The sequence below is a fragment of the Pongo pygmaeus genome, chromosome 7 (genome assembly GCF_028885625.2).
Source record: "Pongo pygmaeus isolate AG05252 chromosome 7, NHGRI_mPonPyg2-v2.0_pri, whole genome shotgun sequence".
Classification (NCBI taxonomy): domain Eukaryota; kingdom Metazoa; phylum Chordata; class Mammalia; order Primates; family Hominidae; genus Pongo; species Pongo pygmaeus.
Window position 1 is genome coordinate 141,091,902 of NC_072380.2, and position 576,716 is coordinate 141,668,617.

A 576,716-nucleotide genomic window follows, 5' to 3' on the forward strand; every position below is an offset into this window, starting at 1 on the left:
TTAATAGGTATGAAAACAATATTAATCTCCTTGTACATCTTCATCAGAGCTCCTGGGTGACTAGGTGCATTGTCAATGAGCAGTAATATTTTGAAATAAATCTTTTTTTTTCTGAGCAGTAGGTCTCAACAGTGAGCTTAAAATATTCAGTAAACCACACTGTAAACCGATGAGCTGTCATTTAACCTTTGTTGTTCTATTTATAGAACACGGGTAGAGTATATATAGTATAATTTTTAAGAGCCCTAGGATTTTTGAAGCGGTTTATGAGCATTGGCTGCTACTTAAAGTCAGGAGTTGCATTAGCCTCTAACAAGAGCATAGGCCTGTTTTTCGAAGCTCTGAAACTCAGCAGTGATGTCTCTTTAGCTATAAAAGTCCTAGACGACATCTTCTTGCAATATAAGGCTGTTTAGTATACATTAAAAATCTGTTGTTTAATGGAGCTACCTTCATCAATTATCTTAGCTAGATCTTCTGGATAACTTGCCATAGCTTCTATATCAACACTGTGGCTTCATATTGTACTTTTCTGTTGTGGAGATGGCTTTTTTTCTTAAACTTCATTAATCAAACTCTGCTAGCTCCAAACTTTTCTTCTGCAGCTTCCTCACCTCCCTCAGCCCTCATAGAATTGAAAAACATCTTCAGTCCTAGAGCTTTGCTCTGCATTAGGCTTTGGCTCGAGAGAATATTGTGGCTAGTTTGATTTTCTATTCAGACCATTAAAACTTTCTCCATATCAGCAATAAGATTGTTTTGCTTTCTTATCGCTCATGTGTTCACTGGAGTGGCACTTTTAAAATTTCTTTCAAAAGTTATTCCTATGCATTCATAATTTGGCTGTTTGGCACAATAGGCCTAGCTTTTGGCCCATTTCAGCTTTTGACATGCTGTCCTCACTAAGCTTAATCATTTCTAGCCTTTGATTTAAAGTGAGAGATATGTAACTCTTCCTTTCATATGAAATTTTTGCAGCCATTGTAGGGTTACTAATTGGCCTAATTTCAATACTATGTGTCTCAGAAAATAGGGCCATCTGAGGAGAGGGGAAAAATGAAGGAAGTGGTTGATTAGTGGAGCAGCCAGAATACACACAATGTGGATCCATTAAGTTTGCCATCTTACACGGGTGAGTTTCATTGCACCTCAAAACAATTACAGTGGTAATGCCCAAGGTGACTGATCACAGATCACTATAATTATAATTAAGAACTTTGAAATATTGTGAGAGTTACTAAAATGTGACAAGACATGAAACAAGCATATGCTGTCAGAAAAAAATGGTGCCATTAGATTTGCTCAACTCAGAGTTGCCACAAACCCTTGATTTGTAAAAAATGGAATATCTGAGAAGCACAATAAAGCAATGTGCAATAAAGTGAGTTGTGCCATATCACATTTTGTTTTTCCATTCTTCCATCAATCGGCACTGGGTTTGCTTTCGTGTTTTAGCTGTTGTGAATAATGCTACTATGAACACGGGTGTACAAATATCTCCTTGAGATTCTGCTTTCTGTTCTTTTGAACATATACGAAGAAGTGAAATTACCAGATCATACGGATTTTCTTTTTTAACATTTCTGAGAAACTGTCATGCTGTTTTCTGCAGTGGCTACACCATTTTACATTCCTACCAACAGTCCCCATTTCTCCACATCCTCACCAACACTTGCTCTTTTCTGTTTGTTCTTGTTTTATCGTAACCATCCTAATGGGGTGAGCTAGTACTCCTTTTTGTGAGCTAGAAAAAGTGGGATCGCACAAGTTGGGAACTTGCATTTTCCCCTTCAATAACGTACCATGTACATGTTTTTCAATCCACACATATTCATTTCGAGTACCATTTCTAGTGGCTGCAGAGCTTTCTGTTCCATTCCTTGCTTAATGCAAGACCCCGTGCAACTTGCTCAACCTCTCCCTGGCTCAGTTTCTGCAGTTCTAAAACAGGGCAATAAATACCTTAAGAGAATGTTGTGAGGTGCAATGGAGTGAAACATGAAAAGAACGTACCATGATTACCAGCACATTGGAGGCATTCATTTAATATTGGTAATTATTGTCAATAGTTTTACTATTTGTGCCCTGCATTTGTAGATCTACAGTATTCCTCATTGACCTTGAGGTTGTTCCTGAGTTTTCAATTCAAAAAAGACATGAAAGCTAGCTACATAATTGCAGTAATTTCCTTTTAAAAGCCACTTGGACAGGCCCCCTTTCTCAGAGATGAGTTTCTGAAGCAGAGAACTCCACCCTATCTGAGACCTGGACTCTGCCCTTGGCTTCCTTAGAACAGCTTTCTGTCAGGTAGAACAGGGGCCACCCCAGAACACACAGCTCTGGCCTTGGTTTTTAAAGAAGCCCTCTCATAATTCATGACCAGGCTATCTCACCTGCCGATCTGTGGACCTGAAGCTGTTCTTGGGGCCCAGCACAACGATGCATGTCTTGGAGAAAGTCCAGTCAAATGTTTACTGGAGTAATGCAGCATTTCCTACACCGGTCCCCTGAGTGCCATTGCAGGGGCTTATCTTTACCCATAAAAGGAAGCATGAGCACGTATTAAGTTATCAACACCAGAAAAATATAAGGTCTAGAATAGAATGCCTGGGAGACTTTCTGGTGTTCTGCTATATATTGTATCTGAGGGTAGAAAGGAGATTGCACTGGAAAAGGAGGGTGGGGGGCTTTCTGAGCATGATGGGTCTGTGAGGCCAGGTTTACTTAGCAGGTAAGGCATCAGACTTCTCATTAAACCGAGGGTTTCTTGAGGGATCAGAAGGCCTTCTCTGCAGTGATCTCTTTGCCTCTCATATTTGACTGGCCCATCAAGGGACAGACACTGCTAATAGCCAGGAAAGGTCCCCATCCCAAGCATATCTGTGACAGAAACACACATCAGAGGAACCTTGTTCTCTGAAATGAAGCCGAGTGCTGTGTGGGCCAGCCAGCCAGATGGCACTGGATTGAAATTCTGCCTCTGACAGTAAATTTTTAATATAGACGCTCTGAACTCTGCAGTCTCCTTGTCTATAAACTAGAGATGAGGTGACCTAAAATAGAGGCTTTGTGTAAAGATTAAATGAGATTATAGGTGCAACATTCCAGGGGTATAGTTTGCTATATAAGATAAAGAGTGGCCACGCTGCATTTGTAAATTCCCAGTCAAATGCATACAAACTGGGTTTGTTTGAAACCTGGGCACTTGCAACATGGACAAATGCCTGATTTTTATTACTTGACTTTTTAAAATATTGAAGTTAGGACTTCTAAAAGTCCAAAGACTCCAAGTTGGAGAGTATGAAAGTAGACTAGTATCAAAATACACAAGGCCCACAATGAAAGAACACATCCTAGTATAAACTTAAGGACACTTTATGATGTGGTTTGGCTCTGTGTCCCCAACAAAATCTCGTCTTGAATTGTAACATCCTCAAGTGTCAAAGGCAGGACCAGGTGGAGATAACAGAACCATGGGGGCACATCTTCCCCCATGCTGTTCTCATGATAGTGAGTTAGTTCTCTCGAGATCTGATGGTTTAAAAGGGGCTTCCCCCTTCACTGTGCACTCATTCTCTCTCCTACCACCCTGTGAAAAGGTGCCTTCAGCCATGATTGTAAGTTTCCTGAGGCCTCCCCAGCCCTGCAGAACTGCAAGTCAATTAAACTTCTTTCCTTTATGATTTACCCAGTCTCAGGCAGTTCTTCATAGCAGCATAAGAATGAACTAATAAACCATCATTTTTCTCCTATGGGGTGTCAATAGCATAAAAAAAGAAACTAGTTCATTTACACATTCATTTATTCCACCAGCAATTCTGAGTGTTTACTGTGTGCCAGGAGCTGTACCAGGCATTGAGGATCCCAGTTGAAGGAGACTCAGTTCCTACCTTCCTGGTGAGCCTACTCTAGTGGAGAAGAAAGATGCCTGAATCAACCATCTCATGTCATCAATATGTACAATAATAGAGTTGCACCCAGTGATAGCAGACAATAGAATTTTAGAATTGAGAGGAAGCTTTGAAGCTGATCAGTCCAAACTTTTCTGATGTGTGGAGTCCAGCTATAGGCATCCAGCTTTGGCCCCATCATCTCCAATCTCATGGAGCTCACAGCCCATCTCCATTCTCAGCCCTTGGCAGCCTTTGGACAGCTCTGACTGAAAGTTTTTTCTTATGTTGAGCCAGTATTCATCTCTTGGAAACTGCTACACAGCCCATGGAGTTGGTCCCATTTTTCTTCTGCATGACAATCCTTCAGATATTAAAACTCAGCTTTCAGGCGGCAGGCAAGCAGGGATGATCTCAGCCTCACATTGCACAAGGAAACAGTGGGGGCTCCTGGGACGCATCCTTCAAGACTTCAAGAAGGGACTCTATTTGACATTGAAGGTATGATGAGACTGCCTGAGTTTGGATTTATTTGGATTTTAACTACTAGTCTTGCCAATTTTACTGTAATTTACAAAGCACATTAGTGTTCATTATTTTGCAATGCCCACATATCAAACTGGTAAGATGGTCCAGAATTATTTATTATTTCCTTTTTGTTCACAAATAAAACAAGGCCAAGAGAGGTATTGCGCTTACATTATACAGCTAACATCTGCTAGATCTGGGAACAAATCTTGAGGCCCTGGGTGTAAAGAAAATGCCACCCTGGTGTCTTGTCCCTTCTTGCTAGTTGACCTACATTCGGTCAGTTCTTTCCATATTCAACTTTAAAGTCTTCCCTGAAATTTTTCTTCGTAAATATTGACTACATTGTGTCACTCCCTCTATTAAAAAACCTTCAGTAATTTCTTTTAAATTGCAGGATAGACCAGCAAGTCCTTAGAATGACATTCAATGCTCTCAATGCTGCCTGCCTTGCAGGAGTTTCAGGGATAGTAGGGTGGACAGATGAATTACAAAGGAGCACACACTACAGAGATAATTCAGAGGTAATTACATGCACAAGGTGTTTTGAGAATGGCAGAGGAGGGTGAAGATCAAAGGATGCTTCCAACCATTGGCGATGCCTGAGATGGAGTTTAAAGATATGCATGCCACCAGGGGGTCAACAGGAGTCAAGATGACCTGGAGAAGAGAAGAAGCTTGGTGGCTCTGTGTGCAGAGAAGTATAAGTAATTCTGTGTTGCTGGAGCCCTAGGTATCAGAAGGGGCTTGGAGAAACATGAGACTGCACGGAAGCTCGGGCCAGGTCCTGTAAGCTGTCAAATGAAGAGGTTTGGACTTTATCCTGTGTGCTGGGATGAACCAAACAGGACTTGAAGCAGGCCAGTGCCTACTGCATTTGGAATTTGCATTGGAGAGCTAGCCCTTTCGTATCCCTGGGGGAAGAATGGACTGGAGTTGGAGGTGGGGGCAAGCAGAGGTGGGTGGGAGGGGAGTCAGTCTAGTTGCAGGTGATATAAGGTAACATTTCATCATGATTCAAGTGAGAAATCAAGAAGAGTGACAGTAATCATAAGAAAAGGAAGGATTTTCACATATCCTTAGAAGAGGAAACTAGAGAAACTAATGAGACAAGTGAGTGGTTGTGGGAGATAAAGGAGAGGGAGAAGTCACACTGCTGTCATATCTTTAGGAACTTCAGATGGGGCAGAAGACACTGACTTGCTCATTGTCATTGTCATACCTAGACTAAGGTTTGCAGAAAGGACATGTGCAGAACCTATTTGCAGAAAAATTAATTTATTTAAGCTGATTGAATAAGAAAGACCTCTCTCACCTTTCTGCGTGGTGGCCAAGACTGCTGGCTAGCCACTTACACCCTCTCCTTCTTTTTCCACTCCACTGAACTTTATTTCCCGGTAGTTAGGTGAGATTGTGTAATGGAGCTCTACAAAGGAAGTAATATTTTCACTTTTAGGCCTTGTTCATACACACTCCTCCATGTTTTACCTTTCCTGCAGCCTGATGTGGAGGAACAGGGTGCAGCACTAAGAGAGAAGGAGACTGGTTCCTGGATTGCTTTGTGGATGAGAGCTGGCCACCTCTGGAACAGCCAGTTTAGACATTACACGAGCAGGGAATCAACTTCTATTGTGTTTGAAACACTATGCATAGATTTGTTTGTTACAGCAGTTAGCCTAGCCTAACTAATACACCTCTTCAGTTTCCTGTCTCACCTGGAAAGAGGGTGCTGCTTTAACTATTAGAGTGAGTCACTGTGCATAGTAGATTGTATACATTGCCTCATTTAATCTTAAATGTGTTCTGTGGTTTTTCAGCACTGTTTTGCAGAAGAACAAAAAACCCTGAAGCTTGTTAGTTTGCTTAAGGTTACACCATGTTTCCCTACACACAGTGCATGAGATGTGTAATGTAAGCAGTTTCTTCGGAGATTCTTTCTCTCTACTTCCCCTCTCATACTTAGAAAGTAATATAATCATCAAGAAAAAAATAGAAGGTGGAAGAGGAAGAGAAGAAGAAAGAAAAATTAGCCGTTGAACTTTTCATTGGTTCAGGTCTAACTTCCATAAACATCAGAGAGATTAACTGGCATTTGCATTGGGCTGACTGTATGCATTCACAACGGCTGATGCCATCACCAGTTAGTGCTTTGGAAAGCATTGCTATACTCCTGTTCCTCCATTCTTACATCGTTTCCACTTTGGGTCTCTGCTCTTTAGCCACACTGACCTCTCAGTTCCTTAAATGTGTTACTCTTCTTCCTGCCCCAAGGATTTTGCAAGTGCTGTTTCCTTTGCTGGGAGTATCATTATCCCTCCATTTCATTGGCCAATTTGTACTCATCCTTCTGCTTTCTCCTTAAATAGCACTTTCTCAGGGAAGCCCTCCCTGACCCCAAGACTGTGGTATGTCCCCTAATATAACCTCTTATTGCATTCTGGACTTCCCCTTTGTGGCAGTCACCAGAGTTTTTACTGTGTAATCACTTTTATAATTTAGTTTTTAGGTCTGTTATATCCAGCTGACTATCAGCTCCATGAGGGCAGGGATGGAATCAGTCTAGTCAGTTTCTCTGTACCTGGAACATAGCACAGTGCCTGACAAATAGTGTTGACTTCATAAATAGTGAGCAATCGTGAAAAAGCAGATTTTTCTTTTGTAGAACAATAAAACTCACACAAAGAAAAGCTGCTGTTTCAAATGGCTTTCTGGGAAACATAGTACACATGTGAAATTCTGAAATGAATCAGGCTACTTGGTAAGTAGATACTGACTTAAATCTAAACCAAGTAAAATGCTATTTCAAAAGGTGAGAATCAGAGTGCAAAGGACCAGTGCAGCAGATCCCTCCTGATGGTGAGTCAGTGTGGTGAGTCAGGCACCTCCCACTCACAGCCACCCGTGCACACTCTTGGGGCACATTCTGTTGGATGTCGACTTGATGGTGACTTGGGTGTCATAGGCAGGGAGTCCTTGCCCTAAAGGAGGGGGGAAGAGCATTGGAGTCAGAATCTTGTTCTGCTACTTTCGGGAGCTAAGCAATGATGGGCAACTCTGAGTCTCAGTTTTCTCACTTGTAAAATGAAGAGAATATTATATTTCCACAGCTTACTTGTTAAGTTGTTTGCAAGGCTCAAATATGCTAATGTCTTTTAATGGGTGGAAGTGCCTTACAGTGAGATAGGAACTTAGCAGCTACTCAAGAAATTGTAACTGACATCTAGTGCTCTCCCAATATTGGGGCTTATTTCAGATGCTTAGGACATGTTTTGTTTAAATTCTGTTAATAAGGAAAAGAAGTGAATCCTTTATCTTTTGCTAGTGGATTCAAAAGCTAACGTGATTTCTGGCAATGGCTGAAACCTGAAGACAGTGATTTGATTCCTTAATTGTGACAGTGTGTGTACCTTCTTCACAAAGTGTAAGGTATTATGCAAAGAGTAGTACCCTAGTGGGGCTACAGCCTGAATGAAATCTCTCTATGAAAGAACTTGTGGGTAGCTTGATCACCGTTAGCAGACAAGATGTTAAAGAGTTTATCTCCCTAGATTTTGGCATTCTTTGAGCACCACTATGCATCAAGTACACTCTGTTAAACACTTTTCACATGCAGTTTTGTTTACTCCTTACCATATTACTGTGATGAATTTATTATAATTTCTATATTAAAGATAAGAAAACTCAGATTCAAAGGGACTGAATAACTTGCCCTTAGTCATAAAGCTAATAAATAGCAAGGCTGGTATTTGAACTCAAGTCTCTCCTCAGCCAAATACCATGCACTTCAAAATACATTTTATCTCTAGTAAAACATCTTCCATGGAGAGTAAAGGCCAAAATTTAGGTAGGATAATCTAGATGCACTTTATTAATAATAACAATAAGTTAAATAGTCATAGCATTATTGCCTGGCAATTTTTAGGAACAACTAGAGTTTCCTTTAGAATGTTGTACTTTTCTTTTCTTTTTTTTAAACAGAAGCCTTTACTTGATGTTGTGTGAAACCCCTGAGTAGAGAGGATATTTAAAGGAGTGGACAAATCACTGGACTGGGGGTGGTTTTGGCCCTGAGCCTCTACTTAACATGACTTTGGGGAAATCACACAGATTCTCTGAGCCACATTTCTCCTCATGTGTGAAATGGGGACAATTATGCTGGTTACTTGCCTACAAATGTAGTTTTTTGTTTGTTTGTTTGATGGAGTCTCACTCTGTCACCCAGGCTGGAGTGCAGTGGCGCCATCTTGGCTCATTGCAACCTCTGCCTCCCGGGTTCAAGTGATTCTCCTGCCTCAGCCTCCTGAGTAGCTGGGATTACAGTTGCGCACCACCACACCCGGCTAATTTTTGTATTTTTAATAGAGATGGGGTTTCACCATGTTGGTCAGGCCCAAAATCCTGACCTTGTGATCCGCCTGGCTTGGCCTCACAAAGTGAAAGGATTACAGGTGTGAGCCACTATGCCCAGCCCATTGATGGATTTTGAGAGGCTATATCAAGATAATTGTACAGTGTTATGCAAAAGATGCCATGCTGTGTCAAGGCAGAGTTACAATATAGCTTCCACTTTCTTGAATCCTATAGATCTTCTTGGCATTCTATGCCTGATAAAAATTTATGGTTGATCAGGTCTAACAACAAAAGCTCTCTTCCTATGACTTACAGGTATCCTGAAGTATTTCAATTTTTGCATACATGGATGTTTTCTAATTGAGGGAGGTGAAATTCTACTTTGAGGTTGTAGACTTAAGGCACCACTACAATGGAATTTATTTGCTTTCATTGACATTAGGTGAATCCTTCATTTGTGGACAGCTGTGTTACACAAACTCAATCTGTGACTGCAGTCCATGGCCTTATCTCTTGAGTCTTGTCACTGTCAGAATCAAACTCAAATATTGCAGGGACTAAGGATTTCAAAGAAATGGTCATTTCTGAGATCACAGAAGCCTGCTTTGGGGGGTTTCTGTCACTGGCCAGAGACCCTTGATGGAATTACAGCCCTTTAGTTCATTCTTGCTTTTGTTTATTTTCTGGAAGCACTGTACTCAGCTTTCTTTGCCTTATCCGAAGAGACAGAGCCAGCCATGAGGTCTAGTCAATTGCATTTCTACAATTTTATTAGAATGGCTGGGTAGATTAGCTTTATTAAACATGAAATGAATGTCTTGGGTATTCATCAGAGTCTCCCACAGATCCTGGGGTAATTTAGTTTCTTGAGTTTTTTTGTTTTTGTTTTTATTTTTATTTTTTAGAAGCGTCCGTGGAAAGAGACTAGAACAAGGAGACAAAGGAGCCAGAAGACTTGGGTTGCTGGATTACAATTTTGTAAATTTTGTAAGTCACCTTGAGCATAGCCAGAAGCCTTATGATATTGGTTAGCCATAAGAGCAAAGTGCCATGGAGCTCAGTGGTGTGGCAAGGGAGTGGCAGGAGAAGATACTGTAGAGTTACATTTGAGTGAGATTTAAATTATTAACTTGATTTCTTCGGGCAGCCAGGGAGAGGAGCATTCTTCACAGAGGAAGCTGATTAAACAAATCAATGCAAAATGAAAGTCAATGATTGGTCTCAGAAGTGGGGCATCTTTGGCTGTGGTGGGAAAGAAAGATATACCAGCTGAGTTTGGAGAGTAGGATTTTGGGAGCAGGTCATGAAAAGCTTATAAAACGAAGCTTATGTGGTTACACTGGATAATGAACAATTCCCAAATGCTGCTGAGCATAGGGAAGTGGGGAAGGAACATGATTAGAGTATTTTCATTATGCAGCCAATATCCAATAAAACACTTTCAAGGCAGCTCAACGAATATCTTACTAGAAAACCAAAGGGATCATTAGCTCTTCACATTAGCCGTGCATGGTATGTGAACTCCAGTAGCTATTACTTACTTAGCAGATGCAGAAATTGAGACTTAGGGGCTGGGGGTTAAATGGTCAAGGACACTACTCAGATAACGCAGGAGTTAAAAATTATATTTTAAGATCATGTTATATATTTCTGTTTGCTAGAATCTAACTGAATCCATGAATTCCTATGAACTTCAGTTGGAGACTAGGTAACATTTGCTTTGATGCCTTACGAGGGTTCCCATCTCTGGTTTGGAAGTTCTTCCAAGATTCCAAAATGAAAAGAGGCCAACATTGCATCAGTAAAAATCAGAGTCATTAATACTTAGTAGAAATATTTGGCCTCTGTTTTAATCATTTCTTAGACCCATATCATTATTTTCATAGGCTCTAGGAGAGGCTGGAACATGTTGAAAGAATGCTGTGCTGCTAGAAATTTTGTAATTTTTCTACATCAGCTCTGATAAGGTAGGATTCAACCCCTGCTATTAATGCCACAGTGGAAGCTCAAGAGGTGCTGGAAGAACACAAGAAATATGTCTTCACAAATGCTTTCAGAGAAGATTATATATTTATACAGATTTGCAGATAAACGCAAAGAATCCATTTGACTGGACTAAGTTTCCTGAGGGTTACAATGTTGCATCTCAGAAAATGCAAGAGCAGAACTATGAAAGAACTGGAAATTTATTTCTTGAGTTGCCTTCCCAATGATTATAAAAATGAATTCTTGGTTTTGGGCATAGCACTGAGAGTTAGCCAATCCAGGTTGAAACATTCACTCTGAAAGTCATTTGTGTAAATTTTGGGAAGTCACCTGTTCTGAACCTCAGCTTTTATTCTTTTTAAGTGAGTTATAATACCATCTTCCATGTAAAGGTGCTCTATAAACGCAGTCATACATCTGCAGACTGAGCTCAGATGCATAGTAAGTGCTCATTAAAAATTATGTGTATTTGGACTTACTTCTTTTCCTTCAAGTTCTGGATATTTTAACTGAACTTTTGCTTTTTTTGAGATTCCACTTATAGTAATGCTAATTCTCTTTCAGCTCCTGGATTCCCTTCCAATCATTTGTAACATAGGAAGACTTTCCCAATCTCTGAGGACTTTCTGTCTTCCCTCTTTCCATATGAGATGCCTTTTCACCAGCCTCTGGAACTTCTGCATTCAGGGTCGTGTCTGAAGCCAAAGTCAAGTATTAAAAACATTCAGATATAAAAGTAAAGATCTCATTGAGACTAAGAGGAAGATCACCTTTTGAGAGTCCCCCAAAAGTTCACTTTATGTCCTACGATATAAATGCCATTCTAAAACATAGAAAAATATACTTGTTTACACTGTTGGTGGGAGTGTAAATTAGTTCAACCCTTGTGGAACACAGTATGGCAATTCCTCAAAGACCTACAGGCAGAAATACCATTTGACCCAGAAATCCCATTACTAAGTATATTCCCAAAGGACTATAAATTGTTCTGTTATAAGGATACATGAATGCATATGTTTATTGCAGCACTATTCACAATAGCAAAGACATGAAATCAACCTAAATGCCTTTCAATGATAGACTGGATAAAGAAAATGTGGTACATACACACCATGGAATACTATGCATCCATAAAAAGGAATGATATCACGTCCGTCCTTTGCAGGGACATGGATGGAGCTGGAAGCCATTATTCTCAGCAACCTAATGAAGGAACAGAAGAAGACCAATTATTGTGTGTTCTCACTTATAACTGGGAGCTGAATGATGAGAACACATGGACACATGGAGGGGAACAACACACACTGGCCCTGTCAGAGTGTGGGTGGGGAGGAGGGAGAGCATCAGGAAGAATAGCTAATGGATGCTAGTCTTAATACCTAGGTGATGGGATGATCTGTGCAGCAAACCACCATGGCAAATGTTTACCTATGCAACAAACCTGCACATCCTGCACACGTACCCCTGAACTTAAAAAAGATAAAACAAAATAAAATAAAATAAGAAAAATGTGCTTGATGAAAAATGAAAGTTTAAACTTATTTGTAAAGAGGGTTTTTTAAAGTTGACATAAAATAAACCATTATCCATTTATTGCAAAGGAACTGAGTTTACAGCAAAACATAAGTCAAGTTCTAGAATACTACAGGTTATTTTTTCAAAATGCGATGATGCGCTCTCCTCATCATTGGGTTTTGATGTGGGAAATTTAGTATCTTCTGCTATAGAAATTAACATTCACTTCTTTTTTGCTTATCCACAGCCATACCCACCCTCATGCTCTGCGTTCCTCAGAAATTCCAAGAAGTTTCCTGTTGCCACACTGACAGGAACAGGCTGGAATGTACTGCAGCTGATAACTGCCATGAGGTGCATAGGCCACCAAGGTAGGCAGGCCCAGGAACAAGTCCTAGCTCCCTTCCTTTCTGCTCAAAGCCTTTTTACAAGTTATTTAGCCTTGGTCATAGGTCAGGTTTCCTGGAGAAGAGAGCCCAAGACTCTGAAGTTTATGTGGAGGATGCTACTTGGGGAGTAGACTCAGGAACAATTGTTGAGGGAGGGAAGCAGGGATTAGGCAGAGGGAGAAGTGTGACCATGATGCAATTCAGTGGAGGCCTCCAGAAATCCCCACAGGGAATCCTGCCGCTGGGTTGGCCCTTCAGAACTGTCCCAGTTGAAGGCCGGGCACTGTGGCTCACACCTGTCATCCCAGAACTTTGGGAGGCTGAGGTGAGAGGATCACTTGAGGTCAGGAGTTCAAGACCAGCCTGGTCAACATGGTGAAACCCCGTCTCCACTAAAAACACAAAACTTAGCTGGGCGTGGTGGCGGGCACCTGTAATCCCAGCTACTGGGGAGGCTGAGGTAGGAGAATCACTTGAATCCAGGAGGAAGAGGTTGCAATGAGCCAAGATCACACCACTGCACTCCATCCTGGGTGACAGAGTGAGACTTTGTCTTAAAAAAAAAAAAAAGTAAAAAAAGAATTTGTCCCAGTTGAGAAGTGGCAGGGTTCTTGTGTATCCATTTTGACCAGTCATGAATGAAGGCTGCCTTCTGAGGAGGAGTAAAAATTGGAGTGAGGAAGTTCTACTTGGCTGAGTCTACAGGCAGCAGCCAGAGATTTTGGTAGCAGGTGAAATGAGTGTCTCCATCTGGGGGCCCCCTGGGGCAGCCTACTATACCTTCCCCTAAATGAAGAATGAGTCACAGCCTCAGGGAGCTTTCCTTAGTTATCCTACCTAAAATTTCAGTCCCTTAATCTCATACCCCTTCTACCCTGCCTTATTTTTATCCATGGTATTTTCGGTAGTAATTTGTTATAGTAATATGGACTCACCTACTTTATTCTAATTTGTCTATTATGTTTCTGGAACTGCTCTAGAACCCTGTCCAAACTACTTGAGGACAGGAATTTGTTTTGCTCGTAACTTTGCCTAGTTTCTAGAACAGGGCTTGGCATGGACTAAACTTTTTATAAATATATTTTTATTTAAGTGCAATAATTAAATTAATAAATATAATACAGATTGAGGGCTTACTTTATGGGAAGCACTCAAGTTCCAAACACTTACAGTAACTAATAAAATCTTCACAACTGTCAGGAGACCCTAGTATTAATTATCTCTATTTTACTGATGGAGAAACTGAGGCACAGAAAGTTTAATTATCTGGCCAAGACCTTGCAGCTAAGAAGTACTGTATTAAGGATCAGAGCCAGGCAATTGGATTCCTACTCCAAACTGCTAAGTCCTACTCCCTTTCTTAGCAGGTCCTCACTAAAGACTAGTCATCCCTTCCCTACCTACATTCCTTTCTTCCTTGTCACCTAGAATCTGTGCATAGTCATCACATAGTTGGATGCTCCAGATACCTTGGTTGAATCTTTGCTGTTTTACAGATTCAGTCCAAAGGTGAGAGCTTGGCTCAAACTCCTACCTCCTTTTGCCTTTTTCTCAATACTAGCACCTCAGAACTTGATCGATTCATATAACTTGTTTTTGTTTGTTTGTTTTTACAAAGCCATTGACAAGTTATGTTGCTGTTAGGTTTATGGTGCTATTTTTCAGGCATCATCTTATTTAATCAGCTCATCTTCCCAGGCATATGTGCAGTGCAAGAATGGTCACCTGCATTTTATAGATGAGGAAACAGCGGTTCTAAGAAGCTAGTTGGAAGCAAAGTTACTAATTCTAAGTCCCATATTTGCTCTATTTTTCTCTTTACTTTTCCTTGTTGGGGGCTAGGTAATAAGAATTAAGCCTGGAACTTTTCTGCTTTCCAGATTTAGTGAAAGTCACATGGAACATCAGTGAGCATTTCACATTTGCTTTTCCCTATTTGATAAATGAGGAATCTGAGGCACAATGAGGTTACATGATTTCCCCAGATCATAGGGTGATGTCGCTGCAGCTGGGATATTAGTTTCAAAGCTCAAGTGCTTTTCACCAACTCACCTGCTTCTTTTAAGTTAGCAGTTCTGAGGTCTGCTTGAAAGCCCCATCATCTTTCCTTGAGCAATGTAATAGGGTTCATGTTTAACATTTTAGAAATAATGCTAATTAAAAGTTTAAAATCTCAGTTTACTTTAAATGAACTCAAGATGTTATCACTCTGCTGGCCCCAGAAGATATTCAAAGAGATAGTCTTGGCAGAATTTACTTATTATAAAGATTTCCTTTTCTTCAGTGTGATCAGGAAAATTTTATGGTATTTCCAGAAACCTAAGGGATTGAAGGAATATTTCTTCTCCCCTTCAAATTTAATCTCAAAGCAGCACAGGCAATCTTCCTGAGGCTGAGCTCCAGAACACAGCTTCCAATGTGGAGAAAAGTAACTTCAAGGAGACTGTCTTACATGGGTCTGTGGAAAACCTGATGTCCTTGCTATGGGTCTACTGGTGTGATACTTCTCAGCTCAAGGGCAGGTGTGAGTGCACAGTGAAGGTGGCTGTCACCAGGCCAAAATCATATTTACTTCTTGAGAGAAATGACTAAGGGAATGCATATTAAAGTTCTGTCCTTATGGTAGAAAAACTCAATTCAGTCCCTGGACTATCAGAGCTCTTTATGACCACTGTTTGAGAACCATCCCTCCAATAAAAGCAATGGTAGCTGTGGAGATTTTAAAGTCATCAAGAGGTGGAGAGACTAGTTCCCTACGCCCTTGAAAAAGGGGAGGAATTTGAGACTTCTTCAACAAATAAAATGTGACAAATAAAAGTGACCTTAAGTAATTTCTGAGGTTAGGTTAGAAATGCTTCTGTAGCTCCTTTCTGGCTCTCTCTCTTGGAAAATGCATTTTTGGATGGCTACCCTGAAGCTGCCATGTTGGAGTGACCACATGAGGAGACCACATAGAAAGAGGATGGGGCCTGAGGATGCCAGTTGATGCCTTGTAGAGCAAAGATGAGTCTTCCCTGCTGAGTTTGGCCCAAATGGCATCATCATTAACTAAGTAGATGATCATTACTTATTTATGCATCATGTTGGGGGTGATTTGTCACACAGCAACAGGTAATCTTAGTAATAGCCAATATCATACATGGCAGATTGGAATGCCTTAGTCTCCAATAATTAACAGAGACAAATTCTACAAGTGGAATTTACATTCAAATAACCATGTATACAATGCATCAAATACAGGAGTCACTTCATAAAATGTTATTAAATGAACGGATGAATGAATGAGTAAATAATCTTAGGGAGATCTCTTTCAGAAGAAAAACACTTGAGGTCTATAAGGGACCACATTCATAATTGAAGCCAACCACGGAATGAGGTTGTTAAAAAGCCATAGAGCCCAATTTAAAGGAGTGAATGGTTTTCTCATTTCCTATAAAGATTTGATCACAAGTAAGTCTTACGATAGTTTTGGACATGGCAATTTAAGAGGATCTAACAAACTGAAGAGTGGCCAGGATGGAGTGCAACTTTAAAAACCTGTTCCATGACAAGTTGAGAGGTATTTAATTAGCCTGGAGAACAGAAAGGAAGACAAAGAATTGTTTCAGACCCTTAGAGGAGAGGACAGGCTTCTTTTCTGTTACGCACAAGTTGGAGTAGAACAAACAGTCCAATGCTATAAAATAGCAGTTGGTGAACTTTTCTATAAAGGAGCAGATAGCAAATATTTGAGGCTTCAGAAGCCACATGGCCTCTGTTATGACTGCTCACTCAACTCTGCCTTTGCAGCAGAAAAGAAACCATGGTCAATAAGTAGACAAATGAGATGGTCATGTCCAATAAAACTTTATTTATAAAAACAGGCAATGGGCGACATTTGGCCCCCTGATATAAAAAGATTGATTTTTTTCGATATAAGCTTGAGTTTCCTAATAAAGCTATTAAACTTCAGAATTGCTTTAGAGAAGAGTGATATTTTGCTAGTGTGTTTAAAATACACTAAATGTACTAGACTGTGACAAAATAGTCTCAACACATATATCTGGCAAACACTTCTAAAGAGAATATATACAATCTCATACAACTCAATAGTAATAAGACATTGTCTCTATCCAAATTGGTAAAAGTTTTGGACACTTCATAAAAGAAGATATAGAGATGGCAAATAGACATCTGAAAATCTATAGTACATAATCTGTCATTGGAGAAATGCAAGTTTAAATCACAATAAGTTATCAATATATTCATTAAAATGACTGAAATGAGAAAGACTGACAATATCAAGTGTCAGTAAGAGTGTAGGCAACTGAAATGCTCAACGTTGCCAGTAAAAGTATGTATTAGTCCATTTTCACACTGCTATAAAGAGATACCTGAGACTGGGTAATTTATAAAGGAAAGAGGTTTAATTGACTGACAGTTATGCATGACAGGGAAAGCCTCAGGAAAGTTACAACCATAGTGGAAGAGGAAGCAGGCACGTCTTACATGGCAGCAGGTGAGAGAGAGTGTGTGTGAGCACAGGAAAAATTACCCTTTATAAAACCATCAGATCTTGTGAGAATTTACTCACTATCACGAGAATAGCATGGGGGAAACCACCCCAATAATCCAATCCCTTCCCAATAGGTTCCTCTCTCAACACATGGGGATTATGGAGGTTACAATATGAGATAAGATTTGGGTGAGAACACAGAGACAAACCATATCAGAATTTAAAATGCCATAACAATTTGAAAGATATATTTGGCAGCTTCTTGTGAAGTTAAGCACTTGCTTATCATCAATCAGCCATTCAAATACCAGCTATTCTCTTTATTTACCCAAGAGAAATAAAAACATATGGCCACAAAAAGACTTGTACACAAATGTTCATAGCAGCTTTATTTGTAATAGTTTCAAACTGGAACAGTCCAAGTGTCTGTTAACAAACGAATGGATACACAAATTGTGGTATATATGTACAATTGAACATTTCTCAGCAATGAAAAGAATAAACTATTGATACTACAACATGAAATAATTTCAAAATATGTTGAGAAAAAGTAGCCAGACACAAAATACATATTTTAGTATACTGTACACATGAAATTCTAGAACAGGAAAAATTAATCTATAATGACATTTAAGATTTGTGCAAAGCAGATTAGAGGTTGTCTGGGGCTGAGGCCAAAACAGATTGGCTTTAAAAGTTCAGAAAGAAACTTTCTGGTGTCAAAGAAATGTTTTATATTGTGACTTTGATGGTGGTTATATGGTACAGTCAAACATCAGTTGTCTGATGTTAGACCAGCAGATAAATTTGCCAAAACTCATCAACTGTGTATATATGTATTTTATTGTATGCAGATTTTGTCACAATAAAATTGATTTTAAAAAGGCCAAATAGCCAGCCTTTGGGGATACAGTAATAATAATAATGATATTAACGGTTCATATTTATTGCATGCTTACATTGTACCAGATGTTGGGCCAGGTGTTTTGAGAGCTGATGCTCATTTAATTCTACAGCTATCTTTAAAGTAATAGTGGTGTTATCTCCATGTTACAGATGAAAAACCCAAGCCTCAGAGAGATTTAATAATTTTCTCAAGGCCATGCACTAGTTATTTGTGGAGGTGGGGTTTTAAATCAGATCTATCAGAGCCTCAGACTTTAGGCTCATTAGTTAGAAGGCTGAACCATGTAACTCCAAAAGTTCTTTCTAATTTAAGATTCTAGGAATATTCACAAACATCAGTTGTCTGATGTTAGACCAGCAGATGAGAATCATGTAGTCTGTTGCCTAATTTAAACATATTTTTTAGTTGCTGGGGAGTAACACCATTGTTGGACAGTTGAAATGACCATTTGATTTATTGGATGGATCATCTGAAACATCATTTGGAGCATGTGATTGCCAACTCTCAGGCTGAAAAATAAAATGTGGTTGTTTTTACCATTAGGCCTCATCTTGCTGTGACCTCACAGAGCATTTACGAGTAGACCTGGTGTGATGTTGATATAACGGTATCTGCATTATCCAAAAATAAATCAGACAGCTCCACAAGTCTCTTATTCCTGGATCCAGGCTAAAGAAGCAGCAGCTACTTGCACAGCTGGGTCTAGGAGTAAGAGAGTCTCCTTTGTCCTTTCCTCAGAAGATGACCTACCAGTCTCGTCTTCTTACACTCTTGACTCCTATCTGGATTTGCTGGTTCTTAAGGAAAAACCCCATGCCTCAAATAGACCTAGAGGTCAAACTGTAGGTCCTCGGGGGATTAAGATGTTGGCCTTCAGCATTTCTGATCTTTTAGGGCATTTAAGGATCTAAATATTATTTTGAATAACATTGACCTGTAGTCTTAGTAATCTTTTGTGATCTTGATGTGGTTAGGAAATTATTTTCAAATGGGGATTTATTCTCTGATGAAGGGGGTATGTTCTGTGACAAATCTCACTCCCATATCAGCTGCAACATTCTCTATGACCACATCACTTTGTGAACATCAAGCAGGAAAAATGAAGAGGCCTGGCCAAATATGCATTCCTATAGAACATTCAGCTTTCTTCTATATAGGAGGAATCCATAGGCTAAAGACTGTTAAACTCTGCCTTGAGAAAGCCAGTTATCTTGTCTGTTATATTGGTTGAGTCAAGCTTCTGTAGAATTGATTTTGCCAGTGATTGCATAATGTATCTTAAAGATAGTGAATAATCTCAGGTTCACAAGAGTAGATAATTCTCTAAAACTTGAGTAAGTTAAGAGACAATTGGACAGATATATAGCAAATAATGTTGCACTGTTGAGTACACTTTTGAACCAAAAAAAAAATCATGTTTTCTACTGGACCCAATGGACCAGTCCTATCTATATCTATCTATCTATCTATCTATCTATCTATCTATCTATCTATCTGTCTGTCTGTCTGTCTGTCTGTCTGTCTATCTATTTTCTTCATTAGAATGGAAAAAAATGGCAAGGTGATTTTATTTTCATATGTAAAAGTTAAAATTTGCTTTTCTACTATCTTCTCTCCTCCACTCCCAAACCCTGCCTGAAAGATTTATTATCAAGGCTCTGGAACTCTTAAAGCCCTGACTGAGCAGGTTCAAGTGTGATAGAATCCTGGAAAGAATCCCTTAAGGGCCTCAGAAAACTCTTAGACTGCAGCCCCAACAACATGGCCTGCCTGAATCACGGCAGAGGACATGGCTGTACATGGCTCCAAGAAAAGCCACGGAACCAGAGACTTGGAAGGAGCCTTAGCAATCAAGGGGCTCTAAGACCAAATTCTGTAGATGGGAGACTTGTGGCAGAGAGAGGTCATGTAACTTGCTCAAGGTCACACAGCAATGTAGGAGCAAAAGCTAGGATAGGAATCAAAATCTCCATACTTTGGAGGGCACCTTTTTTTTTTTTTCTATAAAAAGTTTCTTCCTCTTTTTTTGTGTGATCTGTTCACTGTTAGAGCTATTTTACATTTTCTTGATTTGTTCAGTTTTGTAATTCTCATTGGTTCCTTGAGTCAAACACACGGAGTTGTGGTGTTACATCTCATATTCTCACCACTGACATCTAATAATATGTACTAATGTTTTGCTTTTAGTAAAAGTCAATTTGGTGCTTAGAAATTATAAATCTTGGACAAATCCCTCTATTTCTTTAAGCATTGTAATCTAATAATAAATTGAGGAATTTGCCCAAAACTTAGTTTATAAAATAAGGCTGGATAATCTTGAACACTCAGTAGACCAGTTTAAAGATTAGAGAAATATATGTTACATTCCAAGCAGAACATCTAGCATGCAGTACCTGCTCTGTAACAAGTTGGCAAACTTCTTCCATAAAGGGTCAAAGTAAACATTTTACATCTTGTTAACCATTTGGTCTCTGCCACCACTGCTTAATTCTGCTATTATAGCATGAAAATATTCATAGAGAATGTGGAACTGAACAAGTATGGCTGTGTTCCAATAAAACTTTATTTACAAAAACAAGTGATGGGCCAGACTTAGCCCATAGGCTTTTGTTTACAGACTCCTACTTTAAATGGTAGCTACTCAATAGTTATTGCTGTGATTATGCTAGAAACTGATGTGTGTAGCAGATGATGAGTTTCCTTCAAACGCCTTCTGAAAAATTGATGATACGTTTTTCCTGGAGAAGCAAGCTGTTCATTGAGTCATTAAACACCTTATTGTATATTGTTGAACAGAGCATTGTTTTGTAGCCATACAGATTTGTAACGCAGTGATATTTCCAGGCATGCTGAGGAATGTTCTAATTCTGGCACTATCACTAATGCACTTTGTAATCTTGGGTGCACCTATTTTCATCTCAGAGCCTCAGTTTCCCTCTCTGTAAAATAAGAGATAAGAATGATTGTCTTACACTCTCATTCAACTCTAAAATATCATGAGTCTGTGATGCAAATTTTCCATGTAGAACCTATTTGATGTGAAAGTCTCATGGACTCTGAGGAGAAAAGACACATATCCTTAAGTCTTGGGGATCTAATTCTCCTATCTACTTGTGAATGTGGAAGGGGCAGGAGGGGAGAGGGTGGTCAGAGTACCAGTACTGTTTGTTTTTATACCACTTTATTTTGGATACAATCCAAATCCACTGGCTTGAAAAAATCAATGCTCAACTAAATACTTCTTAAATTGTCAAATAACACTTTCTTTAATTCAATAACACATGCCAATCACCTACAAAGATTTGTGTTGGGTGTTAAGGGAAAATCAATACTGAAGAGTCCGCACCTTTGCTCTCAAGAAGCTTTCCTTCTCATGGGAGAAGTAGACAATTGACTATAAAATAAAACCACATGGGACATATTCAAGAGGACAATAACAATAACTTATAATAGAACAATTATAATAACCAGCATGTCTTGAGTGCCTATTATTAGCAAGATATTTCTCTAAGCACTTCACCTAATCTCCTTTGATTCTGATAATGACTCTATGAGCTAGATGCTTCATTTGTCAGATGAGAAAACTGAGGCACAGCCAGTGAGTGGCAGAACTGGGATATGAACCCAACAGCCTGGCTCTAGAGCTCATGCTTTCAATCACTCTGCTATATCATTCCCCAAGGAGCCCAGGCTTCATAACATGGGAGTGAGGCAGAAGGAGAGACGTGTTCCACCAGAGAGGGAAGATGGGGTAGAGTAAACTTTAAAGGATAAGGATGAGAGCGAGAACATTTTTCCCACCATGTAGCAACATACTCCTTGTCACTATTAGGAAAACTGTGAGCAGAGATGTAATACATTGTGTCTACATTTTTATAGAAAAATAACTAGAGCTAGAACTGGAGCCCAGCTATCTTGCCTCTTCTTCAAAGCTTTCCTTATTTGTTTATGATATCTGATTTGAGTAACAAGTCAAGGTTTTTGACGCACTTGGAATCTATTTGTACTATTGATTCTTTTATATTTTCTAGATAGTGACTCTTTTTTTTTAACCTAAGTAGAAATATTACAGAAGAAAAATTAATCGTGATGACTTTTAATGGAAAACTGTATCAATTGTTATAATTATTTAAAATGTACTTCTAAACTTTACAACAAAAACATAATATTTATCCTTGTACCACTCAGAAGCAAATCCCCATATATGGTGGCACTTGAGGAGCTGCCCAGGGCTTCCGCCAGACCTGACTTGTCAAGGGTGGGCTTTGAAAAGTTGCTGCAAGTTTTCTAGACCATGCTCCATCCTCCTTCATCAAGAAAATGCAAATGAATCACACCCTGATCCTTTTGAAAAAACAGCATGAAACTTCTGTCCTTATTTTCTCCTCTTGATACACAAAAACTGCATCAGAAGCAGCCTTGGGGAAAGGAGATAATCAACTAATTTTTTATTCACATCCCAGTGTCTGCAGCATTTTTTGACCACCCTCAAGGGTACAGACTATTAGAGTGAGAGATAAATGCAAACATGATCCTCAGGGATCATATCTGAAGCTGAATTTGGGGTTACAACCCTGAGGAATTGGGCTCATGGTGACGTTGCCAATAACAATCTCAGCTGAGTAGTGTGGCTGTTCAGTTTGCTGTCAAACACCACTCATATTGCTGCATTGTTTTCCTCATGGTCACTCTGTGTGGGTGAATAGGCTTTTTAAAATCCTCGTTTTACAGATGAAGTTCAGTGAAGTTAAGCAATTTTCTAAGGTCACATATTTTGAAAGAAGAGAGAACACGTAAAATGAAGAGAATGTGGGGGCCAGGGGCATGTTTTTCTTTGGTTTTGCAGTGGCAGGTGAGCAAAGAGAGGGGCCTGAGAGTCAGATGGGAGGTAGCCTGAAACTCAGCTTACTCTTGTGTCTGCCAATAGAAGGTGGGGAGTGTCTCTCAGTGAATGCTGATTTATGTGTGAGTAACAGAGTGAAGGAGGAAAAAAAGGAAGCCTGGTTTCTAATTTTATCTTCTGTGGCACTTTACCAGAAAGTCCCTCAAGGTGGCCGGAAGTTGGAAGCCCTCAAGGGGAGAAGCTCTAGAGCGGCATGCAAAGGCTTGGGCAGATGAGAGGACACTGGGAGGTGACCCACCACGTAACCATCCACCTGGGCCTCTTCCTCTTAGACTTCTCCCCTGCTGCTCATTTGCATAATGGATCCCCATATGGGGTTGTTTTATTTACCTTCATAAGGAGGATGAGTGCTTTAGAAAAAGATGAGATGAGGAGCTTTGATTTTCCAAAGCCCTCTTTCTACTTCTCCCGCCCTCCCACTCCCACCCTCTCTTTTTTACTCTCTCTTGTCTTTGCTTTCTTATTGTCCTTATAAATGAGCACCTTGCTTCAGTGACAAATCTATTTCTTCCAGTGAATTGTTGCCAGTGGATGTTTATCTCTTTGAGAGGTTTATTCCAGGGGGATTTACAGCTATAGTGCATTTAAGCATCCCCAGCTTCTATTTCTTTCATGAAAGAGGGACATTTGGAAGTTTAGGAAGTATACTTAGGTTGGCTCTGCTTTGCTAGTTATCTAGGATTTCCTAAAATAGGCTTCCTCAATTTTGTGTAATGTGCTTGGTGGACCCTGGGCTAGACACCCAGAATCCAGAGTTGGAGAAAATCTGGTCTCTGCTTTGAATCCATTCAGCCTTTGCTAATGTACATCTTAGAAGTCACAGTTACACAAGAGGTACAAAAAAGAGCCCATGGAGGAAAGAGCTTTAGGAAATTTGTGAACTCCAGGAGATTTATTGTAAAATTTTATTTGCAAGTGCATATCTCTGGGGAGACAGTTCATAACTTTCACTGGATTCTTAAAGCATTTATAAATTTAAAAAAATTAAACTATGGCCTTTGCAATCACAGCAAAAATTTTAGATAACTTATCCCTAGTTATTTACAAGTAAGATCTTCTCTTTCTTGTCACCTGCTCTGACCTACTGAGTTTCCTGCATTTGGGGCCTGGTCAACTCACCTTAAAGTTTATCTTCTGAGAGTAAACCTCTTACAAACCAGGTCAATGTTTTGTCATGTCCTTATTCCCAGGACAAGGCCTTGTACTGTTAAGTTTTTACAATTTTTATTGCACTTAGCTCTGTATCTTTCAGGAGATACTAGCTCCATAAAAAGTGGTTTGCTTAATTATGCTCTTGTCACCCAATTATCTATATAGGTCCTTGCATGTCCCCAATTCTGCCTCATCTCTGGTCTCTGTGAGGTATTCTGATCTCTCCCAAGGCAGAGAGAGAATAAAGAACATTCCTTAATTGGGGTGTGTGCACACACACATACTTACCATGGAAGTTCTCGCATGCTAATGCTTTGTTGTTTAACTATCATGTGGAGAGAGGTGTTTGGACACCATATTAATAATAGCTCTTAGTGTGTATGTGGCACATTCCATATTCAAAGGCATTTATAAACATTGCAAGATGAAAGCTTGCACCACTCATCTTGGGAAAAGGGAATGTTAATCACCACCATGCCTGTTCGTTACAGAGGGTCACAGAATCTGAGAGCTAAGAGGGATGTCAGAGTTCACTGGAGCAACCTTCACACTCTACATAAATCTCCTTTCCCTTGGAGCATACCAGGGATGGTGAGGTTTTCTCTGCAATCTCTTTCTTCAGTCCAAGCAAACTCTGCCATCCTGTAATTTTCAATTATCTATCTGTCGGTCTATCTATTAATCCATTCTCTTCTCCCTCCTTTCTTTCTTCCTTCTTTCCTTTTATTTCTTCTTCTCTTCCTCACTGCTGTTCTCCCCCCCCCCCCTTTCTTTCTCCCTCCAGAGTCCTGTTGAAATTGTAGATACACGAACAAAATGTTAAGCTGCTAAATTTGGAGCGAACTGCTACATATCAGTAGATACTGTAACACCTGGGCAGACTGGGAGGTGTGATCGCCCTATGTGTGTTAATATTTCAGGCAGTGTAGCACCCTGCCACCTTCAGGTTGCTCCTAGCCCTGGTTCTCCTCTGCTTGCTATGGTTCTCTGATTTACAAGCACTCAGGGCTTCAGTTCCAGACCTTGCTTCTCTCAGCTGGCACAGCACCTTCAGATGTTACTCTTGAAACTGCTGCTCTGCCTGAGATAAGTGTATTAGTCTCTCTAAAGCACTGACCTAGAGAACACTGACCAAGTGGTCTTTTCTTTTTGGTATATTATAATAGTTAAAGTAAAGCGAATGTTTGTAAAATGCCTGATATTTCTCAGATACTGTGATAAGTACTTCCATGTACATATTCTTCATCAAAACCCAGTGAGGGAGGTAACATTTGTTATTGCACCTGTAGATCAGGAAGCAGAGGCCCAGAGGTATTTAGTAGCTTGTCCAATGCCTCACAGCTAAGAAGCAATAGAACTACGATTTGAATCCAGATCTGTCTGGATCTATAACACATACTATTAATATTAATATGGTATTTGTATGCTATTTTGATGCATACAGTGGGTATTTAATAATTATGATACATTCCCTTCCACCCTTTTAAACCAAGCATCCCTTCCACTATTTTTTTTCCATCAGGAACCTTCTATTTTTAGAGTCTATCTACCAAATAACTATATTTATAAAATAATAATTATTTTTTCCAGTTTCATATTAACTACAGAAATCGATCTTTTAAGAACAGCGAAATAGCTAGTATTTTCCTAGAATTTGTATAGTGCAGTGGTTTTTATACATATTATGTCACTGACTCTTCAATAACCCATGGAGGTTGATATTACCATCTCCATTTTACAAATGAGGAAGCAGAGTCCTGGTGGAGCTGAACTCCTCACAATCACACTGATACTAAGAAACAGAGCTGAGATTAATATTCTGTTTGACTCCAATAAGTCTGTTCTTTGGAGCAAACGCCTTCTTTTGGCTGATGGTTATGAAATGACCAGTGCTTCCAAACTGAGCTGTTGCAACTTCAGGAAAAAAAGGACAAATATTTTTAAAATTTTTAATAATCTATGCAGCTGCACTATGAATAACTGTATTATTTGCAAGGATCTCAGGTCTATTACACTAGATAACCAGTTAATTGCACTAAGATTATTTACAGAAGAGATATTAGTAACATCATTGCCAAACTCTGCATTCAGATTTAACACAATGTTTACTTAAGTAACATGGTTTTGTAATAATAGCAATAATAATATAAATAATATAATCATGACAATAGCTGCTACTTATGGAGAACTACCACATGCCTAGTTTCGTGGTAAGTACTTTATATACTTTTTCCCCTTCAAATCCTCCATCAAAAATCTGTCATCTTTACTTTACAGGAGTTCTAGTTTCTTCAAAGGTAAGTAAAATATACAAGCTAGTGCTAATATGGGAATTAGGTGCACATCTATCTGACCCCAAAGCCTGGGCTTTAAATCAGTGCAACACTGATTTAAAGTAGAAAAAAAAAAGCATCTAATTTGAAATAAGCATAAAGAATTTCTAGGCATCTTAACAAGGGAATCTTATACCTTGAGACAAAGGAAGACATTCTGAGGACATAGGGGTAGGAGTAGGGATGAGAGGCATAGTTGACGTTTCACAAATCCCAAATTCTAGTGGTGGCCATTCCCTTCCAAATCTTAGATTCAGAGAAGCAGTTATTCCAGATGGTTGGTGCTTATCTTTTTCAATTGATTGGAAGCTTCTTAAGGACAAACTGTTGGAAGACATTCCATAGACCCTGGGAACAGTGTATGGCATATAATAGAGGCTTAACAAATTTCTTCTGAGTTAGTGTGGACTTATGGGAGGGGAGATTGGAGATGTTGTTATTTTCACAGAATGTGGAGAGGCAGACCTCATCAACACAAATCAGAAGTCTCTGTGGTAGGAGAAGAATTTGAAATTGAAGTGCAGGTGAGATAAAGACAGCCTTTGGGCTCCTTCCTGCTCCGCCAGTGATTAGCTGTGTAGTTCTGAGTGAGCCCATTTTCCTTCTCTGGCCCACAGAGGATGACGTTAGCTGCTTATTTTTACAAGAGAGTTGCTATGAACACCCTAAGGCAGAGCATATGTGTAACTTAGAGTAGATAATAAAATGATATAAATACAACAGCAGTGACGTCAACCACAACAATGATAAAGAGAGCTTCCTTGTGTTGATTACTTACCTAGCATTTTCACACCTTGTCCTCACAACTACCCTGTGGGTTGTTATCTCTCCAGTTTACAGATTAGGAAATTTTGAGATATTGTCATTATTAATTATATAATTATTACACACACACACAAAGTCCTGACATTTGCTCAGTTTTCTGGGAGGTGGCAGAGTAAGAGAGTTGGGGAATCAGTGACAACACCTTGCTGGCCAAAGTAAACCTTCCAATTAAGTCTAATTCAGGTTGTGCTGGGAACATCTGGGCTGAATGGATTCACAAAAGGTTCTTGAAAAGCTGAACTTGCTCTTTTAATCCAACATTTTGCACAACCCGTGGTTCAGCGAAATGTCCAGGTCTTTCTGGAATCGGCACACTGGGGATGCCTGGATTAAATTAAACTGCTCATTCTGATGCCAACTGGCCACAGGCTTTGGCTAACTCCATTACCTCATCCTCTTTGCTGTCTTGAAGAAACAAAGATAATGACACTTTCCCAAGGCTGGGGCTGGGTAAGCCTTAGTTTGTGAGTGTTTGTAAATGGCTTTGAAGATGGCAAATGTTATTTAAGTACTAAGTATTATTACTTATTGTGGTTTCAAACACTGTTTCTCCTCCCCATTGTCAGTCTACAGAACAATAAAGAACAAGGGAGAAGAGCCTCTGAAGTATCCAAACATCTATAAATTAGGTAACTTTGGACTGAGCTCTGTGATGGTATCTGCAAACCTAACATTAGCTTTGCAGCATTTTCGTGTGGGCAGGTGGTTGCTTAATTTGCACTTTAACATGCCAGCAGCAGGTCCTGGCATGGACTGGGCACACACTGGTAATGCAAGTGCTCTTTGGTTAGACCTGGATTGCTGAGATCGGGCTTTCCTGTGTTCTCTCTGTGATGCAAATGAGGTTCTGGAGGTTCCCCTTGTCCTTTCATCATTAACATTTAATGGAAGCGAATTAACATTCATTGAGCCCTTCTTTGTGCCGGGAACTTTTATGAACATGATCTCATTTATTCTCACAATAATCTGCTGAAATAGATCTGAATGGTCCCATTTTACAGGTGAGGAAACTGAGGCGCATGGCAGTTAAACAATTTGTCCATAATCATTTAACTACTAGGGGACTGAGCTAGGATTGGAATCCAGGATTGTGTGGCTCCAAAGGCCTCGCTGTTTTATTACATGAAATTGTAGGCAACATGCCCTACTCTGCCTCCCTACCCCAACTGCCTGGTAAAGTTCCCTCCATCTGCTGCTAAAATATCTTCTGTGCTCTTTCATTGCTTTCAAACAGAATAAAGACCACAGCCCTAATATGGCCCTGCACAGTCAGACTCTGGATCCCCTTCCAGCTTTATTAAACCTCATACTCCGTTTCAATTCCTTGAACATGCCAGGACCTCTCACCTCTGGGCTTTGGCACAAACTGCCTGCAAAATTTTATCTCATAACTTCTGCTAAACCTAGCTAACTTCTGCTAAACTTTCACACGTCATTTTTTGGGGAGGATGTGTTCTCTGAAACTCCAGACCTATAGGTCTCTAAGTGTAGTTGCTGGACCAGCAACTTCAGCATCACCCAAGAACTTACGAAAAATGCAAATTCACAGGCCCCACCTGGACCTTCTGAACCAGAAACTCTGGGCATGTGGCCCAGCTCTCCAGGTGATTCTTTGCCTGGTTAAGTTCGGAAGTTTACCAGGGTTTCTTAACCTTGATACGATTAACAGATAATTTTTGTTGTTGGTGGTTGAGGAGTGGGGGACGGTCCTGTAGCTCCCCCACCCCAAACCCCCAAATCCTACATGGTAGGATGTTTAGCAGCTTTTAGCCTCTAACTTCTCAATGTCAATAGCACTCCTGTTCATTTCTTCACCTTCCCTCATGCAACAACAAGGAATGTCTTTAGACATTGCCTAATGTCTCCACGGGGGACAAAATTGCCCCAGTGGAAACTCGCTGCCTCAGACTAAAGTATGTCTCCCTGTGAGACACTCCTGTAGCACTCTGAACAGTTGAGATTATGACTTAATAACTTACTGGAATCATTTGTTTAAGGCACGTCTCCATGGCCACATTTTCAGCAGCTAATACGCTGCCCGACACCTAGTGGGTTCTCAAGAAATACTGTTGCACTGACTAATTGACGTAACAGCTCTGTGTTGCAGCTTCTCAAAAACCAAGATTGTACCTGAATTTTCGAGATGAGTTAGGAATCGGGGCTGGAGTGGGATCCCAGGCAAACAGGATCCATGAGATGCTTCCCAATTTGAAGGCAAGTGTTCCTCTTTCAGAACTCTAGGGACAGAGGGGCTATTGCATCTCTAGCTGGATTGGACCTACATCACTTCTTTTAAAATACAGTGGCAGAGAATATGATTAAATGCAGGAGAGAAAAAAAAATGTTCTCTTAGAATGATGCAGGAGGTCCTGACTAAAGATAGGCTGGGTGCCACTGGCACCGAAAGAGAAACAAAACCGCATGCTGCCCGCAAGAACAATAAGGAGATTGTTGGTAAAAAGAGACTTGACTCAGCATGCCTTGCCTTGGCTTCAGTCTGCCTTGGCTTCAGTACCAGGGATACATTCAAATTAAACAGGAAGGGAAAACGCAAATTCTGATCTTTTTGCCACCTCAGATTTCCTCAGACTGAGAAATTGTTTCTAGAAGGAAGGTAAAGGAGAGCTGCAGAGTTGAGGAAGAATGTCATTCTTGCTGGCATCCCTTTTCTAAGTTGATCATCAGCATCATCATCGTAGCTATGTGTCATGTGGCTGTAGATGTAACTGACTTGATAGGGGGGCTTATGGAGGTTCTTCTAACTATTGGAAGTTTGCCCCTTGTAAGGGCTCTGATATGGTTTAACTGTGTCCTCACCCAAATCTTGAATTGTAGCTCCCATAATTCCCATGTGTCATGGGAGGGACCCAGTGGGAGGTAATTGAATCATGGGTGTGGGTCTTCATGATGCTCTTGTGATAGTGAGTAAGTCTCACAATATCTGATAGTTTTATAAATGAGAGTTCCCCTGCATATGCTCTCTCTATCGCCTGCTGCCATGTGAGACGTGCCTTTCCCCTCTTTCACCTTCTGCCATGACTGTGAGGCTTCCCCAGCCATGTGGAACTGAGAGTCCATTAAACCTTTTTTTCTTTATAAATTACTCAGTCTCAGGTATGTCTTTATTAGTAGCATGAGAACAGACAAATATGAGCTCATACCATCACTGGGAATGAGGCCTCCTGAGTTTCATAAAAAATATTGGCGATACAAGGCCAATATCAGGCTTCATGTAACCTAAGTGATCCTTACAATTTGGGAGTTGCAGTTGACATATGAGAAAGTATAGCACTAAGAGGCAAATTTTGTTTGTAAATTTATATATATTTATTTTTTTCAAAGAATATTTTAATTTTTTTCTTGAAGAAATTTTGAAAGAAGAGGCAAAAATGGGAAAAATAAACTTATTTTATTTTAAAACATTTTTACTCTATTTCATTTTTTGGTTTCAGTTTTGTTACCAGGCTATACTAACAGTTTTTTTCCTGCTTTTTTTACTTAACATATCTTTTAAGCATGTCACCAAGTTATTGCAAAATGATATCACTTTCAACTTGATACCTAAATTAAATTTCAACCCATTTTCAAATGTAAAATCATTAAAATGCCACAGCCTTAGAGACAGAAAGGCAATAGTCTACCATTCAGAAAGCATGTACTAATGTGTTCACTTAAAGCTAAAGCATGAACTCACGATTCCTTTAGCACTAGAGCTCTTGAAAAGCCAATTATTATAAGTTTACTAATTCAAAATCTGTAAGAATTTACATATGGCTGGAGCTATACGTATATGCATAGGTATAATTTCAATCATCACTATATTCTATATGACAAATTAATTTAACAAATCTCTATAGTTGGTAGTTGTTGCCATAATCACCTCTACAACATTTATGTGTAAGACTTTATTTCCTGAAATTAAGAGCATTTCCTTTGAAATGAGGACAGAAGTTCAATCATTGGCTCAAAGAATGTGAACACATCTAATCTTGATAAAATGTCCAATGAAACTGCTTCCCAACGATGTAATTTCGTTAGCAGTATTTATCTATTGAACATACTCTTATTGGTATCAGGTGATATTTAAAATATACGACGGGAAAGACTGTACGTCAGTGTTTGCATTTCTTGGATAATGGGTCAGATTGAAGGGGACAAGGAAGTGTGTGTATTGGTTTTAGGCAGACAAGCATAATATGGGAGCAAAATCCCTTTGTTCCTCACTTCATACCCTACGACATCAAGAATCTCCATTGGGCTTTGATTAGAGTGAAGGTGTTTTTCTGCCAGAACTATTCCTTCATGCATATGGTCATAAAATCCATTTTAAAAACTGATAAAAAATAATGCCTATCTCCTCCACTTCCACCCTCAAAATAAATTCAAATACCCATGAGAGCTGGATCTCTTACTGCAGGAGTTAAGAATAATTTGTTGCAATGCATGTTTTTTCACAGAACCAAATTACTGAAGGGAGTTGTAACCTGGTTTCAAATACTCTTGCGTCTCCTCACTCAGAGCTACTTTTTGTCATTGTCATTAGACCAGAGAGGCTGGTTTTAGAAGCCAAGTGTAGTTTCCCAGCAAAGAAGTGGAGGGATGTACAACTCATACAGAGAGGGGCCTGTTTCCTTCCTTCCTTCCTCCTCACTTCCTTCCTTTCTTCTCTCCCTTTCTCTCTCCTTTCCTTTCTTCCTTCCTTCCTTCCTCCTCACTTCCTTCCTTTCTTCTCTCCCTTTCTCTCTCCTTTCCTTTCTTCCTTCCTTCCTTCTTTCCACCCTCCCTCCCTTCTTTTCTTCCTTTCTTCTTTTTTTTTTCTGTCATGAAGTAGTCTGTGACAGAATATATGGTAAATAGGGACTCACTAGAATAATTAATACTACATAGTTTCTACTAATATCCGTGGTTTATTAATTAGTTAGGGTAAAGTCCAAATTAGCTGACTGAATGAGGAATGTGGCTTTGGGTAAATTACATTTTTAAACCAACCCAAGGATATTTTGATAATTTTTTCTCCTTCAATTCTTTCCTCAAACACTCTTTTAGTTACCCTTAAATGGATCTCTTTACTTTCATTTCTTAGGAAGAGAAGTCCTGTGGTGGCAATTAAAGGTTCTTAGACAGAAAAACTTACAACATGTTATTTCTGTGCAGGGATTCCTTGGTAGGACCAAAGATGCAGTTAGGAGAGACCAGGCTTCATTTCTTCAGCCTCTAGGGCATACTCTGGGAACTCTCATTTTATTGTTATTGGGCTGATTTTAACATATTTGCATATTGTGTAAGTACACCACACTGTTTCCTCTTCTTCCTGGACACACAACCTACATTTCCCAGCCTTTTTTGCATTTAGGTGTGATCATGTGACTAAAGTCTGACCAGTGGAACATGATCAGATGTGGAAAACAAGGAAGAGCTCCATAAAAATGAGCATGGGGGAAAAAATGGCAGATAAGAGACCGGATTAACTTGCAGCTGCCACTCAGAGGGACAGAGCAGCATGTGGAGATCCACACTGTGAGCTTTTCCCCTGAGAACTACCACAGGAATATACCAGGAAAGCCAAGAGTATCCCCAGAGCCTTTGAAGGAGGTGGATTGCTCCTGCAGGCTCCGTGGGACAGCCAAGGAACTGTGAGTCTGCTTGCTTTCTCACCTAAGAGGCTTGTAGCTTTGGGCAAGTTCTCAACAAGAACTGGAAATAAACTTGATGCTGTAGGCGGGGCATAGTGGGAGTGAGACCATCCTTTCAGGCTGTGAGCTGCGTGGGCGCTAGGTGAGGCCTGTGGCTACCGGCTTTCCCCCACTTCACTGGCGACCTGAGTGATGCAGCAGGTACAGCCATAATCCCCCTGGGAACATAACTCCATTGGCCTGGAGACCACACCTCCATCCCCCACAGCAGCCACAGCAAGCCTCACCCAAGGAGTGTCTGAGCTCAGATATGCCTAACCCTGTCCTCACTTGGCGGTCTTTCTCTACCCACCCTCATAGCTGAAGACAAAGAACATAATCTCTTGGGTGTTCTATGGCCCTGCCCACCACCTGAGAAACCTGAATACTTATCCAAAGGTGACCCTAGGGCAAGCTTGTATCCTCCCTATACAATCACAGCTGATGCGCTCTTGAGAGCACCACCTCCTGGCTGGAGGCCAACCAAGACAAAACCAGCACACTTAGCAAAAATACAACCAAGGACCCTCACAGAGTACACTTCACTCCCCTGCTACTTCCACCAGAGCAGATGCTAGGATCCACAGCTGAGAGACCTGAACACAGATCACATCATAGGACTCTGCGGACACTCCCCAGCCAGCCTGGAGCCCAATAGCTCCACTGGGTGGCTAGATCTAGAAGAGAAATAACAATTACTGCAGTTCAGCTCTGATGAAGCCCTATCTGTAGGGGAAAGGGGAGAGCACCACATCAAGGGAGCACCCCCTTGGGACAAAAAAATCTGAACAGCAGCCCTTGAGTCCCAGATCTTCCCATTGACGTAGTCTATCCAAATGAGAAGGAACCAGAAAAACAATTTTGGTAGTATGCAAAAACAAGGTTCTTTAACACCCCCAAAAGATCATACTAGCTCACCAAAAATGGATCCAAACCAAGACAAAATCCCTGAATTGCCAGAAAAAGAATTCAGAAGGTTGATTAATAAACCAATCAAAGAGGCACCAGAGAAAGGTGCTACTTAATACTACTTAAAGGAATAAAAAACATGATACAGGATATGAATGGAAAAACTATCCAGTGAAATAGATAGCATTAATGAAAAACCATTACAACTTCTGGAAATCAAAGACACACTTAGATCATAGCCTAAGCACATAGTCATCAAGTTATCTAAAGTCAAGATGAAGAATTTTAAGAGCTGTGAGGCAAAAGCATCAGGTAACCTATAAAGGAAAACCTATCAGATTCACAGCAGATTTCTCAGCGAAAACCCTACAAGCCAGAAGGAATTAGGGTCCTATCTTTCGCCTGCTTAAAGAAAACAATTATCGCCATGAATTTTGTATCAGTGAAACTAAGCTTCATAAATGAAGGAAAGATACAGTCTTCTTCAGACAAACAAATGCTGAGAGGATTCACCACTTCCAAGCCAGCACTACAAGAAATGGTAAAAAGTCTAAATCTTGAAACAAATCCTCAAAATTACACCAAAATAGAATCTCCTTAAAGCATAAATCTCACAGGACCTATAAAACATAACACAATGAAAAAAAACACAAGGTATTTAGGCAACAAATAACATGATGAATAGAATAGTACCTCATATCTCAATACTAACATTGAATGTAAATGGCCTAAATGCTCCACATAAAAGATACAGAATGGCAGAATGGATAAGAACTCACCAACAAAGTATCTGCTGTCTTCAAGAGACTCACCTGACACATAGGGACTCACATAAACTTAAGGTAAATGGGTGAAAAAAGATATTCCATGCAAATGGACACCAAAAGCAAGCAGGAGTAGGTATTTTATGTCAAACAAAACAAACTTTAAAGTAAGAGTAGTTAAAAAAGATAAAGAGGGACACTATATAATGATAAAATAATTAGTCCAGCAAGAAAATATCACAATCCTCAATATACATGCATCTAACACTGGCAATCCAAATTTATAAAGCAATTACTACTAGACCTAACAAATGAGATAGACAACAACACAATAATAGTGGGGCACTTCAATACTCCACTGACAGCACTACCCAAGTAATCAAGACAGAAAGTCAACAAAGAAATAATAGACATAACCTATACCCTAGAACAAGTGGACTTAGCAGATATTTGTAGACCATTCTACCCAGCAACTGCAGAATATACATTCTATTCATCAGTACATGGAACACTCTCTAAGATAGACCATAGGACAGGCCACAGAACAAGTCTCAACAAATTTAAGAAAATCAAAATTATATCAAGTACTCTCTCAGACCACAGTGGAATAAAATTGGAAATCAATTATAAAAGGTACCCTCAAAACCATGCAAATACATGGAAATTAAATAACCTGCTCCTGAATGATGGTTGGGTCAACGAAAAAATCAAGATGGAAATTTAAAAACATTCTTTGAACTGAACAATAATAGTGACACAACCTATCAAAATCTTTGGGATACAGCAAAAGTGGTGTTAAGGGGAAAGTTCATAGCATTAAATGCCTGCATCCAAAAGTCTGATAGAGAAAAAATAAACAATCTAAGGTCACACAAGAAACTAGAGAAACAAGAACAAACTAAACCCAAACTCAGCAGAAGAAAAGAAATAACCAAGATCAAAGCAGAACTAAATGAAATTGAAACAAAAAAAATTACAAAAGATAGGGCATTAGGAGCTTCACCAGGATAAGAAGAGAGAAGATTCAAAAAGGTCGATTAGAAATGAAATGGGAGATATTACAACCCATACCACAGAAATACAAAAGATCATTCAAGGCTACTATGAACACCTTTATGTGCATAAACTAGAAAACCTAGAAGAGATGAATAAATTCCTGGAAATATACAACCCTCCTAGATTAAATAGGAATAAATAGAAAGTCTTAACAGAGCAACAACAAGCAGCAAGATTGAAGTGATAATTAAAGTTACCAACAAAAGAAAGTCCAGGACCAGATAGATTCATGGCTAAATTATATCACACATTCAAAGAAGAATTGGTACCAATCCTATTGACACTATTCTACAAGATAGAGGAAGAGGGAATCCTACCTAAATCATTCTAGAAAGACAGTATCACCCTAATACTAAAATCAAGGAAGGACATAAGAAAAAAGGAAAACTACAGATGAATATCCCTGATGAGCATAGATGCAAAAATCCTCAACAAAATACTAGCTAACAGAATCCAACAGCATGTCAAAAAGATTATCCACCATGATCATGCAGGTTTCACACCAAAGATGCAGGGATGATTTAACATCTTCAAGTCAATAAATGTGATACACCATATAAACAAAATTAAAAACAAAAATCATATGATCATCTCAATAGATGCACAAAAAGCATTTGACAAAATCCAGCATCCCTTTATGATTAAAACCCTCAGCAAAATCAGCATACAAGGGACACACCTTAGAGTAATAAAAGCCATCTATAACAAACCCACAGTCAACATTGTACTGAACTGAGAAAAGTTGAAAGCATTCCCCCTGAGAACTGGAATAAGACAAGGATGCCCACTCTCACCACTCCTCTTCAACATAGTACTGTAAGTCCTAGCCAGAGGAATCAGACAAAAGAAAGAAATAAAGGGAATCCAAATTGGTAATGAGGAAGTCAAACTGTTGTCGTTTGCTGATGACATGATCATATACCTAGAAAAACCTAAAGAGTCATACAAAAACCTCCTGTAACTTGTAAATGAATTCAGGGAAGTTTCAGGATACAAAATTAATGTACACAAATTAGTAGCTCTGCTATACACCAACAGCCACAAAGCTGAGAATCAAATCGAGAACTCAACCCCTTTTACACTAGCTGCAAAAAAGTAAAATACGTAGGAATATACTTAACCAAGGAGGTGAAAGACCTCTATGGGAAAAACTACAAAACACTGGTGAAAGAAATCATAGACAACATAAACAAATGGAAACACATCTCATGTTCATGGATGGGTAGAATCAATATTGTGAAAAATTACTATACTGCTAAAAGCAATCTACATATTCAATGCAATTCCCATAAAAATACCATACCACCATTATTCTTCATAGAACTAGTAAAAACAATCCTAAAATTCATATGGAACAAAAAAAGAGCAAAAACAAGACTAAGCAAAAAGAACAAATCTGGAGGCATCACATTAGCTGACTTCAAACTATACTATAAGGCCATAGTCACCAAAATAACATGGTACTGGTATAAAAATAGACATATGGACCAATGGAACAGAATAGAGAACCCAGAAATAAAGCCTAATACTTACAGTCAACTGATCTTTGACAAAGCAAACAAAAATATAAAGTAGGGAAATGACACCCTATTCAACAAATGGTGCTGGGATAATTGACAAGACACCTGTAGAAGAATGAAGCTGAATCCTCATCTCTCATGCTATAAAAAAACTCTACTCAAGATGGGTCAAAGACTTAAATCTAATACCTGAAAACATAAACGTTCTAGAACAAACCCTTCTAGACATTGGCTTAGGCAAAGACTTTATGACCAAGAACCCAAAAGCAAATGCAACAAAAACAAAGATAAATAGATGGGACTTAATTTAACTAAAAAGCTTCTGCACACCAAAAGAAATAATCAGCAGAGTAAACAGACAACCAACAGAGTGGGAGAAAATCTTTGCAATCTATACATCCTACAAAGGACGGATATCCAGAATCTATAAGGAACTGAAACAAATCAGCAAGAACAAAATAAACAATCCCATCAAAAAGAGGGCTAAGGACATGAATAGACAATTCTCAAAAGAAATAACACAAATGACCAACAAACACATGAAAAAATGCTCAACATCACTAATTATCAGGGAAATGCAAATCAAAACCACAGTGCAATACCACCTTACTCCTGCAAGAATGGCCATAATCAAAAAATCAAAATATAATAGATGCTGGTGGGGATGTGCTGAAAAGGGAACACTTTTACACTGTTAGTGGGAATGTAAACTAGTAAAACCACTATAGAAAACAGTGTGGAGATTCCTTAAAGAAATAAAAGTAGATCTACCATTTGATCCAGCAATCCCACTCCTGGGTTTTCCCACCCAGAGGGAAAGAAGACATTATATGAAAAAGATAGTTGCACACGCATGTTTATAGCAGCACAATTCACAATTGCAAAAATATGGAACCAGCCCAAATTCCCATTAATCGAGTGGATAAAGAAAATGTGACGTACGTGTGTGTGTGTGTGTGTGTGTGTGTGTATATATATATATACTACTCAGCCATAAAAAGAAATAATGGCATTCACTGCAACTTGGGTTGAATTGGAGACCATTATTCTAAGTGAAGTAACTCAAAATGGAAAAACAAACATTGTACGTTCTCACTCATAAGTGGGAGCTAAGCTAAGAGGATCCAAAGGCATAAGAATAATACAATGGAATTTGGGGACTTGGGGGGGAAGGGGGTGATGGATAAGAGACTACTCAATGGGTATAGTGTACAGTGCTTGGGTGATGGGTGCACCAAAATCTCAGAAATCACCACTAAATAACCTATTCATGTAACCAAACACCACCTGTTCCCCAAAAACATATTTAAATAAAAATAAATAAATAAGATGTCCTAGTGTTAGTGAAGGATATGGAGCAACTAGAATTCTCATACATTGCTAGTGAGAGTGTAAACTGATACAACTCTTAGGAGAACTGTTTGGCTCTGTTGAATAAGTCTGAATATACACATGTCCTATGACTCAGCAATTACTCTACTGGAAATGTTCCCAAAAGAAATATAGATATACAATCATCAAAATTTATAGTAGCACTACTTGTTACAGACCCAAACTAGAAACAACTTTAATATCTATCAGACAGTAAAATGGATAAATAAAATGTAGTTGTGAAATACTATCACAAGGAGAATTAATGATCTTCAACTACGTGACAATAGGAATAAATATTGCAAACACAATGTTGTGAGAAATAAAGCAGAAATAGAGGTGTTTACACTGTATTATTCAACTTGTAGACAAAATTGTTCTATGGTGGTAAAAGCCAGGACAGTGGTTACTTTTGTGAGAGGTGAACAGAATAGGAGGAAAAGGGAGGTTTCCGGGATGCTGATATTTTATTTCTTCATCTTCATGCTGGTCACATGGGTGTTCTCAGCTTGCGAAAATTTTTTGAGCTGCAATTTTTTTCAAGCTCTCTCTCTCTCTCTGAGTGTGTGTGTGTGTGTGTGTGTGTGTTGTACTTCAATTAAAAAAAAACTTTAAAAAAATTTGATCAGATATGTTCTACTTTCTGGTTTGGTGCTTAAATATCTCTCATAGTCTCTTCCATGGTCTTTCCTGTCTATCATTTTGGGGTGACATGGACAAGCCATTTTTGGAGCTCCATGTTGAAGATGATGGAGCCACAAGAGGGAAGACTCCATTTCTTGGAATCAGGAATACATCCACTTGCTGATGAACACCACCCATTTTGGATTTTATATAGGTGGAAACTTCTATTGTGTTTGGGGCATTATACATTTTTGAAATTTGTTTATAATAGCAACTAATGATACTTTGAGTAATGTTTTTATTACTTGTTAATACAAGTAAGATTAAAACCTGAAATTCATTTAAATTATGTGTCTGAGGTTTATGAGTTGGCCTTCAGAGACCCAAAGTTTTCTTATGACCAAAAGGCAGTTATCTTTCAGATCTTAGAATTAGTCAATGCCAATGCAGGGGAGAAGGTTCCAGATAGTGGGATCAAGGGGTTCTGAGGTTTTTTTTGGCTCCTCCTACACTTTCCCAGACAGAGAACTAATGCCTTCATGAAGGAGAGAAAGAAAATATCACCACAGTTTTGGCCTGTTAGTTCTGTTGAAATGTAAACCCCGAATGTTGCACTAAAATCGTATTAGTCATCTAATACTAGAAACAATTCTGAAAAAAGATAATACTGGCCTGTAGGTAACATTTGTGAAGCACATTGAGATCCTGGCTAGAATGCAGGGTCCTATTGCAGAGGATAAAATAAATGGATAATCTGAAAGAAGGCACTGCCTTTCAGTAGGGAATTCCTATGGATAAGACATAAAGCTCCTCCTCCATGTTGTCAATGCACTAAGTTCTCTAGAGGCATTGGCAGTCCACATTTAAATCATAGCATTTGAGGGTACAGTTTTTGGGGCTGAAATTTTAATAAAGTCAGTTGACAATTTCTGACTTCTAGTACAGGGCTTTGGTTGGATAGAAAGCAAAAATCCAGAGATTTGGGAAAGAGGAATAGGACTTGCCACATTTCTCTGAACATACAATTCAACAGAATGAGGAATGACATCATAAAATAATACAATGGAAACCCTTATCCCACAAGTTGTTGCTAAGTGCCTCTCTGAGGGTTTGTCTGGGCTGATGAGGTGCTTTCTGGACTGGATAAGTTACTTCTCTTTTCTTTGTGGATTCATTCTCTTTCAGTGCCTGAAGATATTCATCTCATTCATAAATATTATTATTTATAATAAATAAAAATAATAAATAGTAGTATTTGACTAGAGGTTGTATATATTTAACTGGGGCTCATAAATATGCCCTTACATTCCTTTTCCTTCCTATTTCCTATAACTCTTCTGAGTTCTTAATTTAAATATTTGCATATATACACTTATTTATATTTTATAGATATATTTTTCTATCAGAAGCAGCCTTGACTGGAGTCAGGAGGTTTTGATTCAAATCCTGGCAATGACTGGTCAGGTTAATTTGTCACCTGCAGAATGAGAATTGTGGAAGGGTGGGAACTTATGTTCTCTGTGAGATGCATGCATGGTGTGCAGGAAAGGTGAGTCCTCCTTTCATAGCATGTCTTCCAGGTTCAACATTTCATGATCAAGTGATATAACCTGTTCCTGATTTCATTGCATTGGTAAATCTTCTTTCCCCATTCTTTCCTTCATTCTTCTCTCCTGGAAACAATACAGGTTCATTGTGTATTTTTCTGAAAATGAGAAAGAAGAAGAAGGAGAAGGAGAAGAAGGAGAAGAGGAAGAGGAGAAAGAAGAAAGGGAGGTGAAGAAGAGGAGAAGAGGAGAGGGAGGGAGAGGAAGAAGAAGGAGAAGGAAAGGAGAAGGATGAGAGGAGGAAGAAAAAGAAGAAGAAAGAGGAAAGAAGAAGAAGAAGAGGAAGAAGAAGAAGAAGAAGAAGAAATAATTTATAGTCTTACTTCCTAGAGTTTACCCTTACTAATAACTTGACATATTTTCCTAGGGTTTTTACTAGGTAAGTATATACTTAAAAAAAGGAGAAATTATGAAATTATATTGTACATCTTGTTTTATAACCTAATTTTTCACATTAATAATTAATCACCAATATTTTTCCTTGATGTTCAAGATCCATTCACATTACTTTTAAAGATTGCATAATTTTTTACACTGAGAACAGATTACAGTTTATGTAAGTTGTTTCCAAAGTTTTTTTTAAAAAAGATATACAAGTATCAGTGAACAGTCTTTAGCTGAGGCTAAATCTTTGTAGATTTCTGTGATCATTTCTCTAGGGCATATTCTTAGAAGTGAAATTACGGGGCCAAAGAACATAAACACGCTTAAACTGTGTTTTCAAAAGCGTGATGGCTCACATCTGTAATCCCAGCATTTTGGGAGGCTGATGCAGCCGGATCACCTGAGGTCAGGAGTTCGAGACCAGTCTGGCCAGCATGGTGAAACCCCGTCTCTCCTAAAAAAAATACAAAAATTAGCCAGGAGTGGTGGCAGGCACCTCTAATCCCAGCTACTTGGGAGGCTCAGACAGGAAATTTGCTTGAACCCGGGAGGCAGAGGTTGCAGTGAGCCGAGATCACGCCACTGTACTCCGGCCTGGGCAACAAAGAGTGAAAGTCTGTCTCAAAAAAAAAAAAAAAAAGAAAGAAAGAAAAAAGAAAAAGAAAAGAAAAGAAAATACAAAAATTAGCCGGGTGTGGTGGCATACACCCGTAGTGTCAGCTACTCTGGAGGCTAAAGCAGGAGAATTGCTTGAACCTGGGAGGCAGAGGTTGCAGCGAGAATCTGCCACTGCACTCCAACCTGGGTGACAGAGCAAGACTGTCTCAAAAAAATGTTTTTAAGCACTCCCTTTTCAATTTTGAGGGTATTGACTTTAACAGTCCAGGTGAGTACTTAGTACATAATTTGTGAAGTGGAAGTGTCAAAATCAAAAGTACGTAACAGGGAACGGGTGAAGTTCCTGGAAAAGGCAAGCCTCAAGTATTTTCCTACATGTCATCTAGTCTGGAAAATGGAATATTTCTATGATCCTGAAGCTCCTAATTTTGCCTGCAAAGCTCTGAGAACCAAAGTAGGGTTAGAGGAAAGTGCATGTGAGTTACCAAGACAACATGAAGTCGTTGGAAAGAGCTCAAGTATTGGAATTGGAGGAATGACTTCAAGAGTTTGCAAGGCTACTTTCTACCTGTGTGAGCTTCAATGAGACTCTGAAACTTTCTGAGTCTTAAGTTTTCCCTCCAAAGAGGTTAACAATGGGCTTTCTCACCACAGTAATGTGAGTTGCTTGTATTCATCAAAAATATCCATCTGGGTCTTCAGAATGATGGATAAATGCTAATTATAAACATTACACACATTGAGTATACTCAACATCAGTTAAAAATCTGACTTTGGGAAGAGTCTTCCAATAAGAAAAAACTCCAAATTATTTCATTGTGAACTCTGGTGCTGCCTCAATCTCCATTCCCAATTAAAAATTACATTTTAAGGTTAACTTACTTATAAACACTTTCAAGGTACAAACTTAAAAATAACATAAATAGATGTGGTACCTTACTCTCTTTTTAAGAGGAATTTTTGGTTATTGGCAATAGATACATATGATAGATACACTGTGACCAATAGATCAGAGAGTCATGCGGAGGAGAGCACAGATCATGGTGAAAAGTCTTAATTCTAAGTGGATGAGTCATAAATCCCGAGGAAGGAGTATTAAAAACCAAAGTCTTAGGGATAGCATTAGGAGATATACCTAACGCTAAATGACCAGTTAATGGGTGCAGCACACCAACATGGCACATGTATACATATGTAACAAACCTGCACATTGTGCACATGTACCCTGAAACTTAAAGTATAATAATAATAAAATTAAAAAAAAAGTCTTGATAGCGTTTACTGCAATATGAAACAAATGGTAACTAGCAATGTTGCTCTTCTCTCAGACTATCTCTTTTACATACTTTGATCGTAATCCAAGTCCATACAATGCAATCACAGTGCACTTTAATGACTTGTTTTGTGTTTCCTGCTAGACTCTGAACTCAAGGCCAGGGGTTGGGGCTTCTCAGCTTAGTTTTCTCTGGAGCTAGCATAAAACTTGGAGCAAAACACAAATCAACAAATATAAAAAAGTATTTGAACAAATCGTTATAGTTAACAACACATACTCGTTTATTCTTTTACTACCCACTTCATTATTTATTAATCAAACACATATTTACTGGATGCCCATTAAGTAATTCCTGTACTAGTTACTGGGGGTACAATGGTAAGAAAAATCAGTGGACTCCTTCCTCTGAGAATTTCCAGCCCAGGCAGGCACTTACATGCCAATCAAATAATTGCCCAGGAAGGTACATGTGATAAATATCATAAAGGAAGGCTAAAAGATACCATGATAGAATGTAACTTGGTGTCCTGTCCTACTTACAGTGGGGGATGAGAAAAGTTTTCTCTGAGGAAAGGATAAGTCAACTGAGATCTGAAGTGGGAGTAGATCGAGTGTGGCCCAAAGCACATTTTAAGCAGAGGAAACTACAGGCACAAAGGCCTTGGGGTGAGACAGAGCAAGGAGAGTGTGAGAAACCGAGTCCTGGTCGGTGTGGATGGAATGCACGAAGGGCACCCATAGCGTCAGGAGGTGAGGAGGCTAGCTCTCCAAGGGATAGACTTCTAGATCATGTTAACAAAGTTTGCATTGGAGTAATGGGCCAGCTCTCCAATGTATGGACTTGTAGGCTATGTAACAAAATGTGAATCGGAGTGATGGGAAGTCATCAAAGAATGTTTAGCAGGAGAGTGACAGAATCAGCCTTGCACTTAGAAAATCAGTGTAGAGAAAACTTACCTGATCCCCCTCTGTTTCTTTGCATATATCCTGTGTGTTTTTGTGTGTGTATGTGTGTGTGTTCTCCTTGCTTATATCCTTTTCTCCCTCTGTCTTTGGATTTTTCTGCAGAGGCTGTGGGTTGTCTCTTTTAGAATAACACTCAATTTCTAAAGAGCCAGGGACCACTGAAGAATCAAATGGGAGGAATTTCACGACTGCCTCTGCCTCTCCCCTGTCTCTATCTGGGCTTATCATCTAGCATCTCTCAGTAGAAAGTCTTTCTTTTGCCCTGGGTAGACATAGCTCTTGGTTTTTGAAGTACATACAACAAATCAATTTAACTCACAGCAAAACCCTTTGGTCACAGACTTTCTGACTTGTGATCTGAGTTTTCACTCTACTTGATGTGCCCAGCCTTTTACCAACCCTCTCCTCTCTCACCTGCCAATCCAGTCACTCTCCAAACCTCAGGTGTTATCCCACTCTGGATTTCATCTCCACCGCTCTGTCCTCTGTACATTCTTTAGACCACTGTGGTACTTTAATTCGCTATCCTCTAAACTTCCCTCATTTATGAAACACCTACACATTTTTTCCCAATATTAGAACACCTTCTGTCTTAGTATTTATGGAATGTTACTCTTTAAATAAAATTTATTTACATTCATATATATTAAAATTTAATTAGAAAGAAAATTTTGGCATATATAAACAATGAAATGTTTGAAAAGAATGGAACAGCAATGTCTTTTACTCCAAATAGAATAAAATTCTCAAAATATGTATAATGTTATCAAAACATGGAATACTCACCTATGTACCAACAAAAATCATCTTATATCCCACCAGACTTGTGTGTGCTGCATTTTGGGAATAATATAAATGGGTTTCCCAACACCCCTCATTTATTACCCCAGTTTCCAAAATTCATCATGTTCTTGTGAGAGGGCTCTACTTAAAACCCTAATCTGGACTTAACATTTTCCTTTGATCCTGCAATTCTAGTATCACCCAGTAATAAGAGCAATGGCCAGCATGACTAAGGCTACCATTCATGTGCATGGGCTACACGTGCATTTTCTCCAATCGTTACAGTCTCTGAAGGGCAGGGATTCTTAACCCCACTTTACATGTGCAGAAACAACCTTAGAGAAATAAATTTAGTGTCCCAAGTTCATAGAGCAGTTTGTGACAGGACTTGAATTGGATTCTGGATAGGTTCTTTACTTTACCCAGGGCTGCCTGGAACCAGAACATATAGGCTGGGTAGAGCCAATTGTTAAATGGTTAGGAATTTTGGAAGCTGATTTTTAAACACAGGCATTATTAAAATTAATATCTATCAACCTAAAAGTAAATAAATTATATTGAAAACAGAGGTAACAAATATTCAAAACTCATCATTTTCTGATAATTTGACCTAGTCATGATGTCATATTGGTAGCTGGAAATTGGCCATGGGGATAGTATTTACACTACAAAACTTGGCTAATGGCTGGGCACAGTGGCTCACACCTGTAATGCCAACAGTTTGGGAGGCTGAGGTGGGGGGATTGCTTGAGCCAAGAAGTTCAAGACCAGCCTGGGCAACATAGGGAGACTTGATCTCTACAAAAAACAAAAATTAGCCAGGCATGATGATGCACACCTGTGGTCCCAGCTACTCTGGAGACTGAAGTGGGAGAATCACTTGAGCCCAGAAGTCAAAGCTAGAGTGAGCTGTGATCACCCCACTGCACTCCAGCCTGAGCAACAAACAAGAGCCTGTCTCAAAAAAATAAAACTTGGTTAATCCTACTAATTAGGGCTTTCCCCAACTCCCATTTCCACAGAGCTGGTTGTTAAACATTTGCTAGCACTGGTTGGATAGGAAGGGGTGATTTTTCCATGCATGATGTCGGTTCACTGCAGGATGTGAATACTGGAAAACACTAAAAGAGTCCGATTCAATGGAGTGTAAACTCAAATTGATATTAAACCAAAAGGAGATAAAAGTGCAAATGATCTCCTGTAAGTTCATTAACTTGAGTGATTTACTGGAAATACCATGGTCAAGTCACAAACTTTTTTTGTGAGTAAGAAGAAAATTACAAGTCTAAGCATACTCAACAGTGAAACTTATTTGTGTCAGTGTGTTTTGGCCCAAATGATATACACATAATAACACACTGCCTTTTTTCCTGACAAATAAGTATTTCAAATGTAAAATAAACATTTCAGGGATTTCTGAAAGGTTTTCCCAAATAGAACAGGAGACAGTTTGCTTGTGGACTAATGATTTCATCCAATCACAATCTATCACTCTTTATTGTTTTTAATATATACAATTTTTGAATGTTAATATGCCAGTTACCATGTGACTCATTAACCTACGTTATTTCATTGAAAAATAATGTAGTAACTATTGCTCTCATTATAATGTTAAAGAAAGTACACCTCATAAAGCTTAGGGGACTTACCCAAAGTCAAACAACTAGCAAAACAAATTCAAGAGCCCAACCAAAACTGCCTGACCCCAAAGCTTGAATGCTAGGACAACCACACATTGCTGCCTCCACCATGTGAAGAGGACATGAACTATATTGAATGAATAAATGAATCAATGAATGAATGAATCATCTTATCTTGCAGGTGGATCTTAATAAATGTTAATTGACTAGAAAACCATAACTCTGTGATTCTTTCACCAAATTTGATTCTTCACACTGAATGAGATAGTACATTACATGTAATGAACTTTGCAGCCCAACTACATGTCAAGGTTTTTGAGACCAGCTGAAGTCTCCTTGTTATAACAATGAGACTGAGTGGGAAATCATCAGAGAAAATTTTGTTCAACACATTTCCTCCCTCAAGTAATTACCAAGGCAGCAATCCAGGGAGCCCTCTGATATGATTTAGTTGTGTTCTCACCCAAATCTCGTCTTGAATTGTAGCTCCCATAATTCCTATGTGTTGTGGGAGGGACCCAGTGGGAGATAATTGAATCATGGGGGCAGTTTCCCCCATACTGTTCTTTTGGTAGTGAATAAGTCTCACAAGATCTGAGGGTTTAAAATGGGTTTCCCTTTTTCTCTCTTTGCTCTCGTTTTCTCTCTTGTCTGACACCATGTAAGATGTGCCTTTTGCCTTCTGCCATGATTATGAGGTCTCCCCAGCAATGTGGAACTGGGAGTTCATTAAACCTCTTTTTCTTTATAAATTACCCAGTCTTGGTTATGTCTTTATCAGCAGTGTGAGAACAGACTAATATACCTTCCTTCCCAGACTTTGCTATACAGGGACAAAATGAGTGAATTGTCCCAAATGTCTTGAGAGCAGCAGCACCACTAGGCTGCAGCCAAAAGAGCAGGATTTGGGCCAGCACTGTCCCTCAGGTCTGCTTGACTCTGCCCCTGTCTCTGGACCTGATTATTTAACTGGAAAATCAAGTGAGTGATACAAAGATGGCACAGTAGGGGGTTTGGAACTTCTTTAAGGTTTTTGTCTTCCCTTGATAAAAACAACAACAACAGCAACAAAAATAATATAGGCAAAACCTTTACTGAAGCTAGGGGATTACTAGAGACTGACTGCCAAATACAGCGATGTGTAGGCTGAGTGGAGGAGCAACCTCATACCTTGATTTTGATCAGGATGACCTTCTCAAAAAAGCAATTGTCAATACCTTAAAAGGTTTAGTTACTCAGACTTTGAATAGATCATTTCTTAGTCCATTTTCTGTTGCTATAACTGAATACCTGAGGCTGAGGAATTGATAAGGAAAAGAGGTTTGTTTAGCTCACAGATCTTGTGGTTGGGGTGTCCAAGATCAAGAGGCTGGCATCTGGTGAGGGCCTTCTTGCCACATAATAGCATGGCAGAGGGCATCACAAAATGAGAGGGCAAGAGTGTGTCAGTTCAAGTCTCTCTTCCTCTTACTATAAAGCTACCAGTCTGCTGAGCATGGTGGCTTACACCTGTAATCCAAGCATTTTGGGAAGCTGATGCAGGAGGACTGCTTGAGTCCAGGAGTTTGAGATCAGCTTGGGCAACATAGCAAGACCTTGTCTCTAAAAATAAAAATTAAATTAAATTAAAAAATAAAAGCCACCAGTTCTATCATGGAGCACCCCCTTTGATTACTTTACCCTTCCAAAAACCCCATCTATAACCAACATATGAATTTGGGGATTGAGTTTCCAACAGATGAAATTTGGGGTATATATTCAAACCATAGCAGAGTCGCAGATGTAAGGTCATGGAAAGGCCAAGGGAGAGATGAGACATGTCTCTCTAGAGACTCAATTTAACTCTGTAGAATAGAACAAAAGTGAAGCCGTGCTGACAAGCCATTGCTATTGTCCACTCTCCTCCTGGCTAAGCAAGACTGATGATGCACTTTTGTTTTTCTCAACACCTACCATATGCCTTGCTCATAGTAGGTCTCCCTATCTGAAGGATGAAGAGGTTAAGTGTAGTGGGCCAAACTGAAGGACCTACAAGAAAATTTGAAAGTGCACACTGGGTTTGCACCTCTGGTTTTAACTTATCAAGTGATGTTTTGAGGATCCGCTTTTAGGGCAGAGTCATCAGGGATGCGAAGAGTAGACAGCCTGAGGTCACTTCTTAACTCTAACCTCAAGCGCTCCTGTTGTCTTCAAAGGGTGTCTGAGGCAGCTGATCTCTTACCCAAGCCCTAGTAACACCTATGGGCTTTGTGGTGGTTGAACATGGGTAGTTGATCTATCTTGTAATCAAGAGGAGAATGAGAACAGGTGCTATCATCCCCTATCTGATATCCCTGTGATGCAATAGTCTGAGGAGTCTGAGGCTTTTGTGCATGAAAATAGTATCTCAGGTCTCCTGCTATGACTCTCTCTCTGGGCCCAGGGATGTCTGGAATTATTTGTCATTAGAACCAGTGGGACTTACTGGAAAACTTTTGGAGCACAAGAACTCCAAAGTGACCAAGGTTGGCCATTGTGATGATTTCTGGAGAACTAGATACTAGGACCATGAGAGCCTGCTGTACCTCAATTTGTCCTTTTTCGCTATAGGTTGGGGCAGAGGTTACTCTGCTTTAAATTTAGTTCAGGTCATCATAAAAATCTGTATTCTGGCTCCTTGTATTTACTGATGTTGGCTTAAGGGATCATCCTTTCCAGGAATCAAAACTTTGCAATCAATAGCTACCTTTACTTGATATGCTATTTGTGAGGAACTCTGTTAAGGGTTTATATGGATTGTCACTTTAACTCTATAAGAGAATTTTTTTTTTCATTAGGACAAATGAAGCACAGGGAGCCTAAATAACTAGCTGAAGGTCACAAAGTTAGTGAGTGGTACAGCTAATGAATGAACCCATGTCTGTCTGATTCTATAACCTTAACCTATACTTTCTCTACCCTGAATAACTCTGATGGTGAATCTTTAGAAAGACAGTGAAGGATTTGGGTTTATCTGTGCTTTCCCAAAATTAATACACATAGGGGACGTGGGCTTGATCTCTATGTTCTTCTCATAATATATAATTTGGGAGAATGTTCTTCCTCCCTCTATCCCTTCCCACCTCCCTTTCTCTCCCTCCCTTCCTTCTTTCCCACCTTCTTTTCTTCTTGTGGTTTTTAGAGTTTATTTCTTTATGTCTAAATTGGGGAAAAAATAGGGTCTACCCGTAAGGTTGTTATGGAAGTTAAATGAAATTAGAAATGTAAATAAGGATTCCCAGAGGCTCAACATTCATAGGGGGAGACAGAAGCCCACACAGCTGGTTCTTGAAAAACACAAGCTATTATAGCAACATAGATGGACATACATTTTGTGGAATTGACAAGCTTCCCTTCAATGACTGTATTAATGGAAGAGGTGGCCTTGAATGGATGGATTGTTTTTAGGGTGTCCTTGAGGGTGAGTCAATCCACAGATTGGAATTTGAAATGGGACTTTCACTACTGGAAAGTGATCATGGTTGGATTTCTAGGAAGTCTTTCTGTGGTGGCCTCATAGATGAATTTTCTATTTAAAGTGATCAAAGTCTGGGAAGAAAGAGCTTGCTATAAGTGAAGTCCTAAAAGAAAGAAAACAAAGAAGAGGATTCATTATTTAGTGGCTAGGAAAAAAGAATAGAGGAGTAGGAAAGAGAAAGGAGGCATTAGGGAGAATATGGAAGAATTGAAAGAAAAGAAGAAATGCAAGAAGAAAGGAAGTGACTGAAAGATAATTAAAAACATATAAAAGGGGCTGAGCATGGTGGCACACACCTGTAATTCCAGAACTTCGGGAAGCTATGGTGGGAGGTTCGCTTAAGCTCAGAAGTTTGAGACCAGCCTGGGCAACATAGTGAGACTCTGTCTCTACAAAAATAAAAAATAAAAAATTAGCTGGGCATGGAGGTGTGAAACTGCAGTCCTACTCAGGACTGAGGTAGGAGGGTCTCTTGGGCCCAGGAGGTTAAGGCTACAGTGAGTGGTGATCGTGCCACTGTACTCCAGCCTGGGCAAAAGAGCAAGACCCTGCCTCAGTATGTACATATATATTCAAACATAAGGGAGAGATAATATATGTACATATAAGGGAAAGAGAAGAGAAAGAGAGAGAGAGAGAGAAGAGAGAGAAGGAAAAGGAGGGGGATTGAGAAAGAGGAAATGAGAGACAATGAGAAAATAACTATACAAAGAACCTATTGTGTGCTAGGTATGGTGCTAACTGCTAGGTAGGTAAAGTTATTTAGTTGTAATAACTAAATAACCTCATTTTACCCCCAACTTTATGTGAGTTTAGGTGATTAATCTCTAGATTCAATTGTTTGAAGTGGGTTGAGTCTATAGAGTTTTCTCTCATCAGCTCTTTCTCCTTACATAATTATTTATTTACTTCCTGTTCATTGAACATAGGGACCAGGCACTATTCTAATTATTCTTAATAATTAGCTAAAGGAGCCCTGACATGTTTTCATTCTGGTGTGTATGTATGTATGTGTATGTGTGTATCATTATCATGATCATCTTATTATTATCAGCATCATTGTCTTTAATGTGCATTTCTCCCTTGAGAGTCTGCAAACAATTTTTATATCAGTTATCACATTGTGTGCTCCCAATATTCCTGATGAGGCAGAGATTGTTTTCTCCACTTTGAATATAAGAAAACTAAGATCCAGAGAAGGTAAATGACTTACTACAGGCCACATAGCTGGTAGCTAGGACTCATCCCAACTCCTCATCCAGTGCTCAGCCCACCGTGCATAGGAAGTCAATGTTGCTGACACAGACTGAAAAGGGTTGTCACACAATACTGTGGACTATTGGGCTCAGTGTGCACAGAGCAGACCTGCATTACATCTCAGCCACTTCTTAGTTGTTTGACCTTTAGCAATGACGTAACCTCAGTGATGCTCAGTATTTTATATAACTTGGGGGTTATAATAGTATAAAGCTTGCTGGATTGCTGGAAATATTCAATAAGATAATGCATAGAAATTGCTTACCCAAGTGCTTGACACAGAGTTAGCTTAAGAAATGTTAGCTATTATTATGGCAGAATCTGCCACTCTTTCTTTTGCGCAATGGAATGTGGCAGAGAGGGCAGATTGGGAGCATGTGTGTCAGTGTCCTCACTCATCCCATTGACTGAAGACTCCTTTGCCTGCTACTAACCCCACTGGGCACCAGGCCAGGGCTCTAAGGGAAGCTCCTATTTGTTCCAGCCAAGACGAATCAGCTGCCACTTTAGTTGATATTGTGTAATGGGGTGCAACCCATGCCAGCTATGACTCTCTGGGGTCATATGCTCCCAGGTCAGGGTCTCGAAAACCTTCTCTTTTTTGAGGGCTTGAGATTCAGCAGTCCATGAAAAAATGACCCAAAAATATTGTGCATGTTTGTGCAAAAATGTGTTGGCGATGGAGTTAGTCAAGCAGGGATCTAGAGAAAGAAAGAAGTGCTGGTGGAATCCAGAGAACTGCAGGCTCTTGCTTTGCAAATCAGTTAATAAACCCTGTCCCTTGAGAAACCGTAGCCCTTGTGAAATTGGCCTTGACAGGGCTGTGATATGGTGTTACAACGAGCTAGGGATGTGGAGTCAGATTGGGACTTCTGTATAAATAAAATTTAATTTCTAAAGCCATGCTATGGGGTATCTGTTATGATCTCTATTTTATAAATGAGGAAACTGAAGTTCACGTTGAGATGATCTGAACCTAGTTTTTCCCTTTTGTCTCCCCGAGATGATCTCATCTGGTCACATGTTTAACTTACCAACTACAGCATGAAAAAGCCAAAATCTATTTCCAGGCTATCCTCTCCTCTGAACTCTGTACTTATATATTTAAATGCCTGCTTTCCATTTCTACATGAATATCTAATAACCATCTCTAACCTGTTAGGTCCAAACAGAACCCTTGAATCCTCTTCCTCAAACCTCCACCAGCTTGTTCATCACCAGACCTACATGTTTCACTGATTATCACCACCATACATCCTGTTCCTTACACCAAAACTCTGCTAACCTGGCTGCTTGTTATTTTCCTAGGTTTCACAAGTTTCCTCATCCACCGTATCCGCTCTGTTAGTGAGACCTCTTAACTCTAACTTAAAAACATTTTCCACATCTGTCTGCTTTGCTCCAAATAAACAAAAAGCATCCTAGTCCATGCTCCATCTTCATTCACCTGGACCATTATAATATCTTTCTAACTGATTTCTCACCTTCCTTTGGCCCCCTATAATTCATTCTCTACACAGCTACCAAGTAGATACTTTCACCAAGGAAAATAAGCTCCTTCTCTGATCTGCTTATCATCCTCAAATGGCTTTCATAGCATTTAAAGTGAAATCCAAACGTCTTATGCTTAGCTTTTAAGCTCCTTCCTGATCTGCTCCCTGGCTACATTCTGGATTTCATTTTCTCGTACTCTCTCTCTGGCACTCTACGATCCAGCTAAACTTGTTTTCTCTGTTGCTCCAACACCCCAAGTTCTCATCTCTGTTGGGGTCTCTGCTCTGGGTGTTTCCTCCACCTGGCTGCCTCCAGTCTTAGATCTCCACATTGTGAGCTCCTTCTTACTGTCCATTCTCAGCTCAAACATCATGTTCCCAGGGCAAACCCCAACCCCTCAACCTGGTGTAGATCTTCCTGAATAATTCTTCTTCATGTCACTCTGGTTTATGTTTGTCCAACGATGTGTCTCAATCTGATACTATCTTATTTATTTGGTTTTTCATTTATCGCCTGCCTCAATTATTGCACAACTAAAGTGTCAGTTCCAGGGGAGCAAAGATTGTGCTTCTTTCACTTCACTGTCGTGCCTGTACATGGTCTGATATACAGTAGACACTCAATAAAAGTTTGTTGATTGGATAAACAACTGCTATTCTGAGGTTCCTAAGCTTACTTCAGCTAAGAACAAATTCTACATGGTATTAATTAGGAAGAAGGGTCAAATGGGTGTGCGAACATGGTCCCAAATATTGTCCTAAAACCAAAGTAACTTTTTTTTTTAAAGTTTTATTACTTTGGGTAGACTTTGGAAGATACCAAAATAAAAAAGAAAAGTCCTCATTCTGATTGTGGTTTTACACACCTCAATACAGATAACAAAAACAAAATGCAAATTAAAAACAAGATATATGAAACAAATGTGTGTCTCTGTTGTGTGGTTTTTCTTGGGTGGGGTCCTTGGGCAGGGCAGGACCCAGGCTCATGTGCATCAGCTGGCCTGAGTCACTCTCCCTGCCCTGAGTCCAGCAGATTACCAGAGTTCATATCTCTGTGTTAAAATCCAAGCTTATTCTATATAACCTTGAGCAGATAGTTTGTCCTGTCTGAACCGTAGTGTTCTCTTATGTAGAATGGGGACAATACAGTGCCTACTTCACAGAGCATTTGTAAGGAATAAACTGCTTGGTACTTGTGGAGTACTCAGTGTGGCACCTCGTGCATTCCAAGTATGCTGCCAAAACTTAAGGATTATGTCCCTCTGGGCTTACCCTAAAAGACAACCTTTTCCTAAATCATGTGGTTCTTGAAAATTCAGGTGTTCAGTTTGAAGCATAAAGAGTTTTTCTTCTAAATGACCAGCTGTTTTATGTGTGCAGGCCCTTCTGCACCAAAGAGTAGGTTTCTTGAGAGAGAAAGCATAGGATACAAAAATATAAGAACCCTTTTCACCTACTTCTTAGTTTTCTTCTTCTCAGCCCAGACTAACTGCCAGCTTTTATAGAGTGCTTTACATTTTGCTGCTGCCACTACTGTTATTACTATCATCACTATAATTATAACTGCTACTCCTACTATTACTACTCCATTCCTTCTTTTGTTATTACTCATTGCTGTTGCTACTACTGCTATTACTAACACTAGCTAATATTTGTTGAGGAATTACTACATGATAGACAATATTCTATGCACTTTACCTTTGTTACCCTGTTTAACAAACACAATAGTCAATAAAGAAGGCAGTGTTCACAGCAGTTAAAAATGCGGGTTGGAAGTCAGATTTCTTGGCTTTTAATCTTGGTTCCAATGATTAATAGTTGTGTGATTCTAGAAAAGTGACTCAATCACTCTGTCTCAATTATCTTAAAATAGAGATATTTATAACAGAATAGAATCAATTAGATAATGCAAGTCAAAAAGTGTTTTTTTTTTGTTTTTTTTTTTTTTTTTTGCAAATGCTGAATAGTGTCTGGTATGTAATCAACACTCAAGTTATTGTTGATACTAAAAACATTTTTTTTAACTGTATTTAGGGGATATTTATCCCCCTACCCTCTAGCCCTTCTCTGTGTTTCCATAGCACTGTTCATTCTGCCATCTACTGCATAGCCTACAGTATTGTTATCGTCTCTTATTTATTGGATCCCCTACCAGTTAGACACCACTTTAGAGCAGGAGAAGGAGTCTTGTTCACTGTAGTAGCCATGTCACCTACCACAGGCCTGGCACATCCTAAACTTTCGCTCAACACTTGCTGAATGAATAAAGAACTGAATTTTTGAGTGCGTAATTTGAAACAAGTCTTTTGCTAACCTGTTATAATATGTAATACTCATAACAGCCTTGGAAGGTGGGACACATTTCTTCTCCCCATTCCGCCCTTTATTCCTTTCTCCCACAGTGGCAAAGGTTTTACTTTCCCCATTTTAGGGATGGGGACATTGAGATCCATGATGGCGAGCAACCTGGCCAAAGCCAGGCAGCTTCTGTACAGAGAACAGTGAATCTAAAACTTTGAACTCTACATTTCTAGCTGCATAGCATTGACTTAATAAATACTGCATCAACTAGATTGAAGTTGGGAAACTCAATGAATATTCTTGAATGATAAGGGTTATGCTATCCCTTTTCTTTGGAATGACATCTTGACATCACCGAGGACAGAAAGAATTTAGAGTCCCTCCAAGGGCCTCTGAGCATTCCCAACAATGTCCATTAGTGAGCAAGTCCTTAACTATATTTGTGAGATAAGAAAATACCTGAGTCCATGCATTTGAGCTCCTGGCTGCCAAAGGAGTTGACTACATGGCTGATCCACATCAATGTAGGGAAACTACCTGTTAATCTTTTATTACCATGTTGTTGTTCAAAGAACACAGTTTCTAATTTGCCTGTAGTGTGTAGACCCAGTCATTGAAAGACCATAAAGTATTGGTTCTAGTTGAAGATAAATCTCTTAGTTTAAACATTTGAAAGATTAAACACACATATATATTCACATCTTCATTATAAAAGGCAATAAAATAAACCATATAAGTAGAACATTTAGACAAGGAGGAGGAAAAATAACCTTTAATCCCATGACTTTAGCACAATTATTCTTAGTATGTTAATGATTTTCCTTCTACACCTCTTTCTATTTACTTTTACATTTTCATTTGTTACAATAGCATTCATATAAAACTGCTTCCCTACTTTCTCTTAGCAGTTTAACAGAATATTTTTCTTATTATTCTAATACAGTATTTGTCACCATAGTATTTCAGTGGTTAAATACTACAGTGGACCGCTGCTAAGTTTCCAGTTTTCACTATAAGGATGTTTGTTTTAAAATTTAATTTTGATTTTCAGAGCCTGTAGTGAAGAAGAATGGAAATGCAGGCTCTTTTTTATCATTGGTTGGAGCTCAAAATGCTGCCCTATTTTTAGGGTTAGGATTTCATGGTCTTCATATTTGCAGATAATAGTTATAAAGTCATAATACTTTTATGGAGGGACTTCAGAGACTAGTTGATCTAATTATCTCATTTTGTAGGTAAGGAGACTAAGGCCCATTGCCTATGTTCGGGGGACACAGTTGGGAAAGTGTGTGTCATTTTAAGGAACAGCAGAGAGGCCAGTGTAGCCAGACTGTAGTTGGCAAGACAACACAGAGGGAAAGTGTGTGTGGGGGTGGGGGAGGAGGGAAAAGGAGGAGATAGAGGGCCCCCTCATGAGGGCTTTATGATTTCTAGTAAGAAATTGAACTTTTACTCTGATGAGAGGGAGAGCCACTGGCACCACTCTGGCTTCTGGCCTGAGAATAGCATGTAGGGGTCAAGGGTGAGAAGGAGGGAGATCATTGGAGGCAATTGCAGAACTATAAATAGGCGAGAGGTGATGATGGCTTAGGCTGAGTGTAGCAGGAAGGTGGCCAGAGGTGGTCAATTTCTACACGTATTTTAAAGGTTGAGATGATAGTATTTGCTAGTAGATTCCATGTGGAGTATGAGGAAGAAAAGGAGTCGAGAAGAGTTGATTCCAAGTTCTTCTGGCCTAAATGGCTGAATACTTGATTTTTCCACTAACAGGGACTCAGAAGACTTCAGGAGACATAGATCAGCGTTGTGGAGAGGCGGCAGGGAGAGCCTCAAATCAATAATTTAATAATAATTTAATTTAGAGCATGTTAAGTTTAAAAAGTTTATCAGATATTCAAGTGAAGATGTCAATCCAGCAGCTGCATGGGTATGTCTAGAGTGATAGAGGTACAGAGATATAAATGTGGAGGTTTTGATTGTTGAATGGTGTTCTAAGTTATGAGACTGGATGAAATCACCTTGGAAGTGAGAATAGATTAGAAAGGTAAGAAGACCAAGGATTCTTCTTTGGAGAGATGAGAAGAAGCCAGCAAAGTAGACCAAAAAGCAGAATCCAGTTAGGTGTTTGATGGCTGCATAAGATCCATCATATGGAGGCACTGCAATTGACACGGCCATTCCACTGGGGAAGGGTGGTAAGCTATGTTTCACAAGAACTCAAAAACTGCTACAACCCACATTCTGACAAAGCTTCTTTGTATTCCCCTGAGCTTTTGCACAGACATCATTTGTGTATTGGGACCTGGTAGGCTGGTGCCCTAATCAAAGCCCTGGGAACACCTCATTTGGTCTCTGACTGACTTAGTATTTTATGTAATTTATTACAATTAGACTTGAACCTGGTTTAAGTTAACCTTTACGCTGTCTCTTAGGAGAAAAAAATTCATTCAATTCAATCCAATAACCTTTATTAATTGTTTAAATTAGTTATAAGTTAGCTGTAAATTAGTTAATCTATACTGGGTAATGAATAGTATAAGCAGTATTGGCAGTGAGCACATTCAATCTACTTACAGAAATGAACTGGTTACGAAGGCTTTCATGCATTCATTTTTTGGCTACAATGATAGAAACTCTGGTATTACATCGTTTTAATCTTGTTGCTCATATGCTATGCAGAAACTGTAGGGCAACAGAGGATGTAAAATCACAGATTCTGTATCATCCAAGGCCACGATAGAATCCAAGCTTCTACTCACTAATGGTGTAGCCTTGGAAAAAATACCTTCTCATCTCTATAATGAGACTATCATACTTATGCCTATCTCAGAGAGTTGGACAAATTACTTGACTTATAGTATATTCAACATATGGCACAGAATAGATACTCAATAAAGATGAATTCCCTTGCTTTTAATTTGCGTTTAGTTTTTAAAGCCCAGCTAAAATGTCATCTAGCCTCCAGAAGGAAATTTGTTATTCCTGTTTATAACAATTGCTTTCTTCTGGAAGCCATAAAACAATTTTCTCTTATTTCACTGTCTTGAAGTGAAGTTAGGTATTTGCAGCTCTTTCACCCAAAGGGCAGATCTCATTCATGGGTGTATTTTCCCCTGAATCCCTGGAGCAGTGTGTGGTACCTAGTGTGTGCTCAATACTCTTATCTATTTAATTAACTGTATCAGAGAATTTCAATTTGGATCTGTTTAATAAGTAGTTAATAAGCTGAGGACACTATGTGCATTTGAAGGTACTGGCATGTTTTGGAAAATTCTTCAAATTTATGATTTGTCTTCCCCTCTCTATTAGTCTGAATTAATGAGGGTCAACATGAGAATATTTAATGGGATTCTCTTTCTTAGATGTGTGTTCCTGTATTTTGGGTAATTAAAAACCACCGCTATCTAAACCCAAAACCAACCACAAATGTTGCTTAGAATGAATTACATGGTTTTAATTTCTCACTAGCCCTGGCTTAAATTTTGTTTTTCTTTTGCTTTGTTTGGTTAAATGAGGCCCCCTGGACCCACCTCCACTATCACACACACACATACACACATACACACTTGACAGGAATGAATCACCAGGCTTACTTGTAGAGTGATTGACAAACTCTGGTCAAGGTGGTATATGATCAAGCACTAGCTTTTTCAACCTCAAATGCTATTTTGGGGCAGAAGGAAAATTTGTCTTGCAAAAAGAAATATATAATCTTACTTAATTTTATCATACTCATATACATATATTTGGATGATAATAAGGCAATCCAGGTTATTGAATGTTCACATGGGACTATTCTTGCATATGGTGCTAAGAGATATACAAAACTAAGTAGTCTCTAAGACTGTATTAGAAATACAAACGGACCACCACTTATTGAGCTCTTACTGTATACCTGGCACAATGCTTATGCATTATACAAACGTTTTTGAAGTTATTTTGTGTTCTCATAGTAGCCCTGGGAGGCAGATATTATTTTTTCTAATTTCACACATATGGAAATTGAGTCTTAAGTAATTTAACTAGCCTAACCGGGTCATGTGGCTGATAGGTGGAACTGCGTTTTTAAAAATCATGTTTGCTCATTCCAAAGTCTATGCTTATGCCCACCATGGAGTACCTATTTTGTAAAACAGATTTAAAGATGAAATGGTTACAAATATTATCCTTCAAGAGCTCTAAGTCCAGTAGGAGTCAAAAAAGAAATGAAAAATAAGTCTAATATTTTAAAAAGTGTGATCTTAAGAAAGACCTAGAAAAATGGTGTAATAAGGAGAGATTATTTACTAAGTGCTAGCTTCTTCAGTCTTAAGTAAGCTATCATTTCCTTCAGAAAGGCATTCCTGACAGGCTGATTCTCCTCCCGTCTCCCCACTCCACCCCCACTCATTTTGTGGTGAGTAGCATGTGCTGAATAGCATGGAAGACGCTAAACAAAAGAGTGAATGGGATGCATGCTTCATGGAAGGATTGGGTGTGTGTGAAGATGAGGTGGCTACCTGGAGGGCATTCTCAATAGGGGGAGTAGTTTCAGCAAGTTGGTAAAGGCTTGGCTTCCATGACACATAGAGGAGAACAGTTTCATTTACCATGATAGGCTCATAAAGGACAGTAGGCTGGAGTCAGATAAAAAGAACTTTCAATTCCAGGCCAAATGTGCTTCTCAAATCAAGAGGAGGGCAAACTGCACATTTCTTAGCAGATCTGTGATTTAGCAAGATTAATCGGACTTTAAGATAAATTGGGATGGAGCAGAACATACAGAAAAGAGCTTTGGAGCTGAGACAGACCTGGGTTTGAACACTAACCTGGTGATTTACTGGGTAGCCTTGGACATAGAACTTCACCTTTCTCAGCCACACTCAGCTTCCTCATCTATACATCAGAATAATTGGGAATACATGTAGTATTGTTATGGAGATTAGAGTATGAGTATGCCATGTGCTTATCTTCCTGGTAATTAGTAAGAACTGAAAAAGAGTAGTTATTAATATTATAATAGGTCAGGGAAGGAAGAGACAGAAAAAGAGATGACTTTAGCTAAATTTGTGCAAGAATCTGGGTGAGATTCCAGGAGGAACTGGACAAAGGGAAGAGGCAGTGATGATGAGGCAGGAAGTGAGAACAATGCAGCAGATTGAAGTTAGCATCAGAAGGAGAGAAGTTGGCTAAGTGGTAGTTAGTCTAAGAGTTATATTGTGAAAGGTCTTAGAGTCTTCTTCGAGAGAAAAATTTCGTCCACAAGAGAGGATTAAAGCATACCAAAATGAGAGCACAAAGCCAAAGGGGAAACAGTGTGGTAGGGCACCAAATACACAGAAAAACCAATGGTAAGTCATAGCCAGAGCAGCTGTAGTTTACTGAGCACTTACTTCCCATCAGGAAGCCTACTGGAAGCCAGCATTTATTTTCTCATTTAATGCTTATTTTACTCATCAGGAAACCAAAGTTTGCAGAGATTCAGTAATTCTTCAAGAGCAGAGATGTGGTGTATGGCTGAGCTGGACTCCAAACTCATATACATCTGACTTTAACACGTGTGCTTTTAATTCTTTTACTAGCATATGGAAGAGACCATGGTTATTCAATAAAGGTATTAAGTTGAGTCTTAAAGTATGAGGTGTACTGTCATATAGAGAGTAGGAAGGCGCGTTTGAAGTGTGAGAAAGAACAGGAATGGCATACTGGATATCAGCTCTTTCTATCTGAGGCAGTGAGAAAACTAGCATAAGAGGCCTGGGTTATATGTTACACTGTCTTTTCTCCTGGAAAAAAAGTAAAGTGATTCTTGGTTTTTCAGAATCAAGTTAACTGTGAAACAAATATATTTCCAGACAGACTCTCAATAAATAATATCTGTTTATGCGGAACAAAATGAGCAACAGGCCAAGCACGATGGCTCACGCCTGTAATCCCAGCACTTTGGGAGGCTGAGGTGGGTGGATCACCTGAGGTCAGGAGTTTGAGACCAGCCTGGCCAACGTGGTGCAATCCCGTTTCTACTAAAAATACAAAAATTAGCCCAGTGTGGTGGTGGGCATCTGTAATCTCAGCAACTCAGAAGGCTAAGCCAGGAAAATCACTTCAGCCTGGGAGGCAGTGGTTACTGTGAGTCGAGATCAAGCCACTGCACTCCAGCCTGAGCGACAGAATGAGACTCAGTCTCAAAAGCAAGCAAACAAACAAGCAAAACAAAAACAAAAAACCAAATCAGCAACAAACTGAGTTTGACATTTATAAAATTGGTAAAGTTGGAAAGTTGGGGGCAAGTATTAGAAGTGTTGCATTGGCCCGGCGCAGTGGTTAACTCCTGTAATCCCAGCACTTTGGGAGGCCAAGGTAGATGGATCACGAGGTCGGGAGTTCAAGACCAGCCTGGCCAACATAGTGAAAACCCTTCTCTACTTTAAAAAAAAAAAAAAAAACCCAAAAATTAGCTGGCAGGCACCTATAATTCCAGCTACTCAGGAGGCTGAGGCAGAAGAATAGCTTGAACCAAGATGGCAGAGGTTGCAGTGAGCCAAAATCACACCACTGCACTCCAGCCTGGGCTACAGAGTGAGAATCTGTCTCAAAAAAAAAAAAAAAAAAAAGTTGCATTGTAGCACTATTCTCTATTCTCTGCTGTCGTCTCTTTGTGTGTGTCTTTTTTTTTTTTTTTTTTTTACTTCTTGATCAATTAAAATTTCCTTTAAGATGGAAAGTCCTTTGAGTCTTTTCTTATAGGTCCTCCTTGCCCTATCAGTTTCCCGTGAATGTCCCCACCTGCACCCCAGGCCCATCCCTGTAACTTACAATGTCTAACAGAGCTTAGTTACAACAGCACACCTCATCACTACGTGCTACCATTCAACACATGAGCTACTTCAATGTTGAGTTACCTTCAAGTTCTTTAAAATAAACAAATCCTCTATTGGATCAAGCCTTTCTGATCAGAGCTTGGCAAAACAAGCTTACTTGATATCAATGGACCTTTATCGAAGTGAGTGAATATACAAAGAAAACATTGAGGGGGAGAACAATTCATTTTACTATGAAATCTCTAGGCATCAGAAGTTGGGGATGTCTTGTAGTGAATGTTTACACTAATGGCAACAATTTGCCAAGTGCACACATAAATTTAATTTGGGGAAGCAGTGAAAAACGGAAAGAATTAAGCATAAATATAGTGGGGGAAGGTTCGGGGAAGGTGCCTTTCAGGAGACTTAATTTACCAGGAGCTTTGAAAACAAACCACGACCATCGATCATCTAGTGCCAGGAATGGCTTTCTCGTTAGGCTGCAAGGGACATTCAGCAGAGGCCTTGTGGGCTGCATGTGAAGGTGTCATCCAAGGGTTGGAAAGTCCAGATTCATCCTGAAAGCAGACACATTTGCTTAATGATTTGTTTGCTGGGTAAAAGTGAGCTCCTTGGAACTGTTTTTAGCTGTTTCTCATGGAGGGGCAGTCCACTGGTTTGACGGCCAAAACATTTTGGGCTGGGGATGGGAGACTTTTCCCCCCCCAAATGCCCTTTTTCATCTTCTTGCTCCACAGTTTCAGGGGCTTCCTGAGGTTCTTGGCAGATTCCTGGGAGTGCCACCCCAGAGGCCGAAACAATATGACCTTGGCTTATTTTTTACACTGCTCCTATCTTTTGTCATCATAGCCACAGCTCCACTTACTTATATATCCACAAAATGGAAAGTCAGCGGCTTGCCTCCGAATTTTTACACCCATAATCAGCATAAATATATTGGCTTCTATTTTGTTACCATCTGATTAGCCATACTCGTCCCTCTCTCCTTTAAGGCACAGCTTCAGTGTTAACTTTAGAAGAATGCTTTTGGAACCTCCGACCCCACAGCAAGCTCTCCTTCCCTTACACTGACCAGATTCACTTTGGGTCCTTCCAGTTCTGAAATCCTAAGTCCAGAAAATATTGTCTGTATCAGACCTCTGTCAGTCATATTCCTTCTTCCAGACTGTCATCTTAAAATATTTAAGTAGCATTGATTTCATTTTTCATTCATCTGTATAACTAGATCACAATCTCCTTTGGGGGCCAGACTATATATTTCCTATGCGATCTTATTCCAGCTACTTAACGTCTCTGTTCCTTGGTTTCCTTACCTATAAAATGAGAGTAGTAATAGAAACTACATTGTAAGGTTGCTGTGAAAACTAAGTGAGGAAATAGATGAAACAGTGCCTAGAAGAGTGTTGAGTAGAGAATATGCTTAATTTACTATTATCAGACATTTCATGCTCCTTTGCATCTACAACCTTCAGGGGAGTAAATGGTAAATGCTCAGCTTCTATTTAAAGTAGGGTTTTTGCATATGTTTATTTAACTCACAAAAATCAACTACAAACTCTTTTATATATAATTAGGATACTATTTTATAGTATCATAAATTTTATTATATATGTGCATATGCACTAACTGCCATATATATCATATATTTATAAGTATATGTTACTTATATTATTATGGCAGACTATATATATTTGTTTATATATACACATGTTTTATATACACATATATTTAATGTATATTGTCCTTTCTGGGCAATTCAAAGAATTCTCAAGGGTAATTTTAGTTGTCTATAATTTTTGCACGTTGTATGAAATCCAGCTCCATATTATTGAACTCTTACTATGTACTAGATGCTTTACAAACATGATCTTATTTAATCCTCATGCTCATTCATTTTACAGAAGAGGGATCTAAGGCTCAGGGTGGTTAATCAACTTGTCCAAGGTCACACAGCTAGAAGAATAAAGATGTTCAAACCAGAATAGTTTAATTCCCAAGTCTCTGATAGTCCATCCCTATTGACTGATCTGGTCTGTAGGATAATAGGCATTCCCCCATTGAAAAGTGACCAGTGGTCAACAAGGGAAATGGGCAATTGGCCATCCCTGAAAATATGGCCTTTTCATTTGGCTCCATGGGAACTTTGTCTAGTTTCCATACCCTAGGGCACCTACACTAGGCTAGGAACAATTCTTTTGGTCTATTCTTGTTTCTTTGGGGGACATCTGGGATGTCCTACATGTAATGCAAGCTGAAGATGGAAGCTAGTCCCTAACTTGGTGTCCATTGGCAGATCCCGGCGAGGTTCTGACTTCATTAGTATGATGCCATGTAGTGTTTCTTTTACTGCTGTTAAGGAGATATCTCCTGACAGCATGCAATGAGATTGTTCTTGGAGGAAGATCACAAGGAATCCTGATCAGGAACAAGCTGTATCTGAGCTCTTGGTCTGATTTGACTTGACAGAGTAACTAAGTAAAAGAGAGTTGGTCTGTGGCTCAGGACTCCCCACAAACAACTTTCTTATCTGAACAGAATGATAATATGCTAGTTGCAGAAGTCAACAAACATTTACTCTGTGTTGAGCCCAGGAAAAAAAAAAAAGTTAGTAGGACATGACTTTTTGCATGGGCTTATAACCAGCTGTATTCAATAATAAATTCCATGTTTCTTTTGTACTAAGTTTGTTGACAGTGCTTCTGGGTGGCTTACTTATTGTCTATAAATTCTGTATGTCCGCTTGTCTTGGCTAGAAAGAAAGTGATCAAAAACTATGGGGCAGAGCAGATGGCAGAATGATCTCTGAGTGAGGAGTTAGGAGGCACAGCTCAAATTCTAGTTCTGTCTCCTGCATTAGAGATAGAAATGCTTGAAGAGACTTAATTATGTCACATGGGGCACATAATTAAGTCTCTTCAAGCTTTTTTATCTCTAATGTAAATAATGCTTCTAGTTTTCTCATGGTGTTGTTGCGTCATATTTGGTAATGCTCTTTAGAGTACTCTGTAAACTGTAAGGCATTCTGACTTCATATGAGGTTAAATGTACTGTATTATATCATAGTCTACATTTTGGAAATGTAGAAATTTATCTTTGGTAGCTGTAGTCTTTTTTATTCATCAGACCATTAAATTAATAAGACCATATATCCTCCGACTTTTGGGTAAATAGGAACTAATAGTCATATTTTCTGTCTTTTAAGAGCTGGCAATTAGTTAAGAACATAGTGATTAAATGCCCCGGAATGGATCAGGCACCTAACCAAGTTTCCGAGTGTCAATGGATTCCATGATTATTCTTTCCAAGGCAAAGACTTGTGACTCTAAGTTTTGAAAGGATTTTCAGGCTGCTATTGAATAAAGAGGGACAGCTCACAGAACGAATTGAATCTATATTACAATTCAGTGGTTTATGGAAATTGTGAAATGTACAATTTGAAATTTCAATTAATCCTACCACATCTGAACTGACTTTCTGTCTTCTGAAATGGAGTTCTGGATGCCACTTGCTATGCACCTGCAGTCATTCATTTTGGAATATGAAATCAAAGTCACCACTGAGTTAGTGTGTACAGTCAGGAGTGTATTGAACTACTTCCGGGGAACTAAGTTTGATATCATGTTTTTCTCTTCTTAGCAATGACCTCGATAGACTGTTATCCAGTACAGAAAGAGTATTGGCATGAAGATTTCAAGATCCGAAGTAAATAAGTAAAAAAGACTATAAAAAAGTTAGCTGAAGGGGCTTTGGATTCAGTGTGTTTTAAGTCCTGGCTTTACCACTTATAAGAGTTGTGCTCACGGCCAGTCATGGTGGCTTATGCCTGTAATCCCAGCACTTTGGGAGGCTGAGGTGGACGGATCACTTGAGGTCAGGAATTTGAGACCACCCTGCCCAAATGGTGAAACACTGTCTCTACTAAAAATACAAAAAAATTAGCCAGGCATGGTGACAGGCACCTGTAATCCCAGCTACTTGGGAGGCTGAGACAGGAGAATTGCTTGAACCCAGGAGGCGGAGGTTGCAGTGAGCTGAGATGGTGCCACTGAACTGCACTGCACTCTAGCCTGGGTGACAGAGCAAGACTCCATCTCCAAAAAAAAAAAAAATGATTTGTGCTCATGAGCAAATTATTTACCCTTTCTGAGTTTATTTTCTTCATCTTTAAAATAAAGATAAAAATGATACCCATCTTCTCGAGTTGTTGTTGAGTAAATGAGAGAATGCATATAGAAGGCCTGTGTTGAGATGCTCAAAATGTTGACATCTCTTACCACCACCATCATCATCATCACTATTGCCTTTATCATCGTCATCATCATCATCACCATCACTATTGCCTTTATCATCATCACCATCACTACTCTCTTCATCATCATCATCACTATTGCCTTTATCATCATCATTATCTTTATTATTATCATTATTACCTTCACCATCACCTATCTTAACTTCCCTATTTGTTCCTGTGGCTCAGTAGAGCTCACTTCAATTCTTCTATTTCATTCTAGCCTGTCATCTCCCAAATCAAATAGTTTCTCATTTTTTCTTTTTTTAAAATGTCTTTAAAAAACTCATCTGGCCTAGCCATCTGAAGCTAACTACTGCAGGTAGGAGTAGATTATGCGTTTTGATGCCCATGGAGAAATGACCAGAAACTGCATTTGGCTTTTAAAATTCCAGCAGCTGGGAGATAACATATGGTCCCAAGGACAGTTGTAATACAACACTTCTTTTTCTGGGACTTCCTTTGTTCCTCCCTTGCACTCATCCAAACTGGTACCTAGGATCCAAGAGAGTATATCATTCATGATGTAGGGAACTAGTCTTCTTGACCACTGTGTGTAAACTGCCATTTGCTTACTACCTTCCAACCTTCATCCTCTCATTTCCCACTAATTTGTTCACTTATTCATATTCAGCATTTACTTTGCCCATGTTGTGTAGCAGGCTAGCTGTATAAAGGAGAGGCATGGTGTATTAATGAAATGTACAGTCTAGTGGGGGGTGTTAAATAGAAAGCAGGCAATTACAATTCAGTATGCTAAAGGCTACAGTGAAGGAAGCATGTAGTGTTAGAAAGCACAGAAGAGAGGGTACCTGACCTCTCTTGGTGGGTCAGGGAAAGAATGTAGGAAGAGATGATGTTAAAGCTGGGTCTGGTCAGTAAAACAGGGAGGTTGCCAGGGGTCTAGTATGAGAAAACAGCCTGAATCTAAGGGACAACTCCATCTCTTGGCTCTCCCAGAGCACCAGCAATCAATTCTGCCAAGACTGGCTACTTTCAGCTGTTGAGCCTTTTTCATATTTACTTCCTCTTTTCTTGAGAAGTTGATCATAGATCTCAGATATGAGGCAATATGAATGACAACCACTAGCTAACCTTGGAATTCTTCCTCCATGGCCTTTTAGTCAAACATGTGTGTCTCATGGAGAGATTCCTAGAGGTTGTGATAAATCCAGCTAGGACTCTCTCTGACAATGCAATTCTGTATCCCTTCTTACCATAAATGGAAATAAGTCTCTCTCTGTTTCTCTCTTTCTCTGTGCCTCTACGGTGAACATGAACACTACACTTGAGACTACAAATCAAAGAGTCAAAATGAGATGTCTAAAATCATATAGCAAGTTGGTAGCAGGGCAAAAAATTTGAGACAGATTTCCTGTATGAGCAACATCTTTGCATGAATAATAAATTTTCAAACCTCCAAAAATTTGCTCACGCTCTTCTCTGTACCTGGAATGCCTTTTTTTTTTTTTTCCATTCTGCTAGTCTCATCTCAAAGCTTCCTTCAGAGGCTTCTTACAATTCCCCACTCTTCACCTCTGCTTCACCACCCCAGTCCTGGAGAGAATTGACCACTTGCCACACTGTGCTCCCTAGCCTTGGCTGAGGTCTCTGTTTTAGAGTTCATCTTTCGCTGTTACACTTGTATATGATCGTGTCTATAAGTTGTGTAAAGACTGGAATTATCTCTTAGTCATCTCTGTATCCTTAGGATGCAATAGGTCTTCAATGAACCTTGCTGAATGATTCAACAAACAAATCCCAGAGATGTCGTATCTTATTTGAGTCAAGGTGCCTTTCAGTTTAAAGCCATCTGCAGGGTTTTGTTGAAACCCCAAAGAAGGTCACATCCCTTCCAAATAAACTTTTATCTTGACAATGTTCTTGGAGCTGGATAGCTGTGTGGACCTGGCTATTGGCCAATATGAAGACGGGAGAAAACTCCTGTGATGGATGGGCTCAAGACTGCCATCACTTACATAGACTTGATAAACCAGTATTTCACAGAAGCAAATACAGACCATGGTTACTAGCTCAGATAAATACTGGGAATCCTTCCTCTGTATTAAACAGGATCTCCTTGGTGAATTTCTTTGTCTTCTTGGAAACATCACCATGCTCTCTGCTCCCTTCAACTGCAGTTTTCAAATCCAGGGGTTTGAGTCTGGGCCCACGTGGCTGACTCCAAGTAGAGTGGTTTCAGAGTCTGAGAAGAGATCTTTCCTTAGCTAAACGTAGCACACCATCTCTCTCTCTATATCTATCTATCTATCTATACACACATATATATACACATATATATGTATTTCTGCCTCTACAGTGAACATGAACGTTACACTTGACACTATAAATCAGAGAGGCAAAATGGGAAGTCTAAAATCATAAAGCAAGTGCAGCAAAGTGTAGTAGAGACTTTAGAGTCTGAAAGACCTGAGTTCAAAATCTGGCTCCACTATGACCACTTTGGGAAAGTTCCTTTGCTGCTCTAAGCCTCAGTTTCATATCTGCAAAATGGATGTTTTTCTGGAAGAGTTTTGGAGGGGATTCAAGGTGACAACAAAAAGGGACAGTATGCAGAACGAGATGCGTACTTGGTGCTTTGTAAGGGTGAGCTCCCTCTCCTTCCAGGGACATGGGGAAGCCGAGATAGAAAAGAGATGTCAAGATAATATTTTCTGAGAGTACCAAAAGCTGCTAAACCAAGAAGCATTTTGTATGAAAAGCCACTTCTTTTGCACCTATTTTTTGCTTCCTTTTTTGGATAGTGGCAAGGGTCAGTGTCTTCCTCTCTCATAGGCTGTCTCATTTCCCTCCCTGCTCTCAGCTCAGCTGCCTGAAACCACCAATTGTTCTTTTTCTGAATGGAGCTCCCCGTGGGGCCCCTTTCCCACCACAGTGGTTGTTTGTGCCCCTCCCCCAATTCTTGCACCTCTGTCTCCCACCCCCGCTGTTGTTCTGTTCAGTGACCATTTCCCAAATACCAGGAACTCAAGGTTTGTAACAAGAACAGCAACCTTTTTATTACTTTGGTCCTGGGCTGCGACCCTAAGCAGCACATCCTGTTAGAACAAAATAGGTACTGAAAGCAATAAATATAACACCACACCGAGCACCCCTCCCTGTCACATCCCCCACCCTGCCAAATTCCCCAAGAGGTGTCACAGGGGTGAGTTGAGGGAAGGTGTTCAGAACAGTCGCCTTCTCTCCCCTCCACTTGTTCACCTATTGAAGAGGATACCTCTCCTGTTTCTTTACATTGGTAAACCCATGTACATAAAACAAAATTGAAAAGGTGTAAAGTGTTGTCCAGTGAAGATCACCCTCCTGTCCTATCCTGCTTCCTTAAATTCCCCACTTGAGAGGCAAACTACTGTTACTGGTTTCTTATGCATCTCTGCAGCTATTCTACACATATATGTATGGTTTTATTTTTTCACACAAAAGGTAGCATGATTTTGCAGCTGGCTTTTTGTACTGAGCACTGTATTTCACAACTCACCTCCCAGTCAGTAGATAAAGACTTCTCTCCTTCTAAACTGAGGGAGAGTCCTCATTTATATGCATGAATCAGAGTTGATTCAACAAGTCTTCTGCTGATGGGTGTTTACGTTGTTTGCAAAAATGCAGCTAATAACTTTGTGCATAAGTCATTTCCCCGGATTTTGTTCTAAATCCATTAAGAAAAATATGTAGGTTGGAGGTATTATGAGCTGGCTCAGGAACACAAACACCTGGAATTTCTGGAATGTTCCCCACCAGCTCTGATTGTCCTCCTGGGGAACTCTCACTCTCCTTTGAAGGTGGGCTCATAGGTCACTTCCTGCCTTAAGCTTTCCAGATCAGTCCCAGCCAGAGAAAGCTGCTTTACATCTTTTGGATTTCTAGGTGGTGGCTCCCAAATTGTGGCTGTGTAAAGATCCCCGGGGGAGCTTATTAAAGCACAGATTGCTGGGCCCCACCCATCCTAGAGTTTATCATTCCAGAGGTCTGCAGTGGTATCTAGAATGTGCATTTCTAACCAGTTTCTAGGTGATGCTTCTGCTACAGATCAAGACCACACTTGGAGAACCACTGATAAGTGATTTTTCGACCTCTGTGATCTCTGCTGAGTGCAGCTCTTACTGAAAACCACTTCCATCCTCTCGCCAGGCTGGATTAGCCCCTTCTGAAATACTTACCTGTCTTTCCTCAATAGGCCGAAAGCTCCATGACGGCAAAGATTGGTCAGGTGTTTATTCCATACTTTATCTTCAGGGCTTGATAGAGCCCCGAAGAACATAGTAGATTCCCAATAAATGTGTGTTAAATGAATGAATGCACTGAAATTACTGATTTATTGCATTTCTCCTAGCAAAGTTAAATACCTTAAGTCCAGGGCCTCTAGGTCCTTAAATACCTCCCTTCTCTTAGCTGGCCTATTGCTCTGTAACTAGGGTCCCCAGTTTTACTCTGCCCGCCCTTCAGGCCTACTGTCCCTAAGGTGGACAGACAGACTGATATCTTAGTAATGTAAATTGTAAAGATTAGCAACTATCTCTATTTCCATCAATAGGGGGCTCCTTAAATAAATGATCATATGTCCATGTCAGTAGATAAAGAACTCCCTCTGTCTTTCTTATGGCTGCACACCCTTTTTTATTTTCCATGCCACCTAGCTAGTTAAGTGCTATGGCATTGGAAGGGCAGTAGAATTTGGTATAACTAAACTATGTGTTCCAAATCTCTACTTTGTAGATCACATTTCCACTAATGTTTGCTTTTTTAATCAATAGTTTTTTATTGACCCTAATTGCCCCCAGATCTTCAGTAAAGTGTTTAAAGATATCATGGTGCTGGTTGGTGGCAGATTTCTTATGGAGACAGTAAAGGGACTCTAGGATCAGGTCAAGGAGGATTTGGTTGGCTATGCTTAAGAGCTAGGACTTTATTCCACAGGCACTAGTAGATGAGGAGTATGATGTAGGGGGGCTATGGTTGATATGCATTTTAAAGAATTCCTTTGGCTGCATCATGCAGCTTTCATTCAAGGAGACCAAGGCTGGAGGTAAGAAGAGCAGTAGGAGACTCTTCCAATGGCTAGGTGAGCAGTGATGAGAATCTCAGCTCAAGAGCAGTGGGAATGGAGTTGGAGAAAAGTCTAGAGTCAAAACTGAGAGGATCTGGCCTTTGACTACAGGCACAGTGTATGGGGTGTGGTGTGTATGTGTGTAGAGTGTATGACTGTGTGTATGCTATGAGAGTGACACTGGTGAGAATCAGTGAGGATTAACTAGATAGTTGATGTTATCACATATTGAGTCTTACCACACAGAGGGGACAGGTTTTTAGAGAAGCAGGAACGTGAATTCAGTGTTGACCAAGTGGAGTTAGAAATCATTAAGGGAGAGATCTTGCAGGGGGTTGAATATTCCAGTCTGAGGTTCAGAAAAGCAGTCAGAGTGGCATAGATATATATTTGAGCTTTTGGCATATTGAAATGAAATTTTCCTAAAATATAATGGACTGACAGAAGTCAGAGAACTTGGAGATCACCAATATTTGAGGGTTCACAGAGGATGTAAATTCTAGGAGGAGATGGAGAAGGAACAGTGACCAAGGAAGGAAGGGTACTAGAGTGAAAGCAAGAGAGGAGTTCAAAGCCAGTGGATGGCCAGACAATGAGGGTGCTGGTGACCGCTGGGGAGAAATCATAGGGCTGTGGAGCAGGAACCAACATAGAGCATGGAGAGGAAGGTGATGACAGCAAGGGAGTAGAGGCTCAATCCTACCAGCAAATTCAGATGCAGAAGGACAGAGAGAAATTAAGCTCTACCTAGATATTTCCAAGCTGGTTTAACAGAACATTTCTTGATTTTTGTTTGCTTTGAAACCTGAAGGCATTACGTAAGTACTTTTATAACACTATCACTTTACCACTGAAAAATCTTGAAAACATTTAAAAATGCAACAAACCTAAAGCTTAGAATAAAGGAAGAAAAACACTCCAAGGTTACTCTTTGATTTTTATGGCATTTCGTCCACATCGTATGACAATCATTGCAGGGACACAGGAGAAATGGTCATTTGAAGCACTGTTTTAAACATCTGCTCAAGTTGCCTGGCAGTCAGCTTAATTAAATATTGGTGCCGATGGGAACTGTGTGGATTGATTGCCTCTCCCCACCTCCCTGCAACTGGGTGTCATGGGGCAAGTCACTTTACTCTCAAGGAAGGTGGCGTGGTTTCTCATCAGTACAATGAGATCCTCGGAGGGGAACATCTCTAACTGACCTATTGTGTCTTCAGAGCTGAGGTGGAGTCCAGTTTGTTCAGCGTCAGCTGGGCACAGCACAAGAAGGAAACAGTGAGAACTTGGAAAAACCTTCCCCTCCCCTTCACACCTTTGTACTTAATGTAGCAACCTGCTGTTTTGTGCCATGTACCAAATGTCAGTGTATCACAAGTTGCATGGCTGATTAGATTTTTAAAAGTTTGCTGGCATTTTGCTTTTCCAACTGATTTGTCCAAGGTCAAAATGAAATTGCTTTCAGAACAGTCTCTAGTTAAAGCAATAGAAGTTGAAAATATATGAATTTACAACTGGATTTTGTTATCAATTGTAAGCTGCCATAGAGCAGTAGTTCTCAATCTTGAGCTGCTGCATCAGAATCACCAAGAGGATTTGCTAAAACTCACAGTGCTGGGCCCCAACAGCAAAGTTTCTGATTTAGTAGGTCAGGGGTGGAGCCTGAAAATCTGCATTTCTCACAAATTTCCAAGTGATGCTGGTACTGCTGGTCTACCAGCTACACTGTGAGAAACACTGGTGTGGAGGAAACAACCCTGGCCTTCAGATCACAGGTGACCTATTGTCTCTGAGCCTCAGTTTTTTTATCTAGTAAATGGGGACATAAATATCCAAGAAAGCAATACTTAAATTTTAAAAAAGTATTTTTTTATTTAAAAAAAAAAGAAGAAGAAACGAAAAAAAAAGGAGGTTATTCTTTTTTTGTATGGCATTTTCTTTCAAGCTGTGCACAGTGGGGCAGGCAGAATGATCTTTTGAACAGTTTTTCAATCATCTGTTAAGTGATCTGGCAGTCACAATTCTTTAAGTTTCCATAGTGGGAGAACTATGGATTTTTTCTCTCCAGCCTTGATCTACAGCTGGGTGACCTTGGGCAAGTCACTTCATCTCCTGGAAGGCAGCCTCTTCTGCTTGCCTTTTATTGGCCAGAAATGGATCATGTGGCCATGCCTAGAATCAATCACTTCATTTATGGTTTCTGTCTCCTTCCTTAAGACCCCAAGGATGTTGAGGACTTAGGACTGCTTTTCTCGGTTTTGTGGGTGGGCATGTTCTAGTGGAGATCGGAAATAACTAGGTTCAAATTGTGGCAATGCTTGTGAACCTGAGCAAGTGACTGGGACTCAGTGAAATCCCACGTCTCATCTCTAACATGAAAATACAAATAAAATGTATTTCCCCGGATGGTTGTGGAAATTAAATAAAGTCAGGGACATAGATGCTTAATATTTTTCTTGGACATATAGTAAAACGTCAATAAATCATAGTTATTACGTGCTTATAAATGTATAAAACGATGAGATAGTTACTCAGTAAGTCCTGGGACCTATCTTAACTGAATTATGCCCAAGCAGAAAGTTAAGGTATTAAAGGAACAACCCAAAGAACCAAGAAAAAGAAGAAAAACAAAACAGCTCACCTTTCCCCAAAGAAAACCTCTGAATTTTCCACTGTTAGCAGCAATGGACAGGTACCATGCTGCCTGGGAAGAAGAGGAGAAACAGCTGGCACATCACAGAGAAGCACCAGCCCCAGAGGTCTCCTCTGTCTGCAGAGGCAGTTTTTGCAGCAGGCCCTTTGCCAGATCCTAGAAAGGAAAGAAAACTCAGAGAAGCTGGGAAGGGAGGGGGAACCAGGAGAGAGCAAAGGAGACTTTGCAATTATCTCCCTGAGACTGTTTAGAATGCAATGTTCCTCTCCACCCCCTTTCCTTTTCACCTTGTAATTTTCTTCACAGAAAGAACACAATGGAGAACCTATTCCAGACTGCCAAGCTTGCTGCTACCTCCAACAATCCAGGCATAGGAGATAAGGAAAAAAACAGAGGCAATTCTTCCCCCCTGCAGATTTCAGAGATCGAAGCTCAGAAATCCAGTTACATTTGAACATCGCATTACCTGCCCACTTAGTGGCTTTGGTGTAATCTGTTCATGATGCTTGGCAAGTTTAGACAACTGTTTTCCTTGCCTAGGGGGCTGGGGAGGGGCTGCCTCCATCGTGGTATTTGCCCCCAACCCCATCCACTTGAGAGGCTGGGGAGTCAGCCTGAGTTGCATGGTTTGTTCCACCTGTTTAATTGTCCACATTTTCTTCTCACTTGTCTCTAGGAAGTAGGAAGAGACTCTGGACTCATGGCTCAGTCTCAGAGAGTTAAGTGGTCCTTGGAAGAGCATAGGACAGAGATGTAAGAGGACTTCAGGATGCAGAGTGCCCTCTGAGGTCCCTGCCTCGCCTTCTCCATCTCTTTTCCCACTCACCTCCCCTTGGCATTCTCTCACCTGCCACCCTGTGCCCAGCTCATTTCCCAACCTCAAGCCCAAATGAGCTTCCAGGTTGTGTTTTAGCACAGATTACCAAGTTGCCTCCCAGAGAGGTTGAATATTTCCTTCAGCAGAATATATATGTGGAATCAGAACATCCATTTTATTTATCTCTTCTTTGTACTCAAATGGACCTATCTAATGGAGTGGCTTTCCTAGGATGTATCTTGGTGCTGTTAAGTAAACTAAGGGCTGTCTTGCTAACCCTTTGTTTTCCAGAAGACCCTGTCATCTCTGAGAGGCCCTGTGGAGCAAAACACAGTCATCTTAACTGAGGCCATCCCAGACCTGCCAGCCTCCTGCTGGCCCGCTAGCTGATCAGTAATTTATCATAAGTGAGGAGTGTGTCAGGATCAGCTGAGCCCAGCCCATGTCAGAATGGCCCACCCAACCCGCTGACGCAAGAGAAATAAGACACGTTTGTTGTTTCAAGCCATTGCCATTTATGAATCATATAGTATGTGTTAGAAATTGCTAAAAGCAGAGACATAACAGCAAATAAAATATTACCTCTGCTCTTGAATGCATCACAAGTATACAAGATGAGATTAATATGGGAAAGTACTACAATGTCTAGTTTACAGATGAGAAAAAGTAAAGTATAAAAAATGCTGTGGTATGCTTAAATAGATACTGTGACACTGTGTTCGTGCTAAGAGGAGAATCTCAGAATCTGGCTATCCTTAAATATTTATTCAGAGGAAAATTGTTCATCAATGAGAAAATGGAAAGAACATTTTCTTTTCCATCTTCACTTTCTTTTCCATTTTTTTTTAAATTTATCACTTATTTGGCAATGTGGAGGGTATACAAAACTTCTTGCACTAGCTTAGCGTGTAGTTTATTTGGAGAGATAAAAAAATAAGTGCCTAGGATTTGAATAACAATGCAAGAGTGTGAGGGCACTGCTCATCAGCCAAAATGCAGCAGTTGCTTTAAACACATCCCTCATTAGATAATAATCATATCCACTAGACAGAAGCTCCTTAAGCACAGGACTTATGTTTTACTCAAGGTTGCATCCAAGCATTAGCAGGGGACCTGTCAGATATTAGGAACTCAGTGAATAATTAATTGAATGAATAAAGAAATGAGTAGTCTAGACAATTAGGTAAGTAATTTGATTTTGCTTTGGCTTTAAGAAGACCATTTCTAAAGAACATTTCTTTACATTTTCTTTTAACTTTATTTAACAAGGAGATTCAAAGCATTTTATGTCTATAAAAAAGGGGAGAACTGACATTTGTCAAATGCTTGTCATGTTCCCGCTGCCATGCTAGGCCTTTTATGTTCTTAATGACATTAAACCCTCATAAATGACCATAGGAGGTAGATTTTATTACTGATGTTGACAGATGTAAATGCAATGGCTCAGAGAGGTTTAGTAACCTGACAGAATTCCACAGTGAAATGTGGAATAGATAGCATTTCTATCTTAAAACCTACTCTCCCTGCCCCACCCCACGGTGACATTGTACCTTGAATATCTTCTAGATCAATTCCTCACCCAATGACTTGTAAATCTTTTCAATTTGGTGATGATTTGCAAGAACATTCAATGAAGAGAAAGAAGAGGAAAGCCACAGTTTAGAAGAGGACTCATACAGTTTTCAGCCAGAGAAGCGTCAGATTTACAGAGTTTATGGAATCCTAGTCAGGTAGATTAGCAAGTGGGGGGGATATAATGACAGGGTCCACACACATTCCTAGATTGAAGAGTTTATGCATGTCTTCCTGCTTCCACCAACTGTACTTGCCTCTGATTTAATTATATGCTCAGTGTACAGTTGCCACTAGAATTGCAGGCCATATCTTGCTTCCCAGGAAGGGTTATTGGTTAGATGACACTCAGCTTATGGAATGCAGTGAGGGTGTGCAGGGGTGAGGGGGACAGGTAAAGGATGTTGGTTTGTTCTTTAGCAAAGGAGATAGATTTGAATTTTTGTGAGCCAAGATTCATTAATTAATTTACTCAAAAATATTTACTGATTACCTTAGTGGTCATTGATTGTCTTTGTTCACCTTACCAGAAAGATGGCCATTCAGAATACGCTATTCTCCTGGACACAAAAATTAGTCCAAGATTTAGCATATAACCTAACCTGGGCGAGTGTACAATATAAAGAATTAATGTGGACATTCAAGGAAAGAGTGTCTCTCAGATCTTAAGCTGAAAGAATCCTGAAAACTAGAGTTCCCAAGAGCCATTTTACCCCTCATGCTAAGACAGTGTGAGAAGAACACCAGCTCAGAGCAATGCAAAGCTGAGATATGAAAAGAGAGAAATATTTGAGCACCTAGATCCTGCTATGCCTGAGTCCCCAGACTTTTATAGCTACATCAAGCAGATATCCTCACTGCACTCAACACTCAAATTGGGAGCTGGAAATATGAGGAACAGGAATTTCCTTTCCTTTACCTGAATATAGGTATTGTCTTCAACTTAAAATGGTTATCATAGAACAAGCAGAGGAACTGGAGTCAGAACTACGGAACTGAATCCTAGTCCTATTATTTATTTCTTTAAAATCTAATGATGGGATCTACTGATCTGGTCCCAAGGAGTTGGGAAGACAAGGATCTCTCTTCTCATCCCACAGTGAGCTCTCAGCCTAGTGGAGCACATGAACTTGCTAATTGACTGAATAAAATTTTGGAAAATTGTTGGTTTCTTAGAACCTTAGTCTTCTTACCTGTAAATGGGGAAATGTGAGAATCAAATGAGCTGTTGGACATGACAACACTTGGTAACAGTGCAGGGCCTACTCTGCAAGAGAAGGGCCTGTCCTGGTCACCAGTGTATCCTTTAAGTACTCGTGTGCTTAATTAGGTGCTAAATGCCTAACAACCACATGGTTAATGTTCAACTTGCTTGTTGAAAGAATAAAATAATCTGTTATCTAGCAAATCCTCCTCAGCTTGATGCTGAAACATTCTTTATTTTATTTTTACAACCTGGCTTAAAATATTCGCTAAGGAGGGTCTAGCTCTTGTTTGTCATGAGAAACTGTATAGAAGTTCCATGGGGACATTTTAACCCCACCTATATCAGTTGACTATTGCTGTACAACAAACTACCACAACAGTTATGATTAAAAACAAAACAAAACAACTATTATTTTTCTTGAGTCTATGGGTTGACTGGACAGTTCTGCTAATCCCAGCTGAGCTTGGCTGGTCTCACCTGGGCTTGGCTGATCTTGTCTGTTCCTGTGCATCACTGCCAGCTAGTGGGCCAGCCAGGGAATGGCTGGTATAGAAAGGCTTCAGATGAGCTGTGTCCCCTTCCTCAACAGGCTAGCCTGAGCTTGTGTTCATTGTGGTGGCATGTTTCCAAAACACTGCAGAATTGTTCAAGTCCTCTTGAGGCCTAGGCTCAGAACTGACTCACTTCCTCCATATTCTGTTTTCCAAAGCAAGGCATTGGTCAGCCCAGATTCAAGGGGTGGGGATATAGACTTCACCTCTTGAAGGAGGGAGCTATAAATCATATGGCCAGGGCAAAGGGGCAGGGAGGATAGGAATGAGAGAATGATGCCACTGGTCTATCCAAGAATCTTTGAGCTAAGGTAGGAAAGTGATTTAATGCTGTTAACTCGGAAAAGAAAAAAGGTGGATCCTTTTATCTCTTCTCTCTTTATCTAATCCCTGCTGTTTTGTCTCCTGACACTGCCCTAGTGCAACTTTCATGATCTCTGCTGCCTAGATAATTAGGGTGGCTCTAAACTAATCTTTCTGGCTACAAACCAACTTAAAGACATTTATTTAGCACCTACTATTTCTCCAGTGTCCTGTTAAGCTCAAAGGGATAGAGGAAGTTGTTCTAAGCATATAGTTCTTCTCTTCCAGGCCTCAGCCCAGGTGGGGATACAGATATCTATCTATACTGCTGCCTGTCACCTGCAAATCCCTCTCCACCTTACCACCAAGGTTGTTTTAATAAAGCTCTTCATGTTGCCTACAAAATAAGGACCGCATTTCTTAAGCTGGTATTCAAGGCTTCCACGAATTGCTTCTAATCTTTCTTTCCACGCTTTTGACTCCTTATTTTTGGAAAAGAATCCAACACTTCTATTGCATCAGAATATTTAATATTTCCTACAGTTCCCTGGCTTTAATTCCTTTAGTATTTTCTCTACTTGTATATTCTCACTTTTCTTCTCTGGCTGCTGAAATGCCACTCACTCTATTAAAACCCTGCTCAGTTGTAAACCTCCTTTATAAAGTCTTCCCTTCCTAAACTACCTAGAATTGATCTCTTATTTTTCTCTGTTTCCATAGTCATTTTTTCACACTAATATTATCATCTACTTATGTTTTCCAACACACTAGATTTCATCCCCATGAGAGCAGGCCTCAGTCTTCCCCACCTCTGTGTCCATTAAGTTACCCAGGATATCTGCCTCATAGTAGGTACTGAGTCAATGCTATCAACTTGATTTGAATCTCTTCCTCCTTCCCTCCTGCTCTGCAACCTTGCTTCCAAACTTGGAGCTGGTGAGAGTCACGGCTACTTTCCAGGACTCTCTTTGGCCAGCAATGTAAGCTGCACTTGAGTTGAGATATGCTGTAGGCTGCTGAATTGGCATGAGCTATAGGCCTAAAGAGTCCTGCTCTGTAACAGGGGACCAGTTGCGAACTGTAATCCCTCCTCCGGCCACTCTTCTGAGGCTTAAACTCACGTTGCCTTGCTCACTTTATTTTTAGGTGTCTGGCAGTTTAAAAGAGGGCTACAGCCATCTTTGGTTTATTATACTTATGCACAGCCTTGGAAACACTGTGCCCTGATTATAATAATACAAAAATTATAATAATACAGATGAGGATTCTTCTTTATTCCAAGTTTGAAACCCCTTGTTTTAGGCGAGTGGCTTTTAAACTTATGTGTGAGTAAGAATCATCTGAGGAATTGGAAGCATGTGAATTCTTGGGCGTTATCACCAGAGTTTTCGAATTCCTAAGTTTGGGCAAGGCCTAGAACTATGTAATTTTCTCAGACTCCCTAGGGGATTTGGCTGCTGCAGACCATACCTGGAGAAAAAAAACTACTACAGAATTATAAGCATCAGACAATGAAGAGAAATGTTGGTAGCATTCTGGCAACTAATGTGATGCCAAAGTTGCCATCATATCCCGGAGACCAGGGAGGTCTCCAAATACCTCTCCTTTCACCATGCTACTCCTCAGCTCAAGAACATGCAATGGCTCCATCTTGCCTCTTCCAGATCAAGTCCGAACTCTTCCCCATGCCATTCTAGACTCAGCCCTTCTACAATCACTTCTCTTCCAGGTCTTGCTCAATCCAGATGTATTGCTGAAACCAGGCAAATTCTCCTGCGTTTCTGTCACTCACCCTTGGCTGCTTCCTGACACCTTACCTTCTGCTGGTGATAGTTCATTTCATCTCTACTGCTTTGATTTCTGCTTGTTTTGTATCTAGTTGCTTCTTCATTAAAGATCATCACAATTCTGTTGAATGCCTTCCTTATACCAGGCACTGTCCCACACGTTAGTTTATTTAATCATCAGATCAGTCCTAGGTTAGAGGTGTTTTCATCATCCCGATTGCCAAAGATAAGGTTTTGGGATTTGCTCACAGTCACACAACTGGTCAATGGCCTTCAAACCCACAGTGACCCATCTAAGTGCCATTGTCATTTATCTAATGCTGTGCCACTTATTTGAAACCTACTTAAATCTAATTCTTCCTTCAAGGCTCCAGTCAAATACCTTCTTCTGAATTAAGATGGAAACCCCATTTTCTACATCTGTAAATTGAGTAAGCCTGCCTAGCTTGAAGGCCAGTGTGGGAATTAAGGTATCTAATATACTGTGCACAGAGCCAGCCACAATCTGAGTGATTTAATGGTACTGGCTGCCCAGACGCTATTCACCTAGAAACCCACACAAAATCTCTTTCAGCGAGAGAGATGAAAATCATGTGGCTTTTGAAGAATGATGAGATTTAATTATCAGAATAAACTTTCTGGCATCAAAGCACGATTTACCCTTTTCCTGCAGGTCACAGGTATCATTCAAGGATAAAGATATTAGGAAGCATTCTTCCAGCTGGAACATTTTTTATCTCCTCTTCAAAGAGTAATCTCAGGACAGCCACAGCCATTGAAACAGAACATGGCAGGTGTAGCTGTGCCCTGGATTAGAGACCCATTTTCCCTAGTGGGAAGGAGAAAGGCTGTGGTCAGGGAAGATGAATGGACCGGGGTCGTTTTGTCACGGTCTGCAAAGAGCACATTCTCCCTGCGCCTCGATCAATCAGGCCTCGTATTGAAGGCCTTTTGCTATCACTTTTGAGTGACTTGAAGCTTTTTTGTGTCACCAACAAGGGGCTTCTCATCTGCGTGGGTGACCCAAAATTGTGATCCAGCTTGCAGCAGTGCCTGGCCCATAATTAAGAGTAGATTTATTTGTTTCTTTGTTCCTTCTCAGCGATTGGGGATGGAGGTTGTTTGGCATTTTCCCTAAGAAGAGCTCACTTGCCTGTGTTTTCACAGCTTTGCCTGTTCAGTCAAGTGTGGAAGAAGCTGTTAGGTATGGTCTCTCATGGGGAAAGGAGAAAAATGCAACACTGAGAGACAATGTTGCTGGTGCTTTGATAAGACATCAATGTAGTATGAAATAACCAGAGTGGGCTATAAAGCGAGGCCAGTGTGGCTTCATATTCGGCTGATTGGCAGACTATTCACATGTCTGTTGGTAAACCACTCACTACCTCAGTTTTCCCAAACTGTAAAATGAAGTGCTCTTGCCTACCTCATCAGGTTGTTATAAGGATGAAAAATAGGTTAACAAAACATCTGAGGCGTAGTAAGACTACAGTGTCAGGAAATAACAGAAGCCAGATTTCGAATCTATCAGCGTTTACCGTAGCATGCAGGCATATATGGCTGTTTCTTCATTTTAGTTCAGCCAACATCTGCAAGGAGCCTCCTGTGCTCCTGTACAGGAGATTGTACTAGGCTAGTCTCTGAGGACACAAATATGGTGAAGATTCTGTCCTCATGAGGACAGATGTCAATTTACATCTAGTATTTATACAGTACGTGTATCCTTGGAGAAACCAGAGCCCATATAATTTAAAGGGCTCACATGCAGCCCCAGAGCTAGTTATTTCCAGAATTCATATCCAAGGCTTCTGATAATACTTTTTCCACTGACCGACAACTCTTATTTTAAGAAAGGAGCAGGGCCTGTTATATCATTCTGAACAAAGGCTCTGCTTAAGCCCAGCTACCCAGAGACCAGAGCAGAGTGTTTTACTGAATATAACAAACCAAATAAAAGCTAACTGAAGGCCAAAATGTGATCACATTGGGAAATGGAGCCACTGCTTTCTTGGCCTGAGCTTCTTGTCTGCTGGCTCCGGGAACACCTGGTCACCTCCTCCTCACCCAGGCACTGCAAACAGGTCATTTTGATGATCTAAGAGATGAGCCTTTGGTGATGTCAGTCTCTCCCTAGGCACAAAGCCCATAATCACATGCACTTGATCTTCGATCCCTATGTCCCTGGATCTCAGCACAGGAATGACTCAGCAAGGGCGAGCCTTTGGCCCTCCTCCAGAGAAGGGTCTGCATTGCCTCCACGAAAATGGTACTGGCTGCATCCCCTGGCCCACCCAGGCATATAAAATTATGCCTTTCAGCCAATTTAGACCCTATTTAAAATATACCTGCACCGTAGAGACAGGACAGAAATTTACTGTGTGTGTTTCCTTCAGAGAACTAGGGTGAGGATTTGCTAACTTTGTCCCTGTGGATTTACTTATTTTCCACTAAATTTCACTATGAGGATATTCAAACATAGAGAAAAGTAGAAAGTAGTCCTATACCTACTAACAAAATTATGTTATTATCCTTTTACTGTAACTTGCATCATCACATATTTATTGATTGGTCTATCCATTGGTCTATCCATCCATCAATCTATCTAATTTCATAAATAAAATGTAAAGTAAGCTACAGTATCAGTGTATGTTCTCCTTAATACTTCAGCATTTTAATCATTATCTAGAGTTTAATATTTTTATATCCATTTTTCCTTTTGAACATGCAATGCAATGTACAAATGTATAAATCTTAAATCTTAAGGGAAGTTTTGAAAAATGCATATGCTTGTGTAAGGCAACCCCTAATGCGCATCACTGGGACCACCCAAAGCTTCCTCAACTCTGTCAATCCCTGCCCCAACACCCATGCCCTACTAGAAGCAAACACTGTTTTAATGTTTTTTTTTTTTTAACCAAATTATTAGTTTGTTCTATTCTAAGACTTCATATGAATTGAGTCATGTCATATGTTCTCTCTTTTGTATAAGGTCCTTTCACTAAAGATAATGTTTTGAGATTCAGTTTCTATGTATTTAGACTAGGGTTTAATTACTGAAAATATTAAGACTTCTGGGAGGATTAAAAAGGATATCATAGCTAAAATACTTAAACGCAATGGCTGGCACATAGAAGGCATGCTATAGATATCAACTACTGATACTGTAATTGTTATTTATTCTTATGATTTTCACATCATCTTACATGTGGGAGTTGTCCTCAGAGAATATTCTAGATCCCAATATTGTGGTCCAGAGCTCCTTGGAATTATATTCTCTCTATGTCTCTCTCTGTGTGTCTGTCTCTCTCTATGTATCTATGTATCTATCTATCTATCTACCTATCTATCTATCTATCTATCTATATCTATCTATCTATCTATCTGTCTATCTATCTATCTATCTATCTTTTACTTTTCCAAATAGATTATAACCTTTTTAGGAGCAGCACACATTGTAATTACTACATCTTTTTATCCATTGTAATGCTTTGTAACATGCTAAGCATGTTGGTGACAGTTTATATATGCATTTCATACTAGGTAAAAATTAAGGCTTTACTTGCATGGGAATAACTGGCTTAGGAAATGGCAGGGGGGCTACATTGGTCTGGAGTAGTTGTGATGTTTATCATGTTCACATCCCTGTTTCAGATGTCAAGAGTCCTGGGTTTGAATTCTGGTTCTGTTGTGAATCTGTCTTTTCTGAAGTGATTTACACAGGACTTGTGTCTCTGGATTCTTATTACAACTCTGTATGATAGATCTTATCATCTCCATTTTACTGATGAGGAGACTAAAGCTCATGGAAGTAGCCTGAGCAGTGGAACTGAGATTTGAACCTAGACCTGCCTGATTTCTTACTCCTGTGCTATGTTCTTGAAACTATGGTCTTTCTGACTTAAAGTACATATGGAGGAGAGAAGTAAGGCCAAGAAATTGGGCAGTTGATGCAACTACCAGTATGAACAGTGAATAAGATTAATAATAAATGGTTTCAATGTGTATACCTAGTACACATTGACTCAAACAACAGGCATGTGTCTAACCTTTTCATATTGACCATTTATTTTGGTCCTAAGGCAGCCTGGGAGGTAAACGGGCAAAGCTTATTCTTGCCACTTTACAAGTCAAGAAACTGAGGTTCAGAAAGGTAAGTGATTTACACAATGTCACAAAACTAGTAAGTGACAGGTGGTTACTGGAGGAGAGGGATGGAAGGGGGATTTGAAAACAGGTCTCACTCTTCAAGTAAAGGATATCCCGGTTGTGCTCTTACCTTTTGGAGGAGCGATATGTTGACAAAAGATATCTGTCGGCAAACAAATTTTAAATAATATGTTTAACCATTACTACTTCACGTGAGGTTGTCAAAATGGTTTCAAAATCAACTCATTTAAAAATGTACCTGTTGATGTGCCAGGCCCTGGGCCTGTTGGTCACGCATTCCCAGCAGACTTGACGGAATGAACCTTCCCCAAGAGTGATGCCATGCCATCACACGTTCTTCTTGTGAACCACTCAAAAGGGTTTAGTTCATTTATTCTCTCAAGAATTGTATTTACTTTCTTTATTCTCTCAAGTTATAGGCCTGAGTCATTTCATTAAATAAGTGTTCTGCTTTGGCCTTCTTCCAGCTAACAGCTGCAAGATACCAGACTGGCATGAAGCAGGGGAGTAGAATCATCTTAAATTTAGCATCATGGAAATCTGTTCCTCGTGAACTCGTGGAGGCTACTCAGCATCCTCAAGACAGGGTAGTCACCTACACAGCCACTGGGCCCAGGAGAGAGACCTTCTCTCAAGGATTAGAAAGGGCAGCGTGGTTTTCCTTTACTTATACTCTGCCTGGTTGAAAAGCATGGCTAGCCTCTTCTGTTTAGAAAACAACAGAGAAGTCAGTGGGTGAACCCAAGGAGGAATTGTAGGGAACAGAGGAAATGGGAGCAAGAAATTTACATGTATTTTCACAGAATCCTGCAGCCATCCTGTAAGGAAAGAACACTTGTTGTCCCCAGTTTATTGTTTATCCTGTAAGGAAAGAACATTTAGTGTCCCCAGTTTATTGTCCCTTGGGGGACCAACTCACGCTAATTTGTCTCGAATTTTCCAGACTTACCACTCAAAGTCCTACTCCTGGGAAATCTCTCAGTACTAGACAAGCAGGAATAATGGGTCACACACCGTGGATCTGAGATTCTACCTCTACTATAAAGACTGTGTTTTCAAACTTTGCACTCTCCTGCCTCTCATTCATGATGTCCTCTGATTGTCCAACCACTTTACAATTTGGGGATTGTTACACCTGCTTTACTAATGGGAAAAGGAGGCTCAGAGAAGCCAATGGCTGGTCTAGGGTCCAGGGCCTAAGCACTAACAATTCAGCTCTGAAATCTAGCTCTCATGGGCTCTGAGGCCCCTCTGTGCAACTCTCCTAAAACCGATTGAGAGGTCAAGACTGACAGGTGTGAAGAAGAGGCAGCAGCTTATTTGGGGACTCCACCATCCGCTCTCAAGCTCCCCAGGTGTAATTCTCTTTCAGGACTTTAGCTTTTTATTCCTATAGGTGTTTATAGCTTTCTGACACTGGACATGATGCAGAGTCACAGGGGAGGAGCATAGTTCAGGGCACAGGTGGGGACTGCTGGGGTCCAGGGAGTGCTGAAAGGAGCCAACAGAAGTGTGGTCATTATCATCTGCTTCCCGGCAGACAGGCTGGATGTGGGATCCAGGCCCTGTGAGGGCCGGCCCGCTCAGAGGACCAGAGGACTGCAAGGACGGGCCAGAGGGGCAGGGCTGGATCTTTTTTTCAGACAGGAGGTGATCTGTTGAAGAAAAAAGCCTTCATGTGAGTCTGATTTGACCCGACAGCCCAGACCAACTGCAGGAGCTGAACACGCTGGGAGGGAGTGTTTTCTGTCCTTAGAACGTCCTTCTCTTGCGTGTCTGCTCTGCTTTTTCCTCCCAAGTCATTTTAAACATATCACAAGGGAAAGAGGTTACACATGCACTGTATTTACTCATCCTCTCATCCAACATTTACCGAGTGCCCACTGTGTAGCAGGGCACTGTGTGAAGTGCTGGGAGTTGGAAATGAAGAAAGCATGGCTTTCTCCCTTATAAAGTGACAACGTATTGAGAAAACAGATATGGAAGCAACTAATAGTGCACTGTATAAGGAGAATGGGCTTGAAAGTTTCTTATATCTGAGTTCCCATCCTGGCTCTGTGACCTTGCCAAGTTACTCAAAACTGTCTCTGAGCCTCAGGCTTCTCATCTGTAAAATGGGGCTAATAATGCTGCCACACAATTACTGTGAGTGTTCAGTGCAATGATACCTGCCTTGTGCTAGGTCCAGTGCCTGTTGCATGGTAACTACTCAATTAACAAGAGTCATTTTTCCAGTTCTACCAGTAGCCAGTTCTAGAAACTTGGGTAAGTCAGTTAATTTCTCTATGTATCTGTCTGTCTTCTGTAAATTGGGAATAATAATGGTGACCACCTAGGAATGTTGAGAAAATTAAATGAGGTAATACCTGTAAAGCACTTCAGGCAATGTCTGGCATATAGTATGTATCAAATATATAATAGTTATTATCACCAATACCAACGGTAATACAAGCTACAGGTGATGAAAGCAAAAAGAGACATCCTAGGAGCAAATTATAAGAAAAAGAGTTGGAGGCATTGCAGGGTGAGAGTGGTGTGTGTATGATATGGGGGTGTGAAGATGCCCAGCATCCAAACGACAGGCTTCAATAGGGAGATTAGGGTCACACATGGGCAGAGGGTGAGTGGGCTTTAGAATGAGCCAGAATTCAGGTTCTGTCACTTACTAGGTGTGTGACCTTTTGAAAGTGACTTAACCTCGCCAAGCTTCCTCCTCAGTCACATATTGCTAGCAGTTTCTACTTTTTAATGTCAGTCTAAAAATAAAATGACATAATTTGTGCAATTGTTCAGCCAGTGTCTGACTCAAAGGAGGCCTTCAATAGGAGGTAGCTAATTATTATGATTTTTTAGTAGAGGATAGGATGAAGGGTGGGAGGAAGCCAACGGAGAGCGACTACGCTGTGGAGGAAAACTGTGATGAGGCTGGGAGGTGCGGTCTCTGACAATTTAAAATATGGAGATGTTGAATGTGGAAGCAGTGGGAAAGCTCAGTACTGTGACTCCTCGAGGCTCTTTCTTGATGCTGTACCATTTCTACCTCTCTCTGAGCCTCAGCTTCTGAGTCCTACATCCTTCAGTTTTGTCAGGTTCTAAATTTACCCTCATCGTAATTATTCACACTGTGTCTCATCAGCTTGTGAGCAGAAGAACTAGTGGAGGCCAAAACTGCGGGAGAGGAAGGAAAGAAAAGAAAAAGAAAGACAACTTCAAGCAGTAGAGCTGCCCAGTGTTGACTGCAAGTTGCGGGTATTGGCCAGTCCCACTGAAATAACTCCTAGGGGCAGAGTTGGCTCATGTGTCTTTGAACGTTAAAATTAGAGCGAACCAAGATTAAATGCTCCCGAGAAACTGACCAGCCTGACATTTTTCTCCTCCCTCTCTCTTTTTATAACTATGACCACAGTAGTAATTCAATTGGAAACATATTCTGTCCCTGATTGCTCCAACACTGGCACTAGATCATTCCCAGGGCTTAATTTTTTTTTCTTATTAAATGCACACACTGCTGTTATTTTCTGCCAGGGCTAAAAATACATCTGACCAAGCAGCAAAGGCTCAGCCGGGGCCTCCTCCCTGTTCTCTTAGAGGGCAGGACCAGGCAGAACAAGCAGACCGATGGGCCTTCCAATTAATTTAGACAGCATGTTGTTTCCAAGGAAAACTGCCCCAGATACTGATATAATGGTAAAAATAAAGACGGAGTTCCAGCCTGAAAGGATGAATAACGAGAGCCTATATATCCAACCCCATTTACTACCAGTCTTTTTTCACTTCTGGCTACTACACTTCATCATTTCAAAGCACTTCATGTATTTTCAAGGCCTTTAGTCTTTGCAGATGCTGTTCCCTGGTCAGGAATGCTTTTCCTCCCTCTCCTGTGGATTTGTGATTGTGTCTTAGTCTCAGCTCAAGCACAATCTTATTTTCAGAGCCTATGAGCTGATGCTCTGTCTCTCATACCTTCACGTTTCTCCTGCCTTCTCTTGTCTGAATGCATCATCTGCATCATAATCACCAGCTTCAGGTCTGTCCGCCCAAAAATCTTGAAGTTCTTGAGGGCAGGGGCAGTGTCTTATTGACTATTGTATTTCAAGTACCTAGCACAGTGCTGGGCCCAACAGGACTGGCACTAGGGTGGGGCAAGCAAGGTATTTAAGGACCCAAAATGTAAGAAGGTGCCACTCTCAGGTGCTGACTCTGTGCTTGTACCATCCTGAGAATGAGTGCTTTCTTAGAGCTCCCATCCTAGACTCCTAGCTTGTCTTATCCCAGTCTTGGCCTTGGAGCATGAAATATCAATCAATAAATGATTCTTAAGTGAAGGCTTGTCAACCACCTTTTCCTTTTGGAAATTGTCCCCTCAATTGGCATTTAGGATGGTTCTGGTTATCTTCGCACCTCTCTAACAGGAACTTCTCTGCAATCATTTTGGATTCATCTTCCTCCACCTGTCCCTAAAACATTGCTGATGAGATGCTGCTCCTCTGTGCTCCCATGGTCATGTCAACATACCACCCATGTGTCCATTCAGTCACTTGTTACTAAAGCAAACACTGTTTGTGGAGTGCTTACCAGGTGCCAAGCCCTAGTTCTGGGTGTTTCAAGATAGCCTAGAGAAACAGGAGAATATAAGTTCTTCTGTTTTCAGGAAACTTACACTCTATGATACACACAGAGACAAGAATACAAATATATCAGATACAACGGTATTTGTCACATTGGTCTATCATTCATTATTGAGGTCTAAGACCTTGCTTTATTCATCTTTGTATGCTCAGCTTACCATGGTGCCTAGTAACAGATCATGTATAAAAAACAAGAATAAATGATTGATCGCTTAAATAAATGAATGAAAATGTAGCTTAAGTATCAACTTTTCTATAAAATATGTTCTAAATTTCTCAGGCAAAGTCTGGTTAACTCATTCATTCACTCACTCATTCATTCATTTAACAAATATTTATCGAGTGTCTCCTCTGTGCCTGGAATGGTTTGAGACATCTTATAAATTTCTGCCATGGTGCCTACCACAGTTTAGTACCATTATTTGTTGATTTCCTGTCTCTAGCACTCCACAAGGGCAGAAGCCTTGCCTAATTCATCTCTGGATCTCTCAACCTAATATAGCAGCTAGCATATTGTTGGTATTCAAAGTGTATACATATGTAACTAACCTGCACATTGCACACATGTACCCTAAAACCTAAAGTATAATAAATAAATAAATAAATAAATAAATAAATAAATAAATAAAAAAGAAAGAGGTATTTCAACAATTAACAAAGAAATGAAATTACCACACTATGCCCTGGCAGCTAAGTGCCCTCTACTTCTCTGAAAATTCCTGGGTTAATTGTTTATTTATCTTAATGTGCAATGAAATGTAGAGGATACCCAGGTTGTGAAAAGATCTTCATCCTCATTCTGAAATCCTTCCTGCAACTTTCTACTTTCTGTGACTTTGGAATATAATTCATTTTTCTCAAATTATAAGGATTTTGGAGGAAAACTTAGTAAAAGGCAAGAAGATTCTATGCAGCCTTGTCAATTTGCAATGTCCTCAGTATAATAACTCAATGAGAGCTTCTCTCTGAGGTCAAAAAAAAATGTTTTCAAATGGACTGTTACAAACCCTGTGACTAGATTTCTTACCTATTCATGGTCAAGACTTAGGTACTAGTCTTAGAACTGCCCACAACTCATTGATGATCTTGGACAAATCACTCTCCTTCTTTGGACTTCACTTTTTCTTTCTGGAAAAGGAAATTGGGCTGAAATGTACACATTTCCTGCAATTCTGATCCTTGGAGGAGTCTGTGAGTCTCCTCCAGAGAAGAGGCTGGTTCATATGGATTCTTGTCTTTCCTCCAAGTAGGTTGATAGCCACAAAAATGACATTCAGAAGGGGTACTTCTTGCTGTCCTAAGATGGCCAGTTCATGGACATTTATTGAGAATTAACTGTGTTCCAAGATCTACTAAAAAGGGATGGTTTTTCTAAAAGGCTGTGTTTTTACCTAATAAAGCTGTTGTTGAAATATTTCAATCTCTTAACTAATTCCTGGGAATATACTATAATTCAGGTGGTGTCAAGTGGGCAAGAAGACAGGGCAGTGAGCTTCAATTGGGGGCTCACATCCTAATTGAGGATAAAACAGAGCACAGAGCAAGAACTCAATAAAAGCTCCAAAGAAACTCTTTTACATAAATCTTCATTCTGAAGAATACCCAAAATGTATTATTTAGGGGTCAGGAGAGGGAAAAATAAAACTTCTAAGAACTTAAGTGATTAGGAGAAGGGTTCATGACAAGGTGGAACTGGAATTCGACCTTGTGTGATGGCTGACAAGGTAAGTGGGGAGGAGGGGAAACACCTCTGAGAGTGAGCAGGAACTAAGGGAAATTTCTTTCCAGCCTGTGCAGTGGTTTATTTGTTTAACAAGCCAATGATAAGCACAGACCTTCTCTGAATTCTTGGGTCGATGTGAATCTGGGATTTGGGTCTAGTATCCAGGATTGCCCTGAGCAGAGCCCATGTCTCATTGCTACAATGATGTGGTCTTATGTGTGGTATCCATCAATATCCTGTGTGGGCAGGTGACCTTAAGAACTTTCTCTACCTTCTGTCTGCCTATGAGTGAGTTGTACTGAAGGAGAGTCTCTTGTGGGAGAAGAAAGGAAATGCCTCTTTTCTCTATGAGACTAGGAAGAGACTCAACATTCATGGTCCCGTTGGACCTTACAGTTAAGCCTACTTCTGCTCTTTGAGTCCTTAGTTCTCAAAGGTGTGGGAGATTCTGGTGGATGAAAGAACACTACCTGCCCAACTGGAAGCTAATTAGCTGAGAAGTCTTGGAGGTAAGATATTCTGGCTTCTATTATTAGAGCCTCCATTTTGGCTTATTACAGAAAGCTTTATTATAAGAATATGTGTGTGTGCAATTGTGATTTGCACATATTTATGTGTGTGTGTGTTGTATGTATTTTGGTGATCACTAGCCATTTTTTCTAAAAGTGGTAAAGAGGGGAGATGGTCCTCAATGATAAGCCTCTAGGAAATTAGAGTCTGATTTATCAATTTAAAAAAATTTGCTACTAATATTTATTTTTATTGCAAAATGTACATAACACAAAATTTACCATTTAACAATTTTAAGTGAACAGTTCAATGGCATTAAGTATATTTATATTGTTGTGCAACTATCACCATCATCTCCAAAACTTTTTTTCACAAAACTAAAATTCCATCCTCATTAAACAATAACTCTCTATTTTCCACCTGCCCCAAGCCCCCTGTTACCTCCATTCTACTTCCTATCTCAGAGAACTTAACTACTCTAGGTACCTCATATAAGGGGAATCATGAAGCATTTGTCCTTTTGTGACTGTCTTTTTTTTCTGGTTAGCATAATAACCTCAAAGTTTGTTTAAGTTGAAGTGTGTGCCAGAATGTCCTTCCTTTTTAAGGCTGAATAATATTATTTTGTGTGTGTACACCACGTTTTTCTTATTCATTCATCTGTTGATTAGTATTTGGGTTGCTTCCACCTTTTGCTACTGTGAATAATGCTGCTATGAACACGGGTGTACAAATATCTGTTCAAATTCCTGTTTTAACTTCTTCTGGGTGTATACTTAGAAATGAATTGCTGGATCGTATGATAATTCTGCTTTTGATTTTTTGATGAATTGCCACAGTGATTTTCACAGCAATTGTGCTATTTTACATTTCTATCATCAATGTCCAGGGATCCAATTTCCCCACATTCCTGCCAATACTTCTTATTTTCCGGGGTTTCAAAAAATATGTATTAGCCATTCTAGTGGGTGTGAAGTTGTATCTCATTGTGATGTTGATTTGCATTTCCCTAATGATTAATGATGTTGAGCATCATTTCATGTACTTATTCAATTTATTATTTTTAATGTTTCTGTATTTGCTCTTGATCTAAACTTTTCTTCTGGACTACTAAGCTGATTTATACTGAAAAGCAAATTATTTAAATTCAATATTGTTCAGTGTAACTCCATACGCATTTATGGAACACTTTATTGTGTGCAAGAGATGGTATTCTGCTCTCTCCTGGAACTCCATGGCTGCTCTCTTGGGGCAATCATCTAACAGAGGAGACACACAGATATATAATTGGCAAACCAATCGGCCTATGAGAACTGCTACAAGAGCAGATGACCAACTTACTATAGTAGCAAGGCTGAGATTCTTGGAATATGTAGGTCAACTCTTAGAAGACTCTATGATTCATTCACTGATTTATTCATTAATTCACTCATTTATTCAGTAAACAGTTTTCAAATACTTGCTTTGCTTTAGGTAGTGTGCCAGGTAGCAGAGATGTAGAAAGGAACAGTCCCTAGAACAGCCCTGCTCCTTTACAATGGCCAACTTTCTCATTTACCTCTAAGCAATTGCCAGAGAGCCTTAGATCCCTGGACATGGCCCTCTTCTCCCCTGCTCCACCTTACTTCTGTCCTAAGCCTTTCTACTTTATTCCGCTTCATATTCACTTTCCTACTTGCTTTGTATCACCCCAGGCCTCTGTCATCTATCCTCACCTTTTACTACTGAATTCACCTTCCCTCTGTGGAAGTAACGCTGATGGTGCCTCTTTGACTGTGGCACCTTCCGTGGCCCTGATTTGATTTCTTTGCTTACTCTTGGTATAGTGTTTGCTTTGAATAACTGTCTGCTTTGTTCCAGCTCCCAAGGAGTGAGGCTGCTCCAAAGTTGGCTGCTGCAACCAAGTTCCCTTGGCCTCTAGAAAGGAGAATTTGATGATTCCTACTTCTAAGTGGACCACAGCTTGGTGTGGAATTGACTTGTCAACACATAATGCAATGTGCTAAGTGCCAGAATGGAAGGCTCATATGAAAAGTGATTTTGGAATCCAGGGGCCAGTCAAGATGTTCTTAGCAAGTGGACCTTTAAGCTGAGTTTTGAGGTAGAAGGTGACACATGGGCAACGGGTGGAGTAGGACTTTCAAGACAGATAGAACAACATAGAAGGCATGGGAATGGTAAAAAAAACTGTGGCGTGTGTATCTTTGGCTGGTGCTGGTGGCAAAACTATAGATACTTTGAGCTAACTGTAGTGCTCAGTGCTGATGACAGGATATTGGAGCATTCATAACATGGCAGCTTATTCATGAAATAATTCTTATTTTTTATAAGAAGTGGCAAAGTCATGAGTCCACACGTACCTTCTAACCCCCAAACGAGACCAAATCCTTGAATATTATTTTGGAGCAGTGTTCGATGATCAAGAAGCATGAGCCTATGATCTATATTTAGTCATGTGCTCGACAATATGGGGCCACCCTGTAAGAACAGAGTTTCTGTGTCAGCTGGGGAAGTACTGATGTCAGGATGAGATCCTCTGATGATGTCGTCCCCAGCTTGGAAATTACTGGTAACAAAAAATTTAAGTCTTTTATATTGTTTTTGTACTGATTCTGGTGGGCTGATTACAAGGTGCAGGGAAAGCAGTGTGAGCTAAAAAAGCACCACTTTAAATATTTGCATGTGGGTTGCTGTATAAGATTTTCTATATTTAATGCAAAAATTGAATGAAGCCATTCTAATGGGTATCTGACTCATTTGGAAAGTGAACACTATAGATTTGCCACATGCCAGTAAACACCCATGCATTTCTATACCTCTTTAAGTAGATGCTTCAATACTTGCTCTCACATTAGTATTATTGCCTAGTTGGCACACTTTAGTGGGAGTGGAAAAAACCATTTCATGGGAGTGAGTAGACACCAGCCTGGGAGTGAGAAAATCTACATTCCAGATCTGGCTGTCTTATTAGGTGCTTGGCTGTGTGACTTTAGGCAAGTCCCTACAGGTGGACATTGAGAAGGAGTTGACATTGCCTTTTTCTAACTTGGATGGCACAAAATGGAAATTGAGTTAGGACAGAAAGAAGCAGGCTAGACACAAACAGGCCTTAAATATCACAGAAAATTAAATCCCTGCAGAATATAATCATGGGGACTCAAATGCAACAAAAATATTAACTGATTTACAACCTTCCCTAAAAATTTGTTTCATAATATTAATATTACAAGAAGACTGAGGAATTAGTATCTTTAAAGCTGGTTCATTCATTCATGGTCTTCTTAAAAAGGACCTATTGAGTGGATGAACTGTAAATTGCAATTTCAAGTCGAGTGTTAATAGGTGGTATGTTATGACCATTTACTGTGGGTCAGCGCTGTTGTAAATAGTTAACATTCATTATCTAATTTAATCTTCACCACCAACCTTATGAGGTAGTGCTATTAATATCCCCATTTTGCAATGGAGGAAATTAAGGTTTGCCAAGGTTAAGCAACTTGCCCCAATCTGATGGCTGTTAAGCAGCAGAAACTAAAATATTGGTCTATCTCATGCCATAATTGCTTATCTGTTATTGCCTGTTCAATTCTTCACATTTACAGAACCCTGAAGCATTGGTTTGCGTCTATATTTCCAAGGACTTGAGATTTGAGAAGGGTCTTTTCATTCAATATCCATCTAATCCACATTTTTTTTTCCTTGTAATCCATGATGAGACAGCTTTATGCCTAAAAAGAACCTTCGTCTATCATTCCTTAGGTCAAAAACTTCCTTCCGTGGTGTCGTTTTACCTTTAAGATAAAATTCTGGCTTTATAACATGGCATTTAATGACCGTTTAGGCCTTTTCCAATGTAACTGTCTGGTGTGAATGCTGTATCCCAACCCAGCTCCCCTCGGGTCAGAGAGGTTTAGTCATTGTACATCCTTGAAACACTCCTCTCCTCCTGCCACCATACTGACTTAGGAAAGTTCCCACTTACTCTCCTCCAGGCATCTATAACATGCCTTTTGGGGGATGACCATTTGTATGGTATCTGTCAATCCCCAGTCCTTAATGAAGCCCTACGTTGATGTGTCAAGACATCCACTTAAATCCTGCCTATATTTATTCATTTGTTCACTCAGTTACTCATTCATTCAACATTTATTGAACATCTATGATGTGCCAGTCTTTGTGCTAAGGATGTCCTGTTAAAAACCAGATAGTGCTTGTGTTGTAGATATTTTTCTGTTTAATTATGATGCATTTTTGTAAAGGGATAGTAATCTTCTTGAGAGTAGATCTTTTTCCTTTTCTTTTTCTGCATCTTTGAGTCTTCAATATCGGCACATAGTAAGTTACCAGTAAATGTTTTTATTTTTTATTTTTGATGAATTTCTGAATCACATTGCTTTTTAACCTAATTTATTCATATAATATGTGAGGAAATCAAAACATTTGTGTCTTTTTGGCAAGAATTTTATGACTATAAACTAAAGTATTGGTCTATCTCATGCCATAATTGCCTATCTGTTATTGCCTGTTCAATTCTTCACATTTACAGAACCCTGAAGCATTGGTTTGCAATGCTAAATATCATTTGTGAAAATATTATCAGGGTTTCAAAAAGCATTTTTTTGTTTTTCTTGTCTTTCTTTTTTTGCTCATTACCTTCACCACACTGAATGCAAAGCACCCAGAAAGACATTATATGAATGTAATGGTTAGGAGGTTTTTTGGTGCCCTTTACTTAACTGTAGATGAGAACAGTAAAAGCTACTTGACTTGGAATGAACATTTCCTTAAGAGTCTAAGGTGTTTCTGGGTCAAAAGTTCAGATGGGTTTTGCAGAACTTCAGAGGAAGAACTTCTTCATTGTAGGGGTTTCAGCCTCAAAAATGACTTGAAGTACTTTTACATCTAGCTAAATTCAATTCAACCATTTGCTGTAGCACTTACAACCCTGCACATTGGACTTATAACTTAGATATTGACTTTCTGGTAATGGTCTTACCCTAAAGCAAAAGGTCTAGATGAAGATGCCTGAAAGCTGCATCTCCTGAGCAATTTTTCTGGGAGAGAGAAGCAACACACACACACACACACACACACACACACACACACACACACACTCACACAGAGAGAGAGAGAGAGAGAGAGAGAGAGTGTTCCAGAGACAAATAAGTTGGAAAGTACTTCTTTACTAAGTACTTAGTAAATATCATCTTTTATATATTTACCAAGTACATTTGCATACAAAAGACTCTGAGAAGTCTATATATAAAGAGGTCTCACTAACTGTATTACCCCAAATTATTAGACTGTATAATTTTCCCCTTTCCTATACTACTTGACTCTGGCTTCTTCCCGTGACTCTATGTCTTCATTAATTCATTCAGCAAATTTGCATTGCCCAATACTGCTGGCCACCACGGAGTAGAACAAAGTCCCTATCTTCAGTAGCTCAGAGTCTATTGAGGAAGCAGATAAGTAAACAGTGGGTAAACAGGTCTGTGATCTGAGCTCTAATGGAGGTATTCATCAGGAGCTGGAAATCAGACATTGTATTCAGGAAAGTGGAATAGAAGTAGCCTTGCACCAAGTTCTTCAGAATTGGAAATTGACCAGGCCAATGATCAAGCATAGGAGATTCCAGGCAACAAGAATTACGTGAAAGTCATTAAATATGAATAAGTGACAAGTCTGCCCTGATTAAGATACAGGGTTGAAATAGGACACTAGAATGTGATGATATGAATGAAGAAGCAAGACAAGATCCTGAAGAGCCCTATTTCTCATCTGGGTTTGTCCTTTGCTTTTTCAGTACTGATCCTTGGGTCAGGCCTGGCAGTTCTAGTTTGGCTTTTCATGCCCTCTTACCAGCAGCAGGGACGGGAGGCACACAAGATGATTCAGAATATGGGAAACTGGGTTCCAGAGTTGTAGGAGTTGGTCAGAATAGGAGGCGGCTGTAGATGCCACTGGAAAGTCCCCAAAGAATGAGTGCTCTTGATAACAAATTGTTTTTCTCTCTCAATGATTTTTGATATAACCAAATGATTCATGCTTTTCTACCTACAACACCCAGTACTGCTTCAGACACGGGTAGTGCACTCACCACCACTCTGCTCTCTGCTTGAAAATTATTGTGTAAAATGGTTTCCCTAATAGAAACTGTCATTATTGACAAGTGGTAAAATGGTACCTCAGGTTCTTTTTCTCTCTCTAAATCCTGGCTGCATAATAATTTTGCTTTTGATTTTTTAAAATATTTTTCCCTCAGCTATGTATGTATGTATCTGTAAGCTTATAAGTGAGATAAAATATTGTTCATAAAAGTTGTTGCATTTTCTCATGTCCAGCAAAAAGAAAAGAAAACTCCCTAGCAAAATGATCTTGAAAATGGAAAACTCTACAAGTTATTTATTCCCTCATCTGTAAAACAGCAGGGCTGGCCTAGCTTGTCTCTGGGGTCCCTTCTAACATTAAGGTAATGTTCCTGGTTTCCATGGGAGTTGGACAAAATTGTGGACAGCAGCTGTGAAAGATAATTGCCTCAGCAAGAAATTTGTCCCTCACAGACTCTGGGAAATGGTGATCATGTACTGTATTTCATGTTATGACTGGAAGATGTGAACAATAATTATGAGAACATCCATAAAATTTCCCCTGGGGTATAAAATACAGATAAAAATCTCATAATATTAACCTTTGATGGCTGATATTCATGAAGACTGGAATTTTCTACGGAGCTCCCTGAGATTGGGACTGTGCTACTTGTCATCTGGATCTACTTGTCTATGAGGATGCCCAGGCCTTGGCTGGCTTCCAACAATCAATTCATTCATCCATCTGACAAAGGTTTACTGGGCACCAGCCTTGTATAGGGCATTATCCTAGGGGCTAAGAAGAAGGATAAATAAGAGCTCAGAGTGTAGAGGGGAACTCAGATATGCAGTCCATTCAACAGACATACATTGGGTGCCTAGAATGTGCGTGGCTCTTGACAAATAGGAATGAAATAAATGATAACTGATACATATGCTCAAGCTCAAACTGATACATGGTTACTAATCCATGGTGTCTAGACTCAGAAGTTTCACAGAGGAGATAGCATAAAACAAGATTTTAAAGGAAGAGTTGGGGCTCACCAAGTTGCTAAGATGAAGGCCCTTCTATGAAGATGGAACAGCATCTCCCAAAGTACAGAGGCATAAAGAACGTGGTGTGGTTGAGGTAGTTGCAAGTGGTTGTGATGGTCGCAGTATGGCTGAAGATAAGACTTGGAGGCTTGAAAGAGCCTCATATGCCGGTTCAGGAAATCTGGAGAGAAATAGGGACCCACAGAAAGATTTGGGCAGAATGCCTCAGTTGCTCGTTTATAACACAGAACTGAAAAAGCCAATGTTTATAGAAGTATTGTGAGCATCAATAATAACAATAAGAATAGTGATTTTTTTTAATTTTTAATTTTTAATTTAATTTACATGAGATATTTTGATACAGGCATAAGATGTGTAATAATCACATCAGGGTAAGTGGACATCCAACACCTCAAGCATTTATCCTTTGTGTTACTATCTAATTATACCCTTTTAGTTATTTTTAAATGTATAGTTAAATTATTATTGACCATATTCACCCTGTTGTACTATCAAATATGAGATCTTATTTATTATTTGTAACTATTTTAACCACTAACTATCTCCACTACGCCTCCTCACCACTATTATCCTTCCCGGTCTCTGGTAACCCTCATCCTACTATCTCCATGAGTTCAATTGTTTTAATTTTTAGCGCCCACAAGTGAGTGAGAACATGCAAAGTCTGTGTTTATGTGCCTGGCTTATTCATTTAACATAATGTCCTCCAGTTCCATCCATGTTGTTGCAAATGACAGGATCTCATTAAAAATAGTGAACATGGATTGAAGGTTGCCTGTAAACTAAATACTGCTTTTAACACTGTGCACACTTTATCTCATTTCAATGTTACGACACCCCAGGTCACAGATGAAGAAATGGAGGCACAGAGAACTTAAGCAACCCAATGTCACCAAATATTGAGTAGAAAAGTCAGGAATAGAATCCAGGCAGCCTGAATCCAGAATCCTGCCCTCTTTCATAGTTTGTTTTATTTTAAACTTTTAAAAGTTGAACAATACAACACTTGAAGAGAAGTGCACAAATTATAAATACACATTCAATACATTATCATAGGGGTCAGCAAACTATAGCCCATAGGAAAATTCCATCCTGCCACCTGATTTTGTAAATAAGGCTTTACTAGACTGCAATAATTCATTTATTAATTGTTGATGGCTGTTTTGGGGCTACAACAGAGTTAAGAAAGCCAGAGAAGAATGGCCCCCAAACCCTGAACTATTTGCTATCTGTTCTTTCTCCTAAAAAAGTGTTGCCAGTCTTTGTGCTATCACATTGTGAGGGCAATTGGGAACCTATCATCCAGGTCAAAAAGTAGAGTACAACCAGTGTCCAGGAGCCCCTCCACTTGCTTACTTCCAAACACTCTTCCTTCCCTCCAGCCCAAAGATCATCCCCACTTTGATTTCCAACATGATGGGTTTGTTTTGCCTATTTTTGAACTTTATACAAATGCAATCACACAGTGTGTGAGTGCTTCCCTTTCAACTACTGTGCTATGCTGAAGTGCTTAAGTCCACAAGAAATGGGAGGCCAATTTCCATTTTCTCTGACCACACAGCAGGCAAGAACCTAGAAGATTAGGCATGCTCACTTCTTATTGGAAGGGTACCTACAAGGTTCACTCTTTTCAGATTGCAAGTTGAATTAGGGTCCTCTGTGTCTATCTGTATTCATTTCCTGTTGATGTTTTAATAAATTCTCACAAGCTTAGTGTCTTAAACAATACAAATTTATTCTCTTAGAGTTCTGGAGGTCAGAAGTGTGAAATAAGGATTGTAGGCTAAAATTGATGCGTTGGTGAAGTCATGTGTCTTTTGGAGGCTCCTTCATTCTCATTCTAGACTCTCCCTGTATGAACCCTCAATCTTGTAACTTAAGTTACCATATTTATGCTGATAACCCCAAATCTCTTCCTGTGGCCTGCTCCCTCTGCTGAATTTCAGAAATGTGTCTTTGACTCCTCAGTTGTGCATCTGGGATCTCCTGAACACCCTCCACACACCTCAGCCCCACCATCTCACATCATTACACCTCTATCACCCACCCATCTCATTGATTGGCACCACTTTCTACCTGGTTGCTAAAAACTAGAATCCTAGAAGTCTTTTTGCGGAGGTTTGGTTTTTTGTCTCCCATTCAATCATCAAATTAGACCACTAATCTCATTCTGTCCTTTCTGCATTGTTAATATTTTTTCAGTTTATCTACTCCCCATTTCCATTGTCATTGTTCTTGGTTAGGCCTTCCTACTTTTCACCTAGCTTGTTCTACCTATACGCCAGTCACAGCCTTGCCCCTTCCACATGGTAGCCCACATGGTCTTCCTTAAAGCAAAACCTGATTCTCTCTTTTCTCAACAAAAGAGTTAACTTTTCAAAGATTGGGGTTGTGCCTTGTTCACTATCATGCTTGCTATACCTAGCAAAGAGCCTGGTATTTATTGAGAGCAAAGAGTTCTCAATAAATACATGTAATGAAATAGAGTTTTTACTTCTCTGCCTCTTTCTCACTCTCCTGTCTCTTCACGCTTTCCTCCATTCTAAACCCTCCATCCTGTCCTAGGCTTCCTCTCTCTTTTCTATCACCTGTAGGATTCAACATCATCTTTTTTCCAAGAGTACAGATCTCTGCCTTAATCAGAGTGCCGGGTCCATAGCAGATTTCTGACATAGGTTGATGAGTAAATGAATCCTCACATGAATAAATAAGTGGACTCATGAGGTTTACAGGGAACATTTTCCAGAGGACACAAACATGCTTAGCTGATTTGTCACTTCCATTTGAATTGTGTATAGCAGAAAATGACAGCTGATTTTGGATGGAAGAGATTTGGAAAGCTGATGTGCTCTATTCCCCTGACTCCAGGAAACATTTCTCAAAGTGTGGAAAGTCCTGTGAGATGCTCTAGAAATCCAAAGAATATGTGCAATGATTCACCCTCTCTTGAGAACTGACAATGCACATTAACATGTTAAAGATGAACAATGCTACAGTAAAAATACCTCTTCAACTTTTACCCCAGTTTTTAGTTTTACGCGAGTCTTTCCCAAATCTGGGTACCATGGAGCTCTTGTCTTCCCAATGATATCTACTAACATTCTGAGATCCAGTGGCCCAACTGATACACTTTGAGAAATGTTAGCCTAAAGAAACATTTGCTTTTTGTGTAATAACTTTTACAAGGTGAAGAAAATTTATTGCAATGAATATTCTTCCTGCTGTAAAAGCTGATCATGTTCAGAAGAGTCTTCACAATGACATTTTTTTTTTCAAACCTGCCAGAGCAGAAGCAGGTTTTAATATTCTCTTTGTCAAAGTAAGCCTTTCCTTTAGTTAGAGGGGTGGAAGAAAACTGAGGTAATTATATAGTGAAGGGAACTTTTTTCCCCCCATTGAGCTCCAGTGTCAGTCTTCTCAAACAAAGGTGCCATTGAAATTGTGAATTATAAAGTTGATTTTTCTAACTTCTGGGCACCAGCTGGGCTCAGTAGGGAAGGGTCTCTGGTATGGAGGAAGGAATTTTTAGCCAGAGATCCCTTACTGTGTCCTTCAAGGGCTCTACACAGCTATTTTGCATGTCATTTGTTCATTTCACAAACATGTAGGGAACCTCTATTCTGACAGGTGCTGGCAATGCCCAGATTAACATAACTCACTTGTTGCCTTTCCAAGTGAGTAAGGATTTGAATAAACTCCTTCTTTTCATATTAATACATTTTAAAGTCACTCATTTTGTACCACACACACCATGTTATATACCTTGAAAGCTCTGATGAATTCTCATAGATACCTAGGAGGTGGTTAGCACAGCCATATTATATTTCAGGAAACTGAGGCTAAGGGACTTAGTCAGGAGGCACAGTTATTAAAGGATAATGTCAAAGTTTGAATCAAGGCATATCCTTTCCATGGCTTATTGCTTCCACATTTGGACAGTGTGATGTCATTGGTAGAATGTTTGAAGGTTGAAGGTTTGCTAAAGGTCAAGGTTGGGCTGTTTTGAAACAAACAGTCACTAAGTCCTTTGTGCCTGGTTTTTGGTAGCTATCACACAGCTGCAGCAGCAGCAGAAAAACTTTTCCATTCTATCTTAGACTTCATGCAAATTCCCTTATAGCAACACTGGCTTGTGAAGAATTACATTTCCTGCTGCAGTGATTAGATAGGAGGACGCATTTAAGTCCTATCAGCCAGAACTTAGCCCTGTGTTTTACTGGAAAGTTTGTTAATAAGATTTTCATGCCAGCTTTCTCCCTCTTTGCATTGGGATAATAATTCAGGACTCTCTGTTTTTCATTTACTTCCATCTACATTATTTCCTTTCAGAAACCTAGTGCTCTATAGGCAAGACAGGTGGTATTGTTCCCATTTATGGGAGGCAGAACCGAGGACTAGAGAGAGCTGGGAGCATGACTGAATGCCACACAAACTGCACCTCATAACCACCTTCATCCTAATACTTACAAATCATATGATCAACTTTTCTCTTGACCTCTTTTCTCTATGGCAGTGAGAATATCTTGAGGGCAGAAACTAGGTTGTTTACTTGTATTTCCCTAGGATGTAATAAGAAATCTAGAATATATCAATGTGTAGAAACATTCAAGAAGTAGATCCTTGAATGGTATCCGTGATTCTGATAACTCCTAAATTTTTGCCTGTAGTCTGAATGTGCCCTGGAAGCTCAGACTTTCATATCTAAGTGCCAGCTTCACATTTCCATATGAGCATCTTTCGCATCACAAGAATAATATGGTCAAAGTAGAACTCTGGATTTCCCTTTGCAAAACTGCTTTCCCTAGAGTTTGTCCATCCTAGTAAGTAGCTTCATAGTTTTTCATGCCAGAAATCTGAGTTATCCTTGATTCTTTTTTTTCCCAACAACTTCCAGATCTAGTGGATCACCAAGTCCTCTTGACTTTCCATTCAAAACACATCCAGAATTTTCCCTTTCTTCCAACTCCCTTCTTCCACTCCAGTCTAAGCCACCACTTTCTCTTGCTTGAGCTATTGCAAGTATTTTCCTCGCTGATCTCCTTTCTACTCTTGTCATCCTACAATCTTTTCTCCATGCAGTACTCAGAGTGAGCTTTTGAAATGGCAGATAAAACCAACTCACTCTCGTGTTTAAAACCCTTGGCTGGACTCTCTTGTCACTGGAAAAAACAAAACAAAACAAACTCCAATTCCTTCTTTTTGGTTTGTGAAGCCCTCTGATTTTCCCCCAACACCCTGGTAGCTATAATTTAATTTACCTCTCCCGGTACTCTTCATGTTCCAGCCATGGTAGCCTCCTTGATATTCCTTAGCCTTTCTGGGTTCACTCATGCCTAAGGGTCTTTGCGCTGGCTATTTCCTCCATCTGATGCCTCCTGTCCCTTCATCCTATTTACATGACTGGCTGCTTCTTGTCATTCAAATATCAGCCTAAAGTGACCTCATTAGAGAGGCTATTGCTGACCACCCAGTTTCAGATAGCCACATATCTACTCTATTAAATCATCTTACTTTAAGGCTCTCTTTGGACAGCACTTACCATAATCTGATATTCTTGTTTCCTTTGTCTATTTCTCCCTCCACCAACCACCTGTCCACCTACTAGATTACACACCCCAAGAGAGATCCTGACCCTCAGGAGACAGGGATCTTCCTGTCTTTTTCATTGTTACGCACCTTGTACAGTACCTGGGACACAGCATGGGCCCCATGAGTATTTATGTAATGGGTCTCAGAGGTGTCACTTTACACTGTAAAGCCATTGTTGGTATTTTTAGCAGAGTAGATGGTCAAGGACTCAAAGGATGTTGTCTAAATTAATTTTTGAACAACCTGGGATGAGATACATTTTTATTTTTTATTTTTCAGATGATGCAACTGACACACAGGTCAAGCAACTTGCTTAAGAGTGTAGAATCAAGTGATCAATTAAACTTGGAAGGTGAGGAAAGAAATGAATCAAGCATAATTCAGATTTCTGGTATGAGAAACCATGGAGCTATTTTTTGAGATGAGAGAATGTAGAGAAAGCAGAATTGTAGGGGGTAAAACTTTCTTCTGCTTTGGGCTATTTATTTTCATAACGGCCAAGGATACACTCTTCGTCCTAGTAAAAGGGTCAGGATTTGAGCTTCTGTCTTTGGATACTAAACATTATGCTGCCTTCCCCAATAGTGTGCTGAACTTTCACAGTTTCTTTCCTTCTCTGCAACAAGGGTGCTCCCTCTAAGTAATTTTCCATATAACTTAGAGAGGTGGTGGGTCATGCATTTCTGCAGTCTGGAGATAAGAAGGATAATATTCCAACTGGGAAGTGTAAGTGATACCCTGTAAAAGAAGGCCAAGGAGGCTGTTTGCTTTGTATTTCGATGGCTGATAAATGGGGCCTTTGAAGATTCACAGGAAAATGTGAATTTCATGGTCAGAATGAGGAAGGGGGACTGCGCACAGGAAGAGCAACCTTCCCCTCCACCCACGCTCAAGTCTGTGATAATAATGTTGCCCCCTGATGTGGACAGTTTCCAAAGAATTTCACATTGCTTCTCGTATGTGAACCTCACATCAACCTGCAAAATGGAGCTTTTTATTCCTGATAAAATAAAGAGGAAACTAAGGATCTAGAGAAGTTATTGTCCAAAGTCCTAGAGTTAGGAGTGAGATGGGGCCAACATTCAAAGCCAGTCTTCCAGCTAATGGTCCTGGTTCCACATACTGCTCTTTTCACAGAAACCCTGTGGCCACTCTTCTCAGGCCCTCTGCTGCTGACCATGTACTTCTATCCTTTCTACTGATCTCTATATTGCACCCACCTCGGTTCTGGAGTTCACTTTCTTGCCAAAATGACTGCAATGTTGTTTATAATCCCCTAGGGCCCCTGTTGAAGAGCTACCTGTCCTTCAGCCATAAGGAAGGTTATTGAGAAAAAAAGTCAGTGGGAATGGTCAAGGGAGGTGTGAGTTCCTTGGTGGTAGCACTCATAACTCTGTGTCTTATGCTCAAAATTAGTGGTTCTTAAACTTTTAGGAATGTTGTGAAGAGCTTGTTAAAACCCAGTTTTTAATAAACATGCATGTGCATGTGTCTTTACAGTAGAATTATTTATAATCTTTTGGGTATATACCCAGTAATGGGATTGCTAGATCAAGTGATATTTCTGGTTCTAGATCCTTGAGGAATCGCCACTCTGACTGGATAAAGAAAATGTGGCACGTATATACCATGGAATACTATGCAGCCATAAAAAATGGGTTCATTTCCTTTGCAGGGACATGGCTGAAGCTAGAAGCCGTCATTCTCAGCAAACTCACACAGGAACAGAAAAACAAACACCATATGTTCTCACTCATGAGTGAGAGTTGAACAATGAGAACATATGGACGCAAGGAGGGGAACATCACACACCAGGGCCTTTTGGGGGCTGAGGGGAGGGACAGCATTAGGACAAATACCTAATGCATGTGGGGCTTAAAACCTAGATGATGGGTTGATGGGTGCAGCAAACCACCATGGCACATGTATACCTATGTAACAAACCTGCACGTTCTGCACATGTATCCCAGAACTTAAAGTAAAATGATAAAAAAAAAACAACCAGTTTTTAAAAACTGAATTGCTGATTGAGTAGGTATCTGGGCTGGGGGCTGAGAATGTGAATTACCATATGATTCTACTGCTGCTTGTCTGAGGCCTACTGAAAGTAAAACTGCTCTAAAACCAGACCTGTTGCCCTCCTTGGTGGAGGTAGGGTGAGGTAGACATTCATTCACAGGTGGTATTGATAGAAGTATCTATTGGTACAGCTTCTCTGGGGGAACAATTGGCAATTCCAATCAAAATCTGAAAAGTATACTTTTCCCAACAGTTCCACTTCTGGGAACTTTACCTTAAAGAAATAATTAAGGATGTGAGCAAAAATTTAGACACTATGTGGCTGGCATTGTAGGTGTTCAATAAATCTTTGTAGAATGAGTTGTTGAGTAAAAAAGGTGCTCCTTGCTGAAATGTTTATAATAGGGAGAAATTGGAAGCAAACCACACATCTTTTCAATTGGATATGAGGCAGCATTAAACTGTTAGAAAGGATAATCATAATATAGCAATATATGAAAAATGCTTGTATGCTTTCATTTTGTTATACATTTTTAAAACCATTAATAATAATGGGATATCAATTAATTCTTGTTTATGATGAATGGGGCTTTTGATTTTTTTTCTTTGCAATGAACAAATATTGTTTGTCTTACTAAACAAACAAAGTCAATTTGTCTAAAATCAGCATAAAAGAATAACTATTCCACCGAGAGCTTCACTCTCTGACCCAGTATCATTTTCTATACATGCCACCTTGGAGGAAGCTGCATTTATAGCTGTGGACAGAGGAATTTTCTTTGCCTTTGAAGAGGCTGTTGCAATCCCAGTTAATGGAAACCAGACACATTTGAACCTTAGCTTTCCGGAAGGCTGGGTTACTCTTTATCTTGGAGCCCACCTTTCACTCTGGCATGAGCTGTCCTTCCCTGTAGGGCTGATGTGCAAGGCTGGCTTTTAGTGGAGGTGAGCACCTTGGAGTTGTAAACATTAACTGTGTTGGGCATCATGTTAAAGTAAACTGCAGCAAATCATGTACTTCTCCTTTCAAACTTCCAAATTAGTTGGATGATATTAACCAGCAATGATTGTTAGATTAAATTTTCAAGGGAGGTTATTGTTTGCCATATGATGATTTAAAAAATAAACAAAACATTGATATCTACTTTTTCTTCAACAATAAATATTATCACCCATAACACAAACAATATTTGGAGTTATTAGCATGGAACTTCATTCATCTGGGCTGTTAAAATGAACGATGTTGCCTCTGGTGGGTTGAATTGTGGGTTAATATGTATTTTCATTTTCATGGAATAGATATTGATTTTCCAAACACAAAATATGTAATAAAGTATAAAATAGTTAAGAAAGAAGATGTAACTAGGGGAAATGTGCATCTGGGTTGTTGGCAAATTGAGTCTAGAGACGAAAATGTAGAACCTGCCAGAAATCTTTGTGATTATTGATTGCTTCAAGGATTTGTCTCAATTTCTAAATTTGTACATTGCATGGATTTTCAAGTCAGACATTCAAGTTAGCATAGTGCTTTCAGCATTTATTCGCTGTGAGACTTGAAGAAAAGATTCTCAACCTTTTTGGGCTATAGTCATCTTATTTGCAGAAAGAGAACCGAGAACCTAGAACCTCACATTAAGTAGATCCCTGATCAGGAAATGTTTGTTTATAGTAATGATGTTGACAGTAATACAAAATAATAGCAAACTTTTCACCAATCAAACATATTCATTCCTATTTGCTACCTAAGCTAGGAAAGTAAAAATCCATTTATAGAATTTATTTCATTGTAAGAATAAATATAAAATTATATAAAATAATAAAAAATTGGGAAATACCCAAAAATAAAAAAAAACTTTTCAGTATTACCATTTCAACACAACCACTAATACTTTTTATGTCACAATTACTTTTTATAAAGAATGCCACCAAGTTGAGAAAAAAAAACTTGAAGTTCAAATTGTAGATTGGATGAGAAGGCTTTTAATTTCCTTTTGACCCTGCCTCCCTTGATTCCAATGATCTAGGAAATTCAGTTTGGAAACATCCTATTTTTCAAGTATTTTTGAGGCTTAACTGTGAAAAAATGATGAAACATTATTTAAGACACTACATCTTAAATAAGTTTTATTAGAAGCCACTGAAGATACAGTAACTTCATTCATTCATTCAACAATTGAACAAATGTTCATGGCTTTTATGTATTTGGAACTAGGCAAAGTGCTGGGGATACAGCAGTGAAAAACAACAACAGTACAATCTCTGCTTTTGTAGGCATGGAAGTCTGATTTAGGAGACAGACCTGAAACAGACAATCACATACGTAAACACAGATTCACACTAACAGGAATCCACAAAGAAAAATGGAGGGTTTTAAGAGATGGTGTAACCAGGAGGCTAATTTAATTGACGAGTCAGAGGAAATCTTTTGAATGATATTCCTGGTAGAGGATGGGTAGAACTTAATCAGCCTACAAGATGGGGTGGGAAGGGGGTAGACTAGAGGAATAAGAGGAATGGGAGTTTAGACTCTGAAGTCTAAACTTGGTGTATTTGAGAGTATGGAGGAAGAGTGGTGTAGTTAGAACACAGAGGTGTGGAGGAAGCACAGTACACTGTGAAGCTAAGAGTGCCGGGGTGCTATGGCACAGAGGGCGAGGCTGACTATGGAAAAATATTTAGATTATATCATTTTTTTTTCTTTTTTAGAGATAAGGTCTCACTCTGTCACCTAGGCTCCAGTGCAGTGGAGTTATCATAACTCACTGCAACCTCAAACTCCTTGGCTCAACCGATCCTCCTGCCCTCTTATCTCAGCCTCCCAAGTAGCTAGAATTACAGGGGTGCTCCACCACGCCTGGCTAACTTTTTATTTATTTATTTTGTAGAGATGGAGTATCCCTATGTGGCCCAAGCTGATTTCAAACTTCTAGATTCAAGCAATCCTCCTGCCTTGGCCTCCCAAAGCTGGAGTTACAGGCATGAGCCACCGTGGCTGGCCTTGGATTTCATTTTAAGGGCAAAAGGGGACACCAAAAGGTTTTGAGTGGACAAGTGGCCTGGTTCAGTTTACAATTTCAGAGAATCTCTCTGTGGATTTTACAGAGATTGAATTAAAGGAGGTAAGAGGGCAAGTGTGGAAGCAGGGAGGACAGTTAGAAGGTCCCTGGAGTGGTCCAGAAAATAAGATGATAATGTCTTGGTTTAGGATGGCATTGATGAAGAGCTGAAAAAGGAGATTTGGGTACTTTGGAAGTGAACTTGATAAGAATTGGTGAAAAGTTAAACATGAAGGCTAGGGAGAAGGAGGAATCAGGAATGTCTTTCAGATTCCTGGCTTAAGAAACTTGATGGACAGTGGTTCTGTCAATGAAATAGGGAGGAAAAAGGAGAAGATTAGGTGTTAGACGAAACTTTCAGTTTGGAACAGGTTGCTTTTGAGATAGATGTGAGACATTCAAGTGGAGAGACAACTGAATATACAAGCCTGGCAATTGCATATGTCTTGCTTCTTTTGACGATTCTGAGAACCAATGAACTTTTCTATCTATTGTAATTTTTGGTTACTTTATATCTAATAGGTAGCTATGAAGTAATGTGAGGCAATTTCTACATATTATTTTATTTAGCCTTATATGCAGTGAAATGTCCTTCTCTAATTTCAGTTGAGAAAATTGAGACCAAGAGGAGTGAAAACATGAGACAATGTATAGATTTTGGAACTGGGTAAAATCTGCTAATAACCAGTGGAACAAAGATTCAAACCCAGGTCCTGTTCTCACCTGGATCCAAATCTTCTCATGCCATATCTGCTATTCCTTCCTTCCCTCCCTTCTTTTCTTTTCTTTCTTTTCTCTCTCTTTCTTTCTTTCCTTCTTTCTCTCTCTCTCTTCCTTCCTTCTTTTCTTTCTTTCTTTCTTTCTTTCTTTCTTTCTTTCTTTCTTTCTTTCTTTCTCTCTTGCTCACTCTTTCTTTTCTCTTTCATTCTGTAATCTATCATTCTTTCATCTTTATCATCAATATAATCTATCTCTGATCATCTGTATTTGTCTATGTAATCCTTTTAAAAAATCAATTCCTCCATCCTTCCATCCATCCATCTATCCATCCATCCATCTTCCCAGAAATAGATAAATCCTCAAGAATTGAAGGGTATTTAAAAGATCGTCACTTTATAGATGAGGAAATTGAGGCCCAGTAGAGAGAAATCTCTTGCCCAGAGGTGCTCAGCATTGGTTAAAGTTTTACTTTGTCACCCCGTTTCCTTAACCAGTACCCTTCTTTCTTTCTCTTTCTTTCTTTCTTTCTTTCTTTCTTTCTTTCTTTCTTTCTTTCTTTCTTTCTTTCTTTCTTTCCTTCTTTCTTTCTTTTGCTTTCTTTCTTTCTCTTTTTCTTTCTTTCTTTTTTTTGTGCCTCCTCAGAGAACAGCTCTATTTGAAGCCAAAAGAGAACACTGCCAGGCCTCTGGAGGTAGAGTTTGCATCTATTTCCAGCATTTCTCCCCTCTGGTGTTTAAATGTGTGGGGTTCCCCTTTGAAGTTCTGCAGAGCAAAAGCATCAGCAGGCGGCCTCTCAATGGCTGAAACTTCCAAGGTATCTGCAGTCAGTCTGCTAACACAGTTTTTCTCCCCTACTGCTGCGGCAAGACAGAGAATGGGTTTGTAACAGGGGACAAGATAATGATCAAAGAAAAACTTAGAGTGAAGGCTTCTTGTGTAATTGATTTGGAGGTGGAGGAGGAAGGTGCTGGCCTCCTGGCTGCAGATTTGGAATCCTGCCAGGAGTTAACTCTTCGGGAGCTGCCCTCCTGAACAGCCTCAGAACAGGAGAGATGAAGCACCAGCAGAGAGTTGTCAGAACAGTGTTCTCTTCTCATCAGAATTGTCCATTCCTGAATCACCTCTGCTTTGAATTTACCCCAAACCTGAATGATATGAAAAAAAAAAAGAGTAAAAGGGAAAAATATTAAACCACTGTTCATTTTTATATGGCATTAATTTAACCTAGTAGTCAAATTGATGCTCATAAGCTCAATGATTATGTCTTGGCTCATTATTATAATGCACATTTATCAAGGGCCTGTCTATGTGCTAGGCACTAAAGAACCAACAACGAAAAATACAGTTTCTCCTTGATGTGGCTCTGGGCTCCATACTTAGTCTTTTTATCCTACCATTCTCCCCCTCATCAGAATATGAGCTAGTTTCCAAACAAACAACATTTCCTTGGGTCACTGACCCTCTTTGTACATGCTCTTGTCTTAGTTGAGCAGGCTCTGATGCACCCTGGCTTCCTTTGAACATTTTGACCATCAAGTCTCATAGCAGGGAATGACTGTGCTGAATCTTCTTTATTGGTCTCTTCTTCCTTTACATTTCCATTGCAATCAGGTATAACTTGGCTTTATCAAAGTTGTTTTAAAATGAATTGTTTCAGCAAGTAGGTGGGGATCTCCTGAGCACAGAGACCGAGTCCATTCATTTCCATCTCACTCACAGACACATGGCACCTGGCATAGAGTAGGTGCTCAAAAAGTAATGGCTTAATGATACAATCAGTGAGTGAAGAACTCACACTCCTTTAAAGGAGATCTCAGCTCTACTCTCTACTAACCTAACATACTGGTGTAGATACTACTGTGGATGTATATATATATATAACTTTGGATGCTCAGGGGAAGATTAATCACCTCTTCCCCAGGATAGAGATAATAAGCATATTTAACAGATAATATTTTTGCACTGGGTCTTAAAGTGTGAATAGGTGGAAGAGAGAGGAAATGGCACCCAGAGGTGGAGAACAGCAGAAGCAAAGGCAAGCAACTGGCCATGGTCAGTGTTAAAATACTCTGGGAGCTGTGGGAGTTAGGGGCGGATAGTACCAGAAGGAGTGGGAGAGGGCAAGGTAGAGGAACAAAACACACAAAGAAACTGGTATTATTTTTAAACTTATTACACAAAATTTAGAAGTGTCCAAAAAACAAGAATTATATAATGAGTTGGCAGCTTCAACGATTACTAATTATTGCCCAATATTGTTTAATCTATAACCCCACCCATTCCCCACCTCCATGAATCTTTTGAAGCAAATTTCCACAGGTTATACTATTTAACTCATAAATATTTCAATATGCATCTTTAAAACATAAGAACTCTATTTTGTTTTTTAAAGCATAACCGCAATGTAATTATCAGAACTCAAGAGTTCTACAACAATTACCTAATACCATAAAATATGCAGTGTTCGATTTTTTATTGCATTTTTTATTTTTTGCATTTTGTTTGAATTGTTTCAGATAAGTTCCATACATGTCAATTGGTTGTTTATCTCTGTAAATCTACAGCTTTTCAATTTTTCTCTTTTATTCCATTGAAAATTTTTATTTTTATTCATTTGTTTTTCATTTTGTGTCATCCTTCAATTGTTTTATTCATTTGTTTATTTTCATTCATTGGTGTTGTTGAAGATACCGGGTTGCTTGTTCTAGAGTTTCTGACTCCAACAGTCTGGGTTTTGCAGACTGCATCCTCGTGACCTCATTAGCATGTTCTTTTTTCTTGGAGCCAGGTTCTATTTTTTTGGCAAGAATACTTGATCGAAGCCATGATTCAACAATTCACAGAAGTTGCAAAATGGTGATATTCTAATTCCATGTTTGAACCGAATGGTTCCTGAAGCCCCTTCACCTTCTGAAAAGGCTGTCCCAGATACAGAGATGGAATGTGGCAAGGAAAGAAGTGAGGGAGAGCACCTATTCTGCAGCTGGAGTCCTTCTACAGGCACCTGTCCTGGGAAGGCATGAGCACAACAGATGAACAAATGCTGATGACACATTTTTCCTCCTTCAAATTTTCTTCCTGTTCAACTTTAAAGAGAAGAGTTAAAGTACCAGTAGGTGGAGAATAGAGAGAAATGTATAGAAGAGAATTAGTGAGAAGGGAAAAGCAAACATGCTGCTATCTCTATGTGTTTCTTTCTGGGTCTCATCTGTAAAATAAAGCCCTGCTATAATTTGAATGTGTCTCCTCCAAAATTCAAATGTTGAAATTTAATGGCCAATGTGATGATATTAAAAAGTGGGACTGTTAAGTGGTGATTAGGTCATGACAGCCTTCTCCCCTTATGAATAGGAGTAAGGCCATTATAAAAGAGGCTTCAAGAGCCTCCTACCGTATGAAGACGCAGTATGTCTCCCCTTGGAGGACACAGCAGCAAAGCGCCATCTTGGAAGCAGAGAGCAGTCCCCACCGGACAACCAAACCTGCCGGTACCTTGATCTTGGGCTTCACAGCCTCCAGACCAGTGAGAAAATAAATTTCTGTTCCTGATATATTACCCAGTCTCTGATATTTTTGTTATTCAGCACAAATAGGCTAAGATAATACCCTTCTAGCTCTGACAGAGCCCCATGACACAGAGTCAGAGCATTTGTACAGGTGTGCTTATAAACATCTGAAGAAGGAAAGAAAGAAGGAAGAAAGAAGGAAGGAAAGAAGGAAGGAAGGAAGAAAAGAAGGAAGGAAGGAAGGAAATGAAGGAAGGAAGGAAGGAAAGAAGGAAGGAAGGAAAACACACACAAAAAAACTCCTGAAAAATGCAAAGTTTTATACACAGGACTGCTCTACTAATCCACAGATCCACAAATAAACTTCAGTAAATTGACTTCATAAAGCATTTTCCTTAATTGCAGTCATATTAGCAGATATATTTTATGCTGTTATTAAATATTTTAAATGCTGCAATTTATGAGACTCTACTCTAGTAAGATTTGATGTCTATATAGCTGAGACTACAAAGTAAGCCCACTTTTGGATTCAATAGTAAGGTTTGGGGGGTAAATGGTTAATTATCTTACATTTGGATTACAAAACAGCTTCCTTAGTGGTGTCAATAGCTTCATACTAACCCCAATCTGTAGTAGTATTCTAAAATATAAATTGAACTTATTTTCCTTACTTAAAACCTTTCAAGGGCTCCTCATTACTCTAGCAATAAGCTCTAGACTTTTAGCTTTCATTGCATTACTTTCTGCTCCTTCTCATGTATGAGTTCTGTCAGCATTCTTGGTTGCAACAAACAAAAACTAATGAGACCTAATTTAAGCAAAAATAATGTACTGAAGCAATAGTGTAGCAGCTCTTGAGTGTGTCTCTCCGTATACCCTTGGCACTCACCATTTTGATAGAAGTTGAGAGCATTCTGTTGGGAGCATTTATGACTTTACCTGCAGAATTTTTCTTGACACTTTCGTAGGCAGACTGAAAGTTCCAGGGAGCTCATGCTTGAGAGAAGTCCTCAACCAATGATGGATGGAAATTATACAATAAATACCTTTGGTTCCTCATTCCTCAGATGGGACAACTCTGAAGAATAAATCAGAAGGATTGAGCTCTAGGTTCCTCCAGCAGTAACCTGTTTAATAATGTGCAATATATTGGATTTCTTTCTCTATTTTTTTTTTAAATTTCTCTCTTCTCCACTCCTTTAGTGTTTCCTTCCAGCATCACTTCCTCAATCCTTGTTTCAAGGTCTACTTCTGGGACATCCAGCCTTGGGATATAGTGAGTAGCTCTCAGAATCACCTAGAAGGTAGGGGAATTGGGCTTAGGAAAAATTGCAACAAAGGGAAGTGATGAGACAAAACCACAGAATAAATTACCCCATACACTAGTCCAGCAAAGATACCCAGCTACTCTTGCTATACGTGACTGGAAGCAGAAAGCCACTGGATGATTTTACACCTGCTATATATAGGCTGTACCTACCACCACACTAGAGACCTCAGGCCACCCTGTGGTTACCACTGAAACCATTTGAAAATAATCAGTGACCTGGGAAATTCTTCTCACCGCTGCTACTGCTACCATCAGAACAAGATAGTCCAATGTCTTATCTCTTAAGTTCTTTGCTCTAAGTTCAAAATCTTTGGTAGATGCAACTGATTGAGTGAGCATAGATCACATTCCATAGCTCAGTTACAAGAATATGGAAAAATAAGGATGTATACATTTTTAGCATATATAGTGGGAGGTAGGGTTTGGTTTCTGATTAAGGTTTAGAAAGGAGGGAAATTTCAAAACACAGAAGTGGGTTCAGACACAGAAGAACCTAAAAGGGGACCAAGTTCCACCAAATAACATGGAGTTCCTTTAATCCTACTTTGTCATGGCATGCTGACTCAGCATGCATATCTCCCTCTGCTCTGAATGTTCCACTTGGTCTCAAAAACTACTTTTAGAATTCAGGCTCAGATGCTACTTCTGCAAGGCCTTGCCTTGTTTCACAGGAAGGATTGAGTCTTTTAATTCCATGTGCCCTGGGCTCATCCTGGTCATGGCATTTATTGAACAGTATTATAGTAGAAAGTGTGTCTTTCCTACTATCCATAGAGCTTCTTGCAGACAGGATAACTCCCTTGCTTAACCCTTAGTATTTGACACAATACAAATCACGTCGTGAGAACTCAAGAATCTTTACCTAATAAAAAGCCAGTGACCTGTTGCAAAAGAGATATTCCACCATTTAAAATTATGATGATGAATGTGCACCAAGTATCCAGGAAACATTTTGGTTGAGGGAAAGCCTGAAGTTACTTTCTTTGTCATGCTAGCTCATGGTAGCAGGACTTTGATCATTTGAAAAGGTCCCGTGTTAACAGCTTACAGGATCTAACCTCATGGTTTTTAAAGATGCTGTATTAAAGACAATTCATTAATCTAGTAATTCAACAAGCATGATTAGTTCCAGGCCTGGTGCTGGATATCAGGAACGATATTGAAGAAAGCACTTTTCTCAAAGGAGAGTTGTGCTGGTGGAGGGCAGGCATTTTTACACCGCCTTGTAGTAGTGTGGATGCATCCCTTACTACATAATATAAAAAAGTGCTGTAGGGGCACTGAGGAGGGAGAAATCAACTTGTTCTGGGAGAGTTTAGAAAGGCTTCCTAGAGGAAAGCTTTTCAAATTTAAGTTCTGGAGAATTTTACATGGCAGGAACATTAATAGAGGAAGGGTTGGTGGAGGGGAGAGATGAATAGGACAAGGACAGGAGGTGTAAACATTCAGGAGCTACTGGGGGACTGTGTGCTGTCCAGTGTGCTGGAGTCTGGGCTGTGGTAGAGCTGCCTGGGCAGAGCTGAGGCTAGTGGGGAGGATAAGTGAGGTATATGCAAGCCTTGAATGCCATCCTGAGGAGCTTAGACCTCATCCTTTGTAGGAAATAGGAAGCCACTGGATCATTTAAGGCAGGGAAGTATAAGGGAGGAAAAATAATTTTCTATATTTTATGTTTTTTTAAACTGAGATTCTCCATGACAAAAGACAGATTAACAAGAGAAAAACAAGTTTATCAACATGTACAGCTCATGAATACAGCTGGTCCTCCATATCCATGGTTTCTGCATCAACCAACCATGGATCAAAAATATTAAAAAAACAAAAATAATTTCATCCATGTCCCTACAAAGGACATGAACTCATCATTTTTTATGGCTGCATAGTATTCCATGGTGTATATGTGCCACATTTTCTTAATCCAGTCTATCACTGTTGGACATTTAAGTTGGTTCCAAGTCTTTGCTATTGTGAATAGTGCCACAATAAACATACATGTGCATGTGTCTTTATAGCAGCATGATTTATAGTCCTTTGGGTATATACCCAGTAATGGGATGGCTGGGTCAAATAGTATTTCTAGTTCTAGATCCCTGAGGAATCGCCACACTGACTTCCACAATGGTTGAACTAGTTTACAGTGCCACCAACAGTGTAAAAGTGTTCCTATTTCTCCACATCCTCTCCAGCACCTGTTGTTTCCTGACTTTTTAATGATTGCCATTCTAACTGGTGTGAGATGGTATCTCATTGTGGTTTTGATTTGCATTTCTCTGATGGCCAGTGAAGATGAGCATTTTTTCATGTGTCTTTTGGCTGCATAAATGTCTTCTTTTGAGAAGTGTCTGTTCATATCCTTTGCCCACTTTTTGATGGGGTTGTTAAATCATCATTCTCAGTAAACTATCGCAAGGACAAAAAGCCAAACACCGCATGTTCTCACTCATAGATGGGAATTGAACAATGAGAACACATGGACACAGGAAGGGGAACATCACACTCTGGGGACTGTTGTGGGCTGGAGGGAGGGGGAAGGGATAGCATTAGGAGATATACCTAATGCTAAATGAGTTAATGGGTGCGGCACACCAGCATGGCACATGTATACATATGTAACTAACCTGCACGTTATGCACATGTACCCTAAAACTTAAAGTATAATAAAAAAAACCCACAGGAAAACATAATACAAATTGAAAAACTACAACAATTTACATAGCATTAAAATTGTATTAGGTATTGTAAGTAATCTAGAGATGATTTAAAGAATGTGGGAGAATGTGTGTAAGTTATATGCAAAGGCAACCTCATTTTACAATGCGGGACCTGAGGGTTCACGAATTTTGGTATCGAGGGAAGCAGGTGGGGGTGTGGATTGGAACAAATTAGGAGTAAATCTTTAGAGTAGATCTCAAAGAAAGATCTTAAACTTCAGACTTAAATACCATCATTTTCAGAAACTAAGAAGTAAGTATGCGGAAAAGGGTTTGGTTAAGAGGAGGTGGCCAGGAAAATCACAAAAACAAAGGTAGAGTTTTGTTATGAAGATTTAAGAGCTGCCTTCCCTGTTGTTTAAGAGTTGTCCTTCTTTTCCTAGTGCAGAAAGGGAGATACTCTTACAAATGGAGAATTCCATTATAGATGTAAATTTCTCTTTAAAAAGAGTAATCTTTCAGAGCTACTCCTGTGTCTATAGTTTCTCAAAATAACCAGTTCAAAATAATTCTTACACCAAAGAGGCATATTTTGGGGTGTCATATTTTGATCTCCTACAGTCATATTTTGGGGTCATGTTTCTTTAGCCTCATTAGGATAGGCTCCTGAAATAATCATTGAAATAATTACTTCATCTCTTTGAGAAACTAAGGCTCTGAGAGATTGGAGTTCCATCTTTCACGAGTCACATGGCCTTCCTTAAGCAAGGTGAGAAACCCATCTGTGTCCTCCTTTTTTCATCTGCAAAATGAGATTAATAGGATTCTTTAAGAATTACATAAAATAAATCAGCCAATTTAAGATAACGCATGGCAATACTTAATATTTATCCGCAGCTACTATTACTATTATCATTATTGGTTTATTTTGGAGCAGTGTATCTGGCAGCAACAAGAGCCACGGATTGGAGGGGAGGTAAAGACAAGAGGTGGAACCTAGTGAGGACATAGTGTGACCTGGGGAGTCCCAAGAGAGATGAGTGGACTTTCGCTCAAGTACAGCAGTGAGAATCAAGAAGAAAGAGCTGGAAGTGAGTGTCAGGGAAGGTGAAGGAGCCAAGGGTGACTAAGAGATTTCTGGGTTCTTAGACTGGCATACGACATGCTTCATGTTTTACCCTTGATCTACCTCTCAGTCCTATCTACTGCAATGCCCTATCATTTCCAATATGCTCTAGAACTGCTGCTCTAATATATACCCAAGAGAAGCCATGTTGTTCTAGACCTCTACTCCTTTTCTCAAGAATCTCCTGTGTTTGGAACAGCCTTACAACCTCTCTTCCCTAACAGTCTGGGAAAAAGAAATCTTTCCTTTTTCCTATTTCCCAAGGCTGCATTAGATTCTCCCAGAGCATCTTGTCCTTACTCTGTCAAATACTTTCGCACCTTTGGGATTGCTTGTTTATTTGCCTGTCTTACTTTAGAAATTGCAAGCTCCCCAAGGCCAGAGACCATATCTTATTTAAATTGTATTCCTTGCAACTGGCATGATGCTACATAATAGGTGCTCAGTAAATGTTTGTTGACCTGAACTTAACTAGCTTAGGCCAGCAGCTATTTGATAAAGTCCAAAACCAGTGGTTCTTAAATGTAGTGAGCTCCTGATAGACTTCTCCAGAGATGACAGGATCAGACACAGGCTGGCAGCTGCGGGCTGTAGGCTAGGTGTATGAATTTTGACAAAAGTTCCTGAGTGGCTCTGAGGCACATGTTGGGTTCACTTGAACTCACTCTTTGTCCCTCTGTATTATCTGTGAAAGGCCCTATTGTCCTGCCTCTTTCTCAATGAGGCTATGAGCATGAGTAACATAATAACTAGTGAAAATGCTGTATTATTTATGCAACATAAGACCGCGAGTGAAGTTCCTAGCAGTGGAGTTATTAAGCAATGCATTCTTGGCTAATGACTAGCCTGTTGGGGGCCCACTTTGAGAACATCTTTTTCTTCTACATCATTTCCCTTCTGACTTTTTTTTTTTTTTTTTTGGAAAATCTATGAAACTGCCTTTGCAAAATCATGACATTAAGAGAAATCTGATATAGCTCACCCCATCTTGCTTCTACCCTGTAAGCTGTCCTTGTTCATTCCTAGGCATAGATGAAGTTAGGAGGAATTTATAGTTTAACTTTAAAGTAAGGATGACAACTCTCCTTCCTCAAACTGCCCTCTCCTCATTCAGGGACCAAAACAACCTTGGGAAAACTAATGAAAGGCCACAAGATTAGGATTATGAGAGGGGCCTGAATTCTGCCAAGGTGTAGTCATAGTTAAATAATAACCAGCCATTGTTCTGGAGGTCACAAGATTTGTAAATTCCTCAATTACTTCTATAGATAACATCACTATTGTAGAAATGACAATTGATCTTTTGACATGTTTTTTCAGGCTTTTATATTTCTGGTGATCAACTGACTTCATGCAGCCTCAGGAAATAGGAAAAAGGAAAGGTTCCTCAATCAATCCTGTGACCCCCTCCTAGAGGCTGACCCAGCACATAAGGACTGCCTTCCACACCCCTATGATTTCATCCTCATCCAATCAGCAGCACCCATTCCCTAGCCCCCTGCCCATCAAATTATTAAAAACTCCAGTCTCTGAATATTCAGGAAGACACATGGCTAGATTTGTATTAAACAATTCCTTCCTTCTTTCCTTCCTTCCTCCCTCCATCCCTCCCTTCCTTCCTTCCTTCCTTCCTCTCTTCTTTCCCTCTCATTCCCTCTCTCTTTCTTCCTTTCTTTCTTTTAAGCCAGGTCTCACTCTCCTGCCCAGGCTGGAGTGCAGTAGCATCATCTTGTCTCACTGCAACCTCCACCTACCAGGCTCAAGTTATCCTCCTACCTCAGCCTCCCAGTTAGCTGAGACTACAGGTGCACACCACTATGCTTGACTAATTTTTAAATTTTCTTGTAGAGATGGGATCTTACTATATTATCCAGGCTGGTCTCCAGCTTCTGGACTCAAGCGATCCTTCTACCTTGGCCTCCCAAAGTGTTAGGATTACAGGTGTGAACCACTGTTCCTGGCCTAAATCCTTTCTTTACTACAATACCACTATCTCAGTGAATCAATTTTATCTGTGCAGTGGGCAAGAAGAATATATCAGTTGATTATTAGAGGGCTTCTCTTTTTCCCCCAAGAGGATCATATTTCGGGTTTCAGGATATGACTTTGACATCATGTTCCCTTGGGGTGAAACCTGTTATTGTAGAAGCCACTTGGAGACATACGCTTGGAAACTTGCCAAGAACTTCCCAGCATTCAAAGGAGCTGCTCACAGTGTCAGGCAGGGGCAGGGCTTGAGGGGACAAAAAGGGATGGGAGGAAGGCACAATATACCACGTTACTTTTGGAGTTGGGAAGCAGCTCTTTCATCACTGGCCGGGTGATTTCAGGGCAAGCCCCTCTTCTCCATCATGTTCATTTCCTACTCTTTATCATGAAACTAAAATTTCCTCTCCAGGTTGCTAGATATAGTAATATAATTAGGAGATGATTCTAAATCAAATAGCACTCAGTGAATGCCCCTCCCCAATCCTTTGTCAGATCGGGTAATCCAGAAAGCCAGGACAGAATTAAATGGATGAGAGGTTTGTTGGGGGAAATGCCCATGTAGGATAAGGAGAAATGGAGGCAGAGCAGGTGGAGAGGCTCAGAATGTGATGTGGGGGTGACAACTGTGAGGGCAGAGAGGGAAAGAGGAAGAGGGATGAAGAGCCTCAGACCCACAACAGCACTGATAGAGCAGGAAGTTGGGGAAGCCAGGAGCAAAGACGGGCTGCTAGAGGAGTCTTGCATTGGGTGAAAATGGCCTGGCTCTAGTGTCCTCACAGTGCTCAGTCATTAGGTGGGAGCTGCCTGAGTCGCCTGAGCACCATGGAGGATTCTGAAGGCTCAGCAGCTGGTGGCTGTCTGTGGACTTCCTTTGTTCCACTCAGCAGGTTCTCTGTTGAGGGGACATCTGAGCAGGTTACTGTCATAGCATCACAGCTTCCACACACCCCTCTTTCTTCTTTCATCTTTTTTCTTGTCTATACCTTGAGGATAAAGACTTCTATTATCCTCTTTATCAGTCTACTTGGGCTGCCATGACAAAACAACACAGACTGGGTGGCAAAATTTTTTTTCTCATAGTTCTGGGGGCTGGAAGTTCAAGATCAAGGTGTCAGTAGGATTCATTTCTCCTAAGGCCTCTCTTCCTGGCTCATAGATGGCCTCCTTCTTGCAGTTTGTGTGCATGCAGCTCTTCTTCTTCTTATAAGGACATTAGTTTTAGTGAATTAAGGCTCCACCTTTATGCCCTCATTTATCCTTAATTACTTCCTTAAAGTCCCTATCTCCAAATACAGTGACACTGGAAGTTAAAGCTTCAACATATAGATTTGGGAGAGACATAATTTAGTCTGTAACTAATTCATATACCTCATTCAGTAAATGTTTCTTCCTTTCCTCCCTCCCTTGCTTCCTCCATCTTCACATTAAAAGCCTGCCATGTCCACCCAGTGTGCTTGGCATGCAGAGACAAAATATACTATTCCTACACTTAGTGAGATGACAATCTGTTGGGAAGGAAGTACTTGGGATTTGCACTCTATGATGATAGGTGCAATGATAAGAGTGAGCCTGGATACTGGATGAACACAAAAGCAAAATCTCTAATCCTGCCTAGGCTTGCTGAGTGTCCAAAAAACACTTTCTGGAAGAGGCAGTATCCAAGTAAATTTTAAAGAATGGGTAGAATTTAGCAAGTGAGGAACATGGAAAGAGCATGTGCAAATACAAGGAACTTTAAGAGATTCTAGTCCACTAAAGCAACTACTGTTACTCCAGTGTGCAGGGGGCACAGAAAAAGCCCTGAGGGATATGCTGAGAACCAGGAATGCAGGGGGTGCAGCTGCTTGTGCCAGTGTTGCTGGTGTTGGTGCTGCTGGTGCAGGTGCTGGTGCTGTTGGTGCTCGTGCTGCTGGAGATGCAGGTGCTGGTGGCGCTGATGCTGCTGGTGCTGTTGGTGCTGGTGCTGGCACTGCCTGTGATTCTTGTTTTGCTAGTGCTGATGCTGTTGCCACTGGTGCTGGTGCTCCTACTGCTGCTGGTGCTATTAGTGTTGATGCTGGTGCTGCTGGTGCAGATTATGGTGCTGGTGCTGGTGCTGCTGGTGGTACTGGTGCTGGTGTTTGCACTGGTGCTGCCTGTGGTACTGATGCTGGTGCTGGTGCTGCTGCTGGTGTAGGTTCTGCTGCTGGTGCTGCTGGTACTGTTGCTGCTGGTGGTGCTGGTGCTGGTGCAGGTGCTGCTGGTCCTGTTTGTGGTACTGGTCCTGGTGCTGCTGGTGCAGGCGCTGGTGCTGCTGCTGCTGCTATTAGTGCTGCTAGTGATGCAGGTGCTGGTGGTGCTGATGCTGCTGGTAGGGCAGGTACTGGTGCTAATGCTCCTGGTGCAGTTACTGGTGCTGCTGGTGCTGGTGTTGCTTGTGCTACTGGTGCTGGTGAAGTTGCTAGTTCTGGTGCAGGCGCTGGTGCTCCTAGTGCAGTTGCTGGTGCTGGTGCTGGTGCAGGCACTGGTGCTGCTTGTGCAGGTGCTAATGCTGCTGGCGCTGGCACTGGTGCTACCTGTGTTAGTGCTGGTGGTGCTGGGGCAGTCACTGGTACTGCTGGTGCTGCTGCGTGTGCTGGCACTAATGGATTGTACATCATAAGTCTGATGCTCTGCTCAGAGTTTGGATTTACCCTGAATTCTCATTACAGCATCCTTTCCCTCTCCTGCTTTCCTTCCTGTGCTTTGATACATTAACAAACTAATTCCCTAATATTTCAGGGTACCTGGACTTAATCTAAGGCTCACAAAGCCTTGTCTCATGTTTCCACAAAACCACAGATGCAAATAACACACTCATAGAAAGGCATCTTTCCCTTCCTCTCTGTAAGCAGAACCCGAAGCTCACAGAGATGCATCTGCTCTTATGCTATAAACAGTGGCATGTCACCATCCCCCTGTTATTAGTGTAACTGCTGTGCATGCCAAGTAGGTGCCTTTATCTTAGGAGCTGTATGTGAAATGGCCCAGAAACATCATATTAAGACTCAAAAGATGCAATTTAAATTTCCTGTGGCTGTAGAGATGCCACCAACAGGGTGATTACATGTGTCGAGCAAGTGCAATGCAGGAGGGTTCTCTGTAATTGTGGATCCCAGGCCATGGACTTCAGATGGAGGTGAAGACCTGGTGAAAGGGGCATGCACCGCTGGTCTGTGCTTGGGTATAGTAGGTACTCGGCACATATGTGGGTGTTATTCATTTCAGAGATAGAAGGGGCTAAGGGAGCAGCGAGTGGAGGGATTGTTACTGTTAACGAGAAAGATTAGGCTCAGAAAGCCATCATTGGCATAAAGTCATGATCATACATCAAGGCAGAGTCAGGACTAGAACTCAGAACATCTAAATGTAAATCCAAACCCACTCATTTGTCCACAAAATATATTTTGAATGCCTACTAAGTTATAGGTTCTATGCAAAGTAATCCACATACATGGGGAATAAGAAAAGTATTTTTCTCTAAGAGTTTACTGTCTGGCTACATCTTAGAGGCATCCTGGTATTTCAACAAACAGACACCAAAGCCTGGCCCTGGTTCCAGAGTTTCTGATTTAATAGGCCTTTGAAGGGGCCCAGGTATTGATGTTTTCCAAAGCTTCCCAGGATGAAGAACTTTCAGTCAAATGCTGCACCGTCCAACAGGTGGTTGTTACAATGTGGCTAGTTCACAGTGCCATGTGCTATTGAGAGGTGAAGCCAGCTGGACTTCTGGGTTGGGTGAGGACTTGAAGAACTTTTCTGTCTTACAAGTAGTTTGTAAAATGCACCAATCAGTGCTCTGTGGCTAGCTAGAGGTTTGTAAAATGGACCAATCAGCACTCTGTAAAATGGACCAATCAGCACTCTGTAACAGTACTTGAAAGTAAGCCTCTTCCCCCATGGACCAGTGCCCAGCTGGCAGAACTAGTGGTGCTTACCTGAGCCTTAGAACTGGGAAAGGGAAAAAGAATAAATGTGTATACAGATAGCAAGTATGCTTATCTAATCCTACATGCCCATGCTGCAATATGGAAAGAAAGGGAGTTCCTAACCTCTGGGAGAACCCCCATTAAATACCACAAGGAAATCATGGAGTTATTGTACACAGTGCAAAAACTCAAGGAGGTGGCAGTCTTACACTGCCAAAGTCATCAAAAAGGTGAAGGAGAAAAAGCAGAAGGAAACCATCGGGCAGACACTGAGGCCAAAATTCCTGCCATGTTGAACCTTCCATTAGAAATATCTATGGAAGGGCCTTTGGTATGGAATAACCCTTTCCAAGAGATTAAGCCCCAGTATTCCCTGACTGAAACAGAATGGGGACTTTCACGGGGGCATAGTTTTCTCCCCTCAGGGTAGTTAACAACAGAAGAGGGAAAGGTACTCATACCTGAAGCTAGCCAGTGGAAAATACTTAAGACTCTCCACCAAACTTTTCATATGGGTTTTGAGAACACTCATCAAATGGCTAAATCCCTCTTTACAGGGCCAAATTTCCTCTGGACCGTCCGACAAGTAGTCAAAGCCTGTGAGATGTTCCAAAGGAATAATCCCTTGGTCCATCATAAGGCCCCTCTGGGGGAACAAAGAATAGGTCACTATCCCGGAGAGGACTGGCAGTTAGACTTCACCGTATGCCTAAGTCAAAGGGATTTCAATACTTGTTGGCCTGTGTTGAGAGCTTTACAAATTGGATAGAAGCCTTCCCCTACAAGACAGAAAAGACTTGGTAAGTGGTTAAAGCCCTAATTCATGAAATGATTCCTAGATTTGGGCTTCCCCAAAGCTCACAAAGTGACAATGGTCCAGCTTTTAAAGCTGCAATAACTCAGGGAATTTCTAGGGTGCTAGGGATACAATATCACCTTCACTGCACCTGGAGGCCACAATCCTCAGGGAAGGCCAAGAAGACAAAACACTCAAGAGGCACTTAAGGAAACTAACAAAAGAAACTCTTCTCCCATGGCCTACTCTTTTGCCCATGGCCTTGTTGAGAATCCAAAATTCTCTTTACAAAATGGGGCTCAATCCATATGAAATGCTGTATGGATGACCTTTGCTCACAAATGACCTCCTATTTGATCAGGAAACAGCCAACTTGGTCAAGGATGTATCTTAGTATGGGAAAATGAAAACAACAAACTCACACACCTTTTTAGCATACACAACCAGTTTTGTCTACCCAGCCAAGGCATATTCTTCTTATGTGGAACTTCAACCTCTGCCTCCCCACCAACTGGACTGGCACCTGCACCTTAGTCTTCCTAAGTCCCAACATTGACATTGCCCCAGGAAATCAGACCCTATTAATGTCCCTCAAGGCCCAAGCCCATCAGCACAGGGCCATACAACTAATACTCCTACTTATAGGATTACAAATGGCCACTGCTACAGGAACAGGAATAGCCAGTTTATCTACTTCATTATCCTACTACCACACACTCTCAAGGTATTTCTCAGACAGTTTGCAAGAAATAACAAAATCTATCCTTACTCTACAATCCCAAATAGACTCTTTTGGCAGCAGTGACTCTCCAAAACCACTGAGGCCTAGACCTCCTCACTGCTGAGAAAGGAGGACTTTGCACCTTCTTAGGGGAAGAGTGTTGCTTTTACACTAATCAGTCAGGGATAGTACGAGATGCTGCCTGGCATTTACAGGAAAAGGCTTCTGAAATCAGACAATGCCTTTCAAACTCTTATACCAATGTCTGGAGTTGGGTGACATGGCTTCTCCTGTTTCTAGGTCCCATGAGAGCCATCTTGCTATTACTCACCTTTGGGCCCTGTATTTTTTTTTTTTTGCAGCACAAGATGTATTAAAGCGAAAGTGAGAGTAAACCAAAAGTGAAAGTTGAGCCTCCAAAAGGGTGGAAGGGGACCCGGAAGGGTTGCCATTTTTTGGCTTGGGTGTCTTACGCTTATACTCAAGAGCCACTTAAGGAAACTAACAAAAGAAACTCATCTCCTATGGCCTACTCTCTTGCCCATGGCCTTGTTGAGAATCTGAAATCCTCCTAACAAAATGGGGCTCAGTCCATATGAAATGCTGTAGGGATGATCTTTGCTCACAAATGACCTCCTACTTGATCAGGAAAGAGCCAACTTGGTCAAGGATATAACTTAGTATAGGAAAATGAAAACAACAAACTCACACACCTTTTTAACATACACAACCAGTTTTGTCTACCCTTTATGACCCCTCCTCTTTTCCTTTTTCTGTCCTATAGAATTAGCTTATTTTCAATTTGCTTGTGGGTTAGTGGGCCTGATTGGTTAAAAACATCAGGCTGCAGCTAGAGCTTAAACTCCCTACATGATTGATTGAAGTCTCAATCCCTTAGCTTGCAGCTATGACTTATTTTGGCTTAGGGGAAAGTCCCTTTAGGGAAGTCCCTATTGACCCTGGAAGTCCAGCCAACTTAGCCACTTAGTCCCTCAGTACCCCCCTCAATAGGAAAGCTCAAGTGCTGTTGGGAAGTTGGGTGACGATTCTTCTAGCTACTTCCTGCTGAATTAGGGCATAGAAGGGGCTCTGCAGCTGAGGTTTCCTCGAGAGGGGAGTCTTCAGTGTTATGGTGCGAGAACAGGTTGGTGGGTCTGTCTAGGGGTCCTTGATAGTAGGTGCTAGTGGTGGTCATTTTGGGCTCCATTTGTAGAACCATTTGCATGGATTCTATTCTGGAAGAGACAAATTTTACAAGGAGGTTAAAAATGCAGGGTCCAAAGATAAGCAACATCACAATAGCCACCATGGGTCCCAAGAAGGGGAGAAGCCAGGGCATCCATTGTTTGACAATACTCCAAGGTCCTGTGTCTTGGAGATCTTGTGCCTGGCACTGTATTGGTCTCGAAGCTCTTTAACCTTCTTGATGACAATTCCAGATTGATTAACAAAATAGCAGCACTCTTCTCCTAGAAAAAGACAGGTTCCACATCTTTTGGCTGTTAATAAATCTAAGGCTCTCCGATTTTGAAGGGCTAATGAGTTAAGCTGGCTTTATAAGGTGACCAGCAAAGCTATGACTCATTCTATGTAATCATTTAACTCTTGTGATAATTTGTAATAGAATTGGGTGGAGGTGGTAACGCCTCCAATGCTGGTCCATAGTCCTCCAAGTATCCCAGCCCTGGTAATGAATGGCAGGACAGTCCAGGTAAGCTGAGATGCTGGGTTTGACAGATCTTTAAAGGCAAATAGAAATTGAGAGTCAGGATGCAGATGGATACAGACGAAAGTGTCCTTAATATCTAGGACAGTAAACCATTCTGCTTCCTCTGGTATCTGGGAGAGTAGAGTGTAAGGATTAGGTACAACTGGATACAGAGGAAAAACTTCCTCATTGATAATTCTGAGGTCTTGCACTAACCTCCATTGTCTGTTGGGCTTTTGTATGTCTAGAATAGGACTGCTGCATGGACTGCTGCATGGCTTTAGTAACCCCTATGCTTTTAGGTATTTGACAATCTTTTGTAACCCTTGTTGGGCTTCTGGTCTGAGGGGTACTGCATTTGATAAGGAGAGGAGGTAGGATCCTTTAATTTAACTTGAACTTGACAAGCATTTTTTGCTCATCTGTATTGTCCTTCCTCTGCCCAGATGTCAGGATTAACTCCCTCCTCAAGCAGAGGGCAGCAAACAGGTATTCCTTCTCCTGTATTCAATTATATAATAGCCTCTGCTTTAGCTAATATGTCCCTCTCTAGTAAAGGAGGAGGGCTCTCAAGCATAATAAGAAAGGCATGTGAGAAAAATAAGGTTCCCCAGTCACAACTCAGGGGGTGGGAGAAATACCTAGTGACTGGCTGTCCTAGGACCCCTTTGATGGTGACAGACAGGGAGGACAGTTATCTAGGACAGAAGAGTAAAACTGAGAAGGCCACACCAGTGTCCAAGAGGAAGTTAGTTTCCTGGCCCTCAATGGTTAAGCTTATCCAGGGCTCTGTGAGGGTGATGGCATGGGCTGGTGCCTGCCCTGGGCACCCTTAGTCCTGTTGTTGGACCATCTGGTTAGTGGCCTCTGGCCCAGAGGACCTTCACCCTTAGGGGCAGTGAGCCTTCTAGTGATCACCCTGGCACAAGGGACATGGATGAGGGGACAGCTTATTGTTGTTTGGGCAGTCCTTTTTGAAATGCCCCTGTAAGCCACACTGATAACAATCCCTGTTAGGCGGGTTGCCTGCCCAGCCCTTCTTTCTTTCAGCACCACTGAAGTTCATCTACCTGAGGGCCATGACTAAGGCGGCAGCCTTTTTCTTGTCTCATCTGTCTCATTCAGCCTGCTCCTCCTGATCCCTATTATAAAATGCCAAAGTTGCCAAATTAAATAGAGTTTCCAAATTTTGCTCGGGGCCCAGGGCAGACATTTGAAGTTTTTTTCTAATGTCTGTGGCTGACTGAGTGATAAACTTATCCTTTAAAATTACTTTTCTTCTTTTTCCTGCATTATAGTGGACATCATTGAGAAATTCATTGGCTTTTTTCTGGTCTTTCTTAATCCCTCTGGTATACAAGTCAGTAAATGCTTGCAACTCTAGTCTCCATGCTCTGAATCGAGGTCCCAATGGGGATCCTCACTGGGAACTGCCTGTTGGCCTGTGGGGAATAGTTCCCTTTCTTCTGATGTCATTTTATCATTTATCTGGCTTAGGTACCAGAGATCCCCAAACTCCCTGACTGCAGCTAAGGCAGCCTCTTTTTTGCTGGGAGTTAACGTTTGACCTAACAACAACATAATATCTCTCCATGCTAAATCAAAAGATTGTCCTAATCCCTGTAAGAGGTCTATGTATCCATCAGGATTATCTGAGAATTTTCCTAGGTCCAGTTTGATCTGTTTTAAGTCTGAGAGGGAAAAGGGGACATGTACTCACGCTGGGACAAAGTCTCTTCCTCCTCCCACAGCTTGGAGAGGGCACAATTGAGGGCCATTGGCACCTTTTGGTTCCTTGACTATCTTTTTGCCTGGTTCCTTTTCAGGGCTTTAGGGCCAAAGGGGAGTCCTTACTAATGGGAGGGGGAGCCGTGGGGAGACCTGGGTGTGGGGGTAGGCTTTAATGATCCCCGGTAAGATGTAAATCAAATTGGTCCCAATTATCCAGAATACACCTCAGAGGTGGCTTCACTTTTGAGGGAACATCTCCCATCTGAAGGAAGGGCATAGGAGTGCCCGTCCTCCTAGTCATCCCCTAGTGAGCACTAGTCTTAGAGCGCCCCCTATGGTTCTAGTGTCCTTTTCTTTCCAGGGTGCACAATAACCCATGGAACCCTGCTTATCAGATTTAACTGCACTTACTGACATAGCAATTTTGCTGACACTCATTTCCTGCCCTTTTTTAGCTTCAGAAAAGGGCGCTGGGGCTGCTGGATTTTAGTGACGCCTTACCAGTGTGCCCACAATTGCCTTTGCATCTGCAAGTGGGTCTTAGGTTCAGGGTGTATTTTGAGTTTAGAGACCAGGCACCAATTAGCATATTTCTGGGCTTGGAGCTGTCCCAGCAAGATAAATTCCTTGAAAATGGCACTGAAGCACAACAGTTTTAGGGTAGGCAGTGGCAAATTGGAGGACCAAGGTTAGCACAGTGCTTTTTGTACCTGAATTTTCTGTTCCCTATTTGCCCCCCTAAGAATATTCATTGACCTTTGGTCTTGAATAGGGGGACCTATTGTCTATTATATTGTTTTTGGCCCATAGTCTGACTGCTTCGAGTGGAGAAGTTCTATAGTTCTAATCACTGATCCCAAACAGGAAAGGTGGTGATTAAAGTGGCCTCTACAATCTGGAGTAAGTTTAGGGCAACAAAAGGAAAAATGTCCTAGGCCTTCTGTCAGCCACTCACATGCCTTTTGATGTCCCAGATAGTGCCTAGGGTACAGGTTATGAGGGACAGGTCTCATATAAGTATATTGATACCTATTTGCATAAGAATAAGCCTGGGGGCACCATGGGCAAGGGTCTTTGTATTGCCACTTCACTTGACTTAGGCTCCTAGCCAAAAGATTCTTAGACTCAGGGGTAGGAAAGATCCCAGAAGATAGGGACTAAAGTACTCTCTGAGGACATTAGGACCCAGGAGGCATGGGTCAGAAAAGGCAGGGAATGCATGCATGGGTGGCTGCAGACTAGAGGCTTCTTGCTGTGCCATGATCTTGACTGGGTCAGTGCCAGGAGTTTGGGGGACAGTTTTCTACCTCTAGCCAGCCCTCGGCTTTTCCCAGGAAAGGTAGAGAAAGGTGGAACTGGTTCCAGGCAAACCAATGCTCCCAGCCCGGAGGGCTCTCTGTTAGAGAGCTCTTTCCCAGAAAGCCTCACACCTGTGTCTTAAGTCCAGTGGCAGTGCTTGTTGCTTTTAAATTGGCCAATGGGTGCCTGGTGTTTTCCTCTGAGTTCTAGTGAGAAGATAGAACAGAATAGCAAGTGAAGTGTTCGATGTTACTCTCTGTTTTGGAGAAATCCCAGGCAGGCCCCCAGAAATGAGACAAGAGGTAATGCCCTGATCAAAGGTCTTTTCTCGATTGAAGGGGTTGGTGGTCTCACGGGCTTCAAGGAATGAAGCCATGGACTGCAGCGGCGAGTGTTACAGCTCGATTAGAGAAACGCACAGACCCAAAGAGTGTGTGGTGGCAAGATTTATTAAAGTGAAAGTGAAAGTAAAACAAAAACAAAAGTAAAGCTTCCGCACAATGGAAGTGGACCTGGAAGGGTTGTCCCAGGCCCTGTATTTTTAACCTCTTTGTCAAATTTGTTTCCTCCAGTATCAAGGCCATCAAGCTACAGACGGCCTTACAAATGGAACCCCAAATGAGATCAACTAAAAACTTCTACCAAGGCCCCTGGATTGACCCACTGGCCCTTTGACTGGCCTAGAGTGTTCCCCTCTGGGGGACACTACAACTGCAGGGCACCTTCTTTGCCGCTATCCAGCAGGAAGTAGCTAGAGCAGTCATCGCCCCATTCCCAACAGCAGTTGGGGTGTCCCATCTAGAGGGTGGATTGAGAGGTGAAGCCAGCTGGACTTCTGGGTTGGATGGGGACTTGAAGAACTTTTCCATCTTACAAGAGGTTTGTAAAATGCACCAATCAAAGCTCTGTAAAAAAGCACCTATCAGCACTCTGTGGCTAGCTAGAGGTTTGTAAAATGTGCCAATCAATGCTCTGTAAAAATGCACCAATCAGCACTCTGTAAAATGGACCAATCAGCAGGACATGGGTGGGGACAAATAAGGGAATAAAAGCTGGCCACCCCAGACAGCAGCAGCAACCTGCTTGGGTCCCCTTCCACACTGTGGAAGCTTTGTTCTTTCACTCATCACAGTAAATCTTGCTGCTGCTCACTCTTTGCATCTGTGCTACCTTTAAGAGCTGTAACATTCACTGCAAAGGTCTGTGGCTTCATTCTTGAAGTCAATGAGACCATGAACCCACCAAAAGAAACCAACTCTGGACACACTATGAGACTTGAAATGAGCAGAAGAGCTTAAAATATCTCAACAATAACTCTTTGTGTTGATTTTATGTTGAAATAACAATACTTTAAATATATTGGGTTACATAAGATATATCATAAAAAATAATTTCACCTTTTTTAAAAACTTCAAAAAAGTGGCTACTAGAAATTAATGATACATATGTAGCTTACATAATTCTGTTGAACAGTGCTGGTGTAGAGGAAGATAAAGAGACGTTGACATCTTTTTTCAGTGACTGTACAATATCTCTCTATGATTCACTTACACATACACAGAGCCTACATACAAGGGCACAAAATGGCACAAAGAGGGTGATCCCAGATCATACCCCAGGCAATATAGTGGAGGTGGAAAATAACCTTTGCCCTGGAGATACACTGCCTAGGTTCCAATAGCAACTGCAATGATTATTTTTTGGATGACCTTAAGTATACTAAATCTCTGTACCTCATTTTCCTATCTATAGAATAGTAAGAAAGAGGCTATTTAATTTTCCATTGAGACAATGTTCGATATTATCATTATTCTCCCCTCCATTGAGATTTGGCTCTGTGACCACCTTCCATTGAACCCAAACGTTTCATTTATGAAACACATAATTGCTCCCAACTGATGCAATCCACAAGCATCAACTTAATTCCATTTCATGGTCTGTTATCGTAACTCATAAAATATAATCTCTCTCCCTACTGACTTCCTTTCTGTTAAGTCTTAGGGAAAAGAGAAGTCAGATGAAAATGAGATGAGTTGCTGGCCAGGAAGAGTAGAGATGAAGTTTCTGATTCTCTTCTCCCAAACTCTTAATTTAAATGATATTTTGAGTTGGGAGAATTCCAAGTGGAAGCCAAGACAAAGTACGAAGGCAATTTTTTTCTAAAGTTTCATTGAGACCCAAAAGTTCATTTTTGGTGGTAGGAGTATGTGGTCGAAGACTGAACACTAGGCTGAATAGATCGATCATGGTCCAACTTGTGGTGGCATTTCTTTCATTGTCAGGCTGATGGGCTCAGTGTAGAAAGGGTCTTGTTCCTTCAAAAGCCCTCACTGCCTGCTTTGCTCTATGCTACAGGAGAAAGAATGCTCCTGAGTCTTGACACTTGCCCTGTTCTTCTAAGACTGCCAATTTTCTTAGAAAATCAAAGCTCTATCCACCCCCCAACAACAACAACAACAAATAAGGAAATTAGTAGGAATGAGAAAAAGTTATAATCTCATCAGAATCTTCCTGCAGAAGTTCTTGACCTGCAGCTTGTCTGGGATGAAGAAAGTCAGCCAGAGACCTGGAGAATGAGCTTGGAGAGAGGAATTCTCTTGGGGTGGTTTCAGCAAGAAGAGAGGGAACTCTATATAATGAATATGTTCAGACAAATCCAGACCCACTCCCTGACACGAGAGACTAAGTAATCCACCTTGGAGACTAAAGAGACTGTTAAGAGAAATCCCATCATCACTGTTATCAACTGTGCAGGAGTTAGAAGAATCTGGAAGAGTCTGGAAGAGATGAGCCTGGCACTAAATATATGAACATAGGCAAATCACTGGTTTCTCTGGGCTTACCTTTGCCTTAGTTTAAAGAAATATTATGAAGTTTAGATAAGAAAATCTGCATAAAATTATCTTATTAAATGCTATGATGAGTGCTGCAAAGAGAATAAAAGGCCTTGGTGATTCTGAGCAGGCAGAAATTAGTGTGACGTGGAGTCACTGGAGATTCTGCGGAATGAGCTGGGTTAGACACAATGGATTTACTGGATATTTGCTAATTTTTAAATTTGTATCTTTTTATTACAATAATAATACATACTTATAAAAACAGAGGGGAAAACAAAAGAAGAATTTCTAATCTTCCCACTTAAAAGTAGTAGTTGTTAACATTTTTGAAAATTCTATACCATATATGACTTAGTTTGGTGAAACAGAAGAGAAAATTTAGTTTTTTAATATTATTTAAACACAAATGTTTGGCTTGGGCAAGGAGGATATTTGGGTCTTGGATGGGAAATTTGGGTGAAGATATGGTTGGAGACAAGTCATATGGTTTTTGCAAAAAAGGCACCAATAATTTTCCCTTCTTGCTTTCTTTTTTGGAGGAAATCCATAAACTCTCAACTTCTCTGTCTCCCTTTCCTGCTTTCTGACCTTCTGATTTTGTGAATTTCTTAAACACATTGACATGACATGCTGAGGAAAAGGTGCTCTCTTACTTGGTAAAGAGAACAGAAAGCTCGAGGGCCCTTCCGTCCCTGGTGGAATTGTGGCACTAGAGAGTGTTTTTGCTGTTAAACGAATTGCATGTCTGTGCTGGATTCCTGCACAGGCTGCCTACTGGGTTGTTAATGACAGGAAAATGTTGGAGCCTTCAGATATGAACCCTGCTATACTTGTAAACTTCTAGGTTGCCTTTTCTGGCTCCTGGCTTTCTGGGATCTGGGCATCCTCCAGCCCCTCATACATTTTCTATAATGGTCATTGTCATACATGATATGTGGCTAAGAAGTCTGTAGATTTAGATAGCTCTCTGATTCCAAAGAATGAGGTCAGGTAATGGGACAGGGGAGAGAAAGATGAGTGGAGTGTATATGTGTGGCAGGTATGGGGAGAAAGAGAGAGAATAGAGTCAGTGAGATAAGATGATGAGTAAGCAGCAAAGTATGAAAGGTAGAGAAAAAAAGGGAAGCGTGGGAGAGGAAAAACACAGAAAGAAAATCAGAGACATAAAGAATGGACAGAGAAGAGAGAAGGAAAGAAGCAAGACAGGAGAGGAGCTTGAGAGGCAAAGAGACACAGTGAGGACAAAGAAGATAGAGACAGTCGTTACCACTTAATGAGTAATACTGGATTAGATGAAATATTCACAAAATGAAATCAGAGCTATAGACCAGTTCAGATGCCACTTCACTGACCCCTTCTATCTTCCAACTCAAAAGTGAATGCTTTGGAGATTCACACCCTCTGTCGTCATCACATGGAAAGAGTTGATGGATGGTACCAGGAGAGGAAGCTTGTTTCTTTGATGGCATTTTGTTCCATTAAAAGCATTCTACGGATCTACTTGGATTATTCCTGAGCTTCTGCAAGACTGAGGAACTTTCCAGAAGGCTCTCAGCACCTTCAAGATGATCCAGGTGGCTTCTCCTTCCTCTGAACTATTACTTTTGGTCAGTCTCCAAGCATTTCCTGAACCAGGGTCTTCCTTTCTTCCAGGAGAAGGCTGGAAACATCCTCCTTGAGGGTAGCGGCCACCTTGTATACATCCGTTCAGAGCCCAGTGCTGGTAGGTAACAGAAACTCACAAAGTCCAAGAGACTGCCATTTGACATCTGACCTGCCCAGTGGCAACAAGAATGTTATGTGAATTCTCGTCATCTCCCTGAGCCTCTGCTTCTCATCTGTGTGCAGGTACTAATACCTAACTTGCTGATAGTACCACCTGCAAAGAGCTGTTAGAGGCCATGAGAGAGTGCTCTCCCAGGGCTTGCTATAGCATGAAGGATTTCATGCTTTCCCCTTCACTTCCTCCCACCTCCATCTCTCCCTTCCCTCTCATCAACATTGGATGAAACTGATGCCACCTGTTGCCACTAGACCTTGCCTCCTGGGGAGTGATTTCATTCCTGGTGATTGGAAGGTAGAGTCCTTTACTGCTCCCCCATAGTAGTTTGCCTTTGGGGAAACTGTGTGGATGTTCTGCTGTCCACACATCCCCTGACCTCTCAATCAACCTGCCTGGGGAACTTTTTGTTTTCGTACTGAACAAGTTATGTATGGGCTGAATTTATCCCTGCTTTTGCCTGGTTTCTAAAAGTATGATATTTCCTTAATTCCAGAGGAGCAGAGAGGTCAATTCATTTACTACAAAAATAACTTGAGCTGTCAATTTCCCATTATAATGATGACTTAAATGGCCTTCTTACCTTCTGACTTCCTTAGTTAGTCTTTGGATCTGAGTGTCCTCATTTAAAACGGGGATAATAGCATTTACTTTCATGGGGCTATTTGAAGATCAAGTGAGGGCTTTTTAAACTGTTAAACCTATTCAAATGTTAAATATTATTGTGACAGCCTGTGCACAGTTTATTTTAGTCTGAAAGATCTGGAAATATAGAAAACATCTCCGTCTTTCTGCTGATGAGTTCCCAGTGCCCCTGCAAAATGCCAGGTAATCAGTTAATGTTTTCTTAACAAATAACTGACCTCAGATCATCAGAGGTTTTTCATCTTTCATCTTTGCTGCCTCATACTCATTTTTTAAAACTTTTTTCTTTTAATTAGAGCCTGTGACTGTCAATATCCCTGACTCTATCCCTCGACCCATAATTCCCAGCCTCCATCCTAGCTTCTGGGATAGAGTTCCATGGATAATTCAGCAATTGCAGGAAAATTTGGGCCCCCAACAGTGGACAATAGAACTCAAAAGACGCAAATACAAGGATAATGGACCACTGGAGGCTGATCCAACACAGAATACACATTACCCTGTGCTACGTTCAGGAATAGGAGGGTTCCTGTCTAGTTGCAGAAAAAGGATAAGAGGTCATATCAAAACAGCACAGTCATCTGAAAATGGAACATATGTCTACAAAAGTTACAGGTATGACAAGCCAAAGATGGCTGGATGTAGCTTGACCTTTCCAGCATAACTCACTGTTGGTCGCATCTTACTAACAGAAGCTGTATATGCTTCCAATGACACCTCATTCATTTCACCTAATCAGGGTATATGTTATACATATAGAAGGCCAGCACAATCCTGGCTGTCTCTATAGGTGTTCAGTAGAGTTGACTGATTAAATGGTTATATGCAAGAGATTTTGTATACCCATTCCCTGTATCGCTTTTTCTCTCTAGACCTTAATATTCTCTAACTTGCCATCCATTTTTCCTATTTATCTTGTTTATTGCATGTTTCCCCCAAGATTTATAAGCTCCATGAAAGTAGAAATGTTCATCTTCTTGTTTGTTTCTTTTCTCTGCTATATACCCAGGTTTAGAACAGTCCCTGGCACATATTAACAAGCACTAATTATTGTTTTTTATGTTTAGTTAAGCAACTAGTTTTCTACATAAGTGATGCTTACTCCTTTATATAAAACAAAATTAAACAAAAACATTTAGATGCTTTTTAATGTAAATACCTTAGAAAATATTACATGGTTCCCTGCCTTCTCAAACAGAGCTTAAATAATAATAGATAACATGTTTAACACATTTTGCTTAGTAAAAAGCGTTTTATTGAAGTCACTCATTAATCTTCTTAATAACCTTTTTCTATAAATGAGGAAAATAAAGAACAGAAAGGCTAAGAGGTTTGACCAGGGTCCCCCAGTGATTAAATTACAAACCCAGCATTTGTATCCAGGCAACCTGGTCTCAGAGCCTGAGGGCTTAACCATCACACTACACCATTTCTGAACATGAGTTAGGTTGTTCTCAAAGAGTCAATGCCTCCATTATGAAGGCAAAATCTCCTATCCCAGTGATCTCCCAAGAGATCTTGAGATGAGAGAAGCTTTTTGTCACACCGACCAGAGAGTAGTATAGTTTTCTAATTGATATTTCTTCTCCTTCATTGTCAATGTTTGTTAGTTGATGTTGTTAGGACTTTCTTGAGAAGTCCTGTGGCAGTGATACATCTGGTCTGCTGTATCCAACAGGAAATCACATCAAGAAGACTTTGTTTTGGTGCCCCAAGAGGATTAACCTACTAAATGCTACCAGCAAGTTTCTGGAGAACTCTATAAATTTTAGCAAATCAATAACCTCTGAAGTGTAACCTCTACTTGGACTGCAGCCATTGAGAAGATGTTCTCTATACCTTCAAGGACAGAGGTATCCTGGTGTCAGGAGGCAAGTGACTTCTTCAAGCACCGATGTCTATGTTGCTTGTGATTCTCTGTCCTGCAGCTTTGATTGTATAATGTATACTGGGTTAATTTTAAGTGTGTGTGTGTGTGTGTGTATGTATGTGTGTGTGTCTTAATGATTTTTGTTCTTCTATTCTCTTTGCATTCCAAAAAGACAGTGATATGTAAAAGCAAATTGGTATGACACATGCATCTTATTTATAAAGCACAAGGCCCTGCCCTCACCTTGGCGAACCAGAAAAGAATTTTCATCTTGAAGGTGTATCAGGTCCTAAGAATTCCATAAGTATGAGTTGTTCTGGACTAAGGCAATAATGTAGATATTGAAGCACTCAATATGGCTTCTTGGTATGAATTAAAGATATTAACATGCATGAGCTTTGTGATGGCTAAAAATGATTTGCCCTTAGATCTGAGTTTGTGATTAAGGATGGTAGATGTTAGTAGAGACCTACTTCTATATAGATTATGTAAGTTTATTTGAACCAGTTCACTGTCTTGACAGTATGAAGTTCATTCTCCTGCCAGTAAGTAAAAAAAAAAAAAAAAAAAAAAAAAAGCACATAAAATTGAGGTCAAAACAGATTTATGGCCACTTATTTCTTTCCCAAATACAGTTTTTCCCTCTTAAGACATAAATATTAACAAGAGTGGGAAGAAATTCAATGATCATTAATATCTTCATTTGATGGAATCAAAGATCCATCCTGTAGATAACAGTTTCACCACTAATTTTGCATTAGGCATAGTACCAAGAGCTTTATTGAATTAACTCATTTAATCCTCACAATATGAATTTAAAGCATGCATGGAACAAATGTGGGCAAGTCTTTAGGAAAACTTCTCCCTTACTCTGTATCAGAGAAGCCAAACTTGGAGAAACCTGTAATTGTTCCCTCTGGCTAGGAATCTATCTCCTGATTTCTACTTTCAAACCTCCCATTCATCAAATACTGCCTCCCCCATGATTTTCCTAAAGCATGCATTTAATTTCCTTCATTTATAATACATTCCCAAAGCCATCTTGTTTTTTTCTCCTCTGTCATTAATCCTATTCTGTCAGACAGTGTGGTTCTCTGAGGATGTGTGATGTGCTCTAAGCAAGGACTTTGGAATCACGAGATATTGGTTTGATGTTTCGGAGGCTCACTGAGTAAGTGGTACAAAAAGCAGCGTTACTTACCTCTGGAGTCTTATGAGACCTAATCAGAAAGCCTACAGATAATACTTTGTTGACTGGGAACATGGTTTTAAAAAAAATGTATTACTGAACACATTGAAGCAAGTGCTGAGCTGAGTTCATTTTTTTTGTGTGTTCTAGGAAACCTTAAAAGATGCCTGGGAACTAGCCGTCTTGCCTAATTTATGTCAAATAAATATTTTTGGGATAGAACCAGATACCTTCTTAATAGATAAACAGCTCTGAAACATCTCAAGAGCTTGTTCCCCAAGACTCAGAGGCAGGATAGGCAGATCCTTAGCAGGTGCTGGGTTCTTTGAAGCAAATGAGGCACCACACTTTCCTTTGATGGCTGGGAGGACACAAGACAGAGGGAGATGCTTTCATCAGCAAAGGAGAAGGTACTCTTTTTAAAAGGCTTCCTTAATATGACAAAATCCTTGATCATAAGGCCAGAAGACTCAATGTCAGGCATGTGAGAGGCATGCTCTATATGGGGTAGAGGGACAACATTTGGCCAAATTTGATTTTCAAATGCAGGCATGTTTGGTTCTTCTGCACCTCTGGAAGGAAGGCTGTGTTTGTGCAGTGATGGAATAATTTCCATGGCAACAGAGTGTCTGGTGTCAGAAGAATAAAATGAAAGCTCCATGTGCCAACACTATATTTATGTGATGTTTATCACATTGATTCCTACAACGCAAAGAGGGCTTGATCTCTCAGCAAGCCTGCTTTTGTCCAACTGATACCAATGCAGAAATCATGCCATTTCTATCAATATTTCACATCTGAAGGTTGGATATACTATTTTTGTCTTGTGAAGTTTTGATAGTCTGAATGGAGCCTTTAGGCTCCTTTCTACAGGTTTTGTTAGACCTTCATGGGGTGGCACCAGGAATGGTGAAGGAGGTGGCTAGGGTCTGGGTTTTGGTTTCTTAAGAATGCAGCAATATCACTGAGCAGCCACTTTCTGCAGGATGAGGAGAGTGAAAAAATGCACTCAAAGGACTGAATGGACCCTTAACTCCTGAGGGCCAACCAGACAGAATGTGAATGAGCAGAGAGGCTGGTCTGATCTATTCTAAGTACTCTGCTCCCTCTTGCTACAAGTGTCTTCCTGAAATTGATATCCTCCCCTCCACCCCTAAGAAAAGCCCACCTCTGAGCCTTGAGTCCCAATCTCTCATGCCTTCCAAGACTTTTCTCTCTCTCTCTTTCTCTCTTTTTTTTTTTTTTTTTTCTACTATGATCTGTACCCTGAATACCTCAAACCAAAGACTTCGCTCTTGGCTTCTTTCCTGATCCCAGGCTTCTCCACAAACCACAGAGCCCTATAGTGTTGCTTCATAGGCCCTTACCCTTTCTAACTCATTCCTGTCTTCCTAAACCATAGGCCTGATACATCATGGGAAACCCAACCACCCCTACCTTGTTCTTTACCCCAGATACTGGGTGTCAAGCAGTCTTTCCGAAAGGAAGGTACTTTTTATCCTGTTGGTTGGCAAGCTGCCCATAGAGAGAACGTAGATGAGCACTTTTAAAAGTGAATGAGGTCAGGCGTGGTGGCTCACGCCTGTAATCCCAGCACTATGGGAGGCCGAGGCGGGCAGATCATGAGGTCAGGAGTTCGAGGCCAGCCTGGCCAGCATGGTGAAACCCCATCTCTACTAAAAATACAAAAAAATTAGCCAGGCATGGTGGCATGTGCCTGTAGTCCCCACTACTCAGGAGGCTGAGGCAGGAGAATTGCTTGAACCTGGCAGGTGGAGTTTGCAGTGAGTTGAGATTGCAACACTGCACTCCAGCCTGGGCAACAGAGCGAGACTCTCTCAAAAAAAAGAAAAAAAAAAGTAAACGAGTAGTGATTAAAATGTCCCCAAATTACTGTAGTAATGGTTGTGTATATCTGTGAACAAATAAAACCCATTCAACAGCACACTTTAAGTGGGTGAATTGAATATATGGGATGTGAATTACATCTCAATAAGGCAATTTTACAATAGATCTTATGTACGACATGGTGACTATAGCTAATAACAATGTATTGTATATTTAAAATTTGCTAAGGGAATGCAAAAAATTAGAAGTATGTGAGGTAATGCATGGTGTATCTAGATCGATTTAGCCATTCCACAGTGTATATATATTTTAAAACATTATGTGTAGACCATAAATATATGTACTTTCAACAAAGCTAAATTAAAAATAAAGCTTTTTTTAAAAAGTAGGTAGACAAATACAGCCATCACATAAAACTCATGCGATAAAAATTTTAAAATGAATGTATTTGGAGAAAATCTGAGTGGATTTAGAGAAGAATGCTGTGTACATCATAGTATGGTGTAAGTGGTTTGGTGGTATGTTGTGGTATATAATATGTGGATGTGGTATGTGAATGTGATCATGGAAGTTTACAAAAAGTTGTTATGATGGGAAAAGCTTTGGTATTTCTCCTGACAAATCACTTCTGAGCTCCTTCTTGCTGTTTGCTGCTACTGCTTGAATGTTCAATAAACATTTTGGATCACTTTATATCTTTATATGAGCCAAGCACTCTTCAAAGCAGCAAGGACACAGCAGTGAACAAGATGGGCAGAGTCTCCGCTCTCAAGAAGTTCATATTCTACATCGGGAGGCAGACAGAAGCTAAATCAACAAATGAATAAACAGTGATTTGGATGGTGATAAATGCTAAGAAGAAAATTAAACAGTGTGATGGGATTGCAAGAGGTTGATGGTCAAAGATAGCCTTTCTGAGGGAGCTAGACATAGTAAAGGGAAGAAATTGCTTTGCAGGCAGGGACACTAACTGCAAGAAAGTCCCAAAGGAGGGAATGAGATACAAGAATTTGGGGAGCAGAAAGAAAACCAGTGTGACTGCCCAAAGGGAGAGGCAGAGAGTGGATACAGATAACATTGGCTTTAGAGTCTGGGGTGAGATGCTTGGATTTTGTTCCAAGTGTTATGGGAAACCACTGGGGAGCTTTGAGCTGGCATGGGGCGATTATATTTTCAAAAGTTTATTCACTCTGGCTGCTGCATGCAAATGGTCTACAGAGTTGCACACATGAGAATAATAGGGTCTGCTAGGAGATGGCAACCATCATTCACAAGAGAGTTTTTGGGAGCCTGGACTAGGATGGCTGTGGTGGAAATGAGGGAAGTGAAAATAGATGCTAATAATTGGAATACAAGGATGAATGAATGCTTTGAGAGGACATGCAAGCAAGAAAGATAGATTGGATTTCTTCCTGAAATTAGGAGTCCATTGATCTTAACCAGACTGGAGTTTTTTTGAGACAAGAAAGATGACTGGCTAACCACATTAGGCTCCATTCTCACCAGATTTTTTAGACAGTGGTTCAAGTTGGGTTTCTTTCATGGAAAGCCCATTGTTTTGTTCCTATAAAGGGGGTTAATAGACTGTAACACCAGTTTAATTATACCTGTTTCCTTGACTGCTTTCTTTAGTTTAATATTTACTAAGTTTAGCATTTAGCATATATCTCAGTATAGATGAAGGTCATTTAAAAATCCCCTGAATGCAAACGTAAGATTTTAAACTTTGCCCATCACAGGGAGATTAAAACAGTTCAGCCTTTTATAGCATACCTTGTGAAAAAAACTGAGTCTCCAAGCCTTCTTGGGTCTCTGATTATTGCTTCTTTTTAATTTTGGTGAACTTGATAGTATTAAAAACAACAACAACATAATTTTGACTACTGTTTATTGAACACCAACTAAGCACTGGGTTTCTTATATTAAATTAGGTTTACTCCTCATTACAATCCAGCGAGTAGGTGTTATCACTCTTATCTAGCAAATGGGGATTAAGTGGCCCAGGGAGAGGAAGTAATGCACCCAAGATCACACAGCTGTTACAGTACTTTCCCAGGGCTGCTGTACCAAATTACCACAACCTAAGTGGCTTAAAGCAATAGAAATCTATTATCTCATAGTTCTGGAGTCCAGAAGTCTAAATCAAGGCATTATTAGGGCCATGCTTCCTTGGAAGGTTCACATGGGGAGACTCAACCTCTGCTATTCTAGCTTCTGGAGGCCCTAGGCATTCCTTGACTTGTGGTTGGTTCACTCCAGTCTCTGCTCCTGTCTTGACACGGCCTTCTCCCTATGTCTCTTGTCTAGGTATCTCTTATAAAGATACTTGTCACTGAATTTAGGACCCACCTAGATAATCCAGAATGATCTCGTCCTAAGATCCTTTACTTAATTACATTTGCAAAAACCCCTTTTTCCAGATAAGGTCACATTCACAATTTCCAGAGTTAGGACATAGATATATCTTTCTGGCAGGCCACATTCAACCCATAACACCTGCTTACTTGTAAGTGGCAAACTTTTTCCTTGCACTGAAGAGCTGTGTTCACACTGAACTTGAAACATAAGAAGAGTAGACGGGCCCAGCCTTTCTTCTTTCATCCTGGTAGTCTCATTCATTCTGACAGCCTATTTTCAGTGACTATGGCCAAAGAGCCAAAAACTTTTTCATCTAAAATAAACTTAGCAGTATAATACAGTAAAAGTTATAATTATAGGTTCACAAGGGAGGAAGCCCTCCAAATGGTGACAGATATTTAAAGAACACTCTTGTGTTAAGAAAGGCTGGTCTTGCTAACTCTAATTACAAAGGAGGGTAAATAATTTCAAAATACGTCTTAAGAGTTTTAGGTGCAATAAAAAGCCAGCATTAACCGAACAATAACTGACATCTGCATGGATTGATGACACAGCTTTTTTCTTTCCTTCTTTTGTTTTTTTCTAATGTTAAATTAAAAGCTAGTTGTAGCATTAAAAAATTGGGTCAAATTTTTAACCCTCAACAGCTTTCCAACCTCTGCCTCCATTTTTATTAAGTCACAAGTCTAAAGAAAATCCACAGCAACTGGGTCTGTGCATCACAGAGCGAAGCAGAGAGCCAGTCAATCACTCTCTAAAGCAGCAGGGCATCTGAGCAAACCAAACACTCTTAGTTGAGGGGAATTCTAGGCAAGTAGTTTCATAAAGCTAGCTGGATCGATTTGTCTCTAGTTTGAGCGGTCATCTTCAAGACAGTTGATTAGTTGGCCATTTGTTGCTTGCTTTGCAGGGTTCCTCTGTGTCTCTCAGCGATGTGAGTGTGTCCGTCCTGGGTGATGAATGGGGCTAGAATCTCCAGGTAATAAAGAGCCATTCTCCTCTCTTCTACTGCCAGAATGTTGGCGTCTCTAGCATGGCTCTCATGTAATGTTTAAAAGAGAAAGGAAAGAATAAATCTGAGCATAGCTAAGACTAAGCTAAATTCTTGACTTGAGTGGCCACCATGCTTAATGGCCTAAACTGGTTTCTGGTGAATTATTGATAGATAGATAAGTAGATAGGTAGATAGATAGATACATAGACAGAGATATATTTATCCTAATATATATTTAATATATCAAAATTAGGGTATATTTATCATTATATATTTATATATGCAATTAGAAAATTCATAAAAAAATCATAAAATTATAAAACATGTTAAAGGATATTGGAAAATGTAAAAAGCCAGAAAGAAATGCAATTCATTAACCATACTATTTGTTGGATTTTATAGCCTGCTTTTTAAAATGTAACACTATATTATAAGCATTTATAATGTTGTTGTATAATCCTGAGGCATGTCATTTAAATTGGTATTGACAATTCTGTACAGGAGTTATGCCACAATTTTACCTATCTGAGCATAACTGTTGGATATTTGGGGTATTTTTTCTCTCTACTCATTTAAGGAGGACATGAACATATCTGAATCTAAAATCTTTCAAAAATCTCTGTCTCTCTGTCTCTCTCATGTATCTATTATGTATCTATTTCCCCAGGGTAGGTTTCCAGGTGTGGTCAAAGGGTACAAATCAACTTCATAGGACCAGCTGGGTAGAGCTGGAGTCTTCCTTTCTTTTCTTCTTTCTTTCTTTCTTCTCTTCCTCCTTTCTTCTGTCCCTCTCTCTTTCCTATTTTCCTTCTTTTTTCCAACTTTAAAAGTTACTGAGACAATAATCTTTCTCCAGCAATCCTGTAGCTTTGGCTGTTGGGAACATGCTAAGGTACGATTGATCATAAAAATCAAGAAAAGGACTTATTTTTCTCAATCAACCCCCAAGAACGTATATATATCCCAGTGGCTCAAAGAGTTCTAGAGCTGGATCTGGTTCATCACCATCTTTTCTTTTTCAGATGTGGAAAGTGAAGGCAGAAAGACGAAGTAAAGTTTCCCAGAATACAACTGTGCCTAGACTCATAAACCCAGTTTCCACCCTTATTGAGGGCTGCTTCTGTTCCAGGCACAGTTACTCTGCTCCGCAGTATATGCAGAGCACATAATAACATTTATCCTTCTGAAGGGCCCCCCTATATAGGACTTTTTTTGTTATGCCCACTTTACAGATAAGGAAATGAAGTCACAGGAAGGCCAAATTGAATCTCTTGACTGAAATGCCAGGTCTTTTTCCACCACACCATGCTATATGTCTGTCCTGGGACCTGAATGGAAAGCAGACGGGAGAGGAGAACAGTCAAACATTCCTACAGCAGGACTGGGAAGGTGAAGGTTCTGCCCTCTCAGGAGAAGCAAACAGACCTTCCTAGCAAGTTTGTGCAGCTTTTTATGAAAACAGAAAACTCTCCAAGTGAGAGTGGTAACATTTCATTTGATTTTTCCTTTAAAGAAACAACCATCCAGGAAATTGAGAGCCATCTCCCACTTCTCAGTTCTCCCCACAAGCCCAGATCATTGCAGAACAGGAAGGCCTTTCTTTGTGTTTTCTGTGTTGCTTCTGTCACTTTACTTCTCCCAGAGACCCCCTTTTCTCTTTGGCTGCCCAACTCCCACATGCTTTTTAGGATGTACCAATTTATGTTCTTGTCTTCAGATCTTGCCTGCTCTTATCATCCCCAGCCACTCAGATTCATTTGTTCGGCCAATGATGGCAGGGTAGCTGCAGTGTGCAAGCCATTGCATTTGGCCCTGGGGCTCAGCAGGAAACAAGACAGGCAGGGTCTCTGCCAGGGAGACTATGTGTCCCTCTGGGTGCCTGTGACTGGTGGGTGGGTGCAGCCTGCACCTGTGCTAATGAGGCACCATCTCTAATCCAGGCTGTGCTTGTTGAAGCAGCAGGATGTGAGAGGAGTGTAGAATGTGTTCCCTGTGGGATATGATTTTGAAGTGTTGGGGCTCAGAGCATGATATCTCCTGGCACCTTGGCAATTGAGAAAGATTCATGAGTAAGAAGGTCACGCTGACCTTCCCCAGCCTTTCTATGTGAAGCATGGTCATAAAGGAATTCTCTGATCTACCTTGTCTGAAAGTAGATCCTAAGACCCTCATTCCAAAGGGTTCTTCCTCATATGTGGGGGGAAGGAGTGCTGCTCAAGAGAGACCAAGAAAAATTTAAACAGAAAGGCCTTGTTGAGTTTCTCTTCATTTATTATCACTAGATCATAACACTTTTGTTCAGTCATACTTCTACATGGCTGTCTATTCTTCATGGAACCTAAGCATAAAAACTCATTTTCCCTGAGTCTTTGGGTCTCTGTTTTGAAGGCTCCTGTGTCAAGTGAAACTTTGATAGTGAATTTTCTATGCTTATTAAAAATTAATCTGTCTTTTGTTATAAGGGTCTCAGCTATGACTCTTGTGATGGCCGAGGGAAAGGTATTATTTTTTCTCCTCTGCAGAAGGAATAGGACATTAAACTTGAAAAAAATATTTTGGAACAATACTAAAGTCAAGCCAGGGCCAGAGACATACCAATTGAGGGGAAATTATCATATGCAGGAATTTGCTTTCATTTTCTCCTTTAACCCTCACAATAACCCTTATGGACATATTGCAGATGAGAACGACGGCAGAGCTGCTTTTTACATGAGCTCTATCTGGTTCTAAAAATCAGGATTTTTCAGCTACAGAATTCTGCATTATTTATTCATTTGCGTATTCTAAAATCTTTGTTTTTTTGGACTAACATATTAACGTGTCAGGGACTATGCTAAGAGTTGAAGATACAGGTTTTAATAATAGTTCCTGGAACTCACATTCTAAAAGGGAAGACAGACAATAAATACATAAATAAAAAATTGTGTAATTTCATGGAGAAATAATACTTCAGACAAAAATGAAGTTGGGGATAGAGAACAAGGGGACAGGGACTAAGAACTCCAATACAAGGGACACCATGGGGGAAGCACCTGGAAAGGATGCTGATAAAGTGACGTGAGCAAGGTGTTCTCAGATCTCAAGATCCATGGCCAGTAAAATTATGAAAACAACTTATGGACAGACATAAAGTTGAAGACCTTTAAATTTGGCAATTAAAAATACATAAATACATTTTTTAAATTCCCAAACAATTACTTTATCACTATGAATTTATAAAGATCCTAACATTTAAAAAAGCGAATATATTTAGCTTCATAAAAATAATTTCACTTATTTTTTTCTCATTTTGTTGCAGATTGTTGAGTACTTGACCATGGACTGACATTTGAAAACCATTACTTTTGTTCACAAATGTTCTGTGTTTTGAGGAAGGACAGGAATTGCACCCTGGTAGTTTAGTAATAGTAGTAATAGAAAATATTTATTGAATTATTTGAATGCTTTAGATGCTATGCAACAAGCTCTTTGCATTATTGAATTGAACTCTCACAGCAACCCTATAAACTAGGTATATAAGGGATAGGTACTAGCCCTTTTCACTGGTGAAAAACTGAGACTTTCAAAGGTTTAGTTTGCCCAAAAAAAGTTCATACATGAATGATATGGTTTGGGTCTGTGTCCCCACTCAAATCTCACCTTTAACTGTAATAATTCCCACGTGTCATGGGAGAGACTTCGTGGGAGGTAATTAAATCGTGGGGGTGGGTCTTTCTCATGCTGTTCTCATGATAGTGAGTAAGTCTCATGAGATCTGATGGTTTTATAAAGGGGAGTTCCCCTGCACAAGCTCTCTTGCCTGCTGCCAGGTAACATGTCCCTTTGCTTTTCCTTCATCTTCCACTGTGATTTTGAGGCCTCCCCAGCAATGTGGAACTGCGAGTCCATTAAATCTCTTTCCTTTATAAATTACCAGTCTTGGGTAGGTCTTTATTAGGAGAACAAGAATAGACTAATTCAGCAAATAACAAGATTCTAGTCTAGAGTCAAGGCAGAGCCTATCCTCTTAAATATGGGAGGGGTTTGAACTAGAGCTTGGCTGAGTACAGGGAGGAGATAGAAATACATCTTTTGGCATTTTGTTGGCCCTGTAGCTTTTGGTAGCTTCAGGACAGGTCATATGTTCCTCTTGCATCCTGCTGTAGTGGACATCTCTTTTTTAGCCTTCTCAATGTCCATTCCCCCTATTTCTAGCTACGAACCCTTGTTTTACTTTGGGGACTACCTCATTCCATTGACTAGAGTTTTGGTGGGACTGCCACTCATGGTGTCCCACTCTCTCCTTGACAAGAGGTGGGCAGGTGACTTGAATGAGGCCAGAGTCTTTTGCCATTGAATACATCTCTTGAGTGGAGTAACACAAACCCTGAAAACAGATGAAGCTGATGTGTCCCCATTCCAAATGCCCTCTGAAGAAGAGACAGTCCTTGAATTCCAGGAACTGCTTTGATCCTTGTTCCATTTTAATTGTGTTTGTAGGTTTGTTCTCTTACATTCATCTTCAATCCTAATACATTTCCTTTTTGTATAGGTTAGCCAGAGTCTTTCTCTGTTGCATGCAACTGGGTGGCTGAGCCTGGAGAATTAGAAACCCTAGTCAGAGACTCCTAAATCAGAGAGATCTCTATTCTTATCCAAACTCCACTATATTCTAAGTAGTTAGCATTGGAAAAGTCACTTAATCTTTCTAAATATGTTCTGTTACCTATGAAATAAAAATAACAGGGTCATTGTTAAAATGAGCAGACATATATAATATGCTAAACAGAATGACTGGACTTAATCACACAATTTACTTAGCCTTTTCTTATCAATTCCTTAATAAATATTAGCTTATCTGACTTGCATTGGTAAATTATAGAGAGCCATGTTTTCCCTCAATTCAAACTAGAACCAGATAGTTCATACAGTACCAAACATAGATAAATATTAGGAAAAAATCACACAATTGAAATTTTACAATATCAGAGCCAAGGATAAACTGAAAACACATCAAAGCGGAAGACTATAGAGGATTTATTGAACTAGAGATACTACAGATTTCAGAGCATTAAGAACTCACAAAATCTTACAATCCATTATCTTAATTTCAAGTGTTTAAAAAGTTATAATTCCCTATTTACAGTTGAGATAACTGATGGCCTTTCACTTGACCAGTGTTTATTGAGTATCTACTGTGTGTGTCACATTGTGCTAGGTTCTTGGGATAAGGAGGTAAAAGATACAGCCAGTAATGGGATCTGGACTGCATCCAGAAACACAAGAATGTATGGACTCTACAAATGTATCCGAATAATGAAATAAATACTGGAATGGCGATCAGGACATCTGGTCGGTAGTCTTGGATCTAGGGATCTGTGCTACTTGTTAGAACACTAGCCACAGAAGCAAGCAAATTCCTCAGTTTTTCAGTTGGTTATCACAAAGTTTATTTCTTTCTCACAAAGTAAGTTCTATATAGTCATTCTTGGTTAAGTGTGGACATTTTTCCATCTGATAATTCAGGGACACAAGATTTTTCCATCTTGTAGCATCGCCATCTTAAAGAACTTCTGGATTCTCTGTATTCAGTCAGAAAGTTGGGGAAGGGAGATTGGAGGGAGCACAGTTACTTTTAAACCCAAGATGGTTCAGGCAACTGAGATGCCTGGGGTGGATGCCTGTGGTTGCCCTAGAAGTCCATTGATAAGAGTGATCACATGTCCTCACCTGGATGTAGGGAGATTGGGAAATGGACAGCCACTTCTCAGCAGCGTCTATAAGACAAAGTAAAATAGAAACCTTTGGTGAAGATCCAGCTATCTCTGCCCCTCTGATGGCAGAGCTTTTCTACCTGGGCTTCTAGTCCCTAATATTAAAATGATTACTTTGACCTCAAAGTAATATTAAAATGATTACTTTGATGACACATTCCATGATTCTAAAACTCCCTGAAAATTAAGAGATGGTAGATTTTTATTTGCTCTACCAAATTTAAGGTTCCATTTGTCTATCAACTTACACAAACACACACACACACACAGAATATTAATAATCATATTACAGGCTAAGAAGCCCAAATCCAAAGCTATGAAATCTGTAGCACTCCAAAATCTGAAACTTTTTGAGTGTTGACATGACACTCAAAGGAAATGCTCACCGGAGCATTTCAAATTTAGGATTTTTGGATTAGAGATGCTGAACTAATATAAATAAAGTGCAAATATTCCAAAACACAACAACAACAACAACAACAACAAAAACACCTCAAACCCAAAACACTTATAGTCCTAAGCATTTCAGATAAGGGATACTCAACTTCTGTATTACTTTGATACTCCTTTGTAGCTTTTATCTAGAAAATAGTCTATATACCTTAATGTAATACGACACGTATCATACCTTGACAGGTAAATATTTATATATTTGTGTACGTTGGGGGATGTGTAAAGTTTGTCATATCTAAGGAAATGTTTTTCTGGCTTTATTCATTTTGAGGACAAAAGATTCTGATATTTTGTCTATCATTAAAACTGTAAGCTTTAATTCAGAGGTTAATTTTCTTCTCTTTCTTCCACTTTCTCTCTATTTCATCTTTTTTCTCCTCCTGTTTCTCCTCCTTTTCATCTTTTTTACCCATTTTCATTTTCTTGAAAAGTTGAAGAGAGACCTAAATCAACTGACTTGGTAAAGAACAGTTCACTTAACGTAAATCAGGGGAAAGTGTGAATTTTATGTTTGAAAGTCTTTGGATATGCAAATTGTACCAGGCTCCATATAATGTAAAATAGCAAGCAAGAAAATTAAAGGGAAATTAAATCTTACTTACAAAATCTTACTTTTAGTATTTCCCTACATTTGTCCTTTAATGAACTGGTACAGAACATTCTGATTTTTGCCAGGTTTTGTTTTTTTTTTTACTACATGGACTTGACCTCCGTATCTAGCCAACATTTTTCAACCACAGTTTGTATAAACATTATGTTTGTCTCATGCATTAATCCAAATTAGACAGGAACATAACACTGTAAGGATGATTAGTCATCTACTCTTATGATAGCTGTCTCACTCAATCATTGACTCACAGGTTGGAGATAGTGTTGAGAAAATTACCTCTGAGTCCCTATAGCTCTGTGTCTATCTCTATTTTTACTTGTATCTTTAACTATATTTAGTATTGGTTTTTATTTTGGGGGACTAGATTGTTTTAAATAATAATGTGCCATGAGTTGGTAAAAATCTGGAAACAGGCCAGGTGTGGTGGCTCATACCTGTAATCTCAGCACTTTGGGAGGCCGAGGCGGGCAGACCACGATGTCAGGAGTTCGAGACTAGCCTGGGCAAAATGATGAAACCCTGTCTCTACTAAAAATGCAAAAATTAGCTGGGCACAGTGGCAGGTGCCTGTAATCCCAGCTACTCAGGAGGCTGAGGCAAGAGAATTGCTTGAACTCAGGAGGCAGAGGTTGCAGTGAGCCGAGATCGTGCCACTACACTCTAGCCTGGATGACAGAGCAAGACTCCATCTCGGAAAAAAAAAAATAAAAAAATAAAAAAATCTGGAAACAATTTCCATTTTCCTCCCATGGCCACGACTACAAGATATGAGATTCTAGGCCCTAGGCATTTAAGCAATAATATGTTAGCCCTCTGTCCAGTAGCAGAGACAGATATGCAGAAGCGGTGTACTGAGAAGTTATGTAACCCATCTAAGATCACACTGCTTAAAAGTTAACAACACCGGGATTTCAGAGTTGATGCTATTAACCACTACTCTGTGTTGACATTTTTGTTGAGACAGAAATGATGAGAATGTGACCATTGATAGGCAGAGAGAAAGCAAATGCAAGTCCCTAAAGTCAGATTCCTCTGTTAGAATCACAGAACATAAACATTTCCTCTTGGGAGGGCTTCAGAGTTCATTCATTACTCTTGTTTAATAGATGAAGTGACTGAAGATTTGCAAGGGGCAGGTCACCTAGCTAGACAATGGATTCAGGTGCATGCTCCATTGCTTCAGAATCAACTGACGACACTGGAGGTAGGCGATTCTCCTAAACTCTAGGTTTTATTTGCTAGCTTTTTGCCTTTTTCTTAATAAGCCTTGGCAGTGTGTGTTTTTGTCTCAATCTATTTGTATCCCTGCTCAGATCCCATTTTCTTCCCTGGCATGGAATAACTTGCTCACTCTGCCTTTATTGACTATCCGCAGGTCTCTCATCCCACACTGAGACAAGAGATAGGGTTCTAGCATGGAGATAATAGAGCCTGCTCTGTTGCTGCTAGATATTTGATCATGACAGAATCATTTAACTTTTCTTTTTCTTTTGTTTCTCCCAGCTGTAAAATGGGGCTAATGATAATGCATATCGCATAGGGTTATAAGAATAGTAAAATGAGGTCAACATGGAAAGAGCTTAGAGCAGTGACTGGTGTATGTAAGAATAAGGTAGTGAAATATTCCTATTTGAGGAGATTATAATCTAAAAAAGGAGACTGGCATTAAAGAGGTTTACAAAATTATGACAAGTGCTGTGTTAAGGGAGACCCAGGTGTGTGGGCACTTGCACAGGACAAATACTTTGCCCAGCCTGGAGGACGTGGGGACTCCAGGAGTCTAGTTGGATGTCTCATCTGGATGGGGTCCAGGGGAGAAATGAGCAGCTCCTTACGCTCCTTTAGAACAGGGTAAGCCATGGCCGGGCATGGTGGCTCACGCCGGCAATCCCAGCACTCTGGGAGGCCGAGGCAGGCAGATCATGAGGTCAAGAGATTGAGACCATCCTGACCAACATGGTGAAACCCCGTATCTACTAAAAATACAAAAACTAGCTGGGTGTGGTGGCACGCGCCTATAGTCCCAGATACTCAAGAGGCTGAGGCAGGAACATGGGAGGTAGAGGTTTCAGTGAGCCGAGATTGCACCACTACACTCCAACCTGGCGACAGAGAGAACAGGGTAAGCCATGTGGTGAAGGACAGGAGTCGGTTGAGCTAGGAGAGATACATGGAGGTCAAATCACATAAAGCTCTGTGTGTCAGACTGAGGAGTTCAGACTTTGTCTTCAAGCCAAGGCAGTCCAATTCTTAGACAAATCTTTCAACCCAACTGTTTTGTGATGGGGAGCCCAGAAAAGAGAATTAAGATTCACTGAGCGCCAGCTCTGCCCTATATGCTTTATCTCAGTTCCCTCACTTATTCCTCACCACAGAGTACAGGGGAAGGATTATTACAGATAAATAAACTGAGACTCAGAAAAATAAGCTACCAAGAGGTTGCATAATTAGAGAAAGAGCTGTGATTTATATCTTACTCTGTCAGACTATGAATGTTTCTTCTACCATGCGTAACACATCAAATCCTAAAGAAAGAAAATAAAAGCTAAATGAACAAAACTGAAAGCACCCAAATCCTTGCATGTGATATGGGAGGATTATGTTCCAAGGAATCCAAAAGTATTCCTAAAAGTTTAAATTATGCAAAAATGATTATTTAAAACATTAAAAACTGCCTTGAACTTTAAATGCAAGTAGAATTCATTTTCTTGTGTAATTTCTTGCCCAAAGAACCTATTTTTTTTCTAGCTTATTTAAAGTGACATTAGAAAACAGAAGAAATTTATTTTAAAATGCAGAAGGATGACCGACTGGTAGTGATTTTGCAAGAGACTGAGTAGATAATTTAGCATGAGACTGTGAGGGTGACTTTGATAGGATTTTACAAGATTTCTTGAAATATCTGTCAGGCGAGTCTTGAGCACAAGACTGTTTCTTCTCTCAACAAGGGAGCACAAAGTAAGCCCATTCCTGAGAACTGCTCTCTGGTTCTGTAAACTTCTCTGCCTTGTTAAAAATCTGGCAGGGTTTTTGGTGCCAACTTTTATAATTTCCCTACTTTTAAAGACTTCTTCAGACTCTTCAATAAACCTCATCTTTTAATACCGTCCCTGAAGATCTGTTTCACGAATTTCCTATGTGTGACTTAATTTGGTATTTGGTCTTTACTTTCCAGATGGCCAGCTTCAGTCCGTGGAACCTTCCAATACTACCAACAATTCTTCACTTTCAGCACACAAGTGGTTTTTATCTTTGTCTCAATTGGCTTACTGTTAGTGTCGGTGCTTTCATTTATTACCATTTCCCACTCATCTTTATAAAACACTGGGACAAATTGCAATAAAACATTGCAATAATTACACAAACTTGACTGCAAAATGTGGTGTTGATGCAGTGTGTCTGAGCTCTGATTGTGAAATTGGTTTAAGGGTGTCAATGTGAAAAGCAATTGTGTGGAAATCAAGGACTGCTTGAATACATTTATTTCACAAACACATTGTCTTAGAGTACCTTCCCCAGAAGTAGATTCCGACACAAGAATTTGTGTGAAAGTGGTGTTTATTAAGAAGCATTCCTGGAAAAACCTCCAGAGAACTGAAGAAGTAGGACAGGGCAAGGAAGAAAGGCAATCAAGGGTACAATGCACTTATTACAAACACCATGAAGAAAACCAGCAAGGAAGGTCCTGCAGGTGAGCACTGCAGACAGGGAGATCACACATTAGTGTTTTTCTGATCAGGGAAGAAGGGAGCTAGAGTGTTTACAGTTATCACAGCATTCCTTGGCAAATGGCTAAGGCTATGCAAGTTCCCAGGCTTTAGCTCTCTATGTTTTCATGCAGGCAATCCAAGCTGGACTTCAGCAGCCTGGGGCAGCCCTCGGAAAAGAGAAGCAAGTGCTGGCTGATGGACATGAGAGCACTCTCAGTGAAAGTATGCAGGAAAATGATAAAAGGATCCAAAGAAATATGGATGAGATCCTCTTCCCGGCACTCTCTTAAGGTGAAGTGGAAAACAGAATAAACATTGCCTCCAACCACTCTCATGGAGCTTACATCTGGATAGGGTGAAAATAGGCAATAACAAACGAACAAATAAACAAATAAATTAATTAATTGCCCTTTGTGATATGCGCAACGAAAAATTAAGAAAAGGCTGATATGAAGAATAAGAAATCTGGGGTATATGGATGCTCAGTAAAGAATTCTCTCTGCATGTGAATTTTAAGCTAGTGGCCTAAATGATAAAAGGGAGTTAAACCATTTGACAGGTGGAAAGAGGAACGTATTTTATGCATAAGGAATAACATATGCAAAGTCTTAGGGTGGAAAAGTCAATGGCATGTTCCAAGGCTTAAGAGAAGATCAGAAAGGCTGGAGCCTAAAGTCGAGAGGGTGAAAGGGTATTTCAGTTATGTATTGCTGCCTAATAAACCACTGAAAACTTAACAGCTTAAAACACAATTCTCTGAGCTGCAGTCATTCTGCTGTCTTGACTAGGGTTGGATGGTCTAAGATGGCCTTGCCCGGGCAGCTGCTACTGGTTCTTGGTGGAGCCACGTCTCCAGTAGGTTAGCTTGGCCTTCTTCACATGGAGGCGCTATTCAGGGAGGTAAGGGCAGAGGCTAAAAGTCTCCTTCAACACAGGTGCAGAAGGCACAGTGTCACTTCCACCAAATTCTACTGGTAGTCACAAGAGCCCACTAGATTCAAGGGATGAAGAAAGTTACTTAATCTCTTGATGGGTGGTATTGCAAAGTATGTGTCCATTTTTTTTTATCTACTACAGACAGAGACTGTGATTTGAGATGTGCCAGGGGTCAGATTAAGCAGGTCATTGTGGAACACGGTAAGGTGTTTGGATTGTTGAGATGTGAGAGTATCCAATAAGCAGTATCCATCACCTTCAAGATCTAAATCAACATAGAAATAAGATAAAGTGTAAGATGCATGCAAATCAAAATCCTTCCTTTATCTCATAGAATTTAAATTAAGTCTGTGGACGACAAGTGGAGTGTCTACTAAGAACCTATAGTATTAAACAGAATTACTCACCGAGGCACTGACCAGTCCTTTTGATGACTAGACACATAATCTTGAGCAAATTGCTTCACTTCCTTGTGTTACTGAGAATAAAAACAAATAATGCTTGCTAAGTTTTTAGTCCAGTGCGTGGCAGGAGATGGCTGTTCTATGAAATTTGCAATTGTTTTTAAGAACATATTAAAAACATGCAATTGTTTTTAAGAAGCATAAGCAGCTCTGGGTGGTTGATTTGCATAAAGTCCATGGAGGGTGGTATACCCACTGTTTTCTTCTTCCCTATCCTCTTTATGAAAAGACCCTATTTCTTGTTCTATCACAACCTTTCCCTTCCTTTTTTTTTTCCCCAACCTTTTTGACATTTACGTGTACAAATGTCTTCAGCTTGAGAAGGAATGGAGCTGAGGTAGACAAGAACTTTGCAGAACTAAACAAGTAGACCCTCAGGGTTTATTATCATAATGAAATTGCTGGTGAATTAAAATAACAATAACCAATAAATTCTTTCAAAAATGTTATTATGAAGACAAAAGCTGTGAGAAGCAGTACTTTATATCAGCTGGTGTGATTGTTTCTAAGGTGACAGGAGAGATGTGTGCCTATACACAATGCAATATTTTCTCAGGATAACACTATTAAAACACACATATGTATATGACTGTAGGCACTCACACAACCAAACAATTAATTGTTTCTGCCTTTCATACTTTGTATAGAATTGCAGGCAATCCAGAAATTCCATAATTTATTGGATGTCACTGCTCATACAGAAAGGATGCCATTATATTTGACATATTTATGGTACTGGTTAATACTAAGTATTAAAAACATTATTGAGGGTTTAAATCAAGGCAAGTGACTTCCACCCAGTACGCAGAGATTTGCAACTTGCTGGCCCCCTTTTCAGAGTGAGCTCACCAGCTATGGAAAAATTATTACATGGTTGAATAAAAGGGAAACAGAAGAGCAGAAATGGCATCCAGCACTTAAGAGCAATGACCTATGAAACAGCTAAAGGGGATAGCAAAATGCAGTTTCTCAATTAAAAAAGAGAATGAGAAAGAAAGTACACACACACAGAGGTAGATGGCACCCCAGGCACTGAGACTATAAACTGATCTAGAGACTGTAAGGACTATTGGGAGTTAGTTATCCTTGGACACGTGCTGCACTTATGTTTCTTGCTTAATTTCCTCTAAATATTTCATACAAGAAGAACAGCTTATTTTAGAAAATTCCTTTACAGTGCACAGGATAATTTTACATTATCATATTTGATTTTCACAGTCTCATGCATTTGACCTTATTTCCAGCTCCAGTTTACACATGAGGAAACTGAGGTCTGAATAGCTAAGTGACTAAGAGCCCCTGACATGTGACAGGTACAAGGCAAAGCTGGCATCAGTCTCAGAGCATCCAACTCGAGGCTCTCTGTGATTTTTACTGTGTTAGGGTGCTTCTGACATCATTTCTTCTCTCCAACAATAGAATACAGTTTTCATGGCTAGTGAAGAAAATATTTCTTATATTTCAGTGGTAATCCTTGGAGAATCTTGCACCTTCTGGACTCATGGGAGGAACTTAACATATGTTGATGACGGGAAAGTCTTATTGCCCTGGGAGTGAAAGGACAATCATTTGTTGCTTTCCTACCTTCAGCTCCACAATTTTTTGTTAGAAATATTCCCAGCTGGTGTGTGACAGAGCTCTTTTAATGCTTTATTCATTGCATGTGTTCTTACTCAGTCATTAAAACTTGTTGGGTTCCAGAGTTTCTTGCTGTTAACTTGGGGCTACTCTGTTGGCCTCAGACTGCTGCTGTAAGGATGAAATCTGATTAGAATCTAGCCTCTTAGCAAAGTGCCTGGAATTTAGTGGGCACTAGTTAAATGATAGCTACTGTTATTGTTGTTGCTTGCTGCTAAGTTTCAACTTCTATAGAAATCATCTTGTTCAGGAATTTTACCAAATAATGAGTCCAACAGCTTTTTCCTAGTCTTTCTCTCTTTAGTCTATGTCTACTTTAATCTGTGCTGTTCGTGCCCACATGATCATGTTGACTCATGATGGTATCAGCTGAGGTTCACTCTTTCCTCATCTCTCATTCCCGGTTTCTCTCCCACATTTCTCCATTGGTCAGACAACACTTACTGTTAATTTAATGACCTAATTTATCCTTCTAATGATGACATTCTTAAGACTGAAAGAAAAATCCAGGTCAAGCTGCAACCACCCAACACAAACCAGATGATCAAGTGCTCACCCTACTCATAGACTTTTGCCAGACGTGGAACTCACAGATGTGCTCCTTTAGGTTTCCCTATTGATTCCTTGAGAGAAGTCTGTGCCTTGTCAACCCCGAAGACTCCTTCCAATAAACAAACTCCACCAAATGAGATTCTTCTGGGAAGTCTTACAACACTAAGCCCCTTGAACTTTTTCACTTAAAAATGTGTTGCCCTTGAGAGCCAGGGCTGGAAGCTCTGCTACAGCCTCACTGGCTGCTGAAGTTCTGAAAGATGCTCATGCTGTTTGGTAAATGGCTGCTGACCGGAGCTTCGCACAGACCCACATCACCATCCTCTGCTCTGACCTCTACTTCAAAATCCTGGGATCTCCCACTATTCAGTAGCTAAGGGGTTGATACCCAGCCTGGCACCATGACTGAAGTTCTGCTGCTGGCCTTGGGAGGATCTGGCTTGTCACTGCACCCGCTACCCCAGGGCTTCTCTCTAAGTCTGGAAGCCCCAAAGGGGCAACACCTGGAGGGAAGTTCTGTTACCTACTTCCTGCCAATCTGTCAATTAGCAAGCAATGACTCTCACACACCACTCTTCATCCCAACGTGCCCCTTGTTCAGGGGACGTAAAGATATCAGCAAGAAAAATGGTCCCCATTATATCTTTGTCATTCTGGTAAGGAAAATACTCATCTATAACATTTGAGACATCATCCTTCAGTCCTAGTTTTGCTATTAACCTGCCATAGGATCTTAAGCCAGTCCTTTAACCTCTGTTAGGTTTTAGTTTCTCTAATATCTGGCTTAGCACATGGATTGCTAGGAGAATTGTAGATAAGATGGGCACCAAAGTGGTTTGCAAGTAGTTATTTCTTATGTATGTTTAAATGTTAATATTATTGCTGTAATTATGATTAGTTAGTACCACCCAGGACCAACGGGTCTGTTTTCAGACAATATTCTTATACCAATTTGCATCTCATGGGATTTTAGAATGTTAGAGCAGAAAGAGAAGTTAGAGATTATCCAGTCCAAAGATGAAAAACTCCCAAATATTTAGATTAGGCTTAATTTCTTTCTTTCTCTCTCTCTCTTTTTTTTTTCTCTGGCAAGAGGTTTTTGTTTTGTTTTGTTTTGATTTGTTTTTTAAATTCAGTTACCAACATTTAAAAATCAAGAGATTTTTACATCATAATACAGATTTCTGGCATCTTTTACAAGAATTGGCCTCTGTTCCCAATAAATCATACAGGGCAAACATCGGCTGGAGCTCAGTAGAGCTGCCTCTTGTACAAAGTGTACATGCACTACAGCTGCCCAGGTAGCCCCTGCTTCCCATCCCAGGCCTCCCCCCATTTCCTAACATCAGGTTAAGATGGGCCTGCGCCCACTGTAGGCTTTTGAGTTGGCCACCTGCCCACCCCCATTCCTCCCAATTTGTACTACGCTATTACAGATGAAGAAACTGAGGCCCCCCACCCACTCTTCCTTTTACTCTACGTGTCCTTATTTACTACATTGCTTTTTGTTGTCTGGGTCCATGTTCTGTCTTCTCCAACACATTAGGAGACCACATCTTCTCTTTTATTATTTTATTTTATTTCACATCATTTAATTCTACCTTATTTTATTCTTAAGTTCAAAGTTCATTATAGAGTGACTTGAAAAAAAAATTGACAGATTTTCTGCTTCTCTTGAAAACAGACTACCAAGTCTAAGTAAAAATAGTAATAACACAGAAGACATTTTATTATTTTATATTACTGCAATTAATAGTTACAAGAGTACTTACATATTCATGACCTCATTTGATCTACAAAGGCTCTGATAGAGAGGGCAGATAATGGCATTTCCTTAAAACAAGCACATATAAATAGGTGTCCTCAAACATGAAAGCTTTATGCAAATATTCAGCATTTTATTCCTACTTATAAGAGCAGGAAACATGGGACAGAGAAAAGAGAGTGGAGCCAAAAGTAAGACACAGAGATGGGACCAGAACAAGGCCTCCTGTTTTTGTCTAGAGCCCTGGAAATATGGACAGAGCTGGAGAGAAACTTAGGAATAACTGATATCAAATTCTTCACTTGACACAAGAAGAAACTGAAGCCCCAAGAGGGGTAGTTATTGCCTCTGCTTTCTTTTATAACTGAAGGAACTAGGTTTAGAATATAGAATTGCTAGAGATTGGCCAAGAATTCTATTCTGATTCTCAAACCAATTTCCCAAACCCATAGCAAGATTTTTATATTTAAAAAATGTGAATAAAAGGAGTTAAAACTAGTTTAAACATTTAAAAAGCTAAGGTCATCACACTGTTTCAATGCATTTTAATGCTGCATTGATTAATGCACAGCAATTTTTCTCTTTACTGAAATCTGTTTTTTTTTAAGTGAATCGATAAGTATTGTATATTCTGACTCTCCACCTTCTTTTCTCCTTCATTTATCCCCTAAACCTCTTATTATTTCTTTCTCATTGTCTCAGCTCTCCTGCTGTATTTCGTCTGTATATTGTGGTGTCATAGAAAGGGTCCAGACCTGGAGCCAAAGGGAGTTGAATTCAAACACCTGGATTTCTTATTATCAGGTGGGTCAAGATCAAATCACTCCTCTTTGGCATGCTGTTTTTTTCTAGAAGTATTACTCTTGACTTAGGTGTTACCATCCCCTCTCTTGCTTGTGGGTTGATATTTACTTGCTAATCCACTCTCAGTGCATTGTTTTTGAATCTTAGCCTAGTTTTTTGTTTGTTTGTTTGTTTGTTTTGACAGAGTTTGCTTACTGCAACCACTGCCTCCCAGGTTCCAGTGATCATTCCGCCTCAACCTCCCGAGTAGCTGGGATTACAAACACCAGCCATCACGCCCAGCTAATTTTTGTAGTTTTAGTATAGATGGGGTTTCACCATGTTGGCCAGGTTGGTCTCAAACTCTGACCTCAGTTGATCCACCTGTCTTGGCCTCCCAAAGTGCTGGGATTAAATGTGTGAGCCACTGTGCCTGGCCAGCCTAGTTTTAATGTTCATAGGATATCACTACCTGTGCTGGTCACCTCCAGGGTCTAGGGCAGATAGTGGGGTGGTTCTGCAATTTTCAAGCTGTGGGAAATGGAACACTTCTTAAACCATACTCTTTAAGCCTCATTCATTCATTCATTCATTCATTCACACATTGAGCACTTGTAATGTGGCCAGGAGTGTTCTAGATACAGGATATACTGCTGGAAACAAGATAGCAAATTTTCTTACATGCCAGAAGAGGAAGACAGAAGACAAAGAGATAAACTGTGAAAATACCAGATTGGAATGAGCATTATTCAGATATGGTGAAGTTTCCTCTTTACGTGCTCCAGTTGGGTCTTGTACATTCTCTCCAGTTTTGCCTAGTACCCTGTAATTATTTCTTTGTATATTTGTCTTCTCCATTGGAATCCAAATTTATGAAGAGACAAAACCTTGTCAGTTTGCGTCTAAATTCCCACTTCCTACATGATGTCAGCTACAGTGAATGTGCTCAGTTAATGCTTGTTCATATTTTCAATACTGACTTCATGTTTGGGCACATCTTATTTTTTCCTATTCGTGTTTCCTTTATTTTTAATTTCTTAACATACCTTTAAAAATGTTTGTATTTTTATAAACTACTGTAAATCTTTCTGGAATGAGAAAAGCTTGTACAAGTAAGCAGCAAACAAACAAATAAATACATGTGTAAAGAAACCTAAAGGGTGTCAAATTGATAAATGGATAAATTAATAAGTACGTAAGTCTAGCTTAGACAATGCTTGAGTTTGAATGCAAACTTTCCACTTCTACTAGTTTTGTGACCTTGGGAAGGGAGCTTGTTTTTGCTGAGCCTCGGTTTTCTCATCTAAAGAATTGGACGAATGATATCTGCCTCATATCCTGAAAGGATTAGATAGTGTTGTGTATATAAAGGACTATGTACAGAATAGCAATAGCTCATCTCTTTGAGTGCTTAGTCTGTAACAGTGCTTTATATTTATCAAAGACTGAGACACGGTAGTTGATAACCCTATCAAATTGTGATAAGCAATCCAATGCTGTCAATCATTACTCTACACATTCAGTACTACAAAGTAGGTACTCGATAAAAGATAGCCACTGTAAGTATTACGTTTATTCTTTTATTGCATGATCTCATTAGCAATATTGAGCAACCCACAGAAAAGTATTTTATGAGAAGTCAGAGCATATACCAACACTCCTGATGTAAAGCCTTATAACCCCCAACCAGGATGAATGTGTGCCCTTGTTTATTAGGGTCTATCCCTGGTTGGCCTTGCTATCCTACTGTAAGAGCACCCTCCCCTTCTAACAAAAATGTCCTGATTTAATATAGCCACCCTATCCTAACCAGTTCACATTCAAACCAAGAATGCACAGAAGACAAAAGGAAGAAAGGGGAAGAAACAACACGGGTTCATTCTGTAAACATGTCTTCCTCCTCAGGAACACATCCTCAAAAGAGGCTTTGATTTACTTCTTCTGATTCATGGGAATTGGAGGTGTGGAAGATTTGTCACCTTGGATTTTGAGGGTCTAATTATTTACACTCTAAAACTGTGTCTTCACCTCTGAGGAGCGATACAGGGATGGTGTGTGAAGTATCATGTTAATGGGAGGGCTACAAAAATCAATGGCAGGATCAGGGATGGGGGCCGTTTAATCTCATTTCTGCAGCTCAAGATGCTAGCACATCCATCTTTCTCAAGAGTATGCACACAGCTCTATTAGGTGCTGGGCGTGCTATAATTCTATTGTAATTGCAATAGCATTATAAATTATTATCATAACAGCATAGAGTGAGTGCATCAGAGCTCTGGTTCATGGCTTGTGTTTTCTCTCTGTGCAACCATTTATTTTTGGAGATGGTACAAGGAGCTGCGAGCATAAATATATCTGCATTCTCACGTCACATGATTAGTCTGCTGTCTGCTTCTCTGAGCAGCTTTGCAAGATCCTGCAATGAACTGAGAGAAGGGAGCTCTGTGTTCTATACTTAGCATTACTACCAACTGTGTAACCTTGTGAAGGTCATAGTCCTTCCCTCACTTTCACGGTATCTAAAATGCGTGCATTTAACTGAATCACAGACTTCTAAATTTCAACCAGTTTCTTACCTCCTCATTTCTTGTCCATTTTGTATATTACATGTAGAATTTAATTTTTTTAAAAAAAATGTGTGTCTATGCACAATACCACATCATTGTAATCACTGTGTTATGCAAATAGCATGCATGTTTGTGTAGAGAGGAAAAGTAATTTTCTCCAGGTTTGACTGTTTGGGCGATAGATGGAGACAGAAAGCACAAATGTTTTCTGTTTATTGTGCGCAGTTGCAGTCTTTTCTTTGGCTTTCCAAAACTTCTGTTCTAGCTTATTGTCACTCTCATGAGATTTGGTGCCATGTCCTGGAGACAACAGAAAGTTGGTATTAAGAAAGTGCCTCCATTACTTTCTCCTCTGTGTGTCTACCCCATCTCCTGTGCTTTAGAGGTCCCGGGGTGATCTCAACAACACCATAAATCTCCACTATCTTTTACCTCCCATGGATAACCCTTGAGTCTGTAGGCATTCTTGGGATTCAACTTCCACAGATTTTGAAATTGAGTTTGGAGACAAAGTGGTCTTGTGTGTGTTTTTCAGGCAGATCCACACTATGCCATCTCTTCTCAATCTTCCATTCTTGTTTTCTGATAGCAGAGGGGCAGGTTTAGAAGTCTATGGTTAGATAACAAATCTGAGAATGAAAATCTCTTCTTGAAAGTATCTCTCCTAATCTTTTCTATAATGCTTATGTAATTTTTCTCCATTGACTTTGAGGAAAGGTAGCATACACCTTCCTCATAATCATTATATTCCCAAAGACAATCTCTATCAGACTCTTTTTTTCTGTACTGACAACACAGGGGAAGGAGAAAGTGAAGGGGAATGTGTTTTGTTTTTGTTTTTGTTGTTGTTTTGGAGGGGCTTATCCTCTAAATTCTAGCTCTGCATAACTTTTCAGGGAGGTGGCAAGCCCCAAATGTCAGTGGTTGTCTTAATGAAAAGAGTGTTTTGCTCTTTTGACCTTATCTTGAAGTAGTAGCTAACTTAGCACAGTACCCAGAGTGACACTTGTGAAATAAAATAGAAATTATTTCATACCACTTCTCTGCTTAAAACTCTCCAATGTCTTCCCATATCATTCAGTCAAAGACAAAGTTTTAAAAATGATATTCAAAGCCATATTTAATCTTGTTCCTATTTTTTTTCTGTTGGTACTTCCTCCCACTCATTTCTAGCTTCCTGTATTGTGGCCATTCTATACTTCACTGAGTTTTTAAAAAGCCAAGACATTTCTGCCTTAGTGTTTTTAATGCTTACCATTTCTTCTGACTGAAATATTTATGTCTTCCTCCTTCACTTCTTCAAGGTCTCTGCGCAAGTGTCTGGGAGCTCTTCTCTGACTACCCTAGCCAAGGTAGCAACTCCTCTTTTCCTTGGCATGTTCTATCTCCCCTACTGTGTTTTATTTTTTTCCAGATAGTTCTTTAATATTATCATTTGATATGTAATATATTTTCGTTTGCTCTTCATCACCCCTCCTTAGAATGAAAGTTCATAAGGGCAGAGATTATTGGTTTTTTTCTTAATTATTGCAGTAACCAAAATAGTGCTTGGCATATAATAGGCATTCATTAAGTGTGTGGTAATAAAATTGAATACATAAATTATTGAACCAAGACTGTTATTTTTCTTCCTTCCTATTGTGCCTCTATTTAGCTTGTTCTCTTCTTCCTGCTTAAAAAATTACATGCAGTAATTCATGTTATTATAAAATGCTATATAGTGAAAAGCCTTCCTTTGAATCTTCTGACTCTTATTAAAATTTCTTTGTGCATATACAAGCATTATACATATGTTGGTTCTCCTTTACCTGCTTTCTACTGTTAGGGTTTTTTCCTACTCTTTTTAAGTTTGTTTCTTTCTGTCTTCATCTCTCAATCTGTTTCTTTCTTTCTTTTGCCTGGCTGCCTGCCTGCTTTCCATCCTTGATATATCTCTCCCCTCCCTCTGTCTCTCTTTTTGTTTTTTCTCTCATCTTTTTCTTCTGTCCCTTCACTTCCTTTTTGCTTTTCTTCTTTTTATCCTTTATGACTCTTATTGTATTCTCTTCAATATCTATTCCTTTTGTTTTCCTTCGATTTTATCTTTGTGCATAAGATGGCTTTGCTTTTTTCTTCTACACTGTTGCTTAGCTATTTTAGCGTATCTTTAACCTCTTTCTGTTATATATTTTCTAAGATACTACATTTTTGTTTGCGGTCTTCTTTAATAAGCACAATTGCTTTATATATTTTTTGAATTATTGTCTGTTGTTACCATAATCTCAGCAAATTTAGATGGTCTGTATGATTCTTTGTAAGTTGTGGCTTCTCTGCTTCTCCACCAAACTTGCTCACTTGGTTCTCTTATTGTAACAAAGAAGGGTGATAGCTTTTGCACTTTAGACCATGAACCTCACACTTAGGAAGTGTATCATTGCTGATGTTTTCTGAGATTTGACATGCTAGACCTTCTTGTCACTTCCTGCCATCTCCACATTTGCCTTCTACCAAACTCAGTTCTTGCAGCCTTTTTATATATTTATGAATTATAGCTGCCTCTTAGTTTAACTAAATATGGAACTTACTGGCTTTAAAAAATGATCCTTGATATTTTTAAACTGTGATTTCTTTGAAGAGAAGTATAAAATGCTGATTGTTTTATTATGTTCATATAAGAAATGCTTATTCCTTGTTTTTGACTGTTTTGATTCTTATTAGAACTCTCTAGAAAGCATATTGGGCATATTTCCTAATTTTTTAATGTTTTGAGCTTTCTGAAGTAAGAGTATTTGGGGCTTTCATTCCAGGAGTAGGGATAAATATTTGCTGAATCAACCACCCTCTTTCATTGAGTCTCTTATGAAAGAGTTGCCTAGAGAGAGAAATGTGAAGACTATGAAAATACAATTCACATCTAAAGAAATTTTGTTTTGTTATTGGGAGAAGTACTGCCAGATCTTACTAATGTCCTTGCTTTATAGAAAGCAATGTTTATTTATGATAATATAACATTACATCAGAGATAGAAGGAACCACAGATCCATCTTGCCGAATACATCAATTGAAAGATGAAGAAACTGAGTAAAGAGTCTGAAAGAGACTTGATCCACAGTTTGAAGGCCACAGTGTGGACCAGAAGAAGGTCATATGTAAAAGTAAGTTGGAGGATCTAGGGAAAGTCAGGTTCTAAGACTGTCTAGACTACATATACCAGTGGGCAGCACAACTGTGTGTATTACAAGTTCACCTACATAGCCACCTCTTTCTTCATCTTAACTTTGAAGGCTAAAACAATCAGCTGGATGAAGTAATGATCCTAGATGGGAGGTAATGATTCTACATAGGAAGAGCCTGGCATGTTAATCTTGCTCTATTCTTTTCAAATGCATGCTCTACTGTGTTAGTCTCTCAAGTCTGTTTTTACACGGAACCACTGAGGCAACCACAGCTTTATATCTGGGCTTGAAGGGTAGGTAAAGCTCCTTGTGCCTTTCCATGCTATGTGTTCTAAGCCCACATCTCCATCCAAAATAACCAAAGAGCTTATCATTGGAGTCTCGGGCAAAAACCCACCTAAATATAATGAAGTGGCATTTCGTTTCTTATTTGCCACTTTCTCTTTTACATACATCTACCTTTCTTAGAGACATCACAAAAAAAAAAAGGTGGGTGGCCCTTGGCGGGATGTAGTTATTCATGGATTCTATAAAGACCATCAATAGTATCCCCAAACAAATTATCAGTACATTTCAGCTATCTGTTCCATTTCTCCCCATTTACCAAAGCCAGTTGAGAAATCTCTATTTTATCATCTATGTGTACAAGTACAGTTTAGCAGGGCACTAGCAGAAATTATCTTCAACTTTAATTGTAGCCACATAACTACTTAAGCAAAATCACATGTTTATCACTTCCCAATATTTTTAAGTGTTGTTTCAATCTGTGCCACAGATGTACTTTAAGATGTATTGTAGGCTGACCAGGCTGACTTTGGGAATGTTTGGATTATGATTGCATTAAGAGTGCAAGAATGGCTGGGCACGGTGGCTCACGCCTGTAATCCCACCACTTTGGGAAGCCAAGGCGGGTGGATCACAAGGTCAGGGGTTTGAGACCAGACCAGCCTGGCCATCATGGTGAAACCTCATCTCTACTAAAAATACAAAAAAATTAGCTGAGCATGGTGGCAGTTGCCTGTAATCCCAGCTACTCGGGAGGCTGAGGCAGGATAATCGCTTGAGCCCCGGAGATGGAGGTTGCAGTGAGCAGAGATCACATCACTGCACTCCAGCCTGGGTGACAGAGCGAGACTCCTTCTCAAAAAAAAAAAAAAGAGTGTAAGCAAATAGGCCACAATGGGAATGGACAAAGCAGCAGGACTGATGAGTTCATAATGGATCCTCTCTTTTCTCTTTGGTAAGTGAAACAGCACCTGCTCCTCTTTGAACATCACTGGAGCAGATTACTTTTCTTTCCCCCTGTGCATTGTTGAGATCAGGGTTTCTTGATTTAAAAAAAAAAAAAAAAACAGTTTTGATCCAAACTTTTGAGGGTAAGAATGAAAAGAATGTTTTAGGCAGAAGGAAGTACAGGCAGAGGAGTGCAAGTAACTGGAAGGATGCATTCAGGATCATCAAATGGCTTGTGTGGCCAGAAGTTCTGAACAGGGAGAGGAAATGGTTGGGGGGAGTGGGGATGGGAGATGGTAATGGGAATGGGCAAGGGCTTGGTTTTGAGAGATGTGGACATTAGGGATCATGGACATTATTCTTTGGACAATAAAACAGTATTACATGATTTTAAGAATGAGAGTGATATGATTGAGTTTATATTCTGGAAAATTCATTCTTACTAAAATTTTGAGAATGGAATTAAAGGAGATAATATTGGACATAGAATTAATTTTGGAACCATTTTGATAGAGGAATATGACATCAATGATGATGACAGCATGTCAGACACTGCTAATCATTTCCTGTACATTATGTGGATTAATTCTCATCACAACTCTGATATAAAGAATGTAATTTTCCCTGTTTTATGAATGAAGACATAGAGGTCACACAAAGGCTAAGAGGCTGAACTGAGATTCCACTTCATTAGGTCAAACTGTAGAGGTTGAATCTATTCTGGAGTTCAAAACACACGGCCTGAAAAAAGCTAGTTCTACAGCTCATAGATTGCTAGATCAGAAAAGCACCTATTCATTGTATTATTTTATTTCATCTATTGACTCTTTCCAACTTTGATTAGCTTAAAATATATCAATTTTTTTTGCAAGGAAATTGTGGATATAAGTGAGGTAACTGACTTGACACTGAAACTTATCTTATGCATCCCTGGGAGGTTTCCTGTGGAGTCGTAAAGAAGAAGATGAAAATTTAATCCAGTAAAGATTTTCAAATGAAGGGGGTTCTTCCTCATATTTATAGAGACTTATGGAAAGTATTGTCCCAGAAGTGTTCTGAAATCCTTGAAGGCAAATGTAAGTCAAACAAATTATACTTAATAGTAGGGCTGATATTCTGCAAATGCAGGAAATTTGGTCTGTTTTCCATCTCCATAAAAAAATAAATTAGTGCCCAGTGCTATCACTATTGGCTAAAAATAAGTTTCCTGAATGTTAGGTTCAAAAGGGGTTACATTTTAGATTATAAAATTAGAATACCATTTAGGCACTCAATTTTCACAGAAAATGAATTGTCTTTAACCTTTCAATAACTCTAGGATTTTGTTTCTTAAGATAAAATAAGGAATAGATTACTTTCTCAAAACACCTTAAAATAAATTAGGTTACTCGCTTTCCTTCTTCTCTCCTATTTTCCCTCTCCCTTCTTCTCTTCTCCCCTCTTTTCTCCTTTCTTCCTTTCTTCTTTCTCTCCTTCTCCCTCTCCCTTCCTCTCTTTTTATTTAAGAATTAACTAAAAGCCAGGACAATTCATTTGAGGGGAAAAACAGCTCCTCTTTCTTCCTCCTTTCCCTGTAAAATCTGCTCACTCTTGACAGAATGTTGATTTAGAATTACATTAATTGACAGTGAAAGACTTCATATAATCCTGTTTATATGACCTCCAATAATGTTGAAAGATGAAATAAAAACCCTATTCTGGCAATTTTCCGAAGCCATCATAGACTGTAGCAGAAATGATTTAGATGAATGAACTTCCAGTTTCCACAAAATGTGAATTTGCATTTTATATGAAACCTACCTCATCAGTAAACCAGCCTGCTCCAAAACGATGACTTCTGTTTGACCAAGTGCCTGCTTTTCTTTATAGGCACATTCAAGAAATCCTTAATTATTGTTTTTTTGTTTGTTTGTTTGTTTGAGACGGAGTCTCGTTCTGTCGCCCAGGCTGGAGTGCAGTGGCGCAATCTCGGCTCACTGCAACCTCTGCCTCCCGGCTTCACGCCATTCTCCTGCCTCAGCCTCCGGAGTAGCTGGGACTACAGGCACCCGCCACCATGCCCGGCTAATTTCTTATATTTTTAGTAGAGATGGGGTTTCACTGTGTTAGCCAGGATGGTCTTGATCTCCTGACCTTGTGATCCACCCGCCTCGGCCTCCCAAAGTGCTGGGATTACAGGCGTGAGCCACCGCGCCTGGCAAATTATTGTTCTTAACAAACCGCACGTGCTGTTCACTTCTCCAGATGAATGATCACGAAGTTGTAGTGTCATTATTCAAGCGGGACACCAGTTTCAATGTCAGTGCCAACATCCTTCACTAACATCCTTGGCAATAACCCTTAGTTTTGGCTGGGCCCGGTGTCTCACGCCTGTAATCCCAGCACTTTGGGAGGCTGAGGCAGGTGGATCACGAGGTCAGGAGATCAAGACCATCCTGGCCAACATGGTGAAACCCCGTCTCTACTAAAAAAAATACAAAAAATTAGCCGGTCGTGGTGGTGGGCACCTGTAGTCCCAACTACTCGGGAGGCTGAGGCAGGAGAATGGCATGAATCCGGGAGGCGGAGCTTGCAGTGAACCGAGATCCCACCACCGCACTCCAGCCTGGGCGACAGAGCTAGACTCTGAAAAAAAAAGAAAAAAAAAAAAAAAAAGAAAAAAAAATAACCCTTAGTTTTAGCAGAGGTCATCTTAACCTTTTAACATGTAGATATTGAAAAAAACTGAGTAAGATCTCTGAAGGATGGTCTAAAAATGCATAATGGAATTTTAGAGAGTACTGACTTATATTTGACTTGGGGCACATCTTTTTTTCATTTTGAATGATCTATACATTTGCTTATGCTGTTTATATAACTTCAACATACTACGCTGCTTCTGTAACCTTCAACCTTTTATCTTCTACTCTCAAAATAATACCTTTGAGGGTCAGATGTTACTTTTTGTGTTGTCTTTGGAAAACAGAGTATAGTGTTCTATGGTCTGTCTTCAGGTTTCTTGAATGAAATTTTATTTCATTCTCTTTACTCTTTACCTATGTGACATCTCAGGACTGCTTTTTGACATAACAAGAAGTGCCATCATTTTTAAAACCAATTTAAAACTAGAGAAATAGACATATTTTTGGTTGTGATTCCATGAATATATTCTTATTGATAATGTCCAATACTGAAGTTTCTGGATGCAGAGTTTGAACAGAACAGTATTTGGAACATATTAGATATCAAACAATATTTGCTTATGGTTGAATAAATATAAAATCCTAGGGCTTTTTCTTTATTTACTTTTTCTACTTCCCAAGCACTAAGTACTATCCTTGCAAATAACAGAAAATTACTGTTTTTACACTTTCACTTAAATGTTTTCTTGCCCAATAGGCTGTGGCTAAAACCTATTCAAACTTACATTTACATCCCAAATACACTGGCTCCAGAAAACCCCACCCACACTTTTGCTTGTTGGCTGCTCAATAAAAAATTCAAACCACTGTCAAAATGCCCCATTGTTTTGGAAAATTTTTAACAAGGTGTGTCACATGTGCCATCAAACTAGCCTCAGTTGTAAGTTCCATGCTGGATCCACCATGTTTTCCTGCTATCCTGGCTCCCTGTGGCTAGAAAAAAAAGAAAAAAGCAATTTTTTTTGTAGTTTTCTTTCACTGGATATTTTCAGTGACTCTAGAAGTTCCTCAGTAAATATTTGTAAAATGAATAGTTGTTGCTTATGAGGCTACTTGAAACCAGATCAACGCTGCCATTGATAACAGTGTCCATCTTTAGAACATCAACGTCATGTCTACAGAGCTAGCTCTTAAAAATCCTCCTCGACATTTTGTCCTGCATCACTGGTCTGGGTGGAAAATATACATGAATATATTACTTGGCAAATTTATTTAGTCTTGAATCTGTTTTTCTTGATGCATTTAAACTGATGGGGAAAGGAATTGATTGAACCCTGTAAAAAGGAGGGAGGCAGGTTGAAACATGTAAATTCAAGAATAAGAGCTGGTGCCAATAAAATGCTATGGCAAAACAAAGACAATTTCACATCCTGTCATTCTGTGAGCAAAGGGATCTGGAGTAGATTGATTCAGAAATTGGAAATGGGTGGAGAATGGGTTCAATCCACTGACCAGGAGTTCTGAACTTGAAAAAAAATAGAGAGAGAGAGAAGTCTTTAGATGTGTACATGTGTTCAAGAAGCTTTCGGTTTTCTGCTGGTTTGTTGGCCAATAAAGATCTGGCACTGATCTTCCCCATCCTGGGAGCAATGAGGACCCACCCTGGCATCAGCAAAGGACTACCATTTCCTGCAGGGATTGGCTCTGGTGTGCTAGGAACAAACAGTGCTAGGAATCAACAGCAAAATATGTGCAAATGAGATGGAAATAATGGAAGTCAGTGATGTGGGTGGCAGAGGGCCATTGTTTTAGACAGAGTTGCAAGTGATTGAACAAATCTAGGGTGTGAGCCATGGAGATGTCTGGGAAAACAGTATTGTTGGTAGAAAGAATGTTATGTGTAAGAAACTCGAGGTGAGGGTGGTCATGGTTGAAATAATAGTGATCTCCCAATCTTATGGGGCTATTGTGAGGGTAGCATGTAGCAACACATGTGAAAGGGCTGGGACAATGGGGCTTAGTCATTTCTTAATAAATAAATGCAGAAAAATGAGAATTCACACTTGCTGATTTTTGAAGAAGTAAAATATAATAAATATATACCCACAGCCAGATTATACGAAAAACAATTGAATCCTTCAATGATTCAAAAGCTGTACACTTCAGAATCTCATCAGAGTTGTCTCTCATCAGAGCTGATGTTGGCTGTCAATGTTCAGAACTGTGGAAAGAAAGTCTGATTTATAAGAATCTGTAGCAGGTGGCCAGGCACAGTGACTCACGCCTGTAATCCTGGCATTTTGGGAGGCCAAGGTAGGTGGATAACGAGGTCAGGAGATTGAGACCATCCTGGCCAACATGGTGAAACCTTGTCTCTACTAAAAAATACAAAAAATTTAGCCGGGCATGGTGGCAGGCACCTGTAATCCCACCTACTTGGGAGGCTGAGGCAGGGGACTCGCTTGAACCCCAAAGGCAGAGGTTGCAGTGAGCCGAGATCGTGCCACTTCACTCCAGCCTGGTGACAGAGCAAGACTGCCTCAAAAAAAAAAAAAAAAAAAAAAGAGTCTGTAGCAGGTGTGGATTCTGAAGTAAGCAAAATCATGTCATTTATGATCATTATCATATTAGTCAGAGTACATAGGAGTAGCTGCTGTAATAAGCAATCCCCTAAATGTTTTCTTCTCACCATATAATTCAGTGCAGATCTTGTCTGTCAGTTAACTCTTCTCCAAATGGTGATTCAAGGATGGAGCCTCTTGATGTTTTGCATTCCTGCCGTCTTCAACATGCAATCATTGTAGAAAGAGAAGAGAAATATGAGCATGCATATGAAACTCCTGGGAGTGGCCACCTCACCTATACCTACATTCCATTGTCCAGACCCCTTATATGGCCCCACTAAGGTGCAAAGGGGCTAGAAAACATAGTTGTCCTCAATATCTGGGAGGAAGTAAAGTATTTGGTAAATACATAAGAACACAATTTCTGTGCACAGACTTTATAGTCATTATCTCATTTACATCTGTGAGGTAGAAGCTATTATTTCAATTTATTTCCTGTGAGGGCACAGATAAGAGTTTATAGAACTAATGAGTGTCACACAAAGATCCTATCTCAGGCCTATATGACGCTAAGCTAAGTATTTTTCCACTCAAATAGTCACTAATTACTACCTTATACTTTGTTATAAGCAATAGGGTATAACATCAGAAAGAGGCTGGACAGAGCAGAGTCCTAAGGTATCTTTCTGCTGTGTCCTTCAGTAGCTTGGCAAATTTGGGAAATGACCCTGCATTCTCACATGTCAGTTTCCTCATAAGAAATGGGACTACTCAATCATCAAGTTCCCTCCTAAACTGGAAATTCATTTTTTTCTCACATTTTAAAGTATGTCTATTGGAGAATTACTTCTATGTTCTTTTAATGGTCCTTACAGGTACCACAGAATATTGGAGAAAATGCTCTGTTAGAATTATATCCATACAGAATACTCAGCACCTTCTAAATTCCCTGATCCTCTCTTCCTCTTGAAGAATTGTCCATTTGTTAGCAGACCCCACCGTCAAAGAGCAGCTGATTCCTGTTGGTTTAGGGAAGCGTCTAGTATGACTTGTGTTCAGCAACCCCTTGTCTCTTTTCTGGAGCACCCTGGGAATATAACTTGCCAAATCGCTTTCACCCTAAAATTGGCATGAAATGTGCCCATCCGGGCTTCAGAGAGGCTTAACTAATAAAGCAGGAGGTTGATGAGGAAAAGCAGATACTTGTGCTACTCAGGAATTCCATGTGCCAAGAACCCGCCCCTCCTGGCTCCCTGGGGGAAGCTGAGGTTTTGCAGGTTTAAAGTCAAAGCTGCAAGTATGGCCCTCAGCCAGCTTCCTGGAAAGGGAATAAAAGTCTCCATTAGAATTTTTTCCCACTTCTCTTCACCATCTCTTCTACATATGGCTGGAGCAGAACTTGCTTTCTCCTCCTCTACTCCTCCTCCTCCTCCTCCTCCACTCCTCTTCCTCATCCTTCTCCTCCTCCTCCTCCTCCTTCTCCTTCTTCTTCTTCTTTTATCAGAAACAGGAGGCTGTTCTTTGTTCACAGGAATGAAGAACAGCGGCAAGAAATGATGTCAAATGATAAAAATGCCACCAAGACAAGATGGTAATTTTTGCAAGCCTGGGCCTGAAATGGGTGACAAATTTTCAGAATGTACCTTTTAAAATTGTTTTTTCAGAATATTTCAAGTGCTGGGGATGCTAAGGATGAGGGGGAGACATCATCAGAACCAGCCAGGGAGAGCACTAGCTGGCTACAATTTTTCTGTAAGCCCAGGGTGGTCTAACCCTTTCATTCATTTATTTCAAACACTTTTATTGAGCACCTCTTCTATATCAGACATTGTGGCTGGTAATGGGACAATAGCTGCTTAATGGTATCCCTACTTCTTCTTTTTCCTTTTAACCCTTTAATCCAGCTTTCTTCCCATATAGAGGTCAAAATGTCTTTTTAAAATACATAAATCAAAGGTCACTTGCCCAAGAAAAACCTTTCAATAGCTTTTCACTGCACTTACAACCATCGAAACTCTACCTATCTCAGCTGTCAAAGCCCTGCCTGGCCTGGCCTTGTGTCTATTCTGTACTTACCTTGTCTCTTTCCAGGCTTCCTGTTTCTTACCATTTTCCATCATACAAGCCTCCTCTTAATTCTTTGCACACATCACATTCTTGCCAAAGCAGGACTTTTGCACTTTCTATTCCTACTACCTGAATGTTCTAGGCCCAGTTCACTGTGGGCCTGTATCCTTCTTTTCCTTTAGGTCTCTGCTTAAATTCTACCTCTTCCAAGAGCGACTTCTGACCACCTGTCTGTGCTGGTTGGCTTTGACCTATGTCCTATACTATATCACTGATTTATTTTCCTTCCTAGGAGTTACCACAATCCATAATATTTAACTTGTTTATTTGTTTGTTTTCTGGCTTGTTGACTACTTCCCCTATTAGAATGGAAGCTGTTTTACTTTTTCAATGTGCATACAGTGACGAAGAAGCTCTAGGCAAAGACTTGTCCCTGTTGCTGTCAAGCCACTAAGGAGACAGGTGTTTCAAGGCATAACCCAAATACAGGGAGAAGTGCTTAGGTGGCCAAGGGAGGCTTCACCAGTACAATGAATTTTGACCTGGGCTTTGAATACTGAGTGGTTTGCTGATGGAGAATGTGGGCTACAGCTTTTCCATGTGTTGAATAATGAAGGGAGTGTTTTGTGTGTTGTGCAGTGTGCACCAGCTGAAGGAGGGAGAGAGAGATTTGCAGACAGCTGCGGGCAGATCTCAGAGCATTTGGATGATTCAAAGTGGAGAGTGTGTCAACCTCCCCTAATACCTTGAATCTAGGGAAAAAGTGTATTCCTCCAGCTGCCGACACTCAGTGAGAAAGTGATGCCTCTGTTGAAAGTTGTCTCCTTGGTGTGCTTCTGAAGGAGAAGACTCCACTTAACTACAATTAATTTCTTGCCCTCAATATTGTCCCCAATTATATCCTTCACATGACTTTAAACCCATGCTTGGGTATCTTTGAGCAACTTGGAAGAAAGGGACAAAAAAGACATGCCATTTCTATTTTATTCTTCGTTAATGACTTTCAAATATGCCTTTCGAAGAAGAATCAAACTGTCATTACTGTTTGATTAAGGACGGCTTAGAGTGATAGGATGGTGCGTATGCTTTTAGCAAGTCAGGATTGAGTCTGCAGCCCGAGTGGACCTGAGTGCCCTGCAAGTGCAAAGTTCTGTGAGAACCGCAGTGTGAATGGGAAGTCGCTGCTGCAGGATTTGCATTTTCTTCACAGAGGACCAGAGGCGGTAGAATAAGGTGGGTCTGTCCCAAAATAGTAAACTGGAAGGTCAAAAAGGAGTTTCCAGGATTTTATTTGGTATCATTACGTGTTAGCACTGACTGGTGAAATTTTACTTTTTATGAAAGCCATTTAGGCAAACTAATGTGTTTTTGGAATTGCAAGTAGAGAGGCTGGCTAAGGAGAGTGAGGAAGTGTTACCCAATGGTTATGAGGGTGAATTTGAATCAGACAGACCTGGGTTTGCTTTTTGGTTCTGTCCCACTTCTAAGTTGTATAATTTTGGCAAAATTATATAACCTCTCTAAGCTCCAGTCTCTCTTTTGTAAAACTGGAGTAATAATTCTTATCACAGAGAGTTGTAAATGCTAAAGAGATAATGCAAACAAGATACTGAAGATTGTGTCTGGAATACAGTACACATCCATATAGATTAGTGAATTATTATTCTTTGTTACTCCTACTATTACTAGAATGATTTCTATATATATTTACTAGATTATAAACTTTGCACAGGCAGAATCCATATCTAATTCCTTTTTTATCTCCCATAGCCGCACAATAACTAGCACATAAATAGCTCCTGATAAATATTTATGGAATGATTTTTAATTATTAACACATTATCTTAAGTTATTAATACTTGCTGAGTGATTTTAATTATTATTAAATTATTTGTTCAAGAATCATTTGAATACATTCTTTTTTACTCTCTTATACTCATTTTTTTTAATGGATTTCAGCCAACCTCTAAGGAAGAAGGAAGAGAGGGGGAAGAAATATTTTTATGTGGTTGAGAATAGGGGCTTTGGAACTAGTCAGTTGGATTAGAGTCCCTGCTATGTGGCTTTCTAGCCTCAGGTTTTTCATTTATATAATGGGATGATACTTACAATAGCTACAATCATATATAGCTCCTAGGTTTGTGGTGCTAAGTACTTAATCTATATTATTTCATCAAGTCTTACAAACACCTTCTGAGGGGTGAACATACCAGGGTAAGACCGGATGAGAATAGCAAAGTGCCTGGTTCATAAAAGAGGCCCAATGTCAACTAGTTTCATCTCCTTCTCCCTTTTTCCATTTACTAGACACTGAGGTGCAGACAGGTTCTGGACCACACTGCTGACTGACTGGGCTGGTCTTCCAAGTTCATCAGCTGACTCCCAAATCCATGCCATTTCCACCTGGCCCTTGAGTTTCCATCAGAGACAAGTGGGGAAGATGTCTTTGCATGCGTATGAACCCCTCCGTTTCTTCTTAGCTAGGAGCCATCTTCATTTAGCTGTCTGGAGGCCTTGCAGAATGAGTCAGTCACATGCCTGCTCCCAGGGCCATTTTCCAGGTGACAGAGACAAATGCCATACTTGGTCAGGATATAAAGATCCCCCTGGACCAGCAGCCCCTATCAATGCACTCTGCCGTTTTGTCCATGAAAGAGCCAGCATTTCTGACCAGCAGCTTCTTTGTGGGCAGTGGCTAGCTGTGCAAACTGAAGCTACTTTGCCTCTTTTTAAATAGCCAATGTTAGGGCATTGCTGAAAAGCCAGAGCTGAGTCACCTTCAACGCAAGCTTCTTTTGTGTCTGCAGCTTCTTGCCAGAGAGGCTCTCTCTGATTTTCTGATGCAAGAAGCTGCAAGCTTCTTTCTCTGCCACAATGTCATCCTGTTGGCTGGCTCCATCCACAAAGCTCAACAAACCAGTTCAACCTGGAGAGAGAGAGGGAGAGAGAAGATTTAGACTCTAGGCTGAAACCTGAGTCCTCCAGGTAACGGCAAACAACTGGCATGACTAGGCAGAGTAAGGAAGTCTCATTTGTAATCTGCCTTCCTGCCTTCTCATCTTGCTGCTGCTATTCATTTTTGAGCTGGATGACTTTACCTCAAGCAAGAGCTTTGACTCCCTGACTTAAGCCTTTGTTTCTGCATCTGTAAATTGATGACTATGATTGCTTAACTCACAAGATAGTTGGGGGACTAAATTATCTAACAGAAAAAAGAAACTCTCCCCGGCCCCTGACTGCCACCCCAGACTGCGCTGGGCTCTTGTGTTGAATGCTTTCATTGGCCACTACATTCTTCCTCCTTAAAACCCTTCATCCAAATTATGTGATTCATTCTGCTTCTTGCTTTATATCTGTCATCCTTTCTAAAACATCCTCCCATTAGACTGGAAGCTGTTTTACTTTTTCGCCAGTGAATAGGGTAACAATGAAGGTCTAGGTAAAGCCCTGTCCCTGTCACTGTCGATCCACTAAAGAGGCAGATGTTCCAAGGCACATCCCAAATTCAGGGTGATAATTTCAGTGCCAGAGGGAAGCAGGACATTATGGAAGAAGTGCTTAGATGGTCAGGGAAGGCTTTATCAATAAGCTGAAGAACAGGAGATCTAAATGTGTTGGGGCTATGTCAGGCTCACTCACTGCTCTATGTGGGCTATCTAGCTGAGAACCTGGCAGCCATTTGGGGATGCAATAAGTATTTATTGAATGATTAAGCTACAAATTATTTAAACAAACTCCTAACTGGTTTCCACCAGTCCCCTGCATATAGCTTTGCCTCTCTCAAAACCATACATCTCAGAGGTGATAGAGCAATCTTTATAAAGTAAAAATCCAGCATTTCCTTCCTTTCCTTAAGCCCTACTATTCTCTTTAGAGTCAAGGAATCATGTAGCTCCCCATTCTCAGTCACTGGTCTTTCCTCTTTGAATTTTACTTCTTTTCTTCTTGGTGTATTTGGGTACCCACAGGACACCGGGACACTTAGAGCATATTCATTCGTTTACATAAGATTCATTTTCCTGACTGAAAATCTCCTCTTCACTCTGGTTATTCTTGGAGAACTGCCAGATGTTTACCTCCTCCGTGAAGTTTTCTCCAACCAGACAGCAAAGTAGAATTGACTACTCTTTTCCTTGTATCCCCAGCTTTATTAGACCTTTCATTTCCTAATTGCCAGTCACATATTTGTCTTCCCTCAAAAAGATGGCATATTCCAGAGGGACATGTTATTGGTAGGAATGGTAGTCAGGTAGGTAGGAGTGGAGGAGGGAGGCAGGAGCCATAATGATGAGTATGCACTTGTAAGGGTGAATGAATGCTCTGAGTGAGAGGACTGAAAAGATGGTTGGACAAGTTTGCATCAGAAATGGTGGCATTTTTAATCCAGGGTAAATGCAGTGCACCCTGCATCTGTCAGGTCACCTGCAGCAGCAGCAACTGAGACTGAGTCCTGAAATAGACTGCACACCAGGTGAAAGTGTGTGTGCCAGTGCTCCCTGCGCCGAGTGCTGGCACATGGCCCAGCATCAGGCACATATCCAAATCAGGCTTGAATTCCCTCTGTAAGCAAACAGCAGGACAAGGAACAGAAGTGCTTGCTAATTTTGAGTGGATCAATGCTTTTTGTGCTAGAGATGGCCTAAAGCAGCTCTAGAATTCAGCCAGGTTCCCTTGCTGAATCAGGTGGGGGCTCAGTGGTAGTGCTGCAGGTGTGTGACTGGAGTTTTGCCTCTGACTTTAGAGAACTGTTTGTTTATATCCCCTAATATCCATCTGAATTCTGGATAGTTTGAAGTATAAAATAGAAGTGAAGGGCATGGTAGGAAGAGCCCAGGCTTTGCATTTTGATGGAGCTGGTTTCTTCCTTCTGAGCAACCATGACGAAGTCACTTAACTTTCCGAGACTCAGTTTACTATTCTATGAAATGGAAATAATTATGGTAGCTGGGTTATAGGTGACACTGTAATGTATCCCTGTGTTTAGTGCTTAACATAGAGCAAGGGTTCTCAACTGGGGGCAATTTTGTCCTCTAGAGGACATTTGCCAATTACTAGCATTTTTTTATTTTCACAACTAGGAAATGTTATGGCATCTAGCAGATAGAGGCCAGGGTTGCTGCTGAATATCCTAAAATGCACAGGACAACTCCTCACAACAAAGACTTAACTGACCCCAAATGTCAACAATGCTGATGTTGAGAAAATCTGCCTTGGAGTAAGCTTGGCCATCTGGAGGCACTAAAAAGGGTAGCTGTTAAAATATAATTATAATCTCTTTCCCACTTACATATACTGAGTATATATTTAGAAAATCTGGAAGAAGCTATGGTGCATTAAGAATGACTATAATTTCTTTGGCACTCCACCCATTAAGAGGTGGGGTCTCTGTTGTCTGTCCTTGAACCTAGACAGGCTCTGCAATTGCTCTGAACAACAACAACAATATGACAGAAGTGATGCTATGCTAGCTTATAAAACTAGCAATCTCCCCCTTCTGCCTTTCGGAACACCTTCTTTGGGAATCTCAAGCTAGCATGTCTGAAGTCTGACTTCCTAAGACCACCATGCTGGAGAATTCAATTGTCAGCGAACCCATTGACAGTCCCAGCTGACTCCAGCCTTCCAGCCACCCCAGCCAAGTCACCAGCCAATGAAACCATGGCTAGAAAAGAGGTGAGCTTTGCCTCTAGTTGATTACACATCTAGTTGATTACATGCCTTCCTCCATAGAGGTGAGCCTAATTCCATGCCTGCCCTGGCTGTCTCTACATTTCAAGTTCTGCCGTCAACTTCTTCTAGCATGCAGTGCTCATCTTTGTTTTGCTACAAAAAAGTTTCCCCTGGATTTTCTTACCATTTCTTTTCCCTAGTTGAATAAGAGCAGGGTACTTTGAAGATAAAAATCTAGGACTTTTAATAAATGCACAAATTTATAAGTATCAAATCTTAGAGCTATGATTTAACAACTTTGTCACTTTGGGAAAGTCAATAAAACTTTCTGAACCTCGCTTTATTCATCTGCGAAATAGGGATAGTAAGCCTTTTCCACAGCTATGTTGAGGAAACAGACATTAAAATGCTCTGCAATATTATTTAGAGAGTCTTTGGATGAATGCTTTCTTATCTACTGCCCAGTCTAACCTAGAAAGGTCAGATTAAGAACTCAACATCATAGAAGCCAGAATTATTAATTACACTTGAACTTATACCCCTTTAAAGTTTATGTCAGGTAATTTTTGGGCTGAGAAATTCCAAGATATTGGGGAACATAGAAAAAGGAAATGAATATGAGCCATGGTGATTTGGAACTGTGTGGTCTTTCTCAGTAACTACCAAGGGACCAAAGGAAGACAGAAAATAAGAATACAGGAAGCTCTTTACCTCTTTTCAGAGTGTTCACAATCATTATATGATTTGAGCCTTAAATTTATTCTGAAGCAGGAACAGGAGAGATTACTATTGCTTCCCCAGTTTACAGGTGAAGGCACTGAGCCAGAGAGAGTCTATGTTTAATACTTGCTTAATGTACAAGCTTTGGGGCATGAAAACACTTGCCAGAATGTGGTCCATCTGTCTTTGTTCTCCTGAATACATAAGTACAGGTCAAAAGGAAGGGGCTAACATCTTCTAAAACGACAAATATGCCCATGGAAATAAAAATGTCTCCATTTAATCCTTATGATGACCCTTCAAAAAGCCATTATCATCTCCATTTTATTGACCATAAAAACTAAGGCTCGGTGAGGCTAAGGTAATTTACCACCCACCACCGCTATGCCACAAGAATGTGGCAAAACTTGAATTCGAACTCAGCTCTTCTGTTCAAAGCCTATGCTCCTTTTCCCCAGTGGGCCTCCTATATGTCCAGTATTTCATGCTAACAGGGTGCTATTGCATATCTAAAACAACCTTCTGAATTTTTTTTTTCTCTAATAAAATGACAAGGCCCTCAGCAGAAAGATATTTCAATGGCAAATGGTAAATCTCACACCTGCTGGCATTTCTCTTTGCTCTGTTAATTTAGTTCTTGAGGGGGGGGGAAAAAAAGAAGGTTACAATCAGTGATTTTACCACAAGAGTGGAACTGACACCCTTAGCCAGCTGTGACCGAGTGATCCATTATTCATGGAGCACGCTGGCTCCATTCCTCACCTGCCGTCACTGCCTTGCATTTCTATCCATCCTTTAGGAATGTTTTCATCCATCCTTTAGGAATGTTTTCAGATCGCTACCACACAGAGGAAGCCCGTCAGTCTTGTTATGCCTAACAGGCATCCCTTGTCTCACTCTAGTTAGACTCTGAAGGAAGCAAATCTTGTCAATTTCAATGTCATATAAAACATCTTTTCATTGTGGTTGTCATTAACCGAAGACGTTTCTCACTGTAACCCAAAACTGAAGTATTCTATGTGATTTTAAGCAACTTGGAAGCAAGTAACAGTTAAAAAAGAAGCCCTAGCAAGGGAGCCAGTAGTTCTAAATTTCAACTGTTGTGGCCGAGGTGATGTATGATTATGGCACCCATGTGAGGACCACAGGGAGAGGAACTCAGTAAAGAAGAATAGACTAAATCATATTAAATGTAGTGTTGTTTCTTTTTTGCCTAAAGCCGTGGAGATTGACAAAATCTCTTTCAGCAGTGAGAAAGACTTAATTTTGTAGGTTGAAGCAAAAAATATAACATTTACTGAGTATAATTTTTGTAAGGTTCTAATTTGGGGCAATCCCTGGGTCCTATCCTCCTTAATCCACCAACAATTCTTTGCTAAAGAGGAGGTTACTGTAAAATAGATAAGTGAAGTAATTTGATTAAGGTTCTACAACTAATAAATGGGAGAGTTTTGAATCTGTACCAAAAGTTGCAACTCTAAGTCCAGTTTTCTTTTTACTACACATACAGTGTTCATGGACACTCTCAGAAACTTAGCAGCAAACATGACACAGAAAAGTATTGGCAGAGTTTGTTGGACCAAAGAGGGAGGACAATAACACCCAGGGCATTCATAGGAGTTCAAGTCAATGCTATTAGTAATTAAAAATAGCAAGAGCTGAGATAATAAAAACAAAGACAGTTGAGTTCAAGGCATATGACTTTTGAGCTGAATGACTGAGTGCTGGCTGACTGCAGAGGGGCAGCCTGAGAACTCTTTGTAGTAAGCTCTCATAGAAGGAAGTGGTCCTAGATTTGTATATAGATATGAGCTAAGACTAGTGTGGATGGAGAAGGCAGAGGACAGAACCAGGCAACAATAGGAGGATCCAGAGCAGGAATTAAAAGAGAAGCTACCTCAATAAATGCTGGCTGAAAATTTCAGTAATGCCAAGTGAGGAGGGAGTGAGAGAGCTAATACTGTATTTGGACTTGATTTACTCATTTAATAACTCGTTCTTTAGCACTAAATTTATGACAGACTGTGAAGCTACCAAACAAACAACCCAAAAGGTTTTGTCCTTACTGCATACAAAATTCAGGTGTATAACTGAGCTCGTGTAAATATTTGGGTTTCATTTTTTTATATAACATTATATAACTTTACATATATAATATGCTTATACATATATAGAGATATGTATAAACATTATAGAATTAACTCTCTTTCTCTCTCTCTATCCCTCTTTCTGTGTGTGTGTGTGTGTGTGTGTGTGTGTCTACGTGGTGGTGGGGATGGTAGGGATGGTGGTGTTATGATTTTTTTCAACCAACCCTTCTGTTAGGTTTTTTAAACCCTAAGTAAGAGAATCCAAGATATTGCTGAAAAGTAGGATCTCTGTCAAGCAGATTCAACTATCACTTTAATTCACCTTCTTGATGACTAGAGTGGATCAGTAGTCATCTGTCTCTAAGGACAGTTCTTATTTGAATATGGAAGCCCTTACACGGTCATTTGAGATAGCAGTCATCAACCCATCAGAGGCTGTTTGGTTCAGCTGGTTAAACATTAATATTGAAGCCAGATTGGAGGTTTCCGGATGTGGGTGGGTCTGTAGCTCTATCACTTGTTTGATAAGAACAGCAGGGTTCAGGGTAAAGGAATGGAGATGGATACCAACAGTAATTGATTTTGGTCTTGATAGACAGCAAAGCAATGTGACACAGAAAGTTTCAAAGCTCTGGAGTCAGATTATTACGGTTTCAAGCATGGTTCAGCTGCCTACTTGTTTAGCATCTTTAATAAATTAATTAATCTTTCTGAGCCTAGTATTCTAATTAATGGCATGTGCATAATAATATTATCTTTTAACATGGTGGTGGAGAGTAAAGTAGCTTACATATATGTGAAACACATAACACAGTACCTCACCCATAAGAGGCAGTTAATAATTGGTATTTATGTACATCTTTCTTTATCCATCGTCTATCTATCTACCAACTTATCTATCTATCACTCTATCTCACAGCTAAGAGTAGTTGGTTAAGTTTAACCTACTGTGTTTTCCAGATGATCTCAAAGCAAAGAACAAGTCTCTAGTCCACACATTAACTCTAAGATTATTGATTCATAAAGTTTGACAATTATAGGTGCAAGTAAATGGTTATTAGACAAAATTATATACAATTTTGAGGATTTATTTAGTATTTTAAAATTAAACATAGAATTTCCATAGTGTATATTATTAAAAACGTATTTTTAAATTAACACAATCAATAAAAGCATTAAGAATTGTATGCACTTTCTAGATTCATTACCATTTTAAGAATCTGTAGGCTGAATGTGGTGGCTTATGCCTGTAATCCCAGCACTTTGGGAGGCTGAGGCAGGTGGATCACCCAGCACTTTGGGAGGCTGAGGCAGGTGGATCACTTGAGGTCAGAAGTTCAAGACCAGCCTGCTAACATGGTGAAACCCCATCTCTACTAAAAATACAAAAATTAACCAGGCATGGTGACAGGCGCCTGTAATCCCAGCTACTTGGGATGCTGAGGCAGGAGAATTTCTTGAAGCTGGGAGGTGGAGGTTGCAATGAGCTGAGACCATGCCATTGCATTCTGGCCTGAGCCTGGGCAACAGAGTGAGACTCCATCTCAAAAAAAAAAAAAAAGAATCTGGTTATAATTTCCAAAATTTTGTTAACATATAGTTAACATACAGATAACTGCTTATTGATCTCTCAAGAGTTTGATTATTAGACTCATTAAATGATGTCTGAAAAAAGAATACTATTGTTAATTGTGATCATGATAAAATGTACCAAAAGTATGTAAAATGTTTGGGTGTGGTGGCTCACACCTGTAATTCCAACACTTTAGGGGGCAGAGGCAGGAAGATCCTTGAAGCCAGTGGTTTGAGACCAGCCTGGGCAACACAGTGAGAACCTGTCTCTACAAACAAACAAACAAAAAAATAGCCATGTACAGTGGTAAAAACAAAGTGGTAAATGCTTATAGTCCAACCTAATTGTGTGGCTAAGTTGGCAGGATCATTTGAGGCAGTGAGTTTGGATCACGTCACTACACTCCAGCCTGTGTGACAGTAGGAGATTCTACTTCTATAAAAATAAAAATAAAAATAAATTTAAAAGCATGTAACATGAATTAAATTATTAGTAAAAACTATGGAGGACAGTTGGAATGCCATGTATAGCTGGTTGTAATTGTTTGTTATTGACTAGCCTTATTTCTATACTCTGTTGTACTCATGATCTATATCCCATGGTAAAGCTATCACACACATTCACATGATCACATATTCCTCTCTGGTTATATCTTTCAATTTTTGCATATCTGTACATTCAGCTTATTTAGCAGCATGTTGAATAATCTGTTTTGCTTATTCATTTGTTTGTTCTTTCTTTTTTTTGTTCAATTTCTATTGGGAGTTCAATATATTACAGATATTTCATTAGGTTCTATGGACACAATGTAAACAGACATAATCTTCATTTTAAAGAAGTTAGTGATGCAGTATACATAGATGAGGAGGCTTTATAAACATGCAGACAATTACAATATGGTTTTTCACAGGCAATAATAATGTGCCATAGATAGTTTTGGAGGGCCAATTAACCCAGACCTGAAGTCTGAGAAAGCTTCCTGGAGGACATGAGGACATGACACTTAAGCCAAAATATTTTAGATAAAATAGGTCATTCCCAGATGAAATTGAGTATTAACATTTTAGAATACAAAACCAATGTACAAAAATCAGTAGCATTCCTATACACCCACAATAGTCAAGCTGAGAGCCATATCAAGAATGTAATCCCATTCACTATTGCCACGAAAAGAATAAAACACCTAGAAGTGCAGCTAACTAGAAAGGTTAAAGAACTCTATAATGAGAAGTATAAATCACTGCTCAAAGAAATCAGAGAAGACACAAACAAATGAAACAACATTTCATCTTCATGGATAGAAATAATCAATATTGTTAAAATAGCCATACTGCCCAAAGGAATTTTTTGATTCACTGCTATTCCTATCAAACTACCAATGACATTCTTCACAGAACTATAAAAAAACTATTTTAAAATTCGTATGGAACTAAAAAGAAGCCCGAATAGCCTAAGCAATCCTAAGCAAAAAGAACAAAGCTGAAGGCATCACACTACCTGACTTCAAACTATACTACAGGGTTACAGTAACCAAAACAGCATGATACTGGTACAAAAACAGACACAAACATTAATGGAACAGAGTAGAGAGCCCAGAAATAAAACTGCACACCTACATCATCTGATATTCAACAAAGCTGACAAAAACAAGCAATGGGAAAAAGACTTCCTATTCGATAAACAGTGCTGGGATAACTGGCTAGCCATATGGAAAACATTGAAACTGGACCCCTTCATTACACCACATACAAAAATCAAGTCAAGATGAAGACTTAAATGTAAAACCCAAAAGTATAAAAACCCTGGAAGACCAACTAGGCAATATCACTGTGGACATAGGCATGGGCAAAGATTTCATGAGAAAGGCTTCAAAAGCAATTGCAACAAAAACAAAAATTGACAAATGAGATCTAATTAAATGAAAGAGCTTCTTCACAGCAAAAGAAACTATCAACAGAGAAAACAGATAACCTACATAATGGAAGAAAATGTTTACAAACTATGCATCTGACAAAAAATTACCAAAGCACCTATAAATAACTTAAACAAACTTATTAAAAAACACAAACAACACCATTAAAAAGGGGACAAAAGATATAAACAGACACTTTACAAAAGAAGACATACCTGTGGCCAACACGCATATTAAAAAAATGCTCAGCATTATTGATCATTATAGAAATGCAAATCAAAACCATAAGGAGATATCATTTTACAGCAGTCAGAATGGCTATTATTAAGAAGTCAAAAAATAACAGGTGCTGGAGATGTTGTGAAGAAAAAGAAACACATATACACTGTTGGTGAGAGTGTAAATTAGTTCAACTATTGTAGAAAAGAGTGTGGCAATTCTTCAAAGACTTAAAAACAGAAATACCATTCTACCCAGTAATCCCATTACTGGATATATACCCAGATGAATATAAATCATTCTGTCATAAAGACACGTGCAGGCCTACGTTCACTGCAGCACTATTCACAGTAGCAAAGAAATGGAATCAACCTAAATGCCTATCAATGGTAAACTGGATAAAGAAAATTTGGTGCATATACACTATGGACTACTATGCAGCCATAAAAAATAATGAGATCATGTTTTTTGCAGGAACATGGATGGAGCTGGAGGCCATTATCCTTAGCAAACTAACACAAGAACAAAAAAACAAGTAGTGCATGTTCTCACTTAAAAGTGGAAACTAAATAATAGGAACATGTGGACACACAGAGGAGAACAAGAGGCATGGGGACCTACTGGAGGATGGAGGCTGGGAGGAGAGAGACTCTCAGAAAAAATAACTAATGGGTACTAGACCTAATACCTGAGTGACGAAATAATTTGTACAACGAACTCCCATGACATAAGGTTACCTACATAACAAAACTACACAAGTGCCCCTGAACTCAAAATAGAATTAAAAAAAAATAAAAAAAATTCTAAATAGAGGGAATAGCATATACAAATGCTGTGAAATGAAGAATGAGCAATATTTTGAAGAACAAAAGGTAATCTAGCATAGGAGTATTAGACATCATAGTGTAAAAATGAATAATAAAATTATATCTCTTGAGGAGCATTTCATCTGTGATGAAAGAGAGGAATGTATCAGAGGATCAGAGGAAAAATGTGTTAAGTGATGTTGTATTAATGTGTGCAAAGTCCTAAGGAGGTAAAGTGAGAGTGACTCGGTTTGCCTGGCAGTCAAGGAAGGCATCACACAGGAGGTAACTTCTCTCCTCTGCTTGATCATAAGTACCCTGAAGGCAGAGATCATGTCTTACATTTTTTTTATTATCCATTTTGCCCAGCATAGTAGCAGGTACCCAAGGAGTGTTGGATAAATTCCTGATTTAATGTTATTTGTTGCAATGACCCCTGGGAAGCTGGAGCAGAGGCTGGTAGTGTAGAATGTGGGGTGTGGCAGTGACAGGCCAGGTTAGCATGAGGATGCTGCCCATGCCACGTGGCTGTGGCTCTTGTCCTGGGGATGCATAATTTCTGTCAACTCACTTTTATATTCATTCATTGACATTGACCACCTCAGTGTTGTGCACTGATTCCATGCTGGCGAATATAAAGACTAATGGCTCATGCCCTTGCCCTTGGCAAGCATGAAGTTGGGAGACAGAGATGTAAACATATTATTACATCAGTGTGACATGAGAAATACCCTGACAGAGCACAAGATACTAAGAAGTGAAGAAAAAGTGATGTTTTTTGGTGGTTGAGGTTATTAAGGTGTGAGCAGACCTCGTCCTTGGTTTCCTTCTCTTCTCTCTCTAGGGTCTTCTCCTTAGTAGCTTATTCCATGCCATGTTTTCCACTAATCTTCATGAGGCTTATTTCCAAATCTATTTCCCCAGCGTGACCTCTTTCCACAGCTTCATCCATATGGATCTAACTCTTACTTGACATCTCCACCTAAAAGTCCCGCCGACACCTGTAACTCAATTTGTTCAATGCTGAGCTCATCTTTTTTCTACAAAACCTGTTCACCTTCCTGCTCCCTATTTTGTTAACAGCTCCCTGATGAAGCCAGTGATGCAGGCTCTAGTGCACATTGATAATTTTGAATCAACCCTTTTCTTTCTTCACTTCTGCATCCAACTATTTTTTGTTGATTCTTCTGCGCTATCACTCCTGCCATGTTCTTTCCTTCCTACTGTTATCCTATTTCAGGACCTCATTTATTTTTCTCTCATGTAGGTAGTGTACATTTAGCCATAAGAGTAACAGGACCCTCTATTTAGCAAAATCAGATCTTCAAAATTCTTCTCTTAATGGAGACTTTTCAGGTGAGGAGGAGGAGGGGGAATTTAGACTGGTGATTCTCAACCTTGGTTGCTATTGGAATTAGCAGAATAACTCTGGAAAACACTCACGCCTTGCTTCTACTCCCAAAGGCTCTAATTTAATTGATCCAGGATGTGTCCTGGAGCATCAAAGTTTTTAAAAAATATCTCCACATAATTTTAATGTGTAGTTAAGGTTGAGAACCACCAAACTAGACAAAGAGAACCCACTTTTCTCCCCTTTTTGATTGACATTTCCACCACCACCACTCTTGCTGGAAAAGTGAAAAAACCTTTGTACCTCAAGACAGGATGGAAATTTTCAAAGACTTTTACAAATACTGAACAGAAGGGAAATTTTAAAAATGAAGTATAAAACACCATACTTATACTATGATAGTTAGCTTTCTGTAATCTAAAACATGAATATATCAATACAACACAGTAGCTATAGCATCTGTTTAAAAAATAATATATAAACCTAGAGGCATAAGAAGATTCCACTCTCATATTCATTCTCTCTGTTTCCAATTTTCTCTACCTCAGTCTCAAGCATTATTGCCAGATTTATTCTCTTGAAAACCAGCTTTTAATATATCAATCCCTTTCTCAAAATCTTTCAATACCTCCTCATTACTCACTGGAAAAAAAATTAAAAGTTCTTTCCTAATTTGATCTACAATTTACTATTTCAACTTTCTTTACTGTAACTCTCTTTCATACATTCCTGCCTTCTGGACTTTGCTTACACTGTTCTGTATCATTGCCCCCTTCCAATTACATTTGTATAAAGTTTTGTAATCCTTAAAGATTCTGCTCACTTACCATCTCCTCTGAAGAGCTTTTAGAGAACATTTTAGAAGCAATTTTTCGATCCCCTTAAATAGCACAATCCTTTTGTAGTCTATAAAACTAATTTATTAATCATAAGAAACTTTCTGCATTAATAGTTTTTGGTTCACAAAATTAATTATTTCCACCATTTAATATTTATTGAGTACCTGCTGTATGGGCTTTGTGCTAGAGATATACATAGACCATTTCAGACATGGTCCATGCCAACGATGAGAGACTGAGCAGGATACAAGAACTTTAATTAAGCAGGTGACACTGTTATTTGTTATTATGTCTGAGAATTGGAGGGAAAAAGTAAATGAGCATCAGGCTATGAACTTTCATACTCTGTTAATAAAGTGTATCATCTTTCTTTTTTTTTTTTTTTTTTTTTTTTTTTTGGTTTGGTCTTTTCCAAGTTTATTGGCATAGTGGTGAGAACTGTCTTTATGGGCTATGAGGGTGCTGTGTTATTTAAAGATGATCTTTCCCAAAACACCTTTTCTGCCTCTGCATCTGCCAAACATCACAGCCTCTGCATTGGATTAGTCAGCACTCCTTGATATTGTGCAAAAGAGGTTTAGGGTTCCCTCAACCTGTGGTGGAGGGAATGTGAGGGCCACAGCCTCTCACAGGCACATACTTGACCCTGGAGACAAAGTACTCCTAGGGTTTGCCCATGGCTGTAGGAAACCTTGATGATCATCCTCTGAACTTTTAGGACTTTTGAAAACACATTCATGTTTCTGTCCTCGCTGTTGACTCCTGGTTTAAAGGGATCTCCCAGGGTGGATGACAGAGGGAATATTCACTAAAGTGTATCATCTTTCTAAATGAAACAAAGAATTGAACCAATGATGATTATGCCCCTAACTCTAAAGAGTTGATCTTAGAAGTAAGTGAGCTAATGAGAAATAAGCCCCTGATTTTGATAAAATAATCTTGGAGAAATGAGACTAGTGAGGATCAGTCTATAGCTTCTGATAGTAAGGTATGGGGGGTGCAGGGGAATCTGAGATTTGGCATTGGTCATAACCAGCTTCAGCAGTGCTCATTTTCCTGACTGGATAATCTCTGAAGACTCCACTTGATTTTTTGGGTCTTTCCAATAATAAACACTGGTAGTAGGAACCCACTAGCAGCCAGGCTGTGAATTGTGTGAAGACACTAATGTCAAATTTGTCATCAGCTACATCCACCATGCAGGAGAATGTCAGGACAATGAGGGTCCCCTGGCTTGTGACCAAGGTGGGAAATTGGGGCAAAAAGGAAAAGGTACTAATATTTCTTGCTTTAACCACTAAAAGAAATAATCAACTGTGCCCTTTTACTTTTAAAGGCTTGATATTGAGCCTTCATTGTAATGAACCCTTGTAGGGGGGTTTGGAATATCTGGCATACCTTTAATTCTGCTAGTAATTTCAAGGAACAAGAAGGCCTTTCACAAATAATTTATCACTTTTTACCTCAGTTTTACTTATTAAAATACATTTAATACTTTTTTTTTCTTTGAGACAAAGTCTCGCTCTTGTCCCCCAGGCGGGAGTGCGATGGCGTGATCTCGGCTCACTACAACCTCTGCCTCCCAGGTTCAAGCAATTCTCTTGCCTCAGCCTCCTGAGTAGCTGGGATTACAGGCATTTGCCACCATGCCCAGCTAATTTTTGCATTTTTAGTAGACAGGGGTGATCCGCCCGCCTCAGCTTCCTAAAGTGCTGGGATTACAGGAGTGAGCCACCACGCCCAGCCCATTTAATATATTTTTAATCACTCAAATTAGATGATAAGTTTCTTGGAGGAAAAATCAACTTACCTGGGTATTCCTTAAAAATGCCCACTGCTGTGGCCAGGCATGGTGGCTCACCCCTGTAATCCCAGCACTTTAGGAGGCTGAAGCAGGAGGTTCACCTGAGGTTAGGAGTTCGAGACCAGCCTGACCAACATGGAGAAACCCCATCTCTACTAAAAATACAAAATTAGCCGGGCATGGTGGCACATGCCTCTAATCCCAGCTACACGTGAGCCGGGGAGGCAGAGGTTGCAGTGAGCCAAGATTGTACCATTGCATTCCAGCCTGGGCAAGAAGAAAGAAACTCCATCTCAAAAAAAAAAAAAAAAAAAAAAATGCCCACTGCTATTCTTAGTAGAGTAAATATTTGATAGCCACTGTTTTATTCAACAAATGAATGAACAATAACTGTATTAGTTTGCTAAGGCTGACTTAGTAAAGTGGCAAAGTACTACAAACTGAGTGGCTTTACCACTTTTTGTGAGAAAATAAACAAAAGATGTTTGTTATCTCATGGGTTCTAGAAACAAGATGTCCAAAATCAGGGTGTCAGCAGGTCTGGTTCCTTTTGCAGGCTGTGAGGGAAGGAGCTCTTCTGGGTCTCCCTCCTTAGCTTGTAGATGACTGTCTTCTCTCTGTGCCTCTTTCTATTGTCTTCTCTCTATGTCTCTATGTTCAAATTTCCCCTTTTTATAAGGACAACGGTCATATTGTAGGGCCCACTCTAATGATAACACTAACTTGATTACCGCTATAAAGACCTTATCACCAAGTGAGGTCACATTCTGAGGCACTGGGTGTTAGGAATTTCACATGTGAACTTTGAGCAAGGAACACAATTCAACTCATAACAATGAATAAAGTCTCCAAAACTCTGTGTGCCCTTCTTTCTTCTACTTTCTCCATTTGTCAGACTTATTCTAGAAGAGCACTGTTCAATAGAACTTTCTGTGAGAAAGACATTATTTTCTGTCTTAGCTCTTCAATATGTTAGCCTGTAGTGAAGGTAGCCATTCATTTGAAATGTGGTTACTGTGGCCCCCAAAACATGAATTTTTAATTTTATTTACTAGTAATTTACTTTAACTAATTTAAATGTAAATAGCTGCATATGGCTAGTGGCTACCACAGTGGATTTCACTGTTCTAAATGTTGGGAGATTGGACCAAATTACTCATCAAAAGTAAATAGTTTACATTCCTGAGATTTGGAATAACATATCCAATGTGAATTCAGATTTGCATGTTTTTTAATATGAGAGATAAATATTAGCAACATATATTCCTCAAAGAGATAAGAATTAGATAAGGCAGAAAATGGAGGTTGCAAAGCTACAACCCATAAGAGCCAGGTGGTAACATATGCAGAGGCAATGACTTGGAAGGGAGAACTGATATACCAGCTGTGTTAAATGGCAGCAATTGAGCTCTAGTCCAGCCCAATGTTAGCTAAAAGAAGGTAGTTCCAGTATTGTTGGATCTTCTGCATTTCCATGAAAAGGTGGAAATCCAGACTTTCATATGGAAACTCCTGATTTTTAATATTGACAACTGATTTGATAGTCTCCATGAGCATTTTAAATCTGGTTAAGCACCAACAAAACATCCCGTTGGCTGGAAATAGATTTGAGACTGGAAATAGAATTGAGACTTCCAGGTTGCAAGTTCTGTTTTGAAACAAAAACTTCACAAAAACTTCCTTAGAAGAATTTTCCTTGATCCTATTATCCAAATATTATAGAACTCTTGGAAAACATCAAGTTAAATAATATACCTGAATAATGAGGTCTTTTTATATATTACAATTCAGAGAGAACTAAAATAATGAGACTTTGAGATGAATGTATTGTGAATTTTACTTCCAGAAACTTCTAACACCTGCACTAGGCTATGATGTTCCCAGGACTGACAGATGTGTTCCTGTCTCTGATCTTTTCTCATCAATTCAATTTAGAGAGCAAAAAAGAGGAGATGACAGAAGGGAGATTGGCAATTGCCAGCTTTGCAGATGTTCAGATCTCTGTTTGACATACAGGGCTTCTCTTAAAAGACAGAGGGTAAGAAGTATATATAATAAGTTATTTACTTCCTATGAAAACATTTGCTTTTACTTAAATTTTATGTTCATAAAATTAATTTTTTCAACTATTTAGCATTTACCAAGCATTTGCTTTCATGCCAAGTCACTGGTATCATGTTGGGGATAGTGCACAGGCTAGATCAATCAGTCATAGTCCCTGCCCACAGCAAGGTTGAAAACTGAGCAGAGTAACTAAGATTTATGCAAATATTCTTCATGGCACTAATTCCAATAATAAGAATTGCTATGAAATAGAAGAGCTGAGTGCTGGGAGATCTTGAAACAGGGAATTCTAATGTTGTCTGGCAGAAGAAGTGGGGACAAGAGAGTTAGATCACCAAGAAAGGAGGTGCAGACAGGGCAAGGTGAGAAGGATAGGGTGGGTGATATCCTGGGAAAAGAGAGAAGTTTAGGACTGCCCAAGAGCCAAAAACAGGTCATTTTACCTGGAGAGTAAGAAGAAGAGGGGGTAAGGTAAGGTTGACCAGGTCATGTGGGGATTTGAGCTCATTTTCAAAGACAATAACAGTTGGCCCAGTGGAAGCATTCTACTGAGAATGCAAAGAAAGAATCGGGCTCTTGGATCCAAGTAATCTGCAAGTCAAGGCTATTTCTCAGTGAGGTTTACACCTCAGTGCACAACACCCAACCCCAATGCAAACTTCCCCTGTGCTTGGACAGTTTAAATATCACTGTGGTGATTCTCAACTGAGACTCTTCGACCCCTCGGGGACAATTTGGCAATGTCTGCAGACATATTTCACTGTTTGATTTGTAGGGGAAGGGGAGGTGCTAGTGGCAGCTAGTGGGAAGAGGCCAGGGATGCTGCTAAATGTCTTATAATACACTGGGCAGGCAGCTATGTCACCTCCCACCCTAACACACACATAACAAAGAATTATCAGTTCCAAAACACATCAATAATGTCAACGTTGTGAAAGCCAAGGTTAAAGTGAACATCAAAGGAAACTGTAATAAATGGGATTGGGAGATAACAGCAACAGCAAGTAGAGATATCAAGAAGCAGGGCTGGAGGGGCAATAGCTCAGTTTTATGGCTAAGTTTGCAAATCTGAAATTATGTTATAATACAAAAATTATATTTTGACTATGTGCTTCTTTCTTCTCAATATACCAACTGCCAATGGCATCTTTCAAATATCTGGCCTAGGCCAATCAGCCTCATTTTCCATAGTAACCCTAGCTGTGGTTCTGTATGATCCACATCAAAATAAGTGTTTACAATATCGGCTGAATAAATACATGGATATTGTCTTATTTCTAAAAAAATAAAATTTTGTATAATTATAACTATTGAGCTACTAACTTGAGAAAGGCATACTCCAAACTTTAATGTAATCCTTACAGAAACCTGTAAGGAACTTATTAGCTATAACCAATAGAGGAAGAAACAGAGGCCAGTCAAGAAATGAGAGTGGCTTAAATTAAGTTTTTTAGTAGAATGGATGGTGAAATATAGCCATATTTGGACCTATTTTCTAGGTGGATGAACAGGATCCATTAAGGGGTTAGATGATGATATTGAGGAGGGGAGGCAAGAATGATCTCCAGTGTTTGACTTGTGAAGGATGGTGGCTGTGGTGCTATTTACTGAGAAGAGGAAAATTTAATGGGGAATGAGTTTGGGTGAGTGGTGGCAAAACCATAGTTTTGCTGTGGACATGTTATGTTTGAGAACATTCTAGTGGAAAAGCTGAATTTTTGGCCATATGTTTTAGGGTGATACTCAGGAGAGAAACTCAGGGAGAAGATGCATTTTAGAGTAAGCCATGTATAAATGGCAAGTAAATCCAAGGACTGGATGAGCTCCCTAGGGAGGGAAGGCAGGTGTCCAACCCTGAGCTCAGAGAGCACACGAGGTGTACTTTGTGACCAAGGTGCTTAGTCTCTTTACATCTCATTTTCCTCACCATAACATGGAAGTTATAAAAATTGCTCACAGGTTGATGATGACAACTTGATGGAGATGATATTTTATAACAACCTTGCATAGTGCCTTGCACAAGGTTTGGACATCAAATTCCTCTCTTTCAGTGTCCATGCCACTGTCCTCTGATAAATAATATGAGGTCTCAAGTGTGAATATTTTGATCATTAAGGCACTCTTTTTAAATGAAAACTGAATAGATTATATGATTAGCATTAGAGTTTCAACAATTTTACAAAGTCCTGAATCAGTCTCAAGTTAAAAGTGAGAGATACCCTTGTGCTCAATCTATACCTGGAAGTTTCAAAATGTTTTGCAAACAACTCAAAATGGCTTTCTACTGCTTCAAAAGCTTCAGAAAACCTCACTGTCTCTGCAGGTATGAAAAAGAAGGGTTGATTGAACTGGAAACAAAAAGGGACTCATAGTGTCACTGTGCTGGAGGTGAGTGAGATAAAGAATTTCTTTAGAAAGAGTTTTCATAAAATGTTCACTTAGTCAGTTTCCTTTTTCTTTCCCCAATATCTCAGCTAAATCTTGTTGGCTAGCATAGACTTGGACACTGACACATCTTCCCATCTCTAGCCTCTGGCTCCAAGTTCTATTATTTTTGTCTTACTCAAAAATTCGTTTTCTAGCTTACAGCAGTCTCCTGCCATGAACCCACCCATGAAACAAAATGAGAAACCAGTGTGAAAGAAACAATCCACATTGCATAAAATAGTGTACATCCTTTACTTTGCTGAAATGCATTTTTAAAAATTTAAGAGAAACAAAAAAAGGATTATTTCCACTATGAGAAAATCAATTGGTTCTAGGGGATCAAAACAGGCTGTAAAATCTGCTCAGATCTTGGTTCCACAAAGAGTACCCTGAGTGATAATGAGATATTGTTCAATAAAGTAGGGATGGCTAGACAATTGCAGTGATATAAAAACTCAATACCAAGGCAATTTTTTTTTCCTCAATTGGAGCAAGGCTATCCTCTATTTGCATTTTTTTTTCTGCTGGATCCCAAAGAACATTACATAACCCAATGTTATTACTAAAATTATCTCTGTCCATGGAGCGGTAAGGAAGTAAAAAGTTGCAAACAAGATAGATAGAAAGATTTTACTTCATAATAGAAGTGGGACTAACTTGAATTGCAAGAAAGATTCTTTCTGTCTGATGGGTCGCATAAAAGTCAAATTAAGACGTATATTAAAAATTGTTCAATAGAGGAGCTCTACAATCTAAAACATGGTTCGGGGACTAGACTAGGCTGGCACAGATAGAGGGGTAGGCCCTCTGCTTAGAAAAGTAGAAGTCGTTTACCACACAAAGCCTGGATCATATCAAGAATGAATGAGAGAATGTATGAATCAGAGCTAGATTAAGCATGATTGATGATAATTGAAGGTTACTATAGAGAAAAATTACCAGCCTGTTCACTTTTCTATAAATCTTTCTCTAAATTATGATGTATAATTTATATATGCTAGTAATGAACAGACAATTTATATTATGCTTTTAATGCAAAGACATATTTTATAGGGAAACAATCAGAGACTTGCTCCTCTGCTGGGCTACTTTTGCCTGCTCAGTCTTACCTCTGGGCCCGAGGAGTCAGACTAAAAACAACGTTCATCTGTTGGCAGTTTTCCAACTTGTGTCTTGGAAAAATTTAATATGTTTCTTTCAGATAGGTCATGTAAACGCAAAACCCATTAACCATTGAAGACTTCTTGAGCAATAGAAGGCAATACATTAGAGCCATGCTGCTCAAAGTACGTTCTGTAGACTGATGCTGATGAGAAGAGCACAGAAATCAAAAGCTAGCATTTAGAAACTCTTAGAGCAATTTGATGTTGCCGTGATATCTAAACTAGTTACATGAAGTGGAACTATGCTATATCAGTAACTATTTGAAAATTTAAAAACAAAAACACAGCAAATAAACAAACCAACAAAATCACAAGTGTATAAAAAGAACCAAGTTAAAGAAACCAACACCATCAAGTTGGTCCCCTTTGTATTTTGGTTCTAATGCTTGGACCTGCTTAATGAGAATGGCCACCTATTTGTCTGAGTTGGAGTTATTTGACTCCACTTGGGGACCCACTTCTGGATCTGAGACAAGTCGTTTTCTTGAGAATGGAGAAAGGAGTGAAATTCTATGAAGCCCAAGCTCAACATTTATCCTTCAAGTAGCTATTTATTAATTACTACTTGCCAGCTGCTGTGGGTTCTAGAGCTATAAATATGAATAAGAAACCTTCCCTGAACCAAAGTGCTTAAAGTCCAACTGGAAAGGCTTCTAAGCAAGTTATTACAATATAATCTGATGAAGCCAGTCAGCTTTTCTCCTTTCTATCTTTCCTTCCTTCCCTGCATCCAGAAATACTTATTTTCTGCATTTATAACTTTGTAAATAAGATGCTCACTCTATTTTAAATAGTATGCATTACACCAAAGATGTGGTGCTGAATAAGGATGCTATCCTTCCTGTCACACAGGGAACTCCTTTATGAGAGAGACAGACATCAACTAAATAACTACATAGCTTAATTAATTAATTAATTGAGCAGGAACTGCCATATATTAAAAGAAAAAGAACTGTAAATGCATGTGCCAGGAAGACATAAACTTGATTTAACATACAGTGAGGGTGGATGGGTCAGTTGGGGAAGGTGTCCCTGAGGGTAGAATGTTTGAGCAGAGCGCTAAACGGTGTTTGGAATTCATCCCAATGAGGAAGTGGATGAAGATGTTCTCTGCAGACAGCAGCATGTACAAAGGTCCCGCGGCAGAAAGAAAGCCACTGTGGCTGAGGTGCTATGGGAGAGGGGATTGCCCTGCTTTGCCTGTCAACTAAAGCTGTTACAGTTTACATATTATTTATACCTATTAATCTGGCTCTCACTTCATATCTTCCCCCCCCCAACAGTCATAGTAATTGGATCTATGACTGTTCCCTTATTCAAGAGACCCTGTGTTGTAATGTCTTGCTTTCTCAAATGGAAGTCTTTTCTTTCTTTGGAGAACTTATATTCTCCCAGTTCATGCCTGGAATTTTAGTGATAAATTGTATTACCTCTTTCTGGATCATTGGACTAAATTCACCTGTCCAGAAATGCACCACCCTTCGACCCTGTCCGTCCTTTGCTTCACAATGAATTCTTTCTTTCTAGCTATCCAGCTTGTGTTTTTAAAGCTTATTTCATCATGGCAAAAACTAACCCAGATAAAAAGAACTCTGAATCCACACATCAGACAAATGAGAGGAAACTTACATGGTCAGTTTTAGCCTCAGTCACCTCACTGAGGAGTCTGATATAGACACATGTTGTCTTTTTATTAATATCTCACTTAGCTGGTATTCTATCACAGAAGCCAGTCTATCCCCATGAAATTCTCTTTAACTTTTTTATTAACTAATTAATGGAATTGGGGAGATAGATATCATTTAATGGAATACTTCGCCCTCCCTAAGAAAAGTTTCACATGCATAAATTAATCAGGTCATGCATTTGCACTTGGCCAAGTGGCTTATCTGGCTGGCTCTTACAACCATAAGTGCTACATGGCTGTGAAGTAAGAGGAAGAGAAAGAATGATTAACTGATGTAGAAAGAGAAGGAGGCTGAGGGTTGGGAGTCTGGGTGAGAAAGCAGAGGCAAAGCTGGCCCTGATAGGAAGAGATGAACTGAATGTAATGGGATGATGTGAGCCTGGGTCGTGGGGGAACAGGGCTGTGAGGAGGGGCAGGCAGAACAGCAGCGAGGTTCTTAGGACAGCAAGCTTACAGTCTGATGAGCAGGACAGGAGAGTTTAAACTGAGCTGCGAGGTATGGGGTGCCACCTAAATGCTGCCACTGTATGATGTGGGGAGGTACAGAGCTTCAAAGGGCTCAGTTCTTGTCTTAAAAGAAGTGATAATCTGGGCTAGCCATGGTGGCTCATGCTTGTAATCCCAGCACTTTGGGAGGCTAAGGCGGTGGGTTGCCTGAGGTCAGGAGTTTGAGACCAGCCTGGCCAACATAGTGAAACCCTATCTCTACTAAAGATACAAAAAATTATCTGGGCGTGGTGGCAGGAACCTGTAATCCCAGCTACTCGGGAGGCTGAGGCAGGAGAATTGCTTGAACCTGGGATGCGGAGGTTGCAGTGAGCCAAGATCATGCCATTGCACTCCAGCCTGGGCAACAAAAGCAAAACTCCGTCTTAAAAAAAAAAAAAAAAAGTGATAATCTAGAGGAGGAAAGAGACTTTCATTACAATAATATGAGAATGATGTGTCAAATGCCACAATGAAGGGATAGTCTATGAACGTCCCCCTATGAGGGATGGTCATTGCTTGTAGACCATCCCCCCCCAGAAGATGGTAGGTGCTCCTGGGGAAGTCAGGAATGGCATCTCAGTGGATGTGCCTGTCTTAGGTCAGTTTACAAGCAGCAGAGCCTGAGATGGGAATTTATTTAGGGTGAACTCTTAGAGCAGCCTGATAGCGAGGGAAGCAGGATAGGGCAGGGGAAGCAGCTGTGCAAAGATGTGCTTTCAAATTGTTCCACAAAGGTTGTCTCATCCAGAGGCAAGAGGCCTGAGCTGTCATTCCTCCTCATCAGTCAGTCATTTTCCATGAGAGGGTGGCAGTATGTGGTCACCTCCTACGCATCTCTGGGGGAGGTGGCTCTTGAAAAGCTCTTTGGAGAAGGAAGCATATATGAGTGATTTGCAGTCAATATCTGTAGCAGCTGCTAAGTCAGTTCACCAGCACTATAAGTAGTAGTTGGATGGGGCACTCCCAGCATTCACTTCAGTGACATTGGAAGTGGTTCATTTGCTGCAACGAGTTGGAGGGCGATGCAGCATTCCATGGAGAAGCAAAAGTATGTGCAAAGGCCCAAGAGAGTTGGTGGGTGGAAGTGATTTGCCTTACAGGGGCCAGCAGTCAGTTGTGGGTGAGATGAGAGTGAGGGATAGGCGATAGGAGATGCGGCTGAGAGAATGGTGATTAATGATGTGGGCTTGGGAGTGGCACAAACTCAGGTTTGAATTCTTACTGTTTACTGATTATGTGGCCTAAAGCAAGATACCTTACTTTTCCTTGCCTCAGTGCCCTCATTTGTTAAATGGGCATGATGACTACCTTTCAGGATTGTTGTGAGCATAAAATAACTTAATGAAAGTAAACCACTGGGCACATTAGCTGGGGCATATTAACTTTCAATAAAGGCCAGTCTTATTACAAAGCTGAAAATGTTGAACTGATTTTGAAAATTTTGAAATCTATTCCAAGGAGGTTGGACTTTATATAGAAATAATAATAATGATGATGATGATTAATAATTAAAGACAACATCAGTAATAGCAGCAGAAGCAACTAGAAGTAAGATGTCAAATGGGGAGCCAGTAGATGTCTTTACAAGAGCAGGGAATTTGCAGGCCTGTGATTGAGAAAAATACATTGGTCATTTCTGGGGAGAATTGATTGGTGATAGAGAGAGAAGAAGGGCAGGAGAACCAGCTACAAGACTCTCTCAAAAGTCAACGTAAGAGACAATGAGAGCTTGAACTTGGTCAAAAGCGTGGACCAAGAAGGGACTGAGCCAAGACCAGAGCAAAGCCAATGAAACTCCATAGCAACAGGGCTCAATTTGCATTCATGGGACTTTGCCACCTGTCCAGTGAGCAACTCCAACTACACATAGTACAAACTCAGTCAAGGGTGGCTTTCTGCTTTGGGTAAGGCCTTTTAGTGGAAAAGGCCTTTGTGAGATGCAAGCTGCCCCTGGTAAGGATGATCCAATGATGCTCATGACCCTTCTCTGTCACTTTTATTGAGTTTCTGTATACTCTAATTTATTAATAAAGGGACAAAGGAGGAACATGGGCATATTTTACTCTTGTCATTATCTGGAAGAGTTTTTCGATGAAACCATTGAGCATAATGTAATTGCTGTTTCTGCTGAAAGCTCATCTCTATACAGAGTGACCTTGGCTACAATCCCTGATGAAAATGGGGAAACATGCTGATTTAAGTTGGTCTTATAAAGGCCCTCTACTGCAGCCCTGCTCTGGAGGAAATCAATAGACGTATCTCAGCAGATAAACACAAATAAAAACATCCTGCTTAGCTTTGCTGAATTTCCACCTCTTCTCAGAAGTAAAATGGTAAAAAGAAACTCATTACCTCTAGAACCTATGGAGTTAGATTTGATGATGTCACATCTCTTCCAGACGTACATTCTTACTCTTTGACTTCCCAAATTATATTAATAATAGAAGGTAATAGCTCTAACATTTATAGAGCAGTTATTCTGTGGCAGACACCATGTTAACCACATCATGTATGGTATCTTATTTAGATTTCATGGTCACCATATGCAGTAGTTAATATTGCAATCTATTTTACAGATGTAGATACTGAGGATTGATAAAATTCAACAGAAAGGTGTATAGGGTAAAATGAGGCACCCAGTGTACATGTTTCTAAACCCTGTGCATTCTGAATTCTATCACTTGCGTCTTCTTTTCACTTATTTTAAATTATACTAAAATGTTAAACATTCAGAACAAATCTCCTATCTGGTCATTTGACGGATATCCACGGAAAACCCTGTATGTTTTCTACACCTTTTGGTTGTCAGTTAACTACCACAATGATTGTTCTTCTCATGGACAACAGTGACATGATCCTACATTGTATTGTATCACCCTCTGCTTGTTTCATGGGTGGGATTCATCACCCCCAAATACAGTGAGGGCCTAAAAGGCAGGAACTATTTTCTACTTTTGTGTTTCCCTTATACCATCTATCAACAAGCTGATACAACAAGAACCCAGAAATTGAATCAAATTTTTTCCAGAGTTATTAGACTATAGCTCTTTATATCTTGTTGACTGTGCCTTCCTCATTTTTGAATGTAGATAAGCCTAAGGATTTATCTTATAGAAAGGCTTAGCCCATTGAGAAATGACTAAAAACACTTGGAAGAAAGGCATCATATATTCTGATATGTACATATGTAGGCTTGCATATACATTAAATAGTTGGATGCATATTCCTTGATTAGTATAGATATATATTCATGTTATAATTCAACCAATATGTAATGAGAGCCTAATTATGAGCTGAACACTTTACGAGGAGCTGTAATGCAGCAGTAACTATGCATAGTGTAATTCTTATGAAGCTTATTATTTAATAGGGGATAGAATAAACAGATATTTACCTATACGTACCTTTTTAGAATCTACATATGACATTTGCACACTGGTACATGGATTTTGATAGATAAATAGAAACCTACCTGGATATTATGAAACACTTGACACAAATTGTATCTATTTATTCAACAAACATTAATTGAGCATTTGCTACAGTATAAGACAATCCTTAGGGGTGACACATTCTCCTGGTTCTGGGGCAAAAGCCATCTTATTATGAACCCTTTGTTGGGGTAAGTTCAGAAAACCATGCACTGCTTCTTAAGATTAAACTTCCATACATGTTCATTTGCATCATAGCTCCCAGCAGTCACTAGATAAGTGACTTTGAGTATATTATTTAACCTCTGATTAATCTCATCTGTAAAATAGAGATAATAATGATACCTACTTCACAGAGTTTCTATTAGGATTAAAAAATATTTTGTAAGTTAAAAGCTTAGTTCAGGCATGTTGGAAGTCCTTAATCCCCGCTAACTATTATTATTTAAGGTGGTGATAGTGAGAGCAGCTGCCTAGCAGTGATTACTATCTGATGGTTTTCTTCTGGAGATCTGCTGGCTACAACTCCAGGTTCTTCATGTCATTATCTCTCTCAGGGAGGAGCACAGAGCCCCAGTGAATGGGATTAGAAAAGGTGCTGTCTGCTTCATTGTTCCACGTGCCCCTCATCTATTAGCACAAAGCCAGCACTCTGGGTGGGCAAGTAACTTTGCTCGTTTCCAAACAGCTAGAAATGTCCTTTTCCCTGAATACAATCAATGTTAGGCTTTCAGAGCTGAGTGGGTAATAAGATACTAGGGAGAGTCCTGGATAACAGGTAAGTGGAGTTGGAACCACTTCCAGAGCAAAGGATAAATGCTCTTACTTGGCTCATAGGCCTGACATGACATGAACAAAAAACCAGAGTTTTCTAATTGAACCTAGAAATCAACAACTGCTTGTTGCAGTCAGATAGCTGAATTGAGTTCACTCCAGTGAAAGTTTAAAACTTGGCAGTCACTCATATGTGCTATTTTTTGCTGTCTAAAGCTATCAGGCTTTGGAGTAGCCATTTTTACCCTTCTTAATGCAGTTCTCACTTTAGTGATGGTAGTAGAGGTATTTGTGCACAGACATATGTGTATGTATATGTGTGCGTTTTATGCCCACAAAAATTACTTAGAAGGAAATCTGCAGTCTGTCCATCTCTGTAGCGCCATTGCTTCTAGCACAGGACTGGCACACAGTAGGCGTTCAGTAAAATGTTATTACTATTTGCCGAGTCAGTGAAAGAGTGACATTGATCTGCTGCAGCTCCATAATGCTTATAAGATCAAGTTTAAAGGCCTCAGTTTGGCTGTCACATTTCCTCATAGATGGAGGAATGAGAGGGTCATATCTTGAATACTCAGCTCTTTCTGCCTCTTCTAACCCAAGTGAATCTCCTCTAACAGCACCTTGCCTCTCCAAATGCAGCTGACTGACTCACTATCACCTCTAAGCTGTTTTCTTCTCAAACTTGTCAGCTCTTATTCAACATTGGATCTTCTAATGCAACCTCTGACATCCTCCCCTCACCCCAGGAAGTCATCTTTCAAATTTTGGAGGAAATGTGACACCGTTTGTTATTCCCATCATATTTGATAGCTCACATTGATCACCTATCTTCTGAACTTCACTGCTGAACATCTGTCTCAGTCCCATGTTATGACATTTATTAATCTAGACCATTTACCTCCCTGCCTCACCCTTGAAATTATATTTATCCAGCCAGACTGTGGGCTTCTTGAAGGCCAGGAACAATATTTCTTTTTCTTAGACCTTTCACCATCTTCCCTATAGCATCTAGTGTAACATTAGGTATGGAGAAACAAAGTAATCACAGATATAATAAAGAGTATTTATTTCCTTGTAGAGAAATAAATAGTAATATGTGAGAAAGAAGGAGGGAGAGAGACAGAGAGACAGAGATTTTCTCAGAAAAGAATATATGCTATTTTATGTGCCAACTAGTTTTCTTGTTAATAGTATTCCACTCTTGAAGCTCCCTATTCAAGCATGGAGTACCTATTACAACCATCTGCATGAATAATATATGCTAAAATGCTTCTCTGTGCCACAAATATTGACCTTGTTTAATAATTGATGATGGACTCCAGTACTACCCTGGAACCATGCTGACACAGGTTTGTGCCCTTTCCACTGGCCTATATTTATAGTTTTTATTTCCTTAAGCTAAAATTTACCTTAATTTCTTTGTGGAAAAATATTTTCCCCCAGGACTCTTAATATAATACTGGAAACTGAAATCAGTAAGGCAGGTATAGCAGAGATAAAAGGAGGGATTCTTACTCCATCATTATAAAGAAAACCAAGCTTATTTTCTTTAAATGACATTCCTGACATGTCCCTTTTTTCTTCACAATTTTTCAAAGGCTTACCAATTGCCAAAGAATAATACCAAAAAAAATTAAGACTTAGTGAAGACTTACCTTGTGCCAGTTTCTCCATAAGCACTTTACTTGTATTGCTTCATTTAATACTCAAAAAATTTTCTTTACTACAGATAAGAAAACAAGACACATTAAGTAATGCATTTAACATACCTAGAAAGCAGTCTGAATCAAAACCTTAGGCTCTAAATGACTATAATAAACTGGCTCTTTGCTTATACAACCATGTAGTAGAAAATTTCTGGTTTTGCTTTCTCATCACCCTTTCATATGGGAATAGTACTTTACCTTTCTTTCAAAAACCATTACTCCTAAGCTTTCTGTTCACACTTAGCTCACAGTAACTGATTAAATGATGGACCTTTGAACCAAATCCAGCATGAGATTGATTGTAAAAATGATTTCAATTTTCCACCTACCTTGTATTCATGCCCTTTTCAGTGTGACTTTTCAGCTCTTCCCTTTAAGTTCATCCCAGTCCTTTAAATATGGACTGGCCTCATGACTGAGTTAGGCCAATAGAATGGAGAAAAAGTAATGTGCTAATTCTAAGTGTAGACCTAAAGTTGTCTTGTGAATTTCCACCATCTCTATTAGAACCATGCCGATGCCATGAGAAAAGTATGGGTCGAACTGCTAGAATATGAGAAACACATGGAGGAGAATCCAATTGCTATAGCTGAAGCTAATGTACAACAGCCAGTCTGTCATTGCTCAAAGATGCTAAGAATCCAGAAAAGATCAGCACAGCCTCCAATTGTCCCACAGCTGACTGCAGATGTGTGGATGAGCCCAGCTGAGACTAACAGAACCAAACCCTGCCTACAGACTCATGAGCAATGATAAATTATCACTACTTTAACCTGAGTTCTACAGGGATTTGTTAGCTAGTAGAGACTTTCTGAAATTTTGGATGTAGCTATTGGGAAAGATGTAATATCTATTTACTGACATTGCTAAGCTATTAGGATTTAAGCTGAAATTGTTGGCAGTCATTTTCTACCTGAGAAGAATTTGCATAAAAATGCAAACAAAGAAAAAACAGGTATAAAATATTATGGAAATATATTTCTTTATTTTATTTTATTTATTCTATTTTATTTTTATTTTGTTTTTGAGACAGAGTCTCACTCTGTCACCCAAACTAGAGTGAAGTGGCACAATCACTGTTCACTGCAGCCTCAAACTTCTGAGCTTAAGTCATCCTCTCACTATAGCCTCCCGAGCAGCTGGGACTACAGGCGCACACTGCCACGCCCAAATAATGTTTTATTTTAAGTTTTGGTAGAGATAATGTCTTGCTATGTTGCTCTGGCTAGTCTTGAACTCCTAGCCACAAATGATCCTCCCACCTAGGTCTCCCAAAGTGCTGGGATTACAGGTGTGAGCCACTATGTCCAGCCTTGAAAACACATTTCCGATAATATTCTTTGAGCACCTGGAACTACCAGTGCCTAAAGCCAGTATACACTTGGACTTTCTTGTGACATGAATTAATAAATCTCCACGCCCTCCCTTAAAAAAAAATAAACAGTAGACATGGGTGCCTGCTCCATATAAACACAGTCTTGATTAATATGATCACTGTAGACTTTACTGTATATTCCAATGCACATCAAATATCTACCTTTTTCTGTCCCTTTGCTCCAATAGATTCTCATCCTAAAGTGTCCTTTGCACATATCTTTATCAAGCCTTTATCATTTGAAGTCCGAACCTTGCTTCAGAATCGTTTGAAAGTAACGTCAAGGAGCAAAAATTAAGTTTGTTAGTAAGAGACAGAATAGAAGATACTAAGAATAAAGAAGAAGGAATATTACACCTTGGAGTAGATTTGACTCAAGGTCAGAATCATTAACTATTTCATTGAACAAGTAGTTTTCAAGTGACTCCATATATGTAGAACTGTGCTAGGTCTTGAGAATACAGAAAAGAAAAAAGACAACTTTCCTGCTGGAAAGTACAAAAGTGTATTTTCTAGCGAAAGACACAGATACATACAATGAATGCATACACTGATGGATAAGAGAATTTCTGATGAAGGTAAATGTTTTAATATTAATGCAGTCGGGTAGTATGAGGAAAGTGACTCAGATGGAATTGGAGTGGTTGAGTGGTCCCAGAGGTCTCTCTAGGAAGTGATGTTGAGCCTGGAGAATGACAAGCAGCCAGACTGAAATGATCCAAGGACCTGGATCCAAGCACTTGCCCAAAATGAGCATTTCAGACAGAGGTAAGCGCAGTACACGGGTTTGAGAGAAGTCCATGTTTTATGTTTTGTTTTGTTTTTTAAATTTAGGAGAAGAGAAAAGGTAATAAAGTGAGGTGAGTGTGGGAGGACTTGGCAAGAGACGAGGCTGGGGAAGCTGGCAAGAGCCTTCAGGCCATGGTAAGTAAGAAGCTGGGATTCTATTCTGAGTCTGATGGGAAGCCATTGAGGGTTTTTAATGGGAGAATGGCAGGATCAATTTTATAGTTTTGAATTGTAGAAGTTATATGAGAGATAGGTTGTAGGACTGGGAGTGACTATAGGGAGACTTGTTTAAAGGCTTTGTGGCAGTTCAAGTGACTGATGATGCTGGAAGTTTAGACTGTAGAAGAAGCAATGCAAAGAAAAGTGGAGGTATTTAAGACTGCCACACAATAGAAAGAAGAGACCAGAAATTGTCAACGTAGCATTATCACACACATACACACACACACACACACACACACAACTAAATTTCACTGATAATCATATTGAAGTTAAAATCAAATAAAATCACCTAAATCTTAAAAAAAAAAAAAAAAGGCCTTTTTTTTTTTTTGGAGATGGAGTCTGGCTCTGTCACCAGGCTGGAGTGCAATGGCTTGATCTTGGCTCACTGCAACCTCTGACTCCCGGGTTCAAGCAATTCTCCTGCCTCAGCCTCCTGAGTAGTTGGGACTACAGGCACGCGCCACCATGCCTGGCTAAGTTTTGTATTTTTAGTAGAGATAGGATTTCACCATGTTGGCCAGGATGGTCTCGATTTCTTGACATCATGATCTGCCCACCTTGGCCTCCCAAAGTGTTGGGATTACAGGCATGAGCCACCACGTCAGGCCAATGAGTGGCTATTTTATACCTCTTTTGTACTTTTGTATTTCAAGATGAAATAAATTTACAAGAAATATCCAAGACTTATTCAGACCCAGATATACACATATATTTAGCTGTATACAATTAGAATAGTTATGCTATGCATATAATTTTATGCAATTGTTCACTTGATATTAAGTTACTAATTTAACATATATTTATTAAAAGCCTATTATCCACAAATACTTTTCTAGGAAATGGAGTCTGAGCAGAAAATGAAAGAGGCAAAACATATTATAGTTCTCATGGAGCATGCATGCCAGTTTGGAGAGACATACAAGACACAAGATAAGGAGAACACATAGATTTTATGTGGTGGTAGGAGCTAGTTGAAATAAAAGAGAATGTTGAGAAGAGCTGAAATTCATAGAGAGGGAAACCACAAGCATATTTCCATCATCTTAATAATTAACCAAACATTTTAAGGACTTCTCAATAGCCATTATGTTAACTAAACTTTAAAAACCCTATTTATAGTAACTGCATATATTCATTGTGTTCAACATTCCTATTAAATTCAGACATTTTTATTGCTGCTAATAATTCTCTGCAGACACCTAGATTCATCATATTTCTTTCAGCATGAAATTACTTAAGGCTCTTGAAGCCCATACCAAATGTCCTTCCAGGAAGGAGTAATAATGTGAATTTGAACCATCAGTGTTTAAGAATGCCTTACCTCTGAATGTTCACTTGGGGCTCCCATTTCATGAAACTGAAGAGGCAAGAAAACATGGTCATCTTGAAGAGGCCTTACTACATGTTTAGTTTTGAACTAGGAAAGCCGACAAGGTCCACTGAGACCAAAATTAGCGTTTGAAAGAGAAAAAAATTGAGGCTCAGAGGAAAGAAGTGACTTGGCCCTATTATCAGCAAATTAGCCACAAAACCTGGACTGTATTCCAGATTATCTAACTCTCAGTTCAAGACTCCTTTTACTCCTTGATTTAATCATCATCATCAAGTGGGTGGACCTCAGAGTGTCCAAGGTAATTCATGTGTGAGCAGCAAAATTACTTTTTATATCGCATCTGCAGGTGTGTATACCGTGGGGCTCCTTACCCTTTTTTATGGGAATCTTATAGGAATGGTTTAGGCAGCTATAGTGCTCAGTACCAAGGAGAGCTCCAGTAAGCATGTAGCCCTTGATGTCCTTCACACTTTGAAGCTTATTGTCCTGAATAATTTAATACTGTCTGTGTTTGCTTCTGTCTTCGGGGAAGAACTTTCTAAGACGTAAGGGATCTGACATATTAGTGCTGGTCCTTATCCCCTAGAATAGAGGTGCAGATCTTTTCACAGAAACTGCTCACAGTTCACACATGTCAGTGTGGGCTGTAGAAGTGAGTTCCAACTAATGGAATCAGAGAAGAAATGATGTGTGGAACCTTCATGTCTGGAGCATAAAACCTCCCATGCACAATCTTCTAAGGTCTTTTCCACTGGGACAGTGACACTCAGAGCAAACTTGGAAGTCACATGTTATACAGGACAGAGCTGTCACAAACCAGAGTCTTTAAGTGACTGAGTGGAGAAGAACTACTGCAAACGTAGCTCCTGCACCCCAATGAGAAAGAAGTAAATATCTTTATTCTTTAAGCCATTGAATCTTGAGTTCTATTTGTTTCAGTGGTTTGCAGTAGTTTGTACCACCTATCCTACCCTACTATAGGTGTTTTTTCATTATCAGTTTTCTGCATTTGTTTGAAACTCTCCTAACAGTTGCTATTCCCAACTAATTCTATGTTCCTCAAGTCCTTCCCCTTACTTAAGCCTCATTTACTTCTTGCACTTTTATCTCAGCTCTCAATACTGCATATGTAAAATCATAAGTCAATTTATCTTACCCTGTTTCATTATCCTCTCTCATTTAGTCATCATCACACCTATCTTAAAATTTCTTATCTTTTTCTCCCTTCTTCTGCCGGAAGAGATACTTTCATATCTGTACTCTCAATTCCACCTTCCGTCACCTTCCAATATAACTTGACATAACAATTATCTGCAGTTTTTCTTATAGCACCAATCCTTCATTATATGTTGCATTCAGCTCTTCTGTCTATCACAGTGTTGTGCTTTTTCTTCTCAATCAATCATTCCTCATCTCTCTCCTTTTCCTTCTTTCTTTTTTTCATTGCTTTCTTTACCTCAAACCTATCTCTATTCATCACCAAATTGTGAGAAAAGTCAGCCCACAACTGCTGCACTGACTTTCAGTACACGGACTCTTCTTTTCCCTTGAGGTCTGATGTGCTCCATGCTGTCCTACGTGGGAATGGCTCTTGTAAAGGTCAGAATCACATTATTAGTGATGTTCAGTTTTAGTGATTATTAGAGCTCAGTTCCACTCTTCTTGACCTCTCTCTACCTTATGATCTTGTTAATTTCTTTTTCTTAATGGATCATCACCTTCTTCTTTAAGCTAATGGAACTCCAGTTTTTCTACATGTTTCTGTTTCTTGTTAGCTGACTTATCTCCCTTTAAGCTAAAATTATGTGTTCTTTTAGGGCCTGACTTCAGCACGTGTGAGCTGTCCTCTCTTTCCAATATGACTTCTCACTGCTCCAGTCATATTGAAGTAATTGCTAGGCTTCACATTTGAACAATTTCTGTGACATTACTCTTGTTATTATTTACCTTCATTTTTCAAATATTTATTGCAATAATACACCTTCTTCTGGTTAAAAATCAAATGTTATGCCCTCTATGAAGCTTTCTCTGAACGTCCCAGGTAAAGACAAGTTCTATCTCTGTATGAAATCTTTTTATACTTTATACCTCTACCATGAAATATTTTATAATGTGGTTGTTTGAATAGAGCCAGACACATAGTTGGCCCTTACCAAGTGTATTTTCTTTTGAAAGGAAGAATAAAGAAATGAAGGAAAGATTCAGAGATATCTTTTCTTCTCCCTGAATAATTTTGTGAAACGGCAACCAGATAACACATGCATGGTCTGTGACCATCAGAATCCTGAGCATAAATTGCAGTTTACCTCCACGAGGCTTGTGTATTCTGTGCCATTGTCCCCCTTCCTTTTTGGAGAATGATGAATCAGACTCACTACGGTATTCAATTAATTTCACACAGCTGACTCCTGAGGGAGTTTGTATCCAATACCCTCTAACCGATGATCAATCATGCTCTTGTGGTTGGCACCCAAGGCAGCAGGAAGCAGGCCCATGATGTGATCCAGGTTGTTGAAGAGAATGTGTCCCCATCCAAGCAGGAAAGGTTTTGGTGACCTTTGATGGCATTTGAGATAAGTCATTTGCTCTGGCTTTTCTGAGGCCATATTGATCTTGCCCAGGATTCAATTTTAGACAAACAGGCGACATAATTTATGTAAACTGGGCAGGTAATTAAACTCTTCTCCCAGGCAAAAAGGTCAGAACAGAATATTTAAAGTTTCATTTCTAAGTGGAAGCAGTTAGCTAAAAAAAAGAGAAAGAAATCTCACTGGGATTGTCATGTTGCCAACTGTTACCCTATAAATTATTTGGCCCGGATTATCTTGCTAGGAATAGGTTTGAATTCTCTTTGCTGAAAGAGCTACAAAAGGTGAGATACTCATTAACCACAAAGTTTCATGTTTAAAATGACTGTGGAGTAGAATACTTAGTGTTGGATTGTGAAAAAAACTTTCAATAACTTTTTCAGAGTGATTTTAAGATAATATCCGACTTAAACCATTTGAAAGTAATTTGCTAACATGATGATGTCCTATCACCTTCAAATAATTCAGTATTCATGTTCTATAAACAAAAACATTCCCCTGTGTAATCACAAAACAACTATCAAGATCAGAAGTTAACATTACTATCATCTAATCCTCAGACCCCATTTAAATTTCTTTAAGTGTTGTAATAATGTCTTTCATACCAAAAAGATGCATTTTAATGTTGTGTTTAGACACTATGTCTCTTTAGTTTCTTTCAGTCTGGAAAAATTCCTCAGTGTTCTTTTGACTTTCAAGACCTTGACATTTTTTGAAGAGTACAGGCCAGTTATTTTGTAAAACATCTACTTTAAAAAAATTACATTTGTGGTATGCACCTTTGGCAGGGACATCATTGAAGTAATGCTCTGTCCTCCTCATTGTTTAAATTTTTTGCTTTCTAATAACGTATGATTTCTAATTGTCCCATTCCTGGTGATCTTAATTTTGATCACTTGATTAAGTGGGTTCTGACAGGCTTCACTGCTGTAAAATTATTCGTTTCCCTTTGTGGCTAACGAGTATGTTGAAAAATGTACTGTGTATGAAACTATGTTAATATTCCATTATTCATCAGCCTTTCAATTTATTCATTGATATATTTCTGTCAATACAAACACTTGGATTCTCATTTTGCTCAGTAAGTCACAATCCGTTACTCTTTGTATTTTTTGATGCTTTGAGTTTCTGTGTTTGAGCAGTGGGAGCCCCTTCAAGCTAGCTTATGTGTCTTGGTGTGTCCGCATCTGTCTTTGATGACTTCTTTATATTCAGGCCAAGATAGATGCTCCAGGGTCATTTTGTACTTTCCCTGTCCCAGCCTTCGGATCAGCCATATCTCTAAAGAAATATATATATATTTGGGTGAAAACAGTATTTTGAAGCCAGGATGTGGATGCTATGTGTGCTCATTGCTATTGGAGGGTTCCTGCTCCCAGGTCGTCTCTGAGTCCAGAGCTAGTGAACATATGCAGTTTTATATACACCAGTTATGCATATGCACACATTTCCATCTTAATAGGTGTATGTATCTATCTGTATATTGAAAATCCCAAGATTACATCAATTCCTTCAATTCCACTTCAGTACCACAGGGTTCATTCTGGTTTTCCCTTTTTTTCTATTTATATCTCCCTTTTCCAATTTCTAGAATCCTGACTCCCATGATCCTTAATACGTTTACTTATTTGAGCATTCCTCTTGCATATGACCAGTCACTTGTCACAGCTCTGCTCACATTTTCAAAGACCACTGGCTCACCCTGCATGGGTTGTCATATTCTCCCCTGGGCCTCTCATACCACTGATCTCAAACTACCACTGCCAACCCCATGATCACTCATGGAAACCACCCAGGCTCTGACACACTTGCCCACCAACATTGCTGCCCCTTCCCCACTGCACAGATGCCCTCCTCTCCTAGCTTGGGCTCCAACACTCCAGGCTGGGTTGCTGCTGCTCTTGCTGCTGGGTTTTCCATCCCCTACACGGATGCCTTCTCCACTGGTAACAGATCCAGGCTCTGTTACCCTGCATCAGGCTGCTCCATTCTCCCCACGTAGAAACTTTCCTTAACTTCTCAGGTTCTTATACCATGCTGCAATACCCTCTACATAAATGCCTTTTCATCTTTCTTGGGCTCTAATACCCCATACCAGCTAGTCCTATATGCATGTTCTTCTTATCCTGCTGAAGCTCCAATAACCCTGCGGGGTGACACTGCCACACAAAGGTCTTCCAGATGCCACTCTGGCTCTGACATTCTATAGCAGCTGTTTTCCTCCCCCTAGGATGCCTTCCAGCATCCCGCTTAGGCTATAACCCTTTGCACTGGACTCTCCTGCCACGTAGACACCCTCTTTCTGAGCTCAGCCTCCAACTCTTATGCAGGGCTACATCCCTCTGCTCCTTTCACGCACAGGTTCCTGCCTTGATCAGCCCCATCTTACCACCAATACATTGAATTATTTGGGAAAGAAACAGAAAGAGAAACGGTTTGATAATTTTTAGAAGTTATTGTTATTATTTTTAAAAATTTTAACTGGAAAAACGAATGCAATGTTCTTTGTGTGGATATGTGTGTCTATCAAACAAAATGTGGACTATCTACATAATGAAATACTATTCTGCCACATAAAGAACAAAATCCTGTCATTTATGGCAACATGCATGGAACTAGAGGTCATTATATTAAGTAAAATTAGCTAGGCATAGAAAAACAAATATTGCATGTTCTTACTCCTGTGTAGGAGGTATAGACGTTGATCTCATGGAGGTAGAAAGTATTAATAGAATGATAGATATGAGAGGCTGGGGTATGTAGGTAAGAGAAAATGAAGAGAGGTTGGTTAATGAATATAAACATTCAGTTAGATAAAAGAAATAAATTCTCATTTTCAATAGCACAGTAGGGTGACTATAGTTAAAAGCAACACATTTTGTATTTTAAAATTGCTTGAAGAGAAGACTTGAAATGTTTCCAACAGAAAGAAATGACAGATGTTTAAGGTTATGGATATTCTAAACACTCTGATTTGATTATTACACATTGTATGCATGTATCAAAACATCACCTGTACTTTGTATATACAAATGGTGTACAATATGTACAAATATATATAATTATTATGGATCAATAAAAAATTTAAAACCTTTTTTTATTATAAAGTTCTGGCATATTTGTCAGACATTGAATATCAAAAAACTAGGGTATTCTGCAATGGATTTCTATTTTCCAAAAGGATTCTAATCTCTTTGTTTTCTAGTGGTCAAGTAAAAGCAGCTGGTTTCCATAATCTTCCTATGTAGGTGTGATTTTATAATATTATAATATTAACATCTGTAAAGTCAGTGTTCCCAGAAGAAACCAGATGGTGCTTAGGCATGAGGGTAATTTAAGTAGGGTCTAATAAAGGGACTATTTAGAAAGGTGTAGACAAGGTGAGACATCCACAAGGGCTCATGCCAGACTTTGGAGGTTGTAACCACTAAGAGACATCCCCGAATCTGGTGTTTTTGGATACCTGGTCACAATCCTGTATTTTGTTACCCGACCCAAGTCCTAGCATGGGTGGGCTGTGCCAGCTCACTTTTTAGAGATCCACAGGGCATATACTCTCATCTGCTCAAAATCTTCCCAAGCTACTTTCTGTAATCACCGAGAAGTTTTTCCTTTTCTTTGTAGGGTTTGGCTTTCCTTCTGTCTCAGCTTTATTCTTCCTTACCCTATAATTTTCTCTAAAGTCACTCCTTCAAGTTCTAGTTCTTAATACACTAAACAGATAACAGAGAGAAAGAAAGAAAAGAGAAGAAGAAAAGGAAATCAGCTGTGTAAGTTCTGATAAGTCCTTTTCTCTTTCTCAAATCAGCCTGATGTCAAGGCTGTTATCTCCCTGTAGACATAAGCAAACAACACTCTATTTTGAAACTCAGAGCTTGACAGTGATGTCTTTCTTTCAAGCATTGTTAGGTAGAGAACAGCTGCAGGGCCATCAGGCACAACCAGGGGTCACTGAGAATCAACACATTTGTTTAACATGCCATATAGATTATCTGTCACACTTTAAGTACAACCTGCAAGTTAGATATTATTCTCTCTCTTTTGCAGGTGAGGAAACTGAGGCTCAAATATGCTAAGTAATTTGCCTGAGACACATCATCTGTTAATGGTTGCTCTGAGATTCAAACTCAGCTTTGTCTGACTTTTTTTTTTTTTCATGACAGAACCTTGTTGCCTCATCTCCCTCATCTGCTAACACAGATCTCAAACCAATAGCTCGTTGGGAAAACTAGGGTAATTTTGTGTTTGTGCATATAACATACTGATATTTTATAGTCATAGTCTTTTTCTGGCAGCATTTTCACTAATTTCAGTTTTTTAAAGTGTGGAGTAGGTAAGATTGCTTAATCTTAGAAGTTAGTGATCAATTTGGAGTTAAAATTTCCAATAATTGTGGAGTGTATCAATCCATATGCCAACTCAGTCATCACTAGAGAGAGGATGGCATTAAAGCAAGTGATAGAGAATTAGAGGTGAACATTGAGGTGCACCACTCAGATAAATCTTCAGGAAATAACTTGCTGATCAGATGTAAAAAGTGAAGTCAGATGACATCTTCTACCTGAAGCACCCTTGAGATTGGCCACAGCATTTGAGTGAGGCCACACTCTTCCAGGGCATTAAAAGATTTCTGCCTAAATAGGGGAGCAGTGGCACTGGGGCACCTCTGTTGCCCTCCCTGCCAGCCCCTGCTCCTTCCTCCTTTTATCTTCCCCATGCTTGCCTTCTACCCCATAAGCCTCTTGCACCTGTGACTGTGTCTCTGCATCTAGATACAGAAATACTGTAACAAAGAGAACTTAAAAAAATTTAGGCTCCAGATAACAATAAATATCCCTTCATGTATTGGGCATATGTTGTGTTTCATGAACTGTTCTAAGTCCTGAGAACAATAAGGGGAAAAGACTTGGTTCCTGCCCTTAAGGATCTCACATTCTAACATAGAAGATAGGCATGCACAGCACATGCAAAACAAACTGTAGCAAAGAAAGGAGATATGCACACACAGACATGCACAGGCAAAACGAATTAGAGTGAAGAGTTTCTTCTACAACTTCACTTCATTATTATTATTATTATTATTTTGAGACTGAGTCTCGCTCTGTCGCCCAGGCTGGAGTGCAGAGGCATGATCTCGGCTCACTGCAACCTCCACCTCCCAGGTTCAATCAAGTCTTCTGCCTCAGCCTCCCTAGTAGCTGGGACTACAGGTGTGTATCACCACGCCTGGCTAATTTTTGTATTTTTAGTAGAGACGGGGTTTCACCATATTGGCCAGGCTGCTTTCAAACTTCTGACCTCTTGATTCGCCTGCCTCCACCTCCCCAAGTGTTGGGATTACAGGCGTAAGGCAATGCACCTGGCCTATTATCTTTTTTGACTAAATGTTTTTTGACTAAACATTTGAGACAATTCACAAATGTGTAATGACTCATTTTTATAAGACCCTGGAAATGCCCATTTTTAATAGGCTCATCAAAGTCCTTATATCCAAATAATATCATTATGGAATATAGTAAGAACCGGGATTGGGACACAAATCTTTGAAGAAAATCTTCTAATTTTGTCACCTGGGTTTGGTACAAGTGACACACACCTTCCCTGACCTGGTTTTCTCATTGAAATGGGGATAAAGTTACTTTTTTTTTTTTTTTTTTTGAGGTGGAATTTCACTCTTGTTGCCCAGACTGGAGTGCAATGGTGCGATCTTGGCTCACTGCAACCTCCCCCATCCCAGGTACAAGTGATTCTCCTGTCTCAGCATCCCAAGTAGCTCGGATTACAGGCATGCGCCACCACGCCCAGCTATTTTTTTTTTTTTTTTGTATTTAGTAGAGACAGGTTTTCACCATGTTAGTCAGGCTTATCACAAACTCCTGACCTCAGGTGATCCACCAGCCTCGGCCTCCCAAAGTGCTGGGATTACAGGCGTGCGCCACCATGCCCAGCCTGAAATGGGGATAAAGATACGAACCAATCATTTACCCAGTTGTTTAGGTGCCTGCAAAGTGTTTTGTTCATGAAAAAAAAAAAACACCTATATTAAGAATTTTGAGCCGTGGACAATCAGATCAGGCTTTGAATGTATTTCCCCAATTACTGATTCACTCGTTTAGAAGATGTTCAAAAACCATTAATTTATTTAACTCAAAGGAAACCATTGATTGATAAAAAACATTTATTTCCTCTGAAGAGAAAAAAAATACTAGGCTTTTAACATAGGTTTGCTTGTGACTATGTTTCAGAGAAGTAGGTGAGTGGCAGAAACATTTCTGTCTGGAGCTGAGTGAGCAGTGACTGGTTCATAGGCAGAATCCTCAAGTCCTGATAAAGAGGTTTTGCAGAGGGAATTCCACTGAAGGATCCCAGTTTTCCCTTAAAAAAGTGTTACTTTAGAATAATTGTAAATTTACAGAAGAGTTGCTCAGATAATAGAGCTCTGTATACCCCTGACCCAAATTTAATGACATTTTACGTTACCATAGCATATTTGTCAACATTGGTAAACTACTATGAATTAAACCTCAGGCTTTTTTCCCTCAGAAATTTCTTTTTTCTCTTTCAGGTTCCATGTAACCGAGGGTGCCACACTGTATTTAGTTGCCATGTCTCCTTTCTTTCGTCTGGTTTCTTTCCTTGTTTTTCATGACCGTAACAATTTTAAGGAGTACTGACCAGGTATTTTGTAGAAAGTCCCTCGATGTTTGTTAGACAACTTTTTCTCGTGATTATTGGGGTAATGAGACTTGGGAAAGAATAACATAGTTGTGAAATGCTGTTTTCATCACATCATATCAGGGTACATGATATCAACATGATTACCACTGTGATGTCAACCATGGTCATTTGCTTACCACATTTCTCTACTGAAAAGTTACCATTTTTCCCCCTTTCTATACTCCATTATTCAGAAGTGGGTTACTAAGTTCAGCCCAAAATGTGGGAGTGGAGAGTGCGGAGTAGGAATTAAGCCTCACTTCCTGGAGAGGGGAATCTTTATTTACCGTTTCACTTTTAATTATTTTCCATACTTATTATTTCCAAACCACAGAGATAAATCAAAGATGCTGAAGTAGAACGCAGAGCACAAACCCAAAGATGTTGCAAGATTTGAAAGGTTTGAGAATAATAATAACAGTGAAAGTAAAAGTAAAGGGTTTTATTCCCTGGAAGTCCATTGTATTTACCAGGCACTCTGCCACTTACCTTTCAAATATTCCTCTAATGTTAACCACACTCTGAATGTTTCTAGTTACCTGAGAGCATGGAGACCCAGGGAGGTTTAGTCTTTTGGGACAAGGCTATATAGGCAGTGACTTGATACAAACAAGAGTCAAACCCAGGACTGTTAGGCTCAAGCCGTCACATTGCCTCACGGAGTCTGAGAAGGTAACAAGAGTCAGAATTGGCCAGGAATTGTAGCTCATACTTGTAATACCAGCACTTTGGGAGGCCAAGGTAGAAGGATTGCTGGAATCCAGGGGTTTGAGGTTGCAGTAGGCCATTATTGTGCCATTGCATCCCTCCCTGGGCAACACAGTGAGATCCAGACAAAAAAAAAAAAAAAAGTCAGAATCTTAGCAGTGCATCAGGAATTTAGAGAGTCCAGCAAGATTGGCTTGGAAGCAGGTGCTGTTTGGAAAGTTGGAGTAAGCAAGGGATTTAGTACAAATAGTCAATTTAGACTAGAAGCAATGACACATTGAGAAGGAATGTTAGGTAAGCCAAATTTGGTTATTTTCCGTTCAATCAAATCCTTTCCTTCTCTATGTCCCCATTTCCAGGTTTATATGTCTATCATAACACTTGTCAGATATTGTTAATTTAAAAATCATGTCTGTTTCTCTGACATTAGCCCATGAGTGCTAGAGCAGCGATGTCTATGCCTTGCAGCTCTCCATAGCACCAATACCTAGATGGTGCCCAGGGCTTCCTAGCTGCTTGAGTAATGTTTGCTGAATGAATGCATGAATGATTATATATGAAGATCTCCAGTATATCAGTATTTAGAAAGGACCATGTGTTCTAATCACATCAAATTATTTCTTTAGATTGAAGGTCATACAGGCAGAATATTCAACCTTCTCTATTTCAGCTGGTGACAGCCTTTGTCTGCAAATCCACAGTGATACCGTGGAGTCAACAGTAGAATAGATCTTGGCTGGCTTGGCTGACTAGAAGTTCATCAAAATGGGTTTGTCACTTAGACAGTAAACAATAGCTATGTCATCTTGGTATTAGTCAAATGAGTAGGGCCATAGTTATTGTTTCCAATATGCAATACCCACCATTCCCTCTTCACTAACCACCCCACTGACCCCTTGTTCTATTTACCTAACCACTTTCCAGAAAGTATGGTTCAGACATTTGGTTAAAATGTAATTTTGAATGTTCAGACTTAAATCTACACAGAATCATAATATTCTGTTCTGCAAGGTTTTTATTAGCATGGCATAATTATTAGATATTATTCTAGTCCTGACTAGTATTGTTAAATGGTTTAAATACATTTAATTTATTTTTGTTTATTTTGGTCTATCTTAAATGCTCTTAAACGCATTTGCTTGTAGCATTTTTAAAGTTTTGGCTTGAAGTTATAACCAAAGAAACACTAATGAAAATTGCATGCATGTGTAGAAGACTCTATATTTTACAAAGAACTATACCATGTATTAGCTCCCAAGGGTAGGGACAGTTCTAGTACAAATCCATGTGCATTAAGAGATATGGATAAGTTCATTACCAAGGTCTCTTAATCTGTTTAAAGAGAGATAATTGTAACATTCCTTGATGATAATGATTATGAAGCCTATTTGAACATTCCCAATATGGTGAGAGATGTGAAAAAATGTACCTCTATTGAGATCTATTTCTGACAATAATGTTTTTCTAGAGTGGTGCAGTGCATCCCCTCACCTGTCTAGTCTCCCATTTCAGAAAGATGGAAATTCCCAGGCATTTCTGGCTTGGCAAGCTATGGACTGGGTGTGTTCTGGGCAGGCGCCATGGCAGTGCGTTTCTTGTCCTTGGAGGGGAAGGCTGAAGCCGATGGGCCACTGTTGAATGCAATCAGGGGAAGTAACAGACAAGTTATAAGCAAACAGTTCATGCTTTGGTGGATAAGTCAATAGGAGCTACTAGAGGAATGGTTGCTAGTACAGAATCAAAGGAAATAGAGACCAACGTGAGAAAGGAATTTGAAGGTAGGTAGAGAGATGAGTCTGGAATAATTTCAGTGTGAGAATGCAGATGATCATGGAAGCATTTTATGTAATAGTGGCAGCCTCTGCTTTGGACTCTCCAGGTGTATAAGAAACCATTGGTTTTAGCCTAGTTTCACATTTCAAACACCTGGGTTGCTTTGGAATGTACAGATGTCTGGCCTCCCATCCCCTGAGACTCCTGTTAAGTTGGCCCAGGCATGGCCTGACACAAATATTTTTTAAAAGTTCCTCAGGAGACTTGATTCATTGAAAACCACTGATCCAAAAAATAAAATATTTAACATATACCGCTTATCAATTCTGTCCATTCTTTAATAAACATGCAGATATTTTTCATGGCTTCTTGTAGAAGATAGGCAATAAATAAGGTCAGTATATTCTGCTGAACTGATGCACCATGAGGTCACTGCAATGGTGCAAAGAACTGCTGCTTTGGTTCATTTAATATTAATGACCCTGATTTGATGAATTATCAGAATGTGAACTCCTTAAGGACAGGGACTCTATCAGACAGGATCTTAGAAGAAAACAGATAACACCCTCAAATTGGATACTTTGAGGAAAGTTTAAATATCTGTTTTCAAATGTGTTAGCAGGGTGTGTGGAAATTCTAAGGAATAATTACTGAAATGGGAGCCTTTAGAATTCCTTGGCCTGATGAGAAAAAAGGAACAGTTATAGAAACTAAAGGCAGCAGAGGATTATGACTCAGCTGAAGGATGCATTTAGACCTCTTGACTGTGAAGAGATGGAGCCAAGGAAATAAATGCCCTGACTATTCTCTTCCTTCTATCCGGTCTCCTGCTCGTGCTCCTCATTGGTCAAACCCAACCAGAATTCCAAACACAAAATACCCATTGATGAAGTCCATCCAGATCCACACATAAGTCACAGATCAGGGATAATCTAGGGAAGGAGGCAGAGTGAATGCAGAAAGGCAAGTGGAAGATAGCTGCACAGGGTCAATAGTTGTTTTATTTTTAATTGATGTGATCTCCTACCCCCAATATCTGTAGGGTCTGGTACCTATAATATTCTTAGCAAGAACTATGTGAATTATGATTATCAATGATCAATGAAGTTACAAAGAGAAGTGAAAGTAACACTTATTGGGTACCTCCCAGTTACCAGGTGTTTAGTTTTATTGAATCTCACAATAACTTGGTGAGATGAATTATGGTTATAGCCATCTTATAGGTTGAGAAAACAGCAAGTCAAAGAGGTTGAGCAACTTAATACAGGGGCACATCATCTATAGGTGCAAAAAGGGACTTCTGGCCTAGGCCTAGCCAACTGTGGGTCCAAGCTTTTTCTCTAACACCATGCAACTCTCTTACTCCAAACAGAAGTACAGGTCATAACCACAGGAAACCTTGAGTGATCTCTCCATGATAAGATTGATATAAAAATTGATTCAATTCACTTTGTTAGGTACCAAGGAAATAGAAGTTCATGGCTCCTTCCTACCCTCACAGAGTTAGTAAGTTCACATATATTTCAATCATTTGTGGAAAAGTTACCACGTGGGGGGCCCAGGCCTTAAAATAAAAGCCATAATTTATCATTCATTCATTCATTCATTTATTTATTTTTCCATTTATTAATTCACTCAGTGCTTGACATCGTTCTAGGCTGGGGCAATACAGCTGTAAATAATCTAAAGTCCCTCATTACACAGAATTTACATCCTGGTTGGGAGCCAAAAAATAAACCAACAAACAGATAAACAAGAAAAATAATAGGTAGTGATAAGTATTATACAGAAAATTAAAGCAGATGATGTGATAAAGAGTGATGGGTGGTTTTGTTAATTTGGGAAGCCAGGAAGAACTCTTCTGAAAGGTTTATATCTCAGCTGAGATCGGCAGGTCTGAAGGAACCAGCTATGAGAAAATCAAGGGCAAGAAAATTTCCCATAGTGTGGAGGCTCTAAGGCAGGAATTCTAGGATGTGAGAGAAAATTGAGAAAGCTAAAGCATAGTGAGCTAGGAAAACAGTTATAAAATAGAAGTTAAAAAAGCATTTGGGGTAGATCATGTAGAATTTTTTGCCCATCCAAGTGTGATGGGAAGCCATAGGTAAGTTTTGAGCAGGGAGTGCAGTGATCTGATGCAGTTTGAATGCCTTACTCTGGCTGCTTTCTGGACTGTAGTGGGGAGGAGGGAGAACAGAAAAACCTACTAAAGCACTGTTGTAGGGATAAAGGAGAAGATACTGGAGGCTTGGACTGGGGGTGATGGTAGTGGAGCAGAAGAGAAAAGGATACTCTCAGGCCATGATTTGGAGGTAAAAGGTGTCAACAGGATTTGCTGAATTTTCAGATGTGGGACATGCAGGAGACAGGAATCCAGGATAAACTCACTGAAATAATAAAGACTAAGGAAGCAGTAGACTAGGAGAAGAGAATAAGAATGGAAATTCAGAATTTTGTTTTAGCCATGTTAAATATGAGTACTTGTTAAGACCTAAGAGGAGGTGACACACTGGAAGGTGGATGCAGATACTGGAAAAAGCAGGGCTGGAGACACACTTGTGGGGTTACTGACACATAGAGCATACAGAATCCAGGGCTGCATGAGAAAATCTAGGAAGCAGGAGTAAAGAGACAAGAGGCCCGGACGAGGCATTCAACATTGTGAGGGCAAGCGGAAGATGAGCTAACAAAGGGAAATAGCAAGGTGTCACTCTTATAGTATATCTGAAGGCCCTAATATTTCAGGACAGAAAGAAATTTGTAAATGTTTTTGTTTTTGTCTGTTTGTTTTTTGAGACAGAGTCTCACTCTGTCACCCAGGCTAGAGTGCAGTGGTGGGACGGTTTCTCTGCTCACAGCAACCTCTGCCTCCCAGGTTCAAGTGATTCTTGTGCCTCAGCCTCTGCAGTAGCTGGGATTACAGGTGCCTGCCACCATGCCTGGCTAATGTTCATATTTTTAGTAGAGATGGGGTTTCACCATGTTGGCCAGGCTGGTCTTGAACCCCTGACTTCAAGTGATCCGCCTGCCTCGACCTCCCAAAGTGCTTGGATTACAGGCATGAGCCACCGTGCCCGGCAAGTGTTAAATTTAATCATTTAAATTAAATGCACAAACATGGAGACTTCCTTCTCTGCTCAGACTGACATTGTGAGTTATTAAGGGGGAATATTTGAGCCAGCTTCATGGATGGCTTACAGAGTAGATACACTGAATTGCAGATACTGTTAGAAAGAGCTAAAAAGCTCTCTCTATCACTAGGAAACTGAGCACCTGGGACATGCCTTTCTCAGGTGCAGTTAGATATGCTGCTTCTGTGGTGTGTCCCTGAAAACAGTGAACATTAGCTTTGAATCATAGGTGCTTTGTTTCAAATTGTGGCCCTGCTACTCATTAGATATATGACAGCACACAAGTCATTTGACTTCTTTGAGCCTCTTTTTCCTCATGGATAAAACAATGATGATGCCAATCATCTGCAAACTTCAGTGGAAAAAGAAAACCTCTTTCCTGATAGATTCAGAAAAAATCTCAGGTGCAATATGATTTTCAGGGGCCTCATTTGACCATCGAGGTCCAGGTGTGTGAACCCTCTCCCTTTTTAAATTAATTTATTTAATTTGTTTATTTATTTTGAGACAGAGTCTCACTTTGTCACCAAGCTAGAGTGCAGTGGCACAATCTCTGCTCGCTGCAACCTCCACCTCCCTGGTTGCCAATGTAATGGATATGCATTGATATGCTGTCCCGCATCCATCTTTTCCTTCATTCCACCCTATGACAATCATATCCCAATTTTGTTCTGATGGTCCCACCTCGCCCTCTCAGCTCTTGTACTTTAAATGAAGTTGTCTATCCTTTCCCTCCAAGTGCAACAATGACAAATGCCAGGTTTTATCTAATCAGCACAAATCAGCACATTCTATACCTCAGGCTTTGCTGATTGGCTTAAAGCTGGGAATATTTGAGCCAGTTTCATGGATGGCTTACAGAGTAGATAAATTGCATTGCAGATGGACTATAGGAAAGAGCTAATGACCTAAGTCAGGCCAATCAGAACCAAAACAATCTAATTATGGTGTATCTTTTCTTAGCTAAAGAAGTAAATAGATTATATTCACTGCTGGAGCGGGTGCTGCATTTTGTGAGTTTGAACCAATGAAAGTCACCATCACTACCCTAAAAATTGAGCCTATCTAAAAGATGCAGCTTGAAAAAAAAAAGTTCTGGGGGTATCCTTTGAGCCCTTGACTGAGCCATGTCTGAGGGCCCTGAATTCTACACTGGACTTGAGTGCAAATTAACAAATCCCCTTTCTGGTTCCAGCCTGGTGGAGCTGAGTTTTCTTTCACTTGCAAGTATAAGAGTTTAAATTGATCAAATTGTCTTAAAGGGTTGTATTGAGGATGAAATTAATCATGATGAACAGCACTAATCCAGAGGAGGTGCTCACTAAATAGAAGCAATTATTGCAATTTCATTTTCAGCTTCCTTTAAATACTATACTCTTTCCATGATAACCATTGGAGTGGTCTCAAAAATGGAAAGCTATAACGGGACTTAAGCAGAACCAGGTGCTGTGAATTTGTGTATACTTTTAAAAGTTCAATGCATCAAGCCAAAAAGTCTAGTTACTCTAAAACAGACTATTCATCAGAAGTACATACCTGAAAAGCACACGCAAACACAAACAAATACATACAAGACTCTATAAACATTCACCCTCATATCCAACGAATATATAAGTCTCCCTAAGGTGAAAAGAGGAAAGAACAAAACTTGACATATCCTATCCGATTAATTCAGTGGAGTGTCCAAGGCAGATTATGTTAATTCCAACAGTAATTCTTAATATTTGTAATGTAATATATGACTTGATAAGATTGTGAAACCTTCTGACAGCTTATTAGCTGATGCCATTAAAACCTAATGTCAACTTTATCAACTGCTGTCAGTGATATTAGCAATGAGACAGTCTCCAGCGGATGGAGGTTCAATTTGTGTTGGATAATGGTATGAATAATCACTTAGATTTATATAGCACCTTTTCTCAGTAGAGTTTAAAGAGTTTACACACATCGTGTTCTCACAATATCCCTCAATAGAAAGAAGGGACCAAGTTTAATGTTCTTCTGTGGTTTGTGGTCACTTTACAGCTTTGAGTTCATGAAGCCAGCACTTACAATAGACTTTACATCCCCCCAGTTGCTTTGCTTGAGTTAGGATATAATGCCACTGGGTGTGGAAAGATGCCCACATAGAAGAGAATAATAATAGAAAACAGATAATGGAATGCTTTTCCACTTCATTATACCACAAACCTAAACTATATTATTAAGAACATTTACTCACAAAGATTAACTAATTGCCATGTTTGTAAACATAAATGAAAAATTAGAATACATTTCGAAGCAATGAAAAACAGGGATATAGACAATTGAAGTTGAAAGACACTTAGACAAAATAGCGTTCCATGCTCTCATTTAGGCTTCATGTATCTTGGCGATCATTTTTATTTTTTTTTCCCAAGCATCTATTCATCCTCCTGACAGTGGCATTTCAGTTTTCCTTTGGGAAAGTTTCAGTTTTCCTTTGTGTTGCCCCTAGTCTCTGCCTGTGCAGTTTGGGTAGAGATGATCCCAATCCTGATTCCCTGGGTGAGGACGTGACCCAGAGTTGGTGAGTAAGAAAACTGCATCCCTTGGTCACCCCTGTTGTAGAGATACTATGGGATCCCAAACAGGGCAGTAGAGGCAACACCTGAGATTTTTTTCTGAATCTATCAGGAAAGAGGTTTTCTTTTTCCACTGAAGTTTGCTAAGCTGGTTTTATATAAGCATAAAGTCATCTTGTGCCCACATTAGAAAAGTTTGCTTGAGAATGAAACCACTACAGTGGGATGAAGCTATAAAAAATAAAAGAAACAATATGATTCTCAGGGGCCTCATTTTAGCATCAAGGTCCAGGTGTGTGAACCCTCTCCCTTTTTAAATTAATTTATTTAATTTGTTTATTTATTTTGAGACAGTCTTACTTTGTCACCAAGCTAGAGTGCAGTGGTACAATCTCTGCTCACTGCAACCTCCGCCTCCCGGGTTCAAGCGATTCTCCTGCCTCAGCCTCCAGGGTAGCTGGGATTACAGGTGCCTACCACCACACTCGGCTGATTTTTGTATTATTAGTAGAGACGGGTTTTCACCATGTTAACCAGGCTGGTCTTGAACTCCTGACCTCAGGTGATCCACCCACCTCGGTCTCCCAAAGTGCTGGGATTACAGGCATAAGCCACCACACCTGGCCACCCTCCCTCTTTTATATGAGTCGCAGTAATTTGGCTTTTACTATTTGCTAAGCAAAGAGATCTTATGCAGGTGCTGCCTGCTAAACCTTAAGTGTTACTGATACCAGTTAACCTAAAGTCGCTTTTCTCCATTGTAAATACATAGTCAGAATAGGTTACTGTTTGCTGTGGTAACAAAAAAAATCCTGAAATCTCAGTGGTTTAAGACTACTAGTTGTTGTGTTTTTTTTTTTTTTTTTTTTTTTCCTTTTCCTAGCTTACATGCAGCTTTATGGTGGATAGGCTGTCTGTTGTCCTCACTCAGAGTTGCAGGCGAATGGGGCAGCCATCATCCAAAGTATTTGTCATTGTTATGGGAGAATAAAAGAGAGAGACGTTGGAGTGGGGTGGCGAATAGCACATACATTCTTAAAGCTTCCACTTGAAAGGAAAACAGATTACTTGGCATAAATAACTTGCTGGATTTCTGAGTGTTAATACGTAAGACCCTAGAATTTTAGGAACTTCATACAATTTTAAATCTCTGCAGCCATAGACTAGTCCCTGGACACAGAAAGTGCCTTAATGGGTGTCATTGTCCTGTGTTGTCTAGCTGTCAACATCACTAATCCTTGACTCTTTCTTTGGCTACAGAGTTATATAATTTGTCACTGGCTGTTCTTTGCATTCTCTCTCCCCAACCACTTAATTTCTTCTTAGCAAAGTGAAAAGGAGTCTCTTTGTATCCCCACATGTCAGCAAAAATGAGAAGTGAAATAATTCTATAGCAGCATTTTCACACAGGACTCAGCATGGAATCCCTGATTATTTTTTCCAAAATAGGAAGTACCAATTTTCTTCTTTTCAACAAGAGAATCTTTACTACCCTTGGGTATTTGTCTAAAATGTGATGCAGTGCTGCAGCTTGCTCATATACCAGGAGGCAGTTCCCTTCCAATTTTATATTATGAATTCTATCTTAGATGGGAAAAAGCCCTGTTGCAGTTACAAATCTCAAGCTAATTATGGCATAACTTTAAGAGGCATTTAAACATTGAATCAGATTAAAAGTAGCTAGCAAATGTGGAATTTGTAAAGAATCTATGCAATATTTGGCCATTTCCTAAAGAGACAGGAGACTCAGATGAGGACTCAGCAGGACACGATTTTTCATCAAATTAACTAAATTAGTGCTTTGTGGATTGCATACAGCAACTAGTCAGTAATTACCATGATCTGCAAATGAAAACTTATTTGAAGATGGAAAATAAAGAAAAGAAATATGAAATCTTTTTTTTTCTTTTTTTTTTTTCAAGTCAGCTTTGGCAGAGACTAGTTTCCACTTCCTGGACACACAGGAAGACAGTATCTCCCACCCTGTCTTGCAGTTCAACTGTGGTCACGTGACTGCTTCCTGAGCAATGCAATCTGGATAGAAGTGGTGTGCACCATTTTAGGACCTGACCATGCAATCCCTTGCCTAATCTCTCATTCTGTTCACCCTCCAGTGGTCATGGTGAAGGTCAGATATTGAAAATGGTGGCATCACAAGCTGAAAGGAGATGAGATCACTGTATCATTTTTTAGGCGAGAGCTACCCAGGAGAGCCACAGATCTTCATAGGATCATGTGGTGAGTAAGAAATAAGCCTATGTGCTAAGCCACTGAATTTTTATTTTTACTCTTTTATAGCTATTTATATTCTTTTATAGATTTTTCCTCTAATATTAAGTACATCAGAGCAAACAGAAACAAGCTCAACTATTTTACAGCAGTTACTACCTTGGATTTTAGTGACATGGGAATACTAACAAAGGGCATTTAAATCTGAGTAAGATGTCAGAGAAGTCTTCCATGATAAGGTGAAAAAGTAAAAAGTAGAAGGCAAACAGAAAAGGCACAGCATGCAGAGAGGACAGTAGGCAGGAGGACATGCAGGCAGGAGCAGCACAAGGACAAGATTTGAGGAACTGCCCCTTAACCCAGGTGAAAAAAGAATACATTGTTTCTCAAAGCCAGAACCCCCAGTGAACTTCCTCCACCAGAAGGTCCTGAGCCTCCCTCTGCCCATCCCCTGAAATACTATTTTCTTTGTTACAGAGAAAAATAAGCCTCCTGTCTGAAAGGGGGAAATGAGCAAGAGCAGATTGCTGAGTCTGAGGTTTGTGCTGCCTATGTGCTGTTGAAGAGTCACCTGGAAGCAGATGTTGTGGGGAAGGGAACTGCTGGACTCATCAACATCATGGTTTTCTTCTTCTAGCTCCTGATTGATCTCTACAATTTTATTCAGTTGTATGATTCCTTTATATAATTCAACAAGACCTACGTTGCATAGAAGATTGTTTTCCCAAAGTGGAGAGGATCTTCCTAGAGAAAAAGAGAAGGCTGTTTATTTTTCAGCTCTGATGAAACACTAAAGTGCATGTAAGAGAAATTGTTTGTTGACCATCCCTCATACAGCATGCACATTACTCACTGAAAGTGGAAACCAACCTGTATTGCTTATAAAGTGTGAAAGCACAAGCTTATAAATGTATAAAATCTTTTCTGGGTGTGACACACCTGTGTCCAATTTTGAATTTTTATGATATGTGCCACTTAATTACTGGCACTGAGTATCACTGAACTTTTTAGTTTTCTAGTGGGGAAATGTTATTGAGAAGCCCTCCCTTATTTTAAGTAAGTTAATTAAATCTTATGTGAGTTGTCAGTTGTAATTTTTCAAGGGAAAAATTTTGATGGGTGGAGAAATGAACTGCCAGATAATCTTTCTGGAATTCCAGGAGAATACCAAAGAGGATTTTTTTTTTACACTTTTTTATATCTTTAAAAGAACCACTGTAGAGTAATTCTTAGAAGAATATCCTGGAAAATGAAGCAAGTTTTTTCCTGTGTGTAAGCAATACACGAAGTTACATTTGCCCTAACCGTAGGGATGATTCTTTACCCAGTTTTAAAGACCATGGTGGTTTTCTAAGGTGTTGACACCCTCCATCCTCAGAACAGGTAGAAAGTATTAGGAGTGCAGGAAGTAGACTAGGGACTATATTATGGACAGCCTGTGCTTTTTGACTTCAGTTTGCTGTCTTTCTGTGATCACATCAGATTACTGATTCATAGATTGTTTTATAATTCTGGAGAAAAAGAGGTTTGTTAGTTTTGTAATTTTTCATAAGAACAAATGTATGTATTTTAGTAGCTCCATTGCATGAGAACAGTGTAACTCACACTGACTTGTGAAATCAGCCTTCTCTGGGCCATGTGTGTGGAGAGCTTTCTATCTTACCAAGTGGGAGGGCTAAAAGAACAGCAGCCTTTTTGGTAGTCACATGGCGGAATGATCAAAGTTACATTGCTTATTCCAACATATTGGTTCTTTTTAAAACTTTTTTTTTCACCCAAAGAAAAGAATAATATAAATTATTAACAATAAACATAAATTCAGAATTTTGATGTAGGATTAAATATCCAGATTTTATTTTTAATCTTAATCCTTAGCTTCTTGGGAGTTGCTGGGCTTCAGTGTCTCTGTGGTTTTGCCAGCTTGGCTGAGCTCTGGTTATTTTGGATCTTTTCTGCTTTTTTAAGTAACAGAGTCATTTTTACCAAACAATATAGTTTGCATGTATAGCTGGGAAAAAGTGTATTGCTCTAGATTGGCCAATTTAAGCCATTTTAAAGAAAGTTAGTTCATAGCTGTTGCCTTTTAACTCATAGTCAAGCTTCATTCTTTCCAAGAAATGTGTGATTTGCATTTACTTGCTAATATTTTGTAGTTTGGAGATTCTTGTGGGCATTATTCTAACTAATATGTAGACACTTACATGCAAATTTTTGGACATATTATTAAATGAGTGGTATCTGTGAAATTGGTTGTATTAGGTGGCTTGACTAATTTTTTTCTATAATTGTATATGGGCTGCATTAAAAAAACTGCATTTTCCTTTATGCTGGATTGTAAACAATTATATTACAATGTATAAGACATGTTTTTCCCTCATATGTTAGACTTTTCTTCGTATTCCATATTTATGTGTAGTCATTTTGTGATTTTTAAGCCAGGATTTGGTTTAAAAAATATGGTTATAATATATGTGTGAAAAGTTTGGTGTTTACCTTATGAAAATAAAGGATTGTAGGTAAGGTTTCCTGTGCACCTTATACCAGAATTCGGTATAATACACTACTTTCTGTTTTCAAACAGATAAATCATAATATAGTCTGAATTGTCTGTAAGATCTATCTCGGAAACCACGTTCTGACAACTATTTACTTTTGAATAGTTTGCATTTTAATATGTGACTTTTGCCTTGAAAAGTAGTAAAGCCATAAACTTGTGCAAAACAAATTTCAAGTTTATAGATATTAAGTATCTAACGTAAGAATCAAATGTGTATGCAAAAATACTTTTACTAGTCTGGAACTTGAGAAAAATCCAAGGAATTTGAAACATAGATTTTAATGAGCTGATAAACACAAATTACGTCAATAAGGGTAGTCAGGATATTAAAAAAAAAAAAGAAGAAGAATAATACATTGTTTCTTTCCTTATATTGGAATGCAAAGATGCTGCAAAGAACATGATTATTATTCTCCTTTTGCTGATGAGAAAACAGAGCAATTTAAAAAACGGAAGGCTAATACGTGATAAATCCAGCATTCCTGGCTTGAAAGTGGAGGAAGGACACTAAGAGGGAGGAATGTGGCGGCCTCTTGAAGCTTGAAAAGGCAAAGAAATGGATTCTCCCTTACAGCTTCCAGGAAGGAACCAGTGCTGCCCTCCTGACAGCTTGATTTTAGCCCATCTGGGACTCCTGAAACATGTAAAGTGGGCACTGAGGGAAGTGCAACAGAGTGACAAATGTCCTTATGCCACATTAAGATGAACAATTAACAACAGAGCTGAGTGCTTCCTGTTATTTTTACCCACTATTGCACTGACATCTTCCAGCAAAATGTTAATATCTTATTTATCAAATAAAGGAAATAGTACAAACATTTCTGGGTCGAACTTCTGATCTTCAGAACTATAAGATAACAAATTTGTGTTGGTTTAATCCAGTAGATTTGCGGCGATTTGTTAGAGCAACAATAGGAAACTAACACAGACTCTAACCTGGTTGTAAGATAGACATTAACTACTCCTAAGCTGCAATCTTAACAGAAGAGCCTGAAAAAAAATAAACTGCTTTTCCTGGGAGTAGGAATTACCAAGAAATACTGTGTATCAGTAGTAAAGATCCTAGGAGCCTTTCTGTTAATGGTACACTAAGCACCCACTTCATCACAAATTTTCTAGGAGTAGGTACAGGCCTTGACTTTATCACATATTAGCCTTCTGTTTTTTCATTTCTGTTTTCTCATCAGCAAAAGGGATACATATACAGTCTTCAGAAGTCTCTGTTTTTGTCATTTATTGTAGACCATTTTCACTTCTTAAATCCTTTAAAATTTAATAAGAGCAACACAAATGCCTGACCTTGACAAACATTTGAAAAGCAAACATCAATGAGAAACATATAAAACTCTTTAGTGGACTCTCAGGAGTTTTCCTAAGTGAATCAGAGGAATCTGAGAAGGGGACATCTAGCTGACCATTACCACACACTCTGAAAAGAGTCACAGATGTGATGCTTTATAAAGTAGATTTGCATTTGTTAAAGGTCATTCTCCACTGAGTATTTGCACTTATGTCTAAGACACAAGAAGGCCACTCTACCTCATTCTTCCAATTTGTCTGTTCCGTGATCAATATTGGAGTCTAGACTGGGATGACTACACAATCTTACCACTGCTTGATTTCCCATAAGATTGACCGGACTTCCTGAAACAACTGGGGTGGGCACCAAGGGAAGTGCATTGGAGTGACAAATATCCTTATGCCACATTAAGATGCACAATTAAGGGAGCTGAGTGCTTCCTGTTATTTTTGCACACTATTCTACTGGGATCTTCCAGCAAAATGTTTATATCTTATTTACCAAATCAAGGAAATACTACAAGATTGAGTCATAGTTCTCCAAATTTGAAGAAAGTTAAAGATGTTTTTGACATTTCACATTCTGTTTAGTAATGGACTGAAAGTGTCCTGTTTCTGCCAGGCTCCTTACCACTAATGAAGACTCCTGTCTTTCATCTGAAAGCTCTACTCAGTCTCAGGCTTTAGCACCAATGTTATTGCTATTCAAGGGGTTTAAAAGAGCCCCAGATTAGTCCTTCCGGGGATACAGAACCAACTTTCTCCAGCTTCACCCTTACTTTTGTCTTCAGTCCCAGTGACTGGGCCTCTGCCTTGATTGAGATTAAGCTCTAATTTACATTTTGATTATAGGTACCTAGCTCCCCTTTTCCCCCCTGCATCGTAATCCTTGTGTCTTTGGCGACTAGTTCCTTGGGCCCCCGGTTCTAGCTACATGTGAATATTTATTCAATTTAACAGAAATATATTGAGTACCTACTATGTGCCAGATTATTTTAGGTAAGGTGGTAGAAATACAGAAATAAACAAGATACGGAAACTTTATGATCTCAAGGAACTTTAAGTCTACACAATGGAGACAAAAATACATGTATAAATTATATATACAAAATAAACAAGTAAGTCAAGGGAGACCCTATTTGAGGAGGCAAGAGGTGAGCAGAGACCCACTGATCTCAGGGGGCAACCACCCTGTAATCATGCCCAACTATGCCCAGCTAATTTTGTGTTTTTAGTAGCGATGGGGTTTCTCCATGTTGGTCAGGCTGCTCTCGAACTCCCGATCTCAGGTGATCCATCTGCCTTGGCCTCACCAAAGTGCTGGGATTACAGGTGTGAGCCACCGCACCCGGCCACCATTTCTTTTTCATCTGGATTATTACTACGACTTTTCAAATGGTTCTTGCTTCCTCTTTTGGTGTCTCCATTTTATTACCTACTGCCGCAAGATTAACATTTCATATCATTATGAAAATTAAAGTGCTTCAATGGCTTCCCATTGTCTTTATGGTAAAACCCACGTTTTTAACTGTTCTGCATTGCTCTCTGCACAGCCTCACTCCCTTATTCCTTTCAAAACTCATCTCTTACCACCATCACAGGTTTTTACCTTCAGCCTACCTCCTACACTCCAGATACCCTGGTTATTTTCTCCCTCTGAGTAAACTAAACTGAACTTTCCCATATGCTGTGCTCTCTTTCTGGCTGGATTCTCCATCCTGAGTTCAATCTTCTCTTCACTAAACTTTAAATTCCAACTCAAGTAGGTCTTCCTTGGATGGAAGATTTCTACAATCTCTGAGAAAAACTGATTAAGTTCTCTTGTTATATGATCCCAAAGCAAGATGTTTAAACTACAAATTTAAATTATGTTTCTAATTATCTTTTTATCTGCATAGAGTTTAGAGTTCATGAGGTCAAGGATCATAACTGCCTTATACTCAACTGTTTCTTCAGCCTGAAGCTATGCCTGGTGCATAGTAAATGCTCAATTAATTATTGTTAAATGGGTAAATAAGTGAATATTTTCTGAAGATGTCACTTAGTAAAATTGCTGATAGGGTTGTTGCTTATGATTTGCCACTGCGTACTTCTCAACTCTAGGGGCCACCCTATATCTCATAGTCATTGTTGAACTGTATGGTCTTTAATGACAATTTTTCAGCAGATAATAAGTAAAGTGCTTTGAAGAATGAGTCCCATACTAAGGAAGATAGGCTAAATTAGACTCAGTGATAAGAAAAGCATACATTTTAGTGGTTTAACCAAAAGTTTATTTTCTGCTCACCTGTCATATACTGTAGGTCCAAGGCGACCCTAGAGTTACAGTCCTCCATACTTCATGATCTCAGGGTACTTTGATTTTTGCTGTTGTCATTTTAATACAAAGCCACCTTCACACTTGCTGATGCAGAGGAAGAACGTGCTGGATGGTCTTAAGTTAGATTTTAATTGGGATGATAGGAAGAACGTCTAATACTTCTCTCCAGAACCACTGAGAAGGATAGTCACATGACCCTGCTCAGCTATAAGGGGAATGGGAAAGTATAATTCTTACATGTTCATAGAAATGGAACAAAACTGAATATGAGTAAGTATTAGATATCTCTACCATGAGTACTTTAACCTAATTTGTACAAATTTCCCTTTTGGATTAGTGGGATAAATGGCCAAAAAATTAAGCCATTACAGTGCCTTCAGTGGTAATTTGGGATTGGGGAAGGCACCTGGCACATTGACCCTGGAAAGGGTATATGGGGACAAAGCTTTATTCAGTAATGGGTACACAGAATGATACCAAAGTTGGATGATGTGCTAAAGGAAATAAATAACATTTTACCATATGGCAGCTGGCTGAAGGGTGTTTTGCAGGAGGCTGGTCCTGAGCTTTTCTATATTAAATTAAGACACAGTATATTTGATCAAAAGGTTTTTATTCTTGATATCACTTGAGCTGGGATCAAATATTCCACTCCACCAACTTGCTGTGAGGCCTTAGTTGCTTATTCCTGAGCCTTTCCCCACATCTGTAGAAAAGGAAGATTATATTTGCTCTGTCTTCCTTCACTGGCTCAGTTGAAGAATCCCATGAGATGAAGTATTTTTCATAAAGAATGAGCTGTTGGTTATATATTATAGTAAGTTGAATAGATGTGGGAATACCATGTAAACATCAAAGCACTATATAAAATATAAGATGACATTATTTTTATAATAATTATCAAGAAAAATAGAAATGAATCCAGAGTAAAAGAGATGATCATAGTGATCCCCTTTTGAGTATTCACCTGAGTGTGTCTTCTTTGATTTGTATTCCTAGAAGGAAGAATGTGAAGTCCTGTGCTTAAGACATATTGACTCCATTTCCAATTTGCATATTAGGGATTGCCACCAGCAGACATTGAGTGAAAATCTTTATTAAAAAATGGTGCTGTTGCAGCAGGCTGTGCTTTGGCAGCTTTTATTTCCCCTTTTCTTGCATATTTCAGCCTCTTAGCTTTTAGATAAGGGGAAAAAAAGTAAATATTTCAAATAAAAAGCCTAAAATTGCTATGTTAAAATGCAATGGGTGGCTCTCGCTTAGTTTCGATATGCATAAACCAACTGTAAAAGATGTCTTCTAGATAATCAGGAACATTTGAATATGAACTGTATATAAGACAAAATTAAGAGATTGCTGTTAATTCTGTTAGGTGCGTTACTGTCATGGCACTGAAGAAACTATGCAAAAAAAAACATGATATTATCAATCAAAAATTCATACCAAGCATTTACATATGAAATTACATGACTCTGGGATTTGCTTTAAAGCAGTCCAGCAAGCAAAGAAACAGGCAAACAAAATTGAGGGGAGGTGCTAATAGGTATGAGGTGATACTGGCAAAATGTTGATTATCTTTGAAGCTGAGTGACTGAGACATGAAAGTTCACTGGAGTGCTTGTTCTACCTTCTTTTATGTTAAAAAATTTTCATAAAAAGAGTACTACAAAAATTGCCATCTAAGAGGATGAAGTCATATCTGGGGGTGAGGAGCATCTAGAATGTGCATTTGAAAATTGAGCACTTTTTGAAACTTACTATAAGCAGTTCATGTCAGGAAGGGGATTGCTGTGCCTTACTCTAGAGCACATTCCTTTTTTTTTATGAGTATGACAGAGATAAAATCCAAACGTGATCACTGCAGACATGATGTCTTAGAAAAATATATTCAATTCTAATCCATAGATATGGAAGTGGTAGCAAAATAATGAGTAACAGACAGCTGGTCCTCCATCACCAAAAACAATTTGAAAGTCAAGCTTTTCTCTGTTGTTTTTTTTTCCCCCTTTATTTCCTACTCTGGTCCCCCACCAATGATTCCTGAATGCTCTGACATCTGTAGACCTATTTTTAAAAATTATGTAAGCATATTCTTAAGTATGATCAAGCCACAAATATTCCTTTGTCAGGGGGATGCAGTCAAATGGTTCATCCAAAACTGTAAAAAAAAAAAAAGATATAGAAGTAACAAACAGAGATTAAAAAAATTAGTGATAATTGATTAATTCATTTATTTATTGGTCCATTTATTAATTCACCAAAATCGAGTGCTTATATGTTGCCAGCACTCAACTAGGCCCTGGGATGCTAATGGCGAACTACTAATGGAGATTACAGTTTAATGATCGAGGGATCTTACAATTTGTAATAAATGAGGACCTGGAGACCAAAAACGGACAATGGTGACTTTGTGCACACCTGTGTGTATGTGTGTCCTAAATCACATACTGGGGAAAAAACATATTTACAACACAACCACAAAAAAACAAATATTTTTAGTCTTGTCTCTTATATCTGGCCCTGTCACTTTCTCACCAGTCAGGATCTGTATTTGCATACTTCCTTTCAATCAGACTAAGCTACTAGTCTATTCCCTAAATATGTCACCCATTGTGATGTTTTCACATCTACTTCCCTGCCTGAACTGGCTTTTCTCCTCCCTACTCAAGAAGATCAACCCTTCATCCTTCAAAACCTGGAGTACATGTTACAACCTCTCAATCTTGCCATGATGCTCACTTTCCTGCTACCCAGAGGAATAAATGCTCCCTCCTCTGTATTCTCATAACACTATGTACAGACATCTATTGTAGCACTTAAGAGGCATTGTCATTTTTGTTTAAATGTCTTGCTGTCTTGCCGAACTCTGAAATTCTCAAAGGCAAAGTCTGTACCTTATGTGTCTCTGTAACATCAGTGCATAAGGCAGTGCCTGATTTGTAAGAGGTGATCAATAAGTGTATGTTAAGCAAATTAATGGATAAATGAATGAATCACATCAAAATAACCTCTCTGACATAAAAGTTTAGTCCCTTGAGAATAACATATCATAGCTCTTTTAGCAAAAGTCATAGGGTTTCAAAACTGGAAGAGATCTTCGAAATCATCTGTTCCAAACCCATAATTTAGCTTTGGAGCACATATTAGGATGGATTGGGCTCCCTTGGTCAGCAGAGAATGAATTGCCTATTATGCTTTGATTCAGAAAGTTAACAGGAGAGCCAGGACATAAGATAGGGAAAGGCAGGGAGAAGCCAAGGCAAAATTAAACATTTACCAAGAGGCTTATCTGCCTAGGGGAAATGATCACACACTGTCCTAATGACCTCCCTGCTGAATACTACATGCCCCTCCTTGTCTCCCAATTTGTTTTCCCTGCCCTTCTCTGTAAGTTTTTTCCATGGCACTTATTAACTTCTAACATGCCATATCGTCTCATTATTCATCATGCCCATCATTTGTCTTCTGACTCCCGATTCAATGTTCCTTTCACTACATGCATTTATGCCTAACTGGTTCATTACATTCATGGCAAGGGCTGAGTTTTTGCAGGCTGTATAGCATGATGTTTTAAAGCAATGCTCATCAAACCATCTCTACTGAAGGACTCATTTATAAATTTCTAATCACTCATGGGCAATGTCATCGTACTGTGCATGACTAACATTTGGCCTACACCACATGAACCTTATCACTTGGGTTTCACACACCAGAATGGCCCTATACCATGTTCACTGAGATGAATCTAGTGGTCACACTCTGGATGCCAGGATAATTGCAAATTGCTATAAAATTTTCTAGTGCTTATTCTAAGCTTCTATATTATCCCATCACACATTGCTAACAGGTCATGGGGCCAGCACCAGTCCTCATGTCACACTTTGAGGATCAACTAATTTATAAGATGGACTCCAGAGTCCATTGGTCTGGGTTTGAATTCTAGCTCTACTTTTTCCTAGCCTTGTGGCTTTGAACTCATTTTCTTAACATTCTGGCTCTCAATTTCTTCTTCTGCAAAATGGGAATACTTATAGTAGCCCCTCAGAGGGTTGTTGTAAAGGTGACATGAGTTTGTGTATGTGAATGGCTGAGAACACTGCCTGGCAGAGTCAGTAGTCAATACATGTCAGTTCTTATTATTACCACTTGACCTTTCTCAATCCGGAACACTCCCTCCATTATCATGGTTACTGAATTTCCCAGCCAAGTGTCACCCTGGGAGTGCAAGAGAAAGCAGCTCTCAGGGACACCTGAGGGAGAGGAGGGATTTGAATTCAGACAGTCTGGAGCTAATACCCTTGTTCTTAACCACTGTGATATACAAGATGGTTAGAGCTCCACTTAAGGTGCACCTATGCAGGTTGGGGCCATCCTTCCTTTTACTCCCTCTTTCCCCTCAAGCAGCAGCGGGGGTCATTTTGTGCCTCCAGCAGGGAAAAGAGAGAGAATACATTGCCCTCGACTTGAATGGCTGAAAATATAAAGAGAGACTTTACTTGATTTAGAGATTTCTGTTGATTCTCTCCATCTTTCAAAGAAGCTGAAGTGAAACTCAACTTGTCCTGCAGGAGGCAAAAATGTGACTACAGTAAGAACGTATATTGTTTTCTAGAGAGCTCGGAAGTCCAGCTTTCATCCTAACTTCATTGGCATTCTGTGTCTTGAGTCAGCACTTCTTTGGGGAGAAACTTTTTGGGTTGTTAGTACTGTCCTAAGTAGGCATTAATGCAGACATGTTCTGGGGGATGGCATTCCTCCAACCTTGATAAAAATCTATTTGTTGAATGGATTTGTATATATAAACCCAGCCCACTTCCTGAAGTGTATTTAATAAACACACCACTTTAACATAGTGAACATTTAGAACAGATAAAACAGAACAGTCAAATAATAAATGAGGAGGAAATAAATTGTTTATTAAATTTGCTTGCTTAATTTGAGTAATATTTGAGGGCTGACTTGATAGCAATTACACACATATACCCATATGTAGATAGCAAACTCTTACATAGAACATAATGCATTCTAGGCACACCGTTCTATGGTTTTATACGTTTTAACACATTTAGTTCTGAAAGCACAGAGATAATCTCTTTTCTGAGATGAAGAAACTGAGATGCAAATAGGTTAAGTGTTTCCCTAAGATCACTCAGGTACTATGAGGCAGAACCGGGATTTGAACTCAGACAGTCTGGTGTTAACACCCTTGGTCTTAACCACTGTGTTATACAAGATGGTTAGAGCTCCACTTAAGGTGAAAAATATCAAAAGAAGTATCACCATGTAATGGTCAGGTAAAAAGAAATTGGCCATTTGGTGAGTGTGATGTGCAGCTCTGGGTGAGTTATTTCCTGTCTCTGAACCCTTGGTTTACCAATCTCATCAATGGAGGGATTTGATGAGACAGGCCATCAGGGCTCTTCTAGTTACCACGCACAAGGCTTGTCTGCTCTAATTAGCACCACAGCTCCCCTCTCCGCAGCTCTGCTTCATATGCCCGCTCTCCTCTTCCTAGGTTCTCTTCTCCTCCCTTTCTTGGTTGCCCCCATTTATTGCCCTACGTCACTGCAACAGGTTGGAAAAAATGCTCTGAGTTGTTTCTGCATGGATGACAGTAAATCCACCAGGCACAACCCTGGGACAGATGAACAAGCATAAGGATTCACAGATGGGACAAAAGCAAAAGACACTGACCTCTTCATTGTGCCAACCCTGCAGCTCTAGGATGGGCACTGTCCCCACCTCTCCAGACAGATGTCATAGTAAAGTCCAGGATCAGAGAACAATGGAAAGATGACCTAAGGACAACCCTAAATTATAGTCCACCAAACAGCTGGGACTGTGTTTGATACACTGACACATCCTCAATGTTCAGCTTAGAAACTGCTACATCCTAGGTGCTTTTATTAAGCTATCTAGCGCCACCCCTATTCTATGCATAATTCCACCTTTACAAGGACTGTCAATATTTGTATGGAAATGAGCTTAAAGGCCTTTTCATATTTTTTTTATATCTTTTCAATTATCTCACTTAATTCTTCTTGGCTCTTGGCATCCTGATGAACACTGTTTACTTCCTCTTAACAATAGGAAGTATTGTCCCTCTGCAACTGTCCCTCTGCAACAGTGAAAACCTCTTCTATTTCCCCTTCCTCCCTGCTGAACCAGGTCAGGATTTCAATTCAATAAAGACTTTTTTTCATAGTGGTAACAGGAACTCAACTCAGGCACCAAAAAGCAAAGGAGAACAGAATATCCAATGACTGTAGCAGGTAGCAGTGATGAGAAGGGCAGGAAAAACAAGATACCAAATGGATTTCATTCTTTTCCTTGGTCAACACAGCACTCAGAGCATTTGCAGAAATAGATGTGACCCACATGGGGATTGATCACACAGCTGAGGGGAATCCACAAGATGATCTGTCTCAGTACAAACAGCAGGAGAGAAAAAATCTTGGGATACTTTCAGTGGCACTAATCAGAAAGAAACAGTTTGGTTTATTCATGAAGATATTAGTCATGTCCTCCTTCACGCTACCAATGGCTGACATTGGAAAATGATGGATGCTAAAAGTGAGTACAGAAGATTTTTACTATGTAATTAGCATGAGGACTTATTTTTGTTTGAAGTCTTGCTTCAGAGTGGCTTACCTACCATTCAATATTTGAAGCTCTGGTTTATTAAAAATATGAGTCAAATAATCTCTAAGAATGTCAAGCCCCCTGTTTAAGCCAGAGGTTTGGATTGGTGGTGTTATTACGTGAACTTAATTCAGTTTGTGCCTCCTTCGAAAACGAAGAGTGGATATAATGGTATATTTTATGGTGGTGTTAAGTCATGCAGACACTCATTCATACTGAATTAAGGCCTTGAAAAAAAAATGGAAGTTTGGGGTAAGGATTACTTTATGAAAGAATTACCCCAATTCTCCAGGGCTTAATCAGGTTGGCCCAGGATAAGTATTTTTGCAAGTGAATAGTTCTGCTGCAATGGAAATTCAACAATAAGAAAGAAATTTCTCGGTTTTGTATTCCTCTGGGTCCAGTCTGACAAAGAATATTCTCTTGTGAGGCATTGATAAAGGAGAGAGAAACTGGAATTTTCTGATGCCTATGATGAACCAGGGGCTATATGGATATAAGCTTATTTAATGCTTATAATTCTTTTACAAATGATTAAATAGATGCTCAAAGTGATTACATAGCTTGCTGCAGGATCAGGTGGTTAATAATATGTGGAGGAGTCAGCCTTTGAATCCTAGGATTGTCAGGCAGTTTCATAATCACATACTATATTCCCAGTACCCCATGTGATGGAATTGTTGTTGTCTTTTATCTTTTTAAAATACTCAGCTAAATCAAAGTAATGGACACCTTAGGAGGGTATGGATGGAAAAAAGAGGAGCCGAAAATCTTCTACTCCTCTGCCTTCCCATTCAGCAAGGTACCAGCCTTGAAAACAATTTGCAATGCATTGTCTCAGCTTCTAAACCAGGGAAACTCAGCACCAACCCAAACCCTGCTGAACCTTCTCACTTCCCATCAGTCCTTTGCCAGCTGTTTCTCGTTCCTTCATGATTCCTTCAAACCTTTATCACTACTGCCTGCAGCCACCTCATCAAACTCTTCTCAGCAGATCATCTTACCATAGAGACCAGCAGAAATAAAAATTTTCAGTGGTCTTACTTGATGACCTACATATCTATTCTTATCTGCTTCTATTCTTTCTTGCTTCTCTTTCAGCCTTAGAATGTGAGATTTCCCTCCTCACATTCATGGCTAATTCTTCCATATGTGCCTTGACCTTAACCCTCCTACCTTCAGCTCTGGGAAGTTGCTTCATAGATGATTCCTTTTCTTGGATTTTCACTTTTCCTTCCAGTTGCTTCCTTCTACTCTACCATTTTCCTTTCTCAAGTCTCAGTCACCATAAAAAATAGAACACTTGACACTGTGCTCTTGCTCACTCTCCAGTCTCTTACGTGCATCCCATTCACTCTCGACTTCACCTCTAATTCATTCACTATCTACTGACTGCAACCTGACATTTGCCTCCTCCTTTTTTTCTTGGTGCTGCTTTCTGTAAAATGCCCAATGATTTTCTTTTTTTATTTTGTCAAATCAAACAGGTATGTTTTCATCCTTAGCCCACCAGATCGTTTTTTCTGCATTTCAATCACTATCATTTTTTGTTCTGTTCTCCATGTGTGCCATAGGCCTTCTTTTTGGTTTCCCATTCCCTTGTCCACTCTTTTATTATTGGTGTTTCACAATATTTCACTGGGCTTATAGCATCAATGATTACCTGTAGGTGGGTCACTTTCTTGTCAAGTTCTAGATTGCATGACCTGTGGTACGTCTTCATCTGGATGTCCTCAGTCACTCAAACTTAAGTCATCTAGATCAGAACATAGCAACCTACCCTCTGTTATTTTCTTGTTCAATTAGCAGTAACACCACTAACCTGGACTGCCAAGCTATTAGCCTAATAATCAATCCAGTTGTTCTTATCTTCTTCCCATTACCTTCCAAAATCCAACAATCAGATCCAAAATTTTATTTCATACATATTTCTTGAATCTCCTCCTTCCTCTCTGTTCTCATATACCCTAACTATGGAATTCTTACTCTTTTGCATCAACTATTTTAGCTGCCTTTAGACTGGCCTCCCAGTTTTCAAGTTCTCCCTCTTTAAATCAATTCTTCCTGTAGATACCAGTGTGATTCATTAAAATAAAAAGCTCACTTTTTTATTCCATTAAATTCTTTTTTATTCTTTTTTCTACTTCTTTATTGAAGTAAAATACATATATCAAAATTACCCTAGTAACCTTTTTTAAGTGTACAGCTTGGTGACATTAAATGCATTCCTAATATTGTTCAACAGTCATCACCATCCAGCTCCATAATTTTTTCATCTTGTAAAAGAAAAATTCTGTACTCAATTTAAATAAAAACACCCCATTCTTCCCCTCAACTCCTGACAACCACAATTCTACTTTCTGTCTGTATGAATTTGACTACTTCAAGCAAAACACTTCATATAAATGGAATCATATAGTATCTCTCTTTTTGTGTCTGGCTTTTTTTATCCAGAGTAACGTCTTCTAGGTTCATCCATGTTGTGGCATATGTAAGAATTTACTTTCTTTCTAACACAAAATAATATTCCATTGTATGTGTCACGCATTTTGGTTGTCCTTTTATCCATTGACAGGGACTTGGGTTGCTTTCTCCTTTGGGCTATTGTGAATGATGCTTCTATGAACACAAGTGTGTTTAAAATATCTTGGGTATATACCCAGAACCAATTGCTAGATCATTTATTCATTTTATTTTTATTTTTTTTAGAAACTGCCATACTGTTTTCCACAGTGGCTATGCCATTTTACGTTCGCACCAACAGTGCAAAAAATCCAATGTTTCCACATCCTTGCCAATGCTTGGTATTTTCTGGATTTTTTTTTTTTTTTGATAGTAGCTGTCCTAATGGGTGTGATTAATTTTATTTTTATGGGACAAACTTTAAGCATTATTCAGGGACATGTAACATATTACACAATGTGTGAAATTGGCTCCTTTAAAGGGTTCTTAATTGTGCCTAGAGATTTGCAATAAATGATTTGAAACTTGAAAACTGTTTAGAACAGTGGTTGGTGCACAGTAAGCTTCCAATTATGTTAGTTTCTTTGAGGATGATGTTGATGAAGAGGATGAGGAGGATGAAGAGGATGAGGATAATAATGGTCTAGTATTTCTGCTACCACCTTACCTTCATTTTTGCCATTCTCTCTCAAGCTACCTCAAGTGGCTCATACTTTTCTCAAAAAAAAAATGCTAATATTTTGCTTTGTTCTTTTTTTTTACCCATTAAATCCTTAGGGCCTGATATGTCCTGCTACCCACACCTCTTTCCTCTGGCTAAATCACCCTCCTTTATTTCTCTTTCAGATATGATCTTTCCCTTGAAGCCTTTCTCAAATAGTCTGTGATGGGTAAGGTACTTTCTCAATACTCTCTTTGCCCTCTGTGAATATCATGTATTGAGGTGGATTATTTGGTTACATTTTTCTGCCCTCTAGATGGTGAGCTTGAGGGCTGAAATGCTCTTTTTCAAAGATTCACCCAGACCCCAGCATAGTGCTTGGCACAGGGTAGATACACAATATAATCAGTTAAACAAATGGATAAATGGCAGAATGAAAAATCCAAGGATGAGAGTATAGACTGGAAAAGTGACAGAACACTGAAAACAAGAGGCAGAGATCTGCCTTGGGACGTCCTTCAGGTATGCAAAGACCTAGCTTTGTGACTTGAAATCACTCCAGCACTTCCTGGTTGTGTGACTTTGCTGTTAGCTTCAAGGACACGCTTTATTGAAACCTGCTTTATGCAAGCTTCATTCTTTAGTTTGCGTTTTACATTTATTAGGAATCAACTATTTTTAAGACGATAACTTCTCGACTGTCTTTAGTCACAAATGCCTGAATATAAATAAGAATTAAAGGCATAGAGTGCTGGTTTCAGTGGATGTAAGGACAGATACAGGGAGATTTGTAATCATCTGAGGAGGCGTGGAGGGGAAGGGGATCTCTCCAACAGGGTAAACTGCTTCCCTCCACTCCATGGCCAATGAGAAACTGCCTTCCTCATAATGTTGCTGAGGATTGGCCTTGACACTGCCTCTGCCCTAAATTACCCTCAAATTGAAGGGAGATAGCAAATCTCTAGGCACTATTAAGAACCTTTTAAAAGGAGTAAAGTTCACAGAAAACAAAAACGGTCAACACAAAACCATAAACAGTAATGGTCAAGATTATCAATCAGCTCCTTGCCCAAGGATGGAAAGTGTGATATTTGTGCACATGCTAATCAAACTGTGCCAAAAGTTAGGCTCACAGAAGACTTATCCTTTTGCAAAGTAAATATGAGCCATTATTGGTTATCGCCACAACCACAAAGAGTACTAAGCCAAGTACTATTGATCCAAGTAAAAGAGATAAATCCTGAAGGACACAGTGCGCCTGGTCTTTTGCTTGGGGCAACTTCCACTCTCCAATTGCACATTTCACAGCATCTTAAAATGAACTGTGCAATGGCCCACATGACCACAGTTGCCACTGACATGGCCAATGATAACAGCCTCTGAGAGGCTGAGGGTGAGAAGTAGGCACAGTATTGGCATGGCATGAGGAGAATGGGCTTAGGAGCCAAACAGGTCTATTTTTGCAAATATTATAGTGTTATGACCTCTTTTCCTCTCTAGTGCCTATCTACTGCCGTTATCTTTGCATATGTCGAAGCTGTAGTATTAGGTATCTATAAATTTAGAATTATTATGTCATCTCGTTGAACTGAAACTTTTATCACCATAAAATGATTTTTCTTAAAAAAAAAACTGATAATACTGTTTGCCTTAAAGTTAACGATGTATCTATTTGAAACTGCTATGACCACATCAACTTTTTTGGTTATACGTGTGATATGGCATTTCCTGTCTTTTTATTTCCAACTTCCAACATCTTTTACATTTTTAGTGTGTTTCATAGCAGCATATCATTTAATCTTTTTTTTTCTTTTTCAAATTTTGGTTGACAGTTTCATTGAATTGGAATGAGTAGTCAATTTATATTTAACTACAAATAAAATATCAAGACATTTATGTCTTGATATTTATTTTCTACTTGCCCTATTTCTTTGGCCTTTATTCCTCTTTTCTTGCCATCTTCTGGATTAATGGAGTGAATTTTTATTATTCCATTTTACCTCCAATATCTTTTGGAGGAAATATATCTATCTCTGAGAGGTTTGAGTTTATCACTTTAAGCTCCTACCCCAAGCAGCATCAAAATAAGGCAAATGTCTTAAGAGGAAAGCCTATTGAATTCTTGTTGCAGGATTTTTTTCCCTATAGGGATTTCATCTGCCAAATATTTCAAGAATGCAGGAGATTTTGTCCTGACTTTTCAGGATTTTATGCCTCCATGCCTCCTTGGGGCTCTTCTAGGTTCCATTATGTTCTACTAGTCCCTATGGCTGCCAAACTTCTATGGCTTTCTCCCTCCGCCCCAACATGCCTCACTGGAGACTGTTGGCCTCGGCCAATCCCCAAACCTCCCCAAGCCCAAGCTTTAGCTTGTATCCAGAATTGGCAAATGCCCTCAGAGAAGAAAATGATAGAATCTCAGTTTGCCTTATGAGGGCTCTTTTCTATAGTTCTAGGTCATCCAGTCCTCTTTGTCTCTCCAGCTTGCCAATGTTTTATTTTTTTTAATTATGACCTTTTTGTAATTTATTATTTTTATTTTTTTCTAGTCATTTTAATAGGAGCAATGCATGTTGCTTCCACCTTCCCAGAAATTGAAGTTCTTGTTAACATTGAAATTAAACACCTGAGGTACAGGGACATATATCAGGGTTTAAGAGGACAGGGCTGGAATTAGGCTGCCTTTTCGCATTCTTGTTGGGTCTTAGGCAAGAGATTTAACTACTGGGCCTCTTTTCCTTCTCTTATAAAATGGGAATAATGATGGAACTTGTTTTGTGGGTTTTTGGGAGGATCTGCTAACATAATGAATGTAAAATATTTCACATAATGCGTTGTACATAATAAATGATCAAAAATGTTAACTATTATTATATAGTATTGATTATGTTAGTTAAGAACCCAGGCATCATGGTTTTGAATCAAATACCACTTAGTACCAGTTAGGATGGTGTGAATTTGAATGACTTATTTAACCTCTTTATGGCTTTACCATCTCATTGTGAAACACTGGATTAGTAATAACATCTCCTAAGGGTTTATTTTCTAATTTTGTAGTGGGTCTGGCTTGAATCATGGGGCTTGTGAGCTGGGAGCATCACTGAGATCACAATGATTTCAAATGCTGGTGTCGTTCATGACCAAGACACATATCATGGGTCTGAAGCTGAGCTGAAGTCTGAGATAAATTTGTAACTTAATTGAACAAATAGCATCCAGGGCATTGTTCTCAATCCTATCATGTGAAAATAGATTTGCAACAATGGCATGTCAGATCAAGTTGCATATTCTAATTCTACTTCATGTTGCTAATGTTTGCAGAGATGCCCAATTTTCAAACAAGTATAAAAAATTTTGTGCTTTAATATTATCATCTGTCAATGCTTGTTGAGATTTCACTGTATTTTCATATATTAGTTTTACCAACTGTTCTTCCTTGGACCAAATTGTCTTTTATCCTGAGATTATGTCTTTTCAATTACTTTTTTTTAATTAAGAAGATCTTCCTTCATGAAATGATGCAGACAGAGGTTGTGGGGTTTTTTTTAATGATTTTATTTAGCTAAAATAAAATCCTGAAAAACTTATAAAAGTCTCTTAGTTAAAAAGCAAACAAAACTTTTTACTCATTCACAGAATCTGAAAATCTGAGAACTATTCACTAGTATATATACAAACGAGTGGGCTCCTCCCAGAAGTTTATTTCTTAACTTTGGATATGTCGTAACACTTCCCAAGTATCTACACATTATGGACTTCAATTTTTCTTTTATACTTCACCGCATTTTGTGAAAGAAACTACATGAGAGTGGTAGTCAAAATTTCAGGAATTCTCAAAAATCATAGACTTATTAATCTTGAGTTCCAAGGATCTACTTTTCAAACACATTGAATGTGCTCACTTTACACCTTAAGTTCTAGAAGGTCCCAGTGTGAATGTGTTCACTGAATGAGCACATTCAGCCTTTCCTGGCATTTAACTGAATGCAGTATATATGTGCATATATATGTCAGACATCACATTATTGACATTTTTATACCCCTTTATTACAAATGGGAGAAACCGAGGCACAGGGGGTTAAATGTCTTGTCTGAAATTTCAATCAATGTTGGGTTCTAAAAAAACCCCACCACTTGGATGAATTATTAACATTTTCCAGGCAAATATGTAGTCACTTTTCTGTTCACCATGCAGGACAAATGTCAGAGAAGGGAATAAATCTCTCCCCTTTCCCTGCATGCTTTTCCTGGGCTCCAGAAACTGTGTTACAAAATTTCCCTTTTCCTTATGGACTCCTAAATCCAAACCAGGCCCCTGCTTCATCTCCAGGCCTGGAGTGGCCCTATCACCCTCCCACCTAGCTGAAGGCTGACAATCAAAGTTCTGGATTCTAGCACCTAGTTCTTATGGACAGTTTCAGGAGATGCACAGAAGACATTTTGTCTGGCTTGCCCTGTACCTCAATGGTCTTCTATTTTTTTTCTCTCATCAGCACAGACTGTTCATCTAGTTTTGCACATACTTTGTGGTTTTTCTTCTGTGGAACTTGAAGCCACAGTAATAAAGTCAGTTTTGAAGGAAGGGGTGGATTGAATGTGACTCTTTCAATGAAGCTCAGAAGCACAGCACTTACTTGTCTCTTGATGTTGACAGCCTCATTTTTCTGGAAGGACTCTCTGGCTTGCATGTGCTTTATTTATGTGGGCCTCACACGATTACATAGTTCTAATCACTGGAAGTCAACTACCACACCCTAAGTCCTAGAGGGTCCCATTTTCAGCACCATGTGAATGTTGAATTTTTGACTTTCAAACAGGAGTGTCAACATTTATTTGTTGCGATTCCCTGTCCTTGAGATAGTAAACTATTATTAAACCCATTTGGTAATAAGCCAACTGAGGCTGAACAAGATGAAGTTTCCCCACAAGATTCAACAAATGGTAAGGGAAAAGGAGGTATATCTCCCTTTTATTTAAATATATTTAGCAACTAACTTTTCTCAGACAAAATCTTATGTGGAAACCCATTGATTAAACCCACTAAATCCATTGGCATGACCCTATTTTAGAAGTTCTAATTTATTACACTTATTTTACTATAAATAGATAAAAAGATCCTTGAAGCTGTTTTAATGAAATAAACATGTGGAGTTACAGATCTGAGATAATAATTATTTCATATTAGTCAGCTCTCAATTTGATTGTGGGTGTTTTTTTCTTGTTTTGAATTTGCAGTATCAAGTAAGTGTCTACTCGCATGGGAGCATAGATGTGAAAGTTACAGTTAGGTAAGGACTTGCCTTGCAATCTCTATGCATTCTTTTGTTAAATTGACTAAGAGCTTCAAGAGCATTGGATCATTTTTATTCAGACTTGAATCACTAATATCTAGCTATGGGCCATATTTCTTTTTATGAATACAACAGCTAGAAGATCCAAAATCTACAAGCACTAAAATAAAAATATGATACTCTGGTGTTCCATGTAATGCATATACTTTTTATTGGACCACCTATACCACACTGTGATGAAAGTATGCACTGAGCACATTCAGCCTTTCCTGGCATCTAACTGAGTGCAGCGTATGTGTGTATTAGTGGTATATACACTCATTTATGCAATTTCATGCAAGCAGATGTGTATAGGCCTGAATTCCAAGAAGAAAGAATGCCAACTAAAAAAGTTTCTAAATAATAATATATTTCCGTGAATTTTAACCATATGTACAGAGGTAGGGAGAGAAGCTTTATCCTAAGTTCTGCTCAAAAACTGGTTCATTTAATGCAATATAACACACTAGAGAGTCTCCGAGATTTTATAATTTAAGTAACATATGCGAGTATGCATGTTATTATAGTTTTTAAAAATGGTACATATGTAATCGATTGTTGAGTCAAATATTGTGAAACTTACAACACACCCCCCAGAGAATTTTTTCCTGTTGTCTCTACCTCCCTACTTATTTTGGCTCTTGTCTGCTTCACCTTTCACATCTTCTATAATGGTCTCCTCTCTGTGTCCTCACCATAGCAAACCCTTTCTCCCACCCAAAGGCCTTTGCATTCATTGTTTTCTCCAACTGACTACTTCTTTCTTAATTTTTAGTTCCCCAGTCAAATATTATTTTTTCAATGGAGGAAGCCTTCCCACTAATGTATTACTCCTTCCAAAGCAGCCTTTCCTCCTTCAGCCACTGCCCGTTACATCACTCTATTATTTTATAAGATTCTTCTCATAACTTTGCTTTTTTTTACTTATTTATTGTCTGCTTTCCCCACCTTCTAGAACACTCTGCAAAAATAGAGGCACTGTCTGGTTGATTATATACCTCATTTGCCAGTCCTGGTAAATTGGACTGTCTGAGCACACACCTATTTTTATAATTATTATTACTCTTTTGATTCTTAAAAGTGTCCTTTCACGCACGTGCATGTGAAGAGACCACCAAACAGGCTTTGTGTGAGCAACATGGCTGTTTATTTCACCTGGGTGCAGGCAGATTGAGTCCGAAAAGAGTCAGCGCAGGGAGATATGGGTGGGGCCATTTTATAGGATTTAGGAAGGTAATGGAAAATTACAGTCAAAGGGGGTTGTTCTTTGGTGGGCAGGGGTGGGGGTCACCAGGTGCTCAGTGGGGGAGCTTCTGAGCCAGGAGAAGGAAATTCACAGGGTTGATCACTCAGTTAAGGTGGGGCAGGAACAAATCACAATGGTAGAATGTCATCAGTTAAGGCGGGGCAGGGCCTTTTCACTTCTTTTGTGATTCTTCAGTTACTTCAGGCCATCTGGGCGTATACGTGCAAGTCACAGGGGATGCGATGTCTTGGCTTGGGCTCAGAGGCCTGACATTCCTGCCTTCTTATATTAATAAGAAAAATAAAACAAAATAGTGTTGAAGTGTTGGGGTGGCAAAAATTTTTGGGGGTGGTATGGAGAGAGAATGGGCGATGTTTCTCAGGGCTGCTTCAAGCTGGATTAGGGGTGGTGTGGGAACCTAGAGTGGGAGAGATTAAGCTGAAGGGAGATCTTGTAGTAAGGGGTGATATTGTGGGGTTGTTAGAGGAAACATTTGTCGTATAGAATGATTGGTGATGGCCTGGATACAGTTTTGTATGAATTGAAAAACTAAATGGAATAAGAGAAGGAGAAAAACAGGTATAAAAGGACTAAGAATTGGGAGGACCTAGGACATCTAATTAGAGAGTGCCTAAGGAGGTTCAGCATAGTCCTGCCAGCAAACATTATTTATTTACTTCAAGAGTTAAGAGTGGCAGTTTGGGGATAGCATGAGGAGATATCAGCTGTGATGGCTTGGAGAAACAGTGTAAACTGGCAGTGTAAACAAGAGCAGGGCCTGTATGAGTAGTTGAGAATGGTGACTAGGAGTCACAGTCTAAATTGATCTGGTGTCTGGCTATACAGGAGCTTAAATGGGCTGTATCTTGTAGCATTCTGAGGACAGGTCTGACTTGTGAGAAGGGAAAGTGGTAAAAGTATTGTCCAGTCCTTTTTAAGTTGGTGGCTGAGCTTGGTGAGGTGTGTTTTTAATAGACCATTAGTCTGTCACTGAATATTTGACTAATAAAGGCTGGTCTGTTATCAGACTGTATAGAGGTGGGAAGGCTAAACTGAGGAATTATGTCTGACAGAAGGGAAGAAATGACTGCGGTGGCCTTCTCAGACCTTGTAGGAAAGGCCTCTACTTATCTAGTGAAAGTGTCTACTTAGACTAAGAGGTATTTTAGTTATCTGACTTGGGGCATGTTGAGTAAAGCTAATTTGCCAGTCCTGGGTGGGGGCAAATCTTCAAGCTTGATGTGTAGGGAAGGGAGGGGGCCCGAATAGTCCTTGAGGAGTAGTAGAATAGCAGATGGAACACTGAGAAGTTATTTCCTTGAGGATAGATTTCCACAATGGAAAGGAAATGAGAGGTTCTAAGAGGGTGGCTTGTACTATAGCATAGCCTGCCTTTGCTGGTATGTGGAGATTAGGCCTGGTGGAACTGTCATCAATAAATCAAGCGTGATCAGGGTGAGGAAGAGGAAAGAAGGAAATATGGGGAAATGGGGTGAATATCAGGTAGATCAGAGAGATACAGTTATGGGGGTCAGGTGTGGTATCAGGAATAATGTGGGAGGCCAGATTGAAGTCCAGGCCAGGAACAATGGTAATTGTGGGACTTAACAAAGAGTGAGTACAGCTGAAGGAGCCAGGGAGCAGAAAGTATATGCGCCAGGTATGAGGAAGAAAATAGATTTTGGAAGTTATGAGAAATGTAGAGAGTGAGTTGAGCATAGTTTGTGATTTTGAGGGCCTCTAAAAGTATTAAAGCAGTGGCAGCCGCTGCACGCAGACATGAGGGTTAGGCTAAAACAGTAAGGTCAAGTTGTTTGGACAGAAAGGCTACAGGGTGCAGTCCTGGCTCTTGTGTAAGAATTTTGACTGCACTAACCATGCCTAGGAAGAAAAAGAGTTGTTTTGTAAGGGATTGAGGTTTGGGAGATTAATCGGACACGATCAGCAGGGAGAGCACGTGTGTTTTTACGAGAATTATGCCAAGATGGGTAACAGATGAGGATGAAATTTGGGCTTGACTGAAGTAATGGGGTCTGTCTGTGAAGTCTTGCAGCAGTACAGCCCAGGTAATTTGCTGAGCCTAATGGGTGTTAGGGTCAGTCCAAGTGAAAGCGAAGAGAGGCTGGGATGACGGGTGCAAAGGAATAGTAAAGAAAACACGTTTGAGATCCAGAACAGAATAATGGATTGTGGAGGGAGGTATTGAGGATAGGAGAGTATATGGGTTTGGCACCACGGGGTGGATAGGCAAAACAATTTGGTTGATAAGGTGCAGATTCTGAACTAACTTGTAAGCCTTGTCTGGTTTTAGGACAGGTTAAATGAGGGAACGGTAAGGAGAGTTTATAGGTTTTAGAAGCCCATGCTGTAGCAGGTGAGTGATAACAGGATTTAATCCTTTTAAAGCGTGCTGTGGGATGGGATATTGGCGTTGAGCGGGGTAAGGGTGATTAGGTTTTAATGAGATGGTAAGGGGTGCACGATCAGTCGCCAAGGAGGGAGTAGAGGTATCTTATACATGTGGGTTAAGGTGGGGGGATACAAGAGGAGGACGCAAAGGAGGCTTTGGATTGGGAAGAAGGGCAGCAATGAGATGTGGCTGTAGTCCAGGAATAGTGAGGGAAGCAGATAATTTGGGTAAAATATCTCAGCCTAATAAGGGAACTGGGCAGGTGGGGATAACTAAAAAAGAGTGCATAAAAGAGTATTGTCTAAGTTGGCACCAGAGTTGGGGAGTTTTAAGAGGTTTAGAAGCCTGGCCGTCAATACCCACAACAGTTACGGAGGCAAGGGAAACAGGCCCTTGAAAAGAAGGTAATGTGGAGTGGGTAGCCTCCATATTGATTAATAAAGGGACGGACTTACCCTCCACTGTGAGAGTTACCTAAAGCTCAGTGTCCGTGATGGTCTACGGGGCTTCCGAGGCGATCCGGCAGCGTCAGTCTTCAGCCGCTAAGCCAAGAAGGAGTCAGTCAGAGAGCCTTGGGCCAGAGTTCCAGGGGCTCTGGAAGTGGCTGCCAGGTGAGTTGAACAGTCCGATTTCCAGTGGGGTCCTGCACAGATGGGACACGGCTTAGGAGGAATCCTGGGCTGCAGGCATTCCTTGGGCTGGTGGTCAGATTTCTGGCACTTGTAGCAAGCTCCTGGGGGATGAGGTTCTGGAGGAACGCCTGGCCGCCGCGGTTCAGGCATTTGGAATTCTTGTGTGCTGGAGATGTGGCTGGGGTTTGTCTCAGCAGAGGCAAGGAATTGCAACTTTTTTTTTTTTATTATTGTACACCTTGAAGGTGAGGTTAATTAAGTCCTGTTGTGGGGTTTGAGGGCCAGATTCTAATTTTTGGAGTTTTATTTAATGTCGGGAGCAGATTGGGTAATAAAATGTATATTGAGAATAAGACGGCCTTTTGACCTTTTAGGGTCTAGGGCTGTAAAGCCTCTCAGGGTTGCTGCTGAATGAGCCATGAACTGGGCTGGGTTTTTATATTTGATGAAAAAGAGCCTAAACGCTTCTGATTTGGGATAAAGAAAAAGGAGCTTTAACCTTGACTATGCCTTTGGCCCCAGCCACCTTTTTAAGAGTAAATTGCTGGGCAGGTGGGGGAGGGCTGGTCACGGAATGAAACTGTAAGCTGGACCAGGTGTGAGGAGGGGAGGCGATAAAAAGATTATAGGGTGGAGGAGCGGAGGCTGAGGAAGAATTGGGACCTAGCTTGGTCTGGCGAGGAGGGGAGAGGTCAGATGGGTCTGTAGAAAAGGAAGATTAGAAAGACTCAGCGACGCTTGGGGTTGGGACTGAGGGCACAGGCGGGAGGGAAAGAAGGAAGATTTGGGACCAGTTGCACTGGGCACAGAGACTAAGAAGGGACTGATGTGTAAAAGAATGCCTGGACATCAGGCACCTCAGACCATTTGCCCATTTTACGACGAGAATTATTTAGATTTTGTAGGATGGAAAAATTGAAAGTGTCATTTGCCGGCTATTTGGAACTACTGTCGAGTTTGTATTGGGGTCAAGCGGCATTGCAGAAGAAAATAAGACGCTTAGATTTTAGGTCAGGTGAGAGTTGAAGAGGTTTTAAGTTCTTAAGAATACAGGCTAAGGGAGAAGAAGGAGGAATGGAAGGTGGAAGCTTGCCCATAGTGAAGGAGGCAAGCCCAGAGAAATGAGTAGAGACATGGAGAAGGGGTGGGGGTTTCTTGCCCTCCAGAAAAGCAGAGAAAGGGTTGGGGCACAGAGATAAGAGATTGGGGTGTGGAAATAAGGGAAAAGTGGGACTTGCCACTAAGGGTGAAGGAGAAGGGTTGAGGGGTAATTGCCCCTCCTCCAGGAAAGCGGGACTTGCCACTAAGAGTGAAGAAGGGGTTGAGGGGTACTTGCCCGTCCCCTAGAAAAGCAGAGAAGGGGTAGAGACAAGGAGAGAAGGGGTTGGGGTATTTGCCCCTTCCCCAGAAAAGTGGGACTTGCCGCTAAGGGTGAAGGACCAAGGCAGACGTCCCTGCATGGTCTGGCACCTTTGAAACATGGGTGAATAATCAGGCATCCTTGCAATGATTAAACACCAAGGGAAGGCTGCCTTCCCAGTCCGTGACCAGCGCCGGAGTTTTGGGTCCACGGATAAAACGTGTCTACTTTGTCTCTACCAGAAAATGAAAGGAATTGAAATTAAGAGAACGGAGAGATTGAAGTGTGGTGCCAAGATTGAAAGGAGAAAGAGGTTGAGGGATAGTGAGGGAGGTTGGAGAAGAGAGTAAAAAGAGGCCGCTTACCAGATTTGAAATTGGTGAGATGTTTCTTGGGCTGGTCGGTCTGAGGACCTGAGGTCATAGGTGGATCTTTCTCACGGAGAAAAGAGCAGGAGGATGGGGGATTGATCTTCTAAGGGAGGTCCCCCAATCCGAGTCATGGCACCAAATTTCATACGCGTCCGTGTGAAGAGACCACCAAACAGGCTTTGTGTGAGCAACAAGGCTGTTTATTTCACCTGGGTGCAGGCGGGCTGAGTCCGAAAAGAGTCAGCACAGGGAGATAGGGGTGGGGCCATTTTATAGGATTTGGGAAGGTAATGGAAAATTACAGTCAAAGGGGGTTGTTCTTTGGTGGGCAGGGGTGGGGGTCACCAGGTGCTCACTGGGGGAGCTTCTGAGCCAGGAGAAGGAAATTCACAGGGTTGATCACTCAGTTAAGGTGGGGCAGGAACAAATCACAGTGGTGGAATGTCATCAGTTAAGGCGGGGCAGGGCCTTTTCATTTCTTTTGTGATTCTTCAGTTACTTCAGGACATCTGGGTGTATATGTGCAAGTCACAGGGGATGTGATGGCTTGGCTTGGGCTCAGAGGCCTGACAGTCCCATTTGGGACAATAATTTTTTTGATGGAATTAATTAATGCATACGAACCCTATGATTCTTTGAGAAGCAGTTTACCGACTGTTTGTATACAGAATATGTCTTGGATTGGAAGTTGTAAATCCTTTGTTCCGGTTCCAAATCCAGTCATTTAGTAGGTATAATATCCCTAGATGATCGGCAAGGCAGGTACAAGCTTTAAAAGGCAACATCCCCAAATAATCTTTATTAGCACTAGCACTCATTCTAGTATATCAGACCAATAACCGAATACTTTCAGACAAAATGATTCTGTCTCTAGAGATTTGCAAAGAAGTTCAAAGTTAGTTAATAGTCTAAAGTTTTCATTGGCACAGGGGCAGGTTTTTGCTTACAATAAGAAAAATTACGAGAACCATGCAAACCTCCTGAGTCAGTGAGCACCTGTTGCTGGAAACGCACAACCAACTCCCCAGTGTGTTCCCGTGGAAAGAGTGCTGAGTTGTAAAATTCGATCGTAACTTATCAGTTAATACCTGGAATACTTAATCTCTCTGGGACAAAGTCCTTTCATGTTTAAACTTTAGAATACAATTTTAATCCTTCCTCATATTTTCTCTCTTAAGTTTGCTGTGAATTATGCAAATGTTGATCAATTATTCTATTGTAAAGAGTAAGTGACAAAACCATCTGTTGCCATATCAATAAGAAGAAAGACCAACATAATATGATTCAAACTGGATGGTTGGGTGGATTTCAAATCCAGGAAGTGATGGGTTAAATGAAATATATAAAGAGCTGAGATGAATCCTTCGGAAGCCCCTTAAGACATAGGCAAGTCTGTTTCTGCTTCTTGGTTTCTTAGTTTTGGACTTTATAAAATGGGTATAATAATAGTTGTTTTGCATCTGTCCTAAGATCAAAAAATGAGCCTGTATGTGAATGTTTCTTGGAGGTGAAAAAGCACTATATAAATGTAAGAGCCTTGAGGTGTTGCACAAAATTGAGGTACGAGCTCTTACATGTCTGGGAGGGAGCCTTGTAAGAGGTATTCAGGGTTGAATGAATTTTCATTTCTTCAATAAAATAATCTTGGAGACATGGTTGTTCATATGCACCTAGGAGCCTTGAAAGGTAAGGATGTATGAATAAGCATATGTGTGGATGGTGAGAATGAAACCAGAGTGGAAATAAAAGTGATATTTTTAGCACCTACTTGATGCTACATTGCTTTATATAGGTGATTTCATTTAAGTTTACTACATACAAAGCCAATGAAAGAAGTGTTACAATTCGTCTATTACATATTAAGGACTAAGTTTCCGAGAGGTTAAGTAATTTGCCCCAGGTGTTGTAGGTTGTGGACAGGCCTGCTGTAGTCCCTGAGATGCAGAAAGAAAATTAGCAATTAGAAGTATGTGAATTCTGGAACCACAGGGTTTACCTTATTTGTTGGTAGTCAGGCTGGAAGGGTGGTCTGCCCTTCCTCCAAATTAACATTATAAACACCAGCAACCCCCACCCTGCCTTTCTTAGTGCTCTGACATAACTTTCTCATCTTCTCCCATACAACCACTCAATCTCAGGCCCATTTCCATGGATAACTGGGAAGCACAAGGAATTATGTCTGTTCATCTGTATTCTTTGTCTTGTGTGCCCTTCACAAGGATTGTTTGCTTCTTTAGTAGTGAAAGTAACTTTGACCTAAGTTCCAGGCAACATTCCTAGCAATTTGGGACTCAAACCAGCTACCTACGGCTTTTCTTAGGTGTACACTGCATATGAAAGAACCAGAATTCTTACCATTTCCAGCTAATTCTCTCACCCATGTTCATATTCAGCTCCCTTAGAGTGATGTGCAAAAGGATAGTTTCCATTTTGTAGATAATCGTTTTTTAAAATTATAAAACAATAGTTGTGGGGCTTCCATTTCTCTAAAATTCATTTAAAACTGTAAGAATTCATATAACGTTAATAGTCGGAGTGTTTGGAGGCCTGCTTCCAAAGAAGAATTGAGCCTGAGTTAAATACAAATGATTACTACTATTTAAATATTGTCTCTTTTGTTGGCAAAGGGGATGGAATTGATGACTAACTAGTTCCTTTATCATCAAGATCTGTTATTTTTTCACAGTGACCTCAGAGTAGCCACAGCACTTGTGATCTTATTCATATGGGCTCCCTGCCCAGAAACACAAGGGAATGAATCTTTCCTTAAAATGAATAATACTGATGACTTTCAAGCACCTCTCTGCCTCCTAAAACAATTTAAACCTCTTATTGTTAGTAATAACGATACCTTTTAAGTGCATCCATGTTTCATTTACTCTTTGCCACTGGAGAGCCTCACTAACAGCTTGTTTCTTTACATGGTATTGCCAAGAGTAAGAAAAAGTGGTTTTCAAAGTGCTTATGGAATTATCACTGGTAGAGTGGTAGAAAGAGTACACATTTCAGGATGAGAAAGATCTAGGATTCAAGCTCAGTTTTGAATTTCCAGCTGCATGTCCATTGGCATATTTCTTAAGCTTTCAGTTTTTCAGTTGCCTCATATATAAGATCCAAGTCATCATATGCACTTCTGTGGGTGAAGAAAGCTGCCTAGCTTGTGAGTGTTCAGTAAACTTCACTTCCATTCCTTTATATTTCCTAGGGCATCTTAATGAGCTGTGGCACATTTTCCTGTATTGTTAGTCGTTATGGTGATTAGGTCAAACATTTATTTATTTGTTAGTTCATGAAATAAAATCTATTTATTTAAAATGTATCTAATTTTTAAATACACATTTATTTTTATTGTACAATAATACGCCTTCACTTCTCAAACTAAACAGACACATATATGGTAAAAAATAAATCCCTCCTTACCTGACCCTAATACCTAAGTTCCACTCCTTGGAAGTATACACAAATAAAAGTCTCATGTACACCTTTCTAGAAAATTGCAGTATATAAATGTGCTTAAATCGGCGTATATCTTCTTTTTAAATAAATGCCCTTATTTATTATAGCTGCTCTCTATTTTTTTGCTTAATTTATCTACATAGGTTATTTATTTTCTCTAAATTTATACAAATTTACCTCTTCTTTATATTATTATTAATAGTAAATTTATACTACTTCTTTCTTTTAAATAGGTTAATCATATTCTATAGTATAGAATATTATGACATATTAATATTATTGTATTAGGCTATTCCCATGCTGCTAATAAACACATACCTGAGACTGGGTGATTTATAAAGGAAAGAGATTTAATTGACTCACAGTTCTTCAGGGCTGGGGATGCCTCAGGAAACTTACAATCATGGTGGAAGGGGAAGCAAACATATTCTTCTTCACATGACAGCAGCAAGGAGAAGTGCCGAGCAAAAGCGGGAACAGCCCCTTATAAAACCATCAGATCTCGTAAGAACTCACTCACTATGACAAGAACAGCATGAAGGTAATTGTCCCTGCGATTAAATTACCTCCCACCAGGTCCCTTCCATGATGCATGGGGATTATAGGAACTACAATTCAAGATGAGATTTGGGTTGTGATACAGCCAAACCATATCAATTATTATTTGATAATTAATTTGATTATATGATATTATTATTTACTGAATAGCATATAATTTATTTTAGCATTCATTAGCAATAATGTTTAATATTTATTTTTGAGGTAAGTATGCTGGTTTTAGAGACAGACAAATTTTGGTTCAAATTTGGGATCTGCTGCTAGCACAGTGAAGTTGGACTTTTTTCCCATTTATTTAATCATGGCAAGCCTAGTTGCATCAAAGAATCATAAGAATTACATTAGCTAATCCTAAAGAAGACTGCAATAGACTAAATTTATGTGCCCTCATCAAATTTATACGTTAAAATCTAATCCCCAATGTGACGGTACTGGTGTTGAGGCTTTTGTGAAGTGATAAGGTTATGAGGGTGAAGCCCTCATTAATGGGATTACTGCCCTCATGAAAGAAACCTCAGAGAGCTACCTGCTCCTTCTGTTATATGAAGGCATGGAGAGAAGACAGCTGTCTGTGGACCAGGAACCATGTCCATTCCGATAGACATGGAATCTGCTGGTGACTTGATCTTGGACTTCCAGACTCCAGAGCTATAAAAAAAATCAATTTCCATTGTTTAGAAGTCACACAGTTCATGATATTTTGTTCTAGCAACCCCAGAGGGCTAAAAAGAGGACCTAGCAAATAATCAACTTCTAGACGGTTTCTAATGCATTCTAATAATAATAATGATAACATCATTACTTCTAGTTGAAGAACAGTCCTTCTTAGCTGATGACTCAGAAACACAGCTGTTAGCACTTATTTCTGCAGGATATGTGATTGTCACTGTTGTTGGCTTTGGTGGTCAGTATGAGCAGTCTGGGTAAATGAACCACAGGTTCTGATCCCTCTAAGAAAATCTGCAGACAGACTCACTTTGAGATTATACATCACGCTGTCATTCTCACTGGGAGAACTGTTTTCCTCTCTGGTAGCATGTGAGCTCCTGAGGGTAAGGAGAATATTTTCTTTCATATCCCTAGTACCTGGCAGTGGATGAGAAATACTGCTGTAGTGCTGTGGTCTTGATGGTGCTGGTGGTAGAGGAAGAAGAAATATTAATAGGAGAAGGTAATATTTACTGAAAACTTGCTCTCTGTTTAGGGATTTGATTGAGTTAAGTGATTTAATATCCATATTCTGAGATAGCTGGTGCAATTTTCAGCATATTACCTAACTTTTGTATCTCTGTTTCTGATTATATAAAATCAGGAAAATTGCAGAACTATCTCAGAACATGGGCATAAGGTTTTAATAAGAAAATACATGCAAAGTGCTTAGAACACAGTCTAGCACATTGTGAGCATTCAGGAGCAAATTGAAGCTCAGCAAGCCGTAGAGGCTGCAAGTAAAACTCCTGTGTACATGGTATAGACACAGCATTCTGGCTTCAGTGGCCCTGTTCGTCACTGAGCCTTATGGCTTCTATAGGTTTTTAGTAAATGTGAGTTGAATGGATCACTGTTAAGCCTTGCTTTTGCAGAGAAAGAAAAGTCGATTTAGGAAAGACAAACAAGCATATGTGACATTGGGAAATTGCAAAATCCTCCCAAGTCCTGTGATTTGGGGTGCATTCCACTATGATAAGCAGTGCAGTTCTTGGGCCTTGGCTTAGGCAAACTTCTGTACCTTGTACTTTCCACTTTTACACAGACAAGTGGGAGACAGGAGAGCATAGGAATGAGGAGTTCATGTTCTAATGCTTACCCTGTGTGACTTGAACCAGTCAATTACCATTTGTGCCTCAGTTCCCTCATCTGTAAAATTAATAGTTTTTTTAAAAAATTTCTAAATTTCTTACCACTTTTACCCCACTTTGTTTCTTGAGTCACCCATATCTTACCTCCTATGCAGTGGAAGCTGAAAACCTATAAACTCTATCTTTCCCCGCTACTCATTTGCCAGTTACCTATAATAATCAGTGAGCTGGTCTGTGTGCTCAGGTTATCCTGAATACAGATATACTGGGGATTAACTTCAGCTTTTCCCCTATGGGCCCCAGATTGGAAAAGTGTTTGAAACCATTTGCAGAGTGTGTGATCCCTTGACTCTGGACCTGAGGAAGGGACCAAGGCCCCTTGCAGTGAGTAGTCTTTGGGCAGCATGTCACAGTGACATCAACCTCATTTTTTTGTAGCATGATGCAGCCATCTTTAAATGGTTTACACCTGTTGTTACTATATGTGTGGTTAAGGCTTGGATGCTTTGACATGAAAACAAGAATGGTTGCTGGGAGACAGAACAAAGATGTGGCATTCATGGACACTTGTGTCAGTATTTCAGAATGCTCAGCAGCATGTCAACTCAAACAGCTTTTGGGCACATTAGGGAGACAATTCAATAGAATTCAGAGATCAAAATAAATCTGAATAAAATGTATCAGACACCTACAGCCAGGAGAATGCAATAACAATAACAATCAGCCACTTCAACTGCCACATGTAATGTTGAATCCTGTCTACCATCTTCAAGCCAAGAATGTGTCAAGCTCCTGTTTGAAATATCCTTTGGGATAGGAATCTCACTTCCTTATGAGAGTCTTCTAAAATCTAGAAAATTCTACCTGCTGGAATGTGTGTTTCCATAATGACTTGAAATCTTTATAACCTCCTTACAACAATCCCCATTGATGCAGTACCCAAATTCAATAGTTCTTCCACATGAGAACTCTCAATTCTTCTCAACCTTCTTCTCTAAGGCACTTCTCCCCAGTCTAAACATATTCTTCCATCATTTCTCATGTGACATGATTTCAAACACTGTCTTAGGACAGATACTATATTTTGTTAGGAAGGCTAAATGTTAAATACTTGCTCATTAAATCAGTTAGTCATCAAATATAAATATCTTGCTTACCTGCTATAAGCAAGGCATTCTACAAGATACAGAGATGAATCAGACATGACCTTTTTCTGCAAGTTGTTCCAGTTTTGTCAACTTTTAGGAACTATACGATTTTGATTGAGTTGTTGAACATTTCTGAATCTCAGATTTTTAAATCTCTAAAATGTGGATCAATTCAGCAATCACATAGGGTTGTTGTAAGGATCAAACACAATAATGTATGTGATACTCTTCGCAAACTCTAAAGTACCCTAAGAATGTTAGGCATCTTGATTAGAGGAGAGAGGAGGATCACAAATGTAGGTAGAAAGTGACCAATATGAAGAGAATAATTAACAATATGCTAAGATTGGTAAACTGAATAATAAGTGACAATAAGTGCACGTTAAGTGCCAAGGAAGAGTGGACTCCTTAAGCCAAGTCCAGATGAGGAATCTGTTATGTGAACTTCTGAGCAGACGGAATTAACTCAAAACAAAAGAAGTAATGAGGACTTTAAGAGAGAAAGGCAGAAAATTTTATTTTATAAGAATCCATGTGGAAAAACGACTGCATTTGAAATTCTTTCCATGAGGCAAATGAAAGCAAAATACTTTGGAGGATGGCTTAAAAATAAATGCCATGTGCCTGTCTCTGTCTACCCACACCTGTGTGCTCCTTTATGATGGCATTCATGCTACATGCCCTCTGTCCCCCAACATGTACAATATAACACCCACTGGCCTGGCAAGAGTTCTACACACTATTTTGGGCAATTGCTATTCTCCCCATTGGAATGCCCCTGGCTCTGGGGTAAAATTCCCAGCCATGGCCTCTAACCAAAAGTAGTAGTTGTTTCCATGGTAGAAGCCAGAGCTACCCCCAGAGAAACAAAAGATCATAGGCAGATGATGAGATAATTTATTATCTAAAATGAGACACTTTAGAGAGTAAACAGGATGATTTTGAAAACTGTTTCAAAACAACAGGTGTATAATGGGACTGTCCAAGGCAAATTGGGATGTGTGGTCAGACTAGCTATAAAAGAATGAGCTTTAGAGTCAATGTAGAGCAGGTTTCTCCTATGGCCGTTTGATTTGTCACTTTGGGCAAGTCATGGAACCTCTCTAAAACTGTCTTCATTTGCAAAATGTAATTAGTAATACCACTTTCAAAGTTGTGTTTTATGTATTGAATAACATAATGTATATAAAGTTCCTGTCTCAGTCATGATACCTTGAGGTCTTGTCAAACATGCTGGTTGTATCTCTTTCTCATCTTTTTCTTCTGGTCCTTTCTTCCTGCCAGCCTGCCTTTCTCAAGTTTTCTGGTGATAAAGCCAAGGCTAAGGGTGAGCAGACCCATGCTGAGTTAATCTGGGGCCATTACTATAATTATGACCTGCAGACTCAGGCATGACTGAGGGAAAAAAAGCAGGTAGATTCCAGGGGTTGATGTCAGCTACACTTTATTTTCTGGAATGTGGGCATTTGGGGAAGTACAACATAGATAAAGAAGAAGGAAATAGAAACATAGAACGTTGGGATTCATTCAATCATCCACCTATTCCTTCAAAGATATTAAGAGTCTATTAAGACTCCAACTCTGCTAGACGTGGCAAATGTGGTGGTAGCTGCAGACATGGATTCCACAATCATGAAGTCAATAATCTATAATTTCAAGAATCCTAGAGACCCTAAAATGCTCCATGATTCTAAACAAGCAAGAAAAAACAATAATATTTCAGCAAATGTGCTTAAAGCATTTCATGGTTGCTGACATTTTTGCATTTACTGACAAATTGCAGATGCATGGGTGGCAGCCATTCACTCAGTTTGGAGGATAGGGATTGCATGACAAAAAGTCGTTGTGGTTAAATATTATCATCCAAAGCTGTATCCTCTAATTTAGAGGTTTGCAAAATGTGGTATTTTTGTTAATGAAGTTTTATGGGAACACAGCCATATCAACTTGCCTATGGATGGTCTGCTTTCAGAACAGCAGGATCAAATAGTTTGGACAGATATCTTGAGGCCCATAGCCTAAAATATTTACCATCTGACTCTCTAAGAAATTCAGTGTTCCCTACTCTAATGCTCTTTTAGAAAGACTCAAAATACATTTGTATGCTAAAAACTCTGAGAAGTTTTGTACTCAATACATCTTTGAATTTTGTTTAACCCAGAACTTCTGTGGTAGGCAGTTTCTAAGATGGCCCTAAGTGACTCCTACCTCCGGCTATTCATGGCCTTGTGTACTCATTCCTCTCCCTCTGAGTAGAGGTCGGACTGAATAATTTTCTTTCTAATGAATAGAATGCAGCAAAAATAATGGGATATCATTTTAGATGTTGGATTATAAAAATATCTACGTTTTTGTCTGGGACACTTTTTGGTTCTCTCTTGCTCTAAGATCACCAACTGCCATGTTGTGAAGACACTCAGGAAGCGTCTAGTGAAACCTGCGTGGTGAGGATCCAAGATGTGCAGCCACATGAGTACACTTGAAAAGGGAGGTTCTGAGGCTGCCAATAGCCATGTGCATGAGCTTCAAAACAAATTCTTCAGCCCCAGTTGAGTTTTGAGATGACTACAGCCATGACTGAGAGCCTCATGAGCGCCCCTAAGCCTGAGGCATGCTGCTAAGCTGAGACTAGATCCCTGACCCCCAGAATCTGCGAGGCAATAAACATTTGTGGCCTTATGTTGCTAAGCATTGGAGCCGTATGTTACATGGTAATAAGTAATTATACAACTTCCTCAAATATTCAGTCCTTGAAGTCACTATGCACCTTCACTTCACAAAACCCCCACCCTTCACAATGGATCACCTATTCTCTACTTTGAAGATGCCAACTCTCCAGTCAATACAGTTTGAGAAATAATGGTATAAGATATTAAATAATTGAATCTTCCCAATAGTTCAAACTAAATAATAATAAATAAAAATTATGTTTCTATCCTGATCTTGAATTAAAGCCCCAAAGAGCTTGGTTTATTGTCTTTTATTCAATATCATATTAATAGGCACTCTTTAGACAAATGGTTTTTTTCAGATCAGGGTTCCCACACCACTATAAGAAAGAAATATAATTATAAAAAATCATCAGAAAGAACAGCTGCTTCAGAAAAGAGTCTACCATCTCCTGCCCTGTGAACTCTGTATTTTCCAGATTATAGAAGATATAGAGATACTGTGCAATAGGGATGTCACTTACGTCTTCCCCGCATCCTCACCCAAAGTTATAAAGCCATACATTGTTATTGTGTATTAGCTTTGGGAAATGTGTTGCTTGTCCTGGAACCTGCTTTGCCTTCTGATATAGTTCAGAGCTGACTCATAGTTTCATGACACTGGTTTTGCTAACTCATTAATCACATGGATCAATTATGTATTTTCCCCCATTAATGACTATAAAGTCTATTTAATTGAGTTTGTCAACAGCAGAAGAGACAATGGCTTTCAATAAATGATTCTGGAATTTACATATTTATCTCTATCTTTCATTTCATGGTAAAAGTTGAGCAAAATGACAATTAATCCGATGATATCTTTAAGAACCTTGCCCTTAGTAACTCTTCTGTGCTCAAGGCTGGGGATGTGTAAGAATACCATTCATATCAGTGAGGAATGTTAGCCCATTCCTGGTGGACCCCACAGCAACTCAAAATAATGCTCATTTTGGAATTAGACAAGAGTGAGATTGAATTCTCGTTTTACCTCTTGCTAGTTGTACGAACTTGGGCAAGATACTCAGTAATTCAAAGATCTGTTTCTCCAACGATAAAAGTTGTAGAGGCATGGTCTGGGAATTAAATATGTATAAAATATCTTGCACAGTGCTTGGCTTGTAATAAGCACTTAAAATGATATTTTTTTCCTCACTTTACTTCCTTACACCCTAAACTTCTTACTCAAGACAGAAAAGCACTCGTAAAGTCCTTTTTCTACATTATGCTGTGAATGTACTGAGCTACTGTTCTGCTTGTGTGCTGGTAGCCACTTATCTTGTTAGCTTGTGTGGCTTTTTATTTCCTCTAATTGACAGGGGCTTTCTTTGACCTAAAGGGTGGAAAACTTGAACATTTCCCATAAATGCCTAGGACACTTCACAGATAATAAAAATCCTAGTTTGAGGACATTTACTAGTTTGCAAGGTTACTGGAAAGAAATATGAATCTAAAGCAGGGATTGGCAAACCTGCAGGCCGAATGTAGTCCATTGCCAGGTTTTGTAAATCAAGTTTTATTGGAACTGGCCACACCCATTTCTTTATGTATTGTCTATAGATGTTTTTCCAATACAATGTCAGTGTTAAGTAGTTGCAGCAGAGACTGTATGGCCCACAAAGTCTAGAATATTTATAGAAAATGTTAGCCGACACCGACCTAAAGAGTTAATCTCTTGAGGCAACTTTACAGGACAAATCCCTGAAAGTCTGAACTTATAAGTACTTTTGCGGAAATAAATTAGACTTGAGAAAACAATAAACAAAATATGATTTTTTTATCAGAATGTGAGAAAAAATAGTCTCAAGATTTAGAACTAAGATGCAATTCCAGTGAAATTAGTAAAGACAAGGAGAAAAAGATAGGCATGAATTCAAGGACTTGGGATCAAAAGGCATACATTTTTTTCCATAGGTCTATCACTTTCAAGACATGTAACTTTGAACAAATGACCTTGCTCTTGAAGAATTGTTTTCTTAATCTGTAAAATAAGAATTGCAATAATTCTCCTTCAAAGAATTTTTGTGAGACTCAATGAGATAAGGTATTCTATAAATTTTAAAGCTTCATACAAATGTTATTTTTTATTATTATTGTTAAGACTCATACCACACACTCAAAATCTGTTTGCAGAATGAATTAATTTAAAGATTGTACTTCTAAGATTGTTGGCAAATGTCTAGGCTTGTACAACATGGTACTATATATGTTGCTTTAGCAGTCAACTATGGGTTAAATTCATTATTGTCCAAAGTCTCATTATATTTTCTTTTTAATTTAAATGGTATTTTAGGCTTTTAAATTTCAGGGAAACTTCCAATGTAGATACTTTCTAATCCTTATGGATGATGTTCTATGTCTAAAATGTTGAAAATTGTGAAACACAGTTGTACTCATTCCATACTAGATCAATGGTAGTGAGGATAAGTCTCCTTTACTCTCTTGTAGGGATTATTTCATCACTGAGCTTAGAATAACCAGTCTGTCTTAGAACCGCTAGGGCCATATTGCATAAAAACCTTCTCTATTCTTCCTTAGCCCTAAGGGCCTGATGACACCCTGGCAGCTTAGGTAAAACTCTCCATATGCCCAACCCATGACTCCTCTTCTGGCCTCTCTCTCTGAAGTAGATGGACAGTGCTCAGCACACTGATTTGTAGTTGCCTACAAATAATATCCCTGGGCCCAGGAGGAATCCAGTTGTTTCTGCCACATGGATGGGAGGGGAGGAAAAGTTAGGGAGTTAAGATGATGATACAGAAGGTCTGCCTTGAGGGGGAGGGGGAAATGGGGTGAATGTAAATGAAAAATTACTATTCTGGGAAGATGCTGGCAGGATTCCCAGATTTCCCTTTGTGTGAATGCCATTCAGTTCAATTAGGTTTCCAGCCTCTGCTGTATTCCAGCTGTGATTTGTGCCTGCCATGCAGTGATTTACTCTCTGCCACTCTTAATCCACACATTTTCAGGCTGGTAACAACACATAATGGCATCTAACTTGCAGAGACTGGTGTCATTCTAACATCAAAATGTCATAAAATAGAAAGTACCTGTAGTGAAAACTCCTTGTGAGTGTGGGGCCTGAAGAAGTCAGGTTGTCCTGGGAAAAATACCTTAGGAAGGCCTGTGTTCAGGATCCAAGGCATACATATTCTCTCCTATTTGCCTCACATACATTCACTTCAAATACTGTCTATATGTAAATATCATTCTAACCATTTCACAAGTGAGGAAACTGAGACACAGGCATGGAACTTGCAAACAGCCACTCAGGCAGTAAGTATTAAAACTGGACAGAGAATCCAAGTCTGTCCATATTTTTGTCACTCTCCTAGGCTGGTCTCATGAGCCCTGAATTGATATTTTAGTGTCAGGAATGTTGATTGCATTCTCTTCTCATTCTCATTTTCCTTTCTCCCTTCCTTCCTTCCTTCTTTCCTTCTTTCCTTCCTTCCTTCCTTCCCTCCCTCCTTCCTTCCCTCCCTCCTTACTTCCTTCCTTCTTTCCCCCCTTCCCTCCCTCCCTTGATTTTTCCTCTTTTCTTTTCATGAATGTCCTTTTAGAATTAATAATTATCTGACTGCTACTTGACAGCCAGTGCAACACAGTCATTCTCTTTTGTTGGTGTCAGGATTTGAAGTGGGGGTGATGAAAAATGTGGTGGTCCATTCAACACCAAATCTAGAGCCAAGCACATCATCACAGCAAGTTACCCAAATAACTTCCATATCTGCACTGATTTACAAAGGATTGATCTGCTAAAGCAGACTTCCGTTAAACTTTTCTGAAGAGGGACAGATAGTAAATATTTTAGGCTTTGTGGGCCACTCAGTCTCTTACAACTGTTCAACTCTGCAGTGTTGATCAGCTTAAATTGTTTTCAGTTGCAGTTTATCCATGAAAGCAGCCACGGACAACCCACAGACAAGGGAGCAAGGCTATGTTCCAATAAAATCTTACTTACAAATGCAAGACGTAGGCCAGACTTGGCCTGTGGGTCAAGATTTGCTGACCTAAGTACTAGAATACCTTCAGTGTTAAGCAGCTAATCTGGGATTTCCCTGCAGATTGTGGCAGACAGGACAAACGCAAAGAAACTGACTGGGGAAACATCTGATTGGCGTTAGAGCCACCAGAAATTTCCAGATTCTCTGGTCTTTGTGTTATGTGCTACAAAGGATGCTCATTGGTGAAGACAGTAACCAGAGTCAAGATCAACTTCCCTTGTGGAGCTAAATCTAGAGAGGACCCCAGGGATGGACCTCAGTGGTAAAGGTCAGAACCTGGTTGAGCCAGAATACTGGGTTGAACAAACATCAAAGAGAAGAAAAAATAAACAAAGGACATGGTGGTAGTGGTGAGGGCTGGGGCTTTAGGGGTAAATTTTGAGGTAGAAGTCATCTTAACTCTCTCAAATTACATCAAAAGATATCATGCGCTTCTTTTCCCTGTGTCCTAAGCAGACAGAACACATTCATCCATTTATCCAGGATCCAAGTCATGCATATTATCTCCACCCCTGTTGTATTTTCTCCACCCCCTCATCCATTCATTCATTTATATAGTCACATAGTAAATATTAATGATTGACTGTGAGTCAAAGACTTGCATTACAGGCCTGTGCCTTCGAGGGACTCAGGGTCTAACATCATGGGATTAACAAGTAACTAATAAATGCAGTGACATCTTGTGGGTATCATGACAGAGGTTTATATAAAGTACACAGAGGAAGAGCAGAGGAGGGAAGAGATATCTCTCTGGGTTAGCTCAGAATTCAGGGCTGATCGACATCTCAGTGCTGGGGGAATGATGGCAACTGAGATTCAGCTTAAGTTATTTTCGGTTGCACTTTATCCATAAACTGGTAAATAAGCCATGTAAATGTTTCTCTGGTTCCCATGGAGGTATTAAGAAGTTCAGGGATCAATGCCATCTGCAAAATGTGAATGCCCCACCAGGTTGGAAAAGCACTGAAGCAAGGGGCTTGCTTCTTTTTATATCATCAGATTGTGGGAGGAGCCCGTGTGGTCCAGACTTCCCTGTGTTCTGTTTCTACAATGGGACCATCAGTAAGCATGTTCACTATCTTCCACATTATCCCATACATTTGTCCTAGGGAATGAATGAAGAAAATTTATTTTGGTGTTTTTGCTTGATGCAGCTTAGTGTTAATATATTTTATTATTAATGTTAATATTAATTATCTACACAGACAATGTTTGTATTGGGTTTTAGCATTTTAAAAATATTTTTATATTGATCATCTCTTTTTATCTGATCCTCACTGCATTCTTATAAAACTGGATGAAGAAACTGAGGCTCAATGACACTGAGGACCTTAGCCAAATTTACACATCTCATCAGTGGCTGGAACTGAATCTTAAACCTGGTTCCCCAATTCTGACTCCTGGTTTCTTTCTTTCTTTCTTTCTTTCTTTCTTTTTCTTTCTTTCTTTCTTTCTTTCTTTCTTCCTTCCTTCCTTCCTTCCTTCCTTCCTTCCTTTCCTTCCTTTCCTTCCTTTCCTTTCTTTCCTTTCTTTCCTTTCTTTCTTTCCTTTCTTTCTTTCCTTTCTTTCTTTCCTTTCTTTTCTTTCTTTCTTTCTTTCTTTCTCCTTCCTTCCTTCCTTTCTTCCTTCCTTCCTTCTTTCTCTTTCTTTCTCTCTCCTTCCTTCCTTCCTTCCTTCCTTCCTTCCCTGATTTCTTGAGAACACCTCATGCTAATTTCAGCTCTGTTGTCCCTTTCTGCCACAGGTATTAAATGAGCATGAGGAAGTATTATTTTGTAAGATGCAGAAGGGTGGGGAAGATAGAGCACTGTGAACTTAAAGTTGGGAGGAAAATCAATCGCTGTGGATTTGCTCTATCAGCTTCAGCCTTCCAAATGTGGAGGCTCATTGGTGGTCATAGATAATATCTAATCCTCCCTTACAACCTGGGAGGATTAGATTTTAAAAGGGAGGCCTAAATAAGTAGGGAGATTTTGCAGTCTCTAAGGAGAGAGAATGGATCCAGCAATTTCACTGTTTGGGGCTGGAGATGAGCATTTCAATTGGGAAGAAAGAATGTCAACTAAGGGTTTCTAAGTATATACATTTGGTGAGTATTGCATTTTGTGCTAATGATCAGGAAAAGAGGGAAGTTGACATGAAACAAAAAAGATTTTCAGACTGCCTTACAGTCTAACAAGTATCTTCTCATTGATTGCCTTATTGACTACTCCCAAACCCTTTGTAGATATGATTGTTTTAAAGTAATATTATCACAACCCTCATAGAGTAGATGGGAAAACAGGCTTAGTGAGATAAGAAACACGTTCGTATACTCTTAGTAAGTGAGAGAGCTGAGATTTGCCTCAATCCCAGTTCCCTGCTAGGCTCATTATCTCCTTGGCTTATTTCTTCACTGAACAGCTTATTTTATTTTATCCAGACAAAGATGGTCTCTATTCTTTTTGGCCCCTGGCCATTTTGATTGCTCTAGGATACTGCAGTTCCCTAGACTGCTAATGTCTGCATACAGCTCTGTCCTGCTGAGTAGCCCAGGTGCTCTCTGATACCTAAGACACACCAACGAGATACTTGGTACATGTTTGCCATCAGAGTATGAAAAAGAGGAACTGATGAATAGATGGAAGCCATGTATGTGTCACTGACCTAGACCACAGCACTAATGGGTTATTGTTATGCTTTTATTTTCTCTGGCTACTGTGTTGTACATCCTTAAATGTCAGAGCTGGAAGAGGTCTGAGGTCACCTAGTCCAACCTCATGATACTGCAGATGAGAAGACTGAACCCACATTGGAGACCCGCCACGCCTATGGTCACACAACTTTGCTCAGCTTTGCAGCCATTGACTTTCATTTTGTAAATATGTGCAAAGGTGAAAATGGTCACTTGGAAGAGCAAAACTATACATGGTGCCTGAAACTTGCGGTAGGCCTAATAATGCATGGGATGATTGAATGAGTGAGTTAATTTCAATTTCTGGCAGCTAAGTGCACACCTTACTGAGTGTGAGTTATCCTGTCATTATTGTTAGGAAAGACAAGATGCACCTGAGTGTCCATTCTAGACATTTTAGAAAAGGATGGTTTTTAAAGCCCATTCATTTCTGACTTTTAAGTATCATTGACTTCTGGGACCAGGAAGTCCTGGCTGACAGATACAAGATTCCCCTACATGGGCTTTAAAACCTTTCCAGAGCCTCTTGGTTTGACAAAATATTAAAAACTTATTGGATCTCTATTCACAGAGTTGGAAGTTGACTCTACTGTCCTCTACTGCTTTCTGTTCCCTGCAGAATTTTTGAGGATCCAGCTTCCTCCTTCAGAAAACTATCTGCCTTCTCATAGATAAATGCAATCTCAGAATTTTTGAGGATCCAGCTTCCTCCTTCAGAAAACTATCTGCCTTCTCATAGATAAATGCAATCCAAGAGGCTTATCTAAAACAAAGATAGCTCTGTGTAAGCTAAGCAAATAAAGAAAACTGCCGTTTTTGTAATTATTTTCTGGGCATTTTAACGCAATAGGGATAAAATTTAGTTTCCATGACTCTGAAACTCTAACAAGAGCAATTAACAGAAATATGGGTCTAGGATGAGCCAGAGGCTCCCTGAAGCCTTTTGAAAAATCCACCTACACAAATGAACAAAATCACTTTATCTTTTTAAATTGAGGATGTGTTTATTTAGGCAGTCAAAAAATCAAACTTATAAATAATGGGTCATTTGTGTCCTCACAGTGTGACTGAACAGGCATAGGCACAGAGGCTGGAAGAACAGGTTCTGCTCTGTCACTACCATTTCCTATTTCTTTGACTTTGGAGAGGCAGGCCCTTCATTACCTCTCCAAGACTCAGTTTTATTTGAAAAAGAAGATGAAAATCCTTAGTCAGAGGTTACCTGTGAAAAGAACTAGCATAGTCAGTGGCACGAGTTGGTTCATGATTTCATTTCAGCCTGGGTCTGACTCTTTAGGATACTGGACTTCAGTTGAATAAACTTTGAATAAGTAGAACATTGGGCAGATAACTGCACCTCTGCATCATCAGTGGGCAAATGACTGCACCCAATTTCCTGCACCTGTATTCTGAGAAGCTTAGATTAAATGATATCTGAAAGTCCTTAAAATAGTAGTAATTATATACAAACAATATGCAAAGTACTTTATATATGTGTGTGTATGTATATGCATTTATTTTATACATATATATATATATTTTTTAGACGGAGTCGCACTCACATTTTTAAAGCCCATTCATTTCTGACTTTCAAGGACCGTTGACTTCTGGGTCCAGGAAGCCCTGGACCCAGAAGTCACCCAGGCTGGAGTGCAGTGGCGCAATCTAGGCTCATGCAGCCTCCGCCTCCCAGGTTCAAGCAATTCTCCTGCCTCAGCCTCCCGAATAGCTGGGACTACAGGTGTGTGCCACCACGCCCAGCTAATTTTTGTATTTTAGTAGAGACAAGGTTTCACCATGTTGGCCAGGCTGGTCTTGGACTCTTGGCTTCAAGTGACCCTCCCACCTCGGCCTCCCAAAGTGCCGGGATTACAGGCCTGAGCCACTGTGCCTGGCCCATATTACCTCATTTAATATGTGACATGCCCTGGGAATTAGATATCATCTTCACTTACGGAGGAGGGAGTTAAGGTCAGAAGAGAGCAAACAGCCATTCAAGGGCACAACACTGAAAGGCAGAACTGCTGGAATGTAAACCTGATCTGGGAGACCACCAAGACCTCATGTGGATCCACTGAACAGTACATCATTACAGAGATAGAACGACAATGGAGAACATGGGAATGTTGGGGGCCCTCGTAAGGCACCTTGATTCTCCTGCCAGCCCCTCAATTATTCCAACACTGTCTTCTTAGCCCAAGCCTTCTGGAGTCTAGACAAACACAGACAAAAAAAAACACAAAAACCCTGCAATATAACTTTTCTTATGAATTTAAACCAATAATTAACTACACATTGAACTTTTTGGGGAGGATGAGGTAACTCACCTTTGTACTCCCTATGTCTGGCAACCAAGAGGCACAGGCAGGCACTCAATGCATGCTACCTTGAACTGAGCTTTCCTTGTATGCCATTCATCTCTTGTTTCCAATACTTTTCTTAGCTCTTGTCTTTATAGCCTCTTTATTGACTTTAAGCCTGCCTTTTGGCACTTACAAGAATCTTAAAGCAGAAGTGCTTAGAAAGCATTTATTTGGATACATTTTTTGTTACAAGAAGGAGCCTGAATTCACGAAGTGAGTGGATAGCAGAGAAAGTTTTTTTCTTTCCCGAAGTGCAAGGTTCTTCACACCCCAGCACCCTTTATAGGTGAGGCTACCCATCCCTTACTCCGCCACTTCAAATACCATTGCAGCCCCTATTCCCTGCAGGGGGCAGGTGGCAATGAGCCTACCTGTCTAATGATATTACAGTTGATTGGTGATTTCTGAATTATATCAGATGGGCTAGTAAGCTGCTGGGATATAAATTTCTGATATATTTACAAGGTTTTATGACTCTGGCTCTACTCTGAAAGCTTCTCCAGCCAAATGCGATGGTAACAAAAATCAACTGAGTGAGAGTTGTTCCCCAAAGTAGAAGAAGGCCCTGAGGAAAAGAAGGAAAAGGAGAATTAAGTGAGAGGAAAAATACGTGGGCTAATATTTTCCACATTTGTCCCCAGTGAAAACCTTTACTGGAATATGCCATGTTAGAGTAATACAAATTTGGCCTTGATATATCTGTCACTTCTAGAAAAAGAAAAAGATGTCTTTCATCTTGTCAAGATTGGACTTAAGCCAATGAAGTCTGCATATCTGGGGTCTCCTGAGACAAATGTTTGGGGACAAGATCTACTTGTAGCTTTTGGCCAAAGGCATTGGCAATGAAACCACACTGGGAGGAAGAAAGGAAAAGAACATTGACTGAGTGCCTGCTATGCTTCCATCGGTATTGCTCAGGTGCCAAACTCACAAGCCTACACACCCAGCTCCTTGACTTTCCAGTTATATAACCTAGCAATTTATTTAACCTTACAGTGCATCACATAATTTTTATGAGTATTAAATGAAATGAGTCCAGTAAAGTTCTTAGAATACTTCCTAGCATGTAGTAGCACTTGAAAAGTTTTATATTTTATTATGATGGGGCTTATTTGCAATGTGTATGGGAGCATTCTTGACTGCCTCCATGACTGGGGGCACTATGCTGACACTTTGAGCTCAGCTTCCTGAAATGCTTAATATTTTAAAGTGTATGCAACAGGTTTGCACAAAGGGAATGTACCCTCATGTTTCTCTTGTTGAGAAACACAGCTAGGTCCTATACTGTTGGTTGCATAATTTTTAATCATTACTAAAGATGCTGTGAGGTCAGTCATTATTACCCCTAATTCACAGATAGGGAAACTGAAATTTTCAACAACTTGCACAATGTCAAAATGCTATGAGTAGGTATTGCTCAGGTTTCAATTAACAAATTACTGTCTCTAAAACTAACGCTTTTTTTGCTACACTCTGCTTCCTTGATTACAAGCATCTAGATACTAGTGTTCAAGTCTTTCTGCAAAATGGAAAACTAGGGGTAAGTCAAGATATCCATATCATAATTTGAACAGAAATATTTAAGTTGGTTATAAAAAAATAGCTAATTTATTGGGCAATTGTTAGCAGCTTCAGCCATGTGAAAAGCTGCTCACTAGCTGGCAGGCAGTTTGTCTTGCTAACAGTAATAACCAGTCCTTTCTATCCTGGGAGCCTCTTCTCTCAGAGCTGGGTGAATATACAATGGAGGTGACCATGAGCATCCACAGTGGTGGCCAGGGACATTGCAAGTTTCCTACCTGAGTATGCATTACCCAGCATTTGATTTAGTCTGTGTTTACATTCATTTATTCATTTTAAAACACTCATTGACTCAATTCAATGCTAATACATTGTGCTAAAAACTGGATACAAAGGCAAATCTAATGTGTTATTGTCTTCAAAGAGATTCTGATTTAATGAAGAAGACACGTAAGAAAAGATTGCAATGCACTGTGGAAAGAATAATGATAGAAGAGTTTACAAGGTGCAAAGATAGCTTAAGGCAAGAGATGCTGAATCTCCTCCAGGGAGTCCAACTAGGCCTCCCTATTTCAGCAGTGGTTTGGGCATTCGTCAGGTGTGCATCAAGAAACCTACGCAGCAAGAGAGGATAGCAGGTGCAAAGTAAGAAAGCCCCTGAAGCTCAGCTCCAAGTAGTTTGGCAAGGCATGAACAGGGCTGTGGGGAGAAAATGGGAAAATGTAAGCCTGGAGAGTAGGCAGGGGCAAGATCAGAAAGGGAGTTTGCTGAAGAGTTCCCCTTTTATTTGTCAGTTAATAAAGAACCAGTAGCAGCAAACAGTGTGTGTTATCTGGATGCACCGCAGTACAGTCATGCACCTCATAATGACGTTTTGGTCAACAACTGACCACGTATAGAATTGTGGTCCTATAAGATTAGAACAGAGCTAAAAAATTCCCATGGCCTAGTGGTGTGATGTCGTAGCCATCTTAAGTCATTGCATAACACATTACTTGTTGTTGTGGTGGTGATCCTGTTGTAAATAAGCCTACTGTGTTGCCAGTTGTTGAAAGCTTAGCAACTTTAATGAGGTACAGTATATAATACTTCATAATGATAATAAATGACTATGTTTCTGGTTGATAAATTTACTATATTATACATTTTATCATTATTTTGGAGTATACTCTTTCTACTTATAAAGAGAGTTAACTGTAAAACAGTCTCCGACAGGTCCTTCAGAAGAAGGCACTGTTATCCCAGGAGATGACAGCTCCATGCGTGTTATTGTCCTTGAAGGCATTCTAGTAGGACAAGATGTGTAGGTGGAAGACAGTGATAGGAATAACCCTGCCTCTGTGTAAGCCTAGGCTAGTGTGTGTGCTTGTGTTTTCATTTTTAATAAAACAGTTTTAAAAGTAAAAAAAAAAATTTTAAATAGAATAAAGGCTTATAAAATAAGGATATAAAGAAAGCAAATATTTTTGTACAGTTGTACAATCTGTTGTGCTTTAAGGTAAATGTTTATTACAAAAGAGTCAAAAAGTTTAAAAACATTAAAAGTTTATTAAGTAAAAAGTTACGGTAAGCTAAGATTAATTTATTATTGAAGAAATAACATTTAAAGTAAATTTAGGGTAGCCTAAATGTACAGTGTTTATAAGATCTACAGTAGTGTACAGTAATAAATATCCTAGGCCTTCATATTCACTCACCACTCACTCACTGACTCACCCAGAGCCACCTCTAGTCTTGCAGGCTCTATTCGTGGTAAATGCCTTAGACCATTTTTTATCCTTTATACCATTTTTTACTGTACATTTTCTATGTTTAAATACACAAATTCTTATCATTGCATTATAATTACCCCCTGCATTCAGTACAATAAAGTGCTGTACAGGGTTGTAACCTCGGAGCATAAGGGTATACCATATCACTAGGTATGTAGTAGTCTATACTACCTAGGTTTGTGTAAGTCCACTGTGTAATGTTTGCCCAATGGAATCACCTAATGATGCATTTCTCAGGACATATCCCCATCATTATGTGACACATTCATGCATTTGATGCACACACAAAAATATGTATCAAGACCTGCCTTTTCTATACATGATGTTCCTGTCAATAGTTCATGAGTTGCCAAGTCTATACAATTACCTTTGGGGTTGTGTCTCACATTTATTTATTTCCTTCATCTCTTCTGTGGTTCCCTAATCTAAACTCCCATCCTTTTGAATTCTCATCACTTCAGAGGCTTCACAACTACTTTCTCCTTCCTATAATCCATCCTTCACTTACAAAGCTTTCTAAAATCAGAAATACGAGGGAATGTGTGCTAAATATAAGACTAGGAGCTCAATATATATTTCTTAAAGAAACATTAATAAATGGCAATTAAAAACTCATATGAGTTTACAATTGACAGAACATTTTCTCATACCTCTTAAAATTATAACTGTTGTCTTTTTTGCTGTGTTCATCAAGGACTAAAAAGTGTAAGACTAAAAAGTTTAAGAATGGCCAAAAAAAAAGTTGTAATAGGAATAGAGAGTAAAGAATTAATGATACCAGGGAGCAGTATCAGGAGCTAAAATATTGATTGTAAACATACAAGTTGGGTACTGTATTAGTTCCATTCTCATGCGGCTATGAAGAAATACTCAAGACTGGGTAATTTATAAAGGAAAGAGGTTTAATTGACTCGTGGTTCCACGGGGCTGAAGAGGCCTCAGGAAACTTACAATCATGGTGGAAGGGGAAGCAAACACATCCTTCTACACATGGTGGCAGCAAGGAGAAGTGCAGAGTGAAGTGGAGAAAAAACCCTTATAGAAGTGTCATATCTCATGAGAACTCCCTCAATATCACAAGAACAGCATGGAGGTAACTATCTCCATGATTCAATTACCTCCCACTGGGTCCCTCCCACAACACTTGGGGATTGTGGGCACTACAATTCAAGATGAGATTTGAGTGGGGACACAGCCAAACCATATCAGGTACTAAACTGAGGTTTAATAAAGTTCTCTTAATGGAAAAATATTGTGATAGGTTGAATTATGTCCCTTCAAAATTTATATTTTTAAGTCCTAACCCCTAGTACTTCAATGTTTCTTGAAAATATGTCATCACATGCAAAAATCCTCAATAAAATACTGGCAAACAGAATCCAGCAGCACATCAAAAAGCTTATCCACCATGATCAAGTGGGCTTCATCCCTGGGATGCAAGGCTGGTTCAATATACGCAAATCAATAAATGTAATCCAGCATATAAACAGAACGAAAGACAAAAACCACATGATTATCTCAATAGATGCAGAAAAGGCCTTTGACAAAATTCAACAACCCTTCATGCTAAAAACTCTCAATAAATTAGGAATTGATGGGACGTATCTCAAAATAATAAGAGCTATTTATGACAAACCCACAGCCAATATCATACTGAATGGGCAAAAACTGGAAGCATTCCCTTTGAAAACTGGCACAAGACAGGGATGCCCTCTCTCACCACTTCTATTCAACATAGTGTTGGAAGTTCTGGCCAGGGCAATTAGGCAGGAGAAGGAAATCAAGGGTATTCAATTAGGAAAAGAGGAAATCAAATTGTCCCTGTTTGCAGATGACATGATAGTATATCTAGAAAACCCCATTGTCTCAGCCCAAAATCTCCTTAAGCTGATAAGCAACTTCAGCAAAGTCTCAGGATACAAAATCAACGTGCAAAAATCACAAGCATTCTTATACATCAATAACAGACAAACAGAGAGCCAAATCATGAGTGAACTCCCATTCACAATTGCTTCAAAGAGAATAAAATACCTAGGAATCCAACTTACAAGGGATGTGAAAGACCTCTTCAAGGAGAACTACAAACCACTGCTCAAGGAAATAAAAGAGGATACAAACAAATGGAAGAACATTCCATGCTCATGGGTAGGAAGAATCAATATCATGAAAATGGCCATCCTTCCCAAGGTAATTTACAGATTCAATGCCATCCCCATCAAGCTACCCATGACTTTCTTCTCAGAATTGGAAAAAACTACTTTAAAGTTCATATGGAACCAAAAAAGAGCCCGCATCGCCAAGTCAATCCTAAGCCAAAAGAACAAAGCTGGAGGCATCACACTACCTGACTTCAAACTATACTACAAGGCTACAGTAACCAAAACAGCATGGTACTGGTACCAAAACAGAGATATAGATCAATGGAACAGAACAGAGCCGTCAGAAATAATGCCACATATCTACAAGTATCTGATCTTTGACAAACCTGACAAAAACAAGAAATGGGGAAAGGATTCCCTATTTAATAAATGGTGCTGGGAAAACTGGCTAGCCATATGTAGAAAGCTGCAACTGGATCCCTTCCTTACACCTTATACAAAAATCAATTCAAGATGGATTAAAGACTTAAATGTTAGACCTAAAACCATAAAAACCCTAGAAGAAAACCTAGGCAATACCATTCAGGACATAGGCATGGGCAAGGACTTCATGTCTAAAACACCAAAAGCAATGGCAACAAAAGCCAAAATTGACAAATGGGATCTAATTAAACTCAAGAGCTTCTGCACAGCAAAAGAAACCACCATCAGAGTGAACAGGCAACCTACAAAATGGGAGAAAATTTTCGCAACCTACTCATCTGACAAAGGGCTAATATCCAGAATCTACAATGAACTCCAACAAATTTACAAGAAAAAAACAAACAACCCCATCAAAAAGTGGGCGAAGGACATGAACAGACACTTCTCAAAAGAAGACATTTATGCAGCCAAAAAACACATGAAAAAATGCTCACCATCACTGGCCATCAGAGAAATGCAAATCAAAACCACAATGAGATACCATCTCACACCAGTTAGAATGGCAATCATTAAAAAGTCAGGAAACAACAGGTGCTGGAGAGGATGTGGAGAAATAGGAACACTTTTACACTGTTGGTGGGACTGTAAACTAGTTCAACCATTGTGGAAGTCAGTGTGGCGATTCCTCAGGGATCTAGAACTAGAAATTCCATTCGACCCAGCCATCCCATTACTGGGTATATACCCAAAGGACTATAAATCATGCTGCTATAAAGACACATGCACACGTATGTTTATTGCGGCATTATTCACAATAGCAAAGACTTGGAACCAACCCAAATGTCCTACAATGATAGACTGGATTAAGAAAATGTGGCACATATACACCATGGAATACTATGCAGCCATAAAAAATGATGAGTTCACGTCCTTTGTAGGGACATGGATGAAATTGGAAATCATCATTCTCAGTAAACTATCGCAAGAACAAAAAACCAAACACCGCATATTCTCACTCATAGGTGGGAATTGAACAATGAGAACACATGGACACAGGAAGGGGAACATCACACTCTGGGGACTGTTGTGGGGTGGGGGGAGGGGGGAGGGATAGCATTGGGAGATATACCTAATGCTAGATGACGAGTTGGTGGGTGCAGCGCACCAGCATGGCACATGTATACATATGTAACTTACCTGCACATTGCGCACATGTACCATAAAACCTAAAGTATAATAATAATAATAATAATAATAATAATAAAAGAAAAGAAAAAAAAAATAAAAAATAAAAAAATAAATCACTGCACTCCAGCCTGGGAAACAGAAAAAAAAAAAAAAAAAAAAAGAAAATATGTCATCACAAATATAATGAGTAAAATTGAGTTCATACTTGATTAGGGTAGGCCTTTTATCCAATATGACTGATACCCTTATAAAAATGAGAAATTTGGACACAGGCAGGCATGCATGAAAAGAAGACAATGTGAACAGACACAGGGAGAAGATGGCCATCTATAAGCCAAGGAGTGAGACCTGGAACAAATCTTTCCCTCACAATCCTCAGAAGGAACCAACCCTGCTGGCACCTTGATTTTGAACTTCTGGCCTCCAGAACTGTGAGACAATCAATTCCTGTTGTTTAAGCCTCCCAGTTTGTGGTTGTTTGCTCTGGCAGTCATAGCAAACTAATACAAATATCAAGGAATTACGATGTTAGGCTTCAGTCGGTTGATCCATGTGGCTGCCACTAGTTGCTACTGTTGGTGCCTTGCACTTATACCCTTGGATGCTTTTTACCATTTCTATGAGCCTCTCCCCACTTCATTGCGCTTTATATTCTTTCTAGATGACAGCCCTCCAGAAAGGAGCAACTTTTCTCTTACTTGCAGACAGTCCCTTGAAGTTTACAACCTCCCTTCCAACCCAGTGGCCTTTGACCGATGACTGAAGGGTACAGGAGTAGGAATTGCCCACTCTCTGTTCTCTGAGGTGGAACCTACCACCTTCTAAGGGTGGCATGTCCTTCGAAGACAAAGAGACTTTGCACAAGAATGGAAGAATAACATGTGAAGGTGGCAAAGGGAAGCTAGGAGAATGTCAACATAACCTCTGTGTCCTTGATAAACGAGGAGCTGTTTATATTATGAATAACGTGAGCATAGTTATAAGCATGATGCAACATAATTCCCAGCAGGTAAGCTTAATAGTTCACACATAAATCTCAGCAGGTAAGTTTAATAGTTAGCATGGGCTTTTACATCTTCTTCTTATGCTCCAGAAGCATTAAGGCAACGTGTGGAACTTGTAGCAAGGAAGTGACTTTTTCACCTGCGGAATTTGGCTCAGTGTTCATTAAATGCTTTGGAATTTAAAGTGATTTTTTTTCTTTCTTTAAAATGTCTAAATGCTGTGTTGATAAATGTCACATAGAATAACGAATGTGATGGAATGTGCTAAGGATAATGGGAGTTACTTTCTAGTTCACCTGAACCATGACTTGTCTACATTTAGCAAGAATAATGAATGTAATTTAATACAGCACCTTTGCATGGAAGTGACTCAAAACACTTTTCAAAGTGAATATTAAAATGCTGAATTATGCAATAAAGACATAGATTTAAGTAGATAATAATGGATAACATACTTACAAAAGCACACAATGTGGCAGAGGGTACATTTTAAAAATATGCATTATATTGTTATTAGGTAGAAGGATGAACACAGAAAGTGAAGTCGACATGGAATAAGAAAAACAAAGGTCAGCTTGAGATTAAATAGTGACTTTAATGAATACAGCCAGCACAGGATACTCCAAAGAGCATGACAGCCAGAGTCATACAGAACAAGGTTTTATCTACCATTGATGATACAGGTGACCTTGAACAAGTTGGTCAACCTGCTTCAGCTTTGGTTTATCTACTTATGTAAAATGAGCTAATATTTTCTGCTTAATAGGGTTTTCATGAGGAATTAATGAGATAATATATATTTCAGCAGTTGCTCAATAAAAGATGACTTTTATTATCCTTATTATCAACAAGATATAATAACCACAGCTATCTTGCACTCACTTGTAAGGGCCTGTTCCCCACTTTAACATATATCAGTGACATGTCACTCTATCAATCCATCACCACCCTATCTTTCTCTATACCGTGAATTATAGTCATAAATCACATGCCGAGCTTGAAGAAAAAACAACGGAATTCATCTAGTCCAACCACCTTATTTTTATAAACAAGTAGATTGAAACCCAATGAGGTAAAGTGATTTGTACACAATCACACATAAGTGTAGCTACTGTTTTGTTCCAGGAGCTGTGCCCACCATTCTACATGAATTACTATTTTGATTCTTATAATAATTTTATGAGAGAGATATTCTTAAGTTATCCCCGAGTAAACTGGGTCACTAAGAGAGGAAGTGGTTCTCCTAAAGTCACACGGTTCTCAGGTGGCACAGCTGCATCTCAACATCCGGGTTCAGCTGATCCTCAGCAGGTGTCTTCAGAGTCCCTTACTCACCTCTCCTTCTTACCTCTTGATTCCGCAGGGCGAGAAAGGAGCTCAGGCTTTACTCCCTGGTACTTTTGCTATTGGATTGCTTGTTACAATGGCCAAATCTCCTTTCCTGGGGACTTTCTTTTTTTTTTTTTTTTTGTCTTTTAATCTTATTTAATTATTCTGATTATGGCAAGAAGAAAAATTCAGTCTGGCTGAGTGTCATCTCAGTTCCTCCAAGAATCACATGCAGAAGATGTATTAGGGGAAACAGCTGTGATGGGTAAAAAAGGGGCACGAACAAGAGGCAGCAGAGAGAGCTTCAGGTCACAGTACTGCTCTGACCCCTGAGAGGAGAGAGGGAAGAAAGGATTCGGTAAGAAGAGCCTCAAGCTGAAAGTGTCTCAGTCAGGCCGTAAGGAATTCCTAAGCAAACCCCACCTGTTAGGAGCCCCCTGCCAGGTGGGACGTATGAAGCTGTTGGCACTGTTGCCCTTGCTAGCCAAGCATGGAGTTGTCTTTCCTCTGCTGAGGCTGGGGCTGGTGAGCTTTTGCAAAAGGCTGTCAGATCCTACAGGAAGGGGCAGATGCCAGGGTTGAAGTCCCGGCAAGACTCAGCCCTCTGAGGAAGCCCCCTCTCCCAGCCTTTGGTCCCAAATAACCCTGCCTTTTTGCCCTCTCTTTAGTGGATGAGACCCAGGCAGTGCCCACCTGATTACTGCTGATCTTAACTGTGTGCCTCATATTTAGTCTTCCTAGGGTGAGAGTGAATGAGTGAACCTCATTCTTGGGGTTAGGCCTCTGAGTCTGGGCTGAAGTCGGAGCCCAGGGTGTCAAGCAGACCCTCCTTGTGGCTAGAGCTTCATGTCTGTGGTCAGCAATGTCAGGCCCACTTGTGTCCTGGGCTGTCGTTTCTGTTGGGCCTTCTCCCTCTCCTTGCCATCAATATTTCCACAGGGCTGGCTACTGCCCAGGCTCAGAGCCCCATTGCTGGACACCGAGGTTATAGCAGCCTCTTGCCTTTCACTCACCCCGTGGTCCATGCTTAGGGGCGGTTCTAGGTTTTTTTGTTTTTTTGTTTTTTTTGTTTTATTATTATACTTTAAGTTTTAGGGTACATGTTCACAATGTGCAGGTTAGTTACATATGTATACATGTGCCATGCTGGTGTGCTGCACCCATTAACTCATCATTTAGCATTAGGTATATCTCCTAATGCTATCCCTCCCCCCTCCTCCCACCCCACAACTGTCCCGAGAGTGTGATGTTCCCCTTCCTGTGTCCATGTGTTCTCATTGTTCAATTCCCATCTATGAGTGAGAACATGCGGTGTTTGGTTTTTTGTCCTTGTGATAGTTTACTGAGAATGATGATTTCCAATTTCATCCATGTCCCTACAAAGGACATGAACTCATCATTTTTTATGGCTGCATAGTATTCCATGGTGTATATGTGCCACATTTTCTTAATCCAGTGTATCATTGTTGGACATTTGGGTTGGTTCCAAGTCTTTGCTATCGTGAATAGTGCCGCAATAAACATACATGTGCATGTGTCTTTATAGCAGCATGATTTATAGTCCTTTGGGTGTATACCCAGTAATGGGATGGCTGGGTCAAATGGTATTTCTAGTTCTAGATCCCTGAGGAATCGCCACACTGATTTCCACAATGGTTGAACTAGTTTACAGTCCCACCAACAGTGTAAAAGTGTTCCTATTTCTCCACATCCTCTCCAGAACCTGTTGTTTCCTGACTTTTTAATGATTGCCATTCTAACTGGTGTGAGATGGTATCTCATTGTGGTTTTGATTTGCATTTCTCTGATGGCCGGTGATGATGAGCATTTTTTCATGTGTCTTTTGGCTGCATAAATGTCCTCTTTTGAGAAGTGTCTGTTCATATCCTTTGCCCACTTTTTGATGGGGTTGTTTGTTTTTTTCTTCTTGTAAATTTGAGTTCATTGTAGATTCTGGATATTAGCCCTTTGTCAGATGAGTAGGTTGCGAAAATTTTCTCCCATTTTCTAGGTTGCCTGTTCACTCTGATGGTAGTTTCTTTTGCAATGCAGAAGCTCTTTAGTTTAATTAGATCCCATTTGTCAATTTTGGCTTTTGTTGCCATTGCTTTTTGTGTTTTAGACATGAAGTCTTTGCCCATGCCTATGTCCTGAGTGGTAATGCCTAGGTTTTCTTCTAGGGTTTTTATGGGTTTAGGTCTAATGTTTAAGTCTTTAATCCATCTTGAATTAATTTTTGTATAAGGTGTAAGGAAGGGATCCAGTTTCAGCTTTCTACATATGGCTAACCAGTTTTCCCAGCACCATTTATTAAATAGGGAATCCTTTCCCCATTGCTTGTTTTTCTCAGGTTTGTCAAAGATCAGATGGTTGTAGATATGCGACATTATTTCTGAGGGCTCTGTTCTGTTCCATTTATCTATATCTCTGTTTTGGTACCAGTACCATGCTGTTTTGGTTACTGTAGCCTTGTAGTATAGTTTGAAGTCAGGTAGTGTGATGCCTCCAGCTTTGTTCTTTTGGCTTAGGATTGACTTGGCAATGCGGGCTCTTTTTTGGTTCCATATGAACTTTAAAGAAGTTTTCTCCAATTCTGTGAAGAAAGTCCTTGGTAGCTTGATGGGGATGGCATTGAATCTATAAATTACCTTGGGCAGTATGGCCATTTTCACGATATTGATTCTTCCTACCCATGAGCATGGAATGTTCTTCCATTTGTTTGTATCCTCTTTTATTTCATTGAGCAGTGGTTTGTAGTTCTCCTTGAAGAGGTCCTTCACGTCCCTTGTAAGTGGGATTCCTAAGTATTTTATTCTCTTTGAAGCAATTGTGAATGGGAGTTCACTCATGATTTGGCTCTCTGTTTGTCTGTTATTGGTGTATAAGAATGCTTGTGATTTTTGTACATTGATTTTGTATCCTGAGACTTTGCTGAAGTTGCTTATCAGCTTAAGGAGATTTTGGGCTGAGGCAATGGGGTTTTTTAGATATACGATCATGTCGTCTGCAAACAGGGACAATTTGACTTCCTCTTTTCCTAACTGAATACCTTTTTAATTAGGCAGGAGAAGGAAATAAAGGGTATTCCTGGGGACTTTCTGTGTCCTTGTGGGGGGAAGAAAGTTGGGGGGATGCTGTAAACAGCATTGTTTCTTTTTTTTTGCTGTACGTAGAGATATCTACCTTGGTTCTTTCCCAAACTCCTTTGCTCTCCTTCAACTCTGAGCCAAGGATTTAAATTATCAAATCCAGCTTTTAATCTGTGTCTTCAGGAAGTCTTAAAGGCATTCCAAGGCTCAGCTTCTTCACATGAAAAATGGGGTTGTAATAATGCCAGTTTCATGCAGCTTTCATAAGGATCAAACAGTACATGGGAAAATGCTTTGAAAACTGAAAAGTGCTGCACATATTCATGTATTGGTATGTCACACCAAAGGTGAGGCTTATAATAAGTGTTAAGATAATCCATATTTTATGAATGAGATGTGTTCGATAGTCTACTGGCCATAGGGCACTAATTCACAAAACCGATAATCTGTTGAATACTTGAGTATTATTATGGCTATGCCAATTTTTGAATACAGGGCAAAGGTAAAATATTTGTTTGAAATGATGGCTAAGGAAATGATGGTTAAAGAAAACAGAACTTTCACATCTGGTCACGATAGCCTTTCTAAGTCAGGAAAATCCTTGGCAACAGCCTCTTCCAATAAATCAGCATGTCAGAAGAAACAATGACCCTTCCCTCTAGGAGAGGAACAAAACCACCCAACTTTTCAATGTAGAATTGGAACAGAAGTCTCCAAAACAACTTCGATACATCTTACTCCCTTCCCATTCACTGAAGGCAAGTACAAGGGGTGACGGAATTCCTTCAACTCAGTCAGTCAAGAGGCTCACCAATCCAGAACGACCCTCAGAAACCAAGATAAGAGAGTGAATTAATTGTCCATTGTAAATGTCGGTATCCTTCGGCCAAGCTACCAACCGTTATTTTCTAATGTGAGTAGTACTAAGAATTTTTATTTGAACTGGAACCTAGAAAACAAATAACAAACATAATATATCATCTCAGCTTCCTGACAACCATCAGTGTGGGCTAATTTGCTACTGGAAATCTAAGGGAAACTAGATTAACTGTGGGATGTTGTTTTCAATTTTACAGATCTCAGAGATGAAAGGCAACCTGTATGTCATCTTACCATACTGCCTTCTTTAACCCAGGAGGAAATATGAACCTACGAGATGAGGCAACTTGGTCCCAGGGCATCCGTTGACAATTTTTATGTGCTTTTTTCATAATACAACATGGCCTCTCTAATTATTAACTCTGGCCAAGCATTCTATTATCCAATTGATTTATTGAGTGCTTACTATGTGCTTAGCTATGTTTCTGGGACAAATTCTGGGAAAAAATGAATTATGTAGACAATAAAGAATGTTTATTGACACATACTACCTCTTTTAATCCTCATAATGGCACTGTGAGTCTGAGGTCATTATCCCTATTACAAATGAGGAAAGCAAAACTTGCGTATGGTCTTATGGGCTGATTGATGGTGGAGCTGTGATTCCAATTCTAGCTGTTTGATGCACATTTAGGATTATCACCCTATACCATATTGTCTTTCTCAACCCAGATTTTTTTCCTCCCTCTTCAACTCTTGCAACACCTTCCACACTTACTTCCACAGGTCTTGTTCTCATCTGGCTCTCAGAGAAGTACAACGACCTGGCAGCCTGCAAAGCCCCCAATCTCGAGAATCTAATATGCTAGGGCTCCACAGACTGAAGACCATAAACAAATATATATCTGATATTTATCCATTTGTTATTAGCACTAAGAAGGAAAATGAAGCCAAGTAAAGGAGAACAGTCTGACTAGAAGAGCTAGTTTAGATTGGGTTGCCAGGGAAGGCCCTTCTGAGGGGTAACGTTTGATCAGAGGCTGAAGTCCAGCGATAGAGGTGGGAAGTGGCAAAGGCCCCAGTGGTTGCCTTAGATAATACAAACACAAAGTGAGATGCAGGGAAGGCGTCAGCACTGTGTGGCAGATAAGAGCACCTGCTCTGACATCAATGCCCCTGGGACTACATATCTACCAGGCTCTTCAGTGGCTGTCTGACAAAGATCAAATTCCCTGGATCTCAGATCACTCATCTCTGAAATGGGGCTAAAAATAGTACTCACGTCTAGGGTCATGTGACGATTAATGGAAAACAGTGTGCAGCACATAACAAATAGCAAATATCAGCTGGGATTTTCCCCCTCTCCTTCAGCATTAAATGCTATAGCTTTCATTCTTTTAACTTAATATCATTGCCCTAGATTCTTTCTATACTTAAAAAAATGGAAGTGGAATCCTTTCATATTTTTAAAAAATAAAATATGAGGAAATCTGATATGATAAAGTCAATAAATGAGAAGCTGTTCTGGTTTACTCAGTGGAGTAGCAGGCAGGTTTGCTCTCTGCTCAGCTGCAACCACAGCCCCACAGTGGTTCTGAAGAGGCCCTGCGCTTCAGAGAGCACAGCTAATACTATTCCTATTAGGCAGAGTTCCTAACATAATGACTGGTATGAAATAGGGGCCAAATATTTCATTGTTGAAAGAACATTGAAAATTACAAAGTAGAACCTCTTGGGTTTTTTTTTTTCTTTTTTTTTTTTTTTACGTTTTTTTGAGAAAAGAGATTACTAGGCCACACCACACAGAGCGATCCTTCTTGAGGTGAATGTTGGGGGTTGTTTATGTATCTCAGGCTTAGTCACAAGTTCAGAACATTTTGTGGGTTTTACTGGAACTCAATATCATTGCTCATCCCAACTCAGATCACCCTGGCAAAGGCTACTAGTGACCCCTGGATTCCCAGGTTCCACCACAGAACTGGGACTCCTGCTCTTTTTCAGCCTTAAGGAAGTCCCCTGGGGTTTCTGCATCTCCAAGAGCCAGAGCTGCAGAGCTGAAGGGGTCAGATACATGTGGCAGCCTGTGTCTAATACCCTCTATGGATACCTTTCCACATTTTGGAGCCTAGAGAGCCTTCTACTTCGGATTTCTGGAAATATATCCATCACCTGGAGGTCAACAAGTTATGTTTTTGTTCCTTTCGTGTGTCTTACTTGTATGCTGCTATGAATTCGGGTGTGGTTAGCCCAAATATGGGTCTGTTGTTGAGGGTTTGTTGGTCTCTTGTCTGTTTACTTCAACTCACCTCACCGCAGCGCTTACCAAAACCCTATTTCCTCAGAGTCCTGAACCTCACCCTGTTCAGGGAAAGACACTTATATTTGTTGCATACTCTACTATGTGTTAGCCAGAGGATAGGCACTTTCACCTATAGAAACTTGTTTAATCTTCTCAACAGTCCTAAATGACACCCAAAGATATTAAATAAGTCACCCAAGGTCCCAGTGAATGAATAGAGCAATGTCAATTCAAACCAAAATCAGACAGGCTCAAAATTCTCCTTTTTTCCAAATGCAATGTGCTCTAGTGAGGAAGTCCATCTAATTAAAAATATATACTTGATGTGCAGTTTAACCTGACATAAAATAACCACATTTTAATACTTGAGGTTTACTTACCCAAGTGATTTTTTTAGACAGTATAATTTCAAGTTGTGTATATGTGAATGTTTGAGTGAATGTGCAGGAATGTGTGTCTATCAGTGTGTAGGGCAGAGAAAAAAACAAAGAAAATAAGTAGGAAATAAGGGTGACAAGCTTAGGCAAGTATGTTCTTCTTTCTCTGGCCCTCAGTTTCTACAAGTGTAAAATGAAAGTTTTGGATACAGCATTTCCAACGTTCTCTATGTGAAGGCAGTGACTCTGTTTTCCTCTTCCCATCATTCACTTATGTTTAAAGGTCTTTGTTTCTCTTGAAGCCAACTCAAATCTGCAAGAAAATCAGGTGGGTCACTTATAATATAGACGTGGCTTCCAGGTGCATACTCGATTAGGGAAGCCTGTGGCTTGAAACAAAGTTATTTTGTGGTGAGCATGTCTTCCTAGGATGTATTGCTTGAGTGGTGACTGGGGTTGGGAGAACTATGTATTCTCTATTGTTAGCTCCTCCTACTCTAATGACACAGGCATAGAGATGAGTGACATGGGGTGCCTGGATGGATAAGAAATAACAATGGTCAGTGAGTGAGACCAAATTCCTAGTGACTCAAGGGTGGAGTTTTGGAAGAGGCAGTGGCCAGGGCCAGTGTGGACCCCTGGCTGAGAACTTAGGCACTATGTGTTAAGCGTGCTGGAGTTTTCCAGGAGGCTATGCTTACAAGTGTGGGCAGAGATTAGTGATGGGACAGGAATGGAAATGGGAAGGTGGTCCCAACAAATCCAAAAAGCAAAGGTCTAAGAGGCAGGTCTGGAGATTAGGCACAGATACCTTCTTTATGAAGACTTAGTACCAATATGTCTCTGTCATGAGCAATGCAGCACACTGTGGTTTATAACTCATACCAAGACAAATTTGGCCAACACACGCTTATTTCTAACCTAGCGGTTTGGGAAATCTGTTTTATAGAAACATGATTCAGAGTTGAAAGGGACTTTAGAAACTACCTCATCTAACTTCCTTTACAATGCAAGAACCACTTGTACAAAACCTCAAGAAATGGTGAATATTTTCACTACTTTTCAGGCTTTTCTAGTCCTTTGGAGGACAGTGGTAAGGACACAGTAGCATAAGGCAGATGAGCTTGGGATGCCAACTATGGCACTTACTAGTTGCATGGCTTTCAGCAAAAAACTAATCTTTATGAACCTTAGTTTCTTTAAAAGAAATTGGAATTATTTGTACTTTAGAAGTGCTGGATTAAATAAGATGTTTATAAAGGGTTTAGCACATGCCTGGCTTAAAGAAAGTGGTCAATAAATGCTAACCTTTAATATGCTTATGTATTAATATATCTTATTTTAATCCTGTGAGTATCCTCCGAAGTAGTTATTATCACTCTTACTTTATGCATGAGCAGATTGAGCCTAGAAGAATTGGAACTAAGTTGACGATGGTAACAAAACTAATAAGTAGAAGGGGGGGGGCGATAAACCTATGCTTATCTAGCTACAATGCTGAATTGTCGACGATGGTAACAAAACTAATAAGTAGAAGAGGGGGCAATAAACCTATGCTTATCTAGCTACAATGCTGAATTGTCTTCAATTAAATCACAGTAACTTCCACACTGGGAAAAACTTGGTTTTCCAGCAACTGGAAAGCAGCATAATACAGTTCTTACATATATGAGACAATATTGTCTTTGCAGTATTGTGAAAATTAAGTGACATAGTAAAAATAAAACACTTTGCATACTGGGCATATAATATTCACTTTGTATTACATTTTCTCTAGTATTTCCATTGCTGGCACAGAGCCTAGTACAGAGATAGTGTTCAGTAAATGCTTGCTAAATAATTGATGGCATATGTTTTGCATTTGGGGAGCATCACAGAAAATGTCTACTTCCACCGTACGGTTATGAGTGAATGTTTGTCCTGTCTCTTTCCAATCTGTTCTCAAAGCTACATGTCACTAGTTTCCTCACCTTCCTCCCAGCTGTTTTTCATGTCTTTAGACAGAGGTCACATGGAGTGGCTGCTGGGGTCATTGTGGGAAAAACCCAAAGGAGAAAGTCACAGGCCGGTTCCAAACCCTGACTCCCCCCCACCCCCTGGTCACCAAGCCTCATTTTCATTTCCCAAATGAGGCACACTTTATAAGATACTGCTCCGATTTTCCCCTCTCTTTTAAGAAGAGATAACTTTAAAGATTTAAACTGAAAGATTTAACCTGGGTGAGGCCATGGCGTGGAAACATTTGATGAGCAGGTAACACCTAGAATGCAACCTAAGCACCGTGCATATGCAATGGGAAGTGGGTTTTTAGATCTCCCCAGAAGAGCCGCCTCCTTCAAAGTCTTTGGTCTTAATAAGATATTAACCTGCTTTTACTCTTCAGCTTCATTTCTCTAGCCTGAGACCTGTTAACCTAAATTACTCTTTTTCTTCCAATAAAAGAAAAAGTTGACATTGTGATTACGTATCAGTAGCATGACAAATTACATCAGGGGTAACAATATTCCCAAAGGAGAGTGGGAGGTTATTATTTCTGTAATTCTAGCACACTTGCAAGAAGTGCAAGACAAGCAAGAAAGTATCAAAGAGTAGTTGCTCAATAACTGGGTGGAGGGAAGCCAGGGAATGTTACCTGGATCCCAAGGCCAGGCAACTTGGCCTTGGTGCTTTCTAGGGCTTGGATACCAGTGGAGGCTGACATGCCTTTGGTTGTGGAATGAAATCACACTTCTCCATATTGAGAAAAAATCTGCTTTGCAGAATCTGGGATGCATAGCTCTTAGTGTGTGAATTGTTAAGACTCTTTTATTTATTCATCTACCCATTTAACAAATTTCCTGATAATACAAATTAGCATTTATTGAAGATTTTTCTTTCCGTTTCTGCTTATTGTTTTGTTTTGCTACATATTAGACATTGTGCCAATTTTGCTCATGAATTTGTTGTTTCATTTGCGTAACACTTCTAAGAGGTAGGTATTAGTATCACCATTTTTAGATAAGAAAATTGGAATGTAGAATGTGTATTACTTAATAATACTCCTAATTGTGTGAGAGTAAGAACTTAGCAATGTTTGTGTTTGTTACCTAACTTTTAAAAAAGGTAAAATTCAGGCCCATAAGGAACTCACAGTCTCCTGAGTGATATAGATAAGTGGATGGATAGATGATAAATAGATAAGATAGATAGATAGATAGATAGATGTTCCTTCAGATTTAACATTTAATAACATAAAAATGAAGTATAGCAGTATAGCCTCACACAAAATTCATATAAATGTGGTTAAAATAAGCATTTTAAAAGAAACAAAGGCAAGCTCTAAAAAAAGATACATTTCAAAATACCCAAAATTAAGAAGAAATTTAAATTGGTCACAGTAGGAAGTATCTGAGTTGGCATTGTGGCAACTTGTTAATGAATACTAGGCATAGACATAGGCTTTCACGATTGACAGCTGAGACTTAAATGTCTCTATGGGATCAAGAAGATGAAAGCTAGAGCCTGAGTACAGTGCAGAGGTGAAACATGTTCTTGCAGATACAAGATCTTATAAGGAGTTCCACTTACATTAGAGGGATACTAGAAAAACTCTAAACATAGATGTACAGAAACAACAAAAGATTTTTCTCTCCCCAGGTCCTTGGATGGAAAAGAAATGTCTCTCAAGAGAAATCAAAACACAAGGCTATATCACTTGAGGTTAAGGGTCTAAATTTACAGTTCCCATAGGTATAGAAATTCTAAACAGAATTACTGATATAAAAACTAGTTTAGACCCATGAAACAACTGGGTATCACTATGTAAGAAAATATAAAATGCTAAATAGTTGATGGCATATGTTTTGCATTTTGGGAGCATCACAGAAAATGTCTACTTCTATCGTATGGTTATGAGTGAATGGTTATCATGTCTCTTTCCAATTTGTTCTCAAGGCTACATGTCACCAGTTCCCTCACCTTCCTCCCAGCTGTTCCTCTCAGCCTGTGTGATCCTAATGGTGAAAGAAATAGTCTCCACTGAGGATGAGCTCACAATCACAAATTATAAACAATTTAAGGAAATGATGCTCCATGAGGGCAAGCCAGCAGACACAACTCACTGGGGTGATAGTACATCAGTAATTCAATATAATAGAACAATCAGAAAGGGGCTATAAAGAATATTTAAATATAGTAAAGATAAACAAAAATGGATTATAACTAAAAGGAAAAAAATGTACTGTGAGCAAAAACACAGATGCGTATTATAAAGAGAAAATAGAATTTCTAAAGATGAAAAATGTGTAGCTGTGGCAGCAGGGGGAAACTCAATGGAAGGGTTACACAACACATAGATATAAAAGAATAAAGAATTAGTCAAAATAGATCTAAAGAGATTAAAAGAACTTGGCTCAGCAAAAATAAAGATAGAAAAGATGAAAGAAAAGCTAAGATATATGGAGAATAGAATAAGTTTGTTCAATATGTATTTAGCAGGTTATCAAAGAGAGAGACAGTAGAGAGAGTGGGGGAAAAGTAACATTTAAAAAAATTATGCCTTAGAGGTTCCTTAACTTGAAGATATATATGAGTCTTCAGAATAAAGAAACATACTGAATTCTGTGGAAGATAAAGCAAACACAAACCTCAGTTAGATATACCATGGAGAAGTAAGAATGCTACACACAGAGAGATTATTGTAAAAGTAAGCATAGAGTAAAGAGATCAACGATTAGACTGACAGTAGCAATGGACACTGGAAACCAGTGAAATAATGCTTGCAAAGTGCTTAAAAGATGAACAAGAAGAATTCAAGCAGCAATAATATGCCAATAGATTGGGAAGTCTGTAGATAAATCTAAATAAGGATTACTGTATAAAACAGCAAAATAATTACTAAAGTGTTGCAAAAAGAATGGAACTAGAATACTAGTTACCAACACCATGAAAGATAAAAGTGGATGATAGGTGTTAAAGTGTGGTAAAATGTTACTTTTTTGCCTTGGGGGATAGGTATATCCCCTGTGAACTTTGACATTGCTAAATCAAGATTAGGTGTGATGTTAAGAATAATTCTAAAGAACAGAATGTAGAAGTTATAGCTTTTAGATCAGTAGATCATGAGGAAAGGGGAAGAAATAAAGACAATCTGACCAATGTGAAAGAAGGCAGGGAGGGAGGGAAAGAAAAGCACAAAAGAAGAATGAAAGTTAGAAAGCACAAAATAATGTTAATAGATGTAGAACCCAGAATTAGACTCATTTAGAAGCAAAGACTTAGTACATTAAAAAAAATCAGGAATGAATAAAGCTGCCAATAAATAGGACTAGAAAAATTGACTATGCAAATTATAGTAAATAAGTAAATAAATAAGGTCCTTACTTCACATTATTCACAAAAATAAATTCCAGGTGAATGAAGAAACTAGAGGTGAATAACAAAACAACCTTAAAACTTATAAACAAGTATATAGAAGGTTATTTTTACTGCCTTTGGCAAGAAAAGAAGTTTTTAGATAGGGCACAAAAAGACTACATCATAAAGTAAAGGATTAATATCTTTGAATACCTTGAAATTCAAAGCATCTGTATGACAAATGCACTAATATCAAAGCGGAAAGACACAGACCGATAAAAATTATTTGCAAAAAAAAAGGAATAGAGAAAAAAAAACAAGTGTGTAAAATAAATATGGTGGGGGAAAACCTAATTTTAGAATAGTCAAATTATTTAAACTGGCAATTTATGACAAAGGAGACAAAAATAGCCCACATACAGTAAGATTCCATTTCACATTTTTAAGTATTAGCATCAATAAGGTTCAAAAGATACCAAGTGTTAATGAGAATGTAGAGAAATGACAACCTTCATTTGCTGTTGGTGGGGGTTAAGATTGACATACAATTTTTATGGCAATTTTGCAATAAGTTTAAATATGAAGAAATGTGCATGATTCCTATACATGACTCCTCTCTCAGGCAGACCATATAATTTAGGTAAGTTAACCTCATCTCTGGGTCTACAGGTGGGGCATGTGGCTCGGTACTACCTACTCAACATACATTCTTCTGTCTACCCGTACAGTAGCTACAGTACTTATGGGGGTGGGGAGCGCTAATTAGGCAAAAGCCAGGACTTTTATTTGATACACCCCTCCTTGCTGTTTGTGAACCAGGAAGCATGCATCCTCGGCAGCCAACAACAATAATTTCGAGACCAGTAGAGAAGGAGCTTGCCAAAATTGAGTAAATGCAGAACAATTAGAGCTGAGAAATGGAAAGAAAGCAATTTTAGGTCCTACCTTGAGTTATAAGATGAAGCTTCTCCTAAAATCAATTATCCCTGGACTATGCAACCACATGAACTAAACAAAAACAAAAACGAGGTTTGTCTTATGCTGCTGAAGTCATTTTAGGTTTTGTGTTGTATTGTGTTCTGTAGCTATACCCAGTAGCATCCTAAAATGAGTAGGATTGAACTGGCATAAGGGAAAGGAAAGATCACCTCAGGCAAGTAAGAAAGACAAATATCGTTTTATGGACATATTGTGCTTTGCTTTGAGTGTGTTCTCTCATTGTACCCTAGACTTCACAAGCATATTCTTTTTTACACCTAATTGTTACTGTTTCTTTCTTTTTGGGGTCATATGCATCTTGCTTACCATTGTATCTACAGAGCCCAGCCCAGTGCCAGGAACATCGTAGGTACTGGATAAATATTTGCTGGATCGATGTTAAGTTAAAATAATGCAGGGCTGGTAGGCAGAATCAAAACCAACAGTTGGCAGGATCCATACTGGGGAAAAACTGACTGGGCATCACAGTCATTCCATGCACCAAGTGGCAGATTTGGGGGACTAGCCAGTGCAAAGTACCAGGAGAAGAGACACAGCTTAACATGATAAGAAACAGTAAGTTTGAGAATTCATTGACACATTCATTTATTCAAGAGGAAATGGGGATTCATACTTACATATGTATAGTTTACTTACTATGTGCCTGGAACTATTCTAAAGACTTTTTATTTCTTTTTCTTTCTTTCTTTTCTTTCTTTCTTTCTTTTTTTCTTTTTTTTTTTGAGACAGAGTCTTGCCCTGTCACCTAGGCTGGAGTGCAGTGTCATGACCTCAGCTCACTGCAAACTCTACCTCCTGGGTTCAAGTGATTCTCATGCCTCAGCCTCCCGAGTAGCTGGGACTACAGGTGTGCACCACTACACCTGGCTAATTTTCGTATTTTTAGTAGAGACAGGGTTTTGCCATGTTGGCCAGGCTGGTCTTGAACTCCTGACCTCAAGTCATCCACCTGCCTTGGCCACCCAAAGTGCTGGGATTACAGGAATGAGCCACTGCGCCCAGCCAAGACTTGACTATTACCTCATTTAATTCTAATGATATCCGTCCAGGTAATGTGATAGAGACTAGCACTTAGCAGGTGGTCAATTTACTGAGTGGTGGTTGTTAGATGAATGGATAAATCCAAAGTCTGTGTTCTTTTTACTGATCAAGTACTTCCCATAAACACTGACTGGATGCCCCTTAAGAGCCAACAAAGTGGAAAGTTATTGAGGAAACAATGAGAATAATCCTGGGAGATGATGCCTGGATTCATCTGGATTACCTTCCTCATAGTCTAATGTGTAGGATGCTTTGAAAGCCCCACCCAATACTCCTTACTAAGCTTAAATCATGGAGAGAATGATAAATATGTCCTATGTAGACACAAGGAATCCTTTGACTAATACAGAATGAAGATTTGGAAGATGATATTAATAGACACCAGGAGAGCAGAAAATGGGGTCAATTAAAATAATGGTAACTACTAACATTAATTTAAAAGGGTGAGGGGACTAGTTATAGCTTAGCAAGGAGACTGTTTCCATAATCAGATACTTGAGAATCTACTCTGGGTCTTGGCAACAGGACTAAGAAGGAACAAATACAGCCTCAAGAGATTCTATGAAAGGAATGTACTGGAGTTAGTGGCATTGCCACAGGTAATAGAACTTAAAGGGTAGGAATGTGGATGGTAGAGTTGAACTTCTATGTGATTACCCATCTCATCCACTTAGTCTTTAAGCTTGTTTCCCATCTGTAAAATGGGAATAATAATGAGGCTAATCTCATAGGGTTAGAGTGTGAAGAGCATTGTCTGGAATAGGATAAGTGTTTGATAAATTGTATCTGATGCCGTTGTCCATGTCTCTAAGAAAGAGCATGTATCAACAAGGATGAAACAATATAAACATAATTCGAGAAAAAATGGTAAAAAGAAGAATTTGGGAGATGTAGATTTTGTCAGAAGAGGATCTACTTGCCGTTGGGTGTGATGAGTTTATATTTAGCACTTGTCTGCACTTAGTATGTGCTTAGCTTTGGGTCAAGCTCAGAGATACTTGAAGGGAACTAACAGCATGCGATTTGCGGAGTCCTATAGGTCTGAGAAGCAATTGCGCATACAGGCTAATGGTTTTGGCTTTGGAGTCAGACTGTCTAGTTTTGAAATCCTGTTCTTCCACTTAGTAGCATTTTATTTTTCTCTGTAAACCTCAGCTTTCTTTTCTAAAACAAAAGTGAGGGGTGGGGAAACAAATCCCTAGGATTTATGAGAGATTTAAAAGATAAAATGAGGCCAGGCTCAGTGGCTCATGCCTGTAATCCCAGCACTTTGGGGGGCCAAGGCGGGTGGATCACCTGAGGTCGGTAGTTTGAGACCAGCCTGACCAACATGGAGAAACCCTGTCTCTAATAAACATACAAAATTAGCCAGGTGTGGTGGTGCATGCCTGTAATCCCAGCTACTCAGGAAGGCTGAGGCAGGAGAATCACTTGAACAGGGAGGCGGAGGTTGCGGTGAGCCAAGATGGCGCCATTGCAGTCCAGCCTGCCTGCAACAAGAGAGAAACTCCGTCTCAAAAATAAATAAATAAAAGATAAAATGAGAAAAGTGCTTACCATTAATATCTGATACGTACCAAGACATTTGTAGGAGTAATAATAATGATAAGTGTGAATATAGGTAACAGTAGTCATTGTAATAATGTTGACATCTGAATTACTGCCTATGGTCAGGTGACAGGCTCAGAATAATAATGTGCATTTTGCAGATGTTAATACAAAGATTAGAATGGAGCCATCGTCATGGGCAGAGTTTTCCATAGGGAGATGGGTAGAGGGAAAACAACTGGGATCAGAAAGAAGGGGAAAAAGAACCAGTAATGGGAGAGGATGGGCTGGCAGAAAGACAGGAATAGTTAATGTCTGAGAACTGAGGAAAGGTGATGGTTCTAGAACAGGGAGCCAATAACATCTAATATCCAAGAGGTCAAAGAAATTGAGACCTCAGGCAAGATCTGAGTGAGTTTTAAAAGGACAATTTAGGTACCATGATAAGGGCAGGAATGGCCATAGATGGTTTCAGCAGGAAATGTGTTGATAGGAAAATTAAATTCATTGATACCTAAAAGTGCCACACAGGTAGGAGGACTATCAGGATGACAGGCAATGTGGCTTCACCCATGCATGAGACCTACTTGGCGTGACATCTCTGCTGGGCCACCTGCTCTGTGACCATGGGAGAGTGCTCCCCTTTCTTTCTCTCCCTTGCAGTTGTGTGGCCAGGGGGCTGAGTTATATCCAATGGGATGTGAGCTGAGTGATATGCAGCACTCTTAGGCCTGACCCAGAACTTTCCATGAACAATTTTCCCTCTCTTTCTCTATTGCCAGCTGAATGGGAGGACAGAAACTTTCATTCTATTAGTCCACTAATTTTTAAAGTCCTTTGTCATAGTGGTCAATTTACCCTGACTGATGTAGTTAATAACTACTCTGAACCTCTGCTTCTCAGGCTAACGATAGCTAGTTAGCTGATGGTTGTTCTTTCCGCTTTTGCCTGCTAATAGAACCTTAATGGTGACGAGTTAATTGGCATTCTTTTGCTTTACAAGAGTCTGTGTCCATCCTCAGCGTTATCCGTGGAATGGTGTGTGTGTGTGTGCACACGTGTGTGCGTGTGCATGCACGTGCACATGTGGGCATGTACTGGCCAACTTAAGCCAATGGCAGCAGTTTTCCTCCCTTGCCTGTGAATGTCTTAATAATGGACATGGGGTCAGTGACACATGGAGAGAAGTTCTCTAGTGGGCTTTTAGGAAATTTTCCTTGTTCTTGTTCTTAAAAAGGGGCTTGAAAACAGATTTTCGTTTCCCATTTTAAATTTTGCAAGTTATTATGATGTCTGGAGCTACAATAGCCACCTTGTTCATTCAGAGGAAACATCTGAAGGCAAAAGCCGATAGGCTGAAGAGGGGAGAATCCCAAGGTGTGGAGCCAATCCTGAAAGCATCCTACCATCACAAGTGTTTTAAGTGAGATAATAATATTGTCTTTTATTTATACCATTCTCAGTTGGTTCTTGTGTTCCTTATATCAAAAATACCCTGACCGATATTTTGGTTAGAATTACATCAATTAAAACACAAGAATCGCAAGCCATGTGGTAAGTGATCAAGTATGATATCATCAAAATAACCACCACAATCACCGTCAAAGCATGCACCTCCTGTCTCCCAACCTAGTGCCTCAGACCTTATTGCTTCCTGGGGCTCAACAGAAAAATAAAGTCTCCTTTCAGCCTGTGACACAATATTTTCCAAGGGGTGGGAAAACAGCCTAGAAACAACCAAAAAATTCTTTTTAGAACTTTTAGTTCTTTTGGAAACTGAGGTTGTGGAGGAGATTTCGTTATTGGTGGCATTGGGATGTATCATTTGGATAATGAGATATTTGTTGGGTAAAGTGAAACCTTGGGATAACAGGTGCCCTATACAAATAAGGGTACTATTAGCTAGATAATATTTAACAAACACTCCCTCCTTATCACAAGCAATTCAAGGCAATAGAATAGAATATTACAGTTGATGGTGGGGGAAACATAGAATCCTTACATTATTCCTACCAAATGATAAATAGGGAAAGATGCAGAGCCCTTTGTCATCCTGCTTCCTGCCTTCATTCAGGTTATTCAGAAAAATGAGTACAGCTTGAAGAAAGATAAGGCCAATATAAGAGAATCTATGCTATGTTCATACTCCTAGAGCACAATAAAGCAAATCCAATCAAATATATGTGATGAAGACCTAGATGAAATGAGAAGCTATTTCATGCCATTGAATGACGGTAAGATGATAAAAGATAATAATAGCATTGAGGAGAAGAAAGTGAAGCAGAAGGAGAAAGAACAGAGATGTTTCTTTGCTGTTTTCCTCTTTATTAATGTCTCTCACATATCATTTTCTTTTAACATTCAATGCTCAAACAAATCAGCAAGGTAGCCTCCACTATCCATATTTAGCAGATGAGGAAATTGATACTCAATGAAGTTCATTGACTTATCTGAGATCACAGCCAGATCTCTGAGTCCAAACAGCATATTGCTTTTTGCTCAACAACTTTGCTTTTCATTTTATTCTCTCTGGGATGAGAATCCTGAGTGACCTGCATTAGTCTTTTCTCACACTGCCAATAAAGACATACCTGAGACTGGGTGATTTATAAAGAAAAAGAGGTTTAATGGACTCACAGTTCCACGTGACTGGGGAGGCCTCACAAGCATGCTGGAAGGCGAAAGGCATGTCTTACATGGCAGCAGGCAAGAGAGAATGAGAACCAAGCAAAAAGATTTTTCCCTATAAAACCATCAGATCTTGTGAGACTTTTTCACTACCACTAAAACAGTATGGAGGAAACCGCCCCTATGATTCAGTTATCTCCCACCAGTTTCCTTCCACAACACGTGGGAATTATGGGAGTTACAATTCAAGATGAGATGTGGGCGGAGACACAGCCAACCACATCATGGCCTGACCTTCGGACTCAGAAATGACAGTCATCCTACCCTCCGAGGAGCTGGCTGCAAGTCAGGAAGGTGCATCCATGAAAAGGCATGCTGGGTGAAGTAAGAAAACACCTTGCTTGGAAGCGAAGATCCCTGACTCAGGATTCTGATTTAACACTGTCTACACTTTGTAATCTAAGTGAAGTGACTAAACCTCTCTCAGCTTGTGTTTCTTTGAGTTTAAAAAACAAAGAGCCTTCATGACATTGTGTTTCTGATTACTTATTGTTTCTTCTGTTTTACCTCAGAAGACTGGTTGACCCTTGTTTAAAAACAAAACAAAACAAAAAGAAACTAACATAGGAAAGGGGCCTCCTGGCCCTTTGCTATTTATGTTTGTCCGATATAAGTGTTTTCCTAAAGTGCGTAAAAGTACTTGTGAATGCCATTTTTTAGATATATGCTGTCAGTTCTAATTGCACAGAGCGGAACATTTTAGCCGTGAGAGCTTCTCTGTGTCACAAACCTAGCATCCTGTAAAAGCAGGCCTACAAATGCTCTCACAAATCAACTCATTTCAGAATCAGGTCATTGGATGGTTGGATATATGGTTGGAACCACTTGGTTCCAAACTCTCCTGGCTGTATTCTTTTTGTGTGTGTGTGGAAAACAGATCTGCCAGTATTCTTCTGTGTGCCTCAGACTAGAAACCCGTCTAGACATCACACACTTTTCTTAAGCTGATTTTAATATCATTCTGTTGTGTGGTCCCAGCTTGCTGGATAGAAGTTCATCCAGAACTATGTAGCCCAAAACACTCTAGGTTAATGCAGAGCCTCCTCCCCATGCCCCTCCTGAAATGGTGCTTCTCCTGGGCTCTGGGCAGTAGCCATCCATTCACATGACAACCCACTTTTGTTTTGCAGGCACATAGGTTTTTCGTTTATTTTGTAGAACAATCATGCATGTCAGACAAGGACAGACTTGTAGAGAAACTGACTCAGAGAGCTTAGATAACCTGCCAAAGCTGATGGTGATACTCAGAGGTTAACCTAATCAGAGAGTGATTAACCTCCTTCTACTCTAATACATCTCTACAAATAATCCCAATTCACTTTCATCCTTGATGAAAATCTGATTTCTATGAAGCTTTGACTAAAACTTCTTTTACTTTACTTCATTTCATGATCCATTCCACTTCTATGCCTCAGTTTCCCCATCTAATAAAAAAGCAAAAAGTAATTAGGTTGAGTTACCTATGCTTGGTCCGTTGAAGCAGTTTGAATTTTTCTGAATCAGGATGAATGCAAATTGCCTCGTTATTTTACTAATTAACAATGTCTGCTTGGAAATGCAACTATTAGTGCACAATAAATGATAAGGCTTATAATTATAGATGAGAGCAATTTCTTCTTTTTTATTCTTACCTTCATTTCAGTTTATCTTCCTGAGCTATAGCTACCTCTGTAAGGGTTAGGAAAATATTTAAAATATCTAAACAATGATTCCTTTTTCAAGGGTTCGGAAATTGATGAATCATCCTACTCTGCAGCATTCAAAGTAACTGTGTGCTTGACACATAGAAGGAAAAGTGGGCTCTTTGAAATGTGAGCTGAGCACTGATCGTGTCACCTGCCCAGCGCGTGACCTGTTCACTTTCCACCTGACCCTCTGTGCCCAACGTCACCTGGAGCCTGAAACCTGGAAGCAAAAAGTCCTTGACTGGAGTCAGTGGAGAGAAAATCATCACCTGCTTGGGCACAAACATGCCTGGTGACTGCGTCACTGTTTGTTAAGTGGGATCAGCTAATAGTTGCACAGCGGGCCTTCAAAGCATCACGGCAGAACTGATGAAGTTCCTGTAATGCATTCCCTGTGTGAAGGCCTTGGACTTTAGAGCTCAAGTGCGCCAGGAGCGTTTTGAGCTTGCCGACAGGCTCTCCCATGGATTCTATTTGGTTATATGGCAGTGGAAAAGAATTGACTTTCATTTTCGTCACTCTCTGCCTGAGTCTCTCTACTGTAGCCACACTTCTGTTTCCCATATATTGCACAGGCTGTTCCCTCTACCTGGGACACCCTCCCCTCTGGATTGCAGCAAGATTTGCTTCTATGTTTCACTCAGTTATCTACTTACAAATCACCCCCTTAGGGACCTTGCAGGCTGCTCTCTTTCTCCTTACCTGGCTTCATTTTCCTTCACAGCACCTGATACTATTACACATATTTACTTAGTTAGTAGTCCATGCTTTTTCTTCCCCACTGGGCCATAAGTTCTCTGAAGGCAAGAGCCACATTTGTTTTTTTCCACTGATCTGTCCTCAGTGTCTACAATAGTACTCAACCCACAATATAACTTTGAGAAACATTTCTTAGAGAAGTGAATAAATGAACAAGTGAAGGAATGATTTTTTCTCATTTTACAAATGAAACAAGTCAAAAACAAAGAGGGGAAGTAAGCTAGTCCAGCTCTACAGCCATTTAGCGGCGCAGCTAGTATTAACATTTTGATTTCCTAATTCACAATCTAGGATTTTATTTTCATTTTATTCCATACAAACTCTTCTCCAGAAATTTGGCAACTCAGATGGCACTTGACTCTTCATAAACACATTTGTTGCACTGTCTTTAACCTGTTCATGTCAATGAGAATGACTAGAACTTCATGAGAGACAAGTGTTTACTAGTTAAGTTCTTACTGAAGTGATTGGTCTTAGAACTCCCTTTCAAGGGCAAAGATGATTGAAAATTAGTTATACTATTACATTTTTAAAACATTTTTGAGTATAAGTGATTCTAAGCATTTGTTGTATAAAGGTGGATATGCATAAAGAACAGGTAAAAATAATAATCATTATAATCATATATAGAAGTAGTCTTGGTACATTTTAAACATATTTAACAATTAGAATCCTGCTGTATGCCGAGTTTCCTATCTTTGTTTATACACATTATATTTTAAACATTTTTCTAATGTAACTAAAACTAACATTGTTTTAGGGATAGTATTTCAATATATAAGTGTGTCACAATTTCACAATTTTAGTTGATCATTTTCCTCTTATTTATCATTAAGATTGTTTCCACTTTTTATTTATTGGATTTCTAGGTTTTAGTCCTTCATATTTCTGGATTCAGTTATTCTATAAACATTTTCAAAACTATGCAGATAATAAATTGTCCAAGTTTTTACTTAACGTGCTACAAATAATCTAAAAAAAATCAGGGTTTCAAGCTCAAAGCTTCTCTTCAAATCAATAACTGTTGAAGATTTCACTTATTTGCATTTTTAGTCTTTGAGGTTTAGAGTGGAGGGTGGGGATCCAGGGGCAGTGGGACAGGAAACATTGACCAGTTTGAGAACAAATAAAGGCTTGGAAAGTTTGTTTACATTTCTGTTCTATGTGTGATTCTGGCCTTTGTAACAAGGAGGATAAAAAGCCAGAACTCACTTTGGTGGCGCCTGCAGACCTCTGCACTGTAATGACACAAGCACAAGCTGCACTGGGTACAAGTCAGCATGACTCAGCCACCCTCCCCCCTGGGTGAGAGGAAGCAGTGGTGGAAGGCCAGCACTTGTTCCTACCTCCGCATATACAGTGGTGAAGAGAAGGCTCACAAAGGGTTTCTCAATCTGAGAAGGAACCCTGTATTCAGAATGTGGCTTAACCCAATGGGATATTCCAGCCATAATTCTGGTAAGGGTGATGGTCCCACTACACACCTAGCATATTTGTGAATCTCAAATTGATGCCACCTCTTGTACCTTGCACAAGTAATAATCACTACCGTTGATCTGGCACCTCCTACGTGACAGCTTACTAATCTAGGCACTTTCAACTGGCCAACTAATTTAATTCTCAAAACAAGTTTGCCAGGCAAATATTATTGGCTGCATTTTCCAGATAAAGATACTGACGTTCCGAATGAACTTCAGATAAAGTTTATTCCAGATAAAGTTAACTGAGTTTCGTGCTGCCCAAAGTCACACAGCGCTGGGATTTAAAACTGGTCTGTTTGTCTTCAAAGCCTATGCATTACTGCACACCTATGAGGTTCTGCAGAGAAAAGGTTCCTCCTTCTGCTCAGTACCTGTGATTCTAGGGACAGTTGTCATGGAAAAAACTGTGTTAGAATAATCTAGTGATCAATAATCTCATTGACTAGCTATTTAATGAGCACTTACTTTGTGCCAGGCTGTCTACTAGTTTCCACTGAGAGAGTTGAATAGAACACATTTCATATCATAAAATGGGAGAAGGGTGAGATTTGAAGGGCAGGCTTGTGAGATACATAAGCCCCCACTCTCAGGACATAGAATACTCTATTCACCATAGGGATTAATTAGCTCGTCACAGAAACTCAATAATATTTGTGGAAGAAGACAAAGATCAAAGGATAGGCGATACATTATAAGGCACTTAAAACTTAGTCTAAATACTTGGAATCTATTCTCAGGTTTATTCTGTATTCACTGTGCAACTTTTGGAAGTTTTGTGTAGCCCTCTAAGCCTGCCTCCTTACTTGTAAAAGTGGAGATAAACATCTTTGTCTGATTTCACTCATTGGATCACTGTGGATCCAGGGGATCAGGGGATCAACTATGGGTATCAGAGCTACTAAAAAGGTAAACATCAGTTTTCCAAGTATCAGGAACTATAATATTTGTTGGCCAGATCAACCAATCAATATTTATTGCATACCACATGCCAAGTATAGGACTAAGGACTTCACGAACGCTATACATTTGTGCCTTCAACAACAACACTTGATTAATGAATGTCTCCATTTTATAGATGAGAAAACTGAGGTTCACACAGTTTAGATAGCATGCTGGAGATGACACAGCTGGTGAGGGGAGAAGCAGGAATCAGATTCTCATTGCCAGATGCTGATGCCCCAGCTCTTATAAATGTGCTTTCACCCCAGCAGCTGCATGTGACAGTCATCCTACTATAAATATTTCTGCAGGAACATATATTAAAGGCCTGTTCTTAATTTTCCCCTACTAACTTAGAATCAGTCACAGGATTCCTCAAAAAGTTAAAAATAGAGCCACCATATGATCCAGCAACCCCACTACTGGGTGTACATTACAAAGGAAATGAAATCAGTATGTCCAAAGAGATGCCTGCACTTTCACGTTCACTGTAGCATTACAGTAGCCAAGATGTGGAATCAACCTAAGTGTCCATCACGAATGAATAAATTTTAAAAATTGTGGTATATATACAAAATGGAATACTCTTCAGCCATAAACAAGAAGGAAATCCTGCTATTTGCAACAACATGGATGGAACTGGAGGACATTTTGTTAAGTGAAATAAGCCAAGCATAGAAAGACAAATATTGCGTGACGTCAGTTATATGTAAAGTCTAAAGAAGTTAAACTTGTAGAAGTTGCGTAGAATGGTGGTTACTGGGGACTGGGGAAGTGTGGGCAGGGGAAAGTTAGAAAGATGTTGGTCAAAGGACACAAATTTTCAGTTAGATAGGAGGTATACGTTCAAAAGGCCTATTGTACAATATGATGACTATTGTTAGTAACAATATATGTATCTTTAAAAAATACTAACAGTAGAGTTTAAGCATTCTCACCACTAAAAATAAAAACTAAGTAATGTCAATTAGCTCAACTTACTTATTCCAAAATGTATATATATTTAAAATATTATGCTGTACATAATAAATATATACAATTTTGTCATTTAAACAAAAAGTAATAATTTTTATTTTCCTAAAATAAAAAAGAATCAGCTACAGGAAGTCAATTCACTTTCTGAAAATTCCAAGCTGCACTGCTTTCAGAACCCGGAAGTCTTGTGTTACCCTTAGGTCTTCAGCTTCTGACTCCTTTTATTTCTGAATCCAAGACCATCTTGTTCCAACACTGTCCATCCCCCTTCATATGTGCTGGGGATGAGAGGAGAAGGGTCCATGCATATCAAGTATGAAATGAAAATAAGACCCTCCACCCAGACCCTCAGATGCTCTGAGCAAATCCTGAGATTTGCTATAGAAGCAGCTGCCTGTTGATGCTTCATGCCAAACTCCTTTTTGACCCACATCCTTTCATCTTTTTTTTTTTTTTTTTTTTTTTTTTGAGATGGACTTTCCCTCTGTCGCCAGGCTGGAGTGCAGTGGCGCGATCTTGGCTAATTGCAAGCTCTGCCTCCTGGGTTCAAGAGATTTCCCTGCCTCAGCCTCCGGAGTAGCTGAAACTACAGGCACGCACCACCATGCCCAGCTAATTTTTTCTATTTTAGTAGAGATGCGGTTTCACCTTGTTGGCCAGGATGGTCTCTATCTCCTGACCTCGTGATCCGCCCACCTCGGCCTCCCAAAGTGCTGGGATTACAAGCGTGAGCCACCGCGACCAGCCAGCCTTTCATCTTTGACCTTTGAAATTCCCCCTTGACTGATTCCACTACTCCCGTGTCCATGTTACAGCTCTTCCTTCATGGTGCTACCTGAGTGGCCTTTGTTGAATACAACTGAGTTTTGTCTTCCCTGCAGCCTCTTTAATACAAGAGAGAGGCACGGTGTTCACTAATTTCATCTCCAGCTCTCAAACCCACCCTTACCCCCAACAAATCCCTGCAATCGAGAGCCACAGAGATAAAGAGTAGCTGGCAATGACTGTGTAAAACCTAAGAAAGATTCTGAATTGTCTCCAGCAATTATTAAAGAGTAAAAGGTGATTTTTAAAAAGATCTTATGTTGGGTTTTAAAAGATAAATTTGGAGGGTATTAGAATACCCAAAGCAATGACCACTTTTTGTGCAAGTGAAAAATTTTTAGTTTTAGTCTTTCCCTGGACTTTGTGAGAAACCAGATTCTAATTATGTATTTAATCAACCTCTGTTCCCAATGGTATCTTATGATGACTTTCTGTTTTAAGGGTTTACAACACTGGATTGTCCAGAAGCCATAACTGAAGCTGGCTTAGTTAAATTGATTTCCTGATTCTCTAGGTTTACCATTAGAATTGTATTTCTTCATCAGGCTTCCTTCTCTCACCTCTTCAGCTCTGCCACCTCCAGGCCTTACCATCTTCTTGGTTTCTGGTGATGCCATCTACAAGAGAGGAAAGGGAAAGTGAAGAGGGAGTGGGAAAGGAAGGAAAAGAGGAAGAGTTGTGATACTTCAGAATTACTTTCTGAAAATCACAACAAACTCATTTCTACTGTTGATATCAGTTGTATTTCAATTGCCTTGGTACTTACTGCTGAATTGCCTTTAAAAAGACTTTTTAGCAATCTACACTTTGAAGATTAATAAGAATGGCTATGTGACTACACTCTTGCCAACACTAGATAGTCTCATTTAAAAAAACTAAAAATTGTATTTAAAGTTGTATTTATTTGATTACGCATGAGGTTATTTTTCCATATATTTCTTAACCAATTGTTTTTCCAGTTTTATGAATGTCCATTCAAAGAATTAAATAGGTTTTAGTACTATATTTAGACAATATGTATTGTCTTTGGGGATTTAAAACTACAGCATTTCTCAAAATGTACCAGAGTTTCACTGTAATACAATTGAGTAAAATTATTACTTTCAGCTTTAAAATAGAGTGAGTTTCTCTAATAAATATTTGCCCTTTCAGAATAGAAACAGTCATTTTGCTCATATGTTAAGTACATGAAGATAATGGAAACATGGTTCCTCAACTCCAGGAGCTCAAAATTTCATAGGAAGAAACACCAGAAAAATCAGTTACAGCATATTATGATAGGTGCTGGGATAGAGTGAACACATTGTGCTGTGGAGCCTAGAGAAAGTTCATCTTAGTGAAATATGTAGCAATACGAAAGGATAAGGCTCAAAATAAGTGCTATAGCCTGAAGGTTTGGGTCCCCACCAAAATGTATATGTCGAAAGTTAATCCCCAGCATAAGAGTTTTAGGATGTGGGACTTTTGGGAGGTGATTAGTTAGTGTGGGACTTTAGGGAAATACCCTCATAAAAGAGATTAATGCCCTGGAAAGGAGACCCCCAAGAGATCCCTCACCCCTTCCACCATGTGAAGGAACAGGAAAACAATGGCCATCTATGAAAGAGGAACTGGGGCCCTCACCAGACAATGAATCTGCTGGCACCTTGATCTTGGACCTCCCAGCCTCCAGAACTATAAGAATAAATTTCTGTTTATAAGCTACCCAATCTATAATATTTTGTTATAGCAGCCCAAATAGACTAAGACAATAAAGCAGTACTATGGTAATTTGGAGTGAAGGGAGAAAGCAAGAAAATTGTGAGGTAGGATTTAGGACTTGGGAGAGAAGATTGAACATGTGTGTTGACTTCCAGTTATAGGAACTCTTCTTTCTCCCTAATTTATCTTGTCTATTTCTTCCCAGTGGATGTGGCAGGTAAGAATTGTTGTTGGGACTTCATTCCTTTCTGTTCTCATCCCTGTTGAAATAGGAGGTTTGAGGGTCATAGAAACACATCAAAGACAATCCATAAGATGTGATTGTTATTAGCAAAATATTTTTAAAAAGAGTTTGAGGGTCAGTCAAGGGGACCAGGGACAAATTGAAATTTCTGTCTTGGGCCTTGGATTTAAGAAGCCTCAAAATGAAATGGGAGTAAGTGAAAAGGGCATTCTGAGTGAATCTGGACTCTTAAGGAGAAAAGTAAAGGAAGGTAGAACTGGGGAAATCCATTGAAAGATGACAGCACTGAGCAAGGGAAATGATAAAAATGTTTCCATTATTCCCTGGAATTTGATCAGTTTTCTCTTCAGTTACCAGCAGACAGAGTCTTGCTCTATCACCAGGCTGGAGTGCAGTGGCACGATCTTGGCCCACTGCAACCTCCATCTCTGGGGCTCAAGCAATTCTTGTTCCTGAGCCTCCCGAGTAGCATCCAAGTAGCTCAGCATCTGAGTAGGGATTATAGGCGAAACACCACGCCCAGCTAATTTTTGAATTTTTAGTAGAGACGGGATTTCACCATGTTGGCCAGGATGGTCTCGATCTCTTGACCTTGTGATACGCTCACCTCGGCCTCCCAAACTGCTGGGATTACAATGTTTTTCTGTATGTCCCTCCAGCTATTCTTTTGACTGGATTACTTACATACTTAAACAGAAAATTAATTAATTTCAATTGCAATAATTGCTACAAAGTAGAAATGTAAGGTGACTTGAACTTCATAATCTAATCATGGAGATCAAGGAAGGCTTCCCAGGAGAAGTGAAACCTGAAAGACAGATAACTATGAGTTATATAGAGCAGAGTTCCTCAGCCTTGGCACTGACACTTGGGACTGGATAATTCTTTATTGTGGGGATTAGTTCTGTGCACGGCAGTATGTTTAAAGAGCAGCATCCCTGGCTTTTACTTACTGGATACCAGTGGCACTTTTGCCCAATTGTGGCAAACAAAAATGCCTCCAGACATTTTCAAATGTCCCCTGAGGAGATCAGCTAATCTAGAGGGATGGGGCGAAGTGCAGCATTCTCAGCAGAGGAAACCACATGTGCAATTCTAAGGCAGGGAACGTGAATCTGAAGAATTGAACAAGGCTACAGTGTCTAGATCATGAAGCCTCAGTGGGCTGGTGGTACTAGGTGACATAAATAAGGTAGGGTTAGATAGATCATGCACAACCTCATGCATGTGAAGATTTGGGAGGAATGAGATGAGTGATGTATACAGCATCCTTGAATTGTGAAAGATCCATACTTAACGTACCTATTTGGATTGTTCCCCCTCTAAAATCCATTTACCTGGTCATTCCGATGAACTCAAGCTGTCTGCAAATCTTGAACATAATTTGCATTTTGGGTCACACAGTCCCTATAGAATTTGTAGGTTTTGCTGGCTTTTAATTTTATTGCCTATGACATTTAACTTTCAAGCTCCACTAAAGAGCTTAAAAAACAAAACAAAAAACTTCTATTTACAATCTGTTAACCTTTTCAGCTATAATCTTTTTTTTTTTTTTAACCTTTCCTTCCACACACCCCACAACACATACTGAATCTGATGCAATGACTTACCCATTACTCCTTCTGGGAGTCTTTGTATCATCACAAAGCCTCTCAAGCCAATGTCTTACTCCTTAGCTGGCTTCCTTTTCCATAAGTTTGCTGCTCATTTCCCCACAGACACAGATGGACATTTCAAAGATTTTACTGTCATTTGTTTTCTAGCATTAATCTCATCATGAACTTACTGTGCTCTGTGATGGCCAATGTAGTAGCATCGTGGAAAAATGGCCCTGTGTAGAAAGGATAATTCTTCTTCGTGGTTGCAGTGGATCTGTCTTTGAGAGATCGTGCTAATTAAATTAACACGTTTATAGTTCTTCATCTTTTAAATTCCACACCATTCTGCTTTTCATGCCTTCACTTTACCTCAACTCTTGACTCTACTTAGTCTTTCCAGGAAAATCTTCTAAAACTCAAGTCTAAATTTCATTAGGGTGAAGTTTCTCTCTTATTCTTCTCTGTTCCTATAGGTCTAGGATTGCTTCCTGTTAACTAAATTTGTTACGGTGGAGTCTGTCTTCTTCTGTTTACCTGGGCCATAACTATTTTGCCACAGTTGAAGTAAGCTGAGCTTTTAAATAGTGCTCTGATAGGGCTGATGGGGATCAGATTTTGAAGTAATGTTAGAGCATGTACAATAGGCAGTAGAAAACTGAAATAAACACAGTGACTCCTGCACTGGCCATGCGACAGGAAGTGGTATACCTCATCACTACTTACCTGCCATTGGCCACAACAAGTTGCATGGCCTCTCCTAACTTAGAGGGTGCAGGGAATTGCAATGCTACATTTTGCCCAGATATTTGTGAGTTAAAACATAGCTATAGTTTGAGTACCTACCATGATTAGCAGAAGCAGAGAATCCCTACCCTTATGGCTCACATTGTCCATTGGGACAGCCATTGATCAAAGTACGGAGTGATGATCATGAGGAATGTTTTCAAAACAGGAGTGTATGGTGCCCATGAGAACATAAAATAAGCAGACTTGACCATTGAAAACTGAAAGGTAATATGGATTAACTAACTGAGGATGGAAATAGGAATTAACTAAGTGAGAATGAATGCAACCCGGGCAGCAGAAATAGCATGTGCAAAGGCCCTGGGGTTGGAGAGAATCTGGCATATTCTAGTAGGGGAAAGGCTACTATGACTGGAGGGTGGAAAGTGAAAGGAAGGCTTATGGAAGATAATGCTAGAAATGTAAGCTATGACTTTATTATAAACCCTTAAAATGTCTGAGGCTTGAGAGTGGTGGTTTTGTTTTGTGAAGTCAAAGAGAAAAATTTCAAACGAATGGAAAGGATGGAAGGAATGTGTTGAGCACTGAATCAAGGGGACAGATGTTAGCTGGAGAGATAAGATAAGCCCAGGAAGATCACAGCAATGACCCTTTGTGAAAATGCTTCCTTTAAACCAGAGCTGTGACTGAAAGGAAACATACCATTTAGATGGTAAAGAGGCAACATTGTTAGGTGCTTACCACAGAAGTCTGAGTTTTTTTCACCCACGGTGATGAAGAAGGGAATAGCATCACCTAAGGTGTTTTGTGCATATCTCCTGAATGTCCCACTTAATCCTGCAAGAGGCTTAAAATTCAGAAAATTTATTACACAAGCTACAAGGGTAGACCGTGGTGCAGCTGAGATTCTAGTATGTTTTGCAGTGGGCAGGCATATGCACATCTTCTTCCCAAGGCCCAGGGGGCTGAGAGGTTGAAGAAAGAGGCGGACATATCCAGTTTCTTTGAAAGAAACATTTAATAAAGACCTACAAACAAAAAGCCAAGGGATAAGATGTTGGATCCCCATCCAGTTACCCCCAGACCCAGGGCTTATATACCATAGGGAATTTGCTTAAGGGCAGAGTTTATGATAAGTATGCGTTTACAATAACATCAAAGTTGTTTCGACTTAAGGGCTGGATTTACAGTAAGTATGTGAAAGTAGAAATCTTAGAGGCATTCCCAGAACTGGAGTTGATCAGAAGTCAACATGGTGGATTAGCATCCAAGATGAAGTTGCTTTAGCCTCCACACAATATAAAACTCTTAAATGGGTACCATATTGCACCTTGGAAAAAAGGAGGGTTGTTAGTGTAGATGATCTTCAAGGTCTAGCTACGCCTTTTTGAAAGATTCATACTTTTCAGAGAAGGATCTGGGCCCCCAAACTGCATGATTTCTTCTCTTCATTTGTGTACTTCACTAAAGCTCTGTCACCCTTCTTTATGCTGAATTTTCACCAATGAAATTTCAAGATAATTTTTCTGAACAGGACTTTTAAAATCCACAGTGTAGCATACATTATCAAAATCAAGAATTTGGCCTACTGTGTGTATGCATGTGTGTGTTGATGGTTTTATTCCTCTTCTCTTGTCTTTGATCTCAAAAAGCTTAAGCTTTACTGATAACACAGTTGGTTAACACATATTTAGTATGTTACATGTATTATATACTATAATTTCCAAAGCACATTACCTAAATTGCTAACCTATCTTGTAATTTGCTTACTACCATTCAGATTTTAGAAGCTGGCTCATTGACTGTGCCCACCCAATCAGCAAAAGGCTAGAATATAGTTGCTTCTCCAGTAAATAAACGGGAAAAGGAAGACTTGTGTTTATCTTTGCAAGTCTCCATTGTAGATCATAATGTCAAGACGATTTCATCTGTCTAAGCAAAAAGATGACAACATGGCATTTTGAGCAATTTTCTTCTTTCTTCTGAGCATGCATATGGAGTTTAATTCACTAATATATTTGTCAGAGAATGATTAAAAACATTGATTAGTTTCCTAGAGAAGATTTTAAGTTTCCATTATAGATTTTTATTAACTTATTCTGTATTAGATATGGGCTAAAAGACCTTTCATGTAATGTCTTTAGAAACACTAGAGCTTGCCAATTTATTTTAGCAGGCATTCTATGTGATAAAACCGGTACATACATTTGTTTGTACAGTGTAATAGTTAAACCACAGGCTTCAGCGTCAAGTTGCCTTGGTTTAGTTCTTGACTGTGCCATTTAATGATTATTTTAAAATTAATCAAATTATCCAAACTTTTTGAGCCTCAGTTTTCTCATTTGTAAAATGGAGGTAATAATAATACATATTTCATAGTGTTTTTGCAATACTTGCATGAAGTAATATACAGGTAGTTTTGCTAATAAGGCTAGATATTGTTGTTATGTGTAACACACACAAACTCGCACACACACACTCAAATAAACAAGCATGAAGGAGTATGTACCAGGAGGCTACTTATGAAGTCATTGCTCTATCCAGGACACATGCAGGAAACCGGATGTCAACCAAGGAAAACCTTGGTGTTTCAGTAACTGAAGGTTTAATGAAGATACTTTGTGTTGGGCTATGGTATCTCTAGATACATAAGTCATAATGCCTGCCATCAAAAGTTGGGATTCTAGCAGGAAAGACATATCACCTAACTCCTGCAACAAGGAGTAGGAGGACGAGAAAGAGGAGGAAAGGAGGGAGATGGGAAGAAATAAGGGGTGGGAGAAGGAGGAATAAGACAATGGGGAGGAGAGAATAAGACAATGGCAGGGAGGACAAGAATCAGCCTGTGGAGTTTGCTTTGTCTTAGAAGAAAACCTGTTTTCTACTTATGTGAAAAGTCATGGATCCAAATTAAAAAGCTGACACAAGTTGAGTTGAAAAAACTGTGATTTTAAAATGATTTAAATAAACTGGGGATATTTCCAACAATGAAATATTACTCAGCACTAAAAAGAAATGAGTTCTCAACCTATGAAAAAACAGTAAGAAAAATGTGTGTAAATTACTAAGCGAAAGAAGCCAATCTAAAAAGGCTGCATGCTGTATGATTCAAGCTACAACTGGCCTTTGAACAACACAGGGGTTAGGGTGCTGACCCCCACACAGTTGAAAATCTGAATATAACTTCTGACTGCCCAAAAAGCTTAACTGCTAATAGCCTACTGTTGACCAGAAGCTTTACTGATAACACATTGGTTAACACATATTTTGTATGTTACATGTATTATATACTATATTCTTATGATGAAGCACACTAGAGAAAAAACAATGCTATTAAGAAGATTATAAGGAAGAGAAAATACCTTAATAGTGCCATACTGTATATGTCAATACTGTAGGTGTATCACATCTGTGTATAAGATGAATCTTCTATCTGAAATGGGAAATCTGAGCAGTAGAACCTCAATCTATGATCCATATCAAACAATCTGACTTTTACTTGTAACGTCATAACTTTGTTTCTTGGGACCACTTCCAGTAACATTAGTTGCACTTTGTATGGATCCCATGGTATTACTCAAAATTTATGATATTGCACTAATCATGATGAAAAATCCCTGAGAGCCATGAGAGATTACTTTTTTACTTTGATCCACAATTTTCTGGAGAGAACTGCTCATAAGGAGAAGATTAGTGTCACATGGTGTTTTAAACAAATACCTGCAACACAAGCTCACCACAATAGCAACAGAAGGTACCTATGAAATTATTACAGTAGTATAGTAGGTACTACTGTTAATATCATGCAGTTATGATTTAATACTGCATCTTTATATTTGTTTACATTTCTCTCAACCGCAAGCGGCGCCATGTTTGTCTGTGAGTGTTTGTGTGCATAAATTTTGCAAAATTTTAAATTTTTGCAATCGAATTTGATAAATTTCCTTGTGATGGAACCAGGAAAATGTAACACCCTTCCCCACCTTCTCAAAATTTTTGGAAATATTGACAAGGCCCTGGAATTTACTCCAGAACATTATATCTCAATTCTATGTTAATGGAAAGCCTTGGTATTTTGGAGTTGGCCAGGTTTGACAAACCATTAGAACACAGCTTCACATATGTCATAACAGCTACATGTTCAGGGAGCTGGGCAGCCACAAATGAAGAAAGGTTAGTCAGATCAGACAATTAGAGAAGACATTCTTAGAGACAATGGATTTGAATAAGTCTTTGTTTTTTAATTTGTTGTTTCAGCTCCATTTATTGTAAAGACTGTTCTTTTGCCCAGTGCTCTCTGATGGCATTTCTGCAATACATCAGGGGTGCACATACATGCATAAATTGAATCTGTTTTTAGTTTCTCCTTCATCTTCTACTAGTTTATTTTAACCTATCCAAAAACTGCACTATCTTAGTTAATATAATTCTATAAGCCTGGAGGGTATCTTTCTAATTTTTATTCAACAGTAACTTTGCTATTATTTTCCAATTGTATCAGAAACTAATACACATTTTCACTTATTTTTTTTTCACTTATTTTTTTTTCACTTATTTTCTTTTGAAACAGGGTCTTGCTTTGTTGGCCAGGCTGGAGTCTGGTGGTGTGATCATGGCTACTGCAGCCTCAACCTCCTGGGTTCAACTGATCCTCCTGCCTCAGCCTCCCAAGTAGCTGGGACCACAGGTGTGTGCCACCATGCCTGGCTAATTTTTAATTTTTTTTTTGTAGAGATAGGATCTTCATATGTTTTGCAGGCTGGTCTTTCTTAGGCTTAAGTGATCCTCCTGCCTCAGCCTTGCAAAGTGCTGGGATTACAGGCATGAGCCACCATACCCAGCTACATTGGTTTTAAACATCATCCAACCAATTATTGCCAACCACCTACTATGTAGCAGGTACTTGGCTGCATCATGCAGTAAACAGACAAAACTTCCCATCCTTGTGGAGCTTACAAATTAATGTGTGTGGGGAAGAATAGACACTAACAGTAATAAGAAATAAATTATATTATAAATAATACCAGAAGGTAAAAGGGCTATACAAATTATAGACAAGGCTATGTGGGATTGAGATGGTGTGGTAGAGGGGTTTGAATTCTAAATAGGTTGATTATAGGAGGCTTCTAATCAGCCTGTCAAATACTTGAAAACATTGCTGATATTCTAATAGAGAAGACTGATGTATCTGTATTAGAATAAAATATATTTGAACATTATATCTAATCTAAAAACTTGGCTCATTTGTCACTCTATTAGGGTTTGCTTTTATGCCTATAAACTAAGTATTCATGTTTTCTCTATGAAGTTCTTACTTGTATTTAATTTCTGCATACTTTTTAATGAAATTGTAATTTTTAAAATTTGTTTTCTATTTATTGCTATGTGGGTAGATATTTAATTTTTAATTATCTGTCTTGTTAAATTCTTATTAATGATAATAATAAATGTGTAAATTGAAATAAAAATCTATATGAAAATCATATGTGCTGTCATAATTTTAAAAATTCAATTCCAATATCATTCATTCATTCATTCATTCACTAATTTATGGTTTAGTGTGCTACCCAGGACCAAACGTCAGTAGCAAGAACACACAACCCTGGTCTTATTCCTAAAACCTAATATTATTATAGTCCAGGGAAGGTGGCTTATGTCTGTATCCCAGCACTTTTGGAGGCCAAGGCTGGAGGATCACTTGAGCCCAGGAGTTCAAGACCAGCCTGGGAAATATAGTGAGATCCCATCTCTACAAAAAATACAAAAATTACACATATATAAATATTATATAAAAATAATATTACATAAAGAGATATATAGTTATATGAAAAGATATACTTACATACCATACACATATATGTATACAGCCACATGTATGTGTGTGTGTGTGTGTGTGTGTATAGAAAGATTTTGAGGAATTGGCACACGTGATTGTGAGGTTTGGAAAGCTCAATATCTGCAGGGCAGACCGACATAGCTCAATCTTATTTTTTTAATCCAACTTGCAACTCTGTGTACTTTAAGTGGAGCATTTAGACAATTTACATTCGAGGATAATATTTATACGTGTGGCTTCGATGAATCCTAAAGGATGAGTGGAAACTTTCTACGCAAAGAGATTTAGTGGGGTTAGGAGGGTATTACTGGTGAAGGAAACAGCGTAAGTAAAGGCATGATGGCATGATATCACTTGGTCTGATAGAAACTGTAATAAAGCAGACAAAATGAACATGACTAAATTTATTGTTGTAAGCTGTACTACACAACCATGGGAAAATCCAAAGAGCCCCATTCACATTCTAATTACCTGTTATTTTCTAGAAAATCCAGACAACTTAATCCTCTTGCTTTCCTAAACCTTAGGAAGTGGTAGCTGGGTAAGAGAAGGTGGCATTAGAGACAGGTGCTATCCAAGGAAGTGAAAAATATGTAATTACTTCAGTAGGTTTGGGGACTGAGAAAGAAGCAGCTAAGATCTTGCTATGGTTTTAATGTTTGTGTGCCCTCCAAAATTCATATTGGAACTTAACTTCCCATGCAACAGTAGTAAGAGGTGGGTCCTTTAGAAAGTGATTGGGTATTGAGGGCTCCAACTTCATGGATAGTCTTAATAAAAGTGTTGAATGGAACTAGCTAGGCCTCTTTTTGCTCCACCACCTTCTGCCGGGTGAGGACAGAGTATTCTATGTGCCACCTTAGAGTAGAGATTTGTCCTTTACCAGACACTAAACTTGTCAGCACCTTGATTTTGGACTTCCCAGTCTCCAGTAATGTGAGAAACAAATTTCTGCTATGAATAAATTACCCAGTTTGTAGTATTTTGTTATAGCAGCACAAATGGATTAAGACACAAATCTCTTCAGTTTTTGATTTGTTAGTGGGCGAACAGCACTGCTGTAAATGGAACGTTGCATTGGGAAAAAGTCCCGGCTTTGAAGTCCCTGTAAGATAACCAGGGAGAGATACTCAACAGGCATTTGGGCATCTGAAGCTCAGGGAAAGGTCTGAGAAAGTTATATAGAGTTGGAAAATTAATGACTGATAATAGTCGTTGGGACAACGACAGTGAAGAAATTTGCCTAAGATTCTACAATTATCCAATGACAAGGGATGTCAACAGGGCTCAGAATCTTACAGAATACCTATGTCAGGCAGTTGAGAAAACTCATGAGAACAATAAGATGACCTCTCTGCATTGAGTCCTCTTCCTCTGATACCATGCCACATTTGTACATGCCTCTTCAATGTTGGTGGCCTGAAATAAATAGACATTTTAGGTCCAGAATAGAGTTGAACTTTCACCTATCTTATTTTAGCATCTATAATTCTACTAATACAGCTTGTGTCTATGGGTATCAGCCATATTCACTGTTGACTCATTTTGAATTTATAGTCAAACTAAAACTCCTGAGTTATGTTCTTATTAACTGTTATAAAGCTAAGTTTCTGTAACTTATGCTATTTCAGTACATTTTTGACCTTAAATATAAGCCTTGTCTGCATTAAATGTTTTATCTTTTCTTTCTTATCTAAATTATCAAGAAAAAAAGATTTTATGTTTTATTCCTTCAATATAAAAAGTAATCTTCATGATATGCTTATTTCACATTGCATTCCTGTATAAAAACATCTCATGTACTCCATAAATGTATACACCTACTATGTACCAACAAAAATTTTTAAAAAACAATATAAGAAGTGATGTTAATGATTAATACAAATATCATTCAAAACATTTTAGCTAAAAACTGTGATCTAAATGGTCAATTATCTGGGTAATAAAAACTTTTGTCATTCTTTAACTTATTCTATAAATATCTTCTAAATGTCTGCTATTTGCCAGGCACTATACTGGGGTCTGGGTATTTAGGAATATAGATGTTCTAATATCTTTCCCCATGGGGTATGCTCTCAAGTGGGAAGACAAACTGTAAGCATATAAACATAAACATATAATTAGTATCATTTAAATTCCATAAAAGGAAATTACAGGTTCCCATGATAAAAAATATCAGGGGGTCTACTTTAGATAGGTAAGTCAAGGTAGGCTTACTTCGAAATGCAGAAGTGACATTAACCTAAACCTGGAAGTATGAGTCGGTCTTAGCTAAGTGGAGGTTCAGTGGATGGGAGAAGGCAACAAGAGAATTTGGAACAAGTGCAATATCCTGAGGCAGGAGAGTGCTTGTGCCTGAAGGCCCAAAAGAAGAATAAAGTGATTGGATGTCAGCAAGTGGGTAACCCCAGGCATGGCTGATAAGAAAGGGAAAAGCCAGGCCTTCATAGCCTGGTACATTATGTTAAGGATTTTCTTTTTTCTTTCTCTCTTTCTTTCTTTTTTTTTTTTTATTTTTTGGTTCTGAAAAATGCAATGGCGTGCTATTGTAGGGTTTTCAGAAAAAAATACATTTTTGTTTGAGAAAGATGACTCTGGGAGATCAATTAGAAAATTATTGCCATGATTCAGGTGAGTGACGCTGACGGCTTTCAATAGAATGATGGCATTACAGGTAGGAAGATTCGTGGTGGGCTTTGAAAGGGTGTGTTGTGGAAGGTATAAATAATGAAGGCCAGGTTTTTGGTCTGTTAATCTGGGTAAATGGAGGTAACATTTACTGGGGTAAGAAAAACAAATGTAGCAACAGATTTAAAACTCAGGTCAAGGTTTCTAGTATGGGCAGGCTTAGTTCGAAAATCAGATAGTTATATTAACAATTTTGAATTTAAGAAATCACATTTAGGGCTAGAAATATAAATTTTAGAGGTTTGGGCATAGAGAAGAACTTTAAAGTCAGTGGATAAGGTTGTGCAGGAAAGGATCTAGATCAAGGACTGGCTTGAGATAGACTGTAGGAACTTCAACATTTGGAAATTGTGTAGAGAACTCAGTTGGCCAAAGCAACTGAGAAGAAAAAAATTGAAAGAGAGAAAGAACATCTGGAGTATGGTTTAACTGAATATAAAAGAAATGGGTTTCAAGAAGAATGTGATTAAATACTACAAAAAGTCATCATGAATACAGCTGCATTATGTGCTTCTGTTATAGGTAGGAGATTCTTCTGGGTAGATAAGACTTTATTACTTTTGCCACCCTAGACCTTGCTTAGTGTTTTCACATAATACATTAATAACAAATTTTTGCTAAATCAATTAATGATTAAGATATCAAAAATATGTTTCTTGTCACAATTTGCAAAATATTTTTAAATGAACAATGTCATAATCACACAGTGAGGTCATTATTATCACCCCCATTTTCCAAATGAGAAACTAGCTTCCTGGAGAAGTTAAGTTTCTTGCCAAAAAATCAAATATATAGTGTTATGATAAGGCCAGAGTAAGTCTGGTGTTCTGTATGGACATCTCTACTCACTGACAATGATGGATAAATGAGGTCACATAACTATGTATGTATTGACTTATACTAAGATATAATATATTACATATGTTAAGATAAATATCTTGGAATTTTTTATATGGTTATGTGTGTTGATATATCCCCAAACTTGAAATATGATAGGGACAAAAGCTGAATTGGCAGTCAGCTCACAAAGATGGTAGCCACCTTTTCTATAATAGAGTGGGATGTGATCCTAAGTGGTACACCCTAGGTGGTGAGGTAATTGATGGAAAGGAAGGGGCTGAGAGTGTGAACCAACAGCTGCAAAGAGTTGACAGTGAATGGAGTTGTAGTCTAACAGCCATAATGACAAAAGAACTACACATTGCTCACGCAGACTTTATATAGAACACAGACTTAATATGCCCTTGATGTGGAAGGAACTTCTGTTGCAAATCAAGAATTCTAGCCACATTTACACATGGGAAACAAGAGCAGGTGCAGTGACATCTTCAGAGAGTGAGTACAATAACCTAAAGTGAGGGAATTAGTCATTCTTCACCTTCTTTGTGTCACATTGTTGATTTGCTATTAACAACGGTTAACGGACGAAGAGATTGCTAACCCCCAACCCCATAACTTCCCATTATATTTGTAAATCCACATTAACCAGACCAAATTGTGGATTTGTTTATGGAAAGGCAGGACATCTAAGATTCAAGAAGTTTTGCTTCAATTCAATGAATTTTATCACAATTTTATATCTACAAACTGCTTCTTCTATAATCTTCATTCTCTTGAGTCCTTCCCAGGTGTTTTGGGACTGAATGAGTTCACAAAGAATTTCTTCTCCTTCAGGCACACATTGAAGAAAGAAAAGATCCTTATGAGGACTATTTATTATTTCCCAGAATTTTGATGCCCATAAAGTTCCAGTAGAAAATCACAAAATGAAACATAAAAAGTTCCTTTGTGGCTCCTAGGACCTACATTCTTAGAAGATGAACTCTGAAGCTCACTGCATAGGCCATTTCTAAATTCCTGCTTTCAGGGAAAGGATCCTACTGATGTTTTCAGATAAGCAGAAATCCTTGAAATAAACGCAGCATGATCTACCCTCTGTGGGCTTCTAATGGCTTCATGGGTATAGGCCATGTTTTCTCAGCTATACCTTAAATGCCTTAAACAGTGGGACTGAGTTATGAACCAAAAGGAGCTCAGCCTCTCTTTGAGATATGAAAAGCTCAGGAAATAGCACATAATGGCAAGCTCAGAAAATGTCAGACAGCATTTCCCAACATGTGCTGACTCTTATGAGTGGCTTCTCATAGAAAGGATTTCACCGACAAAATATTTGGGATATAATCCAACCACAGGTTCTTCTTGACTAATATGAAATCTCATTCTTGGTTCTAAGAAAATCTCACATTTAAGAAACCAGTTAACTTTTATTCCATACTTTCCAAATTTCTTTGACCACAGGACTTGAGTTTTTCTGGTTTCTTTTTGCAATAGGACTGCATTCTACTGAACACAGATTTGGCGAAGTACAATTATTTTCTATCTTGGGATGACTTACCGCAAATCCCGGCTCTGCCATTTTTCTAGGGAATTGCCCTAGCCACTTACAATTGAGTGAGCCTAAGCCAGTCATTTCAAATTCAGAAGCTCATGAATACAGTAAGACATGCTTCAACAATTATTGCAAGGATAAATGAGATAACATAGAGGAGATGCCAATCACAATGCTTGGCACACAGTGAAAGCCTACAAACACTAGCTGAATCTATATCTGAATTTCTGCATTGAAGGAATCAAAAACAAACAAAAGCCACTTCTCATAATGATGAAGACTCTTGTGACAGGCTTTGTGAAGCACCAAATAGCACACACCGCAAGACTAAATATCACTATTTACTGTCTAAGTCTTTGTAGCAGGTATCCATAGTAGAAATGCTTAAGTAACTCAGTACACATCCTTAAACCCTTTCAGGTTTATTGTAAAGCTAGATTAGTAAGGTAGCCTGAAAGGCAGACCTTTGTGTTGAACTTCTTGAGGAAACACATCTTGGACCTGAAGTGCTAGAAAAGCTGTTCAAATGTTTTCCTGGGGGATGCAAATCATTTTCTGAATATTGAATAGAAATATCATGACATTTGATTACAACATTAATGCCGGTCTGGCCACAATGCTGAACATTTATTTTACGCTGTATGCGATATAAAAGAAAAACATTTTGCTAAGAAAACTCTTGTGGCCTGATAGGTTCAAGTTTAAAAGGAAGTCTGATTTCCGGCTCTCTTTCACTTTTCAAATAACTGAGTGCATTAATTTTAAAACAGCAAGGAATTAATTTTCCATTGACTTCTAAACAGAATCTCCTTACACTAGGGAAGTCCAAGTCAACCCTGTATTTGAAAATTAGCATACATTTACCAGACTTCCGACCAGAATGGAAATCCCGAACCAATCTTTTAACTGCACAGCACAACTTTGTCTTTGAAAACAGTGAAGCAGCTCTCTGGGAAAGGGTTATCTTGTCCCAGACTGAAACTGGAACACGTTAGTCACCATTTTACCCTATTAAAATCTAGCAAAACAGTGGGCAAAATAAAATCTCTGACTGGTCCACTTAATTTGAATAGAAATTGTCAGTTAGCATCCTGAGAACAGTGTGAATCAGGAGGAAGAGAGAGGCTGGATTCAATGAGTGAGAAATACACTCAGTAATTACTTTTACCTTCAGATGTTTCCAATAAAAAGGGGGTGATGTTTTCTCTAGACAGGTCTGGAGTCTGGAGAAGATGACTCAGATTCACAAACTATTTCTCAGCCACTTTTTTTGAAGGCCGTGAATCTGAAATGTGAGATTCAGTGTCACTGCCATCAAAAAAGAGCCACGTTAGACCCATGAAATGCATGTGAGCATGATGAAAGTGAACCAGGTTCTTAAAGAGGGTTTCCTTCACACATGAAGTTTGCAGCTATTTTGTGATGAAAATATGTCCAGTGTATACAATCTAAGCACTTCAAATATGGGCTCATTGAACTGGTTTTAGGACAAATGTCTTGACCTAAAACTTCACTGAGAAATGTCATTACTCAAGTCTTCAATTTAGATAAATTAAAAACTGTGACGTATGAGTCTGAAGAAAGGAAAAGAGGGTGAGGACATTAATATTTATGTAGCACTTTCTTCATTCCTGGGAGGCACAGTGTTAGTTCATTTGCACACACGCTTTCATTAGTCCCTATTACAACAGTATGAGGTAGGCATCATAATTGCCTTTTTATAAAAAGATGGAGAGAGGATAAACAACTTCCTAAAGATTACACAAGGAAAAATTCAAATTCAGGCGTGCTGATTATGAAACCAGGACTTTTTCTTTCTTGTCTCAGTTATCTGCAACATGTGTTTTATAAATCAGAGGCTTGGGTGTTATTTAGTAGGATAGCATTGTCGTTCATTTTCTGGAATGACTTTGGCATGTCTGTCTTCATTCTTCTAAGTTAGAGAAAATTATCATAGCAAATATTATTGAATGACAGCAAATGTGCTAAAACTTTATATATATAACCTCCTTTAATCTCTAGCAAGTCTAGGACAAGTTTTAGTCTGTATTTTACAGAGCAAATGGGAACGCACAACACACTTTGCTCAATATCACATAGTTTGGAAGTAACAGGATCAGGATTTGAGCCCAAGTAATATGAGTCCAGGTTTGTTCCCTCAGCCATTATTCTATGGTTAAATATGCATGCATGCTGTATGCATTTGCTTTACAAAACTATTCTGACCATGGTCAGAAATATTCACACTGTCAATGGAATACATAACCTCATTTTTTGTCCACACAACATACTCTGGCTATCTACTTCCCAAATGATAAGACTCGATCCTGGGAGTGTAGTTGCTTTGCAATTGAGCATCTCATTCTGGTTGATGGGCTGTTATTAAGATCATGAGCCTAGCAGTCAAAGAGAGTGTTCTGCAATGGACTTATTTATATTTGCAGATCAATTATTTTAAAAAATCAAGTATTGCTCTATAGAATTGCACTTGCTGTGAAAGTATAAGGCAAAGGACTGCAGTGGGTAGCTTGGATGCACATTTGAATGTACTAGACTTGAACCACAAATGTGATTGCCTATAGTAAGGATGAGTAGTGTGCCCTCTTTAGACCCTTCCTTTACAATAGCAAGCTTATATGTGACCAACATGAAGCACATTGAGTTAAAAAGTTCATTTTTAAAAAAAGCAATCTCCCATGCACTTTGATGCATTTATCATCATTCTTAAATATTATCATTAATTGCTCAAAGGTTATTACAGTTTTGTTCAAATATGTCAGTCCAACTCATTTGGAGAGTTCATACAGATTTTAGTTGTCCCTTCAATCTTCATAAGAGCAAAGAAGGTATATTTCTTCTCCGGCAAAGTCCACAGAGAAAATGCAGTCATATATTTACACACTGATAGTTAAACTTTAGTCTTAGTCATAAGAAGAGTGATGTTCAGTGCTTTAATAGAAAAGAGGTAATATTCTGCTCGAAATGAGTATAGCTAATAGAGGTTCTCTCAACTGTTTTTACAGTTTTATTTAAAATATTTTATCTTTTTAATATCTGGATTTGCCTCCAAAGGTAGCCTGTGGCTTTTCTTTTTTTAAAAAAAATATTTTATTAATTTTTTTTAAGTTCTGGGGTCCACGTGCAGGATGTGCAGGTTTGTTACATAGGTATACGTGTGCCATGGTGGTTTGCTGCACCTATCAACCCATCACCTAGGTAGTAAGCTCAGCATGAATTAACACTTTTCCTTAATGCTCTCCCCTAACTGCCCTCCCTGGACAGGTCCCAGTGTGTGTCGTTCCTTTCCCTGTGTCCACGTGTTCTCATTGTTCAGCTCCCTCTGATAAGTGAGAACATGCGGTGTTTGGTTTTCTGTTCCTGCGTTAGTTTGCTGAGGATAATGGGAAGCCTATAGCTTTTCTAGTTCATTTTCCTTCTTTCTTCCTTTTTTTTGGACATGTTCTCACTGTAGTGCCCAGGTTGATCTTGAACTCCTGGGTTCAAGGGATCCTCCTGCCTCAGCCTTCCAAAGTGCTGAGATTATAAGTATGAGCTACTGCACCCAACTGCACCCAGCCCTCCAGCTCATTTTCTTTTTCAAAAGAGTCTCAGTGACTGTTCCCCAAAATGGCCACAGTGTCTTTGGCAGAGGTCCCATAGCCCTTGCCTGGGCAGGGCACTTGGAGGCATAGTTAGGCATGTGAGGCTAAGTCTGGCCTATGATCATAAGGTACACAGTTCAGAGAAACCCGGAAGCTGGATTTGGAGTGAAGGTAGGCCCAGGAAGTATGAGGAGTTCCTAAATATTCATTCCCAGGGGCCAATCCTAGGGAAAAAAGTAAATGCACACTGAGTGTTCTTGCACACCAAGGCAAGTCTTAGGACACAAAACGTGGAGAGATGCCCTCAGCAATGAATGGTCAGTGGCAGGACTGGAGCCATTCAAGTTAGGCCAGTGTATTTTAACAAGACTTGCAGGTAAGCCACAGGCTTGTTTACACATTCTTGAATGTAAACATTCCCAAATGTTATTGAACAGAAATTAGACAAGATTTTGTGCTGACATAAGCTATTGTATCACAAATCAAACTTGTACATAGCAATTCTCTGTTTTAACCCGAGTGTCTCCTCCCACATTTTTAATGCTGAAATATTTTGTCCTGATTATCTGCCCTCCACTCAGGAGCTCAATTCTATGGAATATTTTTCTAATCCTTCTCATAATGCCAACATAAAGAGTTAAAAAGTGACAATAAATTATAAGCTAATTTTGTGTGTCATAATAAACACAATACAGAGTGTGGAGGAGTTTTGTTTCTTAAATATCATACTTTATTTTGGTGCAATTTTTATAACTTTTAAAACCCTTTGATTGTGTTCCAAAAACCGAGCAACTATTAACATAATTGGTTTTGTTTTTCAATTACATGTTTGTGTTTCGTAAGTAACATCATTTTGTCTGCACTTGGACAGGCCCAAGCCCCAAATAGAAAAGAAAGAGAGTTCAGCCTAGCCTAACCTATGTTCCTGCATGCAGAAGTTCTTCAGGTCTAGGAACAACTTGCTGGGTTCAACTTAATGAAGGACAAAGATTCCTCAGAAATATGAAATCCACAGATCATAGCAGAACTCCCTTGCCGCTCACATTTTAAGTCCTTCCCCCAAACCTCACACTCTTGTCCAAGAGCTGTAACAATTAAGAAAAATAAATTAGTAGGCTTATATTTTTTCTACTGAAGTAATGTAGAGGAGTGATTGTATTTCATATCAGAAACTCTGAGATCAAGATCCATTCCCCCAGTGATGGACTGTGAGCATGGAAAAGTCATATCATCTCTAAATCTTCACTTCCTAATCAATCAAATAGGGGGCAGGAATCCTTTCTCTACCTTGAATGTCTCACAAGATTGCTCCTTAGAGCCACCAAAATATTATGAAATACAGTAATTCAGTATATTGCAAAGCACAAAGCAAATGTAATAACTAGGGCTGCCAGGTTTGGGTAAAGAGGGGCTGCAGTCCAACCTGAGGTCGGCTGACAAAGCCAACCACTCTGGCATGGCACTGCTTTACTTATTTATTTTTGCTATTCGCACAAAGAGACTATTTGGATTAACAGAGACCTGGGTGGTATAAAAGAAACCAGAGCTCTGTGAATACCACATAAATATATTTATAATATCATTCAATTACATCCATCTCAAAGTACAGAATTTATAATAGGGAAGCCTGGACTCTAGTCCTGGCTTTGCTGGATATCAACAATTTTAAGTTATTTCCTTAGCTACTTTGAGCTTCTACTTGCTCATTTGTAGGATGAAGAGGTTACCTTCTCTCTAATCTGTATAATTAAATTAAATTCATGTATTTCTTTAATACTCTAAAAATGTAGACATGTTCATCATTCAATGGATGCTCTAACTGCATCTGATCCAATTATCTCCCTTATTAAAAAATTCCTGGCAATCTGTAATTGGTTCATAAGAACAACAAACTATCTTTAAAATCCAGAAAATCTATGTAGTCAGCCACCACGGGGTGCAAATGAGGCCAGGTGTTCTTTATCCATGGCAAAGGTCCACACCCACCCTTTATCTTCTTTCTCCATCACCTTTGGTCTCCAAATTCCTTTACTCATCTCATTCAAAAATTACTTGATGGTTATTGTGTAAAAGATAATTGATTTAATTATTTTAGCCTAAACCAACAAAGCTAAACATCACATGACAGTACTACCCGCTGGCCTCTCCAAGGGCTGAAGTTTTAAGTCTCTTGATTTAAATTATACTTGCACTTAAAACAGTGGCTTCACAGAATCATGAAGAGTGTGGTGAAAAGGAGGCTTGGGGAGCATCCAGTTCGGCTTCCTTGTTTGTAGAAAAGGGGCTGGGGCTCTAAATAGAGCAGGGACTGGCCCCAGATCACCTCCTCATGAGTGGCAGTGTCTGAGTAAGAAACCAGGATGTAACTTTAGGTACATCACCTTTCCAATGACATCATGATTTGGCTTTGCCAGTCATACCTCTTGCCATTCTCCACCCTGCTCTCTAAGCTCTTGGAACTTCCAAAGCTGCATCTAGTGCCTGGACAAACTAAGAACAAGCAGTCCTTCCCCTGGAAGCCCATACACCAGGGCACACAGCTTCATAAACAGATCATGAGTGGGCTTGCCAGAATTTCTCCATTTATGCTAAACTTTCCTCCACCTCAAGGCCTTTACATTGGCTGCTCCCTCTTCCTGGAGTACCCTTTCTCTCTCCATAGATTCCCATAGAAGTCTCTTTATCATCCTTCTCGCCTTCCTCCTTCCTCCCTCCCTCCCTCCCTTCCTTCCTTCCTTGCTTCCTTCCTTCCTTCCTCTTTCTCTCTTCTTTTCTTTTTGACTTCCTCTCTTCCTCCCACTCTCTCTTCTTCCCTCCTTCCTTCCTTCCCTTTCTTCCTTCCTTCCCTTTCTTCCTTCCTTCCTTTCTTCCTCCCCTCCCCTTCCCATTTGTCCCCTCCCCTTTTCTCCCCTTCTCTCCTCTCCTCCCCTCCCCATCCATCCCCTCCCCTTTTCTCCCCTTCTCTCCTCTCCTCTTCCTTCCTTGTTCAAATGAGGCCAGTTCTGAGAAGCCTGTATTTATCACCCTATCTGAAATCTTTGATCCCACCATTATTCTCTTCATTGTTACTGTGCTTTAATTTCTTCATAGCACTTATCAATCTTCAATATTATATTTACATTATTCATTTTTTACTTGATAATTTTCTAATTTTTCCCTCTCAGCATGTAAGTTTCATGAAAATGAGACCTTGTTTCTTGTATTTATCACTTCATCCTCATTTCCTACATAATGTCTGGGATCTAGTAGGTGCTCAATACATATTGCTGGATGGTCAGATGAATTAATGAGTTTATAAATGAGTTATACTTCTCAGTTTCTAGAGGGTGTTCCTTTTACTCTCTTTCAGCAATGAAGCTTGTTGGTTTGGATGCTTCTAAGAAATTAGATTAGCCTAATTCAACCCCAGTTTAACATTTTTTAAATGTCAGCTCTCCTTTCCTCTATTAACACTAAATTATTTTTATTCTTTATGATCTCATTGTACAAGGCAGTCCACTATAGATAGTAACAGAATCTCCCAAGTTTCATCTTGGATAGAACAAAAGATTCAGAAGTCAACATGCTGTTAGTATATTTTATTTGTTTCAAACTGATGGGAAACTTAGCTTGTCTTTATTAAGTATTTGTAATTGTAGATACTTTGTTCATATTGTACTGCTGACAAGTATGCTCTGAAGCCAGAACTATAGTTTTTCACATCTATGGAGGTCTCAGCAAATGGTGTCATGCTAATTACTTTGTCTTCTGTAAGCCCAAAATATTAATGGATAATAGGTTAAGGACTCCAGAGGAAAAATACTGGCAAGACTTCTTACCTATTATGACATTTTTATTTAGCTCAGTCTTTATTTTCCAATCTACTTTCTTTAGAGTTACTTCATGTAAGAGGTTATTATTCATAGTAAGAACATTTTTTTTTCCTGTGGCAGAGAGAGTAGTCTAGAGAGTTCAGCTGATGCAAGGGCAAATTCAGAAGCAATCCAAGTAGACTCTGGCCTCTGTATAGAGCCAAATCCATCAAACAGAGATGAGACAGCAAAATGTACTCTTTCATTAGTTTCTACCCACAAAGAGTGGTTTTGAAGGGGGGAGGGAACACTTGGTTGCTTTATAAAAGTGTCTTCTTGTCTCTCCAGGATTTCCTGTAGCCTTGAGGAAAATTTGTTTGTTTGCAGATTAGGTCTATTCTTGTTTTAATTTGATACAAATTTTAAAGTAGGTGTTTTAAAAAAATCCTTTTTAGAGACCTCATTTACTTACACATTCACAAAGCTGGACTCCAAGGCCTTCAAAGAGCAAAAAGTACACTTAATTATTATTCAGTTTATATAGCACCTAGCATAGTTTCCAGGATATAGTAAGCACTCTCTAAGTGTTTGTAAGTGAAAGAATGAATGAATCAATGTGTGAATAAGTAAATAAAGTAAATTAGTAAATATTTTTCCTACCTGAATATTGTTAATAAGAAATTAATAATTCTATTTGCATAATTATTTGAATGTATCTCAACTCCCTGTCTCAATCTAAGAAAATTCTAGAGTTCCCTGTAGATTCCCTTGAGGCCTCTGTTGCAATTGCATCATGGTTCACCTTTTATTGCCTAATCTTGCTTCCAGCTTTTCCTTACAGGTATGGTTCCCAAATGCAGTTCCCAATAAATATCCCGCATGCAAAACTCTCCTGCAGAGTCTGTTTGCAGGAAATCCAACATAAGGCGTCATTCTGAGACTCAATTTTCTGTTTTTAAAATATAAAAGACTCCATTTATCCTATAAGGACTGTTATGAGGATTTAAATAAGTTTATTTATTTAAGAAATGCCATTTTGGGCCTTCAATAAGTGTTAATTTCCTTTACTTTTTCCTCAAATAGTGTCCACATATGAAATCCTTTGCTGCCACAAAATAAGTGGTCAGCACATACTTGTAGCATGAGTAAAAAGTATGAATGTTCCCACGTGTCCTTTTATTAACCTATGGGGTGATATCATGAGTAAAAGTCAAGATGCTCAAAGGCCAGGTCATCTCATGTGGATTCTGTAAATGAAACCTGGAAGTTTGCATTTAATATCATTGGCTTGCAACAAGTTTGAGTTTCTCCCTTTCTTAAAAGTAAAGAAAACCTCCAAAATCAAACTAGGCTCTTTTTTTCCCCGCTTAATCAGGGGAAGAGGGGCTTTCTCCTTTTATTGGGAGCTCAGAATTGCCTTTCTCCTTTTATTGGGGGCTCAGAATAGCTTTGACCAACAAAGAAACTAGATTGCCTGCCCTAGTAGTGGTAGTGAAGGTTCTTCTAAGAGTCATTTGGTGACGTTTTTTCACATGCAATCTTAAACCTGACATTTACGTCTGCCTCCAAAGAAAAGCCACTGGGGTCTTAGGCAGAAGCCCAGCCAGCCCTCTCCATATATCCAAGCATCTTCTCTTCTTTTGAGAGAACGCTGAACATATTTATTGAACTTTCATTGCATGTTAGGCAGCTGTTTTTACAGGCAGCAATTAACCCTGTATGTTCTATATATTAGGGTGCACTTTAGGCATCAAGGTGCATGTTCATGCCTCAGTTTCCCTCCCTGTAATGTGGAGGTACATACTTTTTGGTGATGGAGAAGTAGAATATTTTGTTTAAATACAGTGTAGATATGTATTCAGTCAAATACACAACCCATTTTTAATGGACTCTTGATACCAGGAATAGAAGAATAAGAACAGTTAGATCTAGCATTTACTGAGATTCTTTCATGTGCCAGGGCCTTATATTTGGTATTAGTCAGCTGTTGTTGCAATAATGCTGCATAAAAGGAAACAAACTCAAACAAAAGGCTTATGATCAACAATAATTTGTTCTAGGGGTCATGGGGTTGCACTACCACTTAGCTGATTGAGGCTGATCTTGGGAGGGGGCTTTGCTTCAAGCTGTAGGTTTCCTGGGCTTGGCTCCAAGAGTATGCTCAGTATATATTTGCTTTTTGTATGTTTGTTTGGGGGCCAGGAATGAAAAGGCCAAAGCTACCTGAAACACTCTCCTCCAAGAGAAAACACACCCCCTACACTGCGATTCTATGGTGTTTCTTGCTCTTCTCCATCATAATCTGTCTATAATTACATAGCAGGTGTTTGTTTACCAGAGCTTTTGAGGGACAATAAGTCCTTTTACCTGAGCTTTGAGAAGCAATTCACTCATCTCTGAATCCAATACTTCAGAAATTTCATGGCACACAGAAGGAGCTTAATAAATGTTTTTGAGTTAACAGATGCATAAGTGGATAAAATCTTTATAGATCTGTACTAATACCTTCTAAAAGGGTTGTGCTAAAATGATGAATGGTTGAGTTACAATTTGTAATTAGGACAAGCTTGACCTGCTTGGGCAGTCACTGAATCTTTTGAAGTTGACATCATGGAACACAAGTGACAAATGATGCTTTTGTGTCAGCATTGGTGCTGTACACCAGGTAGAAAGAACCACTGATCTGACCTTGTGGGTTTCTTTTTTGTATTTATTCATGGGAACATGATTAGGTAATTGAGAGATTTCAGCAATCATCCACACATGGTTTTGAGCCCTTCAAAACACTGCGTTTGGAATTATTAGAATAAAAGTATTTATTATCTACAAAATGTTAAACAAGAACATTTTCCAGTAACTCAGCCACCTACTCCCTGGAGAGAAGTTCAAAAACAATTTCATAAAAGCACACAAAAGGCATTCATGATGAGTCTTCACATCACAGTAGCAATAGAACTGACTTGCAGAATCTCAGCTTGAGTGGGAAGTAAACACCCATAGAAGCCATGGAAGTTACAAAGATATCAGTTTTACTAGGTTCTTCAACTCTTAGAAGTGAATGATGCTGGACATGTCACTTAATTTCTCTGAGTCTCCATTTTCTCATTTATAAAAGGGACATAATAATACCTAAATGCTAGGTCGATTACGAAGGTTAAATGGGACAACAGATGTGCATTGCTTGGTGACTTCTATTTTTTGAGGCAACATCATTTTGTTTTTTAATTTCAAGACTGTCTATTATGTGTAATATTGATGGCACTACCATTTTCTCCATGTAACTTTTCTTTTGCTATAGAAGTATAAAATTATTTTACTATCTATCATTATCTAAAATCTATCCATTATCATTATGATGTGTGTAAGTTGCATTAAATTCTTTATTAGGTGGTCTGAATTCTAATTCATTTATGGCCACTAGCAATTTCTGTGGCTCAGGCTTTCTGAGTCACCATTTGGTTCACAGGACATTCATATTTAAAGTTTGTTGAAAGTATGAGTCTATAAATTCTATATCTCTCAATCAGTCTACCAGTCACTACCTATTTTCTTATTTATGTGTCCACCCATCTACTCATCTATCTGTCCATCACAAACACTTTTCATGCTTGACATGGTTTGGCTGTGTCCCCACTCAAATCTCATCTTGAATTGTAGTTCCCATAATCTCTACCTGTCATGGGAGGAACCCAATAGGATGTAATTTAATCATGGGGATGTTACCATCATGCTATTCTCGTGATAGTGAGTTCTCACCAGATCTGATGGTTTTATAAGGGGCTCTTCTCCCTTTCACTCGGCACTTTTCCTTGCTTGCCTCCATGGGAGGCATGTCTGCTTCCCCTTCTGCCATGATTGTAAGTTTCTGAGGCCTCCCCAGTCCTGTAGAACTGTGAGTCAATTAAACCTTTTTCTCAGGTATGTCTTTATTAGCAGTGTGAGAGCAGACTAATATAATGTCATTCACAAAATCACCTTGTATAGTAAATGGATCATTCATATTAACTTGAGGCACTAGGTAAACCACTAATATTAACCAAAACATTGCTGAAACTGAAGCAATCAGGGTTAAAACTATTCTAGTAAATGAGAGATTGCCACACACATTATTATATGCCAAAGTATATTTCTAAACAAATAAAAGTGAATTTGCAGCAAAGGTGTCTAAAATATGCTTTAAGCTAACCCCAAATATGAAAATTTATATGAACTAAACAAGTAAGTTAGAGAGTTGTTGCCTATATTGTAATCAGTCAACACCAGAGTATTGTAAACCACAAGCTCTTCTGACATATTCAAATGTGATTTACTTTATAAAAATCTAATCCACATACAGATTTTTCTCAAGATCGTATGTATTCCATATATTAAGCAAAGGTAGTCTTATTTGCCATCCCCATTAAATATGAGCAATGTAGATGTCTCTATTTTTTCTTCAATTTATAGTTTCAGATCTTAGTTGTATCTACTCTGAATTCAGCTTCAAAGATATAGATTCTTTTCTGGCTTCCTCTTCTGTTCCTACTGTTCTTGCCACTATCTTAGTTCAGACCCGTACGATTTCTTTTCCGGGAATTTGCCATAGCCTCCTAACTGGCCTCTCTGCCTTTGAAGTCATCTCTCTTCAGTTCAATTCATCAGCCAATCTGGTGATTATTAAAGATATAAATTCAACTCTACAAATCTACTCCAAGATTTTCTATTTCCCTTAGGTTAAAGAACAAACCTCTCAGCACAGCACACATCACTGTTCCTGCCCCATCTATCCTCATTTCTCACAACCCAATCACCTACATTAACATGGTGGTAAATGGAACTTTTGTACTCTTCCTTAAACTTCTTTATCCCTCTGTGCCTTTCCATAAGCTCTTTTTTTAATTTGTATAAATGTATGGGGTACAAGTATAATTATGTTACTTGCATACATTGTGTAGTGGTGAAGTCGAGGATTTTAGGTTATTGATCACTGAACACCCATCACACAATTAAGTAATCTCTTACCATCCACCCTCCTTCCACCCCATCACCCTTCCAAATCTCTGATGTCTATTATTCCACACTGTACATCCATGGGTACATATTATTTAGCTCCCACTTATAAATGAAAATATGCAGCATTTGACTTCCTGTTTCTGAGTTGTTCCACTTAGATAATGGCCTCCAGTTCCATTCACGTTACTGCAAAAGACATGATTTTATTCTCTTATGGCTGAGTACTATTCCATTGTGTATATATACCACATTTTCTTCATCTAATCATTCACTGATGGGTTGATAAACACTTAGCTTGATTCCATATCTTTGCTATTGTGACTAGTTCTGTGATAAACATAAGCTCTTTGCCCTGTAGAAAACAGGCTTTTTCCCTTAATACAGCGCAATTCTATTTCATCCATTGGTCAAATGCTTTTTCCTCCAGAAAGCAACCTCTGATCTCATCATGCACCTACCCTCCTCTTACCAGTCTTTTATAGAGGGTCTCCTTCCTGCTTCAACAGTCCCTTGCTCAACATACTTGATGCCTAACACTGTACTCTAATTATCTGAAAATATGTCAGTCCCATAGTACACTGTGAATGGCTGAGTGCAAAGATCCAGGAGCCTAACATAGTGACTGGCCCATGTTAGGCATTTAATAAAGTTTGTTAGATGAACAAAGTGAATAAACTTTTTAAAGCAGCAGTCACTTGGTTGTCAGGCAAAAAATATTCAAACGAGAAAGAAAATTACCATACAGGATGATTTGTCTGAGTGCTTTGTTTCCCCGTCATATTATGTCAGGGATCAAAGGATAGCATTTTTCCCTCTTCAAATTGAAAATAGCTTTGTTTTTACTGCTTTTTTGTTCCTCATATTAAAAAGGAGCTTTCATGTTTGGCTTTAATATGACTTGATTGTCTCTACATTCATATCCCTCGATACCTGGCTTTTCACCATAAGTCAGCAAGATCAAAATCTTCTCCTAATTACCTTCACTACCTGCTGAAATATCTGCTGCTGGGAACATGTCAGTTGCTCCAACAATTATGCTAGTGGTAACGGCGCACATTCTCACGAGGCAGGGTGGTGATGCTGGACTTCAAAGGGCCTATGCCAAGTGGTGATGTATATTGCAGGTCAATTAAAGCATAATTAAAGTGGCATACTACATTCTAACTTCTGCTTGTGTCGAAGATAATCTATTCCAATAGTGCATGGCATCACCTCTACAGCAGATCCAAAGTTACAAGGACAGGAGCATAGCTCTAACTGCTTCAGCATTCACCCACATGAAGATGACATTGCGTGGTCGAGGGGGCAAATTTATTGCAGTTATGTGTAATGAACTGCTGGTTTGTGCCAGGTGAGGTATCCTTATGTACAATATTTCATCAACTCCTGGTGGCAGGTGTTATTTTCCTCATTTTCCAGAGGGGTTAGCTAAAGCTCAGGAAGGTTCTATGATATACACAAAGTCATGAGAACTTTCACTTACTAAGTGTATAACCTTGAGCACATTTCCTAAACTCTGAGATTCGATGTTCTAATTGAAAAGGGTGAATGTCTTTATCACTGGTCACATACATACATATATATATATATACACACACACACATATAAATATGTATTTATGTACACATATAGATACACACATGCATACATACCCACATCTACATGAGGATATATATACTTGTCTATATCTACGTGTGTGAGATATATATACACACACACACAGATATGTGTGCATATAAAACAAGTTGAGTGATGAACGGAATAGGTACCCAGTAATTTTTTTTAATTGTTGCCATTTTGTTTTTGTTTTCAAAGGCCTCCAAAGCAAGTGATTCATTCAACCTTCCAGTGTTCCCATGCCTTACGACACATTAACCTTCATGAACTTCCTATTCTTTCTGTCAAGGAGCAAATGGTAAAAACACCAACACTTGGTGGGGCCCCAAGGTGACTGAGAAAGGCCACATGGAGACTCAAGTCTTCTCATGTCTGTCTCATTCATGCAACAGTAGTCCAAGGGCTGATGGACTTGGTGGATACTTGCAGGGGGTCCTTGGGACTATCTTGGAGAGCTGTTTATTTCCTGATCTCTCAGTAGTGACCTGTGACAAGGAACTGAGTTGTTTACTGTGGTTATTAACACAAAATCAGAAGTTAGAGAAGTATGAATTTGCATGCGTTTATGACAGCATTATTTACAATAGCAAAGTCAGGAGTTAACCTAAGTGTCCATCAGCGGTGGATTAGATAAAGAAAATGTGGTACATAAACACTATGGAATAGTACACAGCTATAACAAAAAATAAAACCATGTCTTTTAAAGCAATGCAGATGTAGCTGGAGGCCATTATCCTGAAGTGAATTAATGTAGAAACAGAAAATAAAGTGTCTCATGTTCCAACTTATAAGCGGGAACTAAACAATGGATACACATGGATATGAAGATGAGAATAATAGACACTGGGGACTCCAAAAGAGGGAAGGGAGAGAGAAAGGGGGAAAGGGGCTGAAAAACAACTTACTGGGGACTATGTGCCCTATTGAAGTGATGGGTTCTCTAGAAGCCCAAATTCAGATGACTCAAAAACCCATTTAACAAACCTGCATGCGTACCCCCAAATCTAAAATTTAAAAAAAAGAGAAAAGTATGAGTTTATACTTAGACTCTGTCATTTAGTAGTTGTGTAAATTTAAGCAAGTTACAAGACCTATCTAAGCCTCAGTTTTGCCATCCAGAAAATGGGGATGATGATAATAACTTACCTCATAGAGCTGTCAAGGGAATTAAATGAGATAATGCACATAACGTGCTTGGCACTGTCGTGTTCTTATACTCCAATACATAAACTTATTATCATTAGTATTGTTATTACTCTAGCTTCCTTTTTTATTGTCTCTCCTAATCTCATCTCTTTTTACACATACATACTCTCATCTACTCTCAGGCTTACCTCAGATTTTCAAATATTTTTGAGGGTGTTATTATGCAGTGGACTGAGTGAGTGAACACATAGCTTATATGCAAACTACCTCTGGAATTCATTCCACCTTTATCTTTGCATTTCAATCAGATTCACATTTCAAAGGCCCAAGCCATGTCTGACAATTCTCCTGGCAATAGCTGCAATGAAAACTTGAACATAGCCTCTGAGCCTTTTTAAAAGCAAGATTTCCCAGTTATCATAATTAACCATATTTCAGAATATACAGAGTGCTATCAGTGAGCAGTATCAAACCTTCAGAATCATCAGCATAAAACTAGGTTGAGTTGCATGGGAAAGAACTCTGAACAAGATTCTATCACTTCCTGTCTAAAAGTGAATCAACCATACCAGAGTGGTGACTGCCCCAGTGTTTGGGTGTAACAGTGTGTCAACAACCTCCAGGAATAGAATTTTGTTAATGTTTCAACTGCAGGGCAAGACTTAGTGAAGTATGAACTTGAAGTCTTGATATGCAGATTTAAACACAGAGAGCAGGAGACCAGGTAATGGAGGATAAAAGAGAAATAAGGAGGAAGTAAGGGAGGAGTGAGAAACAGAGAGACTTAGATGGTTGTCATGCAAATACTTGGTATTGCAAGACTCTTTTCTAAGTATTTGCTATCTGTTAAGAACTTTCATTTCCCCCTGATATCTACTATATCTTTTCAGCAAAGGATATTTTTAAAAATTCCAAATGCTTAATGAATTCTCATAAAAGGTAATAAAATTAAGAAAAAAAGATTCTCAGTTTTTGAAGAATTATAGTAGGTCCTTAGAAACTTAAATAGTTGGCAAGCTTTCAGATATTCCAAATTTACAGTAAAACCCCAGTTTTCTAGAAATAAGTGATTCTGTGGGGTTAAATTTTCCTACAATTTAGTATTCATATGATTGAATGTTTTTTCCACTAATATATCTCTCCTACTTCCTAGCTTTATGAAGCTCTGATGTATACTGTTATCACATACTTTTAATCTTTCCTTGATGCCTGAACATGTTCATCATTATCACCATATAGTGACCAGGGTCAACGTGAGTGTCTGGTGTATTTCTGCCTTACACTAACTGACCTCAGACTGCTGTGTGGTAGTAATTCTTATATTTGTTTTTAAAATAGATTTCTGTCCCTTTCTTCTCTGTAAGGTGTTCAGCAATTACACACTGTTTTGGGAAACATGTCTGCCTGTAATAGAGCATTTGACTGGCTCCTGTCTATTATGGCAAAAAAGGAACAAGAAAGAAAATACAATAATTGAGCTTTAATTTGTTTAATTTCAAAAACATGGTGAATGTCTACTCCATGCTAGTCATGCGTTAGAAGTTGGGGATACAGAAATGGATAAACCCAAGTAGCTTGTGGGCTGATGAAGAAACAGGCATTTATAAAATCAGACACAATGCAATGTCATAGAGATTCTTATAATGGTAAGAACCAAGTGCTTTACAGGGATCTCAAACTCTGATTCCCACAGAGATTGACCAGGTAAGATGAATGAGACAGGAACATAGGTTGCAAAAGAATATAGGAAACTGTCCTACGGGAGAGGCTACAGTTATGTCAGCTGCTACTTAGTTCCAGTTCATGTTTATCAGACTGATGTCGAGGGTCCAGTGCAGCCAGATCCTCATTGTTTAAATTGTAATTTTCTTATTTTAAAATCACTGGTCAGGCCAGGTGCAGTGGCTCAAGCTTGTAATCCCAGAGTTTTTGGAGGCCAAGGCAGAAGAATTACTTGAGACCAGTCTGGGCAATATAACGATACTCCACCTCTACAAAACATTTTAAAACCTGGCATGGTGGTGCATGCCTGTAGTCCTAGCTACTCAAGAGGCTGATGTGGAAGGATCACTTGAGGCCAGGAGTTAAAGGGTACAGTGGGCTATTATCACACCACTGCACTGCAGCATGGGCAACAGAGCATGACCTTGCCTCTAAAACATGAAAATAAAAAATACAAATAAAAGCACTAGTTGGACTTGATCAAGGGATGCCCATTTGAGATCCTTGAGTATAATGGGAATAAAATGAAAGACGTTTAATTGTGACTGTAAGGTTACAATTGTTATCTCTGAACTGAGCCTTACAAGGTGAGTGCAAAGAGGAGTGACAGTCTGTAGACTTACACTGTCTAGCATAGGGTATGTCTCCTTCATTTTTGTGTCTGTTTCTCCTCTCCTTTCTCAAGGGCAGGGATTTGGGGCATTCAATACAGTCTGTAAGGGCCAAGACCGTTTGCCTCCTGGAAGTTCAAAAATTACTAGCATGAGGCCAATTGATTAACAGGAGGAAAGGCATACAAATTTATTTAACGTATATACACGGCAGTCTTCACAATTAAGACCTAACCTCCCAGTGAGGTACAAAACTTATAAACCATCTTGAGATTACTGAAAAAAAAAAATGAGGGCTTTGATCTTGGTAAAACAGGTTATGGGGGCAGGGGGAAAAGAGAAATTCTGTTGAGGGGTAATAAATGATTACTAGGGAGAATGACTGGATTGGGAAACAAAAATTGACTTATAAATAATATTCTTTGGAATTTCAATGTGTATGAGAAAGAGCACTATCTTGTGAAAGAGTCTGTGCAGGTGTGGTTACATTCTCGGTCTTTTAGGGAGAGAAAGAAAACTATTGCTCTCTTTGGTGGGTCTGGATCCGAGACAAATAAAAGAACCTCAGCTTTTTTGGGACAGACTATGAAGGTTGTGCAGGGATGGTCTGAGAGACCTTTAGGTTTCTTCATTTCAGCATGTCCATTTGTCATATTATGGGGTGTCAACTTCTGAACCCCAACAATAGCTATTTTATAGATTTTTAAAACCTCAGAAAAAGGTAATATCATGTCAAATATAATGTGGATATGAGCCGGGCAGGGTGGCTCCTGTCTGTATAATCCCAGCACTTTGGGTGGCTAAGGTGGGAGGATCACTTGAAGTCAGGAGTTCAAGACCAGCCTCGCCAACATGGTGAAACCCCATCTCTACTAAAAATACAAAAATTAGCCTGGCGTGGTGGTGTACACCTGTAATCCCAGCTACTTAGGAGGCTGAGGCAGGAGAATTGCTTGAACCCAGGAGGTGGAGATTGCAGTGAGCCAAGATCGCACCACTGCACTTCAGCCTGGACGACAGAGTGAAACTCCGTCTCAAAAAACAAAAAAATATAATGTGGATATAAACATGTAACATGTAGTAGGTATAAGTGTTTGACTTTTCTTCCTTTTTCTTTTCACTTATTGAACAAATGATACAGGAGACAGCAAGAAATTATTTTGGCAGATAGTGAAGGCAAACGAGGCCTCGGCAGAACTTCCCTTCTAACAGAAAGCAGCCAAAGTAATCATTTCTTTTCTAACAAAGGGCAGCCTGAAAGATCAGGCTGAAAACATAGGTAAGGAAGCTGGAAGCTTGCATCGTGGGAGGCCTGCAGCTGCACCAATAGAAAAGGGCTACCTGAGGGCCAAGCATGTTGATCATGGGGCTCCACCTTCCCTTTTTTGTTAGCACGTGTATAGTAAGAAAAATGCAACATGGAGAAGCTCAGGAAGAGAACCCACCTGCATAATAAAAGATTGGGGTGGGGGCTGCAAGTGATTCGCACCCTTTGCAGATGAAACACTTGGTCCTAATCGGGTTTTTGTGCCCTATGTAAATCAGACACCACCTCCCCACTAGCTCATCTATAAAACCCCTGTTGCATTTCACCACAGAGTGGCAACCCGTTTTTCCAAAATCTCTCTCTATAGCAGAGAGCTATTTATTCTCTTTCTTTTGTCTATTTCATTTCCTCTCTTAACCTCACTTTTTTTGTGTCTGCATCCTTGATCTCCATTGTCGTGAGACAATGAACCTCAGTGTCACCCCAGACAACAAGGCCACTTCACAAATAAGTATTAAGAGTCTACTATGTGCCACACACTGGTTTGTGTACTGGGAATATAGCACTGAACCAAGCAGGCAAAGCCTCCATCCTTACAGATGAACTTGGAAAACACAGGCAATAAACAATTAAGTAGATTCACGATGAGCATACATATGAGTGACTTGGGTGTATTCAATGTATATCTACTCATTGTATATATATTGATCTGCTTATTGTCTGCATCTTTCCAGCTAAAATGTAAGCATACTGTATATATGTAAGCATATATAGACACCACATATAAATATATACACACATATTTATATATATGTGTGTGCATATATATGTGTGTGTATATATGTATATACATACATATATGAAGTAATTGCTATGGTATAAAATAAAGCAGAGAAAAAGTTACAGGTTGTGCCAGGCTAGGTGTGAAAAATATTATTCCTAAATATAGGAGGTCAAAGAGGATCTTACTATTTCAATTAGAAGATGACTTTTAACAGAATTGTAAAAGTTGCATATATTTCCAAGTGAAGGATGGTCCAGACTGAGGGGCCTGCAAATGAGTTGAGAAGATGCTTGGAAGAGCACAGAGGACAATGCAGCTGGAGAAGATGGGCCAAATGGAGAGCAGTAGGAGACAAGCTCAGAGAGTCAGCAGGGGCCAGATCCCCCAGGTCCTCCCAGCACCTGTAAGATGAGAAGCCCCTGGGAGCTTTGAGTGGAGGAGTGACATGATCTGACTTAAATTTTGAAAAGATCACTCAGTATGTTGTGTAAAGAATAGAATATAAAGAGCAAGGGTAAAATCAGGAAAAACAAAAAACTGTTAGGAGGTACTGCAGTTAGCCAGGAGAGCAATGAGAGTCATGACGGTGGTAAAATATTAACAACTGGTCAGGTTCTGGAGATATTCTGAAGGTAAAATAGTTAAGATTTGCTGACAGATTGGATATGGGTTGAGAAGAAAGAGAAATGCAAAGGATAATATCAAGATTTTTTCCTGAGAAATGGAAGGGTGGAATTGCCATGTATTGTGATGTCAAAGATTATGGCAAAAGCAGATTTGGAAGAGATGAGATTAGGAGGTGATTTTGGCCATGATGAATTTGAGATGCCTACCAAACATCCAAATGGAGGTGTCAAGTAGGCAGGTGTACATGCACATCTGGTGTTTGGGGGAGAGGTCTGAGCTGGAGGTATAAATACAGTAGTTATCAGTGTGTGGATGGTATTTCAACATTTTTATCTAGTAAGGTCAATTGGAGAGTAAGTTTAATAAAGAGAAAAGATACAGGGACTGAGTCTTGGGTCACTCTGTTATAGGTATTGAAGATAGTAATAAACCAGTAAAATGAGGTTGAAATAGGAAGACAACCAGGAGACGGTGACTTCCTGAAAGACAAGTGAAGAAAGCATTTTCAAGAAAATGAGGGGATCAACTGTGTCAAATACCGTTAAGTAGGCCAAGTAAGAAGGAAGCTGAGAATGGCTCTCAGATTTAGTAAATGAAGGTATGTAGCGACCTTGATCAAAGTTGTTTTGGTGAAGACCAGATTGGGAAGAGTCCCAGAGAGAAAGTGAGATAAATTAAAAACAGAGCTTCCTGTAAAGGAGACAACAGAAATGACATAAACGTGAGTTCAGGAGGTGGAAGGTATTTTATTTTTCAGCATACTCCTGGCTGACAGGAATGAGTCAGTAGAGATGGGATACAAGAGAAAGGAAATACCCTGAGATGACATCCTTGAATAAGGAGAGAAGGCATTTAGGAAACAAGTAGACGAAATGATCCTGGATCTTGGATTTGCTAAAGGATGATGAAATATGTATGTTCAGAAACCAGTAGGTTGGTGTAGATGACGGTGTAGGTGAGGAAGTTCTCTTGTAATTGGTTCTGTCTTCATTAAAGTCAGAGTAGTCATCAGCTGAGAGTGAGGAAGGGGGAAAATTGGAGGTAAAAGAAGAGAAGAATTAGATAGTTATTTAAAATACTGGGAAAGTGGATGGATTATGGAAATATCGCTGGATTGTCAGGTGGCTTAATTGCTCATTTGAGATTAGGTCATGTTATGTGAAACAAGTTAATATGCTTGTATATTTTTCACAAGCCATTTCAACTGTTCAAAGTTCAGGAATAAAACAGAAAAAAAAATGTTAGATTTAACAACAAATTGAGATTTTGCTAAGTGAGGACAGGCATACATTTTACTGCACTTTCTTTTATTATGCTTCACTGATATTGCATTTTTTACACATTGAAGGTTTGTGCCTGCATCAAGCAAGTCTACTGACACCATTTTTTTTCAACAGCATATCCCCACTTTGTATCTTTGTCACGTTTAGATAATTATTGCAAGTTTTCAATTTTAAGTTATTATTATATCTGTTATGGTGATCTGTGATCAGTGATCTTTGATGTTACTATTGTAATTATTTTGGGGAACAATAAACTGCACCCATATAAGATGGTGAACTTAATTGATAAATGTTGTATGTTTTATGACCACTTCAACCACTGGCCATTCCCCTCCTTCTCTCTATTCCCTGAGATCCGACAATATTGGAACAAGGATAATTAATAACCCTGCAATGGCCTATAAATGTTCAAGTAAAAGGAAGAGTCATATACCTCACACTTTAAATCAAAAGCTAGAAATGATTATGCTTTGTGAGGAAGGCATGTCAAAAGCCTAGATTGGCTAAAAGCTATATATATTAGTCCATTCTCACGCTGCTAATAAAGACATACCTGAGACTGGGTAATTTATAAAGGAAAGAGATTTAACTGACTCATAGTTCCACAGGGCTTGGGAGGCCTCAGGAAATTTAGTCGTGGTGGAAAGGGAAGCAAACACATCCTTCTTCACATGGCAGCAGCAAGGAGAAGCGCTGAGCCAAAGGGGGAAAGCCCCTTATAAAACCATCAGATCTCATGAAAACTCACTCACTATCACACGAACAGCATGAAAGGAACCATCTCCATAATTAAATTACCTCCCACTGGGTCCCTCCCATGACACATGGAGATTATGGAACCTACAATTCAACATGAGGTTTGGGTGGGGAGACAGACAAACCATATCACTAGGTCTCTTGTGCCAGACAGTTAGCCAAGTTGTGAATGCAAAGGAAAACTTCTTGAAGAAAGTTAAAAGTGCTACTCCAGTAAACACAGAGATGATAGAAAAAAGAAGTGAAACATTCTTACTGCTGATATAGAGAATGTTTTAGTAGTCTGGATAGAAGAACAAATCAGACATACCATTTCCTTAAGCCAAAACCCAATCCAGAGCAAGGCCCTAACTCTCTTCAATACTATGAATGCTGAGAGAGGTGAGATAGTTGAAAACTAGCAGAAGTTGGTTCATAAGGTTTAAGGAAAAAAGTTGTCTCCATAACAGAAAAGTGCAAGATAAAGCAGTAAGTATTGATATAGAATCTGCAGCAAATTATTCAGAGGATCTAGATAAGATCACTGATGAAGGCCATTACAGTACACAACAGATTTTCTATGTAGACAAAACAGCTTTCTGTTGGAAGAAGATGCCATCAGGGACTTTGATAGCTTCAAAGGAGAAGTTGATGCTTGGCTTCAAAGTTTCAAAGCGCAGGCTGAGTCTCTTGCTAGGGCCTAATGCAGCTGATAACTTTAAGTTGTAGCCAATGCTCATTTTCCATTCTGAAAACCCTAGAGTCCTTAAGAATCTACTTTGCCTGTTCTCCATACATGGACCAACAAAGCCTGGATGACAGCTCATATGTTCACAGAATGGTTTCCTGAATAAATGTACATTATTGACTCATAATAGTCATAGCAGACTCATCGTTGTGACCTACTGTTTAGAAAGATTTTTTTTTCAAAATATTATTGCTCATTGACAATGCACCTAGTCACCCAAGAGCTGTAAGGGAGATGTACAGGGAAATTAATGTTGTTTTCATGCCCATAAATCAGGCAGTAATTTTTGGCTTTCATGTCTTATTATTTAAGACGTATATTTCATAAGGTTATAGCTGTCATAAATAGCAATTCTTCTGATGGATCTGGGCAAAGTAAATTGAAAACCTTTGGAAAAGGATTCACCATTCTAGATGCCATTAGTAACAATTGTGATTTAGGGAAGAAGGTCAAAGTGTCAACCTTAACAGAAGTTTTGACAAGTTGATTCCAACTCTCCTGGATGACTTTTAGAGGTTCAAGACATCAGTGGAGCAAGTTACTGCAGACATACTAAAAACAGCACAAGAATTAGAATGAGAAGTGGAGCCTGAAGATGGGACTGAATTGTTTCATCTCATAATAAAACTCAAACTTATAAAAAATTGTTTCTTATGGATGAACCAAGAAAGTGGTTTCTTGAGATAGAATCTACCCCTGGTAAAGATGCTGTGAACACTGTTGAAATGACAACCAAAGATTTAGAACATGGTTTCTACTTAGCTGGTTGAGCAGTGGCAAGATTTGAGAGAACCGACTCCAATTTTCAAAGAAGTTCTACTATGAGTAAAATGCTATCAAATAGCATCACATGCTATAGAGAAATCTTTGTTAGAGGAAAAGTCAATTGATGTGACAAATTTCTTTGTCTTAATTTAAAAAGTTGCCACAGCCACCTTAACCTTTAACAACCACCAGTTTTATCAGTCATCAGCCGTCAACATCGAGGCAGATATTCCCCCAGCAACTTACTGAAGGCTCAGATGATCATTAGCAGTTTTTAGCAATAAATTTTTTAAAATTAAGATATATATTAGACATAATGCTATTGCAAACTTAGTAGACTACAGTGTAGTATGAACATAACTTTTATATACACTAGGAAAAGAAAATTTGTGTGACTCACTTTATTGAGATATTTGATTTATTGCAGTGGTCTGGAACTGAACCTACAATATCTCCAATATATGTCTGTATAAGGAGAAAGGGACAAAGGATTTGAGAGTTTATTGAGCATGATCTCAATAATGGGCTGTGGAATATAAGCTTTCTTCCTTCCTCCTGCAAATGTTTAATGATAGCCTGTGAAACATCATGAGAATTTTGGGGCTAGAGAAATGAACAGACATGGTTCTTGCTCTGAGAAAAGAAATTATATTATAGTCCATTATTTCCCAAACTGTAGCCATTCAAATGTCCCATCATATTTTTGTTATGTCTTTGCACTCCCTGTATTATCATATAGTGTTTTTTAAAATTCTATATACTTTTAAGTCTTAATAAACTTATTTGAAAAGACATTATTTTTGGTCTCAATGAAAAGCCAGTCTCATTTGCCACAAATAGAAGGTAATTGTTAAACCCAATACAATTGAAACAGTATATATAACTAAATTCACCCCAGCTACTTTATTTGCTGAAGGCTCCAAGCCTAGATTTGCTGTCTGTTTGATAAAAAAGGAGATTATTAAATATGAAAGAGTTGTTAAGGGCATACTAGCACAAAACTTAGCCCTTCTCCAGTCATTAGAAGGATTGAAGGGAAGGCAAAGGAGAATTTTTTCCACTTATCCTTAACTGTTATGAAGTGCACCATAGAGTTCAACGTAAAAGCAACTCTCATCTCTTTAGCGATGCACATCCCGTGTTTAAAGAAATACATATCCAGTAGGAAGACAGTCATACAAACAAGTACAACATATGTGGCAACGATGAGAAACAGATTCTAGCTAGAGCATAGATTGTAAAGAGCCTTGAAAGCCATAGTAAATTAGCTCATCTTTCATTAAAAAAATTAAGTTTAGAAATCAAGAGATGACTTGAGGATGAGTGTTCAGGGAATTGTGTTATTGTTGAGTTAGAAACTAAATCTGCAAGAGTCAAACTCCATAGAAAGTATGCCACATGGTGATGGATTATCCATTCGGCTGCACCACAGATGGCCAGAGAAGGCTCCACCACCAGAATGGGGTTAGTATCATTCATTCTCTTACACTGAGGCTTGTTTGGGACATGAACTTCACCTGCTCTTTTTTTAAAAAAATTAACTTTCCATTCTGTGCTAGAGAAAAGAAATGTGAAGGCAGAGATGCCAGTTAAGAGAGGAAGTTACCCAGGTTGGAACCTACAATGCCTAAAATAAGTTAATAGAAGTTGGAATGGGAAGATAGAGTTGGAGATAAAAGGCATTTGACTGTAGTACCTGTAGGGCTTAGTGATAGATGATGGATTAGGGCAAATACATGAGAGGAGGAATGACCTAAGATGACAAAGTAGTTTGCTGGTATTTAAGAGTATGTGGAATGTGAATCACAATTTAAGAGACTTGTGTTGTCAAACTTTGTGAACTATTTTAGCTGGAAAGAGGCTTTTCTGGCTTATTTTCTGCTTCTTACCCTTAAACTGCAGACAAACGAAGTTGCCAAATATAAAACTTTCTTATTTATAAGGCGTGTCTGAACTATGAATTAAATATTAGAACATAAATAAAATTACTTTTTATTTAAATTTTAGATTTCTAATAACGGCTTAGCCTGAAATTTGGCATGAGAAGGCTCCATTAGGTGGTAAACCCCATGAAGACTGCAATAATATCTGTTGTTCAATAAATAGCTATTTAATAAATGAAAATATTCTAAATCTTGCTATGTCAGTTTTTTACTTGATCAAATTGCTTTATTTGTTTCATTAAAAGTATTCCTTGTGAACTACTTTCTTCCAGGCAACATGCTTTATAATCAAACAAAAACATTGTCAGTTTTCACAGATCCTGCTAGAGGATGAGATAAAGTATAATAAAACAACCACACAAATAATTTTTAAATAGCAAATGTAATTGCATGCTACTAAGGCAGCTATGAGTTGTTAGGAGAACATGAATACATTCATTTACTAATTCAATAGTAATTTGTTAAACCCTAATGTGTAATCGGCACTAGCGATATATATATAAGGTTAGTGCAAAAGTAATTGCAGTGTTTGCAATAAAAAACAATGGCCAAAATCGCAATTACTTTTGCACCAATCTAATACACACACACACACACACACACACACACATATATATTAGCTCATGCAACGGTGATATATTAGCTTTTGGTAAATAGGAAAAGGGATAGGAGTGCAAAGGAGGTCGTGATTTTAAACAAAGTAGCCTGGAAAGGAAGAATTCAGTGGGAAGGTAACTTTAAGTATGTGAAAAAAGCCATCTATTTAGGCTTTCTCTCTCCTCTATCTCAATGATTAACACTTTACAGAAACCAGGGTTGTTGTGATGATCAAATGAGATAACATAAGGGAAATCATCTAAACTAGGACCTGGAGTCAGTTCCTAACTGAATGAATCTATTCCCTGGATTCAGAAGAGGTACTGAAACGTGGTCCACATATGCCTACATATTCTCTTCCTTGTTCCACCCAACTTCTAAAACAAATAAATCAGCCTCCCCAACTCATTATTAATGTGATAAGTTGTGTTTGCTTGGAACTACTACATTTTGTACCTAGGCTTGCTCCTGTTCATTCAACTCTTTCAGCTCTGCAGTGCTGCAGAAGCCAGACTTGCAATATACTCTTGTTTTTTCTATGCATTGCTTGAGGCCTATAGAAAAGTCAGACAAATAACATTCAGTGGCAGTTCTAGGTCAGAATGCAAAACACCCTGGACAAATTTCCTTGTGTGGGTTACAGTGTCTGTAGTTAGTTGTAGCAGATTGGATAGTACTCAGTTTGTCGGGCAACTTTGGTAGGATGCATACCCTTTTTAAACCTCAGTCTTCTCAGCTACAAAACAAAAAGAAAGCTAACCTTTTCTGACCCCTTCAAAACATAAAGAGAGGGAAATAAGTTAATGTTTGGAAAGGCCTGTGTGACCCTTGAAGCCAAGACATTATCAAAGTACAATGTAAATTACAAGAACTGTTTGCTATCCCATTAGTAACTCAAATAGTACAAGGGGCTCCACCTGTCAAATCCTAGTTAGGCTTGTAGTGCACACTTGCTTTGTTCTTGAGGATAAAAATGGAAATAAAAGAGTTGGAAACTCTCACTGGGCTCATTTTTAGAAAGTTTTGCAGTAGAAATCCTTACAGGCACAGACAGGTTCTCTTTCATAGGTGCATTTAGCCCCAGCCCAGTCCCTTCACTGAGCCCTTGGAGCCTGGAAATAAGGTAAGGATTGGAGCTTGGAACCCAGAGACAAGATTTGAGGACTTTTGTGACTGTAGTCAAGTTTCTTAGCATCACCGGTACTCTATCTCTGGACATGTAAAATAAGAATCATCATCACCAGCATCATAATTACTTTTTGGTTATGATGTCTCTTTAACATAATTAAATAGCTAAAATATATGGACTGTTAACTCTTACCATGTTAATCACTCTATACTATCTCCTTAAATCCCTGCAAAACTTTATGAGATGTGGCTTATTATTATCCTTAATTTTCACACAAAAAAATGAGGCAATGAAAGGTTGAATAAATTACCCCTATTAACAGCTCTCAAAAGCAGGGAGCATGAGATTCCTTTCCCCACAAATCTGCTGAGCCCAGACTGAAAAATGAAGCCCTACCTCTCTGAGTTCCATTCGTCTTTATATACACTAGACCTGGCATGGAGTGGTCAGTACTCCCCAGTGTTATCCATCTGTGGAGCAGAAATGCTTTTTGATTTGTAAAGCTTATTAAAATGATCCTATTCAGATTAATAGTCACATATCCACAGGACAAATGTGTCCATCAAACCTTCCTGCAGGACAACAAGCACTGAGGTATTTGTTGCATCTGCCTGTCTAGCACTGGATGGATGCAAAAATAAATTCATTCTAGCTAAGATGAGAAGAGTGAGGGCTGGTGCATGGCTGTACTGAGCCAATAGTTCAATTTCCCAAAGGTGTATTTAGTCTCTTTTCAACCTGTTATCCTACAGTGTTAAACCAAATTGTAACTATTATAATCTGCAATTTATTCCCTAGTATAATCGCATACTTATAAGGGATAGATATTTGGGATGGGGGTGTGAGAGAGGGAGGGGTGGCAACAAGCAAATAGAAGTACAAAACATTTGGCTCCTGATAGAACATTTTTAGCAGCCTTCAAACTTCTTTTATACACTAACCCTCATTTAGATGAGAATTGGATCTCACCCCAAATTAGACAGCAATATTGTAAATTAGGTGGAATGGAGAGCTAATATTTCTTCCATTCCTAGTTGCTTGGAAGAAAAGACAAAATTTGACTGAATGTTTATGAGGCAGAGAGAGAGGTCAGTATTTGAGAACTGATATTTAAATGAACAACTTGATTTTGGCCAAACTTTGATATTTAATCTTTTGGGGATAGGAGAGAAAAGGGAAAAAAATGTTGACTCATCTAGTATTTGCTAATGTCTCAAAGGATTGTGGTGGGTAGGAACAGGACAAGAGGACTGATAAAGTGGGAACTAACCATCCAGATCATTAGAAGTTGTAGATACACTAAGGATCCTGTTGGTCTTTTAATTCCAACGCATCTTCTGCAACGATATTCAAACTATGCCTAGGGTAAAGAAAGTGGATTCAAAAACAACCAAAATAACATTCAGTTCACTGCAGAAACCTCTCAACTATATAAAATTGGGTATCACAAAATTGAAAACGACCAAGAGATGTCTTTTTTTTTCATATCAAGAGGTGATTAAACACCATTGTTAAGTGATCTCCCAGCCTCAAAACTTAGGCATTCTACTTTTACCTTTCACAAAGTGGTATCATATGAGCATTAAGCTCACTAACCACTTCAGCAACACTCAATCTCAACCAGGACAAAACAATAAATTGTTCAGGTTATTTCTCCCATCACTCTACTAATTTCTGCTTCAGTAATGTGCTGAATAGGGTGTCAAGTGCAGAAAGAGGGACATAACCTTTTCTGGAATTATAAAAAAGTAAAAAACTCTAGGGATGTTGAACCTACTCTCCTGGAAGGATATATGTCAGTCTACAAAGTGGCCTTGCACACTTATGTAGTCCATTTTCAAGATAATTTTAATTGTACATTAAAATAAGTATCCCACACTGACTTTAGAACTTTGTCCTTCAGGAAGATACAATCCTGCCATACTGCAATCAAACTGATATTCCAAAACATGACAGACCACGTATCACCCTAAACAATGCTTTCGCATTCATTCCACAAATATTTAATAGGCACCTACTATTTTGTTACAGGTATTGGAAATACAGTGTTACACAAAATAGAAAATATTTCTTCTGGTGAGCTTTTATCCCAGCATAGAAAAGCAGAAGATAAACAAATAAACACATACTAAGCAAGATGATCCCAGGTAATAGAAAACATTAAGGAGAAAACAAAACAGAGTGATGGAGAAATTGGTGAGTCAATTTAAGACGGAGCTGCAGGAAGCGTTCCTTCTAAGAAGGGGATATTTATGCCGAGACATGATTGGCAATTGGTGGGAAGGAGTCAGCACAAGAGCCTCTGGGGTGGGGGAATAAGAGACATAAATTACTGCAAAGGCCTTGAGACGGGAAGGGACTTGGCTTATTTGGGCAGCAGACAGAATATCAGCAAAGCTGAATCTTCAGAAGCATTAGCTACTAGTAAGCTCTTTGTCAGCATAAAAAACACTACTTGATCTGATACCACCTGACTTTCCAATTTCATCACTCTACATTCTTTCTTTTTCACTCTCTCCTCTAGTTTTGCTGAACTACTTGGAGACTTCTGATGTGTGTACCAGGCTGTTCATGTCTCCATTTATCAGTACACACTGTTATCCCTGCCTGAAATGTGCTTTTCCATTTTGTAACCTAGTGAATCCCACTCGCTTTTGAAAATAAATCTTCCCTTTCATTCCTGTAGAATCACAGAGAGAAAATGATTAACTGCCCAAATTATCCAAATTATTATCACCATCAAAAGGCTTTGCTGCTTCTTTTAGAGCCTATATTCTAATTGAGTATTCTTTTTTTATGCTCTTCTTTGACTTATCATAGAATTTAGCATAACTTTTTAGGTTGTAGACTCCAGAAAAAGCACACCTTTCTTATATCTAACACAAAAATATAGGTCAACAGTCAGTACATTAATCAATTATTTCCCATTCCCTTCCCTTCCCTTCTCTTGCCTTCCCTTCCCTTCCTTCCTTTCTTCCTTCTTTCCTTCCCTCCTTTCTTCCTTCTTCTCCTTTAGTTCATTTAACTAAATTTCTAATTCATTTAACTAAACTTAGGTATAATATTTGCTGCTTCCCTTCTCCTCATCCCTTGCAGCCATGTTATTAGGCTCTGACTTGACAACACATGCTTCATCTACTCACCTTCACAAAGTCATGTTGTTACCATCCTCTCTCTTCACTAAATATGATCCTGGTGGTCTTGTGTTCTTTCTTCCCTTCCTATGCACTAAGAAGGGCCTTTACTTTGTTAACCTCTAAAAGGGACTATTCCAGATCAGTCTGCTTCATGCAGCAACCCTCTCTGTGCTTTCTGTCATGTCACCACTTATTTCCTGCGCAAGACTTATCAAAATATTTTTCTAGTTTATAGTTCACCTTTTACTTTAACATAGGTTCACTGAGGACTGAAACCTTGGATGCTTTGTACATCATTGTGTCCTAGTACTCAGCACAGCATTTGGCACATAGCAGATGTTCAGTATGTACCAAATGAGTAAGTGAGTAAATGAATAAATGAACATGTACTTGAACACATGTATCATGCCAAGCTCTGTGTTAGGTAATGGAAATTATTTTTTTTCAAAACCATGTTCAAATATATATATATTTAAATTTAATTTTTAAATTATTACTTCTTTTTTGATAGATACTGGGGTCTCACTCTGTTGCCCAGTCAGGCCTTAAATTCTTGGCCTCAAGTGATTCTCCCATCTTGGCTTCCCAAAGTGCTGGGATTACAGGTTTGAGACACTGTGCTCTGCCAATGCCTTTGCCTTTGAGTCCCTTTTTCCTTCCTTGTAAGTCTAGCCTTTCTTTCTTCTGTTCTCACACTTAAGAAAAATATTGATTAGTACATGGAGTTAGAACCTCGTGATAATGCCCTAGAAGAAAGATCATCGGTTTCAATTGGATTAAAAAAAAAAAAAGTTACCTATGTCCTTAAAAGAGTCTCTAACCTTTGGTATTCATTTTGTAGTCTCTTGAATTTGATAATAAGATAATAATATGAATAGGTTAGATCAAGTATATCCCCTAATTAGCACTCATCGCTGGGTACTGTGGTTAATGATTTATATACCTTCCTTAGCAGACTCTGAGATATTCAGTGGAAAGCACTGCATTTTGTTTATTTTTGTTTCCAGTCTTCATCTAGTATCACAATAGGCATACTAATTTTTTTCTAAGACAACAACCTAGGCATAAACTTAATTGTTTTTCAGAGCACATATAAAGCTTTAGAGATTATGTTAGCTATCTTCTAACTTTTCAGATTTGAAAAATGATGGGAAGTATTGTGTTCAAAATAAAAGACAAAGATAAAACTGTGATTTGGGTCTATGATTCTATGACTTGAGTACTTCTTCGTTGTTCAAAGTCGCATCTTTATCTGAGAGGAAAAAAAAAACCCACCACTCTTGGGAATCATGCTGGTTAATGGAAACTTTGCTCTCTTGGGACAAGGCAGCAAACAACAAATTAAAAATAAATGCTGAGCTGGCAGGAAGATGATGTCTCATCTAAAGACGACACAGGCATATGCCCATGGGACAGCAAAGAAATTCTGTATTCTCTGAGTTCATGATTAGCAACAAGGAGCTGTAAATTGTCACTAAATTCACCTGTTAGGTGATGCTGGAGAAAAACATTCCCTTCTGAAGACTGCTTTACTTTCAGTCACAATGAAGAATTAGACCTGAGAGCAACTTGGAGGCAGGCAGCATAGCCACTCTTTTTGCATCCTTACCTCCATAGGATTAACAATTTTCAAATAATTAGCATGATGGTTAATTTTGTGTTTAGTTGACTAGGCTACAGAGTGCCCAGATAGCTAGCTGGACATTGTTTCTCGATGTGTCTGTGAGGATGTTCCTGGAAGAAATCACCATTTGAATCTGTAGCCTGAGTAAAGAAAATTGCTCTTCCCAATGTGCATGGACATCATCCAATCTATTGCAGGTTGAATAGAACAAAAGGCAGAGAAAGGGAAACTTCTCTCTCTTTGCCCAACTGAGCAAAGTGAGACATTGGACTTCTCCTGCCCTCAGATCAAGACTTGCACCAGCTGCACTCTTGGTTCTCAGGCTTTCAGACTTGAACTAGAACTTACCCCATCAGTTTTCCTGGTTCTCAAGAGTGGGTTGTGGACTCCAGAAAAAGATAAACTTTTCTCTTGCCTAACATGAGACATAAGGGTTTCTTGTGTCAACCCTTAATAAATTAATCAATCATTTTTCCTTCCTTCTTTGAAAAGAAATATACCACCAGCTTTCTGAGATCTCCATCTTGCAAAGGGCACATTGTGGGGCTTCTCATCCTCCATAATCATGCAAGCCAATTCCTTATAATCTCATTCTCTCTTTCAATACAGTCAGCCCTCCATATATGCAGGTTTTGTATCTGTCAATTTAACCAACTACGATCAAAATCAGTGATTATGGTGGGCCAATAGTACTTATTTATAATCCATGATTGGTTGAATCACAGAATCCTATGAAGGGCCAATTGTGCTATGCTAATTTACATAAGGGTCTTGAGCATCCTCTAATTTTGTTTTTTTGGGATGTCCTGGAACCAGTTCCCCATGGGTTCAGAGTGCTGACCATATCTATCTCTCTCTCTCTCTCTCTTTCTCTCTCTCTCTCTCTCTTTCTCTCTCTCTCTCTCTCTATCCATTTATCTATCTATCTATCTCCTATTCTGTTTTTCTGGAGAACATTGACTAATACATAGCATTTTAAATTCTTGAATAGTTAGTAAGCCTTATAGGTGACAGATGTTAACTATGTTAATTGGAACACTCAATTTACTGGAATAATTCTATGCTCCAGATTCTTGATAAAATCCTCATTTAATTTCCTTGATTTTCTTAATATATTTGGGGAGCAAAGATAATAAGGGAATCCATGAATAGTCAGGATCTCATTTATTGAGCACTTTTGTTGGAGGTGACTGCTTTCCAACAACAATTCAATAGCCATAGTGGTCCTCATTGTTTATGTAGCATCTAATCAGTTTCTTACCAAAACTTTAATGTCAGTTCCCTCTTGGTCTTATTAGATTACTTTAGTGTTTCATCTGTCAGATTTCATCTATATCTAAATAGCCCATATTCTTGACCTTTTATCATCTGCTCTGCTAATGTACTCCTGGGCTATGCATGAAGCCCTTTTGATGGTTTAACTATGGTTTGCAAACAAAGGCCAGACAGCTGGTCTAGGGAGAACTCCCATCTGGCCTCGGCAATTCTTTCTTCTCAAAAACAATTGTGTTAACCCAAACAATGTGAAGTGGAGTCAAAATTTACACATAAAACAAAATGTAAAAAATAAAAATTTTTAAAAAGCCACTTGATTTTGAAAAACATTCTCTCTTGTTCTAGGCCCCCATTCCTGCTGATGACAAAAGAAGCTGGGAATCAGTCCTTAACTTTCCATTCCCTTCCAGTTTAAAGCAGTCTCTTTTCTTTTCTCTTGCCTTACTCTTACTTGTACAAATAATTTGTAGATTTAAAGTTCATATTTCCTATTAAGGATATTTGTTTCTTCTTTTAAGAAATCTCTCCTCTCTGCTTTCTATCCAGACTGGTATCTGAGCAGAGGAAGAAGTTTCTATACTTTGGTGCTGCCCTTTGTTTGGGATGCCTTTTCTCCTTAGTATTTGGACAGGGATTCCTCTGAGGAATTATTTATTACTGAGGTAAAGTTACTTTGGCACAGATGATGCTCAGTTACCTCTTCTGGATAGCTAGTTTCCACAGGAATTCACCCTGGCTCTAGCTGCACATCTCATTTACTCCCGAAATTGGGAACACTATTATGCATCCTCAAAGGCTTTGCCCCTCCCATTCACAAATTCAGCCTCCAACACTCCCTGCCCACGGTCTTCTAAATCTCCCGAGGTATTCAGGAACTTCCTGCTCACAAAAGGTAGGAAAATAGAAGTGTTCCTACCAAAGTTTTCATGCTACTGTCGTAGTTGGCTTTACTCACTCCATGTTAGAAGACAGACAGTTTCACCTCAACCGGAAATGAAACAAGTACTCCAATTGCCTTTGGCTCCCCATATGACCCATCTGTGGTTTCTATCTCCAGAGTATCCCCCGAATTCACCCCACGGTTGAGATCTGTAAAAGGTGGTAGAAACTGTAAATCCCTGCAAAACTAGAGTCCCTTCTCTACCTTTAATTCCTTCAAAATCTTTCCAACCACTATTTCATCCTTGAAGTAGAAAAGTTCTCTATCTCCTTTTGAAATAGAGAGAAGCATCCTTGGCTATATGTGGAGTTCTCTGTATCCATAGCTCATAATAATACTCCATGTTCAAACCTTCAAGAATTTCTCTTACTATACAAGGAGAGATTTTTGAATTTAGAAATCCCTTTTTCTCTCTCACACACACATGAAATTCTTCTTGTAAGACTTGTGACTTCCTTTGGGCTTTGCCTCCTATTTTGGAAGATAAAAGTTGAATATTGACTATTTTTCCTTTCTTCTTCTCTAATCCTAATCTTTTTGAAAACAAATGGATGCTTTCACTTATACAGAGAGGAAGGAAACATCAGGAGGAGAAAACTTCCAATAATATTTTAAAATATTATGTTACAATGGTAAAAATCCTTTATAAGCTCCCCAAAGGAAGACTGAACAGTATACATTTTGTAATTTATCCATTTCATTTGACCATATCAAGTATACCACAAAGCCTTTACCGTGATGAATTTTCTCTATAAATTTGAACTGAATGCAATTCAAATTAGTTCAATATAGTTGCAATCAACAGATATTACTGAGTACCTGTTAATGTGCCAGGCACTGTGCTAAGTTGTAGGAATATTGATTAAGGAGGTACCTTTATCGTCTTTAAGGAGTGCATATTCTATGAACAAACCAGGCTTATAAGTAAATAAATTAAAGTAAATTTAAAAATCAGTGTAATTATTTCAAAGCCTATGGGAATAGCCATAAGAGAAATCTTTGACAATCTGTAAGAAAATATACTATTGTGATGCAGAGAACGGAAAATCTAAGGGACTTGAGGATAACTCATGAAACGAGGTGACGTCTCAGTTGGATTGTAAAGGATGACTCATTAAAGGGGGAGTCATTCCAGGCAGAGGGATTATACATGAAAAAGAACCAATGCATACCTTGGATAAAGAGACATTTGACTTCACTCACTATATGTACTCACAGAAGCCAAACATTTTTAATGCACTGATTAAATATTGTGTGCTGACAATCTAAAGAGCACAAAACCCAGTCTTCTTTCAGAACACCCAGTCTGGGCATAAGAAAAGGGAGATACACTAAGTTGATAATTAAAATTAAGGTAACCAGAGGGTGTATGGGACATAAAGGAAGAGAGTCTGGGTTATGTACTGCACTGCACTTTCTAGATAGACTGCAGGAATGTTCACACCTTTTCTGGATGGCTGGTCATACTACTTAGAAGGCTGTTTGGGATAAAAATGACCTTATTAGGAGGGAGTGGTACTTAAGACAGAAGAGTTTAGACAGAGACACTTAAAAAGATTTAGTAGCACAATTGGAGTGGGGAGGGAGTTGACACAGCCCCCATCTGGCCAACTTTTCTGATATCCTGATTTGTATAAGCAATCATTTCTCCTTATCGTTTAGTGATGTGCTGGATGAAATTTTTCTTTAAGAGCAAGGACAACTCAGAAAGATGAATGTGTGTTGCTGAGCTACAGAATTAATCAACCTGAGGGAGAAGAATCATTTATGGACCTCTCATTTATTAGGAAGCCACTAATTTGGCTTCTGTGACCACTTAGATTTTTATATCTTCACTTTCTATAAAGATAGCATTCACAAATACATACACTATAGGCATGAATGTGGGAAAATGTTCAGCCATCCTAAAAAAATTCAGTGTGCATATTAAAGTATTGCTTAGTGATAGAATCAGAACTAGATTCTAGACCTCCTATTTCTCAGTCTAACACTTTTTCTCCTGGTTGATATTTTAAAGTCTTATGAAAAACAAACAAAAAACTTGAACATTTCCATATAAATCTTGCATAGCAGCTACTTGCGTGTAGAGAAAATAATAGTTATTAACTTTATACAATTTCTATATTACAAGTATTTATATAAGTGTTTCACATATAGAAGGTTATTTAGTCTTCAGAATGATTTCATAATGTAGGAAGTACTATTAACCTTATTTTAAAAATGAAGAAACTGAGGCCTAGAGAAGTTAAGATTCTTGGTTAAAGTCATATGGCTACTAAGAAGTAGTCAAGCCTGAGTTATGAATCCTGGCCATTTACCTTCAAAACATTGCACTATACTGCCATTTTAATGCTCTTCTAGCAAGTAAGTTTAAAATTTGGAAATTTGGAGAATAATCCCCAACTAACGATCTGCTATTAGGCAGTACCTTGGCTTGTCTATGGGGTCCAGAAGAATTTCAGTCACAAGGCCTCTAGTCTTTGGATGAGAGGAGGCAGACTGGAGTCCTGGAGTTCCTGAAGGAATTATCAAATTCCTCATATTTTCTCTTATACTCCATGTAGCCAACCAGAGTCTTTTTCCAATCTTGCATTAAAAGTAATGGCAAAAACTGCAATTACTTTTGCATGATCTAATAAAAGGAAAGTCATCATGGGTAGAAAGTGGACTCCACACCAGAGTAGCCCCACAGAGGTCTAAGTTTGTAACCTGGGCCCTGGGTGGGTACAGAACTGGGGACAGAAGATATAGTTAGTGCATTAGGACTTTAGGAAGACAAGTTACTTATGTTGGTTCACTTGAAATCCAGTATGGGTTACAATAAAAAAGATATGGTAAGTTATCTGAGATAGAGAAATATAATTGAGAGAAGTAAGAAAGTTTACAGGTCTACAATGATGGAAATAGGCTGATTTCATGAAGGAAGATGGTGATGTTGCTACGGGGTTTGAGTTCAAGAGGGAATATTTCAGGCAGAATGGGTTTTACCAAAATCAAGTCAGTATTGTAAAAATTTCAACTGAGGAGGCCTTGGTGTTGGAGCCAGGGACCTATATGTGAGAGCTGAGTGGAAATGCAGAAGGCTTGGACAAACTAATTCCTTAGCATTCCTTCACAAATATATTTGTTATATATGTGTTCAAAGTTTATTTTGGGAGACTAAGCCCTGATCTCATACACCCACTCAGCAACACAAATGCCATATTCTTCACCAAATCCATATAGGGCAATTTAGGTACGATCTCTTGTAACTTGGTCATGTTATATAGTGAGCTCATATTTTCTCTCACATCCCATGTAGCTTACCAAAGTCTTTTTCCAATCTTGCATAGCATTCTCAAAGGAGACTTACAATAAACACAATTTTCTTTATTCGGTGTCATTTTCAATGAGGTTGAAAGCCCCCTTGAGAATAGAGTTCCCGGCAAGTGCTCAGCCAGTATTCTGCTAAATGCAGATCTCATAAGAGCAGATTCTAGTTCTGGATGTGCCCAGAAAAGTTTATGTAACTTGGACAATTTGTTTCCGAACCATGGGCCTATCTACCTTATCCATAAAGTGAGGCTACTGAAAGAAGCCAGACATGAAAGAACACAGATCATATAACACTATTTATATAAAGTATTTAGAAAGACAAATCCATATATACAGTATGTAGATTAGGGGGGTTTCAAGGGGCTGGAGAGACAAATGAGAAGTGATTGTTAATGGGTACAAGCCTACTTTTTAGGGTGATTAAAAATGTTCTATAATTAGACAATAGTGATGATTCCACAACTTTGTGAATATACTAAAAACAATTAGATTTTGTGTAATTAAAATGGTAAATTTTATGTTATGCAAATAAGATTTCAATTAATAAAAAACATACGAAGACTTTTTCTACTGCTGAAAAGTTTCACAAGTAAGGTTTTTTTTAAATGAATTCAACCTGTAACATAGTAAGAAGTCAAATGCATTTTCATTTGCTATTTTTTTCTTCTCTTCGCTCCCAAGCTATAGACCACAATTATTGATGCTTTATCCAATTGCTCGTTTTCCTAGCAGTGAGAATTTGATAATTGTTTGCAAATTTGACAGACAGGCAAATTTAGGAAGAGGGGAAGATATTTTCCTGGATTTGAGCCTTAGGAAATGAAAGATAAGTATATTTATCTCAGTGGGCTTCCGTCCTGTTTCAGTGAGCAGTTTGAGCTTGAATCCAAGTGATTTGGCCATGATACAAATAGCACACATTATATGCAAATTTCCAAAGCATATGAAAACAATCACATTCACAGTTGGAAGAAAGTGAAACAAAATCTATATATAACCACGCAATCACTTATTATGCTAAAAATATCTTCTTTTAAGACATGTCTTTTTTTAATTATTCTCAGTGGTTGAAAATAAATTTGTACTATGCTCTCTGTGGCACTAATAATCAATTGTAGAATTATGGCATGAAGTTTTAAACAGCTTTTTTTCCGTTCTGAGCAATTGTTTCTTGAAAACAGAGAAACAGTGCCTTTCTCCTGTTTCTAGGCCTTGGAGCAAAAGCTATCATTTTAAACACCTGTTTTGATCTTAAAACTTATAAAATTCCAGCATACGTGTGGTGGTGCATGACATCTAGCTGTGCAATACTTACTACTCTACTGTCTCGATGATACTGCCACTTAGATGATGGAGACTGGGTACCTTTCATTTGCTATTCTTGATCAGCGTCCATAACTGAGATTGCTGCAGCTCAGGGAGAAAGCATCGCGTTCCCCTTAGAGATGCCTCAATGCTCTCCACCACTAATAAGGTTCAGTACTGAAAGAAGAAGGCAGAATGCATACTAGGCTTTTTTATCTTTTTAACACTTCCCTTACCCATTTGGCTTTATCTTCCTTCTCTGGTGATGAAAACAATCAAAACAACTTTATGGCCTATAAAAATGCTTTCCATGCTGTTCTTTTTTTTTAAGTGCTGGTATAGAGGAGATTCTGGAAATGTATACTGCACCATTGTCCCTCTGTATCTGTGGGGAATTAGTTCCAGGACCTACCTTAGATATCAACATCTACAGATGTTCAAGTCTCTAATATAATACAGTGTAGTATTTACATATAACTAATGTATGTCATCCTGTATTCTTTATCTCTTGATTATTTATGGTACCTAAGACAATGTAAATGCTATGAAAATAGTTGTTACACTGTATTGTTTAGGGAATAATGACAAGAAGAACAAATTGACACATGTTCAGTACAGACACAATCTTTTTTCCCAAATATTTTCTATTCCCTGTTGGTTGAATGTATGGATGTGGAACACATGGATGTAAAGAGCCATCTCTATAAGACTGGAAAAGCATAGATTCCTTGCCTTCAGTTGATTTCCTGGGGGCTTGGAAGCCTGTGGGGGTGGGAGCAGTGGGTACCGGCTGGTGGTAGGAGTGGGAGTGGCAGGCTGGGGTAACAATGTGTATGAGCATATTAAAGGCCCTAAGGAGCTTACAGAACACTGGCTTTCCACATTTGGAAAACTATCCTACAGGTTCAAGATCTTAACTGTTATGTTGATATTTAAGGCCTACAAAAATGCTAAAACTTACATTTCTTACTTTATCACCTACTCACATATAAGAAGCATCTTCAGGCATTGCATTGTTCTCACACGCAATTGAATATTTTCCTTGAAATTTGGAAAAGTTGTGTCTTCCTGTGTCTCTTATGGGTAATCTTATCTACTCTCCTGACTTCAGGAATACATATAAAACTACGTTTTTTGCATAATTCAGGTTTGCCATTCCTACTCACAGCTAACAATCCTTAATCTCAGTGATTTAATACCACAAAAGTTTCTTTCTCAGGTACAATCCACTGTGGGTTAGGTTGCTCTTCTTTGAAAAATAATTTAGGAATTCAGTTCTTTCTATACTTTGGCTCAATCATATTATGGTCTATAAAACAGCTCTACCAACTTAGGGGTCTTTCACTTCCAGCTTAATGGATGGGATGAGAGTATAGACTGAGATACTTGTTGAAGATTTTCAGGACCGCTGCCTAGAAGTAGCTTCCTTCTCTTATCTCCACATTCTATTGGCTATAACTAGATACAAGCTAAGTGCAAGGGAAGGTGGAAATAAGGTTCTCCTGTGTTCCCTTGAAAGAGAAATTGTATTGGTGAGCATCAAGTTAGTCTCTGATTAATCCTGTCTGATCATCATGGATCAATTTTATTCTTTCTTCTAAACATGAAATATGTCCTCATCCTCCGCATGGAGAACAATTTGATGTCCTTTCAAAACACCAGCTCTCCAGATAATGTTCAGTCCTCTACACTAGATCCACGTATGTGCCCTTGTTACTGAATTCCAGGGGTTCAGTCTAGGTCCTGTTGCTTTCCACACAAAAAGACAATTGCTGAGACAATGGGTATTGCTAGGGAAGTAGGCTTTATTACAGGTGATGTCAACCAAAGAGACTGGAGACAAATCTCAAATCCATGTCTCCCCCCAACTGAAGTTAGTAATTTATACCACTGCAAAGGAAAACAGGAGGGGCAAAGAAAAGGAGCTGGTCAACAGGCAGCAGGTGATTGAATAGAGGTCTAGCATCTCATTATAACCACGTGTGGGAAACTGAGAATTAGGGAAGAGTAAGGAAGAGGAGTTGGTCAACAGGCAGCACGTGCATCTCATTGTACAAATGTAAGTTTCTCACGCTTCAGTTCTATGGGCTTCTGGCTTATTGAAAAGTTGGACCAGTTTTATTTCTATGGTTTGATAGTTCATGAAGATTGGTATCCATCCTCAATTTCCCTCCTTGGTTACCACCGTCAAATATACAATAGCAGAACAGGGATGGGATAATTAGAATGTGTACTCTCATTTATGAAGGGAAAAAATACAAGACACATAAATCTATATTTATAGTGGATGCTGTGGTGCCCTCCCCAGATCTTCCTTTATGACCAAGGCCTTTAGCCTCCCAGCTGCTGATGGCTCACAGATGAGCCCCCCTCCAGGAACTGCTATCCACAAATTACTGTCTTGACCAAGAGTATGACCTGCCTTGTGGAAGCTTGCATCCAATGACTAGTGCAGAGTATGAGACATCAACTCTTTGTCTCAATGGGGACAACTTGAAGGGATCTCCTAGCCTCTGACCTCTGGTGGGATTGGCTGAGTTCTTTGTTGCAATTACTTCACTAGTTCAATGTTTCCCTTTGCCTAATCTTACTTTTCTTACTCCTTAGAGGTGTTGTTACCAATGACATTTCCCAAATAACCTGTGGCACACTTATCTCAGGGTCTCTGAATCTGTTTCCTGAGGGACCTGAGCTACAGCACTGGTCATAATTGCTCTGAAATTCCATGGGGCCAATTTTATGAAGTCCCCCTAGTCTGGGTGGGTAAAAATAGTGCCTTTTAGGCCCTGATTTTGCTCTCCGTTGGAGGAAATCCCTTGTCTTTTATAGTTTATAGCCTGTGGCTCTACCCTTGAGGGTCTTCTCTTCGTTCAGTTTCTTTGGGGACTCTAAAGTGAATGCTGGAAAGCATACCATTGTTAGGGGTTTTGAGACTTTCTGCCTGCTTGTGATAGGTCAGGATCCTAAAGGTTACCTCAAGTCTCAAAAAGCCAAAGACGTTTTGAAGTAATTTGTGACTTCTTCGTCAATGTAATTCTTTCAACACCTTCATAGCTTCTAATCTCTATACATTCCAGTCAGTTTCATGTCCAGTAACCACATCCTAAAACCTTTCCTAGACACAGTTCTCTGACCTGCTTTATTTCTTTGCTTTTTCAGAACCCTGCTTCTCTGTCTTAACTAAAGCTACCTTGAGGTTAGAGGGATTGAATGGGATTGATTGAATCCGAATTTGTCATTGCCATAGTCACTTCATCCAACTGAAGAGTTTTTCCTCGACTTAGTATTTCAAAGTCATTAAACATCTCATATCTTACTTTTGAAGTTCTAGAATCTAGAATCTTCTCACTTTTTACACCCCTAAAAGGCCTTGAATTTCTCGACTTTCTTTCTTCTTTTTCATTTCTGCCTGCAAAGTATCTAATTATTCCTTGAGGTCATAACTTATAATATCTTAGTAGACCACCCATTGGTAGCCAACATATCCTGACGAGATTCTGCTTTCCAAGCTTTTCTGCTAGAGCTATTGGTTGACTAAGCGTGCTATCTGTATTGAGAACAACTGCAGAAAGGATTCAAATGAAGTGTCTTGCAACTGCATAATCTGGAGACCTATGCTTAGAGCCTGTGTCAGCTTCCTTGATGCTCATCTCTGAATGCTTAACCAATGTCATGTATTTATCTTTGTGTTATGGTAGTCCCCTCTTCAAAGTACCAATTTCTGTATAAGGTTATATAACCAACCACCTGGTAATCTCAGTGACTTGGTAAACAAAATAGTGGAATTCTTCCTCATGTCATAGTTTGTTGCAGATTTGATTGCTTTTCTAAGAAGTTTTCCTTGAAGAAACACATCCATGAATCTTCCATAGTGTGACTACAACTCCCTATTCTTTTTTTTTGTCATGAGAACCTCAAGATGATTTTAAGGTCTGGTCTTGCAAATGATGCATATCACTCCTGCTCCCATCCCGTTGTCCAGAAGTAGTCATGAAGGTGTATTTTATGGCCCATAAGAGTCATAAAGAACTCTAGGAAATTTATTCTTCCTCTGTTCTTGGGAAAAGGAAGAGAAATTGAGAGCATCTAGTCACTTGCTATCATATTCCCAATTTCATGTCTCTGTAATCTAGATTTTTCCCTGAGTTGAAAATATTTATTAAATAATATTTAAGATGTATATGGTATTTCAGTTTAAAGGTGATCTTGCATGAATTATATTTTTGACTCTCAAAACATCCTGTGTGATATGTATTAATATTTTCGTCTTCCTTTACAGATGATAACATTGAAGCTTGTGAGTCAAAATCCTTAACAAAGGAATAAAGCTTCTACTATATGACAAGTAGTCTGCTAGGCACTAGTGACAGAAAGGTGGCCCAAAAATAGATACAGACTCTGTTCCCATCCTTATGCTTTAAAGTAAGAAATAGGTATTAACTGAACAAAACATTAATAAATGTGCATTAACAAAGGAGATCAGTGCTCTGTAAGAAAGATACATAATTGTCCAAAAATGTATTTAAAATTTAGCCTATGCAGTTTCTTTTTGGAGTGATGATTATATTTAAAAATTACCATATGATGATCTTACAACTCTGTAAACATACTAAAAACAAACCATTAGTTGCAGATTTTATATGGCTGAATTTTATACTATGTACATTATATCTCAATGAAGCTGTTAAAAAGAAAGAAATACATGCAGGGAAAATACAAGACAATTTACCCATGCCAAATTAGTCATATAGACTGTAAGTACTGCAGAAAATCAATATTTAAAATAATTACTCTACTTTACTATTAGGTTTTCAGTTTCCCTAGGCTTTTAAAAAATATATCAGAAAACGTTAAAAGATAGTATTTAAAAAGAAAATTCATGACAACCCATTAACTCTTTATTTTTATATCTTGTCTTTTTCTTAGGGCAAATTATGTTAATCATGATAGAATAGAAGCTACATTTTCCCTAGATAACTTCTTCTGCAGTAGAAACAATAATTGATATAGTGTAATGTCATTTTCATCCATCCAATTAATGTATTATGGTTTTGCTTAGCAGTATAAAAGACATTGAAAGTATAAACAAAACCAAACAAAGGAAATATAGCCTAAACTGAAAGGCTCAAGGAAAGATACCTTGGAAAACTCTAAGCCTGATATGTGAAAGTAACCTGGAGTTAATATAGGAAGAAGAAAAGAATAACATTCTGAACAGAGGGGTAATTAAGGATCCATGAAAGTCTTATGCAGGCAGAGACACTGCATAAGTGGAATCCAGCAGGAGGGCTCAGGAAGGCCTATATTGTGTAAACCTGATAGACAAAGTTAAGATTTTTCATTTTTTTTCCAAAAGAGTTTTCCAATTAAAAAGTTTAAGGTAGAAAGTCAAGGTTAATTTGAGGAACAGCTTTGTTTGTTTGTTTGTTTGTTTGTTTTTCCATAGAGTCTATTTCTAGAACTTAAATTACTCATGTACATTCAAATTTAAATGGTTGAATCTTGAACTCAAGCTACTTGGCTGTGGAGGCCACTAGACAGTACCCAGCATAGTGGGGACAAGCCAAGTCAGCTAGGCTGGCACTGTAGAAGGCCCTGGTCAGGCCACCAGGAAGCTAAGTACTCCTAGTGATGCAAGAAATATACTCAGAAGTATATAACCCTTGGGCAGATCAAATTTTCCTATTTTGCAGACAGTATGGATCCTTGAGAGTTGGGGCTGCTTGCACCCGAAGATAAAGAGTGGAAGGTTCTGAGACACACTGACACAGCATGGACTATTATGTTCTATTATGGACTCAAGTTCCACCTCTGAGGAGCCAGGGTGGCATTGACAGCTGCGTTTTCACCCACTGGTATCTTTGATTTCCTGTGTATTCGTCTCGCTGGTTGTTTCCTAGCTCGGTATTAAACTAAAATAAAGGTAAAATTTCAAAATATGCATCTCTATTCCAGCTATCACTGATTTGTTGCCTGTTCAGAATGGCATGGCCGTAGTTGTGTTCAGCTAACACTGATTCTGATTAATCATTAATCACTGCCCATGCCAAACCAATCAACTTTCACTGCTGTTCCTGGCCAGCCTTCAACTTGGGAACAGCCTTTGTGAATCAGCCTAGCTAAGCCTGGCTGTGAAGTTGGAGCAGAGAATTCTGGCAAAGAGTTCTGACATGGTTGGTAGGATGGGTGGAGAAAGTAAAGATGGGTGCAGGGGAAGTAATGGAAATAATGTATTAGGCAAAAGCTCTGCAGACTCTCTCTGAATTGAAATCTTGTACTTAGACATGCAACAGAGGGGGTTTCCCACTTCTGCCCCAAACCTCCTGGGAAATTCTCCAAAGCAACCCAATCACTTGGTATTTGCTCCATAACCGAGGTCAGGGAGTATAAGGACAATTTTTCTTTCATATGAAGCTCTGTGCATGTGAAAAGTAAATTTATCTTCTACTTCTAAAGATCTGTAGTAGGTACTGCAGTAGGAACATTACACATGTGGTCATATTTCATCTTCATATCAAAGCTTTGAAAAAGTATGATTTTCATTTTCCCCATTTTAAAAATAAGAAACCTGAGTGTCAAAGCAGCTAACTAATAATAAAGATTATGCATGTAGAAAGTGGCAGAGTGAAGGTTCAAACCCAGATCTTTCTAATATCCCCACATGAGCTTCTTACTTAAACATTCAAAACTGATCTCCTTTAAAATATTTTACTAAATGAAAAACCTTGACAGACAAGTTTTGTGTGTCTTGCCAAAATTATAGGTCTAATTAAAGTCACAGTTGGGCTTTAGTAAGTATCTGTTCAATTGTCTCTTCTTGCATAGGCTCTTCAAAGTGCTTTGGGACTATGGGAAAGAGATCCAAAGTGAGGTGGCAACTATCTCATTCAAACTGTTAAAGTTTAAGCACAAAGAAGCACTGCCAATTTGTAAGCAAACATCAGAATTTACCAGTTTCAGTGACAGCAAAGTCCTCACCAGAGAAGTTATCTTGGAGGTGCTGGGTGGCATCAGAGAATAAGCATGGGCTTTGAAATCAAAGGGCCTGTATTAAAACTCAGGCTAGGCCCGGTGGCTCACGCCTGCAATCCCAGCAATTTGGGAGGCCGAGGTGGGTGGATCACGAGGTCAGGAGATTGAGACCATCCTGGCTAACAGGGTGAAACCCCGCCTCTACTAAAAATACAAAAAATTAACCGAGCGTGGTGGCACACGCCTGTAGTCCCAGCTACTCAGGAGGCTGAAGCAGGAGAATCGCTTGAACCCAGGAGGCAGAGGCTGCAGTGAGCCTAGATTGGGCCACTGCACTCCAGCCTGGGCAACAGAGCAAGACTCTGTTTCAAAAAAAAAAACAAAAAAAAACACACAACTCAGCTCAGGAGTTCGAGACCACTCTGGACAACATGGTGAAACCCCATCTCTGCTAAAATACAAAAATTAGTTGGGCATGGTGGCGTGTACCTGTAGTCTCAGCTACTTGGGAGGCTGAGGCACAAGAATCGCTTGAGCCCCAGACACAGAAGTTGCAGTGAGCCGAGACTGCACCACTGCACTCCAGCTTGAGCTACAGAGTGAGACTCCATCTCAAAACAAACAAACAAACAAACAAACTCAGCTCCACCACTTTCCAACTGGTCAATCCTGTGCAAAGATTTTTCTACCTAAATCTAAGTCTAGAGAAAGTTTTAAATGCCAAACTAATAAATATATTTTGTAACAATGTCTCTGACAATTTTCTTCTGTCTCTCTCTGTCTTTCTGTCTCTCTTTATCTCTCTTCCTTCCCCATCCTCCTCCCCTCTTTTCTGTCCTTTATTCTTTCCTTTCTTTCACTCATGAGTATTAAAAGCCCTTTTTCTGCTCCATCTCTAGCCATATACCTCCTGGTGTTTTCTGCTAAAACAGAATTGATTGTGTCCTACCATGAAAGTGGTTCTCACTATTTTTTTTTTTTTAAATTGAGACAGAGCCTCACTCTGTTGCCCGGGCTGCAGTGTGGTGGTGCAATCTTGACTCACTGCAACTTCTGCCTCCCGGGTTCAAGCAATTCTCATGCCTCAGCCTCCTGAGTAGCTGGGATTACAAGCATGCACCATCATGCCTGGACTTTTTGTATTTTTAGTAGAGAGGGGGTTTCACCATGTTGGCCAGGCTGGTCTAGAATTCCTGACCTCAAGTGATCTGCTCACCTCAGCTTCCCAAAGTGCTGGGATTAGAGGCATGAGCCATCACACCCGGCCATGGTTCCCACTTCTCTGCCTCCTTGGTTTCCTTTGGCTAAAGTGGTTTTAATTTTGTGTTGTCTTGGTGAGATTTTTAGTCACCAAGATCCTTCAAGATCTAACAGAAGTATCACTTTTACATTGAAATTTTTCCTATGCCCCCTTTTATTCCTCCTTCTCTAAGTTTACTTGATTGCTTCTCTCATTTATCTCTTTGTCCTAATTGTACCCTGTACATATCTCTATGGTTAACGATTCCAGCTTCACCCTATTCTATGCCTACACTTGATATTTCAAATATAATCATGTCTGGCTCATCAATAAAGCGGAACTATCACAAGACACTTTATCAGAAGGGTTGAGACACATCATGGGAGATAATGCATTATAATAAGAAAGCCAGGGAAAGAATCTTGTGTTAGCCTTTGGAAATAAGAAAACCAGTGTGCTATCTATCTAACACTAGGACTCCCCCAGCTTTGTCCTGTATCACTGTCCCACCTGTACTTGAGACTGAGTTACAGAAGGAAGGCTAGTTGGGCATAAAACGGAAATAAAACTTTTTGAATATGCACAGAACTGTTTGAGCATCATGAAATTGTAGACAGTCATTCTTTTTAGCCAAAAACTACGATGCACCTGAAAGGCATTGAAGCTTGGTACCCAAGAAAACCAAGGGAAATAACTGACACAGTTGACAGAAGCTAGTAAAAATGAGCTCTAGAATTTGTTGCAGATTCCACATTCATTCTGTTCCACTTCACTGTCTCTCAGCGACATTTGACTTAACAAATACTATTTTGCAAACTATATTTGTGCCCTTAACGCTATGTAAGATAACAGGTAAATCATGTGGTTCCTATTTTACCTGATATTTTCCATCAGTGAAATGAGAGTAACATTTTCCACCTACTTCTTGGTGTCTTGTGGGTAGATTATGACATAATATTTGCAAGAGACCATGAAGGAAAACATTAAGGTACCGAGCAATGATGCAGATGAATGCTTTGGGAAGCATTATTGAGCTCTGACTATGTGACAGGTAATTAGATAGGCACTGGAGTAGAAAGACAAAGACATGACAACAAAGTAAGTGCACTTATCAAAATACCACTATAAAGGCAATGAGACTTTATTGAGATCCTTTATGACTTATGCATGCAGAACTAAGAGTCTCCATATGGTAAGCTGACATGTGAGCTGGTAGGTTGTATGATATGAATAAAAGTACAGGTGAAATTAGAAAACACATACTAAGCTTAATGACACCATTGAATCCTCTGCTAAAAGTTCTACTGTTTTTTTGGACCCCCACCAGCAGTCCTTTACTAGTATAAACCTGGATTCTCAGTGTCCTGCCTTGGTAAATATAATCTACAAATTATCCACGGTATAAAAGGCTGCAGAAGTAAGATAAACTCTCCAAAGTTTTCACATCTCCAGAGTGCTAGTCTTCCCCACCCCTGCCAATTTTTAGTTTCAGTAATATGGAAATGGAAGAGAAAGCCACTCAAGTCAGAGGGAAGAGCAAATGCAATGGCAGAAAAACAATAGCCACGTGAGCTTTGGGAAACTTGGAGTCAATGTCAACTTAGCTTCTTACAAAAGACTCACAGGTAGCATGACTGAAGCAGGCAGGAAGAAAAGTTAACCCTTGTGAATTGTGAACATAGTGGGAATTGTGGAAAACTGCAAGTGAAAAGCCATCAAAGGGTCCAACTGCTATAAAGCATGGGCTAATTGCTGCCATGTGAAAAAACAAGTTTATTCTTACTTTAAAAAAAAAAAAAAAAGTGGTGAAAGAAACTACCATCAGAGTGAACAGGCAACCTACAGAATGGGAGAAAATTTTTGCAACCTACTTATCTGACAAAGGGCTAATATCCAGAATCTACAAAGAACTTAAACAAATTTACAAGAAAAAATCAAACAACCCCATCAACAAGTGGGCGAAGGATATGAACAGACACTTCTCGAAAGAAGACATTTATGAAGCCAAAAGACACATGAAAAAAATGCTCATCATCACTGGCCATCAGAGAAATGCAAATCAAAACCACAATGAGATACCATCTCACACCAGTTAGAATGGCGATCATTAAAAAGTCAGGAAACAACAGGTGCTGGAGAGGATGTGGAGAAATAGGAACACTTTGACACTGTTGGTGGGACTGGAAACTAGTTCAACCATTGTGGAAGACAGTGTGGCGATTCCTCAATGATCTAGAACTAGAAATACCATTTGACCCAGCCATCCCATTACTGGGTATATACCCAAAGGATTATAAATCATGCTGCTATAAAGACACATGCACATGTATGTTTATTGTGGCACTCTTCACAAAAGCAAAGACTTGGAACCAAGCCAAATGTCCAATTATGATAAACTGGATTAAGTCTTAATGATAGACTGGATTAAGAAGATGTGGCACATATACACCATGGAATACTATGCAGCCATAAAAAATGATGAGTTCATGTCCTTTGTAGGGACATGGATGAAGCTAGAAACCAACAAGACACATGTATACATATGTAACAAACCTGCACGTTGTGCACATGTACCCTAGAACTTAAAGTATAATAAATATATATATAGATATAGATAAACAAAAAAAGTGGTGAAACCACAATTTTTATGCAAAATCTTCTGATTTTTAAAGGTAGGCTTAATTTTCTCTTTAAAACACTAAGCAGAACAAACTATGTGTTGCCTTTTCCCTGTCTCTGTCTTAGATTTTAATGTTTCCTATTTATAAAATGGGATTAATAATTCTTGTTTGGCAGTGTCCTTTGGATTGCAGTATGTGGGGGGCTAGGATTTGCTGGATGCATGTAACTCTTCTTAAGGACACATGTATTTATTATTAATTACATAATCATAATATGATAAAAGACCTGCTCAGGGAATGCCTCACTTTAGAAGTGCTCAATCAGGAACTTGATGCCTGTTTGTGCAGAATATTACAGAGGACATCCATTTTTTGAATTTAGGGTTGGAGTCAACCAAAGATAGATTAGTTTTTTTGCAATATCATTTTGACTGGTTGTGTTTGTCTAGAGTAGTGAGTTAAGAAATATTCTGCATCTGTAACTGGGCTCAGTGAAAGAAGAAGTCTCACGATTGATTAATGATGTCTGACAGGGTCTTAGAAAGTGAAAGTAGTCACACACATATGCACAATTGCCATCTCTGAACCAAATGATTTCTAAGTCCACTCCCAGCCCTAAGAGTTTATAAATAAGGTTTAATCAAATTTGACCTCCCTTTAATGCCTCACAAATTATTCTGAGGTCTACATTATGAAGATCAGTGTCAATGAAATATTGATTGAGGGAGATTTCTATGTGACAGACTGTTGTATAAACCAGCTTTGTCCTTTTCTTATGTGACATCCACTTTCAGCACTTCACAGAACAGATTTATTAACTGAGTTGTCTAATGTCATTATATTTTACTATGCTTGATGAAATCCTATATGCTTCATTCTGGTTTAACTTGAAAGACACCTGATTCTGTTCTGTATGCATGATACTAAGGACACACTGATGAATAACAATGGGTGCCTTTATTAAATGTGTTTCCTGACATTCTCACTAATATAGACAAAAGAACAACGAGTAAAATGTAAGGTGAAGTGTAGTTTCCACCTCTCATTCTTAAACTTTTCTATGAAAATCGAAGAGATAGATTGCCCCCAAGAAATCTGAAGCCAAAGATCACAATAAGTAGCCACAGAGTAAATATTTAAATATTTAAGGGTAAACATCTTGGGATTCTTGTTCTATATTTTAAGAAAAATTTGTAAATGCTACATAATATGTTTCTTCTAATTCATTGGGCTTTTTAATATTAAAATCTTCCAGGAAAATTGGTAAATTTTAAAAAATGTGCTAGGCTTCCCATGTGGGTTTCTGGGACCTTTACATGGCCATATATAGATTCAGCTCAAGAAGCAGTGATGACTCCAATAGAGAAGCATCATAAAATGGTCAAGAAACAAGTTGCTTATTTATTTATTTATTTATTTATTTATTTAGAGACGGAGTCTTGCTCGGTTGCTCAGGCTGGAGTGCAGTGGCATGATCTCCGCTCACTGCGAGCTCCGCCTCCCGGGTTCACGCCATTCTCCTGCCTCAGCCTCCCGAGTAGCTGGGACTACGGGCACACAGCACCACGCCTGGCTACTTTTATGTATTTTTAGTAGAAATGGGGTTTCACCATGTTAACCAGGATGGTCTCGATCTCCTGACCTCGTGATCTGCCCACGTTGGCCTCCCAAAGTGCTGTTAATCTTGTTTTTAAATAAGAAATAAGAGAAATTTTCATAGCTGAAATCAGACCTGAGTGGAAGTCAGGGAAGATAATCCATTCAGAGGAAAGAGTTTATATAAAGACATGGAGGTATTAAATAACACAGTGTCTCCAGGAAACTACAAATAGTTGTCTACTGCTGGATGAAGTTTCCAGATTGAGAATGGCATGAATAAGGTAAGAGAGAAAGGAAGGAGCCAATGTGTACAATAAGCAGGTCTGTTAGAAACATCACATTCTTTCCAAATATGTATTTTTCATTAAATTTTTTTAATTGCTCTCTTCCTTTTTGCTTAACTTCCTACTCATAGACCAAAAGGCAGATCAGGTGAAAGGTTTTTTCTCCTTCTTCTTCAATCATAAACTGTACTTCTGAACCACATTATCCATGACAACCCTCTGCTTTGCCTTGGCCACATATCAAAGGCCTCCTCTCACTGCTGATCAATGGTTCTTCTGGCACTGGAACGGAGCCAAAAAGAAAACAGCCATTGATGAAAGAGCAAAGCAGCAATTCCGTGAGACCAAAATGTCCTGACCAGAGTGCAGGCTGGTGTTTCCTCTTAATAAAAAGCACTCTGCCACTGTAGAACTCATTCATTGAATGGCCTATATAGGGGTGGCAATATCCTTTGAACGTCATCAATAAGCCACCTTCCATGTTTAACCTTGTGATCCTTTTGAGGAAATATTTAGAATAGAAAACTAGACTGCATTGAAAAGAAAAAAAAAAAAAGCTCTACTTTGAGGGTCTGAGGGCCAAAAAACATTGGAAGATGCTCTTCCAGCTTCCTTTGGCAACTTGCTATATTGCTACGCTTCTTATTTACTGGCTCTTATTCTCATCAAAAAGAACTTCAAGTGTTCTTCCCATGCACGCAATTGGAAGCAACAATATTTCTCTTCCTGAGAACCAAAAAGACTCTCAATAATGTTCATAACATGCATCATCTTTAAAGTCTTCTGTAAATATCTCAGAGATGAATTAATTGGCTGTATTTCCAATTTTTTTGTATTATCTTTGTATCTTATGCAATTTTGAGAATGTTGTGATAAACAAGGTGCTAGGACTAATAATGAGAATTGTTATTAAGTATGTTTCCACAGCACTGATATATCAAAACACATTGTACTAGTGAGAGCTACTATGCACTGCACGTTTGTCTGTCTGCTGTTCTAGGCACATTACATATTTTCTCTTCTTCGGTTTATATAGCTCTCAAACACCTCTTACGGAAGATATAATAACTCCCATTTTAGAGATAGGGGAATTAAGGCTCATAGGGATTGATTTGCTTTCATACATTTACAACAGTGTAAATGTCAGAGCTGGTGCAGAAGCAAGAGCTCTGAGTTTCCCAGTATATTTTCTTAGTCAATATCTGATATGATTTGGCTGTGCCCTCACCCAAAATCATACTTTGAATTGTAATCGCCACAATCCCGACATGTCAAGGGTGGGACCAGGTGAAAGTAATTGGATCATGGGGGTGGTTTCCCCTATGCTGTTCTCATGATAGTGAGTGAGTCTCATGAGATCTGATGGTTTTAGAAGTGTCTGTCATTTCCGCTGCTTGCACTCACTCCATCTTGCCACTTTGTGAAGAAGGTACCTGTTTCTCTTCTGCCTCTGCCATGATGGTAATTTTCCCGAGGCCTCCCCAGCAATGCAGAACTGTGAGTCAATTAAAATTATTTCCTTTATAAATTATGTAGTTTCTGATATTTCTTCATAGCAGTATGAGAACAAACTAATACAATATCTTAAATGGTACTTCATGCATGTGATTCCTTTGTCTCTGTAGTGTACTCTGCCCAAAATCCTCATTTACCTCTATTTGTATGACTCTTTTCTTTAAGATCTGAGTTTGGATGTCACCACTGGTAGGCAGCTCTACATATTCTCACAAAGTCTAGGCTAGGCGGTTGTTGTATGTGGTTCCATATCATCTTGTGCTTCCCTCTTTGCAACATTTACTGCGCTATTTAAATTGTTTACTCTGAGGTCCTCCAAGGCGGTGATCATGTCCTTCACCTACACACGTCACACAGAATACCTGGCAAAAAACTAGTGCTCAATAACTGTTAATAACCCATCAAGTGTTTTGCCTTTCAGTGGCACTTCAGGCTTTCCAAATGAAATCATATAATCTGGCTCATTAAATGATATGTAAAAGCTGGTTTAATCAATAAAGTGCTATATCAAGTGAAACATCACAATTAAATATAAGCATATGGATTAGCTAGAAGAGTCTGATTATACAAGATAATGTGCTTTCATATATTATAACTGTAATACTATACAATATCTATTCCAAATATTACACATGTGTACCATATCACAGTACGGTTATTTTAATAATAATGATTCTTTCAATCCATGGGCATGTATATTAGTCAGTTCTCATGCTGCTAATAAAGACATACTTGAGACTGGGTAATTTATAGAGAAAAAGAGCTTTAATGGACTCACAGTTCCACATGTCTGGGGAGACCTCATAACCATGGCGGAAGGTAAAGGAGGAGCAAAGGTACATCTTACATGGCAGCAGGCAAGAGCGCATGTGCAGGGGAACTGCCCTTTATAAAACCATCAGATCTCATGAGACTTACTATAATGAGAACAGCACAGCAAAAACCTGCCCCTATGATTCAATTACCTTGCCCCATGTCCCTCCCTTGACATGTGGGGATTATGGGAGCTACAATTCAAGGTAAGATTTGGGTAGGGACACAAACAAACCATATCAGCATAGGATATTTTTCCATCATCTACAATTTCTTTCATCAGTGTTTTGTAGTTCTTACAAAGATCTTTCATCTCCCTGATTTAATATATGCCTAGACATTTTTTACAGCTATTGTAAATGTGATTGCCTTCTTGATTTGGTGCTCAGCTAGAGAATTATTGGTGTATAGAATCACTACTGATTTCAGTACCTTAATTTTGTATCCTGAAATGTTACTGAATTCATTTATCAAATATAAGAGGTTTGTGGTGGCATCATTAGAGCTTTTTAGACATAAGATTATATCATTGGCCAACAGGCGTAATTTGACTTTCTCTTCTCCAATATGGAGGCCTTTAATTTTTATTTTCACTTGCCTGACTGCTCTGGTAAGGACTTCTAGTACTGTGTTGAATAAGAGTGGTGAAAGTGGTCGTCCTTGCCTTGTTCCAGTTCTTAGAGGGAACACTTGCAACTTTTCCCTGTTAACTATAATGTTGGCTGTGGGTTTGTCGTATTTGTCATATATGGCCTTTATTATGTTGAGGTATGTTCCTTCTATTCATAGTTAGTTGAGAATTTTCCCTCATAAAATATGCTGAATTCTGTCAGTTACTTTTTCTGCATCTATTGAGATGATAATATAGATTTTGTCCTTAATTCTGTTTTTGTGGTATATCACATTTATTGATTTATATATGTTGACTCATCCTTACCTCCCTGGGATAAATTCAGCCTCATCATAATGTATTTATTATTTTTCAATGCACTGTTATATTTAATTTGCTAGCTTTTTTTTTCTTGGAGACAGGATCTCTCTCTGTCACCCAGGCTGAAGTGCGGTGGCATGGTCATGTCTCACTGCATCCTTGAACTCCTGGGCTCAAATTATCTTCCCATTTCAGCCTTCCAAGTAGCTAGGACTACAAGCATGTTCCAGCACGCCTGACTAATTTATTTTCTTTTTTTAAATTTTTTGTAGAGATGGGGTCCCGCTATATTGCCCAAGCTGGTCTCAAACTTCTAGCTTTAAATGATCCTCTAGCCTAAGCCTCCCAAAGTACTGGGGTTATAGGTGTGAGCCACCACACCCAGCCATTGATTTGCTAATATTCTCTTGAGGATATTTGTTCTATTTTCATCATGGATATTTGGCCTTGCAGAATGAGTTAGGAAAATTTCTCTCCTCCTCATCTTGTTGGAATAGTTTCAGGATGACGGGTATTAGCCCTTCTTTGTATTTTTGGTAGAATCTATCTCATCCTGGGCTTTTTTTTTTCTGATTAATTCTTGCTGCTCATATCATTAGCCTGTTCAGGAGTTCTCTTTCTTCCTGGTTCAATCTCAGCAGATAGTATGTTTCCAGGAATTTATCTATTTTCTCTAGGTTTTCTGATTTGTGAGCATATAGTTGTTCATAATAGTTTCTGATGATCTTTTATATTTCTGTGGTATCATTTGTGATGTCTCTGTTTTTCATTTCTGATCATAGTTGAGTCTTCTCTTTTCTTTAGTTTAGCTAGTGGTTTATCGATTTGTTTACCTTTTCAAAGAACCAACATTTTGTTTTGTTGATCTTTAGTAATTTTTTTGGTCTTTATTCTATTCTGCTCTGATCTTTGTTAGTTCTTTTGTTCTAATAACTTTGGCTTTGACTTTTCTGGTTTTTCTAGTTCCTTGAGGTACAACATTATATAGCTAACTTGTGATATTTCCACTTTTTTGATGTAAGCATTTAATGCTATAAAATTCCCTCTGAACACTGCTTTTGTTGTATCACATAGGTTTTTGTATGTTTGTGCATGATTTTCATTTATTTAAAAATTTTTAAATATTATATCTTAATTTCTTCATTGACTCAATGATTGTTCAGGAACATGCTGTTTAATTTCCATGTATTTATGTAGCTTCTGAAGTTCTTGGTATTGACTTCTAGTTTTATTCCACTGTAGTCTGAGAAGATACTTGACATAATATCAATTGAAAAAATATGTTAAGACTTGCTTTATGCCCTAATATGTGGTATGTCATGGAAAATGTTTCATGTGCTGATTAAAAAAAGTATATTCTGCATTCATTGAGTAGAATGTTCTGTAAATGACCATTAAGTGTACATGGTCTAAAGTCTAATTTAAGTTCAAAGTTTCTTTATTAATTTTCTGTCTCAATCTGTCTGCTACTCTGAGTGGGGTGTTGAAGTCTCCCACTATTAATATATTGCTCTCTAATTCTTTTTTTATGTCTAGTAATATTTGTTTTCTAAATTTGGGTGCTCTAATGTTGGGTGCATATATTTAGAATGTTATATCTTCTCACTGAATTGATCCCTTTATCATCATGTAATAATCTTGCTTGTCACTTTTTATTGATTTTGATTTAAAGTCTGTTTTATCTAAAATAAGTGTAGCTAATCCTCATGGCCTTTTGCTTCAAATTGCATGGAATATCTTTTTTAATGTCTTTACTTTCAGTCTATATGTGTCTTTTTGGGTAAGGTGAGTTTCTTGTAGGCAGTATATAGATGCATCATGCTTTTTAAAAATCCATTCTGCCAATTACTATATTTTAAGTGGTACATTTTAAATAATTTACACTCAAGATTAATACTGAGATGTGAAGTTTTGTTCCTGTCATATTGTTAGTTGTTTATAAGTTGTATAAATTTTTTCTTTTTCTTTTTGTCTTTGTGGTTTGATGAAATTCTGTTGTGTTGACATTTGATTCCTGTCTCTTCCTTCTTCATGTGATTGTTTTGTAAGAAGTATAAGTTTTATATTTCCATGTATTTTTGTGATGGTAACTACAGATCTTTTGTTTTTAATGTTTAAGACCTCTTTGAGTATTTCTTGTAGGGCTAGTCTAGTGGTGACAAATTCCCTCCTTGTTTGCTTATGTAGGAAATATCTTATTTCTTTATTTATGAAGCTTGCTCTGGCAGGATATAAAATTCTTTGCTGACACTGTTTTCCTTTCAATGCTTTGAAAATGTCATCCTGTTTGCTTCTGGCTTCTTAGGTTTCTGAAGAAAAGTCTACTGTTAGTCTAAGGTAGTCTCCCTTATAGGTGACTAGATGTTTTTCTCTTGTGAATTTTAAAATTATTTCATTTTGACATTAGACATTCTAAATATAACATGCTGTGATGAAGTCCTTTTTGCAATACATTTGCCTGAGGCTCTCTGAGCCTCCTGTATCTGGATGTTTAATTGTCTTGCTAGACTTGAAATGTTTTCATTGATTAGTTCCTTAAATAGGCTTTCTAAACTTTTTGATCTGTCTTTCCTCTTGGGAATACCAGTAATTGGTAAGTGTGGTCACTTTATGTTATCTGAGATATCTCAAAGCCTTTGTTTATTCTTTTTTATTTTTGTTTTCTTATTTTTGTCACACTGAATTATTTCAAAAGACATGTCAAGTTCTGAAAGACTTTCTTCTGCTTGGTCTAGTCTATTATTGAGGTGTTTAATGTATTTAGTATTTCCTTCATTGAATTTTTAGCTCCAGAATTTCGCTTTTTTTAATACATTTATCATCTTGGTAAGTTTTACATTCATTTTCTTAATTGATTTTCTGCTTTCTTTGTATTGATTTTCAGATTTTTCATTCATCTTATTCAGCTTCTCATTTCATTCAAAGCCAATATTTTGAATTCTTTATCTGGAATTTTGTGAAATTATTTTTTATTGGGATCTGTTGCTGGACAATTGTTGCCCATTGGTAGTGTCATATTTCTCAGCTCTTTCAGGTTTTCTGTGTCCTCCATTGATACCTGCATATCTGTTGTAGCAGTCACTTGTTCCAATTTTTTGAAGTTGCTTTTGTAGGGGAGAATATTTTTCCTCACAGCTCCAAGGCAAGGCCCTAGGCCAAAATAGATCACAGAGTCTCTTCTCCTTTCCTCATTCCTCAGCAGTGATGCCAGAGTCCAGACAGCTCAACCTCCAATAACAATGAAGGCAGAGGTGATGGTGCAGACCGTGGCCATGGCTGTTGCTCTGCAGAGAATCAGAAACTGCAGCAAGAATGGACCAATCAGAACTGCCTCCTGCAGTGATTTTTTGCCTGCTTCACACCCAGTCACGACTCTGATTCCCTTATTTTGCATTTATTTTGCTATTCTTTCTCTAGGTTCTCAAAATAATACTTTAGACTTTTGATGTGAAACTTTTATTCTTTTCTTTGCAATACTTCAAATGCATTTCGTGATGTAAATTTTTCTCTCAGCAACACTTTAGCTGTGTCCCACAAATTTTAATATGTTGTTGTGCAGTAAAAGATTAGCTTAGCAGACCTGTGTTGTCAAACACTACACAGTCCAAAGAAGGATCTGGTCTTGAATGGCTCCTGGGAGGTAACTTTTTATCCCTTAGAATATTCTATCTAATAAGAGTGTTTGTGTATGCCTGAGATCTTGGCTTATACTATGGGTCTCTGAGATCTTGGCCCATGTTATAGATCTCTGTTGAATTCTGATAGTGTATGCTAGCAATGTGATTAATGGTAAATGTCAGTTTTTATATGTCTGAGACTCTCAGTCAGGCTATGTCAGTTTGACCTCTAGAGGGCAGGAGACTGAATAACTGAGGTCAGTTGCTTAGGTGCTACATGCCTATGTAACTGACCACCTCTCTGCAAGCCCCCTGATGACAAGACTCAGGAAAGCTTACCTGGTAGGCAATACTCCATATGTGTTATCCATATCATTAGTAGGAGAATTAAGTACAACCCTGTGTAATGCCAGTAGGAGGAGACACCTGGAAATTTACATCTAATTTCTCTTGGATTTTACCCATGTGTGTTTTTCTTTTTGCTATTTTTCATTTTTTTCTGTAATAAACTATAAGGGTGAGTACAATAGCTTTTCTGTATTCTGTGAGTTATTCTAGTTAATCATCAAACATGAAAGTGGTGTTGGAAACAGAGTGGAATTTTTATGTTCATAAGGTTCATTTTTATGTTCAATATATTTTTACTTAATTTCCCATGAGATTTCCTTATTACATGCTATTTAAAAGTATACAGTTTGTTTTACAAATGTTTGGAGATTTTTCTGGTATCACTTTATTATGAATTTTCAGTTCCCTTCCATTGTTGTCTGAGAACAATTATTTTCAATTTTTAAAATATGTTAGTTTTAATTTTATGTTTTTAAATGTTTCTGGATATCATGCCTCAAGGAATATGTTCTATGGCCATTTGAAAATAATGTGTATTTTGCTGATACTGGGTGGAGTGTTCTATAAATGTTTACTAGATCCTGGTGGTAGATGGTAATTTGAGTTCCTGTATATCCTTGCTGATTATTGGTATAGTTGTTCTATCAATTTTTGAGAAATGGATGTTGAAGTTACAAAATATAATTATGGTTTGTCTATTTCTCTTTGGAGTTCTATAAAATTTTTCTTTCTTTATTTTGCAGTTATATATTTTGATGCAAACACCTTAAGAAATGCTATATCTTTTCTGTGGAGTAATCTTTTTATCATTATATAATATCTCTCCTTATCTCTTATAATTTCCTTTGCTCTAAAATATAATCTATCTGATATTAATTTAGTCACTCCTGTTTTCTTTTACTTAGTGTTTTCATTATATATTTTTCTATTAACTTACTTTCAATTTTCAAACAATGTCATATTTGAAAAGAGTTGTAGACAGCATATAGTTAACCTATGTTTTAATCCTCTTGCTATTTCTGTCTTTTAATTGGTTGAATTTAATGTAATTATTAATATGTTAGGACTTAAAAGAGTAATTTTTTATTTCATTTTATAACACATAATATTTCATTTCATTTTTTATTTACTCTTTGTTATTGTTTTTCACTGCCCTGGCTTTTTCCATTTTTGTGGGTTACTTGAACGTATTTTAAAATTCAATTTTAATTTATCTATTGCATTTTGAGTGTATCTACTTGTATAGCTATTTTTAATTGTTGATCTAGTTGTTATATGTAATAACTGTAGGTAGTTATAACTGTAGATGTTCAATAGGTTAGACATGTGAAATACATTTTGAATACATGTACACACACACACACACACATACACAGAGTTATTGGTGTCATCATTTTACCAGTTTGAGTGAAGTATAGAAAATTTACCTCTTTTTACAAGTCTTTATCTTCCTGTTTATAATTGTCTTAAATGTTTGTGCTACATGCATTTAGAACCACATCAAACAGTATTACAACTTTTGCTTCCATCATCAAACATAATTTCAAAATCTCAAGGGAAGAGAAAATTACCCATATTTTTGCTTACTCTGTTTGTCTGTTTTTCTTTACTGATGTTCTTAGGTTCCTTTTATTGTTTCATTTCTGTTCAGGGAAGTTCATTTACCTAATTTTTTAGGGTTGGTCTCCTAGTGACAAATTCTGATAGTTTTTGTTCATATGAGGATATGTTGATTTTTTCTTCATTATGGAAGTATATTATTACTGCATATAGGATTATAAATTGGCAGGGTTTTTTCATTTGTTTGTTTTTTGTTTTGTTGTTGTTGTTTTGTTTCTTGTTTAAAAGAGATGGTCCTGAACTTATGGTAGTTCAATTTATGACTTTTTAACTTTGCTAGGTACAAAAGAAATACTCATTCAGTAAAAACTGCACTTTCAGTACCCATATAACCATTCTGTTTTTCATTTTTAGTACTATATTCCATAAATTACAATAGTTATTCAACACAATAAAATAGGCTTTTTGTTAGATAATTTTGCCCAACTATAAGCTAATGTAAGTTTTTGAATATATTTAAGGAAGACTGGGCTAAGCTATGATGTTCAGCAGGTTAGGTGTATTAAATGCGTTTTTGAAATATTTTCAAAATATTATGGGTTCATCAGTATGTAACCCCGTCATAAGTCAAGGAACATTTATACTTGAAAATTATTGTCACTTTCTCCTGACCACTGTAGTTTCTAATGAGTACTCTGTTATTATTAGAAGTGTTTTTCCCTGTAGGTAAGGTGTTTTATTTCACTGCTTTCAAGATTTCTAATTTTAGTTTTTAGAATTTTGACTATTATGTATTTTGATGTGGATTTCTTTAGATTTATTCTGTTTGAAATCCATTCAGTTTCTTGAATCTCTCTATTTATGTATTTTCTCAAATTTGGGAAATTTTTAGCCCTTTTTTTAGCATTTAAAAAATAGTTCAATGTATTTCTGAGGCTCTGTTATTTTCTCCAGTCTATTTTCTGGAACAGTGTATGTTTGGAATGGACAATTTTGTTACCCTATCTTCCAGTTCAATGATTCTTTCCTTTCCCTCCATTCTGATATTGAGCCATTCATTGAGATTTTTAACTTGGTTATTATATTTTTAAGCTTACCCTTTTTGTTTGTTTCTCCTTAATGTCTTCAATTTCCTGTCAGAGATTTTTTATTTTATTGTTGGGACTTTCTGTTTTTCTGTTTGTTTTAAGCACCTTTGTAATTGCTGGTTAGAACATTTTTCTGATGTCAGCTTTAAATTTTTTTAGATAATGCTAATATTTTTTTCACCTTAGTCTTCACATTAATTAGAATCTTTTTTATTTAGTTTGAGATCTTCCTGGTTTTTGCTGTGACAAATTACTTATTTTTCAAACCTAGGACATCTTCAGTATTATGTTATAAGATTCTGGATATTCTATAAATCTTATATTTTAGCTAAATTATTTTGATAGTACTTTAGCAGGGGAAGAAGAGATGCTGCATCATTATTTTCAGATGAAAGTAGATGTCAAGATTCCTTCTTCGCCTCTGTTGACACCCAAGGGAGGAGGCTGTTTGTTAACGCTAGGTATAGTGGAAGTTTTGGCTCCTCACTGGGTCTCCACTGATGCACTCCTACCCCTCTTGGTCTGGGAGATATCAGTGTAGACCTAGTGAGGAGCCAAAACTTCCACTATCTGCAGCATTAACAAAGAGCCTCCTCCCTTGGGTGTCAACAAAGGCTAAGAAGGGAATCTGAACATCTACTTTCATCTGGCAATAATGATTCAGAATCTTTTCTTCCCATCAACACCATTTAGGGTTTTAGCCTTGTTACTGTTGGACAGTAGTAAAAGTTCTAAAGAAGATGTGTTCAACATCAACGCATCTTCTACCATCAACACCACAAGGGTTTTAGCTTTGTTATTCTTGGGCAGTAGTAAAAGTTCTGACTCTCTACTGGGATTCCTCTGCCATAAATCCAGGAGGGAGTGTAGTGGTGCTGTATTATTATCAGGTGGGAATGGAAGCATAGACTCCCTACACAGCCTTCTCTGAAACCACCACAGTGGGGAGGTTAGAATACCTTGTTGGTGCCAGATAAGGGTGAAAGGTGAGTTCCCCACTCAGCCTTTGTTGTTATGTGTAAGGATAAAGCCACAACATATACTGTGGTGTTTGGTGTTTGGCTAGAATAGTAAATTTACTATGTACAATATTTCTGATTTGCTAGATGGCTCCTTTCCTGCTCTTTTCACTTAAGAGAACAGATCCAATTATTTATTTATTATTATTAACAATTATTTAATCTGTGCCCATTGACATTCTTGGGTTGCCGACGTCTTCAGTTCTAATCTGGGAAATGTAAAGCAAAAACAAAATTCAGGAAACTCATCACCATATCGTTCCTTGCTCCCTAGCTTGTCTGCCTTCACTCTACCTGTCAGAGTATTCTTATGATGGTTTTATGTATAATACACAGAGTTTTTTGTTTTACTTAGCAGGAAGAATAGGGAAAATTACATCTACTCAATTTTTCCGTAAGTGATTTCACACCGTTTTTATTACAAAGAGGGATATTGATGTTTTTTCTTGCTTTCTCACTTCCTTTCCCTCCTCCTTTCTTCTCTTTCCTTTCCTTTTTCTATTTACTTTTCTTTCCTTGTCTCTTCCTTCCTCTCTTATCTTCTCATTTTATTCTTTCTCTCCTATTTTTTATCTTCTCTCATTCTATTTTTTCCCTGTTCCAACTTTGTTTTGTATATTTGATCTTCATCTCCATCTCTACTTTATTTCAGTACTCATTTTCTATCAAGCTAACCAAATATCTAATCAGAGATCATGGTCGTCTTCTATTTTCTTCTCCTTCTTCTTTAACTCAGTATGTGCATAACTGACTCATTGCTTGGGGAGCCACAACCAAAATAATTTTGCTCTTATAAACCTCTGTTAACATTCATTCCTTTCTTTTAGAAATAGTCACAACATCTCATGTTTCTTCTCAAAAGCAATCCTTCTGAAGCCTTCAATTAAAAAACTTTTTCTGACATAGTAGAAAGGAACGAGTTTTAGATTTAGATTGAGCCAAGTTTTTAACCCTGGTTCTATAATTTTTTTTAGTTGTATAATTTTTGGGAAAATTACCTAGCTTCTGTGATCTTGGATTTCTCATCAATAAATTGAAGATTTAATGAGATAATGTTTGCAAAGTACCGAATATGGCTGTTGGTACATATTGTGTGCTCAATAAATACTAGCTAAATCAAAATTATTAATTCCCAGTGATCTTTATCACTTCATCCAGTTTGGCCGTCAGCTTTGTTTCTGTAAGGTTATCTGTTATTATTACTTTGTTGTCATTGTTATTTTGTTATTATTAGTTAGGGTTGTCTGTACGTTGAATAAAAAGGTTTATGAAATAGTTGAAATAATTTATTGACTATTATTACAACCATTAAGATTATGTTCATCCAACTCAAGCTTCAATTTTATCACAGACAAATAATCAAACAAATATTTTCTCAATTAATGAAAGGATACTTTATAAGCACATATTTAAACTTCTTATTTATAATGCTGTGATTATTATCTGATCCAGTGTCAAATACAGCATTTTGTTATTGATGCTTTGCTATTTGCTTATGACAGAAAGACTGCTCGAGAAAAGTCTAGATAATGGTTGATAATGCTTGATTTGAGACAAAATCACTTTGACCCTTATTTTACATGAAAAACAGCACAATTAGGCCTCATTTCAGAAAGTTAGCTTCCTACAGTTATCCATTATGTCAGTATATTCTGCATTTGTTGAGTAAAATGCAAGAAGAAATATAAAGATCATTTTGATATTGCAAATACATTTATTAATCAAATTCTAAGCATAGTTAGTAAAACTAAATTCGTTTTAACTACAAGAGAATTTCCCAATTATTTTCCCCAACATTTTTAATAAATTACATTTTATATTTGTATATATCTAAAACACTTTTTTTTTCTTTTTTTTTTTTGAGACAGAGTCTTGCCCTGTCACCCAGGCTGGAGTGCAGTGGCACAATCTTGGCTCACTGCAACCCCCACCTCCTGGGTTCAAATTATTCTCCTGCCTCAGCCTCCTGAGTAGCTGGGATTAAAAGCACCTGCCACCATGCCCAGCTAATTTTTGTATTTTTAGTAGAGACGAGGCTTCACTATGTTGGCCAGGCTGGTCTCAAACTCCTAACCTCATGATCTACCCGCTTTGGCCTCTCAAAGTGCAGGGATTACAGGTGTGAGCCACCGTCCCTGGCCCAACATTTTACATTTTAATAAGTAAAATCAAAGTATAAGACTACAATTTAAGAACATATTCTATGCCATATGCTTCACTGTTAAATTCCTCTGCTCACTTGTATTTGTGTCCTCCTGACAGTTTAATTCATACTAAATATTTTGCTTTCAAAACAATTTTTTGATTTATCAATTTTGTATATTTTTAATCGATTTTGTAGATTGGTGAAAATGATTTGTAATTTTTGTCTAATTCCCTTATCTACTTCTATTATCATTATAATAATTTTAGTTAAATTGCTATTTGGTGTTTGGATTTTTAAAAATATGTATTTTTAATAGTAATTCAAAATTATACACAATGTTTACTTTTGGGTAAATTTTCTCTCTGCAGTTATTTTTTTGTTTATTGTTTGGCTTTTATGTTTCTTTTATCAATATTTTTCCCAAGCCCTTCAAAGTAATATAAAGCCTTTCTATGTAAAATGTTTCTTACATTCAAGCATATCAATTATCCCATGTCTTCCATTTTCTTTGAGATCTTTTTCCAGAGTATCCCTCTTTTTACCATGCCACTCTAGAAAGGCTATTTCATAGGTCTGCCACACAGCTGCCATCCTGAGACTTACCCTTATCTTAATCAGGGGTTGCATCATCTATTTTTGGATAATTTTGTGAGCTTGTATATGGTGTCCATGGTTTGTAACCTTGCATTTTTATTCAGAGCCTATATTTAACTTTCATTTTACCAGGTAAATAATTATAGGTTGAAATTATTTTCTACAGAATTTTAAAAGCATTCATCTATTGCATTCTAGCTTCTAGTGTTGCTTTTCAGAAGTCCAATGCCATTACTTTATTTTTTTTCAATATGGAACTTTCTACATTATCCTCAAAATTTTAGAATTTTTCTCTTTACACTTGTATTTTGAGCTTATATGGTGATATACTTTGATGGGCATCTTTTTTGACTTATTTTCCTTGGCACTTCAGAGACACTCGTCCTTCAATTCTGAGATATTTTCTTAATTCATTTTCTTTTGTATAATTTTCTGTTCTCTGTTTTCTTCTTCTAAAACTCTAATAATTTGAATATCTTAAATTTGTTAAGCAACTGTATCTTTTTTATTTTCCATTCTTTCATCTTTTTGTATTACTTTTTGGGAGATTGTTTCAACTTTAATTTTTAATATAATGTTGAGATTTTTAAGCATCATGTTTTTAATTTAAAATAGTTCTTATTGTCTAATTGCTCCTATTGTATAATACCCTGTTCTTGTTTTATTGATAGACTATCTTCTGTTTTCTATCTGAGGATATTAGCTATAGTAGTTTTAAAGATATTCATTTTCTGTTATCTGCATTGTCTTTATTTCCTCCAAGCTGCTTTGTTCCTATTTATTTTGTCCTTTGCTTTTCAAATTGGAAGATATTTTAAATTTATTGATACTATTTGGCTGTTCATTTATATTTGAGAATGACGTGCTATAAAACTTATGAGAAGCTGTATGTGGGTGGGTTGGATTTATTAACTGATAAACTTTTGGTTAAGATGACATTGTAGGGACCAGTTTATTGTATTTATTGAGATGCCTTCAAATAAAAATAATTACAAGTGTATTTTGAGGGGTTATTTCTTTTCTCTAGTGAACACTCTACCAATCTCCTGCTTGAGGAAGACATGGTGGGGACCTTGGAGAATGAGGTAGGATGGGAAGTGATGGTGGTGGCAGTGGTGGTGACAGTAGTTATTGATTACCCAGGTTTTTGGAACCTAGCAAAGAAAAGGAGCTAAAAGTGGCCTCATTCAATTTATTTATTGTCGTTAATCCTCCTGATTTCCTGTGCTGTGCCAAGTATACTTGACCCTGAGGTCTCTCTGTCTCAATTAATCTACCGAATGAAATTTCTACTAGAATGGGATAGAAGAACTGCGTGATGTTGGAAGTAAGGCCACAGTTGTATTGGCTGTCTAACACATCCCCTTATTTGGAGTATCATTACTTACTCTCACATTTGCCGGCACATGGTATTGCTAATTTTTGGAACTTTGTGGGTACAGTTACATGTTATCTTGCTTGTCTGTGGCTTGCCTCTGTACATGTGAATGGTATTTCTATGCTTTGCTATTTTCTCCTTTCATTTTTAATCTTCCCCCAATCATGAATTCTTTTCCTTTGTTCCTTCCTTCCTTCCTTTCTTCCTTCCTTCGTCCTTCCCTCCCTCTGTCCCTGCCCACCTACACTTCTTTCTCTTTCTTTTTCTTTCTTTCTTTTTCTTTCTCTTTCTTTCTTCTTCCTTCCTTCCTCCTTTCCTTCCTCTCTCTTTCGCTTCCTTCCTTACCCTTCCTTCCTTCCTCCTTTCCTTCCTCTCTCTTTCCCTTCCTTCCTTCCTTTTTCTTTCTTTCTTTCACTTTCTTTCTTTCTTTTTCTTCTTTTCCTCTTTATTTCTTTCTCTCTTTCTCTTTTCTTTCTTTCTCCCTCCCTTTTTCCTTCCTTCCATTCTTCATTACTTCCTTTCCTTCTCCTCCTCTTCCACTTTCTTCTCCTCATCCTTGCTTTCTCTGTTAGTTTTTCTTCCATTTTCTTTGTCTTTGGAGTTTATGACTTTGTTTCAAAAAAGGGCACAGGTAATGGCATGCATTTATTCAGCCACATTTAACTAAAAGTGTTTCTGAATTGAATTATTTATTTTTTGTTCTTTGATATTCTAAGGTTACCAATGTAGACATTGATTTAGAAGGAATGAACATGCATGCTATCTCCAAAGAACATGCACATCACATATATGATGGGAAATTCTTCAGTCTAGATTGATTAGTTGAACATTTCTAGATTAGAAAGTTTTTCAGTGTGTCCTCCTTTAATTTACTGAGATGCTAAAAAACATCGTTTTAATAAAAAATGCGTGATTGATAACTTTAATCAACAATACATAATTAATTCCAACTTCTGTCTGTATTTTTATAATAGAAACCTGATATCATGGCTGAAATCATTCTCCTGATTTTACCCTATCCAGTCAATCATAGAACCAGGTTGATTTTTCTTACGTCTTGAATCTCTCAGCTTCTTACTTTCTCTGCAGCCAGTAGTGAAATCCAAATCACCAGCATCTTTCCCTTAAATTTCTCTCACTGCCATCTGTTTGAATGGCTTTCCTTCTTTCACCTGTTCTCCACTTAGTAGTCAGAGCTATCTTTTTTTTTTTTTTTTTTTTTTTTTTACAGGGTCTTGCTCTGATGCCCAGGCTGGAGAGCTGTGGCATGATCTTGCCTCACTGCAACCTCAGCTTACTGGGTTTGAGCTATTCTCATACCTCAGCCTCCTGAGTAGTTGGGACTACAGGACGGCACCACCATACCTGGCTAATTTTTGTATTTTGGTAGAGATGGGGTTTCACTATGTTGTCCAGGCTAGAGCCATCTTCTTAAGTCACTGATATGATAATTTCATAATCATAGGAAACCATTAAAAGTTTCCCATTCTCTTAATATGAAGACCAAAATCTTTACCATGGTCCACAGGGTCACATGTGCTTTAAACTCACCTGAAGTTTCAATTACCTCTGTCCCTGTGACTGTGCTAACCTTCTGATAGCCCGTACAGTGTTGCAACCTTCTTCTCAGCTCATGAACTTCACTAAGTTATTTTGCCTGGAACCACTGAGTTTTCAAAAACTCCACCTCTCTCATACTCAGCTTTCAAAAATTATTACTTGGTAGAGGAAGGGGTCAGGGCCAAGGGAAATCCTGAAACATTTCCAGAAATTGTTGAAGCCCAATCTCTATCTTGTACAAGCTGTGTGACTATTTCTGAGTCATTCATGAGCTCTTAGAGGACTGTCAGTTTGCTCATAATGGGTGGAGTTAATCAAACAATGAATATAAAATATTCATCACAATACCTTGCAAGTAGTTCGTGTTTAATACATATTAGTTCATGTCTCTTCTCTTCTGTTTCTTTGGCAAACTATCAATAACTATTTGGTGAAGGCATATAAGTTTGAAGAAAAGTTAATGATCACTATGAGACATGATATTAATACAAACAGACAGAAAAATCTTTCTCCTCTTAAAGTTTAGTTACAAACTTCAAAAATAATTTTAATAAAAGCAATGATCTCTGAAATAAATTACAGAAAGAGCTATTTCTGAAATTCTTTTGAAGTTTTTGTTTTTTGTTTTTTTTATATTTTACTTTTCCTATACCAGTTTCTAAACAAATGTGTACCATTTGTGCAGTGACAAACTCTGGAGATTTTTGAAAGAAAGTTATCCATAAATATGAAGTATTGCATTTAGATGGAAAATAAAAAGTGTTAATGATAATGGTAATGCTAGTGTTGACTTTTACATTTATAGAGCATATTTGTTTTCAAAGCCCTGACAGAGCTTTCTACTAAGGAAAGGAAAAAATTTAAGTGATGATTTCTCAAACATGATTGACTAAAAATTTATATCATAGAGAAATAATGCCCAAATGTAGATTCCTCAAGGGTTGGCAGCCCACTATGTCAGAGAGGCTTTTGTGCAACTCACTTATCCAGAAGCTGACTCAAAGAGATGTTCACTGAGAACTTTCTTAAGGCAACTCCAGTGCCTAAGGCAACTCATCAAATAACGACTCTTACATGAGGTTTCATTTCCATGATTCTTGGCCAATTTTTTTTTTTTGGTCAAAAAAACTTTCACTTTCCTAAATCATCCCTAAATCATATTATTTCACATTCTCAACTGCAAGTATTCACACAGGTTTTTATCTCTGTCTTTACCTTTTTTCAAGGATGTCATGATACCATTTCTTCCTCCAAACACTGTGTTGTCTATGGTTGTTATTCAATAGCACAAAAATGTGAACTCAAATTAATCACTTGAGATTTGATTTGGTCATTTCCAAGATTTGCAAAAGTCTTAACTTGATTGTATAACCTAAGTTCAAAAACTCTAACCCCGGAGATTTATCCTAGCTCTATTCCAAAGTACCTGTGTTATACCATATGCACATCCCATCACTTCTCAGAGCATCAACTTGTAATTCTTTGCAAACTGTGAAATGATAATGGTATATCATTCATATCAAGCTGATTTGAGTAAGAAACCATGTATAAACTACATTCTTTGTTTGTGAGTTTTTTTGCTTTTTAATTTTCTACTTTGAAAATGTACTATTTTTAATAGTATTTAATTATATTACATATTTTTATCTAATTGGAATTTAAGATTTTCAAAACTACCCAATATCAAAAAAGTACAAAAATTTCCAGAAAAGTTTAAAAATTTGGTTCCATTCATATCTTGAATAATTTCCCATCATTGGCCATTGAGTATGCAAAACATATAAACTAATTTTTAGTGCTTTTAAATTCAGTGTCCTGAAGGCATTTGCAGCAAAAGATTAGGTATAAGATGGATTCTAAATTCAAGTTGCATTTTACTATTGATCTTTTGTTATTTAGTGTTTTCTTTTTCTCCATTAATACCTTAAAATCTCAAAGCCCCAAAGTGGTAGAGGAGGGAAGAGGAAGCTCACAGAGATGAAAAATACTGGTGTCCTCTGGAACCCCTGGGAGGGCCTTATAGCCCAACCTCCTCCTTTAGTAGATAAAGGCCTGGAGACTCGGAGAGAGTACCACTGGCTGTTTACAGTCTAGAATTCTTTTAGTCCAGGCGCCTTTATATTTTTCTTATGTCTAGTTATTTCCTCCTCTGTACAGCACCTTACTAGTCATATAACCTTTCATGTGTTCAATTTAAAAAATCTCTTACAGGCAACAAGATGGAAAGGATCTTGATCATTGTCTTCTCATTTCTTGTTCTCTCTTTTTGAACACATGTGAAGATGCAATTCAGCAGAACACAGAGGCTGGGGAAAAGTCTGCTTTGAAGTAGGAGCAGTATAAAGCCATGGGCTAAATTAAGTTAAAGTAAAAAAATAGGGAGTGACAGAAAATATTATATACTTGGCGAAAATTACCCACCAAGTTAACGGGTGGTATATTCAATTAAACAACATAATTATCTCCTATGATGTTTTACAGTGAGCAGGTTCTAACAGGAATATGTATTATTAAAGTGCTGGTCTAGAGTTAACAGCTATGTCCTCTCTGAGAATGAGAATCCTGCCTGAATCCTCAGTGGATCCAACTGGCACAGATCTCATATCTTAAAAGTTAACACAAGTGATTTCTTATCTCAGATCCTAATAAAGAGACAAAAATGAATAATTTGTTGATAATGGCCACCGACATCATTTATTAAATGCTTATTTGTGACATTGTTCTAGATACCTTGCATATAGAATTTTTTTATCATCACCACAATTTTAGAAATCTAGAAGTAAGTATAATTACCTCCATCTTATAGCTGAAGAAATTGAATTTTGGAGAAGTTAAGCCATTTGACTTATTGATGCTAAAGACAAATTACCAAAGTTATGCCTGAGCTTAAACATGCTACATTTACATACACATTCCTAGTGCTGAGATTCATTTGTGAGAGAAAGTTTCAGATTAATGTACAGTTTCTTAGCACTAGGGAATATCAGAGAAATGCAGTATAGCTTCAGCTTAACTAAAATTTATTGCACATCTACCCTATAGCAGGTTCTGGGCTTTGCACAGCAAACAAGAGATAGATTTCAATAGATCCTGACTTTGGGCTATTCACATTATCACCTGAAAGATAGATGTGAAAATGTATAATTTAGTTCTAATGCAGGAAATGCAATGAGAGTGGTCGAGTTTTGCCCAGAGCTGACCCTGACCTTCATCATTATTCCCAGGATATAAGCCTTGGCCATTTCTGTGTGGCAGGGTTCCATTCATGTCAAGTGTTAATTACGTAATAACCTCTGCTGTGTGAATTCCTGTGTACAGCACTGGAGGTCTGGAGCTTAGTGTTAAGAGATGTGAACATCTCACTAGATCCAGGGACCTATGTTAGACTGGTCATTTCCTACATCACAGATTTATATGTCTCTATATGTATAATTTCTCAATTTATTCTGGTCTTTAAAGTTGCCACCATCAATTACTCTGTTATAATTGCTTTAATTCCTTTTTTGCTGTTCACAAATCCATAAACATGCTGAAGGGTAAGAAGTTTCCTTGACTCCACACACAATCTGAAACCCTAACACAGGTATCTTTCTCTGCATTACAACAGTGGGAAGTATTTTGTTTTTTTCCTTTGCTTTTTGCCCAGGAATGACAACTTTTACCTGAAATAGGCTTCCTCAACTCCCTTAGAAGCCCCAAATCTCCAATCAGATGACTCCCAGGGCAGTAGTTCAAGTTAAGAACTATCTTCCTGCAGCTTTTCTAAAATCTTACTAATTTACTATTTCAGGCCCATTTGTCTCCAAAATTTAGGAGCAGACTGCATAGTTAAATACTCTGTTTCTTGCTTCCTTGCTTTTTGCTAAATATGGATCACTTGGTTAGTTTTGTTTTTTTTTTTTTTTTTAAAGCTGTGTACTTTGTATCTACTAAGTAAAGTATAGGAGAAGAGATTATTCATTGCAGCTTTCTTTTTAAAAGGAGGTGTTCCTCTAAATGTTCCTTGGCGATATAACCTATATCTTTTATCTCTCATTTGAAAATTTGAGCTCTGACTTGGTGACAATTTGCTGAGTGATTTTGTGAAGGCCATTTGAACTCTCTTGGCCTTAGCACACTCATTTTTACAATGAGAGTCAGGTGAGGTGCTCTCTTAAGTTTTATTTCAGCTGTAACATTGGTGATTCTATTGTTTGAAATCAAGGATCATTTCTTATAAATTTCTATGAAAGCTGCAATAGCTCTGCAACAGTCCTCAGCCAGCACAAACTAGATACAAATAAGTATGAATTTGTAGGTTTACAAAATCTCAGAGTTCAAAGGGACTGTCAAGGTCGTAGAGCTCATCCCCTGTGGTGATACCTGAATACCTTCTACAACATCACCACCATGTGGCCAATGAGTCCGCAGGTGAACACCTCTACCAGACCCCACTACCTCCCCAGTCAACCAGTATTTTTCTGTGGCTATTATAAAGTTCTTTTCTCCAGTTGTTCCAAATTCTGCTGCCTGCATTTTTCATTAGTAGGTCTGAATTCTGCCACTTATTACTTCATTAAAAATAATAATTCTTTTTTTACATAAAAATTATTTACATATTTGAAAACAATGACAATAGTCTTGTCTCCAGGACAAACAATTCTTTTCTTTGAAGAATTCTTGCTGTGTTATGGTTCTGAATGTGTTCCTAACTCTGATCACTTTCTTCTTAATTTGATCCAGGTTGTCAATGCAGATTTTACTGGCCTGCAGGACTGGTCAAGGAAGTCCTAAGTAATCCTTGGTGATAGAACTTGAAAACTGACTTTAGGAAGAAAGAAAGATAATCACTGTCAAATGAGCAAGTAATGACACCCATTTGTGCAAAGAGGGCAGGAGAATACCAGTATCAGTTGGATATTTTGTGTTTCGCTTTAAGTGTGTTGTTGCAAGCAAAGTAATTACTGAGTCCTTCTCATCTTACAGTTGAAGTTACTGATACAAGACTGGTATCTGGTAGGGCTGGGAACCCAAACATTTTTTTAGGATTCAAAAGTCCAGCAATATCCCTCAAGAACAAGGAGGATTTCAGACATATTGTATGAGAAAAACTCTACTTCAATACATAAATGGATGGAGTCAGGAAACTTGCCGCCTACTTAGTTTTCAAGAGAAATTCCTTTTGAAAATTTTGTAGAGAGAAGCTTCCTAGATTAGGTCCATCATGCTACGAAATGACAAAAGGCTTTGGTACCCCTTTATAGAAATTAGAATGAGTTATGTATGTTGATGTATGGTCATTTTTCTCCCAGGCTAGTTCTGTCCTTCCCAAAAGGGGCCTAAGAGAAGGGATTTGTCTTCAGGCCACTGGACAGTTCCTGTAGGCTGTGCGGAGTGGTGTAAGTGAGCCATCCACAGCAACTCCAATTTCTGGATAAATAGACTTTTGTACATATCTTTTTGGCTGGCTAAGTTTCTGCTGTTTTTTCCCTTGGAGTATCTGATACATAGAACAGCCATCACTTAGAGTACCTATCTCGTACCATGCACAGAAAAACCTCCATTCTCCAGGAATGTCCACTGTGGTGCAATCAGCCTTCCAGAGAACAAGGCAAATGGTCAGGGAACTGAATAAGAAGAACAGAATTATATGCAGCGTGGGGTGGAAACGGGCTCCTGAACACACCGGTTGAGTGATTTGTAACCAGTGATTGAGCCTTATCTGTGAGTAGCTCCAAAAGGGCAAGAGGAGTATTAAGTGAGTTGATACATGAAAAGTGCTTAGAATGTTAATTGGTACAGAGTAAATGTTCAATGGCAGTGATGATCACAGGTATTATTACTGGCTCAGAAGTTTCATTTGTGGAAAAAATAAAGATATCTTGGTTATATACTGGAGTGATGATTCATTATGGTCTCCTGTGTTGAAATTTGAGATCTGAGGCCGGGTGCAGTGGCTCCCGCCTGTAATCCCAGCACTTTGGGAGGCCGAGGCAGGCAGATCACGAGGTTGGGAGATCGAGACCATCCTGGCTAATACAGTGAAACCGTGTCTCTACTAAAAACACAAAAAAATCAGCCAGGCGTGGTGGTGGGTACCTGTAGTCCCAGGTACTCGGGAAGCTGAGGCAGAAGAACAGAGTGAACCCGGGAGGCGGAGCTTGCAGTGAGCCGAGATCGTGCCACTGCACTCCAGCCTGGGCGACAGAGGGAGACTCGGTCTCAAAAAAAAAAAAAAAAAATTGAGATCTGATACTCAAACTAGTAAACCTTGAGACCCACATGATCCTTTGCAATGAACAAGTAAGTGAAGCATGATTGTTCTCTTATTTCAAAATTCACTGGTGCCCCTTCTCCTGCAGAAAGCAGTTTAAACTCCCAATGAGGGGAAATATACACAGCATTACCTGGCTGCTGCCTATCCCCATCCCCAAGCCCCTCCCATCTCTTACTTTATTCCCTTGCAATCGTGCACGTGGACACCAAACTGTTTTACCTATTTTGTGTTTCTGTCCATCCTGTTCTTTCTTCCTTGAAAGAACATTATTTGCCAGAAGGAAGAGTGGAGCTATGCAACTTAATTGTCATATCCCTTGGGTCTGCTCTGTTAAAGGCTTGTGAAGTATTCAATTATTTTGTTAAAATTATAGAGAATCACATTATTTATTTCACAATCATTGATCAATTGTCTTCTATATGCCAGGCAAAGTGCAGAAACTAAGAATTCGGACAGAATCCTTGTCCTTACATAGCTTATGGGAAGAGAATAAATAAATGTAGCATTAGATGGCATGGTCAGGATAAATGGGAAATTCAGCTGAGGAGCTCTGGATTAAACCTGAGTATGTCCGAGATATGGGAGTGACTGGACTTTGCAGAAAGACAAATTCTCCTAGCAAACAAATGAGTGAGTAAACATCCCAACAAAGAGAGAAAAGTACTTGGACTTGGTCTATGGTAGGTGCATGACATTAAAAGCACATCATGCTTGCCAAGAGAAGGAAGGTATTTTTGCCCAATACATTCAATGATGTGGTCAGACTCTGTCTTGATAGCTCCCAAAGTACGGCAAGGAAGGAAAGTGGGAGTGGTAAGCCCTGCCAGACCATCTTCAGAGCAAGGTTGTGATGACCCTAAGAGGTAAGAATAAGAGGATGGCTGGGCTAGGAAAGGCTTTGTGGACTGTGAGCTGTGGCACAGGAATGGGCCAAGACAGGGAGTTTCTGTCTCAGTGTTCTAAGCATCTCTCTGGCCATGACATCCCAGGATGCAATTGGCCAGCACTATACTCTGAGTTCTTCTTCAGGCTTAAATCCTCAAATGCCGCCAGTTACTGACAGGTGTCACAAATTTGTGAGCCATGACAGGTGTAAGACAAAGGGAGCAAGTTGCTTGGATTGATAGCAGTTGGCCTTACTTAGCTACATTCTCTTTCAAACACCTTGGTACCCAAAGAAAACATAAAAACACAAACGGGACCCATAGGCCTCCCATCGGTGATCTCTTGCAAGGCGTTCTCTCTCCCTATAGTCCCGTCTCTAAAGCCATGCCCTCCTATATCTCTGCCAAACAAATCTATGTGATCATGACTGCCACATAGGGAAATACAAGGGAATAGGCTTTGGAGTATGGCAGGCCTGGATTCAGAGCACTTATAAACCATATAACATTATTCAATGTCTCTGAGTTTGGTTTTCTTCATATTAACTCCTACTTTGAAGAGTTGCTGAGGTTTACTATAATATACATGATATGATAGACAAGATATCTCACTTGCACATAGTAAGAAGTCGATAAACAAATAATACCTCTGATAACAGTTACTTCCAATTCTATTATTTCTACTTCAGTGGAAGGAACAGGTAGTGTGATTGAGACTTTGGATACTAATGGGGAACATTATGCAGCCTCTGGGTTACACTATACATGTTTCACTCACCAATTGTCTGGACCATCAACACATTCAAGGGTACAAGATGCAGAGTGTTTGTATCCTGTCTGGCGGCACAATACTCCCCAGCCTCCATAATGATCTGGAAATGCCACCATTCATATCTGCCCTCCTGACCCCAAGATATGCTATCATTTCTTTGATTAGAGACGCTGACCTCTGCGAGGCCCCTCTGAAATCATATAGACTTGACATTTTTAGTACTCGCCCTTGCATTAGAACAAAAGAATTTGGCTGATATCCAGGATGAGCTGATTTTGCTGAAAGTGGAGGTGGGGAAGGAGAAAGGGGAAGACCCCAGCAAGGTGTAAATGACAAAGAGAGGATGTGGTCACTGAATTTCAGGGGCAGTTTTCACCAAGAAGAGTATGACAGAGGAGCGCAGGTGATCCTTCCTGTGGAAACAAGGTAGTTCTCTGTGGTGAGTCACCTATCTGGGGTTCCCCCAAATCATAAATGGAGCCCGTGAGCCCTTGAACACATAGACTGTGTGAGACTAGGAGCCCTGAGACCTGTATCTTGGCCTTGCTGCTGCCACTTGCTCATTTGCTGTGAGATCTCAGAAGACAGATAGTCCCTCTTGGAACCCATTCGCCCATTTGTCCATTAGAATGAGTATGTGTGTTTGTGAAGGAGTTATTTACATCTATGATTCTGTCCTAATATGATTCTGCACTGATAGAAGAGGAACTTAAAGTGAGACTGAGAGAGGTAGCAGTAAGGCATCTAGCAAAGACCTAATAAATCTTAGTTATTGGTATCTTGATCACCATTGTAGTTGCTGTCCCTATCATCATGATTGTCTTCTTTAATCATTACGAGGAAGTAGACAAAAAACAGTAAACAGTCAGTTAGTCAACATTGTGCTTGGCAGGAAGAACACAAAGCTGAACAAAACACACTCCCTGTTCCAGAAGCACCTGTAGTCTAGACAGGGAAGCAATTAAGAAAATAAACCACAGCACTAGAGCCTACTGTGAATATAGAGTGGTAATTAGAAAGCAAAGGGAAGTCCAAGTGCTGAGCTCAGTACAGGGCAAAAGGAAAGTGAGAGGCTGCCTGCCAGGAGACCCTAGGTGGCCACACCCCTGCTCTGCTTCCTTTAGGCCTTCACCTGGGCCCAGCTGGACCAGGTGTTGGGGGTGGGGAAGGCATGGACCTTTTCCTTCTTCTTACTGATTCCTCCATGTAAATTTACATCTTCTCTTAAGAAATAAGTTTCTAGTGATGCCATTTAAATAAAGGGATTAAGACATATTCCTAAGGAAAAAAATCCATGAGAATTTAGTAAGATTTTAAAATTCCTAAAAATTCCCTAATTTCCGATTTTCATTTTTGTCTACTTCTTTATAAAGATTAAAGAAGACAATGATGATGATGATGATGATGATGATGATGATGGTAATGACAGTAATTATAATGATGGTGACACTAATACTAATAACTAAAATGTATTAAGTCCTTACTATGTGCCATGAAACTTGCATGTATTTTGTGACACATTAGTCCTATTTTTGTTCTAATTTTACAAATGAAAAAATTGAGACAAAGAATTGGCTAAAATTGCACAGTTTTACAACAGGAGGAACCCTATTTGAACCCAGATATGTTTGATTTCAGAGTCTGAGATCTTCATCTCTCTGCCTGCCCTGTGCGATTTCATGGTCTTACACTTTTGGTTTTGTGCCCTAGCCTTCAAGAGATGCAGAAAAGAGGTAGCTGGAGAGGCAGAGCTCCACTCTAACAAAGAGGCCCCTTATGGAGAAGTTGAGAGTGGCAGCTATGAAAAAGAGAGCAAACAAGCCAAACCTCTGGGATCAGCAAGGGGAAAGTAATGCATTTCTTGAGAGGGGAGCTGTGACTAAGTGGCCCAGGGAAGAAGAATTGATCTGGCTGCTGTTGGACAGAGCACGCAAGAGTTGCTAATAAAATGAAAGTGATCTAGATAAGTACTTCTCATGCACTGGCTGGCTCATCCTTCCAGAAGGGCAAAGAGGGAAAAGTAAAGGTACACTTTGGAACAATTCCTGCTAGTGACTGCAACATACTTTTCAAGGACTCCAATATCTATTCAGTGTTTTGTGCCTCCACTTCTCCTTTGGAGGCATCTTCTAACCACATCTACCTTCTATAGAGGTGTAGCCACCTATTCAGGTGGCTATTTAAAAAAAAAAAAAACAAAGAAACCAGCTAATCACTTTTAGTAGCTGCCAATGTTGAAAATTGCAAAGCATCTTTCCCGTATCACTGATTTTGCAGGTGTAGGTGAGTTTGCATTGTAGACCCAATGTGGAAGGAGACTCCTTTTAGCTCAGCTCAAGTAAAAACTAGAGAGCCTTGTAATCTCCTTCTCTCTGTCTGGTCCTGTGCTACATCTTCTCTCAGTAAATTGCACAAGAAACATCATCATGGCCTCCATTTTATGATATCTCCCCTGAAAATTTGCTTAATAAGTTTCCCGCCAGAAAATGAGGGTTATGTATAACTTAAAGGTGATTGAAACAGAAAGTTTAGGGCTCTTTAGAGGCCGTGTGTGTGTGTGTGTGTGTGTGTGTGTTAAGGTTATAGAGCTATATATAGCTGCTGCTTTTAAGTTCCCATCTATAGTGAAACACAGCTTCCGGCTTTCTCTGAAAAAGGTGCTTGAGCTCGCAAACAGGCCCAGTCACTGAGAAATACCTACATCCAGATTAGAATTGGTTGCATTTTTTTAAACCATAGGCAAAACTAATCTCATGTGGGGAAAATGTAATCCTTTCCACTCTGTCACTTCTCCTGCTTAACCCTCAATCCCCTCCATCCCTGCAGTAGTATAAAGGTGTTATAGAGTGTTACCTATTAGGATGAAAAGAGAATTCGTATCTGGCCTTTAGCTCAGATTTAGTTAAGTGGTTTTCTAATGTTGAGCACCTATATTTTCACCGGTTTTAAATAAACACAGAGTGAAGCACACTGGACTTGAAGAAAGAAGAGAGAACATTCACATTCCAACATCATACTGGAGTTTGGGGATGTTGGTCAAGTTACTTTTGTTTCTACATCTGTACATGTCATGGGAAAATTTAAAAAGATATAGAGAAGTGTTAACAGTAAGTAACTGGTTAGTAAGGACTTGGAGTTAGTTGAACATCCACAAAATTTATTCTAGATCTTATGCACTGGGTGCTGAGCAAATATTGTTGCAAACACCAAAGTCACACTTTTAATGTATTTTTTTGTTAGAAGTGTAATTTTCATGAGTGGCAAATAAGCTCGTAAAATACCTGAACTTTTATTGAGGTATATGTGTATATATACTATTGGTGATGTTAACTTTGATCACTTGGTTAAAGTATGTTCACCAGGTTTCTCCACTGTAAAGTTACCATTTTTCCATTTGCAATTATTAAATAATTTGTGGAGAATACATCACCCCAAATGAGATGAACTGTCATGATATGACTTCTAAGATGCACTGATATCACTTTAGTGGTGTTCCCACCCAAAATGTTTAAAATAAATCTAATCATTAGTAAATATCAGACAAAACCCAAACTGAGGAGCTGTCTACAAAATTTGTGATTAGTATTCTTCAAGTGTCCATGTCATGAAAAACAGTAAGCCTGAGGAAGCATCCCCCAATAAGAAGACTAAGAGATACAACATCAAAATATAACATATGATCCTGAATTAGGTCCTGGACCAGGAAAAATTGCTATAAAATATTTTATTAGGAAAATTGTTGAAATTTGGGTTAATCAAAAATGTCCCAATGTTTTACTGATTGTCATAATTGTACTGTAAAATGGAAGTGAATGCTCTTGCTCTTAAAAATACCCAATGAGAGTTGAACAATGAGAACACATGGACACAGGGAGGGGAACATCACACACCAGGGCCTGTTGGGGGGTGGGGGAGCTAGGGGAGGGATAGCATTAGGAGAAATACCTAATGTAGATGACGGGTTGATGGGTGCAGCACACCACCATGGCACATGTATACCTATGTAACAAACCTGCATGTTCTGCACATGTATCCCAGAACTTAAAGTATATATATATATAAAGCAATCACCAAGTTTAATCAAATAAATATTCTCTTAATTAAAAAAATACCCACTGAAGTATTTAGGGATAAAGGGGCAAGACATCTGCCTTATACTGTCACCTGTTTCAGGAAAAGAAAAAGGAAATATAAGTATATATATGAGAGAAAGCAGGAGAAGGATAAAAAGAAATGTGGAAAACTTTTAATAACTGGTGAATTTGGATGAAGGATATACAGAATTTGTGTGTGTGTGTGTGTGTGTGTGTGTGTGTGTGTGTAATTCTTTGAGATTATTTCAAAATTTAACAAAATGAAACAATCAAATTAGAAATCAATACTTCAGAAGAGAAAAGCAGCTTAACTGCAAGCTCAAATTGCTACATTTCTCAAGAACTCAAAGGAATTGAGCATGGCGTTCCTGAATTTTGTTGGCTGAGATTGTGATTTTATCGTCATGATAATCCTCCCAGGGAATATATAATTATAGCTTCTTTATCACAGGTGGTGACTGAGGTGGGGTAGGAATCCAGAGAAAATCTAAGCACTTATTTGAGCTCTTTTCCAAAAAGTTTTGAACAAAGTTACCTAACAAGACACCACCAAGCTGATAAAAATTTATTGAGCACCTAATATGTTTCAGTTCTGCCTACGTTCTGAAACACAGGCTTGGATAACGTCTTGCCTCCTCACTCAAGGAGTTTACAGATTAGATGGGGAGGCAGTCATGTTATAAACAGTGATAGTCCAGAGGGCAGGGACTATAGTAGAGATAGATCTAATATGCTATTAAGGAAGAAGAAAACAGGAAAATAGTCTTCATAAGGAGATAACGTTAATGTATGACTAGAATTGTTGCAGATGGAAAGGGGCCCTTCAGACAGAGAAAAACATGGTAGCCTAAACAATCACAGTATACTTGCATGAAGTAAACTACCTGATGTTGATGGAATCTACACTACGCAGTGAAGTGAAAAGAAATGCAGAAAAACTCTTATTTTTAAAGAGTTTTTTCTTCCATGCTAGAGAGTCTATGCTGATTTCAGTATTCCTCTTTATGACCAGTACCCTTTCTGAGTATCTCCCAAGCCCTCCAGTTGATGGTCGTCATTCACCATTTTCCTTTAATGTTCAAATGAAGAGAGATTCAAGCAGCCACCTGCGTACATTGAAAATCCCGGCCAGGCGCAGTGGCTCACGCCTGTAATCCCAGCACTTTGGGAGGCCGAGAGGCGTGCAGATCACGAGGTCAAGAGATCGTAGACCATCCTGGCTAACACGGTGAAACACCGTCTCTACTTTAAAAAAAAAAAAAAATATATATATATATATATATATATATTTATACAAAAAATTAGCCAGGCATGGTGGCGGGCGCCTGTAGTCCCAGCTACTCCAGAGGCTGAGGCAGGAGAATGGCGTGTACTCGGGAGGCGGAACATGCAGTGAGCCGAGATCGCGCCACTGCGCTCCAGCCTGGGAGACAGAGCAGGACTCCGTCTCAAAAAAGAATTTTTTTTTTTTTTTTTTTTTTTTTGTTTAACTGTGCTTGGATTTCTGTTGAGTAAGGGCGCACGTTGCCCCCAGTCTTCCCTTATTCCATGTTTCTCTTCTGGATTCTAGCTCTCACTCTTTGTGGCTTGGGTCAGCCCAAATCTGGAAGCTAGTCTTTTGCCTACTTTGCTTCAAGCTTCAGGCTTCAGAGAGAAGAGGAAGTTGTTTGTTTTTTGTTTGTTTGTTTCTTTTTGGAGGTACTGTGCAGTAAGCCACTGAAAATTACTAATGAAGTCTCAGTTTTCCAGAGAACTACAGACTCACTCTTGAAAGTTAACTTTTCACTGGCTGGGGTCTTCTTTGTGGCCGTCTCGTCTCCCATACTGACCAGGCACTCACTGTCTTTTTACATTCCTCGTGTTCTCCCAGATTTTTTGAATCTCTCTCTACCTCTATTTTGGGCCTCATCTAAAAAACAAAACAAAACAAAAACTTAAATATTTTATATGTTAATATACAGAGCAATTTATTTTTCACTAAAACTTACAGCTCTGCCAATATGTAAAAGGTTATTATGGTTTTCTCTTAAACAAAGGGCCATCTATTTGGGGTTCTCAACTTTGAGCAACCAAAGAATTGATAGAAGCTTTGAAACTACAATCTTCTTTTAAAATTACTCACTATGTGGGTATAGCTTCACATATGTTTGTAAGGAAGGCAGCCATGTAAAGACATCCTCCCACTGATGTACATTATTTTACCCTATGGAAGGCAAATGTGGTTATCATTAGTTGTTTATTAAAAAGAGTAAGTATTTTTATTTTCATTACATTTTTCCTTCTGGAGAGAAGGGCTTTTATGAAGGGAAGTACATGGGCATTGGAGTCAGATAAATTTGAATTTTGACCCTGACTGTCTCTAATGAGTTGTTTGACCTTGTGCAAAATATTCACCAACTCAGGGGCCCAGTTTTGTCATCTGTACAATGGAAGCAGAAATACCTATGATTGTTGTAAATATGGGAGATCATGAATTTTAAAATACCTGCTTAGTGCAGAATGGGTATTTGATAAATTGTACTTACTATTAAGTCTAATTAGTTTCAAGGGACATAAATATAGCAACTTGTAAAAGTGCTAATAATGTATCAGACACTGTATCAGTATTATAATAATGTATAATAATGTACATTATTTTATTTTCTGGGTAATAACATAGGATAGCTATTATGTCCTTATTTCATAGCTGAAGAACCTGAGCCATAGAGTACTTAAGATAATAGGAAACAAAAACACAAATATGAAATCATCTGACCAGTCTAATAGTAATTGATCATTATGGAAAGTATCCTTCTTAGTAAATGATGCTAGCTACCCAGTTTCTTAAGCTAGAACACTAGGTCTGGATTTCTCTATTTTCCTCATGCTGCAACATTGATGCATCAGAAACTTCACTTCCCAAATACATCTGAATTCATCCACTGCTTTCAACCTCCACTGCTATTCCCCATAGTCAAAGTCACCTTTCACTTGGGTTTCTGCAATAAAACTTTTAACAAGGCTCCCTGCTTTTCCTTTTATTCTCTACAACCTAATTTTCTCCATAGGAGTCAAAGCTACTTTGGCCTTGTTGTTCTTGTATCCAGAACCTTCCAATGACTTCTCAGTATATGCATAAAACACACGTACGGATTTCATTCTGTGGTAGACTGTAAGGCCACAACCCATAACCAGGATGTGCTCTGGACTCCATCTGCCTTGCTTGCTGCATCTTGTGCCTTTCTCTGTTGCTTTGTCTCAGCCTTGCAGAAATTTCCTCCCTGATTCTAACATTTCCATTTATTTCCCACTGTATGGCCTTTGCAGCAGCTGTTACCTCTGGCAGGAATGACTATTCCCCAGGTTTTTCAAGACTCGGTGCTCCTGACACTCAAGTTCTAGCTGAAATGATGATGCTGCACTTAATTTAATAGAAGAAATAGATTTAAAGTATTCTGAAAATTTAAACTTACAGATGGGTTTTGCAAAGACAAAGTCCATGTGAATAAGTACGTGAAAGATGCTTCTCATACACAAATGTGTTGTCTTTAACCACCCCACTGAATGCCTAAATTCAAACATGAAATCTCCAAGCTTGAGGATACATATTCTAAAGGTTGTCCTTTCCCTGTTGAGTTTGAAAAACCTTCTGAAAGTCTATAGACACACAGCTCGGCTCTCCCTAAATTGTTCAGTTTTACGGCATGTAATACTTCCCAAGACAGCCCATTTCATCCCTGGATAAGAAAGCAAACTACATTATACCTCAGAGAACAATTATACCATTATTATTGATAAGATAAGAGTTACTGATGCTACAGAGAAGAGTTGGCATACTACCATCTGAAGAACAAATTCTGCCCACCACCTATTGGTTTTTATATTTTTTTAACTGTTGAAAGCAAAATCAAAACAAAAATAATGTTCTATGACACTTGAAAATTATAATGAAACTTAAATGTTAGTCATTATGAATTTTTATTGGAACACAGACACATCCATTTGTTCACACACCACCTATGGCTGCTTTCTCTACAATTGCAGAGTTGAATAGTTGCAATATGGACCATATGACCTGCTACTGGCCCTTTACAGAAAAATATTTATAGACTACTGTGGTGGAGAATGCAAAATTGAAAATTACCACCTTTGAGTCTAGCTTTCAAGATATTACATAATCTGCAAAAATCCTTATATTTTTATAATTTTTTGACTTAATGGTTCTTCAATCTTTCTGCAGGTCTCTTCAACTCTAAAGAGAATTTATGGCTGTATGTAAGTGTGTATCCATAATTATAAAGTGTATTGTTTGTCTATGTATGTGTGTTTATGCCACAACAAGAACTCTATATGTGTAGATTTATATTGATTAATTAAATTAAATGGAAAATGCTTTCATTTTAGATGTACATGCATGATTATATTATTGATGATCAAGCTTGAATAAAATCATTAACTATAACATGAAAGATTAAACTATTAAAACCATCTTATCTTGTAATAGATAATTAGATGCTCTTTTTTGTGGTACTTGCGGTTGCATGTTGATTTTTTAAGATAATTTCTTAAGTAAATAAGCTTCTGTATGGCCTGTTGTCCTCTTGGGCATTACCTCATATGTTACTTTTATTCTTATAATGCTAGGTTTTTTTACACTCAGAGAAGTAAAAATAATTTCAGTTCTGTGTTAACTTTAACAGGTCATTTGAATCATACATTTATTTATACTTGTGTGGTCCTCTTTATTAAGATAACAGCTTTGTCAAATGTCAGATAATCCTTCCAAGGATAGGGCAAGTTTCATATTTCAGTAAGCCTTCAGTGGAAAGCCCGTTTAGTTCTGTGAAATGACTCAGAGGCTGACTTGTTTTGTAAAGAAATACAGATCTACTACCTTAATATGTGTGGGAATGAGAATCAATGATTTTCACGTTCCATCACAGGGACGTGTTCTTATGAGTAAGAAAGGAAGGAGGCAGGGAAGTGTGGTGGAAAGAGTAGCAGGCAAGAAGGATGTTTGCTTCACTCCTGTTTGACTACTAACCAGCATTAGGATCTTGTCAAAATTACTTAACTTCTTAGTCTTAAATGTCTCTGCTTTGAAAATTAAGGTATTAGTTCATTCTTTCATTTTTATACATTTTAAAGCAGCAAATTCTTTGATGAAATAAAATCTCTAGTGCAAACCAAAAAATGAAACCAATGGGAGTAGAGTTGACATAATTGAAGTCAGAGACCACTGGACCTTCAAGTAACCCCTGGCAGTAGCTCTAGAAGCTCTTCTTTAAGCTGAGTGCTTGGCAGAACAGCCTAATAACTGCAGGATTGCTTACAAAGTAGCCCTTTTCTGCTACAAATAACCTGTGATTCTGTGAATAAGTTGCCCCAGGCATTGTTTGTATATGCATTAAAGCAATGGATTTGCTGAAAAATAATGTATTCTCTTAAATGATCCAGCATTTCTATTCCAGTAATATTTGTCTTATTTATATACTAGGCAAATCTTGTGGACAGAGATACAGGTTGAGTCATTTCAACCTTACGCACTGACAATGGGACTCACCATAGAGGCAGTAATTCCCAAGCAAATTTAATGTATTTGGGTTGTGTGGCTTTGCATTTTTACACTTGTCTTTATTAAACTTGAATTCTATGAGAAGGATTTGTATCTCAATCATCTTCTCTAATCAGTGCATAGTCCCATGCTTAGCAATAGAAAATGTCCTGAAATTTTTCAGTAAATCAATATACCAATGAGTGGTTCTAAACTTGTACAGATTGTCACATGAATACACGAAATGGGAGGCGTTATCTAGGAAATATGGAAATAAAACTTATCCACTGGATAATTGAGGGTTAAAATCATCCAGCAGTGTCACAAGCTGAAAGATCCCTGGGCCAGAAGTCTCATTCCTGCATTAACTTCACTTGTCACCTTGGGTGCCCATCTATAAATCTCAGTCCCAGAGAGACTAACCATGCAATCTCCGAATTTTATCCCAATGGTGAGATTCCATGAGGCTAAGATTGAATTGGCTCAGAAAATGATCCCATTAAAGTTTTTTTCATAAATTATTTAGGTGATTGCTGTAAATCTCTAGTTCCTGGGTCCCTCCATCTGCAAACTCTGTGGATTTCCCAAGCGCAGCAACTCAAGCGCCATGGAGAAGCATCAACTCCTTCCTCTGCACCACCCAACAAGGCTTCCATCTTGATATGTGTACCTGAATTTTCTGTTCTGGACCCCACAAAATGTTAACGATGACAACTGTGATTTCATGCCACTGGAGGTTGTATGCCTGGCATAATGTGAAAGAGGAATCGCAGAGCTGGAGAACTATAGAAACTTCTGGAATTGTATCAAAGGAAGTATGCTAAATAGGTGAGAGCAATCAATGTTGTTTAGAGACAGGCAATGAAGCCTGCTGTTCCTAATGTAATAGTATCATTAATTTTACACCATACTCCATGTGGGGAAAGGAATGTATTTTTTTATTTGTGTATAGCTCATCTGAGATTGATTCTGAGCCTCAAATCTACCGGGTAGAAAGAAAAAACTTGCAGATCTCAGTACATCAGTTTTTATAATACTAATAAAATCCAAACAGTTTAAAAGAATATTTAAGAGGTAAACTATCAGTATTTCACATTTTCATCCACTCTCCTTCTCCCCAGGGGGGCATCTAGGAGTATCAGAAGGCTTTCTCTGTTCTTCTCAGGAAAGGCGGGGGCTTTAGATGTGTGTATGTGTACTTGTTTCACCCTCTAGTCCTTGCTAGGTTTGACAGAGATAGTGCTTCTTTCCCAGCTAGTAAATATTTGCCTGGATTACATTCACTTCAGAACAAATATTCTGGTATATTTTATTATTCTTGGTCAGAATCTCAGCTGAATTTATATCCCAGCTGAACCATTTGCTAGTTATGCCATCTTGATGAAGTCATTTGTCCTGTCTTCAGTTTTTTTCTTGTGTAAAATGGATATTGTTTTCAGAATTCAATGAGATAATACGTATTCAGTGTTTGACATGTATTAAGCACTAAATAAATGTTAACTGCTACTATTATTATTAAACTTGTGTACTAGGCATAGAAAATGGCAAATTTAGAAGCACAGTGGGATAGAACTGTTTGTTAGCTACCATTATTAATTCTCGTTTAGGGTCTAAGTTTGCTAATCTCAAGATTGATGTCAAACACAATAGGCTGCATGACCTGTTATAAATTTTGAGTATCTCCAAATACTAAGCATATGAGAAGATCATCTGCCTAGTATGCTTCTCAAGCTTTTGTAACCTCAGGCTTTAAAACCAGTAATAGACAGTTATTGATAAGCAATCAAGTCAATATATTTTTCAGAAACTCAAGAAGGAAGGCACTTTCATCTTTACTCTGTCTGGCTTTCAATCATTTCCTTATAGATATTGAGGCCTGCCACTAATTTCACAGCATTCAAGTATGAGAAAAGATCATTCCAATAGTGACTGTTAAAAGAAACCCTAAAAAGGCTTCTGGCTGTTGGGCCATTGTACTTTCTAAATCAATCATATTTAATGTGTATCTATCTGCATTGGTGGTTTCATTGGCCAATAAGTGTGTATTCCCTTACCAGGCTCTGCAGACCTTCAGCTCACTTAGTCATTCTGCTCACAAAGATATCACATATTTGGTTTTGAAAGATTTTGGCCTTTACTCTGATTAGACCTCCACTTAAACAGTTCTTCTATTTCCTGTGAGTATTTCATGCACCCAGCAGTCACTACACTAATAATAACTTTAATCTTTCAACAAACATTTAGTAGCATCTACAGCATAGACAGGTTTTGTGTCATGAGCTGAGAATACATACCCTAGGAAGCAAAACTATTGAGATTCACATTGATGATGGGGGGCATAGACAATTATACTATGGTGGAGTTTAGAAATTGAAAGGGTTCTTGGAGGTCATTTGGTTCCAAAGGTGGTGGGAAAAGGTACCTGTATAGTACCTGGATCATTCCCTTTATCTGTTGTACTAGTTTTCTGCATTTCTCACCACCTTTAAAGGGGTTTCTGTGTATGTTTTTCCATTTTCTCATCTCCCACTCCATCCTGGCTTCTACGCCCATCACTTCTTGGCAATGACTGTCCAGAAGAATCCAGTGATGTTCAGGCCACCAATTCCACGCAGTCTTTGCACTCATCCTCTTTACTGGACCTATGAGCAATGTTGACCACTGTATTTTTGAGATGGAACTCTTTTAAATTGCCTGATACACTGTTCTCCTGTTTGAACCTAAACCTTTGGTAGCTGCTTGTCAGAGTCGTTCCCAGTTGTTGTTTTTCTACTTTATAAACAGACCTCCAAGAACTCTGGGTTCCTCATCACTATTTTGTCACCTTAGTCTAGAGCTTCTTCCTAGATCATATTTTCTCTGCCCAAGGTTTCATTAACACCTCAAAGGCTATGGATTTCCAGGCTGTAGATATGTGCCTGCTTATCCAATCACTGACTTGACATTTTTATCTGGATGTTTCACAGGTAAATGCAACCTAGTACATCCCAAACTGACCTCATAATTTTCCCCCCAAATATGCTACATCTCTAGTACTTATCTTAATAAGTGACACCTCCAACATCCCATTGGTTTATGTCTATTACCTTAGTCATCCTGGACGTCTCCTTTGTCCTCAGATGCATATCCAATTCATACTTAAATCTTTGGAGTGCTTCTTCTAAATATTTTCTAAAATTCAATCACATATTTACATCTTCATTGCTGTGACTCTAATGCAGGCTACCACATCTTTTCCATGGGATCTCCAGACTCTTTTCATCCAGTCTTCACCCATCTTCTTTTGCCCGTCTTCTTCCTATTCTATCAAGAGTGATTTATTAAATACTCTTTTGACCCTGTGCCTCCCTTGCCCTTCAACAACTTCCTATTATTCTTAGGACATTGACCAGCTTTACTATGGCTTAGGAGTTGTTACATGATCTGGTCTTTTTGTATTACCCCAGCCTAACCTCATGCCACCTTTCTCCTTCCTCATGTCCTCTCGGTCACCGGATCCTCATTCTTATAGTACTCAAAACTGATTCTCATTTTGCTATTCCATCTGCCATTCCTCCTTTCCAGCTAACTCTTACTCATCCCTCATGTCTTGTTCTAATTATTATTTCCTCAGTGAGCCTTCTCCAAACACTCAGATCAAGTTAGGTCTCTTTCATGCCCTCTCATTTCAGATATATTTGTTGCTATTATAATCATATGGTGATTTGTTGCTATATTTATATTCTCTTTCTCTAATAGACTGTAAAAACCATAAAACAGGGGCCCTACTGCATTACTAAGTTTTCTGTCTTCATCACCAGTGCCATCTAAAGGTATCTGTTGAATAAAAAAATAAGTCAGCCATATAGCTTCTGCTTAAATGCTTTAAGCTTCTACCAGGAAACTTGGCATTTTTCCTCAGTCACTTCACCTCCGTATAACTCTGTAATGTGGGGTAAATAAGGGCCATCAAATGGTTTTGTTGTGAAGAGTAAATATATTTTGCATCTATTAATATGTGAAATTCTTCAGGAACACATACACAAAGTATGTCAGATGAATGAACAGCAGTATTAAAATGGACATGGGGAAAACTTGGATTTGTCATTTTGGAATACTCTACATGTCATTTTCTAAAAGGAGAACCATGGTAACAAAGTAAGCAACTTCAGCACCCAGCCTGGAAGAAACCGGGAGAGCTTTTATGGATTAACTTTAACATGTTTCTACCTGGAGAGCAGTACTACTTACTAGTGAGGTGCCCTAGGGAAGAGCACGGCTGGTTTCCAAACCTTCTTCCCAGGATGAATGCGTCAGGTTCACAAAAGAGTTCTGTGGTCCAGAAATAGAATGGAATATTGAGCCTATGAGGTAACGTCCCCAGGGTATTAGCACTTTTGTTCACTGTCACAACATTAACCTAGAAAGGTGAAATATGTCTTCAATTTCACCTTTATTTAATTAATTGATCTAAAATAATTTTTCTTCTCGGGGCCGTGACGAGGACCCAGAGAAGACCGCTAGATTAGGCAAAACTCAGCACATGTGGCTTCTTCCTCACACCCCCACAGAAAAGAAGGCCAGGTGCCTTTCTAGGAAATAAAATTTTCTGAATTTTTCTTTTGTCATATATTACTAAATGGTGCCAATAGCCACACATAATTTGAAGAAGGAAGGTTATAAATAAACACTCATCTACCTAATACCTACCTAAAAATAAATTGATAAGAATTATCCCTTCCTCCTACCAATTCTGTCTCCTTCCCTCCCTTCCTTCCTCTTTAGAATGTATTGACTTTATACATGAATGCATAAACACACATCCTCCTCACCACTCTCCACTTTCACCCTGATCCACTAAGCAGATCATTCTATTTGAGTTTTATGGTAAAGAAAAGTAATAGTCAGTATAGCACAGGACTTATGAGGTGAGGCCTTTGACTCAGAGAGACCTCTTTTGAACCTCAAGACATTTTAAAATAATGTGATCTTGGACAAATTGCTTGAACTATTCAGGACTCAGTTCTTCCTCAATACAATGAATAAAAATAACAACACCTCTGTTGTTAAGGTATGTTCCATTTAGTCACATAAAGCACTTAGTATAATATTTGACACACAATAAGTGCTGAGTAAATATTAACTATTTATTTTCTGTGTATTCTGCTTTTAACAGTGCAACAGCAGTAATTGATAATTTCCTAGCAGGCAAATAAATTTACATTCTTTAAGCAGTCATTTATTATTCTAAAATTCTGTGTCCTCAGTATTTTCCCTCTCTGTCCAAAAAGTCACAGAGCCTCAGAAATGGAAACAGACAAAACAAACTCTATGTCTAACAGGCGTCCCTAGAAGCATCCAGGAAAAGCCTGAATTACAAAGGGGAGCCAGGCCTAGCAGAGATGGGGCTTGTTTCATCAACATTTTCTAACTCTGAGGTTTGAGCACTCTGCTTTTAGCTGTATTCTGGCAGAAAAGCATTACTGAACACCTACCATATATAAGGTCTTATTATGGGTTTAATGTATCCTCCCAAAATTTATATGTTAAAGTCCTAACTCCTAGTATGTCAGCATGTGACCTTATTTGGAAACAGGGTCATTGCACACATAATTAGTTAAGATGAGGTCATTACTGTATGGGGTCAATTGATATCAGTCTTCAATTATCTGAAGGACTGGGAGGTGTTATTCTGTATTACTCTAGACAGAAGAACTAAGACCAGAGGTAACCCAGTATGACTAGTGTTCTTATGAAGAGGGGAAATTTAGACACAGACATGCACACCAGGGGAACACCATGTGAAGATGAAGGCAGAGATCAGAAGGATGTTTCCACAGGCCAAGAAAAGACAAATTTCCAGTAAACTACAAGAAGCTGAGAGAGAAGCATGGAACAGATTTTCCCTCACAATTTTTGGGAGAAGCTAACCCCACGAACACCTTGAGCTTGGACTTCCAGCCTGTAGAACTGTGCAATAATACTTTTCTGTTGCTTAAGCTATTTTAGGTTATGGTACTTTGTTACAGCAGTCCTAGCAAATAATACAGGCCAAATGTATTCCATGTCAAAATTACTGCATGTAAAATAAATGTGCTGAAGTTACTTTTTCTACTTCAAGGGAGTTAAGCCTAGTGAGAGATATACACATTACACTTCCCCAGCGCTTAACACTTCTTTATTTCTGGATGGCTAGTTGTGGATTTCATTTCTGTTCATGCTTTCTAACTTCCATGACACATTTTCTGAATCTTTTTTTAATGTGGAGGAAAAGGGGGCTTCTTTTTATAATTTTATAAGAGTGGTGATTCAGCCTATTCCCTTCCAGGAGTCTCTGGTATGGCACCTCACTCTCAATATTCCCACCTCTTAAATGCTATGGTTGTTGAAAAGTTGCTTCTAATTTCGAACATAAATTTATTTTTTCACAACTTTGGAAATTCTGGCCTTAGTTCTTATCTCTAGAATAATACAGAATAACACCTCCCAGTCCTTCAGATAATGGAAGATTGATATCATCTGACCCCAGACACTTCTTTTCTCAGGATTGCACCAAGCTCTGGACTGAGGTGGCTTCTGGATCAGTTCATACTGAATGAAATTCGAAAACATGCAGGGCCCTTTCCTAAACACAAATCCATCTTCAGGGTCCATCTGTAAGATAGGCACTCTTGCCATGTAAGGAACGGAACCAGAAGTTGGAGCAGGCAAAGTCATTTTTCTGAGTTGACACAATTGAGAGGGGGCAAAGGTGGGATTTATACATCCACCTGTCTGATAATAACCCAGCAGCTTCTGGCTCTACAAATCAAAATTAAACTTTTTTCAAGAGTGAGTCTGATTTACCCTCTAGCTCTGATGTTAACTTTTGCATTATGAAAAGGTTTATGACAGTGTTACATGAAAACTGGTGCCATACTCTACTCAAATGATGTCTATTCAACAAGAGCAAGCACTAGCTGGCATACACCTTTGGGTGCCAGTAGATCTGAAAGTGTCAGGTAAAACAGTCTTGATTGGCAGCTGTTGCCTTGTCCAGCTGTCCAAAAGATAGGGGGATGAAGAGCAAAGTGGCCAAGCTGGCACCAAATATTTCTGCTTCTTTTTTATGCTGCCTGAATATCAGATAAAACTGTTAAGTAACATTGTCTTTAAAATAGGGGCACTCCTACGCAACTATCAAAAACTCCCCCTTTATTATGTAGTAGGAAAAAACTGGTTTCTAGGTGAGGTGTCTGGTTTTACCCTCAATCTGTTGTTAACCTGCTATGTAAACTGAGACTAGCCACTTGGATTTTAAGGGTTCAATTTCGTTATTCATAAAAACCCTTCAGTTTTGTTTGATGACCAAATGTGAGGGTGTATTTGAAAGTTATTTGAAATGTATAAAGTACAATAGAATATAAAAATACTGGGATTTTAGGTACTTGACAGGTAAAAACAATTATCTGAGTGCTGTAAGTAAATGTGGAGGGTTTGGGTAAAATTGCAGGAAGAGAACAAAACTCAACAGAGCAGATTAGAGGATATGTTTTCTTCTACAAACATTTGCAAATCATACTATTACATTAAATAGCAAAGTGTTGCACTTCTGTGAAATCAACTTGTTTGTTCTGCTAGTATTTTCAAATTGGCACAGATTTTTTTTTTTTAATTCCAACTTTTATTTTAGATATAGGAAGTACATGTGCAGGCTTGTTACATGAGTATATTGCACACAGGTAGTGAGCATAGTACCCAATAGGTAGTTCTTCAACCCACAGCCTCCTCCCTTCCTCCCTCCCCTCAACACCCCTGCTAATAGTCTGCAGTGTCTATTGACCTCATATTTATGTCCATGTGTGCTCAATGTTTAGCTCCCACTTATACTTGATAATAAGCAGTATTTGGTTTTCTGTTCCTGCGTTAGTTCTCTTATGATTATGGGCTCCAGCTTCATTCACGTTGCTGCAAAAGATATAATTTCATTCTTTTTTATGGCTGTGTGATATTACAAGGTATATATAAGTACCACAGTTTCTTTGTCCAATCAATCTACCATTGATGGGCACCTAGATTGATTCCATGTCTTTTCTATTAGAAATATCATGGCAATGAACATATGACTGCACATGTCCTTTCAGTATAATGATCTATTTTCCTTTGGGTATATACCCAGTAATGGGATTGCCGGATTGAATAGTAGCTGTGGGCTGGGCACAGTGGCTCACACCTGTAATCCCAGCACTTTGGGTGGTTGAAGCGGGCAGATCACCTGAAGTCAGGAGTTCAAGACCAGCCTGGCCAACTTGGCAAAACCCTGTCTCTACTCAAAATACCAAAATTAGCTTGGCATGGTGGCACATGCCTGTAATCCAGCTACTTGGGAGGTGAGGCAGGAGAATTGCTTGGACCCAGGAGGCAGAATTGCAGAGCCAAGATTGCAGCCCCTGCATTCCAGCCTGGGTGACAAGAGCGAGACTCCATCTGACAAAAAAAAAAAAAAAAAAAAAGAGTAGCTGTGGTTTAAGTTCTTTGAGACATCACCAAATTGCTTTCCACAGTGGCTGAACTAATTTACATTCCCACTGATAATATGTGAGCATTCCCTTTTCTCTGCAGCCTCTCCAGCATTGGTTGTTTTTTGACTTTTTAATAACTGCCATTTTGACTGGTGCGAGATGGTGTCTCATTGTGGTTTTGCATTTCTCTGATGACTAATGAATATGGGCATTTTTCATATGTTTGTTGACTACTTGTATGTCTTCTTCCGTTTATGTCCTTTGCCCATTTTTTAATAATGTTATTTGTTTTTTGCTTGTTGATTTATATACACATAGGTGCTGAATATTAGACCCTTGTTGGATACACAGTTTGCAAATATTTTCTCCCATTCTGTAGGTTGTTGGTTTACTCTGTTGGTGGTTTCTTTTGCTGTGTAGAAAGTTTTCAGTTTAATTAGGCCCCACTTGTCAATTTTTGTTTTTGTTGCAATTGCTTTTGGGGACTTAGTCAAAAATTATTTGCCAAGATTGATGTCAAGGAGGGTATTTCATACATTTTATTCTAGGATTTTTAGAGTTTGAGGTCTCACATTTAAATCTTTAATCTGTCTGGGGTTAATTTTTGTATATGGTGAAAGGTAAAGGTCCAATTTCATTCTTCTGCATATGGCTAGTCAGTTGCTTCAGCATCCTTTATTGAACAGGAAGTCCTTACCCCATTGCTCGTTTTTGTTGGCCTTCTTTAGGATGAGGTGGCTGTAGGTGTGCAGCATTATTTTTGAGTTTTCTATTATGTTCAGTTGTCTATGTGTCTGTTTTTGTGCCAGTACCATACTGTTTTGGTTAATGTACTCTTATAGTCTAGTTTGAATTCAGGTAGTGTGATGCCTCCAGCTTTATTCTTTTTGCTTAGGATTGCCTTGGCTATTCAGGCTCTTTTTTGCTGGCATATGATTTTTAGAGTAATTTTTTCTAATTCTGTGAAGAATGATGTTGGTCCCCCTTGAGAACTGGAAGAGGACAAGGATGCTCACTCTCACCACTCCTATTCAATGTAGTACTGGAGGTCCTAGCCAGAGCAATCATGCAAGTGAATGAAATAAAAGGCATCCAAATAGAAAAAAAAAGGAATCAAACTATCTTACTTCACTGATGATATGATTCTATATCTAGAAAATCCTGAAGACTCTTCCAAAGACTACTAGAACTGATAAACAATTTTAGGATGGTTTCAGGCTACAAAATCAATGTGCAAAAATTAGTAGCATTTCTATATACCAATAATGTCCAGGCTGAAAGTCAAATCAAGAAGACAGCCCCATTTACAATAGCCACAAAGAGAATAAAATACCTAAGAATTCATCTAACTGAGGAGGTGAAAGATCTCTGCAATGACAACTACAAAACACTGTTAAAAGAAATCAGAGATTACACAAATAATCATGAATTGGAAAAATCAACATCATTAAAATGACCATCCTACCCAATAATTTACATTTTTTTTTTTCATTTTGACTGGTTGGTTTTTTTCTATTCTACACCCAGATATCAACTGAAAGGTTAAGCCCTTCTTATCAACTTTTCTTGGATGAGGGTGGTGTCATTTCTAAGGAATACAAATGACGCAAATATATTGTTATTTGAAAATTATTTTTCATGGAACAGTAGATTATTTATGAGAGATTGTGGGGAAGAGTTTTGACTCACTAGCATTGGAAATTATGATGCCAATTGAGTGCCTATGTGGTGAGCATAAAATGTTAGAGTTCAATGGAACTCCCAAAATTATATAATCTAAAACTCTCATTACAGGGAGGAAAAAAACTCATATTCAGAGAGGCAAAATGGAAAAAGAGAACAAACATTTATGAAGCATCTTGTCCCTTTCTTGCTCTCTACAACTAGCTGTGGTTTCTTCATCTTTTAATTTCTTAGTGGAACTTGTTCATTTCCCTTTTTTAGTGCTCATCTCTCTATGTATAGATGGATGATCCTCTACACAGACTCAATAGAAAATCTTCATGTTTAAAGATTTTCCCATTAAAACCCTAGAGTCAGCATTGACTAGCATTGCTTATGGGGAGTCATACAGCAGCTGGATATTTCAAAGGATAAGATTCATTCTTGTGATACCATGTTTGTATCAATCTTTCCTCTTAGGTTGAAAGCTTCCTAGAGGTAGCCACAGTTCTTGCTGCTCTACATTGCCAGATTTAATCCTCACCTCAATTCTATAAATTTGATAACACTGATAAATGTCATAATGCAACATTTAAATAGAAATTTCAATTTTCTTATAAAAGTCAGGAACATAGAAACAGACCCTCCCACTTTGGTGACATAGGCTTTTAGGAGGACAATTTAGAATGCATCCATTTCATTTAAAGAAGTCATTGCCGTCTGAAGTTTATGCATTGCACAAATTTGGGGGAAAAAAGCAGACAAAGAAATATTCAAAATAAGAAACATTTATTGGACATACCTTTATATAGTCACAGTGGAAAATCTCTTATACTTTAATGACTGAATTTTCCACAATGTGAACAAAACTAAGAATCTTTTATATTTGTTCAGCATTGATTAGTCTGATATAAACATGCATAAAGCATATAGTGTTGAGTTGTCAAAGGGCAATGAATAAAGTTTGATACATAGTTTGCAAAGATGACCTCAGTAGTTTTTCACATCCCAGAACACATGTTCCTTTGCAGTGTGACCATTCCTTTCATCAAGTTGTGGCACATATATCTTGTTCCCTGGAATCTGGGCTGGCCTTACACTTCGCTTTGACTAAGTGAATGTTTCAGATGAGACCCTGTGTAACTTGCAAACCTAAATTCCAAGAGGTTTGTAGCTTTTGCTCTTGTCCATTGGGAATGCTTCCATCATCCTGTGAAGAAACCTGATCTAGCGGCCCTGAGGAGAGGCTAGGAGGAGCAGTGATAAATCATCCCAGCTGAGGGCCCCTGGACCAATTAATCCAAAGCCAGCCTCATTCACCAAAAACGTGAGTGAGGCAATCTTGGATTATCTAGTCTTTGATGAGCTACTAGGTATGTAAGTGATTTCAACCAAGACCAACAAATGAACTAACCAGCTAAGACCAACTCAATTTGTTGGGCCACAGGATCATAAGCAATTGATTGTTATATTAAAAGTGACAATGTTTTAAAGTGTTTTTTAATACAGCAATAGAGAACTGATATACCTAGCTCCTTCCAAGTAAGGTCTTTGGCTTAATTCAACAAACATTTATTGGTTTTTATGGCCACATCTATACCCTAGTCAGGTGGATATTGGTCATTAACACTAGAAATAAGCTTTAGTTGTGCCTGAATATTATGTATCTGTTACAGACTTAAATTAATTATTAGTCCAAGATTACAAAAATGAATACACTGGGATGATTTGGAACAATGGATAATTTTCTCCCTTCATTGAATTTCTGCTTATTTTGTCATCCATAATTATCTTTAATAACCAGGTTATACTTCTTCTATGAAAGAGAGTTTTTTTTGTTTTAAAGTTAATATTGTAACTATATAAAAAGTTGATATTAGAAACTACTCTAAAATAGAATTTAGAGTTAAGTTTTTGCCTTTTTTCCTTTGCTTTTCTGACCATTATTAATCAGCCCCTTATATAATTATGTTTCAATATGTCACATTCTATTCAAATGTGCCAGCTTTTCCTGTTCTTGTCCTAGTCTATAACTGATGCAATTTGAGGGCAGTTGAAAAGCTATCCTTTCTTATAAAATTTCCAACATTGGTATCTACATGTGGGAAATGTTAGGAAACTTACAATCATGGGGGAAGGAAAAGGGGAAGTAAGAAGCTTCTTCACATGGCAGCAGGAGAGAGAATGAATGGGGAAGTGCCACTTTCAAACCATCAGATCTTGTGAGAACTTACTCACTATCATAAGAACTGCAAGGGGAAAATCTGCTCCCCATGATCCAATCACCTCCCACCAGGCCTCTCCCCTGACACATGGAGATTACAATTTGACATGAGATTTGCGTGAGGATGCAGAGCCAAACAATATTATAGCTCTTTGTATTTACTTCCTGTATAAAACAGACTGTAAACTGTCTTGAATGCAAAGTATCTAGAATAATTTTCAAAACATACTCAGCAAAAGGAAATGTAAAAATATTTGCTGACTTAAATTGAATTGAAAACTCAAATTACCCGAGAGTATTTTCTTCATGTTTTTTAAACTGAGCTTGTTTCCTTTGTGTCTCCCTGTAAGGGCCTTTGACTGTATTTTCAATAACAACTATAAGAGAATATGGCTGTGAAGATAGCATTTTCCATCTCTCCCTCAAAATAAGAATTTGAAGGCCATTTGCAAAAGAGGCCATTTGCAAAAGAGGCCATTGTTTGCTGACAGTGGCAAAAGGTGCTGTCTCTGAACCTATGGGACAGACTCACTCCTGCTACAGATCTTTGGACCATCATACCCACTCGATGTCCACCTCCCAATCATTAAGCCCCCTTGAAAAGTCAATTCCTCCTCATGAACTAAGAACTTGGTCTTCATTGACTCTCTTATTTGAAAACTATGAAGAGCCTCATGTTATTTGAAAGATTTGACAACTGGTAGTATGCAACCCTCCCTCTCCCTGGACACCTTTCTTGGGTTCAAGATGAAGTTACTACTCTTCCTCTCAGCCATTTCCTAACTTTGGGGGTTGATAGAGGATGAGTCTCAGCATACTCAGACCCTATCTTTAACAGTTGGAGAGAGAAGTTAGAGCCCTTGAATCTTAGACACACATACACACACACACACTAAACAAAATCAGACACATATTTCATTTTTAAAAATTTTCTGAAAGCACAGAAACTATTAAAAAATAAAACCCATGATCTGTAATTCCAGCACTTTGGGAGGCTGAGGCGGACAGATCACTTGAGGTCAGGAGTTTGAGACCTGCCTGGCCAACATAGCAAAACCCCATCTCTACAAAAAACACAAAAATTAGCCAGGTGTGGTCATACTTGCCTGTAATCCCAGCTACTTGGGAGGCTGAGGCAGGAGAATCGCTTGAACCCAGGAGGCAGAGGCTGCAGTGAGCTGAGATCGTGCCACTGCACTCCAGTCTGGGTGACAGAGTGAGACTATCTTAAAAAAAATTAAAAATAAAAATAGATAAACAAATAAAACCCATGCCCCTAACTAATGTAAATCACAAATAATATTTTGTTAAATTTGCTGTAAAATTTGACTTATTAGGGAACAGAACATGCAAGATAAACTCGAAGCCTCCTTTGTTGTTCCCTCCAATCTCATGGCTCCTCCTCCCTCCCATAATATAACAACTATAATAAATTTGATAACTTTTCTTCCAGGCCTGGCTTTATACATATGCTTCATGTATATGTGCCCATAAATAGTATTATTTATTAAATGTTTATAAATAGCATAGGATTGTATTTAACATTATTCAATTTGATTTTTTTTCTTTTTACTCACGCATATTAAAGAACAACTCATGCTAATACACTTACACTTAACTGATTCATTTTAGTTCATCATAATCTATTACTTACTTTCTTAGATTGTACTATTCATGTCATTGTTCCCCTGCCACTAGATATTTAGATTGCGCCCAACATTTTTTGCTATTATCCATAACATTGCAACAAAGGAACAAATGCTGTATTGGGTATGGATTTCTCTAGGATATAAAACTAGAAATAGACTTGTCAGGTTCTTTGTTATTTTAACTTTTCACAGATACCCCTGCACTTTCCCTGCCTCTTACCATTCACCAGCGCTTCTCTACTGCCACCCAAGTAACAATTCTTTTTTTTTTTTTTTTTTTTTATGAGACGGAGGCTCGCTATCGCCCAGGCTGGAGTGCAGTGGCGCGATCTCAGCTCACTGCAGGCTCCGCCCCCTGGGGTTCACGCCATTCTCCTGCCTCAGCCTCCCGAGTAGCTGGGACTACAGGCGCCCGCCACCTCGCCAGGCTAATTTTTTGTATTTTTAGTAGAGACGGGGTTTCACCGTGTTAGCCAGGATGGTCTCGATCTCCTGACCTCGTGATCCGCCCGCCTCGGCCTCCCAAAGTGCTGGGATTACAGGCGTGAGCCACCGCGCCCGGCCCCAAGTAACAATTCTAAAATGCAAATTGGTCCTATCCTGAAATATTAAAATCTATTAGTGACTTCTTAGAATCAGTAAGATTTGGTATAAGCTTTTAAGCCTGACATTCATGACCCTTCATGACACAGACTACCTGCTCCTCCAGGTGTACCTCATTCACACTGTATCCCCCAGCAGTATTGATTCAGTGCCATTTTAGGATGTCACAATGGAGTGTAGTGCCCTTGTCCCTTGCACAAACGCCTCCGCCTGCCTGGAATTTTCTGTCTTTTCCTTGCTAGTATCATTATACCACTCAAAACTTATCATAGGTCCACCTTCTTCAATAATAATAATAGGCAACATTTACTGAGTATTTGTCATGTGCTTGAAATCACTCTTTGCCAATTTTTCTTCCTGACAAATACTTTTGCCTCCTCTTATTTGAAGATATTTACAAGTCTTCCCAAGTAGAGTTAAATACTTCCTCCCCACAACCTCCATTATTTTGTCTCTCTATATATTTATTATTGAATCTATACAAGGAACAATGATAGTAATCATGATGTTTTTCTTTTATTAATTGCCTGCTTTTAATTGTACCACTCACTTCACTTGTATTTTCAGGGACTCACTGCAATATTCATATTTGTAACCCTAGTACTCAGTGTAGGGTGAGGATGTTAAATAAATGTTAAGTGTACTGTAATAAAGTGTCTTTTCCTTTCCTGGAAGATCTCACATAGGGAAGAATTTGTAATAAGTTCTAACCACTGAGCACTTCTATTACCACTAACATTGGTGGCATAGGCACTTTGCCAAATGTGAGTTAAAAGTAACCTTTTGATGTTGAAACTACCCCTTAATAACCAAATAATGAAGCCACAAAAGGTTCACACGTTTCATGCTTCTAGTTTCACTTACAGATCACATCCTTCCTTTCCCAGAGTTGAATACTTCCTCAAACTCATTTTGACTTGGATAGGTTCCAGTTTCCAAAATTCATTGGTAACAAAAAGAGGGGATTAAAAATGTTCTGCTAGATTCCTTTAACTAAAACATTAAATGAAGTTAAAAGAAAATAAATTACTATCTATCTCTGGAGTCTAGCCTGATGCCTCACACAAAGAAATACCGACAAGCTTGTTTAGGAGAGACTCATTTCATCTTGGTAAAACAGAACTGTATACTCAACTGTGGGCAAGAGAAGGAAAGAAGAGAGTCAGAAATAAGCAGAACATTTAGAGCAGGCATACTTAGAAAGGTCTAGTGGGTCAGAGTATGCCTGATGAAATATCAGGACTCTAAATACTCCGAACATTCCCTAGCATCACACCCAGAATCCCTGGCAGGAAGCTAACAATTCAGGAATAGGCAAAAGAGACCTAGCAACAAACAGTAGGAACAATCCCTAGAGAAAATTATATAATCTTTGACCTTTTGGTTCCTTCCTATGTATGACTTCCTTTTAGGGAAGCTATCATACTTTGTGATCTACAGCCAATTGGAATCCATAAGTAGATACATCTGTTTTGTGTACATTGTGGAAATGCCTTGTGAATTAATTATTATTGTTTTATGAATAAAGATCCCTAATGGTATCTTTCCAAAAGCTCATACTCAAAGAGCACTTGTCAAACAGAAATATTTCATTATTAAATATTTTTTCTAAAACATCACATTATACTCCATAAATAGGTATAATTATTATTTGTCAACTAAGAATTTAAAAAAGAAAATAAAATTTTCTCAAGTTGGTAAAGAATTAATGCCCAGCATGTCAATGACTCAAGCACATTGACAGTGGACTAAATGTCACATTAAAAATCTACTGAGCTCTTGTCCTATAAGTTAGCAATTTTGGTTCTTCTGCACACGAAAACAGATAAAATAACTACCATTTTTTGAATACCTACTTGATATCAGGCACTTAACTGAGACATAGTCCTACTATATACCAGACACTTAAACAAGTCATCTCTAATTCTTACAAGACAGCTATAAAATATGCATCACCTGCTCACCCCATCGTCTATTTTAGAGATGAGAAAACGGAGAGTAAACAGTTTGTGAAAGTTGCTAAGCTGGTGGTTATGATGCAGTGCCAGAACCAGAATTTAGGTCTAGGGAAATCTCAAAATCATATTACTTTTTACAAAAATCTCCAACATCAAAGCTGGACTCTATGCCAACTGTGAATGAATGACACTTTGAAAGAGTCAGCAGGAACTGTTCGCATGACACAGAGTGACAGTTTCCTCTTCAGCCCAGACCCCTGGTGGTGATTTCTCTTTCTCTTGAGAGATAGGACAGTCTACTCCGTGATCAAGATACACACGATGTTATAAGCTGCTTTTAGAGAGTGATGTAAATGCATGAGTATTTATTAGTAACTGATAGTTAAAAAAAAAAAAGAAAAAAAAAATAGGCAATGGGAAGCACAAATCTGCAACTAGTTAAAGTGGGATTCCAGCCAGATTATAAAACGATAAGGCTGGAGATATGACTTTCAGTTGCAGAAAGTAAGGCAAACTCTATTATGTGCTCAGTGTCTTCCATTATAAAAATAAAATATTCAGAGAGGGAGAGACAGAGAGAGCAAGAAAATAGGATAAAGTGTGCTAAGTAAAAGCATAATGGTCAAATGTTGGGCTTCAACTGTTTTTGTTCTGATACTAGCTATGCGAAAACAATACTGGAGCAATTTACTTAAATTATGGTGGTGGAAAACGTACCTCATCTCTCTGGCATCCAGTTCTCTCATATGTAAATTAGAAAAAAAGTAACTATTCTTAACTCGTAGATCTAAGTGAGAATTAAATGAGGTAATACAGGAAAAAGGCTTAGAACAGCCTCTGGCAATACACTAAGCACTCAGTAAATGTTAGTTAGAATCTTAGTCTAGGCTAGCATGTTGAAATTAATGTTGTTTTGTGGGTCAGAAGATGAGAGTTCAAACGTGAGCATAGAGCCATTACCCAGAGACATCTACATTTTTTTCATTTGTAAAATAAAAATATAGGTGCAAAAAATCCTTTAAGCTTTAATCAGTTATAATTCTCTGCTTTTACTGTATTTAGACACTTTAATTCCTTTCTGGAAATAATATGGTCATTTCTAGGTATCAATGGGGGACTGGTTTCAGGACCTCCCATGGATGCCCAAATTCGTGGATGCTCAAGTCCCTTATTCTTAATTGCCTAGTATTTGCATATGAGCTCTCCACACTCTCTGTAGACTTTAAATCATCTCCTGATTACTTAAAATACCTAATGCGATGTAAATGCTATGTGAATAGCTGTTACACTGTACTGTTAAGGGAATGCTGACCAAAAGAAAAAAAAAATTCTGTACATATTTGGTACAGACACAAACATTCACTTTTTTCCAAGTATTTTCCATCCATGGCTAGTTGAATCATCCACAGATGCCAAACCCATGAATACAGAGGGCCAACTGCATTGCAAACTGAAAACCAGAACAAACCAAAACATGAAAGCATCCAAAAATATATTAAGCTGGTAGATAGAAAGATAGCTTAATGGGAACATGCTCATAGTATAAAGATTTTTTTTTTTTAAGTGCAACTCAAGGTTTTCTCAGGATTAAAAGAAATAAAAACCTGAAACCAGCCCAAAGTTTGCATTTCTCATTCTGAGAAAAGAATTTCCCGATATTGAACTGTATGACATTTAATGACACATGGTGAAAATTTTATAGTAGGCCATACACCTATGAGTGACTCATAGTGTATTTTCTAGAAGAAAAAACAGTGCCCTATAAACCAAGGTAGGCCTTCTGAGAAAATGAGGGGACTAAGAGTTGGTACTGCTTCTGGAGATTTGGAAAGCCGGTTTGATGACTGTTTTCCAAGTTGTAGTCACCATTTTTGGCCTCTGTATAGTCACTGTGGTTTAATATCACATTAATTAGGAAACAATTATGTCATACATAAAGTGGAGTTCAGGAAGTTTTATGGTAACCGCGTAAGTATACCCACTTACAATAAAAACTACTTATGCTCGAATGTAGTGACTCGCGCCTGTAATCCCAGCTCCAGGGAGGCTGAGGTGGGAGGATTCCTGAGGCCAAGAGTTCAAAGACCAGCCTAAGCAATGTTGCGAGACCCTGTCTCTACAAAAATTAAAAAAGAAAAAAAAAAAGTTGGGCATAGTGGTGCATGCTTGTAGTCCCAGCCACTTGGGAGACTGAAACAGGAAGATTGCTTGAGCCCAGGGGTTCAAGGCTGCAATGATTCATTGTCACACTACTGCACTCCAGCAGCTTGGGTGACAGAGTGAAACCCTGTCTCTAAAAAACAACCTAAAAAAACTACTACTTAGCATATATTTACTTCTCTGCTTTCTTGCTTTTAGAACTAGAATTTTAGAGATACAGTTGAAATCACAGTGGCATTTATCTTATTTTCATCGTCTTTCCATTCAGTCTGGGACAATTATTATGCTAAACTCAGTGTCTCTCCTACAATACAGCAGCAGATATAACTCCTTGGTCAGTCAGAATAGAAAGAGTATGGTTTCATTTTAAACATTTGCATACATTGGTTTTTCATCAACAAAAGTTTAAATTTCAATGTTACGTTTCTGAGATCTATTTATGTTGATACAAATGTTAGGTTTAACCTTATAAAATTGCCAACAATCCACTAGTTCTGACTTGTACAAACTTTCATGCGCGTCCATGTGAAGAGACCACCAAACAGGCTTTGTGTGAGCAACATGGCTGTTTATTTCACCTGGGTGCAGGCAGGCTGAGTCCGAAAAGAGAGTCAGTGAAGGGAGATAGGGGTGGAGCCGTTTTATAGGAATTGGGAAGGTAATGGAAAATTACAGTCAAAGGGGGTTGTTCTCTGGTGGGCAGGGCTGGATCTCACAAAGTACATTCTCAAGGGTGGGGAGAGTTACAAACAACCTTCTTAAGGGTGGGGGAGACTACAAAGTACCTTCTTAAGGGTGGGGGAGATTACAAAGTACATTGATCAGTTAGGGTGGGGCAGGAACAAATCACAATGGTGGAATGTCATCAGTTAAGGCTGTTTTTACTTCTTTTGTGGATCTTCAGTTACTTTAGGCCACCTGGATGTATATGTGAAAGTCACAGGGGATGCGATGGCCTGGCCTAGGCTCAGAGGCCTGACATTCCTGCCTTCTTATATTAATAAGACAAATAAAACAAAATAGTGTTGAAGTGCTGGGGTGGCGAAAATTTTTGGGAGGTGGTATGGAGAGAGAATGGGCGATGTTTCTCAGGGCTGCTTCAAGTGGGATTAGGTGCGGCATGGAAACCTAGAGTGGGAGAGATTAAGCTGAAGGGAGGTCTTGTGGTAAGGGGTGATATTGTGGGGATGTTAGAAGAAACATTTGTCGTATAGAATGATTGGTGATGGCCTGGATACGGTTTTGGATGAATTGAGAAACTAAACGGAAGATACAAGGTCCGAATAAAAGGAGGAGAAAAATGGATATTAAAGGACTAAGAATTGGGAGGACCCAGGACATCCAATTAAAGAGTACCCAAGGGGGTTCAGCGTAATTACTTGCTTGGTTGGCAAGTTTTTGGGCTCTATCCTTGAGTTTTTTTATGTTGTCATACACCAGGCCAGATTGATTTAGGTAAAAACAACACTCCTCATTTAAGAATATGCAGAATCTTCCTTTTTCAGCAGTGAGTGAGTCAAGGCCTCGGCGGTTTTGGAGGACAACTGCAGCTAAAGAGTCAACTTGGGCCTGGAGGACAGATAAAGTTTGTGATATGTCTGTGATGCTAGTAGAGAAGTCATTAGACAGGCTACAGAAGGTCGTGACAGAGGTTGAAATGCATGCTATTCCAGTACTGAGAGCAATAGTGGAGGCAGAAAGTCCTAAACTGACCATCAAGGGAATTAGTGGAATAACTCTTTTTTTGTCGTGTCGGTGTCATGAGGGGAATAGGAAGCTCTTTGGTCCCATTTGCAAATTGAATTTTGGGGGTAAGGAAGACTAGTGTGCATGTGCCTGTCCAATTAGCAGGTAGACACATGTAGGTAGAGGATCCACAGAGGAAGGAGAGACCTTGTGCGAGGCAAAACTGGAGATGTAAAGTAAAAAGATCAGAAGGAGTGCTGAAAGGGGTGTCTTGTATCCAGACTCCTAGGGATCCAGCTAGGGTGGCAGCTGTCAGAGGTTGTAATGGGGACTGATGGGGTAACTGCGTAGAGGGTGAGGTTCGATTTTCATGGCATATGAGAAAACGTTGAGTATCTACGAGCAAACTTTCACTGTTATTTTCGGGGTTGGGTATAGGTAAACAAGAAAAGGGCCTGGGAGGAGAGTCTGATGAGCAAGGGGAAGGTAGCCAAGGATGGAGTGAAATACAGGGCAAGTGTCTTCCAAAGCAATAATTACTGCTAATGTTTTTAAGTTTGTCAGTATTGATAGAGGGCTTGTCTGTAATATGGAGCTGGAAGGCTCCAATTGTTTCAGTGATGTGTATAGTTGGACTTCGGAGATGAAGAGTAAAGGAACATCGGGAACGTGAAAGATTACCTAGGGGAATTCCAGTGGGTCTTTGCCGAGAGATACATAAAGGAGCTGCCACAGGAATAGTAGTTTGTGTTGTGAGAGGTCCAAATATGGGGGGAGTAGAGTTAATATAAAGAGAAAGGTTTTTTAAATAAGTGCGAAGGAGGGCGGCAGCTTGCTGATGTGAAATGTCTGGGGAAGTCTTGCTGGACCTGTCTAGAAAGTAAATGAGTTCTTCAGGAGGGTAAAGGTGAGGGCTGTTAAAGGAAGTCCGGAGGTGTAGGGAGATGGGAGATGTTGCCCAGTCTGTCTGTAAGGCGGGGACAGCTATGTAGGCACTGGAAGAAAGGGAAATGTGAAGCCAGCAGTTGTTCGCTAAGGAGGGATTAGAAGCAGCTAGGAGAGAATGGGTAAGGTTGATAGTGTGGTGGAGATAGCTGGGGAGAGGTAGAGGGTGGCATAAGAATTGGAATGAGAAGAAGAGTGAGTATAAAAGCAAAGAATAGAAGTTCATCAGGGTGGAAGTACTGGAGGGTGCCCTGCCAGCAAAGATCATCTATCCACTCTAAGAGGGAGTTAAGAGTGGCAGTTTGGGGATAGCACCAAGAGATATCAGCTGTGATGGCTTGAAGAAACAGTGTAAACCGGCAGTGTAAACAAGAGCAGGGCATGTATGAGTAGCTGAGAACGGAGAATAGGAGTATGACTAGACAGAAGATAGTAGGGATGACAAGTTATTTGGGGGCACAGTCTAAGTTGGTCTCGTGTCTGGAATGAGACTGGGGCCTAATAAAAAGGAGCGTCTATACAGGAGCTTAAATGGGCTGTACCCTGCAGCATTCTGAGGACAGGCCTGAATTCTGAGAAGGGAAAGTGGTCAGACATGAGGGCTAGGCTAAAACAGTAAGGTCAAGTTGTTTGGACAGAAAGGCTACAGGGTGTGGTCCTGGCTCTTGTGTAAGAATTCTGACCGCACTAACCATGCCTAGGAAGGAAAGGAGTTGTTGTTTTGTAGAAGGTGCTTGGGTTTGAGAGACCAGTCGGACACGATTGGCAGGGAGAGCACGTGTGTTTTTATGAGAATTACGCCAAGATAGGTAACAGATGAGGAAGACATTTGGGCTTGATTGAAGTAATGGGGGCTGTCTGTGAAGCTTTGCGGCAGTACAGCCTAGGTAATTTGCTGAGCTTGATGGGTGTCAGGGTCAGTCCAAGTGAAAGCGGAGAGGCTGGGATTAAGGGTGCAAAGGAATAGTAAAGAAAGCATGTTTGAGATCTAGAACAGAATAATGGGTTGTAGAGGCAGGTATTGAGGATAGGAGAGTATATGGGTTTGGCACCACGGGATGGATAGGCAAAACAATTTGGTTGATAAGGTGCAGATCCTGAACTAACTTGTAAGGCTTGTCTGGTTTTAGGACAGGTAAAATGAGGGAATTGTAAGGAGAGTTTATAGGCTTTAAAAGGCCATGCTGTAGCAGGCGAATGATAGCAGGCTTTAATCTTTTTAAAGCGTGCTGCAGGATGGGATATTGGCGTTGAGTGGGGTAAGGGTGATTAGGTTTTAATGAGATGGTAAGGGGTGCATGATCGGTCGCCAAGGAGGGAGTAGAGGTATCTTATACTTGTGGGTTAAGGTGGAGGAGGGTTAAGGTGGAGGTATCTTATACTTGTGGGTTAAGAGGAGGACGCAAAGGAGGCTTTGGATTGAGAAGAAGGGCAGCAATGAGATATAGCTGTAGTCCAGGAATAGTCAGGGAAGCAGATAATTTAGTTAAAGTGTCTCAGCCTAATAAGGGAACTGGGCAGGTGGGGATAACTAAAAAGGAGTGCTTAAAAGGGTATTGTCTAAGTCGGCACCAGAGTTGGGGAGTTTTAAGAGGTTTAGAAGCCTGGCCGTCAATACCTACAACAGTTATGGAGGCAAGGGAAACAGGCCCCTGAAAAGAAGGTAATGTGGAGTGGGTAGCCTCCATATTGATTAAGAAGGGGACGGGCTTACCTTCCACTGTGAGAGTTACCCGAAGCTCGGCGTCTGTGAATGGTCTACGGGGCTTCCGAGGCGATCGGGCAGCATCAGTCTTCAGCCGCTAAGCCAAAAAGGAGTCAGTCAGAGAGCCTTGGGCCAGAGTTCCAGGGGCTCTGGAAGTGGCTGCCAGGTGAGTTGAACAGTCTAATTTCCAGTGGGGTCCCGCACAGATGGGACACAGCTTAGGAGGAATCCTGGGCTGCAGGCATTCCTTGGCCTGGTGGTCAGATTTCTGGCACTTGTAGCAAGCTCCTGAGGGAGGAGGTTCTGGAGGAACGCCTGGCCACTGCGGTTCAGGCGTTTGGAAGTTCTTGTGTGCTGGAGATGTGGCTGGGGTTTGTCCCACAGTGGAGGCAAGGAATTGCAACTTTTTTCTATTATTGTACACCTTGATGGCGAGGTTAATTAAATCCTGTTGTGGGGTTTGAGGGCCGGAATTTAATTTTTGGAGTTTTATTTAATGTCGGGAGCAGATTGGGTAATAAAATGTATATTGAGAATAAGACGGCCTTTTGACGTTTTAGGGTCTAGGGCTGTAAAGTTTCTCAGGGTTGCTGCCGAATGAGCCATGAACTGGGCTGGGTTTTTATATTTATATTAAGAGTAAATTGCTGGGCAGGTGGGGGAGGGCTAGTCACAGAACGAAACTGTAAGCCGGACCAGGTATGAGGAGGGAAGGTGATAAAAAGATTATAGGGTGGAGGAGCGGAGGCTGAGGAAGAATTGGGACCTAGCTCGGTCTGGCGAGGAGGGGAGAGGTCAGATGGGTCTGTAGAAAAGGAAGATTAAAAAGACTCAGCGACGCTTGGGGTTGGGACTGAGGGCACAGGCGGGAGGGAAAGAAGGAAGATTTGGGATGAGTTGCACTGGGCACAGAGACTAGGAAGGGACTGATGTGTAAAAGAATGCCTGGACGTCAGGCACCTCAGACCATTTGCCTATTTTATGACAAGAATTATTTAGATCTTGTAGGATGGAAAAATTGAAAGTGCCGTTTTCCGGCTATTTGGAACTACTGCTGAGTTTGTATTGGGGTCAAGCAGCATTGAAGAAGAAAATAAGATGCTTAGATTTTAGGTCAGGTGAGAGTTGAAGAGGTTTTAAGTTCCTAAGAATACCACAGGGGATGCGATGGCCTGGCCTGGGCTCAGAGGCCTGACACAAACAGCAGTACATCTTTTTTTTCTGTTTAATTGCTGTATTATGCTCTGCAACTTTTAAAATATACCTCCTTGTTGAGTCTAACATATATATATATTTAATTTCAGCTTTTATTTCAGATACAAGGTTATGTATATGTGTAGGATTTGTAACATTCATATATTCCACCCACATAGCATAATATCCAGTAGGTAGTTTTTCAATCCATAACCCCCACCTGCCCCTTCTTGTAGTCCACAGTGTCTATTGTTCCCATGTTTATGACCATGTATGCTCAGTGTTTAGTTCTCACTTATAAGTGACAACATACAGTTTTTGGTTTTCTGTTTCTGCATTCTCTTAGGATTATGGCTTCCAGCTCCACCTATGTTGCTGCAAAGAACACAATTTCATTCTTTTTATGGTTGTGCAGTGTCCCGTGGTGTTTAAGCACAACATTTTCTTTAATCCACCACTGATTGGCACATAGGTTGAATCCAAGTCTTTGCTATTGTGAATAGCATTGTAATTACCATACAAGTGCATGTGTCATTTTGGAATAATGATCTATTTTCCTTTGGGTATATACTGGGTACGCTGGGTAGAATGGTAGCTCCTTTTTAATTGCTTTAAGAAATCTCCAAATTGCTTTCCAGAGCGGCTGAACTCTGGAAGTGTATATACATTCTCTCTCCTCCTCAGCCTCTCCAGCATCTGTTGTTTTTTGACTTTTTAATGATTGCCATCCTGACTGGTATGAGATGATGTCTCATTGTGGTTTTGATTTGTGTTTCTCTGATTAGTGATGATGAGCGTTGTTCAAATGTTTGTTGGCCACTTTTATGTCTTCTTTTGAGAAGCGTCTGTTTATGTTCTTTACTCATTTTTAAATGAGGTTATTTGATTTTTGTTTGGTGAATTAAGTTCTTTTTAGATGCTATATATTACATCTTTGTTTTATGCATAGTTTGTGAATATTTTCTCCCATTCTGTAGGTTGTCTGTTTACTCTGTCTATAATTTATTTTGCTGTGCAGTAGCTCTAGTTTAATTTGGTCCCATTCGTCAACTTTTGTTATTGCCATTGCTTTTAGGGACTTAGCTAAACATTCTTCACCAAGGCCAATGTTGAGAAGGGGATTTCCTAGATTTTCTTTTAGTATTTTCATAGTTTGAGGTGTTAAGCCTCAAAGATATTAAATCTTTAATCCACTTTGAGTTAATTTTTGTATATGGTAAAAGGTAAGGATCCAGTTTCATTATTCTGCCTGTGGCAGGCCAGTTATCCCAGCACTGTTTATTGAATAGAGAGTGTTTTTCCTCATTACTTGTTTCTGTTGGCCTTGTCAAAGATCACAAGGTTGTAAGCGTGTGCCTTCATTCGTGAGTTTTCTATTCTGTTCTATTCTTCTATATTTGTAATATTTTATGATTATAAACTGTGCTGCAATCCATTTGCACAAGTCTATATTAAGAACAATTAAAAGTCTGGGATTTTGCCCTGTTTGTAAGCTAAATTAGCCTGCCACAGTTTTATAAATTCTGAGAAAAGATACAAGGCTCCTGGGTCAGAGGCAAAGGATTTTATTACTCATAGTACAACAAGCAGCATGAGAATTAGCACATTTTCACCCATTTCTCTTTTGTGCCCAGTTTCCATGGGAGCAACCTGTAGAGACCCAGGTGGATTCTATATACACAGTGGATTTGCATTAGAACTGAAGAACTCTGAGTTTATGGAGCCTAAATTTTTTGTAAAGCACTGTAAACAAATATACCTGAAGTTTGTTCCAAAGGGAGACATTACTTTAATTGTACTAAATAGCAAGTAAACCTGCCCTCTACAGACATGATCTCTTTATTCCAAGTCTGTTTACCTTACAAACATCCTTGAAAAGATAATTTGGAACAGAACAACAATTTGTATCTTTGCTTGCAAATATGTAGAAACTTGAGAGACCCATGGATAATTGCCTCCCAGTAATTAACTGGTCCATATAAAAGAATTTGATGGGGACAGGTATCTAAACATAGAATGACTAAGTATATCAGACATGTGCATCAACATTGTTTTTCAAATATTGGGAAATTACTCTCCAAAGTTGTTATATCAATTTATACTCCCATTATTGGCATAAAAACTTTGCCTCTGTTTGTCTCAGTACTTGTTTTAATCTTTTCCTAACTGATCGTGAATATCTCATTGTTGTAATATTCATTTATCCAGTTGCTAGAAATATCAAACTTATTTTCACATTTCTTAGTCTTTAATATGGTTAGGCTTTGTGTCTCCACCCAAATCTCACCTTGAATTGTAATCCCATAATCCCCATGTGTTGAGGGAGAGACCTGGTAGGAGGTGATTGGATCATGGGGCTTTTTCCCCCATGCTCTTCTTATGACAGTGAGTGAGTTCTCATGAGATCTGATGGTTTTATAAGTGTCTGACAGTTCCTCCTCCTCCATATTCACTCTCTCTTGCCGGCCGCCATGTAAGACATGCCTCTTCCCCTTCCGCCATGATTGTAAGTTTCCTGAGACCTCCCCAGCCATGCAGAACTGTGAGTCAATTAAATCTCTTTTCTTTATAAATTACCCAGTCTAGGGCAGTTCTTTATAGCAGTGTGAGAATTAGCTAATACAGTCATTCAGGTTTCCTCACCTGTAAAGTTCCTTTTTTCATACTATATCATCCTTTTCCTATACTGACATGTCGCCCTGCTGCTTAAAACACTGGCAAGAGCATGCAGACAAACAGGTGCAGAGGCTGCAGGGAGTGCTTTTGGGCTCCAGCCCCACAGCAGCATCAAGGGGTGAGTGTCTGCGACTCCCAAAGCCCAAATGGGCATGTGTTACAGTGTGCTCTTTCAGCTTTGCTGTCTGCAGATGGCTTGTGTTAATCAGCTCAATAGACCCTCTGCCTTAAGACAAGGGCAGAGGGGCAGTGTGACAGCTTTCTGTATCCTGAACTCTTGCCCAGTGTACCAGAAAAATCGGATCACACGTGGGCTCAAAGGATGAGTGCAAGGTTTGATTGAGTGGTGAAGGTGGCTCTCAGCAAGATGGACAGGGAGCCAGAAGGAGGAAATGGAGTGGGAAGCTGGTCTTCCCCTGGAATTGGGCCACCTAGTGGCCAGACTCTTCTCTGACTGCCCCTGGCAGAATTCCCCTCAGTGTCCAGATGTCCCGCCTCTTTCTTTCTCTGCCGCAACATTCCGCCATTGCTGATCTGCAGGTCTGCTGGTGTCTGCTTCTCTGTTCTTCTGCTCCTCTGCCTGCTATGGTCTCAAGTTTATCTGGGGGCAAGATGAAGGGCGTGGCAGGTCAGAGTGGTCTTGGAAAATGCAACGTTTGGGTGCAAAAACAGGAGTGCCTGTTCTCACTTAGGTCTGTGGACACAGGCCCGAGGGTGGATCTCTCACCAGGGACCCCTTCCTTCTCTACCCAGCATTTCCCTGCCCGCCTCCCATATCATCTGTGATTTAAATTTCAAAGAACTTGAAGCCCAAAAGTTATTCTTACCCAATTCTAATTCCACTCGTTGTGAACTAGAGACATTCTTGGCACTCAGTAGAATTTGAAGCAGCTAAAGCTACAGGAAGGTAAGTAGTTTTTTCAAGGCCTCCAAAGTAGAAATAATTCAGTACCACGTTTCTAATGTACTTGGTTTTTTAAATTACATTTTTAATTTTAAGATAAAAAATAGATTCGCATGCAATTGCAAGAAATCAGGGAAACTGGATCTTTTGCTCAGTTTTCCCCAACATAGCATCTTGCAAATTGCAACACAATATCACACAAAAATATTTACATAGCTAGACTCAAGACACAGAACATTCTACAAATATTTCTCATGTCTTTTTATAGCCACACTCACTTCCCACTCACAGCCCTCCTTATTCCCTGGCAATTACTACTGTCCTTCATTTCTATGATTTTGTCATTTCAAGAATGTTATAGAAATGGAATCATACTGTATGTTACCTGCTACATTTCAGAATTGGCTTTTTTTTTTTTTTACTCCGCATAATTAGAGATTTATTCACATTGTTGTGTGTATCAACAGTTCCTTTCTATTGCTGTGTAATATTGAATACTATGGATGTACCACAGTTTGTTTAATCATTCATCATACATTAAAGGATATCAAAGTCCTTTTGGGTTATTATGAATAAAGGTAATAAGGATTTTACATAAGTACATAAATACATAAGCATTTATGTATAGGTTTTTGTGTGAACATAAAAGTATGTCTCTAAGATGATCATTCAGAAACACAGTTTCTAGGTCATATAAGATTAGAATGTTTTCAATTTTTTTTAAAGTAAAATAGTAAAGTGTTTTCCAGTTGGCTGAGCCATTTTACATTCCTACAATGTATGAGTAATCTAGTTTCTCGCATCCTTGCCAGCATCTGATGTTGTCACTATTTGTATTTTTACCATTTTGACAGGTGTAGAGAGAGATAATTGTGATGTTAATTTCCACTCCCCTAATGACTAATTATGTTGAACATCTTTTCATATGCTTATTTGCCATCTGTATCTTCACTGCAGTGAAATGTTTCCTGACGTAATCTTTTTCATTTTCTAATAATGCTGTTTTTTTACTGTTTAATTTTGAGAATATATATGTAATACATATTAAGACCTAGATTTTGTCAAATACTATATGTGGTTTTCAAACATTTTTTCTCCCATTCTATTATAGCTTCTCTCTTCATCCTCTTAATGTAGTCTTTTGCAAAAGAGAAGCATTAAATTTTGATGAAGTCTAATTTATTCATTTTTCAAATAAATATTGTTTGGAGTTTTTATCTAGGGTCCCCTTGCCTAGCACTAGATCCTGAAGACTGAAGATTTTCTCCTATGTTTTCTTCTTAGAAGTCTTATAGTAATGTTTTATATTTAAATATGTGGTCTATTTTGAGTTAAATTTTTTATAAGTTGTGAGAATCTGGTTGAAGTTTGATTTTTGCCTATGGATATCCAATTTCTCCTGTACCATTTGTTGAAATGGCAATCTTTTTTTCCACTAAATTGCTTTAGTACTTTTGTCAAAACTGTTGGGCATATTTGTCTTGCTCTATCTCTGGGTTCTCTGTTCTCATTTCTTAATCTATATGTCTCCCCTCTGCCAATACCATGCATCCTTGACTATTGTAATTATATAAGAAGTTGAGATAAGACTGATTTCTTCTACATTATTAGTCATTTTTAAAGACTGTTTTAGCTATTCTGGTTCCTTTCCCTTTTCATATAAATTATTGAATACTCTTATCTTATCTATAAAAACTCTCACTGAGATTTTGATAAAAATTGCCTGACACATGAATATCAATTTGGGGAAGACTGGCATCTTGCTATGTTGAGTCTTCCAATCCAGGAGATAGTATATTTCTCCATGTGTTTAGATCTTTTACTTCTTTTGTCAATATTTTGTAATTTTCAGCATACAAGTTCTTTATGTGTTTTGTTAGATTTATACCAAAGTATTTCATCTTTTTTTTTTAAGTATTTTTAATTTGTGTCTACATGTTCAGAGGTAGTATATAGAAATACAATTGATTTTCATATTTTTATCTTATATCATGAGATCTTGCCGAACTCATTTAGTCATTTATAAGTTCTGCTCATTATATTTGTCTGAGTTTTTTAAATAGTTTTTTAAAATTTTTCTACGTTGATAATCTTGTCTTCTGCAAGAAATAACAGTTCTATTTTTCCACTTGTTCTGTTTTTATTTTATCTCCACTTGCCTTTTGCACTGGGTAGAATGTCCGGCACTATTTTGAATCAGAGTGGTGACAGTGGGCATCCTTACTTTGTTCCTGATCTTAAGGCTTTTGTCATTATAATGTTAGCTATAGTGGTTTTTTGTATAAGCTCTTTAACAGTTGATGAAGTTTTCCTCTATTTTATTTTTCCTAAAGTTTTTATTGTGAGTGGGTATTGAATATGATTAAATGTTTTTATGCATTAATATAATCATGTGTTCTTTCTTTTTTAGCTTTAATAAGGTGGATTACATTGATAAATTTTCAAATATCAAACCAGCATTACATTCCTGAAATAAAACCCACTTGGTTGTGGTGTATAATAATTTTTACATATTGCTAAATTCTATTTGCTAATACTTTGCTAAGGATTTTTTACATCTAAATTCATGAGGAATATTGATTTGTCAGTAGTTTTTTTTTTGTTTCATCTTTGTCTGGTTTTGATATCAGAGCAATACTAGCTACAGAAAATTAATTGAGAAGTGCTCACTACCATTTTCAGGAAAATCATGTAGAATTGGTGTTAATCTTTTCTGAGTATTTGGTAGAATTTTCTAGTAAACCATTTATGTCCAGAGATATTAAAGGAGGGAGTTTAATTATGAATTTAAATTATTTAGTAGTTATAGAACTATTCTGATGATCTGTTTTATCATTATTGAGTTGTGGTAGCTCTCATTTTTCAAGAAATTAGTCTTTTTCATCTAAGTTTTTAAATTTATAAATGTAAAATCACTAATATTTCCTTATTTTCTTTTTAGATTTGCAGAGAATGTACTGCTATCACCTGATTTTCTTTTTGGTGTTGGTAATTTGCATCTCCTTTCTGTTTTATTTGTTAGTCTTGATAGAGGTTTGTTAATCTATCTTATTTTTTCAAAGAATTAGCTTTAATTCATTATGTTTTTCTATCTTTTTATTGTTTCAGTTTCATTAATTTCTGCCCTTATATTCATTATTTTTATTATTCTGCTTGATTTGGACTTATTTTGATTTGCTCGTTTTCTAAGTTCTTAAAGTGGAGGCTTAGAGTTTTTATTTGAGACTTTTCTTTTTTCATAACTTACGCATTTAGAGCTATAAACATCTCTGTTATCACTGCTTTATCTGTCCTACAAATTTTGATATATTGTATTGCCATTTTCATTTCAGGTCAATGTATTTTCTTATTTCCTTTGAAAATTTATCTTTGACCCATGGATTATTTAGAAGTCTGTTCTTTAGTTTTTAAGTGTTTGGCAATTTTGCTGTTATCTTTTGGTTATTGATTTCTGATTTCCATTGTAGTAGAGAATATACTCTATATGATTTCCATTTTATAAAAATTTGTTGAGGGTTGTTTTATGACCAAGGGTATGGCCTATTTTGTTATATAATTTGTGGAGCCTCAAAAAAATACTATTCACCTCTTGCTAGGTGGACAGCTATATAAATATTCATTAAATCCTATTGATTGCTGGTGGCATTGAGTTTTTCTATATCCCTGCTGATTTTCTGTCTAGTTGTTCCATCAGTAGAAAGAGAATATTGAAGTCTATATCTAAAACTCTAAATTTGTCTGTTTCTCTTTTGAGTTCTATCAGTTTTGTTTCATGTATTTTGCAGCTCTGTTGTTTGGTACATGCATATTTCAGATTGCTATGTCTTCTTGACTTATATATTTTTTTCTCAATCTATAGTGTTCTTCTCTGTCTGCGATCATTGTTTTTGCTCTACAGTATGCTTTTTATAATATTAATATAGCCCCTTCTGTTTCCTTAGATTCATATTTGCATGATATATTATTTTTCACTATTTTACTTTTAATTTGTCTATGTTGTCATATGTGAAGTGAGTGTCTTGTAGACAGCATATAGTTTGGTCATAATTTTTAATCCCCTCAGCCAAACACTCCCTTTTCATTGGTATGTTTAAGCAGTTTACATTTAATGTACTTATTGGTATGTTAGGACTTAAGTCTGCATTTTATATTTCTGTTTTCTGGTTTTCTTTTTTGTTTCTTTTCTCCTGCTCTTCTTTTTCTTACTTGAACACTTTATAGATCTCATTTTGATTTATTTATAGTATTTTTCAGTATAATTCTTTATATGGCCTTTATAGTGGTTGTTCTGAGTATTAAGTTTATATGACATAACTTATCATAGTCTACTGGTATCATCATTTTAGGGGTTTTAGTGAAATATAGAAAGCCTATCTCCTTTTATGTCCCTTTACCTTTTCACATTTATATTACAGTCATCTTAAATATTTACCTACACAAATTGAGAATCAATTTAGACAGTGCTATACCTTCTACTTCAACTATCAAACATAATTTAGAAGACTCAAGAAAAGAAGGAAAACCTGTTGAACTCGCCCATGTGTTTCCTTACTGTGTTCTTCCTTCCTGCTGTTTCAAGATTTCTTCTTTTATTATTCCCTTTCTGTTTAGAAAATTTCCTTTAGTCATGCTTACAGTGTAGGTCTCCAGGTGACAAATTCTTTTAGTTTTCATGGAATCTCTTGGTTTATGTTTCCTACCAAATTTAAAATGTTCTCAGCCATTATTTACTTAAGAGCTTTTTCAGCTTCTACTCTTTTTCTTCTACAACTCTGCTGATGCAAATGTCACATCTTCTGCTTTCTTTCCACAGGTCTCCTGAGGTTCTTTTTTTTTTTCTATATTTTAATCTACTTTCTCTCCCATCAGACTGGTTAGTTTCCATTGTTCAGTTTTCCAGTTTGCTTACTGATTTCTAATTTCCATTGTAGTAGACAATGTATGCTATATATAATATAATATTCATTTTAAAAATTGTCAAGATTTGCTTATGGCCAAGGCTATAGTCTTATCTTGTTGTATATTTTGGGGTTCCTTGAAAAAAATTGTATTCCACTCTTGCTGTGTAGACTGCTATATAAATGTTAATTAAATCCTATTGATTTATGCCACCTGTATTCTGCTGTTGTGGTCATCCACTGAACTTTGTATGTGTTATTGTATTTTTGAGTACTAAATTTTTAATCTGGTTCTTATTTGCATCTTCTTTCTTTGCTAAGACTTTCTAATTCTTTTCTGAGGTTTTCTATTTTATAAAATTTGTTTCTAGTGTGTTTGTAGTTACTTGTTGAAACAATTTTATTATGGCTGCTTTAAAATATTTGTCAAATATTTCTAATATATCTGACATCTCTGTGTTGGAATCTATTTACTGCCTTTTTAATTTATATCTTTATGGTTCTTGGTAAAATGACTGATTTTCAATGGAAAGCTTCGCATATTTTAATTGTGCTATAAGATTATGGATCTCTTATTTAAATCTTCTGTCTTAACTGGCTTTTTTCTGATCTCACTCTGGCATTAGAAGAAGGAGACAATTCCTCATTACTGTCAGGTAAAGGCAGAAAACCAAATTTCCCACTTGGCCTCTGTTGATACCTAGGAGGGAGGCTTCTTGTAACTGTTGAGCTGTGGTGAGAGTTTTGGCTCTGAAAAGAGTCTCCACTGACACTGTAATGAGGACGGTCCCATTACTGCTGAAAGATTATAAACATCTTGACTCTTCACAAAGCCTTTTCTGACACCATCTCAGTAAGGAAATAAGGGGTACCTTATTGCTGCCAGCCAGAGGTAAAAGTCAAGCTTTCCACATGGTCTACAGGTAAAGGGTGGCCTTGTTATTGTCTTGCTTGAATAAAAGTCCAATTTCTCTACTTGACTTTCTTGACATCACCCCAGCTGGGGTATTGAGGCATTTTGTTACATCTTTTTGAGGCTCACCCCTCAGCCTTTGCTAAGTCTAGGCTCACCACTCAGCCTTTGCTTTCATGACTTGGAATAAGGCTAGGTCATCTGCAGTATTGTGCTTGAGTAGGGTTGTTATTGTCTAAAAGTTTTCTATCTCACTAACTGGCCCCTTTCCTCATCCTTGGCTAGAGAGATCAGGCTTTTATTGAAGCTCTTGTAAAAAAAAAATCTGTGCCCATTGGTATTTCTAGTTTGATGGCTTCTTTAGTCCTAAGTGTGGTATATATGAGGCAAAAACAAAACCTAGCTAACTTACCACCTTGTCATTCCTCAGGATCCGAGGTTTCTAGCTGGTCTGCTCAGGGTCTTCTTATGCTTGCTTTATGTACAATATCCAGAGTTCTAGTTTTACTTAGCACAAGTAATAGAGAAAAAATATTTACATTCAATTTTCCTGAAAATGAAAGTCTACTGACACTGTGGATTTCTAAGAGCCTGAAGAGTTAATAGAACATACAAGTTTTTTTAGTCAGCAAAATATTGGAGATAACCTTCTGCTTCATATGTACAGATGTTCCCTGGGCCACACACAGAAAATTTGAAAAACAATCTAATCTTCAGCCCCCTAAAGCAATTATCACTGGCAAAATTATGTTCCCAGAACACAGTATTTACCATTGCCAAAAAGCATAGCAGAAACTCAGTGATATGTGAGTGAAAGGGAAAAACCTGGTATGGTCTTACCATAATGCTAGGTAGTTTGTGCCATATTTCTTGAATTAATGACTTATGAGTTTAAACTCAATTGAGAGAAATCTTCCAGCAATATTTTGGCATTATGCATTCACCTATTTTAGAAGAAAATCAACCTGTACCTAATTTATTTCTAGTTGATACTCTGGTGTTTAACCTAGATCCCTTGTAGTGCCAACAAAGTCATATCTTCAGTTGCTGGTGACTGACAGCTGAGTCCTCACTGGGACTATTTCTTGGCTAACGGGATCTACTTCACTAAAGCCCACAGCCCTTCCAGGAGGCTGTGGCTCAGACAATGACTGACTCATGTAGGGATACAAAGTCCTGTTTTCTTGCTGCAATTTGAGACAACTCTGAAAGGCCATTCTAGTTTCAGAGATTTTTGTAGAACCCTGCTAAGAACTCAGTTGCCACCATATCATGACTCGTTTTCAACCAATGCTCTCTTCTGTCTTCCACACTTCCTTATAATTGTATCTTCTGATAAATTTCCTGCATGCATTCTCCATATTAAATTACTTTTTCTCAGAAAAAAATTTAAGTTCTTAATGTCCATTTCTTACTTGAACCTTGTATTTCTCACTTTATGATCCCAAAATGAGTACAAAACAGCATCAGAATTAACCTATAGACAGAAAATTTTGGTCTTGTGCCTCATTAACTCTTTCTATAATCATTTGAAATGGAATTGCTTTGGCTTAAGATATCTGATCCCCAGGAAATTTTCTCCCTCATATGTCCTTAATAAACTAGAGTTAACTAGAAGCCTCATAATGAAGAGAGAACATTTGTTGAGTATGTAGACACTACTCAGGGATCCAAGGGTTTCACCTCCAAAGAGCTTTCCTTGGCCATGATTCCAACATGGCACTAGAGGCAGTGCACACAGGGCTATGCACTTTGTCCTGACACTGACAATTGAAGGCCAGGATTTCACTAGTGCTCTGGAGTGCACATTGAGCTTAGCTTCCTTGCACTTGAACAGTTTTAAATATATTTTTGACCACCATTGCCCATGAAGCTTTAAAAAAGTCTTTCTCATATTTTTGAATCTTTGCCTTACCATTCCTTTTTAAGAAGAGATATGCCTGCATATTCAGCTACAATGGCCTGCACCCCGAGGCTGTCGCCTTGGCAGAGGCCTGCAGATACGGACCTTTTACAAAGTCAGCATGGGTTGACAAAATGAATGCTTGCTGCCTATAGTCTAATATTTGCCACAGCTGTATCTCTACTTTTCCACACATGAATTTGCCAGGGTCACTCATAGACTTTCCCAGATTTTGAGAACCTTTGCTTAAGTCTTGACTTTTGCTTAGATTATTGTCTCTCTATAAGAATCCTCTTGCCTCAGGAAGAAAAATCACCACAAATTACAGTCACCCTCCAAACTATAAATAAAGCATGCCGGCTTAAACCTTCTTGCCCAGCTGCAGCATTTAAAAGCTTAGACTGATAAAAGCTCCCCAATTAAACAGTCAGGCCCCAAATGCTCTGCCATCACAAAGCCCAAGGTTTGCAGCCAACACTGCCTAGACACTCCAAAAGCTTCTCTTTGTGAAATTGTGTTCACTCAATTTCTACTGTTTTACTTATTCATTCCTCAATGTTCTCAATGTGCAAGATGTGCCTCTTGGAGGAGGCATATTAAGCACCTCTCTTTTTCATCTGGTATCTGAATAATTTTGGCAAATGGAGGCCACCTTTTTGCTTGGTATGAAAACCAAATGGGCCTGTTTAAGGGACTCCAGAATTGGGTAGATTTATCTACCTGGACTTTGGTAGTCCTCAGCATGGGCAATGTAAGACGTTAGGCACCAAAGCAAGCCCAAGTGTTTCTCAATTTCACAATCAGATGAGTTACTCCAACTACCCAGGACAGAGTAAACACAAGAATGGGAAAAAGCCAGAAATATCTCTGGAGAAAATGTTATTTTCTGAAACCATATGATTGGGGAAACGTGTCCCCTCTGATTCATTATTCAGAAACCTTTTAATATATTAATTCAAGCTTTTCTCTATGTACACACACTTTTTAACTAATCAATGATACATGTATGTTTTCATTTTACAAAACAAAATTGTAGTTATGAACTTCTCATAAAAATGGTATCAAACTGGGGCCAGGCATGGTGGCTCATGCCTGTAATCCCAGCACTTTGGGAGGCCAAGGCAGGCGGATCATGAGGTCAGGAGATTGAGACCATCCTGGCTAACATGGTGAAATTCCATCTCTACTAAAAATACAAAAAATTAGCCAGGCGTGGTGGTGGGCACCTGTAGTCCCAGCTACTTGGGAGGCTGAGGCAGGAGAATGGTGGGAACCTAGGGGGCAGAACTTGCAGTGAGCCGAGATCACGCCACTGCACTCCAGCCTGGGCGAAAGAGCGAGACTCCATCTCAAAAAAAAAAATGGCATCAAACCATGCATGTTGTTCTATAACTTACTGCGAATAAAAATTAGAAGCATATTATAGACTTTATTCCATGTCATTCCATAGAGATCTACAACCTTCTTTTTAATATTTACTTTATAGTATATGATATAGGGAAACTATAACTTATTTCAGCATTTTCCCAAGTAAGTTCTTTTAGTTGTCTTCAAGTTTCTGCTATTAAATGTACACTTAATACACATATACACATATACATATTTTGGAAATATAGATACATAAATTGGAAATATTATATTAATCTATGTAAACTTATACATACTTTCACCTTCCAGAATTTTTGTTCTAATTAGTACGTACTCAAAGCCTGTGTGAGATTCCCCTTCTCCCATACCATCAGTGATACTGAATATCTTCAAGTACTTGGAATTTAAATAGAATTTAACTGGTGAAAGTCTTTAAAAAATGTTTTTGTAAATTTCATAATTATCATTAACTTGTAGGCAACACTCGGAATTCATGTTAATTATTCTTTCATACCTACTTTACAAAATATACACAATAGCTTTTATCTTTCCTGTACTAATTTTGGCTTCCTTTTGTAATATTTTCTGCCACAATGTTTAAAGCCCAATTTGCATCAAATAGCAAATGCAATAAAATAAAAGAAAACATTATCATCTGTTTTACTGTGAAGTTCCCAAAGTCTACCAGCAATAAATAGAGACATCAAGATATTAAAGTGCTTTTTTTCTTTGTCTATAAGTTGGGTCTAAAATGTTTAAGTCAATAAAATTAATTATAATAATATAGTTATGCAAATATCGTGCAGAGCCAAAGGGGGTGATTGACCTAAAGAGAAATAAATGTTACCATATGCTGCTAAATAAACCATGTGTTTCTCAAATGAGTGTTACAACTCTTAAGAATTTGTTAAATTTCTATAATTGTATTTTAGCTTCCTTTATTGTTCTCCTAATATCAGCTGCCACAACCAGCTGCCACAATTTGTTTTTTTGAGACGGAGTCTTGCTTTGTCACTGAGGCTGGAGTGCAGTGGTGCTATCTCGGCTCACTGCAGCCTTGGCCACCTGGGTTCAAGCGATTCTCCTGCTTCAGCCTCCCAAGTAACTGGGATTACAGCCACCCACACCCATGCCCAACTAATTTTTGTATTTTTAGTAGACATGGGGTTTCACCATGTTGGTCAGGCTGGTCTCAAACTCATGACCTCAAGTGATCCGCCCGCCTAGGCCTCCCAGAGTGCTGGTATTACAGGCATGAGCTACCGTGCCCGGCCACAATTTCTTATCTCATCTCATGTCATCTTTTTCATTGTTGTTTTGTTCAAATACATCCTTAGATAATTTTTTCAGATTCAGTACATGGGTGTTATTGTTTCTGAGTTCATGCGTTTCTGAATATATCTTTAATGCAGTAAGGGGTTTGCTTCTAATAGCCAGTATTATTGCTGAGATATGATATCAGTCTGATTTAGTGAAAGTTTTTTATTTTTTCCTTTCAGGAAAAACAGATTTTTCTATTTTTCTGCAGTGTTCTGAAAAATGAGTAGCATGTGTTTAGGCATTTCTTTTCTTTCTTTATTTTCTTTTTCCTATTTTTAGTTTTCTTGCCAATCAGGGGAAGTAAGTCTTTATTCAATTCAGGAAAATGTTCTAATAATTTGCTGATTATCTTCTCCCTCCATTGTATCTATTTATTTACTTTGATATTTGGTTTTTGGGATAGAATCTCACTCTATTGCCCAGGCTGGAGTACAGTGGCGTGATTATTGCTCACTGCAGCCTCGAACTCCTGGGCTTAAGCAATCTTCCTGTCTCAGCCTCTGGAGTAGCTGGGACTACAACAAGCACATACCATCACACCTGACTACATTTTAAAAAATTTTTTGTAGAGATGGGGCCTTGCTATGTTGTCAGCTGACCTCAAAAGATCCTATGACCTTGGTATTTTATTTTTAAAGTTTCGTTTAGGTAGATTTTGATTCTCTCAGGTATACCCCCTATGACTTTACATTTTTTGCTCTTATTTTATATTTCTTTGGGTTTTTGCCCTAGTTTCTGCAACATTTTCTTGATTTTTGCTGCCTTTTTGCTAATATGTTTTTTGTCATGCATATTTTGTGGATAAAATTTTAAGCTAAATTAAACTTTTGGCAATCAAATATCTAATTTTCAAGAAATAGTTATCCCTACTATTACGTGACTACATTATTGACTTAAGTCTTTTTACTCTAATAATCTTATCATTATTATTATTTTCATTTTTCTTTCTCCCTGAGTTATCCATATCTTTCCCAGGGTCAGTTTTATGTTGGTCCTTTACTTTCATGCTATTGGGGTTTCTTTTAACGTTTCTAGTAAAAATGGCTAGCCAACCCCCCCACCCCCGCTGCCCCACCGTCCCACAACGCAACTTTTTTTAAGTATAATATGCTGGAATTTCTTTTACAGTTGCAAAGGTCTCTTTCCCTTACAGATTCCTTCTTTGATTGAAAGATCCAATTTGAAACTCTAAGTGGATGGAATTTGTCCATAGACATATTTAATTTTAGGGAAATCAGGTAGGCAAGCAGGTAAAGGAATAATTTGGTAAAATAATAGGCTTTTCTCTGGGAATGGAACATTTTAATGAAATTCTCTTTGGGTGAGATCTACCTTCATATTTTTTCTCCACATCTTTGTCATTTGTTAAGAGTTAAACTTTTTACATTCTTTCCTGCTTCTGTTCTAGACCTCCATACCCATTCTGGAAGTCTTCCCCATTCAAATTGTTCATTTTCTATGGAGGGCAATTTCTTTGGAAGCGTTATTGTGGAAAACCAACTTTCTTCTTATACTGAATACTTTAAATAGCGTTAGGAAAACAACATGCTCAAGTGCTCTAAGACGAAATTCCCTCACTATTTACTCTGTGTATTAGTCAGGGTTCTCTAGAGGGACAGAACTAATAGGATGGATGGATGGATAGATAGATAGATAGATAGATAGATAGATAGATAGATAGATAGATGGATAGAGGAGTTTATTAAGAATTAACCTTCACGATCAGAAGGTCTCAAAATAGGCTGTCTGCAAGCTGAGGAGCAAGGAGAGCCAGTCGGAGTCCCAAAACTGAAGAACTTGAAGTCCAATATTTGAGGGCAAGAAGCATCCAGCACAGGAGAAAGATGTAGGCTGGGAGGATAGGCCAGTCTCGCCTTGTCACGTTTTTCTGCCTGCTTTATTTACATTCACTGGCAGCTGATTAGATTGTGGCCACCAGATTAAGGGTTGACCTACCTTCCCCAGCCCACTAACTCAAATGTTAATCTCTTTTGGCAACACCCTCACAGACACACCCAGGATCAATACTTTGTATCCCTCAATCCAATCAAGTTGACACTCAATATTAACTGTCACACTCTGGTAACTGTCTGACCCTCCTCCACATTCTTTTTACTGGTCACATCTGGTCATTGGTAGAAAAAATACAAAAACAAAGCTAGTTCTCATCTTAGGTGCTTTGGGTTGAGATTATTTCTGTTCTGTTTTTTAAAAATTTTATTCATTCTTCAACTGCTGGGTCCAAAGCCTTAACTTTTTTCTCTCAATATATATTTGATCAAGTAGTAAATTCTATGGGCTCTACCTTCAAAATATATTCAGAATCTACCTACATTCATTGTTATTCATTTGTACCCCTGGTGTTCGGCCAGTATCACCTTTTCCCAATCTATTTCAGCCAGTGACAATGAGGACATGTCTCAAAACTTTAATATCTAAGAATACCTCAGGATTAAGGTTTTCCAAGTTACAAATTACCCAGTTGAGACCAAGGATTCTTACTGTTTCAATTTGATTTTATCTTCTTGGTTGACAGGTGAGTACTTAGAGAAAAATATGGCAATGTTTTTTGCTAAAGCTTTCATTAAAAATAGTATAATGACATTATGTGTAAAAGGACTGTCAGTAAATCCTTCCAAAAATACAGGAGTATAAACCCACTGGAACTTCTATTCACTATTTTAAAGAGAGTAAAGACCAGGAATCATGACACTAAAAATTTTATAAATGTTATATGTCCTAACATTTTTAACTTGTAAACGGTTGTCTTTTCCAACTGGTTTCCCACACAATATCAGAGAGATAAAACTCAAAGTATAATAAATATGTAATTAATGATTGTTTAAAATGTCTGTTCCATATGATATTACTCTGCTTCCAAGCCAAGGGAAGAAACTCCAGATCAATCACAAAAGGTTTTTTCACTGAACTTGGCCTAAGAATACCATTCTTACACAGCACATCAGACTGTAAATAATAGTTTGAGCCAATGTAGGTGAAGATACCTGCTGTCTACTCCTGACTTAAAGGCTTGCCATAAGTATTTATTGCTGCATAAAGCAGCAATAAAGAGGTGTCTTAGTCTGTTTTTTGCTGCTATAACAGAATACCACAGATGGGGTAATTTATTTCTTATGGTTCTGGGGACTGGAAAGTCCAAGAGCATGGCAATGGCATCTGGTAAGTGTTATTCCATGGCAGAAAGTGAGAGACAGAAGCAAGCATGCAAGACAGAGAAAGGAAATTGGGCTGAACCCACTTTTATAACAAACCCAGTCTCATAATAGTTATCCACTTCCATGATAACATCATTAATCAATTTATGAGGGCAGTACCCTCATTACCTACCCACCTCTTAAAGGTCCCATGTCAATTAAATCTCAACATAAGTTTCAGAGGGGACAACAATTCAAACCATAGCAGGAGGCATTGATGAGGTTGGGGAAGGAATTTGTAGTGGCAGTGTGCTGTTACTCAGCAAGACATAAACATGGAGAGAAAATTCCTAAGGTGTAGAATTCATGATAGCAGCTGCTAGAAGGAAAGGAAATCAGGCTGAGTGTCTGGAGTCTATGACAAAGAAAGTGAGAAAGATTATCATAAGGAGCTGAGTATCTGGGTCTGAACATGGGTAGAAGACATGGGCAGGAGAAAGTCATTTAGGACTGTATATTGTACTCAGTTTATGCCCCAACCTAAATCCATGCAATTATGCCTTTCCTCCCCACCCACCCTGACTGTAGCCAAGGCCGCTTATCTTGCTTTCAGACTGAGGAAAACTAACAAAGGTGGTGGATCCAAGTTGCTGCTGCTGCTGCAGTGAGTGTCCTCATGCACAGCTCTGGCTTGTAAAGATTGCTGTGCCTACACATTGAACAAAAAAATCCCACGGGACTCTGGTTTTCATAATGCCTGCCAGGAGTGATTGAGAAGTGTGGTTAAGGCCCCATGAAGTAGTCTTTGACCAATGGGAGATGAGAGACAGAAAGCAATCAGAAGATATATTATTCTTTCTTCCTCGCTGTATGCACAGCTATTCTGAAACAGTAATTTCTATAGCTTCTTAGAAAACATCTCACAAGACCAAGGAATCAGCTGCACTTGTCGCAAAGCAGTCACTAGCTTGGTGTCACTCTCCTTGACTGTGTTCTTTTTCCTTCCCCACCCAAATTTTCCTTTCTTCTCTTTTTGCTTTCCTCCTACTTCTGCATGATCACAGCTCCCAGAAACTTTTTGTTTTGGATTGTTTTCTACATAAATCTGGCTGAGGCAGGCTGAAATGCATCTTGTTTATTTATGCAACAAGCATGTTTTAAGCAGTCACTAGTTATAGACACAAAGTACCACCTCTGTAATCTACCGTGTAGGGTGTTGTGGAATTAAATGTGTCGACCTATGCAATATGCCAGGCATGATGTCTGATACCAAGCATTATTTCAAAGAATGTAGAGCTAGCCATTTAGTTTGCTTTCTCCCCATTTTGTCTGTGACTACAGAAAAAATAATAATAACTGGCACTATTATTTGGCGGTTGCGATCCTTGACCACCATTGGAAAAGAAAGGCCAAAAAGTGCCTATCAAAGTAAGCACCATCTATGCTTGGCCTTTAGGCCAGACTGTCCTGATCATCAGTTTCTGGCCAGGCTGTTCATTACCACAGATGAGCGAGTCTATTGTAAAAAAACTGGAGTGGTCATTTCTTTGTGATTTCTCCTGGAAACCCATTTTAAATGTCTCTTCTGAAGGAAATAGAAAAATGCTGTCCAAACAGTTAGCAAATGTCTGAGAGTTGCAGTTTGTTTCGGATACTCTGGTTTCTGGTCCATTTATAGTTGCCTTGTGGAGTTCCGAAACCTCAGAGATAGCTGAGGAACTTTAACATGACCTTAACTCCATTTCAGGACTTGCCTGTGGAAGATCTTTTTATTAGAATAGGCATCAAAAAATATCCAGAGTTCTTGCCTGTGCATGGCAACCTACTTGACTCTGGAAGTGGACAATGACTTGGGGTCGTTCCAAACAAGATAAACTCCAGCATATATTCTGGTTGGGGAGACACATATGGAAGTAGACAATATCAATGCAATGTGTAAGACCTATGGGAACAATAGCAAAAGGAACTATGTTACTACTAAGGAATCAGAAGGAACATAAATGAATCATCTTATTCTGGTCTGACAGAAACCCCAAAAGGTCACAACGATAGGAAGGCAAGCTTGTTTTCTTAGGTGAATCCCAAAGGGCTAATGGTACATTATATATAATGGAAGAGACACAAGCTTTGATTTAGACACATGAGTTTTAATCCCAAATCTACTTTTTAACTGTGTGAATTTCATTATCACTTTATCTTTCTTATTTCTATATCTAAAAAATGGGCAAAGTAGTACCCACTAAATTAATATTTTGTGAGAATTATATAGAGACAAAGGTATACTAAGCATGTGAGAAATAATAGTAGCTCCCCGAGATTAGATGCTTTCTACCATTTTTGAGCTGCCCCAGGTGAAAATGCCCCCTTCCTCTAACACTGCTGTTCTCTATGAACTCTTACTGAATCTTCCATTTAATCCCTTTCCCACCTTATAGGATACCAATGCTACTCCTCTTCAAATAATCAAGTAACTGTTTCTAGATGTTTTGTTTTACCTTACAGAGTGATCTAAATTCATGATTAGATTATGATGAAAGAAGGAACCCTCTCTCTAACGACAGGGCCTCCTGACCCCACCAGGGAAGGGGTTAGGATGAGTGATGGTTCTGCATCTTAAGTAAAAAAAAAAATCTTAATCCCATTAAGATCAATCATCTTTTTCTAAATCTCTGTCTAACCTAAGAATTATTAAAATGTAATTTTGACCCTATTTCAAACGAATGAACAACTCTGGCCTTATTATATGAAGAGAGACAAGTCTCTCTCTGTACTAGCTTATCATGTTATTTTCCTAAGCTAATATGCAATATGTGACATGCCCATATTGTTTTTCTCATATGGAAACAGGTTGTATATTCCTGGCCTGTTTGTTTGCTTGTGGATGTGGTTGAATAAAGAAAAGTTGATTTTACAGTCCCATATACTTGTTTTATACTATACTTGTTTTCAGCAAGTTCTACCTCTTGGGGTAAGGGCATTTTTAATGTTTTGATGATAGTATGATGTGATAGTGTGAGCTAGCATATATAAAGCACCTTCTACTACATAAAGCCCTTTACACACATACATTAACTCATTCATCCTTATAATGTCATCATGGGTTTGAAATGACATTGTTCACATTGTTTATTAATGGTGAAAGAGTTTTAGAACAGATAAATAACTCAAGATTACATAGCTAATAATGTCTAAGCTAGATTTCTGAATTCACCTAATAAGTTTCTGCCACATAATGAAGGACAAATAATTTTAATGCACTTAACTAAATTTAATCAAGTTTGTAATTCCAGTTAAATAATATCTGAGGTTCCTCAGATTTATCAGTTTACGATTTGAACATTATTGCCCTCCTGCCTCACTTAGTAGTTTTTAAATCCATGCAAATATAGATAAAGTTTCGGAAGTATTTTTCATTGTCTTAGTGGAAATTGGAGCTGAAACAGCAACTCTAACTTTGACAAATAGAGTTTGACACACAAATTTGGGAATAAGTGTTTATGGATCAAGTGAAGATCAACTTGGGACACTCTACTTAAATCTTGAACTTATTGTTTCCCAATATGGGGTGGTAGCTAATGGCTCTATATGTCGTCCTGTCAGCTGTCATGAAGTTGAAGGGATCTTCTCTTAACTCTAACAAGAGGTACCTTTTTTATATGTGATCTGAAAATTCATGCACACCAATCCTTTGTGACACACAATTTACCTGTATAATAATCCTGCACATGTACCCCTGAACCAAAACTAAAGTTTTTTTAAAGATATAAATTACAATATTTTAAATAAAGCAATTCTGATTATCTTGGAATAAAAGAGATTGTTAAAAGTGAATCTTGTATTTGATTTTGATGTATCTCTACCTGCCTCTGGAATGGGAACTCTTTCTCTTGGCTGGTGGTGTTAGAGGGGAAATAGTATCTTCTGTCTTGTATCCCCAGGGACTCTACACAGAAGGTTGGCAGTAAATATTTGTTAAATGAGTGACTGATTCCTAAAGCCTCATTCCTCTCAGTGCTTAGCCAAGAACCATCCAGAAAAGAAGGTAGAAGCATTCAATTCTTAATAAACAGCAGTGTCCCATCTTCCAAGGCTTTACTGAGGCACTAAGCTCTTTGCTCTTCTTTTCTAGCCTGATGCGCTTTAGTCTTTTTCTGCTATCTTTTATAATCTTCTATTGCTCAAAAGCAACAAGGGCAAGATGATTAACCAGACTTCAGTTCCTAGTCTTAGGTCTTAAGACTTAAGTATGATTAAATCAGTGTGATATAATAAACATAATTTGGGGATAAAAATATCTAGCCTCAACTCTATTTCTGGTTGGCCAAGTAACCTTGAAAAAGTCACTTCCCTTCTCTGTTTTTCTGTTTCATTTGTAAAATGAAGGGTTTTTTGGCAGAGATAAGTTGTTTCCTGAATAGTAAAAATAAGACAATTTGCAAATGTATTTGGAGAATAATTAGGCCCTCTGCAATGAAATTATCAATAAAAAAACGATAATTCTTGGAAACAATTAGCTTCAGTTAAACAGTGATTTCGTCACAACCCTCACATGTTCAGGAAAATGGTGTGTACATTTATACACTCTCTGACATTAATTTATGATGCTATGGAAAAAGAGCATCTGTTGAAGTTTTGGAGAAAATCAAAATTGGTACTAATCTTCTATGGCAGAAAAATACGATCATGGTAATTATTGCATAATTACGATGCCCTGAATCTAATTTTAGCATCTGGGCAGAAGAAAAAATGAAAAACTAATATAAAGGAAGAGCAAAACACAACTTTCCACTTTCCAAAGATAATGGAGCCATAAGAAATAAGATGATTGGGTTATAAAAGAACAAATCCTTATCCACAAGACTGATTACAACCCCTCACCCCCAATTTTCTTTTGTGAAAAAATGTTAAATTTTCAGACCAAAAAAAAGACGAAGAATAATTATAACAAAAAAAACTTCAACTAAGTTGGTTTGGTTTTGCTGCTGTTGGTGAAAGATGCTTCTGAGCCAAGTTGGACCCAGCAGACATTTTTCTCTCTACTTTCACTGAATGGGGACTGATCTGCATGCTGATGTACAGACATTGTTCGATATAAAAATACATTTATAAACCAAAAAGAAAACACACTGCATATTTGTTCCCATGGAGAAATAATTTCCTGATGCTCAGAATTGAAACATATTTGAACAAAAGGAGAAAGTTTGGGTGTAGATCAAGATATAGACAGAAGAACATGGGTTTAAATCTTTGATCCTCTTACTAGCTATGAAATATTTCCGGCCTCAATTTCTTATCTGCAATATGGAATAATAATACTTACTCATAAAATCATGAAGAATGATTATAATGTGGGTAAAGCACCTATCAGTGTTTGGCAAGTAGCGGATATTCATTGTTCTTTTCCCCATTAGATAAATATTTCTCAAAGTAGAGCCTTCTAACCAACCGCCTGCATCAATATCACCTGGCGTCCTTCTTGAAAATAGGGATGGCCTTTGAAATAGGAGAGTACCTCGCCTGATTTTTTCTTGTGCTCTGACTTTCACAGGTAGCTGAACTATCTACTCAATAAGATTTTAAAAATATTTTCCTGGAGGAAGACTCAACTAGGACTCAACACTTTCATCACCAAATATTTTCACCAATTTCCTGTCATTCTCATGATCACATTCAAGGTTTATGCAAATCAGGATGACCAGAGACATAAATACCCCACTACACTATATTTAGCATGGGAAGACAGTTTCACATTCACTACCCTGAGTAATGGGATAAAATTAGTTATGAGAATTTAGAATTCTTCAAAGTGATAAAACTAAGTTTAAAGATCAAAAGAACAAAGACTGTGAAGAGTTGTTCATTTTTTCTACTCTATCACTAACCCAGCTTTCTCTATGTTTGAGACTCTTACTATCATATAAATTATAGAACATTTTGTGATTAGAAAACATTTTTAATAAAACCAATAAAAATACACATATAAATTCAATATACATAGATGCATACAAAAAGCAATTGCATTTATTTAAATCAATTTGTAAATAACACTAAGCTCTTGATAATATTTGTAATTTGGGGTTCTTCCTGTTTCATTTTATTTTGCTTTTGTCTTGAGCAAGTGATTCCATTTTGAACAAAAGATGTCTTTTTAAAAATTTCTTCCATTCTTTCCTTCCACCCACCCAAGAGTTTGACTTTGTGGGTTTTCCTTCCTTTCACTCATCATGAGAAGATCCTTCACAGCAGAATCAGAAATTTAATACAGGGCACTCTTTCAAATCTTACAAATTTTTTCCACATCTGCTTTTTCCCCCTTTGGGCTGATGTCTTTATCCTCAAGCATAAGTGACTGTCAACATCAAAAGTTATGAAGAGAAGGCAAAAAATTGATGTTATTTTGGGAAGAAATAGTTTCTGATTCTTAAGAATATTTTTTTTTTTTTTTAGCATACACAAATTTCCCAAAAGAGACAGGAAATGTCACGAGCTTTAAACTCTTCTAAAATTGGCTGATACGATTTCCACTGTGAAATAATATCTTAAGCTTCAGTGGCAAATATTTACTCCTGGAAATGGATGTCAGATTTGGATACAGATGCTGGGATTCTGAACAGGGATACTCTGGTTGCACAGTCCATTCACAATAGACTTACTGAAGGAGAACGTTGGACTCCCTGCTCTCATCTGCTGGAAGGTCAGCTGCTGGCTCGCACTCACTGAAAAAAAACGTGTTTTCTCTTGGTGCCAAAGTATTTAAAAGTTCCTTTAGAAGAATATGATTGCCCCCCCCACCCTTACTCCTACCCATGGCCTCTGACCTTTTCTTGGGCTCCATTAAAGGCAACTTTACATACCACTGTTAGAAAACTACACAAAAAGCAGGACTTCAAAGTCAAGCATTGTTAACTTACCTTTTGTCTTGACCTACTTACTGAAAACAAAATTTCAAGGCCCTGAAAAATACAGCATCTTGCTTTGTTACTAGTCTATCTTGTCTTATTCATTTACTCATCCATTTATTCTATCATTCTTTCAATCAGCAAACATTCATTGGTCCACCTTGCAAGACAGTGTTAGGTCTAATGAAGATCATGATTATGGAGTGATTATGATGATGATTATAGTGGTGGTGTCAATCAAATTACTTGGATACCACTTCTCAGTCAATAGTGTACCCTATATACATTTTTGATTCTCATCACTGTCATTCTGTTTGTTCAAGCCTCATTAGCTCCATTACATAGACGAGAAAACATTTATTTATTTATTTATTTATTTATTTATTGTGATGGGTTCTGGCTATGTTGCCCAGGCTGGACTCAAACTCCTGGGCTCAAATGATCCGACTGCCTCAACATTTTAAGTAGCTGGGACTATAGGCATGTGCCACTACACCCAGAAAGAAAACTTTTACAGTCACACAAGAATTGAGTAAAGCAAAGATTTCAACTCACATCTCTTGCTCCAATGACTGTATTTTTTCACTATATGTAAAGGGATATAATAAAGAATGGCAGCCTTTGTCCCAAAAAACTCGCAGTCAAATGGAATAAACAAAAACATGCACAGAAATAGTAATAACTAGAAAAAAATACAGTGATTAAAATCATACTCATTTCAAGTATAAACAAATATTCAATTATATTCTATAATTACATGGTTTTTTTTTTTCTTCAATGTATACTCTTTTCATTTTACTCAGGTAACCCTTCTTGGTATTTCAGGAAATAATATTCTTATTCTTGCTCCACAGTCTTCAATTTTTCCTCTTTCTCATGTTTTAATTCATGAATAAAGTCACTGTTCTCCATGAATTCATTTCTTGCCTCATTATCTCAGCCCTCAAAGACTTCCTTTAGTATAGCGCTTACACACTATACTACACAATTCGAACCCTGCGTCATCTTGCTTTTTATTTTTTATTTCTTCACTCAATAGCAATCACAGTGTGATGGGCCAGAAATAATCATAGCATATTACATTTTTAGATTATAGATTGTATTCACATGCATTATGTCATATAAGCTTTGAGTTAACTCTGTAAAGTAGCTTTGGTGACCCATGCCATACACGTAAGGAAGTAAGGCTCAGAGCATTCAGGTAATTTGCCAAGATCATAAAATGATAATAACTTATTGATAAAGCTGCGAATAGTAAATAAGTCAATACACATAAAACTCTAACAATTGTGCAAGAGATGTGGTAAATAACAAATTTTAGGTATACAAGTAGAAATTCAGGAACATGAACCGAAGTTTCCTACAAGTTCTATTTTGCCTACAACACAGCTATGTATAAGTTCCCAACTTGCCCAAAACCTGGTGCTTGTTTTCAAATTCTATTTCCTAGAACCTTAATTGTCTGTTTTTTTCATGATGTAAATGGATTTTATCAGAGAATGCTAACATATGAATATTGTTTGCCATTCTCATGACCGACACACATAATAGGAAAGACTAATCAATCTTGGGATTCTTTGAGTACCATATGTAGCCATAGAACACCTCTCCATACAGCAGTCTAGGAATATACTACCAAACTACTATTACTGTCTTGTTAGTTAAAATCTACCTATATCTAGACTGCAGGACTACAATGTCAATTTAAGTTTTGTGATTTCAATTGTTTAATAAGTTTGGCAGATCTGGATGACTTTAACAATATCTGTAATTACAGGAGTCTGTGATTTAAGTATATGAATTATTTGAAGGCAAAAACTATACCTTATATTTCTTTGTACCTCCAAAGTTCTCAAGTTATAATTGGGTGCATAATAACTGTTCAAAGTGTTCTTAATGAGGAACAAAATAAAGTAAAATAAAATAGAGTTTTTTCATTCAATAACAATCAACAGATATTTATTGAATGCCAGGGTATGGCAAATCCTGGTTAGAATTTAGAAATACAAGATGTTCTCTACCTGTATACAGCTTACGTGGAAGCAAATATTGACTAAATAATCTCAGAAGTTCATAATTTAATAGCAGAACAAAGAGGAGTTGCTGCTATCACAGAATAGATTGTTTCAAGAAAACATTCATGTCAATATATGAGTATGAATGGTGGGTGCTTTGTGAAAACATGATTGTGATTCTTGTGAAAAAATGACTATAAAGAAATGTTTTGACAAATGGGGATGTTTGAAGTCATTCACAAAGCAACCAAGAAATTCAGCACTGGAAGGGGCAAGATTCCATAAAGACACTCCCCTCAAGGCAGTTTTCAATTTCTAAATTATGCTGGGCCAAGAAGCCAAACAAAAGGTGGTCAGGTCCTTTCCACTCGGAGACACCATCCTCTATGGAAGAAGCTGTTTCTCTTTCTCTTCTCTCCTACCTATTAAATATTAAAAACCTCTGCTCCAAAAAAAAAAAAAAAGAAAAAAAAAACAAACAGTAAGGGTGGCCCAGAGCTCTCAGCAGTCTTATAAGACAAGGGAGAATTAAATTTGTGTTCAGAAGTGAATTGGACTTTCTCTAGTGTTTTTACATGAAGGGACTTGACAATTCCTAGGATGCGTGAAGGCAAAGATCAAGTAGAAAGGGGCAACTAAGACACTAAAACAGAAAAAAACGTAAGTTAAATCATGGTGCTTGGAAGACAAAAACTGCAGTTCCATTTTTAGTAAAGAGAAAGAAGCTTAGTAAACACTAGATTTTCAGTTAAGATTCCTGAAAGACTGCATCCTATGAATGAGGACAAACTGGAAATAGATCAGCCTTTACTATGACTGAAAACCAGCCTTAAACTGTTCAATTCCTGATTGTTACAAGGTACTTCTCTCACTTTCTCAACCAATCAGAGAGAAAATTAAATCTTCCCTGAAAAAAAAAATAACATTTTTCAGAGCAGCTACTATTTTCCATAAACAATATTTGGCATTCAATAAAGAAAATACCAGGAATGCAAATAGTTAGAATCAAAAGCTGAAAACCAAGAGAAAAAAAGGCAATAGAGGCAGATGCAAAGGTGAACCAATTTTTTAAATTATTTAAAGCTCTAAATTATGAAAATATTAAAAAATTTTAAATAACTGAATAGGATGTTTAAGAAAACAGATAATAAGATCAAGAATTTTACATGACTATTAGAAGCCATAAAATAAAATGGAAATCTGGAACTGAAAATTCAAATAAATTTATTATGACAAAAACATTAAATTGGTTAAGCAACAGTGTAGATGCAGTAAAACAAAGTAATTTAAGTAGCAGTTAGGTCTGTTGAAATTTTCGAATTGTACAACAAGAACAAAATGAGAATAAAAATGGAAAATAAAAAGTTATGAAAATAAATTTTTTTAATAAAATTAAAAGTGAAAAGAAATAAAATTACATAACAGACATGAGAGATAGTGAAAAGATCTGCTATATTTATAATTGGAGACCCAGAAAGAGAAAAGAAATAATACATATCAGAAGCAATATGTGTGATCGTATTGGCTGATTTTTTGAAAGTGATGAAAGTCATCAAACCACAGATTCAACAGCCAACCACAAACCCCAAAAACCTAATAAAGAGTGAAATTGTTAAAAAACAAAAATGAAAGAAAAATCTTAAAAGCAGCAATAAATAAAAATAAACTATCAAAAAAGATTAAACAATAAAACTGAGAACCAAAAACTCATGGGCATTGTTTACCAAAAAAGCAAGTATCCTCATGAACTCCAAAATACAAGCAAGTGAAGGCAAATCACCAGTAACCTGAATAGAATCAGCAACTAACTAGAAGAATCAGAAGGAAACAATGGGGTGACAGCGAGGAGAATAGAATACTGGATAGCAAGGTAGGGACCAAGGTCTTTGGCCCTTGAAGATTTGCTGAAAAAAAAAAATCAACTGGCAAAAGGCTGATTAATTGAAGAAAAAGTATTCAAATTTATTTAATGTTTATACATTGTAGTCTTCACCATGAAGATCCAACTCTCCAGTGGGATACAGAAGCTGGCATACCATCTTGGAGTTAGAGAAAAAAAATGTGGGGTTGGCGCATGACAAAAAGAGTTTATGGTGGTAAATCAAGTTTTAATGGCAAGGCAGACTATGGAAGCAGGAGAGGCTCCATGCAGACCTAGGAGGTCACAGGCAGGCTTGGCCGGGAGGGACAGAGAAGACGTGGCTGGCAAAGGTGGTCTTGTTATATAGATGAAAATTCACTAGTAGCTGCCCTCAGAGAGAATAGATAGTAAAGTATTATTTTAGATCTTAAGGTGACAGACTCAGTTAATCTTTCCTACATCTTTCTGGACAAGGGAAGGCCAGACTGCATTAATGTAGATTTTTTACAAATGCATATTTCCCAGCAAAAGAAGGCTTTGTAGGGCCGTTTCTGTTTGCTGGCCCTCTAACAGGCATCTCAAAATATGTCAAAGAAATATGTCTTGGGCTAAAATGTTTTTATTTCTTTCAGCAAAGTGGGACAATTTGAAAATATCAGCTAAAACTTAAGGTATTCTTTACCACACCAGCAAAGGGTGAGTGTGAAATGCCTGTTTTAAGGAGCTGGATTACTCTAAATTATATGAACTCTCAAAACTCACCAGCCAGAGTTCGTCTTCAGAGCAAGGCTCCACAGAGAGAAATACACAGAAATTGAATCAAAATGGAACTGAAGAACTGGACAGAGAGAGAGAAGAGAAGGTGCAGATAAAAGCAGAGGAAGAGAAAAGAGCCATGAAATCCTTGAAGATAGGCTCCCATATTTTCAAACACTGCTTAAAACAGCAAAAAAGGAGATGAAGTTGAAAGTGTTACCCTGAACTGTAGTATCTTCTAAAAATGTACGTAAATTAACTTTACATAAAACCAACCAATAGAAAAATGTTGAAATCATATCCTATGCAAAGTGATAATAAGAAAAAAGTGGAACAAAAAGCAGATATTAAATCCCTAGAAACAATACAATTATAGCAGAAAGTTGTGCACAATATAAAAATTATAACTTTATATTTCAAAACAAATTAAATATCTTAAAATTATAGAAGACATTAAAGAACTATATAAATCAAAGTTAGAAAAAAACCAAGATGTGTGTTGGGAAATCTGAAGAAAATTTAAAAGAGAAATTTAAAAATATTAATATCAAAAATGAAGACTAAACTGGAAAGATACACTAGAGTGAATAAACAAAATAGAAAATACTCAGATGTTTTGTTTTAACTTCCTATTGTATGAGTTTTGGAGACCAACATAAGATAATGACTTACCTCTGGATATGAAGGTAAAAAAACAGACACTGGCCTATGTAGTGATTTCTTACAGAACAACACAGCAGAAAGCAAATCCCTGACAAACCATGTGGACGTGGCTTTTACAGATGGTTGTCCAATCCCTGCACACTATTGCTTGCTTATGGATGAGTGAAAGGAATAAAAATTTTAAGTTATAGCTACAGTTTCTCTACCTGTACATTCCAATACTGACCTTGCATAGTTGCTTTGAGGTCTAAGTATATGACAAAAGGACGCAGTGATTTGGAACTTAGATTTGAAAAAACAAATATGACTCTTTTGAACTGTGTGAACGTAGGCACATTGCTGGATCTGAGTAATTTCATGTGCTAAGAGGGAATAATAGCATCAGCCTTAATGCTGCATTATTGCATTTAGCATTATTTCTTTCTGAAGATGAAAGAAGACAGACATCATTATATTTAACAAAGTGCCTGGCACATATAAAATTGTCAATAAATGTTATCTATCATTGTTATTATTACCTAATACTGCACATAGTAAGCCCTGAACCAGTTCCTGGCATGTGGAGCTATGTACTATGTTCATGGCATTCTGATAGAGGCAAACAAAGTAGTAGCTATTATAATGAATATATAAATGTGACTTTTATTATTACGTCCCTGTAGTTTTGGCAAGTAGTTTACTAAAAGAAATTTCCAATTTTGACTTAGCATGGAGTTTGTTTTTATCCTGGGCATGTTATCTACCCAGCTTACCTTATTCTTTCTTTCTTCGAAACAAGAATCATGCTTGTTAATTGACTAGGATGTTGCAAGGCCTTACATCTGAGAAGTATATCATCAAGGAATAGAGAAGATGAGGCTTAGAGAGAAAATGGAAGCCTCTGTCAATTAGGAGAGGCAAAGGCTCTATGACACAGCATAGCCTAAGAATTTTGTTGGCATAGAATTCTAAGTGTGAAAAGAATGAATGGAGTGACCACTCCTCCCTACCAAAGAATCTTGTAAACACTAGTTTTAAAAGCACAAACATATTATATCATATACCTATGTATAATGTAATTTTGCTACTTTTCTCTTCCAACTTCTCAAATCTTTGAATGCAGGGGTTTTTGGAGTTATTCCTTGTGTATTATTTCGACTGATATGTAATAGCTGCTCAGCGAATGTGTGTTGCTAAATAAGAGATGGAGCACAGACAAGCTGAAATTGCACATTTATGTTGCCATTGTGCTGCTCAAAAAAAAAAAATTAGAATTAGGGTTGAAGAGAGTGCTCAGGCCCTAGACTAGGATTTATTTGCTGTATAATAAACTTTACACAAACAATTAACCTCCCTGCTTCTCAATTTTCTCCTCTATAAAATTGGGTTATTACAAAATTCTTTGTAACATATTATGGAGTTCAATTAGGATAAGTTAAATATTGGAAATCTGAAGCATTATGCAAATATGAGGCATTATTATAATAATTATAACAATATTGTTTTTATTCTTAATTGCTACTCTTGAGTACTCTATTGCTCTGCAGATATCTCTCCCCCTGCCTTCCCCAGGGTGTTGGCATACCAGGATGCCTCCTTAGAAAAGAAATTATATGCTTGACCTAAGGAAACAGAATTTTCCATCCTGGCATTTGCATAAAGGCCACACATGCATAGCCATATGCTGATTTAACCAATAGCTTTCACACTTACAATCGAGTTTGCTACTTGTTCTCTGATATCTATTCTCCCTCTATTTCTTATTAATAGAACAAAATTTTAGCTGGGAATATGGCTACTCAGAATAAAGATTACCTTTCTCAGCTTCTTTGCGGCTAACTATGATTACGTGTCTAAACTTTGGTGCATATTTTGGTAAATGGAAATTCTTAAAGGGAGATTCTCTACTTTCTTCCTGCTTGCTGGAATGCAAACATGATTGTTGGATTTGAGCAGCCATCTTATGCCAGGAGTTGGAAACCATGCAGGCAGATCCTGGTCCTTAGCACTATAGAGCTCTATACCAAACTGGATTTCTGTGAGACTCCAGAAGAAAGTAAGCAACACAGAGAGTTTCTTCATGTATTCTTCATTTCCCACACCCCATTATAAGTGCTTTTGCTGTAATCTGGAATCAGTTGTACTAATCTACTGCACATACCTAGATTCTATTGATAGTCTATTCCAGGATTGATAACTTTGAGCCCAGATAACTTGCAGTAAGATTTATAACAAGATTTCAAAAACAGTCTTTTCCATACACCAAATAGTTTTCGTTAGAGAAAACAAAACCTTTGGCATAGCAACTTCATTTGTAGGAAGTTACCTTCTTAAAATTGTTTATCTGTAGACAGCTATGCTGCTATTAGTAGGGAATGGTTTCAAGAAAAAGGTTACAGAAGGGTGGAGAGGGCCTGGGCTTTTGGGTTCCAGGGGTATGGAAGTCGGCAGAGCTGAGAGTAGTTCCCAACAGCCAGAGTGTCCATGGATCAAGCCCTTTTATGAAGCTGGAGGTACCAACACTGGTCCAGGATGCGCAGCTGTAAAGTTGTGAATATATGTATTTGGTCTTTTTCCTTGTTTGCTGGCATACAACTCTTAAAATCCTTGGAATCTTCAAAGTGATAAGTGTCTTTTTGTATGCTAACGAGTTGACTAATGGCTGGCAGCCTCTAGGTGGCTTCTGGATAAGAACTGGTCGCCAGGAGGACCAAGGCCAAATTAGAGGGTTGGGACATTCAGTCCTACTCCGCAGCTACCATGCAGACAGGCTGAAGGTTAAGTTGATCACCAATGGCCAATGATTTCATCAATCATGCCGGTGTAACGAAGCCAGCATAAAAACTCAAAAGGATAGGGCTCAGAGAGTTCCATTAGCTGAACACTGGAGGTTCCCACAAGTGGCATGCCCAGAGGGGATTACGGAAGCTTCACACTCTTTCCCCAGACCTCACCCTATGCATCTCTCCATCTGTGTCCTCTGTAATGTCTTTTATAATAAGCCATTAAATATAAGGAAGTATTTCTCTGAGTTCTGTGAGCCACTCTACCACATTAATAGAACCCCACGGGGAAGCTGAGTAAAATTTCAAGTGGAGTAAAATTGCTGATACTGTGACCATCAGGTCAATGTTGTTGGAAGCACAGGTAAAACAACCTAGGGCTTGTGATAGCCATTGAAAGTGAGGCTCAGTTTTGTGGGACTGTGTCCTTAGCCTGTGTGATCTGATACTATCTCCAGGTAAGTAAAGTCAAAATTGAATTGAATTAGAGGGCACCCAGCTGGTATCCACTGCAGAAGTGATTGCTTGTTTGTTGATTGGGAGAAATTCCCACACATCTGGTGTCAAAAGTGTGTTGTGAGAGTATGGTGGGAGAGACAACAGTTTATTTTTTTCTCCACAGAACAGCTCATTCTACTTGGCCACACAAAGTAGAGAAGAGATTGTGTCTGTGGGAGAGGAGGTCCAAATTGAGAGGAAGCTGGGGCAGGAGCACCCCTGATTTCTTTCTATTTCTGACTCCCAGTAAAAGGTACTAACAAGATGACTGCTAAGTAACAATTGCTTTTAATGGAATAACATAATTGTAGGCCCTGTTCTGTTGCTGACTTGGGCAAGTCATTTTACTTTTCTGGGGCTCAGTCTTCCAATCCCTATAATGGAAATGAAAATAACATTTACTTCTAGGATGGTATTAGGAATGAAATAAGATAATGCATTAAAATATACTTTAAACCTCTAAAATCCTGTATATGCTTACATGGTTTAAAGAAAGAGAATTTGTCTATATATTTCTGTGTTTAAAATATGCAAAGGTACTAACATTTTTGTGTCTATGGAGCAGTATTCATTTTTTTCACTGTGTAATGGTTATAATTCATTTCATTTCCAGAGACAGGAAACCTAGTAATTTAAGTTAAAGAGACAATGTCTTACAATGATGTAGAGCAATTAAGCGAAAGCTCAGAGAAGTATCTGGAACCAGAGACAAGTCTGTCCTTAAGACCTCCTTTTTATCCTCATGCTTCTCTTTGTATCTCTGTCTTATTCTCTTTCACTTTTTTTTTTTTTTTTTTTCAAATTTCTTTCCTTTCCTTCTCTGGTCCACATGGTGAAAAAATATAGCTAATCCAGTGGTTTCCAATTTTATATTTTATCTCTTACAATCCACAATATATACATTTCAATTTTAAAGCTGAATTGAATAAAGATTTGATGACTGAATTTGGAACAAGTTCCTACTCTTAAACAAATCAACTCTGGGATCAAGTAACATTGCTGATACCATGACCATCACGTCAATATTGTCAGTGAATGGGTCATTCCCAGAAGAAGAGGGACCCTGCTACTGTGTTGACAAAATAATAGGAACTCACGAAATATTTAATTTTTTGTGCACTAAAATGGTTAAATTTGGTGGTATAATTATATGTGTATTCCCTGGGACTCAATATACTTAAAAAATTACTACCAGCTAAATTTAATTACAATGTGAGTCCTCGAAACAATGTTCAAATCCAGATTAAAAAATCATTGTTAAATTAAGATTTAATTCGCATGACAAAAAATTAGCCCTTTTAAAGTGAACAGTTCAGTGACATTTAGTACATTCACAATGTTGTGTAACCATAACCTCTATCTAATTCCAAAACATTTTCATCACTCCAAAATAAAACCCTATACCCATTACCAAGTTAATTGCCATTTCTTCCTACTTTGTTTTTATGGATATTTTATTTAAATAGAATCATGTAATATATGACCTTGTGTCTGACTTTTTAAATTTACCATTATATTTTCAAGATTCACCCATTTTGTAGCATGCATAAATACTTTATGACTTTTTCTTGAATGAATAATATTTCATTATGCGTGTGTGTGTGTGTGTGTATTGTTTCTCATTGTGTGTGTGTGTGTGTGTGTATTGTTTCTTCATTCCATTCACTGACGGACATTTGGGTTGATTCGAACTTTTGGCTATTGTAAATAATGCTGCTATAAATATGCATGTGCAAGTATTTTGTGAGTATCTGTTTTCAATTTTTTGGCTATATATCTAGAAATGAAATTGTTAGAACACATGATAATTCTCTCTTTCCCTTTTTGAGAAACTAGTAAAGTGTTTTACAGAGTGGTTGAATGATTTTACATTCCCCACAGCAATGTATGAAAGTTTTAATCTCTCTACATCCTTGCTAACACTTGTAGATTTTTGTGTTTCTGATTATAGACACTTTAGTGGGTGAGAAGTATTACTGCATTGTGGCTTGGGTTTGCATTTCCATAGTAACTAATGATGTTGAAAATATTTTCGTGTGGTTCTTGGCCATTTGTATATCTTTTTTAGAGAAATGTATATTAAGTTCTTTGTCTATTTTTTAATTGGCTATTTTTTTATTGTTGTGTTTTAAGAGTTCTTTATATATTCTGTATAGTAGACCCTTATGAGATACAAGATTTGCAAATAATTTTCCACATTCTGTAGGTTCTTTTCTTTTTTTTTTTAATTTTATTAATTTAATTTTTTATTGTTTTTACCCCCTGAATTTTTTTTAAATTATTATTATTATTATTATTATTATTATTATTATACTTTAGGCTCTATGGTACATGTGCGCAACGTGCAGGTAAGTTACATATGTATACATGTGCCATGCTGGTGCGCTGCACCCACCAACTCGTCATCTAGCATTAGGTATATCTCCCAATGCTATCCCTCCCTCCTCCCCCCACCCCACAAGAGTCCCCGAAGTGTGATGTTCCCCTTCCTGTGTCCATGTGTTCTCATTGTTCAATTCCCACCTATGAGTGAGAATATGCGGTGTTTGGTTTTTTGTTCTTGCGATAGTTTACTGAGAATGATGATTTCCAATTTCATCCATGTCCCTACAAAGGACGTGAACTCATCATTTTTTATGGCTGCATAGTATTCCATGGTGTATATGTGCCACATTTTCTTAATCCAGTCTATCATTGTTGGACATTTGGGTTGGTTCCAAGTCTTTGCTATTGTGAATAATGCGGCAATAAACATACGTGTGCATGTGTCTTTATAGCAGCATGATTTATAGTCCTTTGGGTATATACCCAGTAATGGGATGGCTGGGTCGAATGGAATTTCTAGTTCTAGATCCCTGAGGAATTGCCACACTGACTTCCACAATGGTTGAACTAGTTTACAGTCCCACCAACAGTGTAAAAGTGTTCCTATTTCTCCACATCCTCTCCAGCACCTGTTGTTTCCTGACTTTTTAATGATTGCCATTCTAACTGGTGTGAGATGGTATCTCATTGTGGTTTTGATTTGCATTTCTCTGATGGCCAGTGATGGTGAGCATTTTTTCATGTGTTTTTTGGCTGCATAAATGTCTTCTTTTGAGAAGTGTCTGTTCATGTCCTTCGCCCACTTTTTGATGGGGTTGTTTGTTTTTTTCTTGTAAATTTGTTGGAGTTCATTGTAGATTCTGGATATTAGCCCTTTGTCAGATGAGTAGGTTGCGAAAATTTTCTCCCATTTTGTAGGTTGCCTGTTCACTCTGATGGTAGTTTCCTTTGCTGTGCAGAAGCTCTTTAGTTTAATTAGATCCCATTTGTCAATTTTGGCTTTTGTTGCCATTGCTTTTGGTGTTTTAGACATGAAGTCCTTGCCCATGCCTATGTCCTGAATGGTATTGCCTAGGTTTTCTTCTAGGGTTTTTATGGTTTTAGGTCTAACATTTAAGTCTTTAATCCATCTTGAATTAATTTTTGTATAAGGTGTAAGGAAGGGATCCAGTTTCAGCTTTCTACATATGGCTAGCCAGTTTTCCCAGCACCATTTATTAAATAGGGAATCCTTTCCCCATTTCTTGTTTTTGTCAGGTTTGTCAAAGATCAGATAGTTGTAGATATGTGGCATTATTTCTGACGGCTCTGTTCTGTTCCATTGATCTATATCTCTGTTTTGGTACCAGTACCATGCTGTTTTGGTTACTGTAGCCTTGTAGTATAGTTTGAAGTCAGGTAGCGTGATGCCTCCAGCTTTGTTCTTTTGGCTTAGGATTGACTTGGCGATGCGGGCTCTTTTTTGGTTCCATATGAACTTTAAAGTAATGTTCTTTGATGCATAAAAGTTTTTAATTTTGAAGTCCAGTTTATTAATTTTTCCTTTTGTTATTCATGTTTTTGGTGTGGTATCTAAGGAATCATCATCATCAAATCTAAGCTGATGCAGAATTACCCTATGTTTTCTTCTAAGAGTTTTATAGTTTTAGTTCATATATTCAGGTTGTTGACACATTTTACCTTAATTTATGTATGTGGTGTGAAATGAGTCCAATTTCATTCTCTTGCAGTTGTCATAGCATCATTTGTTAAAAAGTCTGTTTTTTCTCCATTGAATGATCTGGAAACAATTGTCAAAAATCAATTGGCCGTAGATATATGGGTTTATATCTGGAGTCACATCTCTATTCCATTAGTCCATATATCTACTCTTATGCCAGTTACACACTGTTTTGATTGTTGTATGTTTTTAGTATTTTTGAAATCAGAAAGTATGCGTCTTCCAACTTTGTTCTTATTGTTCAAGATTGTTTTGATTATTTGGGATGTTTCACAAATAAATTTGAGAATCAACTTTTCCATTTTACAAAAAAACATTGTTAGAATAGCAGTAGAGATTGCACTGAATCTGCAAATAGCTTTTTGGTGGTATTGCCATCTTATCAATATTAAGTCTTTCAATCCATAAACATGGAATGTCTTTTCATTCATTTAGGAATTCTTTAATTTCTTTCAGTAATACTTTAGAGTTTCTGGTGTACAAATCTTTCACTTCCTTAGTTAAATTTATTTTATTTTTGGATGATATTAAAAGTGGAATTTTTAAAACTTATCTTTTTCTTGGATTGTTCATTGTTGGTTTTTAGAAACAGGACTGACTTTTCTGTTGATCAGCTTTGCTAGATTTTTTTGATAGCTCTAATTGTGTGTGTGTGTGTGTGCAGACTTTGAGATTTTATATATATTGCTCTATCATGTCATCTTCAAATAGAGATAATTTTACTTTTTTATTTCAAATTTGGATAGCTTTTATTTATTTTTCTTGACCAATTGTTCTGGCTAGAATTTTCAGTACAATGCTGAATTGCAGTGGCAAAAGTGGTCATCTTTGTTTTGGACCTACTGTTAGAAAGTTGTCAGGTTTTCACTATTAAGTATGATGTTAGCTGTGACTTGACTTTTTCATAAGTCCCCTTCTTCATGTTAAGAAAATATTCTAAGTGATTTTTTGTTATCATGAAAGGATGTTGGATTTTACAAAATGTGTTTTTTTGTGTCAAGTTAGGTGATCATATGCATTTTTTTCTCTGTTCTATTAATATGGTGTATTACATTGATTAATTTTTTTATATTGAAAAACTCTTACGTTACTGGGACAAATCCCATCTGCTTATGGCATTTAATTATTTTAATATGCTATTATATTTGGCTTGCTAGAATTTTCCTGAGAATTTTTGCATTTATATTCAAAAGATATATTAATCTCTAGTTTTATTTCCTTGTGATATCTTTGGTTTTGGTATAAGGATAATGCTGGCCTTATACAATGAATTGAGAAGAGCTCCTTCATCATCTTATATATTTATTTGCCAGAGTTTGAGAAGGATTGGTGTTAATTCCTTCTTAAATATTTAGTAGAATTCATAAGTGAAGCCATCTGGTCCTAGACTTTTCTCTGTTGGGAGGTTTTTGATCATTTATTCAATTTCTTTACTTGTTATATGTCTGTTTAGATTTTTTATTTCTTAAACCAGTTTCCATAATTTGTTTATTTCTAGGAATTTGCCCATTTCACTAGGTTATCTAAATTATTACTATATGGTTGCATTGTGTTTTCTTATAATTCTTCTATTTCTGTAAGGATGATAGTAATGTCTCATTTTGGTTTTTGATTTTAGTTATTTCTGTCTTCTCTCTTCTGTTCTCAGTCTAGCTAAAGGTTTGTCAATGTTGTTGAAAATTTCAAATAACCAACTTTTAGGTTTGTGGATTCTGTTGTTTTTCTACTTTATTGTGCTTATATTTGCTGTACCCATTATTATTCCTCTCCTTCTAGCTTAAGTTTAGTTTGCTTTTATTTTCTAGGTTTTTGAGGTGTAAAGTTAGGTTTTTGATTTGAGATCCTTCTCCATTAATACATGTATTTACAGTTATACATTTCCTTCTGAGCACTGCTTCACTGCATCCCATCAGTTCTTGTAGGCTGTGTATTAATGTCCATTTTTCTTGAAATATTTTGCATTTTCTTTTTGATTTCTTTTTTTCTCTTTTTTTTCAACTTGTATTTTAAACACAGTTGGTACATATGCAGGTTTGTTGTATTGGAATATTGCATGATGCTGAGGTTTGGAGTATGGTGTTATGAGCATAGCACCCAGTAGGTAGTTTTCCAACCCATGTTCCTCCCTTTCTCATCCTTCTAGTAGTCTGCAGTGTTTATTATTCTCATATTTATGTCAATGTGTGATCAATGTTCAGCTCCCACTCAAACGATTTATGTAATGAACCACTGTCAAATAGTGGCTATTTAAGAGTGTGTTGTTTAATTTCCATGTATTTGTAAATTTTCCAGTTTTCCCTCTATTAGTGATTTCTAGCTACATTATATTGTAGTTAAAGAAGATGCTTGGTAGGATTTGAGTCTTTTTTTTTCTTATTTTTATTGTTATTATACTTTAAGTTTTAGTATACATGTGCACAATGTGCAGGTTAGTTACATATGTATACATGTGCCATGCTGGTGTGCTGTACCCATTAACTTGCCATTTAGCATTAGGTATATCTCCTAATGCTATCCCTCCCCCCACCCCACAAGAGTCCCCAGAGTGTGATGTTCCCCTTCCTGTGTCCATGTGTTCTCATTGTTCAATTCCCATCTATGAGTGAGAACATGCAGTGTTCAGTTTTTTGTCCTTGTGATAGTTTGCTGAGAATGATGATTTCCAATTTCATCCATGTCCCTACAAAGGACATGAACTCATCATTTTTTATGGCTGCATAGTACTCCATGGTGTATATGTGCCACATTTTCTTAATCTAGTCTATCATTGTTGGACATTTGGGTTGGTTCCAAGTCTTTGCTATTGTGAATAGTGCCGCAATAAACATACATGTGCATGTGTCTTTATGGCAGCATGATTTATAGTCCTTTGGGTATATACCCAGTAATGGGAGGCTGGGTCAAATGGTATTTCTAGTTCTAGATCCCTGAGGAATTGCCACACTGACTTCCACAATGGTTGAACTAGTTTACACTCCCACCAACAGTGTCAAAGTGTTCCTATTTCTCCACATCCTCTCCAGCACCTGTTGTTTCCTGACTTTTTAATGATTGCCATTCTAACTGGTGTGAGATGGTATCTCATTGTGGTTTTGATTTGCATTTCTCTGATGGCCAGTGATGATGAGCATTTTTTCATGTGTCTTTTGGCTGCATAAATGTCTTCTTTTGAGAAGTGTCTGTTCATATCCTTTGCCCACTTTTTGATGGGGTTGTTTGTTTTTTTTCTTGTAAATTTGTTTGAGTTCATTGTAGATTCTGGATATTAGCCCTTTGTCAGATGAGTAGGTTGCGAAAATTTTCACCCATTTGGTAGGTTGCCTGTTCACTCTGATGGTAGTTTCTTTTGCTGTGCAGAAGCTCTTTAGTTTAATGAGATCCCATTTGTCAATTTTGGCTTTTGTTGCCATTGCTTTTGGTGTTTTAGACATGAAGTCCTTGCCCATGCCTATGTCCTGAATGGTAATGCCTAGGTTTTCTTCTAGGGTTTTTATGGTTTTAGGTCTAACGTTTAAGTCTTTAATCCATCTTGAATTAATTTGTGTATAAGGTGTAAGGAAGGGATCCAGTTTCAGCTTTCTACATATGGCTAGCCAGTTTTTCCAGCACCATTTATTAAATAGGGAATCCTTTCCCCATTGCTTTTTTTCTCAGGTTTGTCAAAGATCAGATAGTTGTAGATATGCGGTGTTATTTGTGAGGGCTCTGTTCTGTTCCATTGGTCTATATCTCTGTTTTGGTACCAGTACCATGCTGTTTTGGTTACTGTAGACTTGTAGTATAGTTTGAAGTCAGGTAGCATGATGCCTCCAGCTTTGTTCTTTTGGCTTAGGATTGACTTGGCGATGCGGGCTCTTTTTTGGCTCCATATGAACTTTAAAGTAGTTTTTTCCAATTCTGTGAAGAAAGTCATTGGTAGCTTGATGGGGATGGCATTGAATCTATAAATTACCTTGGGCAGTATGGCCATTTTCACGATATTGATTCTTCCTACCCATGAGCATGGAATGTTCTTCCATTTGTTTGCATCCTCTTTTATTTCATTGAGCAGTGGTTTATAGTTCTCCTTGAAGAGGTCCTTCACGTCCCTTATAAGTGGGATTCCTAAGTATTTTATTCTCTTTGAAGCAATTGTGAATGGGAGTTCACTCATGATTTGGCTCTCTGTCTGTTATTGGTGTATAAGAATGCTTGTGATTTTTGTACATTGATTTTGTATCCTGAGACTTTGCTGAAGTTGCTTATCAGCTTAAGGAGATTTTGGGCTGAGACAATGGGGTTTTCTAGACATACAATCATGTCGTCTGCAAACAGGGACAATTTGATTTCCTCTTTTCCTAATTAAATACCCTTTATTTCCTTCTCCTGCCTAATTGCCCTGGCCAGAACTTCCAACACTATGTTGAATAGGAGTGGTGAGAGGGGGCATCCCTGTCTTGTGCCAGTTTTCAAAGGGAATGCTTCCAGTATTTGCCCATTCAATATGATATTGGCTGTGGGTTTGTGATAGATAGCTCTTATTATTTTGAGATACGTCCCATCAATACCTAATTTATTGAGAGTTTTTATCATGAAGCGTTGTTGAATTTTGTCAAAGGCCTTTTCTGCTTCTATTGAGATAATCATGTGGTTTTTGTCTTTGGTTCTGTTTATATGCTGGATTACATTTATTGATTTGTGTATATTGAACCAGCCTTGCATCCCAGGGATGAAGCCCACTTGATCATGGTGGATAAGCTCTTTGATGTGCTGCTGGATTTGGTTTGCCAGTATTTTATTGACGATTTTTACATCAATGTTCATCAAGGATATTGGTCTAAAATTCTCTGTTTTGGTTGTGTCTCTGCCCAGCTTTCGTATCAGGATGATGCTGGCCTCATAAAATGAGTTAGGGAGGATTCCCTCTTTTTCTATTGATTGGAATAGTTTCAGAAGGAATGGTACCAGTTCCTCCTTGTACCTCTAGTGGAATTCGGCTATGAATCCATCTGGTCCTGGACTCTTTTTGGTTGGTAAGCTATTGATTATTGCCACAATTTCAGGTCCTGTTATTGGTCTATTCAGAGATTCAACTTCTTCCTGGTTTAGTCTTGGGAGAGTGTATGTGTCGAGGAATTTATCCATTTCTTTTAGATTTTCTAGTTTATTTGCACAGAGGTGTTTCTAGTATTCTCTGATGGTAGTTTTTATTTCTGTGGGATCGGTGGTGATATCCCCTTTATCATTTTTTATTGTATCTATTTGATTCTTCTCTCTTTTTTTCTTTATTAGTCTTGCTAGTGGTCTATCAATTTTGTTGATCTTTTCAAAAAATCAGCTCCCGGATTCATTAATTTTTTGAAGGGTTTTTTGTGTCTCTATTTCCTTCAGTTCTGCTCTGATTTTAGTTATTTCTTGCCTTCTGCTAGCTTTTGAATGTGTTTGCTCTTGCTTCTCTAGTTATTTTAATTGTGATGTTAGGATTTCAATTTTAGATCTTTCCTGCTTTCTCTTGTGGGCATTTAGTGCTATAAATTTCCCTCTACACACTGCTTTGAATGTGTCCCAGAGATTCTGGTATGTTGTGTCTTTGTTCTCATTGGTTTCAAAGAACATCTTTATTTCTGCCTTCATTTCATTATGTACCCAGTAGTCATTCAGGAGCAGGTTGTTCAGTTTCCATGTAGTTGAGCGGTTTTGAGTGCGTTTCTTAATCCTGAGTTCTAGTTTGATTGCACTGTGGTCTGAGAGACAGTTTGTTATAATTTCTGTTCTTTTACATTTGCTAAGGAGAGCTTTACTTCCAAGTATGTGGTCAATTTTGGAATAGGCATGGTGTGGTGCTGAAAAAAATGTATATTCTGTTGATTTGGGGTGGAGAGTTCTGTAGATGTCTATTAGGTCCTCTTGGTGCAGAGCTGAGTTCAATTCCTGGGTATCCTTGTTAACTTTCTGTCTCCTTGATCTGTCTAATGTTGACAGTGGGGTGTTAAAGTCTCCCATTATTCTTGTGTGGGAGTCTATGTCTCTTTGTAGGTCACTCAGGACTTGCTTTATGAATCTGGGTGCTCCTGTATTGGGTGCATATATATTTAGGATAGTTAGCTGTTCTTGTTGAATTGATCCCTTTACCATTATGTAATGGCCTTCTTTGTCTCTTTTGATCTTTGTTGGTTTAAAGTCTGTTTTATCAGAGACTAGGATTGCAACCCCTGCTTTTTTTTGTTTTCCATTTGCTTGGTAGATCTTCCTCCATCCTTTTATTTTGAGCCTATGTGTGTCTCTGCATGTGAGATGGGTTTCCTGAATACAGCACACTGATGGGTCTTGACTCTTTATCCAATTTGCCAGTCTGTGTCTTTTAAATGGAGCATTTAGTCCATTTCCATTTGAAGTTAATATTGTTATGTGTGAATTTCATCCTGTCATTATGATGTTAGCTGGTTATTTTGCTCATTAGTTGATGCAGTTTCTTCCTAGTCTCGATGGTCTTTACATTTTGGCATGATTTTACAGTGGCTGGTACCGGTTGTTCCTTTCCATGTTTAGCGCTTCCTTCAGGAGCTCTTTTAGGGCAGGCCTGGTGGTGACAAAATCCCTCAGCATTTGCTTGTCTGTAAAGTATTTTATTTCTCCTTCACTTATGAAGCTTAGTTTGGCTGGATATGAAATTCTGGGTTGAAAATTCTTTTCTTTAAGAATGTTGAATATTGGCCCCCACTCTCTTCTGGCTTGTAGAGTTTCTGCCGAGAGATCCGCTGTTAGTCTGATGGGCTTCCCTTTGTGGGTAACCCGACCTTTCTCTCTGGCTGCCCTTAACATTTTTTCCTTCATTTCAACTTTGGTGAATCTGACAATTATGTGTCTTGGAGTTGCTCTTCTCGAGGAATATCTTTGTGGTGTTCTCTGTATTTCCTGAATCTGAATGTTGGCCTGCCTTGCTACATTGGGGAAGTTCTCCTGGATTATATCCTGCAGTGTTTTCCAACTTGGTTCCATTCTCCCTGTCACTTTCAGGTACATCAATCAGACACAGATTTGGTCTTTTCACATAGTCCCGTATTTCTTGGAGGCTTTGTTCATTTCTTTTTATTCTTTTTTCTCTAAACTTCCCTTCTCGCTTCATTTCATTCATTTCATCTTCCATCACTGATACCCTTTCTTCCAGTTGATCGCATCGGCTCCTGAGGCTTCTGCATTCTTCATGTAGTTCTCGAGCATTGGCTTTCAGCTCCATCAGCTCCTTTAAGCACTTCTCTGTATTGGTTATTCTAGTTATACATTCCTCTAAAGTTTTTTCAAAGTTTTCAACTTCTTTGCCTTTGGTTTGAGTTTCCTCCTGTAGCTCGGTGTAGTTTGATCGTCTGAAGCCTTCTTCTCTCAACTCGTTAAAGTCATTCTCCGTCCAGCTTTGTTCTGTTGCTGGTGAGGAACTGAGTTCCTTTGGAGGAGAGGTGCTCTGCTTTTTAGAGTTTCCAGTTTTTCTGCTCTGTTTTTTCCCCATCTTTGTGGTTTTAACTACTTTTGGTCTTTGATGATGGTGTTGTACAGATGGGTTTTTGGTGTGGATGTCCTTTCTGTTTGTTAGTTTTCCTTCTAACAGACAGGACCCTCAGCTGCAGGTCTGTAGGAGTTTGCTAGAGGTCCACTCCAGACCCTGTTTGCCTGGGTATAAGCAGTGGTGTCTGCAGAACCGTGGATTTTCGTGATCTGCGAATGCTGCTGTCTGATGGTTCCTCTGGAAGTTTTGTCTCAGAGGAGTACGTGGCCGTGTGAGGTGTCAGTCTGCCCCTACTGGGGGGTGCCTCCCAGTTAGGCTGCTCGGGGGTCAGGGGTCAGGGACCCACTTGAGGAGGCAGTCTGCCCATTCTCAGATCTCCAGCTACGTGCTGGGAGAACCACTGCTCTCCTCAAAGCTGTCAGACAGGGACATTTAAGTCTGCAGAGGTTACTGCTGTCTTTTTGTTTGTGTGTGCCCTGCTCCCAGAGGTGGAGCCTACAGAGGCAGGCAGGCCTCCTTGAGCTGTGGTGGGCTCCACCCAGTTCGAGCTTCCGGCTGCTTTGTTTACCTAAGCGAGCCTGGGCAATGGCGGGCGCCCCTCCCCCAGCCTGGCTGCCACCTTGCAGTTTGATCTCAGACTGCTGTGCTAGCAATCAGGGAGACTCTGTGGGTGTAGGACCCTCTGAGCCAGGTGTGGGATATGATCTCCTGGTGCGCCGTTTCCGAAGCCCGTCAGAAAAGCGCAGTATTCGGGTGGGAGTGGCCCAATTTTCCAGGTGCTGTCTGCCACCCCTTTCCTTGACCAGGAAAGGGAACTCCCTGACCCCTTGCGCTTCCCAAGGGAGGCAATGCCTCGCCCTGCTTCGGCTGGTGCACGGTGTGCTGTACCCACTGTCCTGCGCCCACTGTCTGGCACTCCCTAGTGAGATGAACCCAGTACCTCAGATGGAAATGCAGAAATCACCCGTCTTCTGCATCGCTCACGCTGGGAGCTGTAGACCAGAGCTGTTCCTATTCGGCCATCTTGGCTCCTCCCCCTGGATTTGAGTCTTTTTAAATTTCTTGAGACTTACTTTTTGGACCTAATGTATGGTCCACCCTGGAGAAAGTTCCACATACACTTGAGAATAATGTGTATTCTGTTGTTCTTGTGTGCAGTATTATATTTGTCTTTTACATCTCGTTGGCTTATAGGGCTTTTCAAGTCTTCTATTTCTTTATTGAGCTTCTGTCTAAATGATCTATCATCTATCTAGATAATTTTTTACTTAGATGATACATCTATTATTAGGGTTGGAGTATTATAGAACTGCCTATTACTTTCTGCAGCTCTTTCAGTTCTTTTCAAACTTTTGATTTTTTTTTTCAGTAAAGAGACCAGTTCTTTTTTTTTTTTAACCCAGCCTAGGACAAAGCTGAAAACAGACCAATTATTTGTGGACCTTGCCCCCATATTTCTCATTATATCACTCTAATATATTTAACATTGATTTTTTTAAAAATGTGGCAATAGTTGTTTTTGTTTTTAATTTACCCTTATATTAAGCAAGTAGTTGTTCTTCACTGGTCGAGCTACATAACACAGAATGGCCTTTCCAGCCTTCCAGGTGGATGTATTTCTGCTCTAAGTGCAGTAACATGGTCCCACTTTTAAGCGAGCCAATTCTTAATTTACAGCTTTTCTCACAAGAAAATTCTTGCTCATGATGACTCAAAAGTAGGTCCTCAATAAGTTGGTGTTTTAGTCCTAGCTTTAGGTTCTGGCATCACATAAAATAATCACCTTTTAAAAAAAATTCCTTCTAAATTCTGAACTAGGTATTATGGTATAAGCATAGCCGTTCAGGGACACAGGTGAAGAAAGTTATTGAACTGGCATGAGAAGGAACACAACAATGTCTTTTGTCATTAATAATCAAAAATATTCTACCTTTATCAATGAATTCAGTTAAATACAAGATAAACCATGTTTAGTAATAGCATTTTTCTAGGTAGTAGTAAATTAAAAATAAATGAGAAAGGTATATGCTCTGACCTTGATAAACTCTCATTCTATTGCAGGAAACAGATAAATGACAGAGAAAAACAACACTATGTGATAAACTCTGTAATAAACTCAATATTTAACATGTTGCCTTGGAGATAAGGATCCAACAGCAATTTTTCCAAGAGAAAGATAGAGAGAGATTTAAAGAAGAGGTCATAGTCAAGTTGGGTGATCTCAAGTTAGACAAGGAAGGAAAGGGAATTTGGGCAGAGAAATCAGCCTGCAAGAAGATATAAAAGTGGGAAAATGCTCAGTGTTCTTTAGGTGCAATAGGCAGAATAAAGACCACTGTTCCTCAAAGATGCTCATGACCTATTCCACAAAGCCTCTGAATATGTTACCTTATAATGACAAAAGGACTGTACAGATAAAATTATGAAAAAAATCTTAAAACAATAAGATTATCCTGGATTTTTTGTGGACTCCATGTATTTACAAGCATACTTATAAAATAAGAGAAAAACAGCAAGATAGGATCAGAATTGGAGAAAGATTTAAAAATGCCATGCTGCTGTCTTTGAAGAGGGGGAAGTGGGGCCATGAGCCAAAGAATTCAGACAGTCTCCAGAGTCTAGAAAAGGAAATTAAACATACTCTCCCTTAAGGTCTCAAAAAGAAACCCAGCCCTCCCTGCACCTTGGTGTTTTTAGTCCAGTGAGACTGATGATGGACTTCTGACCTGTGGCTTAATGAAATAATTAATGTGTGTTGTTTTAAGTCACTACATGTGTGGCGATTTGCTATAGCAACGTTAGGAAACTAAAATAGTGGGAATAAGAGGATGACTGCAATGTAGAATGTGCACGTGTGTGTTTATGTGTTGGAGTACAGAGGAAAGGAAGGTGAGAGATGATGGCAGGGCAAAGGAAGACTGGAATCTATTGCAAAGGAATTTGATAATGTGTATGGAATTAAGCAGTCTGAAATTTTATCCTTAGAGAAAGTGATCCTGAGATATGATCCCATGTATAGAAGCTACCATTTCATTGGCTCATTGGCCTGGTTTTGCCTGAGTTTCATATTTGGAAACTATAAATCTTATCTTTCTACCTAGATTAAACTCCAGGTACAAATCTTGGGTTGTCTTTTCACTTTGGCATTCACTATTATTCCAACACACACACGCATCCCTCATTATAGTCTCCTGAATACCATTCTTTTAGGGCTTATTGAGCATTTTAGGGATGATAAGTGGTAATCTGTTATAAAAATAAAGCCTCAATCTTTCATAAATGCTATAAAACAAAAAAAGTGTGATTCTGTGAAAGAGATTAATGAGGAGCTCTTCATTAGATTCACTAGATAAAGGAGTCTTTAAGGTCTCTTTTCCTCTCTTCCACCTCTAGCTTCCTGAGTCACTCACATCCTCTATTTCCTCCTTCATCATTTTGGTTGGAGGAAGTGGTCGGAACTATGACAGAGGGGTCAAGAAGGTGCATTAACATTCTATCTTTATCTTCTTAACCCTAATCCAGCTCATGTACTCATAATTCCGTTGTAAAACAGAAGCCTGGGTATATGCATGGCTAAATTCACCAATCATGTTAGTTGTTAAAGAAACTCTCAAAATAGGAAACAGCCCACCAAAAATTAGGCCTGGGAGAAGAAGGAGAATATGCAGTACTAGAAGTTCTTGGAAACATAAAAAAGAGCCTTTTTGGATGTCAGCAGGATTTCTCTGGACTTGGAATCATCCCTCTGCTGTGTATGACATTGCAAAATGCAGTAAGAGTTTCACAATCACCGTGTGGTTTGCTGTGAAGTCACTGGTGGCCTCTACTCCCGAAATCATTTCCCAGGGAACACTTTGATCCTCTATGATATCAGTCTCTTGAGCCACTAATTGCTTCCAAGTGGATTTTGGCTTGCCAAGAGTCTGGGTGGTGTCTCCCATCTGATACAGTTCTTTGCACTTACATATTTGTTTGCTTCCAAATTCCTCTGAACAGTTTATGAACAGAAATCCTCCCAACACACCCTAGCTGAAAGATATGCAATTGTCTTGAAAATGGAGTATCAGGGTTCTTTCTTCCTATAGCAGCCAACTTCTGGGAAATATACTACAGACATAAGTTCCTAAAATTTCGTTTTTCATCTCAAGGGAAATACTTATCTACCTCTATAAATTTCAAGGTAATTGTATTAGAAAAAATGTGAGAGATGTAAAAATCACTGGAGGAAGGTGGTTGTATAAGTCCCAAAACTTTCAACACTCTAGAGATTTGGAATTCGTTACTTAACTATCACTATCTTTCTTCCTCATGCCTACCTCCAACCAATGATTCTGGTAATTATGCTTCCTGAATTCTGAGTTCTCCAATATGCTGTGTTTCTTCCCACTTTTCCCTTCCTGCCCTTCTTTCTTCAATACCCCTCCTCTAGGATACATCACTTTTGATCTCCCCTAGAATTGTGAATAGTTTCTCGATTTCTAAACCTTCTTCTGTTCATAATTTCAAGTGTCATATTTGTATCTGTTAAGTGAGCATACTAATGCTTATTTCTGGTGGTGGCTGTAAAGATTACATAAAGCAAACTTCAGTGTATCCATGAAAACCCCTAAAGTATATCCTGGTATATAAACTTAGCTCAGTAAATGTTTTCTTCCCTCCTAATTCCTGAGGATCGTCTTCCCCAACTCAGCCAGAGTTGCCTTTCTAAGACAGAAATTTGACTATCTCACTACACTTTAAAAAAATCAATGGCTTATTATTGCTCAAGTGGTGTTCAAACTGGCATGGCAGGGTCTTTACTGACTACAGTCTATCTTGCTGCTCCTCTCTGCTCTGACTCTCCATTTGATATCCCCATCATAATCACTGCAAGTTATTTTTAAACGTCAAACTTGCTCATTTCTCTGTGCCCTTTGCATGTGCTGTTCCCTCTGCCTCTAATGAGGGAAATGTCTCATTGCCTTATTTAATGAAATGCCTCTATTTCACCACTGGTTTGCCATGTCATCCTTCTGTCTATCTTTGTAACTTCTTCGCTTAGCAAATTCACTCATCCTTTAGATCTTCAAGTTTCTCTCTCTTCCTATGTCTTCTCAAAACTCTTAAACCCTGCCAATTAATTGCCCATTATGTTTGCAGTGTTTATTATTGCCAAGATACTTAGCACATTGAGTTATCCTTGCTGGTTTGCATTCTGAGTTTTCAACCAGACTGAGAGCTCCTGGTGCACCAGGAGCTGTTTTGTTCAACCTTGTTTTATTATAGTGTTGATCAGAAAAAAAAAAAATTGATTACTGGCTAGGACCACTGTCCGTGTGGAGTTTACACGTTCTCCCATTGTCTACATGGGTTTTCCCTATATATTCTGGTTTCTTCTCACATCCCAAAGTTGTGCCATTAGGTTAATTGGCATGTCTACATGGTCCCAGTCTGAGTGAATATGGGTGTGTGTGTGAGTACGCCTTGAGGTGGATTAACGTTCTAGCCAGGGATGGCTCCTGCCTTGCACACTTAGTTGCCAGGGATAGGTTCCAGCCGCCCACATGACCCTGAATAGTGGCTTAGAAAATGAATGAATGAATACAAATTATTGTAAGATAAAGATTCCTAAGGTATGTAATAGTCATACAAATGCACAACAATAAACAATGAAGGACAAAAAGCACTCTGAGGGCTGTCAGAATTACTGTTTTTGAATTTTGTGGTGGTAGGAGGGAATCCTTAAAATTTTTGTTTTGCAAACACTTATTCCTTGACTTGACCAACGTCCACTAAAACCACTGTTACTCACTGATTCACCAAAAATGAGGTAAATAATTATCTTTCTTGTTTTTGTTAATCCTTTACAAATGTATGTGTATGTGTAGCTCACATTTATTTCAATGTTTAATATCAAAAGTGTTTTTGGCCTTTATTTAGAAGCTTGGTTATATTTTTGTGACCAGAAATACATCATTGGAACTTAGCTCTTGTTTATGTCAATTGGCCTACGGTAAATTGGTTTCATTATACATTGTTTTGCTAAAAGTTGCAGTTTCTAAGAACTTATTGAAGCCATTAAATGAGGACTTACTCACTTAATGAATGAATGTTCATTCATTCATTCATCCAATATATATTGAGTATCTGTCATTTATCAAAAAGTATGCTAGGCTCTGTGGAAGACGCATAGATAAATAAAAATAGATCCTGCTGTCAGGAAATTTACAGTTTAGTTGGGAACATAGCAAATGTTTCACATACCTAGAACAGAAATTGAAAGTGTCAAACAACTTTCAGAAAGAGAAACATGAAGCTCTCCAACTGTTAAAAGAGACACATTGAGTGATTCTTATCAACCGGCAAGTGGTCCTGAGTCCCAACACAGTTTCCATTCCATCTATTATTGTGCCAGAAACCGATATTCTACTGGCTTAGAGGATATCAGCCTATACATGGGATATCTTGGCAATAATCTACAGGAAAGTGACAGGAGAGATTTGTTTCAATACTAGAGAAAGGACGATATATTATTCATCTTGTTTACCTTTTGGACTCAGTAAAGTCTGGACCATTGTGAATACTTAAATGTGTTTTTGTTGAAATGGCTTAAAGTGTTTATTTAATGAGATCAATGTGTAGTTCTAACGCAAATAATTTAAAGATTTAACTTGCTTTGAATTAGTGACATTGTCAAATTTTAAAAGCACAGCCTTAATGCTCCAGTCTTCGTTTGTTCTTTCGTGCAATTATTTTCATTCATTCATTTAATTATGTATGTGTTTGTTTATGCAGTCAGACAATAAATACTCATTAAACTAGCTCTTTTTACTCTCTGCCTTTAATTGCCCTCTCTTTCTCATGGATTCATTTTTATTCCCAAATAAATTTTAAGCTCTCTTAGGGCAGGGACCTAGCCTCTCTCTAACATTGAGCTAAGTAAATATTCAACACTAAAAATTTACTTGATAATTTCTGCTCTCCTCTTAACTGTGACAAGCAGCTCACACCACAAACATATATTAAATGCATTCTTATTTATAACAATTAGAATTGATCAGATGGACTCATTTCTGTTTCGTCTCCATGGAAACTTTTATTTTGCCTGGCTGTGGATGAGGGAGGTGCATAGTGGCGATGACCTAACCTTGGAACAACTCTCATTTCAGGTTGGAGCACTTACTCAGAAGCTTTGGCATATGGGAAGTTCTCAGCACAGGGAACTTTAGAAAACTCATAAATGCAGGTCTCGAGATGCCAGAAGATTAAACAAATGCCAGCTTCACAAGGCCATGCTTTTCCAGCAGAAGAGAGATGCAATGTAAACAAAAAAATTTGTAGGTAAAAATAAAATTTTGGAACAGAAAGAGGACACAAAATAAGGATTTAAGGCTGACAGAATGGAAGGAGAAAAAAACAAGAATTCAATATACCAACCAAGCAAAAAGGCTGCAGAGAAAGAAGTGAGTCCTTTGCTTCCTGATTCAAGGGGTCCAGTGACAGAGGATTCAATCCAATCAATCTAACAAATATTTATTAATGGTGAGGTGGAACTGAGAAAGTGGGTGGGAGAGGAAGGTGGAATTAGGAGTGGATTTTGACTGTGGGAATGGGAGGTTGCAGAAAGAAACATTATTTACATTGTGCCAATTTTTCTATATATTTAATGCTAATGAGTACTTACAGCAAAACTTTGAGACAGGCAATGTTATCCTTCATTTAGTAGGTAAGAAAGCCAAGACTTGGGGGTCAAGTAACTTCTCCAATCACATCTACACTGTTAATAAATGCCAGAACCTATTTCCAAATTTATGTGCATCTGATTCCAAAAATCTATATCCTACCCCCTACATTATTTTATCCCTATGCCTCATTCACAGCAGTGTGATGGAGTCTGAGGATGGGAATATAACAAAGGAAGCAATGTAGGCCTTACATTTTAAAGTGTTCTGAACTAATAAGGGAAGAAAGGCATGTAGACAATGAGCCATATCACGTGATAGAATAAAATATGGGCTTGGCTAGATATAAACAGTGTACTGAGGATGACAGATAAAAGAGCATTTCATTGATATTTCCGTAAGGGATAGTACGTACTCTCTAGTACTTACTAGATATGATGTTATTGGACCTGAATGCAAAGATATTGAATCAAGCTTAATAGGTTAAGAATTAAGGGACAACCATCATGCACAAAGAAGCGGAAGGGATTATAATGCATGGACAGAAATAAAGTTGAAAAAAAGGCTTGCAGTTAGTTAGATCATGGAAACTCTTGAATACAGCCACAGGCAGTTTGGACTCAGTACTTTGCACAATGGAGGTCAACAGGAGATATTAATATTTGGAGAAGGAAGATAAGTGGTCTGTTGTATTGATATCTAGGGAAAAGCATTATATAAAAAATAACCATAGCTTACTTTGAATAGGTGCTATAGAGTTTGTGGAATTATACAAATATCTTTTCCTTCAAATTCCCATATTGTCTCTTAGCTAGATGGCCTGGAATTTTCTTCCTTTGTATTTAAAATTTGTAATAAGTAATCTAAGAATACAAACTAGAGGTTTTATTAATGTGTCTTCTCATGCATCACAAATCCAGAAGAAACGTCATAAACCTCCACATCTTCTCTACCTACCTGGGAAGAGCAATATTTTAATCATGAGTAGTATGGAAAAAGGTGGAGAAGAGGGCCTAGCTACAATGGCGTAGGTTCAGAATCATGACTATGGTCTTTGGAAACCCTAAAAGGAATAAAGGCAGGCATCCCAGGCCTAGAGAAACTGGAATATCAGGCAGGTGGTTAGGTGTGGTTAGGTATGAGATATTTACAAAATTCATACCTTGGAGCCACAGTCTAGAACTTAGGGCGAAATTTGGAATAGAATCCAGAGCTTGACTTCCCTGGTAATGGATGGCCAGGCCATGAGATTATTTTTCTTCTCACAGGGAAAAACTGGTTACAAAGAATGAGATGAGGTTAAGTCTGCTAGCAAAGCAGAAGAGTTCCAGTTTTAGAGTCAGATAGCCAAGGGATCAGAAAATGTGGCTAATTTGTGCAATACAGAAAGACATCACGGGTTGTGTTTGGGGAAGTCAAAGGTCTATTGGAGTATTTAAATTTGAGACAAGGCAATGAGTATCAGTTTTTCTAATAGGAATTTCTAGTGAAACAACAACAACAACAAATCAATATTAGGTTGTAAAGTAGGAGGTCAAGCAAAGCTCTCAGTAGCAAATAGATGCAGCCTTGATTACTGTCTTTCCCTTTGACTTGATGTGTTATGTTGATCTAGACAGAAAAGCTGTCTGAACCTTTATTCATTAATATATGAAATGGTAATAAAAATGACTACTTCATAAACAGACTATGAGGATTTCAATAAAATAGTTTACCTGAAATGAAGATAAGCTGTCTGTGACAAGCAGGCTCTAATATGATACCCACCTGCTAGTGTTTATGCCTGTATGTGATCCTCTTCCCTTGGTTGTGAGCTGGCTTGACAATTTGCTTTTAATTAATTGAATGTGGTGAAGTGGCAGGATATATCACTTCCCTGATTAGGTTACATACATATGATTATGGCTTCTCTCTTGCTAACGAATTCTTCCTCAATTGTTTGTTGAAGTTAACTATTGCATGAAGAGGCCCATGTAGCAAAGAACCAAGAACAACCTTCTGTCAGCAGCCAATGAGGAACTTAGACCCCCAATATAACAGCATGCAAGGAATGGAATTCAGCCAATAACTAGATGAGTTTAGAAAGCAAATCCTTCCCTGGTCGAGCCTTCTGATGAGACACCGGTCCTAGCTAACACGTTGATTACATCCTGTGGTGGTTAATGTTGTGTCAACTTGGCTAGACTGTGGTTCTCAATGGATTGGCTAAACATCAGTCCAGATGTTGCTGTGAAGGGTTTTTTTTAAATGTGATTAAGATTTAAGTCAGTAGATTGAATAATTGTCAACATTCATATAAGTAGACTTTGAGTAAAGCAGATTCTACCCATAATGTGGGTGGGCTTCATGCAATCAGTTAAAGGCCTTAAGAGCAAAGACTGAGGTTGACCCCAAAAGAAAGAATTTTCCTTCAAGATAGCTACATAAAATCCCTGCTGAGTTTCTAGCCTGTTCCTCTTTGGTATGTGGACTAAGATTGCCACATCAACCCTTGCCAGAACTTCCAGACTGTGAGCCTGCCCTACAGAGTTCAGATTTGCTAGTCCCCAAAATCACATGAGAAAATTTCTTAAAATAAATTTATCTCTTTTTCTCTTTAAATATAAAAGACCTTAAAGCAGAAAATCTCACTAAATTATGCCTGTATTTCTGATCCACAAAAATAATAAAACAATATTTATGGGCTATTTTGCCTCTATATATGCGGTAATTTGTTATACCGCAGCTGTCCAATGAGAGATTTTAAACAACTTGGTTCACATTACATATCCCTTGACTGTTGGGAAGTTCCATGCCCTGTCTAAGCTTTCTGTAACTTCTTGGTGGTGACATATTTACATTCTGCTACTTACTATTTGCTCCGAGTTCTGGCCTTTAACAAACTACTCTCATTTTCATCTTGGCTCCTTTTGATTTGTGATATTCTGTCTGTTTCAAACTAACTAAATATAAAACACACACCCTTCCCTGGGCATAATCTCAGAGTCATTCGTACCAGTTATTAGCGTGTCTTTATGGTGCTCTGCCATCTGATTGATTTCCCATTGGCCACTTCCGTCTGTGGGCTCCAAGTTTCCATAAGGTTATTTAGGACTTCTGTCTCCCTTTCTGCTCACTTCAACACAAATTTCCCTCTCACTTCTCTTGCAGAGTTTTATCTGTTTTGAGTCCCCAGCTAAGGTGGTCTATCAAGGCATTTTTCTAGACAAAGAGTTTCATTCCTAAAGGAGGCCTTCATGTAAATAGTTAAAATATTTTCTTTACTTTTCTATGTATGTAAAACACCCAGAAGATTGCTGGAAGGAGAGCAAATACTTGACAGGTACAGAGTTCCCTTCTTTTTCCTCCTCTCTCACTTTTAATCTGCTATCTCCCAGATAATTATGATGTTTATAAGGCCAGACCAATGAGGTTAGGAGACTGGTATCACACAAGGTTTTAGTTTTTTCAACATGAAAAATATTTTCTCAAGTAGAGTTTTCCAAACTGTTTGTGATGAAGGATGAGATTTGCTTTTCCTTTAAAAAAATTTCAATACATTGCAGATGAACACTTCAGTAATACATAATAAAAATGAATGCCAGACTAAGGATCTCAAGCTTTGTTTTCTCTGAATTTTGAAGCACTGTTGAAAAGTTTTTGCTATAAAAGACACATGGTTAGATCTGCAGTTTAGAGGAATCCTTCTAGCACCAGAGTGGGGGATATACTATGTATCCTGAGGTCTCTGTAAGAGTTAGATGATAGTCCAGGATGATGAGAGAAAAGAAGGTATATTGGGGGAATTTTAGAAGGTAAAATTGGCAGGATTTTATTCTCATTGAAGAAAGACAGATGAAAGAAAGCCACTAAAAGTAAAAATAAATTAAAAGACTGATGCCTGAACTTTCCAAACGACTGAACATTCCCATTAATCTCTGCTGTTTCTTCAAACCCCACTTAAAAGAACAGTGAAGAGATTTCTCTAAAAGGCATACATTCATGAAGTCAAAAAGAGAAGAAACAATTTCAACAATATTTTGCAAAGAGTTCTTGAAAACTAAACGTATAAGGGTCAAATGAAAAAATGAATAGGAGATTTGGAAGATAAATTGAAAGAAAACTCCCCCAAAAACAGTACGAAGAAGTGGAAGATAATACAGACATTTTAGAAGATAATCCAGAAAGTAGAATAGAGACAGATAGGGAAAAATCGAAGAGTAAGATTTAAAAAAAAAAAACTAAAACATCAATATGAGAGGTGAAGGCCTGAATTCTGAGAGTTTCAGAAAATGAAAAATCAAGGCAGTTATGATTGCCTTCACTGCTGTCAGACTTGACTTCACACGATTAACAATTAGAAAATGGAACAAAATTTATAAGAGCTGTTTTTATAGATTGTACAATAGGTAACACAGGACTGTAATCTTTGAAGAAAGAGAAACAAATAAGATAAACCCTATGATACTCCAGGCTTTCTATCTAGCATTGCATTCCAGGCTGCCTACAAGAAGGCTGTGTTGCTTTGCCAGGGCTATTGTAACAAAATACCACAGACTGGGTGGCTTAAATAACAAAAATCTATTTTTTCACAGTTCTGGAGTTTGGAAGTCCAAGATCAGGTTTGGTTTCTTCTGAGGCTTCTCTGCTTGGCTTGTAGATGCCCACTCTCTCGCTGTATTCTCATCTGGTCTTTTTTTCTTGCATGTGCATTCCTGGAATCTCCTGTATGTCCAAACTTCCTCTTATAAAGACACTAGTCCAATTGGATAAGGTCCAATTGGTCTTTGAGGCCTATTGGCCTCATTTTAACTTAATTACCTTTCTTTTTTTTTGAGAAGGAGTTTCATTCTTGTCACCCAAGCTGGAGTACAGTAGTGTGATCTTGCCTTACTGCAACCTCTGCCTCCCAGATTCAAGTGATTCTCCTGCCTCAGCCACCTGAGTAGCTGGGATTACAGTTACCTGCCACCACACCTGGCTAATTTTTTTTTTTTTTTTTTTTTTAGTAGAGATGGGGTTTCATCATGTTGGCCAGGCTGATCTCAAACTCGTGACCTCAGATAATCTGCCCACTTTGGCCTTCCAAAGTGCTGAGATTACAGGCATGAGCCACCATCCCTGACCTTTAATAATTACCTATTAAAGGCCCTACATTCAAATCCAGTTAGATTCTGAGGTACTGGGGATTAGAGCTTTAATATATAAATTTACAGGGGACACAATTCATTCCATAACAAAGGCCAAATCTAATACTAGCTCAACAATCTTACTAAGTTAAAGAGGCAAAGATAAAAGTTTAAGACATTGAGTCCTACAGATTTTGTGGGACAGAGTACCCAGAAAGAGGATATACATAAAGCAAAATATATCCTTAAATCTGCCTAGGTATCCTGTTCCTGCCCAGGTGTGAAGTAAGAGTCTAAAAGTCTAGCCAAAACTCAGTTATTCAAAGAAGAAAATAACTACTAAAAAGCTGTAAAATAAACAATTCCCAGAGCTGACAAAGGTTATAAAGTGTTGGACTTCTAAACAGGACCATCAGTAGGGACCTCAAAAAGGCCATATCATAGTAGTAGTACAAAACTAGTTCTATAGTAAAGGAAACACTAGATCCACCTGGAGAAAATTTAAAAACAAGCTTCAAAATGGCCAGGACTATGTGCAAAGAACAAAAATGTTTGACAAAACGAAACTCAACATTTGTTAAATATAGTCAACAAAATCATACACTACACAATGTAACATTCAATGTGTTAAGCATCTAGTCTAAAATTACTAGACATGTAAAGAAGCAGTAAAATGTAATTCATTATCAGGAGAACAATTAATAAAAACAAACTCAGAAATGACAGCACTGTTGGAATTAGCAGGCAAATAAGAGCTTTATAACTTTATGTTCAATAATTTCAAGGAAAGCATGGACAAGATGATGAGTGAAATGGAAGCCATAAAAAAGAACCCAACAGAACATCTAGAAATGAAAATGAAATTTTGGAAATTAAGAAGAATATATATTTGATGGACTTAGCAAATTAAACACTACGGGATTAAGTAAAAGTGAACTCATTGTCATTAACAATTAGTATCCAAAATGAAGCACAGAGAAAAAAAATAATAGTTTAAAAAAAAACCAAATCTGTAACACAATATTATGCTGTCTAACATACGTGTAATTGGAATATCAAAGAGGAAAAGAAGAGAAGTTGCAGGAAGAGTGTTTAAAAATATACTGGCCCAAACTTAAAAAATATATAATGAAGTGTATAAACACATGGATCAAAGAAACTCAGCATTCACCAAGAAGGATAATTGAAAGAAAACAAAACCAAAGTCTATCATTATCAAATTGCTAAAGACAGAAATCATGAAAATCTTAAAAGTAGCCAGAGTAAAAACCATACATTATATATGAGATAAAGTCAAGACTAATCGCTGAATTCTCATCAGAATAAATCCAAGCCAGAAGACAACAGAATCACATTAATGTTTGAAAAAAATAAAATATCGTCGATACTATTTTATGAGAAAATATTCTTCATAAGTGAAAATTAAAACATGACATTTTTCAGGCAAACAAAAAACAGAAAATTTATCATCAGTAAAACTGCACTACCAAAAAATATTAAAGAAATTATTCAAGTTGAAGCGATATAATACCACATGTAAGTCTGGATCTATTCAAAGAAATGAAGGATACTAGAAATAGCAAACATGAGGATAAAGATTTTTTTTAATGTTTTATATTATAGTTGTAAAAATGTATAACAATAGCACAAACTATATGATGGAGAAATGGAAATGTATTGTGTAATATTCTTATATTTCTTGAAATGGCAAATAGCCTTTGAAGATAGTAAAGATTGATTATAACAAATTAGAGATACATATTGTAAAGCCCAGAGCAACCACTAAAACTTAAAGATATAGCTAGTAAATCAATAGAGGACACGAAATGAAATATTAAATATTAGTCAACACAAATAAGGCAGCAAAAGAGAAAAACGAGAAAAACTACAGATAAAACAAATATAAAGTAAATACTAATTTAATAGCTTTAAATCCAACCATACTGATAAATATATGCCAATGATCTAAAGAAAGACTCCCAACTAAACGCAAAGGCACAACTCAATCATATTCTGTCAACAAGAAACACTCTTGAAATACAGAAACATAGATAATTTAAAAATGATGAAAAACTTATTCAATGCAAACACTAGTCATAAGGAATACTAAGTGGCTGTGTTATTATAAATTAGACTTTAGATCAAATAATATTACTTGCAATTCATTTAGATAATGGCATTTTATAAAGACAAAATAGTTTATCAAGGCACATTCTTATGTATGTGTGCACTTAGATCAATGGTTCAAAATTTTTGAAGCAAAAACTGACCAAACTGAAAAAAGATGCATCCAAAATGGTGGTTATACACATGAACTCTTTTCTTGATAGGGATAGAAAAGTAGAAAGAAAATAAGGACAGATGTAGAAGATGTGGGCAATGTTATTATGTAGAAGATGTGGGCAATGTTATTAACCAACCTGACATAACTGATATTTTTAGAGCTCTTCAAGTGTCCACTAACATTCACTAACATTCACCAAGATAGGTCATGTGCTGGGTCATAAAACTGAAATGAATTAATTTAAAGAGGTCAAAAATATACAGAGTATTACTTCTAGCCACAATAGTATAAAATTAGAAATATGAGAAAAACATATAAACATTTTTAGAAGACCACAAATATTTGGAAATTCTAAAAAAAATCTAAATAAGTAATAATTCTAAATTAGTTCATAACACTAAATGTTTTTGGTAGAAAACAAAGATAGATTTAAAGACAATAATCTAAGCTTTCACATTAAGAAGCTATAAAAAAGGAAATTCAACCCCAAATAAGTAGAAGATAAATAATAATTATAAAAATCAATGAAATACAAAATGTTAAACAATAGAGAATATAAATAAAACAAAAATCTGTCTTTTTAAAAAGATTGGCAGTTGATATTTTTCTTAGGAAACTAAAAAGAGAGAGAGGGAGAGGACAAATAGCAATATTCAGAGTGAAATGAATATATAACTACAGATACTATGAATATTAAGTGGTACCTGATGAATATTATGAACAATTCTATGTCAATAAATCTAACAATACAGATAAAATGCACATATTCCCTAAATGACATAAGTTATCAAAATGGATACAGGAAGAATAGAAAATATTAATATGTCTATTTTTAAAATACAATTTGTGAACATGAGCCTTTCCACAAAGAAAATTTCAGTCCTGAGTATTTTCATTTGTCAATTTTATTAAACACTTTTTAAAAAGAAATTAAAGAAATGAAAAAAAAACTATAAAAAAATTCCCAGCAAAATGCATCTAAAAAACCCTACAGCTATCATTATATATTATGGTTTGTGATTTAATGTTTTCTCTAGAAGAAGAGAAATAAGAAAATGTCCACTATCACTACTTCTATTCAACTACAAATTAGAGGTCCTGGCCATTGTGGTAGTGCATGTAAGACGAAATAAAAGTTATATAGATTGGAAATAAATAATAAATAAAATTATCCTTCTTATGGACAACATTATCACATACATAAAAAAATTCCAAGGAATGTAAAAAAAGTTTTGTGAATTAAGTAAGGTTATACAACACAATGTCATTATACAAACATCATTTGCCTATTTACATACTAGTAACAAATTATAGAAAAATGAAGTTTAAAATTAAATTTTATAATAGTTTAATAAAACATAAAATATTTAGGGACAAGTTTGACAAAATATAAATAATACCTGCACACTGAAAGCTATAAAACAGTATTGGGGGAACAAAAAGGAAGATATAAATAAATGAAGAAACATATCTTGCTCATGAATTGGAATACTTAATATTGTCAAGATGTCAATTTCTTCCAGGTTGATATACAGATTCAATGTGACCCCAATCCAAACCCCGACAGGCTGTCTTTAAATAAGAATTCACATGCTGAGGGTGGAGCAAGATGGCTGAATAGAAGCCTCCACCAATTATTCCCCCTGTAGGAACACCAAATTTTAACACCATCTGCACACTAAAAAGCACCTTCATAAAAGCGCATATCAAGTGAGCACTCATAGTACCTGGTTTTAATTTCATGTCACTGAAAGGGGAACTACAGAGACTAGGCAAGAACGTCTTATATCATCAATGCCACTTCTCCCCACTCCCCAGGCAGTGACTATATGGCATAGGGAAAGAATTTGTGCACTTGAGAGAAGGAGAGCATAGGAACTGGCGAACTGTGCATTGAACTCAGTGCTGCCCTGTCACAGCAGAAAACAAAATGACGCTGACTCAGCTGGTACCTTCCCACAGAGGAAGCATTTGGACCTGACCTAGACAGAGGGGAAGCGCCCAACCCAGTGGTCAGTACCTGAGTTTCTCAACAAGCCTTGCCAACAGGAGTTAAGTGCTCTTGGGCTCTAAGTGAACTTGAAAGGCAGGCTAGGACATGAGGATTCCAATTCTTGAGAAGTTCTGATGCTGTGCTGGGCTTAGAGCCAGTGGACTGGGGCAGTGCCTGACCTAATGAGACATCGGACAGAGGGACTGAGGAAGTGCTATGCCACCCACCCAAAACCCTGTGCAATGCAGCTCACAGCAATGACAGTGACTGCCTCTTTCCACTCAAGGAGAGAAAAGCATGAAGAGGATTTTGTCTTGTATCTTAGATACCAGCTCAGCCACAGTAGGACAAGGCATTAGACAGAGTCATGGAGCCCCCATCCCAGGTTCCGGCTCCTGGACATTTCCAGAGACACTTTGGGCCAGAAAGGAACCCACAGCCTTGAAGGGAGGGACCCAGTCCTGGCCGTATTCAGCACCTGCTGACTAAAGAGTCCTTGGGCCCTGAATAACCAACAGCAATACTGAGGTAGTATACCATGAACCTTTCATAAGACTTACTTAGAGATGTGCTGGTTTCAGGTATCAGCTCAGCCAAAGTAGGGTAGAGCACCAAGCAGGCTCTTGGGGTCCCTCGATCCTGACCTAGGCTGTTGGAAAACATTTCTGGACCTTCCCCAGGCCAGAGAGGATCCAACTTCCTTGAAGAGGGAGTTGAGGCCTAGCAGCATAAACCATGAGCTGACTGAAGAGCCCATGGAGGCTAAGTGAACACAAGTGGTAACCTTCCAGAACTCTCAGTGTGCCAGTGGTTGTGACGGCCATGGGGAGAGGAACCACTACATGTGGAAAGGAGAGAGAAGAGTGGAAGAACTTTGCCTTGTGGTTTGAGTGCCAGCTTAGCTGTAGTAGAATAGAATAGCAGGTAGATTTCTAAGGTTTTTGGCTTCAACTCCTGGCTCCCAGACAAAAACCCTGAACCCACCTAGAGCATAGGGGAATTTGTTGCCCTGAAAGGAAGGATATAAACTTGGCTTGCTTTACCACCTGCTGACTGTAGAGCTCTAGGGCCTTGAGTGAACACAGATGGTAGCCAGGTAGTGGTTACATTAGGCCTTGGGCAGGACCCAGTCCCATGCTGGCTTCAGGTCTGACCTATGGTGGTTCCATTGGCGGTAACCACAGTGGTGCTTGTGTCACCCCACCATCAGCTCCAGATGGCTCAGCAAAGACACAGAGAGAGACTCTGTTATTGTGGGAGAAGGTAAGGGAAGAGAACAAGAGTCTCTGGTAATCCAGAGAATTCTTTCCAATCTTATCCAAGACCACAAGGTGGTACCTCTATAAGCCTGCGAGAACCGCAACATTACTGGGTTCAGGGTGCAAGTCCCTTTGAATACCTGGAAAGTCTTCACAAGAAGAACAGGCACAAACAAGCCAGATTGTGATGACTACAATAAATAACTAACTCTTAAATGCCCAGACACTGACAAATATCTACAAGCATCAAGATCAGCCATGAAAACATGACCTCATCAAACAAACTAAATAAGGCACCAGGAGCCAATCTTGGAGAAACAGGAATATGTGAACTTTTAGATAGAGAATTTAAAAGAGCTGTTTTGAAGAAACACAAAGAAATTCAAGATAACACAGTGAAAGAATTCAGAATTCTATCAGACACATTTAACAGGAGTTAATTGAAAAAAGTCAAGCAGAAATTCTAGAGTTGAAAAATGCAATTGACATACTGAAGAATGCATCAGTCTCTAAATAGCAGAATTGATCAAACAGAAGAAAGAATTGCTGAGCTTGAAGAAATACTATTTGAAAATGCATAGGCAGAGGAGACAAGAGAAAAAATGCAAAACAGTAAAGCACACCTACAAAATCTAGAAAATTATGTCAAAAGAGCAAATCAAAGATATTGGCCTTAAAGAGGAGGTAGAGAAAAAGAGGAGAAAGTTTATTCAAATAGATAATATTAGAGAACTTTCCAAACTTAGAGAAAGATATCAATATTGAAGTACAAGGTTATAGAAGACCAAGCAGATTAAACCCAAAGAAGACTATATCAAGGCATTTAATAATCAAACTCTCAAAGGTCAAGGATAAAGAAAGAATCCCAAAAGCAATAAGAGAAAACAAATAACATACAATGGAACTACAAAACCTCTGGCAGCAGGCTTTCAGTGGAAACCTTGCAGGCAAGACAGAGTGGAATGACATATTTCAAGTGTTAAAGAAAACAAACATTTACCCTAGAATAGAATACCTGGTGACAATGTTCTTCAAACGTAAAGGATAAATAAAGGCTTTCCCAGACAAAAGCTGAGGGATTTCAACAATATCAGATCTGTCCGACAATACATGCTAAAGGGAGTTCTTCAATCAGAAAGGAAAGGATGTGAGTGTGCAATAAGGAATCATCTGAAGGTATGAAACTCACTGCTAATAGTAAGTATGCATGAAAACAAAAATTATAATATTGTAATTATGGTGTGTAAATTACTCTTACATTAAGTAGAAAGACTAAATTATGAACCAATCAAAAATAACAACTGTAAGTTTTCAAAACATAGACACTACAAATAAAATGTAAAGAGGAACAACAGAGAGTTAAAAAGCAGGGAGACAAAATTAAAGTTGAAAGTTTTTATTAGTTTTCTTTTGCTTGTTTGTTTATGCAATCCATTTTTGTCATCAGTTTAAAATAACAAGTTATGGCAGGGCACAGTGGTTCATGCCTGTAATCCCAGCACTTTGGGAGGCCAAGGCTGGTGGATCACCTGAGGTCAGGAGTTCGAGACAAGCCTGGCCAACCCGGTGAAACCCAGTCTCTCCTAAAAATACAAAAACTAGCAAGGCATGGCGCCTGTAATCCTAACTACTCAGGAGGCTGAGGCAGGAAAATCGCTTGAGCCTGGGAGGCGGAGGTTGCAGTGAGCCGAGATCACGCCATTGCACTCCAGCCTGGGCGACAAGAGTGAAGCTGTCTCAAAATAAATAAATAAAAATAATAAGTTATAAGATAGTATTTGCAAGTCTTATGGTAATCTCAAATCAAAAAATATACAAGGTATACACAAAAAATTGAAAGCAAAAAATTAAAACATACTATCAGAGAAAATTATCTTTACTAAAAGAAAGACAAGAAGGAAAGAAAAAGAGAAGTCCAGAAAACAATAACAAAATAAGAGAAGTAAGTCCTTATCTATTAATAATAACATTGAATATTTATTACCTAAACTCTCCAATAAAAAGACATAGAGTGGATAAATAAAAATAAATAAGACACAGTGACCTGTTGCCTACAAGAAACATATTTCACCTACAAAGATACACATAGACTGAAAATAAAGGGATGAAAAATGATATTTCATGCAAATGAAAGCCACAAAAAAGTAGGATAAGTTATGCTTATATCAGACTAAATAGATTTCAAGAAAAAAACTGAAAGGAGAGAAAAAGAAAGTCATTAAATAATAATAAAGGGGTTAATTATTCAACAGATACGACGATTGTAAATATATATGCACCCAATACTGAAGCACCCAGATTTATAAAGCAAATATTATTAGAGCTGAAGAGAGAAATAGACCTCAATACAGTAACAGCTGGAGACTTCAACATCCTGCTTTCAGAATTGGACAGATCTTCCAGACAGAAAATCAACAAGAAAACATTGGACTTAATCTGCACTATAGAACAAAAGGACCTAATAGAGATTTACAAAACATTTCCTGCAGAATACACATTCTTTTCCTTAACACTTAAATTATTCTCAAAAATAAACCACATGTTAGGTCTCAAAGCAAGTCTTAAAAGATTCCAAAAAATTGAATAATATCAAACATCTTCTCTGACCACAATGAAATAAAACCGGTGATCAATAACAACAGGAAACTTGGAAACTATGTAATCACATGGTGAATAAACAATATGCCCCTGAATGACCAGTGGGTCAATGAAGAAATTTTAGAAGAAAACTGAAAAATTTATTGAAACAAATGATAATAGAAACACAACATAACAAAACCTATGGGATATAGCAAAAGCAGTAATAAGAGGGACATATATAACTATAAGTGCCTACATCAAAAAAGAAAAACAAACTTTAAGTAACCTATTGATGCACCTTAAAGAACTAAAAAAAAAAGAGCAAACCAAACCCACAATTAGAAGTAAAGAAATAATAAAGATCAGAACACAAATAAATAAAATTGAAATGAAGAAAACAAAACAAATGATTGATGCAATCATTTGTTTTTTGAAAAGACAAAGTTGACATATAATTAGCCAGAATAACTTAGATGAAAAGAAAGAAAACCCAAATAAATAAAATAAGAGATGAAAAAGGAGACATTATGACTGATAACACAGAATTTTAAAGGCGTATTAGTGGCAACTGAATGCAACTATATACCAATAAATTGGAAAATCTAGAGGAAATGGATACATTTCTAGACATATACAACCTACCAAGATTAAGCCATGAAGAAATTCAATACCTGAACAGACTAATAACAAGTAATGGGTTTGAGCCGGGCATGGTGGCTCACGCCTGTAATCCCAGCATGTTGGGAGGCCAAGGCAGGTAGATCATGAGGTCAGGAGATCGAGACCATACTGGCTAACACAGTGAAACCCCATCTCTACTAAAAATACAAAAAAAAAAAAAAAATTAGCCGGGTGTGGTTGCGGGCGCCTGTAGTCCCAGCTACTTGGGAGGCTGAGGCAGGAGAATGGCATGATCCCAGAAGGCGGAGCTTGCAGTGAGCCGAGATTGTGCCACTGCACTCCAGCCTGAGCGACTGAGCAAGACTCTGTCTCAAAAAAAAAAAAAAAAAAAAAAAAACAAGTAATGGGTTTGAAAGCTGGAATAAAAAGTCTCCCAGTAAAGAAAAGCCTGGGACCCAATGGCCTCACTGCTGAATTCTATCAAACATTTAAAGAAGAATTAATACCAATTCTACTCAAACTCTTCTGAAAAATAGAGGAGGAAGTACTTTCAAACTCATTCCATTAGGCCAATATTACCCTGATACCAAAACCAGACAAAGACATATAAAAAAATAATAATGAGAGAAAACTACAGGCTAATATCCCTGATGCATACTGATGTAAAAATTAACAACAAATATTAGCAAACCAAATTCAACAATATAGTAAAAAGACAATTTATCATGATCAAATGGGATTTATCTCAGGAATGCAAAGATGATTCAGCATATGCAAATGAATCAATATGATACATAGTATCAGCAGAATGAAAGACAAAAACCATGTGATCATTTCAATTGATGCTGAAAAAGCATTTGATAAAATTCAACATTTTTTATGAAAAAAACCCTCAAAAAACTGGGTGCAGAAGAAACATACCTCAATATAATAAAAGCCATATACAACAGACCCATAGCTAGTGTCATACTGAATAGGGAAAATGGAAAGCCTTTCCTTTAAGATCTGAAACAAGACAAGGATTCCCACTCTACCACTGTTATTTAACCTAGTACTGGAAGTCTTAGTTAGAGGATTCAGACAAGAGAAAGAAATAAACGTCATCCAAACTGGAAAAGAGGAAGTCAAATTATCCTTGTTTGAAAATAATGTAATTTTACATTTGGACAAACCTAAAGACTCCATCTGACCAACATGGTGAAACCCCGACTCTACTAAAAAATACAAAAAATTAGCCAGGCATGGTGGAGCCTGCCTGTAATCCCAGCTACTCAGGAGGATGAGGCAGGAGAATTGCTTGAACCCGGGAGGTGGAGGTTGCAGTGAGCCGAGATCACGCCACTACACTCCAGCCTGGGCAACAGAGACAGTCTTTGTCTCAAAAAAAAAAAAAAAAAATTATTAGAACTGATAAACAAATTCAAAAAATTTGCAAGATACAAAATGCACATAGAAAAGTCAGTACTACTTCTATATGCCAACATTGAACAATCTGGAAAACAGATCAATTTGTAATCCCATTTACAATAACCATGAATCAAATTAAATACCGAGGAATTAATTTAACCAAATAAGTGCAAGATTTCAAAAATGAAAACTATAAAACACTAATGAAAGAAATTGAAGAAGGCCAAAAAGTTGAAAGATATTTCATGTTCATGAATTGAAAGAATCAATATTGTTAAATGTCCATACTACCCAAAAGAATCTACAGATTCAATGCAATACCTACCAAAATACTAATGTTATTCTTCACATAAATAGAAAAAAAATCCAAAAATTTACATAAACTACAAAAGACCATGAATAGCCAATGTTATCCTGAGCAAAAAACCCACAACAGGATGAATCATATCACCAACTTCAAATTATACTACAGAGCTATAGTAATAAAAACAGGATGGTACCGGCATAAAAACAGACACATAGACCAATGGATCAGAATAGAGAACCCAGAAACAAGTGCATACATTTACAGTGAACTCATTTTTGACATAGATGTCAAGTATATATATATTGGGGAAAAGAGAGTCTCTTCAATAAATGATGCTGGAAAAACTGGATGTCTATATGCAGAAGAATGAAACTAGACCCCAATCTCTTGCCATATAAAAAAAATCAAATGAAAATGAACTAAAAACTTTTACCCAAGACCTCAAACTATGAAACCACTACAAGTAAACATTAGGGAACCTCTCCAGTACATTGGTCTGAGGAAATATTTCTCGAGTAATAACCTAAAAGCATAAGCACCTAAAGTAAAAATGAAAAAATAGTACTAAATCAAGCTAAAAATCTGCATGGGTTGCAATCCTAGTCTCTGATAAAACAGACTTTAAACCAGCAAATATCAAAAGAGACAAAGAAGGCCATTACACACATAATGGTAAAGGGATCAATTCAACAAGAAGAGCTAACTATCCTAAACATATATGCACCCAATACAGGAGCACCCAGATTCATAAAGCAAGTCCTTAGAGACCTACAAAGAGACTTAGACTCCCACACAATAATAATGGGAGACTTTAACACCCCACTGTCAACATTAGACAGATCAACGAGACAGAAAGTTAACAAAGAATATCCAGGAATTGAACTGAGCTTTGCACCAAGCAGACCTAATAGACATCTACAGAACTCTCCACCCCAAATCAACAGAATATACATTCTTTTCAGCACCACATCACACTTATTCCAAAATTGACCACATAGTTGGAAGTAAAGCACTCACTCCTCAGCAAATGTAAAAGAAAAGAAATTATAACAAACTGTCTCTCAGACCACAGTGCAATCAAACTAGAACTCAGGATTAAGAAACTCACTCAAAACCGCTCAACTACATGGAAACTGAACAACCTGCTCCTGAATGACTACTGGGTACAGAACGAAATGAAGGCAGAAATAAAGATGTTCTTTGAAACCAATGAGAACAAAGACACAACATACCAGAATCTCTGGGACACATTCAAAGCAGGGTGTGAGGGAAATTTATAGCACTAAATGCCCAAAAGACAAAGCAGGAAAGATCTAAAATTGACACCCTAACATCACAGCTAAAAGAACTAGAGAAGCAAGAGCAAACACATTCAAAAGCTAGCAGGAGGCAAGAAATAACTAAGACCAGAGCAGAACTGAAGGAAATAGAGACACAAAAAACCCTTCAAAAAATCAATGAATCCAGGAGCTGTTTTTTTTTTGAAAAGATCAACAAAATTGATAGGTTGCTAGCAAGACTAATAAAGAAGAAAAGAGAGAAGAATCAAATAGATACGATAAAAAATTATAAAGGGGATCTCACCACCAATCCCACAGAAATACAAACTACCATCAGAGAATACTATAAATACCTCTATGCAAATAAACTAGAAAATCTAGAAGAAATGGATAAATTCCTGGACACAAACACCCTCCCAAGACTAAACCAGGAAGAAGTTGAATCCCTGAATAGAACCAATAACAGGATCTGAAATTGAGGCAATAATTAATAGCCTACCAACTAAAAAAAGTCCAGGACAAGATGGATTCACAGCCAAATTCTACCAGAGGTACAAGGAGGAGCTAGTACCATTCCTTCTGAAACTATTCCAATCAATAGAAAAAGAGGGAATCCTCCCTAACTCATTTTATGAGGCTAGCATCATCCTGATACCAAAGCCTGACAGAGAGAGACACAACAAAAAAAGAGAATTTTAGACCAATATCCCTAATGAACATTGATGCAAAAATCCTCAATAAAATACTGGCAAACCAAATCCAGCAGCATATCAAAAAGCTTATCCACCAAGATCAAGTGGGCTTCATCCCTGGGATGCAAGGCTGGTTCAACATATGCAAATCAATAAACGTAATCCAGCATATAAACAGAACCAATGACAAAATCCACATGATTATCTCAATAGATGCAGAAAAGGCCTTTGACAAAATTCAACAACCCTTCATGCTAAAAACTCTCAATAAATTAGGTATTGATGGGACATATCTCAAAATAATAAGAGTTATTTATGACAAACCCACAGCCAATATGATACTCAATGAGCCAATATGATACTCAATGGGCAAAAACTGGAAGCATTCCCTTTGAAAACTGGCACAAGATAGGGATGCCCTCTCTCACCACTCCTATTCAACATACTGTTGGAAGTTCTGGCCAGGGCAATCAGGCAGGAGAAGGGAATAAAGGGCATTCAATTAGGAAAAGAGGAAGTCACATTGTCCCTGTTTGCAGATGACATGATTGTATATCAGAAAACCCCATCGTCTCAGCCCAAAATCTCCTTAAGCTGATAAGCAACTTCAGTAAAGTCTCAGGATACAAAATCAATGTGCAAAAATCACAAGCATTCTTATACACCAATAACAGACAGAGAGCCAAATCATGAGTGAACTCCCATTCACAATTGCTTCAAAGAGAATAAAATACCTAGGAATCCAACTTACAAGGGATGAGAAGGACCTCTTCAAGGAGAACTACAAACCACTGCTCAATGAAATAAAAGAGGACACAAACAAATGGAAGAACTTCGATGCTCATGGGTAGGAAGAATCAATATCATGAAAATGGCCATACTGCCCAAGGTAATTTATAGATTCAATGCCATGCCCATCAAGCTACCAATGACTTTCTTCACAGAATTGGAAAAAACTACTTTAAAGTTCATATGGAACCAAAAAAGAGCCTGCATTGCCAAGTCAATCCTAAGCCAAAAGAACAAAGCTGGAGGCATCACACTACCTGACTTCAAACTATACTACGAGGCGATAGTAACCAAAATAGCATGGTACCGACACCAAAACAGAGATATAGACCAATGGAAGAGAACAGAGCCCTCAGAAATAATACCACATGTCTACAACCATCTGATCTTTGACAAACCTGACAAAAACAAGAAATGGGGAAAGGCTTCCCTATTTAATAAATGGTGCTGGGAAAACTGGCTAGCCACATGTAGAAAGCTGAAACTGGATCCCTTCCTTATACCTTATACAAAAATTAATTCAAGATGGATTAAAGACTTACATGTTAGACCTAAAACCATAAAAACCCTGGAAGAAAACCTAGGCAATACCATTGGCATGGGCAAGGACTTCATGTCTAAAACACCAAAAGCAATGGAAACAAAAGCCAAAATTGACAAATGGGATCTAATTAAACTGAAGAGTTTCTGCACAGCAAAAGAAACTACCATTAGAGTGAACAGGTAACCTAAAGAATGGGCGAAAATTTTTGCAACCTACTCATCTGACAAAGTGCTAATATCCAGAATCTACAAAGAAATCAAACAAATCTACAAGAAAAAAACAAACAACCCCATCAAAAAGTAGGCAATGGGTATGAACAGACACTTCTCAAAGGAAGACGTTTATGCAGCTGACAGACACATGAAAAAATTCTCATCATCACTGGCCATCAAAGAAATGCAAATCAAAACCACAATGAGATACCATCTCACACCAGTTAGAATGGTGATCATTAAAAAGTCAGGAAACAACAGGTGCTGGAGAGGATGTGGAGAAATAGGAACACTTTTACACAGTTGGTGGGACTGTAAACTAGTTCAACCATTGTGGAAGACAGTGTGGCGATTCCTCAAGGATCTAGAACTAGAAATACCATTTGACCCAGCCATCCCATTATTGGGTATATACCCAAAGGAGTATAAAACATGCTGCTATAAAAACACATGCACATGTATGTTTACTGTGGCACTATTCACAATAGCAAAGACTTGGAACCAACCCAAATTTCTGACAATGATAGACTGGATTAAGAAAATGTGGCACATATACACCATGGAATACTATGCAGCCATGAAAAAGGATGAGTTCATGTCCTTTGTATGGACTTGGATGAAGCAGGAAACCATGATTCTGAGCAAACTATCGCAAGGACAAACAACCAAACATCACATGTTCTCACTCATAGGTGAGAACTGAACAATGAGAACACATGGACACAGGAAGGGGAACATCACACACCAGGGCCTGTCATGTGGTGGGGGGAGGGCGGAGGGATAGCATTAGGAGATATACCTAATGTAAATGACGAATTAATGGGTGCAGCACAACAACATGGCACATGCATACATATGTAACAAACCTGCACGTTGTGCACATGTTCCCTATAACTTAAAAAAAAAGAAAAAGCTCCTGCACAACAAAGGAAACAATCAACAAAATGAAGATGGAACCTACAGTCATAAAAGAAATGAGATTCCATAATTTGCAACATGGATGAAAATGGAATTTGTTAGGTAAAATCAGTCAGGAACAGAAAGACAAACTTCACATGTTCTCACTTATTTGTGGGAGCTAAAAATTAAAACAAGCTCATTTTTTGAGGAAGATGATGGTGTATAGGAGACAGGGTTAATGTTCAACTTCCATCTGGGTGGACAGAACAGTGTGTGGAGGCTCGCATTATGAACATTTGCTCCAAGAACCACCACAAGAATGCACGAGGAAAACTGAAGGAATTCACAGACCCTTTGAAAGAAGTGTCATGCTGTTGTGAATTCCATGAGACAGGAGAAAAACTGAGTTCCCAAAGTCTGAGTGGGGAAAACCTGCCTCAGAACATGCATCCTTACTGGGGAATCTGAAAATCCAGATCACAGGAGAAGGATTTAACCTTACCCAGAGCTGAAATGAATTTAGGGAGCTGCGCAAAATATGAAAGTGGAAGCAGCAGCAGGAAAAGCCATGTAGGCATTCTAGGTCCCCAGCTCAAGCCCAGGGAAGCCATCCCTGACTGTATCCCAAAGGGGCCCTTGGAGAAGGCAGCCAGCAAAATTAAAGAGGGGTCACAGGGTGAAAGAAGCTTCCAATTGAAATTTGGGATAATTTCGACTGGGCATGAATTTTCTTGAGCAGAATCCAGAAGCAAATAGGAACTGCTGCAGACATGAGTGCAGGAGTCCACTGCCAATATTGTGGGCAGATGGGGAGGAAGAGGCCTAAAAGCTATGCTTGCTTTCTTAGCAGGGAAGCTTACTGTCTGGGGGAAGGTCTGAGTGGGGCACTGTGGGAGCAAGGCTTCTTGCCAACCATGTAGGAACTGGGTAAGGCCTTTCATTAGCAACTACCCCCCAATTCCCTGGCAAACTATGACACTGCAGAGGCAGCCATAATCCCCTACGGAACTTAACCGTATTGGACTGAGAGCCACCCCCACTACCTCCACAGTGGCAATAGCAAGCCCCACCCAAGGAGAGTCTGAGCCCAGATCTGCCTAACTCTGCTCCCACCTGATAGTATTTCTCTACCCACCCTGGTACCTGAACACAAAACAAATAAACTCTTCGGGGTCTTATGACCCATCACTTGAGAAACCAGAATACTTAACCTGGCCAACTTAGGGCAAGCTTAAGCTTAGATAGATCCCCCTACTACTACTACAGCTGGTGCTCTCTTGAAAGAGTCACCTCCTGGCTGGAGGCCAACCAACTTAGGCCATTACAGCAACTCATGACAGAATAACCCTGCTCCCAGGAAGGAGAAAACAACAGCTAATTCTACTGCCTGCAACATCCTGGTTAACCAGAGGTCCTGAGTCTGTCTGTGTGACAACTTCACTGTTAGCATAGCCAGCATTCAAGAAAGCCAGTGGACTAAACATATCTACAACCAAGGACTCTCACAGAGTCTATTTCACTCCACTTCCACCTCTACCAGAGCAGGTGCTGGTATCCATGGCTGGGACACCTGAAGACAGATCATATCACAGGACTATTTGCAGACATTCCCCAGCACCAGCCCAGAGCCTGGTAGTCCTGCTGAATGGCTAGACCCAGAAGAGAAATAACAATCACTGAAGTCTGGCTCTCCGGAAGACCCATCCCTAGGGGAAGGGGAAGGGTACCACATCAAGGGATCATCCCATGGGACAAAAGAATCTAAAGAGCAGGCCTTGAGTTCCAGGCCTTTCCACTTAAAATAGTCTACCCAAATGAGAAGGAACTAGAAAAGTACTCTAGTAATATGACAAAACAGGGATTTGTAAGACCCCCTAAAAGATAAAGATTACATTAGCTCCCCAGTAATGGATCCAAACCAAGGAGAAATCTCTGAATTGTCAGATAAAGAATTCAGAAGGTTGATTATTAAGCTACTCAAGGAGATACCAGAGAAAAATGAAAATCAACTTAAACAAATTTTTTAAAATGAAGAATATGGTTGAAAAATTCTGCAGAGAAATAGATATAAAGAAAACAACAATCAGAACTTCAGGAAATAAAAGGCACACTTAGAGAAATACAAAATTCACTGAAAAGTTTCAACAATAGACTACAACAAGTAGAACTTCAGAGCTTAAAGACAAGGCCTTCACATTTGTCCAATCAGACAAAGACAAAGTAAAAAGAATTTTAAAAAATGAACAAACCCTCCAAGAACCTTGGGATTATGTTAAATGGTCAAACATAAGAATAATTGGTGTTCCTGAGGAGAAGAGAAATCTAACTCTTTGGAAAGCTTATTTGAGGGAATAATTGAGGAAAACTTCCCTTGCCTTGCTAGAGATCTAGACATCCAAGTACAAGACTCTCAAAGAACACTGGGGAAATTCATCACATAAAGATAAATCACTTAGGCACATAAATCACCAGGTTATCTTAAGTCAAGATGAAGGAAAGAATCATAAGAGCTGTGAGACAAAAGCATCAGGTAACCTATAAAGGAAAACCTATCAGATTAACAGCAGGTTTCTCAGCAGGAATCTTACAAGCCAGCCAAGAATTTTGTATTCGTTAACCTAAGCTTCATAAATGAAGGAGAGATAAAGTCTTTTTTAGATGAACAAATGCGGAGAGAATTCACCACTACCAAGCCAGCAATATAAGAAATGCCAAAAGAACTTCTAAACCTTGAAATAAAGCCTTGAAATACACCAAAATAGAACCTCCTTAAAGCATAAACCTTACAGGGCCTATGAAACAACAACACAATGAAAAAAACGAGTCATTGAATCACAACTAGCATGATGAATAGAACGGTACCTTACATCTCAATACTAATGTTGAATGTAAATGGCCTAAAGCCTCCACCCAAAACAAGCTTGTCTAACTCGCAGCCTGCGGGCTGCATGCGGCTCAGGATGGCTTTGAATGCAGCCCAACACAAATCCATAAACTTTCTTAAAACATTATGAGATTTTTTTGTGATTTTTTTCTTTTATTTGGCTCATCAGCTATTGTTAGTATTAGTGTATTTTATGTGTGGCCCAAGACAATTCTTCTTCTTCCAGTGTGACCCAGGGAAGTCAAAGATTAGACACCCTGACTTAAAAGATACAGACTGGCAGAATGCATAAAAATCCACCAGGCAAATATTTGCCTTCCTCAAGAGACTCACCTAATACGTAAGGATTCACATAAACTTAAGGTAAAGAGATTGAAAAAGATATTTTGCACAAATGAAAACTAACAGCAAGTAGAAGTAGCTATTCTTAAATCAGACAAACCAGACTTTAAAGAAACAGTTAAAAAAAGAAAAAAGACAAAGAGAGATTTTATGTAATGATAAACGGATTAGTCCAACAGGAAAATATCACAATCCTAAATATTTATGCACCTAACACTGGAGCTTCCAAATTCATAAGACGAATACTCCTAGACCTAAGAAATGAGACAGATGGCAATGCAATAACAGTAGGGTACTTTAATACTCCACTAACAGCACTAGACAAGCCATCAAGACAAAGTTAACAAAGAAATAATGGACATAAGCTATACCCTAGAACAAATGGACTTAGCAGATATTTACAGAACATTCTACCTAACCGCTGCAGAATATACATTCTTTTCATCAGCATGTGAAACATTCTCCAAGATAGACCATATGAAAGGTCACAAAACAAGTCTCGATGAATTTAAGAAAATCAAAATTATATCAAGTTTCCTCTTAGACCACAAATGGAATAAAACTGGAAATTAACTCCAAAAGGAACCCTCAAAACTATACAAATACATGGAAATTAATTTGCTCCTGAATAATCTTTGTGTTGACAATACAATTAAGATGATGGAAATTTAAAAATTCTTTGAACTGAGTGATAATAGTGACACAACTTATCAAAATCTCTGGGATACAGCAAAAGCGGTGCTAAGGGGAAATTTCGTAGCATTAAATGCCTACATCAGAAAGTCTGATAGAGCACAAATAAACAATTTAAGGTCACCCCTCAAGGAACTAGAGAAACAAGAACAAACCAATCCCAAATGCAGCAGAATAAAAGAAATAACAAAGATCAGAGCAGAACTAAATGAAATTGAAACAAAAACAATACAAACAATATATGAAACAAAAAGATGTGTTTTTTAAAAGATAAACAAAATTGATAGACCATTAGTGAGATTAACAAAGAAAAGAAGATAGAAGACAGTCTATAGTGTTCTTTTAGTGTTATGTCCTTTCCTAGTTTTGGTATTAGAGTGATACTGGCTTCATAGAATGATTTAGGGAGGATTCCCTCTTTCTCTATGTTTTGGAATAGTTTCAGTAATATTGTGGCAATTCTTCTTTGAATACCTGGTAGAATTTAGCTGTGAATCAATTTGGTCCTGGCCTTTCTTTTTTTGTTGGCAACTTTTTTATTACTGTTTCCATCGCACTACTTTTTATTGGTCTGTTCAGAGTTTGCTGAGGATTTTGGCATCTATGTACATCAGGAATATGAGTCTGTTGTTTTCTTTTTTTGTTATGTTCTTCAGCATATCAAAAAGATAATACACCATAATCAAGTAAGTTTCATACCAGGGAGGCAGGGATGGTTAAACACATGAAAGTCAATAAATATAATACAACACACAAGCAGAACTGAAAACGAAGATCATATGATCATCTCAATAGATGCAGAAAAAGCATTTGACAAAATCCAGCATCACATTATTATTAACAGCCTCAGCAAATTGGCATAAAAGGGACATACCTCAAGGTAATAAAAGCCATCTATGACAAACCCACAGCCAACGTTATACTGAATGGGGAAAACTTGAAAGCATTCTCCCTGAGAACTGGAACAAAACAAGGATGCAACTTTTACCACTTATATTCAACATAGTACTGGAAGTTCCATCCAGAGCAATCATGAAAAGAGAAGAAATAAAGGGTATTCCAGATCAGTAATTAGGGAGTCAACCTGTCGTTGTTTGCTGATGATATGTTTATATACCTAGAAAACCTAAAGACTCATCCAAAAAGCTCCTAGGTGGGATAAATACATTCAGTAAGGTTTCAGGATACAAAATCAATGTGCACAAATCAGTAGCACTGCTATACACCAACAACAACCAAGCTGAGAATCAAGTCAAGAGCTTAAGCCTTTTATAACGGATGCAAAGATAAAATAAAATACTTAACAATATACCTAACCAAGGAGGTGAAAGAGCTCTGCAAAGAAATTTAAAATTTCCCATGCTCATTGATGGGTAGAATCAATACTGTGAAAATGATTATACTGCCAATAGCTATCTACAGATTCAATGCAATTTCCATCAAAATGCCATCATCATTCTACACAGAACTAGAAAAAATAATTCTAAAATTCATATGGAACCAAAAATGACCCCATATAGCCAAAGCAAGTCTAAGAAAAAAGAACACATCAGGAGACATCACATTACCCAACTTCAAACTGTACTACAAGGCTGAAGTTACCAAAACAGTATGATACTGGTATAAAAATAGACACATAGACCACTGGAACAGAATAACGAACCCTGAAATAAAGCCAAATACTTACAACCAACTGATCTTAGACAAAGCAAACAAAAATATAAAGTGAGGAAAGTACCTCCTATACAATAAAAGGTGCTGGTATAATTGGCAAGCCACATGTAGAAGAATGAAACTAGATTTTCATCTCTCTCCTTATACAAAAATCAACTCAGGATGGGTCAAAGACTTAAATCTAAGACCTGAAACCATAAAAATTCTAAAAGACATCAGAAAAACTCTTCTAGACGTTGGCTGAGGCAAAGAGCCCATGAACCAAGAACCCAAAAGCAAATGCAATGAAAGCAAAAATAAATAGATGGGACCTAATTAAATTATAAAGCTTCTTCACAGCAAAAGAAATAATCAGTAGGGTAAACAGGCAACCCACAGAGTGGAATAAAATATTTGCAAACTATGCATCCAACAAATGACTAATATCCAGAATCTTCAAGAAACTCAAGCAAATCACCAAGAAAAAAACAAACAGTCCCATCAAAAAGTGGACAAAGGACATGAATAGACATTTCTCAAAAGAAGATATACAAATGTCCAACAAACATATTTAAAAAAAAAAAAAGCTCAATATCACTATTTATCAGGGAAATGCAAGTTAAAACCTCAATGAGATACCACCTTACTTTTGCAAGAATGGTCACAATTAATAAATACAAAATAAAAATGTTGGCATAGATATGGTGAAGAGGGAAAACTTTACACTGTTGGTGGGAATGTAAACTAGTACAACCACTATGGAAAACAGTGTGGAGATTCCTTAAAGAACTAAAAGTAGAACTACCATTTGTTCTAGCAATCCCACTGATGGATATCTACCCAGAGGAAAAGAAGTCATTATGTGAAAAAGACACTGGCACCATCACACGCACATTTATAGCAGCACAATTTGCGACTGCAAAAATATAGAACCAGCCTAAATGCCCATCATCAATGAGTGGATAAAGAAAATATGATATATATCACATGTATGTGTGTGTGTGTGTTATACACACACCATGGAATACTACTCAGCCATAAAAAGGAATAAAATAATGGCATTTGCAGCAACTTGGATGGAATTGGAGACCATTATTCTAAGTGAAGTAACTCAGGAATGGAAAACCAAATATCATATGTTCTCACTTATAAGTGGGAGCTAGACATATATTAATATAAAAATATCTAAAATGCCCTTAGCACAGTGCATGGTATATAGAAGATGCTTAATAATTGTGTACAGAAGAAATGCCTAGATGTGTCTATTAGTCCCTAATGTCCACTGATTCTCATTTATCCTGAGTGTGTAGATGCTTACATTGAGAAAAGGACATTCATAAAGAGCTTCTTTAAAGTTGCAATCTACCTTTTCTCTAATAAGACACTTCTCTTGGTCTGAAGCAAAGGCTGGGTAGGGGGACCCACTGGAAACTAATGCAGTTGCTGAAGCAGCAAATTAACCTACTATACAAGGAGAGGGGCCTCGGGGCTCAAAGCAGGGAGTTAATAAGGTGAAATGTGGTTAATAGATTGGGACTCAAGAACGAGAGCCTTCTTAATGCAAAGAAACGTCCTGAATGTAAGCTCAGAGTGGAATGGCCCAAAAGCTGTCAGTGATCTGAAGCACAGAGAGGAAAGAGGCTTTGGCTGGACCAGTATAGAGCTCAGTCTTTCCAGGTCAATGGCCCTGCATGAGCAGAGCTGTACAGCCAGAGCCAGAAGGGGCCTTCTGAAACTCCCTGATCAACTTCTGTTTAACAGGTATGAAAATGAAGACCTAAAGGAAGAGACTTACCCATTGGTGTGTAGGTATGTGGAATCGGAATTGTTTCCAGAGTACCTAATTTGATCCTGGAACCATGCAGAGTTTAGGGGTGTTGACACCCTGCACAGTCAAAAATTCACATATAAATTTAACTCACCAGAAACTTAACTACTGATAGCCTACTGTTGATTGGAAGTCCTACCAATAACTTATACAGTTGATTAACACATGTTTAGTGTGTTATATGCATTATATACTGTAGTCTTACAAGAAAGTAAGCTAGAGAAAAGAAAATGTTATTAAGAAAATCATAAGGAAAATAAAGTATATTTACTATTCATTAAGTGCAATTAGATAATCATAAAGTTCTTTATCCTCATCTTCACATCAAAGAGGCTGGGGAAGGGAAGGTGTTGGTCTTGTTGTCTCAGGAGTGGCAGAGGCAGAAGAAAAGCTGTGCATGAGTGTAACCCTACAGTTCAAACTTCTGTTGTTCAAAGGTCAACTGTGTTTGCTTGTTTAGTACAAATGAAAATCAAACCATTTCAGAACTAGATGCATAGGCTCTGAAAATAAGCTCAATTTATGATGGGAGACCTGTTCTTTTCACTTTTCTCTGCTGTGAACTGAATTGTGGCTCCCTTTGAAGAATGAGGGCAAGAGTTCCTGGTGCTAAATAAGAAAATAAACTATCGGTATGGTGTCTGAGGGGATTTTAACCAGCCTTTCCAGAATTGTTGCAGTGACATTTTGCCCATCAAAGGTCATGTATCCTGGTGCTCAAGACCCATTGGCCTGAGCTAACTTTAAGGTGACACAAGCTGAAGTTGTGGTTTTTAGAATGTCAGTCTACCCCAAATATAAGACTGCATTGTTCTTTGTGGTCATAGGTGTCATCTGGCTGTTTGTCGCTGTAATTAAAACCTAATTCTTGTATTTTGTTATAAACATCACACATTTATGTATAAACTTCAATGTACACACTCAACTGCTCATGCACTTTATCACATCTAATAGGTACTATATATGGCTGAAGCCCTACTCAGCTCTTGCCAGACACCTGTTTATTTTAAAAAATGGTAGTCTTGGTATGGTTACAAAAATGCTTTGTTACACCTTGAGGACAGTAATTGCATCCTTTCCCTAAATTTCATTAAGAGGATTAAATGAAATTACTTAAGATTACTTGCTCTAGAAACATTGTTAAAATTGTTAAAATACAGTCCATATCATAATTTTTAAAAATATTTCTCAAATTCTTTTATGTATATTAGCACGAAGTTGTGTGTCTCCTCCAATTCCTGATCATTCTTTCATCTTGTCTTTAATCCTGTGGTATTTGCTCAGTTGACCAGACAGCTCATTTCGACTTCAATGGCACATGGAAGGGAATGCAAAGCCTGTTCAGTTTCCATCCTTTTCCATCCTTCACTGTATGGGTTTCTGCGGCCAAGTGGTATCAGCATTGTAGACTGTCCATGGACACTCTAATATGCCTTAGTCTTCACTGCTGTCATCTGGATTCTTGCCAGCATTTTAAGGGAGCTCAGCTGTGGTTCCCCAAAATACAAAACAACTACTGAGAAGGCTGGGTGGAAGGGTAGTTTCTTGTATCAGCCACTGGTTCTGCTGGAACTCTTTCATGGTTTTTTGCCTCTAAGTTGACCATGGATCATCAGTGAAGCTTTTTGAGGTTAATTTGATTCCAGAAGACTGGCTGTTTACTAGATCCTGTATCTTTATTAGAACCTCTCTTGACCTCTCTTATAGACACCTCCTTCCCCTTTACACTTTGTAAACTCAAAATCTGAGAGAGAAAAATAAGGATTGTCATTTATTTCCTTTCTGGAAACAACTCTGATTTCCCATGCTAAATTGATGTACTTCCTGGCCAGTGTCCAGCTTGGTAAAACATAGATTTTAGAAAATGGTAGCCTTGATATGGTTACAAAAATGCTGTGTTACATCTTGAGGACAGTAATTGCATCCTTTTCCTAAATTTCATTAAGAGGATTATCCAAGTGATCCTTCATAGGATAAAGAATTTCAGGAGTTTTTTTTAAATATAAAGCTGGATATTGTTGGAATAGATGATAGCATAAGACACCATGGTAAACTAAAAATACCCATGGATTAAGAATCAGGAGATGTTTAAGGAGGGCTGACATAGGTGATCCCTAGGGTGTCAGCAGGGGAAGAAAACCAAAACACCCATTGCTTATTAAGTACTTGTTATGTGTTCAACACCTGTTATATGCAGTTATAAACTTTAAGCAACATGAAGATAGGTGACATCTATTTTATTTATGTTTTATATCAGTGCTCATCACAGTACCTGACACAGTTTAGAAGTTCAACAACAACTTCTAGAATAATTTTCAGAATAAGTGAATGAACAAGAGGAGGTAATACTTTTAATTTTATTTTTTTAAAGTGGGAAATTAGGCTTAAAGACGTTAGGTAACTTGCTCAAATTTACACAGCTGTTGTGCAGAAAAGCTTAGGATTTAATAATGAATGGTCTCTTTGATTCTACAATATATTATCTTCCCTATGCCATGGGCTTTTATTCAACAGATAGATAATTATTTAGATATGTTTTAGTTTAGGGGAAGTTTGGTAGAATTGAAATGCAATGTAAGGAGCCACATTAATCTTAGTTATGTTTTAAATAGGTAACCCAAGCAGGTGTTTGGAGAACTACAATGCAGCAAGCGTGAAAAGAGATTCCATTTGGTAGGCTACAGCAGCTGCCTAGGCAGTATGTAATGATGGGTAGGACTACAGTGACTACATTGGACATGGAGGAAAATAACCAGGTTTGAGATGTGTTATGAGATGAATTGAGGTGACTTGCTGATGGGCAAGAAAGAAAGAGAAGAATTAAGGAAAAGCTGGGCATGGTGGCTTGCACCTGCAATTCCAGCACTTTGGAAGACTGAGGCGGGTGGATCACCTGAGGTCAGGAGTTCGCGACCAGCCTGGCCAACATGGTGAAACCCCGTCTCTACTAAAAATACAAAAAATTAGCAGAGCGTGGTGCCAGACACCTGTAATCCCAGCTACTCTGGAGGCTGAGGCAGGAGAATTGCATGAACCCGGGAGGTGGAGGTTGCAGTGAGCCAAGGTTGCGCCGTGGCACTCCAGCCTGGGTAACAAGAATGAAAGTCCATCTCAAAAATAAATAAATAAATAAATAAATAAGGTTTTTTAAAAGGCTTTTGGCTTCAAATACCGAATGGATGGTAATACCATTCCCTAAGTTATAAAAGTCTATGGAAGGCATAATTTTGCAGTATGGGGAACCAAGAGTTTTCTTTTGAATATATATTCTTTGATATGTTTGTTAGGTAAGCAGGTAGCTATGTGAAGTAGGCTGCCGGATACATGATCCTGGACTTCTGGAAAGGGGTGAGTGTGGGAGACATGTACATGGGAGTCTCTGGCTTGCATAGAGTACTTAAAGCCCTGGGCCCCTAACTGTAAAGGTCTCTTCAGCAAAGTAGCACAGGGTAGCCAGACAACCTCAGCATACTTGGCAGGAACACTCATTATGTCCTCAAAATGGCTTGAGTTGCTGGTTGCTCCCTAGGTTTGGCAGAAAGGTTGAAAGCAAAAACAGTCTTCACTGAGAATTCCCTGTAGTACAATATCAGATTTAAAAACTAGCAGGGTACACTCTGCTGTAGACATAGACTAAGCACAGACTCAACCACTACAAGTCCTAAAGAAATTAAAATGAGCTTTTGGATTTGTCAAAACACATTAACAATATCAGACGTTTAGATATGAGCAAGTAGGATCTGATGACTATTTTCTCCTATCCTAGAAAAGAAAACACACATCAACAGGCCACACCCTGGAGATTTGATGCATTGAAGCTTTCAGAAGTCTTGCATGCTGTTTCCACTGGAGAACTGATTGTGTCACATTGCCGTGATTCATCCAGTGTCTGCCTTCCCTTATATTCTGGGCAGAGATGAACCCTTCTTTGCCATCTCTCCAGCCGCATAAAGTCACTGAAGCATTATATTGGCTCAGTCTTTGTGGGTTGATGAATCCAGTGAGCACTTGAGAAGGTCCATTTTCAAAATATCTCACAGGACAACTTGATGGAAAATAAAAATAATTCTTTTGTGAAATTTCATTTCTATAAGCAGCAATGAGTCTTCATATCTGTTGAGTACTTATTTTCCTGTCACCAATGTTTGCTGCAATTCCCTTTCTATAAGATCAAAGGACCATATATACACCATAAATGATCATAGGGTGTTTGTTTGTTTGTTTGTTTGTTTTGAGTTGGAGTCTTGCTCTGTTGCCCAAGTTGGAGTGCAGTGGCATGATCTCGGCTCACTGCAACCTTCGCCTCCTGGGTTCAAGTGATTCTCCTGCCTCAGCTGCCCAGGTAGATGGGATTACAGGTGCCCGCCACTACACCCAGCTAATTTTTGTATTTTTAGGAGAGACAGGGTTTCACCATGTTGGCCAGGCTGGTTTCAAACTCCTGACCTCAAGTGATCTCCCCTCCTCAACCTCCCAAAGTGCTGGGATTACAGGTATAAGCTTGGCCTGAACATACTGTTTAATTTTTTAAAACCTAATTGTATAAAGCCCTGCTTTCATTCTAGCCACTTGGATCAAGTCAACTACTAGTTGTGACTAAATCCAGTGGTGCTTTTTGACTTCCATTTTACTACCTGATACAGCCTGGCTGTGTCCAAAGGGGGCAATAGCAAAAAAAAAAAAAGAAGCAAACACTTCTAAGACTTCAAATTGTGAAGCATCATGTTTGATCCTGCAACCTACATTAGCTCATGATATTACTATAAGAAATCCCTAAGGTAAGTATTTTTATTCCCATTTTGCAGATAATGCCCAGAAAACTTTACTTTTTTGTCTCAGGTCATGTAGTTTGCTGGAATTTGAAGGGCTGCCATGTGAAAAGGTAATAAACCTATGGTGTTTTGTTCCAGAGGAAACTCCTAAAACAAATGACTTCAAATTTCAGGTAGGAAGCTTAGGTATAATATCAGAGAGCAATATCTAACAATTAGAGCTATATTACAATGGTTTGGGGTTTTCAGAGGAATCGGGCAATAAGGTAAAAAACCATTTATCAGAATTGCTGAAACTTCCTTCTGGGGTAGAAGAAGGAATTAACCTGTGAATCCAGCTACAATATTTCAATAGTCATACACCAGCTTCTTTACATATTTACTATATGTAAGACAACTTGAGAAAAACTTTCCACAAATTACCTTATTTAAACCTGCTGAAAACTCCACAAGGTAGATTTTATTTTCATTTTACATATGAGAAAACTAAGGCATAGGTAGGCAAGAACAATTTTCCAAAGCCACACAGCTATTATGTGTTGGAGCCAGAATTTTAACTGAGTTTGCCTTACAAGAAGAGTTTCTCAGCTTCAACACTATTAAAATTTTGGTTCAGATAACTCTTTATTGTGGCGACTGTCTAGTGTATTGTTGGATATTTAGCAGCATCCTTGACCTTTACTCACTAGATGCCAGTAGTGCCCCTTCCCCAGCTTGTGACAACCAAAAATACTCTAGACATTGCCCAATGTCCCTTAGGGGCAAAATGATCCCAGTTCAGAACCACTGCCTTACCAGAAAGTATCCTACTCTGCCTGAGTCCAATGGTGTCATTTCTGCTCTTTGCACCCAACATTAAACACTTGTAAAGTCTATACTCATCATGAAGAATTTCGTTCTTTTCATTAAACATTTCCTTCAGCAATATAGAAAGCCTGCACTGGTTCTATAATTTTTTATTATTTTAACTAATTCTTCAAGAAAGTTTAGGAAGCCCTTCACATTATGGAAAAGTGAGTTCAAAAAGGATGATGTTCCATAGTTTACTGCTGTTATTATTGTTGTTCAGATCATTATTGATCATCTCTCCTATTGTCATTTTTGTTTTAATGTAAAAATGACCAGACATGACTTAATTTTACAGTAACAGCATCACTTCCCATCTGATTTGAGTTCAATAGGGATCACTGTAGATCTGCACTTGGCTGTGCATTTGTCATACTGTGCCAGGAATAAGCTTCTTTCCTTGTCTGTCCACATTTGGCTGCAGAATCTTTGCTCCATTATCAGTCTGGGTCTACCTTTGTCTGGATAGCTATCTATAATAATATATGAACTGTTTTAACCTCATAAATTAGTAAAGAGAGCCAAAATATTAGCTGAGAATGATAAGGTCACACTATGAAATAAAAAATATTATTTGTTAAACAGTCAGTGAAGACAACCTTACTTATGTGACTATCTAAAATATAAAATAATGGACACTTGGTGTTAATTTTTGCTTTTCCTGACCAAGCAACTTGAAAAATATTTGATCAAGAAAGGTGTCTTAGTCCATTTTCCATTGCTATAACAGAATACCACAGACTGGGTAATTTGTAAATAATAGAGGTTTATTTAGCTCATGGTTCTAGAGTCTGGGAAGCCTGAAAACATGGTAGTGGCATCTGGTGAGGACCTTGTGCTATGTCATGATATTGTGGAAGGCATTCCCTGATGAGACAGGACAAGCATGCTAGCTCAGGTATCTCTTTTACTCTTTATAAAGCCACAAATACCATCATGGGGGCCACACCCTGATGACCTCATTTTATCTTAATTACCTCCCAAAAGCCCCATCTCCAGATTCCGTCACTGTATTAATCTAGCGATTAAGTTTTCAATACAAAATTTGGGAGACATATTCAAACCGTTGCAGAAGTCTCAGAGGAATGTCTCTGGTCTTTTGTTAAATGTGCTTTAGAAAACAAACAAACAAACAAACAATAAAACTGAATTCCAAGACAACCACTGATGGTCTTTTGGGACACAATTTATATACATCTTTTTCATGATGAAGATCTTAAGTATAGTAAGATCTAGGAAAAATTAAATTGGGGAAATCAGACCACAAAGCGTCAAACATATATTTCTGACAATTTTATACACTTGACTGTCTCCTTCTCAATAGAAAGTCTCATGTATTTTTTTGCTCAGAATGGTAACCATCATGTCCTGAGAGGTGAGTCCCAACATTCATGCACTGGTGATCACAAGTTACTCTCTGCTGGCTATGACAAGTCCTACTAAACTCTGTCTCAAAGCTGTGGAAGTGCCAGTCAGTTCTTACCTCAAATAGCCTCATGACTTCAGTTTACTAGTCCAACATTCACTGAGCATTTTTGTAGAAGCTGAGAAGACATAGACTGATATAATGTGGTCTCTGACCTCAAAGAGCATTCAGTCTGATCAAAACTGAAATAAAAACAGACAATTAAAAGTGTTTAGCCAGTGTGATGGTGGAAGAAAGGATGGAATGCTGAGGGGTCCAGAGGAAGACGTTCTCTTACAAGCCTTGAGAAGAAACTTGAGGAAGTTCTGAGGATCCTGAGGAGAGTCTAGAAGGACAAATGAGAGTTGGAAAAGGAAGGGGAGACAGAGATCCCAAAGGGAGTAACAAGTAAAGGTCAAGAGTATAATGAAAGCATAGTGCTGTGAGAGCCACAAGTAAGATAGAGAAAAGAATGGTGGTAGTGGGAGAGTGACTGCTTCAGAGGAAGCTAGGTTTTATCTGTGCTGTTTATAACTTCATCCCTGGTTCTTAGCATTTAGAAAAATGGTTTTCAACCTTGGCTGAATATTGAAATCATGTGTGAAACTTTTAAAAATATAACTAATGCATATACCTCTACCCACAATTTTTTTAGTTGATCTGGAGCAAAGTATGAATATTCCAGAAAATAAATTCACATGACATGTTCCAAAATGGCAGAGTACTTAGAGTACTAGTTGTCTGAGATGTAAGAAGTAAAAAGTTTCTCTTTCTCTCTCTTCCTTTCTCTTTCCCTCTCCCTCTCACTTTCCATCTCCCTCTTCCTCCACCCTCTTTTTCTTACTCTCTTTCTCACTACCAGAAAGCACTTTAGGTCTAAGAACTCTATTGCTGAAAATCACTATAGGTTTCCAGAACATTATTTAAATTTGTAAAAGGACAGAAGTGAAGAGCTATACTATGTATAGATTTAAAAGTTCAATAAAATATATTTATTTAGTCAATTCAATCAACAAATAACTAAAGAGAACTTCCTGTGGTTCTAGTTACTCCTCTAGGCTCTCAGAATGCAGGGATAAACCAAAAAGCCAAAATCTTTCCTCTCTCATAGCTTTGATTTTAGTGGGAGATTCAGAAAACAAATAAACTAACAAATATATACTATGTTGGATATTTTAGAAAAAGGTCTTGAAGAAAAATAAATCAGGAGTGAGGGAAAAGATAGTGACTGCGAATGTATTTCAGAATGGAATATCAGAAATATCCTCTAAGGGGAAGACATTTAGGTAAAGTCTTAGATGGAGTGAAGGACAAGTCTATGACAGTATGTGACAGAAGATAATTCTTGGAATAAGAAAACTGAAAACGAAGTCCCTAAAGTTAAAATGTGTTTGGCACATTTAAAGACTAATGAATCCAGAGTGATTGGATAGAGTGAACAAGGGAACAAGTAGGAGGAAGTGAGGTTGGCCATAACATGAAGGAACTTACAGGTCATGGTAAGATATGGATTCTATCTAAGCATTCAGGAAAGCTAATAAAAGATTTTGAGCAGAAAAGTGACATGAAAAGATAAGAATTTTAATGGATTACTTGGTTTATTATAATAAAAAAAAATGGAATGAACTTTACCAGATAAGAGTAGAAGAGAGAGACTAGATACAAAAACTATTGCTTTGGTCCAGCAAACAATGACTGGTTGTGGAGTAGGCTAGGGACATATTATAGGAGATGGTGAGAAAAGGTTAGTCTTGGGTTATAGTTAAAATTTAGAGCCAATGGGTATAGCTATTTGATGACGAATTTGAAAATAATATAGGAGGGGAGCAGCTTTCAGTGTGGGGCATGAAGAGGTTAGTCTGGGATAAAATAATCAGTAATCCTTGATAGGCATGCAAGTAAAGATGCCCAGTTGCAAGTTAAATATCTGAATGCAAACTCCTAGAGAGATCAGAGCTGGAAGAGTAAATTTGGGAGTTATCAATTCGATAGATAGTGTTAAAAATCATGGACTTATATGAGGAGGATGTCTGAAAACTGAATCTTGGAGTCTTTCAGTGCTTAGAAATTGAGAAAGTGAGAAGAAATTGAGTGTAGAAGACTGGCAATGAAGCAGAAAGAGAACTGGGGGATGTAGAATCCTGGACTCCACTGTCAATTGTTGCAAAAAGGATGAAGAAGATGCAGACTAAGAATTAACCAATAGATCTTGGGATATAAAAGTCATTGCCTACCTATAAGAGTGAATTAAATGGAGTCAGGGTAATGAAAACCTAATAGGAATGAGTGTAAGAGATAATAGGAGAAGTGAAAACCAAAAGTATACACAAGTATTTTGTGAAAAGGAGCAGTCTCTTGAGTAAGATTTGTCTAAAGGGAGCTTTTTGTCATTGCTGTTTATTTTATTTGGGAAGATATAATAGCATATTTGTATCCTAATGGGAAAAATTCATTTAAGAAGGAAAAAAATAAAGATATAAGGAAAGGAGATAAAGTGAAACTACAAAGACCTGTGTAGGCAAAGAAGCATAAAATCTAGTTCACAAGTCTTAGGAGTTGGTCTCAATTGGAGCAAGGGCTGTTCATCTATTTTAACAGTAGAGAAACAGAGTGCCTAGATGCTACTAAGGTGGTAAATATGTTAGTGAAAGGACTGGGAAATTCTCTTCTAATTGGTTCAATTTTCTCAGCCACAAAAAAAGAATAAAGTAGTTGAGTGCAGATGAGAATGGCGAGTAAATGAAAAGGTGGCATTTAAATGAGTTAATTTAGAATTGCAGAGGAACACCTGAGGTTTCTTCTCATGAGGTGAATGTCATGTTCTGTCATGTTCAGCTCCTGGAGTATGGGGCCAGAGTATGAGCAAGATTTTAATTTCACCAATGTGAGGTCTTGCCATTTGAATATTGTGGTAGGCAGAATAATGGCCCCATTAGGATGTCCATGTCCTATCTTCAGGAATCTGTGATTCTATTAGGTTATGTAACAAGGCAGAATTAAGGTTGCAGATGAAACTGACTTGTCAATCAGCTGACCAGAAATGGAGGAGATTATTCTCTGTTATCTGACTTGGGCCAATGTAATCACAAGGATCACAAAGATGCTTATAAGTGAAAGAGAGAGGCAGAACAGTGTTGGTGTCAGAGTTATGTAATGTGAGAAAGACTTGATCACTCATCACTAACTTTGAAGATGGAAGGAATGCATCAATGCAGGCAGTCTCTAGAAACTGGAAAAGTCAAGGAAATGGATTCTCCCATAGAACCTCCAAAAAGGAACATAGCCCTGCCGACACCTTGATTTTAGCTTGTGAAACCCATGTATTTTTAAATTTCTGACCTACAAAATCATTAGGTCATGAACTTGTATTAAGCCACTAAATTTGTAGCAATTTATTATGCCAGCAATAGGAAACTAACACAAGTACCCTGGCAAGAGAAAAGCAAGCATGTGATTATAATGCCAGAATATTGGTCTAATATCAGATTGCCACCTGCACCATGCATTAGAGTTCCCAGTGAGGTGCAGGCATTTTAGAAAGGGAGTGCTAGAGAGTCACAGCTGAAAAGACAGGAGGTGTCCATCAGACAAAGGAGATAATAGAAGCTGAGACTGTTTTCTTTTGTAGAGGGAATAATTATAAGTAATAGTCAGATATAAATCATGACCATAGGTTTGGATAGGTGTAGGTGGCAAGGAGAATAAGATCAGGAAAAGAAGATGGGCTACTGGATAGATCCATGTACAAGAATATGAAAATCACCAATGAGGATAACAGCAGTAGTAATGGAGAGAAAATTTATGAGACAGGTGCTAAACTATTACATAAATGAGGAAGGGAGTGCCCTGGAGTTCTGCTAAGAAAATTCTGCCAAAGAACAAGGATGTTATACTTCTCCTAGCAGGTATCAAGACTTATTTTTAAGCCACATTAATTAAAACTGTTCATTATAACATCAGTAGAACTGAATACATTGCCCAGAGATATACGCCTGCACATAAAGAAGTTATTGAGGTGACATTACAAATTAATAAGTGTAACAGGCTTTTCAAAAATAAAACAGGGACAGTGAGCACTTGATTTTTAAAAAAAAAATCTCAAACTCATGCCATATTAAAATATGTATTCCAGATGATTTGAAAATTGAAGCTCCAAATGATAGAAAACTTTAAAAGAATTTGAAAAAATACTTATATACAGTGTGTGTAGGTGTGGGGGGTAGTATATGTGTGTGTATATTCATTTATGCATATTTTATTATTGGAAAAGATTCTTGGATGAGATACAATATCTTACCTTTCAATAAGTTGGCCCTATTCAGTTGAAAAATACCATTCTTTTCTGGTGGACCAAAACTCTGAGTCTATGACAAAAAAATAGCTATATACATGAGGGGGATGTGACAAAGCATTTTCTCACCTCTTTTTTTAACCAATGGGCCTATCTCATTTCAAAGAGCAATGTGAACACAACAGCCATAAATTGTGATTCTTTGTTGAATTGCTGAAGTTTTGCAGTGTATTAGTTTGCTCCCACACTGCTGTACATAAATACCCGAGACTGGGTAATTTATAAAGAAAAGAGGTTTAATTGGATCATGGTTCCACAGGCTGTACAGGAAGAATGGCTGGGGAGGCCTCAAGAAACTTACAATCATGGTGGAAGTTGAAGGGAAGCCAGCATGTCCTACATGGCTGGAGCAGGAGGAATAGAATGAAGTGGGAGGTGCTACACACTTTTAAACAACCAGATCTTGTGAGAACTCCGTCATGAGACAGCACTAGGGGGATGGTGCTAAACCATTAGAAACCATCTTCATGATTCAATCACCTCCCACCAGGCCCCACCTCCAACATCAGAGATTACAATTCAACATGAGATTTGGGTGGAGAAACAGAGCCAAATCATATCATGCAGCAAGTGAAATTTCCTTCGATTTCTGGCAAGAGTTTGAGAGTTCTGTATTAGGGGCTTTTCAATGAGTTTTTGTCTCTATATATCATCAGAATTACTTTGAGAGAAGACAGAAGAGAGTATGTCAAGGTCTCATATCATAGTATTATTTTAGAGCAGAAATACTCTGAAATGAATCTTGGAATAACCAGGGGTTACCCAGGTGAAGACAGGGATGTTGGGTGAAACAAAGGCATCTGTGAATTATTGGCCTGGATAAAAAGGAGGAAATGATGGTGGATGGGCTGATCCTTAGACAAGACCTATTGCCTCTTTTAGCCTTGGTTAATTAAATGGCAACATTTCTGGCCTCACCTAACCTACAAGTTTGTTTGTGGGAGTCAAAATCGCTTTGGAAAATCATTGGTAAAACATGCTCACTGTTTGCAAAACAAGCACCTGGCACTGTGGTAGAAACCAAGATGAACAACACCTACCACTACCCTCAGCTGACATCCTCAGCAGAAGTCAGACCTGGACAACTTTGCCAGGTAGCATTAGGAAAAGTAGGAAATGAAAAGAATGTCATTAAGATAATGAATATGAAAGCTCTTTTTAAACCAAACCTCTTTTTCAAATTAAGGGACCATGATAAGTGATCATGATAATGTTATTTGTGCCAGCTGGCTGGAACATGGATATAATCTATAACATCTTTCTGTACTCTAAAATGTCAAAATACAGTCTCTTGAAAAGTTAGAAAATATAAGTCAGTTGCCTTTGGGAGTCAGGCCCAATAATGCACCTTACTAAGACCCCATGAAGGGAAGAATGCTGAGATGCCCACATCTAGGTCAACCATACCAATTTCCCCTTTTGAAATATTGCCCTGCAAGAAACAAAGATCAACTTGACTGAAAACAGATTTGCAAATTTGCAAGGCCAAAATAATAATTTTACGAAAAGCCTTAGTCATCCTATTCAAACCACTAAAATTTAAATAAAAATATCGTATCAGTGCATCAGACATGTTTCTTACTCAGCAGTTAGCCCCTCACCCCCCTTTCACTAGGGCCAAAGGGACAATCTGTTCCCAACAGCCTGAGAAGTCTTTTTGTCATTTTGCAAGTTTGCAAAAAAGACACCAAGTTCTTGGCTTTGTGAGAAAAGAGATAGTGGTGAAAATTTTCACACATTTTCCTCTCCTTGCATAAATTTTCAGTGTTGCACTATTACAGGGTGGCAGGGAGTGAGGATTTGAGTAGAAATGTTCTGATTCTATATTGGCTCAGTAGTTCAAGCCAGATTACCTACTTTCATTTTACTTCAGTTTAGTAGATTCACAATGGGTCTACATAACAGTTTCAAGGACTGCAGCTGAAATAGTTCCTTGGCTAAAAATCACATCTTCTCAACAGGACTGTTAACCTTCTTAGGGACAATCCTATAGCTTATGCTTATTTTAGTTCCTTTCCCTTTGCTTGTCAAGGTCTCTGTGTACGTATTGCTAGTGTTTAATGATGCCATTTGGCCGATAAACAGTGGCTGCCATTTGTACAATGTTCAAAGCAGTAGGGAGTATCACCTAATTACTTACTCAGGCTGACTCCCTCTAAGATTAACCTGATAACTCCCCATGGTAGGTAAGAAAACTGAGGACTGAGATGCCCAGAATCTTGTCCCATGACCAGTTGTCTAGTTTGAGCAGAGAATCTAATTCTTTGCCTGTTTCTCTCTTTTCTCTTTTTTTTAACGTCTCCAGATCCTATACTTCATCAAAAACAAACATATCTTCAATTAGTTCACAGTTCTCTTGCTTTTTCTTTCAATTTCTTTGATTTTTTGAAAGACATTTTTTGTACAAGTCACATAGCAACAAATCACATTCTGCCTTTGACACTTTTTCAGTTATTGACTTGTTATGTAATAACTTTTTAAATGTTCAATATTTGTCTTTCTCCTGAAGATAGAAATCATGTCTTTTTTGTTTATTCTATATAACTTTGCAAAGTACTTGACAAATAATAAATATTCAAAAGTATTTATTGTTTGATAATATAGTCTTCTTTATTAACCCACGTTGAAGGAACTTCGAGCTGGTAACAGAAGAGAAAACTGAGTCCTAGTGGCTTTCCACAATTCCCTTAGCCATATAAGCAATATAGACATGGACTGGAATCCCCATCTTCTTACTTTCAACCCAATGCTTCCTGTATTAATTCCAATTGCTTCTGCAGTGAGTTAACCTGGTAAGGTTAGATATTCGCTGTTCTCTGGACTAATTCTCTGTACCTTCTGCCTTGTTAAATAAATATAAGGGAGATTTTTGGATTTGTCACTGGGAATCTAGTTCTGATAATACCCATCATTAAGCTAAAGAAAGCTGTCTGCATCCAAAGACAGCTCCCAGGGTCAGGACACTAATACCCTTGGTTGTCTGAATACTGAGAGATCACTGGCGGACTCAGCTAGGGGCTCGTCAGACTCACTAAGCTGACTAGCAAGGCCCTCATCATCTTTTTCAGCAACTTTGGCCCACAGCACTTTGATAACCAAGACAGGCAAGGAGGGATGGGCGAGTCAGAGCTGGGGAATCCACAGCCAGGGGCCATATGGAAATGTCTGGGGATTAGAATCTGTGCCACATGTGCTCAGCTCATTCTGAGTGAGACATGTATACCCCTGCAGTGAAGAGGAAATGGTCTGCAGTGACTCACTTCGTAGGAAGCAAGCATGGCTTGAGTCAAACCAGCCTCATCTGCATTACTTTCCGGAAATGGGCAGCTGTAACAACTCACCACAAATTAACCAAGGAACATGTATCCAGTACCATTTGTCCTAATAAAGCTTATTTTAATGGACTGGATAAAAGAGAAGCTACCTTAAGTAAATAGAGAACAAAGTATGCTCCCATCATAATGGGTCACTACTATAAGCTAGGTAGTTTGCATACTTATTTTCTTTAAAACATCCTTATAAAGTAGGCATTATCTCCATGTTACACATACGAAGTCCTAGGACCATCTAGATAAAGAACCTATATAGAAGGTTAAAAATAAGGAGTGACAAGAGTGGGATTTGAACCCAGGTCCATTTCTCTGGCTCAAAGTGTATGAACTTTCCATTTTCTTGAAGATGTGTCAGTGTCCAATCAGAAATGCAAAATTGTAAGTAATATAAATACATATATAATAAGGGATTCATTACAGGGATTTGACCTTGCACAATTGTGGGGCTAGTGAAAGAGTTTCTATAAGACAAGAGTTTCTTGTCTTTTCATCCAATGCTGCACGCTGAAGCCCATTAGGGAGAGAAGATGGATTAAAGTAGGGGAAATAACGGCAAGCTGGAACCCACAAGGATGGGCCGAAAATTGTGTCAGTTCTTGCTACCTCTGTTCTTGAGGATGTGGGTGTCTTATAGGAGATGTTGGCACTTTCATCACGGGGCTAACCACACACCTGTGGTCCAGGACACAGAGAAGTTGAAAAAGAAACCAGAGGAAGCTGGAGCAGCTTCCAGTCCAACTATTGCCCCATGCTGACAAAGTGAGCAAACAGGTAAGTGACATCTTTGTCATCTACAAAATGGTGTTGGTACCATTAAAATATTGCTCAAGAATCTCTGTTGTGGCCCACGCTGTCCAGAAACGTGCTAGAAAAGGAATTCTGGGAAATGTAGTTCAGCTGAGACAAGCTGACACATTGTAAAGCCGCCATGATGTATTTGTGATAACAGGGGTGTGGTTTGGTCCTAAATATCTTAACCAGACCACATTGGAATCCCATAAACTTGATGTCCTAGTAGCTCTTCCTGAATCCTGAATTAAGTCCTGAATAATTTTACTTTGTGTTGTAAACTGTTTCTTTTGTTTTTCAGCCCTGTTTCCAATGTCTCTGGCTCCTGTCTGCTGCCTAGAACATCGCATATAAACTGTTCTATTTCTCTTCTGGTGCTCATCTCATTTTTCCTATTAAGTTCCCATTTACTCTGGGAGACAGTGGTTTGGGACTATTATTATTACTGTTGTTATTGTTATTGTTAGAAGGGTTGGTTCCTGAGAGACATTTATAACCAACTCTGTATGATGCTGTTTGCTTTCTCTTCCCATTCCATCAAATAGAGAAATCCAGCAAGGAGAGAATGCAGTGTCGCTCCAGGGGACCAGTTTATACAGAGGAGTACAAATCCCACTTGTACTTCACAGAGGAACAAGTTTAAGATACGGCTTTTGTAAACAGACCCTTGGATCTCAGTAAGGGGATTTGAAAAGTCAAACATGCTGGGGCCATGACTATAAAAGTAAAATTACAAGGCTCAGGAACGTTTCCAGAGACAGGCTTATTTCAAACATTGCTATCTTGTAGGTGTTATTCTTAGCAGAACACAGGTTCGTGTCAGCTTTCATTTTAACATCCAGCTGGGATGGGAGTCATGCAATAGCTTCATTAGCCTGCTGAGGAGTTCATTACCACAAAGTCCTGATTCTTCCTCAAGTCTTAGCATGACCTCTGAACCCACTCCTTTCTCTCATACATTTCTTTGTGGATTTGTTTACGTAGTCGGTAAAAATGAATCAGGTACTTTACTGTGCCAGGCATTGTGCTGGTCCAGAGAATGCAAAGATGGATAAGACAGAGCCATCATCTTCAAGGACTTACAAATAAGGTAGAGAGAAGGTAATCCAACACACTTACTGTGCTACAGAGGCTACAACAGAAGTCTGGATGAGGGAACCATGGGAACACACAACAGGGAAAGAACAATTTCCCGGAGATGAAGAAGGGTGTAGTTCAGCCTTCATCGAGGAGGTGGACTGTAGGCAAACACCTAATGATTGGACAACCTTATTGAATCAGACAGATCTCATACTCTGAAGCCTTCTGATTAGGAGTTTGGGGTTCTGTCCTTGTGCTCTCAAATATATGGCGATGTAATATACCTATGCTTTCACAACAGCCTTTTCTCATTACCCTCTGCTATTCTTCTGCCTGAACTTAGTAACGTTATAGGAAGGGCAGCTCGGCAAAGTGCCTGTGTTCAACTCCTAACCCTACCATTTACTACCAAGTTATCCTGAAAATGTATTTTAACTTCTTTGTGCTTTGATTTCTTCAGATGAAAAAATCAGCCGGGCATAGTGGCTCATACCTGTAATCCCAGTACTTTGGGAGGCCAAGGCAGGTGGATCACGTGAGGCCAGGAGTTTGAGACCAGCCTGGCCAATGTGGTGAAACCTCGTCTTTACTAAAAATGTAAAAATTAGCTGGGCATGGTGGCATGCATCTGTAATCCCAGCTGCTCAGGAGGCTGAGGCACAAGAATCTCTTTAATCAGGGCAGCAGAGGTTGCAGTGAGCCGAGATCATGCTGCTGCACTCCAGCCTGGGAAATAGAGTGAGACTCTGACTCAAAAACAATAAAGAAAGAAAATAAAAGATGGTGACTACCTTGTAGGGTTGTTGAGAGGATGAATGAAAGGTAAATGCAAGCACTTAGAATATCAATGTCATCAAGTAAGCACTGTAGAAATGTTTATTATTCATAACACATTTTCCTCTTAAATTTTATGTAGAAGCAAAAGCCATATTTTAAAATTAAGCTTTCTACTATTCTCTTACTTCCAAAATTGGAAAATTTCTAAGAAGTATTGTGATTTGGGGCAAGTCACATGGTATCTTAGGGCTCAGTTTACCTACCTGTATAAATTATTAACTCAAAGAGTACCTGCTATGTGTCAGGTATTCTTTAAACTCTTCGTAAACACCATCTCATTTTATTCTCACAACCTCCCTCAGTGAAGTGAATTCTGTGTTTACTCATGTTTATTTTTTATTTATTTATTTATTTTGCAAATGAAAAAAATGAGATATAGGTTTCTATCTCCAGAGACCATAAATTTAACCACTCCACTACCCTCTTTCTGGGAGAGCTAGACTCTGTCTTTTTTTTTTTTTAATCCTACTTAAGGGGCTCTGTATGTAATGATTTTATCTAATTTACACCATAATGGCTTACATTATTCAATCATCAGAACATCATCCCCCTTACACACAAATGTTGGTATTTTTGTCCCGTTTTATAGATCTGTAAACTAAGAGAGGTTAAGCTGGCTCTCTGTAACAAAGTTAATAACTGAGAGATACCATGTTTGCACCTCGGCTTGTCTCAGTGCAACACTAGCATCTTCATCCACTGAGTTGTACTATTTATCTGCAGGTAGGGGACAATGTAGGGGGAGTGATCATATGCACGCACATCTCCAAACAATTCTGCCAATAATCTCAGGAGACTTACGGGTCCTCCGAAGGCCATTTGTAGTACCAGTTATGCTATCATGGAGTCCCCTATAATGTGCTTTAATTTCAACTGTTATATAACTTTAGCCAAAGAACTTTTGTTAAGCTTTACTCTACTGATTTTGCTAGGAAAGCAAAAGGCATATTGGTGATGATATCTTCAAAGTTAACCCAGCTTTCTTTAAGAGATAAGCCCCAAAGCTCATCATTCCCAGTCCTTCCCTAATATTGCTGATCTCTAGTCAATCTGTTTAGGTTTACAGCCCTTGGACTAGATGAAATCTAAAGGTGTTTTAGACCATAAATTTTTATCTCTCAAACTATAGGATTCCTCCATGTCTAGTTCATTAATCCTCCACCTTAGCTGTACCATTTTTACAACCAAAGAAGACCTCCTTCCTATATTTTTAACTTTAGATCAGGGGTGTCAGTCTACAGCCCACAGGCTAAATCTGATCTGCTGCTGTTACATTTTTGCTTTTTCTTTTTTAAATAAAGGATTATCGTATTGAAAAACAGTCACTCTCATTTGTTTATGCATTGTCTATTGGTGTTTTCATGCTACAATGGCAGAGTATTTGTGAAATAGACTGCATGGCCAAAAAACCTAAAACATTTACTAACTAGCCTTTTACAGAAAAAGTTTGCTAACCCACCCCTTGCCTTAGATTATGAGTTTTGCATGGCTGTATTAGTCACGGTTCTTTAGAGGGACAGAACTACTAGGATAGAGGTATATATGAAGGGGAGTTTCTTAAGGAGATTGACTCACACGATCACAATGTAAAGTCCCACAATAGGCCGTGTGCAAGCTGAGGAGCAAGGAAGCCAGTCCGAATCCCAAAACCTCAAAAGTAGGGAAGCCAACAGTGCAGCCTTCAGTCTGTTGGCCAAAGGCCTAAGAGGCCCTGGCAAATCACTGGTGTAAGTCCAAGAGTTCTAAAGCTGAAGAACTTGGAGTTTGGTGTTCAAGGGCAGGAATCATCCAGCATGGGAGAAAGAAAGAGCCCAGAAGACTCAGCAAGTCTAGTCATTCCATGTTCTTCTGCCTGCTTTATTTTAGCCATGCTGGCAGCTCATTAAATGGTGCCCACTCAGATTAGGGGTGGTTCTGCCTCTCCCAATCCACTGACTCAAATATTAATCTCCTTTGGCAACACCCCTCACAGACACAACTCAGGAACAATACTTTGCATCCTTCAATCCAATCAAGCTGACAATATTAACCAAAAACGATGGACCAGAAATGAATGAAATTTGGGAGACATTGCTGTCAAATGGTTAAGATTCAAATCTCTAGAATCAGACTTCTTTTAATTGAAACAACAATACAACACTTTGCTGGTACTACCAGCTATGAAATTACAGTAACATCTCAGAGTCAATTTTCTTATCTGTAAAGTGGGACTTAAAGATAGAGACCACGTGGGAATAATGATGATGACGGTGACAAGGTTGACGTGTGAGCTAAAGATGGACATGCATAGAGAGCAATCATTATGGAGACATAGAAGGCCTCTCATCATATTAGCTGTTATTATGGTAATACTGAGTCATTGCTGACACAGGTCTTGAACCTGCTTCCTCTTCATTATTACCACTGTTACCCTTTTTCAGGCCTTTCACATACCTACCCCATTTGTCTTTTGCCTTGGTCCAGTCCATTCTGGAAAACACAGTGAGTTTAAATCTTAAAGCATAACCAGTTGCTTTACTCCAGGCTTAAGAAACTTTTCTAGCTCCACACTGCCCAGAGAACAAAATGCAAATTTCTCAATGCATATTCCTCTAATACATGAAAAACTGCAGCCTGCTTTCCCTGACGACCCCTCTACTCTACTCTCTTCCATACACAAGCTCCCAAACTCAAGCTATGCAAAGCATTCACGATTCCCCACTTCAATCTTGTTTGTGTCCCTAGGTTAACCCACTTTCTCTGCCTGGAATGTCCTTCTTACTTCCCTTGGTCTGCCTTTTGAAATCTTACCTAATCTAGATAGTCCCAGTATTGATTACACGTGGAGAATGGAGGAAACTGATGCTTGAAATGCCGTAAAAACTAAGTGTATCTACCTACAGTTGGCGTTTAACAAATGCTTTCTGGATAAAATTTAAGATGAAATAAGGTATTCTAACAATCAGGACCCGGAATCTCTGGGTTATTTTCTCCTAGTTAAGGACCATCACCCACTCTATATTTTCCACAATATTTTCACAATAATTTCACTGTAGGCAATACCTTCCTGTCTTTCCAGAAATTCTTTCCTCTGCCTAGAACCCTTTTTCTATGGTTTGAATGTGTTCCCCATGTTTCATGTGTTGGAAACAATCTTCAAATTTATATGTTGGTGATATTTAGAGATGGGGTCTTTGGGAGCTAATTAGGATTAGATAAGGTCATTAAAGTGGCTCCCAGTGATGGGACTGGTGGCTTTATACAAAAAAAGAACTGAACAAGTATACACACTCTTGCCCTCTTGCCACGTGGTGCCCTCCACCATATCATGACACAGCAAGAAGTATGTCCCCAGATAGGGCCCCTTGGACTTCCCAGCCTCCAGAACCGTAAGAAAAAAAATTTTTTTTAAATAAATTACCCAGTCTCTGGTATTCTGCTATTGCAACACAAACAGACTGACACATTTCCTTTGCTGAAGCCCTGCTCTGCAGTGTGGAAGGCACTGTGTTTTGCCTCAGGATGCTAGGGGCAGGCAGCATGTTTCTTGCAGCAAAGAAACAGAATAAATTGTTTATCGTCTTTCTTCAGAAAAATTCATGAGATGGGCCTATGTGTTTAGCAGATGGGCATCTGGACAAACAAAGGAGGATAATCACCTTTTGTTAGAAAATTAAAATAGGGAAGATGGAGCAAAAGGTGTAGAGAATCCTCCTTCCTTGTTTCCTAAGTCTAGAAATCCCCCACCCCAACCCCCCCATTTATTTTACTTATCTGAGAAAGATTTGCACTTTGGAGCTAGCAGATCTGCTTGGCAGGTAATGGGCTGCCCATCCACCAGCTGCTGCCTTGGCAAAAGGCACATCACTATTGCCATGGCAACCCACAGGCAGGCAAAGGGCACGCAGCCCTGGCTGGAGGCCAAGGTAATCCAGTGGCACTGGGCTTTGTTAATAGAAAGAGAAAAGCAGGCCAGAGCCGCTTGCTTCTGCCTTTGCCAGTACAGGCTGGACAGGAGCAGAGTGCAGAGCTAATTAACCGGCCAGACCAGCTGTTGGCTGCTGCTTGCCAAATCCGACAAGTGGCCCAGGGTTCCTCTATTCCTAACCCTTGTCATCTTCCAGGGAGGCTGCGCATGGGGGAAACAAGAGCCTTTTCTCGGTGATGTCATCTGAGTATTTGTAAAATTTCCTTTTTGTGGGAAAGTTCTCTGGCAAAGTATAAAGGGATTTGATTTCTCTCAGAAGACCCCTTGGCCTTGGCCTTTTGAATTTTAAAGAAAGATTTTTCTAGATGAGAAACAAATCTTTGAGTTACAGGAGGAGGTGGGTGGTGAGGGGGATGGGTTATCCATGTTTTAGGTCATGTATTAGGTGCCTAATCTAAGGCAGCTTTCACTCATGGAGGAACATTAACATTATAAAATCCCACACCAGATAAAACAAGGCAAGGCATTATCTTCAATTAGTAAAAATGGATTATCTTGGAAAGGCTATGTTGCTGGGGAAAGAGAGCTAACATATTGAATCCCCAGTATATGACAGATAGCTCATGTATACAAAATCCTTGCAAGGTGTGTTGCAGTATAACAATTGTGCAGATGAAGAAACTTAAGTCTGCAAGGCCAAGGAGCTTGCCAAGTTTGCATAGCTGAACTGAGCTACTATGAGGCCCAGATGAGATTGAAGCCTAGCTTGGTCTACATTGCACATGTGTTCCATTGGCCTACACTGAAATGACCACAACTACACTCAGTATTATTGACATCCTGAAAAATTTCTGGTTTAGGAGGAATAAATAATCTGACAAAGGATTTTTAAATTTACCAATATATGCATAGTGAAATCTTTACAAAGATAAATAACAATTTAGCTTTGCATGACCTTTAAGACAATAATAATTCTACATTGAGTCTTGTGTGTAAGGCATTTTATGTACATTATTTTATGTACATTTTATGTACATTTTATGTACATTATTAGTTAGATGAAGTAACTAAGGCTTAGAGAACCTTATGGGAGCCAGTGGGTAAAAACTACGTGATAATATGATTGATCAAACTAGAATATCTGGGACATGCAGTGGCTGTATGTCTATATATTCTTGAAGGCTTAACAAGCAGGTACTTCAATAAAGATGGGAGAGAAGGGCAGGGTTCCTGTGATTTAGCAATGGAATGAGGACAGGAGGGAGGAAGTAGAGGGTATAAAACAGGCTGACTTTTTGCCCCAGAAGTCCAATGCACATTCAGAAAACTTGAAGGACTTATCTCTGAAGCTGCCTAACATTTTCCCAAATAGAAATATTAATTCCATTGGGAAAGAGGTCAGGGAAGAATGGGGAAGGGTCATAACAGAGAGAGAAATGTTCTAGAACTTTCCATGGCCTCTGCTTGAAGCACTTACAGCTAGAACCATGGAGTGCTATAGCTAAGGAATGTAAGAGCAGGATTAGTATTTATCGGGGCACCTAATTAATGTCTACTGTTCTATCTTCCACGTCATACTTAATGCATATGGTGTCTCCATAAGATAGAAATTATAATACCTATGTCACATGTGATAAATTGAGATGCAGAAAATGATAAAGTGAGTTACTTTAAGGAGGAATTGGAGAAAGAAGACAAATCGTCTTGCCCTTAGTCGTTGTTCTTTCTGGCTTTCCAGAATACCACATACAGATCCTGATACATAGGCACGTGTCACTTAACCATGGGCACAGGCATGTACCACTTAACCATGGGGATACATTCTGAGAAATGCATCATTAGGCCATTTTGCCATTGTGTGAACATCATGGAGTGTACTTACATAAACCTAGAAGGTATGGCCTACCACACACCTAGGCTATATGGTATAGCCTATTGCTCCCAGGCTACAAACCTCTACAGCATGTTATTATACTGAATACTGTAGGCAATTATAACACAATGGTAAGTATTTGCATATCTCAACATAGAAAAGGTACAGTATTACAATCTTATGAGATCACCATGCCATATATATGTCCTATTATTGACCAAAATGCCATTATGTAGCATGTAACTTTAGCTCCAAGCTCAGAAATGAGGCACAATGATACTAGGCATGAGTTAAACGGGGCACAGGACATGGGAAGCCTAGAATGAATAGGAGTCCAGGAAAACATGCTGAGCAGTCAAGTGGAAAAGTCAATTCCCTCTTTGGTTCAAAGGTCAAGAATGGGTTTAGGAATTGAAGTCATCACTGAGTCAGGGATAAAATAAATTTAGGGATGCAGCAAGAAACAAGAAACAAAATCATAAATGAGGTGTAAAGTAGATTTTAAAGACAATATTCGTATGGACTGGCATGGTGTATGAGAGCCTGCTGCCAGGGCAAAGGGCTTGGGCAGCAGACAGACTCAGGTTTGAATATCAGCTTTGCTATTTTCAAACTTAGGCAGCATTTGCCAAATGTCAGGCTGTATATATATATATATATATATATATTTATATATATATTCACACAGAATCCTCTAAGTAACCCTATGAAATAATTGTGATGATCTACTTCTACCACAGGAGTAAAAAAACTGAGGCAGGCAGAAATTAAAGAAATTGCTCACATTCCCTATATTGGTTACCTGATGTTGCATAAAGAATTATCCCAAAATTTAGAAGTTTAAAACAATAAATATTTATTATCTCACATTTTCTGTGGGGTAGAAATCAAAACATGGCTTACCTGGATCTTCTGCTTCAACGTTTCTCATAAGGTTGCATCTTTGTCTATTTTGTGTTGCTATAACAGAATATCTGAGGCTTGGTCATTTATAAAGAAAAGAGGTTTATTTAGCTTATGTTTCTACAGGCAGGAAGTTCAAGGACATGGCCCTGGCTTCTGGTGAGGGCTTTCATGCTGTCTCATAACATGGCAGAGAAGCTCAGTGAGGAAGCAGATATGTGCAAAGAGACAAAACCCAATCTTGAGTTTATAACAACTAACTCTCAAGAGAGTGTGAACTTGCTATCATGAGAAGGGCAGCAAGCTGTTCATGAAGGATCTGTCCCCATGACCCAAATGCCTCCTGCTAGACCACCTCCCAACACTGCCACATATGGGAACAAATTTCAACATGAGTTTTCATGAGCACAAATTCAAACCTTAGAAGGATGTAATTAAGATGTCCTCTGAAACAGGTTTCCTTTGAAGTCTTGACTGGGAAAGAATCTGTTTTCAGGTTAACTCACACAGCTGCTGGAAGAATTCAATTCCTCATGGGCATTGGACTGAACGCCCTCATTCTTCACTGGCTGTTGGTAGGAGGTACCCTCAGTTTTTTGCCACAAAGACTTCTCTCACATGACAACTTGTTTAATCAAAGCCAGCAGCAGAGAGAGTCCACTAGTAAGAAACCACAATCTTTTGTAACTTACTCAACAAAATGACAGCCCCACTATGTTGCCATATTCTGTTGGTTACAAGTAGGTTATTCAAGAGGAAAAGATTAGAAGAAGTCCACGAATAACAGGAAATGGGGATCAACTGGGGCCATTTTAGATGCTGTCTATTTTCCCCCACTAGCAAGCAGCAAAGCTATGACTTGAACACAGGTATTCTGTTTCCAGAGTCCATGCTCTTAACCATTAAACTATACAGCTACTGTGCCATGGGACCATGTGACCTGGGACTAAATAATTTACTTTGAGTCTCTGTTGTGTTTTTCTATAGAAGATTCATTGATAATTTCTGCATTTCAAGATTGTTGCTGGGATCAAATATAATGCATTCAAAATACCTAATATGTTCACAGTTTCTAATGTGTTGAAATGCACTCAAATGAACTGAAGTGTTGATTAATATGGATATTGCTGTTTAATCAGAGTATCCCAGCATACCTGGGAGGATGAAGAGGGACTAGAAAACTCCTATTTTACAACATAGGAGATATACTGACCTGTGCTGAGTCATCTCTGGCACTTTGGATTTTCCTTTTGCTTAGAAACTCCACTTAATTCCCAGTGTTTTCACTCTCCCAGAAAGTGGGGCTGAATCTCTCTTTATAATAGGATTTCCTCTGTGACTAAAATGGATCAAAGCCTGCATGCATGGCCTATCGATGGACCATGGTTAGGAAATCAAGACAGACTCGGAGTATTTCAGAACACTCTTTTGAATTCATCCTGTCACCTTTCATTTTTCCTACCTTTATTCCTTCCCTCCTATTGCCTCACAAAGTTGGGGGAAAATAATGTACACCCCTGCCTACCTTCTGACCAACTTAAAAGTTGTTTCTCTACAGCATGGCTGAGGTACATGTCCTGTTCTGCAAAAACGTACTGAATAAAGCTTGCTTCATCTTGTAGAAGCTTCCACTGCTCACTATCCTGCTGTAGAGACTGTCTTACTGTTCCTCTAGAAGAAAACAATGTAATGCACTAGTTTGTGTTGAATATTTCTCTGTCACCCCATGTCTCCTCACACTTTTGTTAAAGAGTAAAAAGAAAACAATCTCCAGGTGGCAGAGAACAACGTCCTACGAAGATCTTGCAAATCTAGAACTAGTTGATCTTACCTTTACTGCTTTCACTCTTTATAGACCCCACAGAACTCCCTCCGTGATGATTTCTGAGAAGCCCATATCCTCTGCATTGTTCCCTGTACCCACCCTTCACACACACATGAGGATACAGGTGACCAAAGCTGAGAAATACAATTTTTGGTCACTGCATTGGAATCAGAGTTAAAATGAAAATATATGACTTTATGGATCCATAGAGTATGTTTTAGCTGAATTTCTATTTTATGGATAAGAGCAACAAGAGACCTGGATTCTAGTCCTGGTTGTTAAGCCATCAGTAGTTCATTACGCAGCTTTGAGTAAAACCTTTTCCCTTACCAGAAATTAATTCCCTCATCTATCAAATGGAAAGCTTTAATCAGACCCTGTAAGCATCCTGGAGTTGGATTCTGAGACCATTTCTTTCTTTGCATTTGTCCTTGAGTTTCTGTGTAAAATGTAACTTGAGGAAAACTCCTTGAATCTGTACTCTAATCTATCCTAAATATGGCAAAGCAAAGCCATTTCCTGTTAAGTTTCCTTGGAAGCATAAAAAACAGAGATTGTGACTTCTCAGCTAAGTACATTTTTTCCTCCAGACCTACTTGAGGGAGGATGCAATGGGAACACTGTGTCAGACAAAATCAAAACGTACCACACAAGTGGAGCCCTCAGCTAATCCAAACAAAATGATGGGGGTGGATGGTCAAAGTCTGAACAATTTTAATGCAGGCATGAAGATAGGCCACACAGTTAGATCAGAATTTAAATAACCTCACTTCACATGTTGCATTTTAGAGCTCCCTTTTTGAGCCCTCAAAAAACTTCCAAATGTTTTATTTTGGGAAGCAGATGCCCCTGGAAATGAAGACCATTCCTCCATTGTCTTCTCCTTTCTCCCTTCCCCAGAGTTAACTGCTTGCTGTCCAGGACTGAGAATCCTGGCAGATGATACTTTCTCTGTAAAGAGAGAAAGAGGGGCTCAATGTTTTGGCGTGGGCTTTCATAGGAAGAGTGACATGGGTTTGATAAGTAACATGCTCATGGGAGAGGCTGAGGCAGACGGTCCCAAGTATAGACCAGGCCATGCAGATGTTTGTCAGCAACTACCCATGGCACCACCCAATCAGCCAGGCACATTAAGCCCTTCCTTGACCCCAGACACCATCCTACACACCAGGGATAAAAACTGTGAGAAAAACTGTAGTTTCACCTGCCAAAGTGGTGCCAATTCACTTATTCAAAGTAAGAGGTGAGACCAGAAGTGGACAAGGAGTTACAAAATTAGAAGTGAGCAGCTTGTTGTGAGATGGAATGTCATATAGCAGAGCAAGCTGTTCAGAACCAAGACAGAGAATAATGTGCAGATGTTGGAGGCTCACTTCTTGCAGAATGGACTGAGTGATAAAAACAAGACTGCTTTATTTTAAAGGACTCTGTTGGGTAGAACAACGGACAGCTGACAAAGACTTGCTTTGTCTTTTGTTCTGCCAAACAGTATTCTTGAATATTTTTCCATATTCTTGAATCTTAAAATTATGTATTTTTAGATTGCTTCTTTTGATATCTTTATATTGATCCCTATTCTTTCCCCTCTTTACTCTTTGGTACTCATCTTCATATATACAGTTCAAATCAATGCCAGAATATTTGTTTAGTTCCTAAAATCTGCTCCAGGTGTGTCTTTGTGATGACATTTTCATGGGTAGTTTAACATCATGTACCATTTTTATAAAGGGTTTTAGTAAAAAATAAAAATAAAAAAATAATACAACCAAAGGAAAGGAAATAAGATAAAAGATGACTTGAAAATGGTCGTCACCTCAAAAACTTTGAAAAAGTGTCAAAGATGGTGCACGAGGAAAAGAAAATTTTAGAGATTTGGAGGCAATACTGAAGCATGTCAGCTTCTTTTGAATAACAAATGGGATGGAAAATGAGTCAGGGGCTAGTCATGTGAAGATGGTGAGTGAGGAATTGGAAGGAGGAAACTATTGACTCAATCTGACATAAAAGGTATATACAAAAACAGATGCACGGCGGAGGGGTGGAGCCAAGATGGTCGAATAGGAACAGCTCCAGTCTACAGCTCCCAGCATGAGCGACACAGAAGACGGGTGATTTCTGCATTTCCAACTGAGGTACCGGGTTCATCTCACAGGGGAGTGCCAGAAAGTGGGTGCAGGACAGTGGTTGCAGTGCACCGTGCATGAGACGAAGCAGGGTGAGGCATTGCCTCACCTGGGAAGCGCAAGGGGTAGGGAATTCCCTTTCCTAGTCAAAGAAAGGGGTGACAGATGCCACCTGGAAAATTGGGTCACTCCCACCCTAATACTGCGCTTTTCCAACGGGCTTCACAAATGGCACACCAGGAGATTTTATCCCACACCTGGCTGAGAGGGTCCTACGCCCACAGAGCCTCGCTCATTGCTAGCACAGCAGTCTGAGATCAAACTGCAATGCAGCAGCGAGGCTGGGGGAGGGGGCCCACCACTGCTCAGGCTTGAGTAGGTAAACAAAGCCACGGGGAAGCTCGAACTGGGTGGAGACCACCACAGCTCAAGGAGGCCTGCCTGCCTCTGTAGGCTCCACCTCTGGGGGCAGGGCACAGACAAATAAAAGACAGCAATAATCTCTGTAGACTTAAATCTCCCTGTCTGACAGCTTTGAAGAGAGTAGTGGTTCTACCAGCACGCAGCTTGAGATCTGAGAATGGGCAGACTGCCTCCTCAAGTGGGTCCCTGACCCCCGAGTAGCCTAAATGGGAGGCACCCCCCAATAGGGGCAGACTGACACCTCATATGGCTGGGTACTCCTCTGAGACAAAATTTGCAGAGGAACGATCAGGCAGCAGCATTTGCAGTTCACCAATATCCACTGTTCTGCAGCCTCCGCTGCTGACACCCAGGCAAACAGAGTCTGGAGTGGACCTCCAGTAAATTCTGACAGACCTGCAGCTGAGGGTCCTGACTGTTAGAAGGAAAACTAACAGAAAGGACATACACACCAAAAACCCATCTGTACGTCACCATCATCAAAGACCAAAGGTAGATAAAACCACAAAGATGGGGAAGAAAGAGAGCAGAAAAACCGGGAACTCTAAAAAGCAGAGCACCTCTCCTCCTTGAAAGGAATGCAGCTCCTCACCAGCAACGGAACAAAGCTGGACGGAGAATGACTTTGACGAGTTGAGAGAGGAAGGCTTCAGAAGATCAAACTACTCCAAGCTAAAGGAGGAAGTTCTAACCAATGGCAAAGAAGTTAAAAACTTAAAAAAAAAATTAGACGAATGGATAACTAGAACAATCAATGCAGAGAAGTCCTTAAAGGACCTGATGGAGCTGAAAACCACTGCATGAGAACTACGTGACGAATGCACAAGCCTCAGTAACTGATGCGATCAACTGGAAGAAAGGATATCAGCGATGGAAGACGAAATGAATGAAATGAAGCGTGAAGAGAAGTTTAGAGAAAAAAGAATAAAAATAAATGAACAAAGCCTCCAAGAAATAGGGGACTATGTGAAAAGACCAAATCTAAGTCTAATTGGTGTGTACCTGAAAGTGATGGGGAGAATGGAACCAAGTTGGAAAACACTCTGCAGGATATTATCCAGGAGAACTTCCCCAATCTAGCAAGGCAGGCAAACATTCAGATTCAGGAAATACAAAGAACGCCACAAAGATACTCCTCGAGAAGAGCAACTCCAAGACACATAATGGTCAGATTCACCAAAGTTTAAATAAAGGAAAAAATGTTAAGGGCAGCCAGAGAGAAAGGCCGGGTTACCCACAAAGGGAAGACCATCAGACTAACAGCTGATCTCTTGGCAGAAACTCTATAAGCCAGAAGAGAGTGGGGGCCAATATTCAACATTTTTAAAGAAAAGAATTTTCAACCCAGAATTTCATATCCAGCCAAACTAAGCTTCATAAGTGAAGGAGAAATAAAATACTTTACAGACAAGCAAATGCTGAGAGATTTTGTCACCACCAGGCCTACCCTAAAAGAGCTCCTGAAGGAAGCACTAAATATGGAAAGGAACAACTGGTACCAGTCACTGCAAAAACATGCCAAATTGTCAAGACCATTGAGGCTAGGAAGAAACTGCATCAACTAACATCATAATGACAGGATCAAATTCACACATAACAATACTAACCTTCAATGTAAATAGGCTAAATGCTCCAATTAAAAGGCACAGACTGGCAAATTGGATAAACAGTCAAGAACCATCAGTGTGCTGTATTCAGGAAACTCATCGCACATACAGAGAAACACACAGGCTCAAAATAAAGGGATCGAGGAAGATCTACCAAGCAAATGGAAAACAAAAAAAGGCAGGAGTTGCAATCCTAGTCTCTGATAAAAAAGACTTTAAACCAACAAAGATCAAAAGAGACAAAGAAGGCCATTACATAATGGTAAAGGGATCAATACAACAAGAAGAACTAACTATCCTAAATATATATGCACCCAATACAGGAGCACCCAGATTCATAAAGCAAGTCCTGAGTGACCTACAAAGAGACTTAGACTCCCACACAATAATAATGGGAGACATTAACACCCCACTGTCAACATTAGACAGATCAACGAGACAGAAAGTTAACAAGGACATCCAGGAACTGAACTCAGCTCTGCACCAAGCGGACCTAATAGACATCTACAGAACTCTCCACCCCAAATCAACAGAATATACATTCTTTTCAGCACCACACCACACCTATTCCAAAATTGACCACATACTTGGAAGTAAAGCACTCCTCAGCAAATGTAAAAGAACAGAAATTATAACAAACTGTCTCTCAGACCACAGTGCAATCAAACTAGAACTCAGGATTAAGAAACTCACTCAAAACTGCTCAACTACATGGAAACCAAACAACCTGCTCCTGAATGACTACTGGCTACAGAACGAAATGAAGGCAGAAATAAAGATGTTCTTTGAAACCAATGAGAACAAAGACACAACATACCAGAATCTCTGGGACACATTCAAAGCAGTGTGTGAGGGAAATTTATAGCACTAAATGCCCACAAGAGAAAGCAGGAAAGATCTAAAATTGAAACCCTAACATCACAACTAAAAGAACTAGAGAAGCAAGAGCAAACACATTCAAAAGCTAGCAGAAGGCAAGAAATAACTAAGATCAGAGCAGAACTGAAGGAGATAGAGACACAAAAAACCCTTCAAAAAATCAATGAATCCAGGAGCTGTTTTTTTTGAAAAGATCAACAAAATTGATAGGTTGCTAGCAAGACTAATAAAGAAGAAAAGAGAGAAGAATCAAATAGACGCAATAAAAAATTATAAAGGGGATCTCACCACCAATCCCACAGAAATACAAACTACCATCAGAGAACACTATAAATACTTCTATGCAAATAAACTAGTAAATCTAGAAGAAATGGATAAATTCCTGGACACAAACACCCTCCCAAGACTAAACCAGGAAGAAGTTGAATCCCTGAATAGACCAATAACAGGATCTGAAATTGAGGCAATAATTAATAGCCTACCAACAAAAAAAAGTCCAGGACAAGATGGATTCACAGCCAAATTCTACCAGAGGTACAAGGAGGAGCTAGTACCATTCCTTCTGAAACTATTCCAATCAATAGAAAAAGAGGGAATCCTCCCTAACTCATTTTATGAGGCCAGCATCATCCTGATACCAAAGCCTGACAGAGACACAACAAAAAAAGAGAATTTTAGAGCAATATCCCTAATGAACATTGATGCAAAAATCCTCAATAAAATACTGGCAAACCAAATCCAGCAGCATATCAAAAAGCTTATCCACCATGATCAAATGGGCTTCATCCCTGGGATGCAAGGCTGGTTCAACATACACAAATCAATAAACGTAATCCAGCATATGAACAGAACCAAAGACAAAAACCACATGATTATCTCAATAGATGCAGAAAAGGCCTTTGACAAAATTCAACAGCCCTTCATGCTAAAAACTCTCAATAAATTAGGTATTGATAGGACATATCTCAAAATAATAAGAGCTATTTATGACAAACCCACAGCCAATATGATACTCAATGGGCAAAAACTGGAAGCATTCCCTTTGAAAACTGGCACAAGACAGGGATGCCCTCTCTCACCACTCCTATTCAACATACTGTTGGAAGTTCTGGCCAGGGCAATCAGGCAGGAGAAGGGAATAAAGGGCATTCAATTAGGAAAAGAAGAAGTCACATTGTCCCTGTTTGCAGATGACATGATTGTATATCAGAAAACCCCATCGTCTCAGCCCAAAATCTCCTTAAGCTGATAAGCAACTTCAGTAAAGTCTCAGGATACAAAATCAATGTGCAAAAATCACAAGCATTCTTGTACACCAATAATAGACAAACAGAGAGCCAAATCATGAGAGAACTCCCATTCACAATTGCTTCAAAGAGAAAAAAATACCTAGGAATCCAACTTACAAGGGATGAGAAGGACCTCTTCAAGGAGAACTACAAACCACTGCTCAATGAAATAAAAGAGGACACAAACAAATGGAAGAACATTTGATGCTCATGGGTAGGAAGAATCAATATCGTGAAAATGGCCATACTTCCCAAGGTAATTTATAGATTCAATGCCATCCCCATCAAGCTACCAATGACTTTCTTCACAGAATTGGAAAAAACTACTTTAAAGTTCATATGGAACCAAAAAAGAGCCCACATCGCCAAGTCAATCCTAAGCCAAAAGAACAAAGCTGGAGGCATCACACTACCTGACTTCAAACTATACTACGAGGCGATAATAACCAAAATAGCATGGTACTGACACCAAAACAGAGATATAAACCAATGGAAGAGAACAGAGCCCTCAGAAATAATACCACATGTCTACAACCATCTGATCTTTGACAAACCTGACAAAAAACAAGAAATGGGGAAAGGCTTCCCTATTTAATAAATGATGCTGGGAAAACTGGCTAGCCATATGTAGAAAGCTGAAATTGGATCCCTTCCTTACACCTTATACAAAAATTAATTCAAGATGGATTAAAGACTTACATGTTAGACCTAAAACCATAAAAACCCTGGAAGAAAACCTAGGCAATACCATTGGCATGGGCAAGGACTTCATGTCTAAAACACCAAAAGCAATGGAAACAAAAGCCAAAATTGACAAATGGGATCTAATTAAACTAAAGAGCTTCTGCACAGCAAAAGAAACCACCATCAGAGTGAACAGGCAACCTACAGAATGGGAGAAAATTTTTGCAACCTACTCATCTGACAAAGGGCTAATATCCAGAATCTACAATGAATTCAAACAAATTTACAAGAAAAAAACAAACAACCCCATCAAAAAGTCGGCAAGGGAGATGAGCAGACATTTCTCAAAAGAAGACATTTATGCAGCCAAAAAACACATGAAAAAATGCTTATCATCACTGGCCATCAGAGAAATGCAAATCAAAACCACAATGAAATACCATCTCACACCAGTTAGAATGGCAATCTTTAAAAAGTCAGGGAACAACAGGTGCTGGAGAGGATGTGGAGAATTAGGAACACTTTTACACTGTTGGTGGGACTGTAAACTAGTTCAACCATTGTGGAAGTCAGTGTGGCGACTCCTCAGGGATCTAGAACTAGAAATACCATTTGACCCAGCCATCCCATTACTGGGTATATACCCAAAGGACTATAAATCATGCTGCTATAAAGACACATGCACACATATGTTTATTGCGGCACTATTCACAATAGCAAAGACTTGGAACCAACCCAAATGTCCAACAATGATAGACTGGATTAAGAAAATGTGGCACATATACACCATGGAATACTATGCAGCCATAAAAAATGATGAGTTCATGTCCTTTGTAGGAACGTGGATGAAGTTGGAAACCATCATTCTCAGCAAACTATCACAAGGACAAAAAAACCAAACACCGCATGTTCTCACTCATAGGTGGGAATTGAACAATGAGAACACATGGACACAGCAAGGGGGACTGTTGTGGGGGACTGTTGTGGGGTGGGGGGAAGGGGGAGGGACAGCATTAGGAGATATACCTAATGTAAATGATGAGTTAATGGGTGCAGCACACCAACATGGCACATGTATACATATGTAACAAAGCTGCACGTTGTGCACATGTACCCCAAAACTTAAAGTATAATAATAATAAAAATAAAAATAATAATAATAATAAATAAATAATAATAAAATAAAAAAACAGATGCACAATTCTGTCATAAGTTGACTTGGGAGGTAGGATGCTTACACATAAACATAGCTTGAGAAATACTGTGTCATGTGACTGCTGTGGTGCACACTGGATTGGCCACCCACATCTCCCTTTAGGGAAGTACCTGTAGCCACAGCAAAAAGCCCTTTTATGAACTGCCTCAGTTCATGATCATATTCACCTCACTCAAAGTCATATTCCTTCTTACGATAACCTAGATTTAATGACTGAACAATGTGGGACTATAAAGGCCTCACTCAACTTTAAAGAACTCTGGATGTCTATTCTGGTGCCTTCATATTTTATCTGGTCAGCTTAGGCTTTTGAGACTCTATTGCAGCTTGACTTTTTCCTCTGCCATTCTATATTTTTTTCTATCTCATCAACAAGTATTGATTCCAAGGACCTGACTTAAAATACTCTGTATGCCTACTCTAACTCTGACAACCTACTTCCCAGGAAATCCAATCTGCGGCATCATCAAATGCAATGGATTGAATGTTCATTTTCCCCAAAAACTCTCATTTTAAAATCCTAATCCCTAAGGTGATGGTATGAAGAGGTGGGACCTTTGGCAGGTGATTAGGTTATAAGAGAATGAGATTAGCAACCTTATGAAAGAGGCCACGGAGTAATCTCTTACCTTCCACCATATGAGGTAACGGCGAGAAGAAGGTAGCCGTCTATGAGAAAGCCAGCTATCATCAGACACCAAAAGTGTCAGCGCTTTGAAGTTGGACTTCCCAGGTTCCAGAACTGTGAGAAAAAAAGCTCTGCTGTAAATAAGCCACCAAGTCTATGGTATTTTATTATACAGCCTGAACAAACCAACACATCCACTATATCAAAAATAAAAGACATTTTCTTTGTCAGTTACTGCTATTATTTGAACATGATTGAGCAATCAAGGACTCTATTTTTTTTCTGATGCTCTTTAAAGGCTATGTCCCGTCCTCCTTCCCTTTATTCTCTCTTTTCTTCTCCCTTTCCTGTTGTCTCTCCTATCACTCCCCTTTTCCCACTTGGTTCAAGATTACTGAAACAAGATTGAACAGGAGCCACCTTTACCCCAGGACTATTAGAACAAAACATATTATAGCAAAAGCAACTTTCAGGACCTTGGGCAGCAGCATACATAATACCCCTCCCCCAGCCCCAACATTTTATTCTCTCAATAGCTGTGCCAAGCAGGATCTAGAATATTCTTTGTCAGTGAAGTAGTAGCTGTTGAAGTGACTTCTGCAATAGGACAGGTAGATTAGAACTCTGAGTTGGTATACAACTTTAACAGTTTATTATTAATATTTTGCGCTTGTATTTCTCTTGCATCCTCTAGCCCTGACAATGTTACTACTTTTCCTTAGCAGCATATTTTTAAGCTTGCTCAGGTATTATATTTATGTATTGATAAAATTGGTCATATGAGTGTCTCTGTTGAACAAGCTGTATTGAATCACTGCAAACCATTCATTATCCTCTATGTACTTTGCTCCCTGGCTTATCTAACAAGAAAATACAGCTAAAAGGTAAACAGATACCTTTATATATTCTATATAAAGCAGTTACATTTCTCACCCTGACTAATTTTAAAATGTAACATTTGCCGTATTCAAAAATTATCTATGGAATATATTTGGAACTTTCTTTTCCTAGTGCATCTTTCAAGCAAATATTGGCTTTTTAATTTAAAATTTAAATCTAGGAACTGTTTATAAAACTTCTCCTATAGTTTTTGCTTAAATTTAAGTGAAATGCACCCTAGAGAAAGAGAGAAAGCACCCTTAAAATTACTAGTGTATAAGCTCAATGAGGGCAGAGGTCTTATTCTTCTTGTTCACCACTGTATCCCTAGAACTTCCAGGAAATTGAATGTTTAGAAAAACAAAACAAAACAAAAAACCCTTAAGTCAAGTAGAAAAGAGGCTCTAATTGTAGGAAATAAAGCAAGAAAACTCTTCCAAGAGAAATTCCTTCCCACTCAGAGGGAGGAAATTGAATTTCTGTGCCAAGGATGTTAACACAGAGTTTTCATAGAGTGCAAACTCAGAGTAAAGAACAAAATAACTCTGTCCTCCACAAGTAGCATTTGTGCTTCCCCTGACAAAGTGCTGCCTCAGAATTCAGAGAAGATATTACTTCTGCCCAGGGGATTGGAAACTGTCCTGGAGGGCAATGAAAGTTAACTTGATGCACTGTTCTTATTGATTCTCTTTCCAAATGCATTAAGAAATGTTTGGAATGACTTGCCTTGAGTAGAGGCAAAAAAAAAAGAATGTCTTTTGGGAGTTTCTGCTGCCCCTATGCCTTGGGTTATAAAGACAATAAATATAGTAAAGTCAAGTTAAATAGACTCTGCTTCAATACAAATAATAATAATAATAATAATAATAATAATAATAATAATAATAATGGCAAAACAATGGCAGGAGGAAAATAAGAATTATAATAACGGCTTTCCTATTTCTTTCTTTTGGAATGGGAATGTCTATCCTATGCCTGTCTCACCATTGTATTGTGGAAGTAGATAACCTTTCTGATTTCACAGGTTCAGAGGTACAGGGAAATTTCCTTCAGGTTGAATCACACCTTGAGTCTCATACGTCTGATTTAGATGAGACTCCGGACTTTAGACTTTCGAGTTGGTGCTGAAATGAGTTAAGACTTTTGGGGCTATTGGAATGCAATGAATATATTTTGCATGTGAAAAGGACATACATTTTGAGGTTCAGGGGTGAAATGCTATGGTCTGAATGTGCCTCCCAAAATTATATGTTGTTATTTAATCACCAATATGATAGTATTCAGAGGTAGCACCTTTAGGGGATGGTTAAGTCATGAGGTCATGACTAATCCCTCAGGAATAGGATTAGTAACTTTATAAAAAGAGGTTGAAGGAAGCACCCAGTTCCTTTTTACGACCTTCTGTCCCTTCCTCCATGTAAGGACACAGTGGTTGTTCCCTCTAGAGGGCACAGCAACAAGGTTTGCAAACATCTTTGGAAACAAAGACAAGGCCTTCACCAGACACCAAACCTGCTGGCACCTTCATCTTGCACTTCCAGCTTTCACAACCATTAGAAATAAATGTCTGTTCTTTATACATTACCCAGGCTCAGGTATTTTAATATAGCAGCAGGAACAGACAAAGATAGCATGAGTTACCATACTGAAACTTTACATATACTCTAAGACAAAGCGAGTAAGTAAACACATTATAAATAATTAAAGCCAGGTTTCTCACTGTCAGAAAGAATTGACAATGTAGAAAGGAGGAAGGCAAGAATAAACTCTGTGGTATGAAACTCAAATCTGAGGTATTAGTGTGACCTCATAGTTTTTAATACAGATAGATGATTGATTGATAGATAGATAGATGATAGACAGATAGATAGATAGATAGACAGAAACAGAAAGAGATATAAACATTTGAGCAAATGAGATGCATATCTATATTTTTCCAACTATGATCTCTGAAAGAATCTATATGCAATGACATTCCAATAGCAATTAGCACACTTAGCACTCATATCTTGGTTTCTAATTTTTCTGGGGGAAACCAGTACTCTACCATCATGTCACTGTCATGTGGTGGCAGAGTATAAATGTGCTTTAAAAATTATGGTGTTACATCAAAGGAATCCACAAACCAATGTGAAGAAATTCCTAAAAGCCTAATCACGGCCAATCTATACTATACATAAAAAGTTTATAACTGGTTTAAACCAGTTTAATGCTTTATAACTCTAATAGATGAAAATAAACATCTGAGAATTCATACTGACATAAATTTAATAATACGAATAAAGAAATAAATAGGGGAGAAGGAAAAACTCTTCCTTACTGTAGAATTCTAATTAATAAGTGTAGAAAAGGATAATATAAATAGAAAATCACCATTTGGGGACACCACAGTAATAATTGTTGCAAGGAAGAACCATTAACAGATAATAACATTAATGGGTAAAAGTATGATGAGAATCAGATTATTTTCATGATCTCAAAATATCTACCCACAAAGTAGTTATTAAATACAAAGGGTAAATTGTAACTTTACAGGGGAGGAACCTGTCAGACACACTCTTACACAAGTGTTCTCAAAAAATTGTTAGTAATAGAACATCAGTATTTTGTACTTCCTGATAAGATAAACTGAGAAGGTCACAATATTGCTTTGGTGATGACTTTTTTTTAACCAAAAATGCACACCTGAATTTAATCATTGGGAATACTATATAAATCTAAACTGAAAGGATATTTTACAAAATAACAGGCCATACTCTAAATAAATCAAGTCATGAGTAACAAAGAGAGAGCGAGGAAGTCATACATTGAAGGAGTCTGAGAAGACATGAAATCCAAGTATAATGCAAAATCTAGACTGGATCCTGGACTAGAAAAGGGACAATTGGTGAAATTTACATAAGGTTTGTAGGTTAGAAGAGACTATTGTATCTGTATTAACTTCCTGGTTTTGACCATTTTTAAAATATGTATACAGAAAGTTAACATTTAAGGAATCTGAATGAAGAATAGATGGGAAATATGCAAAATTTTTATAAGTCTAAAATTATTTTAAAATTGAAAGTTAGACTTTTTTTTTTTTTTCTTTGAGACAGGGTCTCACTCTGTCACCCAGACTGGAGTGCAGTAGTGTAATCTCAGCTCACTGCAACCTCCGCCTCTGAGGCTCAAGAGATTCTCCTGCCTCAGCCTCCTGAGTAGCTGGGATTACAGGTGTGTGCCACCATACCCAGCCAATTTCTGTATTTTTAGTAGAGATGGGGTTTCGCCATGTTGGCCAGGCTGGTCTCAAACTCCTGACCTCAAATGATTCACTAACCTAGGCCTCCAAAAGTGCTGGGATTACAGGCTTGAGCCACCTTGCCTGGCCGTATTTATTAATTGAGTATTTTTAACAGTTATTAATATCCCTCTCCCAGATATCTTGCTTTAGAATCCCTTGGAGATAAATAACTACTACTTGGTATAAAGTATAAAATTTGGTATAAAGTATACAATTAGGTAGCTTCTAATAGGTATATATATATATTTTTTTACATCTTTTTTTTTGTTGTGTCTAAAGTCCAAGAACACAGGCATATGTTGGTTTTATTTATTGCTAAGTCCTCGACACCTAAAAGATTCATCACTGGAACCATCTTAATATACATTCATTAAACAAGTTAGCAGTAGATGTAAGTTTATCTCTTAGTCCTGTCTTTTGCTAACTGTGATTTGTAAAAAACTTGCTTAACTTTGCAGAGTCTTGGTTTCCTCATCAGCAAAATGGGCATATCCTTGCCTACCTCTTGGAGTTATGGTGGGCATTAAATGAGGTGGCATGTAGAAAGCATGTAGCAGAGTCCCCGGTACACAGTAAGCACTGAATTAGTGCTGATTCTCCTTTAACTCTCCATCAAAACCATTCTAGCTATTTTAAAGGGCCCGTATCTCTTATTAATTTATCCAGATTGAGGAGCACTCCTGAATTGGAGTCTGCCAAGTTATTTTTAAAATAGTGACTTACTTGCTTCAGGTAAAGTTCTCATGACATGAAATTTATTTTAATTTCCTTTCCCTAAAGTTAAAACACTTCAGTAACCCTCAGATGTGAATATTTGGGAATCTAACATTTACCAGCAAGGTGTGGCATCTTTAAATCATGAAATATGCAGACACCTTTCATCGCTAATTTTGCAAGTACTGTTTACTTTACAGACTTCATTGGTCCCCACAAAGTGTATGAAGAACATGGTGCTCCTTCATATATACATGAAGTCAGAGTTTTATGATTCTGTAGGTTCTGGCTTACAAAATACTTTCCATCCAGGACCATTTGAAGAATTGGGAGATGGAACAGAGAACCATCATTTATCAGGAACTTCCTCTGGAATGAGCCTGGTAATTTACACTTAATCTTTCAATTAATCCTATGAAATTTAAATGATGCCCATTTTATAACATTCAGGAAACTAAATGTTAAGTAGGTTAAGTGACCTAGCAGCATTCTAAAACACTAGAAGATAAAATTGATGCATTGAAAATTAAAACATAAAAATATAGATAATTAAAGTAAAAGCACTTGAATAGAAAAAAATTAGTTATTAATCCTAGTCTGTGTTCCTCACATCAATAAAGACAGGAAATTTGTTTTTTCCCACACCTTTGCACAGACCTGTATGTCTCTTCTTTATTAACAAAAACGGTTATCATGGCCCTACTGTGCCTGTGTTTAGGGGAGCGCCATGCTGCTTACAAACATCATAATGATTCCCTCCATTTGATATACTGCAGCAGAGCCCCGCCTAGGGCAGCTTTTGACTTGGGGCTCTACAAGTAACATAAATATTTTTAAAACATGGTGACGATGGTGAAAAAATTTACCCCTGTCTTTCATCCTACTTTTCATTTCTCTTATTAATGAACTTCCTCTACCCCGACTCACCTCCATACTAGCCAGTAGAGATGGTTTGAGCTGACGACACCAGGTGAAAGATCTGTAGCCTGTTGTCTGTGGGAAGGGTGGATAGGGAGTGGCTTTTCTGTGCAGGGGCTGTTCACTCCCCAACCCTCTGTCCTCCCTTCACACTCGGTCTCACTGATCTGAGGCTGTTTCTCCTACTGCTTGCCTTGAACATACAGCTGTTATTTACAGCCTTCTTTTATAGTTCGCAAGGCCCTTTCCACATCCTAGCACATTCCATATGCACAAGCAGCCTGTGAAGTAGTTATTATGAGCTGCATTGGGTAGATGAAAACATGAAGCCCCAGAAAGCTGATAATTTTCTCCAAGATCAATGGTTCACAAATGGAAAGGCAGGACTTGAACTTGAGAGTATTGCTCTTTTTAACACACCATGGCCCTCTGATTATACCTACCTTACTATAGACTTAGAGCAGGCATCACAAACTCATCTAAATGACTGGTCCGGCCCCAGAAAGCAGGTGAGTTTCCAACACTAAGCCCTTTGTCTCTCTCTTTTCCTCTCCCTGACAAAAGTATAAGTTTCAAGCTACAGAAAAGTTGAAGCTAAGAAAGATATTTTGAAGGAGCAATTACAGCCACTATGCCTCCAGTTGGCCTCTTGGTTTTGAGAGTAGTTTCAAATTGATTGTCCTCAGCTTTATTTGGATCTTATTTTTCTGTTTCTTGCAAGAGAAAAGACAAGAAAACTCATATGCAAATAGACTGAATGGTAAGTCACGCAAGGAGATAGTTACAGGCTTCGGCTCTCCAGATCTATCCTATCCTCACCAGGGAGAGGATGAAAGGAAACTGCTAGAAGTAGGAAAGAGACCAAATTGAAGAGAAACTGCTCGAATTCAGGACCATTAAAGACACCAAGGGAAATTCTGATATCCTTGCCCTGGTAACTTTTGGGGAAAAAAGAGTTTAGCTGATGAGATATTATTCATGCTTGAGCTATTTTCCCCAGTACTAAATAATTAGTTCTAATGAGTTTTCCAAGGGAATATTTTTTTCAGCACTGAAGAAAATGAGGGATGGGGTCACAGAGAAAATCTGAGCAGAAGTTGAATACAGGGTTATTGAAAGAACTGAAGAGGAGCTTCAACTTCACATTCAGTCTGCCACTCAGAGACAGGCTGGCCTTTGGATAGGACCCCTCTGCCACCCAGCTTCATCAGGTCAAAGTGCCTCAGAGACACTGAAAGTGAAGAAAGACGTACTTTATCTAACACATCCTCATTTCACCTGGCAACTTGGCCACTAATTCACTGTTTGAACAATTAGCAGGAATAGCAACTGTGATGGAAACCTTGGAGAAGATATTAGTTGAAGGAACAGATTGTAATGAATAATCCAGCCTTTGTCATCGCAGCCCTAGGGAGAACTGTGCACACTGGCTCTTGCTAATCCTGGAAATAATGATTTTCTATTCAATGGTCTTACTTAAGAGAAAGCAAATTTTCCACAGAGCATTTTGAGTGGGGCTGATTGGCTCAGCATTGCCTTTTGAAGCAAAATAGCTTATGAGGTCTCTGAGTCAGATGACTGGTGGATTTTGCATAGGGCTTCTGTGTATGAAACAGAAGAGCCACTGGAAAGCCCTTTATGTGAGCCACCCTGCTCAGTGGGTGAACAGCCAGGATTATGTGAGTCCCAATATTACAGCTAGCACCAGTCACTGGGAGCTGGAGAAATGAGAACAGTGGCACTTATTAGACTGTCTGACTTCTTCAATTCAGCTCTTCATTTTTGATTTCAGTCCTTAATTAGTGAAAGTGTGTCCCTGGAGAAGGTATAAATCAGCCCCACAGGTGAACGCAGCACAGAGGCATGGGAACACAAAGAAAGCAGACTGTGACCGTGTTAGCATCAGAGGGAACATGGACCAGACTTACTCCCCTTGTACTTCCTTATAAGGGTATGGCTGACCTTGGTAATGACCGTGAGGTTTAGTTTAGTTCAGTTCAGCAAACATGTATTGAGCTCCATTATCTGCTGGGATCTGAGCCGAGATCTGGCAGTAATAGTATAAGAATAGATAAAGATAATAATGAGTTAGCACTTTCAACTTGCTGGACAAGACCAAGAACATTGAATGTGCTTTCTCATTTGATCCTTACAGCAACCATGGAAGAGACATCCTATTAACATCTGGGGAGACTGAAGATTAGAGCCACTAAGTGCTACCCATGTTTATATATCTCATAAAAAAGAGGGACCAGGATTCTATTCCAGGTCTGATTTCTTAGCATTGTATGTAGTCCTTGTGGCAGATCACTCCTTGTTCACCCAAATCCATTTTTATATCTTCCTAAGCACATAACAAAACTACATTTCCCAGCATTTTTTTTTTTTTGCAAATACATATAGTCATATGTGCTTTCTTATGGGTGGATTATAAGTAGAAATGGGCTGTTCCACTAACCTCAAGGCTTTAAGGAAGATATATGCCTCCTCCAGGAATTTTTTCTGACTCTATATGTTGAATAACAATGCAAAAGAGTGCTAGGGGATAGTAGATGACAATATAAAAGGAACCTGGGCCCTTGAATCACTTCATGATGCAAAAACACATATCAACCAGGAATACTCACTTTGGACTGTTATATAAACAAGAAAAAAATGTTACTCTAATCAATACACTGCCCAATGTAAATTTAAATAAATCATAGCTTCTTTTAGTCAAAGCTAGTGATCAGATGTTCTTATCTTTTGTATATTTTGACACCCAATGTCTATTTTTTGGTTTTGTTCTCTTGGTTTTGTCTTGTTTTTCCCTCAGAAATGGGAAATGAGATGCTTTCTCCCATCAAAGCCTTCAGTACCTGGAAGGTAAATTCAACAAATTTTATAAAAGGAATATTTGAGGAAATAGCAATACTAATATTGGATAAGACAATATAGAAATAGGGTAGAAGAGCTATTATTTTCAAATGAATGGTTACCAAAAGCAAGACACTTTAGCCTTAGTCTCTGTGTTCCTAAGGAGCAAAATTGGGACCAGTGGATAGAACATTTAAGAAGTCAAGCTTTAGTTTATTTCGTGAAATATATATGTTCTATTTGGCAAAGTGCACAAAGGTAAAGAGGGTACCTTCAGAAGATAATGAGTTCCTTATCATCAACTGTGTTGAAGACATAATAAGGCTGGATGACCACTTAGTACAAATATTGTGGAGCAAATGTGGGCAGTGAATGAGGACTTTCAGGGCAGCCAGTATGTCCTTCAATCAGCAGACCTTGTGATTCTAAGAACATTTGATTTTGTGAGTCTTAAAGTCATAGTCCATAATTCCATATTTCCAAATCTCTAGGTTTCCTTCTGATATAACTTTCAATGTGAATGCGTTCCTCTGAAGACAAAGGAGAATATAATGGATAGATTCTCTTGGCTCAAGGACTGCTTTGGTTCAAATCCCAGCTCCGTTCTCTCTAGATGTGTGCCTTGAACTAGTTGTTTTGTTTTTCTGTACTTCAGATTCCTCATCTGTAAATGCAGATAATAATACCTATCAGATTAGGTTTTTGTGAAGATTAAACTAGCTTTATGTTGAGCACTTTGAACCACTCATGACACACCATAAGTGCAGAATAATGTGAGCTATAATTATCATTGGTTAAGTGCCATTTATGCTAGATGTTTTCTTGTCCCAACACTGGCCAGTCCATGTTCTATTCTCCTACTCTGCGCTAGAATAATAAACACAGATGCATCCCTCTGCCCTGGAAACATTTCCTCATTCTAATAGGTAGGTATGTAACATCAAAGTCAATGACCCTAAGGAATGACTGTTCAAATTTCAGGTAGAGTCATAGTAGGCTATGAGGAACCACTGTGAATTTGAAAGAAGCATCAGAGAGATTAAGATAATTAGGGATTTTAGGACTGAAAATGTGTCCCTATCTCTGGTCCTCAGACTCCACATCTATAAAATAGACCCTCTGGACTCCAGCATTTCTTAGCTCCCCTCTGACTCTCCTTAAGCCAAGGTGCAGCCCTGTTCCTGATACAGCTGACACCATTACAGGGACTTTGCCAAGTGTAAGGACTGAGGAAACGCTTGGCCATGGGGTCCCATTTTGTTGACTCAGATATGTGTCCTCTTTATTTGTATTGAAATGAAAACCTAGGGAATAGCATAATTGGTCAATAAGGAGAAACTGTCAGAATGAGAGCAGAGCTAAAGAAGTTGCATGTCTCTGAAACATCTAGTTCACATCTTCAAGAGTTGTTTACACATTTCTTGAAAGAAGTTTTCCTACCCTAAGTAGCCCATCTTCCAAGGCTTTGAAGCAATACCTGCTTTTTTTTTTTTTTTTTTTTTGCTTTATTCAGGATTTATTTAATAAACACCTGAACGTACATTATTGTAAAGTTTTATTTCCTAACAGACATTACAGTTTTATATTACATTTTCTTTTCTTTCACATTCTAGATTGCTGTTTCCCCCTCAAATTCTCACTTCCCTCTCTTTCTCTCAGTCTTTCTTTCCCTTTCTTTCTTTCTCACTGAGTCACAAGTCACAAGTTAGTCCTCCAGAATCCAGAAATAGACTTCAAGGCACTGTATCTAAAATAGTCTGGAGCCAGAGGATGAGTATGACAGACACCAAGAATTAAGTTTAGGCATTAATCCCAAAGGTTCAGAGGAAGAGAATAAAATAAAGTTTAAAAAAAAAAACTGACAACAAGAGGCAAGGAATATTAGGGACAGAAATAAATAGAGGGCCCTAGCAATTACTCTAACAGACACAGAGTTTCTAATATTCGTTTTATTGGCTTCTAGATGCTTGAGTTTTGAGTGGGTCAGCACTGGTGATAATTCAAATGTTATGGATGATGTGCTATTTATTCATTCATTTAACACATATTCAGCGAGGACCTATTAGGTCCTAAGGATATGATGGTGAGCAGAGGCATTATATCCCTGTCTTAATGGAGCTGATATTCTGGAAAGGGGATGGCAACCAGTGGGGGACAATGAAATAAATTATTTATATAGAGATCAGGTCTCTGAAGGCAATAGAGGTTAAGATGACAGGGACTGACTGGATTTAGTTTGGGAGTGTTCTAGATGGATGGATCAGATGTGGAGACTTTTAAGCTGAGACCTCAAAGATGAGAGGAAACCAAAGCAGAGGTAAAAGCACTCTAGGGATAGAAGGGCAAGTGCAGGTCTTTGAGGCAGAAATAAATACACGTGTTACTCAAGAAGAGCCAGCAATGTGAGTGGATTGGAATGTGGTGAGGGATGAGGAGCTGGCACCAGTAAGAAACAGAGGGGATAGAGCAGTGCAATGTACACAGGGCTTGGCCAGCTCTGGGAAAATTTGTACTGAAACATTCTGTCTCATTTCTTTCTCTTTCTTTATATTATTTAGTTTTGCTCAAAGTGAAACTTTTGTATTTAGCTTTCATTTACCCTTTATTTTCTTTCTCTCTCTCATTGTCTTTCTTTATATCTTCTTTCTTGGCAAGGATTTGCACTAATTTCCTTCCCCCTCCATTCTACAAAATGAATAGTAAGTTATTAATCAGTTACAATGAGGACAATATCAGGAAGGCATTCCTCCACTTCCCCAGTGTTTGTGGATCTGACCTGTAACAGAAGCCCTGTTGCCACTGCCTCTGACAGGGAATTCCTCTTTTCCACTAAGCCTGAAGTCTTACCTCTCCTCTAAGTCTCAGCTGAGTACTTGACTTCCCTTTACTGGGTATGGCAGTTAGTCATTCGCGACATTTCCCATTGGAGTTCTGATTTCACAAACATGCATTGGGTTCTTTAATGCATATTATCTCATCTATTGCTCACAATAGCCCTTTAAGGTCGGTATTATTTCCAGTTTTACAGAGAGTAAATGCCCAGATGATTGCTCAATATTACACAGGTAGTAAGCTGCAGAAATGGGTTATAAATGCAGGTGTTGTATAATATTATGTTGGTGCAAAAGTAATTGCTGTTTTTGTCATTACTTTTAATGGCAAAAACCACAATTACTTTTGCACAAACCTGAATACCTTTGATGTTCTCTCTAGCTCACACTTAAATCTTATATTGCGTGTCAATATCTAACTTATTTATTTGTTTGTTTATTTATTTGCCAGTCTACCCAGTTTGGCAGTAAATCTTGAGAGTGGACGCTGTGCTGTCTCTACCACTTTTCTTTCTTAGCACTGAGCCTTCTCCATGAATCCCTCTCTCCCTTTTTCTTGTATGCTTGGCTTTCCTGCAGCATTTATTAAGGTGATGAGCTCCCTGAAATCCTTGCAACTCACCAAGAAACATTAATTGCATCTTTCTCTGTGTTCCCCACATGCCTTCTACCTCCCCTATTACATCACTATAATCATTTATTCAGCTCTCTTTCTTTTCCAGTTAGTCTTTAGCCCATGTTGTTCAAGGATAGACAGTAGCTAGCCATGACTCTCAAGTAATTGTAATATGGCTGGTGTGACTACACAACTGGATTTTAATTTTATTAAAATTTCTTAAGTTTTTTTGTTAAATCATAAGTCGCATATAAATTGCAACTGTGACTTGCCTACAGATATAAGAATTTAGAAAAAATCAACAAAATATTCTGTATGAATCAATTTACTATATAACATTTACAATCAAAAGTATTATATATTTTATTACTGTTTGTAAATTCCATCTACACATTCTTTATATCAGTACAATTTGTGTGTGTATGTGTTTCTTTTTCAGAGAGCTAGATGTAAATATTTACCAGTACACCACTAGATACAGACTATAAAATCATGTGACTGAAAAATCAGAAGACCAAGGTTTTAGCTTTGCCAGTAACTAGTAGCATGGATAAGGAAAAGTTGCTTATTTTTTTTTGTCCACTTTGGCAAAACTACAAGTAGTAAAGCTCTTCCAACTGAAAATTTCTATTTATTGTATAAAGCTTATCTCAGCCCCAGTTTAAAGACAGGAGGTGAGAATATTAGGTCGAAAAGATATGAAAGACTATCATCATGAATTTTGCTTACCTCCCTACATTCCATATTAAGTTAAATTTAAATTTAAAAACTGAAGCAGTGTATTTTCATTAGCCACAACTTTATTATTTTTCTAAGAAAATGTTTCATTTTAACTGTTGCAAATTTAGCATTTGAATTGAAATGTACTATAAGTATAAAATACATAGGGATTTCATAGACTTAGTAAGAAAAATAATGCAAAATATCTTGTTATATTGATGACATGTTCAAATGCTAATATTTTGGAGCTATTGAGCTAAATAAAATATATTATGAAAATTGTTTTTAATTGTTTATATTATGTTTTTTAATGTGACTACCAGAAATTTCAAAAATTATATATATGGCTCTCCAGGTACTTACATTGAATGGTACTGCTATTGACACTCCAAAGACAGGGACAATGTTTCATTTGTTTTTGTATGTTAAAACTCTGTGGTTCCAGGTGCGTAAGTGCTCACAATAAGTGGTATGAATGAGTGAGTCAATTTTTTGAATCACCTTTTAGTGTTTTGCATGCTGACTTGCATATAGAAGGCAGTCAATAAGCATTAGACTTTCAGTTGATCACTGATCTAGATTTAAAAATGTTATCCAAAGAAAAGCATTCTTTTTATCCCTTTCCTTTTGACACTATTTGGGACTTCCAGGTCTTTTGTCATTTTTTAGAAGGAATATAAATAAAAACTCAGAAAAATGAAAAGAAAAATAAGAGTCAAAATCATGAGTTGCTACAGTAGAAACTCAGAATTTTCTTTGCCCTTATTATTAAAGCAAAATATGAACTTTTGAGGAACTTACCATTTACATTTATTACCTAGTTCTAACATGCATTTTTTTTTCAAATTTTAATTTGTCTGACAATTAGGCTGCCTCTTACAAATAAGGAATATATTTAACGTGGTAACAGTGGTCATTTTACTTACTTTTATCCAGAAAAAGCATTTATTAAATCAAAGTAGTTTCTTATGATCATTGGCATCATACAATCATAGAAATAAGGATAAGATCAACAGAATTCAAGACCAGTATGTTTGCATAAGCATAGAACAATATTTTTGAGGTAGCAGATTTTTCAAGTGAGTTGTTCTTTCAGGGATCCTCTAGGATTTGTGTGTGATGAGCATTATATATGCACGTATATATGTAAGCTTAGTTTAGTGTGATCTAAAGTAGATCAATGAAAGCTAGGATGAAGACTTAAAAAGAGCTGGATAAGTTTAATTGGCGCAGACTTGTTAGAAGGAGTGACTTGGTTGCTTTAGAAACCCTTTTGGTGTATTTCCAATGGACAAATTTCAAATTGGAGCAAGCATCTTTAGAATCTGATTCTTTGGGCATGGTGGCTCAAGCCTGTATCCAGCACTTTGGGAGGCCGAGGTGGGTGGATCATGAGGTCAGGAGTTCAAGACGAGCCTGGCCAACATAGTGAAACCCTGTCTACTAAAAATACAAAAAAAATTAGCTGGGCATGGTGGCGGGTGCCTGTAAATCCAGCTGCTAGGGAGGCTGAGGCAGAGGAATTGCTTGAACCCAGGAGGCGGAGGTTGCAGTGAGCAGAGATCGTGCCATTGCACCCCAGCCGGGGTGACAGTGTGAGACTCCATCTCAAAAAAAAAAAAAAAGGATCTGAATCTGATTCTTACCTGCTTCTTGATCTCCTGCCACATTCTCTACCTCAGACTCTATGTTTGAACATACCCTGTTATTTATAGTCTTCAAATGCATGTAAAGATTTCAAACTATTTTGTCTGATCATATTCTCCCTGTCCTGGAAGAGCCTTTCCTTTGGTCAGGCTGTTAGAAAATTCTTTCTGTTGCTTGGAGAAAAAGTTCAAGCTTTACTTCTCTTATGAAGCCTTCTCTGAGATCTTGGATTAGACTCACCTGGAACATACTTCTATTATAGGGCATCTGTAAGTCACTTTTTTCACATCTATCTTACCAAAAAACTTTGAGTTTCTTGAGAACGGGAGCTTTGCCTTTTTCAAATTGCTATCTCTAGAGCAATTGTTCCCAAACTGGCTTCACAGTAGAATCACCCAAAGATCTTAAAACAACCAATCAACAGACAAACATAAAAAAGTAAGAAATAAAGAATAAAACAACAACAACAACAACAACAAAAAACTATGCCTGAAACCCACCTGAGGCCAGGTAAACCAGAATTTGTAGAGGTAGGGCCCAGAAATCAATACTTTTCAAGTACCCAGAGTGATTTCAATTGCAGCTGGATTAAGAAGCATTGGTCTGTATGTATATTCACTGAGTTTGTGCATATTCATTTATTTGAATTGGATTGAAGACTAACAGGAACTATAGTAAATTATAGTGGAAATTTAGAATAAAGCAAGCCATCTATACATTACAACAAAAAGACTTCTTATTTGCACTAAGATAACTAAAATTCCAAATTTCTGAAATGCAATATTCTAAATATCACCTACATTATAAGCACTGAAATAATAGAACTGAGAATATTTTTACCTGTGAAGTTAAGGCCTAAACTCTTTGGTTTCTAAACCCTTTTCAAGTCTAAACAAATAATATCAAAATCACAACACTTATGAGATGGAAAGGCTCTTAATGATTTTCCAGGTCTCTTATCTTACAGATGACTTCATAACTTCTTGTACGGAATGACTCATGGTTTTCAAGGCACTTTCATGACAATTATTTTCAGAAAAACCTTCTAGGTGGATTGATCACCCTGTTTAGCAGATAAGAAAACTAAGGTTTGCAAGAATTATGTGATGGACCAAAGAGCATACAGATAATTATGTCCTGTCTTCCATGTTATTTGTATGTCCAAGAGGAAAAAGAGAAAGCCAAGGAAGCTCTTTATATCTTTTAATAACAGAAATATGGGGGTGTCAATTTTTCATTTTCAGTGTGGATACAGTTAGAGAAGTGATGAGATTCATTATCAGCACCTTGCCATATTTGTAACTTTCTTCTCTTCTTCAAAGTGTTCTCTTCCTTGTCCCTACTCCTCCCCCACCCCATTATATTATATCACCAAGATCTAATCATGGCTTTCTTATTTCATTTTTCCTACCTCTTATCAAAATACACTTATCAATACCTATACATGTACTTCGCAGGTGACACATGTACTTATTCTCCTATGATACAACTCAGAGGAGCCACATAACAACTTTTGCAGAAGGTGTTATTATTTTTAGCACAATTTTATAGACCAGGAATCCAAGGCCTAAGGAAGTGAACTGACTTAAACACAATCAAACACTAGCTTCTCGTAGAGCTGAAGCTCTAACTCATGTCTTCTGATCAGAAGTTTGAAGTTCCATCTTTTCTCTATTGTTCTATACTGTCTCAAGGAAGAGCGATAACTGAGAAGATACATACTTGGCTTTGAGAAGATTTTTTGGTCAAATACAAGTAGTGGAGCCAAATTGTAGGTCTCAGAAGATTTGTAGGATTATATGGAACATTTAGACATGTATGTAACTAGAATTATCATTTGGCCCTCTGTGATAAATTATTTTATCATTTTCAAATATTCACTCCCCTCTCCTTGTAGAAGGAAGGTATTTCCCACTCCACTGATATTGAGCCTGGCTGTTTGACTTGTTCTAGCCATTAGAATGTTAATCAACTTTTTACACCCCAGGTTTTAGTTTTAAATGTGACTATGCAGCTTTTTTTGTCTTTATGCCTTTTGCCATGAGTGTGGCACGTACCAGATGTGGGCTGTTGCCCACAGTGCTAAGACATGTGGAGCATGAGCAAGCAGAATTGGAGCAGTTACTGACACATAATCTGATCCAAAAACAGAGAAGAAAAAGTTTGTTGCCAGGGATGTTGGCTCATGCCTATAATCCCACTTACGCAGGGTGGCAGAGATGGGAGAATACCTTGAGACAGCATTCAAGGCCAGCCTGGGCAACATAGCAAGACTCCTATCTCAAAAAAAAAACAAAAAACAAAAAACAAAAGAAACAAACAAACTGGCAAGTTTGTGGCTATAAGCCATTAACATTTAAAATTTCAGGGTTGTTGTTAAGCAGCAAAACTGACTTACACAGCCTACTTCTCAAGCAGATCTTCAAACTATATGATAAATGTGAACATAAGCTATTTTTAAACATTGACTTGGTATATGAATATAGGAAAGTGACATCACTATTCTGTAATCCCATTTGAAATGTTAACCTTTTCAGTTATGGATGAGAATTAGGAATAAAAAGTAAAGAGTGGGATGCATCTTCTAGTTCTTAACAAATGTTAATTAAGGCTTCTTGGCTGCAAAGCAAGCATTATGAAATGTGAAGCTTTCTTAGGAATGATCAGATTGAAAAAATCACCATTATAACCAGAGCAGTTTGAGGCTGAACTTAGTAGAAGATTAAAATTTCCTTTTAAATCATCCTAAATTTTAAAACTATATCATTAGCATGGTATTATCCATATGCTTTCCTCGACTGTTTAATTACAGAGGAGGCAGTTAAGCAGATCAAGAGACTCTATTAACAGGCAAACCCAAAAGCAAATATGATGAAATGTAATTACAGGGAGTAAATGATCTGGAGTCTCCCAGAGCCTCCCAGAACTCTAAGAATATTCTAAACATGATTTATGCCACCACAAAGTGAACCCATACTTAACATCCATTTTCCCCACAATCTGCTTCCTGCACTAGATAGAGAAAGCACACACATTCAGATAAAATAACTGTCCATTTGCACAATGATATAGGACTTTTAAAGCCCCTTCCTGCTTCCTACTCATAGGATTTTATATTATACTTGGTAGCTTTAGAAAGGTTTTTTTCTATAACCTATAAAATGTTGGCCACACACATGACTCAGATGTCAAGACCCCTAAAATAGTGAGGGAAATGCTAGAGAATTAATATGATTCAGGTACTTGAAGGAAACGTCCAGTCATCCAACTCATGGCATTCAAAGGTCATATAATTTGAAGGGCTAGGTCTGGGCTGGTGTTGATAGTTAGGGATCTCCAGCAGTGACATATTCAGGTAGATAGACTCACAATTCCATGAAAATCTGTCTGATTTGAAAAGTAGTCTCTACAAACACAGGGTAGGCTTCAGTTTATTAGATATGGTGGTATCTTGAATACAGGGCACAACACTGAAGAAACAATTCTCAATTCCTACATGGCTTCTAGGTATAAGGCTCTTATGCAGCAAGGCTTAGTGTGAATTAGCTCATGCTCTGGATAGGAGTTGGTCTGTAGGCAGATTATGGAGTACTCAGAGTTGGGTGGAGCTGGAGATGGACAGAAAGAACTAAAGAACAGTAAAATTAAAACTAAGTCTTCTGCTTACAAAGGGGGAAAATCTTTGTTCCAGACTCAATCCGGTCAAGTATAAACATACTGGATTTTTATTCCCTCCTCTTTCTCATATTCCACTATATTCCTATAATTCAAACAGATTCAACAAACGTGTAATAAACTCTGATTTTCAAACACATCCACATGTTACTTAACCTTTACAACTGTCTTGTGAGGCTGCTTTTATAATACCTGTTTGTGGTTTAAAAAAAAAACAAAACTGAAGCACAGAAAGATTACCTTAAATCACAGTTAAGTAATGTCAGAATCAGAATCTATATACACATCACTGAAATCCAAGTTCATAACCATGATATAAATGGTGACTTACATCTGCATAGCAAGTTAGAATTCTTAAACCACTTATCAATCCATAATCTCATTGATCCTACTAGTGATTTAGTCAGGAAGAAACCAAAATATATATTAACCATATCTGTTATTTCATCGCCTTCTGCCTAGTAGTGTGCCATGCACACAGAAGGCACTCCATAAAAGTTTCTTAACTTTCAAGTCAGAAAGTTAGAGGTTATCTAATTGAAAATTATATTTTTAAAAACTTCCTTTTGGTATGAAATGAACTTCAATGATAGTATTAATTTCGGAGTTTCCTGGCTAAGAAAAAGAGTATTTGAAATAGGGTTAGTGTCCATAAAATACCATCTTATAGTCAAAATACATTGTAATTTTTAAATTTTCTTTTCAATGCACCAGATAAATACATAAGCTTCAATGTAGGCCATCAGAGGATTAAGAAGAAAACCTTGGGTTTCAGAAACATCAGCTCAGTTTCTGAAAACTCAGTTTCAAAAAACTCAGTTTTGAGTCATCTTCTGATAGACTTTCTTTTTTTTTTCTGAGACAGAGTTTTGCTCTTGTTGCCCAGGCTGGAGTGCGATGGTGCACCTTGGCTCACTGCAATCTCCACCTCCCAGGTTCAAGTGATTCTCCTGCCTCACCCTCCCGAGTAGCTGGGACTACAGGCACGCACCACCATGCCCTGCTAATTTTGTATTTATAGTAGAGATGAGGTTTCTCCATGTTGGCCAGGTTGGTCTCGAACTCCTGACCCCAGGTGATCCCCCTGCCTCAGCTTCCCAAAGTGCTGGGATTACAGGGATGAGCCACCGCACCCGGCCCTGATAGACTTTCTAACACACATCTAGATAGAACACATTTCTCTTCTGACTCGTTCATCCAATTTGCTCTGTTCCTTTATTTTAGTAGCTAATGACCAGTTGTAAGTATATATGTATACTCGTTTGGTCTTCCAGATAACACAGACCTAACTTATTTGTCAAATGATAAAAAGAGGAATAAATGAATAGCTTAATGGTTGGATCAATGACTAATAAACTTGTGCATATCATTTGCGCTCATTGTGAACATATACATATTCCTATACATGTACATTATATGTACATATATTTGTGCATTATATATAAGCATATACTTAAAAGTAGAATACAAAAAAAGTGTGTTAATTGTACTAATATCAATGAGCTACCTTATGCTTCCATTATTATAATTGTTACATTTCTAAAAAGTTTAGCTTAAATTGCTTTCACATATCAGTTTTAAATGAAAAGGGTGAGGTTACAATAAACATGATAGTAACATCATAGGATATTAAAATTGGAAGAGACCCTGAGGTTTCCCTAATTCAGCTCCTTACTTGAGAATGTTTTGTAATGTACACTGGGAAAATGGCTGTTTGTTCACTATCTAAATAATATGTTCATCCCCATCAAAGGCAGCCTGTTCACTATAGGGCATTAGAAACTTATTGCTCACATTGAACCAAATCAGTCTGCTTGTAGCCCTCAACTGGTGGATGTAGTTATCTATTAAGAAGGAACACAACTTCTCCTCCATATTTTATGCTAGGGTTTTTCTTAGTTTTCTATTCAACAATAAACTTTTCTATTTCCTTTACTCCTCAAATATCATTTATTATATAAATAATTTGTTTAAAATTATTTTTATGAATTAATAATTACTTTATAACATACTTTGTATATTTGTCTATGGAACAAACTAATTACAAGTTTGCAATTACTTCAAAATATCTTCTTCATGCTAATCAATGAAATTTTTATATCTTTAAGAGGCTACATCCTATTCTTAAATTCCCCTTACTCTTTTTAATTGTAGATTTTATTCTTTTTAAGTTGCACATTCCTAGGGAACCCTTTTTATATTTTTCTCAGGGCTCAGGGTAGCAAGCAGAAACCACCACATGTGTTTTTAAGAAGAAAGATATTTAAAACAGAAATAGCTGCTTGTACACTTTCTGGAAAGACCTGAGGAATAGTCTCAACAGTGAAGTGACCTGATAAGGTAAGCATTCTAAAGTGACACAGGAAGGGAAAGGATAGCCCATTGCTACTGAGTTCAAGAACAAACTGCAGTGGCTCTGATCAAGATCAGGAAGCTGCAATCAAGATGTCAATGCCAATGCCAGCACCTCTGCATGGACACCGGAACTCAGAGTCCTTCCTCCTCTGCCACCACAGCTGATTTTCAAGATCATGAAGCTGGAGAATGGACACTGATTCCTCCACAGCCTTGCTTCCCAGCAAGAAATATTCCAAAGCTCTAGGAATATGCCCTCTACTACAATTTTGCCTTCAAAACTTGCATAAGTGCATTGAGTAAGTGAGAATTAACTTCCATGCGAACCTGAGTTTGACGAGAATGTCGGAAAGGTAGATTCCAACCTTCTATGTTCAGCAGCATAGGCTGATACCCTTAGAAGATGGTGAGAATGAATCCAAAGTGCCAACTGTTCATATCCTGAGAAATACTTAAGCTTTCAGTATTGCTAGAAAAATGCAACTTAACTTTTATTGAATACCAGATATATTTGAAGTATTATGTTAGCCACTTTGTACACACAAGTTCATTCAATCTTCAAAATCCTGTTGTTTATCATTATCATCATCGTTTTGTAGAAAACAATACAGGCTCAAAGAGGCTAAGTAATTCGTTCAGGTCCACATTGCTACTAAATATTGACCCCATGGTCTCATTTGTCACTTTTTCCTTCAAGTTCAAAAATATTTGTCTTCCATCTTTTTCTTTTGAGGAAGAACTTACTTAGAGTGTTGTAAAGCATCCTGAGCCATCACTGGGCAGTTTGAACTGTTATAAAGTTCTTTATTATTACTGTGCCTAAATCTCATTTTTCTACACTCCACTCCTTGGGAACAGATTCAATGATTCTAGTGTACCTAAATCTCATTTTTCTACACTCCACTCCTTGGGAACAGATTCAATGATTCTAGTGTACCTTTTACAGAGTAACACTGTGTGTGGATGTGTGCTTTATCAGTTTTACTCTTTTTTCTTTCCTTTTTTGGATGTTCTTCCAGACTACTTTCAGCTAGGATTACAATTAATGCTATAAATAAACAAGCCCCACCAATGTTTTCAGCCCAAGTCCATGTTTACAAGACAACTTTTTCTTATGAAGTATGATTGTTCTTAAGTTATCCAACCAAGGCAAGGGAAACGTATAAGGGAATTCGGGGAGACAGTGAGTATAAAACAAACCATTGATTTCTTTTGTAAGTTATTCAGAGAAGATGTATTGTATCTATTAGAGGTTATAGCCCATTGCACTGTAAGCTTTTCCAAGAGAGAAAAAAACAACAACAGTGATTTGTTCCCTGGAGAAAAATATGCCCACCAGTGACTGGTAGAATGAGCCACACGATCACACCCTTTTTCTCCCTGCAATTACAGTACAACAAATGCTCTAAACTAATCAGCAGACAAATGATAGTTACAATCTGCTTCAGCAGCCCACATTTCAGAGGGACTATTTAAAGCCTTGGTCTTTTCTAGGCAAATTCTTTTGAACTTGTGTCCTAAGCATAGAGCTGTTAAAGTTTCCCTAGATAAATAAGATCCTGATTTGATGGTAATACCATCACCATGATATATTTATTGTTCAATTTTCCTAGACCATTTCAGGCAACGAGTTTACAGAGCAGTCACATTATTGCTTATGTGCAATACGCTAGCATACATTTTTTACATGCTTGTCACCAACAAGAAGATGCTGTTTCATTCTTTTGTACTAGAAAATGTTATTCTCTTTAAATTGGGGAAAAGTAAACAATAGAGATGAAGAGTTTTGAGTTGGTAAAGGAGAGTTTCCCAAATCACCCTGTTCTGTTCTTTAGGTTTACAATCCATTTAAATTCTCCATTAGAAGTATATATCCTTACAAGTATATAGGTATATAATACAGCTCAGTGAAATTAAGTGACTAAAACCCATGCTGCCTGATGCTGAGATAGCCAGTCTTACATAGAGAAGCTAGAGTTAAATGGAGTCCATGCTTATCACCAAAGGAAAATGTGAATATTGAGAGCTAGATCTGCATGAGTTTAAATTTCAGTGAGAGCTTCCGCTATCCCAGAATTCTTGATATTTTTATTGGGTTAGGAGAAAAATAAACTTTAAAGGGGTGTATGTGTGTGTGTGTGTGTGTGTGTGTGTAAAGCAGAAGAACAAAGTTCACAGAATAAAGCTTCAGTAGAAAGTGGAGGTGGTAACTGACGCCTCTGAGAAAAGAAAGCTCAAGGGACACTAAAAACAATCCCATCTGCCTTTGTGAAAAAGTAAATCTGAATGAAGGAACAGTCAGGTTAAGAGATTTCAATGCTCCAAGAGCCAGAAGAACCCCATCTCTGGTGCCTGGTCTCTGAGAACACTTAGCAGTGACTGGATTCCCCCTATACATGCTCTCTCCATTACTCCAGTAACTGGAGCCCGCTTTTATGGCATGAGAAGAACGGCATCCAGGGTAATGCTGTGTTGGGTCCCACACTAGCTGGGGACTTGCAAATACCATTTGACATCTGCTTTTGCTCTGTATAGCATGCTCCTGTGTGTATATTTCTAGTACACGCTAGGGTTTAGTATCTGCTGTTGGGATAGGGGAGACACTTCTGGTGAAAAAAATAAGAATGAATTATTTAGGGAATTTCAGAGGTAAGCTACATAAGCAAATGTGTGTATATATATATATATATATATATATAATAGAGGTAAGCTACATAAGCAAATATATATATTATGTATATATATAATAGTTCTCTGGCTTGCTGAAACAAAATAAAAGTTAAATAATTAGCTGTAGAGAAGAAAGAGCTCAAGAATAGATCTAGGGATCTAGTTGGAAGGATCCAATGAACAGTTATTTCAGGACACCACGGATGAGATAAATCTATGATGGGATTTCAGCATTTGTACCACTCCATTTAAGGGGAAAGCATTTTATTGATTTAGCTTGGATGCCCAGCCCACCCGTTTTCTGGAAGAAGTCAGGCCAATTTGATTGTCTTTCCATGGTACTATGGTGTAGGGCAAGCTTGTTCAACCCATGGTCTGTGGGCTGCGTGCAGCCCAGGATGGCTTTGAATGTGGCCCAACACAAATTTGTAAGCTTTCTTAAAACATTATGAGATTTTTCTTTTTTTTTTCACATTTTTTTCAGTTCGTGTGCTACTGTTAGCGTTAGTGTATTTTATGTGCATCTCAAGACAATTATTCTTCCAATGTGGCCCAGGGTATCCAAAATTGGAAATCCCTGGTATAGGGGGAATCCCTCAAGCGACACACAATGCATTGAATAAGAAAAGGGGTAAAGGATGCTAGGTAGAAACAGAGAAGACACCATGGTCATTAGAGGAGTGGAAGATATGGTACTTAGTATAACAGATGATGCAAGAAAATAAAAGAAAACATAAAAACAAAAGGAAAAGATGAAGTATAAAGAGAAAACCAAGAAGACAAAAAGAGAAATAAAAGAAAATAGCTGGAAAAGTAGAAAAGAATAAAGAGGAAAAAGCCATTGAAAAGAGAACCATTTACTCTAATCCTTGGTCAATGCCTGACATCAATATTATTACTTTCTTTAACTGAAGAAATTGAGGTTTGGTGAATATGAGTGACTTGCTAATAAGCACACAGAGTAGAGTTGGCAGAATTGGTCAAAACCAAGAGTTTTTCTATTGTAGAATTTTCCCCTTGCAATCATCTTTTCGTCCAGAGACCATGAAAGAGATCTCCACCAAGCCCAAAAATATTTTAATAATCAAAGAGAATTATCCTTTTTTTACAGTTATTGTGTACTGGAAGGCAGGCCACACTGGTCAAAAACCAACTCAATTCAATTCTGTATTAAAGGACAAGCCATGTGCTGCTGAATTATCAGGGACAGGGAAGTCAGATGTCATATTGGGAAAGGCTAGAGGGAATCAATGCAGTAGAATTTTAAGACTGAGTTCTCTAGGTGGTAGCCAGCAGAAATAGGCTGTTTCTAACTTAAGGAAATTTATAGCCCTGGGGGACTGCATATCAGAGGTTAACTCACATACATGCCACAGGTTAACACTATAAAACGGTGGTTTGGAATCAAGAACACAACTGGACATGCTCAATGTGCATATGGCAAAATGCTACAAGATGCCATTTATATATTGAATGAAATAATCAGAAACCCAATGACTTCTACATCCAAAAAAAAAAAAAAAAAAGAGCCAACTATTAAAAGGAAGCATGAAGTAGGGCTCTCAGTAATGTCCTACAATGAGATCTTCCAGTTTTGGCTCTTAGAGAAATCCAAGATCCATATGCACACATGGTGTAATATCACTACCACAATACTAATTTAAACTGGGCTTTCAACTAAAGAAAACAAATGTTCACAGTTAAGGAAGAAAGAGCCTACCACCCTTGCAGGAGTCCTGTTAATTAGCTACAGTTACGTCCCTTAAATGATTTGAACAATAATACCCTTCTGGTATCATAGCACTTTATCTCCTTAAAGTGTGATTTCCAGCCAAGTACCTAGAATTGAATGAGAGTTCTCTGTTAGGAAGAGCAACACAGAAGAAGAAGCTACCATGAGCATAAATTCGACCCTGAGGAAGTCTGATTTGCTGCATTTTTTCGGAGGCTACAGTTGGTCTTCAAGCACCTGGGATGATTGAATTGTTTCTGTGACATCTCAGCTGCCCTCCTGCTAATGTTGAGGAATAATCCACACATATTTAGAAGAAGAGACCCAGAGAAAGCATGTCATCCAACTCCATGTTTTCTGAGAAAATAGAAAATCGAGGAGAAGTTGCTTTCTGACCACTGTAGAAACAGAGGCTAGAATTTTGACTAACTTGAAATTCAGTGCTCTTTCTATTACTTGGCTCTTTCAGCAATATCCTCTGCCTTGAATGTACAGCCAACTACCTGGTTATTGTTTTTTCTGAATACAACAAAACATATACGTGTGACTGGTTTCACAGATTAACCAAGCAGAAGTCAACACACCAGATTTCTTGATTATATTATAGAAATTCTTCTCCTGTTTAGCATATAAAGGCACTCTCTCTATTTCATCAGACTGTACTCAGTGCAGATTTTCTACAAATGTCCCAGGCTCCAAATAAACCTGATTATATCCAATGGAATATAGGTAGTTTAGCGAAAGAAAGGCAGGCAGGGAAACTAATGGAAATCAGGAAGCCATTTTAAAATAAATGAATTGGTTTTGTTTCCTTTGGGTTTCGATTTCAGCAGAGGTAATATTTGGAAAGCCACCTTGATCTCTGTAAGGCTGCTTCCTGCTGTAAAGTATTAATGTGTCCCCATCTCTTATTCCACTTGCTCTCTCCCCAACCCATTTATCTGCCTAGACCTCTTTCAATATTCAAAACTTCTCTTAACTGTTACTACTCCAAGAAAGCCTCCCTGGTCCTCTTTGAGTAGGGCAGAACTTCCTTTCAGACCCTCCCATTTTCCTTCAACGGACTTGCTTCAGTTTTCGATTTTTATGTAGTAGCTATATTTAGTAATTAGTGTTCCTTTTTGTTTCTCCAAGATTACCGTCTGTGGGAGGAAAAAGATTGCATATCTCTAGTACAGCACTATTTCCCCAGCACCTAGCACAGTTCCAGGAGTAGAAGTAGTTTTATATAGAGCCAGGCACAGTGGTTCACGCCTGTAATCTCAGCACTTTGGAAGGTTAAGGCAGGTGGATCAGTTGAGGTGAGGAGTTTGAGACCAGCCTAGCCAACATGGTGAAACCCCATCTCTACTAAAAAGACAAAAATTATCCAGGCATGGTGGTGCATGCCTGTAACACCAGCTACTCGGGAGGCTGAGGCAGGAGAATTGCTTGAACCCAGGATGTCAATGTTGCAGTGAGAAGAGATTATGCCACTGCACTCCAGTCTGGGGGACAGAGCAGACTGAGTGAAAGAGTAATTAAATCAATTAATATGTATGCTTAGACACATTTTTTTTCAAGCAGTAGAAAATTGTGTCTCACAGAAAATTTATTGCTTTTATTTTTTAAATTAAAAAGATTAAATCATTGCAGGTAAGTAAGTAGAAAGATCAATGATAGACCCAGTCACAAAGTATTTATAAAGCCACATATTTTGAAGTAATGTTTATTCTATGTATTTATCTTTAAAGATAACATTTATGTATGAAGGATATTAATAAGAGTTATTTCAAGAAGACTTATTTATTCAGCCACTCTGTCATTCAACATTTCTTTGGTAACTTATAGTGTCAGGCTTAATATTGGGATGCTAAAAATACTGAAATTAATAGACTTGCTTTCCATATTTGGGAGCTCACAGTTTGCTTTTGCCATAGAAGAGTTAATTAATCATAATAATAGCAGTTGATGAGGGTACTATAGGTCTTATACTGTAGGTACTATAAGTCCTATAGATAAGGGAGGGCCAAGATGGAACATGGATGAGGGTCCCCCCATCATCCAGTCTAGAGATAGAAATGAAGGTTAGCTATTTCCATGAACAGCTGATGCTTAAGAAGGGTCTTGAAACACAAAGGAGAGTTGTTATGGAAATTGAGGAGGGAGGGGTGTTCTAGGCATGATGAAAGGCAAGAAGGATGAGGAAAATTTGGAAAATCCTATGATCCATAAGATTGTTGGTATGAATTAATTCCAAGGAGATGTGTGGTGTGAAGAGAGAAGAGAATAGAAAGGGAACTAGATCTGACAGAAATCTCTGTGCCAACATCATGATGATCTTTAATGTGTATGTGGTCATTGGTCTGGTGCTTGCTTGGTTCCATTGGTTTCTTTCAGCATGCGGTAACAGAATACAGCATAACTCCATGTAGACACTAGTGTCTGGTGAGCAAAAGCATAAGAACTTAGTTCCATTTAGTGAGCACCTAAAATGTGGACATTCAGTCATATCCTCACAATCACTGCAAGGCGACTGGTATTTATCCTATCTTACCAAAATAGGAACTAAGGTTCGGGTAAGTTACACAAGATTCTTGAGGTCACACAGTGGGTTAGGGACAGGGCAAGAAAGAAATCTCAGGTTCATAGTAAATCCAAAACTCATGCTCTCTTTTCTTCTCCTCAGTGGTGATGAGTCACCATCACACTAGGGATGGTTCCGATTACTCTAGGCTAAATCTGAATACATATTTGCTTTATTTAATCACCCTACACAGAGGTTTCTTTTCAGCACAAAGAAGTGCCATTTGAAAACATCCAAAAATAGTTCCTTTTTTCTTTTGAGAATTAAGTTATTGGATCACCCTAATAAAAGCAAAGCAACAAAACAGAAAGACGTTCAGATTTTTCTCTTTTAAAACTAGGATCAAACAACATAAATAATCCACGGAAGATGTAGAATCCAACTAACCTAATATCTTCCAAGTTGATCTTCTCTCTTTCTAAACTGGTTGCTTTCTTACATTAATTATATGTGGCACTGCCTCCCTCAGTGTATCCATTGGCAGTGCATCCACTGATGGCACTTAAGATGAAGAGCCTCATGAGGTCAGGGATGTGGGATAATGACTTGAACTATATTCAACTTTGGAAGTTCAAACTTTTTAAAATCTGCCAACCTCACAATTGGGATTAAAAGGCCAGAAGATCTATCACAAAAGAAAGTAAGCCTGCTAGAACTTTTATCAATTCACCAACAGGGCCTGAAGACTGGATGGAAGCAAAGGGGAGGTGTGATACAAGGAATAGTATTAACAGCTAGCACTTGAATATAGGTTGATCAGCTCTCCTAGTGGGGTTTGTAAGTAGTTAAAGAACAAGGTGTGATCATTAATTTTATATGTCAACTTGGCTGGTCCATGAGGTGCCCAGATACACTGAGGGAGGCAGAATGCGGGCTCAGTCACCACCAGACTCACTTGTTGGTGATATCAGACTTTGGATTCTGACCCAGCCAGGATCCCTGTTGTA